Source organism: Apostichopus japonicus, chromosome 8, assembly GCF_037975245.1.
Source record: "Apostichopus japonicus isolate 1M-3 chromosome 8, ASM3797524v1, whole genome shotgun sequence".
NCBI lineage: Eukaryota > Metazoa > Echinodermata > Holothuroidea > Aspidochirotida > Stichopodidae > Apostichopus > Apostichopus japonicus.
This window is the reverse complement of record NC_092568.1, coordinates 23,077,503-23,654,218: the sequence shown is the minus strand read 5'-3', so window position 1 is coordinate 23,654,218 and position 576,716 is coordinate 23,077,503. Positions and strand designations below refer to the sequence as shown.

Sequence of the window (576,716 nt, the reverse complement as noted above, 5' to 3'; positions counted from 1 at the left end):
GGGTGTGGTGTGTTCCCATCCGATGAATATTAATGAGCGGGCGAGGTTAAACATAAAATTCCTCAAATGTCAATATCGCTTCAACCGTATATGTTCGATTTAGTTCATACTTGGTTTGTCGATGTAACTACATAGAAAGTACATTTGATTGCAACAACTTTGACCTCACTGTATTCATGAGTGGGTGGGGGCCTGGGGGCACTATCTGATCTTTTCTGGTTCTCACTTTATTCTTGGACAAATTTAAGTCACTTGCTCTACAATAGTCACTTACTTTTGTAGAATTTGAGCAAATTGTATTGTCAAGAAATCACAAAAGCCGACTTTCTGGTTATACTTTGGATGTCAATAAATAGACTTTGTCAACATGATAACTGAAACCTTTCTGTATATGTTGCCACATTAAGTCAATAAATAATCACGCTCTTCATTTTGTTGTGCACCAAAAGTTCACGTTTATTTATATGTGTGGCTTACCACAGACTATGAAATATCTTTAGGCATCGGAGCCACTGAAACGTTTTCGTTTTCTGGTTTTTCATAACCTTTTCATTTTCTTTGTCATTTGCTAACAGGCGAAAAATACTACAGATTCATCTCTCGACTGGCCTAGATGATCTAGGGGGTATGAACTGGCAGCTCACTCTGTGCCTTATAGCTTCATGGGTCTTGGTCTACCTGTGTATTTGCAAAGGTGTCAAGAGTTCGGGAAAGGTGAGAGACCTCAACCGTATATTTTTTTTCGGTACTAATTTAGAATCCGTACCATTCGACCCTACTTCCTAACCCCTAACCCTATTCCCTACTTCCTAACCCTACTTCCTAACCCATAACCCTACTTCCAGCAACCCTAATTCCTAACCCCTAACCCTACTCCCTAACCCTACTTCCTAACCCCTAACCTTATTCTGCCGATTCGAAGTAACCTTTCCCATTCATATGGTACGGATTCTAAAGTTAGGCCTTTTTTCTTCAGATTTGCATTGTTGTTGAAAATAATCTGTTTGTTGTGTTTGATCGGTTACTTTACTAAACATTTACCAGCTATGACTCAACATGAGATTGTAGTTATTGAACTTCTATTGTCTACACCACACGTGAAAGTTAATGAGAGCGATTTAAAATCATGATTTCCTTCTGTTCTCGATAGTTTGTCACCCACATATTGCACAGATAATATCACATGTAAAACGTCAATGGGAAAGTTTAAAATATGTCGACTTCAAAAGTTCCTTTTGATGTGAAACTTGACAAGTCAAGCGAATGAAATACGTTTCCATGGGATGTTAGGAGCGAATAACCCATCGCCAAAACTGACTAAACTCAACTCAAAATACTGCTTTAAAATTGTTCATTGTGATTATGTATTGTGTTTCGCAATATTGTGATTGTTCATCAAACTTGGACAACATTCAGACTTGCCATTCGCCCCCCCCCCACCAAAAAAAAGAATAAGTTATATTGGAAATAACAGACCTAACTGATGATTTGTCCGAATATTCGTGACACTAGTTTTGAAGTCTTTCTTTACGACATCGAATGTACTTCAAAACCTTCGTGAAATGCGAAATATTCTTTCGAAACAATCCACTTTCCTTTCTCGGAGCTTATGTTTGACGTACACTGATTCCTGATAATTCGTTGAAGATTCCTATTGTTTTGGTGGAGGTCAAACTTCATTTGAGGTCAACATTAAAAAAAAATATGAAAATCTGTTATTGTATAATTATACATATCTCAAATTATACATATCTCAACAACTGTTTGAAACCCGAAAACCTTCACATTTGATTACTCAAGATGATAATGATTTCCTGTTATACTAACGACAACCCCATTCTTTAATCGTTATACACTTTAAGTTTAACCTAATGTTATTTTCAAATTCTGATATTCACTCGCCTTTTCTTTGGAAGTACCCGATCGGAGGGTCGTCAACTTGCTTTACATTGTTTTACTTGCAGGTTGTGTATTTTACGGCACCGTTTCCCTATATACTGCTGACAATACTAATGGTGAGGGCTGTTACACTGGAAAATGCCACAGTGGGAATTATCTACTATTTGAAACCCGACATGTCTAAACTGGGAGAAAGTCAGGTAAGTTTTAACTGCTAATTTGTTTGACAGGGAATCTACAAGACATGTATAGAGTCCGTGGCGAGTAACTGAGTATTTACAACTATTTTTGCACCCCCATCTGTGCGCTTTTTTTTTTGGTATTAAATTTTCCAGCTCTTGCTACGTGCCTGTAGCGGTGGCAAAGCCTATTGTTATAAAGATGATGATTCCCATGACCTTTATAACATTATGTGGTAATGGAAGGGGAAGAAGTCTTTCAAGTTCAGAGAACAATTCGCCATGTAGTCAACAGATATGTGGTCTCGTTTAGATAACAGAGCCATCACTACTCCGTTACTCCATGCTGTGACATGTGTATATAGTAAGGGCTCCGTCCCTCTAAGGAGACAGACGCACCCTTTTTAGCTACTAGCACATCTATCAAAAACGTAAAAGTGAAAGACAAGTTAAAAGCATTAAACAGCCTTCTTTCTAAAGGCCGTCTGTTCTCTCTCTTCTTGCTTGTCTTCTCGATTTTTCTCTTCTTTTTGTTGGTTTTGTGATGGTGAAACCCAACTCTGTTGGTAAGGTTTGTATAGTATACGCACACAGTAATAGTGAAGCGATCTCAAAATAATTGAAGGGCTCACCAACACTTCAACATTTTGAATTATTCCTACACTACGTTACGCCAGACAACATTGCCTAGCAATTCGTATTTGTAGGCAGTGGTAATTGCTGAAGCTATGCATGGCTGAAGGTTTGACTCAGGGTGTGAACGCATACGGCGCGGAACATTAGAAATAACACTATACAGGTATTTATTTTTCTTTTCGCAAATTGATATAAGTATCGCCATATGTCTGCTACGTATACTGATTCGGATCACGGTGACATATTTGCAACCTGCATTGCACTCATATCACCACTTTAAAAGGTCGAATAGTCAATTATTCCTACACCGACTGTCTTGAACGGATTCTATTGGCCAAATCTATATAAGAAATAGTGTCATTATTGCAATGTTGTTTTCTTTTGGTCTGTTAAGGTCACTTTCCATTTCTTTCTAGAGTATTTGTCATTTTCTGCTCCTTAAACTTCTACTACAGTGCTACTTTCTCCAACTTGTCTTTTTACTCACATTTTGCTCACAGGTCGTCATGTGGGTGCTATTCCAGCATCCTGCTGTCGACGGGTGACCTGCTTGCCGAAAATGAATTCCGCTATAAAACCAACTTTTTATTGTCCTACTTGATAAAAATGAAAATTTTGGATTTTATCATCATGCAGCGGGCAGAAAAAAGAGAGAAAAAAAGAGAAAAAATCTTGAATATTATAACTCTTTCAAGTCCTTTTCAAAGATCAGACAAACCTTTTTGTCAACCTTCCAACACTAAACTCGCCTCTGGCGATGATATAGTGTATTAGATGACGTAGGTGTATACGAATGATGATCAATGCCAGTCATGTTTGTTATATCAGAGAGTTGGTTTGTCAGGAATTGCGTCAAACATTTATCTGATAACAGATCGAGAATAAATCGGAACAAAGACAAACAGAGAGAAAGCCAAAAGAAATTGCAGATCTATGGACCTGTTACACATTCAATCATGGCTGAATTGAACCAACAGCTTCATGGGCATGTGCATTTCCCCCCCCCCCCTTTTTAAAGCAGTTTATTGAGTTAGGTTTGTAAGAATGGAATAGTTTTTTACTACTCATCGGAAGTTGATTTCATGGCAATGTTGTAAATTGATCCAACTCGAATCAGAGATAAGCATCCAGATTTTTTGGACAACGAAGGGAAAGCCTTAATTGGTAAACAATGGGGGTGTTTTTTTTCTGTTCATGTGAGATTGACGTCCGAAGTAGGAGGGCAACACATTACTTACCAGACCTACAAACCCGAGCGACATTCGATTTGAAACATCTTGCTCTGCTTGAAAATTGGAAGCCCGTTTATTTGTTAATTAATTTGCCATCTATGAGAGCAACATTGTAAAATCAAGGTAGTGTTTTACCTCAATACCCTGCTTTAAAAATGCTCCCTGTCGACTTAACGTTTCTTTACGTATCTGTTTTGACCTAACTGTGTCATAATTCAACGTCACCAGTGTGACGTCAACAATATTCTCTAATGTAATATTTATTTTTATCCGTAAAATGTTGTTCTTGCAAAAATCATATGCAATTTTCGTGTCCATGATATAAACAATATCTACGCGGCTACTTGTAGAGATGATGTAACATTCGAGCTTTGGTGCCTCCCAACCGCTTGGTTATAACTTTTAACATTAGGCCTAAGTTTGAAGTAGACATATTTTCATGTAGTGACACTCCTACGTTGCAAGATGTGGTCGGCCAGGTCCAAGAAAAATACAAATACGAAGGGATGAAAATGATGAAAGACACTAACTCCATCAAGCCGAGGAAGAGGATGCCCACATCGCTTCATCTTGATGAGAGACGTTTTAATCCCGCCTCGAGAAGGATACTTGGAGATGCGAATGTTACAGAATGAAAGATGAAAAGCCACTTGACCGTAGAAGACTACCGGTCCAAATTTATTACCAGAACCAATTGTCTACCAACTTTCGACATCTTCTTGGATATACTTCGACGAAGGTCTTAAAAGCAGCCTGATGGCAAACCTCTTACAACGTATTAAATTCCCTCCACTGCGGATACGCGCTATGATAGATGCTGACAAGACAGTTACTCGATATATGCACCGGTGATGTACGAACTTCAGCAAGGCGTTAGATAAACCAGAAAGAACGAAAATACATGAACCTCGAACTCCGACTGAATGTTAGGAATCTCGTTACGTCGAAAGATGAAGAAACATTCGAAGTCCAACGTGTCAGGAAAAGGTGAATACATAACTGCATGAGGTAAAGGACGTCAGGTAAGCATCTTGGTATGTGTTTTGTTGCTAAGTATCATTAATGAAGTATAGCTAAATGTCAAGTATTAGATTACTCGACGAAACGTGAATGACATTGTAACTGTAGAATGTTATTACAATTTGATATGTTTGAGATTAATAAGAGTTGTTAATTGCGTTTGTATATTAACCTTTTTTTTTCGAACACAATCAATATCATAGTTCGCGTTAAAATATACTTAGATTTTGTTTCCGTACACAGTAAACTATACAATCATGATCGTCATTTCTTAAGTATACCGTGACTGATTCCGTATTTGAATACAGCTTTATCTATAGATTGTATGCCATATATGATGGCCACAATACTTCCCGTTACCGAATATAATGAATATTCCTTGTTACGAATTTTGGTGAGTTGATCTTTAGTCGCCTGCAAAGAAGAATTGACTGTCCTGTCAAGTATACGAAGCAGCTTTGGAAAAGAATCCATCTCTGGAGACATAGTTTGTCATGTATTAGCGTAAACTTGAAACCAACGGAATGCAAATTAATGAATCACTTGCGACGCACATTCAGAGACTTTATACGTCATAAAACTTACTAAAAATGGACATGAGCACGAGAGACAGAGAGAGAGAGAGAGAGAGATGAAATAGTCGACGATTGAAGTACATTTTTCAGACGGAGGACTTTGCTACTGCAGGAATAGATAATCTAAAGATTTGTTGAGGGTGAAGAAGAAGACGTTGGAAGGCTGTGAGCTTAGTTCCGCGTGTCACACATTCACGTCCTGTATGAAGTTGAACGTGTACGATGTAACGGGAGTTGACGGATTCGTCGAAAGAAAAGAATTTTATAGGTGTATCGCTGAAAAAGGGGTCGGCTTGTGTCATCGTTAAGAGGGGGATCGACTGCGGATAGCAAGAACGTAATACAATGTTGTATTACCTGAAACTGAAGCACAAAATGGGAAATCATCGTCGAAAACCACAACTTAAAGCTGATAATTTTGGAATATGGAATTGACAAGAAGATCGCCTTCAGAAGTTTCTGGGTTGATGTGTAAGAAGAGGAAACATGTGGCGGCGAATGTTCAATACTTTAAAATGTAAACCCAAGAGTTTCCATTCCAGTAGGGCTACGAGTTGAACATTAAGTTGCTAAAATAAGCTGTACGGGTTGCCAAAAGGCTTCTGATGTCATCTGGACGAAGAAGGTAATCCACGTTTATTCACACCGAAAGGCAAGATTGCTGGAGAGATAATAATTGGCTTCAGTCCCCTGATTGGATTGGTTAAGTCGGAAGATTCGGTTAGTTGAGACAGTGATAAGATGTCTATATCTTTCCAGCGTGGAATGGGATACTTAACAGATCCGGGCCAAGTATTTTATAGCGCCTGAGTGCAGGGAAGATGAAGTACGATCGATCGGCTTTTAGTTTTAGCAGATTTCAAGAAAGGTGCAGATGGCCAAGTAGCTTTGAGGTGATTGAGAACAGAAGAGGTATAATGCGATACGAAAACCGCACATGGACATTGAAGAAACAGGCTACTAGTTGAAGAATTTGGGAGATGACGTCAGAACGACGAACTTCTAGTATTAACAGATTTCGAGAAAGGTGCAGATGGCCAAGTATAGCTTTGAGGTGTTTGAGAACAGAAGAGGCAGAATGTGATACAAAACCCGCACATGGACATTGAAGAAACATGCTACTACTTGAAGAATTTCTGAGATGAAGCTAAAAAGATTGGCTTTTAGTATTAGCAGATTTCAAGAAAGGTGCAGATTGCCAAATAGCTTTGAGGTGTTTGAGAACAGACGAAGAGGTATGATACCATACAAAACCCGCACATGGACATTGAAGAAACAGGCTACTAGTTGAAGAATTTGGGAGATGACGTCAGAACGATGAGCTTATAGTATTAGCAGATTTCAATTAAGGTGCAGATGGCCAAATAGCTTTGAGGAGAGGTATGATGCGATACGAAAACCGCACATGGACATTGAAGAAAAAGGCTACTAGTTGAATTTTGAGATGAAGTTAGAACCATCGGCTTTTAGTATTAGCAGATTTGAAGAAAGGTGCAGACGACCAAGTAGGTTTGAAGTGTTTTAGAACAGAAGAGGTATGATACCATACAAAACCCGCACATGGACATTGAAGAAACGGGCTACTAGTTGAATTTTTGAGATGAAGTTAAAACGATCGGCTTTTAGTGTTAGCAGATTTGAAGAAAGGTGCAGATGACCATGTAGGTTTGAAGTGTTTTAGAACAGTAGCGGTAGAATGTGATGCAAAACCCGCATATGGACGTTGAAGAGAAAGGCTTCTGTCTCAAGTTCAAGAATTTGGCAAAGCTTGAAGAACCTTGAAGTGAAGTGCAACAATGTTTCGGCCTGAGGTGAAGAAAAAAATCAATTTCGTTAACCTAGTATCGCGGGAGTCTGTACTTGCCAAACTGACAAACTACGACATTACTTCATCGAATCTTTCAGTTTACTACCGATACATAATACCGACAGCGGTGTTTCGTTCGGACGATATTAAAAGGTTTAGAGAGGAAAGTGCGGTACATGATGTTCATTGAAAACTCTCGAGCAAGACTGAAGTCTGCATTAGAAGACCTCTCGTGAATAGACAACAAACCCAAAGTTGAAACTCTGGTCCTAAATGTCACTATTGAGATGGCATTATTCATCTGTTGAAAGATTTGAAACGAATCTGTATATCATGCGTTTGTCATTTTCGGGAGAACTACAGGAATCTGTGTCGTGAAGGAAGGGGATACATACCGTTGGATAGATGGCATCGATATGAATTGTACTGTAGTCAGTGTTGTTGCTGGAAGGTGACTGACAAATGTCCACTCAGCCAATTGTCTGTACCGAATTATGATGGTAACACTCTGTTGGGACGTGGTTAAGAAGTTAGAATGGTACACGAAGTTTAATCGAAGGCATTTTGATTTTGTGTATTCAGTAACTCATCCTCCAATATCTACTCAAGTTGACAACCTACACTCCTCCGACATGCTTGATCATATTTGAAGTAGAAATCTCTCATGTTTCGACCGGTACACTTATTTTACGATTGTAAAACGTGTGGGACCGGGGACCCTATTACAGGTTCAAACTTGACGAACATCTGTGTCCTTTGCAACGCATGCTTGATCGTAGCAACCCATATAAACACGTACGTTAAAGGTTCGTCCGTCCCGCTATGTGACAGTAAAGGAAATGCGAAACCCAATCATCACCTTTTTCCTGTATGAAAGAGACATTTTGTGATAAACAACAACTAACCTACTAGTAAAAATTCTGTTCCGTTTGGGAGATCCCATGTTGAAAACTCGTCAAATGGCTGCCATGATGTCAGTGTGTGAGGTTGCCAGGAGGTGAAATCTCTATAGTCCTTCTTTCTTAGTCTTTTCATGATGGAAGAAAGCAGTATAGTGCGTCTGAAAGCAATGCCAAGATTAGGTCTTGCTTAAAACGTCATTTTTTTTTTCAAGGTAATACATTTTCAAATGCTGCTTTCTTCCAAAGGAAAAATACAAGTAATGAATAAACATGAAGGAAAATGTTAACAATGTCAGTACTAAAGTGGCTCTGTGATGTCATTTTAGACTTGTTCAAGTATTCAGTCTATAGTGTGTGGTTAAACACTTCAATCACCCAAAAATGAAAGTTTGGTTAGATGTCTCTGGGAGTTCCCCACCAAATGCATCTCATTAACACAGGTTAATGATGGTGACTGGGTTGACTGTTCCTATTACCACTACGCAGTATAGCTGTCGCAAGCTGCTTATCAATACAGTAGGTTGACAATACATGTTCCATTTAGGTGTTGTGAGAAATCGACATTTTTCACGGGTGTGGTATTAGTTTATACTAGAATGTTACATGCGATTGTCCTGAACATGCCTCTTTGCGGAGACTGACCACTTATCACTGGTATATAACTAGATAAGGAGGGACGGATGGAGGCTGGCTCAGGCTTCCCAAGAATGGAAGATTATACTTTAGTTATTGTTTAATATAACAAACAGTAATTGCCAAAGAACTCACTAACAAACTTCCTTCTCTTTCCTTTCCTGCCCCCCACCCCTCTCACCCCCTTATTATACCAACTACCTGTGTAAATTATGTATTGGTCATAAAAGTTCACTAGCAATTTGTCACTGTTGTATATCATATGTTTATGTCACTATCATAAACATGATAACGGTAGCTCAGATAGATGACAAAATTGCCCAAAAACTGCAGTAACTATTTTTGTAGAGCGAAATTCGACTTTGATACGGTATAACATACGACAGGCTTTATCATTAATCAATTATCATTATCTATATAGGCATAAGCTGTTTTTTTTTAATCCTTCTGCGATAAACCAAAGTTCAAGTGTATAGAGCAAATATCTTATGATAAATGTTTGTTAGGACTTGTCGACTCTGTCCAAATAACAAAGCGCCACGGTAACCTTTCAGTATAACACTTCAGTTTTATTTACTGGCAGTGGATCCTTGATAATATCCCGGTGTAAGACGACAACAAAAGAGAACTTTATGCGCCCGTCCGTCGTAAATACGCAGACGTCCTTTGTGTTCAACTGTTATATAAAAACTACTGTTTAGCTGTTACTATTTTTATGAGTATTGTAATTATGATTGTCATTATGATTGGAAATCATCTTTATTACCCTCAATATTGATATATAAACTCTCAACACTATATGTACTAGGATTTCGTCACAGGATTGATAAAGACGTGATTGCGGTGGGTGAAGGGCGTACGGAGATGTCCTGAGAGACTTGAGGCAATGGAAAATACTTCACGAATATACCCCCAATAAGCGTATATGTACCCCTCCGACCGTCCTTTCTTTGATGTAGTGTTTGTTACATGTGTACCTGCCTACTGCGTCGTTCTTCGTTGGCCCGATGCAAAGAATATTGCCCTTGCACGAATTGTTGGGCCTAACTTAAACAAACGTACTATTTTACCAGAGCATATCAGTGATTATTAGAATTAAACCGATAAACCGCGGTGTGTTGTTGAACTATAGTTCACAGGGTTGACTGCTATGAGACGCCTTTACCTTTATCGACTTTCTTAAAAAATAAAGGTCCTTAGTGGTTCATGCTCATTGTCCTAATTGCTTTAAGCTATGACGTTGTTATTATCATTATTATTATTATTAATTATTATTATTGTTATTATTATTATTATTAATATTATTATCATTATTATTATTATCTAAATACATACGCATATTATTTCAGTCTCAACCTATGCGTCCTTAAATTTTATTAAGGTATTACAATACGTGTTCTTATAACCCTAAAAGGAGAAGAAAAAAAAGTTATGTTTCAGGACCTCGAAGCCCGACGCTATGCTTCCTTGAGTTTTGGCGGTGGCCTGTCTGAAACGATCTCCACAGTTGCAAAAAAAGAAGAAAACAAAGTGGGAAAAAATTGAGAAAGGTCAATCTGCATTGACAAACTTATATTGTTTCTTTCAGGTCTGGCTGGATGCCGCTACTCAAATTTTTTTCTCATACAGTCTTGGCATAGGAACAATGGTTGCCCTGGGAAGTTACAACAAATATAAACACAATTTCGTGCGGTGAGTAAAACCAACTGAGCTTTATTTTTCCATATATACTTATTTATTTGTATGTTTTTTCTGTCCCGCGCTGTAATATATGCATCACTCGGAATGGCAAAGGGCACCGCACGGGGTGTGGATGAAATACTCGAAAGGCTAAGAGGTCAAACTAGACCAATATTAGTTTTAGCGGCACACGAAGTTGGATGTGAGAGGATGATACAGTATAGGAGACGAATCTAAAAAAAATTGAAGCGTGGCCGTCCAGGAGTTTTTGACACAAAATTGGACATCACACACACACACACCCACCCACGCACACACGTACACAAGGACACTTATGGACCCCAGATAATCAGTCATGGACTTTTGGTGACACTTTGGTGCCCACCATGGTTGACTCCAGAGAGTAGCTACTCAGGAAAATTAACCATGGCAACTGTTGCTATGGTAACTGACATAGCTGTTTTTGGCCCAACTGGCAAAGGAACTACAGTTTCTCGTCCTCACTATTGGAGCGATGAGATAATTAGATTTAGTTTTCCCGTCTGCGTAGTAAAACGGATAGTAATGTCCCACACTACGCACAAGGGAATGTCATACCTTTCCTTTCCAAACCTATGCCATATATCACACATCATAGTTGCAAGAGATAGAAATTCGGAGGAGCGTTATTTGTGGGATTTACGAGAGAGAGAGTGGGGGGGGGGTGAGACGAGTAGGAGGGAGGAAGGGACTGGTATTTGCCGGACTATTATTGCAGAGGGCAATCATGAAACAGATTAAAGTTGATACTAAGTTTCTATTGCACTGCTACCTACTATTTAGCGGGTGCCTCTTACTTCGCCAGTGAACCTCTTTGTAACATACAAAACCTCATTTACTGAATCCCTCATTAATTGGGATTGCATGAGGATGCACGCGAAAGGTATACCCTTGATATTACAGTCTGTTTAATTATCGATATAACTGCATAGTGACTTAATGAGTAGCTTTGTCTTTAGATTGGAGAAATAGGTCTTATCGGATTATACGTTGCTAACTTCGATGAGACTGCGTGGCTGAATGTACACCAATCACTGAGTAAGATTTAGTACACATAGCTGATCACGCGGTTAACTATACAACGTGACTTCTGGGAGTGTGCTATATCAATCTAGTAGAATCTTCTAAGACTGAATCAATATCTTAAGCTGATCATGTGTTTAACTTCCATGAAGCAGAACAATACAGACTTCATGCAACAAATTATTCCCTCCAGCTGGTTCAATAAACTCTCCCAGTTTGCAACTGACCTTTACCGCTGCAAAGTAATATTGGACTCGAACCTGCAGGCCGCAAAGGATTCGAGTCTGGACCCATCAGTTTTGTTCGATATGGTTATTTATACTAAAGACTCCAACTCTCAATTATTTTAACAGAGACGCTGTTTTATTCGCCGCCGCCAACAGCGGCACCAGTATATATGCAGGCATTGTAATATTCTCAGTGCTGGGTTTCATGGCCGGAAACCAAGGTAAAGACATCAGCGAAGTCGCAGATTCAGGTACGCAGAAAAATAATATATATATATTTTGGGTAACCAATATCTTTGTGCAAAAGATAATATATCAATAAAAAAAAAATTCAAGCTAAAGGACTGGACATACCGTATGTTTTTTGTTTGGTCCAAAAATATAACTTTATATAGTTAATGAGGTTATGCCTGTCTGTACGAAAATGCATTATACTGAGTATTTTCCACCCACTGGTAATGCCGGGGTTTGAAAGTCATTGTTCGGTGCTGAGCATTGGGCAGGTTTGGAAATTGTTAGTCTAGAATCGGGGTTCGGACAAGTGATCTCGACTAATCAGTATTGCTATTCTATATCTCAACAGCCATGTGATTTGTCCCAAAGTGAGTGGGGCCCATCACTATCTGTTTTATTTGTCTACGGCTCTAATGTAAAAGAACATCCTCCACTGTAATACATTCAAAAAAATTATAATAATACAGAGGGAAATCAATTCCATTTTCCAGAGTGAATCATTAATAGAAAACTGGCCAGCAAACAAGGAAGACGCATTTAACAGTTTGAAATTATTATTCAGTTGTTATTATTATTATTAAGTTATCATTATTATTATAATAATTATTATTATTAAGTTATTATTAAGTTTTTATTATTTATTGTTATTATTATTACAGGTCCTGGCCTGGCGTTTGTGGCGTATCCCGAGGGCCTGGCTCAGATGCCCGGTGCCCCCATTTGGTCCGTTATGTTCTTCTTTATGTTAATACTTCTAGGTATTGACAGCGAGGTGAGATATTCTTATTTCCTGGTTCATGTATAGTTTATTGCATGACGTTAAGAAGCCAACACTCTAGTGGCGTAGCCAGGGATGACCTTTGGTTGAAGGGGGCGGTGTAAATTGGGAAACTGGGATCGTGCACGGGCAAAGAATGTTGCCGAACAAATGGGTTATTGCAATCATATTCGGTGCCAGATTCTACCGCAAAAAAATCCCATACAGGGTATTTCATTGGTTGACTGGGGAATTGAGTGGCGAACATATACAGTGATGACAAAATTGCACCCATAGGACCGTTCCCCTTTCCCCCCTCTCTCGTGGCTTCGCAACTAAGGTGTACCGGAATAAAGTGATACATATAAAGGTTTCGATCCTCAGTGTTTTGAGAGGAGCGTCGATGAGATTCATATAACACGTGTACGGTATTGAAGATTCATAAGCAGGCGAAAATCGTAAGTTGTGAGTTTCAGTTTACCGCAAAGCTCGTTCGCGCCACATGAAAACGCATGTCGTGTGCTTTTATTAATGTGTTGGTCCTCTTACACGGTCGTTGTGAACAACGTGTATGAATATTGCAGAAGTTATAACTTGCTGAAAGCAAACTGACTTTAAATGTGGAAGGGATTTCGTTTACAGCAACCCATCCGTTTCCGCACTCATTTCTCGATATCCTTGGGGGGAAAAAAGTGTCACAGCATGTGTGAACCTAGTTATTATTTTTTTATTAATCTGTCTGGCCTTTCGTTATGGCTGATATTTTAAGTAACGTCATAATAAGAAATTATTCAAACTATTCGTCGACCTGTTTGTTTCATTTAAAAGCTCGCAGATACGGTACCTGGTGGGTATGGCTTTTAGGTGAAAAGTCGGGAAGAAGGCGTGAAAAGTGGATTGTTGTGTAAATTTTGTCCCCAAATATGATGGATCTAATGCTATAGATAAACATTGGTCTCATGCTTTAGAAATACAGCCTAGTGTGCACTGTGCTTGACTCTTGTTGATTCTAACGTCGGCGTTACAATGAGAATGAATATTTTAGGATTAGTCGTGTTAGTAATGTTTTGTTTATGTTCATGATAAAGCTTATTGTCATCTGCTTATGATTCCAACCTATTTGTAATCTCTTCATATTAGGTGATTCCGAAGAACCCTGTTCAGGGTTTGGGATGAGTCTCATTGTACTCACACTTAAAGCAATATTAACCCTCAAATATTTGAGGCGTCGCATTGATCAATTCTGATCACACTGCAGCTCTTCACAAAGTAAGCAAAGCCTTCTTTTCTTGTGCCGTTTTTGTTTGCTCCTGTTGCGAGTAGCATTCATTAAAGGTGCGAGGAGCCCTCCCTCCCTCCTGGCTGACACTATGGTCGGCGATCCACGATTCTCATATGAAATCACGTGACTGACTGTGTGAGTGGAATTGTTCTATAAACAATGAGGCGACATTTCGTGTGAGAATCAAAAAAAAAATATTGAAAAACGACGAAAGAAAAAGGAGGAAAGAAAGTAGATCAAGCTGGATGAGTATCATTGAAGTTAAGGAAGGCTCTGTAGATATTAAACAGCGCGAATTGTCGGAAGTCTTTACTTTGTCAGTTGACCGTTTTGTACTCGGGATAACGGTATAGGCTCAGTGTATTACGATATGTTAGGCCTATATATGCGTAGGCCTATCTTGTTATGCGTAACTAACCAAAGGGTACCGTAAGTTTGGTCAATGTGATCTTAGATTATATTCTTCATACGGCGAACAAACTGCCTCATGAACATCGGTATAACAAAGTATAACCAGTTTAGCGCCCTCGTTAAGCTTCTCATTAAACCATTTGTAAGGGTATAGGCTGTCATGCTGTTTAATAGCACTATTTATGTCTTCGGTGCTGTGTTAGTTACTTCTGAATAATTTTGTTTGTCTGTTTTCCGTTTTCCTATTTTATTTTTTGTACTTATTATTATTATTTTCTTGGAGCATGTTGAGCCGGGACTTATACAGGCCGGCAGTAACCTGTACAGTTTATATTATTTTCTCCTTCACCGTCTTACCCATTTTCACCTCATTGCCACCTCTGAGAGTTGAGTAAATAATTTATAAAGTATGGGGGTAGCTGGTTTAACCATCAATAGTATCACACGCTTCATGCTTTCGTATACCAGTTTCCTTTGTTAACGTACGTTTATTATCACAAGAGGCTAGTAATCATTGACCTATAACATGGAGTACTCTTGTGTGCGGAAATGAAGAGGTCAACAGTATGGTGCAAACTACTGATTGTTCACGTCACTTAGCTAACAAATAAGCATAATAATAGTCTTGAACGACAATTCTTTTACGATGCTAACCAGTCAGGCATAGCTGTGAGGAAACCCAAACGGTTTGTTGACTGAACTTCACCTTGGTTGAGTAATCCATTTGAAGATTGTTATGCTACTCACTTTTGACCTGTTTTCTTCAAGTTGGACAGATTATTTTAAAAATATTTGATAGCTCCTGGATTAGAATCCTCTCTTTAGTCTGCCCGGCTAGGGCTTGAACACAACTTTCCATACATCATTCCCCTGTAATCTCACCGCCTTTTATATACAGCGTAGTATAGCACTATACACTGAAGATAATATTAAGACCTAACTATAAATTCATGCATGCAATATAGTTTCATTTTTATTTTTTATTTTTGTTTGTTTTTTTTTGGCTGTCATAGCGCATAGTTCCCGACGCAACGGGAATCAAAATATATTCATCGTCTGAGCTCGTTTTACTCTCACTATGTTTCTTCATTGCATATAAACGTAGACATATCATCGGCGAAACTAAAAAGATTTTGGAAGCCTTAAAAGACCACCCTCTTCCCCTGTACCCACTCCCCGCCGTGTAGCCCTTTCTACTTCCCCATCCCGTATAGTATAAAATAATTAAAAATGAGCTGAAAAAAAATGAAAAAAATTTATGTATCACGGTAATACCCATTTCCCCCTCACCCACCGCCTATACCGCATACATAGAAATGCTGACTATAGCATACTTCCACCACCGTACAGTGGAAAACACTACATAAGAAATATCCATGCCCACACCCCCTTCACACCCTCTCCCCTCCCAGCATGCCCTTCATGACTGCACCCAACCTCACGTTTGTGTTTTTGTTTCATTTTTGTTCTGCATCTCGTTGAACGTATGCATGTCTGTTACCATGGTTTTCAGAATAAAAGACAAAACTCAACATTGTACTATAGATATAGCCTCGTGATATTTTCTGAGATACCTTTCAACTCATTAATCGATTTTTTCCCCCATTAATTTTAACCAACTGTTAGTTTGTCGGAGTAGAGGGTTTCGTCACCGCCATTGTTGATGTATTCCCCTACACATTTCGCCGAGGAAATAGACGGGAAATCTTCGCCGCTTGCGTCTGCGCTTCTTACTGTGTCTTTGGCTTATGCATGACCACTTACGTAAGTATTAAAAGTATATACATATACAATGACAGGAATATTCGGGTGTCTGAAGTTGCTTGATTAAAAAACTCACTTGATAATTTATGCATCTTCAGGTCAAATTTTGGTCGTATTTTGTGATTGCATCTACTAAGTAACAGCAAAAGAATTAAGGCACCACGGAAATTGAGTTGCGAATGGTTTTGGTATTCTGTATAATATTTAAATCCTTTATTTACAGGGAAATAAGATTTTTTTTTAAAAATGATATTTTGAAGAAATTCGAATTACAAACTATACTGACAGTTATGCAAAGAATCCAGTGTATCGCATTTCAAGGTCATATCCCACCAAAATTTGATCAACCACCTGAAGAAATAAAACACCTGGCCAGTCAAAATAGGTTATAATTCACTCGATCGTATCTCGAGTTATGGACAAATTATTACGGTGGGCGAGAGTGGGGTGTAGGGTTAACTGCCAGTGTTGAATATTTTCTCTTTTAAGGTAAAAGTTGGTACATGTTAACGTGGAATTGTAGACATTTGCTATTTCGTCTCTACAGAAATATGTCGCCATTCCATGTTTTTATGGTTAAAAGCATGGATTATTTTTATACCGTTTAAAACCTTTTTCTACACCATTCTCACGAAAGTCCTCAGTCGAGTAGCGGTTTTGTTCAAGCTTTACAGTCTGACTGATATCACTAGCAGTAAGATTGCAGTTGATCCCGCTAATACACTAACCCATCCTATAGATAATTGCGCTAATGACAGTTAATTTGCGACTACAAAAAGTGCATTCAACTCTATATCCACAACATGCATATCGTCGTCTGGACACGTTTCATTAAGAAACTTGGAAAATTACATCAACAACAACAACAGAAAAACCTTCATGTCACTGTCTGAAATGAAATTTGACTAATGGAATACATTGTTGTTGGAATAAAGTGTCGAGCATCGCAACGTTTGTCAAAAATTAGTTCAAATGCCATTTGAAGATCTGATGTTTCGCTATATGGAGAAATAAAGGTTAAATGATAAAATAAAGTTTAACCAATGAGTGTAGCGTCTTTAGGCTTTATATACCTCTAAGGTGGAGAGCTCAGATTCATCCGGATAGCAACGGTGTTATTGGCAGACTGACAAATATTGAAACCAGGAGAATTTTCGGATATGCCTTTCGGCAGCGAATTTAGTCATCAGTGTGTTTAAAATCCCACTACCAATAACCCAAGAGAATAAGGACATCAATGTTATCCTTCCAGGGTCCAAGTTCCTCGACGCTGAAGTTTCACGGATTTTCATTACTTTTTTTGAAGACAAAGACTCGATTTAGGTAGGGTTGTTGATTTTGCAAAGAAAATCGTCGTGTATACCCCCATTGGATATATCAATTATTTAGTAGTACATTATATAATCCATAAGTTTATACCACAACTTTGACTCAATTGTCCGATCCCGTCGTTGAGGTAAACATTAATGTTGTTTTTAATCTCTCTATCTCTCCGCAGGGTGGCATGTATATATTTCAGTTGTTTGATTACTACTCCGCGAGTGGTAGTACCCTTCTGTGGATAACAACATTCGAATGTATAGGGATAGGTTGGGTTTATGGTAAGTTGATCGACTAAATGACTTTCTCCCCCGTTGTGGACTCACTCCAGGTACCGGGTATGGTGCAAAACCTTGCCCTCGCATCCATGGAATGTTCAGTTTTTTTTTTATTTCTACATCCTGCCATCAGGCTCATGTTAATGTTGGCCCTTTGAACCCTTTACAACATGTCCCTCTTCGGTTGTGTTGTTTTCCGCAGAGTGAGACATTGAACACGTTAATTTGGTAAGGTATGCATTCACTGTTGAATATGTATACTTTCTATCCGAAAGGGCTCAGACAGGAATGTTGCATGACAAAGCCCTGTGTTCGAAATGCCATGGCTCGCTGGTATGGAACGCCAACAAAGTTCTATAAATAAATTTAAATATGATGTTGTTAATTATTAAAGATATGTTCATAATCTAATGTTCATGCTTGATAAGATATGTCTATTACGTTACAGATACGTAGTTGATCTAACATGTATGTTGTCGCTACTGAAACAAACAAACAAATAGTGACATCCACATGATACTGATTTAGTCGGGAATAACAAAAGTGAGGGCACAGATTCCTTTCAGCAAAGGAAGACCGTTTTACAAATTGTCTTCGTCGGGTCGCCCATCGCTCCTCCTGAAAATACAGCTTGCCCGACATACCCCCCCTCCACCCCTCCCCCTCAGGGTTTCCACGCCTCCCCCTTTCAACTCCTCTCCACCCTCTCAGATTTATGAACGCTCATCCGTCTCTGCTTGTATGATATATATGGAGTGTCGAATTCTCAGTTGAAAAGTCCTTCGAATTTATCGCGGAGGATTTATGACGTCACTGAACGTCACTTTCATATGTCTTTCGAGAAAATGATAACACAGATACATTACATATAATAGTGACACTGTAGAGTTGCATTAGACTGCATTTCTTAAAATACCTTTTCTTGGTCCAAGGTTGGGTAAAAGAAAGCTTTTATGACAGACAACAAATAATCATTATTTCACCTTTTTTTTGGCCCTGTTCCATCCAGGTGCGGAAAACTTGTCGTCATCTTTCTATGAAATGAGTGGCTGGAAACTGTTGAACCCTTATCTTTACATATCCTGGAAGTTTCTTACTCCTCTGTTTACAGGGGTAAGGTATTTTTCGAGAGAAAACAAAAATTAACGCGATTAACTTATTTAGGGTTAACTTAGTGACATAAAGATGTTGAGATGTGCCAGTAAGGTTGGCTCTTCTGTTTCACAATATTCCGCAAATTTAAATGACTTGAAGCGAGTCCAACATCTCAAGTTTCCACAGACTCACTACACAGTCTGAATTATGAGAAAACAAGTCCAACATCTCAAGTTTTCACAGACTCAATACACAGTCTGAATTATGAGGTGTTTTTATATCACCGTGCGTAACGGACACTAAGATAAATTTTAAAGTTTGCTGCTTTGATACCTTCGAAGGAGACCCAAATTTAATAGCCGTCTTCGGCTTTTGTATGACTGATCTTTTCATGAAAACTCTCTCAAGCAGCCACGAAAAATCTTGCTCCTCTTAGGAGGTATCGTCATTTTTTGCAACCGTCTCAGGAATGAGCTGTCATTTGGAAAAGCTGTGATGTCACTGTGCCAAATCTGAAAGCTTTTCAAATTACTCTTCGTTTCCCTGTTTATATTTTCCAAGGTGCTAACAGTGTTAACACTGAAAAACGAATGCCATCGTTAGTTAAAAGCTTCAAGTACTCTAGATTCAGCATTTACGAAACCCCATCTCCATTATAAATATATATATATAAATATATCTATATATCTATATATATATATAAATATATTGATATATCTATATATATATAAATATATCTATATATATATATATATAAAAAAATATATCTATATATATAAATATATCTATATAGATATATATATATCTTTATACATATCTTTATAGATATATATCTATATATATATATATATATATATAAATATATCTACACAAGGGCGTAGGAACCGAGGGGGCTGGGGGGCGCCAGCCCCCAGTGAAAAATATGGGGGGGGCGGAAGTATCGTTCCGCCCCCCCGCTCCGCAAGTCAGAAAACCCCTTTTTCATTTCCAAATGAGAAAAAAATCTCATTTGAAGCACCAAATTGCATCTAAGGCCAGGTGAAAATGCAAAATTCTTTACAAAATGGAGTGGGTGTTAAAGTGTGTGCTATATTGCACCAAATTGCATCTGAGGCCACCTGGAAATGCAAAAAAATTCCAAAGGGGAGGGGACACCCCCTCCCCTTAGACCCCTCCCCCAGGCCGGCCATCAGTCTTCAGCCCCCCCACTCAAAAGTACCTTCCTACGCCACTGTATCTACATATCTATATATATCTACATGTAACTTCGATATCTGACCCCAAAGGAGAAACTCAAATCGAAACTAATTATGTATTGTTTTTCTCGCTTATAACCTTGTATCGCAGGCTGTGTTTATATTCAGTTTAGTCAAGTACGAACCTCTGAAGTATAACGACGAGTACGTATACCCGACCTGGGGTTACGTCATGGGCTGGATGATGGCCGCTGCTTCGATGGTAGTACCGCCAACTTTTATGTTCTATAAATTCGTCATAGCTTCCAGAGGGTCTTTAGCAGAGGTAAGTGTACACTTCATGCCGTTGCAAATTAGTTTTGGTTCTGGAGTCTTATCGTTCGCCCAAGACGGAAAAAAACTTCATTCTACCTCGAGCATGTGGTAGATAAGGTTCTGGGTGGGTCACGGGTGGGTCACGGTTGGGTCACTGAAGGATACGAAAGAGTGATGAGGACAAGTGACCTCCGTAACCGTCTCTACTCGCAGCACCACCAACCCATACCTTCCGTTTCCCCAACAATCTACCCCATGTCCCCATACTCTTCTCCAACCAACTATCCCCCTCTCCCCCGCCTCGAAAAAATGTCAAGACCTATAATTACTAAAACAAAGCATACAGTCGTAGTTCCTCTACAACCGCTCTCTTTTCCATACCTTCCTATTTCCTTATACTTGTGCATGAACCTCTGGGTAACTTTTACATGGGTCCTCCAAATTAGTGACTTGTTTAATTAGCCCTTTGAAATGGAATTGAACTGTCTAAGACTAAAGGCTCCGGTCAGGTTATGATCATCATAGAAAGTTCCACATTATTATTTTTTTTCTGGTAATTATAGATAAAATGCAATCATCTTTAATCTTACAGAGATGGAAAATGGCGACAACTTCAACGCTCAGACCAAGGATACAATATACTGTCCCAGAAGAGATTAATAGCATAGAGGCTCCTCATTCTTTGGATATGGACGGATCGAATGGTATCCAACCACCACCATCTTATCCAGAAGTCACGGGTGAAGCCACGAAATTTTAAACGGGGGAGAGAGAACAAAAAAAAAAAGCAAAAAAAAAAAAATGAACGAGTGAAGCAACCATGAGAAATAATCGATGTGGATGTAATTTTAGTTCTTTTATCCTTTTTTCTCTTCTTTGGTTCAGGTGCAACTTTCATTGCATATAAAGGCTGAGGTGGCGGAATCTTGAAAGGAACTAAATCTTGCTTCCCGTGAATCACCTTGTAAAAATTTTCTTTCAATTGTCAGTGCAGAGCACTTTGCTTATCCTTATTTGAAATCGGACATTTGCCAAATGATATGAAGTTTGCTTGTATTTGTGGAGAATTAGACACTTTTGTGTGTTTCATGTTTTGATTTGCTGGTTATTTGTGCCTGTGGTGTGATATGGAATTAATGATTGTCGCTTGCTATTTCGTCAAGGGTGTATATGTCCAGATTTGACCAACTGAGGGCTGTACATTTTATGCACGTATGTATTGAGCAGCTGTAGTAATGGCTAGTTTGGGTTTTCTTTTATAGTACGCTTTTTATGCCATCAAATACACAATTTGGGACAACCTTTCACCATATAGAAAAGAACTAAACATCTCTTGTATTATATATGACTCTTTAAACAGACTGATAATATATTACTGTTCGCATTTTAATATTTTTAGAAACCAAAGAGACATTTCATCCATCCAAATTATGCATGGCCAAACATTCAATAAAAAATGCCAAATTGCTATTTTCTTTGAGCAACGTTTGGTTAAATCGTTGAGGGGGAAGTTGTTGCCTTTAAATAATGCAGTGGTTTTTGCGACAATTAACGGTCTTTCAGATGATAGAATCCATTAGTTTAAACGAAACCTTCCTCTGTATTTGAAGATCAGTGACGGCAAAAGAGGATCGGATACAGGGAAAGGGGCGGGGTGGCCGAGATGGGTACGAATTTTTAGGGGAAAATCACAAAATAACCTCAAATCTTTTTGAAAGATGAGGCTTCTTTTCTTCTGTGCATTGCATACCACAAATTACTTTGCCATTTATAAAAACAAATGTGCACCTGTAATTTCCCCAAAACAGGAACATTTCATTTATGAGAAAGATCCACTATTCCCTGTCCCCACGTATACCGCGGTTCACCGCCACTACTCATGATCGCCAAAAATGTACAGAATTTGCTCTTTGTTTATTTTCATATCGCAAGCAAAAATAAATTCCTTTTGTTTAATATCTTCCGTCGAAAATTCAAATTATCTTATTCATTTCGTAATTACAACACATGAATATATATATATATAGATATATATATATATATATCAATGACTATCAGATGAAAAACAAATAAAATCATAAATTTGACCAATTGCCTTTCAAGCATGTTTGACGACCAATAATTGCTACACTTTCAAAGTCACAAGTTATCATCATTTACCTAACAATTACGTAGGTATGTGGTGGTCTTGAAGAATAGATTGTTTCAGCAATCCCCTTCCCCCACCCTGACCCCTTAGCTTTCGGCCACCCAACCCATCTCATTTGCCAAAATATGAAGCGGTCTATGGCGGTTGAAGGTCGTGCAGGGTGGGCAAAGTAATAAAACAACGAATGCAAGTTAGAAATGCCCGTTTTGCTCCGTTTGGGTAAATTTGTATATTCCGTTTTAGTTTTAACGGGGTCTTAAAACACACCGAAGGACTGGTCTTTTGTTTCATATTGAAAACCGTGTTAGGCTGAAGACACGCGCATGAGTCTGGAAGTAGTAGTACTAGTGTGTCAACAAAGAAGTGCATTATGGGCCGCTATCGACCAGCCAACCCTCCCACTCCTCATACTCATAACTAACTCAATAACTCAAAGGAAACTGACCAAACAGGTATATGTTTACGTGTGTGAAATGTTCAATAGACCATTACTTGAATAGAGAGTCGTGCTCAGGTCTCGTAAAAGTTTGCAATATCTCATTTATCAACTCGCCTTCTTCAAACAATTTGCCTATCATGTGTAAAAATAAAGATGACACTGAATATGATTTATAAAGTTTGATTACACACAAAAAATCATCACGGTATAGTTCTTTGCTTCTGTTGTAAACTTACGAGTAAAGTTCGATTTTAATTTGATCAAATTGAAACTACTATCTGTATTATTATATATTATAATATTTAAAATTATAATAAATATTGAATCAAAGTACAACTCAAGAAGAGGAAGAAGAAGGGTAAGACAAGACAGTTTTAGTTTGTAAATGATTTTGTTCAGTACTGCAAACTTAAAGATGATAAAAACTTATATCCTATTATCGATGATCAAGATGGTGTGGCTTATACCTGGAAGCCGTACCGCCCATGATAAGGACTTGTGCATCAGTCAAGTAATGTGCGAAACTATCCCATATGCATTCCTTACACGACTGTGAATGCAGGGATATAGCATTTAGATTTCAGATTTGTAATGTGCTATAAGAAAACTAGCATGGCTTTTAATTCTGTAATTTTATTTCCTTTTCGTTGATTGGTCGGTCCAAGTTTGTTTGTTTGTTGTTACAGGAGGAAATATCGATCATATAAATTGTTTACTGTTTTAATGATTTTTTGATTTTAAAGTTGTACTATACACCTGCACTAGACTGTTACGTCATAAGTTAGAAGGCCAACACTGAACACATAATGCGTACAAGCAAGTTCAAGTAAACTTGCACGTGTCCTGTTTAATAATTGCAATTTTTTGTAAGTGATCTGTTGGGTGATTATTGATTAACATCACGTTTTAACAATCTTTTTTTTTTAAATCTCTAAATCTTGGATTCCATTTGGGCCAAACCGAGAATTGATCGGTTGTTGTTTTATTGAAACAACAAAATCATCAGTCTTGCTTAGGATGCATGCATTAGAATGTACATGACGATGTGTACAATAGAAGAACAGGGTCCAACCAATCAGCAATTATCTTGCTAACTATATACACCATCAGATGCAGTACTTGTAAATACTGAAATCTATAGTCTATGATACACACCACTTGAGTGATGATATAGCATTTACGACATAAAGTATCTGTAAATATATAGAGCTATATATTATATGATTTAATGGGCTATATCTTATCAAGGTAAACTAATCGTGGTATATATATCCGAGTAGAAGGGTAAACACATAAAGGCCTATATAGTCTTCTATGTACATCTACTGTAACATTCAATTGTTATATTCAATTCACATGTAAGTATATAAAACCTTATTCAGCTGAAGATCAATTGCTATACCGTTACATGCTAAAACAAATATCGGAGACGATATCAAATGATGTAATGTAGATGTCAATTAATCATGTACCCGGGAACGATAATTTACAGCAGCGGTTACAAAAGAAAAGATAAACCAACATATATATATAATATATAAGCTATATGGGAATCAGTGGCGTGTGACAAAAGGGGATCTATGCAGACTCCCTACATCGGGAGTCCACTTCACCGACCTCATGGTCACTCCCCCTATTTATAAAAACTTTCATCCCCTGGTCATCCCATAAAGGTCCATCTCCCGCCCCACCTAAATCAGTACGGGGGAAATTAAGGATATGGCCTCCAATCTTTTGAAATCTTGCGTGTGCAGACCACCATGGGAATGGGTGATGTGTATATGAAAGTGCGGTCTATCTGTGGAGATAGGTAACAGACACTTATATTCTTAAATATCCAAATTTCATTTAGTGCAATCTGAAATGTTAAGGTTTTGTCGCGAACGCTAAAATATCTTCTTTTTTGTTATCAGCTGTTCAGTGAAACTTGAACAAAATATAGGAATTCCATCTAAATTTATTTCATTATTAACTTTCAATATTTAAAAATAGAAAAAGTTATGTGGCGCTTTTGTGTGTATGATGGCGTTTATATGTAGCTATAACGAAGATGTGCTGGTTATAGGTGTTTGATTCATTTTGTAAACAACATGAAAGAATAAATCACAGGAGTCAATATTATACATTGTAGTAAGAAAAAGGGGCAACTTTGTTTGTATTGGAATTGCGGGTTTGAGTTGAAGTACAAGCAATAATTTTACTATTAAAGTACTAGTGTGTAGTCAAGCACCGTGACGGAATACGCGACTTATGACATGTATAACCCACGTATACAGTTAATAAAGTAGATGCCATTTACGTCAAGAAGGTTGCTATGCTGAGTCAAAGTTAATACAACAACAGCAAAATCACCAAAGAGGAAAACTAAAAGTATAGGCCTTTATACCCCCTTTACGACAAAACTCGTTTAACCATTGTGATACCAAACCAGATGCACAAAGTGAACGCACTGGCCTTCACTTCTTAAGCTATAGAAGACAACTCACGCAACTTTATCACACGCAAACAGACACACACACATACAAACGCATGTGGGTTTGTTTTGTATTCTGACCGAGGACTTGAACAAAGAATTCCAGGTCCTCGGTTGTCATTTCTAAAGAATCACCACGTCCTCGGAAGAATTCTATTGTATGGGGTATTGTTAAGGTTAGGGTACGTGGATTTGAACAATGGAAAATACAATGGGGTCCTCGGTCTGCATGTAATACAAACATGTGTGTTTCATCCAGTTGTGTATATTACCGCGATTAACTTCTAGTAACATAAAATTATGTTTTCAAAATGGTCTGTACAACCCCGTTGACACACCACACTTTCCCCACACAGTGGAACCGAAGTTTGTGCCAAATGATTTCAGTTGACTTTACTTCCATTGATAAACATGTTCACTTTGTTCTCGTGTTAGTCTGGCAAATCAAGTGTTGCCATTCGAGTGATGTACAGCACCAGCTTTGGTCTATCGTTACAAATTCCTGCCCCCTCCCCTACCATTTCCCTCACCATTTTATACGGTCACATGATCGCACACTCTTGATCCAGTTGAAGAATTACATAGATTTTGACCGGTCGTGCATGATAATATTCTATAATTTATATGGTGAATCATTTTGTTATCTTGGCAAGATTTTTAAATTTGAATAAGTAGTCTGGAATGAATTGTATAAGTACTCATGTAATACTCATGTACTTGCAAAAGTATTCGAATGTGCCTTATACCATTTATTCTGACTTTCATTTTTTTTTCCTGAAATAAATCTTCAATCCTGTTAATAGGGAGAAGAAATGCTGCTCCATATCATAAAGTATATATCAGAATATGCTCTCTTTTTATTTTTCGATAAGTTTGGTCCTTATAAGTAGTATACAACGAATGTGGTCAAATGAAATATCAATAACGTTTTCTGCAATACAGGTTACATCCATATTTGGTGTTTATCATCACTGTTTATAACTAAATTAATAAGTCTGCTGGTGCATTTTAATTATTCTGGTAAATTATATTTGTTTCAAATCCGTGGATGGTCTATTAGAATGTCTATGCATTTTGGGGTATCATTTCCGTCCCTTTTTAACGATATGGGACAACTTTTTCGTCTGGGCCCTCCTCCTGTTATTAATAGTTCTTTTAGCACTTTGAAGGTCATCAATGCGTGGGATGTCTTCGCTTTGTACAACTATATATATTGGTCACTATAGGAATAAACATCCTCTTTAATTCCAAATTTGTTTCGTATATACTCTTTTGTTTATTGTCTTTTTCGATTGTAGTTTGATATGTTTATGAGTAGTTTCGACATTTAAGCATTAAACACCCAACCTTTAGCCATGCACTGAGGAACTGACGTCATCATTTTAACTTCCTTAAAGGACCATTCCAGAGATCTGTCATTCTTTAACGCTGAATATCGTGAAAACCTGTTGAGCATATAGAAAACAGTATACGAGAAGTCATGATGTGTTTTCTTTATCATGGACTATGATATATCAAGACTAAAATTCTGGCTTCTAAAAGCTTAAGGCGTCTCCTGATGCAGACTAGACTTGGAGTACGAGTACAACAGTATGAGTATACGGGTACAACAGTATGAGAACGGATACAACAGTATGAGTACGGGTATAACAGTATGAGTATACGGGTACAACAGTATGGGTACTGGTACAACAGTATGAGTGCGGGTACAACAGTATGAGTACGGGTATACAACAGTATGAGTACGGGTACAACAGTATGAGTGCGGGTACAACAGTATGAGTGCGGGTACAACAGTATGAGTACGGGTACAACAGTATGAGTGCGGGTACAACAGTATGAGTACGAGTACAACAGTATGAGTATACGGGTACAACAGTACGAGTACAACAGTATGATTACGGGTACAGCAATATGAGTACGTGTACAACAGTATGAGTACGGGTACAACAGTATGATTACGGGTACAATAGTATGAGTACGGGTACACAAGTTCCCTTTGATATGATTGTGAGTACAAGGCAGTATGAGCACGATTACGTGAGTCGGCCGATCCGAGTCCGATCCGAGTCCTCTACAGCCCGAATCCGAGCCCACTATACAGTCCTAGTCCACTAGAGCCGGAGTTCGAGCAGAAACAAAGTCCACTACAGTCCGAGTCGGATCCGAGTCCACTACAGCCAAAGTCCGAGCCGAATCCGAGTCCAATACAGCCAGGAGGGCATCAGAGAGGGACACGTCTCCCCACTTTCTGAAGGGTGTGGGATGCAATATCAAATACCCCCCCCCCCCCCTTTTTCCAGGTATAGTGACTGAATCGTGTAGGCGCTAGGCCTATCGGGCTTATAATGACTCGTGTATCTCACAAAAGGAGCTCAAACATTGTGTTATGAGATTAGTAGTTATTAATTTTCATCTGCCCCCCGGATGAAAAATATAACTCTTCAACGGGTTGAAATAAAAATTACGGATTCATTTGTAGGGTATAAATGAAGAACCGCGCCTATACACCGCTGACGCTATATTCTAAGCCAGCAGATAATGAATACCAGCATGAGCTAATCTCCTTTCCAGTATATTAGTTTTCGTATTTTATAGTATGTTCCATTATCACGCTCCGCTTAGAGAGTGTCAGGATGGTCCCTTTTGGGAAATGGCCCACCCAATTAAAAATGCATAAAAAAAGGCCTTGGTATATCAAATTAGCACTATGTAACATCTGGACGATAGACTGTTTCTCGATGTACCTCAACTGCTTCTAGAGATTCTACCAAGGCTACGGCCCAAGAGTGTTTATTTTATAGTTTTTTATGTTTCCGATAAAGTGAATGGGCCCATTGCTGTACACAATTGTGCCCAGTGAATGTATACACAACAGTGCTTTTTAAATGTACTTATGATATGTGTGCATGTTGAAGACATGTGTATAACATAGATGATTGTATTCTGGTGTGCTAAGTCCGTTTTTGGTTTAATTCCAATTTTATTTATTGAACATGATAAAGACCCTAAATCACACCCGGATGTTGAATAGATAAGTCTCGCTGCGGTCCATGTGTATATAAATAAATTCATATGGTATCAAGTGTGCAAACGTAATGTTTTCAATTCATATTTATACCGTTTTGCATGTCGTGAGAGAGGTATCATCTCCCATATTTATGACGTTTGATCCATATGGTATCAAATTCCTAATAGTAGTAAGTATAAGAGCGGTATTTAGTAAATTTCAGAGTTTCAAACGGTAAGTTTTGTCAAGAAGTAAAAGTGCGTTTTTATTTTTTTTTTAAGGTGGGGGGGGGGGGGGGGGTGAATTGACTGTCAACAGCCATTTGTGTGATACGGAGTTACCATATCTGAGTGTGTTTATTTCTGCTTTGGTTTCAGAAATCATGTGAAACCTATAAATTGCACATTTTGTCCATTTCTTAATGTGACTAACAATATAAACTAACAGAAACATCGAAACATTTCGTATTCTGCGAAATCTATTTGTCCTATAGAAGTCTCACTATACCTGGTTGGTTGGGCGTTCAATTCAAGGCCAGGCCTATCTGAGGTCTCATACCAAGTTCAAGATTGCGGGCAGATTTTCTTTCGCGAGCTAGGTTGAAATTTTTCGGCGATCCACTCAGGACCCCTAAAAGTCTACTGTCATACAAAATCAAACCGACAATATATATATATATATATATATCTTTACAGTTATAAACGGTTACTACAGTACGTCATAACGATTTTGAATTGATATAATTCGCCAATGTTATGACCATTCTACGCTTCTGTACAAAATCTACAGATTGCGAAAATAGGGATTTTCCATAGAGCTCAATATAAGAACTGATATTATGCTCTATGGGATTTTCCAATATACGATCAGTACCAGGGTACTTATCCTTACAAAGGTTCCTTACAAAGGAACGATCCTTACAAAGGTTATAGCAAGGAATTTCTAAAGTTAACCGGATTACTGCAATATTGCAATCGCAAATAGTTGTTGAATTTCTTAAATTGAAACTGCATGTTTTGCCGACTTTTATGGAGTGGAGAACGGCGAGAATTTTAGCCTGAGTCTAGGATGTTGAGAGTGGCATGGTTATATACTGACCTAAACGTGTCAGGCCTACTGACTTAATTAAAATATGTATTTATACAGGTTGCAACACTCCAAGGTAGGTAAAATAATAGTAGAAAATATTTTCTATAACAAGAAAAACATGAAATTAAAATTACCTCTGGTTTCTTGGTGGAAACTTGTCACTAATATATTACAGCCCATCGAAAAGTAGATTTTATTCTTGTCCGACCTTTAACCAAAAATATTCTCGATAAAGGATTTATAATATATCGTAAGCAAACATATTCTGATAGATGCTTCCGCTCTCTGAATATTCAATATGCGAATCGTCTGAGTTCGAATCATCTTGCAAACATTGTCATTAAACCGAAATTTTATCAAAATTGTGCCATTAGATCCGAAATTCTGTAAACTAATACACAGAAAATTAACAGAAATGTGACGTATGAGAAATAGTTTGCGTGGTTTGCTATATTAAGGCTTAGGTATTAATCTTTATTAGGTATGTTGTGCTACTACTTTTAAGTACGATTTTCAAACCTGGTATATATAACATTAAATGATCCACATGTTTAGGCAGTAGCAACAGGTGCTGGTAGTCTCTTTGTGAAGCGGTTGACAGACGTTGTAGTCTCAATCCTGACTTACGTGTAGTGAACAATGTGGGCATGGTAACATGTCAACATGGTGCACTGCAGCAGGATTGCAAACCCATTCGCAAGGTAGTCTGTCATCACCGCTCTCTTCTCTTCCTCTTCTTGATTTTTTTTACGTCTCTTCGGTTTGATATTTATTTTTTAATGTGACATAAACTGAGCATATGATCAGCTCTTCACCTCAATTTGATACTATCAAAGAATTCGAATTTTCGCATCCCGTAAAACCCTTTTTTATTACATGCAAGTCGCAGCACTGGATATAGGATAATCAACCATTATATATACGACCACATTTATGGTCAATTTGACCACAGTCCCTAATGAGAGAGAGGGGCGGGGAGGAGGGGGACGTTCGGCGGATACAGTCCTTTTGTATATTATATAGCTCACAGGGTGACGTAGGTGATTCTCCCGTCAATTTTAAAGTGGCACTGACCTGGCATTGATGTTTTCTCCTACAGACATTTCAGTTGCTACAGATTTTGTTTCAATGTATTTTAATATAGTTTCGGACATTAATTAGGTCAAGTTTAAAGTACTAGTTTCACTTCTCCTTGTGAACACTGGTTTCCCAATGACACTGGCGGTAGGTGACTTTAAACCGGTAGCCAATATTTTTGAGTTGGAGGAGCAACAGCAATTAAGGAGGCACGATATACTTGTGTCTTGTAACTGGTAAAGTTTTAATTGCATGTGATGGCAACAAAAATGGGGTGGGGGGGGGGGGCGAGCGAAGACTGCACGGGAGGCGGCCTCGTGTACCCTGGCCTGGCTACGACCCTGGGTGAATTGACTTCTAGTACAGCTATATTTGTGTGGTGCAGAGTTATCATATCTAAGTGTATTTATTTCTGTTTAAGTTTCAGAAATCATTTGAAAAACTATAAATTGCACATATGTTTGTCCATTTTAAAATGTGGCTAAACAGAAACATCGAAACATTTCCTACACTGCGAACTCTAATTGTCCTATTATTATAGACGTGACGTCTCACTATACCTATATTGAGCAATGCGCGAAGATGGTACTGCCGGTTGGCCGAACGTTCAAGGCCAGGCCTAATTAACTGAGGTCTCATACCAAGTTCGAAATTGAGGGCAGATTTTTCTTTCGCGAGCTAGGTTGAAATTTTTCGGCGATCCACTCAGAACCTTTAAAACTTAACAGTCTACCACTGCCATACAAAATCATCGTCCGATAAACCCACGGAAGGGAGACCGCCTGACGAGTTTGGGAGGGGGACAGAAGGTACGGAGTACAGAAACGGGACCTCCGTGGTCAATTGTGGACCCGGAAAAATAAGAAACTGTGGGATAAATGATCCCCCGTAGCCGACCTAGCTCTAGTCTCTTCACGCCTCTGCAGACACACAGTTCCAAGTTTATTTACCAGGGCTCTTCATTTTAGTGAATCTTGGGCAGAGTTAGATATGGTTCGTGGTCTTATACTTTTTGCAAAGACATATGCGTGTGCATCATTCATCTGTATGGTAGTGTTAGAAGTTATGACAAAGAGTAGGAATCGCTCTAGAAGTCTTATACATTCAAAATTTATCCAGTTCTGTAACTTTTTGGCAGGGCCTGTACTTGAAATGTGCCAAAATGTCTTCAAATCTTAACATTCTTCTTGAGATGGGGTTTTCTGAGAACAGAGCGTGAGTATCTTGGAAGCATGTTGAAAGCGTGAACGTAAGCTTAGCCTACTTTACACTACAGTACCGGTTATGCGAAATATTTATTCCACACTAATTATTAACGAAGTGATTATTCGCAGGGCAGCCCGGCGAATAACGTACACAGACACATTCGCAGGGCTGTGACGATTTTGAAAATAGGTTTATTATTAGGTTTTGCTATTGATACCAGTCCGTTTAGTGGCCTTGAAAAAGCCAACCTTTTGGACCCAAATAGTCTTAGCCACTTCATAAGCTAATTTTTGGAACCCCAGCAGTTCAATTTTAAAAGCTTATTTTAAGGGAGCTTATCTTGGGATTCCCCAAAAGCCGATATTGCCTGAAAGCCAATATGGTCAAGGGTGTGACACCCCCCTCCCACACCTTTACATGCAAATGAGCAGTCACTCTGCAAAAACAAAGGTGAAAATGAGGGATGACATTTTTTATATTGGCGGTACTAATGCTAGACTGGTTCAATCTTAAGGCCCTAGGCTCTCAAAACCAATCCTAACAGCATTAAGATAGGAATCCCAAAGGCCAATAAATTCCTTAAAATGTAGAGGCTCCCAATTAAGACTCTCAAAAAGATAGCTGGTGCCCAAAAGCAAACTCGAATAGCCCCAAATGTTACTGAGCCTGTTAACCCAGTCTAAGGCTGCCCTGTGAATAAGGTGTATGTGTCTGGCTATTCGCAGGGCAGCCCTGCAAATAAGATGCTTGTGTCTGGCTATTCACAGGGCTGCCCTGCAAATAAGGTGTATGTGTCTGGCTATTCGCAGGGCTGCCCTGTGAATAAGATACTTGTGTCCAGCTATTCGCAGGGCTGCCCTGTGAATAAGGTGTATGTGTCTGGCTATTCGCAGGGCTGCCCTGCGAATAAGCCCCACCAATTATTAAATGCTTTTCAGTAGAGATAGCCGCTACCAGATAGCCAGCATGGCCTAATTACCATATTTAAAGTCAGGGGAGAAATCATTGTCTTGAGGCTCTTGAGGCTAAATACTGGCCATAGCTGTGCCTGCTTGGAAAAATCTAAGAACTATATTGATCTTGCAGGTAATATGGCCATGATTGTGAAGGATAACCAGCTGTATTAATACAGTTACGGCCATTACTAGTAGTAGTACTAGGTACTTTACATTAGGCTTCAAAGGGGACCATCGTTTAGACAGTGCATAAGTGACTTTTGCAATACATCAACAGAGCAAAAAAGATGTATTCAAGGTTATCATTATTGCTCCAGGACATGCTATTTTGTTTTTCATTAATGGTCAGTCATGAATGCTGAAAACTGGCATTTTACTGCCAGATATCGAAAATGTCTTATTGAAAACTCTTAAAATCAGAAGAGAAAAGTGCTCCAGAAGGTGCTCTTGAAAACCTTAAGCTCTTGAAAACCTTAAGCTATTCAAGGTGTTATGGATACTCGTTATATTTGAATTAGCAATGAGTTGGAAATCCAGAACAGAGTCAAAACTTCCAGCCTCCCGTGGGATCGACACCCTAACCAAAGTAGGCCATGGACACTAATAGACATATATTTAATTGATTTGTGTATAAGTTCATGGTCAGTTTATCTCTGAAATAGGTGATTATAATGGTTTTTGACACTGACGTACTTGAGGACTCCTTAAATATGCTGTTATTCATTATTCTATTGTTTGTTGTAGGAAAAGAGCACTGACAGCCACACAATACAAAGGAATTCAGGAGGCCATCGACTGGTAAGCAAAAGCTCTATCATCAATAATATAATTAATTCCTATTAGGTCTATCAGGTTAATTTACCATAACATTCCACTGTTAACAATAACTTGGTGCAATGAGTGAGGTTAGAACATTATGGTAGCAGTTTGCAGCAAGTACTTCTGTTACAATTGATACTACTCTGGGAAGAAATTTTCTAACTGTAACAACATATATGTTGAAGTCATGTGTATACATACAATCTGCAAATTGAAGAAGACAGTTCCTTTACATTATAACCGACTAAGTTGATGTTTCAATTCCAATGGAAACACATGAATTTGTTCTGATGAATCAAAATTCCTTTCTTCTGACAGTTTTAATTCTCTAAGTGTTGTCATATTCAGTGACAAGATACTGTGCACATTATAGGAGATATGTAACCTGTGTTGGATACAAAACAATATTTATCTGCTTTTGTCATGAGGTGTTTGTAAAAAGAGTGAAAGTTTTGTATTGGTTTCAGTTGTTAGCTCGCTGGGTTGATCATGTTTGATAAAACTTGCAAGCCTCTTGGAAATCTCATGTAAAGAACTGTTTTGTAGTTGCCCATGTGGGAATTATTCAAGGAATGCTCATTCCAACATTAACTTTTACAGTTTTACATATATATTAATATCCATAATTATAGAGAATTATATTTCAATTAGATTTTAAATGTTCAACTTTCTTCTCTCGCAGGATCGGTGCACATGAAAATGATCCAAGTATTGATGATCCGTTTGTAGAGCCTCAAGGGCACAAACTATGTGAAGATAGTTCTGCTGGTAATGGCCAATTTGTTCAGTCAAGTTTAAATTTCAGTTTATGTAAACTTGAGAGACCACAAAATGAACAATTTATCAATTTCATAAGAAAGGGAGAAAGACTTCAATTTGAATAAAAAGAGCTGCTCTGTATTTATGAATGAATTTTTTTTAATTCTCTACTTAAAGCAGCATTTTGCGTCCTTTTCTATGGTTTTACTCAACCTCACTGATTCCTCGATGCCATAACGACATACATAACTAGCTTATCTATTCAAATCTTACTTCAAATGGTGGCATGAAAGTCAAAGATATTTTCTGTTGGGATCCAAATAAACCTCGCCCATAATATGAATATTAAAATCTACGAACATCATTGGCCAATACGTAAAACAACACTGGTCATGCTTGATTTGTGTAGATTGTCTATGGCAGTTGTACCAGGGAGCTGTTAGAGTACCAGCTCGCTGGTTGTACCAAGTTACCAACTCAACGTTTTGAATCTATTTTATCAACGGCTCATAACCAAACCTGCATCTCTGATTGGTTAACTAGTGGGTTGGGGGAACTGTATGCGATTAATATGAAATGTGTAATTTGTGAGTGGACACTTTTCTCATCATCTGCAAATATCCTTAATTACTCGCCAATTAACGCTTTTGGCAGGGCAAAAAATTTATCTTAGTTTGCTGTCTTGTGATTGATATAAAAAACTCAATGGACTTGTCAAAAGTGGGAACGGCGATCAAACGCAAAATGCTACTTTAAGGGTGATAGCTCTGCTTCCAGCTTGCAATAAGTCTGGCAGAGCCTTGATATTAGTTCTTAGTACTCTCAAGTTTCAAGCACATTGATATTGCCTCAATTGCATCGAAAGGCTAAAAGTTGTCGTCTATTATCTATCGAAGAAACTTCTGAGGCAAATCGAATAAAGGATTAATTCAGCAATTCTTTTGTTTGATTTTGTTGCATACAGTAGATGGTGGTGGTAGCAGCAACTCAGAAGGACAACAGAGTACAAATGATCCTTCTCAGAGTGAAGCCAAGTCACTGAAATGTGATGAGTAAGTTATCGAATATTCCTATAATCAGGTTCGGTTTTAAGTCTGTAAACCACTTTAATATTAAGTGAAGACAAATTGTCTTACATACTGGCTTTGACATCTTGACTGTCCTTCACCCCCATCCAACCACCCCACCCCCCCTTCCCCACCCTTAGGTAGCTTGCTTGAAATGATTTTCTACTTAATGTATGATACCTCTTTGTATCCGATTATTGCTGGGATTTAGTTCATTGCCAGTAGTTTTGCAATGTCATAGTCATACCTAGTTGCATATTAGGGAGAATTTGTGAAATTTCATCCACTTGTTGGTAGGAAGAATAAAAATAATATAATTATATGCTATTTTTAACATTCATAAAGAGTAAAAGAAAACAGTTGCAGATTAGGAGCTACTTGTGCGACCGAGACCTAAATAATGGTATTTCTGTAACAAAACCAACAAAGCCTATTTACCATGATAAACTTGTTATTTTCATAAATATTATGATCATCTATGGCTGATAACCTTGTCTGTGCTCACATTTACAGCTGTGGTAAACTGATAAAGTCCACTGAAGAAGCTGAGGTAAGCAATTGTATGGGTAATGTTTTAAAAATTGGTGAAATTTTAGTGTGTGACTGAGAAAGTTGGATGACAATGGGGTGAGAAGTCGGGCAAAAGTTGATTGAAAATGGATGCGGTGGGTGAAATTTTGAGAACTTTGATTTTGTGACTGAAAGGTGTGGCTTTTGCCATGGAAACTGACTTTGGCCCCTTGGTCATGTATCGCATGGACCCATAAACAATCATTTAAAGAACCAAAGCATAAGCAAAACATTCAAGGATGCAAGGTCAAATGCTCATTTTGAGTCAGCAGATGTCAAAATGGTTTCTCAAGAAACGAATCTTCAGATGTCATATTTATAATAGCTTCTTCATATCCTTAAAACTCAGCTCCTCCCTATCAAAACCTGACTACATTTCTCCTCTCAAAGTTTGAATTTAATACTTGCCAGTAGTAGATGGAATGGGAAAGGGTGTTGGGTGGGTTGGTGAGGGGTAAGTCCTGTGTTCTGTCAACTTCTGTGCGAGCGGTATGAAGTATTCCTACCTTTTCCCCACTTGGTGATCTACTTGGTTTTTGCACAACTTCACTAATTTAGTGTGTGTTAAGAAAATGACATAGGAAAACAACTTAATTGAATATCAATAGAAATTGGTACCGATATTTTTTTTTCTGCTGGTAGATCTGAAAGTTGAAAAGCACCAAATTATTCAAGTTTTTTCATTCAATGTAGATGCATGCCGCAAGGACGAGCCATCAAAATTTTTCAGAGTCGACAGAGGAGGTCAAACCACTCACTGAAGATGAGAGGAAGCAACAAATGGATAGGTATCATTTTATTTATGAATGAATGAGCTCAACTGTTATATTGACTCATTTGTGCCATAATTGTTTCATAATATTGCAATAGATTACATCTATAGATTGTTTGCTTCATGAAAACATCTAAAGCTAATATATCCTTTGAGATGGTAAGCTTTGCAATCAAATATATTTCAACTATACTTTTCTCACGAAGTTCTTTCATTCTGTGTTCAGCAATCCGAGTCATCAGCAATCCGAGAAGTATTATCTTTATTTTCTGTATTCCAAATCTGACCAATACCCCACTGTCGAGTTCTCAGTCATTCTTTAATTCACAATACGTGTAAATTGTATAAACCTGCCATTTAACTGTTACTTATGGTAACGGTAGCGCATGATGAGAGTGAGTGTGATTTTAAAAGGATATTAAGCTCTTATAACACCAGGGTAGATATCGAGAAAGATTATTTTACCCAGATTTCCTGATGAATTCTTTTTCAAAATGGAAAGAATTCTGTTACATGATTTATTTTCCTCCAAAAAAAGAGCATTTCAACATCATCGTTACAGTTTCCAAATATGCTAGAAAGTCAAGTTATGGCCGCACTTGTTCAAACTCACATTTCACAGCTACGACTCTGATCATTTCCCTCTCAGTGAGACGAGTGTGTCTCAGACAAACAAGTCATCGTGTATCAAAATTCATTTGGAGAGTCGAAAACCAACTGGCAACGTACTATTGGAAAATTTTAGCAATTTTTTAGCATACTAAATTTTAGTCGTAATTCTTTTGACCTTTTGAAAGCTGAATGAAAGTACCTCTTTGATATGCCCATCAGTCCACCTATCATTGACCATTTTGACCGTAGATTACAAGAGAAGATCAAGCTGCGGCAACAGGAGAAGAAAGCGCTGGAAAAGAAAGAAGCTATAGAGAAAGAGAAACTACGGCGAAAACAGGGAAAACAATTGACAAATATGAAGCAGCAGTGAGTGATTGGTTTGTGTTCATCTTAATGGTGTACTCTCACTACAGACATATCAGAGGAATGTTGTGTGTTTGTGATGCACAATGTATATAGGGTATATCACTCTGAGGTTTATCTAATACATTTGAGGGGTTTAATTGCCTCTTTAATTCAGGAGAGTTAACTCAGGAGTGTTAGCTCAGTGGTTAACTCCGGTGCCTTTCAATCATAAGGTCCCGAGTTCAAGTCACTCCAAGATTAATGTATGTTGTCCAGTAACAGAGTTGTTGACAATTCATAATCATGGATGTTAAATATGAATCTAAGAGACTGACTTCGGTCAGCTTGCGGCTTTGATAAGCAAATGAGGCTTCTTCGCGAGTTCCTGCTTGCAGGAGGATCTTAAAAGAAAAAATACATACAATTCTGTAGACTGTTAGGCACCTCCTTAATGTTTAATATGCATTGGTATGGGTATATGTGTCTTAAGATAGATACTCAATTGCCATGTGCTTGAGTTAAGTTATTAAAATATGATTGGTACTATAACACTGGTTTTGAATTCACTGGGAGCATGTAAGCTTTTAGGTATTTTCACAGTAGTATAGTCTTTGAGGCTCAAGTCAGTTTCCTCCAGCCCCTTGTCCACAATCACAATTCCCTCCCCTTCCTCTCCTGACACACCATAGTACTAAGTATGTGATAGTACATGGTTGATCTTACCAGACATTTTATCTACATATATATAACAATACATGGATAATGTCTAATACCAAATGTGCACTGCGTCACATTTCAACCCAAACGGTCTATTTTGGCAAATACTTATTTCATATTTAGAAAGTTGTTCCCCATGTCTTAATACATACATACATACATAATAAATACATAATAATACATAATATTGCCAGACAGATGCATGAATAACTTCATTCAATGTAAGAGTAATGTCACACAAGTTGCTACGCTCATTCATCCCCGAGTCAACCGCACAGTCTCTGGTATAGACGCTTTGAATTCCATTTCGTCCACATTGGTGCAAATCAGCTGTTAATTCACTTTGCATTTGTGATGATAACAAACATCTGGAACTACATTGTTAGTCGGCATCTTTGATATATTTATTCCAACTAGGCTTGGCTCACAGACATCTGCTGCATGCCTTCATATTATTAACATGTAAAGATATATGGAACATCTCGAGAGGTGAAGCACCTATAATGACACTAATGTTACAAACTGACAATTTTGTGTATTGTTTGAGTCTTTACAATACATTGAAGAAAATGGAATGGAATGCTGCAAATTCTTGCCAGGTGTTCTTTTGTAATTGTGTCACCAACTTGTATCAACCTCAATCTTCTCTGAACTTTGTTTAGGATGGAGACGGACGAACTGATGAAGATAGCAGAGCAAAAGAGGCGAGAGAAGTTGGAGGATAAATTAGCAAGGTAAAGGTTGCATTTTGCTGTTAAAGATTTCTCTACGAAAAAATGTAAAACATTTTTAAGAAGGAGAGAGAATGGATGTCTAGACTATTTAGGTGACTATGGTGCTTGCATAGGACTCAGAGTGTAACACTTAACATGCAAAAATAGTCTTCTTTTTTGTGTGATTAATGTTAGCAAAGTTCATTGTGCAATATAATATCCCATGTTTTGAATGTTAAAATGATGAAAGTGAAGTTTTCTGGATTCCACTTCTGTGATCAGACCTTGCTGCTGTTCCTAAGGGTCACAGGAAACAAACTGTTATTGGTCAATTTATACAATTACATTGATTCACCAAGGTGGTACGTATGACACAGGTGCAAATTAACTTGGTTATGATTCCAGGAAAAAGGTCAAAGATCAAATCGCTCAAGACAAAGCAGACAGGGCCGCTAGATTTGGAAAGACTGCCGGAACTGGTGATTCTTCTGTAGCAACAGATGCCGCAGTGTCTCAACAGCGAAAGGAACCAGCACCCCCTGCTGCAAAGAAGGAATACAATGAAGCAAGAATACAGGTATAGAAAAGGCAAAGTCATAGCTGGAGGGTGCTATCTATAGAAATCCACTTACCCTCCACTGCACCCCTTGATAGAAGAGCAAATGTTTGCGAGCCATTCCTTGTCGCTTAAACTCTGGAAGCTCTTCTTAATATTCCTAATTTGTTCTGCTTTAACACTGAATACCATGGCAATGGCATAACATAATCTATAGTAGCAGAAATGAGCTTTCACTTTCCGAAGAAAACTTTTATGTGTCTTATTTTGTAATTTATTTCATGAAACTGGTTACCATTGTGGTAATACGTAATGCTGGAACAGCTAAGGTTGTTCCAATTGTTTAGAGCCATTGACAAATGTAAGTTTAATAAATGCCTAATAGGTTATGTGGATATTCATTGAAACAATTGACATATGATTGGTTGGTCTTTGCAAGTAGACATGATTAGGGGGTTGTTATAGTATATTCAATAGGCAAACTAACTTCCTGAGGTATTTGTTTTCAAGGATTCCCCACTCAAAATCTACAACACCAGCCAGTCAAACATTGTGATTTTGATTGGAGGAGACAAACAATAAAACTCTCCAACAAATGGATTCTTAAAACATTCATACATAGTTGAAAAACTGTACTTGTTTGAACAAAATGGGCACTTTTAAGGTTTTTCACAAAATGGGAGAGGAGTATGGGGTAGGGGAAGTGGAAGAGAGGTAGTGGGGAGGCTGTCTCACTGGCTTCTCTTCCCGTGGAGCCATATTGAAACACATATTCTTCTGAATTTATTTGTTCTTTAAAGTCCTTTAAAAGTGGATGAGAGCCATTGTGCTGCATATAACAAGAAGTTGTGCATGATATGCTATTCTACCAAGCAGATGTATTAAAGAGATCTGGTTATAGTACACCTGCAAGAAGTTCTTGATACTGTTTGAAAAATGTGTAGACATTCATTTTAATGTTTATGATCTATCACCTTGAGTATTTACACGTCTCATATTCTTGTGGCAGATAAGACTAACTGACGGAACAACGCTAAAACAGACATTCTCAGCTGACGAACAGTTATCTGCAATCAGGCTATACGTTGAGATGAATCGAAGCGACGGCATGGGTCCGTTTACTTTTATGACAACATTTCCAAGGAAAGTGTTTACTTCAGAAGACATGGAAACTCCACTGAAGGAACTTGGTAAAGCTGAAGTTTTGTTATTGTTGTCTTTTTGGATTTAGATTTGGATTGGATTTGGATTTAGATTAAAGTAGTAATTTTTTCTTCTGTTAACACAGATGACAGTTAACACAGATTCTTCTGTTAACACGGCAAAAAAGAAGCTGATCATTGCCAAGGCAAATATAGATCATTGATGGATATATATATATATATATCTGTATATATATAAATATATATGTTTATTTTGGTATGGGTTTTAAATATTGTTTGTACATTATGCTCACAATTTGATGGCTATCAGATCAGTTGTTACCTAGTCTTTTTGTTCAAGTTTATTGTTTAAGTCTGTGTCACTCACTGTGTTGAATTTTTGTCTTTCTGCCTTTTATTTCAGGACTCATTCCTTCTGCTGTCCTTGTTACCAAACCATTATAATAGAGGGTTGAAAATAAAGATGCTTTCAGGATATAAGATTCCTTCTGGCTGTCCTTGTTGCCAAACCATTTTAGAAGAGGGTAAAATAAAGACACTGAGGACAATAAATGGAAATATAGGACAAGGTGAGGACATAAGCTTTCCCTCTGCTGTCCTCGTTACCAAATGCTTATATCAGAGGATAAAATGAAGACACTTTAAGGACAGTAGAGGACAAAAACGAAGAAATTTTGAGGACATGACTGCATAACCTGATAACCAAGTATTACGGTGAATTCGCAAAGTATTTTGACTGGAATGAAGCGACCATACCGGGAACTAGTGCTGATAGTCGACTCATTCTTTTGTAGTTGATTAATCGCATAGCTCTTCTCGCGATTACTCGGTTACAGTTATGACGTCATCACTGTGATTTCTACAGTGCAGAAATACATCCAAACCAATCTTTCCCCATGGTGCACTGTCTTTATTTATTTATTCTTTCGTGTCTTAACGTGTGGTGTCTAAATCATAGACGAGTATCGTAGTCGAGTAATCGCAACTTAGGTTTTGAGCGCGATTAATCAAACTTCCAATGTGTAATCGCGACTACTGGCGATTAATCGATTACGACTATCAGCACTACCAAGAACAAACAAGAATCGAGATGAAAGAGAAAAACATGATAAGGATGACTTCAAGCAGAATTTTAGTCTAGATATAAATTGTAGTCTCATACAAAATGAAAATGTGAGTGTAAGTAATGCTTCTCTCTCTATTGCAGTTCTCATCATTACAATTTGCTAAATATCTGGAATTCTGTTATCTTGTGGGTAAAGTAGGATTCACCAAAAGTGTGCTAAACCTGAAGAAGTTGATTGCATGAACCTCGGCAATTCTTCTCACTTTGTTTATGTAAAATTTCCACACATGTTAATGGGGTGGCCACTGGCCTGACATCAAAATGGATGATATGTCCACGACTAGAGCAGATACATGATGATATGGGCTGCTAATCATGAACCATGTTTAAATACTGGTGGGAAACCTATGAGTGTAACTGTTCTTCATGATTTGGGTGAGCCCAGTACTTTTTCTAGTGAGAACCTATAATTTCTGACCATATTTTGTGGTAGGCCAGACAAATAATTTGAGGGACCACGGCCTCATGATTTGTGTTAACTTATTTTGTGAACAAGTTTGACCTAAACGATTAATCACTACCAATATATGTGTGTGGGAATTCTGGAGAAAAAAAAAGTGGGAAAGTAACTGGTCTTAAAATAAAATTTAAAGAATTGTCTCAGTTTTAATAAATTTTTAGTACATTTAAAAAGATACAGTATTGCAGGTAATGTGATTTAAGATTTTGGTAAATTTAGAATAACATCATAAGACAGTTTGGTGTTATAGTAACATTTACAGTAGATACATCCCAACAGAAACTGCTACTACTTTCATTTTTGTTTTGTTTTGTATTCACTATTATAAAAGCAATTTTTATAAATGCCTAAAAGAAGCGTAGAGAAACAGAAGTAAATTATGAAACAAACCTGCATAATGATTGCACATGTATATTTTAGTTTCTGCTCTCAACTTGTTACATTGTCTCTTATGCTAATACCCTGCTACATAGTAAAGTCATGTATATAATATGGAACGGTAGTGTCTGAACACATGGTCACTTCCAAGCAGCTTTTGAGTTTCGTTACTAACGTTTTGGCAATATTTAACTTTCATACAATGACTGAGTATTATTACGAATAAGATTCCAACCAATGAAGCCATCCTCCTATTAGATTTTTCCCGACAATTAAATTAATTCCCGATAATATTTAACTATCAAAGTAGACTGTCATAAATAAATAATATCTAGGCTTGTACTTCTAAGGGTACAAACATTATGGAGCTTGTACTTCTAAGGGTACAAACATATGGAGAATGCAGCACTCAAAACACACTAGCACCTTTGATTTTCTTCTTGGATACCAAAGAACACCTTACAATGTTAGACATTGCAGTAACTTGCATATCAATGAACCCACAGTAATTCTAGCAGCATCTTTATGGAGAGTGATTAACTAACTAGTTGTTGATGATGAAACAACAACTCTTTCCACTAATCTAAATAGTCTTCACTAATGTTTGCATCGTTGTCTTCACATGCAAACGAGCAAGTTTATCACAACCTTTGTGCACTCAAATGTCCAAGTCTATAGCATTCGTTCATTCTTTTCGTCACTTTATAATACTAGGAATGCCTCACAAACTTGATGGGACTTGCATCACCTTCCAAAGATGAAGGAAGGAGCAGTTATTGTTATGAAATAGTGATACCATCTCTTTGATGTTACCGAAACACTCCATCGAGACACCTTACGGGCCTCTTATGTATTTATCTAGGTCATGGATTCAGTTTTCCCACGAGAAGTTTTTAACTGTCTTATTGAATCTTGGTACAGGGCCTTTTCCCAAAATAGATTCCATTATGTCTGTGGAACATTCGAGAAGGTTCTCTCACGTGGTATGGAAGTTTCCATAGAAAGGGGATGGACTTCCAAACTCCCAACCAATCAGGGCAGATCAGTGCCAGCGCACTTATTTTTATATCATTAAGCTTATACAGGATGGTCAGGTCATTGGCTGCCTACTGATTATGCGCAGAGGGATTTTGTAGAAGTAAGGTATAAAAGTAAAAGGAGGCCGAAAGTTTGAGCACTCCGTCAGCAAATTTATCACTCCGTCAGCAAAGTTTATCACTTGGTCAGCAAATTTATCACTCCGCCGAAAGTTCATCACTCCTAATTATTTAATTGACGGAGTCAAGTCAAGTCAAGTCATTGTAATTTAGTTTTATTTGTAAAGAGAATCGACAGAGAAGAAATTATACCGAATCAATAATCAAATCCTATCTCGTCAAATTGTTTTTTGTGTGAAGTCATTGTTTTCTTCCGTTCGAGACATCTCCTGAAGAAGCATAAATACGGCATCAAGATATCCCAGTACCTTTCTATCGCGAGTCCCGATATAGTTTTACTATCGGAGGAGCCGGGCTCGACACAATATTACATTATATCCAAGAAACAAACTGGCACAGATAGGAACCTGTTTATGTATACTACCAATACTGCTCATACTGGCCTCACCTTAGCTGCAAATAGTGAATTTACAAGTTTTGAGTAAAGTAAAAATTTTCTTAACACAAATGTTAGATCAATAAATGGCCTTTTCATCCCCTCCAGAGTTGACTCTGTGTAATAAAAAAAAAACGGGGCAGTGTGTTTGTTTTCTGTCAGTGCAGTTGTTGTTCATATCAGAATAGGTAACATTAATAACAGTCATGAACATGCCAGATCATATGGTATTTGGCTCTTCCTTGAAGTTAAACTCATAATTGTTTGCGGAACTCTCTTGAGATTCTTGTCACTGTGATGTCCAATGGTAGATCAAAAAGAGCCAGAACTGTGTTCAGCTTTGCAGCCTTGAGATAAGTTCTGTGACTGGTCAGCAGCGACTTGGCACCTGCAAGGGTTTGACATAACCTGCCATGCAACATCAAAGCAACATAGGGATGATACACTTGCATAAGCACACCTTTCTGTGATGTTAAATGACAGAAGCGTAACGGAATATGTATCCTGCAGATAGCATTGACACTCTTCACCACTTTCAGCCTCCAGCAAGCGTACCTCTTCGCGAATAGCTGTTTTCATGTATGGTACATCCGCTGCACACATTCAATCAATGTTGACATGAACCTTGCTAGTATACTGTGGTACTTGGGATTTCTGTAAAACAAAAACGAATCAAGACTTTTTCGTGGGAACATCATAATACAATTGCAAATAGGTGTGAGAAAAACTTTGGCACACAGAGCAGATATGACATTGTGAGATAAATGTTCCTTCTGGAAGAAGTACAGATTGCATACCTTAAGAATTGAAAGCACAAAGAAATGACATTTCTTTAACATCTCTTCAAAGCAAGTTCACACTTTCTTAAGTAAACATGAAAGTACAAACCAGCTACAAGCTGACCTATTTCTTACCAATTTTTGTGTTTTATTTTATAGAGAACTGTTGACCTCAAGTGACATTTCAACAGCATCGAAGCCACCGAGTTAAAGTAAAGTACAAAGGAATAATGGAATAGTGTGTTTTTGAGTATATTTTACATATGGTATAAGGATACCTATGTATGATAGCTAACGAAACGGAAACGATCACACTATACAATACAGCAGATTTTGTAAATGAAAAGCTCATGGACTAAATCTTGTATGTGAACATAAGGACCTACAACTGGATGAACTGACTCTCCGTTTAATACTGGGCTCATCGTATGTGGGTAGGGGTTTAATGTATCATTCACATAATTGTTCTGCTCAACTTACCTTTGAAATCCTTCAACTCTCGCACTACAGGATGTATACAACTTCAAGAATTGGGACATTTGTTCTGACGACCAGTGGGCTTGTTTGCAAGGTTCAGTAATCTGAAGATAGAAATGTTACATGTGGATTAACCAAATACAGATCCTGGATAACCTGAATCTTATATCAAACCATTCGATAAGATAAGATCAAGATCAACTTTATTCAGCCCCACAAAGGGTAATTGAATTATTGGTATAATATCAGACACCAATCACTAATCAAATTTTTAGTTCTATCAGTTTGAAATTTAAATTCATGCACAGGTACAGTACATAATGTGACAACACAACAATTTACAGTATTCTAATTTTCACAATTATGAAATGCATCGTACTACGTATGAGCCATTACCATATCAAACTACACTAGAGTATAGACGATAGATGCAGTCCTGACATATTCCAATTCTTACTGAATACATGCACAATAATCTTGTCTGTCATCGTCTGCAAGCAGAGAACCCTCAAAAGCCCCACTTCTCCTATTGGCTGGTTCTATTAAATTAATTAATCCAATGGGTATTTTCTTAACTAATACTAAACAGGCCTCATGTGATAGTGGATATGAAAATGCCGGCACTCGAAACAGCATTCTACAGAACGTTTATCAACAAAACAAGAACACTTGAAAGTTGTTAGTATTCATCACAAAATGTGAGATGTAAGCAAAAGTCTCTGCAGGGTCACAAAGTATCCAGAAACATTTTCATATGCATGGGAAATTAAGGCGATAAAACTCACTTTTTCGACAACATCTATGAAGAAGTCCTTAAGGTCTTTGGAATGTATCATATCAACAGCGATACTGATGATGGCTCGTGACAGATTCTGAAAATCGACAAATTAATGGCTTATTGTAAACACTCTTTGAAAAGAGGAGCAGTTTGCTAACAATTCTGACACCAATACTTCCAACCTATTGCAGTTTGTTCATGATTAGGCCGAGTAAGAAAGGCCATCATCTCTAAATGACATCTGTGGCTACCACTGTTCCACGACTGTAACTGTATAATAGGAACCTCAAAATTTATCTGCAGTAAGAATGGTGGCTTAAAATCAAGATTTTCTGCTGTTTTCTTTGCTACATGGTTATAACATTAACCATGAACAGCATAATGTAGGTTTGATCTGAGAGACTTTTTGGTACCCTCCCTCAAACTTCAATAATGAACATAAATGTAATCGTCATATCTTATGGTCCACAGATTAGGACAGAAAATTAAAAATTCAGACACAGAGTACCTGCAAATATTCTATGTAGATAATAATAAAATTACGGATAGAGAAAGAAAAAACGGTTACCTTGAAATTATTTTCCACGTTAATTGTGATACCGGGTGATTGCTGTCCCTTCAATGAGTTGAACATGAGGCTGCAGGGTGAGAGAGAAATGATGTTGTGATGACATAAAATGACAAATCAATGGATGGGTATTCCATGCAAAATGACTGGAATACTCAATTCATATATACTCAACAACAAACCAGACACTTAAATTTACTGAATAATCATTTAAAAAAAAAAAAATCAATTTTAAAAGGATTCTAGCACTCACACAGCTGGATCTAGATACAAAGTATGAAATTCAAGAAAGATGTACTTCTTGTGTTATCATGTTCACAAGATTTTCAAACTTTCACTTAAATGTTGACAGTAAATGACCTTTGACCTCCACCAATTCCAATAGGATTCTTGTACTTAACGAGCTCAATCTGCATACCACGTATGAAGTTCAACAAAGATGTACTGTTGGAGTTATAGTGTTTACAAAGTTGTCAGACATTGACCTCTGTTGACCCTAAATGACCATTGAACTTCACAGAAACAATAGGTTTCTTGTACTCAATAAGACGGATGCATATACCAAGTATGAAGTTAATCCACCATTAACTTTTTACAAGCAAGTGTCACATACATATACACACACACAAGCCATCAGCATTGCATTTAGATTCCTTTTGCATTGGGCAAGGAATCAAAACACTTTAAAATCGTTCACAAATAAATGACACTGCAAGCTTTCTACTCTACACGTGTCTTTGCTTTTTCTTTCTCGTATTGTTCACTTTAATTTTACGGTAGAACAGATTTTGAAAATTCATTGGAACCTTTTATGCTGGTCACTGGCATCTTTATCGTTAGCAAGAAACTTCAATTCTCTCAATTCTTGGAGAAATTGGCGGTCAAAATCAGCATCCAGATCCTCCGTTCTTGGATCTAAACACAAAAGAAGATGATATCATAAATTTAATCTCTATATCATAAACACATCATATTTATATTTATACATAAAATATTGTATCAACATCCATATATTTTTTAGGCAAAAACAGATACTGATCATCAAATATTTCATAGTTATGGATATCTCTGGGAGCAACATGGAACTGAAATCATAGAAACGGGACCTTTGTACCTCAACTGACCCCCCACTTTGTACAATTAGTTAGTATTCCTTGGACAAAGCTTACCATAATATGAATTTGAAATTGATCAGGCAAATATGAAGCAAATAGTAGTGGGTGATTCTGTATCGATGCAGACAAAGATGTCACTCTTTGAGTTTGACATAATGAGGATACTAACTAGTAGATTTGAGAATTACAACTTGATCAGCAGGGTTTTGTATTTTGATTCAACAGCTTGTTTCTGTTGACTTGAAAAATGGAAGAAAAAAAAAAAGAGAGAAATACTCGTACCATTGGATCCTATTGTCCAGTTGTCAATCATTCTGTCCGCACAATAACAAAAATCATCAAAGGTCAGATATTGTAATTTTTTCTTGCTGGTCTCGAATCGATTGTTGGCAAAGAAGACGATGGCAGCATACTTTCTGGGGGAGTGTCAAGAGAATGGGTTGATCATGTGACCCTCATGTCAGAAATAAAATTGTTACACACAGCTAACGGATATGAAAATGTTTGTCAAATGTTTGGTTTCAAACATTTTCTTGCGACTCTTTTAACGCAATGAAAATGTCATATCGTAGTTGTTCAAGCACACATGCATGGGCAAGGAGGTGAATGGATTGAGGGAACGGGTGGAGGGAAGTGGGTTGGGAGGGGGTTTGGTTAGTGCAGGACGCTGGGTGCAACAAGGAGTATTAACTACTTACCGGGCTAAAGGCTCGGAGATACTTACCGGGCTAAAGGCTCAGAGATCAAAAAGTTCTTCTGAATGTTTTTGACGATGGGTCCCTGCATGTCCTCCACAGTCTTGAAAACTCTCTTGAAGTTATCATACTGGTACAAAAGAAGACAAGGATAATATGGGTAGAGGCAGCCGTGTAGCGAATCAAATGCTAAATTGTGAGAGGTAAATCCAAATTTAAGTATCAGGATACATATTAAACCACCCAGTACCAATGCTGCATAAAAGTTTTAAATTTAGAAATGCTCTCTGGGTAGTAATATTTGCTTTAGTTTTGGCAATACTTAATGTACTTAAAAAATTTAAAAAAAGAAACAAAGATATGTTACAGAACAGTGAAATCTAATGTTCTCTAGGCATATTTCTTCATTTATCACTCTATAGTTATTGTACATGTATATTAAATTTCTATGCAGCACCTAAACTCTGATTTATACATAAAGACAACAACATTTCAGCATCAATCCAGGTAATGATCTAAACAGGCGCGTAGCCAAGGGGGGGGGGGGGCAAAGGGGGCAGCCCCTCTTGAGCATATTTTTTAAATTTATTTTTAAAGGTTTTTATGATTTCGCTAGTAATTTAAAAGGAGAAAATGCTAAGATGCAATTTACAAGGCCTGGGAAGTGCCATTTCTAGCGATCTGGGAGGCATTTTCAGCCAAAATTTTCTGGTACGCTTCGCGCCAACCATGGTGGCGCTACGCTTAGTTAGTTTGCAATGACGTATCTACGGCTCTGATAGTTTGCCTACATTTTCGCCCCTCTCTTGGCAAATTTCTGGCTACGCGCCTGGATCTATAACTAACACTTCAAGATAATTTAAGTAGGGAGTAAAGATACTCCTTCTGATGAATCTTTACCTGTCTCCGACAGCTTCGTAGTTTGATATTGGTGCTCTCGCTTATATCATCAAGGTCTTTTCTATTTCTACTGGACAATTTTTTGCCCAATATTTGTCTAGCAAACACTGGGTCAAGTTCATAGTACCTGCAAATGATTAAAGTGGTAACATGGAGGGTATGCAAATAACCATGTGAACTAAGAATACGAATAGAATACAACTGTCAGAATAAAAATCTAATGCAAAAATTTACACTTTTAGGTGTACTACAGTATTTATTTATTAGAAATTCATAACATACACTCCCCATGGATCCTACTGTAATATATATTGTTGTTAGCTGGCTGTGCCAAAGTAAAGCCTCTTTCATTCCAGGAGCATCTTCAGTGGAGTTTGTGATCTCATCAGGTTGTTTTGCCTCTATGTTTAGAAGTATGTGATTTATTCTTGAAACATATACATTTTTTTTTCATCCATCCGTTTGTTTACATTGTTTTCATCTTGATTTCAAAAAGAATGTACTAACATATATACAGTCGGTTTTACTTAAGACTAAATACGAACATGTAAACTGAATCAATCACTATAAAGAAAGTGAGTGCCTAACTCATTGTTTGTTTTGAAACAGGAAAATCTGACTTAAAGGTCTGCTGTATAGACCCCAACTATAGCACTATATCATGGAAAAGTTTATTGTGAATACGTAATCGACCTGCCTTGGTCGGGAAATGACCTCTTTTTACCAATTAGTCTGCAAACGCCTACCACGTTTTTTTTTTTGTGTGAGGGTCTTTGTGTGAAGGCTGTATGGTTAACTACACTGTAGACATTAACATATTTCCAAAGTGTTTACACAAAGAGCTTAATGGGTTTAAGAATCTATGCAGGCTAATTGTAGAGCCTGAGGTTGATTTACGAATGTGGCAGGTCGATTACGTTATCACAAAACTTTCCTAGCTATAGCTTGCTATAATTGGAGCCAATAAAGCAGATCTTTAACTGTCAGTATAATCTGAACCCAAAGAATTAAAAATGTTCTTCTTTTTTTTTTTTCATTAGGTAATATTGTATTTGTCACCGGCAGGCTTATCCTACTAGTAAGTACAGTGCCTTTGACCGTCCCACAAAAGATAGTATCCTCTGTATATTTGATCTTGCTTCAAGTATTCTTCCTTGCACTTGTAAAATACTGGTTAAAATTACTCCAAATTGTACTTTGACAAAGATTCTGACACTATTGTACACCGTATATACTATGAATGATTCTATGTCAAGGGCAATATTCGACTACGAGAAGCATTAATATGAATGAACTTTTTTCTTACTGTTCAATGTAAATCCTCCGTAGATTTGTAGGAATCTGGAGTTGAGCTTGGTGTTCCAAAAGTGTTGGGTTCCGAAGGTGTTTTTCCATAGCCATAAACATTCTGTAGTTGTCAACTGTGTCACTTTTGATCACCTCAATCTTGATGGTTCCCTTGGCTTCCGTGAACCTCTGGAATCTTTTATTTGCTGCTTCCCAATCTGTATGTCAGACAATTGAAAGCTCAATTAAATATCCCTCTAGGTATGGTGCACTTGATGGTTTTATTGAAAGCTTTAATTTAAGGCCTAGGTCTATACTGAGTTGCAAGAGCTTGTCTTTTAATAGGGGGAATTTACAATCTCTTGGAAGTAGTGAGTTAGGTATTGTGTAGCTACAGACAAACCATAACATAAGGCATAACCATTGTGAAAGGCACTCTTGGAAACATGAATCTTTTGGAGTCATTAAGCAAGAAACTTCACACAAAGTAGTGGCAATAAATTTGTTGTTGAATATTTCATGTAAATTAAAGGAAATTTAAGTAAATGGAAGGTTCCTAAACTTGAGTAAAGATGGAACTTGTAATTGTGATCTTTCCATTTCATAGTCATAATTTCAGCCCCTTCAAACTCTACCCTCCCTTCCCTCAATTTTCTTTAAAGAATTGGACGTTTGGCTTAACTTATTTAGCAGTTGACTTGACCAGTCCTGATTCTGTAACTTAGGCTAGGCCTCTGCAACATTCTGTGGCCGATTAGTTAAAACATGATGTATAGAACTCACAGAACATGTATGATGTAGGTCCGAACGAGTAACGTTAGTCTATATGCTATCCCTACCGTAGCAGTGTAGGGTAATACAGCGTTAAGTGTTGTTGAGCAAACTTACATGTAAAACCATCTAACCATAATTTGTAACATTCTGGGTCCATAATTATTGTGTTTCCGACGAAGACACTCAATCCACCATCCATCTTCTCGACTTAGTTACAACTGGCAATCTTCAAAATGTTTGTCTTTACTTTGCTGACTGACCATCAGGGAGATTGTTCAGGGTTAACACTGCTCTTCCCTGTTATAACATTCATGTACACCTAAGTTTTGTAATCACTTTCCGTTTCAAGCAAAACGGGAACCAAGACAGACAGCATGTCATCCACCGCCGTTTTACATCTGCCAACACCGATTACATCGATGACCCTTTCAATATTAGAAACTGAGACAGTCACCGCGCCGCCCACCACCCAAGTTTAGTTTTATCCAAAATAACAAGCTGAGGCCTTACATGAACGAAAAATTAGAAACGGCAGTTCAACCCTGACAATACTTGAAAGGTACATGTGTAGAGTGTGGACTATATAGACCATTATTTTTCCCTGAGAAGTAAATCAGAATAATTTACTGAGGAGACAACTTAACTTTTTGGCCCACGCCTGGGTGGGCACAACGTATACTCTGGTTGCCCAGAATATTTTTAACACTCAGTTCAACAGCGTCCCACCACAGAACAGATCCCTCATCATGCACTGCCATTGTAATTTTTATCGAAAACCAAAAAAGGTAGGTCGTGTTTATTCAAAATAATGCCCGTGAACCCTGCGAATGTGCCTAAATTCTGGCTAAAGTCCATCATCATGATTACACAATAGTATAAAAAAGAAATATACCGTTGAGACTGAATACATAATAGGTCTTTAATGGACTAAACTTACATAATAACATTGCCACCGTGTTAGTTAGTCAAATTCACTTATCACAAACAAACGTACATAACATGTATAATTACTTATAATATGCCATATAAACAACGCCAACAGTACTTGTTGGGTGGGCAAATAATTAACCTATACGGAATGGAAAATACTGGCGGGCAAATTGGCTATCTAACTGAGTGTCCCTGCCTCGATCTGCTGCACATATATCACTTTTTTCACATATGATAGGTTTTCCGATCAAGAGCGTTATGGATTAACATGCGAAATATCCTCCAAATGAGATTGCGAGAAAGTGACTTTTTAAAATTAATTATATAGGCCTACATGCATTTCTTTGAGAACCCTATAGTACTGATGAGCCATCGACAACACAAGAAACTCTCATCTATGGAGTAGTATTTGTTTGCCAAAAAGCCTGTCAAATTTGCATTTAGTTCTCCCGCTGGGCCTACATCCTGGGCCCTCTGACGCCCGTTACAAAAAAGTGCCCCTGGGGTCGCGGAAGAGGGGTGGTAGACCGGGGTGTCCCCCCTCTACTCGAAAACCCCCATGGGGATACACCGACGATTTGTTTGCCAAAAAGGCCTGTCAAATTCCCATTTAGTTTCCCCGCTGGGCCTACATCCTGGGCCCTCTGACGTACGCCCGCTGCGACAATTTGCTCTCGGGTTAGCGGAAGAAGTGTATTAGAGGACCCAGCTTCTACTTCGCATGTTATACGTCACTTCCCATGTTATACGTACCTTTACTGTTTAGATTTGTTTGCAAAAAAAAGAATATCAACTTCGCATTTAAATACCCACTGTGACCTTTTTCTGGGCCCTCCACGCCCGTTGCGACATCGGAAGAGGGTAGTAAACAGTAATCCTCTTTAAAACTCGAAAGCACCCCTGGCATGTTATCGCGTTACAATTTTTATGTTTTTTCCTCATAATTTGCCCCGATTTCCCACATTCTGGGTCATCTGACGCCCGCTAAAACAATACGACCCGGCCCCTCTATTCGAAGACACCACGTGTTCCCAATTTCCCATTTAATTACTCAGCTGGGCTCACTTTCCGGGATACCAGAAGAGAGGTAGTAGAAATGTTTGTCCCCTCTATTCGAATCCTCACCTTCGGCCCCCATGATATCACGTTACAATATTTCTATGTTTGCCAAAAAGGGGTCTCAAAATCGCATTCGATAAACCTGCTGAACTGTGGCCTATACAGTTTCATAGACGTTTCAATTGTGGCACTTATAGACTACAAAATAAAATAAAACTGTTCGCAAAATGCTTATCTATTAGAGAGCCTGTGTAAGAAAGTGTAAAAGTAAGTTGGCCTCGGACGTTTCGATTCTAGCAGGCAAGGGCGGCGGAAGCACTTTTAATCTGGGGGGCACCGACATCAAAGGGCACTTTGCAGAAATTCGATTGGACTGATGCAGCCATATATTTAGTACCCTTGATAACTCTTATTGTATTAACTTATTTGCGTATACACATCACTCCATCAACGCCCCCCCCCCCCAAGGAAAATATGCATACTAACACTGCAATATCCAATGTGCAAATTGGGAAACAAGGAACAAGTTTTCTTTTGAGGCAAAATGAGGTGAAATCATGCTAGTTGCTAATGTAGGAATCTTCCGAATTAGAGTTTATTTCTTGTTAATATCTTAACCATTTTTTTCCATTCGAAATAGCTTTGAGTTTGACCCACAGAAATTCATTAAAAGTCAGGGGCGTAGCCAGGATTTGCAAAGTTGTATGCACGACTATCTGAGCGGAGCGCCACCATGGTTGGCGCGGAGCGTACAAGAAAATTTTTGGTTTTATAAACCCCTCAGATGGCCGGAAACGGCCCTTCCCGAGTGTTCATTCTGGTTCCCTGGCCTCTTGCTAACTTGAGACACCTCAATTTTTATGTAGAAAAAGGGCACATTTTTAACCTGAGGAAAAGTGGGGGGGCACGTGCCCCCTGTGCCCCCCCCCCGGTTCCGCCGCCCTTGCTAGCAGGATCTTCTTTAGAGGCTAAATGACAACTACCGCAGTCTTTTATTGGTTGCCTATTGTCCGCTGTTATTGCTTATTGTCCTCTGCTAATATATTGTCCGCTACTATTGGTTGCCACTATTGTCTGCCAGCTTCAACTTGGTTCATGAAGTAGTATGCTATAGCAACGCAATAACATTGCATGCCAGAGCAGTCGACATTTCAGCAAATCATAAACTACACGAACACGCTCCCTATGACGATGATTTATCGATAATTTCAACATTATACATCCGATCAAAGTTCCTGTCATCACAACGTTATTTTGATGTAGGTATCTCGCACTGAATTTACAGCAAGATTACATTCCGTCTAATGAAAAAAGTGTTTATTGTTTTGTTTAACGTAGCACTCACCTTCGTCTCAGTCAGATGCTAACATTAACAACACTATAGATAAGACTAGAGGCTGTATTGCAACGCTGTGTACACTACATAGTCTAAGCCTATGTTATTTGCTAGCCTAACTTAGGCCTAACTAGTACTAATTAGGTTAAATGTCTCAGTACAGGTTAGAGAACTTAGACTCGCACTTAATGTACTAATACTTATACAGATATTGAGACGTACAGACCTATTGCTTAGTGATAACTATGCAGTTAACATAACATCATGTATACTTGACTCAAAGGCATCGACAATGTTCTGGGTTAGACTAGCCTATAGGACCTAATCAGTCTGAAGTTTGGCCTATGACTAGAGTGACTTACCTTGCTTAAAATTCGTTTTTGTATTGATCATCTTGGGTCTTGGTAGGCCAATTCTTAGTTAGGATAGGTTGTTAACAGAATATTTAATTAGATTTCAGGGAATAATTTAGTGTTACAATTTTATTGACAGCAGTTTTAAAGCCCATGAATTTTGTCTCTTACTATTTACTTTTTGCTTAGCAGTTTGTGATGTGTTTCTAGATAAATTTCAGTTGAATTAAAGAATTGCTTTGTGCAAGTTAATAGTAGACCTTTAAGGTTAAATAACAATGTAGCTCATTAGCTTGATCAACCAAGTATTCATTTCATAAGAATAATACCAAAGAAAAAGTTACTGGGCAACAAAACAAAACAAATGAATGGAGGCTTCATTACATCCTCATTTGGTAGAAAAATGTGGAACAATGTTCAATTGTTAAACATGACTTTTTCCATCCTGTTAAAGAATGTTTTCCTTTACAAGTGTACTATTTTCTTTCCTGATGTATGTGGCACTGGTATATATATATTGTGGCTACCATAGTAAAGTAATACCATATCAATGTACCTATCAGTGTGTGCAGCATATCCTTTCCAAAAAGTGACATCTCATTAATATTCACGTTCTGCAATGAAGAAAGTTCATGTAAATGTAGGCCGATGTAACATACAATGAACAGATAATATCCAGGAACTTCATGCCAGTATTTGTTTGTGAGAAGTGAAACCTTTGTGTAATTGATGTTTGAAATTTAATTAGGTTTCCAGAGAAACATCATTGTTATTAATTGATATTAATCTCTCCCCCTTCTAGGTTCATGTAGGTAACAGCATGGATGATTGGCTCAATTCTAGTGTCGAGATAGAGGTCACAGAGGATGGATCAATCTTGAAAATTCCAGATTTAGCTCTCAAATCCAGACACATTGTTTTTTCACATTCGCAAAAGAGACCCCTCACTGTGAATCAGCCATGCTTCGAAGTTAAAATAGTTCAGCAAGGTTTGTTATTTTATGTAAATATGTCTATACATGTATATACAAAAACCCATCAAGGCAAGTTGAAATCTAACCCTACAGTACGTTATGATTACTTCAACATTTGCTCATTTTTACTCTCATTATCGTAATTATGCAATGGGATAGTATGAGTTTTACCACCCTAAGGCTATATACTTCTTTGATAAATGCCAAGTTTTATGAACAAAGATTTTGTTTCTAACTTGCTAGAACTTATAACATGGACAGCTTACGTACCTCGACCACTATGTTTGACAATATTTGAACGGTTCGAATTGAAGTTAGTATATGATTTCTTTTCAAAAGTCACCATTTTACATCACATAAATGCTCTAAAGTTGATCTGTGTTTGCTCATCAGACTTAACTTACTCAGACAAATTTGAAAGTGTATCCGGGACTATAAAAATTGACAAATTTAAGAATCACATATGTAATGATGATTTGTTGTGACAATACCAAATGTTGAACGTTTCTATAAACCTTCATCTTTAGGGCCAGCAATTGTTGTAATGTACTTAATCTTATATCGCTAACTCTTTAGCCAAAGACGCCTGCCTGGGGCTTGGGATCTGTAAGGAATGTTACCTCGATGCAAAGGCCATGAAAGATGATGAGTTTGAGGAAACAGCTGCAGACAAGAAGCCAGATGCTGTGGCATACTTTAGTGATGATGGCACAGTCTCCAGTACAGCGAAGGGAGTGCCATCAGATCATTTGCCAACTTACGGACAAGGTGAGCGATATAACAGTGTATAAAATAAAATATATATGCCTTATGTTGCATTCTTTGCTGGTGTACTGTAATAACAAAAGAAAAGCTAAAATATGGATGTTGAAAAGATGAGGGGAAACTATGTAAAGTCATTACATTTTATTGCTTGTAGTAATAAAAAATATAATGAAGGGTTACAGGTGGAGTAAAATTTGTTCAGTCTGCTGACATTGAATTAATGTATGTTGGGTTTTTGGTTTGTGTTATTGGTATTCAGACATACATAAAGGCACAGTGCTTGTACAGATGGGCAGATGTTAAAATTTGCTGTATGTAAAGAAAAACCAACCGTCTGTATACATTTTCAGTCAATTTAACTGCAAATGAATGAACATCTGGTTGCTACAAGGTAACTCAACACATGTGAAAAGAGGCTATGCTGGTGGGATGGTGTTGACCTGTAGGATCTCAAGAAGATGTAGTCCTGAATACCCTCTTTGTACACTAAACAACTACATCTCTCTCTCTCACTCTCTCTGTTGTCTTTGCTCTTACAGGAGACACCATCACTTTTTACCTTGACTATCACACTCCTGAGAAGTCTCTGATTGGGATCTTAAAGAATGGTCAGTTAATTTGCAGAAGATGGGTTACTCTTAATGCAGAATATGTGCTTCCAACTGTCAATGTGTGGTGGGGACCAACAGAGCTCAAAGTCAGATGGCGGTCAGAACTCACCTACTTTCCCTCACCAGTAAGTTCTATAGTCTAGTCCAAGACTAGTGTGCATCCTAATGCACCATCTTGCAAAAATAACTTTGATTTTAAGATGTAGCGGTTAGCTCCACATTGGTCTCTAAATGTACTTATCCCAAGTTTAAATTGAGTTTCACCAACATGCTTTTATACTTTTATATTTTGACAATTTTCATTTGCTTCTGTCATTAATATGTAAACTTATTGATCAAATCGCGGTGGTCACCTTCACCAGAGGTGTACGAAATGTCAAGCATATCAGAAGCGTCAGATGAAGACATATGTACACTGACTGTGCATATAGTCTCATCTCTGATTTAGTTACTACAGTATCATACAAGTTTCGCTTGCAAGATACTGTATGCCTATGTTTACACCTCGATTGGTGTCAGAGCCTACTTGAATGGACCATGTCCATTTTCAACTGGAACAGCTCATTTCAGCAGATGATATTAATATTAATAAATTCATACCTCGTAGATTATCTGTAAGTTATGCAGAATTTCTTATGCCCGTAAAAAAAACACTCTTTATAAACGTCAAATTTGTACAGATCTAACAAATATCTGTCTTCTTGATACACTCCGTGGGTGAAGTATTTAGTTGTTGTATCGTTTGATCAAGTCCATTATCATTCAGTTGTAAATGTAGAAAGTGTAAGGTTTGTAGATCAACATGATCACTACTGCAATAACTAAAATTCTTTCTTTTTATTTTATCTTTCTTAAACTCTTCCTTTTTTAGGGTGATTTAGAGCACTGGCGGGTTCCAGACACTGTCACAATTAAAGATAACATTCTGCTGATGCGTAACTCTCATAAAACTACAACAGTTCAGTCACCAGTATGTTTCAATGATGGTAAGTCACTCGGTTTCTAGATTCCCTCCTGTTCTTCATTCCTTCATCTATTACGAATGAGTCAGAGTTATCTTTTCATTCCTGTACTTGAGGTAAAACACAATTGGAAATGAGATCTAACTAACACTAATGCAATTGACTGCCTCAAAATTCCAAGAACTATCATGTATCATTGTTTATTGTCGTAGATTTTAGGTACTATGAAGCCAAGCTTATATCCATGGGGGAGAATGGTGGTAAAGGTCCTGTGATCGGAATCTCTTCAGCGACGTACAAGCAATCTGAATATCCAGGGTCCTCGTATGAGTCTGTTGGCCTCGTAGCTTCAGAAGGGTGTATGTACCAAGACAAAAGAGTACATGGTGGTAAGGAACAAAAGTACCATTTTCTCTATCTCAATAATCACTCCTTGGAAATTGTTTTCATATGCTGCTGTTGACATAACATTGTGTTGTAAGTACTTGTAACCTGAGTGCAACAGGAGCTACACATCCTTTTCTTTGGTATAGGGGGAGGTGGGGGGGGGGTGGCAGGGGTCAGCACAGAGGGCAAAATGAAAAATCTTAAAAATGCTATATCTCCAGAATCTGAACAACAAATCAGCTCATATATGCATGGTATGATCGCCTAATGTAGTGTAAAGATTTTTACACAATTTGGTATCAAATTTCAATTAAGGTCATCAGAGGTCAAACCCCTTAAAACCTTGTGAGGACGATATATCAAGATAGGAAACTTCACAAGATCTCATATTTGACATATGGCTTCCCCATTATGAGTAAAAGATCCCTAATGTTTGTGGTGGAGGTCAAAGGTTATTCTGACCTAGGGACATCCTCAGATACTGATAAGATAATGATCAGTCAGATTGGCATTAGTGCTCCAGTATTTGAAAGGACACAGTGTATAATAAATTAAATGCATATGAAATCTAGAATTAATTGTACTTGCAAACATCTACTTTCAGTAGTATTTCCCTCTCACCATATCATATCACTGTACTGTAAGATGTCATTGCTAATATAAGCTAAGTGGTCAAAGATTATCTTTCAAAGTACCATTAAAAGGTGATTTCCTTCAGACCATTAAATGCAGACAGTAAGCTGAAGTCAGTTTCAGTAAATTTTCACTGCTTGACCTTAACAACAGGTCAACCATTATCTGATCATCTATAGATGTAGTGACAGAAACTGTGACAATATTTCTGACTGGTAGAAATGGGATGTCCATTCTGGGTTGCAGACTTAATGTGTTAGCCAGCTCTGACAAATTTGAGACAAAAACTGATATGATCTCTAGGGAGTGAACAGGTTCCTTTACACCAACTGGGTCACTGATAATGATCTTGTTGACAGTTTTGTGTTTATAATCCTTCACCTAAAGATGATTAAGAAGAATTTCTCAAGAGTTAGTTCCTGAGTAGCAGTTCCCTGATATAACATTCTGTAAGATATATGTATATATATATATATATATATATATATATATATATATATATATATATATATATATATAGAATGTACCAGAATAACTAAACTGTTTGAAAGCTTAAATAAACTAATATGATATTACTTCATAATTATACAGCTTTCAAGTGAGATGATAAAAAGTAAATCATGTTTTGTTTTGTCATTTAGATAACTGTTTACACACTATTTTTATATAAAAATTTAACAGCCAAGAAAGATGCTCGTCCATGTTCTGAAGGAGATACTGTTGGATGTGGGATCTTGTACGTGGAGGCAGCTGGAACTTGTCGCAGAAAAGATCAGAAAGTTGTTGTTTTCTTCACCAAAAATGGAGAGATCATCAAGCACAGTGTCTTTACTCAATCACCAGGAGGTTACTTTCCTGCTATCGGCTTAGAGTCCGCAGGTTGGTTTACCTCATTTCCTCTCAAGTACAGGCTGTCCTGGGGTTCTACTTTACCTACCTTTCCTACTTCGTTGGTCTTGTTTCCCACTTTTTCCTTTCTTTTTTTTTGTGTCAAAATACTTTTTGCTACTTTTTTCGGTTTTCCTGGGCAAATGTGTGATTTCAAAATGAAGAGATTTCCTACGAAAGTGTGCATGTCACCTGTTTGATAAATAATGTCAACGATTGTGGAAAATATTTGTATTTGTGGCATCTTAGGTACCAACTGATAACCACATGAGAAATATAAAGCATGTCCTTGAGAAGATTCACGCACAGATCGGATAACAAATATGAACGTAAATAATGTTGCTGTTGGTCTGTTTCAGTCCTTCCTTTGTCCCGTTTTTTAACTAGTATTAGTTTCAACCCAATCATTGTGACCACACTTATCCTCTGGTTAAAGATTTATAGGGATGTCCAATTATGTGTTAATATAGCATGGCTTGGTCTGAGTGACACAACGTCACGACCCCAACACAGAATTCAGGTTAAATTTACCAAAAATGTAATAATGAACCGCCGACATTTTCCAGACAGCTCTAGTGAAAAAATCTTTCTCCACCATGGAAAATTTGATTGTTTAGAGGAGCAACTATTTTGAAATTCATCGAGCAAAGAGGATAAAGTTTTCATAGAAATGCTAAAAGGCTTAAGGTGAAACTGTTCAGGGTTATAATTGTTATAAAATGCTTGCAGTGTCCTGTTCTCAAGTTTGACATTCAAGGTCCTGTTTTTAATATGTTTTCTGTCAACTGTTGTTCCTCGCAGGTTGTTCAGTGGAGGTCAGTACATCGTGCTCTGTACCCCCCTTACCAGATTCTGAAGCCTGGCTGAAGAAAGCCAACTCAGCCTCTGGAGGTTTAATGCTGAGTAAGTACATTTTCATCGTTTTTTGCTATACTTTGATTACATCAAGATTAAACATGCGTCACAAAATCTTCAAGGTGTGCCATTTTATATGTGACATTACTCGCCAATTTATGTGTATCGTACCATATTTTAGCGTTGCAGGTGTTTGCTCTGAGATCCCCAAATCACCCAATGGGCATCATCACTTCTACAGGCATGAGTTTTTTCCGCGAATTCGCGGAATATCCGTGATTTCTTTTCTACCTCGGGGAAAAAACTATTATCCTAACACACTGTAGCATACGCAAACTGGAGCCTATACCGCAATTTTTGCAAAGTTCCGTGATTTTTTTTTTTACCCCAGGCTCATCCCTGCTTCTAACTGAGAATCACAAATTTCAGATAGCCTTATTAGTTCTAGTTAGTAGAATATTATCATCGTGAAGAAGCCTTTCATTAGCTCATTAAAAGTAGGAAGTAACATGACTTTCTGTTGAAAATTTTCACTGTATGAGAGGTAACAGCTCCCAAATGTCCTTTGCTAATCCTTGTTATAAAATGTATATTGGATAGAACCTTGCAAGTTTTGAATCTGGTTCAGCACTTAATTTAAGTATGTCTGAGGATGACTTTTTCTGTAATTAGCTAACTCACAGAAGGAACTATAATTATTGATGAATGTTTTAGGAAACCATTGGTTATGGTATGTTTTTGAACATTTGTAAATCTTGAAAAGTTGACAGCCATTCAGAGAATCCTGTGATTTGTACTAGCTTTCCATTCTAGATTTTAATGTAATCTTTTTTCTTAAATCAGATTTTGATATACCTGAGCCAAGTGGACCTAAACATGAAGATGGTTTAAAAGAAGGGTGCTATAGATTCTCTGATTTAATTGGTCCACCTAAGGATGATGTCATCACACCAAAGAAGAAAATAGAAAATAGAACGGGCAAGATGCTCCAGTATCTCTCTCCCCTAACACCAGAAATGCCACTCTTCACTCTGGAGATCATTGATGGCGGTGAGTGTTCATTCATTTATATAACAAAAACTCATAAATTTGACAAAGAAATAATCAATGTGCGCCGATTAGTCAGTGCCTTATTTCAATTACCAGATTGTTGAGTTGACAATGTATGTAGATAAATATCCAGTCTAACTATGTCCATGTCTTCATCCCTCTCACCCTTGTCTTCCTCTACCGCCTCTTTGCATTCTCCTTAACTTCCCTTTCCCCCTTCCACCATCCTGGAATTAAAAACTGTGGTTGATTGACTGCCTATGTCTTATGGTCATTAAGCATTCAGAATATACACACTATTTGGTGCATCCCATCGATGTCTGAATCCAGTGCATGTGTGCTAAACATTCAGAATATACACACTATTTGGTACATCCCATTGATGTCTAAATCCAGTGCATGTGTGCTAAACGTTTAGTATATACACACTATTTGGTACATCCCATCGATGTCTAAATCCAGTGCCATGTGCGCTAACACTCTGTAACATGTTGGTGCATTATTGTGATTTCAGAAACCAAATTCAAACAAGTTTTTTCACTATTACGACATTTTGTTGCCATTTCTGGTTTTGCTTTATCAGTTCATGATAGAGGTGTCCATAATACTGACAAATTGACAATATTGCCCTGATTCTAGAGAAAGAAACGTATTTACAGGAGGGCAACCTGAAGTCAGTGAGGTAAACTCATCCCTATTTTTTTTCTTCTAACACTGACAGATGACTCTGGCAATGTTTGTATTGGAGTAAGTAGGAATGAACAGAGTGTAGGCAGCATGCCGGGGGCACTGGTGGAGAGTGTTGGTTATATCAGTTCTGGTGAACTCCTCATGGGAGCTAATGGTGAAGTTGAAGCTCAGGCTTATAAACAAGGTTTGTAACTGTTTCATTACCTTCTCTTTCATCTCATTTAAAAAAAAAATAATAGTTACAAAATAAATTAAATAAAAAATGTCCATATTATTTAGATGTTTGGAAGGGCTTTAGAAAAGGTATAGAATGTAGTTTTTTCTGTCAGACAGAGAAATTAATTCTGGTGGTAATTTTCTTCCTTTCATAGTGTACTTTAATAACATAAACTTAAATACACGGTGAAGATCATCATGGTTGCCCAAATATTTCTTTATACCAGAGAAATTTCCGCAGTCCCAAAATTATAAAACAAAATTGGAAAACTTGGAAAACAAATGAAGCTGTTTCTGAATTGACAATCCTAAAGCTGTAGTGTGTTCAGTAATTCAGTATCTATTATCTCAAAATATATTGTAATTGCGACTGTTAGAAATCACATGATCGATGAACTTTCACCAGTCGTTTTTTCATCTCATTCAAAAGTTAATATATTTCTTTCTGTATTTCTTTTGAAAGGTGATATAATTGGCTGTTACATTGAATACTTTGATTCAGTCAAATGCGTGCAATTCATTAAAAACGGTCAGTTGGTCGGGACCGCTCAAGTGAAGGGATCGGACACAGATCTGTACCCAAGTGTAGGCTTTGCTGGTAATCCTACCACCGTCAGGTTAAAGTGGCAACACACCAAACCACAGTTACCCCCTGTGTATTCTCAGGTAAATATTTGGCCCTGCCCTCCCCTTCCTCTCTCTCTTCCCTCACAAACGTATTTGTATCATCACTCATTCTGCGAACAAATACCTATCAAATAATACAATAATCTATTAAAAGTGTACAATTATTCTGACTACAATAGCCCTATTAAATTGTACAATTTCTTTGGTCTCCATAATTATGTAATTACTAAAAAGTTTACAACCGCATATTCTGAGTGCAATGACTTATCCTGTGTGAGTTGAGGACAGAGAGGTCCATCTGACCATGACATGGTTTTTAATGATGATTATTAGCTTATTTAGTGGCAATAGTGAAGGAATGTACTAATTTGTCAACTAAAAGTGCAGAACTAACACACACTGCCAGTCACCAAAGAGTGATTTCAAGTAAAAGGTTTTGCTTCATAACTCTATTCCATTATCCATAAAGAGAGAGAGAAATTAATGCTGAAAACATCCAGTTGCTTGAATATTTCAAGCTTCTCCATTTTCATTTTACCTCTCAGGAAAACCTTTCAACTTGGCTGTGTAGTTCAGGATTGAAATTGTCCGGTGACACTCTATCAGTGGCGAAAAAGAATCGCAAATGGGAAGGATTATGGTTTACTTCACCTCAACCACTCTCTAAAGGTATGTTCCAGACAAGATTTGCTGGATGATGATTTTTAAGGTACCTGAAGGATCCTAAACCAAGCAAAAGGTTGTCCCTGGAATCTTCTTGAAATGTCTTGAACATATATTTCATTGACTTTTTTTAAAATTTTATTGTAGTAGTTCATTTGTATTCAACTATGTAAGAGTTGTAGATTTGCTTCTATTGGTGTTTCCCAATGTGGATTCAATTGGGAATGAAGTAGGGATTTTGAAGGTTGCCAGCAAATTGCATTTGATATTTTCCTTTTAATATTCTATGTAAACTAGTACTTTGCTCTACCAAATATTGCCATCATTTATTTGGCGTTGTCGTGTCTCAAAAGGTTCACACATTGTTAGAGAATAGTTTCAACAAGGAAGGTAACCATCTTTCTAACATCAATAGTATTTGTGTGTGTAGATGTGTATAGCAATCAAGTGATAGTCACTAAATCCCCTGAAGTGAAAAGGAAAAGTAGAAAGAGATGACAAAAATATTTGGAATTGATGTAAAGGGTTGAATTATAGTTGGAAGAAATTTTTCAACTTTAGCTTCTTGAAAACACCAATTATATCTGAATCAAAAAGTCATTAAAGTGCTTAATTAAATTTAGGTGGAACATAAAGCATCAAGAGTCCAGATGAAGTTTTACGAACAGACCAAGTGGTGTTCATTTCTTTAGATCGACTGAGCATTCATATTAGAAGAAGAAGAATATTACAAATGATAGCAGAAGGCTGTGACAGTATACAAATCAATGACAAGAAGAGTTTTGTCTATAAAACTATTATTAGGTAAAGAATTATGGTTAATTCTCTCTTCATGTTAATACTTTCATTTAGTATTTTGTACACATGGCAGAGTTCAGAGATAATGCTCCCTTTCGGACGTATACCTTCTAGGTTCCCCTCTGCATTTGAATGTCTATTCTTTGTTGTGATTCTTTTGTTTTATGTCCTTGGTCCTCAGACTGGAGTTATTTTGAAGTTACAGTTCAGAATGAGTTATTACCCACGCCCAACCAGATTGTACCCAAAGCTCCGTGGATCGGCATCACAAATAATCTGGCTCATCCCAGATTCAAGAAATTACGGAAAAGGCCAGATGCCAGGATTGCCTCCTACCTATGCAATTTAAATGGAGTCGCCTTTGTCAACAGTTTCAAACAAAACAGTGAGTTTGATACAAACATTTCATGTACTTTCCCATAACCAGTTGCTAAGAAAGGCCTCTTTGGTCAAATGGTCAAAACTTGGTTGTTACATAATCATTCTTGCCTTGGTTGATTTCATGTAAGATAATGGCTTCAGTCTGTCAACACAGGCAGTTGGCGTTCACCACAGCAATTATGTAAATACTGTATGTGATACTCAGTCATGAGCTATTTCCGCGAATACGCGGAATATCTGTGATTTCTTTTCTACCTCGGGGACAAAAACCTATTATCCTAACACACTGTAGCATACGCAAATTGGAGCCTATACCGCAATTTTTGCAAAGTTCCATGATTTTTTGGTTACCCCAGGCTCATTCCTGGATACTGTATGTTCATCATGAATGAACTCACACCTATCCATGTACCTACGCCTACGCATGAGATGCTGATCTCTTCAGACTACTGTTGCTTAATCATCTGCTTTTGTCAATCAGCCGCTGTCAATTTAAATCTGCTTAAGTGACTAAGGTTCTCTCTAAGTTTCTAATTGGGACAAGTTGATGTGTATTTACTATTTTGAATGTTTTTTTTTATCGATGTTTGTCTGTCATATTTCCCTCAAAAAAGTTCCTTCAGGAGTTTAAAACATTTATTTTAAGAAAAAGGTTACAAAAAGTGATCAGTAAATTGAACACCTTGCAGCATTAGTTTTTGATGAGGAAATTTTGGGAAATTGTTTCTTAATGTAGCAGAAGAGATCTTCAAAATTTGGCCCACAGAAAAAATATATGTAACCAAACTTTTTTCATGATGTTAATCCATATTACTTTGTAAAAAGTCACTGAAATATAAATTATGGAAACTTGAATGTTTTGATGCAATTGTTTCTCTTTAGTTGATTTTCAACTTACCAACGTCAAGAAAGGAGACAGGCTTGGATTTGGTGTTTGGTACCCAGAGGACATCAGCCAATCAGAAGCAAGGAAGCAACAGGTGGTTGTGGCATACATCTGTCTTAATGGCACCTGCTTCTGGTGGCAGGCCTTTGATCAACTCTCTGGTGGACTTTATCCGTTCATCAGTCTATACAGATACGGTGAGATTAAAAGTTTTATATCTTTTAAACAAAACAAAAATGGAAAGCATATTTCATCAGATCTCATGATGTGTTTTTCTTTTCTTTTTTTGTTGCTAATTTGCAGTTACACTTAAAAATTTAAAAATTATTTTTGTTTTCTTGAGAAGTTTGAAGGTCCACCATTACCTTCATTAAGTATAAGAGGATGGTCTGGTTGTTCATATGCCTCCTTTACAAATATTTCACTCAGATCTAAAACTAAAAATCGTTTTCAGAATGATTAAAGATTTGAAGATAGCTTATGGTCATGCTTTACATTACCTCGTCTCGTCAATCTTTTGAGGAGTTTGCTGGTTCTTTTTCTTCTTGTCTTCAGGGGATGTAGTGACCATATCTCATCAATGTCCCCCTCCTGATTTGGAACACAAAGCCTGGGAGATTGAGGTAGAAGCTTTGAAGAACAAACTCCATGAGCAAAAGAAACTAGGTTTGTTTGAAGATAACTATTTGCTTGTTTTGTTAAAAGAGAAAGTAAGCAGTTCTAAGAAGGTGGCAACAAAAAATGGCACTTATAAGAGATGAAATGAAACCTTTAACTAGCTAAAAATGGTCACAGTTACCAACTTCCAAGCACTGAGACAGATACCATTACTGAAAGAAATTTGTATCAGGGAGTAGGGGGGGGGGGAGGGGGAGGAATGGTAAGTAAAGCGACATGGGCCAAAATAACCAAGTTTTCCTGACAGTTAAGTGATATGCGTTGTAGAAATGGTTGAGTGGCAATTATTAAAACTGGAATAAATGTGTAACTTACATAGGACAGTTTTTTTTGTTAATTCTCCTTCATTTTGCCCTCTGTTTATTTTTTGGGCAAGATGTGGTGAAATGACTCTTGATTTTACCATTTTGTTGTTTCATAAAACTATTTCCCCATATTGTAAAGTTTATGAAACATCACCCCCATGACTACAATATGAGAGTGATTTATTTGGACAATATCCATTGGGAACCATAACTTGAACTGAAACATACTATTCGTTGAATGTGTTGTGAGATTCGAAAAAGTTTTGGCAGACAGAACATGGTAGTCTCTTTTATCTGCCCCTATGGTAATTGGATTAATATGAACCTAAGATGTAACATTAAATGTTAGTCGAGTCCTCCTACCTTCCCACCCCCCCCCCTTTTTATTGGGACATTAGGGCTGAAATGAGCAGACTTCTGCTCCCTTTGTGTTTAGCAGCAACATTCATGTTTATTCATGAGTAAGGGCCAATACCTTGATAATTATTAGAGCTATGAAGAAGTATGAACGACAGCAAGTAGGCCGAGAATTTCACAAATTTAGCCACTTGATGTAAGTGCTTTAAAAATTCTACTGACTAGAATTAAGTTCCCACTGGCATTTTTCCTGAATTACAATGCACATCGGTATAAAACTGTACAGGCTTGTGAGAACAGCCGAAGTGACCTTTTTCGTTCCACCCACAAACAGCGAAATCCACCGGAATTATCTAGTTAATAGTCTGAATTTCTGAAATGACATGATGAGCTAAATACCTCAGACTATAAAAAGTGTTGATGATGTAATTGGGATTATTAGGAGTAAGTGTATCCTTTCGTTCATAGATGTTAGGAAGTGGAGAAAGGGTAATTTATTCTTGCCCAACAAACTTTTCCTAACGACTTTGGTCGCTGCAAATCGCACAAATTGTGCAGTTAGCCGCATGTCGGTGATACAAAATGCCTCTCCAAACAAGTAAAGAAATAAAAACAAACAAGGCAACACTAGTCATTGCAAGTCATTGGGGGGGGTGGGGTGCTCAAGCCGCATGGCGACGAAACGCAGCTGGCCCTGGCAGTTTTGAAATGCCCAACACAAACAGTATTTTAAACATTCCCAGCCGGCACTTTTTCTTGCGATTAATTTAACAAATTTTACCATTACCAAAATATGGGGGGGGGGGAATACTTGCCACAGACGTTAGCTCCAGAATAGGAAAGATACTTTCCAAAGGGAAGGGGGAACCCCCCCCACCCCTGAGACCCCTCCTCCAGGACATTGATCACACTATCGCACAAATCTGCCTGGCACTCAAATATTCCTGAGCACATTCCTGCATTATAACATTACCATTATATTATTGATCTAAGAACATATCCTTGTTAAATCAACCACATCATATGCAACAAATTTCATATAGCAAATATCATCCAGTTTACTTTTTGTTAAGTTAAATGCTACTCTTGGAAAATAATGATAGCTTGTAAAGAATCTCTGTGTGGAGTCAGGAATTGCTGTATGCAAGCATCATTGTTTATTATGAGCAGTTTTTGGCATCGGTATGTTCTGTTATTAGGATCATTAGAATTGATATATTTCAGGAGGCATTGGGTGGGGGGGGGGGGCGGGGGGAGGTAGGAGTGGATGGAGTGTGAGACTAGTTTTGAAGTACATTTACAGCATAGAAGTAATGGTTTCATGTTTGCTGTTTAACAAAAAGTTTCCCTATGACTGAGATATTGCTTGACAAACGTCTACTGTGTTTTCCCATTAAAGATTGGCTTAGGCACAAAAGAAATTTGAATACTGTTTCTAAGCCATCAGAAATCCTGCTGTTTGTCCAGGTTGTATTTCCATACCATTTATAATATTTAAGAAATGCCCCTTTATACACCTGGAGCTCATCAATTAAAGTGGCTGGACTACTTAGTCTAACACAGAGACCATTAAATCAGTTACTCAGATCCAACACAATAGTCAATAGGAAAACATATATTCATTCATACTTAGTAAAGATTCCTAAATCCTATTGGTCCATTCAGGTCAGCTGACCGTGGTTAATCCTGTGAGTAACGCACGGTAAAATTACGGGGCATCACTTTAATAAATCTTTGGTTATATGTAACCAAAAATGTTTTGTTTTATGATTTTTCCCCCACACAAATGGTAGTGTACGAATGAACAGGGTTAATCAACGGTCTAGCGTGCGTTACTCACATGATTAATGCACTCCAGGTGTTAATGCTATCGCTGGATGCACTCGGGCTCCGCCCTCGTGCATCGCTTGCATTATCCCCTAATTGTGCATTAATCCTGTGAGTAACGCACGCTAGACCGTTGATTAACCCCTTATTAATGGCCTCAAATAACAAGCTTGCCATGCATCTTCAAATTGTGAAGGGTAAGTGATGTTGTCTGTCATACATCGGTGCTCTGTTGGTTCATATGAAGTTAAAAGAACATGTTTTGGTTAATTCATTAATTAGTATTTATAAAACAATGGATTATCTTAAACATTTTAGGCCTGCACCGAGACACCACCAGCATTGTAGCCTTAGAAGGAACATTCCATAGGTTTATTTTGTATTAATTGCTGTAAACACATAACTAGCACTCAACTGTTTAATTTTTCTTGGACGTATTATTTCATTCTTCAATCCGTCTCTTCAGCCTTCCACAGACATCATAGTTTTAAAAATAAAACAGATAAAAGGAAAAGATTGAAATTTGGGTTAAATGTCATGTGACGGACAAATCGTCAGCAGTTCTTTGGGATTTTCCCTTTCTTTGCCACCTCCAATTTCAAGGGATGTTGATAAAAAGATAAAGAATTCACTTCTCACTTTGCATGTGGTAGACTTTAATGTCAGCAATGCTCATGAATGTGTATTTATGGCACAGTATTCCTAAATATAGAAGTGAAACGTCCTGTGAAATTCATCCATGCAGAGTTTATCTTGAATAATATTTGTCTTACTCATTTCCTGTTTTTCCAAAGTTTTCAGGGGATTTAGTGGTTGAATTCTCTTAAAATGATGTTGTTGTTTTCATTTAATTTAAATTATTTCATTTAACCTTAGCAGGGAATCATTTCTGAAAAAAAAATTGCTGTGATCTCTTGTTTGGTGCACAATATGGCATGTGATGTAGATATTGGTATTGATAACCTTAGCGAAATCACAGCGGTTGTTTTTGCAAAGGAAAGAAAAGAAAGGTCAGATTATGTTAATGTGAAAATCTAGTTTGCAGAATCAAGATTGCTTAACTAATGTGCCATAAAGTTAGTATAACATCCTTGTGGTGCCTTGTGGGGATAAATTTTTTTTGGTATAATTATTTCCAAAACAGGTATATAATGCAAAAGTTAACTTAAAGAGAAAGTAGTCACACCTGGTAGTGCCTGCTGAAAAGTCTATTTTACAGACTTTCGTAGAAATTTTTGCTCATTTTCAAACACAGTCTCCACCCAAAGTATAATCTTTTAACATGAAATATGATCTGCAATTTTGTGTAGAGTATGTATTCGTCTTTTGTTTTATCATTTGCCCGTTTATCATTGATTCGTTCCTTCTTGCTTCTCGTATATATATATGACGTTATTAAAGACCTGTCAGAAATAGAAGGTTTTCTTCTTCTTCAGACCCAGAAGTAGTCCAGAATCCATATGGTAGTTAAGCCTTAATGCCAATTAATGACAATGATTATTATATTCAAAGAAGGCTAGGTCCTAGCAAACTTCAAGCTGCTATTCCATCAATCAATCATTCCAAACATATTTATATAGCGCCTAGTATCCAAATTCAAGTGATGTTTAGTGGTGCTTAGAGTCAAGAAAACACTCTTGAGAACAGTCTTACAATCTTAAGTTTCCTTCTAAAAGTGTTGAAATTTGAAATTGTTTTTTATGTCAGCGGGAAGTATGTTCCAAAGTTCAGAAGCTGAATCAGAGAATGGTGGACGGCCTGATGAAACCAATATTGTACGTCTAAAACTCTAAACAAAGTGTTTCATATTCAATGTGACCTTATCTAGCTTAGGCATACAACGCTTTCATTGTAGATTTACCCACCCTAGCTTTAATATGCATTCAAGAAATGAGAACAGGTTTTAATTTGTTATGAAAAAAAATAGTAAATGCAAATTTCCGTCGTAATTTAAAACTCTCTGGGCAGGTAGAAGCAGTTTGTACAGTAGCCTTCTTACTAAACTTTTGCAGAATATACTAAATATATAAATAAATATAATAAAAATAAATATATAAATATAATATGCTAAACTTGATGGGTATTGAAAAGTAGCTTTGTAATTAAGTCCTTAGAGAAATCCTTCTGCCAAAAGTTTGATGATTTGTAGTCAAATCAGGTGAAAGGTTAATTCAGGATATTGAAAAGTAATGACCAAAGTCTGCAAATTGTGGTATGGTGGCCTGTCGTTAGCCCCTCTGTTTAATATTTATCTCAAAACCCTTTTCAATTTTGTTTTATTATTTTGGCAATCAATACGCGGAGAGTTTTGTACATAACCATCAATTTGACGATGACCAGGGTGGTCTTCCGTATTAAAGACGTTAATTAATGAGGGACTTTGGGTAGGCTATATAAGCCATATCTATTTTGACATCTATAGATCAGTTTACAGACTTGAATCTTATTAGTAGGCAATTAAAGGGATAGTTTAACTAGCCTGTTTCCATCCTTTAAAATTTCAGATCCAACTGGGAGATACGGTTGTAGGAAGTTTAAATTGATTCAGTTGTCAAGTGTCCTCTTTGTATCTCTGGTGGCTTGGTGCTATTTAAGGCTTAACAAATTACTGCATGCTCCTTTAAGTCTCTCATCACTTAGTTTGGCCATAATTGCACAATTTGATGAAACTTAATAGTCACACACCTCTCAGAGTGGTTTTGTGTTTCTTGGGTCATGAAGAAAAGTCATTCCATCAAATCTCGGGGAAACAAAAGTCCACTGTTGTGTAAGTATGTTGGAAGGATTGCAAAGGGAAAACTGTTTCTTAAATGTTGTGAAACCAAAAAGCAGATGTTTACTATTTACCTGAAGTATAGATAAACACTCAGGGCAAAGGAGAGACACAATTTCAAAGTACAAATGGCAAAATAGGCCAATTTATGCTGAATTGAAGGTATTACAAAACACCCATAGTTTCTTAATTCATCTCATTATGTAAATTTCCAAAAACAAGTAAAAGTTTAATTGCTTAAATTATGAAAGAGTAGAAAATCTGGATAATGTTTGTGATATAGCTGGAAGATATTGTTAAGAACAGTGACCAGCATAGAATAGTTTTTAAGTATTTAGATATTGTTTAGCAGCTCTGAAGTTTGTCTCTCATATAATTCTATGATTCCTGTGGACCAAAACTGCATGTACATCTATCCATTTATATAGCCATTTGGCACAATTTTGCACAACATTTAACTATGTGATATCAAGAGTAGTGTTTTTCCATGATAACAATACTGCCATAACTAAGCCTAGTTTATTTATCTAAAAATACTAGTGACTGCTGCTTCATTAGTATCGAAGCAACTTTTGTTGTTGTTGTTTCTGTTGTTGTTGTACTTAGTCAGCAAAATTAACAAAGCTACCAAGTGTTAATATTACTAAAAGAAAAACTGCACTTGGTCAAACTGTAGATATATATCTATTTGTTGCACAAAATTAATCATGTTAATGAGTCACCATGATGCATGATTCCATGTGGTCCCCAAGATTTCATCGTTTGGACACTCCTTCATCTTACTGTAGTATTAAATCACGTATGAAATCTTGATTCCAATTCGTTATTTTGAAATGAAAAAAGTTGCCCCATCCAGTCAATTGGAGTACTCTGTAAATTGGAATTGAGCATGAGAAGATTTACCGACGTAGACCATCTCAAAGAGCTGCTTCAATGCACTTAGAGAGTCTTTATCCAAGGCCACCATCAATGTGTCATATCTTGTTCTACTTTGTCACCTTATATATCTGTGGAGTGAACTCTATTCTGTTTGCAATGTTTTGTAAAGTGATAACTCAAGAAGAGCAGAATAGATGGATTCATGTGTGGTATTGGAATATCTCATATTGAGGCATAGAAGAACCATTTTACTTGGGTGGATGCCAAATTTGAAGGAGGGGGGGGGGGATACCTTTACAGGGAAGGTTGCTGTTCATAACACCTACCAGAAAACTAAACATGAAGGAGCTTGAGGGAAAGTAGATTTTCAACATCTAATTTTTTTATAGGCTCCTTAAACATACCTATAGAAATAACTCATTTTTAACATGCATGAATTATTTTTATTTGATTACTTTCCACAAATTCTGTGAATTATAGTAATATGGATTTCATATTAACACTTACTTTCTATCCATCTCCAATGTATGTAATGCTTAAATAAATTCAAATATGTTTTACTCAATCATGTAAATGAGTACCATATTTCAGTGGAAGTTTGTTTGTGGATCTCTGCTAAGTTAAAATACTTTACTTAGGTGTCGGCCTACTTTCAGATTCAATGTTTATTTCCGAGAAATATTTACATTTTTTTTAAATGTGATTCATGTATGGCCACTAACTGTACTAGAAGAATAGTCCAACTGCCACTGGTCATCTACTAGCAAAGTTTTACCTCTCTCCTCACTGCCAATCTCAAACCACATTTTTGTGCATTGAAATTTGAAAATATTTGAAATTTGTTATATTTGACCTGTCATCGCCAATTTCTGCTAGTAAGCCAGAGAGCTAGAAACTCCACAAATATATGTTCTTAAAATTTGGAATTTTGTTAGTGTTCTAAAAAAGTACTTGGAACCTCAAGGAGAAATACATCTAGGGTAAGTTGAAATCTTCTTAGCATAAAACTTGTAAATATTCTGTTAACAGAAGAGCTGGCATGGTGCATGTATACTATGAAGGTGTGGAAACGTAGAAAGAAAATGCAAGGAGGTAAGACAATATGCCCAAAAAATAAGGTGATATGTGTCGTTGAACCGAATATTTTATCAGTTCTTCTCATTTGGCTGATCTGTTTGTCCCGCATCGAGATATCTAGCTGTCTGCTTATCATTGATTGAAAGCATTCATAAGGTTGACAAATAGAGTGTCAGAATTCTCTATGAAACCTTTTTACATGTATACACTACACATGATCTGCCTTCATGACCAAAATACACTTAAATCAATGTCACAGTGTTGTTTACTTCTGATTGAAAAACTTAAAACATGCTTAGCTCAGGATGTTTAGGAATTTTATCAAACCCACCAAAAATTTTAATGTTTTTTTAATGCAATTTAACTAAGAATCTCTAATAGATTTTTTTAATTTTTTTGTTTGGAAAATAAGGTTAATGAGTGGTTATTAGTGGATTAATTCCAGTCCTAAAGATTTCCCTCACCCACACACTTTTCACAGTAGTTTAGACACATGTAAATTTTAAACAGATTGTCAAAATTTCTACAGTTTAAGTTTTGCTTCACCACCTTAAGTGGATTTTGATGAAACCTAGGACTTTGTCAATTGACATGATACTTTGGAATTGCATTTTTCAATCGGACAGCAAAGAAATCACTCAGGTAACTCAACTAGCTAGTAGCTGCTTTTAACACAGGTGTTACAACTAACCGAAGGAATGCTTGTAGAACTAAACCACTGGAAGCTTTCTCTCAACCTTGGAAGTAGGAAAAAACTGAAATATAGTCAAAACAAATGCGACACAGATATGGCAAAATCTGCCAACCATGTGGTTAATGAGTAGAATAACACTGAATACATTTTTGCAGTTGTGAATGGAGGTGAGAAGAGGCACTGTTTCTCGATATTTTCATTCATTTGTTCCTTTGGCATTATTAACATTACCAGAATTTAAATTCCTTTCCTTTTTCTTTTTAAGTTAATAGTTTATAGTTAGGAGCTAATAGTACCTGCAGAATGTCAAAGAGTGGGGAAAGAAGTTGAATGTTATGAAACTTTCTAGGTTGCCTTTTTATGTGATTAATACTAGTGTGCACAAACATCCATGGGACAAAATATTTGTAAGCTTAATGGGAGCATTTAAGGTTTATCAATAAACACTGATTGATTGCCACAATTTGGTGGCAGCTGCATGTGATGAGATACTTTGACTTCTTCTTCAATGCAGGCCAGAAAGAGACAGCCAGTTCAAGGAGAAATCGCCCGGCTTCATCTGTAGCAAGAAAAGAGAACAGTTTGAACCAATATAAAATCTACATTCATTGTGATGTGACGAGGTACAATGAAGCAACTTACATACAAGCAAGGTGAGACTACAATATTGAGACGTTAGGTACCATACTGGTTGTGATCAAGTGTATTAACTTAGAAACCCATCAGATCAATGTGCCTTCTGCTTGAAGCAATTTTGGGGAGCAAGTTTATATTGTTGCCTGTAAAAATAGACAGGTTTTGCAAATAAATATTAGCATAGTGCGCTGATGGTCAGACAGATCTGTCCAAAATCCTAGATGCAAAATTAGAACAGATTTGATATGGAAGATTGTCACCAAATACAGCTTTCAATAAAGTCAAGTCTAGTTTTGAAAGTCATTTGGACTGGCATCAAAATGTGTCAGAAGTCCATGGCACATAAGAGTTGCTGCTAATTATTGTGGAATAATGAATCATTTCCGCTTTTCAAAATTTAATATCAAAATTTTAAAACTTAGTTTTTTTATTAAAGTGTCATCAATGGTTGTAGTTTGAAATTTTGCCAAAGGCCATAGACATTACACATTTTTCCCCCTAAGCAACTTTAAAACTGTCAGTTAGTGTAATATTCAGGAATTTGAGGTCAAAGGTGAATTATCTTAAGACCATTTAAGCTTGTACATCATTGGCGTTCTCGTCTGCTTGTTCATTCCTTATCTATACACTGATAAGTTTGTTGAAGTAAAGAAACTCACCTGTGTTGCATTCCTTTAACAGGTTAAACTCGAAAGGTTTTACCACTACTCTGTCAGACAAAGATCTGTTGCATAATCCGATACCGGAACCCGCAATCCAGACACATGGGTGCCTCGTGGTGTGCATAGGACCAGAGGGTGCTGGCAGTGCCAGGATCCAGAATGCCATCGAGGAGGCCCGAGAGAGGGGAACACCTGTGATACCAGTGATACTTGAATCAATGCAATGGCCTCCTCCCGGACCTTTGGAAAAGGAACTCTCACTGCTTACCATGGATAGGATAGGTCTGTATTTACAATCACACTTTACTGCATTCCTGTAGTAAGGGTTTTAATATCAATTTTGTCTATTGATCATGCAGCAGAAGATATGAATTACCTATTTTTGTGTCAGTGTATTTTGGAAAGACAAAAATGGGTTGTTTAATTGAGTCCACATCAATCAGATATGCCACTTTTCCTTTTTCTGTCGGAATTTTTTTTTTTTACCTGGTATATTTCCGATTTGTTTTCATCGGTTTCCATGTCGCATTTCTGTTTAGTTTTAACAAACTTTGGTTTTCATTAATCTTAAAGAAAATAATGCAGATACAGTGGTATTATCAATGTAGGATGGAAGGATGTGTTACTGTTAGAGCCTAGTGTGTGTGCACATGTATGTAACTAAGGATATTGAAAGCCAAGTACTAACACTGTATCTTTTTGGTCAGTGTAAATCACGTTGACCCGCTGCCAATTTCAGATGTTTTGCTCCAACTGCTGGTGGCATCTCTGATTAACATCAGCAAGTTAGCAAGTTATGTATTTCTAAACCCCCAAAAATGTAACATTTCTTGCTTGTTTCATTTGACAGAAATGCAAACTGACTTCTATTGGGGATGTGATCAGATTGGAGAATTAATTCAGAGATTGAACGACAAAGGCTACAACGGGCAAGCAGTGAAGGTGAACACCAGCAAAGGGGCTACCCAGCTTTATACAGATGCTCAGGTAAGTTGGTAAAAGTAATGAAAAAGATTGCTATTATGACGACGCATAAAAGTAGAGGAGACCTAAATCTGGGAGTATCATAAAAGGTGAAATGTTCTGTGAGATAAGTATTTTGTTTAACATTAAAGTGTTCTCTACTCTACTGTCAATGAAAATGTCCAGAGCAAATTACTCAGAGTGGACTATGAGACTTGAAGTATGATATATTACAATCATGTTGTGAACAAACGGCCGAAGATAGCGAAACAAGAGCAAAATTTAACAAGTACTTGAAAAGGCGCTTTAAGGAAAGCTTACTTCTCTCTACATTTGTCATAGATCATGCTTTGTTTAAATTAAATCAGCTACTGATGTGTGCTTTACAAATTCTTTAAAGCAGTCTTAGCCAAAAAGGTGCATTTTAATGAAAGTACTCATGTGACAACAATATCCGGAATCTTAAATCCAAATTAGAGTAGGCCCAAGTACATCCACTGTAAAAGACAAACTGATGTAGGCCTTTACCGAGTGTAGGTAAATATGTTATATTTGAAGTTTAGATGGTTCCCTCAGAGACAGTTAGTAGAGTGACAATCTCATTAGACATATGAAACACATATGCAACAAACTTGAAGAAATGTATGTAGTGTTATGTAAATTGTTTGTGTGGAAGGAGACATTAAAGTTACACTCACTACAAGATTCTATAATGTAAAATATTTACATGATGATGTATTAAGCTATCAGACATTGCTACTGTAAGTGAGAGTTGTGGCTCTGTAGAAAATGTCTCTAATTAGCGCTAAACTAGCGCTTTAATAGAGGCTTTTGCATTTTGTGCTTTATAAATTCCTATTATTATGATTATTATTAATTAATTCGATCTGATTTGTTTTGTTTCCTTCAATTGAACAGTCAACATAACCTACAGAAAATGTTCTCTTACACCAACCCACTAAATATTTATAATGCTATTTCAGATTCTTGTGATAATCTTAGCATTTTTGGTTTTCAGAAAGGACAAATGACGACAAATGAGAAAAGTGACCCAAACGCTTTGAAGATAGCTGTAAAGGATGCTGATAAGACGAAGCAAATGCAAGGCTTTGGGAGCGAGGACGACAGGCCGTCCAGTTCAAAAGAAATATCCCGGCAGACGAAGGCTGACCATCCAAAGTCCGGCAGAAGCAGTGCCAAAAGCAAATCATCACAAGGCAGCTCAAAGGCTTGTGTAATTTTGTAAATGAATTCAAGGTTTGAAGAAGATTCTTGCATTTGAGATGGAGAGAGTCAAACATGTCGTGACACAAAAGTGCAACATCGTAGGCTTAGTATTCAATATGCAGACAAGACCCATGAATTCTTGTCAAATAGGGTATCTTTTTAATTGAGGCAATACTTGACTGAGATGGGTGTTTCATTATCATTGTGGACGTGAAATAGATGAGGCACGGCCGTCAAACTTGACAGCTGCAACCCGACAGGTTCCCACCTTTTCCCAGAAAGTAGGTTCCTTTTTAACCAGAAGATGTACAAAAGGTTGGTCAACAGAAATTGGTGATAAGGGGCAGGCAGCAGTCAGAGGTGTTTCTATAACAGCTACAGAATACATTTCCATAAAAATTCAGATGTATTACTTATTCAGTGATAATTTTCGTATATTGGAACTTTGACAGCTATTAGATTAAAGGATGTGGGAAATGGAAGAAGTTAAGCCACGTAGAGTTGTTTATTATGCAGGCCAAGCAAACAATTGCAGACTCACCATCCCTTCATCAACAAAGAGCAACTAATTCAAGTCAAAAGCCATCAGCATTAACAAAATGCCAAAGCAGAGGAACCTTGCAGTTTTCATCATAGCTTTGTATGTTTGTTGACCTTGGACTCATGACATTTCCTTCAAAGTGAAAAACATGCCGTGAAAAATTGTAATCTCACATTCTTGGATTTTGTCATTGGTTTCTAGCAGCTGCGAAGTATGGGCTGTTTAACTTCAGTCCTCTCTTTTGTGCCTGTCAAAAGCAACTGCAGTCCCTCTGTAGAGTATGTGAGCATTAAATAAACCTTTTAGCATTGTCCTCTCTGTGACCGCCCAAAGGAGTCTGGGTATGTTAATTTTGAGGAGACTTTTTATAAATGAAACATCCAGATATGATACCAGTGTGTGAAATTTTACAACACCCAAAATATTTCAAAAGATATTTCTAATGACGTCATCATCGTTAATGGTATCTCTTTCCTTCTTTTGTTTTTATCAGGTCATCTTCTGTAATCTTATCTTATGCCCAGTCTATCAGATTTATTTGTATTTCATCAACATGGCCAGTTTTTCAATCATTCGCCAGTCAGTCTTTGAATATTTTGTCATCCCCTGTTATGAATGTCTTTATCCTTTTTTCATCATCGCTGTCCTTCATTCCTTCCTCCTCCTTCACCTCCTCCTCTTCATCTTCTTCATAATGGAATTATTATTTTAGGAACTGTTAATAAATACTGCAAAATTATTATGCAAGAAATATCCAGGGGCTGCATTTTGTACTAACTAAGGGAAGAATGTTTGAATGAGTTCTCAAATTGCATTGCTTTAGTCCATGTTTACATGTAATGATATATGTCTGTCTACTATCTGCCACTTACCACTGGTGTAGTGTTTCCATTTGCGCATTTCTGTGGCCTCCTTCTACTACATAGTTTTAATTGTCTTTACCTCGAGTTTGCACCCATCCTTCATATTGAATAATACAGTTTTTTGTACTTTCTTTGACAAACAATTTATTTATTGCATGCAAAAATGTTCATTTTAGAATTTTATATCTATTGTAGTAATAGATAAAAAATGTTTCTATTTTGGTGTATAAAATTGTCATATCATCGGGTCAACATGGAGGGTGGGGGAGGGAGGGGATGGAATTGGGGAGGAGTAGGAGCTGATAGTGACCAACCCAAACCATTGTACATGCTCAATTGTCTGCAGAAGTAACTGTTCATTCAGTGCTATATAATAGTGTTGTCATGTGGTACAATTTTTCATTTAAATTACGGGGTGTTTTCCATTTTATCTATCTATTTATTTATTTAAGTTTTATTCCTGACAAAGCATTCCTCTGAAAAGTTGTCTCAAGATGGTGCAATTTTTTTTTCTTCATTTGTGTAGTGTAAAAAAAATTAAGATAATAATGTTTATATATCTACTTTGAGATTAACCAATAGTTATTATCATAGATACATGTTTTGTAATAATATGATTGTTATCTCTTGTAACGCACCTTGATTCCATACACCTTGGTAGTACCATCTTGTAGTATCATTTTGTTCACTGTTTCCCACCTCTTCACAAAAGATAGTATAATAATATAATAATAATAATAAATCACTGTAAGAGTGTCCAACTGTAAATAATTCTTTTTTGGTCCTTTTGTCAATTATTGGTTTTTGTTTGTCATTTTTCTTCCAAGAAGGTAAAAAGGATTTCTATGACAAGAGGTCAAATGTATAAACCAATGAAATAACTGAAGGTATTACTACAAGCCAATGTGGTATACAGGAAAGGATTTTCCTTCTTGAAATTTGGAAATTTGCAGTTTGTTGTCAAAGTTATATTTCTGTCAGTAAACGTATGCTGTGACATTTCGTCTGCAACCCAAGAGCTTCAGATATACAGACATACGTTCATAAATTTCAAAATGACAACACGTTCTTTATCTCATATTTTCCCTGGTCTCCCAATCGACCCTGTGTCCTATGGTAGTAGCCCTCTGAGTGCCCGTTCTCCTTCCGCCTGGTTCCAGACGGAGAAACAACAAACTTGATTGAGCTTTTGAAGCTGTGGTGGGGCGCATTGACGTGCCTACTGTCTTTGTGTTGTGTGGACCCATTGATAGAAAGGCATGCCAGCAGACACCATCAAAATGCCCCATTGACTGGAACACTAAATCATTAAAGTATGCGGTCTCATGGTACTTATAGAAGTTCTCACTAGGTCAACCCTACCCCTCACAGGATAGCTGACATATTGATCATGGCACCTTCAGTTCCCGAATCATGACCATGTTTAGTTTTAAAGCTATGAGTGCTCAAAGTATATTCGTTTTTTAAAGAAGCCTCTTTACTTTCGTCTTCCAAAATGAGCATTTCGCTATCTTATTTGTCTGATTTTTTTGTCATTATAAGTATCAAATGGCGTATATTGGCCGAGGTTTTGCCTAATTAAGTTAATTTTTCAAACAAAGCAAAATCGTGGGTGGGTCGGTTGATATTGGAACAAAGTTCAACAGTCATCGAGTCAGTATTATCATCAATTTTATATGCATGCCCCCTCCCAAAAACCCCCTCCCCTTGCTTAGTTTGTAACTGACATTGTGTATCGTGTTGGTTTATCAGTTGGAGAACGGATCTGGATATAGCCGGAAATCACCGACTAGGAAGATGAATGCCTGCTCAACTTAAATCAGTTTGCAAAGAGAATCATTGCCAGGGAGATGGAAATATGAGATTTAATAATAATAAAAAAAAAGCAACACAAGAATAATTTTTTCAATGAGCATTTCCATTTATTTGAAATTTACTCGAAATGTACTCATCATCGTAATCTCAACCGTAGCGAATGCATGGAACTACATCTTGGAAAATTATATACCAAAACGAATATCAGAAAATCTAGGCTAGTAACATAAAAAGCAAGAAAAGGAAAGAAAGATGAAGTTGAACCAGAAAGAGAAAAAAATGTTCAAACAATTTTGCAGATACTGGAAGGGTGACATACCTCCCTGCTATTAGAATGTTGCACAGGATAATTTATATTAAGAAACAACAGCTTCTGTTAATACTAATTATATTCTAATAAATCTTTACACACAACAAATATAGACAGCAAATCGGAACATTTCATTTAACATTAATCTACAGATAATATAAATGTATAGAAAGACATCAAGTAGTTATAAGACTAGCGACTACGAGCCAACAATGTACCTTCCACTCTTTAGATTGTCAAACAATACACTCCTTGCATTTATAGAAGGCCTATACGCTGTGGGAAGTAATTTGTTCGATTTAATCCATTGTTTGGAATTTCTATATTATTAAAGGCAATAACTCTGCTCCTGTAATATGTGAAGTATAGGAAACAATTGACATTGTACTGTATACTTTAATATGACGAGCAGGGTACATAATCATTCAATAGAGATGATGCTAAGATATCCTTCATGTATAGGCCTATTTGAAAACCGAACTGCAAACTGACTGTCGGGCTATCATATCAGAATAATCGAAAATTACAAGCAAATTGTCCACAAATCAAAAACCAACATATATACCACATGTACTTTCTGATAAAGTACCTTGGTGAAGTCATGTGGAGCCTTGAGAGAGAATTAATTTCACTAACTTAACAAGTTACGACTATCAGTGATGATGTACAATAAAACTTGATGTTACAACCTCTTACATGAACACGTTCAGAAGGATTTCAAAGATGGGGTTTCTCCCCCCCCCTTTCCTCCCTCCCCCCATAAGAAAAGGTTTTTCCTTTTTATTGTCTTTATTTCTTGTGTCTTTTAGCATTGTGACATTTTGTTGTGTTAATAATAATCAAGATTATATATATGTCTTTTTTCAATCCAGAATTGGTGTTGAAATAATAAAAGAGTTCAAAAGTATGTATTGGCCTCGTTTGTAACCATCAAAACGATCAAAAACGAGACTAGCTAAGACCAGGCTTGAAACAGAATCCTTCTAATGACTCTGCCATGCCACATACATGTTCAAACTTCTATATAAGCAATTTAAAACCGGTAAATCTATCTTTTTCATCACATTGGTTGAGTAGTTAAATACACATTAAATTTAATTGTAAAGGTTTAAACCCTCGAGTAAACTAACCGTCAAAATTTGTTACCAAAAAGGCTTTAGCTTAGGGCACTAGTAATACCCTTGAATTCCTGTGACTAGGAAACGAAGAGATCACCCCAACTCCCTATGTTAATAGTTCAAAGATTTGTTTTTCTTTTACACGTAAACAATTCACATTACAAAGATTAGATTTTCTATCGAAGCACCATCTCCATATCATACTTAGGTGGCCTTACAACCAGCAAGGAACCTTCTCCTTTCAGAGTAAGTTTTTGGCCCTCGGTACTTCTCAAGGAGCACTGATGGAGAATTACAGAAAAGTACAGGAATAGCTCCATTTGTGCAACCTCGGACCCGATACATCGTCTCCGACCAACACCAAATCGCATCAACGAATCTACTTTATCGTTGTCGAGTTTTTTGCCATCTTGTGAGAGGAATCTTTTCGGATCAAACTTACCAGGTTCGTTCCATTCTTCGGGATCACAGTGAATTGAATACAGATTCACAAAAACAACTGTGTCCTTAGGAATATATAAATTATACCCGCCTTCCAGTATGGTATCTCGTATTGTGCTGTGTGGTAGTGTAGTTGGCACAACAGAAGAATGGCGGGAAACCTCCGCGAGAAAGGCTTCAGTCAGTGGTAGTCTACCTCGGTCAGCCAGGGACGGCAGACGGTCACGACCTATCACATCGTCCATCTCTTCTTGCATCCGTTTTTGTAAATCTGGGAAATAAATAGCATAGAGAAATGCCCACATCAAAGTAGAGGCGACAGTCTCAAATCCTGCCCCGAAAAAGTCGTAGACCACTGACCGTATTCGTTCGTCCGTTAATTTAAGTTCTTGTCTTTGCTTCGGATCAATTCCCTCCGACAGTGTCATGAGGTAATACAAAATGTCGCTGTCTAACCCATTTTGGTAATTATCGCGATGATTTTTGACGTGAACTCCAAGTATGTCTCTGAATTTCGTCGCCAATTCTGTAAACGATTTCATTTTACCAGGAAATATCACTCCTAGCCAAGGCATGAAGTCAATCATATTACTTCCTGAGATGGCATCTATGAATAGGTCGCTGTTGCTGACAATTGATTTCAGTTCTTCGTGGTCAAGTTCGTGACGCACTTGAAACAATAAACTTGCCATAATGTTGCTCACAGAAAGTTTAAGCAGTTTAGAAGTGTCAATGACGGCGGCGTTATTATTATTCATAACAAACCTGATGAACTCAGTCGCTTCGAATGTCACTTGTTGTTCGACAAGGACTGATTGTTTACCTGAGGTAAAGTGGCGTAATGCGTTATCTGCTATTTTTCGATGCAACTTCCACCCTTCGTCGTAAGTCGTAAATGCAACTGATCCTCCGTTAAGGGCAACAGAAGTTTGGAAACCATTCAACTCAGGGCGTCCAGCAAAATCAACAGATTGCCTTACTAAAGCTTGATAAATTGCCTGTCTTCCATTAAGAACGATGACAGAACGGCTTCCAATCCTAATTTGAAAGACATCACCGTACTTCTTAGCCAACTCCACGAACGATACGTGAGGTACAGTTCCAAGTTGGATGATATTACCAATGATCGGAAAACCAATTGGTCCAGGTACTTCTCGTGCATCTAGTGGAATCGGTTTCCTTTTATTACTACCTATAATCAATTTTACCATCAGAAACACAGCCACTATGGAAAGAATGAACGAGAGACTACTCGCGGAAGTAGTTTCTATCCACGATCCCAAATACAAAACAGATCGCCGGTTACTCTGGTCTATCAGCGTCTCCATTTTCTTGAATGATGTCGCCACAATATTCAGCTTGAAGTCAGTTAAGTCTGTTCAGCTTGAAGTCAGTTTAACTGTCTCTGTATCGCGAATTCCTCTGTGCAACGTGACGTACCTTTGAGGATTACTTGACAAAGAAGGCTATTTGCTAGTTCTATGTAGGCTAAGGTTCAATCCTTTGCGAGTCTTATACAACTGAGGTAATCTTGCATCGTAACACGTACGCTTGTGTCATGACCTTAGCTTATAACATCATGAAGGACTCTCATATACAAACACAAAACAAAAAACGGGAGCAGATTACATGAAACTTGTCATAGGCAATTAGCGACTTGTTTTGATGTGGTAAATATAAATTGGTAGACGAGAGATCATTCCATGTGGAAGTTCTTGTTGAACTAAATAGGTCCTGGTGAAGTTTGCTTTCCATTCCATAGAAACGTTTTCGGAGAAGATCTGTTAAGGGTGAGTATAGTTGTCCCAGTTTGTAACTTTGGTACACTTAGCTGAAGGGTTAGAAAAACGTGAACCATGACTTTCGCAAAGCGATAATATCAGATGAAATAGCTTTATCAGTGTTTAACGAGCTGTAGAATAAGATGAACAATACGCGGAGTTATGCCCAGTCGGTATAACACTGACATGATGAACCTCCAAGGGTCAATTACGCAATTTAAATCGTTAGTGTCCGATGTCACCAGAGCGTAGACACAAATTTGTACGGGGAGTGCTTCGTCACCGTGTGTGCAGGATACATGGTATGCACGTTAAAGCAAAGGACACTGGTCTTCGTAGTATCAAGTTTATATCCATCTTCCATGGGTCCTATTACACATAAAGTAATTCATCAACACAGATCATAGTAGAAAGATAAATAAAACGTATAGTAGAATATATAAATTATGTTAGATAGAAACAGAGGTACCAGAAGTTAATTAATTATTTAGTTAATTATTTTATAAGTCTTAATTAAATACAAACATATACATTTACATTTTGTGCATATATATAAATTTACATATATATATATATAGTAATTCAATAAAGAATAATACACCAGAAAAATTCCACTTCACGACCGGTTTCGTCCTTTTGGGACTTGGTTTTTCTGTGTAAAATTGTCAGATTTAAATCGCCAGGGGTGCACTCTGTACAATCATAACACTTGGGTAATACGCCCTTAATGACAGTTATTCAAAGCCAATTTATAAACTTTAACACACCAGTAGAATCACTGTGGTCGAGTGGTACGGGCTTCGGTTCGTGACACGAAGATCCGGGGTTCAATTCCTAACTTTGCCTGATGAGTCCCAAAGGACGAAACCGGTCGTAAAGTGGAATTTTTCTGGTGTGTTATTTTTTATTGAATTACTATAAATCTGTCATACCACTTGCTACACATTCAATTCCTTTTTACGGCTTGGCTTGCCTAAAGAGTGGTTATTCTGTGTAAAATTGTCAGATTTAAAGCGCCAGGGGTGCACTCTGTACAATCATACGCCCTTAATGACAGTTATTCAAAGCCAATTTATACGCTTTAACACACCAGTAGAATCACTGTGGTCGAGTGGTACGGACTTCGGTTCGTGACACGAAGATCCGGGGTTCGTTCCTACCTTCGCCTGATGAGTCCCAAAAGGACGAAACCGGTCGTGAAGTGGAATTTTCTGGTGTGTTATTCTTTATTGAATTACTATATATCTGTCATACCACTTGCTACACATTCAATTCTTATATATATATATTTATCCATATATATTTTTCCATATATATCCAAGGTATAGATATCTATAATATCTCCAAAATAAGGTTTTACTTAGCTTTTTTGGGAAGTTGGTCACACAAACCCAACCATCATCATTGGTCTACGTGATGATAATAGTTGGGTTTGTGTTGCCTTTAAAGAGCAATTTGTATGGGATGCCGAATGGAAAATTATTAGCTTTGACGATTTAATAAAACGTTTAGGACCACTGGTTCTACTTTGCCACATCCACGTGATGTTTCAAAGAGCTGGTTACGCCTACACACGTGGTTATACATCCGTTATAATCGAACACTAAGCAAACTAATTAAATCCACAAGTGATCGTTGAGTTTGGTGGCCAGTGTGTTTAATTAATCGAGAGCGTGATTAATAGTATCTGGTATAATTTAATTAGAATATCATTATGTTGTCTTCACTTTCAGCATTGAAAGCTAAGATCGAAACATAAATTGGACTTTAGATTACGGTTAAATCATAGTTCTCGTTTTATGTGTGTACACCCGAATTGCCAGATTTCTTGATTTTTTTCATGGGAGGCGTACAGATAAATCAATCCGCATGCCAGATTATGGCATGTACGCTCCTAAGACCGAAAGACAAACAGTTTTTAAAGAAGCTATATATGCGCTTCCGTACCATATTATTGTGATCAAGTATATGCAATCAGTTCTTATGCTGGTTCCTGTATCACTCTGCCACTTAATGGGTTTACCCACCAGTGATCATTTGTAAGGAATATATCTTTTCCACGTGTATATAAGCACGTTTATATGGGGAATTTCTTAACGCATGTACTGCACGCTCACGGTTTACCAGTTCTACAGAAAGAGCTGTGATAAAACTGAAATTCCCCATGAAGATTGACGAACTGAGAAAAAAAGAAGAAGCAAATAAACAAACATAGCGATACAGATGTACGCAAAGGGGTACAAACAAATAGAATCGCAAAGGTTTGATGAACCTGAGATAGAGGGCTTACAGACAAGCGATGGCCCCTTCCCCACCCAAGAGTGGATTCCTTGAACTGAAAATTCATGATAAAGAGTAACAAAGGTGACCCAAACTGGGTGTGTTTGTCATATAGAACATTATTTGCGGTAGAATAATGATGTATTCGAGCCATGCTGTATAATTTAATATTCGAAAACATGTCTATTGAAAATTTATTCTTCGAAAGTATTGTAGCCAGTTACCTATAGAGCCCCCGTCACAATAAAGTAGGTAATTTTTTTTATTGACTGAGTTCTAAACCAACAGCCGTGTTGTTGTTTTTTAGTTCTAATTCGAGTTTTAAATACCATCAAAGATTCATCTCTCATATCTCTATTCAAATTGGCTCTTTCATCAAAAGAGAAATGTTAAAAATATTGATTTTTCTGTTCGATCTATCCTTGTAATTTCGTCATTTTAGTCACTTCACGCTGTCAGTCTGTCAAAAGTAATGCATAAAATTCGAAGATGTGTTCAAGATGTACCTTCAATTCCTATACAATCTGCTTTCATTTTGATGATAATCATTCTATCCTCCCTCAGATTTATTGTCTGAATTTAAATTATTGATATATGTACTAAATTTGTAAACACATTCAGATTTTCTATATCAACAGCACCATTTGCTTTGTGACAGCACTTTATTTGACTCTTCAAATTGTCATCGTAAAACTTGAACGCCTCTCATGCATCTTGTGACACTTGCACATTTATTCGGACGATATTGAATAGCAAAGTAGCATACGTACTTGAAGTCCAGGCTTTACATGAACAACTGGAGGGGTTCGGACCCAAGGAATTTGAATCATAACACGAACCGTCAACAGCAACTTTCAAATATTATTCATTTCTGGGGGCGAGATTTTATACGAACAGCTAATGGGTTTAAGTATCCGCACTTAGAAAGGACTGGGTTGGACTAACCTGGACTGTATTTAATAGAGGAAGAAATTTCCCACCTCTTCACAAAAGAAAGCATAATAATAATTAATCACTGTAAGGGTGTCCAACTGTAAATAATTTTTTTTTTCTTTTTGTCAATTATTGGTTTTTGTTTGACATTTTTCCTCCAAGAAGGTAAAAAGGATTTATATGACAGGAGGTACAATGTGTACACCAATGAAATAACTCAAGGTAATACTACAAGCCAATGTGGTATACGGGAAAGGTTTTTCCTTCTGAAATTTGGAAATTTGCAGTTTGTCGTCAAAGTTACATTTCTGTCAGTAATCGTATACTGTGACATTTCGTCTGCACCCCCAAGAGCTTTAGATATACAGACATACGTTCATAAATTTCAAAATGACAATACGTTCTTTATCTCATATTTTCCCTGGCCTCCTAATCGACCCTGTGTCCAACGGCAGTAGACCTCTGATTGCCCGTTTTCCTCCGGCCTGGTTCCAGACGGAGAAACAACAAACCTAATCTGCCCTTGAAACTGTGGTGGGACGCATTGCCGTGCTTATTGTATTGGTATTTTCTTATGGAACGCGAAAGGACCACAACATATGATGATGTTAATGATGATCTAATTTTATACGTTCATGTACTAAAAAACTTACGATCATGTACTAAACATATACGATGATGTACTAAAAAACTAAGATGTATATCATAACATGCGTTGATGTACTAAAAACATAAGATGTACATCAAAACATATACGATCATATACTGAAAACTTGTGATGATGATGAAAAAGCGCAAGTTATAAAAAGGGGCGTATGAATATCCATTATTGTCGTTTGAATACGCGTATGGATATCCATATAAAAGTGTCCCTAGGAATATCAAAGTTGATACCGAAGCCCCGCCCCTAATGGTTCTTAATGAGTTTACACTGAATATTCATACTCGTATGCATACGCCACATATGAATATACATACGCCTATGCAGACGCCACATTTTTTTTAACATAACATTATTAGTACTTGATCGTATTTGTTTCGATGTACATCGTACGTTTGTAGTACATGATCGTATATGTTTAGAGCATGATCGTATACTTTAAGTACAAGATCGTATATGTTTGGTACATGATTGTAAATTTTTAGTACATGATCGTGTATTTCTAGTACATGATCGTAAGTTTTCAGTACATGATCGTATAAAATTAGATGATCATTAACATCATCATATGTTGTGGTCCTTTTCGCGTTCCATATTGTCTGGACCCATTGAAAGAAAGGCGTGGTAGCAGACACCATCAAAATGCCCCATTGACACACTAAATCATTAAGTATGCGGTCGCAAGGTACTTATAGACGTTCTCACTAGGTCAACCCTACCCCTCACAGGATAGCTGACATATTGGTCATGGCACCTTCAATTTCCGAGTCATGACCATGTTTAGTTTTTAAGCTATGAGGACTCAATTTAAGTATATTCGTTTTTAAAGAAGCCTCTTTAATCACCTGTAAACAGTTGCCGTGCGTTATAATTCAACTTGGGCCCGAGGTTTTTCTTAACTTTCCCAATTTTTGCACCATTTCATTAATTCTCTTTAATATGGCGACCCCTAATAATATAAAACCATTCAACCAACACTAATCTCAAAGGCCAGCTTAAGCGGTTGTCAGCTAAGCAAGTCAATCCAAAGTAGCCAAATATTATTTATATCGTGTCCTTATTGAAGGTTTTCATCAATCAAAATCATTCGAGACTAAAAGCTTTCAAACTTTCGTTTGGAATAGTAGTCATATTTCAAGAGACAATGAAAAGACCTGTCAATCATACGATTTGCACATGAAAAAGCGCAACTGCGCATGTATGACTGATACTAAGTCGCATTTCGGGAAGAAAATTACACTAGGCTAGCTCTCTATGCTTCGGTCTGATTGTGAATACAAATGCAGAGTCGCCCGATCCTTCGCATAGCGTTTGTATGTTTTTATCTTTGTGTATGTCAGTGCATATTCATAACTTGTACATTCCATCGCTTTTAAAGGTTGTGAGCGACACATGACATCAATAATGCCTTGGTCTGCATTACCCCCCCCCCCTCCCCCCTCACCCCGCTCTTGCTTTGATAAATCTGTGAACAACAGCAGGAAAAACAACAAAACGGTAAGAACGGAACACATATCTGAGCAACTTATCATCTTTATCATGAGGCTAACTTAGAGGGTGAATTTCTTAGCGGAAGTTTTAGAATTGATTTTCACTTTCGTCTTCCAAAATGAGCATTTCGCTATCTTATTTGTCTGATTTTTTGTCATGATAAGTATAAAATGGCGTATATTGGCTGAGGTTTTGGCTAATTAAGTTAATTTCTCAAACAAAACAAAATCGTGGGTGGGTCGGTTCATGTTGGAACAAAGTTCAACAGTCATCGAGTCAGTATTATCATCAATTTTATATAGCATGCCCCCTCCCCCAACCCCCTTGCTTAGTTTGTAATTGACATTGTGTATCGTGTTGGTTTATCAGTTGGAGAACGGATCTGGATATAGCCGGAAATCACCGATTAGAAAGATGAATGTGTGCTCAACTTAAGGCAGTTTGTAAAGGGAATCATTGCCAGGGAGATGGAAATATGAGAATTAATAATAATAGTCAAAAAAAAAGCAACACAAGAATAATCTTGTCTATGAGCATTTCCATTTATTTGAAATTTACTCGAAATGTAGGCTACTCATTTTCGTAATCTCAACCGTAGCGAATGCATGGAACTACATCTTGGAAAATTATATACCAAAACGAATATCAGAAAATCAAGACTAGTAACATAAAAAGCAAGAAAAAGAAAGAAAGATGAAGTTGAAACCAGAAAGCAAAAACTGTTCAAACAATTTTGCAGATACTGGAAGGCTTACATACCTCCCTGCTATTAGAATGTTGCACATGATAAACTATATTAAGAAACAACAGCTTCTGTTAATACTAATTATATTCTAATGAATCTTTACAGACAAAAAATAATTCAGGAACATGTCATTTAACAATAAAACTACAGATAAGATAAATGTATACAAAGACATCAAGTAGCTATAAGACTTGTCACTATGAGTCAACAATGTGCCTTCCACGGTTTAGTTTGTCAAACAATACACTCCCTTGCATTTATGGAATAAATCCATTGTTTGGAATTCTATATTATTAAAGGCATTAACTCTGCTCCTGTTCTATGTGAAGTATAGGAAACAATTGACATTGTACTGTATACTTTAATATAACGAGCAGGGTAGTTTAAAAGAGATGATGTAAAGAGATGTCCTTCATGTATAGGCCTATTTGGAACCGAACTGCAAACTGACTGTCGGTCTATTATATCAGAATAATCGAAAATTACAAGCAAATTGTCCACAAATCAATGACCAACATATTTACCACATGTACTTTCTGATAAAATACCTTGGTGAAGTCATGTGGAGCCTCGAGAGAGAATTTATTTCACTAACTTAACAAGTTACGACGATCATTGATGATGTACCATAACATATGATGTTACAACCTCTTACATGAACACGTTCAGAAGGATTTCAAAGATGGGGTTTCTCCCCCCCTTTCCTCCCTTCCCTAATAGGAAAAGGTTTTTCCTTTTTATTGTCTTTATTTCTTGTGTCTTTTAGCATTGTGACATTTTGTTGTGTTAATAATAATCAAGATTATATATATGTCTTCTTTTCAATCCAGAATTGGTGTTGAAGTAATGAAAAAATTCAAAAGTATGTATTGGCCTCGTTTGTAACCATCGAAACGATCAAAAGGAGACTAGCTAAGACCAGGCTTGAAACAGAATGCTTCCAATGACTCTCTGCCATGCCACATATATGTTCAAGCTTCTATATAAGCAATTTAAAACCGGTAAATCTGTCTTTTTCATCACATTGGTTGAGTAGTTAAATACACACTAAAGTTAATTGGAAAGATTTAAGCCCCCGAGTAAACTAACTGTTGAAATTTGTTACCAAAAAGGCTTTAGTTTAGGGCGCAAGTAATACCCTTAAATTCCTGTTACTAGATGTTACAGATTTGTTTTTCGTTTGCACTAAAACATTTTTCATTACAAAGATTAGATTTTCTATCGAAGCACCATCTCCATATCATACTTAGGTGGCCTTACCACCAGCAAGGAACCTTCTCCTTTCAGAGTAAGTTTTTGGCCCTCGGTACTTCTCAGGGAGCACTGATGGAGAATTACAGAAAAGTACAGGAATAGCTCCATTTGTGCAACCTCGGACCCGATACATCGTCTTCGACCAACACCAAATCGCATCAACGAATCTACTTTATCGTTGTCGAGTTTTTTGCCATCTTGTGAGAGGAATCTCTTCGGATCAAACCTACCAGGTTCGCTCCATTCTTCGGGATCACAGTGAATTGAATACAGATTCACAAAAACAACTGTATCCTTAGGAATGTATAAATTATACCCGCCTTCCAGTATTGTATCTCGTATTGTGCTGTGTGGTAGTGTAGTTGACACAACAGAGGAATGGCGGGAAACCTCTGCGAGAAAGGCTTCAGTCAGGGGAAGTCTACCTCGGTCTGCCAGGGACGGCAGACGGTCACGACCTATCACATCGTCCATCTCTTCTTGCATCCGTTTTTGTAAATCTGGGAAATAAATAGCATAGAGAAATGCCCACATCAAAGTAGAGGCTACAGTCTCAAATCCTGCCCCGAAAAAGTCGTAGACCACTGACCGTATTCGTTCGTCCGTTAATTTAAGTTCTTGTCTTTGCTTCGGATCAATTCCCTCCGACAGTGTCATGAGGTAGTACATTATGTCGCTGTCTAACCCGTGTTCGTAATTATCGAGATGATTTTTGATGTAAACTTTATGTATGTTTCTGAATTTCGTCGCCAATTCTGTAAACGATTTCATTTTACCAGGAAATATCACTCCTAGCCAAGGCATGAAGTCAATCATGTTATTTCCTGAAAAGGCATCTACGAATAGGTCGTTGTTGTTGACAATTGACTTCAGTTCTTCGTGGTCAAGTTCGTGACGCACTTGAAACAAGAAGCTTGCCATAATGTTGCTCACAGAAAGTTTAAGCAGTTTAGTGGGGTCAATGATGACGGCATTATTTTTATTCATAACAAACCTGATGAACTCAGTCGCTTCGAATGTCACTTGTTGTTCGACAAGGACTGATTGTTTACCTGAGGTAAAGTGATGTAATGCGTTATCTGCTATTTTTCGATGCAACTTCCACCCTTCGTCGTAAGTCGTAAATGCAACTGATCCTCCGTTAAGGGCAACAGAAGTTTGGAAAGCATTCAACCCAGGGCGTCCAGCAAAATCAACAGATTGCCTTACTAAAGCTTGATGAATTGCCTGTCTTCCATTAAGAACGATCACAGAACGACTTCCAATCCTAATTCGAAAGACATCACCGTACTTCTTAGCCAACTCTACGAACGATACGTGAGGCACAGTTCCAAGTTGGAGGATATTACCAATGATCGGAAGACCAATGGGTCCAGGTACTTCTCGTGCATCTAGTGGAATCGATTTCTTTTGACGACTACCTATAATCGATTTCACCATCATAAACACAGCCAAAATGGTAAGAATGAACGAGAGACTCGCGGAAGTAGTTTCAATCCACGATCCCAAGTACAAAACAGATCGGTAACTCTGGTCTATTAGCGTCTCCATTTTTTGAATGATGTCGACATTCAGCTTGTAGTCAATTTAAGTGTGTCTATAAAGTGCATGCCTTTTTAATTCCACTGTGCAACGTTGTGTACCTTTGAAGATTACTTGACAAAGGAAGCTATATTGCTCTATGAAGGCTTTAAGGTTAATTGCTAGCGATTCTTATACAACGGAGGTAATCATGCATCCTAACACCAACGCTTGTGCTATGACCTTAGCTTACTATTACAACATATGGGACTTTCATATACAAACACAAACAAACCGGGAGCAGATAAAACAAACAAACCGGGAGCAGATAAAATGAACACCTTTTATGCAATTATATACCTACTTGTTTTGATGTGGTAAATGTAAATTAGTAGACGAGAGGTTAGCCCCCCCCCCCCCCCCGACAGTCACATTAATGGGGTACAGTAGCTTTATGAATTGCTCAGTTTGGAATTGACATTGTGTATCGTGTTGGTTTATCAGTTGGAGAACGGATCTGGATATAGCCGGAAATCACCGATTAGAAAGATGAATGCCTGCTCAACTTAAAGCAGTTTGTAAAGAGAATCATTGCTAGGGAGATGGAAATATGAGAATTAATAATAATAATAAAAAGAGCAACACAAGAATAATCTTGTCTATGAGCATTTCCATTTATTCAAAGTGTACTCGTTAACGTAATCTCAGCCGTAGCGAATGCATGGAACATACCTCTTGGAAAAGTATAAACCAATACGAATATCAGAAAATCTAGGCTAGTAACATAAAAAGCAAGAACAGGAAAGAAAGATGAAGTTGAACCAAAAAGAAAAACTGTTCAAACAATTTTGCAGATACTGGAGGTGACATACCTCCCTGCTATTAAATGTTGCAAATTATATTAAGAAACAACAGCTTTTGTTAGTACTAATTATATTCTAATGAATCTTTACACACACCAAATATATAGAGCAAATCGGAACATTTCAGTTAACAATAATACCACAGATAATATAAATGTATTCAAAGACATCAAGTAGCTCTAAGACTAGTGACTACGAGTTCACAATGTGCCTTCCACTAAGGCTTACAATTGTTAAACAATACACTCCCTTGCATTTATAGAAGGCCTATACGCTGTGGAAAGTAATTTGTTCGAATTAATCCATTGCTTTGAATACTATATTATTAAAGGAATTAACTCTGCTCCTGTAATATGTGAAGTATAGGAAACAATTGACATTGTACTGTATCATGACTTAAATATGACGAGCAGGGTACATTCAATAGAGATGATGTTAAGAGATGTCCTTCATGTATAGGCCTATTTGGAAACGAACTGCAAACTGACTGTCGGTCTATTATTACAGAGAAATTATCGACAATTACAAGCAAATTGTCCACAAATCAATGACAAACATATTTACCACATGTACTTTCTGATAAAGTACCTTGGGTCCTTGGGAGAGAATTTATATCACTAACTAAACAAGTTACGACGATCAGTGATGATGTACCATAACTGATTATGTTACAACCTCTTACATGAACACGTTCAGAAGGATATCAAAGATGGGGATTTCTCCCCCCCCCCTTATCCCCTCCCCACATAGGAAAGGTGTTTCCTTTTTATTGTTTTTATTTCATATGTCTTATAGCATCATCACATTGTTTTCTGTTAATAATAATTACGATTATATACATGTCTTTTGTCAATCCAGAATGGGTTTTGAAATAATAAAAAAGTTCAAAAGTATGTACCGGCCTCGTTTTGTAACCATGAAAACGATAAAGAAGGAGACTAGCTAAGACAACGCTTGAAACAGAATGCTTCCAATGATTTTCTGCCACTCCATTTACATGTTCAAACTCTTAATAAGCAATTTTAAACCGGTAAATCTTTCTTTTTCATCACTTTGGTTGAGAAGTTAAATACGCATTAAAGTTAATTGGAAAGGTTTAACCCCCCGAGTAAACTAACCGTTGAAATTTGTTACCAAAAAGGCTTTAGCTTAGGGCACTAGTAATACCCTTGAATTCCTGTGACTAGGAAACGAGGAGATCACCCCAACTCCCTATGCTAATAGTTCAAAGATTTGTTTTTCTTTTGCACTGAAACAATTCAAATGACCAAGATTAGATTTTCTACCGAAGCACCATCTCCATATCATACTTAGGTGGCCTTACCACCAGCAAGGAACCTTCTCCTTTCAGAGTAAGTTTTTGGCCCTCGGTACTTCTCAATGAACACTGATGGAGAATTACAGTAAAGTACAGGAATAGCTCCATCTGTGCAACCTCGGACCCGATACATCGTCTTCGACCAACACCAAATCGCATCAACGAATCTACTTTATCGTTGTCGAGTTTTTGGCCATCTGGTGAGAGGAATCTTTTCGGATCAAACCTACCAGGTTCACTCCATTCTTCGGGATCACAGTGAATTGAATACAGATTCACAAAAACAACTGTGTCCTTAGGAATATATAAATTATACCCGCCTTCCAGTATTGTATCTCGTACTGTGCTGTGTGGTAGTGTAGTTGGCACAACAGAGGAATGGCGGGAAACCTCCGCGAGAAAGGCTTCAGTCAGGGGAAGTCTACCTCGGTCAGCCAGGGACGGCAGACGGTCACGACCTATCACATCGTCCATCTCTTCTTGCATCCGTTTTTGTAAATCTGGGAAATAAATAGCATAGAGAAATGCCCACATCAAAGTAGAGGCTACAGTCTCAAATCCTGCCCCGAAAAAGTCGTAGACCACTGACCGTATTCGTTCGTCCGTTAATCTAAGTTCTTGTCTTTGCTTTGGATCAATTCCCTCAGACAGTGTCATGAGGTAATACAAAATGTCGCTGTCTAACCCATGTTGGTAATTATCGCGATGATTTTTGACGTGAACTCCAAGTATGTCTCTGAATTTCGTCGCCAATTCTGTAAACGATTTCATTTTACCAGGAAATATCACTCCCAGCCAAGGCATGAAGTCAATCATATTACTTCCTGAGATTGCATCTGTGAATAGGTCGCTGTTGTTGACAATTGATTTCAGTTCTTCGTGGTCAAGTTCGTGACGCACTTGAAACAATAAACTTGCCATGATGTTGCTCACAGAAAGTTTAAGCAGTTTAGAAGGGTCAATGACGGCGGCATTATTATTATTCATAACAAAGCTGATAAACTCAGTCGCTTCAAGTTTCACTTGTTGTTCGACAAGGACTGATTGTTTACCTGAGGTAAAGTGACGTAATGCGTTATCTGCTATTTTTCGATGCAACTTCCACCCTTCGTCGTAAGTCGTAAATGCAACTGATCCTCCGTTAAGGGCAACAGTAGTTTGGAAACCATTTAACTCAGGGCGTCCAGCAAAATCAACAGATTGCCTTACTAAAGCTTGATGAATTGCCTGTCTTCCATTAAGAACGATGACAGAACGACTTCCAATCCTAATTCGAAAGACATCACCGTACTTCTTAGCCAACTCCACGAACGATACGTGAGGTACAGTTCCAAGTTGGATGATGTTACCAATGATCGGAAGACCAATTGGTCCAGGTGCTTCTCGTGCATCTAGTGGAATCGGTTTCCTTTTATTACTACCTATAATCGATTTCACCATCAGAAACACAGCCAGAATGGAAAGAATGAACGAGAGATTCGCGGATGTAGTTTCTATCCACGACCCCAAATACAAAACAGATCGGTTACTCTGGTCTATCAGCGTCTCCATTTCTTGAATGATGTCGACACAATATTCAGCTTGAAGTCAGCTTAAGTCTGTTCAGCTTGAAGTCAGTTTAAGTGTCCTTGTGTCGCGAATTCCTCTGTGCAACGTGACGTACCTTTGAGGATTACTTGACAAAGAAGGCTATTCTTCTGGTTCTATGTAGGCTTAGGTTCAATCCTCTGCGAGTCTTATACAACTGAGGTAATCTTGCATCGTAACACGTACGCTTGTGTCAACCCTTAGCTTATCACATCATGAAGGACTCTCATATACAAACACAAAACAAAAACACGGAAGCAGATAACATGAAACTTTGTTTTAGGCAATTACCGACTTGTTTTGATGTAGTAAATATAAATTAGTAGACGAGAGATCAGTCTACGTGGAAGTTCTTCGTGAACTTATTAGGTCCTAGTGAAATTTGCATTCCATTCGATAGAAACGTTTTCGGAGAAGATCTGTTAAGGGTGAGTATAGTTGTCCCAGTTTGTAACTTTAATAAACTTAGCTGAAGGGTTAGAAAAACGTGAACCATGACTTTCGCAAAGGGATGATATCAGACGAAATAGCTTTTCATTGTTTAACGAGTTGTAGAATAAGATGAGCAATACGCGGAGGTATGCCTAGTCAGTTTAACACTGACATGATGAACCTCCCAGGGTCAATGATTACGAAATGTAGGTCCCGCGGCGGTACACGTGAATAAGAGATAAGCAAACTACCTTGAAATCTGCTCCCAACTGGCTTCAAGATCTATGGACAATGGAATTGTATCATTATCCTCTTAATTACTACCGATACACACAGATAACAAAGCAACAATCGTTAATCTCAAAGTTGTGTACCTTTATGTGAATCGGTTGCCTCTTAAGAGTAGCTTTCAAGTTATCCCAGAGAGTTGGTAGTAATCTCTGTTTAACAGCAGAGGTTGAATAGCTCAAATCCCTCAGCATTGAACAATACTACATAACGCAGACTGAGCTGCATGAAAGGCTACTTTAAGGTGACGCTTCATTGACGAATCTAAATCCTTAGTATCCGACGTCAGCAGAGCGTAGACAAAAATTTGTACGAGGAGTGCTTCGCCACCGTGTGTGGTTTGTGCAGGATGCAGGGTACGCACGTTCAAGCAAAGTACACTGGTCGTATAAAGTTTATATCCATCTTCCATGGTTACTATTACACATCAAGTAATTCATAAACACATAGTAGAAGATACAGACAAGTTATAATTAACAGAATAAATAACTTATGTTAGATAGAAACAGAGGTACCAGAAGTTAATTAATTAGATATAGTTAATTATTTTATCAGTCTTAATTAAATTGAAATATATACATGAACAGACCGGGTCATGGAAAGCAAAAAATTTCGTTCCAGTGGCATATCACACCATAGTTATTTGAATTACTCTTTTCTTTAAGACTGCAATATATACATATGCATTGCAGGGTGGTTCTTTGTTACGTATAAATTGATCATATCAAACTTCTGGTCGTATAAAATGATTAATCAGTTCTTATGTTGATTCCTGTAGTCTTGAGACCCGAGTCTTGTGTGCCACGGTTTACCCTCCAGAAATCATTTGTTAGGTATAAATCTATTCCACGCGTATATATGCACGGTTATACGGGGAATTGCTTAACGTATGTACTGCACGCTCACGGTTTAGTGCTACAGAAAAAGCTGTGACAAGACTGGCATTCCCCTGAAGACTGAACAAAATATACAAACATAGCGATACAGAGGTACGCACAGAGGTACAAGCAAATAGAATCGCAAAGGTTTGATGAACCTGAGATAGAGGGCTTACAGACAAGCGATGCCCCCTCCCCGACCCAAAAGGGAGTGGATTCCTTGAACTCAAACTTCATGATGAAGTGTAAAATAGGTGACCCAAACTGGGTGGGTTTGTCATATAACATTATTTGCGGTAGAATAATGATGTATTTGAGCTATGCTATATATATATATAATGAACTATACGAAAACATGTCTATTGAAAAATTATTCTTCGAAATTATTGTAGCCATGCAGTTACCTATAGAGCCCCCGTCACAATAAAGTAGGTAATTTTTTATTGAGAGAGTTCTAAACCAACAGCCGTGTTGTTGTTTTTTTAATTCTAATTCGAGTTTTAACTATCATCAAAGCTTTCATCTCTCATTTCTCTATTCAAAATGGCTCTTTCCTCATAAGAAATTTTAAAAATATTGATTTTTCTGTTCGATCTATCCTTGTAATTTCGTCATTTTAGTCACTTCACGCTGTCAGTCTGTCAAAAGTAATGCATAAAATTCGAAGATGTGTTCAAGATGTACCTTCAATTCCTATACAGTCTGCTTTCATTTTGATAATAATCATTTTATCCTCCCTCAGATTTAATGTTTGAATTTAAATTATTAACATATATACTAAAGTTGTGAAAACATTCAGATATTCTTTATCAAAAGCACCATTTGCTTTGTGACAGCACTTTATTTGACTCTTAAAAGTGTCATCATAAACCTTGAACATCTCTCATGCATTTTGTGACACTTGCACATTTATTCGGACGATATTGAATAGCAAAGTAGCATACGTACTTGAAGTCCAGGCTTTACATGAACAACTGGAGGGGTTCGGACCCAAGGAATTTTAGTCATAACACGAACTGTCAACAGCAACTTTCGAATTTTATTCATTTCTTGGGGCGAGATTTTATAAGAAATGCTAATGGGTTTAAGGATCCGTGCTTAGAAAGGACTGGGCTGGACTAAACTGGACTTTATTTAATAGAGGAAGAAATTTCCTGAAAACTTGCGGCAGTATGGATGGAACCTTTAATGGTGATCCAAGGCAAAGAAAATGAAGAAAATTCATTTATATACATATTATACGTATATATTTGAAACTGTACCGTTTAGTGAGTTATATGTGTATTTATGTATATATATATATATATATATATATATATAAATATATATATATATATTTATGTATGTATATATATATATATATATATATATATATATATATATATATATATATATATATATATTAACATGAACTGCTCAAGGCGCTCACGATTTTCTCATCTTTATAGAATATGGCTTTGGAGAAAGTGAACCTTTCATTTGGAACAAAAGTGTCAAAAACCTAATGAAAGTTACTATTTTATAGTTCCCCATATTCTATAACATACCCTTGGAGTGGGTTCTCAATGATAGACATTTATCTCCTTTGCTTTAAAACTCTTCATGTGTTACGCTCATACATTGTTGTGCTATGTCTTTCAACACAGAATGAACAGAAAGTATAATATTTCTTGCTATATCTCCACAGAGAGTGACTTTATGATGGAAATAAGTCAATGGGCAACAGCTAGCAAGTTTATCTTACACCAATCGGGAATAATAATTTCTTTGTCTTTAAGCGACATGTTTCTATTGGCTTCAATAGGAACAGGCACTCTTACGAGGAAGAACTCCCCCACTAAGGGCAACTTAGAATAGAATACAGCGTATATCCAGGGACTCAAACACTTATACTTCTGATGGGGGGGGGGGGCATCAAGCAAAAATTGGTATCCACACTCGGAATCGTTGACGTCCGCCGATTAATAAAATTACAGAGAGGGGCAAATAAACTTCAGGGTATTTAAACCGGTCACCCGTCGAAAGGATGAAAAGTATCGAGCCGTTACTAACCGTTAAAATGGAACCGGTTGATCCAATATTTACGAGCGAGCAATTTTTTGGTTTCTTTTATTTAGTATTCCCGAGGTGGGTAGGGGGGGGGGGTTAGGTCACAGTTGCCCGGACGCTCATGCTCGAAATATTACGAAGAGTGAATCAAGTGCAGATGTTTACTTCTTAGTTTTTCATAACTCGATATTGTGCGTTACGTAATGATACATAATAATAGTATATATTTCTTCACGAATGATATTCTCGCTAGAAGGTACCGCTTACTTATTGTAGCTAGTTTTAGAAGCACTGAAGTTTTAGGCCTACAGACAAAGCTCGGCATTATAAGGATCGATAGAGGCAATGCAATTTTAGGGCAAGTTATAAATTGCATTGGTAGGACACCTGGGCAACTGTTGAAATTCAATAGACAATTGTCGACATTTCTAAACTAGCACCAATATTTATATAGACTTTTTTTTCAAAGGAGAGAGAGAAAGAAAAAATAAACGTGCGGAGCTGAAAGAAGAGAGGATATTATATATATATATTTGGTACCACACTTTTGATTTAGCATATTCCCCTCAATATTTCCCCTCAATAATTCAGTTTGAGGGTTTTAACTGCAACTTGACGGCAGGGGCAACACTATAGGGTTAACTATAACACCACATTATGGCAAGTTGCACCAATTTGATAAGAATAATACTCACCGCTTTTTAACGAAAAAAGTTACAAATGTAAAATGTAATGCTTCTACTTAGGTATCCTATGGTTATCAACAATAACAGAAAATCGTGAGTCCAACTAGTGCATTAAAGTATTTATTAAGTCTTACAAAGAGGAAATTTGCCTCATTTTATAAACATCAGTGTATCGGAGTTAGTACTTGTCACCATGAAACTCTATGACCACAAAACATTGTCAAAAAAATGATTAAAACAGTGTAACTAGTTCTTCAAATACTATCAAACCCTTTTTTAATTATCATTATCTTGTTTTATGTGTGGCTAGTTTAGCATATACCTAGAGCAACCTGTACCTCAACAAGCAATGCCGTATATCTTATCGTGGTTGAAATGAAAGAAAGATCTGTTTCAAAATGTCGCCCTCTCATCGAGAAAAAGGTTGTCCACGTGTATGCGAGGTAAATAAAGAAATAAAGAATAATGCAAATACAAATATTCTCTCCTGGAGTTTTACTCGAAACACGGAAATGTCCTAGACACGATTTCAAACTGATATGTACGTGAAAATAAAGGTATGTATGTATGTCAGATCCTCCTGCAAGCAGGAACTCGCGAAGAAGCCTCATTGGGCTTATCAAAACCGCTTGGATTCATATTTAACGTCCATGATTATAAATTGTAAATTGTCAACAACTCTGTAAATGGACGACATACATTAATCTTGAAGTGACTCGAAATGGAGACCTTATGATTGGACGGCAATCTTATTTGAATCTTATCTTGGGTTTGATTTTTTTCTTTTCTTTCTAGTGCATTGTTAGGCCGATCGTGATGTGCCAGTGATGGTCGGTGTGCGCGTGCGTATTCGTATGCGTATCTGTATAGGGTGATGGGAGGGGGGGGGGGAGGTGTATTGACATCACGTTTAACCCTGCAGTATTAACTGTTTTTGTCATTGCAAATCTGCGCTAATATGTGTACCAGTATATGTGATGTTAGAGGCAGAACGAACACGTAAATATTACCCCGGTATGACGTGCAAAATGTGTGACCAATTTGTATCGAAAGACGATTCTGAATATTATTATAGGCTAGCCTACTTTTAGATACCTCTATCGCAAATGTGAATTTCTCATAATTATTCTTGGCCGTCTGTTATAACTCTTACCCATCTTACACATGTAAAAACTTTATGGAAGTGACTGAGTTGTGTTTGCATGGCTCGCCAGGGGTGACACAATTACAGACTCCACCGTGTGCGATAAGTGGACGTCGTCCTAGTCTACACATAATATGTGTATTCCATATAGGGTGGCAGTTTGCGTAAGAATATCTTGGATGTCAGCTACTTAGACCATAATGTGAGGGTCAACCACCCCCCTTCTCCTCCCCTCCCACCCCATTCCTAACTTTTTTCATACCAAACTTGATACACTGTCTACAAATATAACAAACTGCTTTCAGATTGTCATTACAGTGTGTGTCTATATCGTAGTTAAGTAAGTTTATAGATGCATGCTTTTGCTCATGAAGTTCTGTTTCGATAACAAAAAGTTCAAAACACCGAATATATAGCGATGTCTGTACATTATATTAATATATCATAGATCAGTGTATTTTGCAAGGTAAATCGATAAATATATGCGGGTTTTTCTCATGCTAGCATCTTATTTGAGGTTCCGTTTTGGGAGTGGGATTCGATAGATGGATCTAAAAGATTACTGCATCAGAAACACGAGTGCTTTTAAATTACCACTTGGCTGCTACACACTGAAGTGAAGAGCCACATATATGAATAAAATAACACTTGTTGACCAAAATGATTTGGCGCCCAAAACTATACTGTGTGTATATCGCTATAATCAGACGATAATACGAAGATTCCCGGTACTTTCTCCCCCCCCCCCCTCATAGATTGTTTTAGAAAACCACTTGACCGCTGCACACAGAGGTAGAGTGACGTGAAAAATAAATACAGAAAGAAGGAAAGACAAATCTTGTTGACGAGTTCGAAGTGGTCTACGTCAAAGAGGCATACTTTGCCAGATCGGAAACGACGCCGTTCAGCCTGTTACTAGTTGCATTTCTATACATTCGCGTTTAATAATATCGGACACCACGTGACTCGTGTGTTTCAATATATAGCTAAGATGGACAATAATAACAACAGAGCATAACATTACGACATAATAGACCGCATTCGTCGCGAATTATGTCGAATGCTTTCATTCATATCTTGCTTCATATATTTTCCTTTATATAATGGAGTCAATATTTACCTGAGTCTGTGGAATTGCGAGACATATATAGTTCACCCTTCCCGCCCCACCCCTCATTCCCCGTCCATCTCCTTTCACTTTTACAGGGAAAAGTACTCGCGACAAGCGAGCCCTCTCCATAGCAACTAAACATTGTCAAAAATTCTGTGCTCTTACAAAGTTATTGATTGGTTTGTCCATAACTTCTGTAAAACGACGTTTCCTATTGGACGGATACTTGACGAAGAATACCCACTGGTTATTGATTTTTGGGTTTGATCCCGTAAAGATAACTACTTATATAGGTGTTGTAGCCTTCGGTTTCTGAGATAACCGTAAGAAACTTGAGTCAACGACTAAAAATTCTTCGCATGTTGATTGTCTCGCGGATACAAGGCATTACACTTGGGCAAGCGATGGGATTCCGGTATAATTGAGCATCACTTAAGCTGCTTTAGCATAACCTTAATCCTTCGATCGATCAAACAAATTTGTTAATTTCAAAATGGATTGTCATATCCCACAATTTGAGCTCTTTTGTGAAAAGAGTAAGCTAATGGATGTCAAAATTATAAGCTTGAACCACCAGCTCTTGTCAGATTCTTGACTTGAGAATTTGACCACTATATACTTACTCACTTCTTGGATTTGACTTAAGTCAAGTCGATTTCTTTCTAATGGATTACTTTTTAATTCGTGAAATCATGGATTATTTGCAAGTATATATTTGAAAGATTGCAGTGCAAGTTTCTGTAAAACTTCAGGTGGAGTATCCCAGGTGTGAGTGATACCGGTGTTTATAGCAGACAAACAATACGTTTCAATCGTTCATCGCATACTCATATACTTTTCAGTAGCAGAATATATCCATTCGCCTTATAAGAATTATTTCTACGTTTTTCGAGATACTGAGTTTTTCACAGTCTTGATGCGTGCGATGCTTGCCTCACAGGATAATGGTACGATTTATTCGTCGTATTCGGACCACCATCGTAATTTGCGTGAAATGAATTACTACGTCCACGATTTTTCGAATAAGACCAGAGAAGAGATTGAATGGTTTTTCTACTCTCGCATGGACCATGTTGTTATCGGTATCGTTATGCCTGTTATTCTGTCGTTAGGCTTCTTGGGAAATGGCTTGTTCATGTTTGTTACCTTCCGGGTCAAAAGTATGCGAACTATCACTAATTTTTATCTTATTAGTCTTGCCTTTGCAGACGTATGTTACCTAGCCATTGGAATCGGAGAGAAGTTAGCCTGCCTTCATTCTTCCACGGTACACAGTGACGTGCACGCATTCGGTGTTGCATTTTGCCTGACAATCTTCCCCATGGTAAGAACGTGCGCATTTGCGTCTCTGTTTCTCGTTACGTTGGTTACACTGGACAAGTATGATGCCATATGTAGACCAATTGAACACCGTGTGCGCACATCTCCAGGTAGGTCTCACACCAAGTACGTTATACTAGCTGCTTGGGTTGTTGCGTTTTGCTTGGCCGCAATGACCATTCCTGCGTCGAGTGAATACTTTACCTCATACGTGGTTTACAATGATGCCACGTCTGAGCACCATCCGGAACTTATCAGTTACTGTTGGCCCGTGAACGGGTGGATTGTCATGGTCGTTAATGGAATGCAAACGCTACCGTTTTTCTTCGCCTTATTTCCAAATTTTTTCATGTACTTTCAAATCATTCGTAAGCTAAACGATCGTTTGATTGGACGAAACATTCCACAGTTTGTGCGCAACGGGACGAAGATGCGCAATACCGTCGCTAAGATGTTGGTGTTCAATGGTTCCGTGTTTTTCACCTGTAACATGCCTTTTCATACGTTGTCCTTAATTTATGTTATTGTGTTCTTCTGTGATTCTGCGACGAGAGAATTTTGGCAGACTAAACTTCAACCTGTCCAACCGTATGTTCAGCTTTTATTGTACGTAAATTCTGCTGTGAATCCTTACATTTATAACGCGGTCAATAGGACTTACCGTAAAGCTCTTTATAAAGCGATACTATGTCAGAAGAGGATTGTGAAGACCAGCGACAGGCCGAGCACTAGACGGACATCGTCAACTGTATACGCTGCGACCGAGGTGAATTCAGAAGATACGCATCTTTGAGTGGTTCAATATACATATATGTAGATAGATATAGATAGATAGATATATAGATAAACAGACAGATAGCTATATAGACAGATAGATAGACCTTCCTTATTGGTTTCGAACCTCTGGACAGACAATCACTGTCCATAGCCTCGTTGGTTAGGGTATCCGCATATAAAGCGGGAGGCCCGGGTTCGAATCCCAGTGGAAGCTGGAAGTGTTTGTACTGTTCTGAAATTGTCTAACTCATTGCCATTTCAAATATATACATAACCATTTGCCTAAGTCGTTTACATCCATTTCATTTAACAGAGTTCTGTTCAAAGTATCTCTTTGAGACCCGGCTTATGGGTTAATGAATGGTTTTGAGTTGGTTACCATCATGTTTCATCTCTAGATTAAGGCAAAATATTTTACCAACAAAGGACTAGCATTGTTCGATACAGGTAGCAAAGCCTACAGTGGAATGACGACCTTCCTTACTGGTTTCGAACCTCTACACAGACAATCCATTACCTAGTTTGGTTGTCCGCTTATATAAAGACCGAGGCCCGGAATCGAATCCCGGTGGAGGCTGCAAGTCGTTCACTGTTCTGGATGTTTTGGTGACAAAAGTGGGAAATTTTGCGTCCGCGGCGGATGTGGTTATGTCTTGGCTATAAATGCAGTTAAGAGCATGCAATATACTTTGATTTTCTTTGTTTATCCTAAGGTATACATGTAAAGACTAATCGAAAATAGGAAACCTGAACATATTTCATGAATGATTTATTATGTAATTTTCTCACGCAAAATATAATAATCATAGAGGAAGCGGTATGTGAGGCGTGAACTGCAATCAACTGGTATTAATATGGTTGTTCTAATATCAATTTACTTTAATTAATTTAGCTTATTTGTAATGTAAAAAATATGTATAATATTACAAAATGTATTCAAAATTCATGTAATTGTTGAGATGATAACATTAAAAAAATAGCATTGAAGAAGATGGCTACAAATACGGAGAATGCGAAGAGAGTAGAGATTCTTGACGTGAGTGGACAGTTTACGTGATGTGTACCTTGATAAGAATGTTTATCGAAAAATATTTATGGAAACCTGAAAAGTGACGCTCACAATATAACACGTCGCTTTAACTAATGAAAGCAATTGCAAAACACTCGTATTTTTGGTTTTACAGTGTGCCTAAAATAGTTTGAAAGAGGCGTCATATGACGTCATCTTTCTATATATATGTTTTGTGTTTGCTGATTATAACCGGATAAATGCATATTCTGTGTAAAGGCCAAACACTCATTATATTTATATATTCACTGTCTGCCTTGAGATGATGCAGGGAGCCGTTATATGTTTGTAACGATAGATACTTCAGATATATCGACGGGTATTCCAATGTGTGAATATTTCATAAATATTGTCATTACAGATTGACGCAAAATGAATGAGGAAAAAAACACCTTGGAACGCAAAATAACAGTTTTAAGTGTATATAAAAGTACGACGAAGGTAGCTGTTGTATTAAATGATAAAAATTTAGTTCAATTAGTATTCCAGTTTGTTAAAATATTGCATGAATATTACAGAATGACGAAAAAACACATCCTTGATAATGTTAAATAAGAGCTATAAGTATATACACGTATATGAAGGCAGCTGGTGTGTTTGTATAACAATAGAGATTTAGTTACATTGACGGGTATTAAAAATGTGTGATTATTACATAATTATTTCACAACGCAAAATTAAAACACAAATTCACAATAAGAGTTATAAGTATATACAAGGGTGATGCAGGTAGCTGGTATGTTTGTAACAATTAGAGTTTTTAGTTACATTGACGGGTAATCCAATGTGTATACATTTTTTAAATAAATATCACAGTAAGATGCAATATTAAAAGAAAAAATAAAGAAACCACGTTCCGACACAAAATAACCGCTTTAAGTGTGTAAACGTATACGATACAGGCAGTTGCGATGTACAGTAACGACATAGAGATTTATAGATACATTGACTGCTATAACAATGTGTGAATATTACATAAATATTACAGAATGAGGCAGAATAAAAAGTAAAAAAAAATGCAAGAATGACGAAATATAACTGAAATACAAAGAAACACTGCGACGCAATAATAACAGCTATACAAGTGTATAAACGCATGATGCATGATGCATGGAGCTGTAATGTTTGTATCGATAGAAACCGAATGTACCGCTGAGTATAGTTCAGTCGTACTCTCCAGGTCTAGAAGGTACCGAAGGGACATGGAGTTATCCTCGTTTATTTATCTAATAACTTTTAAGAAAAGTCACCCAGGAAAGAACCTGGGCACGAAAAACCAAACAACCGAACTACTGATCCGCTCTCAACCCCCAGTCCCCTTGCATCGAGGATGTGACTGTGTTATCATCGCCGGGTGTGTATCACCATTCCCCTCGAAAGGGAACAGGTACTACACATGATCTTAGTCATTAGAATAATTGTATGGTTATACTCTGTTTGTGTAACGTCCCGACTTGTTTAATGTAATTCCAAGTTGTGAAACCTGTGGAAATTATCGGGGCTGGAATAGCGCCCAAATACCCTAGTTATCCAAAATGGTTTACATTCCTTTTCTCTAAGTTGTTTGTCACTCCGATCAAACTTTCCTCCAATTCGTAACAGGCGCGGCGGAACGGAAAAATTATTGGGGGGGCTAATGTGTGGAGACCATCTAAGCGGAGAGCCACCATCGGTTGGCGCGGAGCGTACAAGAAAATTTTGGGTTTTTCAAACCCCCAGATGGCCGGAAACGGCACTTCCCGAGTGTTTTATGCTGCGAATACCTAGCCCTAAAATATGGGTCTCAAGCCTGCAATTTCTCAGATTGCACGTAAAAGTCTGTAAAAACATTGTAATTTGTATATTCGATGGTGTTTTAAGAGAGTAGCTATTATACTCGTAGTGTACTCGCAAAGACGTTTTTGAGTGTAGTAAGGGCAGTGGCGGAGCTAGGGGTATTGGTCAGGGGGGGGGGGCAAGAATGGTCTGTAGGGGCGCTTTCGACACTATCTAAGAGGAGCGCCACCACAGGTTGGCGCGGAGCGTACAGAATTTTTTTGAGTAAAGATACTCCCTAGATTGCAGGAAATGACCCTTTCCGGGCCTTGCTAATTTGCAGATAAACAGTGAATAAATAGGTGTCGTCTCCATTTTGTCGAAAAATTACACCAACAGAATATGACAAATGTCAGTAGGTATTTGAGAGCGCAATAAAATAGTCAATAATCGCGAATAAGTAAAAACAAGGGCGTAGGAACCGGGGGGCTGGGGGGGGCGCCAGCCCCCCCAGTGAAAAATGTGGAGGGGCGGAAGTATCATTCCGCCCCCCCAGTTCGCAAGTCAGAAAACCCCTTTTTCATTTCCAAATGAGAAAAAAATCTCATTTGGAGCACCAAATTGCATCTAAGGCCAGGTGAAAATACAAAATTAAGTTTACAAAATGAAGTGGGTGTTGAAGTGTGCGAAATTGCACCAAATTGCATCTGAGGCCACCTGGAAATGCAAAAAAATTCCAAAGGGGAGGGGGACACCCCCTCCCCTCAGACCCCTCCCCCAGGCTGGCCATCAGTCTTCAGCCCCCCCACTCAAAAGTACCTTCCTACGCCACTGAGTAAAAAGTAGTGCTGAAAAGGGCGCCAGCAGTCCATTTGAGTCCGTCGGGGGGGGGGGGATCCTCCCCCTGACTGTATATATGGACGCTCCGTCACTAAGTAAGGGGATGTTGGAGAACTGGCTGAAATGAGGCAAGTCATTGGCCTAAGACGAAGTTGTGTTACGCTTACCGGTACTCACATTCACTGCTTCCACTTTTCACGGGGCGTGAAGACGCGGTTGGGGTGAACATGTGGTCTAAAGCCATGGGACGGGCCGAGAGTCCCCCGGCAATTACTAAAATTATTACACCTATATAGTATACGTGTGCATCGGACAGATCGACAAGTATGCATTGAAAAATGGGCAGATGCACGTTTCGGAGCCTTGGTAAATATTGGGGGGGCTTATCATGCATTTGCCCCCTCAACTTTTTCATTGGGGGGGCTGAGCCCCCCCAAGCCCCCCCGGTTCCGCCGCCACTGATTCGTAACCGAAAAAGTATAAAAAGAAGAAGTAGGAATGAGATAGATATCTTGTGTAGCGCTTAAAAATTATGTGTTTCATCTTCATGGATATTCCGTACATATATTTAGAATTTCATCAAAACACAATTGTTTTTTGTGTAGAAATATTATTTGTCTCTTCTCCATAAACAGAACATGGCAGGAGAATTTCTCACATTGTTGTTAAGCAATCTACATCAGCAACTGGAAGACCTCCTTATAAATGGAACATACTGCAACCCGATATACACAGAGAACATGGCAATTACTATAAATCTCAAATACTTTTGTACCACAAATGTATGTCTGTTCCAAATACTAAAGGAGTTTAACCCCTGCGAGAGGTACCACATGCAGTAAAACCTGGATCGTGTTATAAATCGATAGCACGTGTTGATTTGTATTACGGTAAGATCTGAGGGTATGTATGGTATAATCCTAGCAAATCCAGACTGATGCATTTATTGGGATTACACATATCCTCAGTTCTTAAACTGTTATCCTAATTGCACATGCATACCGATTTATCAGATTTGTCAGCACGATCCAGTTTTCCCTCTGGGTACAAAACTGTAAGATTTACAAGAGTTAGTTGTAATCTCTGTGTGAATCGGTTGAGTAATAAGACTTACTATTGAAATGGTGACCTGGAAGGTTGACTAAATTAGCTAATTAATAAATAGCCAGTTTAAATTCACTGCTTACGCAAGATAGAGGCAGGTCTTATATAAATATGAAATTCCAGTTAAAAATCTCACGAATGTTATTTTAAGTATTCGAATCTTTCAGCACCGAGGGTGAATACAGTATATATAGTTTCACTTATTGGCTAAAATCTACACTTCGTATAATCACAACACGATTGATTATTAAATGTTCAATGTTATTCATGAAACAAACGATACATTTATACTGTTATACTGTTGTCAAACTGCACATGTTCATATATAGTAATCTACTTTCTTCATCAGATGAATATTTATTTTGTTAAAATCTAACAGACGATATTTATAGTTTTGTCATATTGCAGATGAAATCGGAGACAAAAATTTGGGAATTTCAAATTTATTAATCATTATATTCACTCCGACAGTCTCTGAGACATCCTCTCCACCCCCCCCCCCTCCATATATGCATTTGTTTAAAGATATAAATAAATAGGCATACATATATCCCAACAATATCGGCTTATTTAATGTCCTTGAACACGAGGCAACCGAGCGGGACACATGTATAATAAATTCTGTAATGAAAATGGATAGTGATAACTTTTTTGAATTAATTATTGATTTTCTCTTGAAATATGTCGGTATAAAATCACCGACAACGTGGGCAATTTATGCATTTTGTAACACAAATTCCAGAATTTGAAGATTGTTTATCAGCAACAAAACGTACTTTTTTGTTCATTCAAAAGGTGGGGAAAGGATATGACAAATGAAATTACCCCCCCCCCCAAAAAAAAGGGAACACTTTAAATTATGGAAATGTCCACTTTTGATTTTTTTTTTAAAAAAACAACTGCGGCTGGCGACGCGTCTCTCGACCCATGCATGCCTGCGTTTCCGTCACGTATTTTTGACTTGCTCAATGGAAATCAGCAACACAAGACGTTTTCAAATGTTGGCTACGCTGACGCCGCTTCACCTTATGCCTAAACGTAAATAAGTACATCGAAGAAATTGTGATCTTTATGTTGTTACTTTTCTCTCCTCCCCCCTGCCCCAATCCCACCCACTCCATGATTTTATGAGCATACGCATAGTAACCTTCATTAGCTAATATCTTATTCTGAAAATTAGACAATGCCACAAATGAATCATTATTATTGCTCTTACTATTTTGTTGTCTTCATTTCTTAACGCGATATGTGTGTACGTCAAAGTGAAAACATAACCTTAAACCTATTATAAATTTGACATTTCTAAATGTGTTGTATAGTCTTAAGTTCGTTCGTTTTAAATATTTTGTCAACTTTGTAAAACTGCCATTTGTTGCCCATGCATATACACGCAATTACAGTTGCTTTTTATCTATGTTTTTACCATTTTCTTAATTTTCTTTTTTCTGTCATGAAGCAAGCATGTCTTTTTGCTTACTTCTTTGTTTTATTTGTGACAGAAAAAAAATCCATTTGTTGAATATTTATCGAATGTTGTACAAACATTAAACATTATAGTAAAAAGATTATATCTCGCTTTTTGAACATTGTTAAATTTAGCTTCTTTATTAAATTTCTTGAATGAAACACATGCTGTCGTTGTTATTGGCCGGTTGCACAATTCTTTCACGATGAAAACATTTCAAACTTTTTTCTATTTTTTATGATTTATTATTTGTAATCCTTCTTCAAATAACAAACTAATTTAAAGGTAGCCATACAATCACCCAGGCTGTATATTGAGTAATATGACAACAATAATAATATTAAAACAAACCAAAAGAAGTTGTACATTTTTCAAACTTACCTTGTCATTGATAATAACTCCGACACCTATTTTAGAGACGAACTGGTGCAGAAATTGCTATGCCGGCTGAGTAATCCAACACGCGGTGCTGTGAACGCGAAATAAACGTCACAATTTTGCCTTGGACGAGAGAAATCGGCACCTTCGGTACCTCAACTTGACTGCGAATGTTGGAGCCTCGGCGAACGCACCGGCGCACCGGCACACCGATTTCAAGTCATTAAACTTTCATTATTATGATATGGCTCTAAAGATAAATCAATGAAATTCGCATGGATATAGTTTTTCTGAATTCTGTCGAAATCTTACAACTAATCAACGCGACAACAACAAGCCAAAAAAAAAAAAAAAAACCCTCCCCTTCGCTTTAATTCAAGTTGTATATTGTGCTGAATTTGCCACAGACTTATAGAAAAAGACTCGAAATTAGACAAAAACGTTTTGCCAGTGAAAGATAAATGCATTACGTTAAATGTGTGTGTGAAACAAACATAATCTATATCCGCGGCATTTTATCGCGGATTTATTGGAATATATCAGAATTTATCGGATTGTTTAGATTTATCGGAATGTTAGATGGCGATAGCGATATTTCATCAATACGATAAATATGAACACCACTGTCGAGCATCGTCACCAACACCGTCACTGATATCGCCACTGTCAGAGTCTCCGATATCCTGATCAACACCAGCACCGTCAACAACATCGTCACCATAAGCATCACCATTACCTATCTCCAGCACTAATACATTCACCAACACCATCAGCATCATCCCCATCAACACCATCACCTTCATTATCATCATCAACTCAACACCATCACTACCACCCGTCAGCAATAACATCGTCGTCACCGCCTACCGTCACCAACATCATTACTGTCACCGCCTACCGTCACCAACACCGTTACCATCACCGTCATATACGGTACTATGTTATATAAGTTGTTACTATAATACATTCAAGAACATGGGTGGTCGTGGTTTCATTTCTCAGCGAAGAAGACTTTTAAAACACGCATCCTAATCCATATTGGCCTACGCCAAACATGTTTATATAGGCTACATACTATACCTCACTGGTTATTCCCTATCTTCTGTTGGCGTACGCCACATTAAACGTCTAGCTAAGTATAGTAAATTATGTAGAGCGGAAAATTTAATGGATCCATGTTGTTTGGAAAAAAGGCCATACGCAACAATGTTACAAGAAGGGTTACAAGAGAGTTTGAGTGTATCTCAGGCCCGTACGCAAGGGGTACGCGATATGACAGGTGCGTACGCCACCCTCACCCCCTCCCCCCTCCATCCACTCTCATTTGCCAAAGTCCTCATGCATAATTCTGGGTAGAGAAAGGTTTTTCGTAGCTGCGGGGGGACTTAACACTTACTGCGTGAAATGTCACAAAACCAATTGAAATGATTGCAAATTATAACACAACACGTTGTATATATAAGCCCCTTAATAGGTCCAGCAGCGATCTTCAGCAAGCGCACGATCCCATAGAGAATCCATCGTAAGGGCTTGTGTATTGACAGCGGGAATGAGGTCTATACCCTCAATAACGACAGAGGATTCTTAGTGTAGGCAGATAATATCGGACTTGGCATGAAATTAGAAACAGTAGAAAGACAGTTTGAGGGTGTTTTACTTCTTTTTGGAATATAGGGATCTAAATTGGTACTTTTCTTACCGTCAGGAAATTACAGCCGGGCAGTGTCGACTCAAGCATTTATACATAACAGTACGTTGAGTATATAGTCGACTAAATAAGCATGGGAGTCTCTGCTTTCAAAAACAAAAGAAAGAAAAAACAACCGCTTGAAATAAACATTGCTCAAGGAGCATAACCGTCTTGGATTGGCATTGTAGATATTTTAAAGAGAAGTGATCAACAAATGAATTGACTTTTCCCAAGTTCTTTACTTTCACATTTGCAAATGTCAGAAAGCTTTTTGCTCAATTATATAAGTTTGGTGTGCAGTGTAAATATACCCTACGGTGTAGGTGAAATGAATCGCTCATACCACCGGGGAGAGAAATTTAATAATTGAAAGTGTGGGAAATATCTTTTCCAAACCTTTCTCGAGCCTCTTCATATAACAAGTAACAACAATATCGGTATAAAACGTTCACTATGGAATTGAGAACGGTGCTGTTGACAAAATTCTCCATGAAAATCAAAAACAGAAATTGCTAGCCTATAAAAAGTGGTAATTCTGTGTAAATTGTCAGATTCATAGCACCAGGGGGTGAACTCTGTACAATCATAACACTTGGGTAACACGCCCTCTCGACAGTTATACAAAGCCAGTTTACACGCATTCACACACTGTGGTCGAGTGATACGGAGTTCCGGTCTGTGACAGAAAGGTTCGGGGTTCGATTCCTACCTTCGCCTTATGAGTTATAAAATGACGAAAGTATATAATTATAATTATATATAAATATATAATAAATATATAATAAATGTATTTTTTATATTTTATATTTATATATATATTAATTTATATATATAAATATATATATATATGTATATAAAGATATAGATAGATAGATAGATAGATAGATAGATAGATAGATAGATAGATAGATAGATAGATAGATAGATAGATAGATAGATAGATAGATAGATAGATAGATAGATAGATAGATAGATAGATAGATAGATAGATAGATAGATAGATAGATAGATAGATAGATAGATAGATAGATAGATAGATAGATAGATAGATAGATAGATAGATAGATAGATAGATAGATAGATAGATAGATAGATAGATAGATAGATAGATAGATAGATAGATAGATAGATAGATAGATAGATAGATAGATAGATAGATAGATAGATAGATAGATAGATAGATAGATAGATAGATAGATAGATAGATAGATAGATAGATAGATAGATAGATAGATAGATAGATAGATAGATAGATAGATAGATAGATAGATAGATAGATAGATAGATAGATAGATAGATAGATAGATAGATAGATAGATAGATAGATAGATAGATAGATAGATAGATAGATAGATAGATAGATAGATAGATAGATAGATAGATAGATAGATAGATAGATAGATAGATAGATAGATAGATAGATAGATAGATAGATAGATAGATAGATAGATAGATAGATAGATAGATAGATAGATAGATAGATAGATAGATAGATAGATAGATAGATAGATAGATAGATAGATAGATAGATAGATAGATAGATAGATAGATAGATAGATAGATAGATAGATAGATAGATAGATAGATAGATAGATAGATAGATAGATAGATAGATAGATAGATAGATAGATAGATAGATAGATAGATAGATAGATAGATAGATAGATAGATAGATAGATAGATAGATAGATAGATAGATAGATAGATAGATAGATAGATAGATAGATAGATAGATAGATAGATAGATAGATAGATAGATAGATAGATAGATAGATAGATAGATAGATAGATAGATAGATAGATAGATAGATAGATAGATAGATAGATAGATAGATAGATAGATAGATAGATAGATAGATAGATAGATAGATAGATAGATAGATAGATAGATAGATAGATAGATAGATAGATAGATAGATAGATAGATAGATAGATAGATAGATAGATAGATAGATAGATAGATAGATAGATAGATAGATAGATAGATAGATAGATAGATAGATAGATAGATAGATAGATAGATAGATAGATAGATAGATAGATAGATAGATAGATAGATAGATAGATAGATAGATAGATAGATAGATAGATAGATAGATAGATAGATAGATAGATAGATAGATAGATAGATAGATAGATAGATAGATAGATAGATAGATAGATAGATAGATAGATAGATAGATAGATAGATAGATAGATAGATAGATAGATAGATAGATAGATAGATAGATAGATAGATAGATAGATAGATAGATATATAATTGAAATCGTAGAGAGTTGGAAAATCCAGAACAGTGAAAAAACTTCCAGCTTCTACCGAGATTCGAACCCGGGCCTCCCGCTTTATATGCGGACACCCTAACCACTAGGCTATGTATATTGTCAACATCATGCATTTCTAGTTGCCTAGTGTTATGAAAGTAAGATATATTGATCATAGGCATAAATATAAGTAAGACAATCTAAAAAGTTGTTTTCACACATACGGTGCTTCCAAGAAACCTTTTAGTGCTTTGGTTTGCATTCCAGTATTGTACTGTTATGTGAGGAATTGGAATAAACGCCTATAAATCGAGAATTTGCACCAATTAAGCAATTTGAGATCGAGTTAATGTTCACGCCCTGAAATGACACAAACTTAAATCTCTAACATTGCCGTTAAATTTGTTGTCTTCGATAGAGTTTCCGTCATCGATCGAAATGATTCTGTGAGTTTGGGCATACATCGCCCGAGTGCATTAAATTAAAAAGCTGTCGAAAGTTGGATTACATCCAAGCCACCTCCCCCCCCCCCCCCACCCCGAGAGGAAAAGATAGCATTTTAGACCTATGATGGTGCAAGCTGAAGCACATTAACACAATAAGTTAGATTTTTAGTTAGGTTTCAACGCAAGGTTGTGATTATTACTACTTTTTTCATATTTAATTTCGAATTGTTGATTAAGTGTTGATTCGCTTGTAAACTGTTAAGGAATTTTTCGCGGCATTGAATACCTAGTGAAAAATGAGATTTTTCTTTCTTGTTGTTGTAAATATTAGAGATGATAGGATATTTTTGTCAAATTGTTAAAATACAAAAATTTGAAAAAAAAGTTACAACTTCGTATAAACTTAAAGGGTTAAAAATTTACGTCCGGTGATTGTAAAGCAAGCCATGTAATTATATGAAATTAGCCCCATTTAAACGATACAAGTCTTAAATTATCCTTCCTTCCTTTCTTGGGGGGCTTTTCGCCAAAATAGGACGGAATTTTACAACTAATTTATAGCGTTTTATCGTGTACAACGATACATAGCATAGCAAAAAACTCAGAGCTGATAAGACGTTATTGCAATTCGTCACACAGGAGAGGTTAATAAAGAGCAAGTTCATAATGTTATACGGTTCATTGATCAACCAAACACATTTAAATAAAAGAATATAAAGGATATATTGTCCAACCTTGAATAAGTTCGTTTCGTTTTATGATTTACAATCACCATATATACATACGCTCAGCCACATAGCGTATATAGCTGAAATAAATACGATATTGAATTCACGCGTATATAATTATACGCATGATACAGTCGCTATGGCTACTTGTAAATCTTTTGGGATTTTTACATTCCCGCCTTCCATTAGGTATAGGCTTCAGTAGTCATATAGAACACGCACGATCGTAACCCCGGATGTAAGTCAAGCAGGACGAACCGCATTGACCATTGACTTGCAGGTCTTTGTATGTGACACTAATGCTTATATTTGATCATATTATACTTTGGGAAATTACAATGTATATATATGTTCAACATTTAGAACTTCAAAGAATAGGTTTTTCGTATATATCGCAAATAATCCGCTGAAATTCAAAGCATCACCAAACCTAAAGTCAAATGAAATTGCATAGAACTGAGGTAAAATGACATTGAAGATAAGCTCAACTATACCCCTCCCCCATTTTATAAATTTCGAAGTCGTATCCCAAAATTTCGACGGTTCATCCAGAAATACCATCTTCTAATTATCTCGAAATTGATTTCTATTTGTGGTCCAAATCTCGACTTGCTGACAAAATATCAAAATAGTAATTCCAATTGCGACAGACTATGAGTTTTATGAAAGTGAGCATAGGCTGATATAATTAAGTTCATTTTTCAACTGTTTAAAGTGCTTTTGCTTCATGCGTTCATTTAACCCGGGCAGTTGACGTTTTAGGGGTTATGTCGGGAAATTGGAAAGATAATTGTGCTGCATGGGACAAACTTCTAGACTTTTTTCTGGTGAAGATTTAATACCCCCCCCCCCTTTCCGCCATGCATGTCCCAGTCGTCTTACCTTAGTGGCGCCCCTGTCCAGGTGAATTTTTCTCGCCTACAATGAATATCAGTCATTGAATAATTAAAAAATCCAATTTGGTCTATCCGTCGGTGATAAATTTGAGTTTATATGTGTTTTTAACAATCTTATCTATCATAGCCTACATTTATCCCGGGCCCAAGACATTATACATCAGTCTGGCAATAATCATGAATGAATGAGCAATTGAAATCAGAGAGCACTGAGGACAGGCTATACCCAGGAACGTGCACGAGCTATAGGGTGCTGGATTAACACCCTAATGCACAATATGCTACTCACAACTCCCGCCCCCCCCCCCCCCACCCTACCAGAACCAAAAATAACAAGTTTCTATGTCTTAGCTGAAGGTGTTCATGGCCCTTGGCCTTGAAGCCCATGGAGGCCCCTTGGCCTTGACGCCCATTCCTTGCGTGTGCCCCTAAATACACTTGGCTGATAACCAGGCTCTGCTTGATGGCAGTGTAGACTATACTCGACAAGAGCCGTACATTTAGACGGCTATGTACCTGACTATACGCACTGCATGGATATATGGATGCAAGCATTGATATATCTTATATAAACTTTAGCGATATGAATGCCCTGTCCAGTGTATTTGTCACGATGTAAACGTGAAAAATATCATTAAATATTGAATATTCATGCTTAGATATTGCAAATCTGTCCAAAAAATGACTTGTTTTGAAGTTTTTGAAGTTTGTGACCAGTTCAGCATATCTGTCAATATTTGTGTCACTATGTCAGGGTTTGTTAGTTAGTTGGATAAAGCTTACATTAACTGTATGCATAAACATATATTCTACACTGGTCCATGACCTATAGGTCATCGTGACTTACTACAAATACCATAATACTCTTAAAATGGAAGAAACTGTTCAATACTAGTAATTAGGACTTTTTCAGAACTTGGCTCTTTAGCTAAAAATGTGTTTGATTACTTTCGTCTGTTAAATTGCCAGATTGTTGCCGTTAGCTTGATTGTTTATGTTCCTTTTTGGTATTAACCGTTATCAGTCTGTTCTTTTTCTACTATGATTCTATTTGTATTCACTAAAATACTATTCTTCCGCAGTGTTCTTTTATGGTTTCTATCCTATGCAATGTGTTATATATTAATATCTAAGCAGTCAATATTGGTCAGGGGTCAACGGTCAATTAGCCAAAACAAGGGCGGCGGAAGCACTTTTAATCTGGGGGGGGGGGGGGCACCGACATCAAAGGGCACTTTGCAGAAATTCAATTGGACTGATGTAGTCTTATATTTAGTAACCTTTATAACTCTAATTGTATTATCTTTTTCGCGTATACACATCACTCCATCAACGCCCCCCCCCCCTCCCTTTCATGGAAAAATGCATACTAGCACTGCAATATCCAAAGTTGTATGCACGACATTCTGAGCGGAGCGCCACCATCGGTTGGCGCGGAGCGTACAAGAAAATCTTTGGTTTTACAAACCCCTCAGATGGCCGGAAACGGCCCTTCCCGAGTGTTCATTCTGGTTCCCTGGCCTCTTGCTAACTTGAGACACCTCAATTTTTATGTAGAAAAAAGGCACATTTTTAACCCTGAGGAAAAGTGGGGGGGGGGCACGCGCCTCCGGTTCCGCCGCCCTTGGCCAAAAATCTTGTTTAGCCACTCTGCTTGTCAGTATGTTGGAAAAGTGATTAAACCACAAGATACGTAGAGGATGATGAGACAAATTTTAAAATAGTGTAGATTTTAGTGTCGAGGATCGAGGACAAAGGTCAATTTCGCCTAAATTGTGCGAAAATGTGTGTTGCGACCTCCTCCTACACCTTAAGTCCGATCAAGTTCACAATTAGTGGGTGGGTACCTGGCCACATAGCCTTGTGCCTACGTGACTGATGACGTCATAAGTACAACGTCAGAGGTCTAAGGTCAAAAACCTAAAGATTGGTTTTTAGCCATTTTCTACTATAAGTTGTCAACATATAGAGAACGATGAGACAAAATACTACAATATTCTTTTTTGGATGTTGAGGGTTAGGCTGGAAAGGACTAATGTAGGTCAGAGGTGAAATTGGCCCAAATTAGATGAATTGCATGAAACAACATTAGTGGTTAGGTCATAGAGGAGATGAGATCTGCAATTACTCCATGGATTGCACTCTGTGCTGTAGTTTTTGTTGTTTATCTTTTAATTTTTCGTTACGCGTCAATGTTATTACGCTCTTCACAACTGTATTGGGTCGTCTTTTTGGAAGAGAAGCTTTGGCAACTTAAAGCGTTCATTATTCATTTTTTTCCCTTTTTGTTATCAGATATTTGTAATGTCATGTAATTTTGTTCAAGTGAAATCAAATATTGATCACTAAGTTTAAAAAGATTACTTCGAAAGCATAGCCACAAATGATAATATATTTAAGCGAACTTCAGTTCATAATCTCTTCCGTACATACAGTAGAAGGGATGGGGTATTGTACCCTATCGACAATTTGTGTGTGACCTGACGCCATCTTTCTGTGTGACGTAGATTGCGTCACTTTTGGCCGTCTTGAATTGTAAGGTTTTTATGACGTTTAGACCAGTCGAATATGGCAAGCCATGTGGGACAAACACTGCATAATATATCCGCGTATTAATTGGAATTTATACGCGTATTAATTGGAATATATACGCGTATATATTATTAGCCAATCATATGGCTTAAATATATCCGCGTATTAATTCGAATATATACACGTATTAATTCGAATATATACACGTATTAATTCGAATATATACACGTATTAATTCGAATATATACACGTATTAAATAAAATACATATGGGGATTAAATCCAATATATGCACGGATTAATTAGAATATACACGAAAAAACATTTCCGCTCTTGCTGTGTACATATACCAACGATAAATGTTTTGGCGGGCTCGCGAGATCGCTTCAAAAAGCGAAACTTTACACATGTAGGCTACAACACATGTATTTTCGAATTAATACGCGTATATATTCGAATTAATACGCGGATATAGTATGCAGTGTTTGTCCCACATGGCTTGCCATAGTCGAACGCTTCTCAGACTGCATTGTTCGATCTCTTTCGATTTTGCTATTCTAACGCAGCTTCTGCGGTTAATGTGCAGAACGTGATGTCTGAAGATAAACACATCGGATAACCGCAGGCATGCCATTTTCATGCCCCCTTTTACGGTGTGATAAATGAGGTCAAATATAGGCTAACCATTCCACACGATCTATCTTTGCATGCGAATTCCGATAGTCAAGCCTTTGGGCTACTGAAGACAAACTCGGCTTAGGTCGCCGTTTGATGTGCATTAGTAATTTACGTTCCTAGTAGGCTACTAATTGACGTTCAGTGGCAAAGTATAGAGGTTGCAGCACAAGACTAAGTATAAATTATGTGATAAGAATCACTGAAGTAGCCCATTGATAAGAAAACACTGCATACGGTTATTTGCGAAGCAGTTTTCCGCAGTAGCCAATGGATGACAACTGACGTGCGTATGTCTTATGTGATGTTCATTCTTATTTTGGTTGTTATGACAATTAACAGCTACAGTGCTATTGACTGCGATCTGCAGGATAGCATACAGTTATGGTACTCAAGGTTGGTAGATCGTCGCAAGCTTTGAAAGCCAAATCACTTGAAAAAAATTACCAAATGAGGCCCAAACTGTAATCAGCACAAAAAATATATATTTGTGAAAGAATTCAGCTACTAACGTACACAAGATGCCATCAGATTTAGGCCTACTGAATATCCCCCAACAAAGAAGTTACACTTTTTATGATGGTATCAAAGTTGAACATATTGCATATACTTTGAATGTATAATTCGCTACAAAAATGTTGGGCTTTGTACAAAGTTAGACATAAAATGGCATTTATTTTCGGAAACAACAGTACACTGTATGCAGACAAGTAGGAAAACACAAGAGCCAAGAAAATATATCAGAATTTTAGAAAAAGCCGAATGATCTTATTTTCAAAGGTCAAATCAGTCTAAAAACAACAGTAAAACATTTATAATATGGTTGCAAGCAAATATGTACCAATCCTGGAGGAAAAGATTATATATTTAAACTTCTTTGGTTATGAGCTATTATGTCATTATATGTGTCGTCTCACCATTAATGCTCCCTTTACTTACACACTAAACTCGTCACTTCCCAAGACCGTTAGAGCATAGATAGACGATTTCAACTGACACGTCCTATCCTGATGGAACCCCAACTTTTCGAGACACGATCTGAGTCAATATTATACTATAATACGCATAACATTGCTTCGTAAAAGTGTAATATTGAATATACATATTACACACTGAATATATATTGAATATATATTAAGTGTAATATTGAACTGGAATATCATGTTAAAGCAGGCCAGTGATTACATGTTGTCACTCAGCAACAATTTTCAAGCATGAATTTATGCTAACTTTGCTTTGTGTCGGGCAAAATGGAGGTCATCTGGAATTTCCAAAATAATAATAATTACTTTGGCCAACCTTTCAGTTACTTTCTGAGCTCTTTATCTTCACGACATACTGTCATGCGTACACCAACTTCACCAAAGTCATGCGGCTTGTGTCTGTTGCATAATTCAGCTATTTATCACATGTACGCAAGGGTTGAAATAAGGATTGGTGGACCAGGAGCCACTTTCTAAAAAAGTGGCTCCTGGTTCGCGGCAATTTCAGTAGGACCAGGAGCTATTTTCTCACTACCAGGAGCTAAAAAGGAGAGACAAAATTCAAGTACGGCATGTACGTACGTATCAGAACAGGTGTTTTGCGATATATAAACCATGTGCACCAGTGCTATTGTGCATGCACTCGATCGATCAGTGATTTATCAAATCGCTAGCAGTTACTATATAGCACTAGCATACAATGTAGTTTCAGGCTTCTGTGCAGTTCATGATAAGGCTGATATTTACAGGAGTATGCGGGCGCTTATTTGCCGACAAAGAAGCGCCCGTGCGTATTGTATTTTCATGTCCAGGGGCGCTATTTTAGTGCTTGCGGGCGCGAATAGCGCCTGGACGCCCGCTTATTTCAACCCTTGCATGCACGGTACGCGAAATTATTTTTCCCACTTCGACGCGGCTACATTAGCATAATGGGCGTGGACTATCGGTCGTTGTTACGGCTTATTGGTCCACGTCACAGACTATGCAGTGATATCTCTCGGGTGTTTGTTTGGGTGCTGAAAGTTCTCAATTAAGTTACATGTCAGGGATTCTAGTACACGTACCAGTATAATAAATAGTATAGTACAGAGGGACATTGCTATTTAGGCATAGTTATAGCAGGGAGCTGCTACTCTAACAGTAACAGCTCCCTGGTTATAGTTAATACAGACGCAAGTGACAACTGCTTAATAAAATGGGCAGAATATTTCAAGTCCGTAACAATACCCAGTAGCGTACGTAAACTAATGATGAAAGCACGTAGGCTCCTTACTGCCGTTTAAAAGGGGGTTCATTTATAAATGAACAAATAATTTAGAATGATGGATAAAACAATATGGGGCACAATACAATACATGAATCTTTGTAGGTTTTTAGCATTGAAAGGTCAGTGGGCCTACCTGGTGTAATATGAAGTGTAATAATCAATACCACGGGAGGTTCATTTATAACTTTTCCAGACCCTGCTGTCACGGGGGGTTCTTTTCCAAACTTTTCCAGACACGGGAGGTTCATAACACATCTAATAAACAAACACAGTTTGATTTTGTGATGGAATTTACCTCAAGAGCTCCATAAGACCCGATTGACTGGGAGGAGCAGACGCACATCATCATGGATCTCATGAAGTCATGTCTTAGGTCTGAGTATATTAGGCCTGAGTATATTAGCTGAGTATATTATTAAAGAGCTATACGTAAGAGCTCGAAGTCGAAGTCACAAACTTGCCGGCCTGTGACGTATTTCATAAGCCACGCCCATGTGGCCGCGTCGAAGTGGGAAAAATAATTTCGCGCACGGTACATGTACTTACTATGGCAACATATACGTATGGAACGCGAAAAGAGTGTGTCGATAGGTACGACCGTTGTACATTACTAAAGTTATATGATATATCACGTTTTAATTCAACAAAAAGTACTCTAGTTTTGACTTTCAGAAACGTCTCACGAACCCCCTGTGATGGACTCATGCACCCCCTGGGGGTTCATGCGCCCGAGTTAGGAAGCCCTGCTTTAAAGATTACTCCACTTTTATTGCTTCTATTGGAATATGATCGGCATTTCAGTAACTGAAGACACGATGGGAATTGACGCTACGTCATTTGCCAATAATGATAAAAACACCAAAAGAAGTAAACTCAATTTCAAATCGAAAATTGTAATAAATTTTTGGGTATACGACGACCGTCAAACTCGTCTTTTGATATATATATATATATATATATATATATATATATATATATATATATATATATATATATATATATATATATATATACTATGTGGAACTTGATTGATATAAACTGTCTACCTTGGGCTGAAAAAAGGGCAAAAGATAAAAATAAAAATATATATATATATAGTGAAGTCAGTGATTCAGTTAATGAAATATGAATAATTAAAAGAGAAATGAAAGTAACATATTCCAAGTTGCAACAGAAATGTATTCCCTTTCAGACACTAACCTTCTAGTCGATTAATTAACAATTATTTGTAACACTTTTCATTATGCTTTCAAAAAGTCATTAACGTTATAAATACATATATATCATTTTCTTTGTGTCTTTTGCAAGATAAATCACAAAAAGAATAATATCAGCTAAGATTTAATGCCAGCAGTCTGTTCAAAGACCATTTCACACCATAACGACATACAAGCGTAGATATAATGAACACCACAATAAGTAGTCGGCCTGATAACTAGATGATTTTCTTTTTATGTTTAAGGAAAAAACCAACAGTGATACATAAGTCAGGCTAAATCCTTAAATACTTAGAAGAAATTTCTGTATATCAGAGAGATAGAGAGAGAGTAACATTTTACTCCTCTTTGATTGATTTGAAAGAGAAACAGATCGAATGATTAATAAAGTGAGGATTTCTGATAAAGGAAGATGATTTTTGAATAGCGTCCTTGGTGGGGACTTTATTGTCCCTCTAATCATTCACTCTTATCATTAAATGGCAATTTGATGTCGGTTCCTCTCTAAGACGAGCGAGTCCTGACGGGAAATATGGATGGTCTCGGGGAAATGTATACAGCATGAAGGAAAGTATATTCTCGTTTTCGTAACATATGAGTTATTTAAAGAATATAAAGAGCGTGACAGAGGGGGTGGGGCGGTGATATAATTGCCCCCGGCCCAAACCTGGACCACGACGACTTACGCCAGAGGTAAATTTGCGAGAAAATTCACTTTGAGGAAAAGTCTGATAAAATACTTCTCGAAAGAGGGATCATCATCATTCACACTCTCAAATTTATTTTACACAGCCAAGCGTTTTATTGTTTGATGAGTACCATGGAAATCGACAGGGATATGATATTCTATACATTCTCATACGTTATTCATATCACTGAATTTCCTTCAAAACTATCAAAGTTTTTGTTGTTGGAATAAGTCAAGCTTAAAATGGCTTACAAGTCAAGCCTATAAGAAGGAATTAAGATAAAGAGAAAGGCTGTTCTCTCTTTAATGCAATAAACATGTTTGTATTTATAGATTGATGCATTGGCAGATTATATTTATTAATTTGTTTTCTACAGTTTCTGACTAAATAAGGTTGTTTTGAAAAGAAACGAGAGTTGGGATTACGGGGTGGATGGGGGCCCTTACCGAAATCCCAGAAATATGGCTTTATATCTGGTTTAATCTGACCAGATAAAGTTTTATTTGGCCATATAAAGCCAGATATAACTGGATTATCTGGATTTCCTTTATATCAGCCAGATAAAGTTGAATCTGGCCCAGATATGGATGGCAAAACATTGAGCCAGATAACATTTTATATGGGCCATATAACAGTTTATCTGGATTTTCTTTATATCAACCAGATAAAGTTTTATCTGGCCCAGATATGGATGGCAAAAACATTGAGCCAGATAAAACAATTATGGGCCATATAAAAGTTTATCTGGATTTTCTTTATATCAACCAGATAAAGTTTTACATGGCCCAGATATGGAAGCCATAAACTTCAACCAAATACAATTTTATATGGGCCATATATAAGTTTATCTGGATTTTCTTTATATCAACCAGATAAAGTTTTATCTGGCCCAGATATGGATGCAATAAAATTTAAATAGATAAAATTTTATATGGGCCATATGAAACTTTATTTTATTTCAAGTTATATCTGCCCAATTTTTTATCTGGCCAGATATAAATTCCAGATCTGGAGCAGATCTGGCCCAGATTGAAATTCCAGATCTGGGCCAGATCTGGATTTTTATATCTGGCCCAGATCTGGGATTTCGGTAAGGGGGCGGGGTAGGGTTGGAGAAAACCGACCACTAGCTGCATGCGTTTACACGTTCTGTACCACTAGATTATTTGCTATTAACAGCATGCGGCATATGTACGGTTCTTTTTATCTTTTTATATTTTCGTAAAATGTAGACATTACTTACTCAGCGTCATACAAACTTGACAAATTCTTCAGGTTTTCTTACCGATTGGTAGATTGTTCACTCTTACATATCCGGGAGGCATGAAGGCGTAAGGTTACTGTGTGTACCACATGCAATGTCGTAATACTAATCCAATTTGGTTTTAACTGAACAAGTTCACAAGCAGCATGCCACTGAACCTAGATCAAGATCTAGGTCTAAAAACATAGAAAACTATACTTATACTATATCTTACGCCTCAATGTCAATCACATACTTTGCTGAACTATGGAAATAAATTTGTCAACTCCGAGCATGTTCTACGGCTGTCAATCATGTTTTTGAAGTGCCCTTAAGGAGATTACAGCGGCGTCACGTTATCGTCAAACTTGTCAGAAAATATAAATATAGACGCAAACGATTAAGAATAGATCTATTGATTGGCTATTTCTCCAGTGATATTTTCCGTCCAAAAAAAAAAAAAATAGAAAAAAAAAAATAAGTCAACAACAATAATAACATGATATCAAAATAGATTGTTTTGTCTGATATAAACTCATTCCTTTTTGTGCAAAATAATTCTTTTCTCAATTTGCAGGTTCAAATGTTTTATTTGAAATATTGTACTTTTCGAGACTTTGCATCACGCCCTAGAGCTCCCTCCCCCACCCACCTCCTTTAATAAAAACAAATGAGTCCATCCTTAAGACTATTCATGATGATATATATGTCTTATTGTTCAATGCAAAAGAGGACAGAGTAATGACAGAATCCTAATATTCCTTTCATGTTGAATCACAAGGGATTGTTTAGCGTTTGGTACTGGATGGAGCAATTAAGTGAGGACGCTATCAAACGAAGTAGTGCTGGGTAGGGGGGTGGGGGAGGGGCTTTACCGCTTTAATGGTATAATGTATAGGTAAAAATTTGTATAGAAATGTATACCGCACACAATGTTTCATACATGGAACTCGGTTGTTCTTTCATCGTCTATCACGTCACGTATTACGATTAATTTCGAACCTAAATGTAAACTCATGATTTATGACAAGTATCATGACGGTCATTGGCCTCCCAGCCATGGCAACAGTGATTCCCTGGGGCACTAGTAACATGTTCAAGTCATTCTGCCTAATAAATGAAACACCTGCGACTCAAGTGTTTCAGACCATCGATCTAATGTGTCGCTGAATAAGGCCTACTCGCGGATCGATTTGTTGTCCAAACAGTGGTAATTCACAATGGCATGTTGGATATATATCCATCCGGTACAGATACGACGAAAGCACAAACCACTTTATACATGTGACTTTAAATATCTATGTTTGATTCTTTCATCTAAAGGTCATTTGCAATGCCTCGACTTGGGCTTGTTCAAACCGTCAACAATTTGTTAGTTCTGTAGGCTATTCCCAGTAACGCTAAAATAGAAAGGTTACACACAGAAATAGATGGATTTGAACTCTTAATGGAGCCGAAAGAAACTATGTCACTGTAAATCATTACTGCGAACAAGATACGCCACATAAAGAATCGAAAGGTGTATTATGAGGGATGAATTAAAGTCATAGTGAAAGCCGACTATATCATTAATGTGGTACATTGAACTTGTATGTATGTATGTATATGTGATCTTCCCGCAAGCAGGAACTCGCGAAAGAAGCCATGGAGGCTTGTAGACTCGCAAGCTGACCGAAGCCAATCTCTCGGCACACATCCATTTAACGTTCATGTCGGGAAGTTGTTATTGAACCCTTGCCAGACGACACACATTGCTGTCGGCGGGGAATCGAACCGGGGATCTCATGACTGGGAGACGCCGGCGTTAACCACTAGGCTATACACTCCGCATCAACTTGATATCATTAATATCTATTAATTTTAAAAAGAGGACGTTACCGTACTTCAGTGGCGTCAATTTAAAACATGAAATGTGCCATCAATTTGTTGTTTGTGCTAAAGAGTTTCATATACATATCATCTACATGTTTACTTTTCACAAATCCGTTAAGTTTTAATTGCCAGTATGGACATTCAGCATTTTCTAAGGACCTTCATCGTTATTACTAAAATTAGTGCAAATATATAACGTGCAAGTTATAGATCAGTGGACATTATCATAAATTAAAATCCGAATGATTTCATATACTAAATTTACATTTAGTAACCAGCTCGTTTACTTCATATCAGATCTACTTGAGTGAGTTCAGTCTTCTAATTTATTATTTGAAATAACGCTTTATGAACTATGTCATTCGCGAAAAAAACATGAAACTGGAATGATAATTAGCTTACTACCTTTGTTGACAATCATAATCGTGATTTGCGTATAGAAGGGTGTAAACAATATGCCGCCGTATTAGACCGCGGTAACTCTATCGGTGTTGATATATGGTTGGAAGAGCGTTATTTTTTAGGAAACATAAGTTAACTCTGCTGTGGTACAAATGCAATAGGAAAACGAAACACAGAGATTAAATCATCCACGGTTGACTTGCCTGTCACATTTCTTACCTTCTGAGTTGCACCCATGACCTAGCTTTAATATTGTAGTGTACACCCTACTAAGGAATGTTGTGACAATTTTGAAAACACTGCGAAGGTGCGATAGCCTACATCACAGTAGACTTGTTCTTCGTTATACTTTGACATTTATCCATCCAACTATGATTTTACATGTGTGATGAATGGCTTCCCAACAAATGCTTTACAGTGCAAGACGCAATACTTAAAGAAAGGTACAAGCGAAAGGCTTCGGCCAAGTTGTATTCCTCGTCCTGTGGCATTTGCATTGGCTAGTCAATGCTAAGATAAAGTAGGCCTAGTGTCTGTAAGCTTATACCGGTTACGCGATGACCGATTAAGTACAAATAGGCTTAACCTATGCATTAGTCTGTAAAGACTTATGTTGCTAGACCATAATAAGTGTTCGAACTGTATCCAGCATTGTTACGAACGCAGGATTCTGCGTCCGGGACGCAATGTTTTGGCCAGGGACGCAAAATCTTCAAATTGCTTGCGTCCCTCGGACGCAAACTTTTTTTTTGAGAAACAAACCCCAAGTATACACTCACAACTAGGTCAACGGAAAACATAACAAAACTGTCAAAACACATTTTGGAATGAACATTATTTCTTTTCAAAAGACCACAACTTCTTCTTACAAGAAGCAAAATTTCTCCTACTCCCAACAGATCATTGAATTTGTTTGAAAATAAATATATCATAACAATCAACCGCAAGGTACTGGGTTAACAACACCCCATTACAGAGATTTTCATGCTAAAAATAGACAATGATGCTTTTCCAAAATCCCATGATTTGATTGGTTATAAGTCCCCATCCATTGTCTGTGAAAATTCTTGCACCTGTAGTGCTCAGTGAACACGGAGTATGTTGTTTAACAACAATTACTTGCAACTTACTTTCCCCTGTGTAGAGAGAGTGAAGTTTTTTTTGCGGTATAAGCTATCATTTGTGTGCACTCCAATATCATAATGTTAGGCCTTGTCACATACAGTACGTATACCTTTTGACAACAAAGAGGCTTCGTAATATTTTAATCATTGTTTTGATCAGAAAATGTTAATGAGTGGAGACAATCTATGAATTTTGTGGGAAGCTTACATCTCTGATCCTGAACAGGGTATTTCAGCTCACAGTATGTTTTTCTCTCTGTATTAATAGTTGCAAATGTAAAATGTGCATTCTTACCATCAGTAGTTTCTGTTGCAAAAATTTTTCGCGGTCCAATTAACCACGTGCTTCAGTACTGTAAATGTTATTTTGGCGCAACATTCGTGTGTAAACTACTGTACTTTAGAACATTGAACTGATTTTTTTTTAAATCTACATTGCGTAAAAAACTATTCACATAGACCTACTGTAATTTTCGTATAGATTATTGCTTGCAAAGAGCCAGGATAAATGTTGGATCAGATTTTAAGGATTTGCGCATGTGTAGTTGAAAATGGAGCTCGAACAGGCATGTACATGCAGTAGTACAGTGAACTGGAATTTAGCGAGAGATATGCACAATGTAAGTACAGGGATTTTGGAAGAGTTGTTTGTTGGAATCGCTGCAAGGTCAAAGCTCGGATCTACTACGGAGTTGGCGAGTAGGGAAGTAGAAGGACGGATGAAGGAGGGGGACTGGGGGTAAAAATGGGTTGAAACGGCAGGGTGGTCGAAAGGAGGGGCGCCCCCGGCCTCCCCTGGAAAATAGCGAAGTTAAGGCACTGAGCATTTCTGCTCTATATTGTGTATAACATTCACAAAGTATAGGCTGTGATACTACACTAGTATTAGTAACAGTAGGTCATACAATAAACGTAATTGGTTTTCGATTGGGACGCAAGCTTTTTTTACGGGACGCAAACTTTTTCGGGGACTTGCGTCCCTGGGACGCAAACTTTTTTTCACTAATAACATTACTGTGTATATACCGGAATCTGACAAAAGTTATTTTGTCGCCAAATTTGATTTCAAAAGCAAACCAAGAGCTTAAACTCTAAGGCTTTGTGACTTAGTCCTGCTGCTTGAAAACCAGTTAGATTTTAGAGGGCTCAAATTTACAAATTGTTGACTGAATAAGAAATGCCGAGTATGACTTGTGATACAAAAAGGCTTGTACTAGAAATGACACAAAATACAGTAGAATGATAAAGATATGCAATTTCAGCAGGTTGAGGGGCTCAATTAGCGAGAAAGTGACAACAGGCCACAGAAATGATATATGAAGCCTCGGTAGAGTGCACAGGTCTCTGCCTGGGTGTGTGGTGGAAAACACAAGTCCATTGATCGGTACCGCATATTCGATTTAATGGTACCACACATTCGATTGATTGGTACCTAATATTCGAATGATCGGTACCGCACATTTGATTTAACGGTACCGCACATTCGAATGTTTTTTACCACACATTCCATTTAACGGTGCAGCACATTCGATTGATCGATACTGCACGTATTCGATTGATCGGTACCGCACATTCCATTGATTGGTACCGCACATTCAATTGATCGGTACCGCACATTTGATTTTATGGTACCGCACATTCGATTTAACGGTACCACACATTCGATTGATCGGTACTGCAGATTCGATTTAATGGCACCGCAGATTTGATTTAATGGTACCGCAGATTCGATTTAACGGTACCGCACATTCGATTGATCGGTACCAAGACAGACAGTCACGACAGAGAAAATTTTACTTTTCTGATCTAAGACTAAGAAACTGCAACTTTTCTTACCATGCCAATTTTTGAATTTCTTCTATTTTCCAAGGATAAAAAACAGAATCCAGTAATGCACAGGGTTATGCAGAGGAGAGAGCTGAGAAAAGTTTTGCATGAACCAAACTGATGGCTCAGTTTAAAGGTAAGCTGATTTGTGTTTTTTGGGGGAAAGGTGACTATGCAATGGTAATGGTTGGTGTGGACTTTTTTGATGCCTTGGCTTGTAGTTAAAAAAGATATATACTTAAAAACTATATGGTGACTGAACTTCATATTTGGTATGTGTATGCACATTACTTTAGTAAGTTCAAGACCTCCAATTGTTGTTTGCAGAGGTCATTTGAGGTCAAAGTCTGAAAAATTTGTTAATACGATATCTCAAGAAGTGGAGCTTGGATGTAGGTTCATACGTGGTTTGTGGATCCATCTTATAGAGTCAAAGATCCCTATTGTTTTTTGCGGAGGTCAAAATTCATTTTTAGGTTACAAAACGGAAGATGAAGTCTGAAAACCTTGTAAACACGTTAACTCCATATGTGAAGCTGGTACTTGTATCCATGTTAATGAGTGCAATACTGCTAAATTATGTTGTTTCCTGCAAAGGTCAAAGGTCATTAAAGTGTTTCCACTGTGCTGTCTCTTCACTTGCTGTCAAACATACTTCAACTAAAGCTTAGATGAATGTTACAAAAGATGTTTAAAATTTCTCTATCTTTCACAAATCAAACACTTAAGCATCTAACAGATAGTTTTTTCCAACCTGCTGTGAAATTATTTAATATGTCATAACGTTTTAGTTTGTATTTTTCCTATGTTTAGTTTGGCACATTTTGACACTTTTTAGCATTTTACATATATTTAAATATTTTGTACATTCTTATATTCTTACATATTTTTAAATATTTCGTACATTCTTATATTCTTACATATTTTAATATATCTTCCAATATTTTTATCAATTTCTTGCTCGATGTGTAATATTTTTATACATTGGCTGAATAAATGAACTTAATTTAATTTAATAAGTTAGTTTTTCCTAGTTTTTGAAGTTTGCATTTTGCATTGAATTAGCCTCAGTATTTAGGTGTCATGCTTTGTAAATTAAAGGTAGATAATTACATGTTGAACAAATTATAAGTACTCTTTGGTCACAACTTTCTGAACAGAAAACTATATGGCATCTGACCAATCGCAGCAAAGTGTAATTACAGATCACTGATTTTCTAAAAATATTTGTGAAAGTTTTGGCATCTATTGTTTCATAAGCTGTGACTTTTTTAACTTTTTTGACAGTTGTATGCCAATGATACAGTAAGTTGAAAAATTTGACCGTCGGCAGAAATTGGCAGTATTCATCCCAATTCCATTTTTTTTTAAAGCTTGTGCTGATGTAATCTGGGTATCATAGGAGCAAAGTCATGTACTGTAATATATAAGTTGAAACTCTTTTAACCAATTCTTGGTACAATTAAATAATATGGAAAGCAATACTGGTAAATTATTCACTGATTTCTGGATCATGTTATGAAAACATCCTCCGGAAATGCTGGGGTACCTGTCAATAAAACAAACTTATTTGACATTTAAGTTGTATCATCAGATGGAAAACATGACTCATGGCTTCTTCAACTTTTGACTCATAATTTCTGTGTCACAGATGGCCGTAGGAGAAGTCGTAGCCAAGAACATGCCCCGCTCAGTCAATCTCTTCCTTTCCCATCACCTGAGAGGCCCCCAAGAGGCCGTCTGTCTCTGAGCTCTTCTCCGAGGGAACTGAATCAGCTCAGAAGGAGGTCACAGTCGTTGGATCATCAGCTGCAGGACCAGTTGTCTACCATGCAGACAACTGATAGTGCTGCAATCAGGCTAAAGACATTACTCATGAAACATGATAGGAAAAGGTCTGATCCATTTCTGAGCTCAGAATCACCAGAAAGAAAGTCAAAGGTGAAAACCAGTGTGTTTGTTTTTTTTTTCCATAGATTTCTCTTCTCATATTCATGACCTATGGATAGCTTTCAAGCCTGGTTATAATCAATTAAAAAAATTTAACATACCTGGAGATTTTTTCCTAAATTACATCAGAAGTAATATCATAAACTAAAGATAAAACCAGTGAGATGATCAAGTTATTGCGAGTGATTAGTCAAAAGTTACTCTGAGTAAACTGTTAAATACTTTCTTCCAAATTTAGGAATCTAACAATGAAGTGATACCTGACACATTGAAACAAACTCTTAATGGGGCTTTATGGTAACTTTGCTTGTCCCCTAACTTTGTGTACTGTGTTATATGTAGCTGTACTGATAGGCACTGTAGTTATCAAATTGTTGACACTTTTCAAGTGCAACTTTAAACTATAAAGCCTTAAGGAAAAAAAACAGTCAAAATTGCCACAAACAAGAAAACACCAATTTTTGTATTGTGACACACTTTTGTGGATTATTCCACCCATTTAGTAGAATTCTGCTGTAAACTAATGCATGCATGAAGTTAGTAGCAGCTCTCGTTGGGATACATCGACCAGGCTGTATGGGTCCTAGGAACCAAATGTGCCATTTACTTTTATAAAATTACCAAAAATGCTCATGTTTTCATATTAAAATAGCTGAGAAATATCTTTCACTTGAAAGCCTGGGAATAATCAATCAAACAAATGACAATGATTGATGAACTATGTTACACTTATCATTAATTATTCAGTGGGCATGAATATTCATTTTCCATATAACACTGTTCACTTTTCCACAGACAAAGTTAAGATATGTTCTTAACAATGTGGTTTTGTGTTGAACATATCGAATGTGCGACAATCTTGTGATGTCATTCTCTACAAAAAATTAATGATAAGATATTAGTTGCTTTAACATACACTTTTTCCCACTTAATAAATTCCTTAATGGGTGATGAAATTAGACGTTAATTTCAAAGGGTTGCAAAGGAAGAAATTACAGATTTAACTAAAGTAAATCTCTGGGACACAATAGTTTTCTGTACTGCACAATGCAATTTGTAGCTCTCTAATTAGGTCTAATCAGGAAAAAAAAGGGCAATTTGTACTTGCAAATGTTAAAACTTATGATTTATTAACAAAGAGTGGCACTTCTAATTTATGAAAAGGGGCCCAGATGATTTTTTTTACAAAAATACCCCCCTCCTGGCCCCCTCAACACATGTATCAGCACATGTTTCAACAAATGTATCCATTTATCTCACCTGCAGGTATCCCATTTTCCGAGGCCCCTTCAGGATACGTTTAGCAGCTCTTCCCCGGGTGAACCTCCTCAGCTGCTCCCTAACCCAGAAGATTTGATTCCATTCCTAAACAGCCAGGGAACTTATATCCAACAGCTGGAAGGCGAGAACAAATTTTGCAAGGTGTGTGACACTTAAGATTGCAGTTAGACGCGGGTGGGTGTTTGGAAGATGTATCTGTTTAAGTAATTAGTTGTCACTTACGTTCTTAAATATCAAACTTGGTGGTGTGAATCTGTCCTTATGATGTCTTTGTTTCTGCTGCTCTGGGTGTGTGCTTAATTTTCCTTAATAGATTGTAAACTGAGTGTGTATTTGAAACAGGAGATATCAGTCAATCGTGAAGTAGAGCTATACTTGCTAAGACAGGTTTCTTTCATGTAATTACGAAGTAAAATCTCTCAGCATTCATATATTTATCTGCTATCCTCTTTGCATCGGCAATGTTTAACATTGACATACCAATACCTTAAATAATTTGACATTCTAACCTTATAATTGATATAAATTAATGAAAACAAGTTTAGGTCCAGATACATTCTTGCAAGGAATATCAACCAAGAGTCAAGTGAAGTCATTGCTCGACAGAAGGACACTCTTTTTCCCAAATCTGGCTTCAGAAGAAGTTAATTTCAAATTGCAGTGCAAGTCATTTGAAAATTTCATTTCATTTATATTTGTGTCTTCCTAACATACAATAATAACATAAAATACAAACTATATGTCAATCTTGAAAATTGAATTATTTTGCATCAAGTATATATCAGATCCAATGAGAGGTAAATTGATTCTTTGTTTTTATTTTGCAGGAAGAATTGGTCTCATTAAGATTCAAAACTGATGAAGTAATCAGGGAGAATATGAGACTTCAGGAGGAATTAAAAGCAACCATTGTGAGAGGTCTTTTAGAAGAGAAAGAAGACGTGCAGGTAATTTATTGCAGAGCATATTTTAAAGTAAAAGCTCTGACTTGTGAAAAAATAAATTTTTGTCTTTTCATTTCTCAAGACCTTTCAATTACTTTCCATTTATAGGTGAATTAACCTGTATGTTGCTTAAGTTTGTCTTTAACTGAAAGTTATGTTAAATATATATCATGAAATGCAGACCAAACGTCAACGCACGCTTGACTGCATGTAGGGAAAGGTTAAATTGCCAGTGAAAACTTGTAAACATGTTGTTTTGTCACTTTTGGTATAATAATGTTATAAAAGATGTCCTGAAGGAATTCATACTGTTGCTGTACCAGATGAGTAAAAAACTCAACAGATTAAATAGATGATATGTTGTATTATTCTTAGTGGGACCCCAAGGCATAACTAGAGTATTTGCTTTGATGCTTCACCCAGCAAAATCTGAGTTGCCTTTAGGAAATTTCCTTTGTGGATTAAATGCCCTTGCGAAGTTTGAAAAGCAAAGTTTCTCCATGTACTCCATGGAGGCATGTTCTTGTTGTTGTTGAATTCTTCTTTAAGGAATATTCCAGTGACCAAAGTTAACAGTTGCAACATGAAAAGCTGTTAATTTTTCTCCCTATTAATATAGATACCAATAGTTTATCCTGCAATAAATATGACATTCTTTAAAAATTAAAAAACGTTTTGATAGCCTTGGATTTTCAGAGTGCTTTTAGCATCCATTGACAACAGTTTGAAGCAAACATTTACCAATTTTGACATATTTTAAGGACAAATAAACAGAAAAAATAAATAAAAGATTATAACACATGTATATAGCATTTTGCAGTGAGATAATTTATTCCCTGCATCTACATAAGTAATGAAGAGCTAACATGGTAAATCATTACAAAAGTCATTTTCAAAGACTTATGCCGTAGATAAAGTAGCAAAGTTTTGATATTTGTTCCTCAGGTCTAGGGCAATGAGGAAAAAAAAAACATTCAAATTTTTGTCAAAAAGTGTCTAGTTGTTCAAGACTTTCAGAATATTCCTTTAAATCTCTCTCCGTGCAATAATAAAACAATACTTCGCAGCTCCCCGAAGCATTATAAATTGGTCACTCAGCATAATTAGATCACAGTTCCCTTAAAAACAAGAACAAGGATTTAGATGTTTAGAATATCAGAATGCCAAGGACATCTCATCTCTCTGAGGAAATATATTTTTTCAGAATTATAATTACCTGGCTTTGGAGAGGGTATTCTATTTTCTTTTCCTATTTGGGGGTCCTTAGGACTTTTCCTTTCCTAGCAGCATAATTATATGCTCACGTGAATAAAGGAAGTTAAATATATTAAGTCAGCAATATTAGACTCTGACAATGTGTCACAAGAAGTTGGAACTCAATGACTTTGATGCAGTTATTGTCTGGCAGATGTTATGAAATATTAGACATATGGGTATGGTATGATGAAATTGCCTAATTTTAGCAAATGTTTATAATGTTTAAATGTTAGCCTCTGATGATGAAGGCGACGACGATGAATACGACAGAGCACCTTATCTTTGGCCCCCAAATTGCAAATCATTAAAATTGATTTCTAGCAACCTTTTTTTTGATCAGATTATTTACAGTAGCTGATTAGATCTGTCTGTTGTCGATTCTCTCGGTTCTGTATTTTTATGAATGTCAATCCGTGTCCTGGAAGCCAAACAGAGGAGTTATCACTGCTGATTTTACAAGCCAAAGAAAGACCTTGTCATATCTTTGTAGATCTAAATTGTCTGCCTGATACAGCCCTTGAGTTGCTGTAGATGGAAAAGATTTCCAAACAGTTTCAAATACATAATGAACAAATGTTTCCGGTGCAAAAGGAAAGGTTCTATGAAAAGCGAGTTTATTGTCAAATGAAGATATGGTGTTTCGATCAATGTACAACTTCCAAGGTTGTCGCAGCTCTCTTGTTCTGTACTCTGTATACTTTGAAATATATTAGATAGCGGTTTGTATCTATTTCAAGGTGGTGATAGTTCACATTTACTGCCAGTTAAGATACTTCTTCTACCAGATAGGAAACATTTCTTGATATCTAATACTTTTCATTGAAACAAATTTAAGTTGACAAGCAATTTATTCAACAATTTCCATGACATTATCTCTGCAATTCTAGAATCTGGAAGGATATACCTGTACTGTAACATCAATAACAAGGGGGACTAGTGCCAAGATGAATAATCATATCCATGCAGCGTCCTTATGATGTTGTATCTTGTGTATCCTCTCCTTGTTAAAACTGTTTCTCTTCCAGTAAGTAGCTTGTTCAAAGTAGAATGCTATGTTTTGACTTTAGCCAAGAATATTGGGTTACCAATGTGAGATCCCTTTTTGTACAATCTCTGATGCCAAAATATCTTAGGGCAAAGTTATTATAGCACTTCCTTTGCAATTTGGCCATATGTAACATTAGAATTATCTTTCAAAAAATTATATACGCAAGCTCTTGAGATGAGGTTAGATTGAAAAATGTATCAGGTATATAACCTGAAGAGTTTTAGATGGTCTGATGAAGATTTCTCTGCATTTCAGCAGCCATTTTGGTTGTCAAGGGAACACATATGTCACTCTGTTGATTCCACACTGTGATTGGTTGAATGTGACTAAAAGCCACACTCGTTTTGAGAATATAAATAAGGCTTGAAATTTTGTTCATGTTTCAAGAATTCGAGATGGAAAACATGGAAATAATTTTCATTACTGATTTTATATCATTTCAACCAAATATTATTGCAGGATTCATGGCTTAAAGAGCAGACCGGTAGGTAGTTAAGGCAATGCATTGCTGTAGTGGTGTGGTGCACAAAGGAGGAGAATACCATTGTATGAATTCTTGTATTTATAAGACCAAATTTGCTTTGATCAACAGTCTGTAATGTTTATATGTAAAGCTAATTCTCCTGCATGAACACCATAATCCACATATATGTTAATCTTTGTACATAATTTTGAAGGTCAAACTCCCTCAACCTTTTTGTCCCACGAACAAATTTGGGTAATTTCTGTCACTTAACTGTACCTCTGGGTATGATTATATCCTTGCTCATACAGTTTCAATTTACATTTGTAAGAGGCCTGCAGAATGGGGGGAGTATCCATGTCGCAGCACTCTCTTGTGGATTGAAAACTTTTAGAAATTTTTTCATAATTTCATATGATTTCATTCCCTCAAGGTACAAAACAAAGTAACGGATGATCCTCCGCAGTTTACTGATTTGTCGTCACAGAGGCAAATGGAATCAGACAATGGCAAAACCTTCTTCATCGCCTGGAGCAAAGAACATGTACGTAGATCCTTTCATTCGGTTTTTCCCGCTATCATTTTCTGAATTTCTCTTCATGTTCAACACCTGGCCTATCTATAAATGATGTGTGATCAGTCTTATTTTTTTTTTTTTTTTTAAATATTAAAAAAAAGTCTGTTATAGCATTAGTTACTGTAGTTGTTATTAAGCCCCAATATAAAGTATGTATGTTTGGCCCCAGGAATGGATTACTATATGATTTCCAGAAAGAAGATTTATAGAGACCCATCATTACTGCATGCGTGTGTTGCATACAGTAGTAGGGATGTTGCGATGTATTGAATTCACAACATATATGTCATAATGTTTTTTTCTCCACACATAGGATATCTCCCAATATATAGTGCGACCATCCCTGCCCAGTCCCAACTCAGTAGTAGGGATGTTGCGATGTATTGAATTCACAACATATATGTCATAATATTTTTTTCTCCACACATAGGATATCTCCCAATATATAGTGCGACAATCCCTGCCCAGTTCCAGCTCATAAAACTCTAGTTACAAATGAAAGGTCCCTGGCTGCATGCACGATGTACGGTGATCTCTGGAGGCCAAATAGCAGTGTCAATCCTTAAATACTTAAAGACACATAGTCGACATAAATCTGTTATTTCTGACAATCCTGTTGTCCCAGCAAATCATCTAGTAAACAAAAGAAACGACACACTCCTTTAATAACAATAATAATAATAATACATACAACTGTGCACTGCCCAGCAAAATAATAATATGACTCATGTCATTCAAAATGATGAAATGACTCATATCGTAAAAACATTTCCATATCTTAGAAAGTTAACTTTATGCATGTCACCTTAATATATAAAGCTTTGACAATAACTTTCCTCACGCCTTCTTGCTATCTTCTCAGTTTTTTTCTCCTTCCTTTTAGATATTCTCTTACAGCCATTCATGATTTCTAGAACATGCCTTCTAGCTTCTTTTTTTTTCCATACTTGTTTTTCGTTTTTCTTACTGTATTTCTTTGTTAACCTTGTAAGTTTGTTGTCTGACATTTCTTTGTAGCAGCGAGTTGTTACAGAAGGAGAAGACACAATATAACTCCCAGTCAATATAAGTACCTGAGAGTCGTCTTAATCCTAATCAAAGTCAGGTGGTAAACAATCCTTTCATTTCCCTTGGCAACTATAAAATCCATTTACCCTTCCCCATAGGCATGACGAAGATTCACCCATTAGGTAAATCCCCAATTGGCAAATGTTGGAAACATATAAGACCTCTTTTTGATAATAATATACAACAGTTTTCCTAAGTACCTTCCAGGGATGATTGCTAACAAAGTGCTTCCAAAGAGCTTAGAAGTTTCTATGCAGAATGTGAAAGATTTCCTGAAAATAGTTGGAAAGGATTGATAAGTGCTCTGAAAAGAAAAAAGTGTGAAGTGAAAATAGGATAGAAGACAGAACTAGCTATTAACTGTCGATGGTTACAACAGCTCTTAAATTTGTCATCAGAGCTCACAGTGAGATAAATATTTATTATTAAGAGTGCGACTGACTTGTCCTTTAATTACTATTCCTGGTTACATTGCCAAGTTTACATTTAGGTACAGGTTGTAATGCACGTAGTTCCAAATGCACAATTTAGTTTCATCAATTCATTGTCATACAGTATCTCCTTTCCTCCATGGTGGATGTATGCATGAACAACTATTCAACAAATAAACCACCTGTTCCAACCACTTACTCCTCTACCCACCCCTAAGCCCCCATCTCCCCCCCCCCCCATAGCCATCTCCAAATTATACCATAACTTTTCGAATTATTCATTATATGTCAATGTTCATAATTAGTTGACAGCAAACCTGCTTGATTCTACAGTAGTTCTCTTTGGTACTTGATTGTTTGCAATTCCCACAAAATAGCTGTTTAATTAATAGACAAAATCTCTTCATCATATCTTCACATAGGTGGTTTTAATATTGGGTCAGCCTATGTATGACAGCACAGATTATTTTGCACTGCAATAGACTCATCAAAGTAGAGTGAATAAACTGGTATATTTTGTATCAGAACAAAGTAACGAAGCAATAAAAATGGCAGTTGGATCAACGTTTTAAAAGTTCCCATTTTCTGTGGGGGGGGGGGAGGAGGTCTGGGGGATATTTGTTACCCCTTAATTTAATTGAACTTTTACTTTCTGGAATGCCACCCATCATAATGCTGTTAAGAAAAATCACCTACAGCAGCTGCATGATACAGTAAGGTACAAGCATGGATTAGGTTAGCACCACAGTACAGTATGTGTAATACTGTCAACTTTCTTGTATGTAGTTTTTATAACTAGGGGCAAAAAAACATTTATTTATTATCTCAAATTAGTCCACTTAAGTAATTCCTTTGTGATTAATAAATATCCCTTTCTTTCTTGTTGAGCATAAGTTTTTGGACATCTTAATGATACTTGTGAATTAGATGTGCAGACAGGCCCATTGTGAGCCACATTATAATTTCTTTAACCATCCTTACATGGCCAAAAATGTCACTAAATAGCTTGTAAATAGGCTATTAAGGGTCATCATTGTCATTTTTCACTGCTGATTTCCCTAACAAACATATATCCAAATTAAACTTTTTTTGTGTGTAATTTTTCATGTTTTTTATAACATTTTTTTTTATATGTCTTTTGACAGTTCTAAAAGCTCAATACAAAGTAATAATAACTTAATAGTTTCACGGTAATTTCTCACTCATACAATAATTAAGAGAGAACTTACAACAAAGAAAAGTATTAGTCAAGGAGCCATAGCCAGGGATGTCAAATACTTCAGTCAAACATCAGAATCCATGTTTTCAATCAAGATATACTGTAGCTCCCACAGTCTAAAATAATCCTGAGAAAGCAGGCCACTGAAGGTAACATTCTGCCCTTTACAGCATTTTTACAGTGATTTTGTACTAAATAATCAAACCCCAGAGCAAAGTCACCACCAAAACAAAGTGATTTTGGCATTTTGAAAGGTTAATATTTGAATCAGCTCTGTTGAGAAGTTTTACAGGAAATGCCAAATACTTTGAGAATACAGTAAGAACAATCACAAAATAGATGGTGAATGAATTGCATATGAAGTAGATAAAAGTTGCATTACCTCATGAATTTACCATATTTATAGTGCGTGAGTAGGAGTTTGTGGGTATAATCCTCTGAAGTAGCCGATATTGAAAACTTTACATCCATGGTACACTTAAAAGGTATAAGGCAATAATAGTACCATTCCTCGCTTGAAAAAAAAACTGCTTCATCAATCCAATGACTGTAACAAATTGGCTTATTCCCAACCCAAATTAAGCTGTCGTTCCATATACAGTAGACTGAAGGAAGACTTAAAGTAAGGCAATTTCTGCATCATTGAAAGACTCAAGCACATTGTGTAGATGAGAATATGTTAATCCAAAATCCCTCCTTTCAGGAGGGGTCCTTATTTAAACTTTAGAGCTAACAACCTTCATGAAATAGATGACGTTCGTAAAAAAGATTATCGAATTTTATACCATAAGTATGTAATAAACAACGTACTGGTGAAACTTTTACCCTTCAGAAAGGGAGCGAAGCAACTTATCATTAAGCCTGAACAATAAACTCACAAAATCGATCATTTTAAGACCCCCTTCTCAATAATCTTTGATTATCTGATGATGACAAAATGCCAACAGGTTTATTACGCCAAACAAGTCTAATGAAATAAGGAGTTGATCTTTTTCATAAAGTCGTTGACCTGGTAAAGGCAGTGTCCAAACTTAATAGTTAAAAATAAGGAATGAATTAGGGACTTGACAACTGTTATACGACCTAGTAAAGTTAAAATAGCGCATTAGCCAAACCTTGATTTAAAAGCTATTTTATTTTTTCTACAGCATTTTCATAAATTTCTTACTTATCATACTAGATATATCTGCATTAAAAATAAAGCCTAGTAATTTTAAAATCATCACAGCAGTTCCAAATAATTTTCATTTCCACTTTTAATAATCATGGAAGACCTTCGCAAAGATCCCATACCTACTAAGAAATACTTTTCTAGATTCATCTTTGAAGATACGAAATGAAGCTTCCTCTGCTTCAATAGAGAAGGTTGTGTCGTCGTCGATGTATGGAACCGGTTCAGTCTCATGTCCATCCACTGTATTCTATGCCGCAAATATAGGTATCGTGACAGAAGATCAAATATGAAAAATAGGGTGATTATGGATCCCCTCCTCAGCAACCTCGGTCAACAGGGAATCTCTGCGTGAGGAGACCATTCACAAGGACTGACGAGAAGGCTTGGTCGTTAAATATGTCAAACCACTTAAGTATAGATGGACCAAAATTAAAATGTGAATGTACCTTCCTAATATAGCTGGAGAAATACTGTCGAAAGCTTTTTCGAGATCGATACCCGATGCAAGAAGAAGTTATCTCGTAGGTTACATTTAGAAGAAGAACTCTGGTCTCGAATTGTTTAAAGTACAGTAATTCCTAGGTTTATCTCCTTTTCACAATGAAAGTGATCACGCCATACTTCTGGGGAATTGACAAAGAGTTATCATAACCATAAGTTAGGGAACGCACCAGAAAGTCACCCATGTCTTTCAAAAAATGCTTTATTATTTTCCATTTTTATTTAAACAAGAATACACCTCACTATAACCTAAAAGACCTTCTAAGGCTGCTGAGTCACTTACAGATAACTTTGGTGAATTGTGAGAGAATGTCCTAGACAAGCCTTCATCAACCTCTTGAGCATTTTTAGAGCTGCACGATCCTCTATAAAACTCGTACAATTATTGCTGGATTTTAAAGAAAAAACAAATGTGATCCCAAACATCCTCATTCATATCATTTGGTTAAATGCCCAATTTCCTTTCCAGCTTGATTTTCTTTTTTTGGACGTTTAGGAAAAATGTTGACGGTTTTAGATGGAGTAATACTCTGTTTAAAAGATGCTGATTTAAAGGATGACATTTTGGCAGAACAATAATGTTGTAAGATTTTGTTAAAAAATATTTGCAATCAGTCCAAGTTGTACTTCTATATAACACTTTTTTATTGATTTTGTTTTAGAAATGTCCCTGACGAGTTTCACCAATTAATCTGATTGGACTGTTTATTCAGTCCAAAAATACAGTTAATACATAGATCGTTAGCTCAGTTCATCAGTTGCAACATGAAACTTACTTGGAACACATAATATTTGTCATTGTCTCCAAAATATGACATGTTTACCATGCACTGATACAAAATTCTTCTTCGAGGACAAATCATTTTGAATGTGCTCGAAGGATGTTTTGTTACGTTTATATGAACATGTTAAAAGAACATGTTCTGATAAGAGTCATTAATTAGAAATATATAGAGCAAGGGGATTACATTAATTGTTCAAGCCAGTACTGAGAAGCTGACATACACAATACACATCAGTTTAACTTAAAAGCTGCATATCACTTCTAACACTTACTATTATGTTTTTTTTAGTTGAATTGTCACAACTAAAATAAATTTGCAAGAAGGCATCCTTTAAAGTCCGTGCATGACAGTTGTTGTTCATTAACCTACATAAACATTAGTCTTTTTGTGTGTAATTTTAATTTTAACTAATTTAAATACCTTGGGGTTTTTTTTCATTCTGCTTTGTATTTTCTTAATATTTATTACAGAATATTAGTTTTGGGGTTCATTGACCCAACCACCTCTTGCGTTTCATACTGCATACATAGTGGTAAAGCCAGCTGCACATTTTCCAAGACACGATGATATCGATCTATAATTAAACCTTCTTCCGCAAGAATCCTTTCTGAACATGTCTGTTGATGATATTGCTCCCAACCAGATTCTCTCCGTGCTTTTCATTAAAAGTTTGATCTGATTTGGGGGGAAATAATTCTAAAGCAGCATAGTAGGATTATTAACTGTGTAGATAAATCATGCATTGCTTGATAAATTAAGAATGTGACATTTATTGTCGCATTTTGAGTGGTGTATGTAAATAGAAATGTCAAATTGTCAATGGAGTAATACTGTACATGTGAAGAAATGAAAAGAGAGAACGAAACTGCTTTTAAAGACAAAAAGCCTGTGTAGGTACTGTAAATATATAAAAGTCGGTGGGCGGGCCTGACATTTTAATCCTGCAGTAAGATCTTCCTCAGAGGCTGACTGTCAACGTTATGAGTTTATGTGAGTTAATGAGTATGAGTGGGTGAGTATATGAGTATCGGTGGGTGAGTTTATGAGTGTGAGTTTATGAGTATGTGAGTTTGGGTACGTTTATGAGTATGAGTGTGTGAGTATATGAGGTTATTCGAGTATGAGTGTGTGAGTTTATTTGACTTTATGAGTGTGTGAGTTTATGTGAGTTTATGAGTATGAGTGTGTGAGTATATGAGTTTATTTGAGTATGAGTTTATGAGTATGAGTGTGTGAGTATATGAGTTTATTTGAGAATGAGTTTTTGTGAGTTTGTGTGTGTGAGTATGAGTGTGTGAGTTTATGTGAGTTTATGAATATGAGTGTGTGAGTATATGAGGTTATTCGAGTATGAGTATGTGAGTTTATGAGTATGTGAAATTGCAACAAATGATACCATCCATTCATAGCAAATAAAAGCTTGCAAGATCGAAAGGATTTCTATGCTTTGTTAATGATCCAAACAAACCTTACACCTACATAACATCTTTTCATCTTTGTTCTTCTTTTGTCTTTCAGGAAAAATTGAAGTCTTTGTACGACAGCCGAGTTAAACTTTTAGAGTCTCAAGTAACATATGTCAGGTAAAAGATGTTCACATCTCTTTGTTTGTTATTGTTGGCGTTTTGCTGACATTTTTACAAAATAATCCTTTATTTCTCTAAATTGCGCCTGAAAACAATCTCCCGAGACATTTTCTGATGAGCCGAACCGGGCCCTTCTAACGCTCTCGAACACTCTTGCATCTTGCTAGTATCCCTTTGTTGATTTTGTCTAAAAGCCCTTGCTTTTCTGTTCATTTTTTGAACATTTTTGCTATATTTAAATCCTGAAGACTTTTTTTCCATGCTGTGATCACCATGGTGATGCAACATTAAGCTCAACTGTTAAACTTTAATTTCAGAAAGGTAAGATAAGGTGATGTATCAAGAAGACTAAGGGGAAGGATCTGTCAGAAACAGCATTGAAAAAATGGCATTTGTGAATTAATCTCTTAGTACTGTATTAGTGCAAAGAGCTTAGAACATAGACCTGATGACAGTCCAATATTGCATCTGTGTACTGTAGACTATAATGAACCAGTAGTGAGCAGACACAAAATGCAATATTTTGAACCTTCAAGCTCATCATGTTGAAGGAGTTACTGTATGTATGTTGATTTCCATAAGACTATATCAAAAGATTATATCAGAAGATTGTATCAAATGAGTTTACATTGGGCTGGAAATGTAGAAAAAAAACAACAACAAACAGAAAAGTAAAAGGAAAGGTCTACTCTTTATCAAGGTTACTTATTAGTGCCTCTTTTATTTGTCAGTTTTGAAAACGGTTTCTTTCCTGTAACTCAAATTACAGAATCTTATCAAACTTAATTCCAGTGCTGTCAAAAAACAAAAAAAAAAAAGAGGAAACATTCACAGAGAGCAAGTTGTTTTAAAAATTTTAAATTGTCAATTGGAGAGTAATTAGAAAGAAAAATAAAAAGACCACTCCGCACTCAGAGTCAACACTTAAAGTGAGCTTTTAAGCTTGGGTAATTGATTTGAGATTCATTATAGAAAGTTTCCGTGACAGATCTGAGCTGGTCAAGTACGAGACACTTTGCGCCGAGCTGAAGACAAAGTTGAGGATGCAAGAGACGGGTTCTTTGATGAAGAGGAGGGACCGCGAGATTGACGATGGCCTCTGCATCCAGTGCGCAAGAGAACAGGCCGTCGTAGCACCGACGGTCGACGCTCAGAGACTGACGCAAGAACTTGTCAATGTGACTCGGTATGATATAAAGGATTTTCATGTTTCTAGGAAGTGCACAGTAGTTTGGGCTTTGAAGTAGATTTGTGTCAAGATAAAATCGGTTTTAAGCATGAACGGAAGTGTCTTCCCCCTCTGAGACGCTCCCTAGTGAATGAGAAGTTTGCTTTTTTTCCTTTAGCAGTTTTGATTTTATTTCTGCTGCTCAGTGCCTCATTTTGATACTTGAACCAGATAAAGTAAAGTTGATCTTACTGGAGGCAATTTAATCACTTATCCATACAGTGAGCATTGGGAATTGTGTTTTACTTGATATGGGTCAATCCATAGATAAAAGAGGCCAACCAACTATGTATTATTGTTGTGTTGGATGCAATTTGTTTATAGGTTTGTACCCACTCCGTAGTGAAGTATCTGTGGTGTTCAAAATAAATAATTGTTTTTGTTTCTTGGCTTTGTGCACTGGATAGTAAAGGTCAAGAGCAGTACTTAGAAATTATCTTAGTGATTCAAGGGGCGACAGGGTCACCAAAGGTGTCAAGATGGTGGACCTCTAATTAATAGAACGACCCACCCACATGTACAGTTTAATGCAGCTGGGATAACGATAGGGATTCTGTATCATTTATCTGATACTGCCAGGATTACAATGTATGGCGAAAACAAAAGAGAAAAGTGTCGTTTTCAGTGTGTCATGGATGCTTTTGGCACTGTAGGTCCACCCTGTTACTAAAATGCAGGTATTTACAGTGAAGAATGAAAAGAAACCAACTAGAGTACAGTAAATCCGAACATCTTTTGAAGGAGTTACTGCATGAAATTCATGTGCAATCCGAATATATTAAAAGCTGCATCATGTCATCTGAAAAACTCCTTGTGTACAGTACATTAATTCTCGTAAATACATTAATTCTTGTTAATGCACTGTATGCAAAGGCTCTGTGTCTATCTGACTGACAAACTAACCACTGATATGGTTAAATAGGGATGGCCTCCAGCTACAATAAAGCACAAGATGTTAAGGATCAGTTGATAAAGCACAAGTCATGTAATCATGATGTACTGTATTAAGATCAATCCTGTCTTGTCGAACTGAACATTAGTAGACTTTAGTAGCAAACACATCTGCCTCATTTCAAATTTTGTTTCCTTTTTAGAAATTGTCCAAAAAAAAAAAAATTGTCTTAAGTGGATGTGACAATTAGTTTTGCCAATATTGCCTCAAGCCTTAATGTTTGTTTTGGCTAAGGAAGAAAAAAGGAAAGAAAACCAAGGTTGATTGCATACTACAGCAGGACTATGGCAAGGACTGACAAAATATTAATGAGAAATGAATTTCCTCTCTGATATAATACTTCATTTCATGGCTCTACAGGCGATCCATTCTTACGAGTCGATGGGTGCTGGATAGGTTCACTTTTGTTAATGTGAACCTGCAGGGATTTACCCTGGCAGTAGAAGTTAATGGGCATTATTTACATGGAACTGATTTTTATATTGCTGGTATAGCCTCACTAAATTTGAAATAATTTGTCATGAATTTTGGTCATAAAGTTGCCAGAGGATGTTAAAGCAGACTTTTTTTTGAGATGAGGTTTGGTTAACGTTGGTTACCATTGGTTTATCATTTGATACTGAAATCCCTTAACAGGTTAGCTTGGGTAATCAAGTTTTGTTTAAAAAAAATAAAATATAATATCAAGTAAAGTTAGTTGACAGTTTGTAAATTTACCAGACTTGACTTTGATCAATACTAACAGCATAAATCATGTCCGTGTCACAAAATGTTTTATTATTGAGAGAAATCTCTCTCATGTCAAAATCGAATTCACCGTATACTTGAAAAGGTCATCAGATTAGCGAAATTTAAGCTCAATGGCCATCCTAATTTTTGAATTATACTCTGTAAACGTGGTGAATTCAATGAATCAAAGCAAAGAACTGCTTTAATTTGTTTTTTTTTGCAGTTCCATACAGTTTTGTAGTTGTTGTGTCTAATGACATTGGAAACTTTATATGCATTGTTAGTGTGCCTCTCACATACGATCAGATCTACCAAAGGAGGCGAATCAAATATAAGGGACTTTTTCAGAAACTGCTGGAGGTTTTTTGGGTGGGTGTGATTTTTTTTTTTTTCGATCAGCCACTCTAAACCTTAATGTTTTAATCAAATTTGTCAACTCAATCAATGATAATTTGTGACGTTTCTGAACCTGAACTAGAATACGAATGAATGTGGAATTAAGAACGATTCCCCATTGGACAAGTATTCCAAGTAAAGAAGAAAAAAAAATTAAGAACAATAATGTTCTAATTTTTTTCAGCAGCTGTTTCTTTCTTTCTCTTTTATAATGGTAAAAACTGAAGCTAAGTCTTACACTAGCTGTGCCTTAATTGTCAAAATGAGTTTTTTCTATAAAAAAAAAAAAAAAAAAAATGGCAAAAAAGAAAAGGCAAGAAATGAAAATTTGATTCCCCGCCGACAGCAATGTGTGTCGTCTGGCAAAGGTGTTGTTCAATAACAACTTCCCGACATGGACGTTAAATGGATGTGTGCTGAGAGACTGGCTTCGGTCAGCTTGCGAGTCTACAAGCCTCCATGGCTTCTTTCGCGAGTTCCTGCTTGCGGGAAGATCACATATACATACATACATACAAAATGAGAGAAACGACACGTTTTAATTGCGGAAGTTACACACAGCTTGCTCTGAAGTGGATTCCTTGCCGAAAGGGATGGATTATGAGTGCCTCGATGAATAATGAGAAGGAGGGATGAGGGAAGCTACTTTGTTGATGAAAAAGAGGTTAATGTCAAAGATGATGGCTATCTTTTCAGGTTGGACAGTGGAAGGTCAATAAACAGCAAAATTGAGATAAAAAGACACTGTGTTTAGTCAGAATATTTTCCTTCAAGTTCACAGTGTATCGTTGCCTCCAAACTGCACTGGATGGTTTGATTGATAATATTTATGAATGAACTCTTGAAATTTATACACATTTTATACAAGGAGAATGAGGGGAAAGTTCAGTGCAGTACTACAGTAACTAAAATGTTTTCTCTATTATCTTTTACATATTTTTCATGATTTTGGTAAATTTTCTCAAAAATTCTATGTTGATTATTGTTTTAACAAACCTAAGTTATTACTCATCCGCCCCAACCCCCCCCCCCCAAGCCCCCTCTTCTAGTACCTATAATCCTTCATTTGATAAGAAGTAGTATGTCTTGCACTTTTTGAGGAATATCACAAGGATTTCAGGATTATGCCCTTACCCTCAATTGGTAGGCTTGTTGATTCATTTCTTGGCTACAGTATAGCTTCTCCTGGATTTATCAGCAATAAGTGATCTTTTAAAAAGTTGCCACTTTACATCTGAATCTTTCAACTATTTCATTTCCTTGTCATCCTCTGAGATCGTCATTAACTTGGAGAAATGCCATGAAATAGGAGAGTTCCAATTAATATACAAGTGTGGTCTTTCTGACAATTTACAGTACAGTAGTTTGGCTAATAAATCTCTTCTTAATTCATTCCCGATGAAAATATCAGAATTACCGCTGGCGATTACTGCAGAACGATTAAGATGTATTAGATAATCTGGGTAATTGATCTAAATAAAACTGTGTGGTCGTATGATGTAACACCATATTGATTTTCTCCTATTGCTATGAGAGACATTTTAAGGGTTGATGGAGAATGCAGAGAAAAGAAACAGCGATGTTTAATTTAAATAAGATCATTTGAATGAAATTATTAAAACAATAAACTTTAATGACTTCCTTTATTTTGAGGTCAGTAATCAGTTGTTTGGATCAACTCATAAGATATTTCTCTTTTGTTTTTTGTAGAGATCGAGATGAATTGGTGGAAAGTCTCACGGCTGTCAGAGCGAGAGTGGTCGAGATGCAAGAGAAGGAAGGAGATGCCTACCATCAGGTACAACAGGGTATTATCTTGGTTGAGCAGGCACAGCTGGAGAGAACAGAGGTACGATTGATATATTAAAATATGAGGTACAAAGATTACAAAACTCTGAAGCAAAGAGAAATGAAAAAAACAGAGGACATCGTGTGGTTTTTGTGAAGGTTGTTGGTGTTATTGGTGTACGTCAGTGTCAATAATTTGCAAAGAAAAGAGAGATTAAGATATACAGTATTCAAATGAGGTCGATTTGATTGGGTGAGGTGTAACTGGGGAGTACTCAAGGACGAGTACAAAAGAAGTACAAAATGGATAATAAACAAGAAAAGAAGTCAAAAATAATTAGCTAAGGTTCTCAAGGGAAGGGGTGTGCTATTATTTGGAAGTGTACGGGAGCAACATCCCATCAAATTGGGGAAAATTGACATAGAATAATAGGATAAATTGGTCTAATTCTAGATTGGTACCATAGTTTCCAGTAAATTGTCTCCATATTTGCATTCTATAACAGGTTGTTGTATTGTTCACCAATTGTCAATGAATGTGGAAGAATGGTTTGAGTTTTAAAACTACTTTAATATCTGGTGTTTTCTTGATGTCACATTAATATGGTCTATTCTTTGGTGTTATCCAACTTTCATATTCTTCAGTCTGCAACAATGGTAACTATGATGTTATATTAGTCACCAAACTTACTGCTGTAATGAGTTTATCATGATAATGTTTCCCCTCTGTGTCATTTCAATTGGTAAAAAAAAATGTGTTCAACATTATACTACTCCTGTGTAGTTTTTGCCTCTTTTAGGTCAAAGTCATCTTTTGCCATAGTCTTTTGAAAAATCATGTTGAATTTTCTTGGAGCAAAGTTTTCTTCCTTTCAAATTGTTTGGTTCTTCATTATATTTGGATTTGGATCAAACTTTTCCACTCCTGTTAACTTTTCTTTTTGAAAGGCATTAATAGAGAAAGAACAACTAAAGGAAGGCCTCGTCAAAGCAGAACAAAGACTCAGTCAACAAATAGCAGATACTCAACAGAAACTGGACCGGGAGAGAAACCTGACCAGACAGGAGTGTCAACAGGAAATCATAGCCTTAAATGAAAAGGTTGGTCAGTGTTGGTTGAGTTTATGGTGCACCATGCTGATAATTCTTGGAGTCCTGTTTTGCTCTATTTGGGCATTTCTGGTTAAACTTAGTGACATTTAGCAGCAGTTTTTGTAATACACAAGTGATTTATGCCAAGATGGAATCCTCTTTTAATTTCGTCTGACTCTTCTAAGTCCACTTCTGCTTCATCATTCCTCCTCTTTAACTTTTGCTTCCTCCACCTCCTCCTCCTCCTACCCTGTTCCTCCTATGTGTCCTCTTTCATGTTGGTCTCTTCTGCCATTTCCAAGTCCTTCTTCTCTTTATCTTTCAGTTCCTCTGTTCCTCTCCTGTCTTTATCTCTGTGTTCGTTTTCGCAGTTCTGCCTCTTCCATTTTCTCTTTCTTCTTTCTCCTCCTCCATCAATCCCTCCTATCTCTTCCTCAGTTGCCTCATCTCCCATCTCTGCTTCCTCTTCTACTCCCTACTCTTTCTGCTCCTCCTACACTTAAACTTCTTACTCTCTCTTCCTCTTGTTTCTTCTTCTGATACATCTTCCATTTCTGTCTCCTCATTTCTGCCACTTTCATTTCTGCCTCCTTTTTCTCCTCCTCTTCTTAATCCGTCTTCATCTTTCCTTTCCTCCTCTCTCTTCCTTTTACATCTCCTCCTTCTTCCATCTGCTTTCACTTCATCCTGTTCCTCTTTTCTCTCTTCCTCCTCCTCTACTGCTTTCCTTATCCTCTTCCTGCTCCTCTTCCTTCTCCACTTCATCTGAACTTTCCCTTGATCTTCTAAATGCTCTATCCCCTTTCTCTTTATCATTCTTCTTCTTCTTTCCCTCTTCTTGAAGACACATTGTGACCACAATTCATAAATGAATGACCTGAATCTCCTTTGAGGCTTTTAACTTCAGTTCAATTAGATTTGGCATATAATTTTTGAGAAAAAAATTCTGAATATTTAATCGTAGAACTATATGCTGGCAATTTTCACGTAATGACTATGTAACTATCCTTTCCAAACACTCAAATCAACTTGACGGCCCAATAATCGAAGTGATGCAACATCTAGTATGTTTTAGTTTGGGGTTCCTTCAACATCTAGAGATATAACCTAAGTCTTTAGTTAGGCCTACTTCAGGAACAGGTCAATAACTCCAGAGAATTGATCTTACTTCCGTTCATCATTTTCACTGTTATAGCTCAATTTGAATATTAAATGAACAATTTATGCAAAATACCCACAAATTACCCCTGAAGCACTTTCTTTTGTTCGGTATAAAATATGCTGATTTGTTGAATTCATTAACTTAGTAACTTTATGTCAGGTTCTAAATCCCTGTCAGACCATGACATTATCTTCATTTATAATAGTAATGTTGGTGTTTAGAGCAATTTTCAAAACCATTTTAATGTAAATTTTCACAATATTGAAATCCATTAGCTATGAAAGTAGTCATTTATGGAATTTCAAAATTATAACTTTTTGATATGCTTTCGTATGTGGTTAATAGAAATATGACAAACGAAACATTTTTAGAACCAAGAGATATCAGTGATTACTTGTTAATTGAGTACTTGCTATTAATTAAACATTCATTAAGTGAACACTTTTAATCGAGTGGTTCTTAAATATATTTAAATCAACCTTTATTTTAAGTGTTATTTTCTGTGTACAGTTTTATGGAAAATTATGGGAAATTTAGAACCAAATGCAGAGATACTGCTTTAAAGCTTTAGTTTAATTATTTTGGAAAAGTGATCTGAAAAATATCATATATGATATTCCTAGCGATGCCTTGCAGAGTTGATATTTTGAATGATTGCATCCATTGTAGATTAACCAACTGCATAATGAGGCAGCCGGTACACAAGTCATGTTAGAGAGGATGACTAGAGACAAGGAAGTCATCCTGTCAGAGCTGGAGGCAACAAAGTCACAGTTGAAAGAGCAGGAATCCGAAATGGATAAGGTATTCATCATCTTATTTTTTTATTAGGAGGAATTGAAAAAGCCAAGCCCGTAAAATTGTAGAAAAAATTGATAAGCAAAAAGAAATGTAAAAGTGAAAGAAATCAATCATTTAGGGTTAAGTTTGTGAACTACATGGAAGAAATTAAAGAATTATTGGCACAAAGTTTAACAGGTAGACTGTTCCATGATTTTCAGTCACACATGAGTGGGTGAGTGAGTGAAATGGCAATGTTAGGCAAAGACAGAAAACTTGATTAACCTCAAATCTGTACCTGCGTCTAGAGAAAAGCAAAGAACAAATTAGTATGGGCGGGAGAATTTCAGCATTGACTTGTAGATAGAAAAAAGATATGTTAAATAAAGGACGGTGTTTTTAATAGTTACAAATCCATTATTCCAGTTGTGAACCAGCTAACTTTGATAGGATTCAGCTGCTCCTTTTTGCTGATCTTTGAGGAGGAAATATCAGAACGCATTTTTCAATCAAGAATAGTCTCTGTTGTGGCAATACTTGTCCTATTGTGAGCTATATTCCCTTCTCCAGTGCTCAAGTTTATTGATGTAACTCTTAAATGTTTATGCATTTCATTATCTGCTGTCATAAGTACAAGTGATTAAGAACATATTAAGTTTGTAAGCACCCTTGCAGCAAGTAGTAATGATATCATAGATGAATTTGTTTTGAATTCAAAATTGTAAGTTTTTGGTTTGCAGTTTTCTACTTCAAAATTGGATACCCTACAATAACACTGCATTCGCTAATTTAGCTGGTCTCTCACAAATATCACAGCCTCATTAAGAAGTTTTTTATACCCCTACCCTGTTTGAATGTCAAATACCGTAGAGCAAAAATAAGGCAAACAATATCAATCCCTTGAAAAAAAATTTGTTGTTGTTAATTTCCAGTATTCAGATGGTGCTCAATACACCACTGCAACTGCCAAAGTCCAGCGAGACACAGCGTTCAGACAGATGGAGAGGATACGCAGCTCCCTGGAGCTTGAACTTCAAACAAAGGAACAGGTAGCTGTCACAGATGATTGATCTTGTGGTGTTTCTTTATTGAATTCCTACATAAGTCAATCAAACTTTGAAATATTGATGCGGGATATATAAACATTTGAAAAGAGCAGAGAGTTGTCTAGCTAGAACAGAATTGGAAACAGCATCAAGGAGCGAACATTATTTGCTCTAACGACTGAGCCATGTATAACAATTCAATAATTAGTGGTATTCAGTTGATTCTTTGCCGAAGGAGGGGAAGAGATATGGGGGGTGTGGCATGCAGAAGCCACATTACTTTGTGTGTTGTGGAACCAGAGATCACATTCAGGTATCATTCCTAGTAGTCCATAAAACAATAGGAAAGGTATGTCACAATAAACGTTGGATTTCTGTGAAAAATATGACTGCACTTCATACTCAGTATTGCCATCTACCTTACAAATAAGAGCTGGAAATCTGTGATCTTTTTTAGGAACTCACTTTATTCTTGGACAAATTAAACTCACTTCCTCTACATTAGTCAGATAGATGAATGGAATTTTGAGCAAATTATATGGCAAGGAATCAGAAAGCCTACAGGCTTCTGCTCTGTTCTGTCATAAAGGAATTCTAGTCCTCCTGAAATTTCTAATTGTTGTAATTTGGATTTTTTTCATTTGTTAAGTTTAACATGTGTTACCTAAACCATTAATAGATCTTGGCATATTAATAACCAAATATCTATTTCTCTGCCAGAAAGTGAGTGGGCGTAAACCTGTGTTTCCTTATGTTTTTACTTGTTGTTGTTTTTTTTGCATCAAGTCTGTTTTTAGTGTCCAGTGGTGTGCTAAATGAGGAGTCAATTGTTAATTGTTAAACATTTTCTTATGATCTAAGCTTTGTTTTCTCTTTTTCTCATTCTTTGATTAATTTAGGAAAGAGCTAGGTTGTTTGCTGAACTGCAAGAGGTGAGGAGAAGATTAGATTCAGCAGAGAAAGGTCTTACGACCAGCAAGGAAGAGATTGTCAATGTAACAGATCAACTCAACATCGTCCAGAGGGAGGTAGGCAAAAAGAGTTGAACTCACAAGACCTTTTAAAGTTTGTGAGGCACTCATTGCTATTAAAACAACATCTGTGAACTGTTTTTGGTTATTTTGTAATAACAATATCAGTGTCTTGCCAATAAAAGCATAAAACCCATGAGTTATCTGATTTGTCATATTTCTTCGACCATTCTTGTTTTGATGTATATGTATGTATAAGTATATTCGGTGCATATATATACCTCTTGCTGTATATACACTAGCAGTGTATTTTAGTAACGTTTGATTTAATTTAGTCATTACTGAAGATGACCCCAGACTGGGTAGAAATATTTCATGCATTTTTTTAAAAGTTTGTTCTCCATTTGTCTCTGTTCATTTTTCTAAGGTTTTACATCCTTAATTTTTTTTAACACATCAGGGTTACGCACGGATTCTCATCAATTTAAATTATATACATTTCGATAGGTAGTGATACATATAGATATTGAGAAAGATGTGGTTGTATCAATATCAATGTGGATGTAGACTAGACATGGAAAGGGGTCAGAAACATTGATATATTAATCTGGTAATCTTATCTTCAACAGCTCAGCATGGTAAGAGTAACCAAGGAAACGGTAGAGAGGACTAGAAGAGGTGAATTGAAACTAGTGAGCAACCGTGCAGAGCAGAAGAAACAAGAACTGAAACAGGTTATTCATGAAATGGAAGCACAACACTGTAAGTTAATTCATATAAACTAAATGAGTAAAGGGTTCTTTTGGGCTCAAATGTTCTCAAAACAGGTGTCAACAGTAAAATATTTTCTTATCCAGAAGCATGTAAGAATGAATAATAAGGTAGCCTAACACACAGGATGTATAAGAGAAATGTGCCTACAGTAGGTTTCCATAAAAGAAGTATCCAACCTTTGGATGACGGTTTGGCTGCTAGTCAAACAGCATCTTCTTCTCACGAGTATTACATAACTGATATTTTTCAGGAGAAGTTACAAAAGCACCTAAGTTTCATTGGAGGTTCACTTTTGAATATTCCAACAGCCCTTATCACTTCCAACAAATATCCCACTACTACTTAAAACTGTGTTCAGAATGATCCATAAGAATTGTTCGTTGAATTAGCATGCTTCAATGGTGCAAATAAGTCACATTTAGTAATGATGACAGCTCTTCCCTGATGCTTTTATCTTCTATTCCACTCTTGCTCCCCTCCCTCCCCCACTTCTCCCACTCCATCCAGTTGGAGACTTATATCGCCATGTAGCCGTTTTTATATCAACATTTTCAGTACAGCACAAAGTAAGAAATAGATCAGGCAGTACGTATCCTGTCATAAATGATAAATGTAAACCAGATGTGAGGTTTGAAATTTTGACTCTGTTGCCATGACAACAGCTGAACAACAGAGCACTGGATCAGGTCAAATCAAATACATCAAAGATGGCATTTATTACAACACAGACGGGAGATGCAAATCTAGTGTTCTCACATTCTCATATGAGATGGTTATTATACAGAAGTAAAACTCTTTGCCATCTCTAACCCATGATCACAGAACTTGTTTTCCTTCTTTAACGTCTCTCTCCACCTCTATCTCTCTCTCCAGCATTAACCGTGACTGGATTGGAAGCCATGATATCAGATCAAAATAGTTTGATTGGAAAGTTACGTGATCAAGCAAAGTATCTGACATCAAAGTTGGAAAAGATCAGTGAGGAATACAGGTGAGTCATATCTGTGTTAGTATGAATGCGAGGTAAATGGTGAGGGGCAGACGGGGTACGGTAACTGAGGAGTTTGTATTTATTTGTATGTATTTTGTACAAGATTATGATAATATTTACCTCAACTTTGTTCTTTATCTCATCGGGAGATCTAAAAGTGGCAATGATTCAGTGACTAATTATAAGATTTATATCAATGATTTAAGAAAAGTTTAAGGTTTACCTTCTGCTTTTGCATTGTTTCCATTTACGTTTTAGCAGAACTGATGGAATTCAGACAGGTAGCATTAAAAAACTGGAGAGAGGCTTTCCTGGCCTGAAACAGTCGTGGAAACTAAATTTATGATCCTTCATGAAAAATTTGGTTCTGGGTGGATTGGATCAATACAAGTAAAAATGATAAGGCCTATCCCCAAAGGCCTCGTACCTGTGAATGTTGCTTGTCAAATTGACCATGAATTGATTGTAGAAAAGTCTTCATCATGTTGCATTGAGGCAGGGGTGTAGCTAGACTTTTGTTTGAAGGGGGATGGGCAATGGTTTTCTGGGGTGCAGGTATGACTTCTTTTATGGATAAGTAATATAAAAAACATTCTGACAATATTCTGGCAGGGCCTGGCAAAGTGTTTATTGTTGTTGTTTCACAGTCAAGAGAAGCACCGATTGAAATACAGTAACAAAGAGATGTTATCCCGAGCGGAACGATTAGCTCAGCAGCACTCAGAAATGGAGGAACAATGTATTCAACATGGGAAACTACACCAAAGGATGAAAGCAAGATTACAACAGATGGATGAACATGCCAAAAGAACTGCTAAACAGGTAATGAATGAAAACAGGAACCACTAAACAGGTAATGAATGAAAACAGGAACCACTAAACAGGTAATGAATGAAAACAGGAACCACTAAACAGGTAATGAATGAAAACAGGAACCACTAAACAGGTAATGAATGAAAACAGGTAGCCTAGAACTGGTGAGGGAACTTGATAAGGGACCTGCTAAACAAGCAATGGTACAAGTCACTAGTATGTATTAACCCGGATAAGAACTGCTAAACAGGTAATGAATGAAAACAGGCAGCTAAGAACTGGTGAGGGAACTCGATAAGGGACCTGCTAAACAAGCAATGGTACAAGTCACTAGTATGTATTAACCCGGATAAGAACTGCTAAACAGGTAATGAATGAAAACAGTAGCTAAGAACTGGTGAGGGAACTCAATAAGGGACCTGCTAAACAAGCAGTAGCATGAGGTACTAGTATGTATTAACCCGGAAAAGAGAACTGAAAAACAGGTTTAATAAATTAAATTGAGCTAAGAACTGATGCATGACATAAAGAGTAGTGGTGTGACGTACTAGTATGTGGACAAGTTGGTACATGAAATACTGGTATGTGGCAACGGATGAACAGGGTGAACGAACAGCCGAACAGGTAATGAATATGCAACAAATGGTTAAACATGCAAAAGACTGTTGATGCAGTTAATAATAATGAAATACTACACATGTAGCAATTAATGGTTGAACTAAATCAGTGAACTGATAAATATCAGGTCATAGTGAAATTATAAGGTATCATAATTAATGGATGAACAGAGAACTGCTCAACAGGCACTGAATATGTAACAGATTGATTGACAGGCAAAATGAAACTGTTAAAGCAGGTATTAATAATGAAAAACTAAATGTATGAACAATGCCCACAGATCTTCTTATTTGACCAGGTAATTTTATTTAACAGAATAGCTCTGGAAGATATGTGATGAGTATGATGTGATACTAGTGGCGTGATGTGATGTGATGTGGTATGATGTGATACTAGTGGCATTTATATGTGTATGGGTTCATACCTGTCCTAGTTACCATTCTTACATGTTATATCGTCCTTATCACTTTTCTGTATTTTGTTTGTCATCTTCCTCAAAGACCTACAGTTTGCTGGAGACTCAAAGAGCTCTTCTAGAAGAGAGGAAAACCTTGTCCAAAGAGGTGGAATTCCTACAAAATCAGTTGAAAGATGAACAAAAGAGGACAGGTCTGGATGAACAACTGCAACAATTTAGATCTCAGGAAAATAGACCATTTGAATACATTCCAACCAAGGATACTACTCAAGGTATTTCAGAGTATGAGGAAGGGTGATGAACTATGAGATGCAAGTAGGGAGAGGGAAGAGGGGTGGAGGGGGGTGGGGGAAGAGGGGGTGTGAATGGGGAGGGGTTGTGGGATGCAAATCCTGTTTTTACCATATGAGCTATACCAACCATGAAATTGACCAATCACTATTCAACATTGATTTCCTACTGATGCTAGTAACAGACACAACATCTTGCATACAGTGTTCATTTAGGATTACACTTTTATTTCATTCATTACATTTTTTTTCAATTCAAGCCTTCTTGGTGAACCTGTAGATCAAAATCACAGTGGTAAAGGTAAAACAAGTTTGAAGAGTATATGCGATTAACAGAAACACAGACATTTTTATTGTCTTACAATTTACTGGAGTATCAAAGGATCTACTATACAGAAAAGTTAAGTTACTATCAATTGATATCTAGAACCAGGAAACGTAATATTGAGATGAGCTTCTCTAACGGTAGTGAGGAATATTTCTTTCTTCCCTGTAAGCATCACATTGTCTGTCTCTGTAAATATAACTCTGTGCCCAGGATTTCCTGAGTGCCGATTATACTGATCGCCGTCCTGGGGGAGGGGTCTAATGGGGAGGGGGTGCCCCCCTGCCCTTTGAGAAATTTTTCGATTTTTGAAGGTGCTCAGATGCCAAATGCTGGCACTTGTGTAGCTTTTTAAGCACATACACAAGTACTAGTTTTGATAACAATTTACATTTTTTTTTTTTCAATTTTATGTTGAATATATTGTTAGGAATGTTGGGATTTTAGATGAAAATAGTGCTGGGCGGGATTCAAGATTTTTAAGACAGTGCTGGGTGGTAATTTTTAGTGGTAGGTGGGGCCGCCAAGTGCCGCCCAGCGTGGGCACATCCCTGTACATATATAAAACAGCACTGATTGGTTGAGCTAAAATCACATATCCTGTCAATGTCAGTCATTAGCTTAGACTGCAAAGCTTTGTCTCAAAATATGAAGGAAGTATTGTACTGACATTTCTGATTCACTTTATATTACTTGTGATCGATATCAAAAATTTAGATTTTTTTCGGGATGATTAAATATTGTTATTTGAGTCAGATTTATTAATAACTTTATTTACAATTATTTAACTTTCATTTGGTGCAGACTCCTACAAATGTGTGTCTTACTTTCATCAGTTGTAAATCTGTCCAAACAATTAGTAGCTAAGATGATATTGTATGTATGTAGGTAAATTAGATCCTCCTGCAAGCAGGAACTTGCAAAGAAGCCTCATTGGCTTATCCAAAGCCGCAAGCTGGCCGAAGTCAGTCGCTTAGATTCATATTTAACGTCCATGATTATGAATTGTCAATTGTCAACAACTCTGTAACTGGACGACATACATTAATCTTAGAGTGACTCGAACTCGGGACCTAATGATTAAAGGCACCGGCGTTAACCACTGAGCTAACACTCCTCCCTACCGTTAGTATTCACGTCATTCGCATCGATAATATCCAGCCACCCAAGCTAAGATGATAATATGGTTAGTACCATTAATTTGTGTCAGAGGAAATTCTGTTATTTTCTCAAACCTGAATGCTTCTTTAGTTTCTTTTTGATATTTCAGTATTCATTGACATTGTTTTCTTGCTCAATGTATCTCATTGTTTCCTTTTAACAATAATTTCCCTTCTCTTTTAATGTATTCTCACACATTATTCACATCAGTCTATTCATTATTTTAGAAGATATTTTCCTTTTATGGTCACTTTTTGTTCATTAAATACCAATTTTTCCATCATATTTTGATAATAACCAACCATCTGGTGACATATACTAGTATTCACCCTTTTATAAATAAGAGACCCTCAGGTCTCGTTGGACAGTACCTTCTCCCATAAACTTAAAATGTCTTATATTTTGCAATAATATGAAAATCCTGTACCAACTTTTGCGACTAATCATTGTAACTTTGTTAGATGACCTTTGCGACTAATCATTTTAAATGTATCATCTAAATCAATGATCCTGTACCTGAAGTGTTATTTATGTTAATGGATTTTTCGACCATCCTTATCTTATTGGGTGTATGGAGGGACGGGGGGGGGGGGAGGGATGCAAGTGTTCATTGGAAGCAGCAGTCGGTAGGGGTTAGTTTAAGCAGGTCACCATCTACAGATAGGTCTCATTTAGTGTGTCAGCTGTATCAATAGTTTGATTGTGCAGAAGTAAACACATTTATAGATATTTTAAATTGCTTTCAAAGTAATATTTATTCATTCCTTTCAAAAGCCCTTTCTGTTTTTTCTGTATTCATAAATTCCTATAAAATTTGTACAAGAAAAACTGAGGCTTTGTTATGTTGTCGTTATTTATTCATTTCTCAGTATACTTTTGTAGCATGTGAGGGACATAACATTCAATATGATAAGAGTTTCAAGCTCAACTGAGAAAAGCACAGTTTCCTCTTTTTCCCCCAATTTTTTCCCAATTTTTTTCAAACTTGACAGAATATATTTACAAGTATTGTTTGTTGAATGCCATGGATTGTAGTTCATGAAACCAAGTACATTTGCTGAGAAACATAGACTCCCAATGCCCCACTTCACGCTTCCATAAAAACTTTATAACATAAATTCCAACACCTCACCCAGCCTTGCGACCTAACTCCCCACCCCAACACTATAAAAAGTCAATCTAACTCACCACATCCCACTCTGCCATAACAAACTTTTAACTACTTCCCTAGAATCACTGCTCCCTAATAAATTTGACATACTGTTTACTTCAGGAATTCTGTTTCTTCAAAAAAAGTATTAACACATAGTCTAGGCCTTCACAAGTGCTCTTTACAATCCTCCCCCCCCCCCCACACACACACACATTATTTCGCAGTCAATTCCCAGTTTGGTCAGAAGTCTCGTGCAGTTTTGACCTCGGTACAATTGCTAGTACTTATTAACTTTTTATACACTACAGCATGTTGTGTCCATGCCTAACAGTGATCTGTAGTTTGCTCTAGCATTTTCTAGCTACTTCCCCTCCCTCCATTTTGACACATCTGCGCCCCTTCCAGCACGAATTTTCGGGACATCATTCATTGCTTGTTACACATCACTGCAAGGTTCTTTGTGTTTCTCTGAAGACTCCACGATAATTCGAGCAATATCAGTCAGTTGCTGCATAACATCCTGGGGAACATGCTGCTCATGGCTGCCCTTGCTCGCTCTTTCATCACTAGTGGTGCTCGATACCCTGGTAATCAAGAGAAAAAAAGGAAAGTGTGAAAATGGGTTGGATTCTGTATGCTCTTTTACGAGAAAATTCCGAGGGTTTGGCAGTAACTTGGTCTGTTTGATTATATTATTAGCGACATGTCATGGGTAGTCAGACAGCAGAATAGATTGGTCTGCTTGCTATGAACTGGACATCTTCGTCATTTGCTTGAAGGGGGGGGGGTCGTTCAGTTCCAGTAATACGGATAGATTTATCTTGTCAATGAATGGAATGTGTCGTCGGATGAATCGCAAAACTTTTGACTCTTATTGTGGACATTTTTTTTTATTTCCTAATTCTTGATATTTGAGGACAAACAGCAAGATGGTGTCAAATGTCAAAATGTGATTAATTGCAATCATATAATCTAAACATTATGTAGATGTAGTCATATAGTCACCACATCTAACTACAATCATCGAGGTAAGCAGTCGGGAAATGTGTGTAGTGCATGTGCCCAATCGTCACCGTGCTTTCTTACCTTTTAAAGACACTAGTGAAGGGGTGTTTGCTCTCTTTTCCATTAGGTTTTCCGTTCCCGCCTTTCGTTGTTTTATCGTCTGCCCAGCTTACACGAGGAGATGACACAGGTTCCCGATTGGTCGATAACCCTCCAACCATCTGTCCTCCATCAGATGGATTGATCGCGTCTATGCTTCTCCTTCTCCTCATGCCGAATTTGCGTCTCTGGTTCGACACTTCGGTAAATTGCTTTTCGGCGGTCACAGAACCCCGTTGATCGGCATTATCGTCCTGGGTATCATCTGAGGTAGAATCCATATTATTGTCCCAATGAATCAAAAGACTTTTGTCTATTTGTTGAGGCGGAATTACCATTAAATCGCCTAAACTAGATCGCCGTCTCTTATCCAAGCCCAATTGCCTTTTCATAACAGTTGATTCTATATCATTATACATCGGGCTGTTGAATGGTATCGGTTCATCGTCTGACGTGTGGTATTCTGATTCGGTTTTCTCCGATTGTTTCATTGTTTCTAATTGAAAAGCGGGATTATTCTTCCACCTGTCGTGTGAATTATCTACATGAAGAATATTCATTTCTATCGCAGATGGTACGTATTCTCCACCTTCACCTTTCCAATCATAGTCACCGTAAACACCGAATGAAGGTGTTCTTTGGGGTGATTTTAAATTTGAGCCCAAAAAAGAAGCATCTAGCCTCCTGTTATTACTTAGTTGTTTGTTGATCAACTCAAGTTCTTCCTGAGATAGGTCTTCACCATCGTCATCACTTGACGGTTCCGATATCGTCGATGGGAGGTGTTTGGCGATATCGTCTACTGAATCGTCATTTAAAGATGATAAAGTGGATTGAGTGTCTTCATCATAGTCTTTCCATTTGCGATGATTGTTAATAGCGCCGTCTGTTTCGGATTCCGTCTTTCTTACTCTCTCAAGAAGTGACGGTGATAAAGACCGTCGTAACCGCGATGAATCGCTTGGTTCCTCGGGTATATCTAGCATGTACCCCGAGAGACTTCTTCGTCTACCTTGGCGTCTGATAACCGGCTCTTTATCATTAACCAGTTCCTTTGCCGGTGAAATTGCGCAATCAACTGATTTTGCACTCTCCTTCTTGCCGTCCGTCGGAAGCGTTGGTTTGAAGTCATTTGTACTGATATCATGCGATTCACTTTCAGGCAACGCAGACTCAACTTTTACATTCGCTGTTACTTTAACAGTCGGCGGTTTCACGGTCAGTGGTGACGCAAAATTAATGGCGTATTGCGATGGTGTTCTCAACCGTGCAGATTCATCGCCATTAATTTCAGCTTCATGTTGAGTGTTTGTTATGTTGGAGCTATAAGGAAATAAAGAAGTTTTGTGGTTGAACATTCTGTGAAGTATACGTCAAGAATTCCCAAACGCAACACTATGTGTACGAAGCGAATATCGATTCATTCCATCCAAATATAGTCCGAACTATGTTCTTCAATGAACAAATATACAAATTTAGCGTTTTATTTTATCAAATAGACATCCAAGTACAATCAGTCTAGATAGATCGAATTACATAATGAATCTACAAATGGTGCGACATAGATTTGATAATGAATAAGAAGCAATAAGAGCAACACACAAACTAACCTGTTGCCATTTTCGTCTGTTTTGTTCTTTTTAACGAGTAAATTGATTTTCTTGACAAATTGTTTTAGTTGTTTTAGACTGCTAGTGAGATGATAATGGTCAGGATGCCCTTTGTCTGTGATCTCGTCAAGTATCTGAAATAAAGTCAAAACAAAAGAGTAATACTAAGCAAATGATTAAATAAATAAATCAAGATGGAGATCAGATATATATATATATATATATATATATATATATATATATATATATATATATATATATATATATATATATATATATATATATATATATATATATATATATATATATATATATAGACAGCAGAATTGTTTTACAGGCGAACCTGATTTTAAGTTGTGTATACCGGGCCACCGGATATGGCATGGGCTCACTTAAGTATTAATGTGTGTTCAATTACTTTTATTGGTTCAATGTTATAAAAAATATAAAAAATAAAAAAATTATATAAAGTAACGAATAAATTTCATTCCCGATTTGGTCGCTAAATATTTTTAACTTTTACCTGGGCGGGCATAGGGAGGTGGAACGATCTCCCGCTCTCCTTTTTTTAACCACTAAAAATTAGTTATACGAACATTTCACATATAAACAAATATATTTACAGCTGGAGAAATTTATCATGCTTGACGGGTGGCATTCTTTACTTTGTACCTATGTTTTTATGCAACGCTATTTCTGTAGTAATTTCGGAATACCGATTTTAGTTGCCTCCCTCCCCGTCAAACTCCCCCCCCCCCCACCCCTTGATAACTCTGGATCTACCAATGAATAATCCTTACTAGATTGTCCAACCTATCGCCAGAGATATCGCAGCGGTTCAAACTACACAGTTGAAGTCGAAATGTATAACTATGTGTGACCATTCTTCGTCTCTCTAGCAAAATATGTTATACAATACCTTGATATGTTGAACATAGTACGGAATTCGATGTAGAGGTGCGAATATGATTCGGTTAGGATTGGTGTAGTTCGGATAATGGTTTGATATCGTTTCCTGTAGAAGAAAATCGTACACAGAAATATATCGCGGTATACAGGGGAAAAATTGTTGGCTTCCTGTTTGAATGTGATGATACAAAGACACAGGAAAATTAAATATCTCCTTTATTATGGAAATCCTAATATCTATTCAGGAACTAAAGAAGGATTGGGTGGTATTGCGGGTCGAGGTATCCATGTCTTTCGTAATGGGTTAAGCTATGTAAGCAGTATGATGTACCAACGATGTCAAAGTAGGCACAAGAACTGCATCAACTAGTAATTCAGCACCCGGTGTAGCTAATGAAATTAATTAAATATAATACGAACTCGGACAGCTTGGCATGTGTCACACAAGTTTTATTTAATGGATGTAAATAAGTATTATAAACGAAGTTTGTGAAGGGTATTTTTCTCTGAGCATTACGCTAGAGAGCCAAGGCTCCGTCCCTCTTTCTCTCAACCTCCCACTCACCCCACCCTCTCCGTCTATGAAACCATCCACTTGCGTATTGCAAGAAAAAGAAAATGATAAATAACGTTAATTAACGACGTGAGTAAACTTACTTGAATGAAAGAAGCAAACTCCTGTGAAGACTTTAGATGGTATGCGAACCTCGACACGGAGGACGAAAACCCTCGAATGTACAGGCGATATTTATCGACCATTTTCTACAAAACAATTGAAATTGTAAGAAGACAAATGTACATGGTAGTGGCCTTTAAGGAACATTGTCATCAATAGAGAGGTACAGCCGACTTAAATTGAAGGTAAAATAATAAACGGGAGGAGGGTAGGGGAGGGGTTGGTTAATACTTTACCTCCTGTTAGTAAACTTCGATTGTAATAAGTAGGGAGTGTTCACTTCAGTTAAATAAATATCGAACCTAATAGCAAAAAAAGGACTTTGAACAAACTATTCCTTTCAGTATGCTACAAAATCATGAAATAATAATAGTAATTACTGTATACAAAATGATGTAACGTCTCATTATACATTGTTGGATCCAACGACACAAATACTTTGTCGACAATTGTAAGTTAGGAGAACAAATCAATTTCATTTCATTTTCTTTATCATTTCTTCATCAATTTCATTTGATCATAAAAACAAATGAGTTGAATTTATACCTCATTGGGACTTGTGATTCTTGCGTATATTTCACCCAGTGTATTATGTTGTTCCCAGTTGTGCAGTCTTTTTTCTAATGCTTCGGATAGGGCATTATGCTTCTCTCTGATTAGACTCAAAGTGCTCGGAAATATGATGCTGAAAATATAATGAAATGTTGAAATATTTTAAGTTCATGATGGTGAGATAGCTATAAAGAAGGGACATAATGAAGTGTGTACATATCTTATATATGCGTGGTTAAGAGATATATATCTATAAATAATGAATATAATGAAAAGTGAAATTATCTTATTAAAGTTCATGATGGAGGAGATAGATATAAATAAGACTAAATGTGGAAATATTTGATATATGCATGGTTAAGAGATATATAGCTATAAATAATGAATATAATGAAATGTGGAATTATCTTATTAAACTTCATGATGGATAGATGGCTATGATGAAATGTGGAAATATCTGATATATGCATGGTTTAAGAGATGTAATGAATAGTGGAATTATCTTCTGAAAGTTCATGATGGAGGAGTTAGATATAAATAAGATGAAATGAGGAAATATATGATATTTACATGTCTAAGAGATATATAGCTATAAATTAGGAATATAATGAAAAGTGAAATTATCTTATTAAAGTTCATGATGGAGAAGATAGATATAAATAAGATGAAATGAGAAAATTTCTGATATGTACATGTTTAAGAGATATATAGCTATAAGTAAGGAATAAAATGAAAAATGGAATTATCTTCTTAAGCGCGTCAAGAGGGACAACTATATACAGGGTTGTCACTCCTATGTAACTGCAGGAATGATCTTTCGGTCTGCTTGCAAATGGTCGATAAAGCCTTTTTTCGAGAGAGAAAAATATATAGTTTGCGAATATATTAATCCTCCATTTGTGTCTTGACATACTTTACATCTTCTCTTGGTATCAGTTCTTGATGGAGAAGAGGTTGCCGCATTTTCTCCATCAGAAAATATAGATCATCCTGGTACTGCTTCTCGCTCTCCAACCACTCTGAGCCAAGCTGAAATCTGTCATCTGAGGAGATTTAAGAGAGAGAGAGAGAGTGAGTGGATTGTACAAGTAAACGAGATTCTAATTACAAAGTTCACGTTAAGCAACTACAAGCCTCCTAATGAAAAGCGAACACTTCAATATCACCAACTTTAAGATTCAGTTTCAGTTGTATTCTCTTCATATCCTCATAGAGGTGTTAGAAACTGATAACATTTACAAATCGTACTAAAAACAAAATTGATGATATGGTATTTTTAATAACTTAGCTAGACGAAAAGGAGATAAAGAATAAAATAAAGAGAAAATGAATTAAACCAGAAAAAAAATTAATAACGATCTTAAGTGAAGTAAAGTGGAATTCGGAGAAGAGCATCTGTTATAACAATGGTTATGTTTGTGTATCATTGAATCCAGTTGCGTACCTAGTAAAGTTGGCCCCCGGGGCCGGGGTCTCCCTTTGTCACCCATCAGTACAGGAGAGGAGGGGTGTAATGGGAGGGGGTGATTATATATGTAAGGTGGCTTAAATGCAAAATGTTGCTATCTTTGGCAAAGCATTGAACTGATTATATGTTAAGGAATTTTCATTTTCAGTGAATGTTTATATTGCTCTTCAAATATTCATTGTTAGTAGACAAGTCAGACTGGCATAAACCACCACAATGATTTACAAAAATTGCGAAAATTTCCACCTATTCTTAAATTCTTTCGAGTGGGAAGCGATTGGTTGTCATACAATTGTAAAACCTTACGGAAAAACATACAATACTTATCCTTTACGCAATAATGAGAATCGGGCCTCGTTTCCAAGTGGCTATCCACACGCAACGGTACCCGGGCGAGCCGCCCCTCTATTCTTTTGGGCTGTGGTATGGCACCCCCTGGCTATTACCAGGCGCCCCCGCTTAGTGACGCCACTGCTTTTAATCACAAGTAATTACCCTGTTTATGAAAGTCTTTTGAAGACTCTGACACAACTTTGCGCTCTTTCGTTGGTGCAGAGACAGAAGATGAAGCTGTTGATACCTAAACCAAAAAATAACCAAAAAGAAAGTGAGTCAAATTGATTTACTAATATCAATTTAAGATTAACGTAATCGTGTTTATTTTTTCATTGGGGGAGGGGGGGGGGGACATAAAATAGCTGTAAAAGATTCATGATAATTTTTCCCACCAATAAGCAATGCTACTGCAACGAAACTTCATAAGACATTTCTTCATTGACAGTTATTAAATGAAATAACTGATCAAAATCTATTGATGGATTTGTTTCCCACTCATGCTGTATTTAATGTATAAATAAATATATAAATACATAAATAGGAGATTGTATGCGTTCAATCTTAGTTGTTTTATAGACTTAACTTACTTGGCAATGAGTACTGCTGAGGTCGTTTTCTGTTGATCTTGAATACAGAGAATCTTTGTGACGATCTGAGGAATATGCACGGAGGGAATAAGAGAGATAAAGTATATGCAATTGTGTAACCAGTGGACTCGGTGGCTCACTGGCTCAAGTTATACGAACACAGCACCCTTTGTTTTATCCAAGCGCACTCTAGTCCCATTTCATGTATAACAGTCGTTTGTAAAGTTTATAATTCCGTTCTTTGTTTCTTCATAACGATTTATTATGATCTTATTAGTTCGCTGAAATTTGCAAGACGTACGTTCCGGAAGATTGTTATTCTACTTTTTTTCACAGACATTGAAGAGTTTTGCAATAGACCAACATCTCAATTTGGTTAACGACGTCTAGAGTGACGGTAAAATATTTCGTGAAAGTTGATCATAGGTGTGACCATTATATGAATTTCTAGCATTTTTGGAGCAATTCTGACGAACTTTGAGTTGGGAGGATATTTTGCAACGATATAGTTTATTTAGTCAAAACAAAATGTGCACGTTTATCAACTTTAGTGAAATAGTCAGATTTATATGATTTCGAACAAAATTGGCGAAACAACATTCAAATGATGGCAGATACACAACGTTATGCCGGGTTCCATATATGACGTACCCATCGGTTCGGACAGTGATTGGATAAATGTTTGCAGCATCGGAGAAACTTTTGGAAGTGGTGACGTCGTTTTTTCACCGTTGACCATTTCGGTAGTAGGTTTAGCTGATTCTGCTAGACCATTTTGAGGCTCACACCTACAAAATAAAACAATTGAGCTCATGTATTATTGTGTCCTGCGGGGATGATGCATGTTTGTGTACCTATATATTAGATTATTTAATTGTGATTTACAAATCAAATCATACCGCAGTACAATAATACACAAATATACAACATACTGATATTTCATATGTGAAGCAATGTACTCGTAAACCAGTATAACTCTGCATGTCACTCCCATTCGTATAAGGACGGAAGAATATTACGGAGCATTGAGATGAGAAGACATGTTACCTTTTAATTCCAATCGCACATCTTTAAGTGAGTGAAGATTCGCGCACAAAGAAACGTCTGATGCCGGTAATCTGACCTAGTTTCGAATGAGGTGTAACAGAAGTGTTAGACACCACCATCGATCCCAGCATATATATACACACACAGCCTGCTACCGTCGGTAATTAGACACTAGTGTATAGTCAATACATGCAGCTACGGTCAATACCCACAACACAGTGTACATAGCAGCGATGGACATCTCAGGTCCAGATAAAAGATAACAAGGTATCACGTTTCATTACTGTCTGCATATTGTAGCGACCAGAAAAAACTTCACTTCCAAGCAACGAATAGTTAACTTTTTTTTCAGAGGGCGGCATGCGGTTTGGGCCGAGTCTTCAATGCCTTTAAGCGGTACGCAAATTTCATGTGCATTTCAAACATTACTTGAAAAACATGGTGAATCTGCAAGGACTATAGATATAGTAAAAGATCTCGCACATGAGCCATACAAATGGAGGAGGTTCTTCACGTGGTGTTACTTGACCACTGTTTGATCACGCACCTACCATCCTCTCCCCACGGAATGGGAATTTCTCCTACACCTGGCCGCTGAAAGGAAGTTCTTTCCTATGCATTTGCAAATGCCAGTCACCCGTCCATTCTCGGGTGAATACCTAATTACCTAATTACCAAGCACCCAACAGAATCTTTCCTAGGAACGAAAACGTCTCCGTTTAAGCCCAAGCTTTCACACTGTCTGTATTATAGAATGTGCATTCTCCGGTCTTCATGCGATTATTATTAGTTTCAATGTCATGTTAAATACCAACCTGCAGAGATCTTTGAGTAAACTTTTCATTTCTTCTTGCTGAGCTGTTAGAGCAGTGACGTCATCTCTGAGCTTCTGTAACAAGCCTTGATTGTTCTTGATATCTTGTACAGCCAGATGTACTTCATCCTGTGAAGTCATTAAACATCAACTGGTTTCAATAATTCATGCAAAGGTTATCGTATGTTTCGTTATAATTCTTTGAATAACATCCCGAAAGAGATATGACGTATTTTCTTAACAGTCACGTGTCCCAACTTTCTGTCCTCTCGCAGATTACGCCGAGAACTCGCAGCCTGAGTTGCCAAAATTTAATTCATGTACAATTCCATTTGGTATGAATATGCGAGTACAAGGCTCCCCACATGAGTAGGCTACGGGTACTTAATCTTACACTAGTATCTATGCTGTATTGTCAAAGTACCCTCAGTGCGAGCACAAAACTATGAGGGTGAATACGGCTGTAATTATGCTAGAATAAGAGAACGAATAGTGATAGTTTCCATGCGTTAAACATTCTACTTGATCAAATATATAAACAAAACGATTTAAGAATTAAAAACATGAGATGGGTTAGGGGGGGCGGGGTGGGGGACCATGAACCGTAATATTATACTTTAAAAGGTAACGGTCACGAAATGATAGTCTAGATATCAAACGAAATAGAATGTTCAGTGGTTCATCATTTCTTTGAGTACAGACCCACTGTTTGGTGGCTTACGGGTCACGCTTACAAGAGTATAAGTATTCCGTCTAGACCCTGTTTGTTAAGTCAACATTTCACATAATGCCTCGATAGATCTTTAACATAGATTTGATTGCTGTAGTTCACAAAGGTGATTCCAACAATCCCAATGTTTTCTGTTGCAGTTTTCTTCGATACATTGTTTATATACAATGTGTATCCAATACTACGTACGTACCTTGACTTTTCCCAGTTCCACAGAGAGATCCGCCACACCCATTTCACAATCCTGTCTGTTTTTATCCACGGTAGCTCGCATGATTTGATCACCGCTTTGAATTCTGGCCAGTTCTTGCATAGCTCCTGTAAAGCCATCTTTCATGCACTGTACAAGTTCTTGCAACTACAATTGCATGGAAACAAAGTTAACATGCCGGTTAAATGCCATCACATAATATGTATCATTCCTAAATCAGTTTGCCATACGACAACTAGTTGAATTGTCAAGTGCATACAGTTCTCCAGATGCCGCTATATTCTACATAAAGTTGTTTAAGTCAGTAAATTGGGTGTAACAAGCCTGAGGGAATTCAGCCACACCCCAAACCCCAGCCCACCCCAGATAGTTCTAAACTCAGTATATATATGTTGACTTTTATGGTATACGTGCCTGCATATGCACTCATAAACATGACAAGGTTTTTCATTGTAAACCTGTTTAGGTTCACAAGTCTGCCAAAATTAGATCAGAATCTGGGATTTTATTTATAATTTTATACATACCAAATCAAATGTGATATTTTAAATAAATAGTAGTTTTCTAACATGCTTAAAGCAACTCTGAACCTGTGGCACACGGTAAGGTAATGTTGCTAGGAAGCATTAACACACCACCGCGTCTTTGCTACGGTATGGCGTAATTTTGCAGGTTTTAAGGGAAGCGTGACAACATATAGATTAGCCCGTTTTCTAAAACACTTTATCGAGGTAAAGAAAGACATGTTTCGAATGTGCATGCATCCGCTTCGCTTATCAAACATTTAACATATAGGCCTAATCTAATTGATTCGTCCTGATGTTCCAGACCAATTTATTGATTGTTTTACTGACTTTGTGTCACCTCTCGTTGTGTAAAGCATCTTTGGAAGATATTAAGTGAGGCATGGGTGGACCATTGTTCATTGAAAGGACTCAGGGGGACGCGGCATCAATTTTAAATGAGAATCCAAAGGAATGACTATTAGTTAGTGTACATAAGACCTTAATGTCAAAATCGTTATGATAAATTGCTTTGTTGGTGTCAATCCTCAAGAAATCACCGAACCTAAGAAATGTTTAGTTTGCTTTCATTGCAAATAAGATTAAAGGGAATTAAGCATCGATTGGTGTCCAATTGGTTGAAAGAGGGCAGTCTACAAAATTTACAATGGTATGAAAGGCTTTAGCAATTTAAAATGTCTCAAGGGGATGATGTATATGTTTGAATAAGCCTTTCGACTTGGTTCGCTTTGAGAGGAATTATACAAGAGTTATCAAAACACTCTTGTTTTCATTGAACTTTGCGATGTTAAAAAGACTCGTGTTTCTTATTTTGAAGTCTATTGACCTACAGATAGGTTCTTTAACATTATACTACTGGCATTGTTTTCAGAAGAAGAAAATCCACCTTGTACACATTGTGAAACATTTGCGAACATTGAAGCATTCTGACATCACAAATCAGACGAAACATCATATCCTTGTTATGGCTTTAAAACTTTGATAACTCACAAACGGTTTTAAAAAATGGTATAATTCTATATAAAGCAGACTAGGTGGGATTTGTTTTCCTCGAAAACCGCTGATCAAGTTTCTATACGGCTACAGATTGCTTAACGCAGAGTTAAGCAATAAATGTTTGTATCTTCGTGATCGTACAAAACATTAAATTGTGAACTTAATGTAGTCTTTACTTTTTCAAACTTCTTCTTTTTCCCCCCAAAAAATCAACAAAACAAACAAAATATGTTTGCGTATGTTACTTACGTCAGCAATCTCTTCAGCAAGTTGCTCCTTTTTAACAAAATAAGAATCTAAAAAAAAAAGTGAAATCGATAAAACTGTCACTGCCCAGGAAACTCACAGAGTCTTTGTTGTGCAAAAGTAAAATCGATTTCGGTAATCTCGGGAAATTATGTATAGGTAGAACAAGAATAGAGCAGAAATAGGGTTAAGGAACATAATTTATACCAATATAGAAATCAGTTCAGTGGATAGCTCAGTTGGTATGAGAAAATTGCTTTGCGCTTGAAGTTTGTCTGTAGTTTTCCAGTTCTTCGTAGTTCCTTTACATATAGAAATACACTTTGCATATATATATATATATATATATATATATATATATATATATATATATATATATATATATATATATATATATATATATATACAAAGTGTATTTCTATATGTAAAGGAACATACCTATACATACCTCAGCTCTTTGGGAAAAAAATATATATAGTATTAATACGTTCTATAGCAAACTAACTCTATCAGCGTAAAAATTCTATAACATTCTATTATAATTCATCTCGACATTAAAGGTTACTAGTAATGATCACAGACAAGCAATTAATGATAACTCGTGCTTTCTTGGTTTGCATTGATGAAGCTATTACCTTTTTCCTTCGTGTCGCAACAATCTAAAAACATTGTGCATTTTCAAACGTAATTCCTTTCATTTCAAGAGAAAGGGCGCTACAAATACAACCTGCTGTGTTAATTAAAATATATTTTCCCATGTTTTCTTTCTTACCACGTCTCTTTTGGGGTGTCATCCTTGAGTAAGTTCCTGACTCCTTAAGTCGTCTTAATATCAACCAAAAACTTCTTTTGTCTATATTTTCTGTAATTTAAGAAAGCAAAGAGGTATTTCTTTGCGTAATGTTTCAAAACCTATCATTAATCGGCCCTATGAATCTACTTTATTGTACATACGCTTTAATAATCGTATACGTGACGTCATGAATATCGATATATGACGTGACATGTTGATACTTCAGTACAATCTCCGATGTAAAGCTTTCATTAAAGTGATATGCCATTGGCAAACCATGTAAAACTTATCTTTTAAAGACAAAACTAGTCCACACTGTTACCCCATCCAATATCTCGTTCCTAACTCAAGATATGGTTGATTGACTGTAACATATTTTGACTGGCTAAACCTCCGATTCATTCCGGGAGTTGATCCCAATATAGGTAGTCTCTGAAGCCATCCTGGCAATTTTTCTTCAAAAGCTTTTAATTCCTAGAGCCTTCTCTTTGATTTATCCTAGAAATGTGATATTTAGAATGTTTGCTTTGTTGTAAGTGTTCTCTGTAGTAATAATTTATCAAAATGCAACTTTGTAGAGCCATTATTTTCTTCTATTTTTTTCCGAATAAAATAGAATAAAAAAAAAAATCAAAATCAAATATAGTTTGCACCAATGCAGATGACTGTTCAATCACTTTCAATTATATAGTTAAGTACATTTACACAAAAAATATAGGTATATTCTAAGTAAAGATAGATGTAACTAGTTTCAGCATTTATTTCAGCATTTATCAGATATCAGAAATAAAACTTAAAGTGTCTTACCATAATTGAGAATGCTCTGAAGCAAAACGTCCCACTCAGAAGCCGTAAATACACATTCTTAGTAATTATCTTTATGAACTTAATTACCTAAGAAAGAATATGCTATGAATATTTAGTTATTAAATTACTGTGATCTAATCTTAGTGAGGGTATTTATTTTAATTTTTTTATTAAACTACTGTGATATAATCTAAGTGCGTGTATTTATTTTGAAATATCACTGAATTTGAGGTAATCAGTATATTTTGACAGTTTTGATTTTTTTAACATACTCTATATGCATGACTTGCATAAGGACAATTAAGGCCTCTATAAAACTTTGAGAGAATAACCCTTTCCACTTTTAACGAGGGTATGATTATAGTTTCAATGTTACCTTCCCTTCTTGCGATATAAAACGCTTTCTCAACCACAGACGTACACATAGTTTTGCATTCCACTCTTAATTTTGCAGCTATCTAAATAGCTTCGTAGTATCCTACGTAAAAGGATTCATGTTTTTCTAATCTTTACTAATAAATTTTTTTATTTTTTTATTTTTTTATTATTTATAATAAATGTGTAATATTTGAATTTTTGTAGTGAAAACTGCATGTTTAAATCATTTGAGATCAAGGATTAAAAAATTAAAGCCATTACTGTAATGGATCGTAAGCTGGTTAAAATGTACAACAAAAATGGGCTCACCATTGGTAGTTGCGCCGTACTGTGGAATAAACGTTCCTGTGATTCTTGTGATGCAACTTTCTCAAGCCATCACAAATTCTTCATCATATCTTGTAGGAATGAAACCACCATGCTGATACTGTGCCTTAGTTTCACTCTTTTCTTTTCTTCTTTTGTTGTTCATGTAACAATTGTTGCCAGTTGGTAGAACAAAATTATAACTGCTACAATACTTCACCGTCCAAATTTACAGAAGCTTTCCGTCGTGAAATAGGTAGAAAAAAAATCCAAATTGCAAATATCGTGAATAAACTTTCGTGTCATTAGTTATGGTGTTGTTTCGTGATAAAACGAATTAAATATTTCAAAATTCATAACTTTATCGGTTGGAATTGTAACCAGTGCCCAGACGTTAAGCCAACCACGTCACAGTGTATTCCACAATAGGGGTCGTTACTGCTTGGTTGAACTGAACACAGCAGGACAACAAATACATCATACAAAGATTTGAAAATTTCTTTTGATAACACTGGTACAAATAGGCAGTTTTGTAAGACGTATAGGCCTATACTCAGTGGGGAACATGCAGTTATGTGAAGTTAGTATTGACTGTAAGAAAAATTTCAACAATAGTGTGTAAGCTGGCCCCTTTTCAGGGTTGAAACGCTTCTGTCCAATCAGGAAAACGTTGCTTGCTTATCATCCAATCAGATTATCGAAAATTTAGAGTGAGAGAAAAGAAAAACGGTCCATTAGAGAGGACCCCTGGAGGGTAATGCGAGCATCGATACGGGGTCTTTAGTCTGACAAACAGTTGACACCAGCACAATGGAGGTGTATGGAAGTGGCCTATGTGGTTAAGACATCGATCACAAGTTGTCGATAAAAACTACTAGCAAAGGTGTCAAAAAGCGGATTATATAATATGATTGTCCTCGTGGTACGAATGTGATTCATACTGAAGGGTAGTGTTAGTAACAGGCGTTAGTAACAGGCACATATAGAGTAAACTGACAGTCTTTTCTGTTACAAGCCAATGCCATTTAATGGGTATATGTAAGCCGATTGTTAGGTTCCATCATCAATCTATATGATCTTAGTTTCCGTTATATAGACAGGATCAATAGAGCAGCTGCTAGCCACCCCCCCCCCCCAAAAAAAAGTAATAGTCCTAAACTGGATACGGTCTTATTTTCGGATGAGGTTGTCTTAGAGGAGCTGCCTCGTCTAAATGTTTGTAAAGCTTCTGGACCTAATGCAATCCATCCGTATTTGTTGAAGAATTTTGCCCATCATTTCTGCGTTCCACTCTCATTGGTTTTTAGTAAATTTATGAATGAAGGTTATGTTCCTAAGGACTGGAGTTGTGCTAATATTACCCGAATTTTCAAGAAGGGTGATTAGTCTAAGCCCTGTAGTTATAGGCCCGTTAGTCTCATGTGTCTTTTGTAAGGTTATGGAGTCTATTGTAAAAAAGTCTATGGTCAGTCACTTCAGAAGTTAGTCTTTGATTAGAGAGTCTCAACATGGCTTTTGTCAAAAAAGGTCTTGTTTCACTAATATCCTTGAGTTTATGGAAGATGTAACAAGCTCACTAAATAGGCAGAAGTCTGTAGATGTTGTGTTCCTGGATTTCCAAAAATCCTTTGATAAAGTTCCCACCAGCGTCTTTTACTTAGGCTGTAGAGTATGGGTGTCAATGGGAATTTTGGATCGAGAATTGGCTTGGTAACATAGGGTGGTACGGTAATTAAAGGGTGTGCTTCTTCTTGGCCCGGCAGGACGTTACTAGTGGGGTTCCACAGGGGTCTGGTTTGGGTCCCTTGTTGTTTGTTGCCTATATAAATGACATTGACGGAGATATTTTGTGTACAGCTAATAAGTTTGCTGATGACACCAAATTGCATTCTGCGGTCTCTTCCAAAGAAGTTTCAAAGGGATTTGGTAAAGTTTTTTTCCTGGTCTCAGTGATGGCAAATGCTTTTTAATATTGATAAATACAAGGTAATGCACATTGGTAGTAGTAACCAAAAGTGTACCTACAATCTTAATTGTGTGGAGTTACAGTAGGTCTTTGTTGAAAGAGACATAGGTATCTACATTGCCTCATCTCTGCAACCTTCTAAACATTGTCTTGAAGCTGCTAAAAAGAGGTAATAGGGTTTAAGGTATAATCAAGAGGAGCTTCAGTTTTCTGAAAGAGGATAGTTGTTTGGCTTTATAAGCCGTTGTTCAAGTAGGCCTCATCTGGAGTATTCTGTGTAGGCTTGGAACCCATATTTTGCTAAGGATAAGGAAGTACTTGAAAAATGTCCAGAGGAGGGCTACTAGGATGATGAGTTCCTTAAAGAGTGTTCCTTATTATAGGCGGTTACAACTGTTGAATCTCACCACACTGGAGCTTAGGAGGTTACGTGGGGACTTGATTCAGGTTTTTAAGATTGTGTGTGGTTTTTGACAATTTATCCTTTACCGACTTTTTCATATTTATTAATAGTATTTGTACCACAGGTCATTGTCTAAAACTCCAAAAGTCACAATGGGATCAATATTCGGTATAACTTTTTTTTTCTGATAGGGTTGTGAATGAGTGGAACGGTTTGCCTGAGAAAGTTGTACTTGCAAGTAGTGTCAATGGGTTTAATAATGCTTTGGAAAAGCACTTAAAGCATTGTAATCGGGTCTGAGTGTTTGTGTCTTCAGTTTTTTCTCTCCTATAGGGTCCTTAATGGGGACTTGAGTGTCCCTCCTGATCCTTTTTTTCTACTAAAATAAACTAAACTATATCTGCCATACTACATGCGACACATTTATTATATGACTACTTGTCTATGTTGGCGTTCAATACGAGCGACTTCGACGTTTCTAGCATATTATTTAACGATCTCTGGTTACTAAAAGAAATTTGAAAGAAATTCGTGAGACTTGAAAATAGGCAACCAAGCTCAATTCATCTCCATTTACTAACAATGAGCCTTTTCCCAAGTGCAAACGCTATCTTGGACGATGAAAGAGGTCCGGAAGAACCGATATCAGAAGGTGTGTGAAATGTTCTTTATCTGAATTTACCAGCACATTTACGGAATATGGACTCAAAATTGTTAGCTGTTAGCATTGGTCCTAGTTCCACGAAAATACAATTACACTTGACTTGTATAGTGTTCGTTACTAACGTTAGTCCATGACACGGCATGTCGAGCCATGTCCATCAATGGTACAAAGGGTATGCCATTCTGTTAACATCATGTATACCAGGATGGACTGAAGTGAATGTTTGTCTAATATTTCGGCTCAAAAAATAAACCTTGGCAGTTGGTAGCATTTAATTCCTAAGTTAGGCCATAAACAGTTCGAGGAAAATGATGCCATCCACTGCATCATTTAATTTCATATTTCTTTTCTGAGCCTATAGTTTGAACAAATATGTTTCAATTCAGGGTTCACATGTTTCTGTTACTTAATACTCCTGTGCTGGCTTCCTTTACAACAAGTTGCTCATTTTCTATGGCTCGTGAATAACACCTTATTACACTGAACTTTGCGCTGTTTTTTGTTCTCAGAGAACCAACTTCACTGGCTCAATAATGATAGTTACCAAGATCCCAGAGGTAATGGAAGATACCAAAACAAACATGTTAAACATGAGGAAGAGTTACCAGAGCAAGTGCAATTTGTAAAACTGCACAAACTAAGTTATCAGAAATATACGGACAGCTCTAGAAATCAAGATTTGATCAAAAGTGAGAGTAGAAAGGAGAGCAAACAGAAAAAGCACCACAAGAGCAATGAAAGAGATGGAAAACTTCATCGAGATGACAGAGGAAAGAAATCTAGGAGCAGCAGCAAGAATAAGAGCAGACATAGGCACAAACACAGAAGCAGGAGTAGAAGCAGTAGTAGAAGCAGGAGTAGAAGCAGGAGCAGAGAGAAATACCAAAAGTTTACACACAGGTAATGATGGCACACATTTTAAACAAGCTAATGATACAATTGACTCTAAAAATATGCCCAACTTAGTAATATTTAGATTTGACTGATTGTCAGTCTTTTTTATTTCCCTTTTCAAATTGGAATTCTAGTTGTAAACATTTTTGAGAGCATGCTTGATTCCTTGAGCAATATGTGGAAAGTATTTTAAAATTCTATCATAAATTTGTAATGATGTAGCAGCCATGAGGTTAACTTCGACATTAAAACACCAATTTGCAGTTTAGGTCATTTTCATTTGTTGGAAGCATTTGTTGATACTATGAAGTACAAACAAATGATCAGGGTCAAATTTTGTGTAGCATTTTGTAAGTCTATGATTTTTTCCCTGTCATTGAATAATGTAGTTCCTGTGGATAAAAGTGCACTATAATACATATTTTACACTTGTGTAGCAACTTGATCATATTGTATAGCATTTTGCAATGCCATTCTTTATAAATAATTCCCTGATACGTATACTCAAAGTTAATAGTGGTAGTTACTGAAGTCCAATGTTAACAAGTATTAACTGAGTAATCTGAGCCATCTGAGCCAATCTGAGCCAAGTAATTAACTGAGTAATCTGAGCCAAGAGAAAAAGGAATCTAATTTAATTTTCCATTTTCCATTCATATTTCAGACCTTCATCTATTTGGTTGGATGATCGTACAGATATGACAGGTGATCTGTTTTACCTTGATCCTAAACCAGACTGCAACAACCTCTGTTTTGATACCCTTGACTATAAAGATGCCGCCTTCTACAAACCCCTGGGAAGAAAGTGTCTGGGTGGTGCAGACCTGAGTGACAGAATATTTTGGAGAGACAAGACTAAGGGCAAAGCCAAGATCAAACAATCAAGGAAAGGGAGATATTTCAGTCACTTTGCTTCTGTTGCATCCAATGATAAAACTATTACAATGTCGGAAGTCTTGAAAAAGAACGACGATAGCACGAAAAGGGTCTCTGGGTTTGTAGACAAAATGGAGGATGAATCTGAAGAACCAGATCCTTTCATTCTAATCGAAGAGAAAAGCAAATCAAATTCTTCTGGTTCGTCAGAGGTGGATCCTCTTGGACTGTATGATGCATCAACCAGACAATATTTGGGTATTTCTGGTGAAAGTGTTAATGGCGATCAATTGTCATCTAGTACCATGGAAACGTATGTCAGAAATCCGATAACAGAACGAGTAGCTTATTTCAACAAGTGCTTGAGTGAGAACCCTCAAGATATTGCTAAATGGAAAGAATTTGTAAATTTCCAAGACGAACTTGTGAAATCGAACGTTTTCAATCCTCTCTCTGTTAAACATGGTAATCTCAAGAACGAGAGCCTGCTACTCACCCAGAGAAAACTGTCTATTTTGGAGAAAGCTTTAGAGAAAAATCCTGGGTGTCTAGAGCTACAATTAGAACAGGTGGAAATTTGTCGCGATGTCTGGGAATCGACTAAAGTGTCGGAATTGTGGACAAAAATGTTAAAGGATCACCATGGCAACAAAGATTTATGGCGTCATTACCTCTTGTACTGCCAGTCTTTGTATTCTTCGATCAGTGTGTCGAGTATCTCATCTATTTACGGAGACTGCGTGCAGAGTCTTCTGGAACGTGTCAGCGATAAAGAGGAATCTAAAGTTACAGAGACAGATATTTTTGGTAAGTAGCTTTCTGCACTGCAAGGGACTTGGTAGAAAATTGGCAGGGGTGGTAGAGAGGGGGGGGGGGGGGAGTGGGAAATTGGCAGGGGTGAGATAGGAGGGTTTAATCTGGGAAGACACAAGTTTGAGGAACAGTGGCACATTTGATCTTGATTTGAGTAGGGAGGAGGGTGGGGACCACAAATTTACCTCAACATGTTCCAACAAAAATGGATAAGAGATTATCTCTGTTTTTCGAGAAAGGTGAACTTTAAAAGTGGAAAAAGGATACTTTTATTATCAAAAGAGCTTCTTCTATGTTATGAAAGGGTAATTTTTGAGGTTTACCAAAATATTGAGAGGGCAGTGGGAAAATTCCCTTGTGCCCTCCCCCCCCCCTGGAATCTGCTGCCCAATGGTAAATATATGAACTGGTCTCACTTTGAGTTCCTTGCTGTAGCTACAAGGAAACAGTAAGCTTTATCAATGAAGTGTTATAAAGTTTTGCATTTTTAAATAAATTAATGGAACCATTATTCAAAGATAATACAAATTTGATGTAATTTATCTAATTTCCAGACATATTTATTCAGCTCTGTCACTTCTGGCATCAAGCTGGCCACACTGAGAAAACCATTGCAGCCTTCCAGGCCATGATTGAACTCAACTTCTTTTGTCCAGAAAATTTGGAACAATCTACTGCTTTATCAGCTCAGGTATGTCTACTGCAGTTCTAAATTTATTCATTTTCTCATCAAATTCTTTTCCGATAACTGTTGATGTTTTGTCACCGATTGAGCATTGTTGTTTGATTCTTTTATGGGCTTGATTCTTTTATGGGTTTCATTCTTTTATGGGCTTCATTCTTTTATGGGCTTTGCTTGAGAAAGTTATTTGTTTTGTTTATATTTCTTGTAATAAAAAGATCTCAGAGAAAGTGAGCAAAACCAATATCATAGGTAAAGTTCTTTTAAGTACATTTCATATCATTACTATCTTTTCTGATATTGATTTTTCTTTCCATGGATGTTTATTGGTTTATATAGTTAGCATTCTTAGAGACATTCTGGGATTCTGATGAACCAAAGTTTGGGGAGTCTGAGGCCAAAGGATGGAATCATTGGATGAACATGAAAGAGAAGGGAGGTTGGCAGCAAACAGCAACAAGCAGCAGTGAGTAGTAGCAAAACATTTTCTTCAGCAATTCTCATTGGGATCCTTAAGCAACTAATTTAAGTATATAAGGACATGTAAGAAATTTTGGTATCTAAAATTATTTTTACAAGAATAACAATTTGGTTAGTAGATTTAGACCTTGTTTGGAACAAATTTTTAAACTGAAAAAGAGTGAAGAAAACTCCAGCTTGTTTATAATTTCCCATCAGTTTTCTGTTGTTCATTTACTTGTACAGTTGTACCCCTAAAGTTATAATTAAGACAATAAGGCACACACTTTATCGGTGACCGTGTTATGGATAATAGATTCTGCAATTTTTTATTTACAGCTGCAGCTGTTAATGAAGAAGATGACAGAACACTCGATCCTTCTCTGTCTAAAGTTGAGGCATGGATGATGGAGGAATCTGCTAGAGGATGTGATCATATGTTGCCATGGCGACCTGATCCAGGTCAGACTACAGATGATTGTGATGATCCAGATAGGTTGGTCCTTTTTGATGACATCAGCAAAGTGCTCTTCAAGCTGACTGGCAAAAATGCAAAGTTTCAACTCGTTCTTGGGTTGTTGGAGTTACTCGGAATACAAAATGAGGCCATGCTGACCACAAACAGTTCACACGCTCACAAGTTTTTACACACTGTAATCCAATCAGCACACCAACTGCTGCACGCTAAGTTTGCCATTAGCATGGATGGAGAAGATTTTAACAGAGAATGTGTCGTTTCATCCTGGCATTCCACCTGGGTGAAGAGTTGTCCTGGTATATTGAGGATCTGTGAGGTAACGAAAGGAGACAAAACCACAAACGAAATAAAAAGTAAAAGCGTAGACACAACAACAGAGTCCAAACGGTCGAGTGAATTTGTAGATTATGTCATAGATCAAATTATTCCCAAAATTTCTGATGATCGGCAGTCCGTACTTCGACTTATGCAGCTCAGTTTCCATCTGACAAATGTTACCTTGTCAGATGAACCAAAGGCAAGGAAGAAGCAAATAAAATCAGTCCAAAAGAGAGCCAAGAGGACATTATCACTGGAGGGTAATCGAGACAATCTAGCATTGTGGGAAGCCTATGCATTGTGGGAATGGAGTGTGGGAAATACCAAGGAATCTCAGAGGATATTTGAGACAGCTCTCTCCTTTGCCGGTGTTCCAAAAAGTGACTCAGAGATTTATAGTTACACAAGACTGGTGCATACGGTGGCATCTCTGAAACTTCATGATGTTTTTGCCAAAAGGGAATGTGAACTTGGCTATCGTTCTAGAGAAAAGGGGCAAGTGGCCACAGAGAAACTAAAGACAGAAGCAATCAATTTACTAACAACTCTTGGTGAGGGTGTCAAGTTTGTTCCTTTGTCTCAGTATCACGAAAGCGCTGTTGCCTCTGGAAGAATCCTCAAAGCTAGAAAGCGATTCGTTGAACTCTTGGACGAATGTAAGATGGAGTATTCGCCGATAGTTGGTCCTGCCCCTGCAAAGGATGGGGAGGACCTGGTCACTCCTTCCGGTAGCTATATGTACCACCTTAGCAGTTGCTATGCCCTCTTCCAGTACCTCACGGTGAGCTCTCAAGCAGCCAGGGTCGTCTTTCAAGATGTTCTCTCCTTTCTAGATAAAGTACCGACAAATTCAAACCCAAATGAAATATCTGTCCTTTCCTCTCAGAAGGAATTGGACAGTGAGCTTGTAACAGTAGCAGAGATTCAGTTACTTCATTCCACACTGGTGTCAGTCCGGTGCCATTAACGGACCTACGGAGTGGTCTGCAGAAGGCCCTCTCTAAGTATCCATCAAACGCAGCCCTTCTAGAGGTCTTCCTCCAGACGGAGAGAAAGTGCCATGTAATGGGGAGGCTCAGGAGATACTTTCATCACCTGATCGAAAACACCCAAAGTCCTGTGCCGATCTTTTTTGCAATACTTAGTGAACTTAGGAGACAGGAGTCAATACAAGAAGCAACCAACGACAGGTCGATGACCTCTACCATACCAGGTCAGTTCTAGGTCCTCTCAGTTTATTGCCTTATAAACCGAAAGGCAGCCTTCAAAATCTGTTCCTTCGGTTTGGACTTCTGCAAAGCCATGATTTCACCAATCAAAATAATGTAGAAAACTTGTTGAAAGCAACATTTTTTATTTGTTCTCAGACTGACAATTTGTAACACTGGTGTGTACTTCTGTTAGTCTTAAAGTTCTTCAACTAATGGCAAGGTTGGAAATTCAAGCTGAAAATAATAAAATATGCTGAATTTCCAGCCAGGCACAGAAATATTTCTGAGTCAAAGTAATTTGTGCGATGATACTAAAACCTATTTTCAATTTGTGAGATTAATACCGCTGCTGTTGTATAGTCCAGTCTCAGGTACAGTTTTAATCAATAAGTCACTGAGCAACAAATGAAATGATTATTGTAGTCTTTTAAGCTAGTTACTATGCAGATGTGCATGCCACTATCAAGGGTTTAGTTAATAGCAAAAAACTTGCAAAAGTTTGAAATTGAAACTTCCAAGATGAGGTTGCACATTTTTATACCAAAAAAGACATATAAAGATTTTTCCATATCATGCAGCTGTTTTACTAGCTATTCCAATTTTAAAAGCTATTTATTTGTTTTAACTGATTTTGGAGATTTTCTTGATGATACTAAAATCCCATAACAAATTTGGCAATACTGGATTCTGGAGTACTCAAATTTCATAGTGACTAAGGAAGTCACAGTGGCGAATTGCTGAAGCTTTCTAAGATAGCTTTTGCATGTTGTTAATGCTAATATGAAAAGTGTCTTGGTGACTAAATGTTGATTATCGAATGAAATTTATAAATGCATGTGTTACTTAGTCGTTTACCTCCTTTGGTGAAACAAACCCAGGAGAGTTTGTTTTAGTTATATCAGTGCAACATATTTTCAGGAAGTCACATTAGGTTTGGTTAAAATTGCCAACCAACCACCAAAAGTTCCTTTGAATGTTTTTTAAATGTTTTTTGATTTGTTATATACTTTGTAGAAGTTTAGGCCTTACAGAGAAGTATAGGTACCATCTGAAATGAATTCAAATAACTTTGAATTTTTGGTTAGAAGACAAAGAGACTTATATTGATGATTGTATTATTTCTTTTACAGAAGGAAACTTTGTGCTGGCAGAGACGGGCATCAGTCACCAGATCCGGTCGCTGTTTGAGAGAGCAGTGAGGTCGAGATACACCAGACACTGTATTTTATTCTGGCGGATGTACATTCAGTTTGAGGTGAGTGCTCCATCCCGTTGCATATGAAAGCCACATTGTCCAATCCATTAAACACCACAACCAATAAGAATACCAATGTCAGTGGTATGAATAACATGCAAGACAAAGTATTGAAGTGTACCTACACCTGGAGTTTTGATTCGTTCAGTCAGTCTTTATGAAGGGTGCAAACTGAGGCTAAAAGAAGTACCTTGTCATGATTGTATGATCGTTTATTACATACATGTTAGACTTGTTAGTGCAAGAGAAAGATCTTTTTAACTTGATTTTAGTTATTAAATTCAGTTGAAGGAAATTTTGATGTATTTCCGCAGTGTTTTGTACAACTGACCAAGTTTGCTTTGTTTTTAAAGACAAAAAAAGCAGTAATTTATATACAGCACACCAAGATTTCCTAGTAGATAACTTTGAAATTTTAGCTATTCCTTTTCCTGGGTAGGAGGGGTGCTGTAGGTGAATATTGTCCAATATGGACCTAAATAGGCAAAACATTGACTCTCATTGAAACCTATTCTCATTTCTTATACTGAGTGGTGCATACCTGTGAGAGTTGCCCGGACTCCTCAGTGTTATGTATCAGGTTCAATATATTAGTGGTTTATTACATTTCATGCATCTCTCCTGGAAATGTCATATTGAAATATATTGACCAAACTCAGAAATGAGTTTACCAGTCTTTGAAATTATGAGATTATGTGGATCTTCTAAAAAACAATATAAGTAAAATACTCATTGATATAAAATATTTCATTTGATTCATCCGTCCTAATCCAAGTAGTATTGTACATCACTCTTTGTAACCAGGAAAATAATTGTTCGTGGGTTCTGAAATTTCATGCATCTCTCCTGGAAATGTCATATTATAACTAATATCTTTCTGTACCAATGAATGGATACATATTAAAGTGCTTGCTCTATACTGTATAATTTACTGTAAACTCCCTGAGGTATTTGTTTCTCATTTTATTTCCAATCTTTCTCCATGTCAATTTTCTGTATATATATCACATTATGTTCTTTAGAATTCTGCCTCCTCATCATTCTTAAATTGTTCCCTGTTCTCCCCCCTTCCATATTTTGCTTAAAACTAACCAATAAAAAGGAGTTCAAGTTCATATTTTTTACGTTTAACTGAATGAAACTTTTACATTTTATCTGCCACATATTTCAATGCCTGTCGTACAAATCTAATTATGGGTTCCATTATCAATATTTATGGAATTAAATGTTCTCCTTGAACTATTCCCCCTTCCCCAATTCTAATAGGTACTCTGCTATCACAATGGTGCAAGGGGATGGGTGTACAACTTTCCAAATTTTACCATAGATTTTCAAATAATGAGCACATATCTCACAAAGTCAAAAGCAATAGTAACTACTGTAAGTCAAGGCGCTGTGTACAAACTTTAAGCCATATTTTTTTTGTGGCTACACTGTTACTTTATACATGCAATGGCTGGCTTACAATAAACACAAATTTGAAATATATGTAACATATGTATTCGCTGTTCCCTCTTCAATCTCAGAGGTAATGTTAGCTGAAAGTTTCAAATAAATTGATTATTTGAGTTGACTACTTCAACTACAGACATTTGTAAAGATCTGATGTTCTGCATGAGATTTAGAAATAAGTTTTAAGTATAATATGCTGTACATCATTATAAAACACTGCCATCTGTCCACATTAAATTTCAATTCCACATTTTTCTTTTTGAGGAATGACCAATTCAAACACATTAGGGTCATCAATGAAAGTGGCTGTACTACTTACAGTAGTCTAACCACAGAACATTAGCTCAGTACAGTACCTCAGATGCACACAAAACTCATATAGGAAACAAAAAGACTTTTATCACCTCAGATGACATGTTTATAATGCATTTCACTTTTTTCAAGGATAAATGACCAGTGTTACAGTAAATTTCATCCAAGGTTGTTCTTACATTAATGTGAAGTTGAAAGAAACATGTTTTGGTTGAATTATTATGATTTATCAAACAGTGGGTTAACAATAACATTTTGGCCTGCACTGACTTGAATCGACATCATCAATTTACCATAACGGAACTTCCAGAAATATAACATAAATAAAGCTGATTATCTTGAAAACCATCTAGCACTCAAAATTTCCTATTTTTGGTGTTTGGTTATACCATATTGAGACTAAAATTGGATCTAAAAGTTATCCTTTAAGGCATTTCATACACCTGTAATTTTGTACCAAAAATAATTACAATTATGGAGTTATTTCTGAATAAATAACAGATAGAATGTCTGCATCATGGACAGCTAACACTGATTATTTTTTCAATACATTGACTACCTGTACCGTTCAAATGACATGCAGTAGATATTTGCCATTTCTATGCCTCACCTCATTCCAGTTAATTATGTAGATTGATTGATTATGTCTTGCATTTTCACACACTGTATAGCATACTGTTTATGTAACAGAAATTGTTACTCATACTTCGGTAATGAGTAGATGGTTATGTTTAGTGTCTTTAAAAATTGTTTTCCTATTTCTTAGATAACTAATTCTGTTTGAGTAAGAAAAATAGAAAGAAAAGAAACTAGCATTCTATATTTATTCAGTAAGCTGGAAAAGTTATTCTAATGAATGAATAACAGGAATACCAGGAATGTCAATATTTTGCAATTTTTTTTGTTGGTTTCAGTTTGTCAGTCAGTCAGTTTTGTCACTGTCACTCTATAAACAATGGTTCCACGCTTTATGGATACATTTTTGGAATTTGAAAAGTGTTCCAAGTAGAAAATATTGATTGTTTCAAACAGTTCTCTCTGAGCAATGAAAGCCCGAGGCAATCCATTTTTTTCCTTTTCCCTGGGCAATGTGAACTACAGGCTGTCATTTTCAGTTCCTCCTATTCTGTAAAGAAAGGGTCCTCGAATATCCTTAATATTCAGTCAGAGGCTATAAAAGAAACCAGAAAATAACAGATTTCATTTTAATATAAAAGTATATAATAGTATATATAAGAGAAATTTATGACTAGAATAAATTTCTTTGTTCTTTTCCATTAATATATATTAGTTCACATTTTAGTCAGTTAAATGAAAGGAGATCAAGGGAAGTGTTTGAGAGAACCATATGTAAGCCCTGACTACTGCGCCTAAAGTAATTAAATTTAAAGGTGAGGTGGGAAAGAACACACTTTTTTTGTGATATATTAACAATATTTTTTTAATACAAATCTGTCACTTTTCAAAACAAAACAATTAACTCAACATCTAGTCCATACCTTTATTTGTTTTGCTGCTTTATATTTTAGGAACATTTAGAAATTTTTGTGAAACACTGATGAAGTCTTATATTGAATATAGAATTTCTAAAATGCTTAAGAAAATTGGTGTCAATAAATAAAGATGTTTAAACGAGCAATAAATTTCCCATTAAAGTTTTTAAAAATTGAATGAGATAATCATATTTCAAATTCGTTTGAAAATACTAATGTCTTTTGTAAAACTAACTATATTTGGCAGGTGAACTGTCTTAATGCCTATTGCTTTCTTACTCACAAACCACTCCAAAAACAACAAAAAATGAAAGTATTAAATCTCCCAATAAGGTTTTAAATTTGATGCTGGATTCGGCATTTTCAAACTAGGCATAAAAACTTGCGCCTTTCTTTAACAGTCACGATTTGATGAGTAAATGTCTTTGACAGTGTTTGTCACTTCCTACCCACACACCATTCTAGTACTCAAGATTCTGTTTTCTTCTTTCGTTTTGACTAATGATAATGCCACCTTAATGATTTATACTAAATCCTCTCACTATAATCACAGCCAAACTAAGAAGTATATTAATGTTCAAAATCTGTAAAGACCTGTTTTGAGTTTTAGGGGACAAATTTGTACTTCACTATTCATTAGTGTAAATTGAAACTAGCGAAGTCAAACCGACAAGAAATTAATTTTGATATAGTCATTTTCCGAAAATGATTATATCACAAATAATTTTTTGATTTTCCATGATACCCTTTTTACTGTCTTACTTAATTTGTCATGACGAGCAGTGTAAAAGGTTTGAGGGTCAATTGAGTGACTTGTATAATAAACTGATACCCAGTCCTAGAAACAATTATTGGACAGAATCAGTAAATTGCGTTTAATAAGATAGGAACTAAAGTATAAATGTTTTAGTTTTTATCCTGAAACTAAGTCATAGACAAATTAAAAGTCCTGTTTGCTTTTTGGTCTTCAGTTTGAGTGAGACCAGCACTGGAGTAATTCTATATTTCGGCACCAAATGAATATTAAGTTAGTGAGTAAAGTTTGATTCTTACGCAGTTGCTTCGATCTTGACATTTTCAAATTTCTGTACTTTTGATTCTCTAGTTTAAATTGACAAAAGTTGACTACAGGGGGTAGTGAAGGAAAAAGAGCTGTTACAAGGTTTTAGTATCAAAAATTCATGCAAACAGCTACATTCTTTTCTTTGTAGACTTTTTCAAAACCAATCTCCAAGGAATAAAAAATCACACATTTTGCTCTAAAAGCAGTCAGTTTCAAGGTTGTTGATCCCCTTTCCAAAAATTGTTCATTTTTTATTTAGCAATTGAATTTGGCATCTTTGTGTACAGGGAATATATATGCTTCACTAGATCTATGTTACAGTCATAAATGATACACTTCCATAGGGAAACTGACACACGCCTCAGTGTGAAAATACGATTCCATGGACTGATTGTGTAACACGTGGGAGTAAAGTAGACAAAAGTAACACCTGCTACAGTTCTGGACACATCAGAGAGAGTTGTAAACATAACTATTTCACGAAAGTAACCTTTAGATGTCAGATTCCTAAAAGGAATCAACTATTTATGTCATTGAAATCTCAAGGCATGTTTGCCTTCTGGTTTTTCTCTCTGTGTGTTTATGATGATCTAATGAGATGATTCATGAAAGTCACAGACACTGCAATTTGTAAGGCACACATTTTCTATACAGGATTAAGCTAAGTCATTAAATAGCTTAGGACCAACCAATTGACTGTTTACCTAGATTCTAAGTTGTATTTTGGGTTGAAGTTGCCAGAATCTATTTGTATTGGATCATTTTTCAGCGGTGAAAAGAAAGACCAGAAGAAAGACAACACAATCTGCTTTAGTTCACCAAAATCTCACCAAGAATGATGGAATTATACATCAATGAAACAATACTGTAGGTGTGAATTCATTCTATTAATTTTTGGAGAACACAAAATTTTCTGTACAGATAAATCTAACTAGCTATTAGCGTAGGACCGACCAATTGACTGTAACCACTTAGATCTGTTATACGTAGAATGAGGACCCGTATTTAAGCATACTCCATAAATATTATCGCATTTCATGGTCAGAGTGACACAAACTTACAGCCCAACTCAACGTGCAACAACGAAGTTTCTAAACGTTGACCAATTATGTAATGTTATTCCAGATATTGAACATGAAATGTTTAACATAAAGAGTGACTTTCCTATAGCGTAGCTAGTTAGGCTACGCTGATCACTGGTGCAATAAGCATGCTATGCCAAAATTCTGTTATGTATAAAGTTTTATATGGTTACCTTGTTGTAACACATTTAATACAAGAGAAGTCCATCAACAATCAATTGTTAATTTATGAATATATGAATAACCTTCTCCTCACAATGCAGCCAGTATGATCAATTTTTCTAATGCTAATACTACTATATACTGTCGTCCTCTGATATCATGCTTCAATGCAAACTGTATGTATGTATTGATTGACATTCTTTTAATTAAGTGAATTATTAAACCAGAACCATACAGAACATTGCAAATATTATTTGTTTATACTGTATGGCATTGAAATCTGCACAGTATGCAATCGATTGACCATGAAGTATGATACCCTCCCTCAACAACATGTAAAATAGCAAAACAGGCAAAACATGTAGAATAGCAAAACAGACAAAACTTTTGGTAAAAATCCCAAGGTTTGAGGATTTTTCATATAAAATTAAGGCAAAAATATCCTCCTGAAATGTTATGTACAAACAGGATGGTACTTTATTTCTTCTTGCAAAAATAACCAGATTTTTTCATCTGACACATTTTGAGGTATTGGCTGTCAAAGACAACTTCTTTTTTATATCAGAGCAACTTTACAACCTCATAAATTATTACTGAGAAAAGCTAGAACCATGAAATTTGGTAAGTTATATGAACATTACACTTAAAATTATTTAGTAAGAAACCCTCACAGAGTCACAGTTGTCGCATGGTTTCGTTGGTAAAACAATTGGCATAAAAGACCCTGTCAGCTATTAGAGCAAACAAGTCAGTCTTCATATTTCTCACAGTACCTTGTGAAGTCTTCTTCAACCGCATATTTGCTTTTTGTCGAATAAAAGTTGCCTCAGCAGGCCCAAAATTGTTACATAAATTCTGAGTAATTACAGTAACTCTTCCCTTATTTTAGATTATGTTTGTTCTCTGTATTACAAGTGTAAAATTGTCTTTCACTGTCAATCCCATTAAGTGTTTTCATAAGTGGAAAATGGAAGGACATACTTTATCTCTCATCTCAGGGGAATTGCATTCACTTACTGTACTACACCAACATGTATAAAGATGATTCACTTACTGTAGTCCTCATATGTATTAAGAGGAAACTTGGCCTTTGGCATCGAAGTCTCTTAGTATTACTTAAAATTGAAGTGAAGTAGACAAGGAGATAAAGGAGGCTCATATTTGAGATGCATTTCCAATGGCATTGCTAGACATTTGTAAGTAAGGGGGAGGAGAGGGGGAGGAGGGGGAGGGGGAACAGAGAAACAGTTGGGGGAGTGACACAGAATAAAGGTAATGCGGTAACGACTGGCACTGGAGTCATATTGGCATGTGGTCCAGGCCTCCCCCCCCCCCCCCGATAGGGCCACTGTTGGGAGTCAAAATGGCTTAGCCCCCTGAAAATTTGTGGTTTGCATCAATTCCAGAACTTATATATAATCATCTGAAGTTTGGAGGTAGAAGTAAGTAAATTATAGGCAGGAGAAGTAAAAACATTGCCTAAGGTTTGTTTTGCACAAATTTCAATTTTGGGAGAGGCATCAGGGAGCTATTGAAAAATTTTGGGAGGAGAATGTGCCCCCCCCCATGCCCCTCCCCCTTCACATTGTCACTGTGTATTACTTGTGACTTCAAACAGCACAGCACTGATTTTTGTGCAAGATTTGCCTGCCTAAGCTACAAAATCAATTTACCTAGAAAATTAACCTCTAATGTTTTTCTTGCTTCAATGTTTTCCCCTAGGTCTCACAGGGAAACATGAAGAATGCTAAGTCCATCTTCTACAGAGCGCTGCAAAATTGCCCTTGGTCAAAGGTGAGTGGAATGACCTCTTGAAAAGCAATCATGTCATTTTTGCTTCTCTTATCCTGACCAGTTTGGTCAAGGAATTGTTAGTCAAGATGCTGATCTTTTTTGCTTGAATGTTTTATGTTGTTTTTTTTTGGCTCATTTTTCTTTTATTCAATTAAAGTTGTGTTAAGCTAAAGGTGCACTTAAAATATAAAGTCAGCTGACTGATGCACTGAAAAACTTTGCCTCTAGAGAATACATTCATTGAGGAAACTATCAAAATGACATCCACAATTAGGTGTAGTGTACTCTTCCCCACCTGAAGTTAATTCTAGCCAAACAGAGAAAGTTTTATCAGAAACAAATTTAAAATTGAATGATGGCATAATTAATTTGTTTCACAGTTTTATGATAGTTACAGTAAGTTCTCTTACGCTGCATTATGCAATGTGGATACATCTCACAAGATAATCAACCCCACTGCTTCTCCAATGCTTCATTCATCCCCATATATCCTATGAACTATGAAATTTTATTGTTCAGTGGTTAAAAACAAGGATAATTAATAACAAAAGAACATTAAAAACAATCCGTAAATCGCAACAATATGTATCTTATCTTGGCCAAAAGAGACCCAAAAAAAATTAATAATAATAATAATGCAAAATAATTCCCACCCAAGCAATAAACATACTCTTTGTTCCTTACATTCAAATCTGTACATGACTGTGGAAGAATAAAGACATTTGGTACCCTATGGTTCCCCAGATTTATCCCCAACCCCCCCCCCCCCCCCTCTCCCCAACAACTGGTATAAGTGTTGTCCATTTTAGTAATATGTCTCAACTTGAATATTTGAGAATATATTTATTACTGACTCTTTAAGAATCTAGTAAAACAAACAAAGAAACCCCAAAAGAGCCTATCCAGATGTTGTATTTTTGTTTACATAATCCTCACTACTTTATTCTGGAGGAGACTATGACTTGAGTCGTCAGTTTTTCCCTTCAGGTCTTTCAATAATTGAGTGGTTGGTGTGCATTTGCAGTTCTTCATGTTATGTTGTTCTTGGTTTAAAATTCACTTCACAGGTGGATAAGTTTGTGTGTTAAATTTTGATCAGGTGTGAGATAGCGAAGGGACAGGACAAGAAAACGTTCGAATTTTGTAAAATTGCTGTCGAACAAGTTAATTGAAAATAATGTGAACGTAGTGGAAGACAAGGATATAGAGTGGGAGGCAGCTATAATGAAGTTGTGATTCAAGGTATTAGAAAGATATGGCAGTCTGATGTTACACAGTTAAAGGTAGACAGTATAGGCCCCAAATTATAGCACGCAATAATTGCTAGATGTATTCAAAAAGTACTTTCCTGGAGGTCTTTACTCTCCAAAGTTGTTCTCAGACATTGTTTAGGAACACACAAGATGACTGAATGTCTCAGTGAGGAAAACTTCCTCAAAGGTTGTAATAAAAACAGTGTAAGAATTTTGACCAAGGTGACCATATTTTATTATCTAGCATATTTGGGGCCAATACAGCATACCTTTAAAATTCCCAATCAGTATTCAGACTTGTGTTAACAGGAAGATGTTTGGGGTTCGTTTAGCCAAGACCACCATTAAACTATAATATTCATATCAATAAAATACCTAATAGGTCATCCGTTGTAGATAATTCTTGATTACCACTTTCTGGTCACTTTTTATACCAGATCCCCCAAAATTGTAACAAATTATTTTTAGTCATTTTTTTTTTTTTTTTGAAGTAAAAATGTGTACTGTTGTATCTCTTTGTTTAAAATGTTGTAGTATATAATACAGTGAACACATTACTTCAGATGCAGGAAAGGAAGAGGCAGAAAGTGTTTCAAACTTTACTTCTTTCCTCGCTTACCTGTCTCCCCACAACCGTAGCACCCTCGTTCTACCTTGGAATATTCAGTTGAGTTTAACAAACACCCCGTGGGATTGATGAATGGCTTTTAAAGGAGATTATTTAAATAGCATTTTGTTATGTTCTGTGATTGGAATTGTGTGGTTATGGGAAGCAACAGCAGCTTCAGGTCTTATCTTCATTTACTAATATTCTAAGAATATTTCCCCTCCCTGTCGATAAATAAGATGCAAATTATGTGTATCTATGCAGTAAGGATTCCATCTCATAGAGAAACAATATCATGCACCCACTGTGAGAGACAATCCTCAAGTATTCATGGATTCTTGTTTGAACTGTTATTCTGGTTTTCAAGTTTGCACCAAAGTAATAAATGGCCCAACTGGCGAGTTTAAGATTAACAGAGATTATAGGCTTGTATACATAAATATGTAAGCCCAGTAGTCAGTTTTGGGTTCTCTACACATTGGTTACAGGTGGTAGCGTTAATAGAGCTATACAGTATATGATATCTACTGTACGTATATGCATGAAGAAGGAAATTTCATTGGCAGTATGGATAAAACACAGTCTGATGTAACTTTTGACTTGTTGTGTAACTGAATCCTCAGGAGAAATGCTTTGACTTCTGCTTTAATAGATAGTAGAAGCACTGGAAATATTTAGGACGAAAATATCTGCAGGAATCTGAACAAATAAACAATGATGTCACAAGTAACAAACTTACTTTGTGTACATAAGGCACCAAGGCTAGGACGTCTTGTTGTTTATGAAATCAACTAAAACATTACAAAACATATCAGACCCACTGCATGCAAATTGGTTATGAAAAATTAAAGTTAATGTTTGTCTTGAAATGTATGAGACTTGTAAGTGAATGAAAAATCAAACCAAAAGAAAGTTGTGCAGTTCTTTGTTATTGCTTTGGTCGAGATGGAAGGAATGCGTCCAATTAATGTTTTCATTATGATTTCTGAAAATAGGTCAACAGTTTTGGCCAAATAATTTAAATCATTTGTGTGAGTTGATTATTTACTTACTATACAATAGTACTGAACAAAAGATTGTTGTAGATTGTTGAGATTGAATGCCATAAAGAAGATTTAAGAGATGATTGAGACACAAAATTAAACTTCTTGAGATCTTGTAGACCATTAAAATATACTGTTTATCAGGCCAGTCTGTCCTGTTATACCGCATTACGTATTGTGATAAATGCTCATCAATCATGGAATACTGCACTGAGTTGTATATATATATAACACATTGTACAGACTGTTAGCTGGGTTCTCCAGTCCTTTAAATGTTTGTGATAAATGCTCATCAATCATGGAATACTGCACTGAGTTGTATGTAACACACTGAACAGACTGTTACCTGTAGGTGGGTTCACCAGTCCTTTATGCGTTTGAGATAAATGCTCATCAAGCATGGAATACTGCACTGAGTTGTATTTAACACACTGTACAGACTGTTAGGTGGGTTCACCAGTCCTTTACGTGTTTGTGATAAATGCTCATCAATCATGGAATACTGCACTGAGTTATATCTACAGTAACACACTGTACAGACTGTTAGGTGGGTTCTCCAGTCCTTTAAATGTTTGTGATAAATGCTCATCAATCATGGAATACTGCACTGAGTTGTATATAACACACTGTACAGACTGTTAGGTGGGTTCTCCAGTCCTCTGCAACACAAAACTCAATAGGAAACAAAAGACCGTAAAATTCAACCGTAAAGGAGAGAACATTCATGAATTAAGCATCTTTCAAAAGATGAATATCTATCTCAAAAACCAGAATAAGCTTAAAACAAAACATTTATAATTAACCATCAAAATTTCCTTTTTGTGGCCTGTGGCATATCAAGAATAACATTGTACCTAAAGTCACCCTTTCAACATCTTTTGTAAAGTCTGGTTCAATGAAGCAAGAAGATACAGTAACTAGTGCTCATGTATTTTGCTCAATGATACCATTCCATTGGATTTTGTTTTCTTACCAGGGCACAATTTCCATACTATCTGAGCAACTCAGCAATTTTAAAAAAAGTTTATTTTCTTCATTTTACATGTAACTAATGAAGCTAATGATCTATACCATCATGGGATTTTAAGTATCACATTTTATCACAGAGTTTAGCAATATAAACCACAAAAACCGTTTTTAAGGTTTCTTTGGGAAATTTTGTTAAACCAAACATAATCATAAATAATATTTTAATAAGATATTATAATAATGAGATAAGGAGATGCAGGTTTTCTGAATTCTTAATAACCAATTTAATCAAAATTTAGTTTAAACTTTAAACCATAATTATATCTCAATGTACAGTATGTTGCTTGAAAATATACATATTGAAGACGGAGAAGTACAGTAGTCTAAGTTGTTAGTTGATAGACTGATATTTTACAAACTTACTAAACATAGAATGTGTATCTTAAGATATGCTGTAAGCAACATCATGGAAATATAAACTTGAAGATTGGTAAAACATTAAACAATTTAAAACAGATGCAGCTTTCATTGTGTGAAAGATTTAACACATGTGTTAAGACTGTTAAAGGAAGAATCTAATGTGTTTGTGTATCAGTTGTAATAGCAGTCTGTAAATTATTGCTCATGAAATACTCAATGGAGAGAATACTCTATGATTAGAAAAAAAACAGCTATACATCATAATATTTCTGAAGTTATTTGCCCATTTTTAAGTATCCTACATATCAAATTCAACAGCAACACACAGGTGTGTCTATGCAGCAATTTGCCCATTTGAAATATCATTACACTATGTGATACCACATAAATCATTCTCTGGTTATAATGGTTGAAAGTTATTCCCACAAAATTAAACTTTCTCTCAAATTCCTTCCCTGACATCTCAGATTTCTCTAAAAAATTCACCGTCGGATCGATGAAAAGATTTGCCCTTTCTCTCTCTCTCTCTCAATTTTCTCTACTAATGTTTGTTCCTATCTTTTAATATCTGGTTGATGCTCTCTCATCCTCCTCCTCTCCTCTCCTCTCTCTCTTGTTTTCTGCCTCTCATCCCAGGCGCTGTACATGGACATCATCAGAAACTTCCCTGAGGAGATTGAGGAGACTATTGATCTATTGATGGAGAAAGAATTACGTGTCCGGGTACCCTTGGAGGAAATTGAACTTTTGATGAATGCAAGAGATGGGGAATAACAGCGGGATGATGGAATTGTATTTCGTGATCTGCATGCCGTGTCATCCAAAAATAGCGGAAATTTTTTTGGCCTTCCTGAAAAATTATTTTGAAAGCCAGACGAATCGTCGAGTATAATTGCATTTTCCTTCGGTGATGGAATAAGGAGCTTTGTGGATAAATTATTTAGAAGTCTCTGAGAGTTGGTCTTATCTCCAAGTCAAATTCTGATATTATATATACGTTAACGACTTGAGCAATAATGATAGGGTGTTGCTGGTATGGAAGTGGGTATATTTTAAGGTTGATGTCAGATGTCTCAATTTCAAACTCTTGTTGGTTTTGTTTTGTCCAATAAAACTAAAAACAGCTTTATATTAAATAAAATTAAATGTAATAGTGTTGCGATGGAATAATATCGAATGGTGATTGAATAGTTTTTGCTCCTTTTATTAGAAATGTCGGCCAGAAGTGGAAAATGCTGGATGGAGTACGGTGCCCTGAATTGCAGTCCGTCCACCCTTACCATATGTCACCCTTCTTTTAGATACAGCAATTTTTTTCCTCAGTTATGGGATGGAAAGCTTGGAATATTAAATGGTCATAGATTTCATTTAAGCAGAGAAATTCTATCATGTTTAAAACTATGCTTCCGTTTGGTTATTAACAGAGTACTTAGTCAAATGTAGATTACGATTAATCAAACTATGAAAGCTACATTAAGTATAGGTTTCTTTGGTTCTGTAATTGAACATTTAAACTAATTAAGTAATTTAATGATTTCATTGGAATATTATAATTTTTATCACATAGACAATTTTGTCCATATTTCTAATCATCACATACAGAATGCAGTGTGGAAGGCTTTTCAAAAAATATCCATTTTTGCCTTTGAAGGGTTATTCCAGTGACGGAAGCTAATTGCTAATATCCAAGTTGCTGGATATTTGATGCTTCTTAAGGTCAAAGCCACATCCTGATATCATTTAAAATTTTTTTTTTTTTTTAACTGATTTGGTAATATCTCGTGGATGCATCTACCATCAGATGCAAAGGTATTCTTAAGACAAAAATGCTGAAAATGTTTTTGTTTGTTTTGTTATAATTTATTCACAGAGGAAGATAATATTTTTATCGATAGTTGTCTCTTGGTGATATGCTAAATACAGAGACCATTGAAAAGCTAAGCAAACATTCCAAATGTATCTCATTTCAAGGATAAATCATCCAGAAGATTATAAATGTAGAGTAAAGCTTTTGAAGTATAAAATTAATCATAATGACATCACAGATCAGTGATTGTGATTCACTTCCAGCACTGAGGGAGGTTTAAGCCTGTCAAATAAGTTACATTCAAACAACCATGTTCCAAGTTAGGGACAGGATATTGAGGTGGAGTTTTCAACTGACAGTTAAGAATAGTTTCCTCTTTTAGAAAAGTGATTAACATTGCCTGCTGTGGAAATATCCACTTAGCAATTTGAAATGAAACATGACAAGCCAAAAAACTGAACTGCATACGATGAAAATTCAGCAATATCTACAATGTTTACATGAAGGAATCCTGTTAAAGAACTGTCAATGGACACCCAAAAACAAGCATCCCTTGAGTGTACCAAAATTCAGTAAAGACTGGATTTTTTCAGCATATATATATCATTATGTAAGTTTGTGAAGACAAAGATTATCCACAAATATTTGATACCCCTTTCGAATAGAATCCACCAAAACTGTCAAAAGAGATAAAAAGTGTCTTTCCAAAGTTTTTAAAACTATGTTGCTTTTTACAGCTTGTCAAGTAATTTGTGTTCTACTGTATTGCTACATTAGTTTTGAATACCTTGAATTGATGGCCTGGAAACTATGGAGCGTGTCTTAAAAGCGGGTTGTTAAACTGATTTCAGTGTGCCAAAGGATTTTCCAGACTCTCAGATATTTGATATTGCTTTCAGAGCCTGCTGACAAAGGTTGATCAGCATATTTTTTGTGAACACCAGAATCCATAGTCAAATTTAGTTTGCATGTTTTCTGAGCATCTATTTTAATGGTTGTGGATCTGGTGGATCTGGTGGGTCGTGGATCAGTCTTCATGGATGATCCTGGGACATGGGCCTTAAATTTTGCAGACCACTCATCTAACATGTCTGCAGTCATATCGTTACTAAAAGTTCATTTATAGCAAAGTTCACCCAGATAACTATGGTGCTGTGAATTATTTATTTCCCACAATAAATGCAAATAGTTATGATTTGCGATAGAACTTAATGACAACACTAACAACATATCGCTTCCCAATCCCTTCCTATCCTATACTAGGTACCACAAGCAAGAACCTGGAGATGATCTACTGAGTTTTGTACCTTCCATGATATCACAAAGAAATAACTTAACCATGTGGGAAAAAAATAATAATAATAATAATATATATATATATATATATATATATATATATATATATATATATATATATATATATATATATAAATATATATATATATATATAAATATATACATATATATATATATATATATATATATATATATATTAACACACATATATGTCTTTGAATATTATCTTTCCCATCAAAATATTCGGATGATATCTGTGTTGTTTACTGGATTAGAATTTCTCCATGGGAACCAATGATATTAAATTATTTATTGTTCAATCCCTGTGGTCTCACCATTATACAAGAAAATTTAATCGATATCATGCTCTCGAAGAAATCAAATAAACCCAAGACTTGCTCTTGTTTTTATGTTACCCCTATTTTATCCCTTTTAAAATGTTTACCATCATCATAAAAGTGGCATGAAGATTTTCGTCGCTATGGTAACAGGATATTATGTCAGTTCTTGTGTTTTGTATACCTGAAGTTCACATAGCCACTAACCTACATTACATTATATTAGCGCTGTCCCCACAAACCAACGTTGACAATTACAATTTGAAAGCGCGTGTCTTTGAAGAATAAACATCTATTATTTTCTCTTTTCTTCTCATTTAATTTTTTTCCTGTGGCTTTCGTCTTCTTCGTCTTCTTTTTTCACCCTTTTTTTGGTTTTCGATTCGTCAGGATTATTTCCCTAGCGATTTCAGTCAAAACACGATTTTGAATGTTATTTGCTCTTATAATAAATACAGTGTATGGGATCTCTTTCCAATAACAGTGTTTGAAACTGCAGCTGAATCGGTTACTAATTATCGGAGAGATCTTGTAACCAATACGGATGTCGGTGATTTATTGACAACTGTAGCTATTAGGGTATATACACAGCTTTCAGAAATCGATGAACGGACAAAGTGCCAGATAGTAAACGATATGAGAAGTAATAACATAGTACAGAGGAAGAAACACGATAGATTGTAAAACTGCTCCGCAGTTTCCTTATAGGTCTTTATCCATTTTGTTTTGGAACAGTTGAAGAATGAAGAGGGAAATACAGATTCACACTAAATTACTGAGCAGCGAGTTAATTATGTTTGGTTTCCGTTTGATGTGAGTCGATTGTCGCTGTTGTCTCTATGGATTCTCATTAGATGATCCATAAATTAACAGGATTAAATAACACGATAGGACGATGAAAAGAAGGAGGGGGGGGGGGGGAATAATTGGAGAGAACAAAAATGCAATGATATATTACAGATGAGCAGCAGGAACATTCCTGTTTGAAAGACAAACCAAGAAAGCAAAGTAGGTCCACACCCCCTGCCCTACCCTCACCCCCCCCTCATCCCCCAAATCCCAACAACAAGGAAACACAAATAATATCAAGCAACCTGAATGGATAAAACGATTTAACAAATGGGAAGATCGATCTTTCCCCTCCAAATTTTTTCATCCCAGTCCGCACCCCCCTTCTTCCCCCCCCTCGCCCTTTTTCTTCAAAGATAGCAACTTGCAAATAAATATGCATCGATCGTGACATTCTCTTATCGGTTAGATTGGTATATACTAATATCAAGTACACACAGTGGCGTAACCAGTGCAGGGGGAAGGGGAAGTTTTCGGGGACGACATTGAAATTTGGCAAAAATTAAAATAAAATAATCATGGTGTATTAAACTAGATTTGCTAATTGCTGTCACAGCACGAGCGGGGGGGGGGGGGCGGGGGAGCAGGGAGCGCATATTCTTTGTCCCCTACCCTCCTCATAGGGGGCAGATAGAAACATGACGAATGACACTCTTTCCTTTCTCAAATTATCCCTTCACTGGGGGGATGGCGCCCCCCGGGCGCCATCCCCCCCAGATGCACCAAATTGCATCTATAAGGCCAGGTGAAAATGAAAATTATTTACCAAATGGATTGGGTGTTGAAGTGTGCTATATTGCACCAAATTGCATCCGAGGCCACCTGGAAATGCAAAAAAAAATTCCAAAGGGGAGGGGGACACCCCCTCCCCTTAGACCCCTCCCCCAGGCCGGCCATCAGTCTTCAGCCCCCCCCCCACTCAAAAGTACCTTCCTACGCCACTGCCCTTCACAATACTTCGTATTCCCTTTTCGCATGGCAAAATACCTTGATATTACTGTTATAACACCTTTCTGTGTGAATCTAATAACGCCACTCGTCTCGTGCATATACCTCAGGAAAATGTAGGATTATTTATGATCTCAAACTTCTGACAATTCTGAAAGCAAGTATATGACAAAGATAAACAAAACTTCAAATGTAGATTAAAATCATTTTCTTTAATGTATTTCCGAGTACCCAGGCTACGGCTGGAGACATGCAGCATTACCAAAACGTAGCATTATCATCATCATCACTTTCAGAACTCGTTTCACAAATATTATCATCATTATTTTCGGCGGGAGGAAATATCGACTGCAGACTTCGTGAGAAAAAATCACTTGTTTTGTCGGATAAAAGTCCAGGAGCTGCATCTTCTTTATCTAATGTTAATTCGATCCTATTTAAAAATGTTTCCAGTGTGTTTAGGTTCTTGTCCAAATGGAGCATCGTCGATTCGGCGTGTTTTAAATGATACTCATCCTCTTCTGTCAATGAACCATCATCTTCCTCGTCTTCCTCTTCTTCAAGGGTAGTGTTGCGCATGCGCTCTCTGATAATTTGTAAGGCGCGAAAGTGATCAGCAGAAATTGCATTTGAGGCAATGGACCGTCTGCGCATGACCTTTGGCCCTTGTCTGCCCATCAACCTGGCTAGTGGTTTTCTGGGTTGACTGCCAGCAGTGATCGAAGGACGTCTTCGACTAGAATTCGACAAACCGTTTGAGATCAAATCGGTGTCATTCGATGTGGTTAACGTCATACGTCGATACATCGGAACCAGAGGCGGTTCTTTTTCAAATACATCATCATCATTATCTTCGTCGCAGTCTTCTTCATGAGCTACACTATCGTCTTCGTCTTCAGAGCTTGAAGATAAATCTTTGTGTAAAACCGGAAAGACGGAGAGGTTCATACTTTGCCCGGAATCTAGACCTTTTAGTTTGATTCTACCTGTGGTGTAGTTAGTGGTAACCGTAGACATTCGTCTTGTCTCAGTCTGTACCTGTATGTTGTCTTTATCCTCCGCATCGGAACTTCTCGCCATCAAGAGAGGGAAACAATCGTCGTAGTGCAACGGTCCCGCCCGGGAAATGACCGTACTGTATGGTTTGTCGGCAAACTCCTCGTGGCATATCGATTGCTCTCGGATTTCGTCGAATGTTAAAGAAGGACTTAATGGCCTCCTCAACCCAAATTGACGGGTCTTTAACGTTACCACTGAGCTACTACCTTCCGGTGTCAATTCTTGCCTAGTGTCATACACTATGTTAGGACTTTTGGTCAGAGGCACGGACACTTTGCTCGAAGTATTGTCGGCATCGTTTGTTCTTTCCCTGCGTTTAATGTAGTCTAAAGTTGTATAGTTTTCTGAAGCAAAGTAACTGGAGATGTTGTTCCCATGTAACGTTTGAGCGTTTGGATTTGTACTTCCAGGAAGCATATTAACAGGCCATGGCTAGAACGTGTGCACATACATCGCTTGTATTATTAGTACTCAAAAGTGATTTCGTTGTTCACGACAATCTTTGGGATATAAATTGAATTGTGTCGCGTAGCATCTTCATTGTGTCGTGACAGCAACATAGCTATTGGTTACAAATGACGCATAAAAAGTTCAGAAATGATGCAGAAGCCATATAGGCGTTCTGAGATAAAAATGTTTTATATAGCGCCTTTGCGCTGTAACATATCTCTAACTGTGAGTCATTATCTTGCATATCTCACGCGTCAACGAACTGCTAAATGATGCACCAGATATGCGCGTCCATGCACTACGATGACGCGTGTGCAGAGATCTGTTACAGCTCTTTTAGGCACTCTTCCATATCTTTGCTCGTGTATTCGTCAGAACGGAGAGTGAGGGAATTATTTACAATATTATCCTACAAGTACACAGTACAATATTTCAAATAAGACTACATAGGGAAGTTTCTCACTTTAGAATAATGACAAAATTGGTGAAAATTTATTAAATACATAAAGGTGAAATGTTTGTACTTGTTTATTGGCACTTGTCGGCATGCCTGGTGAGGAAACGGGTGTGGTGGTGCATGCAGGTGGGGTGGCGGGGAAGAGAGGGGTACAAACCTTGTTCCAATGTCAATATATGGGGAACAGGGAAACATTGGGACAGAATCGTGTATTCTCATTATCATGATATATTTACGGGAAAAATGCCAAAAAGTGCCAAAAGAGGGGAAGATGATTGTCAAATAACTCTTTCGGCCCCGAATCGTCCTCGTCGAATCGTCTTAACTTACATGACATCTTAGGACAGGAACAGTTTTTATCTTAACATTTATGTATGATATATACTGTTCATGCATAGTTCATGTATACTAAGTGCGGTATAGTCAGGAACTTTTTAGGGTTTTCTTTGTGCGCGGGCTATGGGGGAGGCAAGGGGTTGGGGGCCATGTTAATAGGGAATCTAAGAAACCGTCGCGAATACTGTCACCTTCTCATTTATAAATCTTACATTGATGTCAGTGCAAAGCTAACATGTTTGTGTTGTTGGATACCGTTATGATACAAGTCAGTGATGCTAAAACTATATGTTGTGAAGATCTATGAGCTTATAATTCATATACGTCACGTTGATACAAATATATGCAAAAGAAGAGATGTAAAATTGATACTTTTGCTCTGATTTTTCTCCCAGCTTTTTTCTCATGATTCGTTTTTCAACAGATTCTTCTTTGAAACAAATTACCACACCTTCTTGGTATTTTTGAAATTGACTCAAAGATGCCCACCCCTCTTTCCCCTTCTGTCCTTTGTTAACGTCCCTCTGTTGGCGTGTCACATCGTCATAACATGAGCATATGTTTTTAGTCACGTTGAAACAAGTGCTAAAGAAGCGATGTCTCATTGAGAATGTTGCTGTGATTTTTTTCTTTGTTTATAGACTACTATTTAAAACAATCACCGCACCTTCTTGTTATTGTTGGAAATTGTCCCAACTATATGACCCTCCCTTTTCCCCCCTGCTGTGCTCATTATTCAACGTCCTCTATTGGCCGTATCATATTGTCATATGATGAATATATATTTTCAAAGGAAAATAACATCAAAATGTTCATTCAAAATTGTTTCACTAAAAGGATTCAAGTACAGCAAGCGATAAAATAGTAGTCTCGCATAGCCGAACTATTCCTCAAATTTGATATTTACTCTTTTCGTTTACAACACGGACTGAAATGACGTCATAAAGGCTTGAAAACGGAAGCCTCGTATATTACAGAAAACATTTCAGACATTAGTATATGCAAGGAGTCAATCAAATTGTAGACTGTTGTAGTTTGTTTTAAAGTAGTTTGTAGAGGTTTTGTTTTTTTGCTGATAGGTTTGGCTTTTTGGAATTTGCACTATACAATTAACAGGCTTTTCTTCGCAAAGACTTTTAACACTTATTAATCCTTTAAACAAAGAAATGATAAATTAGCGATTTAAATACACGCCATTAGATTCAACTTCGACGAAAATATATACCCACAAGTTTGGCAATTTTATTTTCTATCAATCTTTTTTATGTGTAACCTTTTAAAAACTGCTTTCCTGCATGTTACAGTGTATGTTAATCATCCGCCAATCGAAAGCAATGTGAAAAGTTGTTCACAATGTGTACTTTAAACACACCATATATATTTACTGCGTATTAAAATGTGAACACACCCCCGGCTTGGCTCAAGCCGCCACAGCCTTCTGTTGTCTTGAAGAGCCATATCGGGGCCCGTGGACATAACATGTCACTTGGACTCGTACTTCATTTTTCCCCTTAAGTATAACTGGTTAAAAAATAGCCAAACATTCATTTCAGCCCATGTTTTCCCGGGAGCCGTGGATGCACCCTACGATACTCCCCCTTTCGGACCTGCTCACCCTTCTCCTGAAAATTAAATACGATCCTGAATGAGTATTATCATCGTGTCAATCAACCGATGTTTTCTTTGTTCCTTTAAAAAGTAAACATTCAAGTTATTTATCCACTTGAAAGATAATTGCAATGCAAAATCAAATAATTCAAAACAGCTTTCCTACTGCAGAGTATATACATTGACAGGTAATTAAACTTTAACAGTGTATACAATTTCAAGGAAAAATAAACCACAGAACAAAAAATGCGCTGCATGCCTCTGAAACGACAAAACTGATTTTAATGAATTTACGAATAAATTGAAACTCTTGATTTATTTCCAAATGACAAGTCAATGGAATTGTCAATATACTATAGTTGTATGTATTGTATTGTATATATATTTGCATTAAGTCTACAGTGGGAAATAATAATTGCGCATAATGAGCACGTTTCAGTCAATAAATCTCTTTAAATTTGACACGTTATGAAGAAATGTCCCAGGCACCTTATCAGCTGACTTGACGTTGTTGATGCGAGCTATATTATTTGTATACATTATGCCTGATCATGAGCTATAAGCTGTGTATCTGATATTCAATTACAATTTTGTCCCTTTAAGGAATTTTCTTGAGAGCCGCCTTGGTTATGTTTATAAATACTGCAGCTGCGTTGAAAAGAAGCATTGAAAGCGTCAATTTTAAGTCTCGTGTAACCGCAGGCATGACTGAGCAAGTATCATGGAGCTATAGATAAAGAGCTTCTAATGTATATATATTGCATATTCGGCGTTCGACACAGAAGAAACCAAACCAGGAAGTGTCCTATGAGTAATTTCATTGGGTATTGTCAGTTTTTTTTTTTTTTGTTCTGTTTTAGTTACACAAGTAAGGTGCACTTACGGCAGTAGTAAAGAAGTGTTTTGAAGTTCATCAATTCACTTTCTTACCTCTCTTCGTTTGATTACACTTTCTTTTTAGAGACGCTGTCGATTGAAATGTAGATAAGCCTACCAAATCATTTTTGTAACTTGCCATGGTTACCAGTATAGTTAGTACCAAAAGTCGTGTCTTTTATTCTTTTAAAGCATATCATTAGATTTTTCTGATAAAGAAATAGAGAACTTAGTTCACAAACTAAATATTAAGAATATAGACCGAGACGTCTTTTTGTGAATTTTTTTCGCAACGACTATGAGTAGCACAAGGCACATTTTTATGATTAAATTCTCCTTAAAAAGTTTGAACGGGGTCTGCCTGTTTTTCTCCTGTATTTCTACTTCTAATTCACGATGGGATCTCAAAGATCAAATATATACACACACTCTGATTTCCCTCTCCACAATTTTGTTATTAGCATTTTCAAATAAGCCTACCCTGTTATATTATCATTTCATTATTTTTTATACGAGTTTCCCAGCTCGGTTTCTTTGGCAGCTGCAAGCAAAACGGAAGCGCGACAATTATTACCAAATATTTAACATATTGCTGAGAACAGAACGCTTTATTTGCTAACACCTGGAAGCACATCACAAAATGTCTCAAATTTGATTCCTATCGACCGAAGTTGAACACAAAACAGTTCACAACACAAATTGGAGAAATTTCCCTTTTTTTGTGTGTACTGCATAGACTTTATTTGTTCAGCTGGAATTCGTACGATAATATGCTCCCTCGGCGTTGACATTAATACCTGTATTATATGTAGTTATAGTGAGCGTATCCCTCATATGGTTCTGTGTCTGAACTTTGTCCTTTTCTTTCATTTATTATAAATTTACAACTTTTCGGTTGACGAACAAGCACTTCCTGGTGACAATAAAATTCAGATCGAGAATAATACGATGTATTTTCCCTCTTCTTTCTTGATATCGTACATACGTGCTCAAGGTCCGTTGCATGGCTCCAACCTAACGGATAAGCTCTTTTCCGCTAAAGCCAAGTTCGATTGAGAATTTAATAGATACGTTTCCATGGAAACTGATTAGAGAAATTTGGCACCAGTTGACGTTAAATTGCCTCATGTTCGCCTTAAAGACAGAGTAAAAGGGCACGAGGAGAGATCTTCTTTCATGCGTTTGTCATAAGAGCTTTTTATTGATCCTAGCGCTGATCGTTCGTCAAAACTAAAGGAAGAGATAAGACGTAAAAAATAAATCGTCCAAGCTCCTTTTCACTGACGAATTGATTTAGTTTGTATTGTTGTTCGTAAATATAACTTTTCAACGGTAAACGGGAGAATCGTTCACGGTAAACGGGAGCATCGTCCACGGTAAACGGGAGCGGCATGAGATTTATATTCCTGCGATTCAATCTGGATTCTTTTTTTCGAATAAATTAAAACTAATTTTCTCTCTGGAGAAAGTTATTTATATCGAACTTGGATCAAGTTTTGAGATCATTTGAACAAGGTTAGTGCATATGCATGGTGAACGTACAGTTTTCGAACAATTTTGCTCTTAATGCCAAATCTTGTAATTTTTATTTTATTAACGTTATGATACATTATGTATTTGTTTATTTTCATTTTGTTTATATTATCATATTATGCACTGGATATGAGAGGGAGAGCGTGTACTGTGTATATGTGCGAAATGAAAAGATATACTAGTTTATTCATATCTTCCGACACTTTGCTTGAAATATTCTTGTTTTAACGATATCTGTGTAAAGGAAATGCGATCATTTGTTCACAAAAATTAATTTCCTCTAGTATATGCCATTAAATTTATGTCTAAACTGTGATAATTAGGTTCTTATATAAGCAGAATTGTTTAATAACATGCGACACTTCAATCACTATTTATCGGATATTTATATTTTCAGTAAAGAAAGATTATAATGTGTGTTCATATGTTTAGGTATTCAGACAACAAAACTGAAACATTGTGAGTATTTGTAATACTGGATAATTTTATAGCATTATGCTGTCATACATTTATTCATTAGATTCTGAACCTCATTAACAGAGTCATTTACAACAAGAACAGATATCGATTTTTTTTTTTATATTTGAATATTGTTAATCTCTATATAAGTAGTTTGTATAGTTTGCATATTGCAGAGACTATAGAGAAAATATAGCTTTGATATGTTTAATATCACATAACACTTTAATTTTGGAGAGAAATTACACTGTATACATTTGAGAATTATTATATCAAAATGGCAGGCCTGTCATGTTTAGTACATATCTGTTCATTATAAGTCATGCAGCACGACATATAACATTATTGGACGACATAATGTACAACATCTAAGACCATTGTAGTAACATTATAGTCATTATAGTAACATGTTTACTTTGCATTACAACGGTTATTTGATACGTTGGTGCATGCAATTAGACCCGGCGTGAGTGACAGGGGTGGAGGGGGTAAGTAGTTACAGCCAATGGCTCGGAGTAAAGTAGGGGCCGGTGAAATATGAGGCATATAGAAGAATGTATTATCATATTCTTCATAATGGGCCAACACCTATGAATGTACCAACTATAAAACTGTCTGCTTATGATTTTTTGTGGGGGGGGGGGGGCATTAAATATATCGAACAATGAGTCAACCCGCTTCAGGCCGACCGTTCTCATATGTCATAGGTCAAGTCCAAAACCAGAAGTTTGGTAGATTACGGTAGATTCGTATATTAACCAACTTTGTATGGTATTAATTAACACAGAACAATGTTAAAGGCAACTCGCTTGCTGACCGGTACTTGGCTGTTTATAAACGCGGGACCATGCTCATATATTCTTTGTTAATAGTGGAGCGCAACAAAAAGATCCATAATGTCCTTGATGTCTACAATCAAACAGTTGTGTTTTCCCTTCTTAACTACCGTTTTTAATAACGAGTGCAAGGTATAAGTATATAGTAGTCCTATATTGGCCTGTCGGTACAATTAACAGTCTTCAACACCAAAATGTTTGCCTGAGGCCTGTACTAGCTAGGAACAGTATAAACAAATGATGTTCATACACTGTTGTAAGGAGGAACGTTCAAGCTTGCGATTATTCTATCTGCTAACAAGTACGGTTTCGCGCCAGGATCAATCGTAAACAGGCTGCATTATATCGAGCTCTTTCTATAAATTAGATCAGATTGATTTACGAATTACAATAGACAATTAATCATGGTGATGTATATGTTGCTGGTATTACCAATAAACGTACGAAAAGCTGTCCTTGCAAGACAAAAGCATCTTACTCGTACTGTCAACGCATAGTTACCGCACATGTCTGTGTACCAACATACTAGGTGTGAAAAGACTTTTACCGGATATTTTTTAATTTTTAATCCGTTGTTTAATCAATTCTAAAACACCTGAACCAAAATGTGCTCGTTAAATCCAAGTATATCAATCTAACAGCTATACATGCAAGGGGATGAGATCAATCCAGTTTGCCAATGACAAACAATTATACAGATATACATTCGCATAGTAACATTACAGACAGAACAGTTATATCATGCTTCTCTACAGCTTTTGGAGTCATTCAGTGCAAGCTTAACTTTATAGACGTTGTTGGTGATAAAGGTCTGTAACATACATAGAAATAATCGTATGCCTTTCTATAAATTTCGAGCTCTTTCTATAAATTATATCAGATTGATTTACGAATTACAATAGACAATTAATCATCGTGATGTACCGGTAGATGTTGCTGGTATTACCAATAAACGTACGAAACCCTTATTCAGTTTTGCGAAGTAATGAATAGTCACGTATAAGTAAACCTAAATATGAATCAACGTTGCAACTCGAAACGAAAGTTGTGTGAACAGCAAGAACCAACCTCCCGACAGTGAAGATGTACAAGGTTTGGCAGATGTGTGTTTGTCTGTTGGGGGAGGGGGGTTCTAAGTTACCCCCGTGTGATTTTGGCAGGAACATGAACCTTGATAGAAAGCCAGAGGTAAATCCAGCATTTCATAAAGGAGAGTGTGGCCCTGGAATCGTTTATGTCGACTTCTGGGGGACCTGGAGATGGGACATCTCACAAAATAAATAATAAAAATTTACACTCCCCCGATCAACGATGGCTGTGATAGTCCATCAACACTTCCTACCTTCCTCGCTCCCAAAACCTTTTGATGAAAATGCTTGTATGAGGATAGTGTACCAAGCACGGTATGAAGAATGTGGTAGGCCAGATCAACACGTGGCTATACACTGTGTAAATTTAACGATTGCGATATGGCATAAAAGTTTGTAATCGAGTGTACCTTTCAGATATTAATTTATTTGACAATATTTAATTTAAAACATTGCACCTTCATTCAAAGGAATATTTGGCGCGATCCGGCTTTTTGTTCAGAATCTGGTGGCGCATTTCACAATTATATACACTACTGAAGAACTTCCTTTGGATATTGCAGAAGGCAGTCGATACTATGACGGCTCTGAAAGAAATCTTAACAGTCTATAAATAATCTTCAACAGCCATAATTCATTATCTCTGATTTTTGTTTTGTCAAGGTTACTCTTTCATGACATGCAGTGAAGTGCTTACACCGACGCTGGCCTTAACAGCGACTGTGTACACACGTCGGTACTGAGATCTATGCATATAGGCCATTATATCCAAACCTCTTTGCACGGTTCAGGAAGTAAATTCTCCAAAAATGGATAATTTTAGACGGTTTGGCTGGTTCGTTATCCTTCTCCTATCTTTAAACATGGCATTTTCTCTCCGTGTAAGAGGTGGAGCTGGCAGGTCGAGGAAAAGGAAACCACAATGGACTCGTGAAAAGGTGATTTGCTGTTCTCTTTCAAATTTTGGTTTTAATAAAAACAAAATATATAGAAAAAAAACAATTATAAGAAAGCTTTACTGTTGACATTAATTGGATATGGTCAAGAGTGTGAAAAAATAACCGGATATAAGTAAAATATTATAAAAAGGAGATTTAATATTAAGTCTAAGAAAAATAAAAGCGAGATGTTAAATTTTACTGGCGTGCAATATATGTGACATTATATAGGTAGCCTTTCTGTGTGTTCTACTTGTAATACTGTGATTTATGATTTTTAACTTTTTTCTGCACGTCCGTGTGTCACTCAGGAAGGAACTACGTCCAAGCTCCCTGTTCGCATGCCGAACCCTTCCCCTTTCCCCACCCCCCCCCCTACACGACTCCCATCCCAAGCAATATAGCAATAAAGTAAGTCTTCAAGAATAAAGTATGTAAACTAATGTATATCGTGGAACCAAATCTATCCAGATAAGGAAATCTTGTGATCACCGAAAAGCGGATCTTTTCGCCATCAGTAGAGATTTGTTTAAAGATTCCTAACAGGAGGTCAGGCTGGGTATTTATGAGCCTGGGGAACACGACTTCTAAACTATACCCTTGTACGTATAGTCTATAACAATACGGTATCTCTGATACGGAAGAATTAAAATGATACTCAAACCGCGGTTAATTTTTACAGTGTTTCCTAACACAGATATATCTTTCCCGATTGTGTGGGGTTAATTTCCAGGGTGGATGGATCATATCACGTCTCTGCATGGTCTGGAAATATAAACCAATTCTGTGACAGTTTTAAATCGCTAACTTCTGATTGACTCAGAATATAGTTTTTCTCGTGTGAGATACGGTACCTGGAAGTTTGTTATGTGTACTTGTCATATGTAAAATTGTCATCATGTAATTAAATCACTATAGTAATGAACTGACACTTTAAATTTCTTTACTAGAAAAAATAGAAAATAAAACAGAAAAGTGTTACTTAATTGTTCCTTGCATGATGAATAACTTGGCATGCTTATAGGCTTGAACTATAATAGGCTAATTAAATAACATTCAGAACATTTTTAACAAGTTTAGTTACGAGAAACCTTCAGTAACATTTTGACGGCAATTGTTTCCGTGGTAATGGAGTAATGACTGTATAAGTAACAATGAAGCTAATTGCTTAAGTGAAATTCATGAAAAGGCAATCTTGTTTGAATACTGCATCTATATATAGCCTGCAGTAAATCTGATTTTGTGCATCATCATGGAGTGGTTTCATACCTCATCATTAGGGTCGTGGAGGAAATTTAGTATCCCAGTCCACTGGTCTCTTCCTACAGACTCGACCGTTAAAACCAGGTCCACCCTTTATCACCAACTCAAGTTTTGAGAAACATATAGCCTACAGGCTGCTTCACGAAGAATATTAGTCGGAAATTCTTTTCTTGACTTCTTCAACAGGTGTGACAGAGCTCATTCACATACTCCTTTTATAATGACCAGCAAAAGGAAAGGATTATTCAAGCAATATTCAGTTTGTTATTCGAAATCTTTGAGAAATCTCCCGCAACTTAGTGCATGATATATTTGCCATTTCATAATGACGAGAGTATGATGATTTCATGGAAAAATAATGTTCAAATGTAACGTCCGTGATTCCGTCCGTATAAATTCCTCAAAACGGAAGAAAACCAGTGGCGGAGCCAGGGCCGGGTATTTGTCAGAGGGGCGGGAATGGTCTGTAGGGGCGCTTTCGACACTATCTAAGCGGAGCGCCACCACAGGTTGCAAGGCGCGGAGCGTACAGAATTTTTTTTGAGTAAAGATACTCCCTAGATAGCAGGAAATGACCTTTTCCGGGCCTTGCTAATTTGCAGATAAACGAAGAATAAATAGGTGTCATTGCCATTTTGTCAGAAAATTACACCAACAAAATGTGACAAATGTCAATAGGTAGATGAGAGCGCAATAAAAAAGTCAATAATCGCGAATAAGTAAAAAATAGTAAAAAGCTGAAAAGGGCGCCAACAGTCCATTTGAGTCCGTCAGGGGGGGGGGGGCATCCGCTCCGCCACTGAAGGAAATAGAAACGGAAAAAGAAGAAGAAAACAGATTAAGACCTTCTTGGAGGTTTTTATTTTGTCCTTGGATTTTCTCATGTTTATTTTTGTTTATTTTTTTGGATGGCACGGTCGAGTTTTCGTTATATATCCATAGCGTATTAAGCAATTTATTTCTGGTCAGATGCCTTCGTTTCTTCCGTCTGTTTGGGAATAAGTAACTAACTTCACAGCGGTGTCTGTATGTGCCGTCTGCACTTAGCGCACGCAGTGATCACAACTTAACTAGAACTAGCCTTCAAAACAATCACGCTGTGAGTGAGCATTATACGAAGCGGACGAAAACTGTGACAAAATGCCCGGCCATTCGTCACTCAGCCTATGAAGGTGCTATATGGGTGACGTTAACCTTCAAGACAGTTCTATTTTCACATGGGCGGAAATCGTCGATTTAGAGGAATGAAGCGACCGGCTTCGAAAGGTTATTCTAAAGTCTCTATGATGGAAGACGATAGTAAACGATATGAGTCTGGCACGCAAAAATGCAACTTGTTTTTCGTGATAGTAGTTGTATTCCTATGCATAGCAACCTTGGTGGCAGCCACCTTACTAATAATGACGTTTGCTCTAGAATCTCAAAATTCAACAACCAAAGACAGTGGTGAAAGCTACACTTCGACGAGCTTCGTAAGTAATATTGTGGCTTCTTTTGCCGGTTGTCTTATAGAATTATAGTTGGTAGCCACAGTTAATAATGGTATGCCCTAAGGTACTAGCAGTATGGATCAGTTTTGCGATATTTTCTCTTTGCGTATCAAAGCACAATTATGCACCTCCCCAAAGTACAAATGGTAACAATATCTTACTCGAATCTTCGCCAAATCAGAAGGTGAATCCGTATTTCTTCCCAATTGGATCAAACTGTGATTTTAGAATGTAAGAGGTTTCTGTAAATCTTAACCTGGCTCATTTTTCCTGTTGAACATGCTTGCACAAGTTGCAGACCAGCTCATCAAGCATCCATCATCAGCAGAAAAGACACAAGCCGGTAGATACCCTGGCTTCCTCTGTAATATCGGATTTTTAACCAACGCCATAGACAACAGCGTACTGTGCAAGCAGAACCGGCCTCCCTTAATGCATAACTCTCATTGATTCCTAAAAGTTGGTCATTGGACATTTTGTCAGTGCAATTGAATTGCCAAATTTCCCTAGATTATTAAATGTTTGGTAAACTAGGCATCAGCAACTCTCATTTACCAGATAATCCATGATCTTACCTGGCATTACTCAATTATTTCAGCACAACTCATATATGTCGTTCTGTAAGATCATTGAATAGGACTCCTGCAATCATTTAAATAATATATATTGGATGCTATATATATTGATATGTTAGAGTTCATAGGATAAATGGCACAAGTTGTCTAACAAGCATTTTACACTTGTTCTACCTTGGGACTGTTCAGTACAAACCTACCATGTTTTCAACTTCAGTAGCCGTTTTTTTCCTTCCCCCCCCTTCCCAGTTCCCACCTATTGGCTCTTCATGATTTCATTAACATGAAATACTATTTTATTCAACTGATTTATGGTGAAGATAAAGTTCTATAAATTAGCAACAAGGTTGCCCATATGATTCATTATTGTTGTTTTCTGTTTATTTCTACTAGAAGAAAAAATTGTGTCCAAAAGGAGCTGATCAGCTAGGCCTTAATGAAGTGTACCAAAAGAGCTCCTGGCCATATTGTCAGCAATCTGACAGGTTGTTTAGCAACTTATGGGGGCAATTCAACCTTTGAATATTACCTATGTTTTGAGTTGATATAATGCTGTACTGTATAAGTGTAAAGACTTCTATAAATAATTCTTGGTACTGTGTCCATGAAAGGCACAAGAATCTCAGATTGGGCATGTATTTGAAAACTTGCAAGCAGGGTTGGCCGGGTTTTTACCGGGAGGTTTTTCCCACCTATAAGAGGGAAAAACCTCAAATTATATAGAATTTCTAAAAAATCATGTGGAACTTGTGGAGGAGCATAGAAACTACAAGAAATTGGCATCTTATGGTAGGGGGTTGGGTTACATCCAAAGAACAGCCATGATCTATAACTTTGTGAGTTTACCTATTAGACTATTATAAATAATTCAAATAATTATATATTGGATGCTCAAATCAACCAACTTTATTTTCATTTGAGATGCATAATTCCATAATCTAGAGAATGGACAAACTATCAAACTTTTGGTGCCTCCTAGGGCTATGGTTTGTCATATTATACATGTCACATTGTCTTGTTACATATATATAATGCAACACCATCCAAAAAACATGGAAAGTGAGCAAACATATTCACAGTGTAACTTTTACAACTCACTCGCCAAGTAGATCTCTCAAGTAACAATGAACACAACATAGAGTGTATTCTGTTAAATTCTTGCAAACTACAGTATGAACTATGAACATGTTTTTGTGTCTTAAAATATAAGTTACATGAAACTAAAAAAATCCTGTATAGTGTTGAACCTGTCAAGCTCGGCATAACAATTTTGCAAAGTGAATATAAGCTGGACCTCCAGAGTAAATAACTGACGTTTAAACACATAATTCCCAGAACTCTAATGACAGTGTCTAGTATGAGACTATGAGTCTGATGTTGTAGCTCCATTGGGTTGTGTGAATGGCTCGATAGGGCCATTGTGCCTTTAATACTTTAATTGGGCCCATGTGCCTTACATAGTTTCAAAGCAGTTTCTATTGAGCCCCCTGGATTGAAGTTCACCTCAATAGACTGTTGCCTACTGTATTAATTGAATGAACTGTCTGAGCACATAATAGGCCTGAAGAATTTAGGAGGGGTGAGTGTCCCAGTGTAGACCTATAATGGTTTGGGCAATAGACAATGCATACTGCTAAAGAGATCGTGACAGAATAACCATACATGTGCAATATGAAAAATACTCTTTTTTTCCACAAAAAGTAGAATTAGGTTGTGATAAAATACTGTAGCTCAAAATGGAGCTAAGAAACTCCCATATGAAATAACATATGCCTGTCATGAAACAATATCGTGCCTACTGATGACCCTGCATATTACTGACGCTTTCTAGTCACTTCGCCCAACAACCATTTCGCCCAACTGCCATTTCGCCCAACCAGCCTGGTCATTTCGCCCAACCAGCCTGGTCATTTCGCCCAACCAGCATGGTCATTTGGCCCAACCATCATAGTCATTTCGCCCAACCAGCATGGTCATTTCGCCCAACCGTGTTGGTCATTTCGCCCAACCTTATTTTTACTAATATTCAGTCAGAATAATATTACTTTTTCTATTCCACTAGTTCAATTTGATTTTTTTGGGGGGTTAGGTTACTTCGTAATAGGTAAATAAAAAAGTGAGGTCCGCTCGATATCGATCGGAGTCTGAGCAGTTATTTCGGGTATAATGGGAGGATTACACTACTTTAGACGTTTACGCATACAATGGAAGTTATATTATTGTACAAACACAGGGGAATCGGTCTTCATAAAAACCTATCAAACCTAACCCCTAAAACACTGATCCATCCTACTGTGACTAACAATTCCCGAACGTTTCCTTATTAAGTTGAAAAAAAATGTATAAAACCCGTCCGTAATATATAGTATTATTTTTAATCAATGTAACCACTTTATCAATGTAACCACATATGTAATCATATATGTAGGCCTAATCAATTTAACCACGATTTCAAGTTTCCTTAATACTCGGTTCGTATCCCGTAACGTTAACAATTCCCGACCGTTTACTATCAAACCTATCAAACCTAACCCCTAAAACACTGATCCATCCTCAAGATTCCTTAATATTCGGTTCGTATCCTGTAACGTTAAAAATTTCCCGAACGTTTCCTTACTAAAGTTATACAAAGTAAAGGACTTCAAGTTTCCTTAATATTACTTATATTCGAACGTTTACTATCAAACCTAACACACTGATCGATTCTCAAGTTTCCTTAATATTCGGTTCGTATCCTGTAACGTTAACAATTCCCGAACGTTTCATATTTAATCAAGGTTGGGCGAAATGACCAGGCTGGTTGGGCGAAATGACCAGGCTGGTTGGGCGAAATGACCAGGCTGGTTGGGCGAAATGACCAGACTGGTTGGGCGAAATGACTAGGCTGGTTGGGCGAAATGGTAAGGTTGGGCGAAATGGCAGTTGGGCGAAATGGTTGTTGGGCGAAGTGTCCTGCTTCCTTACTGACAAGTAATAATAGTTTTCGAGACGGAGGCGGTTTTTACCGGTATTTACCAGTTTTTCCCGGTTTTTACCTGGTTTTTACAACTTAGTGGGAAAAACAGGTTTTTCCTGGGAAAATGCCAACCCTGCAAAGTTGCAAGGAACCTGTTATTTTATTGTATTTGTAGGTTGTAACAATTTCACATTCACATTTTCCTTTTATAAGTAACCTACTATAAGAGCTTTACCCAAAGTACTGTATGATCAATAACCTCTGTTAATGACTTCATTTAGATTTCAGTCATAACCATTTTTGCATGGTGGATGACTTTTACATGTACAGGTATGTGAATTTTTGCTTTGATTCCATTGAATGTCTTTAGTTATCATCTGTTGGGATGGCCACAGCTGAACCCACAACTGTAAAACAGGGTTACTCGTCAGCTAACTTTGTAAGTAAAACTGGTGGCTTTAAAACTGGTAGATAGGAAATCATCTTTTCATCTCTTAACCTCTTCACTGAAATATCTTCTGTGCAGGCTTGGACAAATCTGTAACATTTTATTAACATACTATAGCAATCCACTTGTAAGGGTCTGTTTCCCGCTTTTCAACCTCATTGCTGTAGTGCTACCTACTTTCACATCCCCTGTATCTGTAAGTCTCTAACATAACTTGGTTACATGAAATCTATACTTGTGTAACTATTCTCTCTGAAACTGTAGTGCTGTAGTGCTACCTACTTTCACATCCCCTGTATCTGTAAGTCTCTAACATAACTTGGTTACATGAAATCTATACTTGTGTAACTATTCTCTCTGAAACTGTGTTGGGAGACTAAAATGAACACCATCTTATCTGTTCAGTTCAGTTCAGTTAATATATTTCGCATATACATAGACATACAAAAACAGTGCAGTAACAGGATACTAGAAAAACATAAAATGTTTATCAAAGCTAGTAACCCTAAAGAAAAAGAAAGAAAATAACAGAACAAAGTAAGAAAGAAAAAAAAATGTGCAAAAAAAAATTGACAATAATATCAATCACGGTACTTGGAAGTTAGATAACTCTTTAGTTGATAGTACTTAAATGAATTACATGATTTGAATGTCTAATTCCAGTTGGGAGATTATTCCATATTTTATAACAGTAATTGTTTAGCAGACACTTTCCATGTTTAGAGCAGTGTCAGTGACAGAGAATAGTATATTTGTTCTTGTGACATTTGGGATATCTGACCCAAATCTTGGGTGTACAATATTTCGAAAGACACGAGGCAGTGCATTGTTAACGTATTTGTAAGCAAAAGTACACATTTTGAAAATATGAACATCGTTGACTTTGAGGACACCAAGAGTACTGTGCAGAGTATTAGTAGGAAAACACCAGTGGTCGAACGTGATCGTTTTTAGAATTCTATTTTGTAGAACTTGTAAAGGCTTTAGAATGGAAATATTGGTCATACCATACGTTTCCACACCGTAGGATATCCTAGAGTAGACTAGTGCATAGTAAATCTGGTTATCTAGTGAAGAATGGACCACAAAAGCACTCTTCTAAAGGAATGCACTAAGAAAGTCAGATACATATTCTTATTGAAAGAAAATGCATTTGAAGTTGTTCACCAATTTCTGGCAATTTGAATAATCATACATGTGGGAGAATCACTCAAACTAAGACAAGAATGAAAATATAAAATATTCATATATCAAAATCTGGTAAAAGGGATCAGAAAGTCACTACAGATGTAAGTTTTTAGCAACCTCTTACATTGTGAGAGATGATTGCATGGGGAATCACAAAATAAAACTGTCACAACCATTAATATTGACCAATGAATTTAAAACAGATTATGTAGCAGAAATGCTCTCTCTCACACATTTCTCTCATTTGTCAATGTTTTTGAAAAACATACCTTTCAAATTTCAGGATGCCGAAATGGCAAATTAAAAAATTCCAGTTCCCAACATTGATGTGTTACATGGTTCTCGTCAATGGTTACCTGTCTTATATGTATTTGTAATAAAATTGGGGCAATGTCTTCGAAATAACCAATTAACCAATGGTATGTATCAGTGACTCATTCTAACATTATTAACATTTAAACTTCTCATTTCCTGAGCATTTTAACCCTTTTTTTCATCAGACTGCAAACTAAAATATTAAAGAGCAATGTTACCATACCAAGGGTCTACAGTATAGACTACTGTACATACAATACATAATAAACCAAACCTTGGACGACGTTGGCTCTATTATTAATTATTTTCCCATTTTTGGCAATGCTCTATATGCAAGAGTGGCTATACATAAAACCAAAGACTGTAGTTGGCTTATAAATAGGGATTCTGTATTGTGAATCACAGTTTATTTCATAGTTTCAACGAATCCATACAAATTGTATTCAAAATCATATTGTACACAAAGTGATGTTGTGCAGTCAACCTTTGAGCAGAACAACCATGCTAGTTGTAGAACCAGCTCAAGTCATGTGACACTTACAAAATAATAGTTTGCCAGACTAGAGAATGTACAGGTACTTGTATGTATATACCAGTGTAAAATAAAAAGTTGTGTGGCTTTGTCCTTGAAGGAACACACATTACACGTACACATGCATACACACAAATCCAAATACTGGTGGGGATAGTAGACTGTACATAGTAGTATGAATCACACACAATTATTTTGACATATGTTCAAAGATCCATGCAGATTGTATTCATAATCATATTATACACAAGATTGTGGGTACTGGGCAATGCAGTCCCAATATCTTATGCTCTGTTACATGTTACCATTGTATAAAGTTCTAAGTTCTCCCCCCCCCCCCCCTCCGCCCTCTTCCTCCCCAACCACACCAACCGTCTCCCTCTACTTCCCCATTATTGTAAAGTTACCATTCTTTTGGTCCTTCTCTTGCTAATGCCTATAAATTTTGCAGTAGATATCCTCTTTTTGTCTTTTTTGAAATGCATTCAATTAATTTAGATTGTTGTTTTTCTAATGTTTGCAACAAACCTGCAGTCTAATTGTCCACCTGGATCAGTACTGTGAGTAAAATGACAATAAGCGATTGCCATGATTTCCTCCCACTTTAGCAAGTTTTTTGCCATTAAAATGGGAATTCATGTTTGACTTTAATGGTTACAAGAATGACTTAGTATTCCAATGAGCGAAAATTCTGTGAACATGTGAACAAGTAAAATATGGAGGAAAGCTGAAAAAAAGAGAAAGTAAGTGAAGACAACACAATATTAAAAAATATTGTTAATTTATGTTGAGTTATCAAAAATTAATCAACAGTGGGTATAGTTTCTATAACTGAAAGGCCATGAAAGATAGCCACTCTACCTTTGAAAATAAGGAATTAAACCCCAACTAATGCTTTAATGAATGGTGTGAAGAATTATATTAGTAGCTTCACTTTGTTTTGGACTATATGCGTTTGGGGCTTTTTTTATGATCGTTTAGTACGGGTGTTTTTTATATTGTTGTTTTTGGCTTTTACATATTATGCCTTATTGGTTCTATATATTGAATATTTAGGTTTTTGTTAATATTTGTTTTTATGTTTTACATTTATAAAGCGCTTTGAGCAGCTTTGCTGATTATGCGCTATATAAATATTAAATATTATTATTATTATTTATTGAAGTTGGATTAAAAAATCAGTAAAAGTCATGACAATTCTAGTGTGTTTTGTTAATGTAAAATAATGTGAAAAATGCCTGGTGATGGGAAAAGTTGTTTCTCATGGTATACAGCTGCCTACCTATCCTCTTTTGTTTTTGTGTGATTTCTTTTAATTTGTCCAGATTATTCATTCTGGTCAACTGATGTGAATGTTTATAAATATATTTTATTTTGTGGAGTTCTTGGTTACGATGGCTCATCGTGTTGGCATGTGTATGTACGGTGTGTGTGTGTATGTGACAGCCATCTTGTAAACATGATATATCAAAAAGCACAATTTAAGTCTATGTCATGTTTGGTTGGTAGATGCCCCATGATGTGCCGTATTGTTTGTGCTTCCCATGTCCTGCATATTCATGAGTGGGCAGGACAAGTCAGAAAATCTTGTAAGCATGATAATTTTGATCAATGTCAATTATTCTTGGCTGGAAAAATTACCAATTAAAATCTGATATTGCTGTATTTCTTTTTCTTGACAGCTTACTCACAGACCTTACACTCTTTCATTTGATGAAGCCAATCAAATCACCAGAGGAATAGATATTGATCATTTGTTCAGTGTTGAACTTTCACCGTTGCTGATAAAACGAGATCCCGACACGCCAGGGAATGAGAGAGCAAGAGAGGTATGAATAATGATAGCATTGTTTGAAGCTTATTTCCTCAGCCATCTCTTTTGGTTATGCATCTTCTTTCTTCTTCTTATATATTTATTGGGTGAAAAAATTGGTTTCCTTCGAACATTTAGCTATTACTGTGCTAGAAATTTGTCATGAAGGATAAACAAGTGTCTTGAGAACATCTTGGATCATCTTTCATTCCCAAAAGTATAAACTTTTTTTTAAATATTCACAATATATATATATATATATATATATATATATATATATATATATATAAATATATATATATATATATACAGCTGTTTCATACTGTAAAGCGTTATCTGCATGGCCTCCATGGTCAAAGTTTAGATCTTGTTTCACTGCCTACTTCAAAACATCCTACTGAACATCACTGCTGCAACACTCATTTCCCAAATTTATTCCTTCCCAACATCTGGAAATAACTGAATGGACAATATGATATACTTATTGCCTTAAAAGGGATATTCCAGTGGTTGAATTTCATTGTTTACCAAGATTGCTAAAATGTTCTGCATCGTCGGGTCAAAATCAAATCAAGACTTTTTGATCTCATCATGGCATTTAGGCTGAAAATGTCTTTGCTCTCATACTGCATAACATTGAAATCATTTATCAACTGAGGAAAATATTATTCATACTAAAAAAAAGTTGTACATGGATGAAAACCAAAATTAGTAACTGAGCAAAAATTCTCAATGTATCAGATTTCAAGGATAAATCAACAAGACCATTATAATAGGGTAAAGTGAAGCTTCCGGAAGAACGTCTACCATCATGACATCTCTAAACATATATGGTACACTTCCTGGTGTATTAAAGTAAAGGGTTTATCGTTTATGTGACAAGCTAAATTTACATTCAAACAACCACATCTTGAGTTATGAATATGATATGGAGATGTGGGCTTCAAATTTAAACAGCGTAGAATGTTTTCTCTTCCAAATAAGTGTCAAATTGTCTGTCATCAGAAAATCTCTTCAACATTTGTTAAAAGATATGTACATTTTAACTACTGCTAGCGCAATAGATATTGCCACCACTGCTGAAACAAACTTTGAATGGTATTAAAATAACAGCAGTCATTGTTTGCGTTGTTTTGCTCTCTTCTCAACAGCATATCACATCTCGTCTGGAGAGTCACGGTATGTGGACCATAGAATTAGATGAATTTCAAGACAGCACACCTATCGGCACAAAGAAGTTTGTCAACATCGTCGCAACTCTTCGCCCCGAGATTAAAAGACGTCTTGTACTTGCCTGCCACTACGACAGCAAATACTTTGCGCCACGGAGTGATGGCAAGGTGTTCATCGGTGCAACGGATTCTGCTGTGCCGTGCGCCATGATGCTGGATCTGGCCAATAATTTGGCCAATCTGTTGAGGTCGACCACACAAGTGGTAAGATGGTCTTTACCTGTAATCATCACTTAATACAGGTCATCACTATTGCCCTCCAAAAATATGCTAGAATGCCAGATAATTGTTAGCCACACTCAAACCTTCAAGAAAACATATTTTTACTACTGTACAATGAAGATAGTTAGCCACATCGTTGAGATATTTAATGGTCTATTTTAACACTATAATAACTAGGAGTAATGAACAGAATGAGATCCTCTAGGAATGCACTCTGGAACACTTCAAGTAATTCTTAGTGTGCTAAAAGTTGGTGCCCAATTACTGATGATCTTTATTAGTATGAGGTGTCAGTCATTTTTGACCATGTAATGACATGTTCCTTTCTCATCATAGCACAGTAAATAAGAAAAGTCTGAAATGAAGAAAAAGATCAAACAAAGTGACAACATAAAAACTTAAGGTTCATTCAAGAAGGAGATATTAATTTTATTTTTGTTTTTAGTTCATGTTCTTTGAGTCTGACATTTCACTCATAAGCAGTTGTTTATCTGTGATGCTTTCAACTTACATTGTTTAAGGCTATCAAAGTCACCGACCTTTCACAAGTAAAGGTTGAAGTCTGTTTCAATAGATGTTTAGAAAAAAAAAATTCAAAAAGATTTTGGAAGTATTTTTCAGAATCTGAGTTGCACGTGTACTATGGCACAAATCTCCATTTTAAGACTAAGAAAATGGGAGTACTAGGCATATGATCAATGTATCTGACGTCACATGAATACTATAAACCGTATCACAGAAAATGTGCTTCTGGAGAGGAAATGGAGTTAACACATGTACCTGGAAGAGACCCTTGACTATTTTCAACTGTTAGGCATCATAATGTTACTTATGGCTGTCCTGTGCTAGAATCAGGGTACACATGTATTGCTTAGACAGACCTGCAACTTTAAACTAGTGACTTAAATTTAGCAGGAATTGTGGAGAAACTTAAACTGTTGACAGAAAGATTTTGTGATATCAAGAAGAGTACACCGTATTAAGAAAAATATGCTGTAAAAATCAATCATTTTCTTCCTCCATAATCATTTTATGCTTAAACATAATGTGTTGAGGAATCACTATGAGCCATCAGTGGCTTTCTCAGTTCAAATTCTAAAATAAACTTTTCAAATTCTCCAGCTTGAAGTAAAGATTTACTGAGTGATTTTACCTTCACCTTCCTTTCAATCTTGTACCTATTTCTATTAGACTAGACAGATTAGTAAAGTATGGTAGCACTGGGAAGACAGGTACATTATGCATCGTTGCAATTATGGAAACCCTTGAAAGATTGCTGCGACTTTGTTATGTCAATGCAACAATCAATAATGTTTATTGATCAATGGTATTTGTCCTAATGGGGGAGTGCTGTGAGGTGTTGGGGTGTGGGTGAGGAATGGAGAGAGTGAGAAGGGTATGTTACAAGACCTCCTTTCTGTTGTTTCAATTTTAACAAAGAAAGAACTCAGGAATTGCCTCTATATTCAGGATAGATTGTCTCCTTGTACACATATATATATTTTCGCAATTATCCACTGTTTTCTCTCTTCTCAGTCAACCAGTCTTCAGTTGATCTTCTTTGATGGGGAAGAAGCGTTTAGACATTGGTCAGATAAAGATTCACTCTACGGAGCTAGACATCTCGCGGCCAAGATGCTGGATACCCCTCATCCCCCTAAATCAACCAAAACAAACCAATTAGATGCCATGGTAAGGATCTTTATCATCAGAAGTGGCATTGTCTGGTATAGAAGATAATTTAGGGGGACTCAATGAAGTGTAGATGCCATGGTTCAATTTTGAAGAGCTCTTGTCCTTGGCAGTAGGGCAAGCAGCATTAGAGGACCATGGTACAGATTGAAGTTGACATAGCTTGTCGTCAATGACCATAGTACAGATAACATTCAATCATAATTTGGGATTTTTATGAAACTAAGATATCATAGTAGGGATCATAGGTCCTCCGTCCTGTCAGGCAGAAATGGTCAAGACAGGGTTTAGAAGGTAATTAAGGGGACTGAATGATGTAGCTTGGCATGGTCAGTAGTACAGGTAGCAACAGAAGATACCTCGGGGAATTTCATGATGAGAATTTAATGATAGAAGTTTAGATACCAAAATAGGGTCACAATCATATTGTTGTTATTATTAGTGGTATAGTCAGCTATGTAGCAGATATCATGTGAATATAATGCAGTTTCAATGCTATGTACAGATCAGTTTACTTCAGGCCTCTCTTACCTGTCTCTGTTCTACATATGCACTCAATCAACCTAGCGTACAAACCTTGGTAACAATTCGGCACTGCGCCCCCACTGACCCACTTCAGGGTCAATGCCCACTTCCATTTCCTTCCAAATCTACCATTCTCAATTATAATTCCGGCCATTCCAACTAACAATAGCTATTTCAAGTATAATTTTCAACTATAATTCCGAAAAAAGACTTGCGATTTTGAGTTTGGTTACAAAATGAAGCTAAGATCCCATGGTAATTCAGGATTACACATCAGCAGTAGAAAAACCACATGATATTGATATATATATATCCAATTGCATCATTGAATGCATAAACTTCAGTTGCTCGGCACTTTGGGCCATGTAAAGTTTTCTACTTACAAGATTCTTTCCTTTTCTAGGATATGTTTATTCTACTGGACCTTATAGGAGCACCAAACCCAAATTTCAGAAATTACTTTCCAGCAACAAGCTTTTGGTTCAAACGTTTACAAAATATAGGTAAGTAACTGAGAAATGTTGATGCTGATAAAGCTGTTTTTGTCTGGGGGAATGGGGGGGGGGAGAGCTGGGGTAGGGGTGACTTGATGGTGTTAGTCATTATTCTGAAGTAGTAACCTACATCCTCCTTCCTCCTCTTGCTGACGAATGGCTATTTCCTCCTCGAGTAGATAGATGCACAAGCTACAAAAGGACAACGCCTTTATCAATGCTTCACAAGTAGATTAACAAAAGATTGACCATCTTAAAAAGTCATGTACAATTTTTATGTATTGAAAGAGAAACATAACTATAGATTATGTAATTTGAATGTTTCCCGAACATTGTATTTGTCTCTCCACCCCCCCCCCCCCCCCCGTTTACTCATTTCTCACTTTATCATTTCTATGTTTTATTTTTCTTAGAAAAAAGACTGCGCGAACAAGGAGCTATAAATGCCAAGACAACGTCCTATTTTGATACCAGATCTGCGAGTGGTAATGGCATACAAGATGATCATATTCCATTCTTGCATAGAGGTCAGTATCATGTAGTCTCTTGTAAAACCACCGTTTCTCTTTAAGCGTGATGTTTGCATTGAATTTGTTATAAAAACTTGTGGTAGCATGCTCACCATTACTCCACCAAAGTTGTACACTGAACATTAATGATGTTCTGCATGATCTTCAGAGGTTTTTCAAATTTAGGGTACAAAAACAATTTCTGTATCGCATAAAAGCTCAGGAATTTTTAATTGAGATTGACAGATGTTTGTGACAGCATTTATAGACTTTTGGGTTAGGAGGAAGGATAACATATATGATATGTGACTATTAAAGGGCTTGGTCAGATAAAACACAAATGTAACAACTTTAAATTTGTAATTTTTTTGTCTGTCAGTGCATTCATGTTGCTTTAATCCCAGAGCCTCACCATCGCAGGGATCCACATGAATGCTTGCAGGCATTAATCATTGCAGGGTTTTACACATGAAAGCGGGCAGGTTTTTCTGCCTGTCCAAAGTGGTGCATGACTCAATTGCTGAATTTTAGAAGTTGACTGACTGGAATAATAGTTGGTAGATTTTACCCGTACAAATCAGTACAAATTAAGAAGTTAAGAAAATTTAGTAGAAATGGTTATATTTAAAGCGACCTTCAAATTACGTGATTAGTAACAACTCTAGAATTAGCTGGTGATTAGCTAATGACTTGATGACATCAACCTAGACACATACCAGTTAGGCTTGAATTTATAAGCACATCATTTGTGAAAGTGTTTGTGAGTTAGTCCTTGGCCAGGTGTTTATGTTTTGTTTAGTGTAGTAAGAAAAGTCACTATTAAATTGACATTGACATCTTTTTAATATATCTTTGAGAAATGTGGATCGAGTCGAATCATTACCAGTGATTTTCCTCACTAAAGTTTATTCATATTATTTCTGGGGTAAAAATTTTGCAAACTTTTTGAGTCGTGACTCATTACGACATTGTCGTTTTGTGCACTTGTGTTTCTTGTATCTCCACAATTATGTGATCCCACTGATGTTTATCAGCAAGGCATAGTACTTATAACCAGCTTGGTACAAATTATTCGAATGAAAATTGAAAGAATCTGTTCTGAAGTGTTCTACAGTTATAATATATTAATAATTACAGTAACCAACTGCAAACAACGAATTAAAGTGCAAGTATATCTGACATTTTGTGATAAATACTTGTTACAAAGGGATATCTGCTTTACTCGTCTCAGGTGTTTACAAGTTCAAACATACTGTTTACTATGTAGTGCAAAATATGTAATACATTTTGATGGTAATGTTTTCAAAAGAGCTGGCTGTAGGGGAGAGGTAAGGGGGAGGGGTGGGGGGGGATAAGTGCAGAACATCTAAATCATTCATTGCTAATGGTAACTGTCAAAATTATGACCCAGGAGCTTATATTCCATCAGAATTCCACAATTAAGTTTGACCGCTTAATTGTCAAGATAATGCTGCAATTTTGAAACTGATTTTAAATCTCATCACCGATATTGCTAATTGAATCTTTTTTTCATTCTTTTATATTTTTTTTTAATTTGCTATCCTCCTCAACAGGTATGAACAGAATAATCCATCTGATAGCCAGTCCTTTCCCAAGGGTTTGGCATACCATGGACGACAATAGAGATGCCCTGGATCCACCATCTATCGATGACCTTAATAAGATTCTTCACGTGTTTGTGGTGGAATACCTTCATCTGCTGGACTCACAGCCTGCCAGCACTGCTGCATAATCGAACAACTCCTTTCTATCTCTTCCTCATATAAAGCGCATTCAAGTAATACATCTGTGGGATGCCAATGAAGACAAAATGTTTGTACTAGGTTCCATTTCACAGAACCACAAACTTCATAGATTCGGCAACTCGCCGACAGATGACGTTTTACCCCCTCTAGCTGCACAGAGATGTTTTTGCCCGGAATCCCCGTAAGAGTCTGCCTACCCGAGGATGAGAAATAGGACTTTTAAGAAATTATTATGACCCAATCTTTATGCTTTTTAAATATTTTGTTAAGTCTTGTGATAACCATTCTATAGCTCTGTGATTTCTGAAACTTCATCGAAATTAATTAAATGTCATAAAAACACTGAGTGGTCTAGCAAATTCTTTGAAAACTTAATTAGTTGGTATCTCTTTATTGTTACATTGTACTCATATGTAGCCTTTCTGCTTACTAGCGGTAGGATTGCTTCAAGTTGGGCATTCCTAATGGCAACATATGGATACAAGTAACCTGTTGTATGTGTAAAATTAAATTTAAAGAAAAAACCATATCTACAGAGAGCATATCTTGGTAATGATAATTTCCTTATTTTATTATTATTTTTTTCTTATATTTTCACATCATAGATTTTTATTAACAGAATGACAAGATGTATTCAATTATTAATTAATCTTGTGTAACTTCTGAATATTTTAATTACGGATGCCTCTTTTATTGTTTTTTTATTAAAAGGCTACTTTAAAATTTCTGTCACAAGTCGTTGTGCAGTGTTTGAGTGCACTCTCAATTCAGGTTTCCCAAATTTTGGCTTTTTGAAGAGTGAAATACTTACCCATTTCCTCATGACAATAGGTCAAATATTTAAACCATTTGCCTAGGACAAATGATGAAGAATTTACCCATTTACCTATGAAAAATGGTGAATCATTCACCCCTTTACCTATGGCAGTAGGGAAACATAAACCTATGGCAAATGGTGAAATATTACCCATTTGCCTATGACAAATTGTGAAACATTTACCTATGATACATGATTACTTATAGCTATGAATAGTAGATGCTATTGATATTATCTTTATGATGCAATGATTTATGTGTGAATCATGAATATTTCAATCTGTTCAAAAGGTGTGAGTCAATTTGGAAGTACATATTTTTAGGATACAAATTAAATTACATTCCATTTTGATGTACTTCAATGAATAAAATCATTCTACAAACATGTTTTTTATTTGATAAAATTACATCTCTGCAAGAGCAAAGGAGAAAGGCACAAGATAAAATATGCTCATTGTATCAAGGTTAACAATTTGCACAAAAGAAAAGATAGTCATCTTTAGTACCTGTTGAGCCATGTTATGTTAAATATAAATATTAAATTTAGGGTACAAGCTTTGTTCAACAGTTTAATGCTTCTTTGGTAACAGGTGTATTACATTTCCATGGGTTTAGGGGATTTTAGCTTCTTTGGTAACAGGTGTAATACATTTCCATGGGCTTAGGGTATTTAGAACTTAAAAGTGTATATATTATTTTGGGGGGTAACAGGGTTCTGCAATTCACCTCTTATCTCACCCTACTACTTGTTTCTTTCCTCTTGGCATATTAAGTGGAAGGGTGCAGTACCCTAGAAACAGGGTTAAATTTTCTGAAGAGAAAGATTGTAAATAAGAAAAATTTGCCGTACAAAGGTCGACATAGTCTATAATCAGCGAAATTATATGATAATGGATATAAAATTGAGTAAGCTTTGCTAAAGTCAATAGCTAGAGTAACCGATAGTAATAGAACTAATAATACTTTTTGATATGAATAGTCTTCAAAATAACAATGTTAATATTTGAATTGCCATGCTGCTATCTGCTTTTTGAATTTTCTCCATCCTTGTATTATATATAGATTAATACTTTTGATTAGCACATCAAATTTTACCATGACCAACATTCCTTGCTACCCTCCCCTTGGAATCGTCCAGGAATTGTATTTGCCATTAATCGGGTGGTATATTTTGTCGACGTCATTACGTAGATATCATGATATGAAAGAAATTGTATGAAGTGGATAATTTTTTATTAATTGATTGTTTGAGTAACTAAGAAGGATCTAATAACAAACTTCACTTGAGAATAAACGTCTGTCCTGGCTAGAGCTGATGAGGTGAAGACTGTAAACAAAGGTCTCTTGGCACCCAGTGGACTGACATGCATCATGAATATTCATAGAATATAGATTTTCAGCAGATAATTGGGACAATATTCTATTACTGGTACCAACCTTTACTGTGCTCTTTGATTAGTGACAACGTGAACAGTTCTCAACTAATCTAATTATCATCTAATTATCTAATTTTTAAATATACTGTCCGTAGCCTGCTGTCAATACAAGGTTTTTTTTTGGGGGGGGGGGACATGAAAAGACAAGTATTTGAACAACTGAGTGTATACAAAACCATATTAACCAATTCAAGCTGTGCCTAACACTGTGTTTCTATTGAAACGCCCTTTCCTGTACTCTGACAGTTGAAATACTGTACTGATGAAATATCACAGGTCATTTTAGAATAATCAACCAATTGGGAGACATTTATAATGTAAGTGAAAACGATTGGACTGTTCTCATCAACTTAGTCACACTGTATGAGTGTGAACGACTGGTAATTGTTTCTTCCTGTTTTTCTTGAGCTAGTAGAGATATAGGCAAAAGGTGATTTTCTTGTTACCTACACTGCCTCACCTATTTGTTCTCACTCATGCTGCTGAGGCAAATGTTCTTTATAAATACAAAAAGGTTTCTCGAAAATACCAGATAACTCTAAGAAACAAGCAACTGCACATTTGGTTCCAGAAGTTTCATGACACTAATGCATTTTTATAACTCAGTGTTTTCTACAAAACTTGAAGAATTCTCAGAGACTGTCTTTCAAATGGTGACATATTTTGTAGATCATTAGGCCGTTAAAAAGTCTAATAAGTGTTAAATATATTCATGACTAATGGCATAAGAACTTTCTTCCGGAAAAATTCCATGGAATAACTTTCCCAGACACAGTTTAATATTTTGTTGAGATTCATATGGAATATAAACTTTTCTTAATTTTAATGAAAGGCTGCTGACAGGTCACATGACATAAATATGCAATATTTCATACTAAGGAGCACCCAGTTGGGACAATTTTTGCTATAGGATACTTTTAGTGCACACCTCAAAGCCCTGGTATTGATAATATGCAGTTGCTGATCCATGGGTGCTGGGGGGTACATCCTCTCCCTCCACCCCGGCCCCACCCCCTCTTTTTCAGGCACACGCAAAACTATTTTGAAAACTAAAGTTTTCATTTCTTTTTGGTCGCGGATTCTCTCGAATCCCCATCATGGGAGCCTGCCCCGACCATTCAAGAGCCATGCCCCCTTCCCCTTCTTTATCCCTCCTTGATCAACCCCTGATATGAGCAGTATGAACATTCTGTTTCTATTAGGTTCAGAACTGTTTATTCCATTTCTTTGTACCATGACATGAAAGTCCTGAAAAGAGTTGAACAACCATTATAAAATTGTCCCAACTGGTCGCAAGGAGAACAATTCAGCTGGAGATGATATGTTATCTATAATAAAATAGTCTGTTGGTGGTAGTGCTTACCTTTATTTGGAACTTATTTGATATTTTATTGGGATATATTGGATGCATATTACAGATTATAAAGAATAAAATATTTGACAGAAACATTAACATTTTGAAGTTTTTTTTAGATTCGCTTTCAAATCAGATTGCTAGGCCTACCGTTAACCCCAAAGAGAAATTGACTGTGTGCAGCTTCGTGTTGGGAGGTCCCTTTATCTCATTCCCATTTGTCACTCAAAGTGGGACCACTTTCAATGGTATTTCCAGGAAAACTGAACAGAGCAGCTCATGTTACAAGTACCCATGGCATAGGAAAGGCACCTTAGTTAGAATGTGGGTATACAGCAGCATATTGGGGAGGGGTCAGAACACGGGTAATGCAAGCGGGCGCGATTCGCGAAGCTATTTTGGTGTGGGTTCCAGGGGTCCTTTAGGGGGCCCCTGTTGGAGGTAAAAGACATTCATTGTTCATCCTGCTCCCAACCCCTACACATGCCTCCTTTCTCCATCCCTCTACCAATCCCCACTGAATCACGGAATACCTCTATTCTGCTCTATGCTATTTATAACAGTTATAATATAATGAAGTCAAAATTGAAGCTATCATAAAATTCAGCATAGGTTTAACTACAATGTATATCGCACGTTCTGTTTACATTATTAATCGCTGCCGTCATTCGAACAGACCCTTAGTAATAGTACTAAATATAGTACATTTCGTTAGTCACGATACTAACACACGCATCCGCTGAGTTCCCATTGCCGAATCCTGGTTCTGATTGTAATTTGCTTTATGAAATTAGAAATTTCGCACGATTACACTTAACCGTGATTTTTTCCCCAAGGCTAGTGATGAAGCACTTAAATACGCCAATCTAGTTTGAGATCAATCTTTGGTGAGACAACGTGTAACTTGACTGTTATTTGTGTTAATGTTAATTAAGTTACACAAGGCTATTGTAGCATAAGGCCTAATAGTTGGTATAGCCTAGGCCTAGGCCTGTTTTGTACTGCCGACACAACGACAGAGTTGAGCCGTGGTCCACTAAATTGGGCCTTGAAACTGTGTATGAACTTGTGATGCTTTGGTTAAAACCAACATAAAAGTACAGTATGTGTGGGTAGGCACACAGCGTTATTATACAGTATCTCAGTCATCCCAGTGGGGATGTGATTTTATTAAAGACAACAGTACAGTGCCATATAATGCACAGAACTGACTGGAACGTGGAAGGGTCGATTTACTCAGTTACTGAACCAAAGTTAACTTGTTCAGAGAAATTTTGTCTACATGCTTGCAGTAGTATGGCTATGAGCAAAACCTTATGAAAAGCTACATGTGTGATCTACTGTACCTTGCTATTAAAATGAGTGGCCTATCCAGTAGACTGAGCTATTTATCTTTCTTTGCCTGGGGGTAGGGGAGAGACACATGAAGATAATACAGCCTGACATACCAGAATTGTGAAGTTTGGATTAATTTATGTCATGTGAGTCCTACACAATAGCCTCATTGCACCAGTTTGCTAAAGGCCAGCCCAACCACTCTTGCTTAACATTAGTGTTCTTAACATTTATTGGTCATAACCCGAAGAAGAGACACCTAATAAAGTATGTTTGAAAGTAAGCATTAAATTATGTTTTCCTGCATTTATTATTGCTTTTCTTTTTATTCTTGTCAAACTTTCTGAGAATTTTTATTTAACATGTGCACCCTTTCTTTGTGTCTGCAGGGACATGTACAATTCCTTTAGATTTACTGAGATTTTGACCACAAAAGCAATAAATACTTTACTAAGACTCTGTAGAATAGAAGCTACTGCTATAGTCTAGGCTAGACTAACTTGCATTACTTGTCGATATTATGGGGAAAGTATAACTCATACGAGTCCTCGGCTTATCCAAGTTAGAGGATACAGTTTTGTTTTGTAACATTTCTTCTTGTTTTTGTCAGAAGATATTCAGTCATCTGAAAATAGTAAGGAAGAAGGTAATTGTAAACTTCATATATTGTGCTTGACATCTCTAGATATTGAGTGAACTACCAACTGGACCTGCTAATGTACCATTTATCTTTTTAGGAAAACCAGACAGAAATTTGAAATCAGTGAAGCTATCATCGTTGTCAGGTCAAGGAGAGGCATGGCCAAGCAATATGATGTTCTCATCCGTCTCCTCTTGATAGGGGAATCAGGAGTTGGGAAAACTTGCATGCTTTGTAGATTCACAGAGGAGGGATTCATTTCACCGCACATTTCGACAATAGGTTTGTAAAAAACAATTCTATGTCAGGAAACCTATTAAGTATATTCTAAGGTAATGCAGCCCTCTGTACTTTGACAAGCATAGAATTTGGTTGGGTGGATTGTTTCTAAGGAGAGATGGGGATTAGTTTCATGTATGTTCTGTATAACATTGAACAGTTCTACATGAAGCTTCATACCAAATGCATCCTACTGTAGGTACAGTAGAAGACATTCTGTAGCTCTCATTTCCTTCTCAGGAATACTGTATCTGAAATTATTTCTTACCTAAAGTTGCCATTTTAAATGGAGATTGCTGGATGTAATATTTTTTCCTGTTGTAGTTATTTTCTGGTCAGGCGGTGAAGAATGACTGTTTTAATAGTAAGTTGCTGTGCATTGTCTGCACTAGGTGAAAGACCATATCATGATAGCACACGTGTATAATCCTAGAAGATTGTTTTCAAATTTTTCGAAAGTTTTAGTTTGAGCTTGCAATGTCACCATGCCAAATGAGCTAAAGTGTCTTCTATTTTTCATATTCATATACATATACAACAATTTATCCACAGAATAAAGTAATAGTCTGTTAAAAACATAGCATTTAAATAAATGCATTTGATTCAAGGACTTTAACTACAGACAAGCACATTCCAGTTTTAGCACTTTATAAGGGCCAAGCACCAACTGTATATGGAAAGTAAACCTTTTGAAGAACGTATGGCATGATGATATCAAAGACCACCTTTAGAAGTAGTGAAGGGTTTATTAAAAATATTAAAGTCACCTTCAAACAACCTTGTCAAGAGTTAGGAACAGATTCAGAGATGTAGTAGTTCACCTGGTAATGTTAGAGAGTGACATCTCTGCCACTGAAATATTCCTTCAATTATGTGGAATTTACAACTTAGGTAAACTGTGTGACTTTAGGCCATGTCACTAATTACTGTACTTGTAAACTTCTTAGCACGATGCAGAAACTTAATAGCTAACATTTGGTATTACCGCTACCTCTCTCCAGGCATTGATTTCAAGATGAAGACTCTCCTTATTGGTGGGGTACGAGCTAGAATACAAATTTGGTAAGAAACAAAGATAATATTCACTTTAAGGTGTGAGAACATCACAGTAGGTGTTGATGTCATATTGTGTAGAGCGCCAAGAGAGTAATGTGCATGCAAAGTGGTTCTGATATGTTCTTTAAATGTATCACCAGATTTTGATTGCAGTATGAGTTGTATTCTATATAGTTATATCTTCTTTGATGGAATTATGACCGGCAGAGCAGGGCTCAGAAACGTATAAAAGTTAGGACTGATAATTTTATCCTCGCAGGATCTTCTTCAGAGGTAGACAAAAATGAAAAGCAAAACAAACAGAGGGAACAAGTTAAAGAGACAATATAGCAAAGACAAGTTAAATGGAACATTGAACAATCGTTAGAACAGGATTTGACCAAACCCTGGACGATGAGATTATAGGAAGCAGGGCTGCTGGGTATACAAAGACCGCAGAAAAGATACTGCAGCTGTCTATTTTAACAAAAGAGAGGGGGCGATGAAGTTATTGTAGTGAGTGAGGAGAAAATGGAATGTGGATGTTGTGTGGCAGTGTTGTAATGACTTGAGTCAGTGACTCGACTCAAATCAGCCTCAAGTTCCGATTTAGGGACTCTAGATTTGATTCAAGTCTTTGCATGCAAAAAATTTTTGGAATTAGCTTGAGCTACACCATGTTGTGACTTGACTCCAGTCTCTAGTTTTCGTGACTAGACTTGAATCTTTAATGCCTTGGGACTGATGTGTGGTTAAGAAAATATAGTAATCCATTGCCTTCTTGAATACTGAGACCATGAACTTGAATGGTGTAAGGCATTGCATCCGATAACTACGAAGTGATATATTACATCATTTAGGGTTTCTTCCTTTTCCATTTCCATATATAATTTTCTTGTTCCTTACAGGGATACAGCTGGACAAGAGAGGTTTGATACAGTTACAGCACAGTACTTTAGGAGAGCACAGGTAACATTTTTACACACCTCAAAATGTTCTACAAAATCACAAAGAAAGTTTTATTTTAAATTGAAGAACTGAAGAATAAATGGATTGGGTACATTTGGTATTTATTGTTCAATGATCTGATCTTTTTTTTTTTCTGTTGTCAGGGGGTTATACTCGTTTATGACATCACAAATGAAGCTTCATTTAGGAATCTTTACAAATGGATCAACATGATGCATGCAGTAAGTGTTTGATTATTGTTTATTCTGTATTAAAGTGTTTTTGTTTCCCTCTTTTAGAGTGATAGTATCACTGTATACTACATGTTATGATTGTCATATCAGATATGGATATTTCTACATTACTGTAGAGATAACATGCAATATTATTAAAGGACACTCCAAAGGACTACATACCCTTTTTCTTAAGAAAAAGAGCCATATCAGGCGTGTAAAGTGTGATGTTACTGTAGAATTTATATCACAGAATGCCCTTGGAATGAGTCAAGTGATTGAGAAGTTAAGATGTGATTGCCAGAAATAGTCTGTTTGTCGGTAATAATAGAGCATTCGCCACAAGAATGGTGATATTTAAGAAATTATTTCTGTGTAGTTATTTGTGCCTATAAACTTATGCATACTTGCATAATGGTTGCATATATCGGTCCATCTCAAGCAGATGCAAATGATATTATCAGACTTTGATGGTTCGATAGGCAGTCAAATATATTCAGGTAACACACCTTCTCTGGCAAACTCACTTATGTACATAACAAAAACACTCGTTCTGGCATGCATCATAACTACCAAGTCACTGTAGTGCATGAGAGCATGTAGTAAATCTACCATAGTAATTACAAAGCCTACACAGAAGCCAACACAACCCTTTCTTCCTCCCATCCATCTCGTCCCACACACTAAGAAAAATAAAAGACAATCATACTAAAATGCTGCCAGCATGAAGTTGTTGTCCTTTATTTTTTCGAAACTAGACAGGTCTTGTGTTGCTTCAATTCTCCATTAATATGTAGGAAACTGTTCCATTTATTTTTCATCAGAATGCTCCAGATGATATGGAAGTACTGTTAGTCGGCAACAAGTCAGATGCCGAGGCTCAAAGGGCAGTCTCGAAAGAAGAGGCAGAAAATGTATGAATTCCTGGTGTTTTTTTTTGTTCTAATTACGGAAGAATCTTGACCCAGCTGGTGTTGTCGATAAAGACAACCCAAGTCTGTTTAATCCTTTGCAAATATTGCTTTACCAATTTAGATGATCCTGATTAACATAAAGACTATATCTGCAAATTATGCAATTTAGATGAGTTCCAAATGTCGACAGTGGTTTAATTATTTCCTTATATGATTATTTATGTTATTATTATATCCTTTTTAATTGTTTTTAAAGGGAAAAAAAATTCGGTATTAAAGATGCATAATTCTGCAAGCAGCTAGTTGCAAATATGACTGAATATATTCAAAAACAAACTGACACTGCTCCAACCTGTTAAGACAGGGGGCAAATTTTTTACTTTGGACTGTAAGTTATCTGTCAGTACTTGTTGGCTATAGGAATTATGGGGGTATAAATATCATATGAGGAAAAGTAGAATGGAAAATTTCAAATGTTGTGATGTCTTTGAATGATCATTGCCTTGATCGTGTCACCGATTGCAGCAGTTACAAGGTTTACAATTCTATTTCTTGTTTACAGTTGGCAAAATCACATTCCATGGACTACATAGAGGTCAGCGCACACCAAGGGAACAATATTTATCAAGTAAGTGAAGCCAGTGTTATTTGAGTTTCATCCATTCAGCTCTGCATTGATAGGTGATGCTACATTGTGGGGCCTATCTGTTCCAAAGTTATTTAATTTCGTCTGAACATTGAACAATATAATAGAACGATAATGCAGCCGTCTGACATGTAAATTGTCCAATAGTCACAGATGTCTAAAGATGTATAATTATTGTCAACATTTCCCGAATATTGTCAAAAAAGGCATTAAAAAGAATTTACCTTCTACTAGATAATGCCCAACAGCTTCAGAAAACCATTTGCACCACTTCACTTTGTTATATCTTTTTCTTGAGAGAGCGTATTGTGTGACTTGGTCATAAGTAAGCTTGACAACATTTATAATTTAAAGAAAGCAAAATGTAGCTTCTAAAGTAAGTTAGCCTCATAGACTGATCCTGATGGCTGTAAAGGTTATACCAGCTTGTGGTGTTGAGTTTGTTGAAATTTGTTAAAATTTAACACTATTTTACACTTGAGCACCAATATCATTGCACTTCAAAAACTAAACTAGGTTCAAGACACAAAAGGAAAACACTCAACAATTTTGAAATCATCTCATTTGCTCTTTTTATGTAATTAATTAATAACAGTAACTAGACATTAACAAAATTTGGAATTGAGTGATAAATATAAATAACTGACTATTAGACTTTAATAATGTGCAATCGATGAAAAAAGTCAAGGAGGGTATCTCAGTTTGATGATTTACAATCGTGTTTGAGTATTGTTCTGTTTTGTTTGGAAAATTGCTCGGAATTGGCGACTAAGTGCCAACAGCTGCTTTTCCACATTTGATGGTGTCTGTCATGGAAAAGTCATGTATTTGGTTTTCTATCAAGGTACAGGACTTGAACGAGCAATGTCGAGGGGGTTGTTTTAAACTTTTAATCCAGATTCTGTCTTTTGATGCCAAACTCTATGTAGCGAAAATGTAAAAGGATGCTTTATTGTTTTTGGCAGGCTTTTTCCAAATTGGCGGAAACCGTCTTGCGGAGAGAGCAGCAGCTTCGAAATGAACGTGTTAATTCGCTCCAGAGGACGAACGGCACAGCCAATGAAACAGTCTCGTTAGATACTCCAGAGGATGGGAGGAGCAGCGAATGCAGGTGTTTCTCCTCATGATTACGATCAAAAGGTTTGACTAGAACAGAATCGCAGTGAAAGAGAAGATTAGGAACAGGGAATATAATTATTTCTTTTGAATCAGTTGTAAGTATGCTGATTAAAAAATTAAAGGTTTCATGTTTGGTTGATTACAGAAAGCATAGAAAGCAGTATTACAACAATTTGTTTGGTTTATTTCAATGAGCAATTCGCTTAATTACTTTTTAATTAATCGGTGTCTCCTGAATAGTGTATTCTTTGAATGATATATGCAAATCTTTATGAATGGCCAATCACAACTTAATTTGAAGCATAATTTATATCTTCTCTTTTTCTTCTTTTGTAACCAGTTTTCAGAGAGAATTTGTTAGTTATTTACAGAACCATTAGGCGTCTCGAAATTGAGTTAGACTCGGGTAGGACTCTGTAGGTTTTGATACAGTCAGAGCACAACTGACATTATATGGGATATAAAGAGTTAGAAATTGCTGTAAAGAACGAAAATCACATCCTTGTGGTATGTTACATCGTAAAGATGTGAATACTTTTAAAGTTGGTGTATTTCTATGATCGAACCTTGCAACAAGTGACATCATCTTAGCAAATGAGGTAAAAATGTCTCTGAACATTTTCTGTACAATTTACAGAAGGTTCATTCAAAGAAACAATTTTTTATTCTTACCTAATATTTTGATGAGCCCTAAAATTTTCAAAAACAAACAAACAATCCATGTTTCAAGTGCCACAAAAAAAATTCAACAATCAGATTCCTGAATGGAATGTTGAGGTCAATATTTTGAATGACATGTGCCATGATGACATGACAGACTACCTACTGTGATCCATTTTGTGGATTAATGAAGGGTTTCTTTGGCAAAGAAATGTTTACCTTCATAGCACCGTGTCTAGAGTTAGTAGCAGGATATTGAGATGGAATTTTCACCTCGCAACATAGTTCTGCCTTACGTTGTAAATAGTCACATTGTCTCTATAGGACTAGCTTGCAAATCATAATTAAAATCACATTCATTGACTCAGCTGGAAGAATCTCTAGGTATTATTATCAAAAACATCTTTATAGTAACTAAGGATGTATCACAACAGATATTGCAATAGTACAATTACTGATTCGTTTCCATTTGTGATACTGTAGTTTTGGTCAATTGAGTTTGGCAGTTAATGGAGCTGGTGAGATTGCAACCAGTTTTAATTAAATTATGTGGTAGGGCAAGAAACACTTTTGGTAGTTTTAGTTGTCAAGCAGTGATTTAAGCAGAAAAAAGAGTAGTTTATGCAATGTTGAGAAAATCTGATATTTGAAAGAGACTGAAATTATATATAATTGTATTCTCCTTCTTTTTTTTCCCCTTTTTATATAGTTATTCGGAAGTTGGAAAAGCTAACTTTATTGTCAGGAATGATACCTGATAAATTGAATTTGGGTTTGAGGCTTAGTTGTTATTTTGGAATTTATGTCTTCACATAAATTACTTTTTGGGTCTTTCTGAATTTCCTTACAATCGACACTACAACAGATTATTATTCCTTTGAATTTATTCTTTCAAAATTTAAGAGTGTGTTTTCTCCTAATTTTGTCAATTTCAAGCAATACTATTCTCTGTTCTTTCCATGTTTTTTCTTTCAATCTTTAAAATGTGGTCACTTTACACTGAGAAGACGTAACAAATGTGCAAGTTAGTCAACGATTATTTTACCTTTAACAGGGCTCTTCTGCCTTATGTGGCATTGCCCTACACATTTCTTTTTGTTTTCTCATTTTTCCTTCCTTGTTCTAAAGTGTGCTACATTTAATCATGGTCTTCTCAGTCAAAAAAACTTTACCATTCAGTTTTACTGCTAATATTTTGTGCTCATCTACCTGAAAAGTATGATAGCTAATCATGGATGGTTCCTTTTCTGAAAATAATTTCATAAATGAAGAAATCATTCCATGGAAATGTCATTTCCAATGACATTAGATCCAGCAATAAGTATGTATTGTTATATAGTAGTAGCTATTAGTGTGAAGACTCCTTCCACTTATCCTGTATTAACACCATCCTTTCTTCTCAAGGAGGGGTTTTCCCTTAATGAAGATACCTTCTAATGTAATTCATCTAGCTCATTTTCATTCCCTTCCAGCTTTTTGAAATAAGTTCAAACTTAAAATATTCCCTTTAAAAAAAATAATGAACATGTTCTTCTTTGTTTCTTTTTCTTTGCTTAAACCTTTCTGGAGGGAATTGATCTTCAAGGGTTAAGGAAGATATATTCAAATCATGAACAGGATTTACTCTTTGAGTTTGATTACTCATTTAAATAATTGAAATTTATCATTAGAAAGCACAAAGTTTTGTAGATTCTCTTTGTAATTTAATATCTGAATATTTTTGAGTTGTCTTACGTCACCGGTCTCAGGACAAAATGCGAATTTTGGTAGAAGAAACCAAGAGTTTTGTGTTTCATCAACTGTCCAAACCCAAAACATATTGTATTAATGTAAGAAAGTTTTCTTTTACAGCCAGTGCAATCATTTTGGTCTGTTTCATCTATGGGCACCATGTGGTGTTAGCTTCTGCTGGGGAATTAAATCAGCTGTTTACATCAGAGTCGGATATAAGGTGCCTTAGTTAACCAACACAATCATGGAAGTTCAACAAAACATCATATGACACTTTCTAGTTGAAACAGTAGCGTCGGATAAGGTGCTTGTAAGTTGTAGCAGTATGGTTGTCATTAAGCTGAATAATAATCCAACAGTCTACATTAGGGCTGTGATATCGGTACTCATGATGAACAATTTTACCCAGACAGCTAAAGAATGCCTTATTTCATTTGGGAGATAGTGCTTAAATTTGTAACGGTTTACTTTATTTAGTATTTTATTTTCTGTGTTATTGAATTTATCTCACTTTCAAAATATGTGTGTGTGGAGTGAGAGACTTTAACCAATGGAGAGGAATGTATTCAGTGCTTACAGATACATCATATTAATTTAGGGTGGAGTCCGGGGAGGGGGTGTGGGGGGGGCATGGGAGGTGAAGCAGATTGTAACCTATTTTGGTATTACTACAAACGAAGTGTATCAGATATTTTCATTCTTTATATTTTTGGGGGTTGGGGGGGGGTGTGGGACTTTTCCTTCATAGTTATGTAGTACACAGATTTTGTACATATTCTCTTTCATGTGTGTGCTTGCCATTGTAGACATACTTTGCAGCTCTTAATTTAGTTTATTAGAATATCATTCTTAGAATACCAGTTTTATTTAAGCTGAAATGTACACAAACAGTTCTTCCAACTTTAAACCATTTCTTGTTTCATTGAATTTACTATTTTTTATTTTACTTATAGCCTTGTAACTTTCAGCATGTTATTTTGTTGTCTTTCCATTAAATGAAATTGCTAAATTCTCATATTTTTTGTTTTTGTAAAGTCTGTCAGGTATTTGCTAGTTCATGTGCAATTTGGTTCAAACACAAAGTAAGCCTACCTGGTGTTATTGGCAATATTACTGACTGTCAAAGATGTACCAAATATGTTACTTGTAAATTGGCTTTTTACCATTCAAAATGTGGAAATCCATTCTTTTTTCATTTGTTAGATGTTAGTACACCTTGACATTGAGAACAGAGTTTAGTCAACATACAGTATAAATCTTGTATATCTAGTATAAGTGCTAAGGTTTCATCAGGTAACTGAAGCAGTATGTTATTACCTTACATTAGCTGAATTTTACTCTGCCCATAGATTGACAACAAGTGATTCTGGGAAGTTTTAACATTTCACTTCATTGTAAAGATCAAGTCCAGTCAATGCGAATATTTCTTCTGACTAAAGTCGCTACAGAATCTCACTGGGGTAAATGTTTTTCTGGTAACTTTACATTTGAAATTTAACCGGGTCACGGCCCGTTACAACACTGCTATGGGTGTGGATCCTCTATCTGTGTGCTTGGGAATTATCTTCCACAATTGTGAAGTTGACATCTTGTGCACTTTGGATTAATAAGTTGAAACTGCTTGTGATTTATCAATTTTTTGTTTCCGAAGAATTGAGCATTACAGATACCTTTTAATGTGTTGCAACCTTTTGTCATAAGAAATGTTTTCCCATGTTTTTGTCTAGAATTTATCTCATTGGATTTATCAATGGTATTGACTTATGTTTAGGTTACAGCATTTCCATATGTATACCAAAGAACAGCTCAATGAAGTATATAAGTTGCAAGATAGATGTTGCTGATTTTGGTTGGACCAAAAACCTACGGATTGCACCTTTTAGACATACAGGCATGCATTTAGAGGTTACTTATAGAACCATATACTAAAGAACCATATACTAGTTATATGTACTAGTTATATGATTTAGTGATATAAGATATAGTGGAATGTGCAATGGTAATGCTCATATGTAACTGTACGGAGTAACTGTAACTGTACGGAGTAACTTGGCTGTTTTTTAGGTCATCAACCATGATTCAATTTGACAAAAGATTCAAAGAGTTAACAAAATTGTCTCTAAATTAAATTATACTTTGACAAATTTAGTTTTCATATAGATATTCTTCAAGGATCACAAAGAAAGACAAAAGTTTGTTTATCATATTTTTTCTTCTTCTTGACGCAGTGTTGGGTACACTTAGGTGATGTTTTTACTTTGTTGCAGTCTTTCAAACGAGCAATGTGTATGAGGCAAAGAGTCTCATAGAATGTACAATACTCAGAGATGTTTGATCCATAATCTTAGAAATAGCTCCCTCCAGATTGGCAGTGCCTAACACATTTGTATTGAAATTGGGGTCAGTTTATGTGTTGGAATAATTGCCATTTTTTTTATGCTAAACACACTGCCACAGGACATCATTTCTTGCTGTAAATGGTTGTGGGATTTCAGAATTACCTCGATCCATTAGTTCTACACTGATGTATCTCAGTTTAACAATGAAGGGTACAACTAGTAGTCCACACAGGTGAAGCTAACAGAATCCTTAAAACCATGGAGCACTTTTGACTCATAATATCATAGCTTAAATAACATTGTTAATCTTGTCATACTTCATCTAATCCCAAATGGGTTATTGATAATCTTTCGTTTGGAGTAGATTAGTAGACTGCCAGTCATGCTGTCCAAGGATTGAAAAACTATAGCATCTAGACTCTCTGCACCTTAGCTATCATTTCCTTATTCATTTTGCCTTGTGTTTACCAAGCTGCTTGGAGTAAACTTCTCTCATATTATGCCACAAATCATGAGAGGTGGCCGTTAGAATTTCATGTTGCTTCCAAAACAGATTCTATAAGCTTTCATCTTCCAAATCGAATTAATCTTTTGAAATTTCTTCCAATGCAGTTTCAATAGGTATAGATTTTATTCTTCCAGTATAGTATCTAATATAATTTCTGTAGTTATGTATTTAATTGTGCCTTCAAGAAATTTCTTCCCATTATCATGTTTTTGTGTCAAGGCATACATATTTAATAGTTAACTTAATGACATACAGAAATGTCATGATAGTGTCATAAATGAATAAATAGTCTAATACAAATTTCTTGTTTTATTCTTCAGTGTATTTTCTGACCTCGTAGTAAGTCTGAGCGTTTGTTTTTGAAGTAATTATAATGGTGTTCTAGGAAGGTGTGTTGTAGTACACACTTAGTAACTGACCAGTACACTACTCAGCGAATATCATCGGTAGGAGAACTATGCAGCCAAAATATCAGTTGGAGAGTCTACTCTTGTAAGATTAACTTTAAAGAGATATTTAGAAAGCCATCTGTACAAATTATTCAAAGTCATGTTGAAATGAATACTTTGTGTCCTGAACTTAACTCGGACAATGTTACACGTAAGACATACAGTGTATATGGGAAATAATTTAGTATTAACAATTAGTAACAACTAATCAAAGTTAAGGAGGTACTAGAATAAAGAGTGCTGTTAAAGCCAGCAGACTGCTAATTCTGAATGTGTCTTCCTTCTTATCTATTTGTGATTAAAACTGCAATCTGACCTCAAATTTTGAAACTTTCAACTCTGCAAATTTTTGGTTCCTTGCTTTAACAAAAGGAACCTATGTAGTCAGGTTGGCGTGAGTCTGTGTGTGCATCTGTGACACTTGCTTGGGTACGCTTTATCTCAATAAGGTTGGATTGAGGCCAAACTTGGACTATAGATCCGTCATATGGAGAAGGTGTGCCCTATTGTTTTTGGTGCCCACAAAGTTCACCAAAGGTCGGTTATGGTCCAAAAAACGAAAATATTAAAACTGCAATAACTCCCAGTGCCAATGTGCGACAAGGTTGATATTTTGGGACAAGTTGTGAACTGGTTAGGGGAACATTTTGAAACTTAACATTCATGTGATCCAAGGTCATCAAAGGTCAATTAATGATAAAAAACTAGCATTTTTGCGATAACTTGAGAACGAATTTCAGATGTTATAGATGTTTCGATGCTATTTACAAACGTTAAACGTACCTTCTGATCATAAATGTCAATAGGTTGACCCCTGTGTGACCTTCGTGTGCGAAGTTATACAAGGTCAAAGTTAATTTTCAGACATTTAACAATAACTCCCAGTGCCAAGGTGTGACATGGTTGATATTTTGGGACAAGTTGTGAATGGAACATTTTCAAACTTAACAGTCATGTGATTTGAGGTCACCAATGTTATATCTGTTGACCCACTTGTAGGTGACCATATATTTCTTACATTTTCGACGCCATATTCAGATGTCAAAAGTGCCTTCCGATCAAAAATCCGATCACAATTTGTGATCACAAAAGTGTTGGCTATAGTGTTGGTTACTTTATGGGTACATGTATCGTAGGACCACAATTACTTCGACTATTTGAGCCCAATCTTGCTTGATAATATTATGTGTATTGTCATATACCCCTACGCAAGGAACCACAGTCCCCTTGGGCTCTTGTTAATTTTATTTATTTATTTAAAGCACTAAATTACTCATGAAAACGTATAAATCAGGACAAGCATTGTATAAGCTTCACTTCTTTTTATTAGCAACAGAATAAAATTACATTGTGTTTTTCTGTGTCAAAGAAACTTTAAGAGTTTGAGTTGGGTCCCTTCCTCTTGCCAAAGACTGGAGCAACATTGACTCTCCTGTTGTACTGCATGCGACGCTTAGCACGGCCAACCTTGGGCTTCTTCTTATCCTCTTGAGGGTCAACCTGCAGTGAAAAGAACAAGTCAGATGTTTGTTTAACAATGCAAATTGACCTAGTTCACATATAGAGTGATGGTGAATGGACAGGTTGGGCTAGGAGGGGATGGGGAGTTGAATACATTCGAAATGTTTCTATACTGCCAATTTCATTACTATCATCACATTCAGCCTCTGAAGAAGATCCTGCTATGATCAACACATCAGGCACTCTCACTTTTACATGTATCATCACATTTGTTTAGATGACATAACTTTGATTTTGTCTGTGTTCTGCCTGGGTTACTGCTGGATCATTCCACCACAAGAACACCAGCTTGGCACAGCCAGATTTTTCAGGTACAACCCCACACATTGTCTTCTACTGTCTTTTTAGAATGAGAAACTGTTACCATTTAGTTGTCTTGTGTAGGGACAATGACAATTTCTGTTGGATCCATAAGTCAAGGGAACCACCTCTGATATTGCAATAGCAAAGCATTTTTCACAAGTGATCAATATCCAATCAATTGACATACATATAGACCACCTCTATTGCTGATAATAAATCATATCAATAATCTATTCAGGAAATATAGTAACCATGGATCAACTCATCACTGACAAGTTTGGTTCGGCCTAGTTTCAGAGAAACGCAACCATTCACAAAATGCTGTTACATCAATTGATGGCACCAACAAAATATCCAAAGTGACATAATAGGTGCATGTTGGCCAATACTTACAAAATGAGCAGAACAAATTGCAATTATACGGATAATAACATACCTTTGGTGTCTGGCCTCTTACTTTGCCGGCACGAGCAAGGGATCCGTGGACTTTTCCTGAAAGATACGAGCGAAAGTAAAATATTGATAAATAACTGCTGCCAAAGTTCAAATTATCCGCTTAGACGTTACCCGTTTACTGTTAGTTTGTCAAATTTTGTACATTCTAGAGAAAATCAAGAAGACGTGTATGATGTACAGTATGTGGCAAACCCAATTAACAACTGATTAATTATTTACAGGTATCTGTTGTGTGCTATATATAGATGACCATTTCAAGCCTACTGAACCTTATTGCATGCATGCATCCCTATTGTGTGCAATCCATTAGAAACAAGAATTGACAACTATCTTGTGCATTAAACTTGTCTCTCATAGTATTGAATAATAGCACACAACTTACACACACATTGGTTTTGATTGAACAACAACTGAGCACGTTATTATTGTCAAAACATCAAATGTTTTTTTTTAAATGAACTGTGAGCATTTGTGGTTTGACAGTTTTATGCGATGTACACACTAGCCTGTTTAGAATGCATACTCATACTGTGATGTACTTTTTGCAGGATCTTTACCCACTTGACGGCAACATACCTCTTTACCCACTTGACTGCAACATATCCTTCTCGTGTTAATAAACTTGAGAATTTACAATGTGATATTTTCTGAGAGCATTTTAAAACCCCACTAAACTGAAAGATCCTAGCACCCTTAATGTAGGCATGTCACTCTTGCAAAGCCTTGCATTATTAGTTGTTTAGTCATGAACGAAGTAAACAAAGGGCTAATTAAACCAACTTTTTATGTTTTTTTTTAGACTTGACTGAAAACAACAGAGATACACCATAGGGTTGGATGTTAGGCAGGGTGGGGGGGGGGGGGTGTAAGAGACACATGATATGAATATAACTCACCTCCGAGAAGACGGACGTTCAAGTCGATGGTCGAGAGGTTGGAGACTCCTGCTTCACTGACGAGCATACCATTGTCCAATGGACGGCCACCGTAAAGTAGAACCTGGTAGGCCACAGGAATGCCCTCAACAGACTCCAACTGAGTCTGTAATGGAAGCCAAATACGTGGGATACAATGTGATCCAGTGCTAAATAATCAATTCAATTGCTGTTCAGTGCTTACAGTTTGTCTTTTTCTCTCTTTTCCCTATGATAGTGCTCTATTTGGTTATTACTTTGAAGGCTTCCTAGAACACTCCTTCCACAACTTTGCTATGCTATTTTCTAACGAATCAATATTTATAGGTTTACCTGTAACTTTGTTGTGGGATAACATATAAATGAAATGAAATTTTGGAAAGTACAGCAATCATTGTATGTTTCCAAATAGGGAGAGCAAAATGAAACTTGCATATATTTACTGATGTGATAAGTGCCCTGGTCACATTTTGATATCATTAGTTAATTTTTTCTCCAACACTAGCAACATTTGCAAAGACAGAATATCATTCATTTACAAAGATTTTTTTTTTATAATATGTTGGTATGATCCATGTGCGACATTGCAAATTATGGTGCCATGTGCACTTTCACATAAAATGAGGGCACAATTTCAGAAAATTCCCAAAACAAACACAACCAACAAATTGGCTGGCTAATTTTTTTGTACTGATCAGGATCACAAAGCAAGTATTGCTAAAAAGTGGCTTCTGGCTTGCATTGTTCTGTGAAACTACGGTCGGCCTAGGCTAGCCTAAAGTAATTCGTTAAATGCACTAGGGCTATGTATTAGACGGACATATATTTCTCAACTTTGTACTCCATTACTGTCAGAGAAAAATGAAAGGAGCGAACAAATTATTCTGCACTTACCTTAAGGTTCACCACATGTTCCTCAGGGGACACCTCAAGGGTGTGAAGTTGCTGTCCACGTACAAATAACTGCATTATGACCTACAGAAACAAATTTAAATTTGAAGTTTCAATTAGCCTTGTGGAATGATTGAACTATGCCATGGCTTACACTTCTCTTGACTAATCCTGTGACATACCACTAACAGAACTTGATATCACACAGAATTAAGTAAATGGTCTTTGATACTTTTATCAGTTTAAATGCAGCCTAACCTACCCAGAGAATTCATGTGGAAGCTGGCACAGCCCCATCATCCATTCAGACCCCTATGAAAAAAGGGCGATCATCATATAAAAACAGAAAACCCAGCACTTCAACTTTAGTTTAAGACGATCATTTACATACTTTGAAATGTAGCAGCTTGAACTGAACAACTTTTTTTCCAACCTCTCACGCTATGGTATATGGATATCATGAACGTGTCTCTGTTACTGTTAGGATGTTCAACAGACCTGTCCTAGATTCTCGTTGAATAGCATTGGCTAGGCCTTACGTCAGGTTGTTTTACAACAGTGATTGGTATGTCATTGGTGTATACATCCTACCACGGATATTACAATACTCTACCTGAGTTACATATAAATACACCTTTGATATCTTTCATAACAACGAATATTTTCTGATAATCTCTGAAAATCTTCACTTATATCTCGCACTGGTAATCGAAAGAAAACGAATGGTAAAATGATGAAACCTAAAGAAAGATCGTTAATTTATTGGGAATACCTTTCAACACGTTGTGCAATGATGTACTCGCAGCACGAAAGGAAGATCAGAGAGGGAAATTGTTATGGCGCCCTCTATTAATCCGTAGATCACTGAGCCACTAAATGAAGTACAGTACTGATCAAAATTAGGCTGCCATAGCGCTATATATAGATTTGAGTATTTTACAAACAGTTATAAGAAATCACTCTGTCATTTCAAAATAAATAAATAATTAATCTCATTTCTACGTGGAATATGAATTTGCCTATTGGTGCCGTAAGGACACTTTGTCTCTTAAGTGCAAAAACGAGCTTACTCATGAGCTAATCTTCACTAATATCTCGTACTTGTAATCAAACGAAACCAAAGGGTAAAATTATGAAACCTGAAGAAAGATCGTTAATTTATTGGGAATACCTTTCAACACGTTGTGCAATGATGTACTCGCAGCATGAAAGGAAGATCAGAGAGAGAAATTGTTATGGCGCCCTCTATTAATCCGTAAATCACTGAGCCACAGCCATAGCGCTAGATAGATTTGACAAACTATTAAAAGAAATCACGCTGTCATTTCAAAAATAAATAAATAATTAAACTCAATTCTACGTGGAATATGAATAGCATATTGGTGACGTTAGGACACTTTGTCTCTTAAGTGCAAATACGAGCTTAACCATGTACTTTAAGGCGTAGCTACATGCTATGTAAACTGTATGCTATGTAAACCGAAAGTGTCCCCACCCCCCCGAGTAGTACAACTATACCGACGAGTACAACTTTTCATGAGGGCAAGTACGAGTGCAAGCAACTATGCTAAACTACGACATTACAACTTTCTGCTTAATAAGAGTTCAAAGAGAGCGACTTTTGTATGGAAAACGCAGATATGCCAGGCTCGGGTTCATATATAATTCTATACTGAAGGCGCACTTTTCATATGCTGGTAATATTATATTACGGCTTGCTTGCATCGAAGTTATGTGAAGTGCTAGTACCTCAACATAAAGTTAACTTACATGAGATACCTGATCCAATGACGGTTACATCAGTGTGGAATCCACATCAAGGGATTTAGTTTTAAATTTTGCTTTGTAAGTTCTCGGATATTTTATATTACTGCACCAATGAGCTGCATTCTCCAGTGGGATTGAATAATTAGCCTCGTTTAAATAAAAAAAACCGCTTCGATTTTTTTCATGTTGTTTATATTCCGGAAGGTCTGATATAAACATATACATACACTAAATGATTCAGACGATATGAGTGACCCGGAAATCAAGAGACCTACCCTCTTAGCGTTGGCCCATGCAGCTAAAGAAACACCGGCACAAGATGAACCTGATCGTGAGGTATGTATGAAGATAAGTAAGCTACCACAAGATGAACCTGATCGTGAGGTATGTATAAAGATTCGTAAGCTATTACAAATTTTCGTTTTTTGGGCAAATCACTAATGCCTCCATCATAAAACAAGTGGATCCAGGACATTTCGAAGGGGTGGAATGGGAAGATAGTTTACCGTTAAATGTCGAAATTGTCACCGAAATAAATGTGCGAGGCAGAAAACATCTGTAAACATGTAAATCAACGCGTAGCAATTTGCTAAACATCAAGCATATGCTACCTGTAATCATTGAGAGGGGAAAGCCCCTTGATATTCCTCCCTGGATCCGCCCGGTTATTATTATTATTATTATTATTTTTGTTGTAACTGATGGCGCCCCACTCACTCGACCCTCTCCGAGCAATGATTCCACGGCTGCAAGACTGCATATGTCTATAGGCTACAAACAAACAGTACGGTACTTGGATTCCGCTTATCGCTGTTGTTGGCCTATATTGAGTCATGGCATGGCCTGGTATTTGGAGAATGGTCTAGTGTTTTCGTGAAGATGTGAACGACATTCAACATTAAATTAAAACAATTATATACTTTGATAAAAACAAATAAAACTAAGATTAACAGTTAAGGGGATCAGTTGCTAAGAATTATCATTCGTATAATGTACTGTATTGAATACAGGAGATTTTTCCCATTTATAGTTTAATTAATACCATGATATATGATCAGATGAATAAATCAGATCGTTATAAATGTTGCTTTCAATTTATGGTGCACTTCACATCACTTGAACTATTGTAAATCTCCAAAGTCTATTGACTGAACTGCGGTATTAGACAACGACACCGGGTATGATGACATACGTTATTTGATTACAACCGTCTTAAAACAGTTAGAGGTAGGCTGGTATACACAATGCGATGGCATTCCAAGTCTCGAAGAAGGCTGTTTCTACATATTATCCAGTTTAGCGGCTTTAAAGTAGGATACATGTTCTTCGTTCGAAGTGTCAAGTGGGTTACAAATACACCCCATTTCCTATTGTAAATAATATTCTTCTTTCTTCTCGAAATGAGGTGAATAGAAAAGGACACACAAGTATAGCAAAACAAGATAAATATGTCAACTCTATAGTTACATATATACACACATAGGCTAACTGTCGCATTCCCATTGCACAATGATAAGAAAGCCTCGTGATTGCGATCTATACCTACATCGACTGATCTGTCCAAGTTCCAATGCGCAAGTTCCACTGCGGTCCGACGGGTGAAAATAGGTGGGATGTACTCCGGCGGGGCTCCTTCGAAACAATAAACTAAGTTCTAGAATTGCGGCATATTGATTTATTAACCATATTTCAGCAAACTTGTGATTTATAGATATAATTAAATCTTATATGGCATGTTATAAACAACATACGTTCTGTGTCGAAGAAAGACAAATAAAATCCGTTGATTTAGAAAACAAGAAGGAATACTTGTCTCTTATAATTACGTGTTCTAACTTTCAGTCCGATGCCAATTACTTCGATTTCACTTGGACAACAGAAGGCACCCGCCCCTAGCTTGTACCTCAACCAACACAGGTTAAGACGCGCTGTCGTAACAGTAACACATTTGTAAATATTTCCCGACAAATGACAAAAGTTTTTATACATACCGTAAGTTGTAGGCCTATATGTTATGTGATAAAATCTCGAATTTAAATTACTCGTCCACAGAATGATTCTGGCCTATCGTGTGGTTCCTGCTGTCGCTCCTGCTGTAGACTATTGGTTTGTCTGTTGTGTATGCCTTTCCTTATTGTTCTAAGCTTAGTCGGACTCCTCTTGAAGATTATCCTATGTCCATGTGAGTTAATTCTCTTTCTGTATCATCATCATCATCATCATCATCGTCGTCGTCGTCATCGTCATCGTCGTCGTCATCGTCATCGTCGTCGTCATCGTCATCGTCATCGTCATCGTCATCGTCATCGTCATCGTCATCGTCATCGTCATCGTCATCGTCATCGTCATCGTCATCGTCATCGTCATCGTCATCATCATCATCATCATCATCATCATCATCATCATCATCATCATCATCATCATCATCATCATCATCATCATCATCATCATCATCATCATCATCATCATCATCATCATCATCATCATCATTATTCCGTATATCTATTCAAAAACATTGGAAGTAGGCCTATAGCCTACGTTTTTTAAGAAAAGATCATTTCGTGTCACGTACGTTTGTGACCTTTTTGTTCAAGAACATTCCAAAAAACCGGAATCTGTGACATGGAATGCAGGATTCTTTTTGGTCATGCAGTCTGGTCAATGTCTTTCATCCCACCGTCCCTTGAATTTTGTGTCCACCCCCCCCCCCCCAATCCCCACTCATTCAATCCTGGTGTTCTGGTACAGTTTTGAGGGCAAATGTCACGTAACGAAACTTAGGCCTATTGTGATTTAGTATCACTTCCTTCAACCACGTGGTTAGAAGTGCCATGAGACGTTTTACATTATTTCTCAATATACAGTTAAGGCATGCTCTCCATGCTGTGCTCCGTGCTGTCAGTGTCTTGTCGATGGAGCTGAAGCTATTTTAAAGGCTCCATTTAAACTGTTCCTGTGGGCTACCTACAGACTTACTGAGGATGAAGACGGTGAACAACAACCCCTTCATGTCGAAGAGGGATAACACATTCAGTAACGGTGATATTAAAAGACAGCCATCCCTAAAATTGTCCAACCGTTTCCTATAGCAGAACTATGAACACCCTGGCGTGTAAACCTGGAGATTTTCGAAACAAACGTGGAGATAGTTTTTCGAAACATGAATACGTTACCAAACATTCTAAAGTCAAATAAAGCTTGTTCAACTCCATGTGAATCTATAGCCTTCTTTGTTTCACTGGTTTAATCTGTTTGGCATGTCATATTTAAAGATCCCACCGTGAGATGATAAATACATCCGGGTCTGTGATGCAGAGACGCCAAGGTCAGTTGTTTTTTAGGCGGGTGAAAATTGTCTGGTGCTGTTGGTTACGTACACCATCTAAGCGGAGCGCCACCATAAGTTGGCGCGAAGCGTACAAGAAAATTTTGGGATCTTACGGCCCCTCAGATGGCCGGAAACATCACTTCCCGGGTCATCTAAGCTGAATCTATACTGTCTCCATATTTGTATTGTGTCTATTTTTTTTTTCATTCCAGAGGAAATTTTGCGGACGCTGTAGCGTTCACGTGTGTCGTAACGGTATTATTTTTCACGAATCGTATAGGTAACGTTGCTTTCAGCCGGGCATATTTAGCACGATCGGCTTTGAGTAATTTCCGATCCTGGCGGTTCTGAGATAATTCGCATTTTGGTGTGATGAAATGAATTTCACGCTAGCAATGATACACTTTCACAGGAAAAACTCTGTGGGCCTACAATGCGGGAGATTCTTCAAAAATGCGGGAGTTTTTTGGAAAATGCGGGAGATTCGGACAGGTGGGCGGGTGAGCGGGAGACGACCCGAAAATGCGGGTGACACCCGCCCAAAGCGGGTGACTTAGCAGCACTGGTGATGTTTAAATAAGGGGGGGGGGGAGAGGGAGGCAGGCAGGGGTAAGGAGAAGCCAGGGAGAAGAGAAGCAAGGGGGGAGGGGTGGAGAGCAATGGGAGGAAGAAAGGGGAAACAGGGAAGGTAGCAAGGGGAAAGGAGGAGGGAAGGAAGAGGAAAGGGTAAGGAGGGGGGGGGGGGAGTATCCAAAAGGAAGGTAAAGTTGCACCTTAAATTTAATTAACAGTACCAACACAGACTCTAATGGACAATTACCTACGAGAAATACAAAAATAACGGAAGAGCTATGGTAATGTAAAGGATGAAAGTTAATATATTTGGAAGTTTGGTTACACAATAAGATCCATTATCAGTCAAAAATACACACAGCACAAGAGTAAAAACGATAATCAAGCAAGGAATTTGGCAGTTTAAGATATAGCCTAACATTGATAGCGAGCACAGATATAGCATAATATAATATTAGGAAAACAACAGTTTGAAAGACCTATCAATGGTGATATCAATACATAGATATAAAAAAAAACTAAATTATTTGAACAACACACTTTTTCTGCAGCAAATGAATTGTAGCTTTATAATTAAAAAGATAGTAAACAAATTAAAACCATAAACAAAGAAAGAAAGAAAGAAACAAGGTGATGAGAGAATATAATATCAGAGCTCCAAGGTGTTGGGATCATTCTATCAAGGTGTTGATGTGTGGGAATGTTAGTTTGCATTCATAATGCTAAACTGCATGTCTGTATTAAACCTATACCACAGATTTTACACACTGTAAGCATTTGTCATGTAATAGTGTATGGGTAAACCTGTTTCTGCACGTTTACATGCTTTCTGATTGAAAAATTGATGTTGACACCTCTAAAACATACATTATAGTTCAATATCTCTTAAAAGATATTTACTACGGAATCCTCTACCAAATTTATAATTATGTAAACCTCGATTGCATACACATTTATGAATTTTTTTATCACAAACAATTAGTTAATTAGTTATTTTAATAATTACAAAACATGTTCTGAAATCAAAATTTATGTAACCATTCTCTTTCAAATATGTAAACAAACAGATGATGTGAGTATCTGAGCACTAATCAAGTAAAATGTTTTCTAAAGACAGCATTGATGTACATTGCTATTAGATCAAACAAATAATTATTTCCTTTCTTAAGTTTTATCTTAATATTTAAATTAAAATTCAAGTACAAAAAAAATTAGACACACCAATTACATTCAATGAATGGCTGATATTGGAAGAAACACTGCCTGCAGGGAACAAAAAAATTCTGAAATGATGAAACCATGTTTTGGGATTCATTTGGAGGACGAGGAAGGGGGCATCACTCTACAGAGAACACTATTAAGGGGCATGGAACATATTACACAGTTCAAGGCATTGCTATAGAGGTATAGATATGACTGGAATATAATAACTACAAGGCACTCACATTCATTAAATATTTGCCACTACAAGGGCGTATATTCATGTGACCTATGACATCATGAATAATTCATTACATGCTCTCTTGTACACAGATCCCTTAATCAGTCATAGGTTGAGGTCAATACAGGAGGGGGTGGGGGTTAATTGGGGGGGGTGCAATTTGAAACAATTACGAAAGTGTGACATGTTGTGAGTGTCAGCCCTGACCAATGAAAGTTTGTGAGTTTTCCTCGATGATGCAGCTGCTGTTTGTACTATAATAATTTTTAAAACAAAATGAGCAAAACCTGTTAGTTGAATTGCATAACCAATGTGACATGGCATGTCCACACAGTGAATGCCAGACTTCTACAGTAACTGACTGCAAGGCAGATCTGTCTTATGAGTACTTTCTTTCATTACCTTTTAAACTAATTCAAGAAACTTACTGCTTAATACACAAAACATACTTTTCAAGTCCTACAAGTCAGAAACTTGGCCTAACAGTCTCTTGATTCTTACCAATTGCACAATGGATAGCACCTATCAGACAATTAAAAACAACACATCATCAGTTTAAAGACTGCAAAATTAACTTAGAAAGTTATGAAATGATATAAAACAAGGGACGTGTGATGATACTAACATCAAATTGGGAAATTCCAAAAATATGAGAGAGCAACATAAACTTAAAATAAAATATTACACCAATTAAACATGAGGTTAACATGTAGTGTTTCAGAGACAGTACTTCAAATCAAATGTCACATTAAAAACCAAAAAGATAATTGGGCAGGATTTTCTTAACTTTCAAAGAAACAATTTAACTAGCATTTGATTGACCGAAAGTGACTCTGAGAGATAAAACTGAAGGAATGCGTCAAACTGTTGCTCGATAAATTTTATGTCGCATCTTTTCTTCGAAATTAATCCTTAAATGTCAGGACATTTGATTTTCTTTTGGTAGCTTGATCCAGCACCACATTACTAGTTTCAGATTTGAAAGTTGAATGTAAAAATTATTTTACAGCACTCATTTAGCTTGGTTGATATAAATTTCAGATCACTTTTAATAATTTCAAGATGCAGATTTTTCAAGATGATATTAAGCAATATTTATATAGAAAGAACAAGAAGAAGAAGGTGATTAAAGCACATTTTGAAAGACATTTTTTTTTATGAAATATTAGAAAGAAATTTTGGAAATAATAAAAAAAAATAAAGCGACTATCAGTCTCAATCTGAGGCTACAATTAGATATTTGAAGAAAAAGTTAACTTCTTGATGGAAGAATTGAAACGACACCCTGAAAGATTAAATGCATAATTAACTACATATCCAAAACTTTTGAAAATAGAAATGCCCCAAAAGATGGTTTTGTTTTAAGGAAATAAACTTGAGAACTTACAACCAGGTTCATTAAGAATGATTCCCGTCATTCTCAATGAAATACTACAATCTATAAAAGTGATCTATGGAAGTGAAAACTTAACCTGCTGGAAGAAAAGTCTCTTTCTATTAATAACTTTGCAAAAACTTTCAAGAATAATTGTGACGATAGCAGGTGTTTGAGCTTGGTACCAAATGGCTGGTTTTAGCAAACTTACAGAGTATCGGTAAACATAAGAAAATATTAACGGCACCCTGCTACGGTTTCATACACCAAATGGGACTTTAACTAAGTAACAATTTATTAATAATATCATTTGATTTTAGATTTCTGTCGTATATTCATCATAGTAATAATCAATTTTGGAAAACGGTTTACAACAATTGGACTTTTATTCTTGATACATTTAGCATTTTCTCAAATTTGATGCAAAATGCAAAAAGCTGTTAAAAGAATCACCCTTATTGCAAACGCTCTCACCTTTTGAGGAAAAAAAGGTAAGACCTACATTAATCAAGATTCATTTTGCAAGAATGTTTCATTCTGCCTTGTGATAGTTTTTCATCCAACATAACTGAATGCATAATTATTTCAATTTTCTATGGAAGTTCTGTTATACTATGCTTACAAAAGTTTGGAAATTTGTCTACTTCTTCATCACTAAGGTTTGAAAAGTTAGTTCAAGAGTAATCATGGTTTAACAGTCATCCTACAAGTTAAATTGTCAAAGATAATTCTGTCACAGAACTTGTGACCTACATCTATCACAAGTCACCAGACAACAACATTAATGCTACAGTCAAACAAGTGACAGATCTAGTTATGACATTTTTGTGTTTTAATTAATTATTTATTAATTAAATGGAAGAGCTGCTTCATCCTGCTTATGACAAGTTTTTGGGAAAATAAAAACTCTTTTTCATTCAAGATCATTGGGATAAACAGTCAGCAGAAATAATTTGGCAAATCAAATAATTAACAAATTGAATTTACAATACTTGTGACAGATTAGTGACACTCTGTGACAGTCTGAACATTGCATTAAGAATGAATCAATATAGGAATGATCTTTCCAGAACTGATGAACTTAGTTTTATACAGTCCTGTTAACTGGGAAATGATTGCTTCAAATCCTCATCTTAAAATTGAATAATTTTCACAAATTTGTATTCAAATAGATAAAGTGGCAGGATTTCCTTTCTTGACCTAATTATTCAGGGTCTGCATAAATCACACGGACGGGTGTTTTTTTATTAACGAATGTGCGCTAAGTTCGACATTGCATGGATGAATTTGATTTGGTATCTGTAAATATTTCTTCTTTGATTTAACTAAGAAAACATGTTTAAAAGTATATATTTATGATTTGTTCAGCTGACACATTATTGAAACCCTCACTCCCAAAGAGAAGAACTTTAAAAAAACAGACAAATGAAATCATATGTCAGAAAATACTAAAACGAGGGGAAAAAAATAATAAAAGAAAAAAAATGCGTATATGAGCCCCATTTGTAATTTGTAAATATTAATACATAATCCAATATGGCTCATATTAAATTTAAATTAAATTAAAGTGGGGAAAAACAAAAGAAAAAAAAATGACCTTTGTGGTGGATAATTAGTTCAAAAACTCAATTCAGAAAACAGAAGTTTCATTAAATCTATCTTATTTTGTGAAGGTTATTTGAACCAGCTGATATTACCTTCATTTGTGAGTTGAATTATTTAGACAAAATTTGAAGTACAATGTTACATTCATTATGAATACATTAATATGAATTCATTATGAGCCCCTATATCATGTTCTACGTGACTGACATATCGTCACCGTTGCTCTGGTTAATTTTGTCCTGCAAAAGACAGATGAATATTACCGTTGGAAGACAGGAAAGAAGAGAATTGTAAGCCTTGGATGGTTTATCTCTCTACAAACTCACAGGAGGCTGTATAATAAAATGGAAAAACCACAATGTAAATGGTTGTTTTATGCATATTAATGCAGGAGAGAATGTAAATTGTGATTAATTAGTGGCTGGATGGGTACACTGGGCATCAGTCAGGCTTAACACTCTATGGCTTGTAGCCATACATGCACTTCTCCATGTCAGGACACTGAAGGTGCAGTAACTCAGTTAAGGGGGTAGGGGTAGGGGGTTCGGGTAGGGGGCTCAGGATAATGAATTACTGTATGATACAATAAAGGCCAAGCTGGCCTCTGAAAGAAATTATGGGCAAAGATAAGTCATTAAATCTATATAATGAAACATCACAAGTTATATGCAATGTCAAAACCTATGTTCTTCTTAGAATGGATTTTTGGACAACCTTGTTACATATTTACTTAAATTTACAGATACGCATATTTCATAAATTCTCGGGGTTGTGAGAAAAGAGATTTTAAATCTTCAGCTCCCTGATGCAAGGTGTGCATGAAGAGACAGTCGAGTGGACCTTGACCTGTTTGAGTATACAGTAGATTTAAAATAAAGAATCGGCAATTGGATGAACTGGACATGTAACCAATTTTCAAGAATCATGATGGTGGATTGCGGATACACCTGGAAGCAAATTTTTAAAAAGAAATTCTGCATGTCATTTGCACTATTTGATACTTTATACAACAAAATTTTGAAACATTGTACTCGCTGAGGTTCCTCAATTAGCATAATACATGATTCACAAAAGAAGAGTTAGTATAAAACCTAGCGTTAGACTCGGTCCAGTCAAAATCTTACCTTGCCGCTAATCAAAAGAAGTTTTTCTTCCTGAGCTGCTAAGAGTTTTTCCATTTCCTCTTGTTTCTTTAGAAGGTCTTCCAAGTCACAGCCATCGTCCTATGAAGGGTTTGGAAAAATAAACGTCAAATCGTAAAATACTTTAGTATTGATGGTACAAACTCAAAGACTCAGATGGTTGATCTGGTCTGATGTTTGGAAGTTCCCAAGACCACTGCAGAGTTTTCCATAAACATAAACCAGCATCTTCAAATTTTGTCACAAACCAAGACAGATGTTGAATCAAGAATGATTTGTAGCAAATAAAAGCAATTTATCCATTTGTTTCGTAAAAATTCATATTAATCATTAAGACTCACAATTTTTGGAGAAACAGCTACTTGTTGATTTCAAAATTCAAATAATGCCATATTCCAACATTTATGAGCAAAGTTTTGCATTTTTTCATATATTTGAGATAGTTTCCTTCAGGAGAAAAAAACAATATTTCCCAAAAGACATGGTCATAAAACTTACTTAAATCTTTCTGTCAAAGAACAATGTGATCACAGCATATTCAGGCCCCCCCCCCCAAAATATATACCCTGACTCCTTGAAAATCCAGAACATTCCTATCCCTAGTTATTGCAACAGCATCAAAGTAACCTTTTCCTCACAACCTCATCATGTGAGAACACAATACCTTAAAATAATGACCATTTCTAAATACACATACACCTAATTAAGACATCAACATAGAATCAGATGTACCATTGTCTCTTCGTTCAGTAACAAGCCTCCCTTAGTATCCAGCCATTTCTCAGCCTGATCAAATTCTCTCATTAAGAGTAATTTATCCAAATTGTTTTGGTATCCGGCCTGTCTCTCAGTCCAAGACATTAGCATATTCTCCCACTTCGCATTCAGGTCTTCCATTTTCTCTGTTATCTGCGGAAATTAATTAAATAGTCAAAAGTTCTTACGGTCTGAAAAATAATTATCAAGCAGAAACATTAACTTTTGAAGAAAAAGAGGAAACTTGCAAGAAATATCTCAGGAAACTTGACAAGAAATACAAAAAGGAAATTTTTAAAAAAATTGAAAAAAGAAAGAAAAAGAAGCAATTTATTGCAGTATATGATTTCTTTCACATTACTGACTTAACAAAACTGAGCTGTGAGAGAATGGCTGCCATCTACAGGTATATCAACAAAACTATAAAGCAGGTTAAAATCAAACGCAGAAGACAATAACTAACTTTACCTCTTCAGACATTGAGTGTCCGTCTTCTATCAGACTACGGCCATCGCGGGTGAACTTAGAGATACTCTCGGCCCTGGTCTCCATCTCGGCTCTGTGCTGGCTGTGTCTACTCACAAGTGCTTCTGCTTCTGGCACGGTAAGAGCAATCTCATCTGATTCAAATAAATTCATCTTCCCTTGAATCCAGGAGCTGAATAAACAAAGAGAAACATTTTAAATGACCAATATTTTATCCTTTGAATGGGGACTTAATTTTGCCACTAACAAGCCACACCCCCTAGTTCTCATCAATAAATGAATCCACTTAGCAACACATCTACCTAGTAGCAATCCCAAGATACTTGGAGAACTACACTGTCAGTCTCACGGGATAAGCTTACTTCAGATCTACGAAATTGAAAACTTAACTCAAATCTATTGAACTACAAACTTACATCAAATCTCTGAAGTCGTTCAGGTACAGCTGCATCTTTTCAGCTTCGGTTAGTTGTTCTTTCCGTTGAAGAGATTTCTCCAGTAACTGATTCCAACTCTCCACAATGATATTATTGTGATTGCTAATCAACTGGAATGCATCCGGAAACTTGTCCACTAAATCACCTGCCTCTGACGCTATCGTGTTGACTTTTTCTTCCACAGCCACGAGATCTCTCTGATGGAAAGACAAAATAAAGTAGAAAATAGTTACGAAAGTAGAAAATAGTTTTTAGGAGTCCACCTCTGATATGTCACAGAGTCAAGTGATCAAGACTAGAAAGATTATGACAGCAGTCGCTCTTTATCAATGGCGACAATATGAAAATAAGCAATTTGACAGTGCCTTGGGTATTCCCTTTATAACCAAGCAATTTATGATTCCCTGGCAAAGTTCCCACTCAAGTAGACAAGACGGTACAAATCAGACCATAATGTTAATTAAGGATCAGCTCCACCCACAGATCAACTTCCTAGCTTGAACAAATGTAAACTGAGGATCAGTACCACATGCGGATCACTATCCTACCTTGAGGGAAATGTAAGGATCAGACACACAAATGGATCAACATCCTAGCTTGAAGGGAAGTATATTCAGGATCAGGCATTATAGAGGTCAACTCCCTAGACTGAAGGAATGTAAATTCAGAATCAAAAAAACTTATGCAACAACTTCTTAGCTTGAAGGAATGCTAATGAAGGATCACCTCCACACACAGATCAACTTCCAAGCTTGAAGGAATGTAAAGGAATGTGAATTCAGGATCTAATCCACCAAAATGTCAAATTCCTAGCTTGAAGGGAAGAGACTTGCAGAGCAAACCCACAGGGATCAACTTCCTTGATTGGAGGGATAGGGATGTTTATTCAGGATCACAAGGGAGATGGACTTTCTGGTTGAAAATATGTTTATTCACGATCAGACCCTGTAAAGTAGGGTCTCCCTTTCATGGGTGGGGGGGAGAGGGGGGTTCTGGCTCGTACCTCAAGTCTATCATGTTTCCTGATCATTGTCTGTACGTCCGTCAGATCAGCACCACCAAACTCATCCATCGACTGAGAGAGGGACGCATCTTTTTCACGGATCCATCCAATGGTTTCTTGCGCATCGCTGCTAAACGCATGCAGCTGCCAGGATCTTGCCAATGCCTATGGATGGAAATTTTACATCAGTTATAGGACCTGGTTGTCATTTCAAAGTAACAGCTTATAAAATACATATATAATTCCATTTAACATTATTTAAGAGTCACAGCAGATATGTAACACCTCAAGAAGATCTTGTGATTCTCAAAATAAAATACAGTCAGTTTTTATTAGCCTAGGACAATAATGCTTTACAGAACAGATGTAAATATATCTGGTCAGCTTGAGAGGAAAAAAGGAGGGAAATTGGGCAGAAGTCGTGGATGTATAAGCTCGTAACAAAAATTATCAGCATACTGCAGGAGAATACACTCTACTGATTTATAAGCATCTAGAGCAGCCAGCTGCATTTGTTATCTTCTGTTACATCATTACAAAATAGACAGCAAACTCATGAAACTGGTTTCAAATTAACATAGCGATGCCTCACTGTCAAGCAGAACAACAGGATTGTGACGACTCAATATTAAACAAAATTTTGCTATCATGAAAACTGTTGGAAGTTATAACAGCAAAGTTGAGAGTAACGTCCTCCAAACACCTTCGTGCCCCCTCCCCCCCAAATCCCCAATTAGTTATGCCCTCAATAATACATCACCTCGCTCCTGGTATTGGCTGCCTCTTTCAGTTCTCTCCAGGCCAGATCCACATCCTCACATTGTTCTGAGATTTCCTGCTCCGTGCCGACTTCATTCTGAAGTAACTCTTTTCCGTTCTCGAGTAGTTTCTGAATCTCGCTCTCGTGGGCTTTCAGTTCTTCCACAAAACTGGAGAACCTGCCTTTCAGGATCTGTAATGACAAACATAAGTAATTATTGATTTGATTTGACACCTTATAGAACGCTTTACGAGATATATATTTCATTTTCAAGACTCATCATCACATGCAGAGGGTAGACATAAGTTTCCATAATCAGTACATAAGCTGTTAACTTCTAAAATTAAAGTTTGATCTTCTTCTTTTATGTTACCATGGGGATGTGCATATGCATGTGCAGCCATCTATAAATGCTGTTCTAAGATTCCTTTCATAACAGCTGCATCAAACAAAGTGTGTCCATATTGTCATTCTTCAATTGCATATGCCAGTAACATATGTGTAACACATGATGTAACGCATACCTGGGTTATACAAAACAGTATTATGATTCTGTGGATCACTGTCGGTGTATTAGATACCTATCCAGCTGGGTAATGGGAATTTATAAACTATGACCAGCTACAGCAAACCACTGACAATAAGGATGATTATGGTGGTCATGCTAACCTGATGTATACATGTGCTTAATTATACATTTCTCATGCATGTCTTTATCATGTATGCTACAAATGCAAGATTGCACATTATGTTACATTTAATCACATTGATCTTTGCTGAAATATCTGTCACATGAAAACAAGCTTAAAGGCATTGAAGACTCGCCCAAAACCGCGTGCCGCGCTCTGAAAAAGTTAACTTTCCATTGCTTGCAAATGACGTTTTCTTCTTGTCGCTACAAAATGCAGACAGTAATGAAACATGATACCTTTTATCTAGACCTGAGATGTCCGCGCCGCTATGTACACTGTGTTGTGGGTATTGACCGTAGCTGTATGTATTGACTGTACACTAGTGTCTAATTACCGACAGTAGCAAGCTACAGTAGGTGTGTATTTTCTGGGATCGATGGTGGTGTCTTATAACACTTCTGTTACACCTCATTCGAAACAAGGTCAGATTACCGGCATGAGACGTTCCTTTGTGCGCGAGTCTTCACACCCTTTAATAGATAAACTAAAATCTACCTCTACATCTTCTAAATCTTTCCCATCATCCTTTGAGGTAGCTGGTCCCATCTTTTCCTGAATCCATTCTAAGATACCCTGAGCGTCATGGAAGAAGTTAAACAGAGACTTCCTTTCAAGTAACTGAGATTCTTTTTCCTTGCAAGTCTTCTTGAATTTGCTGAATGTTTCATCAACCTTTTGCTGAAAAATGGTAAACACAAAATTCCATGTTTAATGAAACAAGATGACTGACAATAATTACTTCTCTAAAACAAGGGTTGCTGGGTCATAATGTATAACATGACATGCTAAAGTTTTTTCAAAAATGTTGTAGTTGTTAGTACAATATCAGATGAAATTTATTCACAACATCAAAAGGTCATCAAAAATTTCATACGGTACAGGGTCACAGTGATGTAAATTATATTGCTGTTAATGCTACATAACTGTTTGGCAATTGAATGTCCTTGGCTATTGATATATCAAGAATTTCTTCATGATGTACACACTTTTGTCATTCCATTACACCTCCTTTCTTCTAGTGTTGCCATGGAGATGAATCAATAATAGGAAATATTGCTTTACTGGATATTAGAATCTCTCATATTCCATGACAAGACTGTATATCACATTACACAAAAGTTCTCCCTTGTCTTCGTTGTTAACACTCTATCCAAAGCATCGTCATATCCTAATAAGCATACAGTATTCAACCTTATCTTAGACATTCTTGTGGTGCTACATTTAGGTTGTACGATGGGTGGCAGAGGTGATGGAGAGGTAATGGTAGTATGTGGGGGGAGGGGGGTGTGTGAACAAGGATGCATTTTTCTTGAAGTTCAGTTACACTCGACATTTCAGGAGTGTATTCCAGCTCCCAAACTGAGAAGCGGTCTTGTTATACCTGCACTGATGTTATAGACTCTGCCTCTAGTGGTTGATCGGAGCAGAGATGTTGGCTGTCTCGTCTGAGTTTAGCCAGAGTATTACTGCTGAAGGCGTCAAGATCCAGCCAGAGGGATTCTAATCTCTTTAAAAGAGACAAGACTGACTCTTCATCCGATAAGGAGCTGAATTTCCCCCAAGATGGCTGCTTCTGTACTAACCAGGTGAGGGCCTCTCCAGCCTCAGAGAAATACTGCAAAGAAAAAAACTTGAAATGTTGAAATTAATTGTTTTATCAAACTCCTGCACCAGTAGGTCAAACGACATCCTCACAGCATTTTGTTTGGTGGAAAAATACATTTTTTCATATTTTATGATATTTTGTGAATGCATCTGGCAACAAGAGAGTCAATGACATCATCATAGCATAGTATCAATCAAAGAAAATGTTTGGGTATAAATTTGCAGCCGCTTGGCACTCACAGTAACCGTTTTCATTTGCCAAGATCAAATATAGCTTAGATGCACTCATGGGATACATTTAAGAATTCAGATAAAACTAACCATTTTTAATCGATGAGCACTCTGCAGCAAACCGTCACGCCTCCCAGCTGCCTCGGTAAGTTCCTTCCATGCTAGTTCTAGCTTATCTCTATGATCAGTGATGTCCTGTGCAGCAAAGTGACCTTGTTCTACCATCCTTGTGGCCTTAGCCATAACATCCTTGATCAGGGTTTCATGAGTTGAAATATCTTGGAGGAGGTCCTTGAAGAAAAGGAAGAAGTAAACAGATAGATTATGTTGTTATCCTAAGAGACTATAATATATTAAGTCACATACTTCATCATATTTATCACATACAGAATGGGTTAACAAATTTCAGTTTAATATAGACTAATCTGTTATACAGTGAAGAAATTGTCATAAAATATCAATGACCACATTTCTTTAAACAACTTTCCATTTATCATAAATTTTCACAGTTACCACAAATGATATTTTCAAAAAGTTACCAGTATTAACTTTACGTATCTGCATAGAGTTTGCACTTAAATATGTATTAACCTGTAAATCTTTATAGACTTTCCAAGTGTCGACAATGTTTATATACATAAAGCTACCACATATCATATGACACAAATGCCTCATAACAAATTCTACATTTGCAGCTATGAAGTAGAATGTTGTTACTAAGCATTCCTGTCGAGACTTTCAAACAGAGACCCATGGAGGTGCATAGAGGCAATAAGTGAGTTGAGTTAAAATACATCTTCACACACCTTATGTTTCTTGACCAACAAGCCGACGGCGTTAACGTCTTCGCCGTAATCTGAGGACTGAGCAAGCGGAAGTCTTTCTTCAATCCAAACCATCTCTTCTCTCAGGTCTCGAAAAAGTTGGAAAAAAGAAATGGACTCCTCGAGGGTAACTATCCTCGTCTTTGAGAGACTCTCTATTTCTTGGTATCTAAAACATATTAAAAAAGATGATTATACAAATAAAAAACCATAAACAAGGAGCAGTTTGTGTGAACACTTTTATACCAATTGTCTTTTAGGCCCACAACCCATGATCTTCCATGAGGAGTGAGGTATGACCCAACAGACCCCCACCCCTCAATACTCAGAATGCATGAAAGTTAGATAGGCTATTTGGTTTGAAGCTACAAACATATTAGTAAATCAATCTCCTATGGCAAGCTTCAAAAACTGTAGGTGACTTTTCTGGTGTCAGGAATATCTTGTCATCAATCAACATTTTTCTCTACCAACTTTTGGGTTGTGCTTCATAGTGTGCAGACTTTCACATTATACAATGCTGCAGGGCTGCATGGTAGAGGTCACAAAGGTCAAAGGTCATGACCTAACTTCCCTGAATTAAAAGCAGCTGGTTGGTCTTGCACAGTAAAGACTCATCCATGTTAGATAATTGTTACAAATGCTGTTTTCATAATGATTTTGCTACCCCAAGCTACTTACAATTCTTTGCATTTTGTGATTCTCTTCTCTGTTTGTGAAGTCGACGAGTATTGGTCTTGCTCCAGCTTGGAGTGAATTTCTACAATACTTTGAAGTTTCTCAGAGTAGAGTTTCATTTGGTTCTTGAGTATCTGCAATGATAATTAACCATTAATTACATCATTATATATTTGACTTTTGTTCTTCCTTTGAATATCATAACCATGATCTCTTTGACATCTTACCCAAGACCTTTGGGATTATATCTTATCCATGACCTCACAAGTCCTCAAAAGAACCTAGAATACCATAGTAAACCTAGGAAGACCACAGAAAACCTTGGCAGACCCTAGAAGACATTAGAAGACTTAAGAAGACATCAGAAGAACTTAGAAGAAGACATCAAAAGACCGTATAAGACATAGGAAGACAAAACCAGGCCCTCAATGGACATCAGAAGAAAGTAGAAGACCCTAGAAGACATTACAAGACCTTAGAAGAAGACATCAGAAGACCGTATAAGACATAGAAAGACAAAACCAGTCCCTCATTGGACATCAGAAGAAAGTAGAAGACATTAGAAGACAACAGAAGACCTTAGAAGAAGCCACCAGAAGACCATATATAAGACATAGGAAGACAAAACTAGGCACTTGATAGACACCACAAGACAGGAGAAAGTAGAATACATTACAAGACATAGGAAGACCAAACAAGGCCCTGAACTGACCCTAGTAAATCGTAGAATACATCAGAAGACCCTAGTAAGACATCACAAATAGTGGATCATACCTGGTGTTTCTTCATCAGATTTGTTGCACTCTTCAAATCTTTCCCAAAGTCGGTGGATTGCAGCTGCTGTTTGGTTTGTTCCAGCCAGAATTCCAGGTCACATACATTTCTTTCAAACATCATCAGCTGGATGGAACAAATGAGAATCAAGTATTTTTAGTTTAGTGAATAGAACAAAACAAACCTCAGACAAACTGAAAGTGATAGTTGACCATTTTAATCTATATACTACAACAGATAGTCTAGAGGGTTTTGTCTTGACACAATTGATAGATTTGGCAAAAGCAGACAGTTTATTTGTTATTGCAAAGCACTGTAATTCTTATGCTATGACACTAGCCTAGTTGAAGTGATAAATTCCGATACATAAACCTCTACGTTGTAGTAAAATACGAATGTTACTCAGCCCTTGAATCCTTTTTGGGAGGAAATAAGTCTTGCTGTTCTCATTTCATCTTTGCCCTTGTGAACACATCAGTACTATTATAAATCTGCCCTCCTGATGAGAGACTCCTTGTACTGACTCATTAAGCTGTAGCAACCAGAACATTACTGTGCTCAAATTATATTACCAAATTTTTCTTTTTTTTTATTCTGTTTATTTTAAATCCCAGTTTTGCCTCTTTACCCACTTCTTTACCTGATAAGCCTGCTGCAACTTCTTTCCTTTCAAGGTAAGAGATGAACAAAGTTCTGCCCAAGATACCTTCAAGTGGTCAAGTTCCTTTGTGATATCCTCTGCTGCAAAATGATTATTTGTAATCATCTGTTGTCCTTCCTTCATACCAAAAACATAAAACAGAGAGAAATACCGGTGTTGGTGAAAATTTCGGCAGAAATGTCACACTAGAATGGTACAATGCAATCTTAAAGGCTTTAATGTAAATGAATTTTGACTAACCAAATTTACAGTGTGGTTAGGTATTACATAAAAACCTTTGTTCAAACTGAAATACTTGTATAAAGATATTGACCCTGCAACAGACGACTATGGAAACATTTACCAACCTCCTGTAACTCGATTAATCTGGTTTGGTTGGCAAAAATTTCTGATTCTTGGCTCTGATGTTTCTTGAGTTTTCTTTGAATATTGCTGAGCTCTTCGTAAGATTTATTGGCTGTAATTTGAGACATCTCTGCCATCCATGAGTTGACTTCGTTTACGTTTTGTAAGAATCGATGCAACCGCACAGATTCCATCAGCATGGTCTTACGATTCTCTGCATCGGCGATCACTCTGTTTTGCCTAAAAGATGGGCAGAAGTCATCGATATTAATTAGTGATAAATACGTACGATCCAGATGTATGGCACTGGTATAGCCGCAGGGATGTTTTGCTTCTCATACAAGCTAGGCTAGGCATTAAGAACATCTGCTGTAAAGTATCACTGCAACCTTGCCTAGCCTTCATCCTGACTAATGGTTTGAAATACTATGACACTGTTTGGAAGATTCTGTAAGCTATTATGATGCAAACAGACTTTTCTGAATTACTATAAATTGGTTGAATATGTCAATAGACTGTACATGGACTATCAAAAGGCCTTGGTGAGTGTATTTTATGAAATCTAAACTTTGGACTATAAATAAATGAAGGGAAGAATAGGAAATAATGTGAAAGAGGGGGTTTTCGACCTTTTACCGGTAATGGCTCACAAAATAAAATTGAAGAGAAGTACAGTGTCACTTTTCATTACAACATGCTGACAATATTAATCTGTTTCTTGTAAAGTATTATTTCTCAATCAAAATTTTGTAAAAGAATTATTATAAGTTAGTCAAAAAGTGAAGTCTGCCACATAAATTTAGACATACAGGAGGGATTTTAGACCATAGGGAAAATTTTCGACCTCCCAATTTTATATTAAGTGGTTCTGTCCATAAATATCCTTCTAGATTAAAAACAAAATCTAAATCAAAATCACATCTTTTTCTCTGAAAGTATTTTAAATACAAAAATCCTGTTGAACCTTTTGCAAAATGGTCTTGGCATAGTGTGTTAAGTGATGCATTGATGCACATACTGAACATGGTTACACTTGACCTTACACAGACAAACTCAAGGCATAGTTTAGTTGTTACAAACATGTTAATAGATGTTTGGTCATCTTACCCAAAATAAATAGAATTTTATGACAAAATTTGGTCAATCTATTCATAGGGTTTAACTTTCATATGCAGAGCCTGGGTTTAATTTCGTATTTGAAAGTAGTTGAATACTGCTTATCACAAGGCCTATGCATCAGGGTTTTTCGACCACCTGACAAACAAAGCGTTGTAAAACAATACTAAACATCTGTTTACGTGTCGCCAATTGTAATAATAAACTCTAAATAGACATGTTGACTCTCCATGGGTTTTATGAAATTTTTATTTGCTAAGGATCACAAGTTTTTCATATGCAACTTTTAATACTGTGCAGCTATCTCTTAAACTCAACCAAATATGCAGTGACTCATTCAAGGTTTATTAATTATTTTTCAGCCAAACTTTGATTAAATGTGCATGATAATGATATATCAAGATTAAATATAATCTTGAATGAGCTAATATTGTTAACTTAGTATGATTTTCATATCAAAATTTATTTAATCGATCAATACAAAAATGTGGTCTAAAATAACCTCTGGTCTAATACCCCATCTGTTACCCTATGATAATTTATTCATTCATTTGTTCTTGTATTTGCACTCTGTTTCATGATTTTTGTTTTTGCTCTCACTGGGGTGGGGGTGGTTTATATTTCAATTGTCAGTTCCCATTCCCACCTTCTCCCCTAAATATACCAATAAAATGACAGCCAGAAATGGAAATGAATAGCCCATACAAGAATAAATATAAATAAGAATTTCACCTGGCTGCTGGACATAGTGGGTAGGCCATAAAACTACCAGCTCATCGCCCAGTCATCCCCACCCCTCCCCCACCCCTCCCCCACACCCCAATGTTCCTCCTTTAAGTTTTCGATAGGCTACCTCCCTGATATATGGGATTTATTGATGACTGCAGGAGATATTAATAGCTTATAGCTGCTGGAAAATTTTTGGCACTTGATGTAGTGAATATCCCATCTTTTCTTATTTTATGTTTCATTCTTTAAGAACATACCTGTCCTCTACTTCCTCACAAGTTTTTAATATGGTGTCTTTGTCGTAATGGTTCTGCTTCACCAATTCATGGCCGAGTGCTTTAAGTTCATCCAGTTTATCCATCTGGGAGATTAAATCTTTCCCAAAGTCATCGTGCTTCTTTAATAGGACTTCGGCTGTTGTGAGGTTTTCCTTTAGAATATCAAAACGGGATGTCAAAAAAATGTGCCAGCATAAATATAGACGAATATTAAAATGCATCACCACTGTGACTAACGTACCATCACTTCTTAGTAGAACAAATATTTTACCATCAAAGTAAGAAACAAAGATAAAATGAAAACCAAACTTTACCACACATGAGACTTTAGAGCAAAATGTAAAATACTCTAAGAAAGCCAGAATAATAAATTATATTGCATTTTTACAAAGACGCATATTAATATTTCTTTATGTATCCTGAGAGTTTGACAATGACAAAATCTCTCCAGAAACTCTCAAATAGACACTGCAAGTGGTAGAAATAAAGGAGGTGGGCGGAGCTTGTGGTTACCAGGGTGAGTCAGTACTTAAAAATGTTGCCAGATACTTTTGGACAACGAACAGCAAATCTGCCATTATTGTCATAAGACTGGAAAATGAAGAGTAGAATAATTCCAAGTTCTAAAATCTGACAGTTTTTACAACAAAACTACAGATTACTCTCCAATCATGTACATTTTGCAATAAGAAAAACATTCCAGTCAAAACATTTTCTGGGACCAAATGTCTTCTTGGAATTTTTTTCTTACAAATCATTCAAACTTAAGACTGAAAATAATTAAAAGCTCACATTTAGTTTTACTATGGAACCCATTTTTTCCTCTTTATGTGGGACAGGGGGATCAAAAAAGGGATACGTGGAAGGGGTATATGGGTAGTACAACAATTAGTGTTATGATTAAAAACTAGAAAGAAAAGTTTGACTAGTTCACATACTCCAACATCTCTATTGGCCAAGACTGTCTCCTTGCTCAACAGCAATGATTCTGCACTGTTCACATATTCATGATAGACCTTTAAGAAAAGAGAACATTGAAAATGGAATGAAACAGAGTGGGGTTGTACATGGACATCTCATTTATTGGAAGATCTACTTTGAACATACATGCAAGGTTATGAGAAATCATTTTGTTCTGCAAACTTCTGGACAACATGAAAAAAAAGTATATGAAACTTACAGGAGTCTAAGTAGGGTTTCAAGGCATAAAATCTTGTCAAGTTTTTGTTGCTGATGAAACTTAAATTTTATTTTTTTTCTCAATTTGTTTGAATGAACCTAACTGTCTGTTGACACCGGTAACATGTATATTTGAGATCAAAGCAATGACATCATATTTTCCTACCTTGTAAGGTTTCAAAGACTTTATCTGTTGTTCTCTGTATCTATTACACTCATCTGTAGATCAAAGCATTGACCTAACAATGATTTCTGATCTTGCCAGGTTTCCAAGACTTTCTCTGCTGTTCTCTGTAATGAATCTATTACACTCACCTGTAGATCAAAGCATTGACCTAGCAATGATTTCTGATCTTGCCAGGTTTCCAAGACTTTCTCTGTTGTTCTCTGTAATGAATCTATTACACTCACCTGTAGATCAAAGCATTGACCAAGCAATGATTTCTGATCTTGCCAGGTTTCCAAGACTTTCTCTGTTGTTCTCTGTAATGAATCTATTACACTCACCTGTAGATCAAAGCATTGACCTAGCAATGATTTCTGATCACGCCAGGTTTCCAAGACTTTCTCTGTTGTTCTCTGTAATGAATCTATTACACTCACCTGTAGATCAAAGCATTGACCTAGCAATGATTTCTGATCTTGCCAGGTTTCCAAGACTTTCTCTGTTGTTCTCTGCAGTGAATCAATGGATGTAGTAATCTCTGTAGCTGCTGGATGGCCTTCTCTTAACATTCTCTCACCGACAGATCTCAGATCTGCTGATTCATCTTGCTTCCTTGTAATGTAGGCCTAGAATCAGAAAGGGGTAAAAACTGAATAATTGCTCGAACCAGTGACAGATGGAAATACCAAAGTCAGGATCTGTCTAGAAGTAGAGACAGGCAAGGGGGGGGGGGAGGGGGAGGGGGCATACTTATTATTTATGCAGGACACTGATGCCTAACACTACACTATCTAAATTTTATGGTTTAGATTATGTACAAACTTATTGTAGGGGTGGGTATTTCTGGAGAGGCATAGCAGCATAGGGTAGAGAGGGCCTCCCAATGGAATCATTGTATTTTCAAGCATATACTCCGTAAGTCAAGAATACATAATCTCTATGCAACACTAACAGCTATTGCAATATTTACCATATGTTTAATACCATAAATCCTAAGGTTGTTTGCCATCCATCCATCCAGCCATCATCATCTTTTTTCATCACTTTTTTGCTTAAAAATATTCAAACTTTAAATAGAAGAATTTCAGAAGGAAAACAAGCAGAGACTGACCAGGGTATCCTTGTGACTTTCACACATTTTCTCTGCATCTTGAAGATTTTCAGAGAGAGCAGGGCTGGTCATTGTCAGAATGATACTATCGTTCCAGTCCATCTGGAAGATAAAAACTTAATAATTAGTTTTTTAAATTCTGACCTAAACTCTGAGATCCAACGGGCCCACTGTAGTCTTCATGTTACATTTGTTACTTATTGTATTCTAATATATATGAGAGAAAAGAGGTAATAATGAGTACTTTCCTGAAAACTAGCAAAAAACTCTGCAAAAGAAAGCAGTTATATTATTTCGGATTGCAAAGGCTAGATAGATACCACTGCCGAGAAAGACTACCGAACAAATGGAATTTGGGATGTTATGTCATGTAGTTAAAGTAACGTAAATACAATATACGAAGTACAGTGAGAGAATAAATCATAGTGACTAACTGATGACCAAACAACCAAACAGCTGAAAAAATGTGCACTCAACTCCCCCTTCCCCATCTCCCCACCCCTCTTCCCCATCTCCCCACCCCTCTTCCCCATCTCCCCACCCCTCTTCCCCACCCCCTTCCCCATCTCCCCACCCCCTTCCCCATCTCCCCACCCCCCTTCCCCATCTCCCCACCCCTCTTCCCCATCTCCCCACCCCTCTTCCCCATCTCCCCACCCCTCTTCCCCATCTCCCCACCCCTCTTCCCCATCTCCCCACCCCTCTTCCCCATCTCCCCACCCCTCTTCCCCATCTCCCCATCTCCCCACCCCTCTTCCCCATCTCCCCACCCCTCTTCCCCATCTCCCCACCCCTCTTCCCCATCTCCCCACCCCTCTTCCCCATCTCCCCACCCCTCTTCCCCATCTCCCCACCCCTCTTCCCCATCTCCCCACCCCTCTTCCCCATCTCCCCACCCCTCTTCCCCATCTCCCCACCCCTCTTCCCCATCTCCCCACCCCTCTTCCCCATCTCCCCACCCCTCTTCCCCATCTCCCCACCCCTCTTCCCCATCTCCCCACCCCTCTTCCCCATCTCCCCACCCCTCTTCCCCATCTCCCCACCCCTCTTCCCCATCTCCCCACCCCTCTTCCCCATCTCCCCACCCCTCTTCCCCATCTCCCCACCCCTCTTCCCCATCTCCCCACCCCTCTTCCCCATCTCCCCACCCCTCTTCCCATCTCCCCACCCCTCTTCCCATCTCCCCACCCCTCTTCCCCATCTCCCCACCCCTCTTCCCCATCTCCCCACCCCTCTTCCCCATCTCCCCACCCCTCTTCCCCATCTCCCCACCCCTCTTCCCCATCTCCCCACCCCTCTTCCCCATCTCCCCACCCCTCTTCCCCATCTCCCCACCCCTCTTCCCCATCTCCCCACCCCTCTTCCCCATCTCCCCACCCCTCTTCCCATCTCCCCACCCCTCTTCCCATCTCCCCACCCCTCTTCCCCATCTCCCCACCCCTCTTCCCCATCTCCCCACCCCTCTTCCCCATCTCCCCACCCCTCTTCCCCATCTCCCCACCCCTCTTCCCCATCTCCCCACCCCTCTTCCCCATCTCCCCACCCCTCTTCCCCATCTCCCCACCCCTCTTCCCCATCTCCCCACCTAAAGCAAGACATGAAAGATATTTCCATTACAAGTTCAATTTCAACAGCTTTAACTTTAATGTGGAAAATTATGATCACTATCTTCTAAGTAATTAAATAAAAAATTCAACAAATGAAAAAAAATAATAATAATGTGATTCAAAACTCCAATGATCTTTGCAAAGAAACAAATACTTAAATCTTCCTACCAAGTTTTTGTAATTATTCAAGAAGATCTGCAACTGGTGAGACTTCTCCAACATGTCCTTTCTCTTCTCTGAGGATTCCTGTAGGCTCTCCCACAATGATGCTACTTTATCCAAAGAGGTAAGAATATCCTCACTGTGTTCATTAAACTTCTCTGACAGCTCTCCACCCGTAACTGAGAGATTCTGTAGAAAGAAAGGCAATAAAATAAAGAGAATTGTTCTTGATTTTGATCCTAACAACAAAAGTAGGGAATGCATACAGAGAAAGCAGTTTTTCTTTATGTGAAACTAGCCTTTAGTCTACTATGCATTTAATATTCAGGAGAGAAACTGTTAATATCAATAACTGTTGTAGAGGTTAACTTACAACCAGCAAGTTATGCCCATTAAGAGTGCTTCATGGCACACTGTGTTGCTTTATTGAGAATATCTGGTGTGAAGTGCAAAACAGAACATTTGCTTAGAGCTGGATTTTTTGGCACAATCCTGTAGGAGTAAAGTTTGATTAAAAGTCTTTTAGTAGATATACTTTTATGAAGCATATCAGATGTATGCCACCAGAATGGTCGTATTAAATCTTTAATGGAAATCAAATTATATGGAGACAAATGACCACTTACTTTGACAGATTTCTGCAAAGACTGCAAGTCACCTAAATTAGTTTGATAACGTCTCTTCAGTGACTCCACGCCTTCTAGAGTTTTACCGACATCGTCCGACTTCAACCAAATCCCCTGGAAATAAAGAATACATTATACATTTAAACAGTGGCGTAGGAAGGTACTTTTGAGTGGGGGGGCTGAAGACTGATGGCCGGCCTGGGGGAGGGGTCTAAGGGGAGGGGGTGCCCCCTCCCCTTTGGATTTTTTTGCATTTCCAGATAGCCTCAGATGCAATTTGGTGCAATATAGCACACTTCAACACCCACTCCATTTTGTAAACTTAATTTTGTATTTTCACCAGGCCTTAGATGCAATTTGGTGCTCCAAATGAGATTTTTTTCTCATTTGGAAATGAAAAAGGGGTTTTCTGACTTGCGAAGCGGGGGGTCGGAATGATACTTCCGCCCCTCCACATTTTTCACTGGGGGGCTGGCGCCCCCCCAGCCCCCCGGTTCCTACGCCCTTGCATTTAAAGAACAAGATTGAATATAACCATTAAGAATGTAAATGGTAAAACTATCAAATTCTATCACAGTATGACACTCTCTAACATAGTTTAGGTGTACATTTTAGGTGCACTTTGAACTGCATGGTCTAAAACCTTCAAAAATCCATCTTCAGTTTTTTAGTTTCTTAGCAACATAAATGCTATGGTAGTTAATTCAGTAAAAGGGATTGGTTGGATACAGATCACAGCTTTAACAGAAGATCACATTGTAAGAGATAAATAAGTAAGTAAGTAAGGAAAGGTGCAAATTCTTAAACAAAATGGTATTAAGTAAATGAAAATATGATCAAATTTCACAAACAGCATCAGCTAATTAAAAACAGAAACAGTGAGATGAATTGTATTTATTTAGTTTTGTTTAATTACCTTTTCAGCAATCTTCTCCTTCAGTTCTTGAACTTCTCTATTAAAACTATGGATCTCTAAAGCTCTCCCGAGTTTCAGCTTGTAATTCTCAAGATTCTTCTGTAGTACTTGCCACCTTTAAAAAGAAAATGACAATAAATATAATATAAATGACTGAGGATAAGTTGGGTGTTTTCCTTAATAAAACATCTAAATGGCAAAGTTGGTAGGTAGCCTAAACTGTTCTGAGGGCATTCAAAGTTCTTATGCAATGAAAAAATATCCTCCTTCTGATGCAAAAGTTCAACAGATTCTCTTATATCCTCAGTAAAGTTTGACATAACCAAATGAGATATTTTTCCCACTATCTATCAAACAGGCCAACATCATTCCTGCAATATCACAGGACAACTTTAGTTGTCAGAGAGGATGTTACAAAATAATATATATTGATATTTTTAGAACATAATTACTTATTTATATTTTACTCCAAGTTTCTTTTTAACAGTCTTGTACAAAGCCAAGACTTTCTCACATGACTTTTACAACTCTCAACCCTTAGTCATCGTAACTTGTCACACCCAGCCACCAGAGTGTGGACAACAGTGTACCACATGTATATGTCGTCCCCTGGGGTACTTACTTTCCCTTGAGTGCAACTACAAGCTGGCACATGCAGCAAAATTTAAAAGTTACCTCGCAGTTGATGACTGATATGCCATGAAACAAAGTTTCTCGTAACTGTTGACTGCCATAATCGCTAAGGTGATAATACCACTTAAACACAAATTCACTGAATCTTCAATTCAGCCATTTTAAAGCAAGACCAAAAGCATAGAAAAAGCAGGAGTAGAAGGACAACTGGACAGCCTCATAACTTCTTACTATATATTTTTCGAATAATTTTAATCAAATGCTATAAAAAAGCTCACAGGCTCTCCAGAGTTCAAATGTGCATTTTCTTTGATGGCATGCAGAGCCAGACTTACTTTTCCTGGATATCTTGGGCCCTATCTTTGACCCCTTCGGCCAGTTCCTCGGGTCCCTCCTCGTTTATTCGATCAGCTAGCTCGCAGATGTCACCGACGGCCATATTGTCCACAGATTTGTCCTGAAATGTTTAACACAATTATTTCATTATGGATAGAACAACACTACAGGTGATTGTAATATAGACCATATCACCCCCTTGAAAGCAAAAAAGCAAAAAACACAAAACAATGTAAAAAAATACAAGAATGAAATGAATAAATAAATTAGCATAGGGTAACATATGGGGTATTAGACCAGGAGGTTATTTTCGTCCACAATTTTGTATTGATCAATTAAATCAATTTTGCTATGAAAATCATACTAAGTTAACAATATTTACTCATTCAAGATTTTTTTCATCTTGATATATCATTGTCATGCACATTTAATCAGCTTTTGAGCAGAAAACTAAATAACAAACCTTGAATGAGTCACTGCATATTTGGTTGATTTTAAGAGACGGCTGCACAGTATTAAAAGTAGTCTATGAAGAACTTGTGATCATCAGCAAATATAAATTACTGCTGTGATCATAAAACCCATGGAGAGTCAACACGTCTATCTAGAGTTTATAATTTCAATTGGTCACACATAAACAGCTTTTTAGTATTGTTTTACAACTCTGTGTTTGTTCAGTGGTCGAAAAAAACCATGCATAGGCTGTGTGTTAAGCAGTATTTGACTACTTTCAAACATGAAATTAACCCAGGCTCTGCATATTAAAGTTAAATCCTATGAATAGATTGACCAAAACTTGTCATAGAATCTATTTATGTTGGGTAACATGACCAAACATCTATTAACATGTTTGTTACAATTAAAACATGCCACGAGTTTGTCTGTGTTAGGTCAAGTATAACCAAGCTCAGCTATGTGCTGTAATGTATCACTTAACATACTATGCTAAGAACACTTTTTAAATATTTAACAGGATTTCCTACCTAATATAGCTTAAAGAGAAAAAGATGTGATATTAAGTTCCCATTTTTCTATTATTTTAGGATGATCGTGGACAGAATCACATGACATAAACTTGCATGGTCGAAATATTTCCCTATTGTCAGAAATCCCACCTGTATGTCTAAATACGTTTGTCAGACTACACTATTTGACTAAATTCTATTAATTCTTTCAAAACATTTAATGGAAAAAGAATAATTTACAAGAAATGGATTAATATTGTGAGCATGTTTTCATGAAAGTTGATACTGTTTTAGTCTTCATTTTTTTTTTGTGACACATAATCATTAAGTGGTCCCAAAACCCCCTCTTTCACAATAGTTCCATTTCTTGGCTTCATTTAAATAAGGTTTGGTTTCTACTAAACCACTGCAAAATACTCATCAGGCTGTTTTCACAGTTCATGTTTAATCTGTTTAGAATCACAACAGCTTACACGACCTCATAGAAAAGTCTGTGACCGTCTTACCCTACCAGTACACAATCCCTTCCATATACTTAACATTTTTACAGTTTGTTTTAATGTTGATAAGCACAGCATCAAGGATAATTAGATCATTTTCTTTCTTCGGTAAGATAGGTGGCATGCAGTTTATTATTACTTAACTCATCCTGTCGAGCTTGATTGTTGGTTATCTATGCATTCTGTTAAAGTGTATACAGAATTACACACATTTGGCTGTCTTTTGTTCCTGTTTCTTGTTTTCAAATCATCCAACAGCATCTAGGCTAGCAGGGGTCAAAATTTACGCTATTCCGCGATAGTGAAATCATGAACGGAATACCAAGTTGCTTGGGTTCACTATTCCCTATGGATAGTGCTAAAAGTGATAGCTAACAACAAACTTTGACAAATCCATCTAAATTTACTTGCCTGTCACTAGTCAGGCAACAATTTTAATTTGATTTGTTTCCCGGGCAAAAAACTTGCCCAAAAATACAAAAGAAATCACCTCGTGTACACATTAAAAACAACTGCCGATTACCCGATTTTTGTTATATTTTTCGGGCAAGTCGTCTCAGCCCCCAAATCAAATTAGGCTCCTACGCCTATGCTTGTGGGTTCCAGGGGCAAAGGCCCCCGGAAAATATTGGTAATTTTGCGTGTCTGGCGATAAAAAATTAGCAGTTGAAGATGCAAAATAATAACAAATTTTGGAATTTAAATTGTCACGAACCTGATGAAAATTTTAAAATGACAAGTTGGAGACTGTACGTAGCAATATTATGTTATGAAAAGAGATTTAAAATGTCTTACAATCGTTAAAAAGTTTAACTTACAAAACTTTCGATATTATGAAACAAACAACGTTCGGCAAAGCCCCGTTTCTAGACTGCCTAACAATGAATATACGTACAAAAGTTTACAACTGCAGAATTTAACCCAACTTAAATACTACGTCAGGCTATACATGTGTTGCAATTTCCCAGGTACCTTGCCAAACAACTGTGAGCTCATCCCCTGTCTTACACCTGTTTGTTAAGATTTTTTGGCACGTTTCCAAGAAACGTTACATGGAGTTAAACTGTTTTGGCTCCATTCTAGAATTAATTAGGTCAGTCAGTAAAGGATCGGTAAAGTTATGCGAAATATTATCTTAGACTTTCAAGAAAAGTAGGTAAACTATCTACGTAACATTTAGATAAGTAAAACACACCTCAAGCCAACTGACTCCTCCGCATGAACAAAACAATATATTCCCCATGATACACGAGGCACAGTCCATACTATACAAGCATATAATAGCACGATATCAAGGCCCTATAGCTACAGTATGGCCATCTTTATGTGTTAGGCCACTTGGCATGATTCACTAAATGCTTAATATTGTTTCCATGTTCTTGTACAAAACGTCAACTTCGCAAAATACAATGAGTTGTGTTTTGTAGTTACGTGTGATCCGTAACCGACAAGGTGGTTAGGCTATTTGCTATACACTTAACTATGGTAGGATATTATTTTTGCGTATTTTTGGAAATTCTAGAAAATACTTTTTCTCCCGCTTAATACCAGATGTGGTCTTCCGTTTTATTCATAGATGGGTGTCCTAGAGCCTTGTTAACATGACATTAGTTGCATTTAGCACGATATGCCAGATTCGCATGAATTTTTCGAAAGTGTTTTGTTCAATCTTTTCGTAAAATTTGAAAGGTGTACCAACTTACTTTTCTTACACAATTGGTAATTTCTCTACTGATTTTCGTTTTTTCCCCTCTATACAGTGAAGTGAATACGTTGTGCATTGAGTATAAACTTAAATCGAATGCAAGAAAACGATGCGGGGATTTCCAGCAGGCAAATGTTTTCTTTGCGGGATTACTGAGTCAGTTGAAGGGAATCCCGCACCTTAGAGGGAACACTGAATTGAAGTCAAATTCATACGAAAGAAAACGTTTACTAACTAACATACAATATACATAAAAAAAAAATGTGGAATGGCAACATTGTTCAAAACATTTCCCACGAGGCTGATTTATTACAGCAACCTTCCCGCGCTGGGCCGTGGGTGTCCGTGTGACCCATATACCCCGAAGTGTGCGAAACTAGCCATTGACAATGCCTTTGTGAGTGGGTTTTACAACCTGCGTCCTGGGTTACCTGCTTTCTTGCCTCAGTACACAAAACACTAATGATTATCAATAACCCAACAGAAGACACAACATATAATTTTGTTATGTTGTTTTTTTTTCTTTTTATAGTTTCAAAGGAAATTAAGGAATAGTGGAAAATGAGACGGAATAGTGTATTTTCAAATCCACTAATCCGCTGGAATAGTGGTAAATATTCTAAATTTCGACCCCTGGCAAGGCAGGGTTGCAATAGTCTTTACAGTAGATGTGCTTGAGCCTAGCCTAGTCCAGTTTGTATGAGAAGTATAAATAAACAGCTAATCCATATCACCTGTCCAAAGTTATCCAGTGTCCTCTGCAACTCCAAGCAGTGTTCGTAGTCAGCTCCGACATCCCCAAATGCCACCAGAGCGGTCTGGACGGTAGAGAGTAAAAACTTATTGCTACAACTTGTAGGTGCAAAATGATAAGTGACCATGTAGCTCGTCAATTAAAATCAATTGTAATAAATTGTGAAACAACTTAGCTGCATTTGGAGAAAGGTTGGATCTCGAGCAAGATACAAATAATTTAAATCAAGTGAGTGATTGGGTGGTAAAATGGCCAATGTTTGGTTATTGCAGAGCTATTGAGCATAACTAGCTCTTCTTCGGTGCATGATCACCGAAAGTGACAAGGAGCAGCAGGAATTGAAACTTTTTATAGAGAAGAGTGCCGACTTACGGAGCTTTGTTAGATTAGCAGAATCTATATATATATTTGGCATCGAGGTTTACCGCAACAGAAATTACCTGCGGAGGTGGAAACTGAGGTGGAAACTATGCCCAAGGTCAAAATTCCCAATGTTGATTATAGTCTAAGACCCCCTTCCCTTTCTTGTGATGCTATTAATGTTATTTACATTTTCTACTGTGTACTTTGCAAAGAGGGCAATTATGTAGGTGAAACAGGCTCCTGGTTCCGCTAACGTTTTAATAATCACAAAATATTTATTTGTGATAATGTTAATTTTCTAACTTTCTTAAACTATAAACTGATTTGAAGTGAACTGATAACAAACTAAACATTTCCATCATATAATTACCTTCTCTCTGATCCAAGAATCCACCCTATCTGCCTGTCTCTGGAACTCCAATAATGCTCTGAGCTGTTGGAGAGACTGTCCCTTCTTATTGGACAGTTCCCTGAGAGCAGTCCATCTACTGACAAGTTCAGAAACATCTCCGGCAACATCACTCTTATCGGGATGATCTATTTCTTGTAACTTTTCTCCAATCTGTTTTATGGTTATAACCCAAAACAATTTTGAGTACAGTTAGGAACAGTTTAAACTTGATATCAAGCTTCCTTTATGCTGGGCGGTGCATTAAAAGAAATCACTACCAGTATTAGAGCAATGGCTACAACACTCCATCAATTGCACTACAGTACAAGGCATGGTAAATAGCCTAACTGAATTGTACAAAGCTTGGTAAATAGCCTAACTGAATTGTACAAAGCTTGGTAAATAGCCTAACTGAATTGTACAAGGCAGGGTAAATAGCCTAACTGAATTGTACAAGGCATGGTAAATAGCCTAACTGAATTGTACAAGGCATGGTAAATAGTCTAAGTGAATTGTACAAGGCATGGTAAATAGCCTAACTGGATTGTACAAGACATGGTAAATAACTGAACTGTACTTCAAAACTATCTTCAAGTATCTTGTGAAGTATGTCAGAAAATAAAGTTTCATAAATAAGAAGTATAGTCAGATAAGAACGAGATTATTAATTAATAATTAATTATTTATTAATTAAGCAAAAGTCCAAGAACAATTTTCAAATTACTTGGTCTTGGGGAGATGGGGTGGGAGAGGGGCCGGGGGGGGGGTGCTTCAGGAGTTGTCCAACATCAATGTGTAACCTTACTCATAAACAATAATATACACACTCTTTTGTCTACTCACATTCTGTATGTCCTTGATGAGAGCCTCGTTAGCAGTCAGCTCAGCCTCAAAGGCCTGATGCTTCTTTAGTTTCTTCAACTTTTCTTGGAGCAGAGAACTCTCAAATGAACCATAGCTCTCCAAGACTTTTTGCTTCTCTGTTATTAGCAACTGTGCCTGGGTAATGATGTGAAAAGACACTATTTCATGAGGCTATGCCACAGATTGGGTTCTTCCTCTTCAACAGAATACAAAAACACTGCACATTCACAGTGGTGTCCATAGCCAGGTGAAGCCCTTAGGTACAATTATAGAACAGCGCCACCTTTGCAAAGTTGTCACGTTTCAATAAGTATAGCATGCAGATGCAAAATACATTAATCTTTTTTCCGATATTTCCGTAGGCACAATATTTAGCCTGCCCCCCTCCCCGCCCCCCAGATGCAAATACATTATTCTGTTTCCCGATATTTCCGCAGGCACAATATTTAGCCCCCCCCCCGGGAATTGGTTATCAGATTTGCATATTCAGCCGCATCAGTTAACTTTATCTTTATGAACTGTCAAATTCTGAGAATGGTAACAGCATTGCATAAACATTCCTTTATATTGAAATAATGTGGTTTTTACCTCTGTGAGATTTTCTCGAAACTGAGCATATAGTTTAGCCTGGGTGAGCTTTTCTCTTCTATGAATACTCCTATCTTTGATGTTGCTTCTCCTAAAATAGAACAAGAAATGAAACATTTTAGAGAAAGGAAGCAGCAGTAGTGGTACGAGCTGAGAGCTTGTAGCCAGCATTGAGCCTGCTTGTTAATACTTAACTAAACATATAAATGGCATGAATTCCTTCGGTTCCCTAGTATGATCAAAATGTCTGTCTCTTGAAGTTGGTATTAACAATTCTCAGATTTTTATAGAATAATAAATGTCCAAACACAAACCTTTCAATAATTTCTGTAAGTTTATGCTCCAATTCTCCACTAGGAGACAATGTCTCTTGGTGCTTTTGAACGGTCGACAACTGCAATAAATGAGAAATGAAAGAAAAAGAAAATCTCATTTACATTTGATCTTGATGTAATATTGGATGTAAATCGATAATAGAGTGAAATATTAACACAGAATATAGGACACTAAAAATGGTCTCATGATTAAGAAACCATATGCACACATAAAATAAGGAAAATTACTATGATATACTTTTTTAAAAACAGTTTTTGCAACATTTATTGCAGGTGTGCAAATAGGAACAATATGTGAGGATTAACAAGGTCACTTGGTTGAGGTAATGTCTCATAAAGCATCAAATATGAGCGAAAAAGAGATGAAACTAAATATGAACCTTAACAAGCAAGACGCAGAACATCAAAAGTAAAGTAAATCATTCATTGAAAATATCTCAGGGAGTAAACTCCACATTTTTGGCTTTTTTAAAATAAATATTTGTCTTGAAACTATCAACAGTTTTAGTTGTTTTAGTGATATTTCCATACCTTCTCCTCCTGGGTAGCTAGTAATTTATCAAAAGCCTCCTGTTTTCTGATTGCTGCATCGACTTGCTCTACCGAGTCACCAAAGTCACTTGTGGAGAGTAAAACCTGGAGAAAGAGAAGACCCATTCAACATCCAGTGTTATAGTTGAGTGGAAAAGGGAGGGGGAGAGGCAAATTCCAAGTGCTGCCCTGACCCCTCCTCGGATTATTTTGGTAGGTTTATGAACCATTCAGGTGAATCAAAATGTTTCTGAATGAGGAATGTAGCTATAGGGTCAATGAATGCAACTCCCATGTAAGGGGGTCTGGGTTTCTGATTTCTAAGGTCAAATGGTGTATTTTAAGGCATATTTAGACTATAATTAGGTCCATAATTAGGACTAAATGCAAAGTTGTGCTAATTGATACTTTCAAATTTTGAAAAAGGTTTTCGATGATGACTCTCATATCTATCGAAAGGATTTCTGAACCAACACTGAAATTTACAAATTTATTTTAAGCATGTTTTTTTTCATTTCAGATGTGTTATTTAAGACATTTAAGGCAGACTACTCTAGATCTCACATCTATCTTTTCCCACAAACCACAGCATTGTTTCCATATTACTGATAAAGTATATGCTAACAATCTTTACCCCAAAAAAGAGTCTTAATTTGCCGTAGTTTCATCCCTAAAACAGCTACTTACACATGGAAGGCAATACCAACTTTTACAGTTAATTTCACTATATGACAACATATTTTGTTCAATATGTGATCTTAAAGGGCTTGAATGTAATTTTTCTAACTGCTTACCACATTGCTGCATGAATTTGATGAAAATTAATTCATGCACAGTTGGTACGACTTCACTTTGCTCATCATAATGATGGTCCTGTCATAAACGTGGGCTGTAATTCTCAGCATGAATAGGGTCATCTCCCCCCCACCCACCCCCCCATTTACCTCCCTCTCACATTTCACCTGGTCTCCTCATCAAAGTATTGTTCAATCAATCTGTGATTGTAATTGGCTTGAATGTAACCAATAAATCGTTAACTAACTTGAAAAATGATGATGGAAGCAAAGCCATGCACAGTTGGAAACACTTCCCTCTTGGTTAGCGTTAACGAAGGATCTTTCATTATCTTAGGCTGTAATTATTCATCAGTTCTGAAAAACTGATCCTTTCCCAAAATTCCCTCCCTCTCTCAATCCAGCAGATCACCTCCTCCCTCTCCCCTCCACAATGACAGTACTTCCATTGTGCACACTACCCTAACACCTACCTCTTGCTGTGAACTAATGGTGTGTAACTGTTCTACATCTCGTAGGAAGGCCTGTTCCGCTTGCATCTGGTTTAGAGCCTCTTTCTTCACTTCCCACTTAGTGAGCAGTTCTTCCCTTTCCTCTGTCACAGCTTCTAATTTTTCAGCGACCTGATGTGGAATAGTAATTTAGTACATTTTCAGGTAATTACCTATTTTAATTTAATAAGAGGCACTTAGGACCAAACTTGACCACCCCCCCCCAAATAGAAATATTTTGTTTCAAACAGTACCAATGCCATCTGAACAATGTCCTTTTTGTGATACCACACAACAACAGCCCCTAAAGTTTATAGCATCTTGCACAGATGATCTCTGACATACCTCTTGATTAGCATAATGCTGCTGTTGTATTAGGATGCTACCAGCCTCCATTAAGGAGGTAAAGTTATCTTCTCTGGCTCCTATCTCCACTTGCAGCTCGTCGTGTTGTCGCAGGGCATCTGCAGCAGAGGTGACGCTCTTAGTCGTCGCAGCGTTGGTCACGTCCATCTCTGTCTTCATCTCGTTAGCCCACTCCATCAGCTCACGAAACTATAGGATGTAACAGCCAGAACAACATCGATAAAAACAAAACTTTGAATTTTGCAAGGAGAGGAAAAGGACAAGGAGAACAAATTGAAGTGCAACAAAACTTTATCGAGCACATGTCAATAATAATAGGTCATCGAAAGATCTGCTTGGATAGATCTCCCAATATATTAAACTCAAACACTGCTGAACTGCTGGAGTAGTAAATCCAACTTCAGTTAAGTGTTGTGCTTTACATAAAACCGAAACCAAAGATTGACGATCTATACTCACTGTTGCAATGAAAGTATGATAATCAAGAGCAGCTTGTAGCAGATTCCCTCTTTCGTTCGTTCCCTCTTGAAGTTGGTTCCATTTCTCTACGACAGCCTCTTGCATCTCTCCCAACTGATCGGTAAAGACATCTGGGTACTCTTCATCTAACTCTGATCCACTCTTTAGTAAAGTATCCAGCTGTAATGAGGACGGTGAAAAGTGAAAATAATAAATAGTAAAGTGCGGGTTAATTTATTCTCAGGGGTGAATAATAGAAGTAAAACAACTAAACCATACAGGCTTTACGTACTTTATTCAAGGTTCACTCTCTTTTCAGAGACATGCTGTATATCTTAGAAATGACGTGAAGCAATTCTTCTTGTCATTAAGGATGCAATTAGCTGGTAATCAGTCTAAAGCACTCGACGACAAGGAGACATTTCACAAAAGGTATTTATTGTATGCAAATTAGGCTAGGCCTGAGTATATCTGCTAGGACAGTACTGTAGGTGTAACAATAGGATAGAATTGAAACATAAATATATATATATATCTGACACTTCTGCAACAGCCTACAACACATTTTGAGATCAAATATATGTATTTGCAAGTCAGTAGTAAACATCCCATTGCAAATAAAAACCTGATAAACTAAAACACACTGCAGTCGAAGGGTGCAAAAACTTAAATACATGACTGTCTGCATAAGGCTGACTTCAAATCTAACTTGATGTTGGTCAAATGTTTCTATAAACTATTTGTCCTCACACAATTGTTAACACAGTAATACTGTATTCAACTTGACATATAAACTTACCTGAGTACTTAATGCGACAAGATCCGTAGTGAATGCTTCGTGTTTCCTGATCAAAGATTGCACCGAATCGACTCCTTTACCCAGCTCATCCGAGAGTAAAGCATTCTTTTCCTGAAATAAAATCATTCCAGGTCACTGAGAACAGCATTGTCACAATTACTCCTCCATCCTGTTATTTTTATCAACAGGCCTTTAACTTTGAAGTCAATTAAACTGTTTTTCTTAGGATTATTAAACCAAGGATAAAAATGGTATTTAAGGAGTGCCTAATGATCTGAGACTGCTAAATACTCACCCTGGCAACCCACAGTACCACTGAAGGTTACCTGTTAGACAGCCAGTAAAAACAAGAGCATCAATGACGCAGTATCTCAATACTGGAAGTTTTAATTTTGATTCCTAATTTCAAATCTTTGCTCTGTCTCTACAATTATCAATATCAATCATGGTACAACGAATATATAACTTGCATTTTTGCCACTAATAGTCTCTGCAGGTTACACTTTATCCTGCTAGTCTTGCCTTTAGCGCTCATTGCCTGTTAGTCGAAAGAACGACGTTGCAAGGTTTAGTAATGTCATAGAATATTTAAGAACTTGTTTTTTATGTGGTATCCTTCATCTTGGGTCAGTCTCTGTTGGACTTTTTGGTCATATAGTTTGACGTCAATCACAACGGCCAAATTAGAAGAGGCGAACAACTCGACCATATTCTTGATGCCTGCCTTGAGAGCTAGGCCTATTGACCTACTGTATGTTACTGTAGACTGTAGTGGTGACTACCATCAAAACTGTGTCCACTTCTAGATATCAAAACAACCCACGTTTTTCCATCTCAATTTTTCTGACATGAAGATTTCATGGATTTATGACTTGGAAAAAATAATGTAAAAGAAGATTACAAGTTTTTATATGCAAGTGATGGGTGGCCTCCTCTCCCCCCCCCCCCCCTAATAGCCACCTCAGTTCCTCTCCATTTTGTTATTTTATTTTAATTCTTTGTACAATTGATGTCAAACATTACAGGTTCAAAAGAAAGCTAAACATACGGCCATGGCTATTCTTACGACTAGTCGTAACAATTATTTATAAACTATTCTTACGACAAAGGGCGAATTCAAGCACAGTAAAGTAAATAAAGCAACTGCGCATGTAGTAGGGGTAACCCTAACTTTAACCCTAAACCCCAATCCTAACACTAACCCTAACCGGAAATTATTGTTACTCCCTGGTCGTAAAAAATAGTACTCCTGTCATAAAAATAGCAACTGCGCATGCGTAATCGGAAATTATTCTTACAAACAGTCGTAAGAATAGCCACTTTGTTCTTATAACCTTATACATCTTATATCCTTATAAATAAAACATAACCTTATACAATTTTTATAGTCTTATAAAAGTTGTGATGCTATGGCCGGCTCCTGTTTTATACGTACCCATCAAACAAACTTACCCTGGTCCTTCCTAGGTAAAGCTGTCTGAACACCAGTACAATGCTAATGTGGCTATCACTGAAAGCCTAATAGGCCTAGGGGGCCTAGGCCTATAGCCTATATATATATTTTTTAAATGCACTAGGCCTACAGTAAGTAGTCTTCAGAAATACAAGAATGTGTATACGTAATTATACAAAATACATGAAGGGCAATCAAACAAACTTATCATGGCCCTTGCTCTGAAAAGCTACCTGAACACCAGTACTATCCTTAAATGGATGCTACAAAAACGTAGAATTCAGCAGTACAGGCTGTGTATATGTAATTAGCATGCAATACACACCTCGCGTACCTAACTACACTACAGAAAATTTGTCGCGAGGGTAGCCATTTTCCTATATAACATGTAGCTGTCATGAGTCATAGCCAATCTGCTACAAAACAGACTTGGGGGCGGGGCTAAATCATCAAAAACGGACCTTTTTACTAAAAGTAGGGGCGACAGCTCAGTGTTGTTTTAAGAAAGAAAAATCATTTAAACATCAAATAAAGCAAATAAAAGCCATAAAATGTCATATACAGCTAGTAAAATTCTTATTAATACCTACCTGTAAACAACAAATGAAAGTTTAAAATGTTAATAAAACATATAATACATAGGACCCTACTTTAGACGATACCACTGTTGAAAGACTATTCTATTCTCTTTCATAAAACATAAGTTTTGGAGCGTGTGCAAAACAGGTCTGACAAAGTGTGTTTTCGGCCCGAATTGGCCCGATTTGGACATAAATCGGTGAAAAAGTCACAGAATGAGATACAATTCTGGAATAAAAAATAGTAACTTTTGTTGGTCTATATGATATATTCTTGCTCTGGAAATTCCAGAGAAAAAGAACTTTGTTTGAAGACGCTGAAAAAGTTTTAAGAGAAGAGAGAGTCCCACTTACTGTTACAATATCTCTATACATGTAATGTATTGAGATAAAAATCTGTTATCGCTCACATTAAACAGCCATCTTTCTAGACAATCAGCATTTGCTATTTGGACAACCTCAAAATTGAAACTTCAAGCTATGATATGCTTTTTGATACCATTGGTATTTTCTTGTCTTACCCTTGTATAGATATTACTAATGATGCTTGGTACTTTGCAAAGTTACTTTGCCTTGCTCCTGCCTTGTTTTCTTTGTTTTAACATTACCAAGGAAGCTTCATGTTGTTTCTGTTATGTAGAGCTCTGATTTTGGAGGTACCAATGAATCTGTTTAGTGTTTACTGGTATCACTTTGAGTTCATAGTTTAATTCCCCAATAATACCATGTTTGCTGTTGTTTGCCTTTACAATTGTCTCTGAGTTTAGCAGTCTCTTTCCAACGACTTTTTCATGTTTGCTAATAGTAGTTGTACCAGAGGTCATTGTCTTAAACTCCACAAGTCACAAAGTAGGATTAATATTCGGCATAACTTGTTTTCTAATAGGGTTGTGAATGAGTGGAACGGTTTGCCTAAGAAAGTTGTACTTGCAAGTAGTGTGAATGGGTTTAAGAACGCTTTGGACAAGCACTTTAAGCATTGTAATCGGGTCTGAGTGTTTGTGTCTTCAGTTTTTTCCCTTTCCTATAGGGTCCTTGATGGGGACTTGAGTTTCCCTCTTGATCCTTTTTTTTCGATTAAACTAAACTAAACTAAAACCCTACAATCAGATCAGAACAAATAAAACATGTCCCTCGTAATTAAGTGAGTAGTTTGATCTTACCTGTATCCGTGACAGGACATCATCGAACATGCATCTGAATTGATGCATCTCGCCTGCTGCCTGCAATCTCTGTTCTCGGGTTATAACCTGCTCCATCAACATCTGGAGGGCTTGCCTGGTGAAATAAAGTTAAATAGATAAAATGGGTACTTTGTATTAACCTCTACTAAGGGAACGTCCCCCTCCATGCTACTACTGGTAACCTTTAAAACATTGCCATTCTGTCTTCAGCACCCGCCAATAACTTCAACAAGTGATTCTTAAATTTTCATCAAGTATGAAAGTACACCACAAGATTTTCAGAACCTATCAAATGTGATACAAGCACAGCAACATTGAAAGAGACGTAAGTAGCACTCAAGTTTCAACACTCTCTCATATGACACAATTTCATCAAACAAAAAATTATTCATCCAACTCTTTCCAACGACGAATATCTACTACAATCGTATTAACTTAGCTCAATTTCATATAAAATGGTTCATTCAACGATTTCCAGCCGCCTTGACTATGCAACTTCTCTGATTTGTGGTGCAACTTAAATCCAACTTTCCAGACTACAAAGGATCCAGAATACAGTGGCAAGAATTGCTACTAAATCCTCCAAATTCATAACAATATAATCAACTCTTAAAGAATTACACTGGCTTTTTGTTAAGATGCATATACGTAACAGAAGTCTTCTGTTAGTCTTCACAGCCATAAGATGTGGCACTCTGTAGTATTTACAAACTCTTCTTCATCTTAAGAGTGAAAAAAGGCCCCTTCGTTCACATAACCTATTCCTGTTTCAAGTCGCATTGTCTCACACATGAAGACCTTTTGGTGATTGCAGCTTCCAACACACAGCTCCTCGCTTGTGGAACTCACTTCGGGTTCTTTTAAAATCATTGGACTCGTTCCTTTAAGGTTGGCAATAAAAGCTTTCTCTTTGCTAAGTGTTTTTGAGTGGTCAATGTTACCTTAGCACCTGAAGAGTGCTTTGAGCAACCTGTACATATTGGATTCTATGCAATGTATGACTAATTAACACCATACATGTAAGTATTGGCTTTTTAGTTCCGATCTCTTGTTTATTTATGGCTTCTACACAATGTTATTGCATAATACTTCACTTCTCAGCAACTCCCTGACTGAACAATAGACAACTTTCCCAAGAAAAGAAAAAAAAAGAAGAAAAAAAAGAAAGTGTCTACTTTATAAAAACAATACTATTATCCCCTGCGGGACCTCTCGCGAGGTCGAAGAGGGGTTAAACTCCTTTTTGTTTGACATGTAAGTATCTTTGGTAAACTCACTTCAAACTGTTCTGCTTCTCCCGAATCCCTTCGCAGTCTGGATGACTTCTTTCCGTTAGAGCTTTGCCCTGTCCTTCACAGCTGCTGTACATTTCTAGACCTTTCTCCACTCGCTGCTTAAAGTTCACAAACACATCCCACAGCATCTACATATTAAGAGAAAAATACAAAATGGAGCATAGCATAACAACCGTATTTCATTTGGGTAGGTTTCTGAAGTTTATGCTGCTAGGATTGCTGGTAGCATCAAGTTTGCTTGCAAAATCCTGCAAAAATAGTCTCTTATTTTTTGTCCTTGAAAAAAAAAGGATTGGTGAGGGAAGAATAAATAAACTAGAGCATCAATAAATGCAAAATCTGAACAGACCAGGGCAGAAGTTGGGCATAAGACATTTGACCATTTAAGACATACATATCAACCATGCTGCCAAGTGTACGATACCCTCGTGAGAATGCTTTTACATTGACGTTTTGATTTCCGTGTGCTTAATCAAAGGTGAAATGCCAAAAGTGCTCCTTAAACAACATAAATCTAGCAAGCTACCTCACAGCTTTATTGATCAAATCATTAAAGATTTGCTCAGCATTCAGTATAACATGATATCTAGACCATAGATCCTTAATGTTAAACTTCAGTGCATAGTAGCAATTAGCTCTCTGCAAAAATGGATTTTTTTCGAATCACCATGACACTTACTCAAGGCATCAATGACTGGCAGGTAAAAGCAGAGTCAACATTATTTTTCAAAAATATTTCCCCTCCATTTTGATACCTGCATGTGTTCGTAATCTTGGCCGTACTCCTCTGATGATGCGACCTGATAATGTTCTTCGATCCACTCGCCGAGCTCATCGCTGTCTCTCAAGTACTGATGCATCAGCTGTGTCAGCTCTAGCTGTCCTCTCCAATCACTGACAGAGGTAGCTACTTCCATCAGCAGTTTCTCCAAGCAACCCTACCGTGGCACATGAAAAGACAAGATTAACTTTATAACATTTATATATCAACAAAAAAAAAACTGTCATGAATTGGTTTGATGCAATGACTCATCCATATTATCTGGTGACTAACCAATCATTATGCATTGATAACAAGAACATGGCTGAGATTTGGTGACTTTTAAGAACACATTAAATGACATTTCTAACAGTGGACAGGTGATGTATTTATTCACACCTGATGCCATGTTGATTTTCTGATTCAGGTTGTAGCATGATTTGAACAGTTTTTTTGTTGACAATCCTTAATAAGAGAGCGTGGTGGCCAATTGGCTAAGGCGTCGGACTCGTGATCCAAGGATTGCTGGTTTGATTCCTGCCTAGTTAATTACGTTGTGTCCTTGGGCAAGATGCTTTATCTCACTTGCCTCTCTCCACCCAGGGGTTAAATGGGTACCTGTGAGGTAACTTGTCATTAGGCGCAGTATATAACTGCTGCCGACTGGAGGGATTGTCTCTGGGACAGGTTATCATTGACCAGGGGTAATATAATGTCTGTAAGCGCTGTGATATGGTTTACCATGAATAGCGTAGCTAATGCCTTATATTATTATTATTATTATTATTAAGAACAAAACTGCTGTTGAAATCAACTGTACCTGTTTCTCTCTGACCAGCTTTGTCTCTGGGTTGTTCTCACGTACTATCTTGTCAACCCTTTTCTGCAAATCGGCAATGATTTCCTCTTGGCACTGAAGTTCCTCTTCTAGAGCCTAACGAGAAGCAACAAAAGCAAAATAAAACAATAAAAAAAAAAATAATAATAGAAAGATAGAAAGAAAGAGTGAGACCACAAAATTCAAGACAAACCTAACCCTTTCACATTCCAGTTTGGCTATCCTTTGCGTTTCAGTATAGTATATGTATACGAGAAAAACTTACAAGTTTGTAACGTCAGACACTAATTTTTGAAGTTGATTTCCACAAATAATATTTTCATGAATGAATAATTGTTTTATGAATGTGCCACAGCCTCTTGGATGCATTCAAGGACACGGTATGACATTTTTTCTTTCTCCCATTCTCTGTGTTTAACTATTTCATCCATTCAAATTAAGGATTCTTCCCCATGATAAGTATTCAACAGTTTTTCAAAAGTGTGTAAAAAGTGTTAAAAAACATGAACTAAAAGCAACATGACCTTCGTAAAATCTAAGGCAAAAATCAAATAAAAGTGGAGGAGATGCAAGACTGGCTATAAACAACACATGAACAATACAGTATTGTATACTTTAGTTAAGTACATGGTATTAACGAGATGTTAGGGAATTGGGTCAAGAGAGGTAGTGAGAGAAGGAAGTTTAGGGGAAGATGATTGCAATCAAGACATTTTTCAACAATACAGGGAACTTACAGTAACTTCAACATGCAAATGACAGACAGTCACAGATTAGCTTGACTAATTACCTTGCTCTTGGTCAACAGTTTACTGGTGGCCATTTCATCTTTTCCTAAATCTTGGTGGAACTTTTCTCTCAGTTTATCGGAACACCACAACTCCACTTCACTGGCATCCACCAGGTACTGCACATTTGAATGATTAAAACAAAAATTAAAAACCAGTTAATTAAACGACAGAAGCAACAAGCATACGTATACATACATAACTTTATATGCAACATAACACATTGGACTTACAAACATATGGTAAAGTTGGGTTTTACGTTTTAACAATAATGCATGGATAGCTGTTGACTTGAGCAAGAAGCAGATACCAAGGAGTCATGTTTGCTTGATGATTCTTGACAATAATCAAAGACAATGTAGTAACTCATGGCTTCATGTCAAGGAGATATCTGAAAATAATCAGTGATGAGAAAGGGCCTATAACCATTCCAACTTCCCCAAGATAAAACCTCCATTTAAATCCTTCAAAGTATTAAAAGCCAAATGTGAATATTAATCATGTCACAAACCTGTTGTACCCTGAAATTCATCTCAATGTTCCTTTCTCTCTTTTCCCCAAGACCCAATAATTCCTTCCAAGATTCCAAGAGTTGTTCAAAGCTCTCTCTAATCTCACCACTCGCAAAATGGTTCTGATTTATCAATGTCTGGCCTTCATCGATACAGCTCCTGACCAATGGCTCATGATTGATCAGCTCAGACTTTAGTTTCTGTACAAAGAAGAATGTATGAAACGATTGAAAGGTTTGTGCAAAGAAGAGAAGTAGTAGAGCAGGGATGTGCTCAGGAATATTTGAGTGCCGGGCAGATTGTGCGGTAGTGTGATCCACACCCTGGGAGAGGGATCTCATGGGTGGGGTACCCCCTCCCCACTGGACAAATTTTGAACATGAAGTATGCTTAGGTGGTGCTATTTTTCCTATTCTGTGCCATTTATTCTCCCAAATTTGGTTATGGTAAAATTTGTTAAATTATCATCAAAAAAGTGCCTGGCGGAAATGTTTAAAATACTGTTTGTGCTGGGCGGCATTCAGAACTGCTGGGCGCAGCCGCCCGGTGCCGCCCAGTGTAGAGCTTTTGGCATCTTAATTGTGGAAGTCTTCTTTGGGTTTTGCATGCAAGGCTTGTAAAAAGGATTTGGAAATACCAATCGGTTTGAATTTTGTTCCTAAAACTGAATTTAAATGAAACCTTACAAAGATCTAAATAATCTCTTAATACTTGTGTGCGGATACGAAAGTAATTATAAACATCTACTAGTCCATTAAGTAATTAAGTCTGAATAAATAAGATTATATGCAACCTGTATGCATAGCATAAATGAATTGATCTAGAAGGTTTGTTGTGTGCTAATCTCTGTTTATTCACTTGAATGTTGACAGTATAATTAACAATGGGGATTCTACTTCTGGCTGGGAGATTTATCCGTACTTATAACAAAGATTACGAAATACAACCTTCAACGTTTCTACCTAATAATCGATATTACATAATACTTTGAAGTAGAATAGAAGTTGCTACCTCAAATTTTTTAGTCAAACTCTGGGAAGAACGAAAGTCCTTCCCAACCTCTGCAGTTTGCATCGCCGGCAACCTCTCGTTAATCCACTGATGTTCAGATTCCACTCTTGACTTGAACTCTTGACCAGCAAGAGCATCTTTCAAAAGTGTTTCTCTGTCCCTCATTGGTTGAGCCAGTTTCTGGTATCTGTAAATTGTTAAACCAAACAGAGCCAATATTGACACTGGATTCTTTGGATGCTTGAATAAAGCAATTTAAATGCTGATAACAACTATCATTCTTGGTAGTTAGCTGACTGTTGTCATTGTAACTTGAAACTACAGTGACAGAATTCACATAAAAACAAAAACAAAAAGAAAAGAGAAAATGATTAGTAACATATATAAACAAGATGACAAATTATAATCACAGTGGCAAAATAAAAAACAAATGTTGAGAAACTAGCATCATCATCAATGTAGCCTGACAGGAACATTCCAAAGATATAGCAAAATTTTAAAGCTGAATATATTGAAACTACCCAGAATAGCTATAGAAACATTAATGAGCACTCAAATCTTTCTTATTAGTTGGACTATCACTATATGTTCATGCTGCATAGAGTCATCCTTGATCCAACGGTAGTACCAATTTATTGAACAGAGTGAGGTTAAGCATGTATGTATCTAGTCCCTAGTTTTGAGTACATCTTATTCTTATATAAATGAACCACACTCAGTTAATACAGGAGTGTTAGCTCAGTGGTTAACGCTGATGCCTTCCAATCATAGGGTCCCGAGTTCAAGTCACTCCAAGATTAATGTATGTCGTCCAGTTACAGAGTTGTTGACAATTGAAAACTCATAATCATGGACGTATGTGAATCTAAGAGACTGACTTCAGTCAGCTTGCGGCTTTGATAAGCCAATGATGGCTTCTTCGCGAGCTCCTGCTTGCAGTAGGATCTAAAATACACACAATACATACAATACACCAAATACCTCTGAGCTAGGGCTTCAATTCCTGTCACAATGTCTTTAGCATGATAGTGTCTATCTTTCTCCATCCTCTGTGCCTCTTTCTCCAGTAAACAGAACTTCTCCCTGGCACTGGCAAAATGTTTCTCTAAGGTCTGCGATATTAGGAATGAAGAAACAAAACAATTAAAAGCAAAAATTTGTTTTATTGGTAGACTTTATACTTAATAATGATTAAATTTCGATATTTTAAAATCCACAGCATTCACCTAGAAGTAAACTATTGACGTGCATTTTGAAACATTTTATAGTATTTATGAATTGATGCAACTAAAGATAGAGAAAACTATAAGCCAGAGGTTTAACAAATGACCTACCTCATGTCTCTTGATCAAGTTTCTCACACTCCTCAAACTATCTCCAATATCGTCTGAGCTCAGCTGTGCTGAAATCTCTTCTAAGGTCATGTCCACATCATCAACTGCTCTATTATGTTCAACCTCTTGAAGCGACTGTCTTAACTTGTCTCCCTTCTGATACGACAGTTCCCGCAACTTCTCCCAGGAGGAATTAATCAAAGCCACTTGATCGTCCACTTCGTGACTATTAGAATTGTTAGCTTCAATTAGTTTCCTTCCATCCTGTTTGAAAGTAAAATCAGTTCTGGAAAGTCTAAGAAACGATTGAGTGAACTGACAATTTAACGGTCCTCCTTCTCTAGCATAGAGTTTAAGGTTCAATTGACCACTAAATACCAGCTGAATTATTTCATTTTGTTTTGAGTGATACTTGTACATCCCAACTGAAAGAAATCAGTTCAAGAGACCCTAACAGAGTGTAGCACATATACTACAAGTTCAACAGACCTTTAACTACCAGACTCAGCTGAATTAATCCTCAACTCATTGGTTAGGAGGTGATACTTATCATTACAGCTAAAAAAAATCCCAGTTTACACAACCCTGACAGACTGTAGCATATTAGCCTAAAATCTTCCTCTAAAAAAAACTAAACTGTCAACCAGCATATACTGTATGTATGTTACCACATAGTTTAACTTAGGTCCCAATTTCCCATATAGCTTTATGCATTAGGCTATCCAGTAATGAGGCATGCAAACAATGGCAGGAAAAACTAAATGTTTCCTTATTCAAAATTACACTTTGGTGTGGTTGAATGTCTTAACTATTTTTTTTACCTCATCGAGTTGTTTCAAAACAGTGGTGTGAGAGACAAGCTCAGCTTCAAAAGCTTCATGTTTAATGACTTTACTTGGCAGACAAGACAAGTCTTTGAATGAATCATCCTTTGCGATTAAAACTTTGTCTGCTATCCATGACACCACCTGAAGAAATAAGCAGAGAAAGAAAAAGAACAAGATAAAAATGGTTCAAACATTGCAGATATCAATAGTGGAGGTACCAAATTCTATGTTACAGCTGACTGACTTAAGGGCATGAAGGTAGGGGCATGAAGGGGCATGAAGGTTAGGGGCATGAAGGTTCTGAAGCTGGAGGTGGGAGTGGGCAGCAGGGCCATGGTCCTCTTACCTTGGTATAGTGTTTTTCTTATGTAGTGAATCATATTGAATATAAATATTATCAACTAATGACAAACTGACACAATAAGGAAAGAACCATCTCAAGAGTTGTTCATGCATTTTTTCTACTTTTCACTGGGTTTAGGAATCATGTATCACAACACCGAACAGGATTATATGGAATTCTAGTTTTCAAATTTTTGTTTGTAGTTTTCTTGCAATATTCAAAAAGTCACTTTTGGTTTTGCTGGCTGAAGTTTCAACTTGAATGCACTGCCTTTCCAAATGCTAGGTGTCTCTATTACAATTCCATAGCATTTAATGACGAAGACACCACAGTACTGATGATAAACTTCAATAAATTTGATCAAAATTACTTACCTCCTCAGCATCTCTCCTGAAATACATAAACACCTTTCTATCTTCTATCATCTCTCTCCTCTTTTCTGCTTTCGACTTAACACACTGTCTCCTCTCCAAGACATCGTGAACTCGACTTTTGATGCTGCAAAGTTAAACATGGAATTGATTGAAGAAATAACTTTCCCACATCTGCAAACTTATTTAATTATTTAGTTATTACCTATCAATCTATGTACAGTAACTATATGTTTTAGGTTAGAATTATCTTCTGCAATGCAACAATAAGACAAAACAAAGCTATTTATAAACTTACTAGTTTTTGGAGTTGTGCCCTTTCTGGACTAAATTATCTGCCATATCTTGTAGGGAAGTCAGCTTCTTCTCTTGCATATGAAGCGTATCCTGGAAACTCTCATGTCTCTTTCTGAGGACCTCGATTTCACGGACAGATGTCTGAGGAATAATATAGACAAAATGAAGATGGGAACGGTAGATTAAGATAAAGTTTACCACGGAAAAAAATGATAAGTTCCTAGTCTGTTGTATAATCTCTTGAGATGAGAGTATACCTATGTATGGAACTGGAGTACGGAGAAAAGCCATAAGATTTTCCTCCTATTCAAAGATCTAAGATTGAGTTCTTAGGCAAAAAATCAAAAGTAGAAACTGCAGCTACCTCAAATCCTGCTGCAGCCATGCTGCACAAATCAGAGAATAGGATTAACTAGCAGTGAAACCCTCGCAGTCTACACTAAGGTGACCAGACGTCCTCGATTTTCAGGGACAGTCCCCGATTACAGTGTGCTGTCCCTGATGAACAAGTGTCCCCGAAAATGTCCCCGATTCGCCAAAATGTCCAGGAATTTCGAAAATATCCCACATTATTAGTAAAATAATTGTAAAAACAAAATTTAGTCAAGTGTGCAGTCGCAGAATGGAACGGAACACAAATTTATGACACAAGCAACTCACAAGCTCACAAAGAACCACGTAAAGTAAGTGAATTTCATCTAAGAAAGAGCTACATTTTTGAAAATAAAATTGATTTAAAAGTGCTTCTAAGTATCACCATTTTACATCTAAGCACCTTAGGCACTTGAAAATTTTCCAAAGGGGAGGGCTGGGCCACTCCCTCCCCTTAGACCACTCCCCCATAAATGTCCCTGATTCAAGTCAGGAAAATATGGTCACCTTAGTCTACACAGCTAGCACACGACTGTTATAGTCATCTTATTACATGTTTGATTGAATCTATTTACCAACACTGCCGTTGAAGCTATTTACAGCATACTTAAATATCAATGGTGTGTTTCTTCCCAGCCCTTTGACCACAGCGTAGCAAGTGAGCATCCCAATCATTGCTGTCCAGATTAAGGCAATTCAAGTGCTTCACACTATAATTAAGCATTTTATAAAGTTAAAGCATGGGTAGTTATTTTTAACCTGTCAAACTGAGTGAGCACAACATCTCCTATCTTTTTTTGCAAGTTATCCTGCATCTGGTTATTTCTTTTCTTTTTGTATTTGTTATTTAAGACTAAGATATGACATAAGTGACTCTGACTACTATCCACAACCACAAAACAATTTGCAAGCATTATGTAACCTACAGCAGGCGCGTATCCAGGATTTTCTAACCCGGGGGGCGCGAATTACTATCTAAGCGGAGCGCCACCATCGGTTGGCGCGGAGCGTACAAGAAAATTTTTGGTTTTGATACCCCCCAGATCACCGGAAATGGCACTTCTCGGGCTTGAAAATGAGCAACCAGATGTACACTTTTGCCTGAGAAGCAAGTATTTCCCAAAAGTTTTTTTTTTCCATCCATAACCTTTTTGAAGATTGTCATCAGTCACACATCATGTTGGACCTGATTGCATGTCCTATGGATGATTGCTTTTGTAGGTGATTCTACGTCACGGCCCACAATATCCGAAAGCTCCACTTTTCAAGGTTTTAAGCCGATTATTTGTTGAGAATTTGAAAATTCCCATTTCTCGTGAATAAAAATCACTTGAAAACATACCCATAATGTTGCATGCCATGCAATGTAATGACCGATGGTTGCTTATATGATATTGGCATCGATATGTTGAACGCGCGCAAAGCGCGCGAAAAATTTTGGCTTTTTTTTCGGGCAAGTCGTTACAGCCCCTAAACCAATTTGGCTCCTACGCCTTTGACTACACACATAGACAGTTTTTGAGGCTGTTCATCGTGGAACATGCATTTCAATGCTCACTGATATGATGTTATATCTGCTCTTTGCTTTACAAATTCGAACAGGCGTGTAGCGAGTAATTACCAAGGGAGGGGCGAAGCCTGTAGGCAAACTATCTAAGCGAAGCGCCACCATGAGTTGGCGCGAAGCGTACAAGAAAAAGTTTGGCCGAAAATGCCTCCCAGATCGCTGGAAATGACACTTCCCAGGCCTTGTAAGTTGCATCTAAGCATTGTCTATTTTGAAATTACTAGCGATGTCGTAAAGAAAATTTGCTCGGGGGGGGGGCAGTCGCCCCCTTCCCGAAATGCGTCATGTTCCCCGACGACTCGGTCGAGTTCAAGACCAGCCACAGTTGGTTCCATATAGCACAATTGTACAATTGTTAAGGCGTCCATACACACACACGCGTTATGATAGACCAGTATTTATATAGATACATTAGTGAGAGAGGAAAAATGGAAACGTCAAAAATGGAGTTGTCGGTGTAAGGGGTAGGGTTAGGCGCACACCCCCTCCGTAATCCTTGATCTGTCACTGGCTACCCTGTGTATATAATTGGGATCAGCGCTTTAACTATGACTGTTCCTCTTTCTCTTCCCGAGGTCTTGGCTATCTTCTACTCTCTCCTTTTCTCCTTTTTCTCTCTTTTTTCTTTTTCTTTTCCCTTCCTTTCTCTCCTCCTTTTCTTTTTCCCCCTCCTTTTCCCTTTTTTCTTCTCTTTTTTTCTCTCCTCTTTTCCTTACCCGGGGGGCGCGCGCCCCCAACGCCCCCCCCCTGGATACGCACCTGTACAGCATATCAAGCACAGGCCTAAATGTTAGATGATCCTGGGAAGCTCTCTGGTACTATGGATGTATATCTGCCCTCAATATTGAAAACTTAATTATTCTTTTGTTACTACTTTATAATTAACTGTTAATTACTTTAGGCTAGTTACCAGCCACTCACAAACTTGTTTAGGCATGAACACTTCATAGTCTTAACAGACAAGGTACTGTTAGTTACGCAATTGAAAGTTAAAATGGTTATGTTATTTTAGGCGTTGCTGAGACAGCTGTTTTCCTCCCATTCTTGGTTAACATGATCAAAGAAAAAATCAATGGAAATGTCTTTGATACTTGGCTTACCCCTAAATCGGCAAACTCCAAGAAGACTTCATGGCCGATTGATTCAGCTTCAATCTGGTCAGCTTCTTTGTTGAACATCTGCAAATGAAATACATGAGGATTTTGAGATTTCCCACATTAAATGTTACAGCAGTTATTACTAAGTGACGTTTTGGTTGTAGAAACAGCAAATTTGGTTGTCCCAAAAAATAGCAATGACCAATACGTTCACTGTAGGAGAGATGTGCAGGTTTGGTGAAAAGAACACCAGCTTTTGTGGGTGACACCAGTTTATCATTTTACCTACTAAAGGGTTGGGAGGAGGGGAGGGGGGCATATTTAGTTACAATGCAATCTTAATTTGATGTGAACAACCGGTCGTCTGCCGAACAACCTCCAGAGCTGATTTTGGTTGTCCGAACTAAATATGGCCAAAAAGATTTAGTCATTAAGTTTATTTTATCTTGATGGTACTCACTGCTAGGTCCAAGGCATCTTCCAGCTGTTTGTTTCTTTTATCCCAGCTCTGTAATAATTCATCAGGGACTTGACTCAACATTTGAACTTTCTGCTGAATCTTTCCTGTGTCTGGGATTTTTTGGGCCAGCTTCACAGCTTTTTCAAATCTTTGAAAGTAAAGAAATGGTAAACAAGAAGGTAATTTGTATAACTTTAACAGTAGCTTCCGTAACTGGCACCTGCTTAATTTTTCATATCATCATCAGCAGCTTCACCGTGGTTACATATTGACTCTCTCCTATGTTGTCTACCAATTGTTGAATTTGATCCCATACATTTTATCATTTGATCTACCATTTGATCTCCCTTCAGTATTTACAGTGACATGGCTGAATTGATTCTTTAAATAGTTTGAAGATTGAAAACGTTTCCACGATTGAGTGAATGTTAAGACTTTATCCTGCAATCATACTGTTAAAAGATACAAGGTGGTTGCATTTCTTTAATTATATAAATCCACCATTCTCATCAGATAAAAAAAAAGATTAAAACTTGATACATTGGAAAAGATATGTAGAAAGAATTTTCACATGGGTGTGAAATATTTTAATTTTTCCATTAATTGAATAATTTCATATTTTCATGAAAAATGTCCCACTGCCTGAGACTGGCCAAACCCATGCCACTGCCAATTGAGCTAGCCTAAGTAAATGTATTAGCTTCAATCTACTTTAATAATATCAACTTTGAAACAAGATGTCAAAATGAGATTTATATTTTGATATTTTCCATCTAAGTGTCATATTATCTGATGTTAGCTGATACTTTCTTCAAAAGTGCTAAATAGGTTAAACTTGCAAATAAGAAGGATCAATATGTTTTAATTCACCTTTCCTTTTGTACTTCCATGTCGGCTAAAACTTCAAGATGTTTACCAATCATATCTTCACATCCTTGAACATCTTTAGCCGACTGAGTATCCATTAGCTGAGATTTCACTTCCATTGTCCAGGCCATCTGAATAAATAAAAAAATCATTCTTATTTAAGAATACTATTCTATAAATGTCAAAAGGGAACCAAACATCAGGACACAAGCATTTAACTGTGAGTTCTGGAAAATATTGTTGACATATTTTCCCAAGTTTTTTGTCAAGATTATGCCATCCAAGAAGCTTTCATAATCACCAGCATTGGAAAATAAATGTTAGCTTTTCTGTGGAAACTCTACATCGACAACTCACCAGTTGCTTGCTCTCATTTTCAAAAGATGCAATGTTTCTGGCCTCTTCAAGATCAGCTTTCTTATCCTCTGTCTGCTGTTTAAGAGCGTCCCAGGATGCTTGGATCTTGTCCTCACACTCATTGATGTGTCCCACCTCAGTAGGGTAGGAGGACTTAACACTGAAGAGAGAGAGAGAGAGAGACAAGACTGAGACAAATAAAGGACATCTAAAGTGCATTTCCTTGTCCATCAATGCTGTTCTCAAGCTCCCTGTAACAATTATTGCCATTGTACAACAAATATAAAGTAACACGCTTAACAAGATCGAGGCAAGGACAAAACATCTCCGGTAGTTCTATTTTGCACCAATACTGTTCCCCAAGCTCTCCCCTACACTCACTGCCGTGGTAACATCTATGTGGAGTTGAAGGACTGTGCAAAGGTGATTGATTTATAAGTTTAACACCATCAACAAGATAAAGACAAGACAACGTCATTGACAGCGCAGTCCAATTGCTTAATACTAATGGTATTTCCATGCTCACCCTCCCTTCCCCCTCACACGCAATGCTTTGTGCAAGCTATTAAAAATGGGTATGAGGAGATCTGCATAGATACTACACAGGCAAATCAAGACACTACACTGTGAAATGAATGAATGAGGAGACATTGGACAACATATTTCCATTGTACTCTAATGTTATCCAAATGCTCTGACAAATATCACTCGTAAACAGATATTCGACCTCAAGCTTCCTTTCTTAGTACATGCTGATGAGAGATGGATAAGTAAAACAAAATTGACAAGACTCTGAAAACAAGAAGGCAACCTGCAGTGGATTCCATCACCCACTTATATTATGAACATGCTATTCCTCCAAAGGATTTAATACAGGGTTTCCATAGAAACATGACAGGCTAACAAACACAGCATGAGCGACTTCTGTGTTGAGTATCATCAATCCATTTCATCTTTTTAAAAAAATATTTTGAAGATAAAACAGAAGATTAGTATACTCACACTGTGGCCAGAATTCCTAGTTTTCTTAGTTTGTCCTGGACTGGTGTTATTTCCTGCTCAATAATCTCTAGCTTTCTCTGCAGATTCTCCTGTGTTTGGTTTCCAGTGGTAGGATAATTCCCCGCAACAGCAGAGACTTTTTCCAGAATCCATTCCTTTGCTTCTCCCCATGATTGGTTGTATAGTTCGATGCTGTTAGAAAAGTATTGAACATAATTGCATGAACTCAAAATAATCATAAACTGTTTCTGTACAATCACAATAAATTTTCCCACAAGCTGAGCCCCAGAAAATTGAATCTTTACACCACCAGATACAGTATGAGTGTAATGACAGGCCATGTACATGTAAATTCCACAAGGACTTCATAATCCAAATGTGGAAGTGATGTATAAGTCGAGGGTGTGACCTAACCCCAAGCTCACACTTTTACTTCACAATTTTCATCTATGAACGTGATTTGAAAAGTTAAAAGGGGTAATGTGGCAACGGTTTGCAGATTTATTTTATCAGCGTCTCACTTTATCATTAATTGCTTTAACCTTCATTAGTATAGCAATGTTAACAATGGCTTCAATCAAATGAGGGTGACTTTGTTTATAAATCAGCACTTTTCACAATCACTACATTGGTTGTTGTTTTTTTTTCCATAAGGCATCTTGACAAAACAAAAACCTGCAGCAGCTACAAAATACCTCTGCAACAAGGTTGAATCAATACCAAACAAAAGAGTTTATCTGGACAGATCAGAAATGCCCATAGTGTGAAACTTCACAGCACAAACAAATACTATGTCCTCATGAAACCTGGTTGCAGGATGCTGTAACCCTATCAGCACCGCCTTGCGACACCATACCTAACATGATGTGATGTAACAATCCATCTCAAACATAAACTTATTGAATGTTACCTCGAGGCGCCATCTAATAGTTTCTGCATATCTTCTTTCATTTTCCACAACTTCTCCCACTGGTCGTTTATCTCCTTCTGCCGCTTCCTGGCTTCCACCTGCTTGCTGTGGCCTTTGGCAACAAATTCGTCCGCCATTTTGTTTATTCGTTCAAGTCTGCTCTGATTGGCTTGTAGATCAATGACAAGATTTTCAAAGTGCCTTCTTGCAGAGTCCATCTTATCTGACATTCTCTCTTTCCTCTTCAGGAGCTTTGCCTAGAAAGACATTATGAAATTCTTTCTCAAATAAGGAAATTTCTCAGATAAGCTTTAACAGTTGTATAACAGCACACAGGAATATAGTTGGTTGCATGTAATAGTCAAGAGGTTCAAATCTGCTGGAATATTCCCACAAATTAAAATGGGATAAACTACAGAACTGGTTGACTCAGTGAAGGAAAATGCTTCCAGAATGACAGCAAAAAAGCGGGATAAAGTTTGACTATGAGTGATTATTAGTTTATTTTCTAGCATTTTGAAGTACAACACAGATGATAGTTAGACTTCTATAAAAAACAAAGGGGTTCTTCACATGTTCTTGATTACCACTTGAATGTATATTGAAAGTATGAGACTAACAAATTTATGACCATAGCAGGTGGTGCACGGGGAGAGGACTAAAGTCCTCCAGAAGGAGTTAGAGGTACTTTGCTTAAGACTAGCCTACACACCCAAACATCATGGCTGGCAAAGATACTGAATATAGAGATCAGCAACAAGCAATGGTTGTATAGCTCAGTTGGGCGTTGTGGTCGAATGGACTTGTGGTCGAATGGATTTCACTTTACAATAGACTTGCTGGTTCTAGTACTGGCCATATCATTACATCGTGTCATTGGGCAAGGCATTTTATATCCATTGCCTCTCTTCACCCATGTGTATAAATGGAGACCTGCGAGGTAACTTTTGAATATTAATTGCGGGCGCCGGTTTGTGGCTGCACCACATGGGAAGTCCCCTGGGGGACACATAGATGTGGCGCACTGTTTTGGCCAGGGAGATGAAATGACTGCTAGAATTATGCACATTTTGGTTTTTTGGTGTGAGAGGTTACCAATGACCAGGAATTCACCTTTGTAAGTTGTTGAGATCACCTTGCCTGGATCCAAGACTGTAACAACCTTGAACTTCAACTTGGTAGTACAAACTAACTCATCTTCCTGGGGGTACTTGGCCTAAATTGCGGTCCAACCTAGAATTTCCATGATCTTTTAAAGACAAGCACACAAGACGTTCTGTTTCCTCACCTTAGAATACATCCACGTCTCAAACTCGTCACATTCTCTGTAAAAAGTGAAGAGCTTGATGGAATCTAACAGATACATCTTCCTGACTCGAGCCAGTTTCTTCAACCTGATGTAGGTACTCTCCAACCCTTTCTGTCTAGCAGCGATACTTTCTCCATCCACTAAACTTTTCCTCTTAGCTGCAGAAACGGGGGAGAAATACAACAAATTATCACATTAAAAAAACAATTATTTTATTTAACAAACAAATTATGAAGTGTTAACTATACGGACAAGGTTGTATTTTTTATAAATATTTACATGATAATTCACTAAGATAATGCAAAGTTTTAGTTGGCAATCTAAAAGATACAGAAAGGCAGTAGTATAAAAAGAGGTTATGAGGGAACAAAGTTGGACATGTGCAGAAGTTAGTATTCAAGACATGGAAAAAAAAGGAGTCTTGAAATCAGCTTCTTCCATGACACACTTGAAAGAAAAAGGAAAGAACTAGAAAAATGTAGCCAACATGTCTGTGAGTTCTTATTTGATCAAAAAAAAAACATATGATGACACTACGGTTGTAATTGACTTTTAACTGTTTACGAGATTAGTGTAACATTCGGAATTTTGATCACAAATGACAGTTGACAAAAGTCAGTTTATAGTATTAATGTAGTAGATGAATTAACACCCTGAGTCAAGTTTCCACTATCCAATGCTGTGTGTGTAACTTAGCATGATCCTCGAAGCTAAATGAAGCTGAATGAAAGCTAAAAGAAAACCATCAAAGCTTCTTTAACGGAGGATACCACGTGTAAGACCATGTCACTTGAATTGCTAGACATTCCTTTTTCATTACCTTGAGATACATGCTTTGCTTTCTTATCCAGAGTATTTCCATTTTCATCGGGAGAAACCTCCACTAATTTCTTGATTTTCTTCTGGACTTTCTTCTTCACGATTTTAGGAGGAACTTCTTTGACGTAATTTGCAGGGATGAAACCCTGCTGACCTGAGCTGCATTTGACCTCCCACCAATCATTATTACTCTTACTGACGAGGATCATGACCTGGAAAAAGGTGAAGAAAACAAGAAGAAAAGTTTGAAAAAAACAATGACACACTTATGTAAAAGAAGGAATACGTCTGTTATTGTAAGATGAAACCAATCTTCTCTGACAACAATTTCTAAGGCAAACCCTTCTGACTAACAAGGATAACCATTGAAAAAGATATATATCTTGCAAGAGAAAAGTAAAATGTATGACAAGCATTTGATAAGAGGATTCCCTGATTTACATCAAGGAATCTAGGAATAATTCTTCAGATAACCATCACATTTTTAGCGGGACTTTTACCCTTTTATTGCTTATCACATGTAAATTTATGATTGCTTAACAATTCACTTGCAATCAAGTAGCTGAACTTCCCATATTGACCAAAATTTGTTATTAAGACTGTAACAACCAAATCTTAAATTTTTGTTCAAAGTTTGAAATCTAAATGTCAAATTCAAAAGATGAAAAATTCAGTTTTACAGACTGAGAAGCAAAGGAAAAAGAAATAGAAAGAAAAATCATATAAAGAAACAGATTGGCATAGAAAAACCTACAAGTCTAATTATTCCTAATATTAGCCCAATTTTTAAATTTGACAAGGTAAACGACAGTCAAACACAAAATATGACAGCATTCTAGACTAATTTGGAAATAATTACAGATCACAGTTGTGTGTAAAAAATGAAGATGAAGAGAATGGGTTGGATGGGATGGCATTTGAGGCAGGGGAGAGGAATGAGTACAGTCATGGCCTAGATTCTTACCTCACTTCTGGTAACCTTCATCCCATAAGCATCATACTTGTAAAGGGCTTTCACTTGTGGATATCGTTTCTCCTCGATGACATCTTCTATTACTTCAATCTCTTTCATTTTACGGCTTTCCATCTGATTCTCGTTTATGGTCAGTTTGCTATCTTCCTTGTTGCTTTCTTTTGTTTTATTTAAATTTTCCTGCAGGATTGGGTAAAAAATGTTATAAAACCTCTACTGGAAGAGACACAAACTCAGTTTAACCAACAACCCATCTATGTGAAAAATGTGCAGATAATGGACATTTCCTCTAGAACAAGTAAATCAGAACGAATTATCAAAGGTCTGATGTTCCATTGCAAATAAGACTGACAACTTGAGTAAGTTATTATCACCTAGCAACAAGAACTTGAAATCCTATATTTTATTATTTAACCATTATGTCAGTTTATTCCAGTATAAAATTTTAATCAACTGTATAAATATGGAGGAATAAATATGGAGGAATAAAACTTTAGACAGTTACAACTCAGCATGGATGAAACACAAAACATATAAAAAATAGAAAAATATAATAAATAGAAAAAAAAGAAAAAAAATCAAAATTAATATATAATGTGAGTAATGTCCTGTGTAAGAAACATCAAAGAAAGGGTGAATGAGTAGATTCTATCAAATTCCAGGTATCAAATGCATGTTTTCTGATAATAGTTCGCAGCATTACATACATACGGCTGATGGCATTTTTTACACCAACTTGATCACTGGACATATCTTGCTATCACTTTGAATTAGTTGTTGAATATTTCGGATAATGGATTGGCATTATTTCTGACTTGTCACATTTAATATGTACTTCAGAAAATCATAACTGATGCATCAATATCATTTTTCAGTCCAGTCGTCACTCATTTCTAACAAGAATGAGCAGCAATGGCCCACTTGAGACGAAGCAATTTTTACACCAAGTTTTAACCGAACAGCATACCTGACATCACGGTACGATTTTCAATAATTTAGATTCATATTCATGACTAAAACATTACTTGTGATAAATACCTGAGATTTCTGATATTTGGATACAAGACTCCTGGCCTGTACAGCCAACTTCCTGATATCATTTTCATATGCCTGGATCTCCTCCTCTAGAGCCTGATGACGTTGAGTGAGATGTTGAGCCGTTGAGGAATCCTTGCCGTAGTCATCGCTGCAAACCAAGGGCATCTTCTCCCGCATCCACGAGTCTGCCTCATTCACATCGATGAAATACTGATGGAGTGAAAATTTTGACATTTGACATTTTGAAATGTTGAAAGGAAACTTATGCATTGCTTGAAGTAGGTGAATGTAGACCTATATCGAAGACTTTGAAAACTTCAAAAACAATTGGTTAGGAACCAGACTGGAGTGGATGTAAAATCTTTTGCAAGAAACGCATTGTAAACTCTGGAATGGTAGATTCAAGAAGGAAGAAGGCAATGACCTGAGGGGGAGGGGAGGGGGTCAGCAGGGGTGCAGTGCAACATAAGGTTGTAATAAGCTAGGTAGATCAGAGTGTGTATGTAGAGGAGACAGGTAAGAGAGGAATGAATGGAATCATGATCACTCAGAATGACAAACAAATATACCTCTTACAAAGCCAACCTTTACAAAATATGTGAAAGGATAAAAATATTCAAAGGAAAGAAAAATAAGCCTATCCTTCTAGAGGACAAAAAACCTTCTTGGCAATGGTAACCAGCTGCTGCATATAAAGTTATGTAACTTAGTAGCAAATAAAAAACTGCTAGAAAAAAAGGGGGAAGATAGCATTTAATTTTACCTCATGCGCTTCTAGGGCTTCATCCAGTCTGTGTCGTCTAGCCTCTGTGTACATCTTCAACATCTGCATTTTAGCCTCTAAGGTACGTAGCTTCTCACCGACACTCTGCTTGGCTGGATGGTCGGTCTCGGTTAACTTTAGACCTACTTCCGAAACTGATCGGAACATGACTTCCCCACCTTTGATTTCTGTCTCGAGAATCTGTACGATGAAAAGAAAGAATCAAAGAAACACAAATGATTTTTTTCGTGGGCTAACAAGGTAAGACAGCTACTGCTTCATAACACTTCCTTTCAAGTTGATAGATTTATATGCAGCTAGTTAACATACTGTGTTCTGTTGTATATATTATTATGTGTTGAATATAACGTTGTGCATTGCTATTGTGGTATACATTGTTTTTATGTTGCTTAATAACTATACATTGTTAGGTAGAAATGTTACCCCAGATATTTAACACCGTCACAGGGTCTTACAGATTAATTACATAATATTTGTAGTACAGAAATAATCATGTTAGTTTTATTCCGAGTATATACCGAGTGTTTCTGCTTGAGTGACTGGACACTCCTAAGGTCTCTTCCGGTTACCATGGATTTGGCCAGCCTCTGTTTCTCGATGATCCATGCATCCATCTCGTCCTCATCCTGAAGAAACTGGAAGAAAGTCAGAGAAGCCTCTAGATGGTTTATCCTGTCATTGCTATGGTCCTTAATCCTGCAGAGACAAAATACAATTAAATTATTGGAAATTGAATGATTTATTGACAGAGCAAATGCATTGTGGCATTTAGAGCACTAGCATGATGTGAGGGGTTGTGTAGTTGGGGAGTGGTTGGGGATGAATGTATAATGGTGTGTTACTGTCAGCAAATAAACATACAAGTAAACTAAAAAGCTATAGGAAGAAATATTCCCCAAATGGAAGTTCAAGATTTGTCACTGTTCCAGATGGAATATGATTGAGTAGGCCAGTGTTCCAATAAAGTAAATGGAAATGGCATACAAGTATTTAATCTGGACAGACAGATATTATGACATCAATTTGCAACATGTTAATGACGAGTACTGAGTGGCACATTGGATGTAGAGTGTACAGGACAACATTGGGTGTAAGGTGTCAGGTTAGAATGGAGGATGTACTGGGTGTAAGGTGTCCGGTTAGAATGGAGGATGTACTGGGTGTAAGGTGTCAGGTTAGAATGGAGGAGTGTACTGGGTGTAAGGTTCAGGTTAGAATGGAGGGGTGTACTGGGTGTAAGGTTCAGGTTAGAATAGAGGATGTACTGGGTGTAAGGTTCAGGTTAGAATGGAGGGGCGTACTGTCTTATAGGTCACCATTACAGGGTGTAACAGAGGATGTTCATAAGGATAGGTGAAGTAAATGAAAAAGTAATGAGAATGGTGAGGGGTATTTATATCAAAAGAAAAAGGAAATATCACAAGTAAAGACTACATCATTAACCTGACTAACATTTGACTTCCAGCATAGTCAATGCAAAGAACATGAAATACTGCTGAAAAAGAATTGATCCTGACAGATTACTCCCATAGCAACCATTACAAAGATGGGGCCTACATTATGGAAAACACACCCAAGATACCACATCTTATAGTAGTAGTAGCACCACTCACTCTTGATGCAGGTTTGTCAGTCTAGCCGTTCTTTTTTTAATAATTTTACTCTCTCTGTGTTTCGACTGGACGTAGCTCTCGGCGACTTGTAGGATCTGGTTGATTTGATTTCCCTGGCTCTTCACCTGTACCTCAATTAATCCATGCCTCTCTAAAAGACCTTCCACTGCTCGTAGATGTTTACCGTAATCTGACGATTGAAGAGTTATCTGATAGGGGCAAAAAATAAATGTATCATGTAGATTACATCATTAAAAATGTTATAAAAATACATTGCAGATAAGCATTACACAAAGTCATCACAAGAGATTATAAACAAAAGGCTATTGATATGTTACATATTTACTTAAATCAGTCTCATGCTTCCCATCGGAAAGAATAAAAGCAGCTTCGATGGAATTTATCCAAGACGAGAAGGAAAATATAGATTGTAAATTTAAAAAAAATTAAACAATGATCTGTTAGGACCTGTGGAATGGAACCAAATATGATATAGTGATATTTCTGGCTGGATGCAGATGTGGATATATATGAGCATTACATAGCTTCCATTTTGTGGATATATAGGTATTTAGAAGCATTCCATAGCCTCCATTTTGCCTATGGCGCTTGATAAGAGGAACATAATGATGGCCCACGAGGTAAACATACCTTCATACTCTCCATCTCAGATACAACTGCATCAATCTCTCGGAGTAATCCCATCAGATCAGAAAACCCTTCTAATGACTGCTGTCTCTCAGCGAGTAAGTCCATGAGTTCCTGCCATTTCTTCGATATGTCTTTATCTCTTAATGATATCGACGAGCTGTTTTCATAGTTCTGACAGACTAGTTCTTTCGCCATCTGACTCAGAGCCTCAAACCGTCCCTTCTGAAATACGGCAACACAAAGGCAATGTAACTTAATCAAAGATAAACTTTATGCATCACTGACAAACTAGACGGATGGGAATATATTCATCTTTCAAGAAAGGGAAAAACTTCAAACTATTTAATAATGTCTGTGAATGTTCACATTTGAAAACTATTGAATAGCACAGATTAAGGGAAGGATTGACTATTCTCTCATGAAAAAGGGTCACCATAGCAACCATTTATGTATACAAATCTGCTTCAGTATCTGTTCCAGTAGCAACGGACAGATCGACAAACTTCACTACAATCGGCTTAACAAAAGGTGGCTATTAAAATTTAGTCAAAATATCAACAGGAGGGGAAGCACCTACCCTGGACATGATGTCGGCTGTGATGGCTTCATGTCGCTTGATGCTTGCCTCTAGCATTTTAACATCCCCATTGGGTATGACACTCTCCTGTAGGACTGTACTAATATCAGCTATCCAAGACTCTCGAAGCAAAGCCTGACGGTACGAGATGCATTGAAAGTAAACAACTTGAATTCAAAATAAAATACAGTAATATACAGTACTGCAACTAGTTCAGGAGCAGACACTAGTGAAATCAGGGATATGTATCTTCGTAGAGATTATCAATATATGATATTGTGGCATGATACTTCACATGAAACAAACAGGGACTATATGTATCTTTGTACAGATTATCAATATATTATATTGTGGCATGACACTCTACATAAAACAAACAGGGACTATAAGTATCTTTGTACAGATTATCAATATATTATATTGTGGCATGATACACTACATAAAACAAACAGGGACTATATGTATCTTCGTACAGATGTCACTATATTATATTGTGGCATGATACTCTACATAAAACAAACAGGGACTACATATATCTTCGTACAGTTGTAACTATCAAATATTATATTGTGGCATGATACTCTACATAAAACAGGGACTACATGTATCTTCGTACAGATTATCAAATATTATATTGTAGCATGATACTTTACATAAAACAAACAGGGACTATCACACAGCCAGGTCTGATTTTAAGGAATTTGGAGAATAAGGTTACACTGCAAGTGACATTTTTAAAATAGTCAAACCTAGCATCTGTACCTCTGTATGGATGTAATGGTCCAATACCAAATCGTGGCATGACTTTGTTTTACATAAATGAGAACTAACACAATGCCTGGGCTGACTTAAGAGAAACTTTGCAACTCATCCTTCCCTCTAGAGTTGTTATGATTCTACGTCACCTGATTGGGACAGTTGGTTGTGTGAAAGGAACATCATGACATATAATAACTCTCAAAGTATCATTCAAAAAGTTTGCCATGTGGACAGACAGCAGTTCAATGGCCCAAAAGCTTTGTAGTAATTTCAGTTTTAGGGATAAATGATTCCTCGTTATGAAAAGCAGTATCTTCATAGGTTACATTCACTGATAGTCCTTGTTAATGGCCTATTCTTCTTTCTCTCCCCTATCCCTTTCGTAGAGTTGTAACTTAGCGTGGAGATCGTGTCTCATAATTATTGATAAACGAATTTGTCCTAATATATACATTTGACAGGACATTAGTTCTATCGGAATCTAGAGGCTGGTTCTTAGTTTTCTGTGAGCAAGGAATGTCATGCATAAGGGAGTCAAAAGTTAAAGGCATTGAAGACTCGCCCCAAACCGCGTGCGGCCATGTGAAAAAAAGTTAACTTTCTGTTGCTTGCAAGTGACATGTCGTGTCGCTACAAAATGCAGCCAGTAATGAAACGTGATACCTTGTTATCTTTAGCTGGACCTGAGATGTCCATCGCTGTATCGTTTATACACTGTGCTGTGGGTATTGACTGCAGCTGTATGTACTTGACTGTACACTAGTGTCTAATTACCGACAGTAGCAAGCTGTGTGTATATTTTCTGGGATCGATGGTGGTGTCTAACATTTCTGTTACACCTCATTCGAAACTAGGTCAGATTACCGGCATTAGACGTTTCTTTTTGCGCGAGTCTTCACACCCTTTAAGGGGATACTTGCTTCACCTTCGACTACTATTCAAGTTGAACCCTTTTCATACCTTCCGTTCAAAATTCTCTGCCAGACGATGAAGCTTCTCCTGTCTCATCAATTCTTCTCTTATTGCAACCTCTCGCTGATATTCTTCCTTCTCCAGTCCCTTCCAGGCTCTTTCGATGTCATGGATCGATTTCTTCTCTGGCGGCGAGTAAGTCTTGCACCTACAATCTCGAACCTTGCTTTGGATCTCGAACCAGATACCTTCGATCTCCGTCCAGACTTTGTACCTTGTTTTTATAGAATTGATTAATGAAACCAAATCAGAACACATTTTGAACAGAGCAAATTGCAGCTGTGGTACAAAATTACAGAAAAAAATGCCTTGATAATACAAATATATGTCATATATTGGAAACTTTTACTTTCAAAATCACTACTGAAATAGCCAAGCATATTAGAAAGAGAACTACTGTAACATTTTTCATTATTGGACTTAGCTGGCAGCTAATTTCAGAGCCCCCCCCCAAACCCCCCTCTCTTTACAGAAATTGAAGTTCTTAAAGCAAATTCGTGCCTTCAATATTCATATCAACACATCAGCCAGTCTTCCCAAACTCAACCCCCCCCCCCCCCCCCAATGGTCCAAACCATCACTGAGATAGCTGCATGAGAACGAACTCTAAACTTTAACAATCTGAATCAATCAATAGACTCACTTTGGTGGTTTTTGCTCTGTTCTGAATAGCTTGAAATTTGTGATCTCTTGTTTGATTTCCAGCAGCGAGTTTGGAAACCTGTGATCGGAGAGTTCTTTTGTGTTGATTGCGATCCATGCCAGGAGATCGGTCACCAATCTCTCGTAATCTGAGATCATCGTTTGCACCTCTTGAAGTTTGCTCAGTATCTGCACAATGTCAATGTTTACCAGTAACAAGATTAAAATGAAACTGATCGACTTACTGTCTTTGTCACCATTGATCAAGAGCAAAAATAATGTAACCATTCTTTACATTAATATCATTATTATCAGCAAAATGCAACACCAGTTCTATAGGAATCACCTACATTGAGAAATCAAAGGAATGGAATGATATGAAGCGGTACTTTCTACATGTAGTTCAAATTAGACCTGGTAACACAAGTAACTCTTAAATCTCTCAACTGTGAATAGACTGCAGATGAAGTGCTTGTCACTTATGGAATAATGTTATCATAGAACATGATGTATATTGTTATGTTTATACTATAATAGGACTTTGAAGCTAAATAAGGTAACACACTTTGTTCACCATAACTGCACCGCAGTGATGATGAAGTGGGTGCCTTCACATACATTCAGTGGTTGAGAGAAAGCGGTCAGATGCTGAGATACAATCTTGTTTGTTAACATGGGGACAAACAAACGGTAGTTCCGGAAGCAGGAATGGGTGTGAAAATTAAGTGTCTGCCTTGTAATTCTCTGTTCATCCTTTTTACCACATGGATAGGGTTTCAAATGAGCTTCTGCAGGTTTCCAAATCCACGGGATTCACTTAACTAAAGTACAATGATCTGCTAGCTCTCTGCTGGCTTACTGTTACAAAAGAGTAAACTCACAAATATTTTATACTCAAAATCAATATCAGTAAGCCTCTGCATAACTCATTTTCGTATGCCAAAAACTTGAGATGTGTTAAATTAACTAATCACAGTTCAAAATATTAATCAGGCTTGTCAAAATGTTGGGATAGGTAATAAAACATGCTATACATTCATATATATTCTCTCTTTACAAGCAGTGCCATCTATCAATCCATCTATTCTACAGACTTAAAGTGTAAACGGTTTTATGCCCATCTGAAAATATGTCATATGTTTGTTTACAACTCATCAATGGGGGTTGCTTTACCATATATTTCTATTCGTCAAATGAATGGCTCACCTTCACGATTCGTTTCTTGCCTGTTTCTCCTGACTTCATCTTAGCAAAATAATGATAGAAGGCGGAGACGTAGGTGATGATCGACTTCTCATCTGGTCGCTCAATGTCAACATCTGTGACAAACAGGGAAGAAAAAGGATGAGAAATGTGGACAAAGATTTCAAATAAAGATGGCCTATTTATGCAATTCTTTCCACTTTGTAATAACCTGCTGTACTGACTCCAATATGAATAGTCAAGCACTTGCTCTCACTGTTTGGTACTCATTCATGGTTTTGCAAGCTAGAAGTACACACTATCTGGTATTCAAGCAACTTTACCTTCTCTTCAATATTCATGAGCATGGTTTTGAGACTACTCTCTTTCTGGTATTCAACAGCATGCTTATGCACATGAGTACTCATCCTCTGGTACTCGTAAGGATGCTCTTTGGATTTGAACTCACTACCTTAAATACATAACCATGATTTAGCACTTTTACTCAGTCTGGTACTCATTCAACATTAATTTGTACTCAATACTGAAACACAGCCATGTAGTTCTTACCATGCAATCTTGAACTTAATTATGAGTATGGCTTTGCTGCACTTGCACTCAATCTAGTATGAACAAGCATGGACTTGTGACCACCATTTCATTCAGTATTCTCTGTTTGGTATTCAAGAGTATGGTTGGTTGTACTTAGGTACTCAGTATCTGATACTACTGAATAACATCTTTAACATCCTTGTATTAACCGTCTGGTACTCAGTTGTTTTGAAACTTAGTAATTTACCTACCAGTAACAATAGTGCAATGCTCTTCATAGTTCCCACCACCTGTAATTTACCTACCAGTATCAATAGTGCACTGCTCTTCATAGTTCCCACCACCTGTAATTTACCTACCAGTAACAATAGTGCAATGCTCTTCATAGTACCCACCACCTGGAAGTTTGTTTGTGTTCTATAGTCACGCTATCCAACTTTAATATACTAAAAGGCTTACGTGGTGTTGTTTTATGTGAGGACGTACTGACAACGATTGGTCATCCAAATAGATTAAACCCAAACTGTTTGCGGTTTAATTTTATGACCAGGATACAAAGTAGTCACGAACGTGAATTAGAGACAATCACAAAAACCCATTAGGATTACAGAACCTGAAGTAGAGTTGACCTTTCCAAGAACACCTTAATTGACTTTATGGATTTATGAGGTCAATTGATCACTAATCATTGACCTTCGAAACATGTGAATAGACAGGGAAACAGGAAATAATTTAGATGCAGTTTCATAAGACACACACTGTCAAATCGTTGATATTTTCAAATATAGGTTGACCAGTCTCCAAGTAGCTTTTTCTAACTGAAGTTGCATGGTCATTTTTGCTATACTTTTAAAATTGTGAAACTGACATAACAATGACGTCCTTTGGCATCACTAGTCAAGTGATCTTTAACCTCAACCAGAAACAATAGTTATTAGAGAAGTCATGAAGAGAGGCATCTACATACTAGCTAGTAAGAGATTAACCAAAGCTAGAATTACTGAGTAATCCAGTTTATGAGGTTTTTAGTTTTTCAACATTGCTGACGTCAACGAAACCGTCTAACGAAACCAATTCCAACTGTCGACCTCAAATGAACTTTGACATCCACCAATAATGAAAACAGTTGAGAAAATACTAAAGACCAATAAGAGTTAAAGAAGGTTTTCAGATCTCGACCACTGTTGACTTCAAATGAACATTAACATCCACCAATAATGAAAACAGCTGAGAAAATAATAAGGGGCAACTACCAACATGCCAAGTCTAAAATTTTTATACAAGGTTTTGCATATTTACAAACCAAGGCTATCAAATAGATGACAACACACATCCATACATGTGCCATCATCATTACCTAGATTTCTTTTGCCTTTGGCAAGGAAAAAAGAATGGAAACAAAGTGGAAAATACAACTCCAATTACAAATTACCTTCGGCATCTAAAAGCTTTGAGATCCCCAGATGTTTATGGGCGACATCAAATGCAGTGTTCAGCCGCTCTACGTTAGTCATCGTCTGCACCTCCTTGTAGTCTATCAAGTCAGGTCTAGAGGACAGAATTTTAACCACAGTTGAAAATTATTCTTTGCTCTGAATATATTTGTCAAATTGGTGTTAAATTGGTCTGATGTAAACCAATAAAAAATCAACCCTGTTGGTCTTCAATGAAGCACAACAATATGATTTGTTAAAGCAGCTTCTTGGCTTCTTCTTTTTTTGATTGTTTTTTGGGGAATCAATTTCCAGCAGGTTTACCAAATGTAGAGTGTTGTACTAAAAATACACTTTAAATTCAATCTGTATTAGACACACTTCTAGCATTTTTTTTCTTCACCAAGCCCATGTTCAATGGAGAATACTTACAGTTTGCATTTACTTCTAGATTTGTCAGCCATAAAAATATTATCATCTTAATATTAAAGCATCCCCCACCTCCCCCCCCCCAAACCCACAGAATAGTATCCAAAATAAAATTGCAATCGATTGAACTATGACACCATCCAACGTTTTTTCACCAAATGAAGATTACCGATTTAAGAGCTTGATTCCATCCTAAACATTTCATCTCTCATAGATCTTTTCATTTGCATATTAATCTCATGTTAAAAAGCCAAATCGAATATTTCAAAAAGTTGAATTTCACATCAATATTTGAAAGGAAACTTGACAAATGAAGGGTTTTAGTTCTGGATAGCATCGAAAAGTTTATCAAAGTAAAAACAAGAAGCTAGTTCTGTCCTTCCTTCTATATTTGAAATTTTGCTAGTCAATACAAATGAACTGTATGTTTGAAATGTGCGGTGCTGTATGCCTTTAAACAGGAACAACGTTCAAAATGACACAATCGACTTCCTTTCACTAAAATAAAGTTTATGAGCAATAAAGTTTATGAATAAATTTTTGGCTCTCACTAATTGCTGTTATTGACAGTTTTGTCAGAATATGTTTTAAAAACACCTATAGAAGTTCACACAAGACACTGATCTAAACTGAATAACTTAAAACTATATGTAAAAGAGAAGTGAAATATATATATTACATCCAAGCTTACTACCAAAATGTCATATAAGTTTAGTTCATTGAAGAATAGAAGGATCTTCCTAAGTTTGCCAATCTCTCACCTGTTAGCATGAATTAAGGCACATAGAGCCAGTCCACTCCTCCAACTGGATGAGAAGTTTTTGATCTTCACATCATTGTAACTGGAAATGGAAAACATCATGATTTAAATTTGTGATTCGTAGCAGGATGGGAACTAACCGCAACTTTACGGAAACAAAAGAAGAGAAAAACATAAAAGCGAATTGGAGGGATGATGTTCTAACTTTTCTGGTAAATTGTGAAAAGAATATGAACCTACCCTGCAGTTTGTCTTTGACACCACAATAGTAAAGCTTCTTTGGCAGATCTCGTTTCAGCGCTATCTACACCCTGTGAGAGAAACAGAAGAGGGGGGGGGGGGAATTACAACTTTTGAGATAACTCAAAAAGTCAGAAGATATTAAAAGAGATCAACTTCATAATGAAGAAAAGCAACAAATAGGGAAATATTGGAAAGTCTACACATGCCCGATATGCAGCTATTGCAGTAACCCTGTGAAAAATATGTCTGTTAAAGTTCAGATTAACAGTAATCACTTTTTGTTAAATTTTTATATGAAGTTCCCATTATAATTGCTGCTACAGTGCTTTACCTCAATTTTGATTTCTTGTATTTCAAAACGAAGGATGATAGTCCACATGAGGCCCAAGATGAGTCTTGGGTTGCCATCTACGATATCCTCGGGTCCAATGCTTTCGAGACGAACCTGAACAGGTGAAAAAAATAGACCAACGACTCTTTGCAATAATGCTAAACATATACATTATATATATTTTTAAAATTTTAGTTGTCAAGGTACTCCTCCATGTTAGGATCAATCACAAGGATGAGTTAAGTTGAGTTTATTTCCTCTTCAAACTTTAGACTTTCTCTGCATTTGCTGTGGTGGTAGTGGTCAAGTCAAGCTAAATACAGGACACTGCTAGAGAACTTTACTCTCCAAAACTTACCAACATTCACAGCAAAACAGCTGTCCTAATATATTGCAAAAGTGTCATAGGAAAGTTTTGTAGCTTTTGAGAAAATAGTACCAAAGTTCTCACCAAATTGACTGTTTGTAATAATGATATGCATGAAAATAAAATATACAATCAGCCAGGCGCGTAGCCAAGGGGGGGTGCGAAGGGGGCAGCCGCCCCCCCCTTGAGCATAATTTTTTTTTTTTTTTTAATGTTTTTATGATATCGCTAGTATTTTCAAATGAGCAAGTGCTAAGATGCAACTTACAAGGCCTGGGAAGTGCCATTTCCAGCGATCTGGGAGGCATTCTAAGCCAAAATTTTCTTGTACGCTTCGCGCCAACCATGGTGGCGCTACGCTTAGATAGTTTTCAATGCCGAATGTACAGTTTCGCCCCTCCCTTGGCAAATTCCTGGCTATGCGCCTGCAATCAGCTTTATAAGCAATAGCTGAAACTCTGGCGTCATGGGGTAATTGTCCTGAGGACAGGTTTGAGTCAATATCCCAGTACTGTAGTACTTCAGTTGAAAGTTAAAATTGCAACAATGATATGCTCTATATAAAAATACACAATAAGCTTTATAAGTATACCTGTGACTCGGCAGTTATGGACCTTGCATTAGCAGGTGCATGTGGGGAGGAGGGGAGGTTTGGGAGGGGAGGTTTTGAGGCGGCGGAGAAGTGCATATACAAACACCAAAAGTGCGTCTATCTCTGATAAGGAAAATGTTTGCAATTTTATAATTGCATATTTCAGTTCTTGCTAACAATATAACAATAATGATAATGATAATAAAATGGATTGAATTGTTTAGGAAATCTTAACCAAAGATGTGTCAGATATACAAATGAAACACACCTGTGTAACACTTAGCCATTTATTTCTGAGGTTGCACGAAAGCAACAAGTTAGATAGTCTAAGGACAACCGTTACGGCTACCTCGAAAAAACCCAACATCGCAATGAATCGTCTCATTCCATTCCATCACTGGATTGGATGATCATTTCACTGCTTTAATATGATCAAGATGTTAAGAAGATTTTTCACACCTTTGTAGAAAGAAACTGCAATGCCTTGTTGACATTCTCAACTTTTTGTACTCTCAGTCTGGTCGGCTTAGCATGACCCAATCTCTCTCCCGATATGAGCTCAAGAAGCTTTACGAGAAGGCGGCCATCTTCCAAATCTTTGAATACGTCATCGATATGGCAGTTAACCTGAAATAAGCAAATAAGAGAAATACATATGACTGGGAGATAAAAAATAAAATACAGAGCTGTTGCTTATGTGTGTCAAGCAAAATGAGGGCAGGCATTAGTAATTTCACATGGAGGTGCAAGAAAATCCTCGACATTGTGACCAATCTGTTTTACATTTTTAATCTTTTATTTTGCCTTAACCTTCTTTTTGTTTTGAAGAAAAAAATTATGATAACTTTTGTTTTGAATCTGATACAATTAAGTAAGAGACCTCACAATAACAAGCCCTTTACTTTACCACCTGAACAATCTAGCCCAAGGATAGTTGCCTTTCAATCCTTTTTAATCATTTCTTCGCTACAGCTGTGCATAAGAAGCAATCGTTCCAAAGACCAGCAAACATGTAACTTGACAACCCTGTTTCTAACACCCACCTCCCTCCTCCCAATTCACATTTATTAAAAGGTCAGCAGACCTCTGGGTCCATGTGAAATTCCACCTGAATACTGAAAATCGATTTGGAATATGTTTACTTCCATCTTTTCTTATTTTCTTTTTGCAAGAAGAGTGGACCCCCTGTATAACCAAACCCAGTCCACCCAAGACCCTCTTTATCCAAACTGCACTTGCATGTGTGTACAGTAAGAACATGTGGAGCTAGTAGCTATAGGTGTCAATACGAAAGCATGAAACATGAATTTATTCAAGGAGATCAGGGACATCAATACATATTTCTGACTCAGCCTATGAAGATATCAGGGAGGAGGAGGAGGAGGAGGAGGAGGAGGAGGAGGAGGAGGAGGAGGAGGAGGAGGAGGAGGAGGAGGAGGAGGAGGAGGAGGAGGAGGAGGAAGGATGTAGGGAGGGGGTGGGGAAGGGTAGAGGCACCTGGATGTCCAGTATAAATACTACTAAACTTGGGAGCATGTACAGAAGAACAGCTTGTTTCCCTGGCTTACTCTACAAAATTATTCACAAGACTAAAGTGCAATTCTTTTGCCTACTGTACAGTACCTTTGCCAAGTACGAGTTAACCCATTTGGTGAAAGTTTTCTGTTGAACAGATATTCTCTCCTGTCTCAGAGCCTGAATGCGACCCTTCTCGAAGGTGAGAACGTCATCACTCCTGAACGACATCCTGAGCAAAGCAAAGCAAAATGAAAAGGTACATGAGCTCAAAGAGCATCTTATTTAAAGACAGAATTGTCATTCAGTATGGTTCCTGTCGTTTATACTTATAACGTAGCATCAAATACATTAAATCTGTATGTGTAAGCAACCCAAAACCCAAAACGCAGTGAACAGAACTTGAAATCCAACAGTCAGAGTAAAGATAACATTTCCTAGATGACCACAATTGATGTGGAATGTGGTTTACAGCTCCCTTTCTTTTCATCAGTTGACGTTGCAACTCACTTCATCAAACCAAGTTAAAAGATCTTTTTATCTCATAAATGTAGTGAACTGTATTCCCTTGTAGAAACATACCTGACCCAGCAGTCTTGCTTGAACTAGCCTTTTCCTCACAGGCAACAGCATTGGTAATACAAATCATGCCATGAACAAGCACATCTTGCATTTCTCAAAGCATTAAATCATCTATAATTTAAGAAAAGATAAACATCTAAGTTTTATATTTAATGTGCTAAACATAAGAAATTGGGTATTTTAAAGTATTCGGGCATATGACCGAGTTTAAATGTCACGTAACCAAGTGAAACATAGTTGTTGACTACTGTAGTTGTGCTCACATAGTGTCAAAAAGTGTTGACAGCAGAGTGCTTTTGGTCTATGACATATATACAAATTTATCACTTCATTTGAGTTTAAAAGTGAAAGATTTATGGAAAATAAATACAGAGTTAGCTATTCAAAACATTTTGATCCATGTCTTATATTGACATATAAAATATTGAGATTTATCTACTTTGTTTTAATAATTTATGATGTCATACTTAGACTATACAGTACTAACAACTGCTTTTGTTTTTCCTTAAACTTGAGATGATCACGTAATGTTGGAAAAAAACATAAAGCCAGGTTGATGTGTTGCTCATTTTTGACATCACTTATTATTGCACAACATACCTTATCCAGGTGAAACAAATGAAACACAAACAATTATATAGCAGCTTTGAAACAATATACGAACACAGGAAACAAATACTTATCCTTACAATAATACAATCAAGATAAATTGCTGAAAAAATATCCTGAAATTTTGATCATAATCCAATTACTGTATCGAAACAAAACTGCACTCTTGTTTATAAATTATAAAGTTGTTAAAGAGGTGGCAATGCCAAAAGCAAGGCAAGAAAATGTCTAGATGCTTGTTCTTATCAAGGTGATAAAGTACACTTCAAATTTAACCCCTAGCAATCAATTCCCAATCCCACCCAAATTAAGAAACTGTGAATGCCTACTTGATTACTTTTGCTGATCTTAATATCTTAATAATAGGAATATATAAAGCGCAAAATGCAAAAGCCTCTAAGCGCTAAAGAAAGAAAAATCAAACATAAGCATTTACAGTTTTCTTAGACTTATGACTGGATAAAAATCACTGCATGTGTTTCGGCCTTGACTCGCATGAGTATATTCCATTCTCCAAAGGTTTATGGCTACTCTAGGTTACTGTTGAATTCTTGTTGTAACTTAGAATAGATTAGAAATAGTATAGCCTAGGCATAGCCAGTCTAGGCCGTTACTTGCTTGACTATACCTCATGTGGAATTTGTCATTATTTCGATACAAATTAAATTCCTCAATGAATAAAATATCAGCCTAAGCCTTAGCTACATACGGTAGCCTACCTACACAACTTACAAACGGTGGCTTGTTTACATTACAGTATTAGGCTAGCTTGATCCCTTACAGTACAATCTACGGAATGCATAGCAGGCGTCCTTGGCGATTTGTGTTGCAGTCTATGGTTGGCAGTCAATAACAGGGAGAACGTAAATTAACAAGTGCCCCTTCGGTCTTTACAAACATACACGCCACCTGTCGCAGAGTAAATTTGTCAACTGCGGCAACTGTAGATGAGAAAATACATGTTTCGTAATTACAAGTGGTCAACGCCATACAGTCGAAGCTGGTGTGATAACAAATCGCACAGAAAATATGGAACTTGTGATTGTATGAAAAACGCACGTATAGTCCCAACCTTTGCAAAAGTTTTCAAATTAACTTCCTGTACTATCGGTAGCGACGTTAGTGAGTAGGTATTTAAAGATATTTATATGATAAGTTTCACAGTAGACTATATGATGTCTCAGTTTGGCAGTCAAGTTATTAAAGTTTGGACATTTTCTCACAGCCTATAGTTGCAAAAAGGGTGACTTGTATGCACATTTATGCCACTTTTTCGTGTTTTGATTGTGCTGACCGATATGTCTTCTGTTTTGGTCTATCACGACTCTGTGTACTACTTCTGTTGATGCCAAGTGACTTCGAATGGTTGCTTCATGTTTCTCATATTTCAGAAAGTTGCTGTTTCTTATATGTATTTGAGTATTTAAAAATCACTAGGCCTATATGAAAGAAACGAGAATATCTGAAAGTGATGCAGCGTCCAGTGGGGCTTCCCCACTTGAACCGTTAGAACTTTGACATCTACATTCTAGAGAATTTGCAGAGTACCGGTAATTTCAATTTCTGACATTCATGTTTTACACTATATGAAAGCGTTGGAACTGCACTGATTGTGCTCTACGTTTAAAAATTAGCAAAATGATACATAACCATTTAAGACGTGCATCACAGCAATTAGCGTAGCAAACCTTTAAAGCAGCATGCCTGCATCATAACAATATATAAAATAATAGTATTTGCGGTGACCCTTCATTAAAAGTGCAATATAGGCCTACCCGCAACAGGCGATCTCATTCGATACAATATATCGACCTATTGTTTATTTCTCGTTCTACTCCATTATATCCTTGACCTGTGTTTTATGGATTGGTCTAAACGGTGATTGGAAATATGATTTAAAGCGAATCAATTGTTAGCAGTAGATTATGTCTCATTTCATTGAGTAATTCCAGTATGAAAAAATTATGATTAGGAATTTTAAGAATACAAATAAAGAAAATATATATGAGTGTTAAGATTTACGTATTAGTACGAAACTAAATATTTTAGTATATAATATTAAAGTTTCAAATGTCTCAAATTGAATATTTCTGTTTGAATAAAGATTGCATAACGGTAAATAAAGGATTTTCTGCAATAATTGGATTCTATAATTTGGCAAGACATGAGGAATTCTTAAACTTTTGTGGTAATATTTAGAAAATACTTGAGTAGGCACTACAGGATACAGTGGGTGCTTTTCATGGTCATTAACTGTGATCTTTGACATATTGATGAACTCGGTGTTTGCAGAAGTATCTATGGTTTGCAGAAGTATGTATGATTTTCAAACATCGCAAGCACAATTTGTTATATATTTTTTATTTGTATTAAATTAGTACTAATATAGATTGATGGATGGATGGATGGATAATATACATGACCATACATAGCAATGATGCATTCAAGTAGCTATAGGCTACTCTCTGCTAATCCTCGTTAGGCCCTGGTGGTTATACACTATCTCTTTAAATGGAAATCAGTTCTCTTAATCCAGGCCAGTCGGTAGGCCTATTATTCAAAGTCACACCTCTTTCGTATAGCGCCTGCCACGTTGGTATATAGAGTTAACTTCGTCAGTTTAGCTCCAGAACGTGGAAGAATAAGCTGTATAAGGTGCGACTGTTTCACATCCTGTCACGAATTTCGTACTTTTCGAGATCTTTACTGCTACAAGGGGTAAGCTTCAAAGTTCTCAGTATTAAACGCATAATGTTAGATGCTTCAAATTGTCTAGAGGTTTCGAACTTTCAAATTATCCATTCGCAAATAGTGCTAATTCTTATATGTTTGGGTGTGGAACCATATTTTATTTACTAAGACGTACGCCATACGAATAAAGAGAAATGTATATATAGAGAATAGGAAGGGGCATTGTTTGTTTTTCAGATGGTGTTGTCGACTGCATACTGGCCGAATGTTGCTGAATAGTTGTCGAATGTATATCTTTATAAAATGAGACCTCTTGAGGCGATGGTCGCTTTTAGAGGAATTATTGTGAAAACAACTCTGATATTTTTTAGAGCTAAGAAAAGAGTGAAAGAGTTGTAAAATATTTTTTCGGGGATGTTGGAGGGGGTGGGGAATTGAGTTTATAATAAATTAATACTAGGTGGTTTGCAAGTAACTCGAGGTAATAAGATTTGTACTAGTACGGTTATTCGTCGTTTAGAAATAAGTATAGTTCTTGTAGACTTTTCATCGAGTGGAATTTTGTTTATGTACAGTAAAGGTTCTATTATACGAGGATGCTCAGGTTGAGCTTAGTAGGAAGAATGGGATAGGAGAACTTTTCCATTTTTCGAGGATATGAAGGAGGGTAACAGGTAAAAGAGAACATCCGTTATTAAGACTGGCAGAAATATTTGGAGTAAAATTTCGCGGATGTTATTAAGGATTTGGCGGTCCAAGTTAATACTAAGAAGTTTCATTTAGGTGGACGGGTGGGGTGCTAAAACATTTTAGACTGAGTTTTAAAGATAGTGCTTATAGCTATGTAGTCTCGAAATAAGTAGTTTCACTTTACAATTGGATAGGCCTTACACATAGTTTGCAAAAAAAACGTTTGCACACAGCTTGTAGCAAATTTTACCTAATCGCATGGGAACCTTATAACGTTAAAACAGACAACATGAAAATTAAAAAAAAATAAAAAAAACAGAAAATAGAGCAAAGAAGAAGAGCGGAAAGAAAGGACTGATGGTCCGGGTAATTTGTGTTGGTTTCACGGTAAGTGGTGGTGAAATACTGTCTACGGTCAAATCAGGGACGTAGCTATAAGGCCTGATGATTGGATGGGGGGGGGGGGGGTAGTGGCAGAAAATCCAACTGGATGGATTTTTAAGCCAAACAATTCCGACTGCTGTACCCCCCCCCCCCCACCCGCGCCACTCGTCGACGATATGGCCAGTGTCAGTCAGACACCCCATCTTTCGCGACTTCACTTTTTTTCCAATTTTTTTTTCGATACATTTGTACCCACTGGCACTCACTATATACACAAACTTATTAAAACTTATTTTGATAACAATATCTAAAAAAATTCACAGGAAAACGATATTTTATAACAGCTTTTTTGACAGCTAAGAAAACTTTCCAGTTTATTATTCCAAGCATAATTTAGCAAGAAGGTGATCACAGGAAATTAAACCAATTGGAAGAACATCAACCGTGACGATGGTCTCACGCCTACCTTCTATTATATCAACTTTCAAGGAGTAAAGAAGGGTTTAGCCAGTCAACAATAGGTTATAGGATATAATCCATCATTAACCATATCTGCGTTAGGGACTGGATATTTAACATGGGCGAGGAATTCCAACTTGTTCGGGAAATATTTCTCTTTGCTATAGTCAAAATCAAATAAAACTGTTAGCAAACTGCTTATCCACTAGAGAGCCTATGTAGGAGAATGTGTAAAAGTAAGTTGGCCTGACGTTTCGATCCTAGCAGGATCTTCTTCAAAGGCTAAATGACAAGTGACAATTGACAATTGTCATTTAGCCTTTGAAGAAGATCCTGCTAGGATCGAAATGTCAGGCCAACTTACTTTTACACATTCTTTGCTATAGTAAGCGTTGCATCTTCTGTCACTGACGTATAACGTATTTTAGAAGGCCAACACATATTATGAGCTATACAACGTTATACACTAGTGTATAATTATTGATGCGTGGATGAAAACCAACTGGAGACATTTTACTCACGCACCATGCACTTACATATGCTGGTTGAGCTTTTTATACTTCTGTACGTTCTGTACAAATAAAACTTGCTTAGTATAGATACACAGCAATATATAAGTTTATATAGCACACATTGCAACAGTCACGTAATCATTATATTTTCTTCGTGTCTCACAATTCATTCCTATATCCGGGCACTTTTTGCAATTTGTGCCTCTGGGAAAAGGCTTTTAGATGTTATAACCACCCTGCAGGCGTGCAAAGAAATTGTCTCTGTCCAGATTAATTAGAGTAGGTATCTTGCAGGGTTATCGTTTCTATATGTCGTTTCTGCCAAGATTAACAGAGTATAGGTTTCTTTCAGGATGATCATCGGTCCATGTCGTTCAGGCTTCGTGCTATGTGCGTTCTACTGTATTATATCTAAGCAATAACGGCCCTGATCTAAATGTATATATGCAGTCTTGCATTGCACTGCTGTATCGCCTGATGAGTGAGTGGATCTATCCACGAAACTCTGGGAAGCTATTGGTAGCAGTGACGTAGGAAGGTACTTTTGAGCGGGGGGGCTAAAGACTGATGGCCGGCCTGGGGGAGGGGTCTAAGGGGAGGGGGTGTCCCCCTCCCCCTTTGGAATTTTTTGCATTTCCAGGTAGCCTCAGTTGCAATTTGGGGCAATATAGCACACTTCAACACCCACTCCATTTTGTAAACTTAATTTTGTATTTTCACCAGGCCTTAGATGCAATTTGGTGCTCCAAGTGAGATTTTTTTTCTCATTTGGAAATGAAAAAGGGGTTTTCTGACTTGCGAAGCGGGGGGGCGGAATGATACTTCCGCCCCTCCACATTTTTCACTGGGGGGGGGGGCTGGCGCCCCCCAGCCCCCGGTTCCTACGCCCTTGATTGGTAGTCTGGAATATACTCTGTTTGTAATGATCAGCAAAATGCTAAGAGCACTCTCGTTGAGGTACCTGGCAGCTATATTACTCAGACACCATAACCACTAGACCAGTGGCGGACTGGCCACACGGCATTTGGGCAATTCCCGGTGGGCCGGTGGGCTGGAGAGCCTGGTAATTAAAAATTACAACCCATTTTCACAGAAGTTAATAGAATACAGACGGGCTGCGTAGAAATATGTTTAAATGTAGGAATCAGTTCATGACATCACCATGTTAGTTAGTCAGTTCGTTCGTAACAAAAGAACGTGCAATTGGCAACCAGTCCGTGCTAATGGATTTAAGTTAGTTTTTTTTTTTCATTTTTTCAAGCATGTTGTCACAAAATGCTTGAAAAACTAAATAAAGTCCAGTCTAAAACATATTTTTTTTGGTGTATTTTTGTTTACGTTTTTAACTTTCCTCAGTTTAAGTAAGTGTTGCTTCTGGAAAATCATTTTTGGGTTACTTTAAAGGATTATTGTAACCTACAAAATTGAGAAATATAGCACCATTTTACATCTAGGCATTCCTTAACTTCTCGCCCCCTCCCCTTAGACCACTCCCTCAGGATGGCGATCACTCTATGTTAGTAGCACATCAACGAATATTGGGCCGGTCTAGGTGGAAAATGCCCGGGCCGGTTTTAAGACCCAGTCCGCCACTGCACTAGACTATGGACGCTGGTTGTATGTCCAGAGGTTCGAAACCTGTAAGGAAGGTCGTAATTCCACTGTAGGCGTTTGTCACCTGTTGCCACCTGATTCATTCACATACATATATTCACATACATATATGTAAATAATAACCAAATAACAGTTGTGTGAATGTTCAAATATATAGTAAACCATCCCTATCATGATCTATCAAACAACCATAGACGAATTATTCACGGTATAACACCGGGCTAATTAACCTAGATTAGTATCAGAGCCATTCAATTATTTATATGCGAATCCTGAGAGCATCCTCCACCATCCATTCTGCGTACAAGGGCATATGTTTTAGTCAAGGGCGGCGGAACCGGGGGCACAGGGGGCACGTGCCCCCCCCCCCCCACTTTTCCTCAGGTTAAAAATGTGCCCTTTTTCTACATAAAAATTGAGGTGTCTCAAGTTAGCAAGAGGCCAGGGAACCAGAATGAACACTTGGGAAGGCCATCTGAGGGGTTTGTAAAACCAAAAATTTTCTTGTACGCTCCGCGCCAACTGATGGTGGCGCTCCGCTCAGATAGTCGTGCATACAACTTTGCAAATCCTGGCTACGCCCCTGACTTTTAATGAATTTCTGTGGGTCAAACTCAAAACTATTTCGAATGGAAAAAAATTGTTAAGATATTAACAAGAAATAAACTCTAATTCGGAAGATTCCTACATTAGCAACTAGCATGATTTCACCTCATTTTGTCTCAAAAGAAAGCTTGTTCCTTGTTTCCCAATTTGCACATTGGATATTGCAGTGCTAGTATGCATATTTTCCTTGGGGGGGGGGGGGCACGTTGATGGAGTGATGTGTATACGCAAATAAGTTAATACCATAAGAGTTATCAAGGGTACTAAATATAAGGCTGCATCAGTCCAATCGAATTTCTGCAAAGTGCCCTTTGATGTCGGTGCCCCCCAGATTAAAAGTGCTTCCGCCACCCTTGGTTTTAGTTAGACGTGGATCCAGAGACCGGGGTGTACTTTCCCACTTCAACCTCACCAAAAAAAGTCAAAACGTTACGGTTAAGACCTGATATGTAGTTAAAGTTTGCTACAAAATGCACCATTTGAAGTCTAAAATTTTACTTTTCTACTGTGGGAGAACCTACACACTATACTTACAGGAGATTCGCCTCACAACCCTTCTGTATAAATCCCCGGATCCACTCTTATTATAGGGCATCTGGTACATACCCCGAAAATTACAGTGCTTTCAAATTACACCTCACTTTTTGCGATCCGGATCGACAGCACAGATTGGCCAGTAGGACCCTTCCACTAATTTTTATTTGACAAATTGAACCCCTATAGAAGTACGTTCACATCCTAATACAAATTTATGAATTTTCCTTTGTAATTTCACTTCAAAATATTCAGTTTTAATCTCACATAATTAAATACTTATGGTAGCATATACGCCTATTCAAGGCCCCATTGACTAACAGACTAAATCATAAAGTAATGTGGTCTTTAAGTCTAGATCAGGGTTTCCCTAACTTTACCCCCCCCCCCCCACACGAATCCCCTGTGGATGTCAGAGTTGTCCACAAACCCCCAACTTTTCGAGACACGATCTGAGTCATTATTATACTATAATACGCATAATAGTGCTTCGTAAAAGACCAAGTTCGTATTGTAATATTGTAATGAAAAAAAAACAAGAGATAAACAAATATTTATTTGGAAACTTCAAGATCAGATCAGCTCTTTATCTTCACGACGTACTATCATGCGTATACACCAACTTCAAAGTAATGCGGCTTGTGTGTCTGTTTCATAAATCATATATTTAGCACATCCACGGTCACGGACGTAGCCACAGGGGAGCAGTGGGAACAACTACTCCCCGATTTCTTTTTTAACTTCTTTCTTTCTTTTTTTTTGCATGGTATTTTTGTCAGTGCTCTTTTGATCTTGAATACTCGTCAGCTCCGTTAACTCGATTATAATCGTAGTAACATTCAGGCCTACTGATTCAGCTACTTAGTTTGGCAGATGTTAGTAGCTAAATTTATCCTTTAGCCTATTACAAGCCTACAGTTGGCCACTGCGTAATAAAATGAAAATATAGATTACCTAACCGCATTCGATGGAGTGTCACAAAGCGTTGGCAACAACGACGACGACAACGTGCGTTCTCATCCTTTCTATGATTCGTCCTAAGTTGTTGCACGAACAGCATGTTATGAAGCTAAGCTAGCAATCGTACGTGATACGCGCTTCCTATAAATAATTATTACACGGCTAATACACTGCGATAACGATATTTGTTTTTAGGCCACTGCACATCTGGCTGTCTTACAAACTATGAAAGTTATATTGTCCATCAGTTAAGTTCGTCAAATGTATTAAAGTCCAGACATTGGACAATAAACAAACATCATCCTACTGGAAAAATTGTAAATAAGCACTATGTTTGTCTTTCTGATGTAAAAGAGCATGTAAAACAATTCAAACAGGAAAAAAAATCTGCTGATAATATAATCTCATATGATACTGATCAAGGGCGTAGGAAGGGGGGGCTGGGGGCGCCAGCCCCCCCCCGTGAAAAATGTGGAGGGGCGGAAGTATCATTCCGCCCCCCCCCCCGCTTCGTAAGTCAGAAAACCCCTTTTTCATTTCCAAATGAGAAAAAAATCTCATTTGGAGCACCAAATTGCATCTAAGGCCAGGTGAAAATGCAAAATTATATACAAAATGGAGTGGGTGGGTTGAAGTGTGCTATATTGCACCAAATTGCATCTGAGGCCACCTGGAAATGCCAAAAAATCCAAAGGGGAGGGGGACACCCCCTCCCCTTAGACCCCTCCCCCAGGCCGGCCATCAGTCTTCAGCCCCCCCCCCCCCCCACTCAAAAGTACCTTCCTACGCCACTGATACTGATGAAACTGGCAAAACATTGCACCAGATCGCATATAAGGACCTTCAATTGTTCAAAAAATTCTCCTTACAACCCTGCCCCATATCAATCGCAAAATGTGCTCCCCCCCCCCCCCCGCCCGCCACTTGCAAATTCCTGGTTACATCGCTGTGCACGACACGGTACTACAATGGCAACATATGCGTATGGAACGCGAAAGAGTTTGTCGTTTGGTACAACTTTTTGTACATTACTAAATTATATGATATATCAGATTTTAGTTCAACATAGAGTACTCTCATTTTGACTTTCACAAACGTCTCATGAACCCCCTGGGATGGACTCACGCACCCCTGGGGGTTCATTTACCCCAGTTAGGGAACCCCTGTTCTAGATAGAAATTCTCACTAGCTAAACGCTACCCGTCACTTGATAAAGCTGGCCATTCACGACACTCTAATGACCATGAAGATTTTTTACTCTTTCACTCGGGAGAACATACTCGTGCGGATTGATACAGACTCTGCTTGCCACCTTATGCACTTTCCCATGTGTAGCCCTGACATATGCAACTCTATTGCCATGGTAGTTTGAATCATATTTACTCATTCAAATAGTCGGACACAGGACGAGGATACTTGAAAGGGCTGAAAGTGATACTTGATGGGAAGTGAATAAATGAAGACCACTAATTTTGGTTCATAGCTTCAAGGGAAACATTTAAAATTCCTTTTTATTTAATTGTTTTATTTAGAATTTCATCATGTCGCTCCGACGAAGTTATGACAGTATCCGCGAATACCTTCGAAGGACCGGTACAGAGCTTTACGAAGACCCTGAATTCGAGGCTATCGATCAAAGCCTGTTCTTCAGCAGGGCACCTCCGAGACCCTTCGAATGGAAAAGACCTGGTGTATGTAAACAATTTATATATATATATATATATATATATATATATATATATATATATATATATATATATATATACAGATATAAACAGTTCAACGTCGTAGCCAATGTGTGTGTGTAAGCGTAGTGGCATTAGACAGGGAGGGGAGGGGTTGGTGGAGAGAAATTGGAGCAGGACATCGGTAAGTATAGAAAGCCTGAAATATTCGTTTCGTTGAAAATTTGTTAAATACTGACCTTTTGTGATATACTGCCATTTTGCTGGATTTTGAGGTTTCTTTCCACAAATCGAAGTCACATGTCCCACTGACCTTCCAAGTTTTTTACTCCACCCCGTGCCCTCAACATTGAACCCTCTTTCACCACCCGTCTGTCAACGATGTATTTATGATAAATATTTCTCATCTGCAGGAAATTGTCCATAATCCTTCCTTATATGTTGGTGGCGCCAGCAGATTAGATATAAAGCAAGGGATGTTAGGTAGGTAAACTTCCCAATTCCATCGCTTGGTTAGATTCGACCTAACCTATACGCAAATTCCAACAACGTTAACTCACTATATTTTATACCTCACATAAACCCGGGAACAACAGTTGCAATGGTAATTGTTAATTTTCCTGATTAGCTACTCTCGGAGGGTCACCCATGGTGTGGTACCCCAGGATGAGGTCCATGACTGAGGAAGGGGTATGAACGTGACCGTGTGTGTGGGGGCGGGATTGTGTGTCCCATATTGTGTCAAAACCTCCCCCCAAACGGCTACGCCGATTGCCATCAAAGTCGGTGTGAAGGTACCCCAGGGTGAACCCGTGTGTCTCGCAGGTCCCCCGAAACCAAAGGTCATAGGTCAAGTTTAGTGAAAATCTATTTTCTCCTTGTTTCTATTACCCCCAAGGGGAAAGATTGAATTGACATGGAATCTTCACATGTATAATAGAAATGTCAAGTAGGCTACTTTCAAAATATGTGGTTGTCATGGGAACCGAAGTCAAAGGTCACGTGGTTAGAGGTCAAATGCATGTTTTTATAATAATAAATCTAATAATAATAAATTGTTTATGTGGAATCATGGTTTGCTGGCGATGACATATGCAACTCCGTGGATTGCCCTCTTGTTTCATTTTTCACGCGTACAACGCACTTCCAACATTTTCACATGCTTTAATTTTGTGCAAGGGTACTGTACTCTTGATCAGTGTATATATATATATATATATATATATATATATATATATTTATATATATATATATAAATATATATATATATAAATATATATATTATACATACGTGAGTATGTATATGTTTATATGTACATGAATGGATTATCCTTCATTTATATGACGATTCATTGAGCCTAACCATGCCACCAATCTTTTTGTCAAAATATACGTGATATTATTCGCTCTATAGGAAACTGCTGGTTTCTGGCAGCTCTTGCTTCCCTAAGTCAGCAAGAGAAACTGCTCCATAATGTACTACCACCCGACCAAGGATTCGACCATGATTACCAGGGAATCTTCAGAGTTAACTTTTGGTACTTTGGAGAATGGAGGGAAGTCGTTATTGATGATCGTCTACCGACTTACAATGGAAAATTGGTGTTTACGCATTCGCCACAAAACAACGAGTTCTGGTGTTGCCTGATAGAGAAGGCTTATGCAAAGTACGAACGATTTAATCTATGTTTATGTTTCCGCCCTAATGTGTGTATAGCCTATGTCTGTCAATGTCGATGGCTGTTTCCCTTTCTCCGTCTGTGTTTTTTGTGTCGATGACGATATACCGTTATTCGTTGCTGTATCGCCATCAGCTTCTATATTTGTATTGGTATCAGGCAGTATTTGCAGTTTAATATCACAATAACAAGACCTAAAAAAAATGGTTGGCGTTATAGTATTTGCCTAAATTCTGTTGGTCGGACATCACGGATTATTCCGTGACCTTAGTTAAACCGCAGCGAATGAAGTGAAAACATGTAGTGGCCTACTTGTTTAGCTACATAATTGTGCCTAAATATTGCGAATCATTAAGAATTACTCACTACGCTTTCAGAACGTATAAAGAAATGGTCAAATGCTTTACGCAACGAACGCTATATAGGCATAAGCATGTCAGAGAAAAAGCGTGATAGAACTTAATGACGGGTAGACTAGGTATTACTTATTGGATTACTTGAGATATGATCTATTGTAAGTTTTGGACTAATGAAAAAAAAAAGATCAAAATTTCGTTAAAACCATTTCGTATATACACACAATTACATTTCACTACTCCGCACACTATATACACAGTATTTCCACTTCAGCCACATGACTTAATGCAAATTTGACAGGAAGTGACGTTTGTGCGACAGAGAGAAAAAGACTAGTCGAATAGGTCTCGCACCACAATTAATTGTTCTATTGACTTACACACTAAACTCGTCACTTTCAAGACCTGCCAAAGCACAACTGGTATATCCTACCCACCACATGATAGCTGAGATCTTAGCCTATCAAGGCACTTGCAAACTTCCATATCATGACCGTTTAGATTTTGAGCTAGAAGAGGAGCAAGTTTAGCATATTGAAACCCCACCCTTCAATTTGCTCGCTCGGAGTAATATCAACATTTAACATAAGATTTTCTAAAATGGTTTATATCACCTTCGATTCTCCCTATTTTCACACCATCTGTACTTTAAATTATGCTCTTTCATATAAAGGCAGAACAAACAATGACAGTAGTTGATAACATGCTTAAACAAGCTTTACCTTAGGTACTTTTACCTCTTTTCTCTGACAATGGTTAACCTTTGGAGCGGATGAACACTACTCTAATTGTGGTGCGGTATACCTTCACATCGCGGATACTGAGACAATAATAAGTCACTCGACTCCGTAGTTACATATTGTAAGTGAAACGCCATCCCTATACCCCCCCCCCCAAATATATTAGAACCAATTTTTGCTGACTAGAAACAGATGAAAGTGGTTTAACTTTCACTAATCAGAATATGACGTCGTCTAATTTGTCTATCACCACTATCTATTCATAGGCGTAGGAGCCTGATTTGATTTGGGGGGGCTGTAACGACTTGCCCGAAAAATATAACCAAAATTTTTCGCGCGCTACGCGCGCGTTCAACATCTTAAAGCAGCATTTTGCGTTTGGTCGCCGTTTTCTACTTTTTTGACATGTCCATCAAGTTTTTTACATATATCAATCACAAAACAGCAAACTAAGATATTAGCCAAGAAAATATCTTGGAGAAAACAAAGTTGAAAGTTGCAAATTTTTCGACTTTTATGCCACCATTTGAAGTAAGATATAAATAGATAAGCTAGTTATGTATGTCGTTATGGCATAGTGGAGTCAGTGCGGTTGAGAAAAATCATAGAAAAGGACGCAAAATGCTGCTTTAATGTGCTATCATATAGGCATTCATCGGTTATTACATCACATGCCGATAACCGATGAATGCCTATATGACATGCACAATAAGATGTTAAATGCGCATGAAGCGCGCAAAAATTTTTGTTTTATTTTCCCTGTTATTACCCTTCCATATTGGTTATAATTATTGGGGAAGTCGTTACAATAATAACGATAATAATAATATCAGTTTAACCATTGAAAAACACATTGCAAATTATTCTTCTTTCCGTAGGTGCCCGAAAAATTCTCAGCATATTGCCCGAATTTTCACCCCCAAAAAAATGAAAAACACATTGCAAGTTATTCTTCTTTCAGTAGGTGCCCGAAAAATTCTCAGCATATTGCCCGAATTTTCACCAAAAATTTTGGGTGGGGGGGCTGCAGCCCCCCCAGCCCACCTGCCTCCTACGCCTATGTATCTATTAATCTTAGTCTTTCTTGGAGCATTTTTAGAAGCTTACTGAGAACTTCGATAAAGGGCATAGGATACTTTCAGAAACAGCCCTTAGTTTTGGCATGATAATAATTATGTTACCTGCAGTGACCTTCATAATAACTTGTTTTTTATATATCGTATTAATCAAGACTTCATGGATCTTACGAAGCACTGAAAGGAGGACAGACATCAGAAGCCATGGAAGATTTTACCGGAGGACTATCTGAATCCTTCTCCCTTCAAGACCCTCCACCAAATTTATTTAAAGTCATGCTGAAGGCATTCGCTCGTGGGGCGCTGATGGGATGCAGTATCCCTGCCAAGGCAAATGAGATAGAGGCAAAATTGACAACTGGGCTTGTCAAAGGACAAGCATACACTGTAACGGCTGCGACAAAAGTAAGACTATATAGGGAACTTGTGCGTATCCATTTTTTGCGTATGTTATGTTACGTGGGAATTTGAATGACTTATGTCGTGTAACATTTATCATGGAGTAATGACTATACCTATGGCGCATTAAATGATGACTAAAAGGAAGACTTTTTTGGGGGGGGGGGGGGTAATTTGATCTTTTAAATGAGATGCCTACATCGTATTATGTAACAAACTTAATTTTAATATGAGCTCTATGTTCTTTTCTCCATTCAACTAAAACTGAAAACCACAGTTACGCCCAAACACAATGATCAACTTGCATTCTTTGTTGATTTGTATTACATTCAGGGGCGTAGCGAGCGGGGGGGGGGGGTGTGGGGGGGTGTCACACCCCCCAATAATTTGGTCGCTGTCGGCAAATTTTGGGTCTGTCGGCAAAAGGAGAAAAGGTGAAGAGAGCGGAAGGGGAAGAAAGAAGGAAAGCTGAATAGAGAAAAGGAGAACGGGAGCTTCTTCCGTGCCAAATTTGACTGAAAATATGCACCAGATTGCATCCAAGGACGTTTCCAAACTAAAAATTTTCCAAAGGGGAGGGGTAGACCCCCTACCCTTAGACCCCTCCCCTATTTCAGTCACCACTTCCAGATCCGTCGGCAAATCAAATTTGACTTAAAATATGCACCAGATTGCATCTAAGGACGTTTCAAAACTAAAATTTTTCCAAAGGGCAGGGGGACACCCCCTCCCCTTACATCCCTCCCCCATTTCAGTCACCACTTCCAGATCCGTCGGCAAATCAAATTTGACTTAAAATATACACCAGATTGCATCTAAGGACGTTTCAAAACTAAAAAATTGCCAAAGGGGAGCGGGAGACCCCCTACCGTTAGACCCCTCCCCCATTTCAGTCACCACTTCCAGATCCATCGGCAAATCAAATTTGACTTAAAATATACACCAGATTGCATCTAAGGACGTTTCAAAACTAAAAATTTTCCAAAGGGCAGGGGGACACCCCCTCCCCTTAGACCCCTCCCCCATTTCAGTCACCACTTACAGATCCGTCGGCAAATCAAATTTGACTTAAAATATGCACCAGATTGCATCTAACGACGTTTTAAAACTAAAAAATTGCCAAATGGGAGGGGGACACCCCCTCCCCTTAGACCCCTCCCCCATTTCAGTCACCACTTCCAGATCCGTCGGCAAATCAAATTCTCCACACCCCCCCAACAAAAAACCCTTCGCTACGCCCCTGATTACATTATTCCACATATAGGCATGGATTAGAAACTTTATGTTTGTCTTACTTGATTAATGATTGACTGATTTGCTTCGATCTTTTTGCTTGTAAAGGTTACGGCAAGATCAAGAAGTGGCGAAGAGGAGGTAGAGTTAGTCCGTGTAAGGAACCCGTGGGGGAATGAACGTGAATGGACCGGATCATGGGGTGATAAGTAAGATTTTTGGTACTTTAAATTCCTAATGTTCCTCGTGCGGAATCAAAAGTACCTAGTTTCATAATTAATATTTCTATACTCTCAAGAAGGTACATAATTTTAAGTGATTTTTTTTTGCATATGAATACATAGGTTAATAATATAGACAATAAAGGTACATCACATATGATCCTTCTCTTCTTTTTTTCTTGCCATCATAGGTCACCTGAATGGAGTCTGCTTTCTGATGAAGAGAAGCAAAACATTGGATTAACGTTTGACGATGACGGAGAATTTTGGTAAATAAAACCTAATAAAAATGTTCAGCAGTTGACTTCATTCGGGCACGGAGTCAGAGAAGGGAGGGGGGCGGAGATGCGGGGGTGTACACCCCCTATGGACCCCACCAAAAATTAAAACTAGTTATTAGCACAACTGTGCGTTTGGAATTAACTTAACACCTAACGTATAGCCTAAGTAGAATGTATCATTCCTGAAGTCTACAATCTTCTTTGGTTATATGATGGGGAAGACCCCCTAGACTCCCTTAATTGGGAGTCGGCTTTAACGAACACAGGTCTATACCTGTTCCTCTTTTGGAATTATTGATACGCCCATCAAAACTCTCTTACCTGTCTCCACACGACATATGCATTCTTGAAAGGTGTTGAAATCGTGAAAAGGGACTTTCAGAATGCGAAGATTTCACACTATACGAAACGAAATCAGTTAGATTCGAAAAAAAATGAAAAATTCCAACGGTTTAGCAGAATTTTAGACAGGAAGGAGGAGGAAGTGGGCGTTGTCATGGAAATGGGATCGAGTGCTAAATTGTAACCAATTTGGGTAGGCTAAGCTAGTATGGATTGCATTTATCTTATGGAGACAAGTAAGTATTTTCGTTCGAAACAATTTAACTGGACAAGTTCTGGTGTTTATCTTGCTATCATTTGTACTTAAATGCAGGATATTTGTTTATTCGATGTGTACTACCGTTATCCCGAACCGCGATTCGGAATTTCCGAACTTTCTGCATCATTCATAATTTTCCTTTTGGAAGTTTCCGTCTCATATAACAAGCACGATAATCGCGAACTACGATTTTATAAATAATTCAAAAATGGTTAAAAATACCAACAACTACTATTAAAAAATACATAAAAAACCAGTACTCAGAAACAATTATAGTGTTACTGTCATCGCAGATGAATAGGGCGCTACCTTATTCTGTATGGGCATACACACCTAATGTAGCCAACTTACATTAACAAAGTTATCCACGCTCGTGAACAACAATTTACGGGGTAGTTTGGTTCTATATACATGCACTGTCGTGTACATTACGTGGATCAGCTGTTTGTTTCTGTTACATCATTGTTATGTTAACTCCTAGTAAGTGTAAGTTGATATTTCATAAACATATTTATCCTAGGGAATACTTCCTTAACAATCCCAACAATCATATTTAATCAAATGAAAACTCCTTTAACCATTATGAAATGGTCAAAACCGCTTTTAACACAAAGCTCCGAACATAAACCCTACTATCTACAATTAATGTGAGAACCTCTTTTCACTCTTGCGTTAATATTACTAATTCAAACCCACAGTACAGTGAAAGAGAACTATTGGTATTCCTCCTACACCCTTTAATTCCCTCCTTATAGTACAGATGAGTATGAGATGGGAGCTGCTATACCCCTTGTATGAATATTCACATATGCTCTATCAAAGCATTCCTCATCCCATGTGTACCCAGCAGGTTCTTCCATTACGCAATAAGGGGGGGGGGGGGGGGGGGTTAAAGCACCAACTTTCCAAAACTAAACACAAAGTAGCCTATCATCTAAAGTGGTTACACAGAAGAACATGTAAAGTAGTTATGCAGAAGAATCACCGTTTTGCATTATTGAAATTGGATATTCTTTGCGTTAAAGTTCAACATTTGGTTAATTTCGTAGAATATCATCTATTAATTATGTATATTATCTGCTATTCAGGATGTCATTCAATGATTGGACAAATAACTTTGGTACGCTTGAGATATGCAATCTGGCTCCATATCTTGATGAAGGGGAAACGCACATGGAAATGCAATTACATAAAGCAAAATGGAGTGCATCTTCATCGGCTGGAGGTTGTCGAAATTTTATTGGTAAATACTTTTGGGAGCTTGGGTTGGGTAGAATAAATAGTAAATAAATACGATGAATACGTAATTCGTCATTCCTGATCCCCCGTCCAGCCACAAAAAGAAGTAGTTATTAGCGCAACCTTTTATATTGACCTACAGGTTTATATACTTTATTGCCTCAGAATGCACCATTTCATGTTTGATTAATTTATAGAGGACCCCCCTCGCCTTCGACGAAACCCAGGGACAGGCCCCTCTTGTATCCAATGAATTTGCGATAACATGTATATCTATATATGTATGTGTGTGTATATATATATATGTATATATATATGTGTGTGTGTATGTGTATATATATATATGTGTGTATGTGTATAGATATATATAAATATATATATTTAATGTATGTATGTATGTATGTATATATATTTATGTATGTATATATATATGTATATTGTATGTATATATGTATATATATATATATATATATATATCTATCTATATTGATATCTATATAGATATATATAGATATATATATATATATCTATAGATATATATATATAAATATAGATATATATATATAGATATATATAGGTATATAAAGATATCTATAGATATATATAGATCTAATATATATAGATATATATATATATATATATACACATACATACACACCCACACATACACACACATACATGCACGCGTATATACCTAAGCTCATAATTAGATAAGAGTTAGAATGTTGCGATGACAGTGACAATGGCGATGACGGTGACAAGGACAATGAAGATACAATGACATCAATAACAATGACGATGAAGTTGACAATGAAGATGACTATGACGATAATGCAGACCTTTATCATATTTGTTATTGTTTAAATTGTATTTTGTTTCCTTCCTGCAGACACCTTTCATCGTAATCCTCAGTTCATATTTAATGTAGCTGGAAGTGACGAAGAGGAGGAGGAGGAGGACAATGCTGTTGTTATTTCATTGATGCAAACAGAACGTAGGAAGATGAAGAAGTCGGGTCAAAAGATGCTTACGATCGGGTTCTCCATATACAAGGTAATTTTTAAGGGTCTGTATATGTTAGGTTCCTCTTAAAGGCATTGAAGACTCGCCCCAAACCGCGTGCTGCCATCTGTAAAAAAGGTAACTTTCCGTTACTTGCAAGTGAAGTTTTTTCCTTTGTCGCTACAAAATGCAGACAGTATGAAACGTGATACCTTGTTATCTTTAGCTGGACCTGGGATGTCCATCTCTGTATCGTTTATACACTGTGTTGTTGGTATTAACCGCAGCTGTATGTACTGACTGTACACTAGTGTCTAATTACCGACGGTAGCAAGCTGTGTGTGTATTTCCTGGGATCGGTGTTGGTGTCTAACACTTCTGTTATACCTCATTCGAAACTAGGTCTGATTACCGGCATGAGACGTTTCTTTGTGCGCGAGTCTTCAATGCCTTTAAATTAAGGCCGATACAAGTTGGTCCTATCAATGTTTACGGACATTTTATTATCTTTGAATCAATCAGAAACAAAGACAAGTTTACGATTTAGGATATTCGCTGCAGCCTATACAAACTACAGCGACTATCAAACTGCTAAATTAATTCAAAACAGCATAAATTGCGAGTTGATATTATTTGTGTAAATGCGAAAGGGAACAGGACCAATTAAGGTTCGAACTTGAAAGACTACACTTTGGTAGGTAGAAATAAATTAATAATGTGCGAGACTATACCTTTTGTTTTAACGTGTTACTCGCCTAAACAGTAATGGTTTAATAATGCACAAGTCTATATATATTTTGTGGTCTATGCGGTTATCAAATACCTTTTTAGGAGAAGACGTGAAGTCGCATACCAATATGTAGGCTACCTATATATCCTTAAATGCACTGGAAGCAGATTTAACAGTAATGAATAGTTCGATCCGATTTGAGAGCATTATGTGCAATTTAGATTAAGATTTACAATGTTCGTTAAGGTAAATATGTACATTAAGAAAGGCTTTCCAGAATTGGTGTCCAGAATGGACTTGTACAGTTATTGACACAACTGAGGTTGTTCGATTTGTGGAGGTGTAAAAACATTGCAGTCTATTTGGTACTTCGAGGAGTTACCCCTGATGCAAAAAATATAATTGTAGACCAGTATAATGAAAAGAATATATACGTACTCCTTTTTTTTAAATAGTTTAATATATCTTGGGTCGATTTTTCTCTCTCTCTGAAAAGCAAAACAAAAACAAAAACCAAAACCAAATGGAATAGGCGGATACCAGTAATAGGAAAATAGTGACTGTAGTACACATTTTGTAAAACAAAGTCACCAAGGATCTCACCTATACCCCTTCTCTCGCGTTGATAGTTGTACTATATAGCATAATGTAAATTGTATTAATTGAAACTAAATCTGCACAGTAGATGTTTTTTCCTGTTCTCTCATTTTTGATCTCAGATCGAAGATGGCACTGAGGTACCGTTGGACAAAGAGTACTTTATGTATCATACGTCAACAGCCCGAAGCACAACTTTTATCAATAGTAGAGAAATAGTCGATCGTTTCACATTTCCGGCTGGCAAATATTGCATCATACCATCTACGTTTAACCCACGCGAAGAAGGATCCTTCATCCTCCGTATATATTCCCCCAAAAAGAATACCAGTGGGTAATGAATTTGTATTTGTTTTATATAATAATAGACAGACAGACAGACAGACAGACAGACAGACAGACAGACAGACAGACAGACAGACAGATAGATAGATAGCCACTGACCATAAAAAATACAATGGTAATTGGGTAAAAAGAAGAGCTCCAAAGTCAAAACAAAAAACAGATTTAAAATATAAATGGAAACCAGGATGCAAATGTTGCTAAGACATTAAACACACAGTGCTAAAAAAACGTCAGGTGTGAAACTCACTGAGTAGCAATATGCTGTAATATATGTAGATATATTCAATGGTGGAATAGTGCTATAATCATGATTGTATTTCTAACCATATCAACTACATGGTCTGATTGTTAAGGTCTACATATTTCATTGCTTAGATACTCTGTACCGTATTTTTATTCTTTTTAAATTATTTTTCAGTTCTGCAGAAGGCCCATCAACTATGGACCATCCACCAAAGCGGAAGGTATCTGAAGCACTGTCATGACAAAATCGAGAACCTTCGAATAAATCTCCAATCCAGTCCTCTCCCCATACCCATCCCTCTCCATCTCCTCTCTCTCCACCTCTCTCTTCATCTCTCACTCCAGCCACCTCCAACCCCACCTCTCTCTCTCTCCATCCACCTCCACCTCTTTCACCTTCTTGTCTGTCTCACGAAAATCATCGATTACGAAGGTGTAGTCTATTGAGTTAGTAATTAAAACTATACATTCACTGCAACATTGATGAAATATCAAATGTTATATGCTCCCAATTCAAACCTTCATTTTCAGCTCACGAATGTAATGCTTGTCACATGATTAACAGTCATATACTTTGCTTTTAAAGAGCCGATTGAAAATTCAGATAATCTGTAATTGTATTGTCAGAAATCACACTGCCTAACATTTTGTACAAAGATTGACTTGCACGCATGGTTGTGTAGGACTGTATTATAGAACATGTCTCAACACTAACATTTTGTCGATAACTTTATCCCTTTAATATGTATAGCCGTGATTTATTGTTCAATTTATCAAAGAAAATGTATATTAAGATTATGAGGTAATGACATCCTTAATTTTATAATACATATATTTCTCTTTCATGTTCTTCATAGATCAGTCCGGAGGAACATAGTGATGTGGACTCAAAGTTTAGGCAGTTTTTTGACAAGTTAGCAGGAGATGTAAGTTGAAAGATGAAACTAACAGCGTTTTGTTTTACATGATTATCATTGGTGTGGCCGAAGTGGGTGGGGGTCCATGGGTAATTTCAGAAACTCTCGGATAGAAAAAGGGAAGGCCAAACTCGATGGCAAAAGAAAAATAAGACCTGCGTTTAACTACCCACACGTTCTGTTATGTACCTGTAAATGTTTTATATCGTTAATATTGTAACGTCTTTCTCCAAAGTACGGGCTGTTTGAGCTTAATAATAATCTTCAGCACATATCGAGACAACAACAACAAAGTCGGAGAAAAGGATGATTAATAGTATATCTCTAATTTATTCATGACCTCGATCACTGGTTTTTGATGGGTAGAGATGAAATTTAAATCACAGATTTATGGCAATGGCTGACTTTTACAGAGATTACATATTAATAAAACAAAAGAAAATAGAAATGATGAAGTAAATTGTCTTCCTTTTTACGTTCTAATGGGGTTCATCTTCACATCAAAATTCTGCTATTCGGCTCTGTTTACATTTAGTACACTTGACTTCAAAGTATAGTTGCAAAACACGCACGCACTTTCGCAGTTGGGCACTTGCACAGTATACACACTTACGCACTTACGCTCAACATTTAACTATAGTTGACATTAACTTATGGAAGCATACACACACGATTTTGCTGGGACTTGCTCGTTAAAACACATGCAGGCTAAACGATACTAAGGATATCTTAAAAATAAACTTAAACATTTCAATCGTTGCAGGTATAGATCGCTTAACAAAAACAAATCTTTGCGATACACAACTGAAGTGTAGATAAAACGTATGTGCAAACGAAGGATAATATTACTCACGGATTAACACCAATTCTCTCTCACTATGTGCTTGGAATATTGAAACATTAAAAAGAATATCTGCGACGTTCGTCCACCTCCAAAATATGACCTAACTTTTATGAGCTGACAGTGGGGCCGGAAATCACCATTTTCGAACCCCCATAAAAAGTTTCAACAAGTACTATGCCCCTTAACAAGACACCCTCGCTTCTTGCTACACGTTGAGTAACGATACCATCCATAGAGATTCTTAGTTGTACGAGCAGTTCTCCCGTCACCCATACGATATACCGTACTCGATTTCCCTTCCTTAAAGGCATTGAAGACTAGGCCCAAACCGCGTGCCGCCCTCTGAAAAAATAAGTTCACTTTCCGTTGCTTGCAAGTGAAGTTTTCTTCTTATTGCTACAAAATGCAGACAGTAATGAGACGTGATACCTTGTTATCTTTTATCTGGACCTGAGATGTCCAACGCTGCTATGTACACTGTGCTGTGGGTATTGACCCAAGCTGCATGTATCGACTGTACATTGTGTCTTATTACCGACGGAAGCAAGCTGTGTGTGTATTTTCTGGGATCGATGGTGGTGTCTAACACTTCTGTTACACCTCATTCGAAACTAGGTCAGATTACCGGCATCAGACGTTTCTTTGTGCGCGAGTCTTCACCCCCTTTAAAGTTTAACCTATACAAGTCATGCCAAACACATGTGTGATAACACAAATAAACCAGTTTCTAGGTATAGCAACTTAGAGAAAATAAGCGCTTCCTCGGTCTCTGCATGTCTCCTCTCGTTATGAGCTTTAAACTAATTAAACAATACTACGCTACCACTCGCGATGGGGAAAGCGTCTCCATGTTTGGGGTGCTGTGATCGGACAATATTTTTATAAACAAGGGGGTCAGTTAGAGCATGGAGCTATTTAGCTCCATGGCTAGAACCATTGGCTGTTCCTATACCGCAACTCGTGGAGTCGTACGCATCCGCTCTACGCTACTTCTTTTGGGGGAGGGTGGGTGGGGGTGGGGATATACAATTGCAGACTTCTAGGCGTCAGCGGCGGGTGGAACTGAGGGAACGCCCAATCTTACGACTATAAAGTTTCACGACCAATTAGCTTAAAGGAATATGGTATTTCCATTGCAATATATACACGTTCGTAGCCACTGGGATCAATGGAACAAGTGCCTCCTCCCGTCCTGCAAATTTTACATTTATAATACAAGCATACAAAGTCGGATACATACATATAGTTAAAATGATGGAAATGACAGCACCATCTAAGCCTTCTCGCCAAAACCCCTCGACTAAGGCCCCTCCCCAAAACGGACGTCAGCAAACGTTTGTGTCCCCCCCCCCTCCTTAAAAAATGTGATCATAACAGAGGGTATATCCTATATCAAGGTGCAAAGAAAAGTCATATCATGTGCAAACTCATATTACCTGATTGGTGATAGCATCATTTTGCATCTAAGCCCCCATACCGAAACACTTTTCTATCAAAAGGGGAAGGGACATCTTCCCCTTATATCCCTCTCCACCCTGAATTTCCAATTCGTAACAGGGTAGAGCCTATATAATGACAAAATACAAGCGTGAAACTTATATTCCCTGACTCTTCAAAGGAGGGGGTTGGCTGTTCCTTCTCACACCACGATTTCTGGCTAAGCACCTGACGACTGTTTTTTTTTTTAATTAAATTGTTATTAAATTAACTAATTGAATTTCAGATTTTGCAAAGTCTATATGAATGTTTCATGCATGTAAACTGGATACTAGTTTCGAAATATATTTCTTTCCTTCTGAAAATCACTATCAAATTTGAAGCAAATCCATATTTCATTCAACACATAAAATAATTTATATCTTTCCCAGGATGAAGAAATTGATGCCTTTGAATTACAGCGGTTGTTCACTTCGGCATTTAAAAAAGGTAAATATGTTCAAATTAATGCCCGGGAAGTTCCAGTGCAAAGAATAATGCTTTAATAAATAAATCAGGGACGGATAACCACCATTTTGCATAGGGTAGAAGAGTGATTTCTGGAAAATTTAGCCTCTTTTTTGAGACCGACTACATTGAATGAAAGAGCAACTTTCCGAAAAGTAGACCATCAAATGCCTGCAATTGATTACCTTAATTCCGAAACCTCAGAAAGACCACACACTTGTAAAAACGCCTGAGAAAATATGTTTATAAAATGTTGACTATAAAATTGAAACAAAAGACTTAAGAAATGTAATCCCCTCTATAATCAGTCCAAATCAAAAGGGGTTTGCTAATAATAGATTGATCCCTCCCTCCCTCCCTCCCTCCCTCCCTCCCTCCCTCCCTCCCTCCCTCCCTCCCTCCCTCCCTCCCTCCCTCCCTCCCTCCCTCCCTCCCTCCCTCCCTCCCTCCCTCCCTCCCTCCCTCCCTCCCTCCCTCCCTCCCTCCCTCCCTCCCTCCCTCCCTCCCTCCCTCCCTCCCTCCCTCCCTCCCTCCCTCCCTCCCTCCCTCCCTCCCTCCCTCCCTCCCTCCCTCCCTCCCTCCCTCCCTCCCTCCCTCCCTCCCTCCCTCCCTCCCTCCCTCCCTCCGTCCGGCCGCCCGTCCTACCGGATGTCCATTTATTTATTTATTTTTTCTATTACGGTCATTTGTGTCAGAATTTGTATGAATTTTCAATGTTTACTTCGTGCTTGATTAGTATTTATCTTAATTAAATGTCACTGTTCATTTGTGTCTTCTATCACATCTACTCTCAGAATTGGATGGGGAAACGTTTGCGCTATCCACCTGTCGAATCATAATGAGTACGCATGATGTATCCTTTGAATAAACAACGTTCACCTGCAGTGTAAATTGTGTGACTAGTTGTGTATCTTCAAGTCTCCTGTAATCATTTTAATCATTTTTAATCATTTTAAACATTTAGTCGCATGGCCACTTGCTGTACAATCACTACAATGCGAACATGGTATATAGAGCGATGCAAGTATATAGCCTATATACTGTATGACTACCGCAGTATACTCCGTTGGGTTAAGACTACACCTATGTGTGCAAAAGTTCTTGTATATACAAGTAAACAGTTCTAACTTTCAAAACTTCATTGCAAAATCTTTGCTAAAATACTCGTTGTATCCCCTTTTGTTGTCCATGAAATGAACGATGGGTGTAATTCTTATAAGAAATAGCGTTCTCTTGAGAATAGGCCCAAGCATTTAAGAGATAAAAGAGAGATATAAAGGGAGAAATAATTTTTCACTGACAGTTCAGCTCGCAAACGTGCGTAGTTGTGGTCGGGTCCGAAATATGAAATGTGGTTTTTACTTCTCTACCGTGTCTCCTCTCAGATCATGCGCTTTCCTTGTTTCCTAAATCGAAGAGGTCAAGTGCAGAGAGGGGATCGGCAGGGTGGGGGGGGGGAGGGGGTGATGGGCGCAAAGTGTCAAAACTGTTACCAATTGTAGTAATTAATTTAGGTACAAAGAAATGCATAATATACGGGAGAGTGGTAAGTATCGTAGTTCGTATAAAATTTTCCTCATCTTCAAACCTGTAAATTTTGGTAAAGAAATAGACTTGTACCACCGTTCGTACCCATTCCTTACCTTCCTTCAGAATCTATCATTCTGAATTGTATAACACGTGCATTAGCAATTACAGAGTTGGTGTCACTTTCGCTCGTTAATTCACAAAAAGAAAGGGGAGAGAAACTTCCACTTTCATAGTCTGAATAGGGGAAAGACAACGAATGCATGTATTCATCGATTGATATTTTCCTTACAAAAGAATGAAGCGGGATTTTTCTGGAAAGGCGGACTTCGAAGAATTCAAAGAAATTTACATGATGACCAAACAGTACAAAGTACGTGAGGATATATATGTACATATATATATATATATATATATATATATATATTATATATATATATATATATAAATATATATATACATATATATATATATGTATATATATATAATATGTTTGTGTATATATGTTTGTATATATATGTTTGTATATATATATATATATATATATATATATATATATATGTATATATAAATATAAATATATATATAATATGTTTGTATATATATATATAAATATATATATATATATATATATATATATATACAAACATATATATATATATATATGTACAAACATATATATATACGTGAGGATATATATGTACATATATATATATATATGTTTGTATATATATATGTATATATAAATATATATATATACAAACATATATATATATATATATATATATATATTTATATCGTCGCTCTATGGGTGCGTGAAACCCAGGGTAGCAATATGGTGTAATTTGTATATCTTGTGTTACATGTGATATTATTGCTCTACTACGGTATTGAGCACTCTCTGCTACTACTGATTATACTTACATATATATATATATATATATATATATATATATATATATATATATATATATATATATATATATAAATGAGAATCGTAATGAGTTGGAAAATCAAGAACAGTGAAAAAACTTCCAGCAACCTTAAACTTAAATTTCATTCAATAAATAGGCTAATATTATACATGTGAATATATAAATGACATTAATTAACTTATCAAAATATGTAAGACATGCATCCTTTCTTGGTTTACAGAGCACATTCGTAAAATACGACCATGATAACAGTGGGACCCTGGACGCGTACGAACTTAGAAATGCCTTGTCATCCATAGGTATTGATTTCCTCTCTTCCTTAACTTGTGAACTTAACTAAAAAGGATGCACTTATATACTTGTATTTTTGTACAACAACTTTCGTGATCAGAGTATATTGTTTCTACTGTTTGGCGGTCTTTGTTGCATATACAGCCATGTGTGTTATCTGGTGGTGACAGCGGGACGCATCCCCACCAACTTTTTCAGTGGTGGGACATGATATACCGTGTCCCCACCAATTTGTCTTGACCAAACGCTGCATTTCAAATTCCCCTGTATTGAACTTTGGCGCAGTTTGATCCAGGTTTGTGCAAATGACATGCAGCAGTTTTCATTTTATTATATTTATCCACAGTTGTTAAATATTGGACGGAAACCGCATTTGCGGCAGTCTAAAATTGTTTTTAAGGGAGAGGACCCCAGACCCATCGAATACAAAAGTCTACTTGGATTATTTGTTCCCTGATTTTTTTCCTGCAGACGCCCATGTATTTCCCCCAAACTAAATTTCTAAGCCATGAGATCTAAAATTTAAGGAGGTTTGGTAGCATCATTGGGTCTGGGAAGTGTTATTTCCGGCGATCTGGGGGATATATTTGCCCCCCCCCCCAAAAAAAAAAATCCATGTAAACTACGCGCGAACCCATGGTCGCGCTCCGCTTAGATAGTATTAGAGAACAGACAGTACGCGTCCCCACCATTATCCAAGACTGATCTGCGCCCATGATGTGTATACATATACATACGTAAACAAACGTCATTGCAAGCTATTGGTCACCGAGGTATACGTGATATTGGCCTTCGACGTTCTATAAACCAAAAACTAAATCATTTACATCGATTTCACTATTGTCAATTTGCATTTTCTCATAATGATTTTCACTATGTAACAGTTTATAAGACACATAAGAATTATCGTGTATATTACAGGCTTCAAGCTGAGTACATCAACGCTGCTTAATTTGGCTCAAAAGTTTGCCAACAAGAAAGGCCGCATTAACTTGGAGGACTTTCTGGAGATTGTCTGTCGGGTGAAGCGAGCGTTTGGTAAGAATTTTATAGGCTAACACTTTGCCTGTTAGCTAGTGTTCTCTCTCTTTTTTCAGGCTGACTTAGTACTTGCATTAAAAAAATATGATGTAATTAAAAAGATAGTATTAAAAAAAGGATGTTTACATAGTGGAAAATATTTAACAGTAAGTACATTCCTTTTACTTTTGCCGATGTTTCCCTACACTCCACAAAAATGTTGGGCAAATATGTTACCCAAACACTTGGTATATAGACTGTTATATGCTATCAAATTTGGGGAAAACTTTGCACCCTAAACAAACGTTAAATGCAAAAAATTTCTCACCAATTTATCACTTTGGGGTTTACTTGTTCTACGTGTTTATACTTGTTTGAAGGCAAAGCTTGAATTAAAGTTGGTTGGATATGCGTACACAGGTTTGGGTACAATATTTTTTGATCTTATTTAGAGTGTATGCACTATTATTTCAGTAATAATTTCGATATATATACTGACACTTGTGTCTTAGGCCCCTCTTACGCTAAATCCAGGATCCGTCCCTGGATCGATAATGATATATTCGTGCATATTTGTATAATATATAGGATTTTAGTCCATCTATGTTCGTGTAAACAAATATGTTATTATGCTATGGAAGATTATTTACGGTTGTGTGACGTTTGTGTGTAGGCCTCAACAGTCTTAATTCATATGTCGTATTAGGCTAAGATGCAATATACAACAATGCCACGAAATTGATAGTAATTTTGACCAGCCATCGAGTATAGATACTATTCGAGATTATCTTGTGTAGATTTGTTTAAGACAGTGAGTGAAAACAATTTAATTCTATTCATATATCTATAAAACAAAACCCATCGTCTTCCAAACAATTTTCAAATTAACTCTCTACATTCATGCAACAAAACATAAATGATATATGTAAATTTGTCTACTGTTGCTTTATTGTTTGAAATCAAACTTTATCCAAGTTATAATGGACTTGGATTACTCTAAATCGTGACAAATCGCTTGCTTACAAACAAGCCTATATAGGCAGTATTCTACAGATCAGCTTTACAATGACTGTTATCTTTTCAAAGTAAAATATCAACATAAATATTTGATTTTGGGTGCACTGTTTTCAATTAACACGGCAGTAATCTGCTTCATTGTGACGGTTACATCGTGTTCCCCATCCATCCACCAAAGTATCATGTGTATCATTCTGGAAAGCCTCGAAGCAATTACCTCTTTCTTTAGTAAACCCATTATAAAACAATGGTAAATTACTAAAAAAAAAAGTATTGCTATTATCATATTTGTCATGACTCCCCTTAAGTTCTCATTCAGCTTGCACTCTCATGAATTCCAAATAACTTGAAATCCAATCTTGTGAATATTTCTGCTGAGACACACACTAAGTCTAATTCAGAATTGTTTCACATTTCGTGGTTTTCTTGTTTAAGGTTTTTTTAAATCTTTTTTACGGTTTATTTACTATTTACTTTTTGTTGTTGTGTTGTAGCGTGGTATTTTTTTTTAAATTCTAGTGTCCATTATATCATGGAGGTAAAACAGACCTCCATGATCATATGTACATATGGGTGTTTTCTGTATCAGACACCTGTATTAACTTTTTTTGTCAATGTTTATAAGAAAATCAATTTTTTGAATATGAATAATTGAATTGAATTTGATTGTGATGGCAACAAGATCATATTTAGGCCCAGCTAGAATTTGCTTCTTCAAACAATCGGCTCGTCTCTAATTCCTAACTTTTTACTGTTTAAATTTAACTTGTTCATATTTTGACACCGACTTTAACTGAATGGTGAACTCTCATATGACATGCATGCATGCAGCATGTCAACCCCATTAAAAATTCATTCGATAAAAGTTAGCTGATCGAAACCATGTTCGGCGTGTGCGCACGCGTAGATCGTGACTATTATAGTCATCGTTTTCCGTCTTTCCATCATTTCAGAATCCTACCTCTCTTACCAAGGAAGGTCTTTCACCCTTGACGACGTAAGTGATTACTTTCGAATGAACTATTTAAATTTACAACTTTTGATTTTAAGTTCAACATCTGATTCGATTATTTCTCAATTGTTGACATTTTTCTCCCCATGGAAAGCGATGGCAGCTTTGTACTCCTATATAGACCAACTTCCTACCTTCTTGTCACGAGAGTTTCACGGTGTACCATCATAGATTTCTTTGTATTTTAAATGAAAACAGAAAGTAGTTAATTTCATGACATGTATAGGCCTATACTGGTAATAAGATTCATGCATAGAATATTCTTCACATTCAGCTCAAGACATCCGTTTTATTCGATTGAGGATTGGTTGCCGTCTCTTCTTCAATCAAATAGTGATACTTTCAAAATTTTGTTTTAAATTGTCTTTGTTGTGTTTTGCCTACAGTACATCGTATCATCGGTTTGATGAAGTTTCAGTTGAAACGAGATGGCTTTTGAAGAGTGGTTTACAAATATCAATTTGGAAAGTGACTTTTTTTTTGTTTTTTTTTCATTCAGTTATTAAAATGTATTTTTATGGGGTTTTGTTTTCTTCAAATTAATAATCTTCGTGGAAAAGGGTTCGTTAGTTGTATGTACCATGTGCATTTGCACTCGATGGTATGTTAAATGTTATACGCATGAACAGAACAGAAAACAAAGGAGACGAAAAAGAAAGGAAGGAAGGAAGGAAGGAAGGAAGGAAAATGTCTTCAAACTTGTGCATATATCGTGTTCCGGAAATAATTGATTCATTGTAATTACTTATCGCAACTATTGCATTTTGAATATGGTCTTCACTATATATATATATATATATTGCTTTTGGTGTTTGAAATTATTTTACCGCAGAATTACTTTTCATGAATTAGGGTATTATAACTTCTGGACATTATCAACTAACCTGCAGTTTCAACGAACATGTTTTGATGTTATATTTTATTTTCCTTGTTTTAAAGCTAATTTAGTTTAATGAAGCATAAATACATTACATAAAGTATCGGATAATTGCATTTAGAGCGTATAGTATAATAGTATAGAGAGCAGAAAGGTAAAATTGAAAAGACAGGGAAACACGAACTAAAAAGTAAAGCCTAAAAAGTAAAAAACTCAAAGTGTTTACTGTAACAAATACACTTTAATAAGTGGATGATGCGGGCCTTTTATAAGGTGGTGGGACCCGTGGGTCCCGTGGCCACGTACGGTGGTAGATGTATGCAATAGTGACCTGTAGATAATGGGACTTGTAAGATTTTTGGGAATCGTATATCTGGGGAACTGAGTGTGTGGGACTTTTCAATGGTTAAAGGGGTTAAACTGTGTATATGAAACTCAAGGTCAAGCTATACATGCACTCAACGCGATAAATAGATGTCATTTTCCATGGTATGGTATGCGTCTGGAGGTATATACACCATACAAGGGCGGCGGAACCGGGGGGCACAGGGGGCAAGTGCCCCCCCACTTTTCCTCAGGTTAAAAATGTGCCCTTTTTCTACATAAAAATTGAGGTGTCTCAAGTTAGCAAGAGGCCATCTGTGGGGTTTGTAAAACCAAAAATTTTCTTGTACGCTCCGCGCCAACCGATGGTGGCGCTCCGCTCAGATAGTCGTGTATACAACTTTCAAATCCTGGCTACGCCCCTGACTTTTAATGAATTTCTGTGGGTCAAACTCAAAGCTATTTCGAATGGAAAAAAATTGTTAAGATATTATCAAGAAATAAACTCTAATTCGGAAGATTCCTACATTAGCAACTAGCATGATTTCACCTCATTTTTTCTCAAAACAAAACTTGTTTCCCAATTTGCGCATTGGATATTGCAGTGCTAGTATGCATATTTTCCTTGATGGAGTGATGTGTATACGCAAATAAGATACTACAATAAGAGTTATAAAGGGTACTAAATATAAGGCTGTATCATTCCAATCGAATTTCTGCAAAGTGCCCTTTGATGTCGGTGCCCCCCGCAGATTAAAAGTGCTTCCGCCGCCCTTGACACCATATAATATTCTCAACTCTAAATTCTCCATATAATTCTCCATGTAAGACTTGTGGGAGTCGTATCATGATAGGGAACTGTGTGGGAATTTTCAATGGTTATATGGGTTAAACTGAGTAAATGAAACTCAAGGTCAAGCTATACACTCAACACGATAAAAATATGTCATTTTCTATGGTATGCGACTGGAGGTATATACACTTTATAATATTCTCAACTCTCAATTCAGTGTGGTCTCTAGCTAGGCCTTGCAGAGGCTTTTCCACAGATAAAAGCTTACCCCTCTTTAAATATTTTGGTGTGAACTACGAGTTGTAGTCAAGTTTATACAATTGTCATGCATGAATTTATGTTAATTGGTTTCTTGAATTCTTTGATTGGCATGATAAAAGGGTACTAACTGATTAACTGGTCTATAATCAATACAATATATAACTGGTCTATAAACAATACAATACATAACATTTATCTTGTTGCTTTCTTTAACTGTTGTAAAATGGGATGGAAATTGTGGGACTGTATAGGGATTTTTCCAAATTTTATTTAAGAAATAGGATACATGTATGAGTTTTTTTTCTCACAAACTGGGGGGGGGGGGGGTACCGCTTGTCAACTTGCTTTCGAATTTCATAATGACCGGAAAAATCAATGGAACAAAGTAGCACCATCAACTTGTCCTGAGGGATTGAATTACCCGTTTCCCGCTCAACCCCGCTTTGCCCCTTTCCCCCGGCAGTAAATAAAAAAGACAATAGGAACATGAACTACCAATTAAGCAGTATAATGGCTATATAGTGACGGGAGCTCCATCAGAATCCAGCTTTATTGCATTATCAAAACGACCTAAAATGAATTGTTAACTTATTTCAAGTTTCAAATCAAGGATATTCCGGTAGCATACATATTTGAATGCTCACAAAATTGCTAGAAATTTAGATTTAGTTAATAAAAACACCCCTCTTCATTTGGCTCTATATGTAACACCATGAAAGGTAAACATGGCAATGTGTACATCATGGAAAAAACCACTACAAAGGAAAGGTGGAAATCATTTCCTATAATGGCACACAGTTTCGATAGTTCCTCACATTCGAAACAACCAGACGCGGTCTTTTGATGGATGGGTGAAGGCGGGGATATAATTGTTTGTGTTTATAACAAGAGATGCTGCGCTGAAGATGACGCTTGAGTTTGAACGTTTCTAGGCCTATATGCACTGATGTTCATGCACCGACGGTTATCACGCAACATATGCAGACGGACGTTAAAAAACAAAACAATTGGTCGTACGTAATTATTGTTGGCTCAAAATCACCGTGACTGGACGACGACCTCGTGAACACAAAATTCCCCCAAATGATAATTAAAGATTACGAGTTTTACGCCATCTGTCATCCTGCCCGGACCCAAAGTTCTGGCAAGAAGTTCTGTTCCTCAATCGAAATTTCTCGCGAGAAATGCTGTCTCTCATGAGTATCTACTCGCGAGAAGTTTCTCGCAACATTTTCTCACGAGAATGTAGATTTCTCATGTGCCCAAAGTCTCACGAGAAATTGTTCGCGAAGAATTCCCGTGAGGAATTTTTATAAGGGGACCTTCTATATATAAGAGTCGGCTTCGATGACCCCAGTGCACCCTTTCCTTTATAAACTCCTTTATTAGCCTGTGGCCCAGCTTCCACGAAAGTGCAGCCCCTTACCTTCTTCGTTCGGGGAAATTGTTGAATTCCTTTCCCCCTCCCCTCCCCCACCCCCAACATGCACACACACACACAGTGGCGGACTGGCCACACGGGCATTTGGGCAATGCCCAGTGGGCCGGTGGACTGGGGAGCCTGGTAAAAATTACAGCCCATTTTTACACACGGGCTGTGTAGAATGATATTTTTAAATGTGGGAATCAGCTCATGAAATCACAATGTTAGTTATAGTAGGCTGTTAGTTCGTAACAAAAGAACGTGCTATTGGTAACCCGTTCGTGCTAATGGATTTTATTTAGGTTTTTTCCATTTTTTCAAGCATGTTGTCACAATATGATTGAAAAACTAAATAAAATCCAGTCAAAAACATATTTTTTGTCTATATTTGTTTACGTTTTTAACTTTCCTCAGTTGAATCCAGTGTTGCTTCTGGAAAATTATTTGTGGGCCTTTTTAAAGGATTATTGTAACCTACAAACTTGAGAAATATAGGACCAGTTTGCATCTAGGCATTCCTTTATTTCAAAAAAATCTCAATGGGAAGGGGGACACCTCTCCCCTTAACCCCTCCCCCATGACGGCGATCACTATGTAAGTAACATGTCCATGAATAATGGCCCGGTCTAGGTGAAAAATGCCCAGGCCGATTTTAAGACCCAGTCCGCCCCTGTGTGACACACTGCACACCTTCCAAATCCTGTGCAAGCCACTATCTGGCCTTTCAGATCGAGAAGAACAGATTTAACAATGCAACATTTACAACAATGGTTACAAACATTTGTACAAACGTCTGTCCAAACTATGCCATTTATACAGTGCAGATTTCGTGTAATGGTCGCGTTTCATTGTTCTAACTTCTGACGTAATCGGGATTCCCCTTCTTGCATTGCAAACGACTGACTGCACTGTCGGACTATGGACTGGAACCCACAGAATTAAATGCATTGATTTCTGTGAATGAAACAGGCATTTGTGCAGGGCTACGAGTACGTTTTGTTATAATAGAGGTGATTTACCTTCGAAACGTAAAGTGATTGTTAACTTAATTTTAACTTTGGGCTCGATTTTGTTGAGCATTGAAGAAAGATCGAGAGATTCTAACTTTGAATGATTGTTTGAAGTATTACCAAAGGAGCAATCCACGGTATTAAAGCTCAGGTATTTCAACACACTTTGCGTTAGTTGATAATTGCCTAGGCCTACTGCATCCTAACTGTAGCCTAATGTTAATTACGCCCTAGGCTATGGCTAGATATGATCTAGCATTCTACGTTAATAACATCTAAGTTCCACTAGAGAATTCAGAACCCAAATGAGTAGTTTGGCTTTACACACAAAGTTTACAAATCAAATGCCATATTTTGGTGAGAAGTCTCCATTTTGCTATTAACCGTTTCAAGCATACAACAAACCAACAGGAAAAAAAACAGTCATTAAGGCTAGGCTAAAGACCAAACGTGGCCTAGGTATTTTTGAATTGAAAAGAAAGGACTTATAATATCAAGCAAGAATATAAATATGTATATGATAATTTCATGGTGCTGAGATCACGATTGTTCTTTTACTTTAGATTAGTAATAATGACGGTCTCTCTGCTTTTGCTTTGTGGTTTGGTTCTATCCTCCAACTATGTTAATTCAATGCACTGTTTGATGAGATTATATACCAGAATAAGATTCATGAGCAAGTACTTGTAAACTTAAAGGTCCAGAGATATGCCTATAGAGCTGTAACAAATCAAGAGAAATGACCTTAACTTTGTGCATGTATTCAATGCAGTTCCAGTAATGACTAAAGTATTTCATACATTTGAAAATCCGCTCTTTAGTAAGACTGCAATTCGTTTTTCGCCACTGCCCACTTCATCACCTTTCAAGGTGATTGGTCTGGAACGTCAGCCTGTGTGTTATGTAATCAATTTGGCAAGCTTAGCAAAGGAAACGAGCATGGAAAAGTCAGTTGCACAGCTCAAATTTTCCGCCATCTACCACGATCGCCTATTAAAATGCCCGAGGCAGGTAAACTGTTATGGCAGTGGTATAAAGGGAAGGAGTGCTTCGAAATAAATAAGTGACATTCCTTTCTTTGATGGTGTAAATTTCAGCTGATCTCATTAAGGCTGTATATAAGTTAAATGAATGCAAATTAAAGTAACATGCAAATTTACCATATATAGTACCATACTTATCTTAAATATTTATGATTGATTTATATTACATTACAGTGCGATTAGATGTTGTTTTTTTTCATTTTTTTTAAATTTCATGTTTGCCAATTTTGCTTTAATTTCAAATGCTCTTGCAATATTTCAAACTCTTAACAGCATAATGGAACAACGGCACAGAAAAGTCATCAAGAAAAATCTTGTGGCCCTTACCGTAGATTTAGACTTTCCAGCTTTGATACCTCACCTTCTTGCAGCAGATATATTTCCAGAGGGGAAACTAGATGTCTTTCAGGTAATCAAGCTAACCGTTAATTCAAATGTTGTTGACCTGTACTGCTTTCCAATTAAATATTCCTGATAGGTGTTGCCCTTAACATCCATTTGAAATGAAACAGAATAGGCATAGACTGTAGAAATGTTCAACTCCTCAAGCATCTCAGAATTTATCTTCACAGTTTTTACAATTTGGCTTTAAGTATTAAAGACCAACTATGGAGACTTTTCGATGAACATAAAATCTCACCATTTTGCATGTATGTAATCCTTAAAAGGATTGTCTGGTGGCCCAAAGAAGTTACCTTAAAAAATAGCAAATAATTTTCCAAACATGTTGTCAAAGTATGAGAATGCTAATGTTGTGTTTGACAGAGAAACGATTTTTTAATCGTTATGGATAGACATTTCAAAAATGATTTGAACAGTACAATACGTGACGTCAGCTCTGCCATAGCAGATTGCGTCATAACCCACCCTCCGCACAGTACCTATACGGGAATCACAACAAAAACAGCATTTGTATACAAATAAATTTCTTCCTTAATTTCCGGTGAAATTTCTTAAAAATTAGATATGTTTTCAAAAACTCCTTAAGCCGCCATGTACTTGAGCGGTGGTTCCGTGGTCTTTGTGTAACACAAGGTAAATTTTAACAGCAGACTCTGAGTTGTTCAGGCTATACATCGCGCTATCCAGCTCCAACGCGAAAAATGTTCGCATGTAGGCTATACTCAAACGTTCACAATCGGACAGTTCTGCGAAGACTAAGCTTCTCAGTGCTATATTCTGCTCTGACAACGAATCGATCAATTTCTTCAATAATTTCCGGTGAAATTTCTTATAAATTAGATATAATTTAAAAAACTCCCTAAGCCGCAATATATGTAGTAGATCGGTGGTTTCGTGGTCTTTGTGTAACACAAGATAAGTTTTAACAGCAGGCTCTTCGTTGTTTATACATCGCGGTATCCAGCTCCAGCGCGAAGAATGTTCGCGTGTATAGGCTACTCTAACGTTTACAATCGGACAGTTCTGCGATGACATCGATCCCGCCAAGTTTCATCTTTCGGTTTAACGAATACTTTATAAGTTTCCTTTTACTGTTAATTTGATCCGTGAAATTTATTTCAGCGATTTCCACGAACAGTTAATGAACTGTGGTTTGAGTGTGAGTGTATTATGTGTAACGCTATACAAGTACACCAACTAAGCATCGTAGTATATACGTTCGCCAGTATGTACGTTATATATATGAGGCAATTCAATGTGCTTACACGTGAGTTAATTTGCTGCGGAATTGGGAGTGCTAACTTCAAGTCGCCTGTTTTGCCTATCTGCAAGCACTACGTCAATCACCATATTGAAGCGTTCGAACAAACGGTACTTTTGGTGAGAAACTGGTGAATTTGAAAACCAGATTTCTACAAGAAGAAAACGTCGAACGGGGACAATTTTTACATGGTTAGAAAGAGAAAAATAATAACTACAAGGACAATGTATCAAAATCTTCCACCAGACAATTCCTTTAACTCACTCCAATTACATTGCTTTAATTAACTTTACCAATTTCGGACAATAAATACGAGAAAAATGGGAAGAAAAGGCAGCTTTTTATGAAACCTATTTATGACATTCCTGAAACATTCCGAAGACATCCGGTGACCATGTGACGTCACTGTTTGTATACCTCACTTGCAACAATATCTAGTGTGTAAAGTTGTATACTTGAGTTGCTGAAAACATCAACGATATTACTACTTTTCCCCAGAAATGCCACAATTCTGTGTTGTTGGAGGTTGCAGTTATACCTGACCCAACTTAAACATTGATCAGCTTTTTTAGATTACCGAGTAAAAGAACTGACGTAAAATGCAGCAGACTTTGGATCAATTTGTGCGATCCACGCGGAAAGATTTTTCAGCACCCGGAGTATCTCATGCTCATGAGTCCACATGCATGACCCTGCCTCTGTGTATGCTGCAAATGTCTCATTCTGCGAAAATTATATACTGTCGATAGCTGTGTCGGACATAGCTAATGTGAAATTGACCCATTCAAGTCTCCTCGTAAACAAGCTCTGGACGTCCGTACATGTAACATTATATCACGCAATTGACAGTATTATATTTACTGTAAGAGATGACTGTGTATATACTGTGCCTAGGGTAGCATTGTTAGTACATGTAGTGAGTTACAACTCACAGCATGTGTAAATAGTCATGTTAGGATTCATCGCATTTATCTATTTCATTTGTTGTATTCCAGTATCGTGAGTTTGTGATACATTGTGTTATATTGTCTGTTATGTTTATTCCGGCATCTGCATGGTCCAAGGAGTTGAATAAAAACGGTTCTATGTAGCGATCGGACGTTTTGTTTCGTTAGTGACTGTCTTGTGATTGTGGGATGTTACTGGTCAAGGCCTGTTTCAACTAGACCTAACTCTATGAAATTACGCAGAGTCACGGTAGTATTTCGCCCAGGATTGAACAAGAAACGTGGATTTGGATATTCACTGCTAAATTTGGTTTATTGAAAGGATACTTTTTTTGTGTTTGTACTTTTGGATATTAAAACAAGTAATTACTATGTTCAGCTGAAGCTTAGTTATGTATATACTACCCTGGTCGATTCGGGTCAGCTTCTTCTCGTAGTTGTTCGATTATGTTTAGTGTCCTTTTGGTAATTCGTTGATAGTAACGTAAGCCATTTTCTTGTCACATATCACGCATGAGGCATCTTTTAGGACTATTCTTCTGTTCAGTTTACGGTATCTTGCGATCAAATTGTATTACGGAATCGCCAAGCTGCTTGCATGTTCTACAGTATATTGTACGGTACGGACCTATTGACGCTCCGCTATGTAAAAGATGCTTCCATTTCAGTGGAAATTTTGCTAATAAAATAACCAATTTAACTAAATTTACTTCTTTAAATTGTCTTAAAACTATTTGTTTACCATCATGTGTTCTTGTTTTAAGCTAACAGCTTTTCAAATGCTCGAAATTGGAAGTCAAATACAGTACAATTGTTCGCTATCTGTGTATAAACAGTGCCTATATCAGCCTTTGATTTTCGCGGTATACAAACAATGACGTCACACGGTGACCAGAGACTCCTTTGGGTCAATCTCTGTTTCCAGACATTCCAAAGGTTGATGTCACATGACTACCCAAAATGTCCCTTTTCATGGTCTTTTTTTATGGGTTATAGTAGGTTTCTGAAGATTATTATTTACATATGTTGATTATGGATATGTTAACTCCCAAATTAATGGAAAATCCCCCCCCCCCCAAAAAAAAATTTGTCTCCATAGTTGGTCTTTAAGCTCATGATCATCCTCAAAATATGCTCATATATACCTAAAACTAAGGTCATGAAATTGTTGCCAGATGGCAGCTTGTGTATAAATAAAGCATATTATGGCAATATGTAGACCAACTGTTTGTGCAGGTCATCAAAATAACATTGTTCAGACATCCAATATATTGGAAAAAACTAACATACAGGACAACATTTGAATTTTCATCCGAGACGACCAAAATTCTGTTTGGACGTCCAAATCAGCTTTGAAGGTCGTCTGGCCTAGGACTAGTTGTATATGTATATATATAATTCAGATTGTAGTGTAACTTAATAACACCAAACAGGTTAAATGATAACTGGCATCATCCTCCATCACTTTGTAGATATAATGTAATAAAACCAAAATATTGGTAGGCATATGATCCAACCCAAGGGAAGTTTTATTGGCCCAAAGTTGGTGTTCTATTTACCAAACCTACACGTCTCTCCAATAGTGTGCATATATTAATCATGTTTTGTTACTTTGGTATGCTGTTTTTGGACAGCCAGGTCAACAACCTTAAATTTTGCCCTGACATAGCTAACATTGCTGTGAAATTAGTTGTATTAGTTGTAACATTGCTGTGTAATTAGTTGTATTTAGAATTTTTTTGAGTGAAACAGAGAAAAACAAATGAGGCCTTCTGGTCAAAAAAAGTACTTTCATGAAATAGTTGATACATCTTTAATGAAAATCCTATTTGATTGAATGTCAATTATATATGCTTCAAAAGTGCTTCAGTAGTACAATAATTAAGATTAACATTTAATGTAGAAACTGACATGCCAGGCTGTTCTAAAATAATTACATGAAAAAGCTGTGAGAACCTTTGTGAAATGCACTGACTTCACAAATTATTGTCTGTGTTCCAGAAAGAAACAAAGAGTGGGGGAGGGGGGGGGGGAAGTTTCCTATCTTGTGTAAAATGAAATCAGTGTCAAGCAATCACATCAAATAAACCACAAAATAGAATGAAATAGAATTAAATAGTAATATCATGTTAATTTATTAGTAATTTATGTATTACTGATATTTATCTCTTGACTTCCTGGCAGGCTATAACATCAAAGCCCAAACAGAATACAGACTTCTTGATGGACATACAAAGGAGAGGCCCAAAGGCTTTTGGAATCCTCGTAAACAGCCTTCGTGATTCACATCAAGAGCACTGTGCTAATTGGTTGGATCCACAGCGTGAAATTGCGCGTCCAACGCCCCCCATTTCGTCAAGTTCCACACAACCCAGGGATCAACGCTTTCGAAGTCTTAATCCAAGTGATGAGACAGATCAGGCTGGTCAAGGTTATTACTCAATTCGTTTTCTCCTTTAATTTCTTTCTCCCTCGTCAGTGCTCAGTCATGGATTAGTCGTGGCAGGTGTACAGGGTAGGCAACCTCTTTAAAAATCATGGAAAGAGAAACCATAGAAAATAAGAGACAAGTCTAGTTTAATGTGTGATGAATAATTCTCTCATTTATGATATCCAAAACAGCCTGTTCTTGCATTTTGTGAAACAGTTTGATCAAAATTACAAAGTATTACTCAAAACAAGATTGCAAATAATCAAACTAAGAAACCCTTGTAGATTTTTCCTACCAAGTGGATGTTGATGAGGAAGTACTGTAGATAAAAGGATAGTCTGATGACCGACTGAATAGCAACCCACATGCAAATAACATCCCGGTCAACATTTTCATCCAGTTCCTACGATACTGATACTTGAAATTGTGACAGTTTGTACCTGAAGTGAAATTGAAAGCAAACAATGCTAGACAAATGTTATTTTTTACTTTATTTTTGCTTCATTGTTGGAATCTGGATTGGTTACAGTTCCAAATTCCAACTAAAGGGATTCAAAGGCATTGAAGATTCGCACCAAACCATCATCGATCCCAGAAAATACACACACAGCTTGCTACCGTCGGTAATTAGACACTAGTGTACAGTCAGTACACACAGCTGTGCTCAATACCCACAGCAGAGTGTATAAACGATACAGCAATGGACATCTCAGGTCCAGCTAAAGATAACAAGGTGTCACGTTTCATTACTGTCTGCATTTTGTAACGACACAAACAAAATTTCACTTGCAAGCAACAGAAAGTTAACTTTTTCAGATGGCCGCACACGGTTTGGGGCGAGTCATTAATGCCTTTAACAGTGTTGTGACATTCTGTACTATCTCCATTTGACATTTTTCAAATGTTCCACGTATTGTGCATATTTGTTATCGTGATATAAAGGATATTCCAGTATAGTAAATGTCGAAGTTCTAGGCAAACCTTTGTCACTGCTCCTTCATTATTTGACAAAATCAACAAAAAGATATCCCATACATATAATGGAAATCATTTGGGTTGCAGATTATTATGATTATCTTTATTGTCAGCTTGTAAGATTGCCTTTGAAAAGTAAAAAATAAAAGTGATTGGCTTAATATTTGGGCTTGTTTTTATTTCCTTCTTTCTTTCAGATGCAAGTTCTAAACCATGGGAAAGTGAAGATGTAAGTTAATTTTTTTTTATCATAAAGTACTTAATGTGTTTTAAAAGCAGCTGTTGGAATTTCTTTGGTGTTTTTACCTCTGAATTGAGTACATACTCAACAATAAGGTATTCAATTGATCAAAATAACGAAGTGTTCTAAATCTTTTCACCAAATGAATGTTATGTACCTTGTGAGTAAATGATTCCATTCGAGGATGGAGTATCTTTATTTCTTGTAAATTTTGTCACATTTGTAGAACTATCACATTCAAAAAGCAAATAAAGGTAATTTTTTAATGCTGAACTGAAAAATCTGAATTGAACATTAACTGTTCTTGCTAGTACTGTACCTTATATATTATACTTTTTTGTGGGACTGTTGACTATGTACCCGTCCCCTCTTACCTGTCTCCAATCAAGATATGCACTCCAATGTACCTTAAATCGTAACTAAATGGGGGAAACATGTTAGCATTTGTACCCCCACTGACCCACTAGTTGATCAAAGAAGAGTTGTGGCTCATTTGGGGTTTGTTTCCAATTCCTTTGTCTTACACCTTTGTTTTGAAATTCAACCATATTCTTGATTGTTAACAAAAAACAACTTCCTTTTTTTTTTTTTTTTTTTTAGTGTTACGACATGAGTAAATACCCAAGAGGCATATTGCTCATCATAAACAATGAAGTCTTTGTCGATTCTGAAACATTGCCCAAGCGAGACGGAACGAACAAAGACTGCGAAACAATTGAAAACCTGTTCAGAGATCGCTTGGGCTTTGTGGTGAAGAAGAAACAAAACCTAAATCTGGAGGTAAACATTCCATATTTCAATCAGTTTTCTCGTCTTTTTGTTTTGAATGGTTTATTTTGACATCATTCAGCAGAGTTTCCCCTTGGATTTCTCATGTGAGAGGCAGTTACTGGTTTGTAAAACTGGAGGGCAAGAGCATTCCAGGAGAGGGGGTGGGGAGGGGGGTTTGGGTACAAGGTGGCGAGGAAAGTTACCTAATGTCAATTATCCTAAAATTAAATTAGATAAAAATGTTATGCTACATAGGCAGAACAACTTTTATTTGTTGCTATAATTAGGTGTTTACAGCCAATTTTTTCAATGTCAGATAATGGCATGGGTTCATAAAGTTGGATTACAATCATTTATATTCCTTGTTATTTTGGTCATATGAGGCAGTCCCAAAGAAACACAGAGGCGGTCACTTCACAAAATGAATACCACAAATATTGAATACCAGGGGAAACCCTGATTTAGTGGAAAAAAAATGTTTTCCTTACTCAAGGTAACAGATTTCCTAAGGTGAGGAAACTTTGCAAAAAAGGGCAATCACCTTGAGAATCAAAAAGGAACCATGGTTTTAGTGAGAGCTGAAAGTACTGGACTTTTTTAAATGACGTGAACATCCTCACTGAAAAGAACATACGATATTCCTTTAACAGAAGAACAACTTAATATTGGAGTCATTCTCGCCAAAATATTTTGGTGAATCTGTTAGCTACTACTTCCAGTATAAATTGGGTAGCAAACAGACTTAAGTCTACTTGGTGGTGGTATTGCTCATACCCATCTCATTGGATCTGACATAAAAGTTTGTAGGTTGGCAATAATAGGTCAAACGACCAATGTGCAGTTTGGGAGAAAGGCTATACTTTGCACAGCTTGTCATTGGTACATTCCTTTTTGGTTCAAACATAACACATAACATAACATTTCTCTTGTCAGGAAATGAAAGAGCTCTTCCGCCTCCAAGAAAAAGAAGATCACACTAATTACAGCTGTTTTGTTTCGGTAATCTTATCACACGGTGAACGTGATGGTGTTTGTGGTGTAGACTATAACAAAGATCAAGGGGAGGTGCTGAGGACGGAAGATTTCGTAGACGTAATGGACCGTTGTCCCACTCTTCTGGGCAAGCCAAAGGTCTTCTTTACTCAAGCTTGTCGAGGAAGTAAGAAATCCTGGCTTTTTGTTCACTCCAAGAAGGAAACAAATTCTATTGAAATGTAAAATGATTGAGGTCTGCTATTGTTGGTACATTTAGTAGATAGGTGACCAATTGCCTGGTAAATGTATTAGAAATAATGTGGAATGTAAATATTTAATTCTGTACGGTTTACATTGACATATAGTTTGAATGGCACCAAATACTACCTCATATGTAAACCACCTGCTAAGAGGTTTCAGGTGAGAATTGAAATGACTCTTTATGTGACTCATTGTGACACAAGGGTCAGTTTTCCATAATATTAAATTGGTCTTCCTTTTAGCAAAAATTAACACACAAACGACGACGCAGTTAGATGCCAGGCGTCCTAAAGAAGACATCGAAAGGGAAAAAAGAGAAGAGATGGAAAGAGAGAGACGAAAAGAGAGAGAACAGGAGAAACTTGAAAAAGACTTCAAGAAAATGAATGTTGGTGAAAACGACTCACGACAGAATATTACACATGTTCGTTCTGACATCTTAGAGGCATTTCCGACAATCGAAGGTGAGCTTCCAGGCTTAATGAGAGGCAGGGGTGGGGGGGGGGAGGAGGAAACTACAGTCACAGGGTCAACGTTAAATGTAGGGGCATAAAATATGGACAGACCCAGGGAAAATATACATAAGATAAGATGCAGAGTGTAGAAAAGGGGGGTGAGGGGGGACAGGTGACATAATTGTGTACTTGGGGCTGACCTGGGTGACAACACTTCTGATTGATGCCATTGTGTCATGTCAACAGTTCAATTAATAAATTAGGAAAATTGCAAAACAAAAGAGAAAAGAACTAATCCTTACAGCATTGTGGTAACTTTAACCTTTAAGCAGAACAGAAACTTGTGATTATTCTACTATTCAAAAGTAGTTAGAAGTGCTTGAACCTCACATTAACCAATCATGTGTAAACTCTTGGACCTCTCATTTAATAAACAATTTAGCATATTTCCGTATTCCCTTTTTCTCATGACAAAATATAATAACAATGGACATTTATAATGCACCGGTATCCGTCAAAAAAAAAGACGCTCATGGCGCAGTGACACAAACAGTGCGACAGCAAAACGAAAAACAGTGAACATGGTACAAGAGTAAAATGCAAACAAAAATGGGCAACAGTGAACAATAAATCATCTTTTTTTATTGAACAACTATGGCACTTCAAAACTCTTTTTTTCGTAAGGTTCACTTTAGGTATCATATATGTCCAGTAGTGATGAAGAGATATATTAAGGATTGTTCCTTGAGAATGGTAGTGTTTATCCTGTTAAAATAGTTATTGGCTTTACCCACAGATGTCATTAACCTTAAATCATAACCCTGGTATCATAATCTATTAAAGTCTCCTTTCTTCAATAAAATAGGCTATGTAGCGGCAAGGGAAGTAGACACTGGAACATGGTTTATGCACAGTGTGTGTGAATTATTGAAGAAAAACGCCCACAAGGAAGATCTGATCAGTGTGTTGACAAAGGTACAGTATGTTCCTAACTTCAAACAGCTCAGTAGTACTTAAAGGCATTGAAGACTCGCCCCAAACCGTATGCTGTGCTCTGAAAAAGTTCACTTTCTGTTGCTTGCAAGTGAAGTTTTCTGCTTGTCGCTACAAAATGCAGACAGTAATTATGAAATGTGATACCTCGTTAACTTTAGCTGGACCTGAGATGTCCATTGCTGTATCCTTTCTACACTGTGTTGTGGGTATTGACCACAGCTGTCAGTACTGACTGTACACTAGTGTCTAATTACTGAAGGTGCAAGCTGTGTGCAGATTTTCTGGGATCGATGGTGGTGTCTAACACTTCTGTTACACCTCATTTGAAAGTAGGTCAGACTACCGGCATTAGACGTTGCTTTTTGCGCGAGTCTTCACACCCTTTAATAGTCACATATTTTCAATCTTGCAGAATAGTTGGAGGGCCTGACATTTTTGATTCTCTTCAGCATAATTCTGTTCAGAGGCATACCATAAAAGCAGATGTCTATTGCAGCCCTATCATATCCTGCTTGTCAGTGCCCAATATTCTAATTTTACTCTATTCATCGTTTGATATTCCAAGAACCTGTCTCTCCCATCTACGATTCCACATCCTACAGTATGTCAGTTTTCAACTATTTTGCCTCTGAAGAAGATCCTGCAGTTGATCAAATTATCAGGCCTACTAACCTGTGTAAATTAACATACACTTTGCTTTATGCAGTAGAGTTGAAGTGTGTTAAGTGAAGCTGAAGCTCAGAAATAACTTGTGGAAATTTTCTTGAAAGAAAATACTGAATTCAATTTCACATGAATCATCATTATCTCATTTAATGATCTCCACAATTCAAAAGTAGAATAGGAAGGGAAAGGGGTAAAGAGTATAAAAGCCTGCTGACAATTATGCCATGTTTGAGAGTTATTTTGTCTTTGGAATGCTGGAAAATTTGATAAGAGTTTATTGCTTGGGATTTTCATAAATATCTTAATCCAACTCTTGGGATAAAGACTAATGCTAAAGAAGAGGAAGACGTATAAGCAGCAGCATTAAATTTGGAACCATTGGTTCAAGGTGGTGGCATTATAAGCGATGAAATGTAACACCTCATCCCTTAGGTGATTTAACTGAAGTAGTATTACAGATGAATTTTCCATTCTGGCATGCAGGTGAAAATAGTAGGAATGTTTGGGTGGATAGTGACAACGTGTGCATATTGAAAATGCAAAGGAAGTTAGTAACGACACAGAGGTGCGCTATGACATTGTTTAGTTTGGTGTGTCAAGTTCAAAATGAGGCCATACATGTATGCCAATGTAACAAATCCAAATACAGTGCTCATATTTGGACCTTAATTACTTGGAGGACTGCATTTGAAAGAGAAGTTGATGCAATGATCTATGCATTTTTAATAAGGTATCTGGAGATGTACAACTGTCTGTGATGTGCGAGAGTGTCTTTACTAATTTGTGTTGCTGTTTTTTGCTTGATCCAGGTGAATAAGCAAGTTGGCGAAAGGAAAGGCAGGATTGGTGATGGAGTGGTTGTACTACAAACCTGTGAATTCAAATCTACCCTCAAGAAGAAACTATACTTCCCACCAGTTGGAGAGAAACTTGGAGTACAGCCATCCTCTTGAGAATAAGTTGTTAAATGGAGCGGTCAGGATTTCATGCCTCTACAAGAAATCATGCTATTACCAAACTCGGAATATTAACACAAAAATATGATAAAAGAAAAGAAAAAAGAAGTAAAGCATAATAGATAGTATTTTCCAGTTATAGAAATCATACTGATAAAATTTGCACTTAAAACCAGGGAATTATTTTGCAGGTTATGATTATATTGTTAATTCACTTTAATAGGGCTGTAAAGAAGATACGAGAAAGGTGTGTTTGGTATCCTCAGTTTATTACAAAACAAAATACCTTTCCCCAAAATGATGGTCATTTTGTGAAGGTTATGTTTGTTTTTGTTCAATTTTTTTTTTATGTTAGATACATAAAATGGTCACATTTTGGGACTCAGAATACATATCTTCAGTGTTGTTGCTTTAAGTCTACTTTCTTTAATAATTAAGAAAACTCATCTTAGCCTATATAGTAGCATTTCTACTTTTTCAGTTGTGTGTGTGTGTTAAGACACATGAAGGATTTCAGTTTACTTTATACCCTGAAATATCATAATGAAGCATACTTTTAGATTATGACATTGTTAGAGGGTATTTTAAACACGAAGATTTAAAAAAAAAAAAAATTTGAAAATATTTTGTACATCTCAACCAAGTTGCCCATTAAGTAAAATATGAACCAGAGCTTGTTAAGAGATCGTAATAGTGTGGAAAAGTGTGGATCATGAGGCTTGGCAAATTATGAAGGGAAAAGTAAAATAAAAAAAACAGGGAAAGAGCAAATGATCTACCTAACTGATCTAATGATCTATACTAGACTGCAATAAAATATTATGTATCTAAGTAATTTTCACTGGAAGTTAGAATAATTTCCCTACAAACATGCATATTGAAAAATTTATATATATACTTGAATATCCGCCTCACTTTTGTTAGCCTTGCTTTTGTTTTACTTCTGCAATGTGTCTGTTTCTTAATAAACAGTATTTTCCCCTCTTCATTCATACTGTTACATTGACAGTCAGGAAAACAAGCCGCCCGTAATTTGGTTTAAGTTTAGAAATAACTGTAACATGGATGGACATGACTAAGAAAGGAGTATTAATCTTCAAGTCAATTTGGACACATATTGACAATGGGGAAAAAATAGTTGTATGGAATTATGTTGATAGTTACTATATTATATATCAGAGTTTCTTTATTAACAAACTTAAAAAGTAATTGTTCTTTTCATAATATTTGTGTTCACAGCTTGTATATCCATTTTTGAATAATAATGTGTTTTGTTTACAATAAAATTATGGGAAATCCCATAACAAGCATAACGAATCTTATTGCTTTAAAGACTTATCTATCAGTTCTCCTTTTTTTTCGGGCCAGAGAAAAACAAAACAAAAAACAGAAATAAACTTAAAGGGAACATTTGTACCAAGTGTTTGTCAAATGATGATACTAGAACTTGTGAACACTGGACACAGGTGGAGAAGAAAGTGGACAATACGTATATGGTGTTGTTGGACATTAGTGTACTAATTAGTACTGCTGGAAAGTGAGATTGCCATCCAACCAGTAATTGGAAAAAAGACTCTAAACTGGATAATTGAAAGAAAGAAGTAGAGAAGATATATGCAGTGCAAATAATGTGATACTTGAGTATCTACTATATACTAAGCCCCATTGACTTACAGACTAAAATCATAAAAGTAATGTGGTCTCGAAGTCCAGTAGAAGTAGAAGTTCTCACTAGCTAAATGCTTTCCATCACTGGATAGCTGACAAGTTGGCCATGTATGGCATCATCAATTTACCGTATCATAAGCATGCAGATTTTTTGCTATCAGAGCCTGAATTTGTTGACACTTGTTAACAAAATCTCTTCACTCAGTAAACAATTTTCGTACTCTGCTCAGGGAGGCCTAAAGTGGTCTAAAATTGCCTCAGTCGACACAATTTTGACACCGCATGTACTTCCATTCATGCTCTACAAAATGCAGCCCCCCCCCCCCAAAAAAAACAGATCTTAATTGTAACATCTCAAAAGAGATGTTCCCCTGCTCCTTGTTGCACTATTCACTCGGGCGGATTGATACAGACTTTAATAAGGGTATGGAACCTTGTACACTCCGATATAGTAATCCGACCTAAAGTGAATGGTTTTTGATATTGTGCTATCGTACCAAACCCTCGACATGTCCGAACTTAAGTAACCAGAACGTACATTCCCCGATGAGATGAAAATGGCTCTGTTTGCACGAACGCTTTCCAACGCAGTTTCAAGATACGTTTTGCCGAAATATGATGCTATTTTATCATCACAGGTATCTTGTCTGAGTTTCACTTCTTCATTATTCCGATAAATTAATAACTTTAACGCATGGTTTTCATGATATCTTCCGTTGTTTGATGTATCCATACCAGATCCGCGAATGTTGTGTAATTTTGTATTTAGGGTCCAGGGAAATGCAACTTGACTGTACCCGTGTTCCATGTTACTTTTTCCTTGTACAACAGTCCTCTCCTTTGAATGTAACTTGGAATTAAGTTCATTACATTTATAAAGTCGCTTCTTACTGGCTGCGAAAATTTGTACTTGTCTCACCTCTGAATTTTATTTAAAAAATTCATTATCTATACTATATGCTATGGACACCAAAATACTTGCAACAGTTGAGCTGACCATAGTAATTTGGCACAAACAAAGATTACTATGATTTCAACCTAAGTTTTGGAAATATATTAAAAGCATATTTTACTTCATGTTGTGGCAAAAATATGGACTCACTTAATAAACGTACACAAATAGTGCCAAACGCCAGACTGTCAGTCTTGAAATGGCTTTCTTTTTTATATTGTGTATTCTAAATTGAATTCATATGGTACAGTATGCCATTTGCAAAATCTCTATGCCTGACTTATCTTTGTGCAGTACAGTATACCAGAAACTATCTAAAACTGGGGAACAGTGTGTCATTTAAAACTTATACTTAGAAGTGTTTTCATCTGTTCACAGTTACAAGCAATACAAACAAGATCCCTACCCATTGTATGGAGTTCAACTACCTGGCATCAAGAATTTTATAATAGCAAAACTGACTTGGTAGATGAATCAGAAGAAAGAACAAAATATTTGGAATCAAAGGAAGATTTCAAATACGTTGAGAGATTGATACCATCTCTTGAGGTACCTGAACCACCAAAGCATGATTCGTATCCTACACCTTCAGGGTGGTCACCCCCAAAAGGTTAGTCTTTTTTTTTTATATCTGCTTTCGTCCTGACCGAAAGCATGTTGATTTCATAATGGTCCGGCTAGTATTGTGTGTAGGACAGCATGAATATGAGCACAAGTTGAGTTCCCTTCATAAGTATGAGTATGTAATTTTGCACAAGTTGCACGTTGGTGTGGACGCTAGTTTTAATGATTCTGTTACATCATTTCAGGATCTCCGGAAGGATTACCATATCATGTTCGTAGAACCAGATACCACAGTCATCCAGTTAGCATCCAACAGAAGCATGGGGGAAATCAGATCTGGACAATCGTAAAAAATGTTGATGGCGATATTTGGGTGAGTTTTACAGTTTACACACATTTGTCTGGTAATGTAGCCCCGATATATTGTGGTACAGCTGACAATGAGTGTAATTCTAGCATAGAACTTGCTTATTATGAAGTATCAGCTTATTTGAAGTAGTCTCTACTGTATGCGGCATTGGGCCGCACGGCAAGCAGGAATATAGACAAAAAAAATATATGATTTGTCGCTATGGTCACTGAAAATATCTATATGTCGATATAAACGATTTAGAGCATGAACAATTTTGGAGGTAATGTTATGAAACCAGTGTTTCAAAGATGGATTGTTTTGCTTATTAGACAAATTAATTTTTTTTGTGCAATCTAGCAAACTAAGATCAATATTACGAATTTGGATGTTAGGAAAAAGAAATTATATATTTACAAATTTTGGCACCAGTGGGCTGAGATTTTGAAGCTTTGGTAAACTATATATTATTGAAGCATGTAAAATATTATAAAAGTGGAAATTTTAAGGCTGTAAACATTGAAAACAGCCTCTGTTGAAAATATAGTGTTGTCATTACATTTTTGTCTGTTTAAATCAATAATGCAGTCATGAACAGATTTTGAAAACAATCGTAGAGACTAAAATTTTTTCAGGATTGATTGAAAGAGGAAGCATTAACTGGTTTCCATCAAAGCATAATTGGTTTTTGTGAATCACATCATTTTATTTTATGATATTTGATTTCAGTCTTTGCACATACACATCTTTTGTGTTTCAGACTTTTGGGGATAAACTCTTGGAACACTTGGAAGAGGTGAAAGGAGCAGAGGTGGGGATGACGATAAATGAATATGCAAAGAGGGTTTTCTACAAAGGAGTTTTCAAAGACGATGTCATAAAATGGTTAGAAAATGAAGGTTTTTGATGATTATTGAACTCCACGATAAAGAAGACTCCAAGGAGTCTAGCATGGGATTACTCAGCATGGGAGTGCAGATCTGAGCCAGAACTGTGAACCAGGAGTTTGCTCGGATCATTGTTGTACTGCAGAGCAAAGTCAGAGGAACGAGTTTGTAAGACTTAAAATCATGGCAGTTTCGTGATCATGGAAGTTGTGTGTATGGAGCAGCTGGGTATGTTTGTATGTCACAGCTCCAGCCGTGTGCATAGTGTAAGGTTTTGTAAGATTTGCCACCAACTAAGAAATGAATAGTTTGCTAGAGCAGAGGGCTTGTAACCATGCTTGGAATCCCATTCTCGCCAAACATTTGATTTGCTCTCCTCAAGTTTTGTTTATAATATCCCAGTTGCTCATTTTCTCTTAAATATCTCACACAAGGGCATTGTTAATTTCTCGCCATGAGCATCACAGCAAATATTGAATACAATATAAGAATTGAAGAAGGTGCATTGGTAACACCAATCACCAGCTCATTGCTCCTCGTTCAGTAATAAGGAGAAATGAGGAATATCTAACATGCATTGAACCACGTGGAGAGTTCAATTTGAGATGCTACCAGCTGGCTTGACTTTGCTGTGATTTTTCTTTGCTGATGGGTTGGACTTTATAAAGAGGAAAATGTTTGTATTCAAGGTCTTAATGTTTCTTCACTTTACTTTTTTTTGTTGAAGTTTGAAGTATTGTGCTAAACCTTCGTTATTCATAACTCAAAGAAAGGTAAAAAAAATTGCTGGAAATTTCATATTTGATTGTGGTAAGGCATTTCCTTTCAAATTCGATGTCGAGCAAGTTTATCCCGAGTTATTGATTGCACATGCAGATGTTGCTAATCTTCAGGGAGACAACTCATGGTTGTCGGATGAGGCTAGTCAGAAACAGTATTATTGTTAGACTTTCTTACTAAGTGCCAGATCTGTAATCCCTTCCAAATGAATTTATTTTTGTTTCTGATGAGTTTCACAATAAAGGTTATATAGTGTGGGTGTAACAACATGTGAAGTGTATATATCAACATGAGTACGATTAAACGCATCATTGCAAGTTAAAGAGTCTTGTTCAACACCAGAGTTGTAGTTACGATACTCCAATCCTGGTTCAAATACAAGACGGTGTCAAGCAATGCTTCTTGACGTTAATGAGAAATTATAGCACCCCTTCACCTTTCTGAAAGTTGGCTAGACATTAATATTGCTGAACAACCAACCTACAATGGGTATTCTAATGCCAGTCTGGTATGGTACCTGCAACATGATTATGTATGTTATTGCATCTAATGCTCTTCCTCTTTCATTTCCCTTTCCAGAAACCTATTCACAAGTGTAACAAATTAGATACAAAGTGGAGGATGGGAGCCCTGTTTGGTTGTCCCTCCTGTTTATTGTATGCTCAAAGACAACACAGCTCTTTCTTATGTTTCACATGTGTATGTTATTGCATCTAATGCTCTTCCTCTTTCAGTTCCCTTTCTAGAAACCTATTCACAAGTGTAACAAATTAGATCGAAGTGGAGGATGGGAGCCCTGTTTGGTTGTCCCTCCTGTTTATTGTATGCTCAAAGACAACACAGCTCTTTCTTATGTTTCACATGTGATCTTGATTATTATGCTGCTGACTGGAGAATGTGTTTAAATAGATGATAAAGACCAACTATATACACGACAGATTCCATCGTTTTATAACAGTGTCCGATTGTCATATTTTTTCGTAGTAAAGACCAACTATATACACGACAGATTCCATCAGTGTCCGATTGTCGTATGTTTTCGTAGAATGTAGACCATAGTCCAGTCAGTCGGTTTAATCAGTAGGTTCTTGGTTTGGTTGCACACACTCTCCTCTTCCACAACTTTATTAGTTCACAGGATTAAATATTCAGTAAGGTAAGAACAAATCGTTGCCAAATGGAACAGCTCGTCATGGAAATGTACTCTTCTCAAAAGAGAAGATATTATTTGATGGGAGAGCATAAGTTTAGAGATACATTCCAGTGGAAGACAATGTTAAACTAACTTGGAAGAGGAGAATATAAACGTTAGTTGAAAACAGCTCATCCCAACATACCCCATCAATAACCCGAAATATGGTGGGTTGAATGAAACATTGTTTGACTGGACAATACCATGGGAAAGCCTCCAGGGATGCACATAGATGTGATGCACTGTAATGGGACTGACTGCTTGAATTGTAGCACTCATAGGTGTGTTGGTGTGACAGGGTAACAGTGACCAGGGTTTATCTTTTGTAAAGTTATTTGAGGATGCCTTCATACAAGGCTAAACCTTAAAATGTATTGAGTCAACATATGATATTGTGACTGAATTTCTCCAATCATTTACATACTTTATTGAAGGTCTGTTTGCTCTTCCCTTGAAGCCCCCCCCCCCCCCCCCCCTTAAGGCCATATATGAGGTGATTCTTGCAGGGGAGTCTAATCTTGATTCTGGGCTGAAATTTAATAACACACAGCTTCATTGAGCAGAGGTCTCGCTTTTCCTGCCTTGTAATCTTACATATTTAAATAATAATATTTTAAATGATAATTCAATAAGATGAAAGCAGTTACAAAACAATAGATAGACAAATAAAATGTTACTATTCCACTTAACTTTTTATTACCTTACTTGCTGGCAAACTGCAAAAAGGGTAACAGTGATCATGAGATAGAGAAAGCATACAAAACTTCAGCTTGACGAGAGGAAAAAAAATTGAAGGCAGGAAAGAAAGAAAAAAGTTCATAGGGGGTCCCGAGAGACTTAAAGAATTGATGCTTTTGAAAACAGTTCTGTATGAATTTAGTTTGAACACATTAGAGGTTGCCATATCAATGTGAGAATACAACAAGATATAAAATGCACCTCTCCGAAATGGCAATAAATGATGATTGCATCTCATTAAAGCTATAACATATTGATGGGAATACATGCGACGTAATTAAAAACAGTACCGAATACATCTTTGAAAGAATACACCTCAGTAATGATGATGATGATGATATACAATGACATTAAGCAGAATACCTCCTAATAAACATTAGGCAAAAGTTTGTATAATAAAAAGTCGATAGTGAATCTTTTCTATAAAGATTTGTTTTGTTTGCTAAGTAGATAAACTTAAAAATCTTCAGATCCATTCCTTTTGGTTCCCCTAATTGCAGACTAAACCTGTTTCCAACAGACGACACTAAAACTTACAAACCAACAACATATATTTCAGCTTTCTGAGAAATTTGCTCATTCTCCCTAGAAGATTGACAATTTATTTTCATCTCAATTGTGCCATAATTAATACAATGGCAGATGAACAGAGTTAATAACCTGCTTAAATATTTGTTTTCAGCTAGGTTTTTCCTTTGTTTTCTTCTTCCTCTGTACAATTGTTGAATTGACTCACTGAGGTGTCCCATGAAAGTACTTTTTTATTGTTGTCACCAAGTAACAAACAAGTACTGAAGAAGACCACATCAAATTTCTAAGCAACTGTTAAATACAAAACCACTAAAGATTGGCAAATATTTAGAAAGGGAAAAAAGAAAAGTAATAGTAATAATAAGACATGCAACTGCATTCCACGAATAGGACTAAATCTACCGTTTTTTATTTATTATTTTCCCATCATTAGGGTGTATGATATAATCATACATGTCTAACATGATACAACAGTTATACAAATTTTCATTTTTTGGATGTACATACTTCATAAAGCTACATTGCGCGAGCAATTATACATTTTGAATTGAACTTATAATACAAAAAAAAGAATTGTTCACGATCATTCTGTGATAATTATTATCAATTATAAAGCTAAGCAATAACACACAAAAAAAAAACAAATTTTGGTTCCCTTTGATGGCCAACTATCATTTATATATATGCCAAATCATGCACTATGGTAGTACTATATAGTTACAATATCATCCGATAAAGACAGGACTTGAAAATGGTAAAGGAGTACTCAATTTTCCACAAGTTAAACATTTCAATTTTTTTGTCACTAAAGTGCTGTCTACGACACACACTCTTATCACAACTGGCAAATAGTAGCGCCCTATTGCAAACATGGCGTTAAATATCACAAAATTTGGAAAGAAGAAAAAAGTCACTGGTTACAGAGACTTTCTCCCCCCCCCCCCCCCCCCCCCCGGGGCCTGCACCTGACCTGTTTCTCTGTGGAAAGAATGTGCGACATCCCAGGCTCCTGTGACACTATTTTTGTTTTTTTTGTTTTTGTTTATAGTTCCAAACATGTTACACAGTCAAGCATATAAAACTACAGCAACAAACCCTTTTGAAGGTTAATTACAAAAGAAAGGCAAAAACCAAAAGAGTGAACACTAATAATGTAACAATCATTTCTTCCTCATTGTGAACAGGCCTTTGCTCTTGGACTTCTTGCCTCCGACAGCAGAGGCTTCTGAAGCTGGGAATGTGGCTGCTCTCTTCTCGGTGTCTACCACACCCGCTGCTCCTTGCAGCTTCCCTACCCAGTACTCCACCTCATTCTGGTCCTTGGCTTGAAACAAATATTCGGAACCTGTCGGTAATCTGAAAATTTTGAAGACGAAAAAAACAGTCTTGTTATGTAATGAGATGGCATGATTTCCGACCAAACTTGGGAAGTAAATTAACAGCCTCCCATTTTGATAATGAAACTCCTGACTGGGTGAAGCTATTCAGTTACAAGGCTGTGACGTCATCATTACCTTAGAATACCTCAATAAGATCTGTCCTACAAGATTCTAGTTTCATGTGAAAGAGGAGAGGTTGAAGGTGCGACAGAGGAGTGGTTGAAGGTCCGACTGAGGAAGGGTCAAAGGTGGGACAGAGGAACGGTCAAAGGTGGGACAGAGGAGGGGTCAAAGCCGGGTTAGAGGAAGCTGTGAGAGATGGACAGAAGAAGGCTTGAAGGAGGGATGTAGGAGGCATTGAAGGTGCCGCAGATGGGAGGCATTGAAGGTGGGGCAGAGGGGAGGCATTGAAGGTGGGGCAGAGGGGAGGCATTGAAGGTGGGCAGAGGGGAGGCATTGAAGGTGGGGCAGAGGGGAGGCATTGAAGGTGGGGCAGAGGGGAGGCATTGAAGGTGGGGCAGAGGGGAGGCATTGAAGGTGGGGCAGAGGGGAGGCATTGAAGGTGGGGCAGAGGGGAGGCATTGAAGGTGGGGCAGACAGGAGGCATTGAAGGTGGTGCAGAGGGGAGGCATTGAAGGTGGGGCAGAGGGAGGCAATGAAGGTGGGACAGAGCACAGGTTGAACATGACGGTCTAGCCTGCCTATAGAAAAGCTGTCCTCAAATTCACTGGAGCATTAATAATTGTTACTTGATAGCATAAACTAACTCAAGTACTGCCGTAAGGATTCATCTTCGAGTGCACCTAATTAATTGACCAGCCACCGTATGATTTTAAACATAAGTGCTCTAATGGCCAGCATTTCTTTCCTGTGTGAAGACAAATTTGGCTGCACCACTGAAATAGTGCACTGTGTGTTTTAACCATAACATTTGCAGAGGAGCTTTCAGTATGGCTAGTATTACAAACTTGGGTAGATATCCAAACACAAGGGACTGGGTGGTATTTGCTATAGGCCAGGTAGATCGAAATGAAGGTAGGACATGATAAAAAAGTGAGGTTCAGCAGATTTGATAACAGCATACCATCTACCACAATAGATATGGAAATTTGCAGATAATAAATAAGCATAATTTCAATCACAAAGGCATTAATACCTATATTGCACTGCTAAGGACACAATTGCAATATGACCTTTCATAACCACTCAAAGGAAGCATAGACAGGGGGGATGCAGGATGGAAATTTGGCTAAATATCTGACTAAAGTGACAGATATGAGGTACCTTGGGACTAACTTACTTTAGTCTAAAGACAAAGTTCTTCTTCTTGTAGTCAGTCGCTGCCTCAATTTCAGCTCCAGTGATGTCTAAAGCTTCCTCTCCGTGGAAGGTATGCTGGTTTTGTTGCGATTTCTTGTCTTTGTAGAAGTTGATGGAATGACCGTCCAATGTGGTAAAGACTTGATTCCAGGATCTAAATGACCGAGAAAAAAGATGAAAATGTAAAACGGACGGAGGAAGCAACTGTTTTTGTGAAGAAAGAAAATTTTGTATACAGCTATCCATGGCATTCTTCTTACATCTCACCACCTGTAGTGAGATTACAGGGGAGCAGGACATTCATGGGGAATTGGGACGTACCGCCAATTCTGCAGTAGGCTAGTGGTAAATTGTATGCCACAAGCCCATGTTACAATATTAATTCCACCTGATTTCTTTTTTCTTATTGTTTTATTAGATGGGGACGGGGTGGGGTGTAGGAGGGGTGAGGGGGAGGGCAATTGGGGGAGGATGCCGTATGATTATGCCAAGTTTATGATAGTATTTTAACTTCTAGTTGGTGTTTGTATAATGCTTATATAGGGGTATACCATACGTTTATGGTGATCTCTCTTACACAGACATTGCAATAAATGCTTGAAATTCACAGAAATGTATTACTTTTAGATCTCACTTAGTTACCATAACCTTTCACAGTATGAAAATAAAGTACACTTAAAACCACCCTTTTTATATAATAAAAAAAAAGAAAAAAGAAGAAAAAATAAAATATGAAGAGAAACCTAACTAGGCTCCTGGTATGCTCTCACTTAGAAAAGGACAGTACAGAGTTAGAAATAGGACAGTATTACCTGTTAGAGGCTTTCTTTGTCGTGGACTCCCACTCGTGCTTTCTGAAAAGAATACCCTCAACGTCTCCTGCATCGCCGAATGCACCGGCCGGCACTGTACCCGGAGCTGGTTCATCAAGTTGAGCGCTGGTGTCTACTTCCGTTGTGTCTCCACCGGCTGGTTCCTGTGATGGTGGCGCAGGCTCTGCCTGCGGTGTAGCTTCCTGTTGAACCATTTCTTGTACCTGCTCTACCAACTCAGCAGCTTGTTGTCTATAAGAAATGAGAGATGAACTCTTGGATTACGAATGTACCGAGGACGGAGATGCCAATCTGTAACAAGAGCCCAAGGATGGGCTGCCACAGACTAGCTGTATATTCAATCCCATTACACTCTGTGAAATATGAATCACAATTCACTTACTGCCAGTGTGAACTTGTCAAGGAGAAAGAATCTGAAACCTGTCAAAATGGTATCTCACCAACGATTCACAAATATCTTGTACATTCTGACTTTAGTCACACGACAGAATAGTTGACGAGACTCGGAAGTTTTAGAGACAGCATGGACTATGATTCACTTATGACACTGGATGACTTAAGGAATACAAAACATAATAATTAAAATAACGGCAGCAGCCTTGTACCTTATCCTCTGTTCCTCTTGTTCCCTACGCCCCCTCTCCACGGCCGCCTCTCTTTCTCTCTCCTCCTCTAGGAATTCATCCACCACTTTGTGCTTCATTTTGGGCGATTCCTTCAATGGGGGAGTGCTTCCACCTGCTGCGGCTCTGGCCTCTTGCTGTTGCTTGCGCAGTTCACGCAATTCAAGCTGTTGGAGGAGAACGATTGGCAACCATTGTCAAATAGTGTATAATCATATTCAATTTATTTCCCTTGGCTTATTGCTATGGAAACATGTAAACAGAATAACCTTTTGCTTTGAAATTAATTTCTACATCAAATTGAGCAATGTAGGTATCAAATGGCCTGATCACTTATAGACCTTGTCACCATATGACTTCGGTGACTAAAATTGTCAACTGACAGGGCTGGACGGCATCAATTAATGATCATGATCAAGTTGATGAGGATCATTGCAATAGAAGTTAGGCTGTCCAAATATCTGCCAATGCATCAATACTGCATATGTTACAGTTTATTGTCGGCCTTTAGCAAGAACATGTGATCAAAAGCAGGTGAGGTCCTCAGCAGAGACAAGGACACTATGATCATATTTGTCTGATAAATGATACCTATATCAAGGGGATCGTGAGCAAAAGTGGTTCTGTTCCTATACTTACAGTTGTTAGCTTCTCAAGGGCACCAAATCTGTCTTCCTGAGCAAACAGAGCCTTCTCCAGGGCTTCGTGACGTTTGATGAGCTTTTCAACTTCATCAATAGATTGCTAAAAGAACAATGAGGACAAGCTGGCATGAATTTCCGTTTGACACTCTGATTCGGCTGTATAATAACAAGTGTGTCTATCATCAACTAACAGCAGCCGTATATGCCACGAATGGAGGATTGAGGAGCAGCTGTATATGCTATGAATGGGGGATCAAGGAGCAGCCGAATATACCACGAATGGACGATCAAGGAGCAGCCGTATATGCCACGAATGGGTATTCGAGGAGCAGCCATATATGCCAAGAATGGGGCATCGAGGAGCAGCTGTATAAGCAAGGAATGGGGGATTGAGGACCAGCCGTATATGCCATGAATGGGCATCGAGGAGCAGTCGTATGTCATGAAAGAGGGATCGAAGAGCAGCCATATATGTCAGGAATGGAAGATCAAGGAGCCGCCTTATATGCCAAGAATGGGGATCAAGGAGCCGCCTTATATGCCACAAATGGAGGATTGAGGAGCAGCTTTATAAGCCACGAATGGGGGATCAAGAAACGATATCAAAACTAAGAAGTTCAAGAAAGCGCAAATGGAGAGTAAGTTTTATCACATGCTAGAGATTTCTTTCATCAGAAGACTAAGCAAGGTAAGACGGTTGGAATACTATTCATTCAACCTTTCTTAATTATGTCAACGTAAAGAATTCAACAATTTCCAAATACTAGTTTTTGTTATCATCAACCAATATTATTTGTTAGTTCTCAAAATAATATCTTCATAATTTTCATAATGAAATAAGAGAAGAATGACTTATCTAGATAAGAAAAAAGAAAAACTCTTTTCAATGATCTCAAAGACTACTTACACCATAATCTTCACTCTTAAGGTACTGTTCTTGAGCAAACAACCAGGCCTCTGCAGACTGAGCATCACGGGCCCACATGAATACTTCAAGGACTGCAAAAAGAAACAATGACAGAGCATTAACAAGGCTCTCAAAACAAATCTTACACACAAATATTTATTTGCATCAAAACTCTTTAAATTACAAATACATATCACTTATTCTTGATCAGACAAAAAAAAATTACCGAATATGAGTAATGTGCAATAATCATCAAACAGGAAAAAATTAAAATAAATTTGCTTACGTTTACATTTGTTGAATTATCTATGACTAATAATCTGAACATTTAGCAACAGGAATGTGGAACTCCTTTCTGGACCAAAACATTTGATCTTGGTTGTAACAAGAAGGTAGGTATAGCCCTCTTTGGTAGTCTTTGGTACTTACTAAGCTGCAAGTATTCCCATCTGTGCTCCCAGTCTTCAATCATGTCCACTCTCTTGTTTCCGACCTGCATCAATTTAGCACGGATCTGTCGACGAAGGAATTCAACAGGAAACGATATCCCAGTGCAAAATTAATTAAACATGTATTGTTGATTTCTAGACATCATAGAAGCACATCAATAAACAAGTTTATTAACATGTTTGATACAGAAAAATCACTCTGAAAGTTAAGTGATGTATATGCTAGGCTGCTTAGCATACAGACTGCAATCAAATGAAAAACCTCTCTTCTGGGAAACCTATGTAAACTCTATCATCAAACCTAACTTTCCAGTGTCATCATTAGGAATGACAAATTGTGTTCCTTTACATTCGTTAACGCCCTTTTATCAGTATTTACTGAGGGAAACAGTAATTTTCAACCCCTGCCGACAGCTTTCACAGACGAAATGAACATATTGTATTCCACACTGTAAGAAGTGAAGGAACCCCAAGCCTAACCCCTACTCGAAATTCAAATTTCTTCCGTATTTCAAAGTTTCCAAATGATGCCGTGACACGTACCTCTTCGGAGGCGTAGTGATCCCTGCTGAGCATTTCTTTGCCGAGGTTGAAGCACTGAGTGAAACTGTCATCCCTGGAATCAATCTCAGCCTTGATACTCTGATGTTGATTCATCATCAACTCGACTCCTGACACATCGCTGAAACAAAACACAAAAAAACATATGACAATGACATCTCTCTGGGACTTTAACAACTTAACACATGGCTCACAATTTAAATATATGAGTCAATCATACATGAAAGCTATGAGACCCTGTCACTGGTAGGTCTCTGGCTCAAGCCCTGGCTGGCCAAAGTAAGTTGGAGTTGTTCGTCTGAATTGATAATCAACTGTCTTTTATATGAAATGGTACCCCAAACTGTGACAAATAATATATTCCAGATGAGCTAAAGAAGTCAACTGCATCAGCAGCCTACAAGACCAATACGCTGCAAGCCACTGAACTCATATGCAATAAACCTGCGTATCTACTTACAGTGGTAAATTGACAGTGCTTCAGTGCGCACACCCAAGTTCCTCTAAGAGGTAACAGTTCAAATACCCAGTGGAGTTGCAAGGTGAGCTACATGCTTCTCAGTTTCACAGACCGAGAGTATGCTAGAGTAGTAATTGTCACAATGTTTTATTGCCTGATATTGACTGTACTGTGATGTCTGCTCCAAATGATTATGATTCTAACGTACCGTACAGCATGACAAGTTCAACCCACACTAGATGAGAAATAATCGCCATTTAAGCAGTCAAGATATTTTGCTCCTACAGAGTAGAGATATACTCTCAAGATGTTTGTCTTCTTGTCATGTACTGTTATACTATGTGTATTTTCAAATAAAGGAAACTTCCTACCACTTGACAACCATGTAAAAATCTTGTTGTAAAATTTCTAAGATACGAGTAGTTTTATCCGACGAGACTTACTCTGCCTTTTCCTCTGTTTTGATACTGAGGATGACGTCATCCATCCAGAGGAGAAGAGCCCTGACCATGTTGAGGAATCGGTAGAGTTCATCGGTCTGATCCAACTTGCTGGCTCGGAGCTGAATGCTCTGGTTCAGAGCATTCCATGCATCCACCACTTCCTGCTCCTGAGCGTCGATATCCCGGGCTTTATCTCCAGCGTAGGCTGACCTCAGACGGGCTGCTTCATCCTGAACATCCTTAACCTGTTATTGGAAAGCAGAGAAAAAAATCAAGTCTAATATCAATATGTTTGGGGGAAAGGTCCTATCCTAACTTTAGACCTACAACAATCTTCAAAGCAGATATAAATAGGCCTAATCCTATGACTTTCTACTTTACCTTACACAGGGATGAGCCTGGGGTAATAAAAAAATCATGGAACTTTGCAAAAATTGCGGTATAGGCTCCAGTTTGCGTATGCTACAGTCTGTTAGGATAATGTTAGGATAATAGTAGAGGTAGAAAAGAAATCACGGATATTCCACATATTGGCGGAAAAAGCTCATGCATGCTTACAGCTGATGTTACATTATGTGGGGTGTTTGTAGCATAAACAAGAAAATTCCACTTAGATTCTTGAGTGTAAGCCAAGTCAATCTGATGACAAAGTTGACAAGACTTACCTGAGCTCCCAATGCTGCCAGATCACTCTGGAATGAGACATGCTTCCTCTGCAAGATAGCAACTTGCTGCTGATCTTTGCCAAGCTCTGCTGACATTTCATTCTGCTTGTCCTAAAAGCCAAGAAAACAAAAAACAGGTGTGAAAATGTTTCCAGAAGCAAAGCACAAAATAAATAGGTTCCTTATTATGAAATACATTTCTTACAATGTATAGAAAATAAAATATAAAAGTCGCCAGTCTCACTGAAAAGATAACTTACTTTAATGATATAGCTCAAAGTGTCCTACTATTCCTTAACACAACACAACCATCAAACTTCAACCGAAGAAAGTGTAACTTCCATTTCGGGAAATAAAGAACTGTAGAGAAACATCCATACAACAATAATAACTGGATAACAAACACACTTACTTTGATATCACTAAGAACTTCCTTAGAATCATGGTAGAACTTGTGAAGCTCATATGAAGCAGCAAGCATCTGTAGATAGAATTAATGATACATGGAAAGATTAAAATGCATGGTCATATCATAGGCACAGATTTACAATCAAAGAAGTAGCCTCATACTGCCCACTGTGAACTCCTGTTTTGCATCATTCTAAGGAAACTGTGTGCTTTTAAGATGGAAATTTTTCCCACAAATAATCTGACTTAACTTAGGGTCAAGTGGAGTTCTTGATAATATATTATACCGTACCATTAGTTAATCACCAGTATAGTATTATACCGTACCATTAGTTAATCACCAGTATAGTACTATACGGTACCATTCGTTCATCACCAGTATAGTATTATACAGTACCATTAGTTCATCACCAGTATAGTATTATACAGTACCATTAGTTAATCACCAGTATAGTACTATACGGTACCATTCGTTCATCACCAGTATAGTATTATACAGTACCATTAGTTCATCACCAGTATAGTATTATACAGTACCATTAGTTAATCACCAGTATAGTACTATACGGTACCATTTGTTCATCACCAGTATAGTATTATACAGTACCCTTAGTTCATCACCAGTATAGTACTATACCGTACCATTAGTTCATCACCAGTATAGTATTATACCGTACCATTAGTTAATCACCAGTATAGTACTATACAGTACCATTAGTTAATCACCAGTATAGTACTATACGGTACCATTCGTTCATCACCAGTATAGTATTATACAGTACCATTAGTTCATCACCAGTATAGTATTATACCGTACCATTAGTTAATCACCAGTATAGTACTATACGGTACCATTCGTTCATCACCAGTATAGTATTATACAGTACCATTAGTTCATCACCAGTATAGTATTATACGGTACCATATCACTAGTATAGTATAATATAAACTATCGTTCTGATTATGGAAGATGAGAACTTTTGGAACGTATTTTTCGAAGTTCAAATGAATTGTTTTCAGCATCTTTACAATTCTAAAGCACTTTTCTTCTTTGTGTCATAGTGGAACCTTGAAGCAGTGAATCAACCAGTATGCATGTTCAACGGGTGTGTTCTCATGCTTGTGAGCACTTCCATGCGATCGTGTTACTTTAATGCAGAGATCTGTGAGCAGTGTAGATCACATACATTAGGATGATATGCAATATGACAGCGCCCTCAGTAGAAACACTGGCAGCCCCATTAACATCATTCACCGAACCGAAAGATCATTAGATCAGTAACACCTATCGCAAGATAAATCAAATTTCTAAAACCATTAAAGATGATACAAGACCTAAAGGGAGAACTTACGGTTGTTCTTGTTTCTATGAGTTCACAGAGGTCAGCCCATGATTCATTGATCTGGTCACGCCATTCGGCGATGACGTTAGAATCGGAATGTCCTTCATCGATGTGGGCGTCGCACATTTGGTTCACATTGTTCACCTTCACCGTGCCTACGTTGTAGGTATCGCGGGCAAACTCCTTGAATCTATCCTGAAGCATCTGTAGGAACAAACGAGACAAGCTTTGAATTTGTGGGGGATTCGACTTGCATGTCACTGTTACAAGTTAAAATCTGAATAATACAAAAAAAACATGACAGGAAACATATGAGTTCATACAAATCAGGAACTCGGTGGGAATAATTTCTTCTCCAAATCTCGACCTGTGAAAGGCTCAAGTTGACTGATGTAAATCAGAAGACATGATTTATATCTATAGATCTTCCTAGGCAACAGGACGGAGATGAATCGCTCTGAGGTTTGTTTTTTTCAGAGATGTAGTTGTTGTTTTATTGGGCTGCACCTCATCATCAGGGGAATATCAAGTGAATTTCAAATTATTTAGAGATTTGGTTGACCTTTCAACTCTGAAGTGATAGCTTTACTTTTGTAAGTCTTCATGTAGTTGGCATGAAAAGAACGGCTCATCATTTTAGAATCTGTTTTGAGAGCACGTTTCTGATTGAAATAGAAAGAAGATTTCCATCCTTCGCCAAACCTCAGACGATCGAGTATTCCCTTGGCACAGTTATCCAACAGAGCGGTAAACATATGAGGATATGCGTGTAATTATTTCCACTATTGAAAAGGCATATCACACACTAGCTAAAAACTTGACCTGTTCCTGTACAATGTTTCTTTTCTGGCATAAGGACGATACTTACTGTAACATGTTCGAAATCTTGACCAAGCTCGTGTGAACCAGCCACGACTTCCTTCTCGGCTATCCACTGCTCGATGTCGTCGATCTCTCGGTTGATTTCAAAGAGTTTGTTGTTTTCTTGTAGTCTGCTACGACGTTCCTCTGATAAGTCCTTCAGACCGGCGTAGAGTTTGTCGATCTGAGATTGTCTAATTGCGACTTGTTCACTAAGTACAGAGAAATGGTTGACACAATTGTAATGTAATGTTATATATATTCTTGTATAGCGCACTATGCACGGTGCATCTGTGCGCTTTACAGACAATCTATAATATAAAATATAAGAGTATAAATTACTAAATTTAAGATCATAAAACTGATAATAAGTACCGGTAAAGTATAAAAGTTATAAATCGATATGTCTACTACTTAAATCATAAAAGAAATTATCCAGTAAAAGCAAAACATATCTTTAAAACCAATTAAGTTGTTATGATAATGCCACTGTTGTGTGGGATGATATAGGTAACTCTTATAGGTCACATAGATCCAAGGAAAAAGATAATTTCTGCAATACAACTATGTAAAACATACCAAGAGGAGGAGGAGGTTGGGGGGGGGGGGGGGGTAGTGGTCAGTCTACAGACACTAGGTGGATTAAGTCTTAGTATTCTCCAGTAATAACATTGGGTTTACAACCAAAGTGTGAAGTTGAATTAATCTATACTCTATGAATAACACTGTTTAATGGTTTATATTATCCCAAGCACATTCTCCTTCATTGCAAAAATTGCAACATTGCAAAAATTGCATTACTGTCATCGACCACTGAGGCCAGCTAACTGCTAGGTATGCCTTTGGAGAGGAACAAGAAAATCATTTTAGACTTTGTAAAAGAACAGAGCAAAAGAAAATGGAGTGCCTCTGTTGTTGGAAATGTGGGGATAGGTAAGGCGCCAAGCAATCTAAAGTATCAATTTCTTCCAGAGAGGATGAACTTACCTTTCAGGGTGGTTCTCATCGATGAGTTTCTTGGCTTCATTGGAAAGTTCATTGATGTTGTCGGCATAATCCTCTACTGCCTTCTCTAGGATCTTGTGTTTCTTCAGGAGGCTCTTAGCGCTAGCTTCATCCTTACCCTTCTCCTCTCCCATCATGTACAACTCTTGCTCGCTCAGCCAGGCCTCTGCCTCGGCTGCGTCAAAGTAGTACTAAATACAAAGGGGAAAATCACAATGACAAACAAGTTACCATTTTAACTCAACCAAGAATGGAAGGGAACGGCATTCCACATCCATCGCCCCTCCTCCCGCCCCAACCATCTGTTCCCAGTGATATTGTCATGTGCATCTTCTTAAACCCAATAATCAGTTTTAATAATCTCCTCGTGTCATATGGAAATAGGTTGATAGAGCATCAAGTACTACTAAAAAAAATATTACAGTTTTTGCTGGATATAATAAATGAGCTTACCTTCTGTGCCTTCTCTGATTCCTTCAATCGGTCATCTCTGTCCTTCACAGCATCCTTCAGCTTTTCAAGTTGATCGTTCATGTTTCTCAAGCCTTCGTCGATCTCTGGTGACCGGGGATGGTTCTCTTCGATCATGGCTTGTCCCCGTTCACACACCTCGTCGATGCGGGGCTGGTGCCCGTCTATCTCTGTCTGTAGGGCGTTGTTCTTCTTCTGCAGTGTTCGCACAGACTGTAGGCTGTTGCCGTAGTCTGTGGAGGTAGCGGCTGGCATCCTCTCTTGGATCCATCTCTGCAAGATTACAAACAAAAGGTAAATTATATTTGATAACATTCATACATCAAATAGTCTCTTTTATTCTATGATGTCATCTCTACTGAAAGTCTCTCGTCTTGTTGCAAACCACTGAATCAACAACATTTAAAGAGAATATTTCTTGCTTTAATTATGAGAGTACTGACCTTCTCAGCATCGATATCCTTGAGTAACTGTAAACTCTTCTTCTGTGTTTCAAGGTCGTTCCTTCTGTGTGTGAGTGGTTCGGCCATGCACTGGAACCTCTCTTCAATCAGAGCCTTCTTGGCTGTTACTCTCTCGATATCATCTGCATTCTCCAACTGACAAAGCTGAGCTTCCAATTGAGTCACCTCTTCCTTCTTGATTATCACCAACTCTTCAAGCATCTAAAACCACAAAACAAATTAATAAGGAATCACAAAACAAATTGATAAGGAATCACGAAACAAAGTAATAAGGAATCAGGACAAAAGTTAATAAGGAATCTGGAAAAAAATTAATAAGGAATCAGGAAAAAAATTAATAAGGAATCACAAAACAAATTAATAAGGAATCACAAAACAAATTAATTAGGAATCACAAAACAAATTAATAAGGCATCACGAAACATATTAATAAAGAGTCATAAAACAAATTAATAAGGAATCATAAAACAAATTAATAATGAATCACAAAACAAATTAATAAGGAATCACAAAACGAATCAATAAGGAATCATTAAACAATTAATAAGGAATTATAAAACAAATTAATAAGGAATCACGAAACAAGTTAATAAGGAAGTATTTGTCAATTAATATTCACCCATGAAATGTCAGGAATGAGAATAAAGTTTGACATTGTTGCATTCTAAGGATCCAGAAAGGAATATGCACACTTAAATGTATAACTATGCACCCAAATAATGTCTTCTTAAAACGCTGACAACATATTCGCAGTGGGAGACATAAATTAAACACTACCCAAAGGCCACATTTTGCAAGACCCATTGTAGTGCGATATTTCACCTGACAAACCATTCCCCCCTGAGTTAGAGGTTGCCTTATAACTCCATATATAACCATTCCTGCATTTCACAACAGATACAATTTTTATCCATCTATGTAATCCTCTGAACCCTTTAAGGACCCATGATTTTGAAGCTGTAAAGTGCTTTTACTCCTCAACTTTTAACAACATGAAGGCATACAGGAATGACAGTCAACGTTAAATACATCACCATACCTGTTGTTTCTTGAGTTCATGGTTGAGGGTGACAAAGTCTTGGTCAGCTTCCTCTCTCTTCAGCTGAGACTCCAGATCGGTGATCCAGTTGTCCAAATCATCGCAACCTTGATTGAAGAGGGCCTGGCTGTTCTCCTCGGATAATTTCTTGCCCTTCTCCTGGGTGGTATCTTCCAGCTCTGTCCACTGGTTCTCCAGGTCATTGATGTGTTGACGAACCACCTCTTCTGTCTCAGGTTTTTCGCGGATCAGTTCTTCGGCATGCTGCATGGGAGAGAGTTCAGTCAAGTATGTAACCATTGGCGATTTGTGCAACGGTATGATGCAGTGAAAAGGATCGGGATTCAAACTTACTGTCTAAAAAACCTTTTCAGACTATGAAGTTTACAATTGCTCTTACCTGCAGGTTACTTACACCTTCAGAGGAAGTTTTATCAAGAACTCCTGTAATCAAACTACCACAATTTTTATAACAGACCTGGTGAACATCTTGAAGTTAAACGTTGACAATATTTACACTAATCTCAATCATCTTGTCTACCACTAAGTTGTTGCAATACAAGGCACAATCTTCAAAATTATGACTTACCCTAACCTGGGTTGGCATTTTTGCATAAATTCTATAACTTCTGCAGACCTGGAATATTTCTCAAGGATTGAACGATTCCTAAAACTTAGATGAAACCGAGTTATGTTCCTGTCAGATGTGAACGACTCTGTGTGTAACCTTCCCTGTTATTGTATAACACTAAGTGTAAAACCCCAACTGTCTCATTGAAGTCTGAAACCAGACCCATGGGCAGGCTCGTACCAAACAAAAAACATAATAATAGAGTAAGTCTGACGTTACCTCCTTAAGCTTGTGTAGCCTATCTTTGTTAGACTCTAACTCGGCTTCAAAGGTCTGGTGTTTCTGATATCTGCTGTGGGAGTTGCGAGCGTTATCGTAGGTCTCCTCCTGAGCGACCACCATCTTCTCTACCACCCACATACCGACATCATCAGCTTCCTCCAAGAAGGTTTGTAGGAGACGATTGTCCTTCAGCTTGGCTAGTGTATCCTCGGCAGCTTTTCGGTTTGCCTTGCGTCTGCGGCGCAAAAGATAAAGACACGATGAACCCAGAATGGAGGGCGACATTTGCAAATGCAACCACAGAATTGCTTATAGTGTCACATTTATATACATATTCCTTTCATTTTTGGCATGGAGTAGAGAAGATTAACAATAACAGTGCAATACATTGTATACCATGTACAGTCCAATATGATACCATCCCCTTTAAACCTGAACACATTGTGGGAAACAAATGGCTGGAATCTTAACGGATGTCATTCAGCTACATGTGTGCAAGGTTCCAAGTTTAATGTTAAAAAATCCCAGAAATTACAAAATCACCAAACAAGAAATGACAATGGACGACTGCAAATCAATTCGAACCCCATAATTACACCCTGTGAACCATCAATGATGTTCTAAAACCAAAAAAAAATACTTTCAATCAGGGAATTAGGTTTAACTTATGGAGAACCAACCGTTCTTCGATACTCTCGCATTTCTTGTTGATTTTATCTGCCGCGTAGTGATCTTCATCGCAGAGTTTCTGTCCGAAGCCCAAGACATTGTTGATCTTCTCGTCGTTGGTATCCATCTGGTTGAGGAAGTTCTCGTATTTCTTGATCGCTTCGTCGCAAGCTTCCAGTGATCCCTAGGAAAAAAAGTTATATCAATATGTGAATAAGCAAAAAGATCAATTTACAAATGGTATGTTTATCAAGGCAAACACATCCAATGGAAATTGTCCCCTTGGAGAAAGAAAAAAATGAACTAATCAGAGATGAATCTTGACCTTGTTTTGCATGGCCATGATGAGATTTTATGGCAAATTTAATGAAAGATTTTATGAAGAAGTGAGAGGTTGGAAAAATGGTGAACATCTGATGGATAATTTCCAGTTTAGCAGATGTTTTTTCTCTATAAGATCCTCTCTCTAAATCAGTATTAATCATAAAGTACACAGACAGGGAAAATAGAGGAGTTCAAATGAACTGCTCCCCTTTTTTAAAAGTTAGGGGCTCCGAGACAAGTCATGTGCCCGAAAGAACCTCTTAAGATGGAAACATAAGGGCCTCTGCCTAACATATCACCTATAGATTTATCTACTAGTGGATAAGCAGCTTTGCTCAGAATTAAAATCCCATCCAAGTACTTACAGGTTGTTCAACTTTAGCCAAGAAGTTCTCCTGTTGGTTCAGGATCGAGTCGACCTGTCTGGCATCTCGCAAGAACATCTGGTGGTTGAGAGCTTGAGAGAGCAATTGTTGACGAGAGTCCCACATTTGATGGAGCTCGATCCAGCCATCATCGAGAGCTTGCAGACGCTGCCAGACAAGACATAAATATTGTCATCCATTTATCTTCTTTGGTTACAAAACAAAACATACCTGGACAATTACACTTATACTTTAATTTATTGGAGGGAGGGGTGGAGAGGACACTATGTATGTATCTATACAATGCAAGGACATTTGATGTCACTCTGACCAATTAATGTAATAGTAAAAAATAACTGGACACTTCTCAACATAAAATAAATGCAGGGTTACATATCCATTAGGATGCTTATGGTTTGGATGTTATGAACCCTATAATCCATTGACAGAAAAATAAAAATAAAAATAATTAAAGTTTCTTTGATTTGCAGACATTTGAAGTCTATCACTTATTCCGTAGATCTTGGTGCCATTTGATCGACAAAGTTAACATCATGATTCGACCATGGTCTTTTGTAAACTACATCCACCAAAATGCAGCCTTGATAATGAAACGGAACTGAAAGCTTCCAACTTTTGGGGCTCATTGTACCTGCTTGAGGAAGACATACTGCGTGTCAGTCTGATCTGCACAGATACGCTCGCCAGTCTCCTTCATCTTTGCGTAGTTCTCTTCATATCCATCTATCTCTTCCTTGATGGCGGCGTGCTTGTTCAGCATCTTCTCAGCTTCTGCCAGACTCTCTGGAAGGTCCTCAGAAGCAATCTCAGTCACGGTTCTAGCAAGCCATGCCTGGAAGTCGTCAATGTCACGCAGGAATTGGTGGAGGTCTCCGGCTTCACTGAGGGCTGCTTCTCGTGTCTTCAACTGTTGGCGGAAGATACCGAGTTTAGTTACACCGTCCATTTTTTGTCTTTACATTGCAAAATTTGAATTTCTCTCCCAGTTTTTGTGTAAATATACTGCTAGGAGTAACTTATGGTAACTGATACAAAATATCCATTTATTTATTGATGTGATTGAAGGATGTTTCCTCTAATGTACAACAACATATTGCAATCGTATACAGTAATATAATGCAGCGTCTATCATTTGGGTACCACCTCCTTTAACAAATCAAACATCACTTCAAGGGTTGTTGTCTCTTGTGATGTAAAGTGGACATACTAAACATCTGTAGAATAATTCTTACCAGTTCCTTCAGTTCTTCCCATACGTCCATGATCTCCTTGTATCGCCTGTGTATCTGCTCAGAATCCTCTGGGTGTTCCTCAGCCAGTTTATCTGACTCTTTCCCCAGATCATCGAGCTATCAGAAAGGAAATACAAGTTCACTGTATGTTTAATTTTCAGAGGGACCATCTCACCATATCATACCATTTCCTCAGATCAAAAGACTAAAATGCCTTACCATAGGAATTCAGTAAAAAGGAAGATCCCCCCCGTCCACATTCCCCCAACTAGTGACAATTCAATTGGTTTCATTACTCTGGGTATGGCATATATCATTTTGACCCTTGTCCATATTCACCCCTCAACTTCCCAACAATTAATCCTCCACCACCCCATTCCCCTCCTCAACCCCTCCTTCAATTAATGACAGCTTTTTACCTTGGCATCGATGGCAGCGAGATCGCTTTCCATACCCTTGAGCCTTCGTTGCAGTGACGTAATGCCGGCCAAGTCGTTACCGAGGTCTTCTGTGGCAGCGATCAACCTGGCCTTGTCACGAATCCACTGAGTGGTTTCGATGCACTCAAAGTGGTAGGTCTGCACCTCTCGTACTGACAGCACCGCATCACGCCTCTCCTTCAGTAATTTGCTCAACTCTGCCCACCTGTAAGTCAAAATAAAGACATTGGAAGTATTGAAAGAAGCTGCATATGAAGGAGATACAGTTAACTCCGGCATCATTATCAAATGCTTTAGTACTATTCAACAATTCCAACAAAATGGGCCACAGGAAAGCATAGATTTGTAAATTCTTCATAGTGGGAGACTAAGTTTAGATACTGGTAGCTGTGACTATGCAATACAATTTTGCACCCATGTTGGATCTTTAATGGTATGATTTGACAACAGCTTAGTTGTCATGTTTGATCTCTCCTCATGGCAAAGCAGATACCATGTCAATATTACTTAAATCCAAGGGCAATAACAACTCAACTTTTGGAGGTCTCAGTCTTCTGCAATTTGCTGTTTTCAACACCTAAGAATACCAGTGCTCAGAACAACGACATGTAATAACATGAACATTATACTTCTCCGATCATGTTGTAAATAATTTAGTCTGTGTTACTTCCCTATATCTGCCAATGTTATGGCAATGTGCCGAGGGAGTAACTATTCCTTCTTTCACATTTTCACACAAATTATTCAAACTTTACCTTTCATTGAGGTGGTTCTGTTTGTCAGTGATTTCTCCAGAGTTAGGGTGGTCCACCTGGAGAAGGTTACTAGCTAGCTGGTTAACGACAGCGACCTTTGAGGCGTTCACCTCGACTTCCTTCTCGATGTGGTCGAAGCGAGCTAGGATGACATCGTTGGACTCCAGATCCTCTGCTGGGATCAGAGCATGCAAAGTATGCTCCTATAGAGGGGGGAGGTAACACAAACAATGGCAATGTTAAAAACCATATGGAATGCCTCAATATTATCTTATTCAAGAATTATGAGTGGTTTATCAATCATTCTAGTAGTGCTGATCCAAGACCAGCTGTTCATATGACACCTACAATCTTTTTGTTCTATTAATCCTGAAACTGGAGCCAAGGTAGCGGACACTTATACTATGTTAAATTTAATTGGTAAAATACTACTACACCTTAGAACTAATTGTATTCTTATTCCTAACATTGATACAACTCTGGAAAGTCTATTTCCATAGACATTTTAAACAATATTCAACCCTTGATATATCACAGTGGGCTCTCCACCTTTCTGGTGGTATCATTATGAGGTTTTCAGTGTTTACTGTCGCACAAGGATACACATGTGAACCAGTCCATTCTTCATCTCGGGCTACATTGTCAAGCTAAGACAGACAGGTGACCAATATTGCTAAACTATTCTGAGTGGAATCTAACACTTGCATTAATATGTATCAGCTAAATCTACACTGTGAATTGTCTTACACGACTGGTCCCACCATCCAGATGATGGGCATGTATAAAGCTAACCTATGACATTTACACTACTACTCCTTCAACTGAGTGACTGATGCAAAACTAGATAACTATTCCAACTACAGAATGGTCACTCCATATTCACTAAACAATGAGTGATATTATGCAAACATAAAGACATGATGCTTGTCCCAGTCCTTCCTGGAAGACTATGTGGAGTTGTTTACCACACTGAATGATAGGTTCAAGTTACATTCACTGTAAACTTATAAGTAAACAAACTCTCTAGCTTACTTTCATAATGTACATTGTTCGGATAATAAATGTTGGAGAATATAAATTCCACGGTTAGGTCCAATGGTCCCACATAAGCTTTACATGTTTTTCTTTTATATACATAGCTTATTTTAGCATAGTTAGTTTTGTGTGCAAGTGTGTGCAATATTCATGGGAAACAGTGGGGGGGGTGTGGCATGGGTTAGGTGGGGAGATGGGTTTCAATAATGTGTGCTAACCCTCCTCTATTAGTGTCATATATACACAACATCTGTAAAGGTTGCTAATCAACATATTAGTATCTCTGTTGAGATGGAATACAGGAAACAATTAAATATATTAACCCAAATGAATGACATCTCTTTCCATTAATCTGTAAGATAATGAAGGCAACACACTCCAGGATTAGATGAAAATTTAAATATCTCCCCTCTGGCTAGGACCTTTATCAGAGGACTAGGTCCCGCTTTTATTATTTCAATCACAATTACAATCGCTTGTAGAACCTCTCAGTGAGTTTTCAATTCCACACTGACTTGCATTGGAAGTTAGCTTGTTAGGTGTAACCTGGCTTAATAATTGTCATGGCTAAGTACTGAATATATCAATTATTATATCAAAAAAATCTCTCTTGCAAAATCCAGGAGGGAAAGGAAGACTACTAAGGGGTAATTTCGACTGCATGCACTATGTACACTGACCTAATACCTACACTGTACAACACACCTATGCACAAGAATGGATACTCTTTCTGCTAATGTGTTATAGTCGTTATATTCCATTCACAGTCGTGTATCAATTTGTCAGAATATGAACGGTTCTGCATCAGGGAAATAAAATACTCACATGCATACTTTCACAAACATAATTTGACCAACACTTGAAGAGACTAAACATTCAGTACAATGTCATAAATAATGGAGAGCTATTTAACTGCAAAACAATGTGGTGTTTGTTTGCTTTGTTTGGCAAATATGTGTAGTTTTGATTTTTTATTTTTTTTAAACTTTGATATGAAAAAAAAATCCTTGCACTTTCCTTTGGTCACACTTGATTACTTACTCCCTGCATGGTACAACATATTGCTTACATGGATGTGTAAGAAAATATATTTCATCTTTACCAGCAATTCTTTCAGCCCTCATAATATCATGCACTGCTCACAAATAGACCAAACCAACCTAATGTCTCATACCATGCATGCCTGTATAAAGTAAACCACCTTTCCAACACCTTTTCCATCAAAAAAGAAAAGTCACCAATTTTACTGGAAATAATTTCTTACAGCCTTGATTCATTCTGAACATTGCAAAACAGCATCTGGGCAAATGGTTAAAAATGTATTCGTGCAATGTGGACAATTTCAATTCATGCATAAAGTTGTTTGTTGTAAGCTCATGAATATGCATGAGTTTTCCACCTCCATGACTTCTGCATTATTCCCATGACCCTAGATGCACATGATAACAAATCCACATAAAGACAAAAACCTACTGAACATACTGAAATGAAAACGAGCAGCAAACTGCCAGGGCTGCAAAGTATAAGTACATTTACAGTACTTAGTTGTTACACAACGACAAGACCTGACAGGATGCACATAGTACAATACAAAATGGCCGAAGACGAGATGTAGATACTGTTCATACTCTCTCGTACATCCCACGTGTGACCTGAAAGCTAGAAAGTTTTTGTGCCCATTTCCAGTACAAAGGTGTGCAACATGAGCACAATTGTTATATAAGTAACCACAGAAGACGGTGAAGGTATTAACGATGTAAGACAGGATTAGGAGAGAAAACTTCTTTGCAATGACCATCTTTTCTCTTTCTAAGAGAGCAAGCCTCAAACAATGCCACGTTTGCTATGAGCACAGAACACAGAGACACATTTTGGGAGTATTGAGCGAGACAAAACACATACCAGCACCGAAGGAGGTAGATGCCTGACTTCCAATCTCACAAATGAAGCCTCAATGTATATATTCTTGCAATATTCATAAATTATACAATCCTGTCAGGTTATTATTGAGTGGATCATTGAAAGTGCTTGTGTAAGTCAATGACTAGTTAAATCATCATTATGTCGTTGGAAGAAGATGGAGAATGAATAAATTGACTTCCCCTAGCAACCACCGAGTCATACATAGATAGATATATAATGTCTCATACACAATGCTATTCACCACCTCATACAATAGAAGACAATACAGATCTGATATCCTTATATGTATGAAATACCGACAACAACTGAACATATAATAACATGTAGACAGTTTCCTGCCAAGGAGTTTGGCAAAGGGATTCTTAGGGTGAGACATCAACATTAACAGCGGGAATTATTCTTTTAAACATATCAATATCTGAGATCGTTTCCCTTAGAAAATGGTACTAAAGTGAAAAGCTAATTTTCTCTACAAATTTCAGCCCAAATAAGACAGCTGCCCTTTGAACAAAAAGACAATGGTTCTAAAATTTCATCTAATTAGAATCATTAGAGAGCAACATGTCTTTTCTTTATAAAATAAATTGAAGCACTTAAAATAAAATATTCAAATTTAGGTTTTCTAGGAAATAAAATTGAAACATCCATTCCACTTTTTTACTTATTTATATGATTAAGGGTGAACTAAATGAGGACAGGGAGAAGGGGCAGGGGGGGGGAGGGGGTTGGATGGGGTTACATGGAATGGTGGTAAAAGGTGGGCATCTTTTTTTTAGATATTATTGGAGGTGGGTGGGACATGTTGGAACTCCTTGACACCTTCTACTACTTTCAGACACAGAAACCATGTTTTCTATGATATTAATGGATGTGGACACTGAAATGTGTTAAATGTATCACATGTTGAATGATAATGATACTGGTTGGCTAATCTCATGTTATTAGTAAGTACTCCTACATACATCCGGGCAAAGTAACAGTGTTTGTGTGCATGGTTTGTTACCAACACTCATGTCATTTTTTTTTTTGGTCCTACCTGGAAATATCTCATCTGTAAAAATGGCAAAAAATTTGGGGAAGAACAAGTTTTAATAGAACGGCAAAGGAACGGAGATGAAAGAAAATGATGCAGGTTAAAAAAGATTTCCACTGTCAGACAAGAAAAGCAATTCAAGGAGAGAAAATGAAAAAATTTGCGTAACAATTGGTGTTGGTAAAGGCAAAACCAATTCCCCCCCTCACCCCACCCAAAATTTTTCCAAACTTATGTAGTGCACAGCTTCAATCTCTAAACTTTACGATGAAAACTGTTACGTAAGAAACAGCAAACACAACCACACTACTCTACAATCACAATTTTCAATGTTGTTATTTTGACGCTGACAGTAACGGGAGTAGCAACTTTCAAAGGATGCTTTCTTCACCCCACTTCCCCTTCTGATCTGCTTGCCAACTCAGACTATATGGATATTAATTTCTAATTTATGCACTACTCTGTCCTCATTTGTCTGGTGTCTACAAGAATTTTAAATAATTTGTCACACCTTCTGTTTTGAGTCAGAGTGGAAAACAAGAAGTTTGAAGCCAAAATTCATGTAACATTTGTACCTTCTCATCGATCCAGGTCTCGACGGTATCAGCCTCGTTGAAGAGCTTGTAGAGAGAGAGGGCATCTTGGAGACGACGTTCTCGCAGTTTGGCGAGCTCCAACAGTTTCTGGTAGTAATCATCGATTTTGTCGAGGCGTTCTCTTACTTCCGGGGAATCACGGTCCTACGCAATGAGATCATATGACATGTTTGCAATTGGTACGAAATAAACCAATGACCTCAAAGGAGCAAAGACTTCAAACGTGTTTTGCTAAATTACGATATACAATGATACGACCCTTCCTACAGTTTCACACCTTATCTAGAGGAATTAGTTTAGTATTCCATCCATATGATCTGGCTACTTTGCTCCCATACCTAAGTTACACAGACAACAATGTATAAACTTCAAAGGTTCGCAAATGAGACTAAATCGAAAAACCAGAATCGGACTGGATTTCAGTGTTTATGAGTCCCTTATTAGGTGGCATCCGAACGGATGAAATTACACTAAATATAGGTCGAGGCCCTTCCAAATCACGAGTGAACGATAAATGATTTGGACAGCAGGATGCAAAGTTTCGACACAATGCACAATACAGTGTTTCAAAACTTCCAACTTAATTAGCACACTGTCCATGTTGACATAAATATATCAGCCATAGAAGACACATTTTCAATCACTAGCACTGATTTGCAGTTATCATACGTAACTACCCATACGACAACCACCACCATCATCATCATCATCACTTTTTTTCCATTCACTGTTATTGGTAGGGATGTAAATAAAAGACAGAACACATACCTGTTCACCAAGTTCATTAGCCTGCTCATGAAGTCCTTGAATAGTTTGAGCATAGTTTTGGAGTTCCTCGGAAACATCCTATGTGAGTGAAGAAAAAAGAAGAAAGCGATTTAACGGTATGCCACCTCTCTCTGGCTCATACACAGATGTTATATATATGCAAAAACTGTAAACAGCACAGAGACACAGAATATGGGGCTAATATTTATCATAATAACTGAATATACTTTTACTTTGGTCGTATAAAGATACTTTGGTCACGAGAACATGACGGTGGTAATTTCTTCTTCCTTGAGAAGACTTGAAACGGAAAATGGATCAATTCTATTATAAAGAAAGGTATATCAATGATTTTTATTTCTCAAAGGATTCTTCAGAGCCAAACGCCTTGACAAAACAAAGAGTTTACAGGGTGTTATTGAGCAACCCCCCCCCCCTTCCACTAAGGAGGTGAGTATTAAATATGTATAGCTCATTACATAACTTTATTTATCAAAATAATGAATCTAGTACATTAAAGTCTATGAAAACAACCATGCTGAAGGAGCAATTAAGAGATGCACATTCATCTTATTCTCAACCCCCCCCCCCTCTAGTTTAAGATAAATCCTGTACAATTCACTGCTGACTGATCGACTGATCGCAGTGTTTCCTTGACAAGAACAAAGAAATTTTGACAGAATCTCACAGGCATTAGAGCAAATAAAACTGTTCATTAAGAAAGTGACTCATGTTTGTCATACAGTATTGAGACTGACAAACAAAACATAAATTTTGATGGATCTATGGCTGAACTTCTTTTTAGAATCATTTTACTATCATCACAAAAGGGAGATGTTAAGATGAAGAAAATACATCCAAATGTTTGTACAAAACAAAAACGCTGAATAAATCAGGAGAACTCAAGTTAAAGACCAAAAACAAGAGAAAAAAAGAGAAAAACAGAAGGCAATGTAAGGATTGTCATAAAAAAGAAGATGGTATTGTCATAAAAAGAAGTTAGTTAAAAATGTTGGTAATTAATGTTTTCTTAAATGAACAGAAAGCAAAATCCACTCCTTTATTAATTATTATTTCCCAACATAAAAAAGCAGTAAAATTCCTACATATATAAGTTGCCAAAACAAAAGAAAAGAAAAGACAGTTTTGATTAAAAATGATAGTTTGCAGAAAAGGTGTAAGAAATAGTTATCAATGAAAACTTTATGGACTGTTTTAGTTTACATTAAAAGTGATATGCGAATGTGAGATTAACTGAAGAAGGAACAATATTTTCAAATCTTTTGATAGATATTTTAAATTATATTTCTTCTAGATATCCCTTAAACAGATAACAAACTGTCGATAAAAAATTTTCAACTTGGCCCCTCGACAATTTGACCAGATACCACAGGGGAAGTCATGCAGAACTAAAGCCCATAACCTACACATATATAACAATCTCTGTTGTTATTTGATTAAATGGCCTGTGCATTCCCTAGGGCACCAAATTAATAGACATCTGGTCCTCTCTTGTGGTTTAAGTGGACAACATGATACCATTGCTTACACAGGCAATCATGTCTATTATACATCTGATATATGTGATGTACATCCTTAGTGCAGTGCGGTACTAATACAGGACAGTACAGCAATAATTTACTTTACGAAACCGAATGACACTACCTAGGTATCTGGGGTACCAATAAAGGTAACTCCAAAACTCAACTATAAATATCTATTCAGTCATACCTTGTTCCTTATATCCTAAACATCATAACCACCAGCACATGACATTTTCTTGTCAAGTAATACAATTATCAAACTATTCATATTTTTTAGGTAAAAACAGTTTGTTTTGCCATATGTTATTTCCTTTTTCAAAATTTCCAAAAATATCTATGCTGTGTATGACCTTTTTAAGTAAAATCATGAACTTCTTTTTAGCATTGACTAACTTTGAGAAACAACTTAACATCACAGATAGCTTCACCCCTCAAAGCAACATAAGAAAATAATAGATAGCAAATGAGACAAATTTTTTGATTAACTGATAACTGTTTGATGCATTCACACACACACACACACACACACAAAATAAATTGGTGGAATTAAATGGGTGCATAATGAGGACTAACTGTAGGTAGGGGGAGGGTGAATATGATTTGTGGCCCAGATTCAAAATGGTGACATGCACTCACATTACTTCCCAGAAGTTCACTGACCAGATCCTGTGAAATTTAGATAACCGTGTCAGGCAAAGGCAAACCATCAAAATCGTGTCATGAAAATTGATTAACGGCAAAAAAATAGAAAAGTGAAAAGGACAGATCTACAGATTATTTCCAGAGATTCTCGGTAGCTACCAGAATGAATGTTAAGCTATGTAGAACAATGTCGATGGCAGATCCCACATAGCAGTGAGACACTATCCATGCTTTATGAAAACAATGTATGTCATTCCAAAGTATTTCTATCGACTTGGAAGAAAGTGATAACATGCATGACTAAGAAAGGCTTTGAAAGCAAGTGCTAATTAATCTACCGTTGAAAGAGAGAGAAAAACAACTACCTCACGGATGAACTGTGGGACAGATTAAAAGCCGGTCGACACTGGATACAATCAATCAAGCTACTGATATTGATTTATATCGTCCTACTTGGCACTTTCGATGACTTTGAACCATAAATTCAAACAATCTGGTTAGATATTTATATGGTCAAGTAGAGGGTGTGAAATGCATATCATTATCTACACATGATTGCTGTTTGATACAGTTATGCAACTACACAGCGTGATAAGTGTTCTTTACGCTAATGGAATGAGATGAGTATAATGTTCATATCAAGCCAACTCTCTATGTCTCCTTGGCAATTGCTGAAGAATATAAAAGTTATGGGGAGGAGCTTGATGGGGATATCAAAACTGTCATAATCCAAACAATTCATCCAGCCTCTGAAGAAGATCCTGCTAGGATCGAAACGTCAGGCCCACTTACTTTTTACACATTCTCTTACATAGGCTCTTTAGTGGATAAGCAGTTTGCTAACAGTTTTTTGTTTTATTTTAATTTGATTATAATCCAAACAAAGCAGATGCATAATGAAATAGCATTTTCTGATGATAGCTTGTTGCTAATATCTGAAGCCCCAAAAATGAAAGCACTTCAATAAATTAAAACATGGGTACCAATATTCCCATACATAATCGCTGGCATCTGAATTGAGGGATGAACATATCAAAGCAACAGGAACTAATTGCTTGCAGGTTTTAACAAGACAAACAGTTCATCTGTTTTCTGTTTTGGTCCATAGGTATGATTTAACTTATTACGCTTATTAACAGTGAAGTCACCCTCAAAGCTGGCATGCTTGTTAAGTGTTACCTTGTGTTTCTTGAGAAGAGATTCTGCACTAGCTTCATCACGACCAACATCTTCACTGGAAACGATGCGGAGTGTATCCACCATCCAGTTCTCCATGTCATCGGCATCGGCATAGAACTAGCAGGAAAGTACGGTGAAAGGGAAAATTTTAGAATTTAAAGTTTGATCATAGAGAATGTCAACCCAATAAACTTGTGGAACATTTTCTTGACCCATAGCAAAAAAGAGTAACAAAGGATAATCTATATTTTACAAAATCCCACATCAGTGGAAAATTGCAACAGCCAGAAAGGAATTATTTTTATCAACCTTGCCACACAGTAAAGTTATAGCTAAATATACCTAACTGTGAAATAAAAAATGTTTTGCTTGATGGTATCACAATTCAGTGCTATACTGCCCTGCTAAGTGTTAGACAAATGAGAACCCACAGATCTCACGTAGCTATTTACATGTGGAAAGATACTCCAAAACCCTCCTATGGGGTGTCCTATGCTACATCTTCGACGAATAGTCATGTGACCCATCTGTTTCGGCGGCTTTAAGTGATGAGGGCAAAAGGCCACACCAGTCACAAAACTTCAATACCACCTAACTATTTTCAATGGGTCCTTATTTTGCATAGAAATTCTACATAATGCTTTACACGGTCTGTGTCACGTTAAATCCGATTGGCCCTCACCTGATACAAGTCGACAGCTTCCCTCAATCGCTTCTGTCTCTGGGCAGCAAGGTCTTTCAGTCTGCCAAACTTATCCTGCACATCGGTGATTCTTTCCTTGATCTGAGGTGATCCGGGGTGGTTCTCTGTGATAAGATCCTCGCCCATCTGAATGTTAGACTCTAGCTGAGCTTGGTGTCCAACAATTTCATCTTCTTGACCCTTGGGGAAGAGACAAGAACATAGCTTTGTTAAACCTGATGATATTAGCACTTTTTGAATTTTACATGAAAGGTGGTTCTAAAGAGTCAGTGTACTTTGTTATAGTCTCAGGAAATTGTCAGGGGAGTGGGGGGGTATTGAAATAATAACTAAGAACTGACCATATCAAGAAAACAAATACACACTAAAACAAATCAAAACTCACACACTAATATACAAAATATGAAAATCGATGTGAAAGCAGCAACTCAAACTACCCATTTTAGTATTTGCATTGTTATTCAAAGTTATTTGCTATCTGTGAAACGTAAAATTATCACACATGAAATCCATAAGGTGTGTCCATACTTTCAGTTTGCTGTGAGGATACATTTATCACGATCTGAGCTCCTCTTTACAGAGCCCAGTGAAATGAGCTTAACCTTCTTTATGGAACAACAAACTAGAGTTGTCTGTGATGAACAAGGCATTTAACCATCAGGTATAACGTTTTTCTTGTTGTTACCTTGTGTTTGTTCAAGAGAAGGTTAACACTGGTGAGATCATGTCCGATGTCTGCTGATGATACGATCTGGGCCTGCTCTTTGATCCAGGTCTCATCATCTGCCAGCTCCCAGAAGAAGCGCCAGAGACGAAGTGATTCCTCTAGCTTGTCATGTCGGTTGCGGGCCAGATCCTTCAGTTCCTCGTACTTCTGCTCCAGGTTCTCGATCCGCTCTTGACAGATCTGAGGATCTACAGGTATGTAACCTGTCAAAGAAAGAGGGAGAATGCACAGGGATGAGCCTGGGGTAAAAAAAAAATCTCGGAACTTTGCAAAAATTGCGGTATAGGCGCCAGTTTGGGTATGCTACAGTGTGTTAGGATAATAGTTTTTGTCCCCGAGGTAGAAAGGAAATCACGGATATTCCGCGAATTCGCAGAAAAAGCACGTGCCTGAATGCAAATTAATGAACACAATACATATCAATTAGACCATTTTGATGACATGAGCAGATAGGTTAGCTCAATTAGCAAAGGTTAAACTCAAAGGCATAAGAGAATGTGTCTGAAAGTGTATACTTTTTTACCCACCACCATTCAGATCCTGATTAAAACATTTTGGCGCTCAGTTTACATTACCTCTTCACTGCCGATACCACCAAACATCAAAATATGAAAATGACGTCAAATCATTTCATATTGCATATTATCTTCATATCTTGAATCTATTTTTTATTCGTTCTTGCAGCTGCCATACAGTGTAACTTTTTCATCTTTGTAACATGCATTAAGAACACTTTAGACAAACCTGAGCCATCTGGACCCTCTGGTTCCATGTACTTGGCAACGTGTGCGTTGACCTCCTTAACTTGATCACCGTAGGCCGCGACATCTGCTTCCAGGAGAGCATGTTTCTGGAGAAGATCTTCAACTCCCATTAGATGTTTACCATAGTCTTCTGACAAAAGTAGGACCTGCAGAGCAAAGGAAAAGTCAATCAATTCATTTGAAATGACAGATGCAATACCAGTTCTGACAGAGAAATAATTCCCTGCACTATACCAAGGTAGTGGAGTAAAAAGCTGCAACATCATTGAAAAACATGCTACCAAGAGTATTGATTATTGCACAGCTCATCAAAGCTACTTCTGAATTCTTCCTTTTTTTTATCTTCACCTCCTGTCAAGTATTACAAAATATGATTCTTGGACTACACTTTTGCTTTTTTTTTTTTTTTTTTTTTTTGTATCTTGACTTTTCATTAATTACTGTAAATCTTTGTGATCTGTGAAAGAGTAACATATGTTTATGAATAATATTTTGGTAACAGTTTCTTACCCTGGTCTCATCCATGGAGTCGAGCAGAAGTTCCATCTCTTGGAAGCGCTTGTGGATCTCCAGGGAGAGTAGAAGTCTCTGTCGTCTGCCTTTGAGCAGCTCCAGTAAATAATCCCATAGTCGTAGTACATTGTTTTTCCTATCAGAAAGAAGAAAATTTTTCATCTTTTTATTTTCACCGAGATTTTATTATACCAGGAACAAACATACCTCCATTAATGATCTTTTGCATAAGAGCAATGCTGATGAAAAAATTGTCAGTGTTCAGTCTGCACACAGAGCATTTCAATTCTGTTTGTCCTGAACTTTAACCAATATCTACAGATATTTCAAGACTCAAAGACGGAAAAATGCCGTTGTGAATGTGACGATGAGAATCGCATTTATTGAGGTAGACAGAACTAACCAATATGGGGGAACACTGCTTGACATGTGAATTTAATCACTTTCTTTCAATTTGTTCCCGATGTACCAATATATTTGTAGATGTTTTCCATGATCCAATCTACAGTTTACAAATGTCTTCTCACATGGATGCCTGACTTTTCCTTCCCAATGAGGAGTGATAAAACCTTTTTTTATTTTTTAATATTTTTAAAATATTTTAATTTTTTTTCTTTCTTTTTCATACAACCTTGGAAGGTAATATAACAAGAATAGGATCTCTCTGTTACAGTGTTCAAAGCATTACCTTGCATTGATTCTGTCAATATCGTGGTATTTCTCTTCTTCGAGTTCTTCGGCGACGGCCACCACTGCCAGAACTCTGTCCTGGTAGGCATTGATGTCTGTTTCAATAGCTTCATGCTTCTTGGAGGCAGCTTCAACGGCTGGCAGATCATAACCAAAGTTATCCTGGCAAGAAAATATAAACCAAAAATATCAAACCATGGTAAAACATGAGATTATATGAACTTTTGAACATTCAAGAATCCCAATAATAATCCTCTTTGAGGGAAAAACATAAACCTGGCAAAACACTTCACAAGTAGGCCAAAATAACAACTTCAGTTCTATCAAGCAGAGCAATCTTTGAAGACTATATACCTCAAATTTCTATAAATACCCTTAGTAACTTCCATTAACACATTGAAAGGTTATCCATGCAGAACATTTCTTATTGCCATATTTATAAATATGACCCAGGGTATGAACAACTCAAATTTGAAGACATTTGGGACATTAATGTAGCATAAAAAAAATATGTACTTCCATGTACTAGTTATTTAAAACAGCAAAGTACTTCCATCTTGCCCTGTATTTTCTTAAACATTTCTTAAATTCCATATTATATCACTTTAAGAGTAGACACAGCTAGATCCCTAACATTATGCACCGATAAAAATACTGAGGATCTAAAAATAACGTTGAACAGTGAAAGTGTTATGTCACAATAAAATGCACGATAATAGCAACACCATATACATTCCTGTCATGAAAATGTTAGGGTAAATAGTTCACCTTCAGAGCGATGCCAATTGCTGTCTCTGATTAAAAATTAACTGTGAGACCGGAAAGGTCAGATTTCTAACGATTAAACCATGCTCACCAGCCTCACCCCCAGTGGGAATAAATAACTTTTATTTCCAAAGAAAGATAATCTGCTAAACACAAATTTGTGTTGCAGAGTTTCAACCATATATTCATAAGTATTATCAAATTCATAAAAAATCAGGAAACTGAAACCATTCTCTGTGATAATTAATGCTTTAACTATTGCTTAAATGTCTGACTGAAATAGAATAAAATTGATAACATCCAGTAATTTCTACCTTAGGTCCTAGACACAATAGTCTGGGGTCATAAAAGAACACTCAATAGCTTCTTTCCAAGCAATGAATGCTGTTAAACATATTAGCTTGGATGACAAACAATGGCAAGCTGAGAAAATATGATTATTTCGATAAAGAAGCAATACCTGTGCAACCAAACGTTGATTCTCGCTGAGCCAGGCTTCACGCATGGCGGCCTTCCTGTCAAACCGGGCAGCCAGTTGTTCTAGTTTCTCTTGGCGGATCAGCTCCTGTCTCAAGGCCATTTCACGTTCATGTTCTGCCTTTTCCAACTTTTCCCAGGACTGTTTGTGACAACAACAAAAAAGTTCACTTATTCCTTTAACTGTGGTCATTGATACATGACATGTGTGACATTATTTTGATTTATGAATGCCTGACACAAGTAACTGGCAAATTCTCATTCATTAACAAAACTTTTTGATATGACAAGGTTAAATGGCTTTGTGGTGCATTGATAAGGCGATAGCAGTACAGGATACTGAAATTTCTTGTAAAATTTGAGGGATCCAAATGTGATGGGGAGGATGAGATGGTTACACAACAAGTTAGCTCGACAAGGGGCAGCACCACCATCAGACACAACCGTCACTCCACCACACTCTCCCCCTTCCTCCTTACCACTAGTGGGTTTGACTATTTTCTGGTTTAACAATGTAAATATAATCGACCTACTTTATTGATATCAGAGATGAGTTTGCCTTCTGCTGGTGTGTAAGGCTTCTGGTTGTTGGCCCTCATCTTGCTTTGAATGGTGAATAACAGCACTTCTAGGTTACCCTTTTCTTGGAACCTGTTTGTTAACAGATATAGAATATAGCATTAAGATGGAAGTAACAAGAAACATGCAATGCCCCCTGCATTACATGTTATAGTGAGAACAAAACACTTGTCAGTTGTTCACTGTTCTTCACACATATGAAAAATTCATGTATATATATACATATATATATATATATTTGTGAGGTTGATACCATAAGTAAGTTACATACATGCTTGTTACATATCCTATAATCCATTCAGCAGTATTCTTGAAGCTCACTTGAAAAGTGACATTTAATGAACCAGTGTGTCTTACTTTGGTGGTTTCTCCACAGTTCTGTAGCTGTTGAATGCCAGTAACTGTTGTTGCACCCCTTGAAGGGAGTTGGCGAAGGTACGGTCGTTCAGGATGCTGATGGTCTGTTCGATCCACTTCAGGAGATCCGAGGAGATCTTGTCGTAGTCGGTGACCAGCTTCTCATTCTCGATGGCTTCGCCAATGACCTTGCCAATACGCTTGCCAGAGACGGTCTCCACCTTCATCTTGGAGAAGTAGTGGTAGTATGTGACCACATAGGTGATGATGGACTTCTCGTCCGGGTGTTCCACCATGACGTCTGCAGGAAAAAAAGAAAAAAAATGGCACATATTACAACCACTTTTTCTCCAAGTACCAAAGTACCTCAAGATACCGAACAGTTCGATCCACAATCAGAGCACTGACTTTATCATATATTGATCCACAATGTACTTCAGGTTAATCTACAAGGATGGAAGCCGATAAGAACCAACATATGACCAAACTAAAGGGAGCCACAGAAAAACAAAAAGGGCTACCAGATGGGATCTAGTGTAAAAGTGACAAAGTGGAGCAAATTTGTATCTCATATTTTCACAATGTAAACAATTTATACGATCATGATTGTAAAGTAATACTTTACTCCATGTGATGTAATTTGTGGTAATTCTAACTTCTCTTTAGGCCTATATATTGGTATTGTCAATGTTCTACGTCCTTTGAAGTGGGATATTGAGTTTAAGTCTTTCCAATTCCACACAATTGCTCCTTCGTAAGCTACTATTGTTTGACTAAACTTTAAAGTTTCCCTGGCAAACATATTTCTTTGTAAAGATTCTTTCTTTTGTCTCTGCCATAAAAATGAAAGTTTGCTTTCGCCTTGAAATTTATAGATAATACTGATTGTTGATAAAATCTATTCAGTCCCAAACTTGTCAGTCATATAGTATGATTCATTTAGTAATTTTCTACTGGTTGAGAAACAAGAGAGTGACTTTAGTAACCAGCAATCATATATGATGGTGTAGGTCAAACTGTTACTTATCTACAGTAACATCCACAAAAAGGCATTGACTTGGACTGATCTGCCTCCTTGTGAAGAAGTTTGATAGATTACATAGCAGGTAGTAGCTACTGCCTCCATCATCCTACCAGTGACCTTTGTGAGAGGCCTCCTCCTGATCCATTATGGAGGATGGTTATTAGATCAACAGGAAATCTCAATAGACAACCAATGTAAACACATGCTACACAATTCACTTCATCAGAAACTGAACAGTAGTGTGCAATAACAATAGTACAGTGCCAAAACTTTTGGTGTGTGAAAAAATTAAACAACTAACAAAGAAACACATGACCCAACTGTGGAAGGGTTTGATCAAAAATAATATCAGATTACATATACTTTCAGCAAACATGGACTTGAAAAATATCTGTGAAAACCTTCACAGGCTAAAGGGCATGTGAATGGCAGCAAGGTATTATTCTCATAATAGACCAGCTGGTACTGGGAATGACAAAAGTTTATGGGAGGCAATGAGCAAAAAGTCAACATATAGATGTAAGCCTCTGGTAAGAACAAACTGTATTACATGAATGAGGACACCTAGAAAGAATTCTAGCCAAAATAATCCAGACAAAATGGAAAAGTATAGACAAAATTTAATTAGAATCTTATATCCATTCAAAAAAGAAAGAAAAAAAAGGCTGCATTGTGGGTATTGACTTAGAACCAACAATACATTGGAAAGGCAGTCTTCTGTTTTGAAGCTAAGGTATGAAAATGGCCAAAAATGGAAAACTGCCGATGCCTCAAATCGATAATCATTTCTTATTATGACAGCTGCATCCAAATGAAGCCATCACATCAACCTAGACACTGCCCAGTGTAGAGAGAGAGAGAGAGCAGGCAGCATGAAAATCAAGGACTCTGATATATCCTTTGACATTCCAGGCATGTCAATTGGATGGCATGCTAATGACGTACATGCTGCTAAACTATTCTTAGGATTGGTGGGCAGTCCGAGGATGTTGTGTACGAACGTCTTGCAAGCTCAGGCACACTGTATGCCGCTAACCCAAAGTAACAGAAAACTTAGTACTGTACCTTGACTAGATCTGCGCTTCATTTTGGCTAAAGACTCAGAGAACATCCTCACCGAAATTCCCAAAACGGCTCCTTGTATAACAACATTAGTCCTGTCACTGTAAAATTATGATGCTGCATATTACTCTGACCCGCTGGGGAACACTGTGTTCCCTCAACTTCAGTTTTTATCAGAGACCCCTTAAACTTAGGCCATGGCATCTGCCATGTATCATCACTGCTCTCCAAAACAAGTGACAGGCAAACCAAAGCAAAGCAGATGAATTCCTTGGATAGGAGGCTACCATTGACGTTGGTGTAGTAATTACAGGGTCACCAGATATGGAATGCGCCTGTACAAAGCTGGGCATCAGCAGCAAATCAAGGGCAGTATAAAGTGCAGAGTGGAGACGGTGTGTGTCTTTACATGATTGATTGTGTAACTTAAGTCTACCCAAAGAAAATATTAGGATCTCCGGAAAGGTAACCAGGGAGAAACAAACTGAAATGGCACCCTCTGATGTGCAATTAAAGCGGCTGTTTGGGTTACAAAATTATAATTTATTAAAATAAAGCACCCTCCTATTTTTATTTATGCCAAATGAATATTAACTAGTGGTGATTACTTACCAATTCCATTCCATTTGAAAAATTACCTTGCCAGGCACAGTTTTCAGAATACTAACACAAAATACACTAAACTCCCCCCCCCCCAACCACTCCTTTCTTTAAACTTTGAAATCAATGGTGGCTGGCACCATTGTGTATGTGATAAAACTGCAACAACGGTTACCAGCTTGAACTATTTTATTTCAAAAGAAGTTTTGTAAACAGTACAAAAAAGGTTAGTAACGGTATTTAACATTTGATATTCTGGAAAGCTCCAACAGCCGGTTTGGACTCTCGAACAGCATTAACAAATTAAAACACAGCTCCTGCTAACAAGGTCAATGTTGCACTGCTAAGTGATGCGCAATTTCATCATGTTGAAAGTTTGGACGACCACAAAAGCAACATATGGATCTGAAATTCTTCACCATGTAAATCTTTCTCATTTCACCAACTACAAGGTTGGGGAGCAGCTGAGAGTTCAAGTACACACCTAAGTCTACTGTACCCACACCTTACTTTGTACTCAACAGATTAGAGATACTCACGCTTTGTGTAGTTCATGGTTCCAGAAGACCTCTCACTATGTCCCTGATATAACTATCATCATCAATGCAAAAGTGTCCATCTTTAGTTCAGGAGTGCTTGGAACGAATCTACACCATTTTGCTAGGTCCTGCTACATACAGTGAATATTTCCTCCTTACTACTAAAACAACAACTACTATGCCTATCATGTTACAAGCCCCTAGAAAAAGTTATCTCTGAATAACAAGTTTGTGTCAAAGTACAAAGTATCAGATAAAATACATGATCATCTAAAATGCCCTGGATTGTGAAGTCTGTAAAAGGCTACAACAGTTATACACTGTATATACTTGTTGCCATTCTCATTGATACCTTCCTCAACAAACATTCTTCAAGTGGCTCTATCTATTGGATTAGTGAAACATCACTTTGAGGCTATTAAGAATGGGTTCGTCAATCTTCATTTCAGAGAGGTCCGGACAAATAGCTGACCAGCTAATTTGTAGCACAGGAAGAAGAGCTAGGGGTCACCCAAGCAAAGCAATTATAGATGTTTACAGTGGGCCTGAACAAGTTACCTCTCCTGTTCAGATACTTAGTCATCGATGCTTTCTTTATTTACTTTGAGGGGATGGGAGAATTTATGGATGATCCTTGGAGGATAGGGAAGCGGGAGGGCCAGAGGGGGGATGTCAATACATTTATGAATACAGTACGTCAAAAGAAACTTCCATGATCCAGTATATTATATAAGCGGTAAGTAAAGATTTAACAACCCTTCACAATGAGACAATTCCAATCAAAAGCCCAAAATTACGAGGGAAAACTTACAAATAATAACATTATATCCTCAAATATCAGGCTTCATGTGGTGCTGTTTTTGCCAATGACCGGTCATTACCAAACATTTCATTTTTTCCTTATTGATCTACCCAATAAAAGTCCACAGAAGGCTAGTCAGTAAATAGATTAGATTTCAATTTAATCGACATGGTGAAGGACAAGGGCAAACCGTTAAGCCTTTCTGTAACAACTGCAGGAAACACATTAGGCAAACCCAGCAGCTCTTAAACAGCTCTTTATCAACGGAACAAACCTAAGACCACTGAACCTTGAACACATATCAAAGTCAACATTGAATGGCTACGAATAGATACTTGCAAATAATTGTAAGAGAGAGACCTCTACTTAGCAGTTCTGTTTTCCAATATAACAGGATTATCCTTGGCACAGTTGTAGGGAAATGCCAGAAAGACAAGAGTGCTGCCAGCCAATCACAGCAAATGCCGATATGTGAGCTTGCAAAAGGGGCAGGCAGCTCTGACTTTAAATACCAGAGCTCAGCATCTCATAAAACTTCAACTTTTATCAAGCTTGATTTGTGCAATTGTAGACACAATGTTGACAGAAAGGATCATGGCAGATATACTCCATGTATAACGGATCAGTGTCTTGATACAAAATTTATAATATCCAAGAGGCAAACACAATTAAAAAGTCAATCTAGTGATTATCTGACTACCTGAACACACCATGATAAGAACTTGATAGGACTGGAAGGATATGTTCTAGAGATTATTTGGTAGAGAAAACATCACATTCTAGATCCACCAAAACACAAAAGAAAAAGACATACTGTTCAGCACATGGAGAATGCAGCTTTAAGCTTTGTAGAAAGAAAGAAGAGGGCAGTATTCCTCAACAAAAGGAACAAGAACGTATTTATATGTGTTACAACTCCTAATTATTAAACGGCATTGAATAAGTCCATAAGAATGCAATAGTTTAGAAAAGGCAGCTAAGATAGAAAAAATGTGAATAATTTGAAGGGATGAATCAGTCTGTAACAAATTAAACCAATAAAACAAAATCAAATGTGCTATATACAAATGTAACTAATGTGCTAATATTGCCAAAGTTCGGTAATTATCAGTACTAAATTAAAAGCAACGACCAATCCCAACATCAGACAAGATGAACAGGTACATAAGGTATGTAAGTTCCATTACTCACCTTCTGTGTCCAACAGCTTTGAAATTCCCAGATTATGTTCGGCAGCATTGAAAGCGTTGTTCAGATTCTCAACGGGGTTGGCCTTGGTGAGTTTCTCGTACTGAATCAGGTCTGGCCGATGTTTGTGAACGAGGGCGTTGAAGGCCAGGCCGTCGCGCCAGCTGCTGGTGAAGTTGCGAATGTTGACATTTTCGTAGCCGGCAGTCTTCATCTGGCACCATAGGAGGAGGGCATCCTTGGCAGATTTGGTCTCCTGGTTGTCTTCATCTTCAAAGCTGATGTCCTGGATCTATGAACCGAACAAGTATATATGTTGACTGTGATATACATATATATACATACTACCCTTGTGACATGAAAGGTACCACTCTAAACACTGGGCCAAAAATATACAGAAAGACAAATAGCATTGTTTGAAAATAAGATGATTGCAGCAGCCCCTAACAAGAAATGTGCATTCACATTTCATCTTTGCATGCATAGAGGAGATCTAATATTCATTTAAGAAACATCGGCAATATTTAGTTACGGATACCGATATTCCATAGTGTTAATGACAAAATCTTTGCCACGAGGTGAAGAGGAAAGTGAGAAGAGAGACAAAGTCCAAATTCTGGTTAACACTTACCTGGAATCTCAGAATGATGGTCCAGATTAGACCAAGTGTTAGTCTGTGGCTGCCATCTACAATATCATGTGAACCCATGTTTTCCATGTGAACTCTCTTATCCTTCAAGAACTGGAGAGCTTTGTCAACATTTTCCAGACAATGAATCCTCATCTTGCCTTTTGTGGGTTTAGGCTGCAAGTGTAAAGAAATCGGATCTTGCATTAGAAGAGCACATTTTTGTGTACACATACTTCAGTATGGCTATACAACCTAACACCCAAGTAAATTATGTTTCTATTTCAATAATATCCAGTTTCAGTAGTCATTCTAATCTGGATTTTAATCAATTGGCGACTTGGATACATTTGAAGATGTACTACATGTGGATCAGTCCGCTTTCCATTTGGAAATCTGTTACATATTTTAATTTTATATTCCTTAAAATTTCTTTCTTGAGTATCATTTTGTACACAGTAGCTATGAACCCAAATGAGAAGTCATGCCCACGGAAAGACAGAATCCAACCAATCAATATTTTTTGAGCAGCACATATTTTGCCAAATTTTATTTATCAGCAATTCAACATGCTTCTTATTTTGTGGGCCATTTCATGTGCCAAAATATCAAACATCAAAACTAGCAATTCCGGCCATAAAATTCTACTTTAAGTGATAAATTACTAAATACTTACTATTGCATCAAAAGGAAAAACTTCAAACTTATTACAAAACATTCTCACATGCACAAAAAAAAACAAGAAAAGAATCTATGCTACAAGATTGTGAATGCAAAGCAAATCTCATTCCAAAATCCCTACTTTTTGATGTTCTATATATCAAAGGAGCCCAAAAATGATTTCTTCCATCTGTCCAGCTGCAGTTTTGTTTGTTTAGTTTAGGGCACCCTCCACCCATCAATGTTTAATTAATATATATATATCATATACAGGAACCTGAGGCTGCATAATTCATTTGTGATGATGAATCGACGCTGCATGGCTGCAAGCCACTCGAGGCCGCTATTCTGTACACAAGCAAGGTGTGTGCAATGAGGCAGCAATATCACACTGTACTGGTGCTGTACTGTAGATTTTTGCATCTCATTATACTATCAGCAGACTACGGTTTGCACATACCCGTTCTTCTTTCTAATTTAAGCAGATACTGTGGAACAGATAGCCTGATGTCATGGTAAAGATTTTGATGTATAAAGTGACGCACGGAGGAAAATTACAAATTGTTGTCATGTATATAAATTTCAAAACTGCATTTGTTTAACTTGCAGACTACTGTACCAGCAACATTTGAATCCTTATACACCCAGAATGTCGCCTACTGTGGGGATTGGTATAATAATTGGCCGACTACTCAATTTCAAAACATATTCAATGAGCAAAATGTCAATTCTAAGTACCTATAGTACTATTCAAAGTCTGTTATCTGGTCTCATAAATTTAGACCTGTTTTTTTTTATCGTCATAGTTACATGTAGGATCTTCAAACTCCAAACAAACTCAATCAGCAGTATGAACTACAGTACTTGTATGACTACTTAACTGGAGGTGGGTTGGCTACATACACTTGTGGGAACAGGCATTTATACAGGTCTATTAAAGGTTTAGAAACCTTAACAGTACCAATAATAGCACAGACCAAAATGATAATCTTTCTTCCTTTACCTGAGAAGACTTTACGGTCAACATTAATTCTCATCACCTGTAATTAATAATGTCATTACATTATAAATGCATGAAGGAAGCACAACTGTTTGTTAGTAAATGTTATAACACTGAAATCAAACCAGGAAAACTGATAACCATTCATCCTATATATCCTTGGGGTTTATCCATCTTTAATCTTACAACATACTGTACACGTACTGAATGTGCGTCATAGCCATTTCCTTGAATTCACAGAATAGATCTTATTTACTGATAATAAATCTTGCCAACAATCACAACAAAACATATTTGTGAGAGATTATTTCCAATCATCTCTTTGAGTAATTCACACTACTAAAAATTTGTAACAGACATACTATTCTGTATTTAAAAATTTTAACTAGCAAGCCAAAACATAGATCATGCCTAGGCATTCATGTTTGAAAAAGACAAGAAAGGAACAAAAAAGAAATGTTATTGTTTACTACAAACGCCTTGCTTCATAGTAACAATTCAAATCTCAAGTCTAAGTATGAAAGTTATCATGCTTAGAAGTAAAAAATAAATAAATAAATAAATAATACATTTAAAATAGTTGAAAGAATCTACCAAAGTGAAATGTTCTGCATTTTCCTTTTAAAAATTTCCATCATAACTTACTTTGTAGCCACTCATAGTGAGCTCCCATTCATCCTGTGCAATTATGAACATAATAATTATGACAATTTTGAAGGTAAGGTATCTGGATGCACTAAGTTTTTCTACAAAACATTGGGAGGACCTGGTTGGAACACTTGACAGGTTTTACAAAACAAAGTTCTCCATGATGTTGTAAGCTACATATCAATGACAAAATATATGCTTTCTCGGTGTACATAGTAGACTACAACATCAGTTCATATATCCTGCTGCTTCTTTGCCCAGTTTGGTCATTAGGCAATGTACTGTATTTAGCTATGTATACTACTGTATAGTATTTTTAGGAACTTAGATTACTGAAAAATATTGAAATTTAGAATACACAATCTCAAATCTACTTATTTAACTCTTTTAAATGACAGAGCATTCTGCAGCTTTTCATTTCCTAACTTCATCAATTCCTAACAATCCCAAACCACTGGATACAGTAGATCTAATTCACTTAAAATTAGCTCAGATTCTAATTAACACAGTTCACCCTCACTCTACAACGAACCATACAGTACAACTCGCTTCTCAACCGCTTTGAAAATTGTCAACTACCAGTACAGTAGTCAGTATATTGTCTGTATGATTGAATTGTCTTTGCAAAATATACTTTCTTGTCAGAAAATTAGGGTTGTTAGTTGTACAGTAAATATATTCAAGTCAAGCAAAATTTCAATTGTGATGTTAACAAAAGAAAAGCAATCAAAAGAAATAAAAGGTTGCACACAGCATTTTACAGGACACATTCCTTCAGCTGACACTTGGCCCTGTTCAATAAGAACACCCACAGTGCAGTAGTAGTGGTAATTCATGGATGAAGCTAATGCACTGTAGCTGAGCTGTGTGTGCTAGAAGTCTGAATGCCACACCCCACACATATGAGTGTACAGTGTGATGATGATGTGGAATTGCAATATAATAAAGCTCATAACACTGCATAGTGCATTAAGTTCAGATCTTCATTTTGACACTGCAGTGTTGTTTTCAATAGTTTCTAGGCATGTAGAAAGCAGTGTTGTCTTGGGTTGACATAATTTTATCATGGTTCAAACTTTGCAGTATTTATTCAAGGGAAAATGTATTTGTAAAGATTTTTGAGTATCTGCAGGTTTTTCTATCCTGGTGACCAAGAAACTGTAAATGCCGAGATCGGAAGACAATCCTAGTTATCACAGTAAGCTAAGAAGAAAATCCTTATTTACTGTATACTGACAAGAAGGTTTAGTATGAATTAACATAACTAAGCTGCCTTGAGACCCCCAGAAAGTGCCAGAAAATTGTAAATAGCACTTGCAACAAGAAATTGAACTGATATTTTCACAAATTTTAAGTGTCATACAGTTCTTCATCTGAGATCTATCTCACTCTGATATTTAAGTGCTCCCTTTGCTGAAATCCCTACCCCTGAATGTGCAGAAGCGTGACTAAGTTTGCACAAATTAACATTATTGTACAATACCTGCGGCCATGTTCCAACACGATACAGTAGTTGACCCATTCATAGTGGCAACATACTAAATCAATTTGGAGTACCAGGCTAGCAGCAGCCGTGTTTTTTAAGATCGATCACAAGTAATTCTTCTAAAAAAATTCAAAAGAGTTTAAAGTGCAGTACTTTTCCTACATGTACTATGGAATAGATTGCTGTTGGTTCCACGCCCCTATGGTCACAAAAACATTTATGAACATGTACTAGAAAAAAATTCATACAAGTTCCCCATTCTGAATTGGTTCTAGAGTTCTGAAGTCACACTTGGATTTACTGTAAGTGTTTACATATTTGCAACAACTTGATCACGGAATGCCTAAAATTATGAGTCTCTGTCATCCCCCCTAACCAATGCTAAATGGAACAACTACATGATAAATTTATTACTTGGTAAGTACAATCCATAGACCTAAAAGATGAGTGCTCACACAACATAAATTATTTGTGCAAACTGTTGATGAATAAATGGTATCAAAAAGTGAAGTAGTTATGGTGAAGAAAGTCATGGGATGGGGGGTAAGGGGTTAAGTTGGATAAAAGGTATGAGAGGGACCATGCTAAAATTCATTCCACTTTTTGAAAGACATACTGCAGGTAAATAGTCTTCACCCTGTACAGAAAAAACAAATTAACAAGAGAAAGAAGAAGGAAGTGCAAGAAGAAGAAGAAGGAAAAAATTACTTTTAAAATTACAACTTATTACTGAAAGCCAAACAATGTGTCGCCAAGCTTGTGGGAAAAGTTTACTTCTTCAGAGGTAAAGTTTTTCCTTGCCTCTTGCAATTTGTTATGATAAGGAGGAGACAGGTATGAGAAGCCTTTGAGCCATACACTGTTTTTCTATAATTTAACTCCTTAAAGGAGAAATATGTATATATTCAAGTCCTGCTATATTTATCATTCAAAACTTGAAAGCTATAAGCAGCAGTCATTCGTTTCACTCCAGGCAAGTATAGGCAGTCGGCAGGTGTGTACGAATTATTTGAAAACATTCTTGTCTGCCATGGTAAAGAAGGATTGATTTTTGCAAAGGGTTGGTTATGCATAATTGCGATGCTCACAGTGTCCGTGGCTTCAGGTTATCCAGCCCATGTCTTGGATGCACAATTTAGATGTTTTAACAGCAACTTTTCAAGTTTTTCAAAGTAAGGTTGACAAGTCCATAATTATGCATCTCACCCTCCTCCCCCCTCATAGATCCAGATCTGTATTATTTGTTATCTGTCTAGATTGTGAAGGCAACACATCTACAGTACCAATCATAAATCAAGGCTATTCAAAGGCCCTATTTGCATTTATTTTAAAGACAAACCATTGGGCCTGGTACAGGTTTTCTTAAAGTCTAAGTTGTTGGCAACCACAAAATGAACTTTCTCACATAGTTTAAGATGACAGTCATGGGATAAATGACAGAGTGCTGTATCCTAACCCTTAGAAACATACCAAGTGCTGGTAATGTTTATAAACATAGGAAGATCAGAAATAAAATATTTTGAGTACAAATTCCCAACAAATGAATAATTCTTTCTGTTTATATATATATATATATATATATATATATATATATATATATATATATATATATATATATATATATATATAGTACAGTTAACCTTTCGCACACTACAAAATCCAAAAAATTCAGAGATACAATTTCGCTGCTGCATTTTGTAAGAACTACCAAAGAAACAACCAAAACCCACCAAACATGAAAAATCTAAAATGAAATCAATGGTGTATATGGTAGTGGGAAGTCCTGTAAAACATTGCTAAGATATACTACTGTTAAGACTTTAAGATAACCTACACATAGCATTGCATAACAAACTATACCCCGATTAACCATACACTGGCAATAAATATTTGAAGATGATAACTACTTTTTGAAGTGACTGAACTATCAACCCAATAGGCTTCATCAGGATGACTGGTTGAAGGTTAAGTTTGCTTTAAAGATCATCAGAACTAAAAGTGGGTGGGTGAGTATATTTACATTCAGTCCAGTTTAAATTACATGACGACGACGATAATGTACAAAGGTAAGGTAGTAGTGTGGGCATGTATACACGTGTACTCAATATCACTGCATAGGTATGCACGGTGATTAACCGAGGTATGCATCTCTCACTGATGAGTAACTTTCAAAGGCAAACTGCTTGCCCTAGATAGATACTCTGACTGTACATTGGACAAAAGCCCCCCCAAAATATACACAAAAGCTTACAGCCATAGGATGTGGTACTGTACAATAAGTTGACCCTTGAAATAATTGATTGGTTTATTCACACTAATTCCTTTGACAATTCTAGCAGCTTTAAGCTGAATGGCTGTTTTTCTTAGAAACACTTCCACTATTGAACTGAGGATACTTTGCGATGAAAAATTGTTTCAAAAATTGTTTCAAAACGATAGAGAATTACTGGACATACAGTAGATGTTCTTAAATATATATCACCACTACTTTCATGTGCTCAGTGAGTAAAGCTATCTACTACTAGTACTATAAGTGAGAGGAGCTAGGTGCAATGGTGAAACTATATTAACTCTGTCCCACAGTACTCCCCTAGGGTGGTCATCAGGAGTGATAGCATATTATGCAATGAAAATGAAGGACTGGAATCAGTCACCTGCTCTTTTAACTGGATTACCAAGAACACATTCACTTTATTTGGCATTGCAAAATACTTTGCAAAAAGTTGCTATATAAAAGAAGTGTAAAGATGTATCAGTTTTGTTCACAGGAACCATACATAAAGAGCCTGCCTTACAAAATTGAGCGCTAAGTAATTTCCTGTAACTTCTGATAATGGAAAATGTGTTCGCACAAAAACTAACATACATGTACAGCTAGTGTGAAGAGGACTTTGATATACACCACAGGAAGGACAGATGAGATGTGACATCTTTCACAAAAGTATAATGATTAATATGAACATAAAAAAGTTAGGAATATTGATAATATTAGAACTTTATCTCAAAATCAACTAAACCTTACAAAAAGAAATGTCCACATGAAAGGTATTTAAGTTTAAGAAAAATCTTAAATCCTTCTGTGCTAATCAGGTGTTAACAATTAAGTTAATGTTTGGCCCAAAACGTTTCTTTTGAACCCCAGTATTATGTCAAATGTTTCCTACGTAGCAGCGAGCATAACTATGAAATGATTGACAGAATGGTAGATGTAAGGACCTCTTTTGGTCACTCCACTTACCAGGTGTTCCCCCGAGAGGACCTCTAAAAGACGAATAAGCTGGCGTCCATCCTTTAGATCATTGTAGAGGTCCGCAATGCGGGAGCCTACCCGCTGTAGGTGAGAGTTTACCCATTTGGTGAAGGTTTTCTTTTGGACCGTTTCACGCTCATCTGGTAAAGCAAGACGAGAACAAACATTGCATCAGAACCGCTTGAAGAAATTTAGGCCCATATGACGATCCCTTAAACTCTTAACATTGCTCTCCTAAATATTTTTACACTAGGTTTCTAAGAATTTCAGAAAGAAATTAAGAATGAATACAACTTGGATTTTAAGGGGCTGTATTCATGTACAGTATACTGGATGGCAATTTCTTATCCTAATTTAAGTACTGTATGTATATAAATTTCTCCTTCAAGTTGCTCTTGTTTAGGTAAATAATGCAACCTCCCTGATGCATTAATACTTTCAAGTACAGGACTATTTCTCTCTGGACATACAAAATGCAGTCAGATGGTCATGTACACCCAGTTTAATTTACAAGAAAACCTTGCGCTCCCATTTTTTAGTGGGCCCACAGACTTCTGTAGGTACAGTACATTTTTGTACAAGATCTGCTAAGAAAGTGGCATCTATATCCCTGCTGTGACAGTAGGAGAAGTGTTGGTGTTTCTTTTTAGGTTTTAAGACAACTGAACATTGTCAAATTTCTACACCAAATATAATTTTGGTGCTTTAAATGTATGATATGGTATGCATCGCACAAAAGTGATTCATGTAGCACATACTGTACCATGAATCATGCTTGACAGTGTTACAATTTTGGACTTTACCTATTCCTGAATATCTATTAACTTTACAATTTAAAAGTGACAATATTATTAAAGTCTGTAGTTGCTGTAAAAACAATAAAGTTACAGCTTGCATAAAAAACCTTGCTAAACATTGCATTCAATTTAGAATATATTACTTACAGTATAATTACTCCTTTGAACTGCAGTCTGAGCATCTTTACAACCCTGCAATTTGCCACACATTGTATACAGTACCTAGCTAAATAGAAACTGCAGTTTCTTATTCTTATATATTCAAATGCAATAAAAATGTCTTGTGTCCAGATATAGTCTGAAGCTATATACACTGAAAATGCTATACTACTGTCTTTATTTTTCACCTCAAACACATGCATGTCCATATAGAACTAGACTAAAAAGTACATAAAAATTTGCCCACCCCAACCCACCTCCCATGGTAAAAAAAAAAAAAAAAAAAAAAAAAAATGCAGAAAGCACTTTCAATATCATGCGGCTGTTTTCAAGATAGACATGTCCACATTTGTTGAGACTGTAATCAAACATATCCGTTGAGAGAAATGATTCTTTCGCCACACCTACAGTAAAACCACATACACACATAAAATGTCACACAAAGCTCTAAGGCTGTAAATAATTGATGCAGCAAAAACATGACATACTGTACGACAGACCTGTACGGTAAATTCTACACCGTCTACAGCTAGCTAGATTCAAAGGCTAGCACCAAGGTGGCTGATCTGGTGTTGCTTCCTCTGTTCATTTTTTCTCCTTCTTACCTGGATTATATACAGCTTGTTCGACAGCAAAATCTAAGCCGTCATCTAGTTCGCATTCAGCTCAAATAAGGAAGAAGTTAATGCCAATCACGTTAATGAGGAAGAAGTGAAGTTATGAGGTTAAATTGGGGGAACAAGGCACGGACAACAAACAACGAGATGGAAACTTGCGGGTGTTAACATGGAATGGGATCACTCTTGGTATTAAAGGGATGCATCGAGATTCCAAAAGGATGTGATTGGTTGACATCCTTTCCTGGACGGTTTTCACGAAGATCACTGACAATTGAGGAAGATGGCAAGTTGTGGGAGGATATAAAGACTGGAGGTTGTAATCAAGAAGGTGGATAACATTTAGCACAGTTCGTGAAAAGATGCGATAGAAAACCACATTCTGGATGTTAATAGAGTTGTAGAGAAGGGGAAGGAGCATCTCCATGAATGCCAACAAGATCATACAGTCAGTGAGTAAGCTAAGGGTACAGTAAGGATGATGAAACATTGGATGCTGACTGGCAATGAGTAAAGATTATCAATGCACAATGGGTAAACAAATGTTAGAGCTGCAAAGGAGATTGAAAATGAGTCAGGTGTTCAAAATGCAATTCCATACTACTGTGTTTGTAATGTTCAATAGATGATGTAGAATCAGAGCACATACAGTAAGGATAAAGGTGGTATTAATTTATAAACAACATAAAACTTAAATATTGACCCATCCATAGAAACATATGTTGATGTTCCCAGGGTTGAAAATCTGTTTTTGAGCTTCTGTAGGTCACTATTCCAGCCAATCTGATGACTGCAGTATGCTAGCATGCTTTAGAGGCCATTGGATTCAATTAAGTTTCCACATGACTAATCATCTGAGACCATCTAGAACAGCATGGAGCCAAAGGGCCATTTGTGAAGTTCCAGTCCAATGATCCCAACTATCTTGAACTGCTTATGACAACCTTGGGAATTTTCTTTAGAATTTAAATCCTACAAAGTTTAAGATGACACTTATTCTAAAAGAATGACTATAGAAGCTTAAATCAGACAATGTATGGACCAAGGCCAAATTAAGACAAAACAAGGCCAAATTTTCAAACAGCAGGATTACTGTACATGTAACTCACATTGAAAAGATATATCTGACACTAACATGATATATAGAAACTTTTGACCAAGAAATATTAGATACAGGTTGATGGACATCTTTTTTTCACCTACTGTACATTATACTACTTACAATGCTTTGGTCTATAAACCTATATGATGGCTACAGACTTTCATCACAACTAATGCCAATGTCATACAGTATACAGTGAATATTGTCTCAAAATAACCTCAACTAAGTCAAACATCTGAAGTTTCTACTTTACCATTTACTGTAATAAAGAGGCAATTTTAATCCTGTAGACAAATTTTAGGCAGTAAAAATTGAAACAGGGAGGAGAGATTAGTGGAGAAGCATGAGTAGCAATTGCATGGGGTGCAGTGACATTTGCCACTAGTGGTGGACAGGGGAAACATTGCATGGTAACTTGATGGAGAAGGAAATGAAACTGTTGGTTCACAAACTGCTGAGAGACAATCTTCAATTTTTAACCTAAAGGTGTTCTTACCGGCCAGTGCCTTGATCCTGGACCGCTCAAAGAGCTTGGCCCCGCCCTGGTCATCAAAGGTAGCCTCTTCCTCCTTCTTTTCCCATCTTGTCTCAATCGACATGGCTGATTGATGGACTCAGCCTACAGAAAATGAAAGAGGAGAAAAATAAAAACTTAAAGATTTTTAAATTTATGCTGAAATTCATAGTTTTAAACTATTCGGCATGAAGCATTTGCTTACTAATACTATAGTACCTACTGTAGCTACTTCAAATATGATCATTATGAACAAGTTCTACATTTGAGTAAACCTCTTAATCCTTCAGATATTTATAATGGTATACTTTGTGTCTTATTAACAAAGGCAATTGAAATGTAACGTTCTTACCTTCTTGAGATAAAAATATAAGATTTCAATCCTTAAAATTTATGCAACGATATCAATTCAAAATCATAATAAAACTAATCCATTGCACATCCTTGTAAAATTATGTTCCTTAATTACTTTCCATGAGAGATCCACACCAATGACAGGATTGTGCTGTTAATCAATAATCCGGCAAAAAATAAAATACTGCAATGTTTTTAATGTAGTCCTAAGGATACACAGTGTCACTAAGTAACACACCCATAAAGTTGCAATGCAATACTGTTCAATGTTCAAACAGCTGCACACTTGCTACAGTACTGTATTATCAGTTTTCCAATGAAGCTGTCTTACAGTCTTAAATTTACGAAAGAAAATTCCAAAGGTAATTATTTTTTTGAGACCAGGAACAACTGATTTCAAAATTTGATAGGATAACTGCCTCAGCGCTGCTCCAAGTAAAATATCAGAAACAAAACTGTAGGTGGTGTGAACCGAATAGCAGAACGTAGATCTCACAGTTTCTCAAATGAAATCATCCTTCCATGAAGACTACAGAACGATAGACTGTAGTACTGTGCATATGAGAAGACTCATTGCATACTGTTTTGTACTATAGAACTTCATCCCACGTAGCGGCAGACCTGTGTACACTGTCTGACTCACCACCCTGCCAAACACAGCTAACTCATTATCAATGCAGTCGTGGATAAGAGAAGCCTGAGCACACTGTAATGAGGGAGTGCTTTGATGTTGGAAAGCATTGCAGTTCTGTCACAACCCAGAAGATTATGAAGTGTGCAGGACGATACACAACTTGATAAGATTTTCTGGGGAAAATGTCACTGTATACGGTTTCCACATGGATGCAGATCAAAGTTAGCATTACTGGGAAAAACTTCCCGCCAAAACAGTAAACGTTTTCCTACCAAAATGCAGGATTCGTGAATGGTATACGAGGAACACAAAGTAGTGCATTGTTCAGAGTTACGATGGCAACTACAATGATTGGTATGCAGACATTCCTACTGTACCTAAAACTATATAACTAGAGTTACACTGTAAATAACTACAGAGTGCAGTACACAGTCTTGCACTGTTGGGTACTCATCAAAGAAAAGTCTACAAAATAACAGATCGTACAAGCTAGGTCACATATCTCCAGTAATCACATTTACTGAGTTCAGAAACTAGAACTGCATTCCAATCCTCGCCTTGCAAACAACCAATCATTTGTTGACGAGTATAACTACAAAGGATGCCATTTCATATTGTTTCGCTGTTCTTTTAGAGTCACTATAATTGTCCTAAACTTCCACTCTGATTTCCAACCCTCCTCTGAAGATGTAAACAGGGTAAAGCTAACGAGAATAGGAAATTATCCTCTGCCTGTTATGACCGAGTTCATAGTGTCATTGACTGGTCAGGAAGTTAAGTTGATGGTAAAACTTGAACAATGTATAGTAACAACACTCATCTCAAAACTGATTTTTTTTTTCTTTCTTTTTTCCCCCACCTCTTTTTGGGATTACTGTACTAATCTTCACCAATTTCAAGTTATTATTATTTATTAATATTTTTTCTTGAAAGCGAATTCTTTTCTTATACATGTACTACTGTACCTGTGACTTAAGAATCCTGAAATATAATAGTTCAAAATCAGTTTCTAGTCAACCAGGTACAGTAGGGATGACAAAGACAGGAAGTTTTCCCATTAAAGCAGTCAAAGTTAGTTACAAAATGTACTTTACAATGGAATTCTTTTCTCAAAATAAAACTCAATGCATCTATCCTCCATGACCTTCACCTGAAAGGTAATCCAGGGAGGAATTCTAGGGTGCCTTGGAAGGACTCTCAGTGTCATTTAAATCCCCAAACAATGAACCTTTTGTCTAGGCCATAATATGGCATGGTGGACACAAAAAGAAGATCTACACTTAGTGTACAGTACAGTGAATATTGTTTATGAATTAAACAGCGTTGAACTTTGCTCTCACAGATGATTAATGCATAATTATCTGTTAATTAAATTCTAACAATGTGAAACTACAGTAGGTATTTGAAATACTACTGTAAGTGCCCAAGCTGTGAGGACATCTACTGTACAGGACAGTGATTTCTTAAAGGAGCTGGTTGATCAATGAGCTTGCATGGTTTATTAAACCTCCAACCAAGGAAATACACATGTACACTTTTAGGAGATCAAATTGTTAGGTGGTTGTATAATTTACTTTTACAACATGTTTGAAATAACTCAAGAGAGATTATTACAGTTTCAAACATTTCATATAGCAAATGTAGCAAAGTTTAGCCTATCTGTACATGTACATACAATTTACATCAGTCATTTCAGCACTGGTTATAAGACTAATTACCAACTTACAGTAGTCTGTACAGGTCTGTTAAGTCAAGTGGAAAACAACATCCTGTAATCAATTGTTTTGAAAAGTAGGGCATTTTACTTGAAAAATCATTACACCTGGGAAGGTTCATGGATTAGTAATGAAGTACCAAATGTCCAAAACAACTACCTTTAACTGTTCACTGTTTTGTTACTGGTGACCTTGACTGATATTTGACCTCTACAGAAAGCAAGATGATTTCTTTCACTCACCTACGGTTGAAAAATGATCCAGGGATATACCAATTATGAAGGTCATTCTCTACTTAGGGAGCTAGGAAGTTAGCAAAGTTTTTAAGACTGAACCCTGGTGACCTCATGACTATAAAAAAAGGGCTCTTGAAAGTACTAAGATAGATCTGTATGCCAAACTTGTATGAACATCACAAACTTTTTGAGTAATCCCAAAACTTCGAGCAAAACTTGGATATTATGAGTGACTAGCTTACAGTACCTTTCTCTTCACAACCTTAGCATTCTCACGATACCCTACCTGAATGAACTGGTAACCTTTTCAGCATTGTGTGCCCTCTATGACTTCTCAACTAATCCCCTGCTCATTCTACCACTCAAAGTTCCTAGCAGAATTTCTTCAGGGACATTGGGTTTCCTTTGGATTTGGGTTATTAGAATAGACCTTTTTGATTGTGTGGAGACAAAGCTGTACATACACCGTCCACATTTGTATATTCCTGTTGCCGTTGAAGGAACAACAAGCAATCAAATACTGACTGACTTCTTTAAGCTGGAAATAATATTTTGTTGGCAGGAAGTAATGAAATTGCCATTATAGAGCTAAATTTTGTGTTGAATTTGCCACATACAGTAATCTTATGCTATTAAGGTAAATATTATAACATTAAAGGAGTCTCACAGCATTACCTTTGAAAACTTGTTGCAACAATATAGATGTCTGTCATGATATTAGACTGATGGGTATTCCATTTAATTATTCAGGAATATTACATCCTTGGGTATATTTATCAGAGTAGAGGAACAGAAGTTAATACAAGTTTGTTTTATTATCCTGACCATCAGGGTGAGAGGGACGAAGGAAGTGGAAGAGGGGGCCATGTGGTAGGTGTTACAACAATACATTTGGTCATATTGCAAGTTTTGCACATACTTTATTAAACAAAGGAACGTGGCTACACATGCACCTACTGTATTGTTATAATTCCGAATACCATGCTGTAAGCGTGGGTTGGCAAAGCCACAAAGCCTATATGCTGAGCAAACAAAGTCATAGGTTATCCAATTGTATTTTTGAATATTAAGAAGTGCTTTGAATCATAGACCATAGCACTGGTTGCAAGGGTTCAAACACATTCCCATAGATCATGTAATACTACATGATAATGAAAAGCATGTTGAGCATGTACTAGATACATGGATGGATAAGTACTATCCATGTCATAGGCTCAATTAGACTCAGGACTATCACACCCTGCTGTATCTGTTAGTCGATGAACTCACGAAAAGCCCCCAAAAGAATCATAAGAATGTCTTTTTTGATAAAGGCCTAAGCTTTTACTGGTAATACTACTGTAAGTATCAAAACAGAATATAGGCCTAAGTTAGGCTAACCTTTACTTTAATACTTTTGTTGAACACTTGACATGCATGAATGAAACAGTGGCGGAGCGTCCATATAGTCAGGGGGGGGGGGGCAAATGCCCCCCCTGACGGACTCAAATGGATTGCTGGCGCCCTTTTCAGTTTTTTACCACTTTTTACTTATTCGCGATTATTGACTTTTTTATTGCGTTCTCAGTCTCATCTACCTATTGACATTTGTCACATTTTCTTGCTGTAATTTTCTAGGGATCTAGGGAGTATCTTTACTCAAAAAAAATCTGTACGCTCCGTGCCAACCTGTAGTGGCGCTCCGCTTTGATAGTGTTGAAAGCGCCCCTACAGACCATTCTCGCCCCCTCTGACCAATACCACTAGCTTCGCCACTGGAAAGAAAGTAGCCTGGCCTAAGTACAACTAAGTGTTCCGATAACTGGGGCAATTGAGGCAATTGTAGACCATTTGAAGCCGCCAAAGAGCAACCTAGGAAATTGTTTACGAGTGAGTAAAGTGAAGTAGTCCTAGCCCTAAGTAAATTCAAGCTCATGATATTGAAAATAGATGGTGCCAGGCATCAATGATTAATGTCTGCTTTACAATCATGACTCTTAGTTTTTACTTTGTGACAACGTCTATGTTGTCTTCAAGTTAGACAACACATTAGTTTGAAGATTTTGTGAGAAAGTCAATGGGGATTCGTGTAAAATGATACAGAACAGCTTAGCTTAAGTCCTAACTCAAAATTCAAATGTTAACATAGACTAGGCTATCCTGGGAACTGATCCTGCTGTTTGCAGTGAAATTAATGCTGAATTTCAGTGTACAACCTAAGTAAGGTCTCAGATAAAAAGGTAACAATCTAATAAGCAGTAGCCTAATTCAATTAGTGTGACATTTCCAATTAAATGGCATCAATATGAACATCCTCAGTAACCGTTCAATTGTGGTTAGGCCGAACTTAACGGTTTGGGCTAGCATGTGTACAGCGACCCATCCCATTTCCAGTTTTCTGAGAAAATACAATACTAAGCCTAACATAGAAATGTACTGTACTATGATATCGTATCTCTGTCGAGGTACCAGCGAATGAGTGTGAAGCCATATACAGATTATGTGTGTACATCGATATAATTATACGGCAGGTGCTATGTCATTTGTGACCAAAATTGTAACAAATAAAACTCACCTTGGATCAAATTTAAAACGCCGACCAAATCTAATGGAATGGAGCCAGCTTCTCTAGTTTAATCCTGTAAAATTCCGGTGTAATGGTTCCAATTTACAACATCTGATTGATCCCTGTGTGTGGGACTATCGGCTAGTCGAGTCAACGGATGAACGCATAAATTATGTTGAGTGTTAAACAACACCCATTGTTAAGTTTCTTCCGCGACTAGCAAACAGTTACTGAATTCGAAGCGAGTTGCGCTATATCTTGTAATGTTAACCACCGAAGATGGTCTGAATTTATTCGTTATATCAAAGTCCATAACCTTACCCAAGCTTTTACTGGAAAATGTTTCCAATTGTCAAGATTTTCAAAATGTTTTGATTTACAAGCGTAATAACTTTCTATTATGGGATATATCTATGACTATGCATATAAAATATTCACAAGAGTAACCAGAACCTCGGTATTTGTATTTGCTAAGAACTTTTCAAATACATCGCTGATGAATTTAAATATTATTCTTTATTACCGACTCAAATCTATTTATCATTTTCGCTGATACACTCTACTACATGGATCTTATCATGATAACATAAGTCGTTCTCTAAGTTTCACATAAGCTGAGAACGAAATCGCAGAAAGCAACTGCGTGGAGGTTGAAAAACTTTCAAATTATAACAAGAGGGACACATTAGAAAACAGGGTAGTTTTAATCGCCATGTGCTCTAGACAGACGCTATTACTTCTGGCAAAATTCCGTGCGAAATATGGTAACATATGTTCATCTCATTTATGTTCGCATAGCGTTGCCACTACAATTAATATTATAGTACGCCGCCGAGTCGTCAGAGACTGGTGACAGGACAGGTAATCGGGCAGCGCTCCACGGCCCAGGGCAAAAGAGGGCCCACCAGCCACCGTAGTCTCCTAATCAAATCCGATATTTGGTATACGCTTGCGCACATGTTGTGTTCCATTAATCTAACAATCTGCGTGTTGTAGTGAAGTATAACTGTAAAGAAAGGCCGAAAGAACACTTTTCTTACATGCACAACATACTATTTCTTTCTTCATACCTACAATTTTCATAAAGTTCAAGCATGACCAGCACTGAACGCTCCTTGTATAAATAAACTTCTGTTCTGACCCCTGCGCACCCTTGTAGCCAGGCACGGGAAGAGGGGGATATGCTCCCCCACCCCGTTATATACTATGTGCCTCCCCTCTCCCAATCTGATTCACCATCATATTGTAATTGTTAATTTTAAACTTTAACTTCACATTATCCAAATTCAACAATTAGGGCCTCATCCATTTAGACAATAGTGTACATTCTCAGTTGCAACACCCTATTTACTATGTGCAACATTTTCAAAAAATTGATGAAATAAACTTATGTAAACGTTGTAACATTTCGATGGGACATTAAATTAACCATTTACCATATGCGTAATACTCACAAAAACGTTAACTTGCTCAGGCTGGTCAATTGCCACGATGATGATCTTACAGGCTTACTCTGCTGTTGCCATTTACGATAATTAATTAAATGCCACAAAACTTCAAATTGAAACTACATATCTTGGCGCCAAAACCATCTACCAGGGGTCTGTTTTCACCTAAGGGTGCAGAACAACTTAATAGTAATGATTAGTAACAACTAAACTGCTGTCGGTTATGGACATATCCCGGATACTTATTCGGCCTATAGTCGGATGGCCCAACTTCCGTGATATTCTATCCTGGAATTCAGCAAAAGTGTAAACAGAAAGCTGCTTTAAATATGTTGTTCACGAATCGATCCGAAATTCTATCACTGGCACTGCCAAGAAGTTAACAGTAAGGGTGGGAAGGATGATCGGGGGGGTGGGGTGGGGTGGGTGGATTGGGGTGGTCGAGTCTACGCCGAAATACTGATTGATGAAGGAGCAGCGTTGGTCACATGTCAGTGAAAGTTGGCTAGACAATATATAGTGAGAATTACTATAAAATTTAGTGAACGTTTTATCCACGCTCCTGCGCAGATAAGAATCATTTCATTCTCAGAGTTCCCTCGAGGATTGTTCTGAAAGTTATATAAGAATCAAGGGCTTTACTTTGAATGGCGATAGGGTGTATCACCCCAGAAATTAATATTCCGTCGGAACAAAGCGACGGTCGGCAGTGAATTTTGCGGTTTGTCAGGAAAATCATGACACTTCCGGGAAAATTAATCAGGGCGATCAATGGCACCATTACGCGGCCGGGGTATTGGTATAGAGGAGGGGCGTAGTTTCATTTTGAGAATGTTAATGATTTTTATCTGACCTTGTCTACGTCCCAGGCACGTTGCCGTTTGACCACAAAGTCTGCTACGTTTTATGGGAATAGCTTGACTTTCCATCAAATTTAGACTTTTCATCTCAATATGTTGATGCTTTATCTCCGAATTTCGACATTTATCTCGTAATGTTGCAGTTTCAGTTAAAATAGGCTATGTGACGTTTCACCATAAATCTCGTTCAAAGTTCAAATTTTCACGTTTCATCTGGAACTATTGACGCCTTTATCTTAGCAAGTCTACATTCATCTTACAAGTGTGAAATTTTGCCACGTTTATTCTCGAAATTGCTACAAAATATGTCAAATTTTCGACATTTTGTTTCGAAATGTCGATGTTTGTTCTTGGTTTTCTTTTTTTTTGTGTGTAATATAACGACATAATCATTCGAAATATCGAAATAAAATATTACGTGATTGTTCGTTTCTTCATAATGCGGTGTCAGCATCCATGACATCTGAGATAGGAGTATCGGTCAAAGGAAATTTGAGACCTTTTTTGTCGGGACAATCGGACCCCTCCCCCACTGCCCAAGTCGTCGAACCTTACAATGACGCCCCTATAATGAGAAGAAACGCGGTTAATGTACAACCGAGTCGATAAGGCAGGACCAATTATGCATGCAGTGATTGAAATTAACAATAAAGGCTGCTGTAATTACTTTCGTAGACTCGGTACCATGTAGTTCAGATAAGATAGAGGCCTACATGGCATATTAACTGTTCAACAGTTATTACACATTTATATTTGTTTACACTTCTTCAAGTAGTTACCACATCGAATCCATACAGAAAACATATACGTTATAACTTGGGTTGCAAAGTGTTTGTAGTCAAGGACAAATATAGGCAATTAGTTGTGGAACGGATTCCGATTCGATCTGAAAACTTAATTTATTTCAATTCCGGGTTCAATGAAGCAAAACTTTGGATTTAAAAGGGCCATGTTTACATTTGAAACAAAACTCGATATGATAAATGAATTAAAACGTGCGGCAATACCATAATTTAATGAGCAATATAACTGTAAACTTTATAGTATTTCAGCCAAGGTTAGCTAAGGTCACCAACTGTATTGTGAGATCGTCTATCGAACTTATTAAAAGCATACTGTATATATAGGTACGGTGAACACCCAGCGTAATGAGAACATAATATTTTGTATGTCTTGCTTGGATTGCACACATTTTCCTTCACATTTTCTAATTTGTCTATTTAAGTTGCAAGGCCTATAATCGTGTGAAAATAGAAAATATTGTAGTAATGCCAATATGTAAGCTTATCTAAGTTTCTGGTGGGTGGGGGGGGGGGGGGGGTTGGAGGGGTTGAGTTACTGATAACCAGGTAAACAAAGGAATATCAGGTTTTCTTTGGGTGGCCAGACATCCGGCACTAGGCTGGACAATCAGGCAATTTACAACACTATCCTCCAAACTGCATATCTATAATATTCGTGACATTGAGATATGTAAACTGCATTGACTCCAAAGCATCTAAACATGGTTTCTTGTCTGGCACCCACAGCCATATCATATCAAATTGTGGATGTGTCCTCCTGTTTGATGTCGTGTCAGTGCCCCCCTCCCCTTACTCACATCAGTCCCCACCCCATGGCAAAGCCCCCTTAGAAGTATACATGGTTGTACCCATGCATATGATGAATGTCTTGGTTAGGAATGAATTCTCCAAAGAGTTCAAGTGTTAGTCAAGAACATATCACATTTGAGTGCAGTATACAACCTGGTGATTGTTTTCTAATTCACAGAGCTATGCCTAGATTTACATATCACAAGAGAAGAATTAATACCCAAGAATGTCTTTTCATAATTATATTTGATTCTCTACATGAAGAACACAATTATAAAATAAATTGACTCTATCTTTTAAAACTGAAAGTTCATTGATATATATATATATATATATATATATATATATATATATCAGACTTGATATATCACTGTTAAATTTTACATTATATGTAAATGAGTTAGAGAAATCTCACTGGGAAATTTTAGACAATAGAAAAAGAGCAAAGATATTTATGGCTAGAGTGGGATTTGAGCCAGTTACCTCTGGGTCTGTAACCTTGAGGTCACCAGAGGTCACTGGTTTGAATTCTGCTCTAGCCATAAATTTCTTCGCCCTTTTCCAAAGGTTACAGTAGTGAAATGTCATACAATTTACATGCTAAAGGAACCAATTTGACCAAAAGTGTCCAAAATTTTCGGTATGAAGTAAATTGTCCAATATATAACACACTTAAGTGCAAAAAATTTCCACCGTTATTTTCATATCTGCAGAATTTTGTTTTTCTTCATGACTTTGAATCCTGCTGAAGAACTGTAATATTTGTTAATCAGCCTAATATTACTGCAGATCTGTTTGAACTATGGCCAATTGTACTTGCCCCCACATGTTAAAATGCTTGACTTGCCAATAGCTTAAAGTACTTTCCCTTATATGACTCCATTTCATTAAGTATTTCAGACATTGAAGATGAGCCAAACAAACTAATCTGGGGCCATTAAACAAATAGTTACAAGTAACTACTTCCTTCTTAATACTCTTTGGGGTTCATATCGCTTCCTTTTACATAAAAAAAATAGCAATAGTGATTCTTAAAGAGATCACTTGTGAATAGAAAGTTACGACCTATGACTTGATATGATTGAATTGAATTGAGTTGTGTTTTGATTATTAAGGAGTATCATACAGGTATAAATCTAAAAGCGTTGGAACAGTTTGCTCTTGTGGTTTCTGTAAAAATCGTTATAGAAACGATCTATTTGTCATCTCAGTTTCACTACATAATTGATTGTCTTTATAAACGCAAGAGAGAACAAAATCAAACCTTACTATAAAACAAGAGGTAGCTCGACAAAACCTAAACTCTTCAGCTCTTCCAATCGAACTAAAAATTGGTCCTTTGTAATTTAAGTATATTTTGCTCTAAAATATATAAAGGCAACCTTTCATAATTGATCGTTAACTCTATCATGTGTGTTAGCCAGTGGTAGCTTTGAGGATGCCCTTTCTCCACTTTTTTCTTTTTCAGTTCACATCATGAATGAATTTTTTCTACTTTAATTCTGTCTTTTTATTCCCTTTCTCCTCTGTTTTTCTTCTTAAAGTCTCAATGTGTGTTTGCCAAATTTTAACTTCCACCTTTCCAGCTTACTGCCCTAAAAGCTCAGTGAAAATAACACCCTTCTATGCAATTTTCATATTTATAATCATTATTTTTGAATTGAGTTATCTGTCCTTAAACATTTTGAGCCACATAAAATTTGCCATATTTTTTAACGAGTCCGTAGACTCTACTTCACTGCAAATTTGCAAGCCCCGCCCAACAGATCATGTGCCAATCAAATCTCTCTGTTTTGTTTACGACTGTTAGGCATAAGACTTAAGAGTGGACGATACGAGTATATATAGGTTAAATTTTGTGTACTGAACATGCTGGTAAGGGCTGTCACAGTTTTTTTACGGTAAATCGTTCACACAATAAGGGGCAACAGAAAATAAATTTCTTTCTTTCCATTGCAACAGCTTTTCTCCATTAAACCCACCCGTCATAAGAAACATTGAATCTGCTTCGGAAGTTTGTTTTCTGAAATTCATCACCAAACACGTATTGAGACTTTAAAGTCATATAAAATGACATCATTTTGCGTGTGTGTGTGTGTGTTAGTTGTGTAAATTTAAGAAATACCAGTTTGTAACACCCCCTATGAGGATATAAAGAGATATAAACTCAAATATTGAAACTGGGAAAAGGGAATTGCTGATTGTGCATTACTTGCATTTCATTTGAATTTTTCAAAATTTTCAAACAGAAATGCAAAGTTCATAAATTCTGCAAATTAGACTAGTTTCAAAGAAAATAAAATTATCAATTTAACTTTTACGTGAATAGTCCTTACTACACAGATGGCGAGGAGTCTTCAGATTTCTGCTTCAAGCATCAAGAAAGAACTCTTTAGACCTGCAAAAAGCTTCTGTCGTAACAAACTAAAGTAATAATATCAGAAAAAAATCAATTCATACAAAACAGATGCAATGATAGAGTGTAGTCTTCAAGTCCCAAGAAAAGGTCTTAGAAATCACATGACACTGAGTTGTGAAGTCTAATGCAGGTACCATGCCTAATTATGAAAGTACCACAACTATAATTGGTAATGTGAACATTCAGATGATTATAAATATTCCAAAAGACCAATACTTTCTGATACATCCATTGAGCAAGAATAAGCAAATGAAATTTATAATTTCAAAGCATTCATTTCTAAATTGATTACATTCTTGAAGACTCCTGATTTTGATTCTTAAACATGTCCTACGTCCTGAATTTGATTCTTAACATGGGTATAGGTCTTATGATACAGAATTTGTATTATATAGATAAATCATATTTAATATATTTCTGGTAAAGAAATAATGATAACTTTAGAATTTAAACTGAAATTTTTACATCAGTAAGAAATGGAGCATAAATGTTGCAAATGATTAAATTCTTAATATTTCAATAGCTGATTCAGTAGAACTTCTTAAATGGCACCAAAGTGTACATTATATCATACTATGGAATTCATACTTTGGAATGTGCAATTCATTTTCAAAGTGTTTAAAAAAGACTCTGTCCTCAGCTTTGCAATGAAATCTATACAGAGAATCCATTTGGAAATGTAACTTCCCTATGGAGGATTTTATATATTAATGATAAATTTTTAATGCAGCAAGATTATTTACCATAAATTGTAGTTCCATAAAGTAAAAAAGTCTCTGTAAATGCTATAAGTGACACATATACAGTATAATGCCAATAATATAAACCCAAAGAACAAATCAAGCGCTTAATTTGTAAACAATGACCCAATCTAGCTCAAAGGTCTTTATCATTGAAGTTTAGCATATATACTTGTTTTGACACTCAAAATTATTCCCAGATATCGGGATGTTTGAAAGTTGATAATAAATGAGAGAAAATGGTTGGAAAGTGCCTGTAAATGCTTTTGGAACTACAAGCATGAGCAGTGGAGTGCTCATTGAGGGGGAAAGGGGAGGGGGTGGGATGGCCTCCCCACCTCCATCATTAGTGTGGGAAATGTTCAATGGGGGATTTTTTTGAAATCCAAAAGTACTTATTAGCACAACCTTGCAATTGGACCTAATTGTAAACCTAATTGTAAACCTAATTTATAATTTAAATATGCCTCATGTTGCAATATTTGGCAACTAAAACTTTGAAATAACCTTCTGGGGTATCACCCACAGAGCCCCCTACAGTACATTGGAGTCACATTTAACGAACCCACAGCCACACCCTTCATTCTTACCAACAGTTTTTATCCGCCTACAGCAGGTCCATGAATTTTCCAAATTTAGATGGGGTAAATTTTGAATTTAGCCCACCCCCCTCCCCACCTTTGAAATCCTGTATATGTCACTGAGCAAGAGTGATCATTGAAGGAAAATACCCATGGTCTTTAAGTTATGAGCAAAATTCCTTTAATCTCCATCAGAAAAAGTTTCTGTCTTTAAAAAAAATGGTATTGTGAAACCATGACCAGACTGTTACTTAGACTGCACCCTGTGGAAGAAGAATCTTATATTTACAACTTATGATGTTGTTTAGTGAAGGTAATTTAAAAACAATCATCACTATAACTTATTACTTTCATTCCTCCATCTTTGGGAAAGATAATTGCATCTCCTATTTGCAATATTTAACATTAACTTTTACTTCAGTTTGTGTAGAGAATTAAGTCATAGAAAAACCAACAACTGTGTGGTCACCATGCATCTACGGTCAGCTGACCCGCATAAAATTCCAGATTGGCAAAGTGACCGACAATGCTAAGTAATAATATCTTCTCACTATCCACAATCTCTCCTTGCGCTTTGTTTTATAAGCTTACGGTTAAAGTTATACATTCATTTCACGTCATCACGTTGCTGCCACCGGTAAGACAGTGCGATCCTTGCAGCAGTAGTAATGTACGATGACTCCGTTGGGATACCGAGCAAACGCGCTGTTACCGATTCTCTTTCTGCAAACCAGGCAGGTTGTCTCTTCTGTAATAACACTTCTTGCACTCTGGTAGTACATGTGAAGCTCACGGATCTGAGAAGATAAATATAACCGTAAAATAAATGTTCCTGCAAGACACATATATTCCAAGCCAAACTTTACTCTTATGAAAAGAGGTAGGGCAGACAAGTATTCTGAAATGCTCAGAAATGCAAATAGAATGGACAACCCTTAATGTTTCTGAATATATAATTAAAATGGACATAACTTAAAATCTTGTTCATTTTTCTGTTTCAATTTACAACCCATTGTTTCAAAGGCTACACAACCACCATAGCTATTACAATTTTCCCCCCTTGATGGAAAATTTTTATTGCAATCGTAATGTAGTATTGCTGCAATGTTCAGTGATTGCTATTCCCCTATTACTTCAAGCTTGCAGTGTGCACTGTTAGCTGGATACAATAGTAATGACTGTGGCCACATTCAAGGCCTTAAACATGGGAAATTTCACACTGGATCCTGAACAGCTGGTGAAGAGCTGCTCCACCTCCTCATCCACAAAGTTGAAGATAAGCTGCTTGATTTGTGTTCTGTATGAAACTAAAAATATCTGGTTTCTATGGTAACTACAAAGTCTTTTCCTACCATGAACAGAAGGAAAATATAAAGTGGGAAAAAATAAATACACACAATCTTGCAGGAAAATATTCATTAGTACAACAATGGAATAATTAGTCAAGGTAGATGCTTAAAAAGAAGAGGATTTTTTTTTTAGTCTGGCAAAAAAGTGGCTGGTAGCACTAGGCCATGTAAAATTTCAAGTAGTAATATTCTTAAAGCCCAAGCAAGACTAAGAGTAACATTTTCTCTTGAATTAAAAAAAAACCCTTGAATGACAGGGACAAATACATCAATGTGTACTGATGCACTATATGTAATTGCATGGATCAATTAATGGACAGATAGATCGATATGTACACATGCAGCCATATAGACCAACTTTAGTAGACTTTGCTTTCCACAATCTTTAAAGATCCCACCATTCTTAAGGCAAATAATACTTATATGGTGGTAATGTCAGGGTATAATTAAGTCTTCAAATTTTGTGTACCGTGCAGTTTTAAAGTCTCTGAATTTTGTCTCTAATACAGTACAATGGTTTGTATGGGAATCAAAGTACATGTACATCTTTGCATTTGTATAGCAATTTGCCCCATATAGATAGCAGTTTGTGATTTAAGACACTGGATAAATTGTTCCATGAATATTAGTATATACATATTGTATATATATATGTATGACATTTGTAATGGAATGTTGAGAAAAACATCATCCATCGTATATTTTAGCAAAATTATAACCACTATAAAGTCGTCGACTGACACATACAGACACATAAGTTTAAACTTCAACAATACATTTTAGTTGTATACAAGTAATGTCTGAAGTTGCTTTTATGTTAAATAGTGCTCTGATTGGACAAAACCGGTGTTTACAAAATTAACAACACTTTTAATCACCATAAACTATTTTTATACTAATATGCGACATACTGTATGAGATTACAACCATGCAGTCACTTTCTGTGCATGTTTCTATTCCACTGATGGCAGTTTGCAGTACTTGATAATTAAAGCTAGCTGTGTCTAGGCTACTTTTTTTGTTTTGTTTGATTTTTGATTTGTTTAAATTCCTTTTGTGACTAATCTTTTTTACAGTGTCATAGTGACCCAAGCTGGTATAATGTGCCTAGCGCACACACGCTCCTTACTCTCTAAATTTGTACAATTCCTTATCGCTGAACTGTTGACCAACTACAAACAGAAAACAGAATTGGATGTATTAGCTTATTATACCAAGTCCACTTCAAACTGTCTTAATTTCCTTAGGTATGAGCAGACAAACTACCAATATACCAGATGCATTTGACTAAAACAGATATCAAAAGGTCAAAGTTTACTTTCACAATCCAACTGTTAATTGCAGAGCTTAATGCTGTAAAGGGCATGGGTGTTTTGAATCTATGCTCATGGGATAATATAAATTATCTAAGTCAGTGTTTTTCCCCATAGGTGGCAGTGTTGACCTATTTCAAGTTAACCATACTGTATATAGTACCTCCTAAAGATGGGCTTGATATTCCATAAAAGCCCAGTATATGTACTGTAGTCTGTTATTTACTGTAGAGAGTTAGGCCTTGCAATCGAGAAACGTTTGTTCTGGATATTTCTGAACCATCTCCACTATAAGTACATCCCAGGTAGATCAACCATCTCCACTAAATGTACAATCCAGCTAGATCAACCATCTTCTCTATAAGTACACTACAGTTAGATCAACCATCTCCACTATAAGTACAATCCAGCAAGATCAACCATCTCCACTATAAGTACAATCCAGCTAGATCAACCATCTCTACTATAAGTACAATCCAGCTAGATCAACCATCTCCACTAAATGTACAATCCAGCCAGATCAACCATCTCCACTAAATGTACAATCCAGCTAGATCAACCATCTCCACTATAAGAACATCCCAGGTAGATCAACCATCTCCACTAAATGTACAATCCAGCTAGATCAACCATCTTCTCTATAAGTACACTACAGTTAGATCAACCATCTCCACTATAAGTACAATCCAGCTAGATCAACCATCTCCACTATAAGTACAATCCAGCTAGATCAACCATCTCTACTATAAGTACAATCCAGCTAGATCAACCATCTCCACTAACTGTACAATCCAGCTAGATCAACCATCTTCTCTATAAGTACACTACAGTTAGATCAACCATCTCCACTATAAGTACAATCCAGCTAGATCAACCATCTCCACTATAAGTACAATCCAGCTAGATCAACCATTTCCACTATAAGTACAATCCAGCTAGATCAACCATCTCCACTAAATGTACAATCCAGCTAGATCAACCATCTCCACTATAAGTACACTACAGTTAGATCAACCACCTCCACTATAAGTACAATCCAGCTAGATCAACCATCCCCACTATAAGTACAATCCATCTAACAACCATCTCCACTATAAGTTCAATCCAGCTAGATCAACCATCTCCACTATAAGTACAATCCAGCTAGATCAACCATCCCCACTATAAGTACAATCCATCTAACAACCATCTCCACTATAAGTACAATCCAGCTACATTAACCACCTCCACTATAAGTACAATCCAGCTAGATCAGCCATCTCCACTATAATAAGTACAATCCAGTTAGATCAACCTTCTCCACTATAAGTAAAATCCAGCTACATCAACCATCTCCACTATATATAAGTACATCCCAGCTAGATCAACTATCCCCACTATAAGTACTGTACACTACAGCTAGATCAACCATCTTCTCTATAAGTACACTACAGTTAGATCAACCATCTCCACTATAAGTACAATCCAGCTAGATCAACTACCCCCACTATAAGTACAATCCAGCTAGACTAGCCAAAATTAAGCTTCTAGCTATTTTGCATTTTCAAGGACAGAATTATTCTTGGCATAATTATTTAACTACACTTTCATGGTTGCTTTGATATGCAAGAAACAATCTTTCCGAAGGTAACCATCTTATGTGACACTAAACACAAACCAACAGTTTGTGCTCAGGACATTGTTAATAACCATATATGCTTTAACATAGACACTTTACTATACTGATTGGGGGTCCTTTACATTGCAACACAACTCTAGCCACACTTGGAAGATGCCATGGTCCTCAGCATATAAATATTTCAATATAAATTCCATACTGCTTTTCAATACTGTCACAGCAAACAAACCCCACAGATGGGAATAATGATAATGGTCATAAAAAGTTTACACAACTCTTAACAAAACTCCTCACTTTTAGAAATTCTGGCTTACAAAAACAGTGTGGGGTCAAGTACCCAATGACATTCTTCACAGGCAAAAATGGCTAAACCTTACAGAACCCGAAATACAAACAATATGAACTAACTATCCTGCTACAGCTAAAGTAGTGTACGAGCTGTCAGATCCAAATATAGTGTGTATGGCAGCATAGCATTGGGCACTAAATGCAGTGTACAAGACATAGTATTATTCAGTGTTGGTGGGTTGTAAGTTATCCAAACCAAATGTTTAAGGTGGTCTCCATATCCCTGTAATGGATTGGAATGGTGGACTACATTTCATTTCAGCTTTATTAATATGGATTGCATTTGTACAATCTGGCGAAACCATATATATTCCAGTGTTAAAGGAAATATAAAAGGAACCCTGAAAATATCATCTGTTAATTTTAATAGTACATCAAAAATCATATCAGAAATAATGAAATGAGCCAATAATTTCAAAGTTTTTCAGTTGAAAGAATAAAACATTGCATGAAATTTCGGGGACAATGTTTTAATGGACAGATCAAACGGTGAATAACTAGACGCCTACCTAGTGGCGAATTGGTCGTTCCATCATATAGATCTGTTAGTCAGATTAAGGGATATCCCATAATGTGAAAATATTACATGGCTTGTTCAGAATATTGTAAAAGTTTTACCGACCAAAAATGTATAGCATCAAGGGTCTTTCAGACAAAACTTGATAGAACAAATTTTCTTTAGAGAGTTGCCGAAAAAAATCCACCACTTTTGGTCTCATGGTAAATGTACATGAATTCACAGTGTAGTTATAGAGCAGCTCTCCCTGGCATTGCAAATATTTACTAGCTTTTCAGAATCCCAAACATTACATGAATCTAACAACAGTTTTCAGTAACAACATTTTTCAGTACCAACAGTTTTAGCTAAAAGTTTTCTGTGAGATTACAAACCGGAAGTTTGACGCAAATCTAGAAGATTCACCACAACCTGTTGGCACATAAGACAAAACAAACACAACCAACTGCTTCATAACATCACTTAAGGATATATTCAAGTTACAGTCACCCATGTATATATGTGCCAACCTTTTGCACCTTGTACCTTTGATGTAAGAACAAATTTCTACATGTGCCTGAACTTAAGCAAATACTTATATACATGGGCAATATAAAATCAACTGCTTGATACCTGACTTGTTTGAATATAGTTTGAGCAACACACTGCAAGCTTTGGAGCTATTTATATTCTCATCACATCACTCCCACAGGATTCATATATAGTGACCTTTTCACTGGTAGAAACTAACCAGCTAGCATATATACATTGAAACAGCAAACTGAGGGTTCTGCCTTGGAAGTACAAGTGCAACTCTTTAAAAAAAAATAATACCAGATGGAATATACCTATCAAAGGTCAAGAAGGGTCATCGTAAAAATGTCCTATGAACCAAGCTCTCTTGATAATCACACCACTCACACCCTGCAAAGGGATCTATGATAACTTCTTTCTGCATGGTAATGTACTGTCACTGGGAGATCTGTGTCCAGGAGCAAAAACTTAATCAACTGACCACTATACTTCAGAATACCTCTTACTGGTACTGTTATATTGTGGTGCCGACCAAAGTGTGATGGGTGACAATCACCAATCTCTGGACAATGGCATCCTACCGCAAGTCCCAATATTTGTTACTTGGTCATGTAAAAGTAGCTCTATAAAGGACAGCAGTTTCAAAAGTGTGTGAATGAAATATCAGGTACATAACAATTTAACAATTGAGATAACAGCGGGGATCACAGGTTACCATGAAAACCAATAATAACATGAAGTGTTTAAGTCCTTTAGGGATACGATGATGTGTTAATGATGTAAGGATTTCAAGGTTGAATGAGAATGGCAAAAGTTGCAGTATGAAAAAAAGAATAAAAAGAAGAATGAAAAGAAGAAAAGAGAGAATGGATAGGATTTTGCTGCTACCACTTACAAACAAAGCCTGAACAGGCTTCTAGCTATAAAAATATGTGACTGTATTGCCACCACAAAAGGTGCAATAGCATAGTAACACGACCAAAGACATCATGATACCTACAGTAAATGTTTGAACTCTGCGGTTGAGGTAAAGTTTCTTGTTGCTTACCTCCAGCATTTTATCAGCTTTCTGATTGTAAAGTGTCCATAATTAAAAGTGTGGCATTTTAGTTAACACTTGAAAATGTAATCAGCTGAAACCCCTTTGATGTCTTTTTATTACCTCTTAAAAGAGATGGATTAACTGTAGTGACAGCAACAACTTGGAAAATAGCCCAATAAACAGATGAAAGGAGGTATCAGTACAGTCCAAAAAAACATTGTTTCCAATGGTACAATATATACTAATTATCTTCAGTTGCCCAGGTACAGTACCCTATTACCCTTGCTTTTAAACTTACAAAATTCCCATTCAAACAGTCTTTTTCTAGACACCATGGGTGGTAGAATGAGAAGGAAGGGCATTGACCGGAGGGGTCCGGCCATAGAGGGCGCACTGTGTGAAAAGGTTAGCAGTTCATTCTAGACAAGGTAGAACGAGAGTGCTAAGGTTGTGGGGAGACAGGTAAGCGAGAAGCGAAGTATATATTACTTATTCTGTGTGTTTTAAAAATGCTACTGTAACCTCCACATCTATGTTTATTAGAAATGTTCACTTCACTATCTCTTCAAAACAAACACTTGTAAATATTTTGTTGAGCTCAAACCCCAAAATTTTACTTTTGCTCATTCTTTGAAACAATTTGTACCTTATTACTGTGTGAACCTATCCACAGTAAACAACTACATTCTGTAATAATCATTTCCCTTGTGCCTTTTATTTCTAAATTCATTGTGTCAACACCTCTCAATTCAATATACTATACTACTTTAAAGCTGGCAACTACAAGATTACAAGAAGAACATCAGTGAAGTACAGGAAATAAAATCGGACGTAGAATCATTAATATAAGGGGTCACTCTCTGTGTTTAGAACAGACCATCTGACATTCCTAGGAAGAAGACATCAGCTGTCTTATAATTGCCAACAATCTGAGATGCTAATTGTATAATAAATATTACACACCAGGGCTCCCTGACCTAGTGCTGATAACCAGTAACAGCCTACCATACTATTTATGTATAGGTCAGTTATTTTTGTCTCTGTGTATACATTCCACATACAATTACAGCTCTTGATCCTATACATATAGCAGCCGATACAACAGACACACACTTGAGCTATCATCAGAAGATGAACCTAGTAACATCATCTGTTTATACAAAAACAAACATGCCACAATTTGATATCGGAATGAAGAAAGCTGATAAACTAATTAAAAAGGTGCTGCTGATGTAATGGATTTCTCATGGCATATGGGAAAGGTATAACCTCTTGTAAAGCCTGCGTATGGAGACCACTGTATGTATACTAAGGCCTCACTAATTGCATATATATCATATGGAGTACTGTAGTGTCTGAAATATATAGAATCTCAAACACAGATTATATTATTATAATATTAGTATCCAATCAATCCTCATTTTTACAGGTTTAGATCAAGAAGTAAACCAGAACTATCTATGCAAATATGTAAAATCAATACCAGACATTTGATGTAGAAATTTACATTCAATTTCTGGAATAGCAATTTAAAGTTTGGGATGAATCAGGTACATAATACATATTATACAGGTATGTACCTAGCTGGGTTTTATGAGGAATGTGTAATCTACAATGTATGATTACCACATAATCGTAGCACTGTAAATTACATTTTGGCCATATTTATACTTTTATCAGTCTATATCTGACAATTATTGAACTTAAAAGGTTTTACTGAGGCGATACAAAGAATTCGATCTTGATGGACCATGTAGTACATAGCCAAGTACTCAATATGCCTTCCATAAGATACAAACTCTATACACTTTGAACACATTGCTTTCTGGAAGCAATAAATATATGACATGTGCTTCCCACTTGTCTCTAACCATCAACTTCCACTTTTGTCATAAATCAGTTTTCTTGAAGGGCTTAAATTACTTGAAATTCATCTAGTCTTGAAAGTTCAGCGCTGAGATTAGTTCCGTCTTGGCAACAGCAATAGCTTTCACACTGTGCATTATAACTGATATTATACGTCGCACCGTATATTACGCAGACGAGTCTTCCTGTACGCGAGCCCCACTAGCGACATATGTACTTTATGGTGTAATTACCTAATCGCTAATGCCTTCTACATCCAGTTAATAACAGTGCGTGAGTTGCCATGGTGACAATCATCTCCAGACCTGTGTTATCATATTCTCAGCTGGAGACAACCCAATGATATTGTTTCACCGCTGGGTATACATACTGTCGCAGGCAGACAGATTCGAACATGGGAAATAGAATGGTCTGTAAAGTGAAAATGTCTATTTACTGTACCATGAACTGTCTTGAACTGGTTTAGCGGTACTTAAGAGCAGCTATATTAACATGCTCTTGAAACTTTCACGAGAGACTTGAATCATCATCACAGCGCAGCACTCTAATATCACTACTTAATTAATATAGTATCATAAATTGCCCTAGAACATACCACTGCTGCATAGCACTATGACTATATAGCATTCTGTTGACCGCAATTTTCTCTCACATCAAAAGCCTTACGTTTCCACAGAAAAGGACTTTTTGCTTTTTCTCACATATTTTCAAATTTCTAGAAAACAATGGCTAACACAGAATTCAGGGTTTCATTCCAAAAGACATGCCAAAGGTTTTCTGGATTTAATTCAAAAGATGACAAATGTAACTAATATACAAGTATACTGTCCTTCAATTCCTGCAGTTCCAGTTTTGCTAATGTTTTGAGGAGCCGTTTATCGGGCAGTTTTGCAATATAGTTTGCATTTACTGGTGGACTTCACCATACCGGTAGAAAGTCAAACCAAGTTCAAATTTTATCTTTTCCTCCTCTTATGAGAGGTCAAATCACAGTTTACCTGCTTATTGACTGAAATTCTTCAACACGATTTCCTACTAACATCACAGCATGTTCAACCTACATCTGTTGGTAATACAAACGAGTAAACCTTCATGAGGTGTCCAAGCGACACAGTATAGCTACTGCCGTCATATCATATAGCTACAGTAGTGTAGGTTAAAGACCTGCAAAAATCTGTAAATCAAATATGTAGATCCTAAACAGGAATCGCAAACAAGGTCAAACCGGAGAAGTTAGAAGTAAATTTACTTAGCAGTCACAAATAGAGCATAAAGGACATTTGGAGGGGGTAGGGGAGGGGAAGAATCTAATCATGCTTCAGTGACTAATCAAAATTACATCGGCTATGAAACTGGATAACAGAATAGATCATACATAATTGTATACTCTAAATGGGTCTATTCTAGGCTGCCATCCTGAATCTGATTTGGATATAGTTTTGTGGCAGTTAAATTCTTCCTGGAGCTTAGATTCTGCTGGGAGCTATAGGAGCCAACAGGTCATCTCCTAGGGGTAAGGACAACTTGAAGGTACCAAGCATATACTATCTACACATCCCATACAAATTATGAGGGCCCAATATCAGATACCTTGTACCCCAGCCATGCCTCTTCCAGTTGTTATTATCATCCACTAGTGTCACACGTGTGTCGATTGAAGTATACACATTACAATTACTATTATACAAGAAATACTGAACATGAGAAGAAGGGTAAGTGACAGATGAGATACATGCTAAATGTTGCCGTGGCAACATGTTAGGCTGTGTTAGACTTTGGCTGAAGGAAGGTTAGTGGATAAGCATGAGGAAGAACTGTGTCTGTTGAATAGAAAGGTAAGTTTTGAGGGCTCCTCTGGAAAGCAGTGCTTCTGCACTGAGCAGGACTACCCTCATTAAAGATGACAATAGTAAAAAGAAATAAATAAAAAAAAATAGGAAGTGGAAGGAGGGGAGATTCACAAGATAAGCAGTATAGTATGCATTAGGCATCGTAAAAATGGGTATTAATTAAGGCATAGGTCTCACAGCTAGAGAGATGAGTGGATGCCTCTCCCTTGATACATTAGCATCACTCTCAGTCGCTTAATCACCACATGACTGTCATTCATTAATATTTTAAATTTGAGAGCATTAATGTACCAGTTCATAAGTCCAATGAATTTCAAATGCAAAACAATATAGGCAAGCTAGACCTATACCACTGCAACGAAACAATGTAGAACACTTGTAACATAAATAATCATTGGGTTGTAATATGTTTGTCAATAATGTTTCCATACATTCAGCATCCTTGAAGTAAATTTAGACAAATACAACCCTCTCAACCCACGATACATTTTAAGTTCTTGCAAAGTTGCAGCCTACCTGCTCCAACTGCCTCTTGTAAAGAGAACAACCAAAGCCATTATTTTAAATTCCTCTGACATTAACTGAATGCGATTTTAGGTAAAAAGTTTTACCTTTATTTGATAAATTTATTCTGATACTGAGCATCCACTCAATCTTAACTCTCTCAGGACTTTTATGTAGATCTCTCTTTATTCATTTAACCTAAGTTCAGGATCCTAAGCTGTCTCCTACGTGAGTTGTTTCGATGTGCCTGACTTGATCCAATTTCAGAGAAGCTTTTCCTCATGAAATCCTTCTTGAGTAAATGAGATTTACACTATCAGAATTGGATGCAGGTAGAACAGTAATGTTACAGACTTTAAGATATATCACAAATGCAGCTACAACAAAGTCAAGCTGAAGGTACAAACGATTGATAGAAATCATGCTATGAGATTTTCCGATATTTGATGTTCTTTTGGGTATTAGCTGATGGATAGTTAACAAGAGTTAATACCTTAATTATATGCAGTGTTTAATGTATACCACAACCTGTAATACTTATACAACCTATCTTTTAACATATTTACCTCACTGTTTAGCTATTTATTTAAATTCATGCAAAGTAGCAGGCACATAACATTATATAGCAATGTAATTCATTGCAAATTGGACTTACTACATAAGGGTAAAATTAAGATATCCAGCTTTGATACACAGAACCCTACATTTACATACAGAACCTAAGTACTATCTTTAACTGTTAAAAATAGACCCTAAAATGGCCAATCACAATCAAAAGAGTTAATGAGGAGTAAAAGGTTTGACAAATTCATCCACTTACTGATGTAAATATTGTCAAGAAACTGCAAAATCAATGACACTCCATAACGTGATAAATCTTAAGCCCAATTAGCAGTACTATTGACCTCAAATTTAGTCAAGAAAGGTATATATTTGTTGTTAAGTTTGCAAGAATCTTTGTATTGTTAAAAGACTGTAAACCTTTATTTTAATCAACACAGCATATATACAACACAAATGGATAGTTTTTGTTATCATAATGTTCTGATGTGTACAGATCAGACAGAGAGAGAGAGGAATTTGAGGGTTGTAATAAGTTACATTTATTACTATATATATGGAGTAAAATTCCAGATCATATGGCCATATGAATTGAATTAACATACATTACATCTATATCTTCATCAAGTATCTCATTTTTGATACAGACCCTCTGCATAATAAGCATTTATCTTAATTTTGCTAATTGTGCGGCACATCAGACAGTTTTAGAGTCAAAGCAGTCCACATTAGTTTCTCTAGCCTTCAATGTCTTCATCTCTGATGTCCAAAATCTAATTCAGACCTTACTGATTGATTTCCTCGGTCTTATGTAATGTATAGAGTACAGAGCCTCTAGGCGAAATCTTTACGAGTGAGCTGGGCCTCTCGGAATTTTAAATTTAGCTGAGACCACCGTCAGCTGAAGCTATTTGGCAGAATAAATTTTTGACTCTGTCCTTTTTATTTATCACCATTCCTCGCCATCTCACAGCATAAAACCGATAATAACGTAAAGGCCAATGATTTGACAGTTTGCCAAGCTGCTCTGATTTTAACTTTATAGGTGAGTAGGGTGTCAGAAGCCAGTTAGAGATGATATATATCTCCTGAAAGAAACTTTAATGGTTTAATCACTTAATTGATTCTGGGACACTTTTACATGATTAATGAGGGCAAACATACCACTTACATACTCATGCAATCTGGAAGGGAGTATTCACTGTCTCATTCAAATGTCACACACACTAAGTAGCGAATCTTTCTGAGCTACAACATTTATTACGAAGAAAAGTTATAGTGAAATACACACACTTTTACAGTACTGTTTACATTACACAAACTCCACATATAAACAGAGGAGAATCGTTTGGCAGAATATCACAGTTAGTGGGTATTCTCTGTGTACCCTTTGTAGTCCTCAGTGCCATTATGTTTGTCTACCCCCCCCCCCCTCTCTCCCACCATCCTGCAAGTGCAAGCTTAAAATAGACAGTTGCTATGTTGCTATGAGCTGATCAATTTCCAACCGACCATTTTCATAGCATCTTCAGAAATCGACCCGACAACCAGTACAACAATATCTATTGTGTGGTAACCTCAAGTAGAAGATGCTACTGACATTATTTCTACAATATACTTAAATTGACTATTTTACGTAACCTCCCAGAACTGATAGTCTGCACATATATTGAAAGGTAAGCTTTAACAACATGTAAAGTCCATACTATGTGTAAAAGTAAGTTGGCCTGAGGTTTGGATCCTAGCAGGATCTTCTTCTGGGGCTAAAGGCTAAAACATATACTACATAGAGCTCTTGAAATGTATGAACATTCTCTATTGCATTAAAGGTGGTAAGGAACCAGATGTTTCACAGATGGGCTACATTAAAGATATTCTATGAGAACTACATGTCAATATTAAACAAACAAAAATACGTAGCTTTCTAGTAATATTATACTTTACTATTTCAACGTTGGTCAGATTTAATTATGAGATTTAATAAGATACCACATGAACTAGGATTTAATGGAATTATACATTGACAAGATGCCAAAGGTTATATGAAACACTAACACAATTGCAACTAATACTATGAAAGCAAATCTTGATAAACCTCACTAACCCCCCTGCCCACTAACCACCCCCCCCCCCCACCCTCCAACTCTGCTAACAACACACAGTATGTATATGCCAAGAACACACAGGATACCATCCAATGTATATTTGCTCCATGCATACTGTACTCGGAGGTATATATTTAAAAGCCCTTCCCGTCAGGTCTTTTAATAACTAGAATTGATACTTGGTTCACATAACACATCACTGACACATCACACGTCAGGAACAAGAGCATACTATCGTCAAACATTATAGTAATATTTTCTGAAGACTTGGAGATAGAATTTAGTCAACCTTAAATAATAATGATGGTATACATGTCCTTCATGTTTTTCATCATCCACTTTGAGCAAAAACATGATTCATTTTATGTGATTGCAAGAAATATTTATTATTATTACTTTTCTAATGATACATTCACCTATTGTTAAACTTGTTATAAACAGAGTGCTTTTCAATAAGAGAAAAAAAAGAAGAAAAGAAAAAAAACCCATCAAAGAAGGAGAAGACTAACAATAAACTATCACAAAGACTTTCACTCATCTAGCTGAAATTATTAAGAATCGTAATTACTCCAGGTGGCAAGACTTATGCGGGAAACATACTGTACACAGACTAATATCCAAGGCCACACAGATGACGCCTCTCTGAATGTTAAAGATCAAAGTTACGTACGTAAAACAGGGAATATGATTCTGGGTTTGTTTCACAAGTTTTGGTTATTTGACAGACATACATTGTCTCACTTTGCCCAAGCCATGCAATGTATCTTCACATGGAATTGGATACCCCTGATTCATGCATGTATATGTGGATATCATGATTTAGCTGCTCCCAGGAATACTAAGGACGTTATCATTAATGTTTTACTCCAATGAGTAAAATTTTATGACCCACAAATTTAATCAGTTCCTTTGTCACATTTGCAAACTACTGAATGCCTAATTTGATTATTCCTCATGTGACTTTGGTAGACTAAAGTAACATGTTATACGTACAGTACCTGGCTTTTCCTTATTTCAATTGTCAGGTATTGTACTTACGGTATGATCTGATTGTAGCAAATTCAGCCAATATTCAGCCAATATACAGCTATGTATATTCCAAAACTTACCAGGGTTGGAGTGGTATGCTTACCTGTCTCCTCACAACCTCAGCACACTCATCCTATCATGTCTAGAGTGAACTGGTAACCTTTTTACACTGTGTGCCCTCTAAGACCGGACCTGGCCGGTCAATGACCTCCCTTATCATTCTACCACTCAAAGTGTTTAGATTATTTGTTTTCGTCATGGACTTTATCTGTTCGATCCGTAACGGAACTGTGTGTCAAGTGCTGCACACATCATATGTGACATTCCTTCAAAAGGTGTGTCCATTGAGCTACAATTTACAGTATATACAGTACTTGTTAGGCATATTAGTAAACATGAGAAGTGGAGTTCAATTGCAGATATGATACTTATAGAGAAAAGGATTTTGATGCAATGTTAAAGGGATGGTCTTGCACATGCACACAATGTCACACAGTTTATAAGGAACTTCAGAGGACAAAAAACATTCCACATTGATACATGAGACACCATCTCAGAGTTTCTAATAGTGATATTAAAGCTAATTTGCTAACGAATACAGCTGTTTACGAGAAAAGGAGCACAGTGGGTGGTATGTGATGTAATGCAGCTACATGTTCTTCAACTTTCCTTTCACTATCTTGTTCTCGATTCTCCTCGATATGTGATACTTTTGGAATGTTTGCATGAGCTGTTGATACCTGTGAGTTAAAGGCTTGCAAGAACAGATAAAATTTTGTGGGACCATTATCTCCTTCTGTCCAAAAGTAAATATTTTCATAAAGACAGTTTGTTTTCAGCACATCTGCAATGACGATGTCACTTACTCTTCTGTCGCCCAGTATATTCATGAGACTTTTTTCCAATTTCAGTAGCAACACATCATCTTTGCGATAAACACTCTTGATATCAAGGTGCAGTTTTCACCAAATGATGCTATGAATTTGCAGCTAATTTTTTCATACATGTCACGTTCGGTCATTGGAGTATGGATCCACATGTCTCTGCAGATATATGGCTAGCCAAAAGCCTACAACTTATAGTTTAAATGTGCACATATGTGTGTTTCTCATCTAATTATCGAAGCTCTTCCAAAACATTTAAAGTACTATTGGTAACCAAGCACATACATTTAGTCATCGCAATCAAACTATGACTTTTTGAGAAATTGGAACACACACAATGGGGTGCAACCAGAGAACAACTCAACCAGCTTAATTTTTTACCTCAGGCAATGACATGGAATATGACAAGTTGACAACAATACTTTATTGAAGAGAGATCTAGAGCTCCTTACAATGAAGGAGGAATTTTGTATAGACTTAACATCACGATAGAAGAAATAGCTGAGTGGCGAGGTAATTATTTGCTCGCAAATATAGAGCAAATCTATAGGCCCAATGTGAAACAGCTTAGGATAATAGGGTTCGTAATACATTGCTGACTGAACTATCCTGATAATGCAGAGATGAATCTACACACAAGGCATCTGCATGGTTATATTATGCAGAAGACCTTAACAGCAACAGCAGCAGCATGCAGCCACAGGCCTCTTGACTATGAGTCACAGCTGCAAATGCTGAAGATGTTTGGTGCCTAGGAAACATAATGATAGAAGATGCTATCTACTGCCATTCCAATAATCCAAAGACTTTCATGCATAAACCTCATCCATATCCCCCTGAAACTGTGACTATACATGTACGCCTGAAGCCTGGAGTACACACACAGCAGGCAGGCGTTATTGCTACAGCACAGTTGATGATCATGCCCGTTAAACGTGTATACTGAGTTTAATGAAATAAGCAGGAGATATCTACATGTAGTCATGTTTTAATGTGTAGATAATTAGAGGTTTATCTGTCAAAGCATATGATGTGAGGAGATAAAAACAACCTCCAGAAGTAGCTGGGCGGCAGCTATCATTGATTTTAGTCAAGGGTACCTGTGGCGAATAAATGTAATTGATGCCGGAGTGGATATCGAACATTCTACGAATATTCCCAGAGAAAAAATAGAAAATTGAAAACAACCAGCTGAAACCTTACAAGTAAAGCTGTTAGGCATTAATTATGTATAAGAGAGAGAGAGAGAGAAAGAGAGAGACCTCGGTCAACAGAGGAAAGCAACGTTCATCTTTCTGCAGCATGGTATCATCCAAGGCATTTTTTATTAACATTCCTAAATGAACAATATCTATTTCTGTCAGACAAATCATCAACCTTATTGTTACATTAATTTATAATAATAAATTCTCCATTCCAATTTTGCCATGGAGGCTTTTATTTTAGTACCAATTAGTGTCATTTACACCCCATCTAACAAAGAAAGGGCACTGAGGTTTCTTACCCACATGGTCCTAGTTTAGTTGCTCAGTGTGGCTCTAAAATGTCACAAACTTGTTGTCATGGCAATAGTCATATGTCATTTAATGCTGCAGAAAACATAATCTACACCTTTACGTCTTATTTTGTAATCCTTGCTTCTAACTGTACAAGTAGAAATGTTTTCCATTTGAATCCACCCCAACAATGCATCATCCTACTACCTGCAATGCCATTGCATTTTCCTCACATTTTCACCTGGCATTTTATTTTCTGGGTGGTGCATTCTTAATTTCTTGAGTAAAATGGTGACCTTGTGAAAAACAAATTTTTGTAGTAATCTGGCTTTTTTTGCCTAATTCTTCAAGTGTAAATAGATATTCTGTGTTTAGACTGTCTATTTTGAACTAAATCAGAGGAATACTGATGATCAGTAAATATCAAACCGACATCTCTTAATTAAGGACAGTCATCGTGCAAGCACGGCGATGCTGTCCTGAAGATACAATGAGACAACATAGGGGAAAAGAAAAATAAATACATCTTTGTGTCTCCACTAACCACAAAATAATCTGAAAATGTTTCGAAAACATTCTACACAGTAGAGGGAATAAAATCAACTCAATATAGTTTGTTGAGCGAGTGCGGGAATGTTAATTGACTTGATATATGGATGCAATTTCCAAACGAAGGTCCCATATAGAATGTTATCTCCTTTCCCTTTGTCTGTATGCTCTATTTAACACAGAGTTAGAAGAGAGCCCCTGAGAAGTGTCAAGAGTTGACACTGCCACAAATAGGCCGCCTTAAGAGTACACAACTGTTAATTTAAATCCACTGTGTTACAGTGCACAATGAGATAGAATGATCACTGTAAACTCTGTAATTACCGGAGCAGAGAAAAGGACGCTCTGGAAACGATGATTCATGAAAATGGATTCAATAAAAATAAAACAGATTTATTAAAAAATTGGCTGGAGGCATTTTTCTTCCGGTTCCTAGGACACAAATTATGCACTATATATCAAAATGAGTTTTATTAATTTCAAATTTTGAGAAATTCTAAATGATGCATTCAAATTTTCAAATTTGAGAAAGAATATAGTAAACACGTAATTCAGTAGCATCGGTCGACAGACACGCTTTTGTTGATTTGAGGTGGTCGAAAATTGCTTCACCAGACTTGATTTCAGGATTTAAAGCATACTATTTCTTAAATTTGGTCATGTTAAAACTATTAAAGTCTTAATTGATAAATTGACGAAACAAACTGTAGTTTTCAAAGTTCACACAAAATGTCTGAGTTCAAATTTAGTTCAATGTTTAAATCAGATATAAACTAGATGTCAGCAGTTAGGAACGGATAAACAAAGTTGGCAAAACACCATAAGGGGTGAAACATAACCCATTCCTTGCATGTCTCAAACACAAACGTAATTCTCTTTAATCTAATTTGTGATGCCATAATTAGCCAGCACATTTCTGCATGATCCACAATATGTTACAGAAGAAGCACAAGCTATTAGTTTACATATCAAGATGGTTAGAATTACTCTAAAGCTTAATAAAAAATAAAAAATTATGCATGAAAAAAAAAAAAAAAAAACTTGAACATTATTTCTGCACTAATTAGTTTTTCATATAAAGTATCTTGTCTCTAGGCTTTGTGCTTGTATCAAATGACAGTTTGAAGTTCCTCCATAATACACAGTTGTATAAGTTGTAATGCTCAGTCAATGAACCACTTGAGAACTGGTGTGCAGAACAATCTCTGCTCTTTAGTTAACTTCTCGTGTACCTGTGTAAATGATCCACAGCTGAAAGCTGGCTTAGTTACTATTCTGTGGCCTTTAAATTTTAACACTACGGCTTTAAATTGTCACACTACTTTAACTTACAAAACCTTAATTACTGAGGGTGTAGTCTGTCACGCGAATCTACCAGCATATTGAGCAGAAGTTTGGGCGTGTTTTTCATTCCCAGCCTGTACAAGTGACTAGAGCTTAAATCACATTAAAAAGACATACACTGCAGCCTGCATGATATAATGTTTCTATATTCATAGGTATTACACCATCAGTTATTGTCATATGATGTACTATTTATACTTTATACCAATGGAAGACTAAAAGTAGAAGGTAGTTGAGCACAATCACATGCTAAAAACATTAAACATCATATGCAAATTACCTCTGCATGTCTGAATGGTAAAAAATGCTTAAAATTTCTGAAAGTACTTTGCTGGAGTTTATATAGCTCCCAAAATTGCTCTTACACATTGAATTGGGACAAATGATCATTTCTATTCGGAGAGAGAGTCAATTAACAAAGAAGAATGATAAAACAGTAGCTTTTCCAGTATATTTAAGAGGAGTTATGACATATTTATATCACCCCAACCTCCCCCCCCCCCTACCACTGTTATCCATAATTAATATTATTCTCTGATAAATTTGCAGCAGGCATCATGTTAAATACAAATTAAATGTTTGACAGCAAAATTAAAACTTCTAAGTGGTCTGGGCTCTCTTTGTTTCCTGTCACTCTCTCCTTTATTTATTCTGTTCTACATGACAGCGGCTAAAAGACTCTCCGTCTGGAGATCTCCCATTTACGAACATAAATTTCTGTTTTAGTATAATTAGATCGGGCCTCTGACTGGTTTGGGAGAAGCCAAACACCTATCAATTCACTTGCTTTTAGTACTCTTTGTAAAAGTCAAAGTAGGGCAGACTCGACCCAGTAGACAAAAGCAGGGATAAAGATCCTTAAGGCGACGATTAACTACAAGATATAACTCGAAACGGAGAAAAAAGGAACAGTGCCGATGTATAAAAGTAGATAGTTCACAACAGCAGCTCTGCTTTGTTGTCTGATTATGATTCGTTAATATCATTTATGACTCAAAGTGAAACCAAGCGAAGCTGTGTAAACACAATGGTGACTCACTGCTGTACTGCGGCATTGTTTGATTGTGATGGTATGCGTCGTACCCGCCAGTTAATAATGTGTGGAGCTGGAACTATGTAAACGTTAGAACAATCAATGCAATGGGCGGCAATGGGCGACAAAAGACAGAAAGCAGGACTGAAAATCAGCAACATCGATATTAATCATCATTCTTTTATTTTATGAACTCATTTTGCTAATGCATCCTCAAATATTCAAAGTGACATCATATGTAATGATACTGAGAAGAGGTACAAATATCTTCAAATCAAGTGTTATGAAGCTGACTAAATGTCTCAAAATATGGACTACTCTTAAAAGAACCATCAGTTTTACAACTAACCGCAGATTCGAATGTCAACGATGGGGCTCTCCGGCCAAGCCCAACATAGTAGAGGGCGCTATCATATCGGTCCTTTTATAGTTCTGCTACACTATATGACTGCTTCAGTCTACGACTGCACATCATAATGGCACCATGAGGTTGCACTATCACTAGTAGTATATATACAAACTTTGTAATTATTGAAGGAGAGATCTCTTGAATCTTACTTCAATTTGTTTTATTTAAATGTTACTTGGTTATACAGGCAGTGACCTAATAGACAAGCCACAAAGGTTTTCTATTTAGAGATCATATCCTATTGCAATGTATGTGTAAATCCTCACACATTAAATATACTGTACTTTCCAACATATGTGTACTGTACGTTGTAGTTACAGAAAGATACAACATGAAATGACTGTGTGACGTCATTGGGATGCTTGGAACTGAGTATCATAAGATTAATTAAAACAGCCTCTATTTAAAATATAGAAGTACAAACTAACAGGGAACCTTGACTCTCACATGACCATTGTGGACATCCTATTGTATCCTGCAGCAGTATCTTATTAACTTGATTAATGAAGAGATCTAACCCTGGACGCAATGATACTGCCAGGTAATGCATTCATAAATAATAGTACAAAGCTAACTGTATATAATACAGTGAAGACCTTGTGCACTAGCACAATGCAACACAATGTTAATAACTGCTGTGAGAGACACAACCAGCCTAGCATACATCTTCCCCTTTGAGAAGACTTATGAATAAACACATTCAAGGCCATTGTAAAACCTGAAAACCTTCAAAAAGGATAACATTTCATTGTGTATGAAACAAAACAAAAATTATTGGTAAAACTTTTTATGGCATCAGAACCAAGAAACATTGGAATAATTTGGTTAAGTTGGTTTCAGGGGCAAATCTGAGTAATATCAATCAGATTTATATATGTTAGCACCACAATCAGCCACTAGTTGTGCAAGTCTAGCATTTCTCTTATCTAGCAGTGCATGAGCAACTACTAAAAACTGTGTTATCTTCAAACTGGAAAAAAAAAACTTTTCTGAACTGTTTTGGAAAATGTTAATAACAAGTACCTCTACCATATAGACTAATAAAGACGGTTGGGTTTGCTTCTTTAATTATAACTAAAGCTGTGGATATCTATAGATTGCATAGTCCGTCAATAAGAAAACAAAAGAGACATAACACTTTGAACAAAGCAACACACAGTGAATGGAGGAATACATAATTACAGACACGAAGGGCATGCATTAAAGAGAACAATGAGGGCAGGGTAATACAAAGAGGAGAGCAGCTAGGGTAATACAAAGTCAAGAGCACTATGGTAATACAAAGTGGAGAGCAGCTACTGTAACATGAAGTCGAGAGCAGCTGGGGAAGTACCAAGTCGAGAGCAGCTAGTGTAATACAAAGAGGAGAGCAGCTAGGGTAATACAAAGAAGAGAGCAGCTAGGGTAATACAAAGTCGAGAGCAACTAGGGTAATACAAAGAGGAGAGCAGCTAGGGTAATACAAAGAGGAGAGCAGCTAGGGTAATACAAAGTCGAGAGCAACTAGGGTAATACAAAGTCGAGAGCAACTAGGGTAATACAAAGTCGAGAGCAACTAGGGTAATACAAAGTCGAGAGCAGCTACTGTAATACAAAGTCAAGAGCAGGGTAATACAAAGTCTAGAGCAGGTTAACACAGAGAGAAGTGGTGTTGTTATTAATATAATGCATTAGTTTCATGAGCTGTGTCAACCATAAGGGCTGTCTGGTAGGGAAATTGCAGGATCGGTATGAGAACATGTGAAAACTCAGTGATCTGAATGTGATCTGAATAGTGGTAATAGCAGTATAAATTATATGAGTAAAGAAGTAAGGCAAGAACAACACTAAGACTCTATTCTCCTCCAAATGGGGGTAGCTGGTCGGTGGAGAGGAAACAATTAACTACAGGCACATTAATCTTGACAGAAGATGTCTGTATCCAACTAGTTTTACCGTGGTAGTGTTGTAACTTGAAATTTACAGTCCTTGATGTTTTGATGGGGATACTGGAACATGGGGTAGGACATTTTCAGATGAGGGAAAGTGGGAGCGAGGGGGGGGGGGGGTGGGAGGGGAGAAAATGCTGAAACCAATTCCACTCAACATATCCTAGTCTGTATTCTGCACTTAGAAATGAAAATGTGCCCAAGAAAAGTGTTGAATAGCAATAGTGCCGCTCATGTTTATCTGCATGTTATCAAGATTTATTTTTTTATTCACTTCATCTTTGAAATGTTTTCCGTTTCAGTAAAGGACTAGCAGCAAACACATCACCTCAGAGATTAATAAACATGGTCACCTCTGTGTACAAGCAGCTAGTGCTTAGTGAATGATCACAATTTAGCATACTCCATTAAATGGAGTCTAAACTGTGTGGGGCCCGAGAAGGAAAAGTTCACAATCCAAAATTGAAACAGATCTATCCGTATACAAATGAAAACTGGCAGTGTTTCACGCATTTAGATGTAGAGTGATATTTGTGTTTTAACAAATCGTCAGTGAATCTAATGCAAGTCTAGATTCAAAATGCAATTCCAGTCTAATAGCAAATTGAAAGGGATTTACTTCTACTTTGATCAGAAATTGATTGAAATAACAAATTTCACTTTTCTCACATCCCTAGAGGAGGGCCTTCATGGGATACAGAATTTAGTCTTCAGCAGTACACATTAAACCAAAACTAATGCATGGTATTAAACAGCGCTGTACCAAAATATGAGCCGATAGTTTCCTTCCAATTCTTTACCAGAACTGTATCCCAGGACTTAATTATCAAAGAAGTACTTTGAAGATAAGGTACGTTAATGGAATTATTGAAAAAAGTGACCAAATTATTGTTGGTGCAATTTACCTGAAAAGTGTATGGTGTTAATAATCATTCATCACAACCCACACAACATGTTACTGTAGCACTAACATAATGGTGGAAAACCGGAATTGGTTAAACCACACTGATGTGAGCATTCCTAAAGTTCATCGGCACACCCTGGGTAACGATTTAGTCAACATGTTTAATGACGTGATTTTGTTTACTATTAAATATGTGATAAGCACTATTAGGTCAAATTCTTCCGAGTAATTCACTTCAAGGAGACTGTTTACAATGACGACCATGATAAACAGAATTCATAAATGCAAACATGCAAACATGTGATATCCCACCCTAATGGGATAAATTGTGAACTAGATATATCATGTATTAAAATGATCCACATGTAATAGATCTACAGTAATGATATTTCGACAACATCAAACAGTACTGTACTTTAACATTCCAGCGTTACTGTTAAAGCTACCATACATTTTGTGAATTCTTGCTATACCATACCCGACCATTAAAAGGCAATGCAAGTCCAGTCTGTGCTACTTTTGTTCACCAAAGTCAGACGGACACTGACTAAATTTAAATTGATAAATTTTTTTTGGGGGGCGGAGGGGGTTTGTATATAAAACAAAGTCCATACATATAAACTCTGTGGACACAACCTTTCCAGGAGTGGATTATTACAGACTGAGGCTTCTATTAGGTCGTTAATGCCGTAAAACATATCGCACATGCATACATACCGTCGACCAAATAAGCAAGTCAATATTAGATTTATGGAAGTTTATGGATATTTCACACTGAGCACACCTAAAGTTGTAATCTGCCCCAATGTAAATTATTCTACACATACCACAAAAAATATTTTTAACTGACAAGATTGTGGTTCATGAGTGACATCATTCCCCCCCCCTCCCCTTTATCACAATTGCCTGAGAAAAAAAAAAAATGTAGGGATGAGAACCTCAACTCATCTTTTGAAGCAGGAGGAAGGATAGAATGTCATTTTATTCCTCACAGAGCCTTCCAATAACAGAATAATAGAGTACAAACAATTTATACTTCAAAATTCATCCATCTAAACATTGCGTCTGAGCTCAAATTGATTCGGTTGTTTTTATAGTCAACAACGTCTGCCTCCTGGAGCCGTTCACCTGGCTGAATCATACCATTAATGGTATCTTTACCTTCGCGAATTTCATCCAAAAATGACAACATCTCCTGATGAGAAGAGAGTTTCGACAAGAAGAATAGGTTCTCGTCGGCCGTGAAGTCAATCGTTTTTGAGTTCAGACTGGAAGAAGGTTAAGGTAGCTGCTGCAGGGATCACTGTGAGCAATGCTTAGATGGAAGGACAAAGATTGGTAGTATATGACTTATTACATTCATTTCTCATTGGTAGAAAACTTGAGATGGTGATAAACAGGATGTATTGATCTTGTAATTGTTACAAACAAATTATTAATAACAGAACACCTTTTGGGTTATATCAACAAACCACATTCCCCATGCTTTACCGTGTAAGGGCAGTAGCATGACCAATAAAGAGTTGGGGGGGGGGATTTCATGGGGTACCCTCAAATAATTTGGGAACCAAATTATATTTAATTTGGGAACCAAATTATATTTTTGTTTACCCTCCAAATGGAATTTATAATCCTAAACAAAATCCACATTTGAACGAATCATGCTTATTACCAGTGGATTCATTTGAACAATTGAAACAAGTTTTCGCAAAGAATATTTTGTCTGCTACCTCTCTGTTCCAAACTGTGGACTACAATAAGTAGAATACCTGGCCAAAAAAACCCCCCAAAACCATAAAAAAAACGGTTAAACCACCGACGTCCCCATCGCCGAAATGGACGGTGTAGCAAATTAGTTGAACCGATTAGGCCACAGAATTGTGTCTATCAGGAAGACTTACTCTGAGAAAACAGCACCTACAGGGAAGAATTTATCCAGTATCACATAGCAAAATGCTATACAATAGGTCATGTTGCTATAAAAGTGTAAAGATGTATAGCAGTTTTGTACACAGGAACTATATTAGTATTCAATGGGAGGAAAAATTCAGAGTCTTTGAAAATGCAACACAAAATTTTGAACACTACATTATTCTGTGTCCTAAATGTTGAAAAATTTGGGCATTCTTTATCAAATTCCATACAAGACAAGGAGTTAATACTTCTTTCCCAAGCTTAGTTTTTTGCACACAGGTTTGTCTCCAATGTTGAGGGAGCCATGGTGAATATGTAAAATGTGATTTTCAAACCCAGGCAGCATAGTTCTTTGTATTCTTGGACAGTAGATGTAACTGTAAATAAATCTATATTTCCCTACTTGGTTTACCATATTTACATCGAAGGAAGGCATCATACACACAAACATTTATACACCATCATGAACGCGTAAGTTTAAGATTGTAGTCGAAATCAAGGTGCAAAAATTGAATTGTGTTCAACTTCAACCCCTCTGGCCCTTTAGACATCCAATCATTTTCCTATGAGTGTCTTGAACAGATGCACAATACCTGTTCACATGCCGTAACCGCAGATGTCCCACCCCCCCCATCCCCCCATGCTGATCATATGATATCCTTCCCACAAACAGTCTACCAATTTCATAGAGTGAATGCCCTGCCTACTGCTTGAGCCAATCCCTTTATTTATTTATTATATTTATCTTCTTTATTTTCTTCTAAGGGTAGGAGTCAGAACCTTTAGAGAACATTGCATGCCATGTGACTGAAGATCACACACAATTTCATTTAGCCATCATCAGCACTTCCAAATATTTACATACAACAGATCACTGTCTTGTAACACAATAATACAGAAGCTGACATAACATTTTCACTATACACACAGCCATATATATTCCATAAATAGCACATAATATATACAAATCTTTCATTGAGTCCAAAAAAAACCCTGTAACATATTTCATACACCTACAGCCGTGCACGTTCTTTCATCTTTTTAATCGGATGCCGAAATATCCGACACCAGACATTTTAATAACTATTCATACATAGAAAAAGCCATAGTCATGATACTTAATCCTTCATCCGTGCTGACTTATGTTGGTACTGATAAATGTGTACTGTGTAACAACAACACAGCTTCCCATTTCACATATATATGACTGCTCCACAAGTAATAGTCTTAAGACAGCTCATTAAAATGCTCGTTGCTACGGGAGCTGCTCATAGCAACAGAACAACAACGGAAGTTGGCGCCTACAGGGGTTGATGGATTATCGCAGATATGAGAATGATGATGTGTTTTGAGGCATGAGCTTGCAAGTAATGAGGTGAAAAAAGTACCCTTTGACTTCTTAATAACATACGGACCACCCTTAAATAATTGATAACCTTAAATGATTGATAATATAAAATGTAATCAGATGGGACCTGATGATACTCAAGGTGAGGAAGACTTCCAGTGTCAAAGCCAGTTCCTCCCTGGGGATGGGTGATTGGGGGGGTGGGGGGTGGGTGAGGGGGAAGTGGTAGAAACTATCTTGATATTTTCTACATCTTGAAGCAATAGTGTTACTGTCCCAGTACCCATAATTAACCTATTTATTTCACACATATCAGCAGAATGAAACTATTCCAGAAAATCAGTCAAATATAGAGATGCATTTAAGGACACACTCATGAGCATAGGTTAACCTCCAGGACCTATTCTAACGTGTGGTGTCCTAATGAGGGACGAATGTCGTATTCATAGTAGAACAGAATATAATGTGATGGTCATTCGTGAAGCTGTGCCACGAGTAGGATTTTACTTGATAAAAGTGACTGGTTAGAGGAGTGGGGTTTTATCAAGCCCGGCTGGTTCAAAATGGCCGGTAAAACACGGTTTAAGGTGCCATTTAAAAAATTTACAGTCATGATTCAAACCAACAACCAAACTCTTAAAACTGTTGCATATTTAACAATCTGATAAAAATCCGGCTTTCCAAGGGCATTGTTTGACATTTGTTTACTGTCTGGCCATGAGGTTCCAGCTGATATTATGAAATGTCATGAAAACACATGTAATATTTTCATACCAAACATTTTTTTAGTTTTCCACTTAGGTAATGAAAACATCAATACTAATTAAATTATTACCCAGGAACCAAACAGACTTCGGAGGACACAGCAGATAAAAGATACTGGCGAGCTGGACGTGATGAAAGGAAGATTCAGCCAAAATTTCACAGGACACTTAGCGGATTACAGGATGAAGGTGAAGGTTAGCTAGACGAAAACGGCCGGCGTCAACTTCACGAAATGAAGGACTTACAAAAGTTGAAATTTTATGGGGGACGCTTATATACCGTATGACAAAACAATTTTATTTTAATGAAAATCTTTGCAAAAGCATTCATGGTTTATGCAACTTGAATTTCATTTCCCACTGGATTCCCTCCGCAAGTTTTACAATAGTGCAGGATGACTGAAACAATGGAAGTAAAGACATGCTCTGTTGTCAAAATGACTCTTCAAAGTCACCATGCAGTATACAATCAGAATTGTTTTGGGAATATTGATCTTACAAGTTATCTCACAGGGTTTAGTTTTCCTGGGAGGATTTTGGATGAAGCTAGAACTTAAAAAAAAGTTGAAATTTAATTATAAGAGACGCTTATGATTAAACAATTGAACATTTCAAGCGTGAATTAAAAACTCACCTCTTTTACGAAAGCATTTTATTTAGACATGTCTTGACTGTATGAAATTTTGGTACCGTTTGTACTAAATATTATTATTATTTTTTTGTACAGCGCCACTGAATGCACTTTTTCTTTGTAGATATCGTGAGCTTTTTAAGTTAATAAACATAAACTTGGGAACGTAATTCGAAACTGCAAGAAAGAAGCATTTGGGAAGAATGACGCCCCTGAGCGATTACATGCACTGTGATCTTTAATTCTTACCTGAAGATTCTCTGCGTAGAATAAACTCTTAGACACTTGAGCTGCTCTCCTCTGCTTTGCCTTGATTTCAAGAACTTTTCCCAGGAATTTATGGACGTGGTCAACTTTTATGTCTCCTGGAAGACACTCAAAGGCCTAAATTTGCAACAAATTAACAGATATATGACTGGATTAATTTCATGTAATCCAGCCAATGACGAAAAACCAATGAATGTTATCCTTTAATTTAATATGGAACCTTCTTTGGTATAGCATAATTTCGAAATGAGACAACTATTCTTGAAAGTTTAGGCATCAATCACCCATGCAGCTGTTGTATTGTCTTAAAAAAAAAAAAAAACCCTGTAAAGTTCATCAATTTTCTCCTTGCCTCATCAACCATTAATCTGAGTGAAACCAAAACATTGTTAAGTATTTTGAAAGAATATCTTTCAGATGAAACATCCTGTCTTTCTCAGGTTATAAAAAAATTGTAGAAATATCAAATCTTTGTGATATGATACTCTAAATCCTTCTCAGCTCCAAGTAGTTTCCTGCATACTTCAAACAAGCCACCTGCCTGACAATCCTATTTTACATCTTTAATAAACTATCCTCCAGGGTGTAAACTTGATCTACAGTGTGATACCGCCAAGGCAAACCTAAACATAAGCATAGGTTGTTCAAGCTTTTACCTTAGCAGTGTCAATTTTGTCAAAGTGTTTTTCAAGGATTTTCAAGGCCTCTCCAACATTTTTCTCTGGCTCTGCTACGCTTGTTTGAGATCGGAAAGACTGTGAATCTGGTGGGTCCAAGTAGGTTTGAAACAGCTTAAAATAAACCTGTTCGAAGTAGAAAGTATTTGGAAAATTAATAATAATCCCCAGCAAGAGGTAAGAAATGATAAGAAAATGTTCTGTATGAATTATCCCAGATTTTCCGACGGATGTGACATATAGGTTTTTAAGGGTAATGTCAATATTTAGGTTTAAAGGGTATTGTCAATATTTAGGTTTTAAAGGTATTATCAATATTTAGGTTTTAAAGGGTATTGTCAATATTTAGGTTTTAAAGGTATTATCAATATTTTCTTGACACAAATGGAAAACAGACAGAGTTCCTAGTTTTGTAAATAGTTTCGCAAATATTTTTAAGACTTTAAAAGTAGGTAGAGTGGATATGTAAATGTAAGGAAGTATGGAAACAGCCAATCGGGACAAATTTTGCTATGCTAGTACCATGCAATGTAAAATACTTATATGTTACACTTTAAAGGACTTGTAGTGGCAAAATGCACCGTTATGAACATTTATCTACTAGAAAGAGGATATTCATACTGCCCATACTAACCCTACAAGTGATATAAGTGTCAGATAAAAGGACCAAATATATCTAAAACAAAAAAAAAACTTATCTGTTACACTTTAAAGGACTTGTAGTGGCAAAATGCACCGTAATGAACATTTATCTACTAGAAAGAGGATATTCATACTGCCCATACTAACCCTACAAGTGATATAAGTGTCAGATAAAAGGACCAAATATATCTAAAACATAAAAAAAACTTGTCCCAACTGAAAGTGGCAAGTAAGAAAAATGAGTTTTCAGTTTTGCATATCTCTCCACACTGTCTCAACATTGTGAATATTCGAAGTAGCTACTAGTGCCACCCAACACCCAATTATCCACACCCTCGCTAGGAAATGTGCTTGTTTGTGAAGGAGGTATGTTTAGGAAGTGTGATCTTTTCTTTAAAATGGAAATCCACTTTCTATTAGATGATTAAGGATTAAAAATGTACTTAACTATTAAACAAGAAGGGTTAAAAAAAAAAAGGACAGGAAGATAAATATTCTATTGTTTCTGACCTCTTTACTGTCTTCACATTTAGGGTTGTAATGTCGTTCACAGTAGGCCTCTGCTAGACTGGCACTTTTAAGGAGGTGTGCATAGATCGCCAATGCCTGCTCGTGCCTCCCAGCTCGCCCAGACAATAGAGCTCTTTCTTCAAAGAATGCTGTAGAGGTATTTTAGAGCATATTACACAACATCTTGTCACGTTTTACTCAAATCTGAACGAGCTTTCCCTTCAAGAATACTTTGTAGGTAAGCATTAAAAAAAGGGAAGTTGGGAAACAGCCTGGGATATTGATAAAGTAATTACACTTTGTATAGTTCCTATGCCATCAGTTGGCACCTTTCGGGTGTGAAATTCTACAATGTAACGATACTACCATTATTATTTCAATACAGTTTAGTCTCAGTTTATCAGGTAAACAACCAACTTACAACTTTCAAATGTTTTACAAAGTCTAAAGTGGCGATTCAATGTGTTTTCAATTTGATAACTTTGCAATATCTGAAATTGATAACAAATTCTCCAATGTCATTACATATTTTACCAAACTAATCACCCATCTTACCATTTTTAGGGAAAAATGCTAACAGCTTTTTAGGTGCATAATTCACAGATGTTTCCAAGAAGCCCAGCAGCTTTTTTCTTAAGGCACCTAACTCTCCAGGTTCTGAGCCAGCTCTTGTGAAACTTTGCCCTGTCAAAAAGCACAAGAAAAAAAGTAAAAACTCAAAATTCTTCAAGTGATACCATTCTGCTTTCCAAAAACATTGCAGACCTTTTCTTAAAGCAAGATTAATGAATTAACTGTCGTATACTACAAACAAGTCGGTAATAGCGTTTCTCTAATCAGTTCAAAGATCTGTTGTGACTATATCCTACGAAATAATATCTCATCATTATTAACGATATATAAGAAAAGAAAAAAAAAAGAAACGAGCACTGTATATCTCCAGCAAACTGTTGAGAAATGAGACGACTACCTTCCGGGAGGGTTTTTTCAAATTCCGGCATCAGCTTCTCAATCTCTTCTCGATACATTTGGATTAGCTGATTGTGAAAGGCCTCCGTCTCGTCGCCACAGTTTAGGATGATGTGTTCCAGATATGGGATGACCAGCTTTGGGGCGGCTCGACTCAGGTAGTCCAAGACTTTCCTTCTGTCTAATTGAAGTACTTCTAAGTTATCTTCAGTAAATATCTGTGACACAGCAAAGATTTGCAATATTTATACATAAGTGTACTGGAAGAAAGAAATCTCATAACTTTCATTAACTTACTAAAGTTACACTACACTGATATATCTGGAGCATATTTTCCCTTGGAATCTCGCCTATCAAATATGCAGACGTTTTAATTTGTGAAATATTTGTTTATGACTTATTCATATTCATAATTATTCACAGTTCATCAACCCGATCTGTCAATCTCTTATTAAGTGCTTTCACGAATCAAAAGAACATGAGCAACCATCAAGTTGTTTTAAAATTATTATTAGTTGGTACTTTAAGTACATAATATAGAAAACATTGTACCCACCTTAAGCCCATCCTCTGGATGAGCAGATAGCACCCACGTTGCATATTCAAATATGAGGTCAGCTTGATTAGCTCCTAGCTTCTGTAGGTACTGTACCGTTCTTTCATGACCCCTCAGCGGACTCGATACCTTCTGAGACTGTCGTAATAATAAGTCAAGTGCTGCCACGGACAGGAAAGAGGGAGACATTCTTTCACATCGATCGCTTCAAGTGATAATTCAAGCCTCTGTGTGTTCTTCATGTTTGTGAATGTAAACAAGATCCTGAATGTTCTGGTAATATATTCTCTGTGTCTGGCTGCTTATTTCAATTTTTTTAAAAATCAATACACTTCATTTACCTTTTAAATTATTATAAATATTTGTCGCATTTGTTAAACAGCCCAAGGTGGCAATACAGACCTGAATCACAAGACATATGACCATTATTCAACATGAAAGGCATCTCTGCTTCTTCTCATACTAATAGAGAAGTACTTTTAAACTTATCACAAGAAACAGATAAGGGAATTTCAAAACTTCCCAACTGACAGATAGAAAAAGTTAAGGCATTAACTGTTTGTCTCTCGAGGTTAAACAATATACTCAAAGTTCAAAATGTCGTAAGAAACAGAGACTGGTGAGCCGAAAATTAGGAATCAGAAATAGACACTCCCGACCACTCTCTGGTCTCCCGTGATAGAAACATAATTTTAAAAAAAGGGGGGAAGGGGTCTACAAGTGGAAATATTTGCTGCAATGAATCAATGAATATTTAAAGAGTATTTATTAACCCTTGTTTTGAAGTAGAAGCAAACTCAACCATCTTCTATAGATTAAATGATAAATGTTAATATAATAATTTAATGCTAACGAACTCCTCGACGAAGATAAGAAAGTGTCTTGCTCTGTATGGTTCAGTACGTTGTTAGATAATATGATAGAACTGCTGATGATGAACAACTCCTTCATGAAGATGATTGTCTTGCTCTGTTTGGGTCAATGCGCTGGTTTAACAGCAGCTGTGTCACTGTGCTGCCTTTATGCAATTCATGTGATGTCATAGCGACACTATAAGGTAAAACATATTTCACTTTTCTTTTGTCTCTCTTTTGTCATATTTTCAAGGTGAATTTAACCAGTATCGATACGACAAACAAGACCTGACAAATCTTAGGTTGCATTAAATGCTTTAGGCATGGCTTTCAGAATGAGCATTTAGCAATTAAAAAACCCATTACCCAAACAAGGAAATTAAAACTGTAAAAAAGGGTAAAATGAAAGAAACACAACAAAAACACTAGAGGCTCAATGATGCCATGTTTAGACTTGATCAAGTATAGAGTTTGTCATTCAAACTACGACATCTTTCACATGGCATAATATTTTGCTTATCTCTTTGGGGAAGTTGTTCCTTACTATAGCGTTTCCATCATATCGATGGAGGATGATGGTTTTGGGTTTGCTTCTCCCTTGACTTACTTTTCTAAAAAACTCATTACCTTCTTTGTGTTTTTCCTTCTTGTTGTATAAAATGATTAGCTCGCTATATTTCTGATGTTTCTTTAGGACCCTCTCGCTCTCTTCAAAGTGACATTTATTGTCCTTTAGTCTCAGCAGGGAGGCAACTAAAGCATCGTTGGTCTAAACAAAGAAAAAATAGTAAAGTTTGACAGACTTGAGGTACCTCTAATAAATAGTAAAAAAAATCAAAACAAAAATAACCACAGCTAGAACTGATTTATCTGGCATTGCACAGCAAAATGACTGTACAAGTAGAAAGAAGTGTCGCATTTTTTTTCTTCTAAAAAATAATTATTAATTTTGCATGTGTTACAAAAAGATTATCGACAAATCTCAAATTGCCTTGCAAAACCTATATGCTATTCTACCCTGTTTATGCAAGCAATGATAAATATGTATGAACAAGACACAAAACTAACCACATTTATTTTTCAACGCAGTATTACAATTACTAAATCTTTCAATAGCTTCTTACGGAAGGTAACAGAGTGGTATCAATAATTGGTACTTGCTGCTTTGACAAAGGCGATCCGTCAGCATAAGGCATGACATCATAAAACACAAGCACCCCCCCACCCCACCCCCCTCCAACAAGCAGCTAAAGGTAACACTTAAGCAGTGTGGTGTCTATTACAATGCTTGGTTACTACTTACCTGAAGGTTACACTTAAGCAGTGTGGTGTCTATTACAATGAGTTTCATTACTAGTTACCTGGAGGTAACACTTAAGCAGTGTGGTGTCTATGACAATGCTTCATTACTACTTTCCTGAAGGTAACACTTAAGCAGTGTGGTGTCTATTACAATGAGTTTCATTACTACTTACCTGTAGGTAACACTTAAGCAGTGTGGTGTCTATTACAATGCTTGGTTACTACTTACCTGAAGGTAACACTTAAGCAATGTGGTGTCTATGACAATGCTTGGTTACTACTTACCTGAAGGTTACACTTAAGCAGTGTGGTGTCTATTACAATGAGTTTCATTACTAGTTACCTGGAGGTAACACTTAAGCAGTGTGGTGTCTATTACAATGCTTGGTTACTACTTACCTGAAGGTAACACTTCAGCAGTGTGGTGTCTATTACAATGCTTTATTTCTACTTACCTGTAGGTAACACTTAAGCAGTGTGGTGTCTATTACAATGCTTGGTTACTACTTACCTGAAGGTAACACTTCAGCAGTGTGGTGTCTATTACAATGCTTGGTTACTACTTACCTGAAGGTAACACTTCAGCAGTGTGGTGTCTATTACAATGAGCTTCATTACTACCTACCTGAAGGTAACACTTAAGCAGTGTGGTGTCTATTATTTGTGCTCTTTGCTTTGATGATGATGTGGTGGTGGATCCCTCCACGATGCTAGAGAGCTGAGACATGTCTGCAGTCGGGTCTTTGGACAACAGGTCCTGTCTCTTCTGAGTCAGGTACTCAATCAGAGCGGTTAAGCCCTTCTCTAACTTGGCTCCCATTAACTCTGTGGGTGTGCTAGGGTATTCTATCTTATTTCGATAGTCTCCCGGTAGTAAATCAGGGAACAGGCCAATAACTTGGGCAGGATCTGAAAGGTGAAATAAGTAAAGTAATTCTCAAGTATATAACTTCCTTTATGCAAATTTGTTTACATGCTGTCATTCCTTGGACTGTCGGTATCTTCAAAAAAGTAGCATTTGCCACTTTTATTCCAACAGATGTTTATTCTGATAGCGTTTAAACTGCACATATATATATATATATATATATATATATATATAAATGTCGTTGCTTTAATTGCTTTATAGAAACAAAAAACTAAATATTTCTTCATACCAGCAAATATTCCATGCTCATATGCATTTTCAATTTAAGAACACCACATGCATTCTACAATCTTTCACAAATACATTATGACAATGAAAACGATTGAATGATGGTTGTAACGTTTCTACTTTACTTCAATTTACACACATATCACTCACTCCCCAGCCTCGATTATAAGTTACACTACAAACCTGGTCTACAAAGATTCTTACAGGGTTCTGCCCAGGGTGGATTGAGTGCCGGCAGGACTATCTAAGCGGAGCGCCACCATCGGTTGGCGTGGAGCGTACAAGAAAATTTTGGATTTTGGAAACCCCCCAGATGGCCGGAAACGGCCCTTCCCGAGTATTCTGAGCCACATGTAGACAGCTTTGAAATGAGGTCTCAAGTCTGGAATTTTTCATAATTTATGAAAAAAGTTAGGACAAATATCTGGAGCACCAGAGTACAGACCAGCCGGTGGTGCCTATGAAATAAATAATTCAGGCTGAGATGATAATTTTAGATGGACAGTGAGTGAGAGTCCACTCCCAATGATATTGTTTCCATGTTCTTGTAGAAAACGTCAACTCCGCAAAATACAATTAATTGTGATTTTGTAGTTACGTGAGATCCGTTATAACCGCCGAGGTGGTTTAGGCTATTTGCTATACACTTAACTATGGTAGGATATTATTTTTTCGGTATTTTTGGAAATGCTAGAAAATACTTTCTTTTCCCCCCGCGTAACACCAGATGTGGTCTTACGGTGTATTCATAAATGGATGCACTAGAGCCTTGTTTACATGACATTAGTTGCATTTAGTACGATATGCAAGTTTGGCGTGAATTTTTCGAAAGTGGTTTGCTCGATCTTTCGCAAAATTTGAAAGGTGTAGCCTACCACCTTTCCGTACACAATTGGTACACAATTGATTTTCAGTTGTTTTTTTTTCTCTATACGGTCAAGTGAATAAGTTGTACATTGAGTATAAACTCATCGCGAATGCAAAAAACGATGCGGGGATTTCCAGCAGACAAATGTTTTCGTTGCGGGATTACTGAGTCAGTTGAAGGGACCCCCGCACCTTAGTGGGAGCACTGAACTGAAGTCAAATTCATACGAAAGAAAACGTTTACTAACCAACATACAATACAAATATATAAGAACGTGGAATGGCAATATTGTTCAAAACATTTCCCGCGAGGCTGATTTATTACAGCAATCTTCCCGCGCTGGGCCGTGGGTGTCCGTGTGACACGTATACCCTGAAGCTTGCGAAATAGCCATTGTAAGTGGGTTGGGGACACATCATTACTCGTTGGTATTGTGACTAAAATTGCGAGCACGCTCTCTGAACATTTTCCTTTTGTTTCTGAAACTTTTCTTATGAAATTTTACTTTTTTTTATAGATGTACTTATTTGTCCTTTGTGTTTTTTTTTTAGTTTTTCGTCCCGTTTTTTTTTCGATTTTTTTTTTTTTGTCCGATTTTTTTTTTTCGCCAGCCGGGCTGGATTTCCCGCGAGCATCGCGGATTTCCCGCGAACCTGGTTCGGACTATTCGCAAGGTTTTCCAGCCCTTGTCACTCGTGCCTAATGCAATATGAAGTAAATTTACCCGCTACGAAGGTTAACGGCCGTATGTGTACTAGCTAGCTGGATAGTGCCTGTGTCTCGCGCGATAAAAATAGATATAAATGAAACTATCAAAAGTACGATCGGGAGTTGGAAACGGAAAACAGTCATGGTCTGGAATGCGGAACTCTAAGTATGACACTGTGATGTGTTGGATATTTTGAACAGTTATGAACTGGATGTCCCCTAGTCTCAAACAGATTGTTTCTGTACGTTCGACCCTCCGGCTATGGAGCTGTTTTTTGGAGTTCCTATCGAAAATAAGTGCCGGTCGGAAAAGTCACTCAGGCAGATTGTGGCGGTCGGTAATTCAGCATGCTGGTCGGGCCCGACCGGCGCCGACCGGCAGCAGCAGAACCCTGTTCTTATAAGAGATAACCAAAATAAAATAAAACTGTTAGCAAACTGCTTATCCAGTAGAGAGCCTGTGTAATAGAATGTGTAAAAGTTAGTTGGCCTGACGTTTCGATCCTAGCAGGATCTTCTTCAGAGGCTAAATGACAAGTAACAGTATGAGTAGACAAGGGATGGAGAGAAGAAAGCAACAAGGGAAGAGGAGAGGTAGGAAATAAACAGTGGAGGGACAAAGAGAGGATTAGGGGAACGGGGTAGGGTACTAATCCCCTTACATCTATCTCTTTGTGTTCACCGTGCTCATTAACCTGTCTGTATTCTGTGCGTGTTTTTGTCCCTTCTGTTCACTGTAACTTGTCATTTAGCCTTTGAAGAAGATCCTGCTAGGATCGAAACGTCAGGCCAACTTACTTTTACACAAGAGATAACCAGATGATGGAGATAACTATACAGACCACCAGGAGAAGATGAAGGGAATAGTACATTCATCCTCCTTTATTAATTTTTAAGTTAATAGCTACATGATAGTACAAGATCTGTATTACTGAGACTTTCACATAACATTTCAAGATATTTCATCTTTCTGGATAATATACAGTCATAAAACCCAGTCCTCTGGCCGAGTCGATAAAAGGCGGTCGCTTTAGGAGCAATAAAACGTAGCATCTGAGAGGTTCCTGGTTCGAGCCCAGGCCAGTGAGAGTAAGGTAGGTTTTTCATCTAGGAGAAATCCATGGTACTCTATTGGAAATCTTTTTCCAAATGGTAATAAAAATAAAAAAAAGCACAATGACACAAACTGGTAAACTGAATAGCCACCCCAAAGTGAATTGTAAGATATAAGCCATTCAACCTCTCTCACACATGCATATGTGGATGTTTAGCGTTGTTGTAAAATAACCCAAACTTCCTGGTTAATATTGTATCAAAAGTGGTTTCACTGCGCAATCTTTTTCTATGCCAGACCACACACCAGCATTTCCCATAGCCCAATATTAATTATCAATATTAATATCAATATCAATTATCAATATCACTTATCAATATTAATTATTAATTATCAACCAACCTGTGCTGAGCTTTGCAAACAGTTTCATTGACTCTTCAAACCTCTCTTGTTGGAATAATTCAAATGCATAAAGATTCTGTATGTTTTGTATCCTCATCTGTTTGTCGGCCTCTACTTCCTCTGTCATATTCTGTTTAAATATAAAGATAATTTTAAAAATCATGATTTTGAAAGTTTCAGAATTCACAATTAGCTCAAAGTACTTGCTAAAAATGCTACATTTATCCAAGCTGATAGCGACGGGTTGATCTCCTACTGACTTGGAATCGATTGGGAAATACGCAAAAGCAAAATGTAATCGGATGGACAACAAAATCAAACACAGAGTGTGATGAAGATCAAGTTTTACATTAAGGAACAGAAGTTCAAGAGGGCTTGTCAGATATAGTTTAGGCAAGGAAAGCTGTGCTTCATATTTGATTGTAATTTTTACTTCTGAGCTTTACAAATGATTGAAAAAATTTACAGGGTTTATACAGACAATGTTACAGCCGGTCTTGTTATATTCTCCTTTTTCTTCTGCCTTGTAAGGAACATTTCCTCCCCCCCCCCCCCCCGCCAAAAAAAAATGCTGACGTTATTCAACAAAATGAAAGGTATCATTGCTTTCCTATCTTTTTGAGATTTTCAAGTCCTATTAAGCTTTTGAATCTAATTTTTTTTATCAATTATTTCATCATGTTGTTTGTACTTTCTGATATTAAGGGGGGAAATGTACACACTCAGTGTTGTTGCTAGTTGATTGATTACTACTTACTGCAAGGTGCAGGGCCAATTCAAACTGTTTATCTTTAAGCAGTTCCTTGATCTGATTGTGGATTGGGACAGGTTCTAGTTTCCATATACACTCTTGAGATGCCACATAGACTTGTCCACTGAAAAGAGAAGATATATAAATGCTGTAGTAACAACCTTCAAAACGTTTGCTTGCAAAGAGAATGGAACACCAGCACTAACATATCAGGCTTGGATAAAACTTTATATTTAAATATCAAAGGAATCAATGTATATGGTTGTTATTAGAAACAGATACTTTGACTAACCATGGGCAACCAACCTGTCAATATACAAGGGTTTACCAATGTTGACCTCAACTGACCTCAGACACAAGCTACAGAGTTCTTAGACATCATAAAAAGATTCTACCCTTCATATATGCAGGGTTTGAGATATCCATACCACATGTTGAACTGAGGTGTGTTTTGACCTCCAGCAAAGTCGACAAGGGGTTTGCACTTGCTCTATGGAGGCCACATGTCAAGAAGAAGATTTGCTGAGGTTTTGATCTGGAGTGTCACATACATTGATACATACATTCATAAATACATATATACACAGATAAATATATTCAGACATAAAGTCAAACAAAAATACCAACACACATACAGTATATACACATTATGAAACAAAAACTTCAAATGATTCTGAGCATTTCTTGAAATTACACAGCTCATCGATGAAATGCAGCCGAGGTAACATTCTGACCTTCCACTTGTGATGTACTTTGGATCTTTGATTTCTATATTCTGGACGAGCAGTCTCGGGTCCACAGTCCTGATCTCAATGTACTTTGGCATCACAGCAATAACATAAGGCTGGTCATGTTCTGCACAGACAAAAACAAAATGATATGTCACACAAACAGTTTGTTGACACAATTTGCCGTTTGCTTCTTGTGTAACCATCGAGACAGACTGCTTGTATGTTATATTTGGAGTATGGCATTGCAAAAACCTTGATGATTTTGATCAAGCAGACAGAATGATACTGATCACCAACGTTAAAATGTTGTTGGGCAGGAAACTGTGAGAGTTAGGGCACATCTACGAAGTACACCACAGATATGCTCAGATGTAGTACTCGGATGGTGTACTCTGGCAACAAAATCCAGAATTGTGTATCCATTTAGCACGACACTTTGGTTACCCAGGTACCTGGCATGAAACGACTTTGGATGGATGCATAACAGTGTGTTAGGCAATGATGACTAGGGACTGAGACAGGTTGCATCCCATTTCTGAAATAATTGTACATTCCTTGTAAACTCCCCACCAGCAATATGCTCAAATGTAGTACTCTGATATAGTACTCTGGCAACAAATTCCAGAATTGTGTATCCAATTTAGCACGACACTTTGGTTACCCATGCAGGTACTTCACATGAAATGACTTTGGATGGATACATTACAGTGTGTTAGGCAATGATGGCTAGGTGCTGAGACAGGTTGCATCCCATTTCTGAAATAATTGTACATTCCTAGTAGACATCCCACCAGCAATGTGCTATGTGGATAGTATGAGGCAGCTTCTCTCATTCAGAATGGCTGAAAGGTTGCTTTACTTAGCTCTTCACAGCATTGACTTCAAATCCAGAATTTAATACCCAAATTACACCAGTTGGCATCTTCACATGCTACTGTAGATTTACTCAAAGTTTTGGGGTTTGTTCTACAAGAATTTAGGTGAATATCTTGAGGTATTAATCCATCTATTACAATGCTATTTGAAACCGGTTAGTAATATTTCAGTGGTGTTTGGTAAAAACAGTTATGTTACAAACTCAACCAGCTATATTTCAGGTTTCAACAAAACAAAGCTAACATGTATTTTTCCCCAAATTAATATGTGTCTGTAAATCAGTTTAACGTTTCAAACTCTAGATTCTTTAGAGTTAATAAGCCAAATTTGTTTCACTCTCTCTAATTTGTTTGAATTTCATTCCAAACATTCTGAGTGAGTTTGTGCATGTGTATGGGCTTCGAATGCAACAACACAGGTCACTCTTTTAATGACCCTGGAAAAGCATCTTCTATTATATTTATTATATTATAATTACCATACACCTCAAAAACTTTTGTTCCATCTAGTTTTACTCTATTCATTGTTCAGGGGTGGAATTTAGTCTGTCTGTCGTCTATCTGTCTATATTTAATGTGTCCTAAATCTGTTTTAGTTTCAATTCGCCCTTGAAGATCCTGTCAAGATCGAAACCACTAAATTATATTTCAACCCACGTCAGTAGATGAGCAGTTAGTTAACAGTTTTTTTTTCTTTCTTCTTTCTGTCATCTTAAAAACCTGACAGTAAAAATTTAAGAAAACTTGCAAAAAGGAATAAACCACAGCAAAGTAAACCATGAAAGTGGAAAGAAAAACATAAGCATGCATACCTAATACAGTAGGCACATCTGACCATCTAAGAGCATATTTTTTGGCAGGTTCCCCCTCAGAATCTATAATAATACTCATATTGTCTCGGCCCAGTGCCATTAAATCCTCTGATAGCTTGGTGATGGTAGGCTCAACCTGTGACGTGTTACCTGTCGTGAACAGTTCCTTCAGTTCTCCTGTCTGAATCTGAGAAATTAAAACATAAAAAAACAACTTTGGTATATGCAAAATTTGAAATGGTTTTAGAATTGCAATTGTTCGTATACCTTGTTAATTGAATGTACAATTGCTTTTGATGAAAAATGAAGAAAATTGACAAAATCTCCGGGTCACATTTTACCTCACGCTGTGTCCGGCGACCATTCTGCATGCCTCTTTCATAATCACCATTTAATAATTGTAAACAAATATCTATTCATGATTTCTGTTGGTTTCATTATTCTGCTTTTACACTCTTGCAATACAAGTACAATGTCAAAACAAAAATGCTGCACATTTGGGGGTCATACACTTACGCCTATAAGAAAGTAGTCCCTTTTAAATCCGACACAAATAGAGTGGCCACACCAGGCCATCGACCTTGGCACATCTGATACACCAAGCTCAGTCTGGAGAATGAAAGAAATACGGTGGAAAACGGTTACACATCTTGCATCATCAATTCAAAGTGAGAGCCCTTGGTTGCATTGGTAGCATACCATGCACTTAAAGGGTATGAAAACTCGCGCAAAAAAAATGTCTAATGCCGGTAATCTGACCTAGTTACGAATGAGGTGTAACAGAAGTGTTAGACACAACCATCGATCCCAGAAAATACACACACAGCTTGCTACCGAAGGTAATTAGACACTAGTGTACAGTCAGTATATACAGCTGCGGTCGATACCCACAGCACAGTGTATAACAATACAGCGATGGACATCTCAGGTCCAGCTAAAGATAACAAGGTATCACGTTTCATTGCTGTCTGCATTTTGTAGCGACACAAACAAAACGTCACTTGCAAGCAACAGAAAGTTAACTTTTTGAGATGGCCGCACGCTGTTTGGGGCGAGTCTTCAATGCCTTTAACTACTGATAGCAATGAGTTCCCCCTTCCTCTCCCTCCCACTTCCTCTCGCTCCTCTCCCTCCCCACAAAAGCTGAAGACAAGCATGAATGACCAAACTTCATACATATTTGTTTCCCAAAGCTGATTCTTGTTTGAGCAAGTAGAATCTTGCATGCACTATTGTTAATTCATATTCCGGTGGCTGAAATTGATTGTTTAACAGAATTGCTGGACATGTTTGGCATCTTTTGGTCAAAGCCTCATCTTCAAAGCAGTTTGTGTGGAAAAGATGTAAGGTTGTCAAACTTGGTGAAACGATATTAATGCATGCTGCAACCAACAGCAATGTGAACGATGTCATCATTGCAACTGAGCTGGACCTGTTTTCTTTTTTCTATAATATTTAAATCATCCGGAGGCAATTAAAGAACAATTGAACAAAATGTCACAGTTTGATGAAATTCAAATCATCCTCAGAACATTGACAATTAAGCTAACACTCTGAATACATCACATTCAAGGATAATTGATGTAAAACCTTATAATGCAATAGAAAGGCTACTGAAGAACATCACCCATGAAGATACCATGCACTGTGAACCACTTCACTTTAACATTAACCAGTCAAAATTATCTTGAGTTAGGGAAAAGATATTGGGATGAGTTTTTCAACTATAGAAAGTGCAGAGATAGAGAAATTCTATGTCAGATAAGTTTGACATTATCTACCACCAGCCTTCCCCTTTAATTAATACAGCTTCTCCTGTCGGGATACACAACATTGCATAAATGTGATATATTATCCCTAAATCACTCTTTCCTTCAGGAGGGTAGTAACACAATTAATGAACAAGTAGTTTTATGGGAAAATAGCATACATCCAAGTTGAACCAACCAAACACATAGGGAAAGCTGTTTTTACATGCCATGTTACTCACTATTTCCATGAATGACCGATTCCTCCAGTCATACAATATGATTTTCCTTCTCACCGCTACACACATCTTCAAGTGGTAAGTGACTAATCCACTGGCACTGCTCGTTTTCTGTGGGGAATGTCGAGGAGGAGAAACGATCAAGAACCAAGAGGAAAACCAAACTGCATTGATAGTAAAGGTCGAATTGAAAGGTGCAGTACTTGTCATATTACTATTAAAATTATTTCATATAAGAGCATCTCTCACTTTCCATCAGATCTTTCACCCAAGTTTCAACTGTCATGTTCTTTTGACAAAATTTCGAATTATTTGACGGAGTTTGTAACTAATCTTATCAATAAATTACAATAACATGTGATGCCCAGATTCCTACATGCAAATTAGTCTAAATGGCCTATTTACATAAAGATTGGCTCTGGTAGTGTCGTCTGTACTGTACTCATTTGGGAAGTAACTGATCTCTTGAGGTAAAGAACACCTCTCCAGACTCGATTGTATCACAAAACAATTTGACACTGTGGTCATGAGCTTGAGTGACTGGACCTGACAACGTTCAAATAAATTTACTCAACATGGCCTGATACGCTTAAAGCTATAATTATAATGAGTTGGTTGCTAAGATACAGTAGGTACTGTAGGGCCCTCAGCAGGTGAATTTGAACATCCACAAGAGGCTGGTATCATCCATACGATACTGCAGAGTTGACACAATAGATACAATTATCAAAACAGTTACAGACCCACAGTTTGAATGAAGTCTTCTCTCCTTTCCTATTGTGACTCACTTTTTCCTCACCAAATAGAAAAAAAACTTTTCTTCTTCCCCATTTTCAAATTTACAAATGAAATGAAACTATGTACAGGTAATGACTGACCAAAAGCAAAAAACAAGAACTTATTAATGAATTTAATATATTTATCACTGAAAGAATTATTAAAAATCTGGTAGTACAGAAGTAGTCACTGTAATCTAGGCTTACGTGTACGTCAGTGGCAAATATTGAGGCTCCTCTGGTCTTGTGCATTGTGAATAATTCTGTAAAGTGAGACATCTCATGGACATGTATGAGACCATCTAGATATTAAAAAAAAAAAGAACATCAACAACACATAACAAACAAAGAAACAGCTGAGAAGTACTGTGATAAAGGTCAAAGCAGATCATAACCAGTTTCCTACATATCAAGGTGTAACGTAACTTCAAAGATGACTTGTACTTTCTGTATGTAAACAGATTTTTAGTATTTGCAATGATTTGAGATAGATGATTTAACCAATGGCGTAGCTGCAAAAGTTGCACAATTCATATACTAAATTTTACCAAGGGTATGCCTGACTTGCTAAATGGACTGAAACTACGCAAATGCTATGTAAGCAATTTTTTCCCCTAATACAAAGCTTCCTCTGTTGCAAGAGGAATTCTTGCTTCCTTTTTGATGCATGTGAAATTTCTTATTTACCACATATAGTGAGAATAGAAAGGAAATCCACACTACCCTTAATGACTGATCCAACACAGGCCGGCAATTAGTCATTGCTGTTTAAAACGTAACATTCACTTCCTATATCACTCATCAGAAAAGCCATGGAATAGATGCTTCATCAGCAAAACATCTGCTCAGGTTCCTTGTCCTGGGTTGTATTACCCGTTGCATATCAATTAAAAATGATCTAAGCATGTAGGTCTACATGGAACGTGTCAGGAAGGTCTTAAAATGACATTCTTTGCTGTAGTATGACTTTCAAGTGGACCCGTCTAAGCTGACTTTATGAGAAGCCATGTTTACCAAAGTCACTTACTATTTTACCTATTGCTGTCACATGTTATTTAACACTAGTTTAAATTTGGAAAACATTCCAACAATTAGTGATTTTCTCCATTATATTCTATATTTACAATATACAGATTTTTCAATCTCCTGTGTAAGCCACTAACTGAACCAAACAACCCCAAACTTACCACTGCCTCAATCTTGAACTGTTGGAAGATAAGTTTAACGTAATGTATGCCTTCCAGTTTTAATCCAAATTGTCTATGAATGGAGGGTGATGGGTTTCCACAGAAAAGCAATTCAAATTATCATCCAGGACATTTCTTTCCTTTTGTATAATTAACTTTTGTGTACATATAGCTACTGTACATATATAGCAAAACTGCAAAAAATCCATGCTATTTAGTATTTATACATTCAATTACCAAAAAGTTTGATTCTTGACATTCCTAATTATGAAAATGGTCCTAATAACTTCAATATGTCAACACAAACTTAATAATTAATTAGCGCTTGCTTTCTACGACACTTTTATGTATTCACAATATATTAAGCAATCTACACTACCTGCTTTCACTATGTAAAGTAGATTTAATAATCTAAGTAAAATTTGTTTTTTCCGTGTTGAGTCAGTTTTTAGATTCCTATCTTCCATATTATTAATCCCTAAGTCCCATTAATCCTCACGCCTCCATATTACCCGGTAAAGAATATCTGACAAGCAACATCTGTGTTATTTAATTGGAAAAGATATCCATACAGGTGACAACTTATCAAGCTGCACTGTCACATTGTATCTATCTGTTGCTCATTCCTTCACCCCATATTGATGATTTTCATTCAAGTTTGAAAAGAAATTCTTTAACCCACTTGAACCACGACATGGACAGTCCTTAAAAGATCACTGAGTCTGCGTAGCACAATTAGCTTTTTCCACATACCAAACGGCGTAACAGCATTAAAGTACTTATTTGTTATGTTGTAAAGAATTGATTCCCCCCCCCCCCTTTTTCGATGAAGAAACCATGAAGTCTTGATAAATATTCCACTTCCTTCCTCGTCGACTAAGTCAGCACAATTTGCCAACTCTGTGGCTGTTTCCTTGTACTTTTAACACTTAAAGCTCATTTGATCATACCCTTTATTTTACCCTAAAATCTACGAAGTATTCAATAGCGCTGTACAATCCTAATAGAACGTCAACTTGGAAAAAACCAAACAGAACAAAACTGTGAAATGAAATATTTAGCATTGATTCGTGAATATAATTAGTACCAGAATTTCATTATTTTGTTGAAAAGTTCAAGTGATCTAACAGTAACTAACTACAGAATCTTTCCACTAAATAATTTGCATAAGCTTGGTATTCCAGATCCTTTTCTGATAACTGTTTCAATCGAATCAAGTAACCCAATCATAGTATGACTGTACTAATAAACGTATAAATTGTAACATCCTCTTTGCAGGGCTTCTGCGATAAAGTTGGTTCATTGAAAGCAGGCCTACTTTCCCTGAAGAACTAATTTTATTGTAAAAACTTCACCTTTGAAGTCTGAAACAGTTGATATCAACCCTCTGGACCAGGTAAACAAAATTAAAATGCAACCTTTTGACATCTTCTTTGATCTGCTATAACTTAATTACAAAACAAGAAGAGCTTAACCTTCTCATTTGAATTCTAAACTATTTAAATGGCAATTATATCATATGTACAAAATTGGTATCAAACGACTCCATGTTAGATCAATTTATGTCTTCTCATTCCAGAATGAAAATGTTGGCTAATAAGCATGAGCACAATCTGTACCTATTACAACTGAAACTCTAAGTAGTAACAATATTTACAGACACTTGAATAGCAATGATGTAGATGGTTCATCAAGGGATAACTTGCTAGACCATCTGCTCAGCTTGGATGACAGCACTACTTTAATAGCAACCTAAAAGGTTTACAGGGACATGACATTTAAACATATTTATAGCCATAAAAAGAAAGAAAAAAGTCAGATGATCTGAGAGAACTATACCTGAAAGACTGATCAATATTTGATGCTCTGGGACACATGTTAGCTGCTGGACAGGCTTCTTTGAAAAAGACTTTAAAGACTTGTTCACATCAATTTCATATTCAGCTATCCCTGAAAAGAGTAATAGTTGTATTTACAGGTTTTTTGCAAAATATAAGGAAAATGGTACTTCTTTCCTTAATACCGCTGGTAACGTTGGTAACATTACATCAATAACACCTTCAGTATTACATTTACCCTTGAAAGTAACTACTAAATTTTAATGGTTTCAAATATATGTTACAAAGCTATGCTTCTTCAGGAACCACAAGAGTGAACATGGCTAATAATGTTCAGTCACCCAGAATTAATTAACAAGTAACTTAATGCTTGCTGCAACTTGAACTCAACTTTGTTCAAATACAGCTTGAGTTTATACGATAAACAGAGAGAGATGATGAAATGCACACCTAACAATGACAATTAAATACATGTGTAATGATGTGTTATTGGATTAATTTTGATTTTGAATTGTTATTTTTATTAAAGTTATAATTTGTGTTAAAATTAAGACACAGCTTTGTTCTTGATTGGTTAGGAATGTAACAATATGTGATTGAATTCATTTTGATTTTGAATTGTTATTTATTAAGGGTATTATCCAATTTTTAAAATTAATTCAATGACACACTGTTTAACGGTGTGTTTATGAATTAATGATGATACAGTTGACGCACACATTAATTCAATCACACATTGTTACAACATGTATGGCATGATGAGAACCTAAAGGGCCTTCATGACAGCTATTGTATCCACCATCTGCCATGTATACAAGATGCAGAATGCAAGTTAGCATACCATGTAAACTTAGGTTTAAGGTCTACATTGAACATAACCAGCTACCTTTCTTTAAGAATTTCTGCCTGCGATAATAAAGTTTCATTTTTTAAATGTCGACGTAAATCACAAAGAAATTTGCAAATATACAACATACAGCTCTGGGCATAATTAGTGATGGTAATTTGCTAGAAAACTCTACCCTCCTTACTCCCCTTTTCCTTCCACTACATTATGAAACTTGAATGTTTTGCTAAAGTTAAGTGCATTGGCCAAATATATTTTTCATCCTAGAAGACTATGCTTCAGAGGCAATGTATGTTTGATTTCACTCCATCACAAGAGAAGTCCCACTTTAATGGTTATAATTAAGGTGAAGAATTACATTTGCATTCTGTTTGCTAGTCACTTCTATGAACCCTCGAAATGCACTGCATCAATGTCATTACCTTTAATACGTAATATTACTTGATTGTTATTTTATGCTTGAAATAATTACATCATTTGGTGGTATTACATTGCCATAAATTGCTAGACTAAGACATAATTTCAATGTACTCATATGGCAAGAAATATATTTAATAGTACTAATCTGTCATAATATTCCACAATTTCTTTAAACTGATGTCCAATTGCACAGCTTTACCTTCTCCACGCTTAATGGTATAGTCCAAGAGTTTGGCGGAGCCATCCTTGCTGTTCTTTGTTCCAACAAGAACATGGTTGCCTATGAAAAATGCAAAAAGTCAACATTGCCCATGTACATCTAACTTTTAACACCAACATGATGGCATACAAGTAGAACAATAGCATATGATGATGAAGACGTAGCTAGTTCAAGCTGCATTTTGCATTCAATTTGCAGAACATCTGCAAGTATCATACCTGCTTGAGGAAGCTCACAGAAACCTGTGAAGCATGGTGGGTCAATTATGATGCACTGATAACTGGCAAAAATTACCTATATTTTTCTTTGATCTCTACACAGTCTACCTAGCTTGTGCAATATGTTACCAATGTTCTTGCACATCACCAATATTTTTTGTTAAGAAAATTTTGATGAAACTCTGGGCAATTTCTGTCCCAGTATCTTTATGGAAAGGCCTATTATGATGCAGTAGCTACTTATAAAGAGCTGAAAGAGTCCCAATATATTTCTATTGGGGGTAGACTTACCATGGAACTTGAAAGATTATTCTTACTGAATAATAATAGTAATCAGGCAGTTATTTTTACGACACTTAAGCGGCCACAAAGAGCTTATGGAATACAACTTTCACATCGGGTGGCTTCTACTTCTACATTTTATCTCAAATTAGAAATCTTTTCAATTTAGGGAATCATTTCAGATGGGAAAACGTTAGATTGCTCATGGATAAAAAGCCTGTGCACCTTATTATGACTCGGCCCGGGAATTGAACCCGCAACCTCCCCATTGCTTATACTAATTGCTCCAATTACCACCGCCTATATCCCCTCGGCTACATCACTGGTATCATAGTTAGGCCTTGTTTCAGTATCACTGATCCGAATCAGGGCAAAGAGTTGTTAGGCCTATGATTATGTTGCAGAGTTGGTTCAGGAGCTGCCAACAGTATACTGTCTTTTATTATAACATTACCAAATAAATTTTTCATAATCATACCACAGAATAGTATGTTCTAAAGCAAGCCTAGGTCTAGGTGACAAACCTCAACCTACCATGGCAGGCAATTGCTTCAATTTGAAGAGGTAGGTTTGGTAAAACAGCTCTTGCCTTGTATGCGATGTGCATTTCGTTGTTACTTCTTTAATGGCTTGATTTTGAGGCTTTATTTGTAACTAATATGTTACTAGACCAAACTTAGTGACATCAAAACAATTTCACAACCCTTGAAATTGAATGGACCAACACTGTCGGCTCAGTCATGGATCATGGGATGATTGAGTGCCAGAAGCTACTGATTCTACTGTTAAGTTAGGCCAGTGCTACTGCTACACTACAGTGCTAGGCTAGTATTGGCATAGACTTGGCTCTTGTCTTTAAGTCATGTAACCTAACGTCTTCAGCTGTGTCCGATCATTGCGAAATTTGAAACAAATATCGATAAATTCAGGACAAGGCAAATTCAAAGTCATGTAAATTTTTGCTCGGGAATGTGAATTGTGCGTAACCTTGGTCTGTCTGTCCGATAAGTAGGCTATCAACCTCAGCTGTATATACTGTACCCATTACACATAGCCTAACTAGATGAATTTCTCAGGTAGTTCTATGGGTTACTCATACCAAAACATCATGTGACATCAGGGTTTAGTATCGCCAACGTGAGCATCCATTGATCTGCTTATACACAGTTATAATAGTACACGGGAAGTTGCATTTAACTGTTGTAAGAAGTGGACTTACCTAAGTCGTTAATGAGGCGTGATCTAGGTACAGTATATATATATCAGTGGTTCAGCAGGCCTCGATCACAATTGAGACAACTCGTCCCAAAAATCAAAATCGTCAAAGTGAAATCCAAAACTGGATACGAGGATGGGAGGGCCCGGAGGGGTAGCGTAACAAATATATTTATTTAAATTGTCCTTTCTTTATATCTGTATGTGGGTTATATAATATCCGTTCTCGTTATGCTTAACACTTAGACTGGATCGCTTACTCAATTTATTCAGTTCTAGTCTTCTAGATGGATTGGTCATGGACGAGTTAGTGATATTTGCTCTTCACTGCACACTTCGAGAGAATCAATAGTATATATGTCATGTGTTGAATTTCGCTAGTTGGTACAACACCTTTACATTTATACCTACTTCGGGGTATATTGTTAGCTCAGCCAGCTAGTTCAGTCCGGTTATCAATTTACAAGCTACAGAATAGTTAATAAAGTGTTGGCTAAGTAGTCTCCAAACATTTCCCTGTGTCAACGTCTATAAAGGTGATCAATTTTACTTTTACATCTTCGTTTGTTTCAGCAGGATTTGGTTCTTTCAGCCTGTACAAATATGTTGAATATCACCAGGTTTTACCAATTTCACATTGAATTTCATATGGGTTAGCTTAACCCTGCAACTGCAAGTATGTGCCGTTAGGCTAGTACTATTAAGCATAACATTTGAATTTGTAGTTGACTAACGTCAGGCCTAACAGATTGTCAGCAGTTAAACGATTGTTTGTTAGGCCTACTTCATAATATTTTTAATTTTAACACGACGGAAGTTTTCTAGTTAAGCGTCATATGTGATAAACGGTTCTTACAGGAAGGCAAAGTAGTAAGGATAAGACCCAACAGGAAGTTATACCGATGCCTAGCCTAGGTCTAACCATAGTCCATACTGTTGAATTGCGAAATTTTGGCGGTAAAATTAGGCCATGGATCTAGCCTAGACCAGTACTAGTATTAGGCCTAGTACTAGTTTAGGATAGATCTTAATTTAGTTAGGCATAGGCTACTGTAATGTAAACAGATCGAATGCCAAAGTTAAATAAATAGCAATGAACCGTGGAAATCGGCATGCGGGTGGTCGAATTTAAGAATATCGTGGTCGAAAATCACATCTTAAGCAGGCATGAATTTTGTTTCATCGATCCCTTAAAAGGAAAACTATTTATCTGACACAGGTCAAATATTGTAAACAAGGTACTAGACTTACTTAATCAGGTCAGTCCTAATTAATTCCATTTTTATTTTTAAACGCGAAACGAAAAATGTCTTAAGGGGTCGAAGATCCCCCCGCTTACCCTAGGCCAACCACGTTAGTGTAATGTTTACTGTGTAAGTTGGGGCTGGTCAAGCCTTATTTTAAATTCTAAACAGTGACACTAGTTCCAAAATATTAAGTTGTGTATTAGCCTACTTACATCATTGATCTGTACATTTTATGATCTGGTAATGTTGGCCTATGTAAACTTAAGTTTCAGTTTACAGTGCTACACAATTTAGACCTGTATGTCAAGGTCATATTTTGCCAAATATAAACAAAATGCCACTTTCAATACAATAATTAATCTCCCAAGGTGAGTGGCAGATGCTTTAATCTAGCTAACTAGTAGTAGCTACACTTTTAAGTCCCATAGGCTGGTATGGGTCTGAAAGTTCGACCCCAGTCTAGCTTTCTTCCTTGACTTGGTAAGATGTGGACAAATTTTCTATTTTTGATCCAAATCATCTCCATAACAGTGCCTACAAATATTGTTAAGTTGTTCCACTCGTTTGAGCAAAAGTGGACGTGGCACCCTAACTGTGAACATCTGTAACTCAAAGTACAAGGCCGACAATGCTCAGATTTTGCAGACCTTAAGTCACTTATATATATCACAAAATGATGCAAAAAAGATCCAAATCCAAGAGGTGACCTGCCAAGCATTTTGATGTTTTGTATAGAAACATCCTATAGCAAAATTTCAATTTCCCCATCTTGATATCCTCCTTCCTTGTAACATGTCAACTTTCTGATGATTGCATTAATCCATTAATTACCAAGAGCAAAACTAGAACTACTGGTTGAATCTACCATCACAAAAATTTATGGTTACATCTATGATTATGAGGCTACATGAATTGACTTTTAACATTATTGGTGAAATGTTGACAAGGTTTTTTGATTTGAGCAATTTATACGAGGTTCGTTAAAAGACAAAACATCGTTTGATTGCTGGTGCAAAGATTTAGCTGCAAAATCCAGCATTGACATTGAATGGAATTAATTACAAAGATGGTTGGGGAGGGAAGGGGATGAAAAGAGTTGTGTAGTTACATGTATTCTAATAATTTCATGGTGAGGATCAAGTCTTTATTTGTGAACAAATATGTAATTTGACACCTGTAGACACATTTTGTCTGCACGATGTGTCTGCAAGATGTGTATGGTGAACAAGGGTGTTCTGTTTTATTGTTATTCCATGTTGTGGAACTACTGTAACAATGCAGCTTAATATCATAGAACATGAGTCCTGGTCATTTGGGGGAGGGGGGGGGGACAGGGAATAATGGGTTTAGACAATTTCCTTTTTAATAGGCTCAAAGCTGAGAACAGTTACATGACAGGATATAAATCACTCCTTTGGCAGGTTTTTTCTATAATGTCTACATCAAAGAAGCACCGTGAATTTGTTGGAGAGCCAATGGGTGACAAGCCTGTTACGGACTTAGCAGGGATTGGACCAGTTCTTGGAGACAGATTACAGAAGGCAGGCTTCAACTTTGTAAGTAAACTACGTTTAATACAAGTGCTCCAGTTATCCTGGTCAGACATATGTGATGAATCACTGTCAATCTAGGTGTTGAAATTAAGGACAGCAAGTAGCCTGATGCTTTATAAAAACTAGTTGGGGCCTCCTAGTGCAGACCTAATACTGATGCAGAGAGTCTTCTGGTCCCTCCCAGTGGCCACTGAGTAATGAAGGCTTATTTTAACCCTTATGCTTTGCCATCAACCAAGGAGACTCCACAAACCAAGTTGAAACTTGCTGATTCTTTTAGAAATGTTACATTGTCTGGCATTGCTACATGTACTCTTGATGATATTGTTTGAATAAGCACAAATATTTTGACATAAACGTTGTTTCCTCTTTAGCTTTACTTTACATGTTGTTGTTATGTTTGTCTTGTTTAAACGTTTTTTTGGTTTTGTTTCATCACTTCCAGGCATACACTGTTCTTGGTCAGTTCCTTATCCTTGAGAAAAACAATGAATTATTTGTCTCTTGGATTAAAGACACAGCATCAGCTAATCAGAAACAAGCAAATGATTGCTACAGCTGTTTGAAGGAATGGTGTGACAGTTTCTTGTGATTTTAGGTGACCATCGTATCAACGTGGAGTACACCGCCATCGTATCAACATGGAGTACAGTACCGCCATCATCTTATCAGCTTAATTTTCAATTTACATAGACAAAGAGTTACAACATTTGTCATGTACATAATCAACTTAGCCATCTTAAATGTAAGCGACACTAGCTCCCCGCGCTGAAATCGTTAACGGTGAAAGTCAGGCTGCATCTTGAGCATCATTTGAATTTGGGACGTTGCTTGTGAAAGTTGAAAGGATGTGGTTCAGTTTGTTTGTGCCCTCCCACCAGCTGAAGTTCCTCCCAGCAGCGCACAGTGCCTTAACATACTTTACAGTTCCTTGGTTCATTCTTGTCGATAAGGATTTTAAGGTTTACTTCTTGCATCTCAGAATGTTATAAGCTTGATGTGGGTGTCACTCTTCACTCTAATCAATATATGGTTGAAAATATCAGCCGTTTCCCTAAACTTACTAAATTTGCTGAAACAAGATTTCTCTCTCCATTCCTTAAATTGTTATCTGAAGTTAAGAAGTCAATGTGCAGTGAAAGTTTAGACATAAGTTTTTTTTAATTCTAATTTGAATATTTACAGATATTAACAGATCCAGAAAATTGTATCACTCTCTTCTATGTTCCCTTGTGTTGCCTTCTGTCTGTGATTTGAGAAGGAAAAAAATTAAGCTTGATAGTCATGAAAATCTTCTCACTGATGGCATAAACTAACACCGAAAGAACAATGTTTCACAAATAATGATATGACTAGATGACTAAATAATGGTTATTCATGCTGGATTATCATCAAACATTTGTTGCCATTGACATTATTTTACTTGGCAGAAGAATTCACATTTCAACATATAAGGTTATCTACAAAGGTCATGGTAAGGATTCAATTTCACAGATTTTCTGAACAGTCATAAAACTTAAGGGAGGAAGTTACATTGGTGTAACTTCCTGGCCTGTGAAGAATCATGAAATGCTCAAAGTAGGAATTGGGGCTTTGACTCATTTTCAGGAAAACATGGTGCAAGGATTACTGTAGATATCATCATTGTAAGTGTAAACATCTATAAATTCAATGACAGCAAATGTTGCAAAACCTTCTTGAACTTGTGGATAAATTTATCGAGTATCATATCACATAATGCTATTCAAAGTGGAGATATTCTTATACAAGTTTAAAGATGAATAGCATTTTTTTTTTTGGGGGGGGGGTTTCTTTGTGACTTTGTCTACAGGGAAATACACATGTATGAAGAAGAATGTTAGAAGAAGCAAAATTCAGAGCCTTCCAAATTTCCACACAAAATCTGAACAATAACACTACTCCCTGAATTTAGTTTAGCAGTATTTTACTGGACTAATTAAAGTTTGTAGGACTGTTTGAGTATTGAATAAATTGGGCTTATTATCCTTATCTTCTTGTTTATAACCAAGGTAACTAATGAAGTTTAGTGAAAGATGCCAACTCTGTATGTAACATTAGAGCTGCAGACAAAGTGTTGTGTCATTGATTAAAGATTATTAGAGACCAGATCCTGAATCCTGCTTACATCCTCAGTCATTGGAAACTGTGAGTTATTTGTGCTGCATGCTACAGGTAGCCTCTGTAACTGAATATTTTGTCATCCTTGAGTTCATTTTCTGAAAGCAACTGTTTATATAATCTTTGAAATGTGCTATATGCCAAAAATAATGCAGCTCGTTAGCTTAAACTGCAAAATTTACTTTTCATTAAGAATTAGTAAGAATAATTTGTGTAATATTTAGGAATAAGTCTTTCTTTGATGTTTGGTATGATTGATGCTAATTACATCCCTCTCATGATGACAAATTGTTCTCAATCATATTTAATTCTACATTTCTTTGTAATAAGTATTCTTAGATTGAGGAAAAGGAAAATTTCCTGGTCCATGTTAGGTTGCATAATTGCAAGAATATTTTGATCAATAATAGTATACTTTTGCTAAAATGTCAGTAATCAATTGATTCCAGTGATCATACCCAAAACACTGCTTTTATTGAATGAAAGCTGGCAGGCTAAAAATGTCTTAAAATTGAATGATTAAGGCGTGAAATGTCATTTCCTGGTAACCAGGTGAAATAGTACCAAAATCATCCAGCTTGTTTTCAGTCATTTTAATACCACCATGAAAAGTGTCAGAGTGAAGAAATAATGAAGGTATGAGACTCAAATCAAAGTTATTAACTTGAATTTGCTGATTAACCTTTTTAATGGTGCACAAGTCTTAGGAGTCTATGTTAGTTATTATTTGCGAAATTAATGTGCAACTTCAAAGTGGTACTCCAACATCCCACCATCATTGACGCCATCTTTGTAGCTGTTAGTGCAAGTAGTGTGCAGTAATTTTCCATCAATTTTTCCATCTTATTTGTGATCCTCAGTATCATCCCATTAATGTGAAAACATGTTCTCAACATTGTTCAATAAGTAAGCATTTATTGTAAAATACCCTTTTTAATAGTAAAAGTAAGCAACTTAAGATGATATTGAGTTATCTGTTTATAATAAAATGCAAAATAAGTAAATTCCTTGTCCACTATGATTTCCATTGATATTGCACATGAACACAGCTTAAGCCATGGCGGTGAATCAGACTGCCACTCATGTACAGGCAACCATTTACAGTAAAAAACAACGGAATGATGAGGGTTCATGGGTGGGGGGGGGGGGTTGTTGCATTGTGAAAAACCTCATTTCCAAGTACATCATGGTTAAGTGGGATAAAAATGATGAAATTCAGTCTCTTGCTTTCTTACCATTAATGGGTTGGTAGCACATTTGTTAACTGGGTTTTTCTGATCAACTCGAAGGTGACTGCGCCAAGCAAGTATGTATACTAATGCTAGGTCAACTGGGATTACAATGGGAATGCTCAAGTGGAGTTCTAATACTTCTCCCTTACTCAGAAAACATTTTGGTTAAACATAACAGTTCAATTGTTCTTGAAAGTAGTCGGTACAATTTACAATAAGTAGCTTACGAGGAATGTCATCTATTGCTCCTCAAATGCATTTTGAGACATATTCTTTATATTTGGGACCATTTGAGCACCATTTTGGGGGGTTCAATATTTTTTATTTTTTTATTTTTTTTGGGGGGGGGGGGGAGGGCTTATATACTTTTGAGCCACTTTGTGTGGGCCAAATATTATTGGGACAAATTGGAATACGGTTGTTCGTTAATAGCTGGTACATGTTGGCATAAATATTGGGTGATGATATGCAACACTTAAAATTATTCCACTTAGCAAGTAACCATAGTGCCCGTTCGGCTCTTTTTTATTTTTGTTTAACAAAGCGCCAAACCGAGAGCACAGAAGCTACTAGGTAAACTTTCCTCTTCTTCATTTCTGGGTGACATACTATACAGCTAATGATATCCATGATTATTAGAGAAAGTTTGGAAATATTTGCTATACTTTAATGGTTTTAAGAGCGAAAATCATCAGTTTGTAAGAGTGTCATCAGCTTTTTCATGGAAAATATAGGAGTATAAATCAGAAAGTGAAGATTTGTTTTTCCTATTCTCAGGAAGCCATTTCGTCTTTTCTTGGCCACTTAGAAACGTTGAACAATATTCAACATCCAATATTCATCGCCCACAAAAACGTTCCTCCAACCATGTTTAGCACTGTCTTCCGAACCGGCCATCAAAGTACACATTTCATACTCTCAAAATATTCCGCTCTCAAAAATTGGAGTCTTATTTTTTTCAGGCCAGGGCTTACGCCCCTGGTTCGCTGAAGCGCCTTACGACGGAAGCAGCATTTACACGACATATCGTATCGTATGCCTACGTTAGTTCTAGCATAGGTTAGGTCCAAGCTGTGTGAAACCTTACTTTTGATTAGCTGGAGGCCACTTGAATCTTAAACTGGTAGTCCTGCTGTCCAGTCGCCAAACAAGTTAAGTGCAAGTGCAAACTTTAGAAATATTGTTTGGCGGCCATAGAGACCTTCAACATGACTAGCAATATTTGTTTCCATGAATTTTGGCGAATTGTTAAGCCATATCTCCAAATCGAGATATAATTATTGTATATAGTTCTATGGCTGAAATGATCTACATATAATATGCGTGTATGAGTAAGGGAGGGGTCGAGAGGTAAACCTGCTAATGGGACTGCACACATAGTAATCAAGTCTCTGGGTTATGTGATACTTCCTCATATAAGACCTTAAAGACCAACTATGGAGACTTTTCGATGAACATAAAATCCCACCATTTTGCATGTATATGTAATCCTTAACTCACTCAAATTGCAATGCTGTAATTAACTTTACCAATTTCGGACGTTAAATACGTGAAAAATGGGAAGAAAAGTCAGCTTCTTAGGAAACCTATTTCAGAAGACATCAGGTGACCATGTGACGTCACCGTTGGTATACCTCACCCACAACAATACTTTTAGTGTGTAAAGTTGTATACTTGAGCTGCCAAAAACATCAACGATATTTCTCCTTTCCCCCGAAATGCCACAATTCTGTTTTGTTGGAGGTTGCAGTTATACCTCAGCCACAAAAGCATCAGCTTTTTTAGCTTTCCGAGTAGAAGAACCGACGTAAAACGCCGTAGACTTTGGATCAATTTTGAGAGATCCACGCGGATAGATTTTTCAGCACCCGGAGTACTAATTGTCATCATTCGACACGCTCAAAAGGATCCCCAGCGCCTGTGAGTCCACATGCATGACCCTGCCTTTGTGTATGCCGCAAATGTCTCATTCTGCGTAGCTAATGTGAAATTGACCCTTTCAAGTCTCCTCGTAAACACGCCTTGGACGTCCTTACAGAGCCCCCCCCCCCAGTTGAAATGCTCGCCCCCCACCTGGCCCCCAAATGGAATTATTGACTGAGAAAAAAACCTTGAATGCACACTAAATATGTTGCTGGGCCTATGTGCATATTACCATGGTTTTTATGCAATTTTTATTCTTTACCTTTTACCTAATTCTCTATCTGCAATATTGGGTGGCCAAAATAAATATCACTTCCATGGGAACATTGCCTTGAAAAAGAATTTGACCCAAGCAGCAGCGCAAAAAAAGCTACTGTCTCTGTATTGTCAAATGTGGAAACGGGTTGGCAATTTAATTAAACGGTCTCCGCGGCACTCACAAGCGGAGGCTACGTTCAGTTTATGTTCACATGGTTATCCCTGATCCTTGGATTGTGTTCCGAAATGATTCACACGTGAGTGACGTGTATGGCAGAATGAATAGAGGGATCCAATCACTGAATCTAGAGAGTAAGGATTTCCTCTCAATGGAAAGCGTCGAACAGTTTGGCCAAGTTTTCGATGCGAGCATAGAAGACCTCAAACACGAGGTTCCGCAAGCACAGAGACTCCTCCAGCGCAAGTTCGCTAACACGGGAGAGACGCCACCACTAAACCTTCTGTCGCTGACATCGTTTCTGGAGCCATATAAAGATGTCTTTGCAGAGCTGTTCCGCTTTTGTAAAATTGCCATTGCGATTCCGGTATCGTGTGCTGGATGCGAGCGCAGCTTCTCAAAATTGAAGCTCATCAAAACCTATCTGTGGAACAATGTCAGACAGTCGCCTTAGTGATCTCGGAGTTTTACATATCGAGAGGGAACTGTCCGGGGGGATCAATTTGGACGAATTCGTCGATAAGTTCGCAGACAGTCATCAGAATAGGCGAATTAACCTTCGCTAGACTGTTTGAGTGAGCCCTAGACAGTGCAAAAGAAGGGCACGAATGGGGAATGATTACATCTTTTGTTGATTAAGGGGGGGGGGGGTGGTTACACTCCCAGGCAAGTCAGATATCATGCTGATCATTTTGAATACTGACAGAAAGAGCATAGTCTATTCAGATTTTTAAAGAGAATTATCGATGACTTTTTCAGTGATCTGTTTTATCGTTAATAATACCTATGTGGAAATAACATGAAACGTCAGCTAACTAGGGTAACCATCTGTACCCTACATTGCTGACACAATACCCGATTTGCCACAGTTTGTCATGCAAACTGTTTGGTATGTCTTTTGTACTAGCTTAGTCTGCCCCACCAATCAGACCCTTCGCCCCCCCCTTTGCCCCCCCCCCCCGATGGAAAAGTCTGGCTACGCCACTGCAGGTAGCTGATTCTTACAATGCCTACGCCATCCTATATTTTAAATGGACCGAGCTTACGGGAGAAACTAAACACACACGCCAAGCGCAGGGAAGAAATCAGGACAGTGGAAACGAAAGAGAAATGCGAAAACAACAACGCCAAAAAAAAAAAAAACGAGTTCGTCTGCTGATCTGAACACAGAATCATGAACTGTCTATGTTTTGTCTCCTCTCATCAGTAAAGACGTCTCCCACATTTCAATTTTGTAATTCCTGCATTTCACACCCTGTAATTATTGTTTTGCCGACAGATTCTCCTGAGTAATCGATGAAATGGTTTCTTCTTACTTGTAATTTCTGTAATTTCACATTATTTCATTAATTAACCGAAACTTCCGATAGGAATTTCTTTATATCAATTCCAGAGGTCATCCTATTATATACTCGTTGTTATTTTGTATTTGTTATTAAAATTCCATAGTTATTAAATTTTCTAGTGTTGTAATTTATTTATTTGCTGCGCTGTCTGTAGCTTATACACAAACGTTTTCAAATGATTTTACCATACCGGAACCATCACAGCCAGGACACCACACCACCGGAGTTTAAAATGTGTCCTCATTCGGGGAATTAGAGAATGAAAGATCGGAAATGAAGATATCACAGTGCTGCCATCTATCTGTAGTTATAACGTTTTCAAATGATTTTACCATACCGGTGTAATAGGAATCCAGGTCCTAGGAACGTAGGTCCGGAGTACAATAGCTACCATTGTGAAGGATTATGGTTGGGGCTAACTACATAACCTCTCACATAATCCAGCACAAAGGGACACCGTGGCCTGATGCGTCAGGACAAAGGAAGGCGGACGTAGATTCATGGGGGACTTGGATTCCTGTTACACCGGCCCCATTTGGGTAAAATGGCCAGCGGAACCCAGGTTTGTTGTCAACATTCATCCCAAATTCCGATTTTGAGATTGATGTTGACACATAACCAGCATTTTAATGATAAAATATAATAAAAATGACTCCGGTGTGGTGTCTGATGGTCATTTATTTTGCTTCCGGTTGGGTCCGATATGGTCCGGTATGGTTCAATTCGATATGGTCCGATTGGGTCCGGTATGGTAATTAGTCATACCCATATATAACGTTAGTCGTTAGCATAATTTGCTGCCTATACCTTCTCGTATGATCTGCCAGTAAATCTGTTCCAGTAGATCGTTTTGGAGACCCAGTCCACGTAGCACCAGCCCAACTACACTTTTCATGCCTGCAATTCTCTGTCCCTTTTTTCGCTCACTGCTTTTGGCATCGGGACCCACAATAAAGCAACCTGTGCCTTCCACCTAAACAGCGCAGCGACCACAATACACCCGTTACGTGTGTTATGCTAACACTGCATGAAACGGTGCAATACATTACGTACATTTACATGCAGGATATACACTGTACTGTAGCAGTATATTACATATACCGTATCACGTGACCAAGTCAGAAAGTGGAGTAACGGTGTACGAGCGAAACCTATGAAATTGGCCCGCCCTCTAAAAAAATTCTAGCTGAGAATGTCTTTAAATAATCTTTTCTTCAATCACATATCTCTTTATGTTCTTTTACAGACTTATCATCCGAGACAACATAGGAGGAAAAAAAAACAATTTAACTCTGTCTTCCAGTATTCTTAAAGATATTTATCGATTATATATCCTAAAACTGAAGACGAAAAGGCAAGCCAAAACTGTCTTTCAGTATTCTCATCAATATTTGTCGACTCTTAATCCTTACACCAAATACCAAAAGGGAAGACAAGAAACCCTCTTCCAGTACTTGACCTCCATCATTCATATTCATCGACTATCTTAGTCCTTTTACCTAACACAACCGTCAAAGCAAAAGAAATCTCCTACAGCCATTGACCTCCATAGGCGTAGGAGCCTCATTTGATTTGGAGGGGGGGGGGGGGGGCTGTAACGACATGCCCGAAAAATATAACCAAATGTTAATGTGCATATCATACAGGCATTCATCGCTTGTTACATCACATGCCAATAACATAAAATCATTTTTCGTGTTATTACCCTTCCATATTGGTTGTAATTATTGGGAAGTCGTTACAACAATAATGATAATAATATAAGTTTAACTATTGAGAAACACATTGCAAATTCTTCTTCTTTTCAGTAGGTGCCAGTGTCGGAGCCAGGGGTGTTGGTCAGGGGGGAGAGAATGGTCTGTAGGGCCGCTTTCGACACTATCTAAGCGGAGCGCCACCACAGGTTGGCGCGGAGCGTATAGAAAATTTTTGAATAAAGATACTCCCTAGATCGCCGGAAATGACCCTTTCCAGGCCTAGCTTATTTGCAGATAAACGAAGAATAAATAGGTGTCATCGCCATTTGTCAGAAAATTGCACCAACAAAATTTATGTTAATAGGTAGGTATTTGAGAGCGCAATAAAAAAGTCAACAATCGCGAATAAGTAGAAGGTGGTAAAAAGCTGAAAAGGGCGCCAGTAGTCCATTTGAGTCCGTCAGGGGGGCATCCGCCCCTTCTGACTGTATGGACGCTCGGCCACTGGTAGGTGCCCGAAAAATTCTCAGCATATTGCCCGAATTTTCACCCCAACAATTGAAAAACACATTGCAAATTATTATTCTTTCAGTAGATGCCCGAAACGTTCTCAGCATATTGCCGAATTTTCACCAAAAAAAGAAAAGAAAAACACACTGCAAATTATTATTCTTCCAGTATAGGTGCCCGAAAAATTCTCAGCATATTGCCCGAATTTTCACTAAAATAATTGGTTGGGGGGGGGCTGCAGCCCCCCCCCCCCGCCTCCTACGCCTATGTTGACCTCAGTGAAACGAAACTTGGGCTGTTTTCAAATACTGATTCTAATATTTCAATAGACTAAGTTAACGTGTCATTCATTACACATATGAACAAAAAGGAAACTGAAAGGAAATAAATATAGTTAAAAATAGTTAAGAACATTCTTCAAGGAATTGAAAGGGATAACCCCTTCGCGATATTTGATAGGGGCGGAAACTCAGTTCAGCGACAACCTTTATGAAGCTATTGAAGTTCAACTTTGCCTTCTGCGTTGGGGAAAGACTTAGCAGGCATGTCTATCGCGTGCAAGCTCCACACTATGTGACCTCGTAAAAACGAACATAGAAACTTATTGTGGTGAAAGGTTAAGGCTTCGGCATGTCATGTTTGGGGTTCATGATTCTTTGAACGTATCCCCTCACCACTTAAAAAAAATCCAAATTCATATAAGAAATTAATTTAAGAAGTTAATATGCTAATTAAACAATTAATAAAATATTAATTCCTTAACACAATAGCCTCATTTGAATAACAAAGTAAGTGTATTAGACCTTCGTCATTACTACTTTGGTGGATGTTTGTCTTACCACGTACAGTAGACTGACCATTGTTTTTATGCCATGGTGTAATTGTATCAGTATGGTGGTTCGGACCATTTAATCAACAGTGAAACGAAACTTGGGCTGTTTTCAAATACTGATTCTAATATTTCAATAGACTAAGTTAACGTGTCATTCATTACACATATGAACAAAAAGGAAACTGAAAGGAAATAAATATAGTTAAAAATAGTTAAGAACATTCTTAAAGGAATTGAAAGGGATAACCCCTTCGCGATATTTGATAGGGCGGAAACTCAGGCATAATTTAATACATCAGTTATCATTAAAACATGAATATGTATATAATATTTTTTTTCTGTAACACGGTAGTTAAAGCCAAGGTGGAGAGCGTGAAGTGGAAAGCAAATGAAAATATTAACAACAACAATTACCAACAACTTTGTTGATATTTTAGAATTTTACTGATAAAGTAAAATTAAAAAGTAAAAGATGCAGGTAATACGTAGTCTGTTCTGAGGTATAGGTGTTCAAATTACCGTTCCTAATTTGTGTCAATTGTAATCAAGAATGGTCAAAATTTGTTCTCAAAAGTCAAAGTACACATAATTTCATTGCTAGCACAACTTCTGGATTATTGACCTATGTTTTCGCAATATCCTCCAAGGGTTTTGAAGGGATAATTCTTTCGCTATAGTTAGATGAGACGTTGTTCAATAGGACCTGGATGAAGTGGAAGGAAAGGCGGTGTAAACCTTTTATGTAGCTATGATGCTCGATTATCTAACTACATTAGAAAGCAGAAGAGTAGACCCTGAAGGTTTGTTTTGAATTGATTTTATCATGAAACTGGTTTCTAAACACCAATATCTATATGTTTATATAACAGGTGAGATTATTACACTAAAGGCTCGATGAAGCCACGGTGACCCCACCATCACACCACTCCCATAGGCCCCTCAAACAATGAAAAAAATCGTGCAACCAAATTATAAAAAAGGCCAGAAGAAACAAATTATTTTATATCGTGCTTTAATATCACAAAAAAAGTGAATCATAAATGTAATAGAAAGAATGTAATTGAGTAAAAGAGCAGTATTTAGTAAAAGGGATTGCTCTTTTAAGCCATGTGACTTAGCAGAGTAGAACAGAAGAAAATCATTTTTGTCTTGTGTCCCTGAAATGGACCGCTTTTGTGTGTGTGCATTGGTCACTTGGCACTTAATGCCCAGCTCACCTCGCTCTATTGATGGGCCTGCTGCTGGATGAATAATACACTGACCAAATGCATGTGTCATATAAGTTATGTTTTTTGATAGTATAATGCAATAACAAAACTAGTACTCATGTGGGATATCCGTTGGATTGTCACGGTGGCCGGCATTATTATATTCCATTTTAATCTTCTTTCCCGGTGTTGAAATGCGGAAGCAAACTGCAGTGAAAAAGGAGGGAATACATTGTAGCAGGGCCAAAAGCACTATGTCATATCGATGGCTATCACAAGCTTATAAGGTTGGTTTATTTTGAAAGTAGGGTGGTATATAAAGGATTCTCGCAGCACACCTTTCCCACATGTATTCACATGAGGCTTATAGCTTGATGAGTCAGCATCCTTTTGTGCATAAATTCAACTCATTATTGGACTATACAGTACGTTCTCTTTGCATATAACATTAAATGTGGATAATGGAATACATATATGCAATCAGCAACATGACAAGGTTAATTATCTTCATTTATCTGTTCTTTGACCATTGTAATGTTTAAGTTATTATGGCAAATAATGCACAGTTACAACAAACCCTTAAAAGATCTACTTGATTAGTTAAATGTTTGAAGAAATAAATGTAACAATTCTGTAATATGTGTGCCAATAGGTGTCACATCTAGTCCAAAGTGCTGGCATATAGCTCCCAACTTGCTGGTCCCAACTAAATGCAAATTAAGCACCATTGTAAGTCATTACAATAAAAAAGACAAAAAGAAAAAGAAAATGTGCAATATTCACTTGTATGTCACCTAAAGAAATAGAAAGTAACACATTGTTAGGTGATTCCTTGCCATTATCAATGGAGTGAAGTAGAACCATCCTTTCCATAAAAACTCCATTTGACCTCCATCAATGAAATAAAATGACTAAAGGTTTTCAGTGCTTGGCACTTAAAGAAAAAGATATCATCTTCTCACCATGTTTTACCTAAGTACCAAGTGTGACAGTAATTCAAAGACTACTGGCAGGACATTCCTGTAGCACCGTTTCACCTGTACTTTCCTTTAATTGATAGATGCAAAACCATAAAGGTATCATATATGCAATATATAGACAGGTTATGTACCTGGTATGGGAATACTTAACTAATTAGCACTGATGATGTAATATGCTTTTCATTCCAGTGTTTTAGCTCTGCTAACCTTTACAAAATAAATTCGGATCATTCATATTCATCACAGGTAATCAAAAGTGTACCAAGCAGGACATCAAATATATCCATGTACAATATGCACTGCTGAATAACATTGTTGCAATTCTCTGGGTTACACACATGCATATACACACAATTTAATGTCAAAGATATAACTGCATATCATTTAATTTTTCCAAATTGCATGATTGTAAACCATGCTGTATTAACAATTTTAAACATTTCATTATCCTTGAATTTAATTAAATTACAGGTGGCGATTTGTCTTACATGGTGGGATCGATGTGCACAGCTTGATACCCGTTTTTGAGCGTGTTCAACCGACAACAAAGCTTGTCATACAAGCTCTTTGCGATGCTGTTGATGAGTATGGTTGCCTGAGAGAGTCCGGTCTGACCAGGGTGTTGAAAAGAGGAACGTTCTTCAGCAACTACGAAAAAATATAGAATAGAATTATGAATTATTTTGACATCTATCATTCACACACACAAGAAAAAAATTGGTCCTTTCTTTGTAATGATGAGAGAAATTATCTTGCGCTCCGTCAGTTGTTTCAAATTTTAATTAATGATATGTTAGATTGCAAACATTCCTTTCATTTTAGACAAGTTTGTTTCAGAGTTTGACGTCTCAAAAATGTATTTTTCCCCCTATAGCAGGGCAGTTTCTGCAGTTTACTCACTACTTTGTCAGTAAATACTACTATGTCCAGTTTCCCATGCTCGTATATTCATTACTTAGTGAGTAATTGGGCAAACAAAATTAAGGACTGAGAATTTCCACCCGTATTCCAGTATCCTCCTTTATAAGTCACAGGTGTTTGAATGAGCCATGAACAGGAAGCAAGTAAGTAGTATAGAGGGCCCCGGATTGCACCGGTGCAATCCCAATTTTGGATGTATCTTGATTGCCATAATAGATGTACCCCCTAAGATGGCACCCGTGCAATCCCAACTTGTGATGTACCCCCGGAAAGATGTAGCCATTATGATGGCACCCGTACAATCCCAACTTGTGATGTACCCCCGGTAAGATGTAGCAACTATATGATCGCAAACAGTACAATCCCAATGTGTTATCGACTGAGATTGCCTGTCACTGAGATGTATCCATCAATGATCACACACACAGTACAATCCCAATTTGTTATCAGTTGAGATTTAGTACAATCCCAATGTGTTATCAGTTGAGATTTTCTATCACTGAGATGTAGCCATCAATGTTCGCCATAAGTACTGAGTAAGAAGGATCGTCTTTCATGTTATGGGATATGCATTGCTTGGCAATGTGATATATATTTATAGATAGGTAGATAGATAGATACATTTGTAATTCAGTCGTGTTGATATAAAGAGAATGTTTTGAGGTCGCCGTAGTTTGCACACACACACAAACCTAACATACTAAACAAATATGTTGTTGTGGTCGATAAAAGTCATCGGATATGTTTATTGTTGGTTACGAACCTATTTTAATTTTTATGCAATGGATAATGATACAACGTTGACGGTCAATCAACGGGGATTTTCAAGAAGTAAAACGATGAAAAGAATCTATTTGAGTCTAGTGCGCCATCGATTGGGGATATATCAAGATATTGGTAAAAGCGATTATATTGTGCAGAAAGCAATATGCGTTGCTGAGATGGTGAAACAAGAAGCTTCATGGCCCTGGCTTTTAGCGGGACCTCATACTGATAACATGGATGCTTTATACGAGACAGTTCAGCGAGATAATTCACCGACACATATAGTAATATGTCTATATTACGCTATCGAAGTGGAAGTACATAGGAGTCGTTTGGATGCCACTAATTATCGATCATGGTTTCCGGTTCTTGTACCGAATCATATAGGACATTGCGATTGGGATAGTTGGGCTAGAGAAATTTGATAGTATATATTTTATTTGACTAGGCTAATGACCCATATTTTTCTCAAGGACATTGGCTTGAAACATACGGCTAATTGGACCGTGAAGGGAACATACGAAGTTGCGGGACTAGTTACGTAATTATATACAAACGTAATTGCTCTTATATTGAAAGGGGGGTGGGCCAGCATCTTCATTCAAGTGTTTAGAAATATTCCGACTTTAAACGTGTCCGGACATGTTGATTATGAGGGTAGTTATCGCCTATAAAAATATCAAGACTACAAATCAACTTAATCATTCCATCAACTGTATTAACCCGGTGTATAGTTATACATATCGTTATGGACGACAGTCAGATCTTACCAAAGTTATCGGATGAAGCATACAGTGTCGGCTGGCGTTCTCATTTCAGCTTGAAGGAAAACCGACCATACTTTTTCAATATACAGACGAAGGAATCAAAGTGGGACATACCCATCGTCGAAGAATCTACCATACTCGGAGAGTCTTTTGAAGACACGGAAGCTCCAACAACGCAATATTCACCGGAGAATAAACCACCCGAGCCTACCCTACAAGACGATAGCCGAAGATTGGGGAAACCAGACCAACGGCCAATTATTGAATTTGAGAACCGGTTTCCATTAGTCGGTAAGCGACACGTTGTGGTTAAACTATTCAAAGGGGTTCCATATATCAATATACGGGAATACCACTGCGACGGGACTAAAAATAAACTTTTGTCGGGAAAGAAAGGGATTAATTTACGTACAGAGGAATGGAGACAATTATACGAACAAAAAGATCTCATTCATGATTCGATAAGAAAACTGAAGGACGTTAAGATTCGCAATGCTTTTGGAAAACCCGAACAACGCCCTATGGATGAATCTGAGATATGTTTCTCCATCGGAGGTAAGCGGCGGGTTGTAATTAAATGTTTCCGAGGGTCTCCATATACGTTAACATTAGAGAATATTACAGTCACGGCGGTGATAAGCAAAAGCAACTCCTACCCGGAAAGAAAGGAATTACTCTCAGGGAAGATGAATGGATAAGATTATACAAACAGATGGAACTCATAAAATCTGCCGTAGAGACTTTGAAGCGACCAAAGAAAAAGGATGGTCATACACAAATTGATACGATGAAAAATGTTGTAGAATTTATTTTCGCCGCAATGCTCGATGCTATTGTCAATGGTTGGCTGAAGGAAAATTGTGAAGGTTGTTTAGAAAATTATCCCTCACAACTGGACCATGCCTGCCTAAATTACGGATATATCGAAAATCTCAATGACGCCTACTTCAAAGATTTTCATCACCTAATACAAGACGAATGGGTCGTTGGAGCTGCGCGAGAATACCTGAACAATACCATCGATGTCAACACGTTGAAGACGACGGTTGAAAATATTCGCAAACAGTGGGGGTGTACACCACAACTGGCGTGCGATGCAATGGAGAAGTCCAAGCTGGAAGAAATTGTCCGAGATAAACTGCAAACGGACTTTGTTGCGAGGTGGTTGGGTCAAGTTGATTATAATTCTATAGAAATATCGTATACATTGTAATAAGTTATATCAAAGTATGGTGTTTGGGTTTAATTGACATTACCAATTTGAATTGACAAAATAACACTTTAAATATAAAGAAGAAGAAGAAAAAATATATTACATTTTTGTTTTCATTTTATTACTATATATTATCACGATTCATACGTATCCCGAATACCAACTGCTAAGATTGTTAAAACCATCACCGTAAAAATTAATATCAAGTTAGTTAAATGTCATTTGAGTCCAGAGGTCGCCGTCTGACAGCCTTTTGAAGTCCTATGCATTGGATATTCTATACACGGAAAATGTCGATCAATGAATCCATACACCATCGTATCGTTGATTTCAGATCGTGGGGTAAACCACGAGGTAATATTCTCCATACTCAGACCTCTGCTTTTGTGTAACAAATAGAAAATAACGTATTGTCCACATACCGTAGAATATAAACCCTGTAGACTTTTATCATTAAAACGTTGGTTGTAACAGTTTCGATCTAAAAACGTTTGTATTTCCGGCGTTAAAGGTGGTAGCCCGTATGAATCAAAATATTCGCCATGGTTATCCTTTGAAATGAAAATAGCAACCCAATGAGCTCCTGGCAGATAACTCGGATCTGTATTAACCACTATTGCACATGGGAGGTTTGGTTCAAAATCGTTCAAGTGGTCGGAAGGGAAAACTCCTTGGAAATAAGGGTTGGAAAATGTATCAATACGCAAAGCGTGTGCGATTTGATTAGAATCCATCGCTTGGAATCTTAACTACTGTAATCGAACAAAACATTACGCGCTCGGTCTATCTCTATGATATTATCAAGCTCCGCGTAAACAATAACATTTATCGTGGTTGTCAAAGGTTTGTTAAACTGTAATTCCATACGAAGGTTACCTTGCTTTACGAGATTAAAATGTCCTCCGGAGGACAAGTCTGGAGTTAGGTCGAATACGTACAGTGTGTAACCTTTGGAGTATTCTTCTCGACTGATTGCGTTTCCTTCGTCGTGATTGGCTTTATCTGTCCCTGAAAACAGGGTGTGGTATGCTCTGATATAGGTCCCATCAGAAGCTGCTCCAAAGTTTGGTTTCAGTGGTTTATGTGGGATTTGTTCGCCATCCAAGTAAACGGCTAAGAAGTTTGCTCCAAAGTGGTTCAAATTGAAGGGGTTTTGCTGATACGAGCCATTGAACGCCGTGTTACGGACGCAACCGACAATCACTCTCTTAGGTAACTGTCCTAAGAAAATGTGATCTTGCACAAACGACATATTCCCGACTGGGACCGATAACATTTTGGTTACAACCCGTCTTACGGGATATTTAGCGGTAGATTTCTCAAGGGCACGTTCGTGTCCAAGAGAGACAGCGGGCTTCAACTTCACTTTCCGAACAAACAAAGACGCATCTATGATAATGACTTTATATTTCTCGTCGGCATCCCCAGACATCAGACAAAATTCATCTTTGCTCCTAATCAGTTTTAGTTTCATAGTAACGCCATTTAATAAATATTTTTCTTGAAAGAAGATATCGCTGTGGATACATCCGAGCATATCAACCGTCTTACTCTCATTAATGAAAGAGTGTCGTTTTTTCAATCCGAAGTTCACGACGTCATCGGTTGCTAATGGGCTTGGTTCATCCATCCTCCCCGCGGTATCTTTATAGAATAGACCCGAAGTCAAATAACTTTGTTTCGCCTCTGATCCATAGCTCAATAAAGTTTCGATCATTGCCCGATAAGGATATGTCGGGGTGGATGTTGAGATTAACCGCTCGTTTAGTGACACGTCAACTTGACTAAATAAAGATTGTATAAACAGATTGACTGGGCCAACTGATGATGTATTCGCAAGATCATCACCATTTGCTTGAGTTATTTTAGCCTTGACGTACAGCTGCGTTTGTGCCAAATCGATATACTCCTCTCCCGACCCTGATATGTTAAATTCGAGCGGTCCATTATCTGTAATATTTGCAATTGGGTGATACTCTATCCATTGCCCCTTCTCGATACTTGTCTGCGTGGGAGGTAGGGCAAACAAGTCCAATTCTGACTTCGTACACTCACAGGAATGATCATGTAGCAGCGACATAGTGCTTTGTGTCTAATCAAAAATATCTCGAGACCTCTTCGCTACCTTGGTTTGTTTGTTTCTGACTGATGATGACGACCGCTTGCGCTTTTTAACTGCTAATGAACCACTCACACGGGAGACGGTTTTTTTTAGCTACTCTCTTTCCGGCTGCGATACCTCTGGTCCTCGCAGATTGTCTCACCGATCTTCCGTCCAGCACATCACCAGCAATTTCAACACCTGTGCGCAATGCTTCTTTTCCTAACGCTGTAGCCCCCCTTTTAAGAAGGGGTACCGCTGATCGAAATAAACCGCCCAGTATGTTACCAAGGCCATGTCCTCTTTGAGCTCTTGCGCCGTGAAAGACTGGTAAACCATTGCCCACCTGATTAAGATAATAGTGTTCGTAGTCACGTGGACTACTGTAAAATTGCGATCTAGGCATGATGAAATTTAATTTTTCAAATAAATTGAGGTGCTCTACGTAGTCACAATGACATTACCTCGTACGAATGGTATATTTCGACCTGTGTTATCCCTTATATCGAGTTCTATAGTATCGATATATTTCTGTTTGATAGGATGATAGTAAATATTACTGAAAATCGAACTTACATCATCTCCAAATTTGCCAGTGACATTGATTACGCGGAGCAGGGCTACTTTTGAATGACCCACGGCGTGAGGTTCTACAATATCACAATAAACATACAAATTATGAATGTGTTTCATATCTAGGGGGTTGTCTATCGTGAGGCTCTCCGAAACCGTAGTCGTCGTTTTGAACCCTAGGATTTCCGCAAGTCTTCCTCGAAATCTCACTTGACAGTTCTCATCGAGTTCAATGCGTAATCTCCTAGTTTTGCCGTTATAGATATATCGAATTTTTCCGGGGTAATTAGTTGCCAATGCTGCAACTAGTGATGCTGTGTCCTCATAAAAACCCGGGTCGATTGTTTTGCTCCACCACTGGTGGCCATTAACAGTGTAAGAATATTTGATGAATTTATCGATGTTATACCATTGATGCGGATATATCATTTCTGCTAATCCCACTTCCCATTGTCCTTCTAAAGAAATCGGTTGTGGAAGTTTCACGCGGTAATTCGTCATGTTATTGTTTGGGTACACAGTCGGTGAGCTGTTGCTCGGTAACGTTACATAAAAAGAAGCCATGTTACCCTCATTAACTTCGTAGCAAAATGATCAGTTCAAACAAAATCATTACCTTTAAATATTCTCAAATTTGTAGACATCTTTTACCCAACTATTGAACTTAGAAGGGTACCCTTGCCACTTTACAAAAAATTCCTTCACACCCTTTCTAGTGCGACGTCTTATTATTTTTTCGATGCGATATATATGATCTTTTTTCAACACCTTTTGCAATTCGTGTTCATAAAAAGTACCTTTGATGGGTTCTCCGTCATAATCCTTGATTCTATATACTGGGGGGTTACGTGGAATTCTTTCCGATACGGTGAACACTTCTTCCGTCCACTGAGGTAAGTAACTTTTACGGAAAGGCTGCGTTGTCATACTGATGCGAACTGGGTCCTCAACATTGAATCTGAAGCTTTGTTTCGATATATCTTCGTTCAGCCCGTATAATTTTTGCCAAACTTTTTCCTGATTGTTACGATTTACATCTAGTGGAGCAATACCTATACTACGATGAATGCGTCCATTGTAACCTTCGAGGAACTTGTCCAATACATTAACAAAAGCACGTGTACCGTTTGCGGTAAAGTATCTCCACATTTTTGTTTTCAGAGTGCGATTGAATCGTTCTACTATCGAAGCTTTGGTCTCGTTGTTGGTTGTAAAAAAACGAACTTTATTAGCACGAAGAAATCTTTGAAAGTGCTGGTTTGTGAATTCACTTCCCTTATCCGTTTGTAATGTGACGGGTTTGCGATGCTGCTCGTCAAATATTGATCGGAAAGCATGGGCGATGCTTTTCCCCGTTTTAGTTTGCAGTGGTCTAGCCCATGCAAATTTCGAGAAGATATCTATACAGGTTAGAATATATCTGGAACCTTTATTATGCTTTGCGAAGGAGGAAACGTCGACTAAATCTGCCTGCCATTGACTGTCTATTCCGGATACGATAACTCGATTACGTCTGAATTTTTTTCGGGAGGGCTTGTGTAAAGTGTATGTATCTCGGCTACTCAACCATTCTTTGATATCTGACGCCCTGATTTTCCGACCATCATTCTTCGCGGCTTGCTGAATTGCACCAACACCACCGAAAGCAGCGGGATGAGAAGGATCGTAATATAGATTTTCTAGATACTCCTCCATCTGTCGCATCGATGACGCGAACCGCGAGCTCCCACAACACGCCGACGGACAGAACACTTTGTGTAGCGATAATGTCAATGATATCCCACTCCCTGGCCAACAACCCATGATGAAGGTTCAAACAAAACTAAAAAGGGGGTAATGTTTCATTTCCTTTAATACCTTTCCCATTGTTTCTTTTTTTTTCGATTTTTCAGAGGAGAGGATTTTTGCCTTTTATAGGGTAAATGGTATTAATTGACGAAATTAATCGACGAAATTTCCGAAATTGAAAATTGTAAGGATGACTCCCATCGTTTCTTTAAAGCAATAAGAGTAGTACAACAAAAGAGTAAGAGAGACCCTATTACAATTAAAATTGGCGATAAACATATAGGAGATACCGACGCCAAAATTAAAGAAATCAGCAAACATTTCGAAAAGACTTTTAACTGCAATATTCCAGATCCCAAACCAAACGTGTTTCCAGAGAAACTAAACACGCCCTTTGATGAAGATGAAATTAAACAAGCAGTCTCATCCTTAAAAAATAATAAAACCCCAGGTTGTGACAAGGTCACAGCCGAACATCTCAAATATGCCCCATGCACACACAAACACATAGCAAATATCTTAAATAGTATAGCCGAATCAGGAGATTTCCCAATTGAAATTAAACAAGGAATCCTAACTCCTATCCAAAAACCGGGAAAGACTAAAGGTCCACCAGAAAACTTAAGACCATTAATTTTATTATCAACAGGAGGATTCGTCCGTCAATTGATGAGCATATCCTCCCCATTACCCAAACTGCCTACACTTCAGGACGTTGCACAGCTGAACTTGTCTTTGCTTTTAAAGTGCTAGCAGAAAAAGCTATAACATCCATAGGTTACACTGTAAATCTATTGATGCTAGATATGAGCAAGGCGTTCGACACAATTCAAAGAGGATCCTTGCTAACTGACCTAGAACAGGTTCTTGACAACGACGAACTTCACCTGATATCACTACTAATCGATAACGTCTCTTACACCGTCAAACTAGAGGGCAAACTAGGACTTCCTTTTAACACTAACATTGGTTCACCACAAGGAGATAGTGCAAGTGCACTATTTTTTATAACTTATCTAGCCAACTCTATGAAATCAGATGATAATGATATCGATGCAGTTATCCTGCCATCGCAGTTAGTTGATCATGATTACAGCACTACCACCACTAATTCTTTTTTTCACAGTAGACCAACAATACGCTGATGATATCTCTTGGGCATCAACTGGTCAGCATATACTGCAAGACATCGAAAAACGAGTCTCTGACAAACTGGCAGTAAGAAATCTGAAAATCAATTGCACAAAAACTGAGAAATTTACAATCAAAAGAAAAGGAAATGACAGTTGGAAGAAATGTAAATATGTTGGAAGCTTGCTGGGGACCGAAGAAGACATTAACAGAAGAATTGGTATAACCAACGGTGCTTTCAACACACTGTCAAGCATTTTTAAAAGCAAAAACATAAGCCGGAAAATTAAGCTTAGGATCTTTGAGACTTTATTAAAGAGTATTTTTTTGTACAATTGCGAACTGTGGGGCACAACGAAGGATCTTGATCGCAAAATTGACACTTTTCAAAGGAGACTACTTCGAAATATTCTCAACATTAGATGGACCAATAATAATTGGTTATCAAATGATGAGCTCTACAACGAAACCAACCAAACACCTTGGTCATCGATAGTCGCACATAGAAGATTGAGATTTTTCGGTCATGTAGCAAGACTCCAAGAGGACGCTCCAGCAAAGGTTGCTTTAAGAGAAGCACTGAGACATACTGCTAAACCAGTTGGAAGGCCCGTGACTACATTGCTTGGAAAAATAAAATCGCAATTCAAGGACATTAATATTAACAATTTCGAAGAAGCAATAAACCTTGCGCAAGATCGTGATACGTGGCGGAGGTTAATCACTGAGCATGTCGGATAGACGAGACTCAACTTACTACTACTACTACTAGGGTAAATGGTACGCCGAACTGTATAACGCATTCTCATCGTTGATAGCTTCTGGGTGTTCAGGGGGTGAGGGCTGTCTTCGACGGAGTGTATGTTGATCATCTTTACTCATCCATTGAGTAATTTCCCGCCAACGACCTGGGTTACCAATGAGTTCGTGGGGGATATTAAGTTCGGCTAAAGCTTTAGAAAAATCAACCATACCGATAGTTGGGGATAAAGATTTTCTCTTCCGCAACACTTCATTCATTAAATCAATCATATTCGACCCTTTTATAGTTCGATTGTCAATAACTAACTCCCCTTTATTATTCCAGCTAAGTATGTTATCGTTAGACATAATCTTCTTCATTAGTTGTTCTGCTTTATTTTTTAAACCTTTAGGGATACTCTCTAGCACATCTTGTTCAAGAGTGTTTGGCGCACTCCTCTCAGGGGAAGCCTCCGATTATTCGGGAATCACGCGGACTGTTGGTGGTGTGTTAGCCTTTGCGTCGTATGTCATGTAACGTTGTAATAAATCACTGTACCGTTTCATTTTAGCTGTATCATCGAGGTTTTTATCTGTCAACACCGAGGATAGATTTTCTTCGAGTAGCTGCATTTTAGATCTTTCCGGTGCCGGCGTTGGAGTCGATTGTATACGATTAAGATAATCGGGTGAAACTAGAACAAGTTTCTTCGTGTGTTCCATTTTATTCTCATTTCTTGAATAAGATACTTCCGAGAACGCCGATTAGAAGTGGTAATAATGCAGCTAGTAATGACCCACCTCGCTGCAACAAGATTTTCTTTTTAGAAGCTACTGAAACGCGCTTTTTTGAAAGTGATCGCAATTGGTTGCGATGTTTTAATAGTCGCTTCTTCTCGTGTCTCTTGAGAGGGACGTTTCCGTTCAATGTATTGAGGGCACCCTCACAAATACAGTTAATCAAGTCTTTAGAAGCTCCGTGGATGAGGCCCTGTCTTTGTTTTGGAGAACCTTTTGCCAATACTTGCAAATATGGTCCGTGCTTTTTCCACCGACGCATGATGACAAAATGATCAGAGCCTTTTACGTCTCTTCTTTTTAACTATTTTTTGACGTACGCATACTGAATTTCGCTAGGGAATATTTGAGTTCTCAAACGGAATTGTTCCGAAGTACCACTCTTGAGATCGATGAAGAGATAACCATGGGGTTTACTCGTTGCGTCTTTGTAAGCTTCTTGTAAATATTTTGGGTTCTCGGGAAACATTTGACGTGCTAGGTATGAAATTTGCGATGCATCTCTAGGATTTTTAAACAATATGAGATTCAAACTTATCGTTCTACTTTCTCTACCTTGATTAAATAAGTTTTGACTGACTAAAATCACTGATAGGTTCTTATGATGACTCCCTTTTGTAAACAAATTGCTTATTTTCTTATCATTGGCAGTTTCACTCATTAAATCATCGAGTATAATCAGATTTCGTTTGGATTTATCGAGGTAATCATCAAAGGATTGCGGTACGCCTTCCATAAATTGAATAGAGTCACCTAACGTAACTACGAGTTTCTCGTAAAGAGGTTGATATTCACCATAAAACCATAAAATTTTATTCGGTGGTTCATGAATCAATTCCTTAGCTTGAATTAATAATTGAGTTAGAAAGAATGTTTTTCCACACTGAGTTGGTCCAACTATATTACACGTGTACGGGTGTTGTAGTCGTGGATCCATATTTAAGAGTGTGCCTTACGGAGATATCACTTTTGGTTTTATGTCATATGAAAATATACCATACAAACGCACCTTTGAGTCGGAAGATTGAAAAGCAATCTAAAATATTGAAATATAAAATCGAATATGAAATTTATCGATTATATTATTTCCTCAGTCTATCACCCTTGGACCATGATCTTTGTAATTAAGAATCGTAGAGAAAACACAGACAACATTTTTGTTTTTATATATATATATTTTTTATCATGATCGTGTGAAATTATTAACGTCTCGCATTGCAACAGATTATGTACACCAACCACCAAATTGTAGATGCAGATAACATAAACAATTATTTATATACAAATTCGAAATATTCAAATATCGCACTCAAATATAACAATATTATAAATAGAAAATGAGACATATTCTTCGGTGATCTGCTGCAAATATATGTATAATTTTGACGTAGTTCATTTGACACATTTATACATCTAATGGTTCGGTCGATATGCCGTCTTTGAGTACCTTGCGTTTTATGTACAAATAGGAGAGGGCCGTCTTTTGCTGAACATATGTTTGCATTTTATTACCATACAGTCTGAACCCCCTATTTTTCATTTGGATTGATGATTTTGTATCCAAAACGCGTAAATAATTTTCTTTCGTTAGATCACCTGTATTTCGATTGATACCTTTGCAGCTAACCTTATCTTTGCTAGATCCAAAACAGTAATAACATTTACTCGAAAGAGAAATAATCCCATCGCCCTCCCACTCTAGCTTAAATAACCCTGGAGTACGCTTGTCATATGCCTTGTTTTCGGGGGTGTCGGTTCGAGGGAACCATTTATATTTATCTCGTTCAAACTCGGAACGCATTCCTGGTTTAATAACGGACTCCAACGAATCCCCGGAAATGGCTAAGTATGCTGAATCGGTGTCCATCTCACAATATTCAAAATCTCTAACATCAACGAATTTGAGCATAAAATCATAATAAAACTGTAACATTCTTAATTTGGCATACTGATATACAAAGTATCCTATTTGTATCGGTAAATCTAATTTGACTTTACGTACATATTGCTCAACTTCATAAATATTTGATGTGAGTTGAGTCAACCGTCTAAAGAATGGGTCATTAACTTTTTGAAAAACATTATTTTCGTCGCAAATGCTCACATTCAGATGTTTTTCTTTATTGGTCACGGTTGTTCCGTAGGCCGAATTTCCCATTAACTTTTTGGTGTCGGAGATAATACTCTTAGAAGGGTCTTTGTCACCCTCCCTCCTCGCATCGCTGACTTCCTCACCGAACTCTTTGAAAACAGCTTTTGGAATGAACTGTGTAATTTGATGTATTTTGGTAACAACTAGTCCGTGCTCGAGATACCACCGTAATAATGGGGTAGCTATTAGTATATTCTTACCACTCATGCTACCAATTAGAGTTCGGCGTGGATGTTTAAGTAAACCGTTCGATTCAGCAAAGTTAGCCATTTCCTCTCCGATATCCCCGATACTTACTTCTATATTCTTAAAAATGGGGGGCATTTCGGCAAAGTGTGACTTTAGACTATCAGGTACTGTAATATCGCACTCGACGGCCCCGAATATTGTGCCAGCTTTAATGTAGGTTATAATCTCACCCTCCGTAATTGTCCATTTATCTTTTAAGGGGTATGGGAATAGTGCATCTAGAAATGATTTAATCTCAGGGGTTTCTTTCTGTTCTAGTTTCCATTCACACTCCCATTTTTGAATGAAATTGTAGCCTAAAGATTTTAAGTATTGATTTTTGGCGTTCGTTTCGTTATACAATTCAGATAACGGGATATCTCTAACCTCATTATGTGTTTTATTCTTATTCAACTCGCACGGGTGGCCATGCCAGTAACAACCGTGAAACTAGAAAATTGTTGGCTTCACTCCATCGTGGCTAAATCCATCAACGGGAAGTTGTCGTCTACCCAAACGCACTTCCTTCCCGTTAAGATTGTGTTTAATATGAACCCCCCTCATCTTACCCTCCCACTCCAACCACCCCACAGCCATTCGTTGCATGTAATGAGTAAATTCCCCTTTAAAACCGGTTTCCGCTCTACGTCTTAGTATGAATCCCGTTGGCATGTCTTGCATTATTGCCCAAAGATAGAGAGCGTTAGCATCAAAACCTAAAATTTTCTTACATAATTAGTCACCTCTTATTTTAGTTTTATTTTTTTCTTGATATCTATTGAATATAATCGAGGGCCCCCCAACAACATTGCTCTTAAATAAACTATATAGATCTTGGTGTTGTTTTGGAAATAAGCAAAAGAAATCCCCTTTAACACCCTTGAATAAATACCTGAGGGTTAACCCCGGCACGGAGATTCCCTGTTTGAACATGTCAATTTCTTTGTCCTGGTAAAATGCGAACATTTTTGCAAGGGCTTCTATGAACGGGACAACATCCTTATTATTGTACCATACTACAAAATCCTGAAATGTTTTCATGTTATTTTCGACCCAAACCTGTTGACAGTATTGATATTCTCCAATAGAGATATTTGTATTCTTCAAAGTATTGAAAAAAGCCTCGTGGGGTGGGAGCGACGTTTCAGATAATTTGTCGAGATCATCCACCCAATCGTATGGAAAGAAACCCTTTTCCTCTTTACACTTATAGGCAGCTAGAAATTGCGCGTAACTACACCCTGGGGCCAAGTAGTTCTTAATATCTAGAAACGTGAACCATTTACATGAAACCGACATATAATCATTGCAGCGTTTAATAAGGCGCCGAATACCGGGTTGAGAGTCATCCTCATCACGCATGTCATGGACGCTCTGGTACAATAAACCAATTAATATACCGAAACTGTGGGCCTATACTAATTTACCTCTCGATTTACGAATTTCTTCCCTGTCTCATTGCTGAAAACTATCAAGAATATGATTTCAAATAAACCTGCTTAAGGTACTATCATGCGATCTCATATAGGTACCGTACTGGTGGGCGATCAATACATATATACATATATCAATAGATATCATCGTAAATCCAATCATGGTCGGGAATGACCCAGGACTGTGGGCGACCTTTGGTGGCTACATCTCAGTTATCGGGAATTTGGGTCCGTTACAAAGTAGGATTGCACGGGTGTGATCATTGATGGCTACATCTCAGTGATAGAAAATCTCAACTGATAACACATTGGGATTGTACTAAATCTCAACTGATAACAAATTGGGATTGTACTGTGTGTGTGATCATTGATGGATACATCTCAGTGACAGGCAATCTCAGTCGATAACACATTGGGATTGTACTGTGTGCGATCAAAGTTGCTACATCTTACCGGGGGTACATCACAAGTTGGGATTGTACGGGTGCCATCATAATGGCTACATCTTTCCGGGGGTACATCACAAGTTGGGATTGCACGGGTGCCATCTTAGGGGGTACATCTCTTATGACAATCAAGATACATCCAAAATTGGGATTGCACCGGTGCAATCCGGGGCCCTCTATACTACTCAAGTACAGTATTGCACAACTCTATCGAGCAACTGAAGTATATAGTAAACACTGTGATCAATCTCCGCTGTTCAGTAGAAACCGCACACACAATAACAGTATATGGAATACAACCATAGTATAGGTATACAGCAAAATATGCGAAGACAACATTTGTTGAGATAAATGTTGCCCACCCCATAAAGAAAAGAATGAAAATACCAGCACATAGTCGAAGTCGTTCAAAACGTGAGAATCGGAAATCAAATTGTCAGATGACATTGGTTAAAGCTAGCAAAACGTTTTAGTTACAACAGACCATTCACCACCATTTGCGTATGTGTATTCCCCAAGCAGTATCGCCTGTATAAAAGTAAGAACATTGTGTACCCTCGCTCTATTTTTCATCTTGTCACCACAACGACACTTAATAATCTTATATATAGTAGAACCATATCAGCGAAGACTTCTGGTATCTTCATTGGGTACTTCTATTTGTTTCACTGCATCGGTAATATTACAAATGTCATCTTTTCCAACAACTTGTAATTTTCAACAACAACAAAAAATTGCTCTGAAGTAATGACCACATAAATTTAAATGAAATGAAAATTAAGTGTTAGAAGTGAGTGTCTCGATGTCAGGCAAATGTCATTACTGTTCCTGAAGCATAAGTCAAAAAAATTCCTGAAACAATTCTGGCGTGATCTATTTCAATGAAGATAAACAAATAAGGAAAGTGCATGGTTGGCGATTATCTTATATTTAACTGAGATTTAATTTCATTTAAACAAGATTTTTTTTTTCCATTGATTGTTTTCTTCTCTTGTCTTGTTGAATTTTTTAATTGGTATATGCCAACAATTTCATCACACTATATCATGCTAATTGAATTAAAATGATTTAATAGTGGCCCAGTGTTCCAATTTAAATCATTGTGATTTAATTAGCCTACAAAGCAATTGATATTACAATAACATCATGACATTATTTATTTGGGCTATTCCTTGGCGCATATCAAGCGTTGGGCCATGGTTGTTGAGGGCATGTGCCCACTTTGTTAAAAAGGAAAACGAACATAAAAGGAAGGGTTAAACAAAGTGAAAATAGAACCAGAATGACAAAATGCATTGTGGTTTTAGTGAAAGAACATGAGCAATGTTTTTCTCAATCGATCATATTGTATTGTGAGTGTTTACTTCATGTGAGATCATATTGAAATTCCAAAAGCATTGATATCTGACAAACAATATATTCACAAAGACAGCTGCTGACCAAAAATGACGACTGACAGGTTTCTTTTATAAATGCAATTTATCAGCATATCAAACATGTGATCTGTCCAAGTTTCCCTGTCTTGAGATCACAATTTTTCCACAATCTGACCTATGTGGACCGAAATGATGACCTTTGACATCCATTAAAACAATAGGCTTTTGTACTCAGTGTGGTACACCAACATATCAAATATAAGATTTTTGCAAGCTTGCTTTCTTAAGATACCGTTTTAACAAGGTTAAATATTTTCACACTTTTTGACCCAAACTGACCTTTGAATTTTACTAAAACAATAAGCTTTATGACTTTAATGTGGCACATATATACATACCAAATATGATATCTGTCCAAACTACCCTTCTTGAGTTTACAAGTTGAGCGTCAAACCACATATTTACATGCATGCACGCAGGCAACTTACATAAACGCGCGCATACTTTCATAGCTATCATTTTGAGGACATAAATTTCTATCAGGCACGGAACCTCAATTTGAGGACCCCTCGAATTTCTGTGTGTATAAACACACTGTGTGCGCATATTTGTATCATATACACACATGTACGTACACGTCATGTTAATACTACCATGAAAAGTGTCCGAGTGAAGAAATAATAAAGGTATGAGACTCAAATCAAAGTTATTAACTTGAATTTAGGGTTAAACTTTTTAATGGTGCACAAGTCTTAGGAGTCTATCGACTTAGTGTGGACAGAATCTTATTTGAATAAACCCCAGTTAGTATTGGCAAAATTGCTGTGCAACTACAAAAAGGTACTCCAAATCTCACCATTGATGCAATCTTTGTAACTATAAGTACAAGTAGTGTACAGTAATTTGCCATCAATTTTTCTTGGCGTTTCATCTTCTTTTGTGATCCTCAGTATCATCCCATTAATGTGAAAACATGTTCTCATTCCTAACATTTGTAACATTGTTCGATAACTAAGCATTTATTGTAAAATACCATTTGTATTAGTGTAAGTAAGCATTTAAAGATGTTATTGCTTTATCTGTTTATAATAAAATGCAAAATAAGTAAATACTTTGCCCACTTTGATTTCCATTGACATTGCACATTAACGGAGCTTAAGCCATGGTGGTGCATCAGACAGCCACTCATTTACAGGCAACCATTTACAGTAAAAAAAAAAACAACGGAATGATGAGGGTGCGGGGGGGGGGTATTGGTTTTTTGCATTGTGAAAAACCCTCTCATTTTCAAGTACATCAAGGTTAAGTGAGATAAAAGTTATGAAATCCAGTTTCTTGCTTTCTTACCATTAATGGGTTGGTAGCACATTTGTTAACTTGGTTTCTCTGACCAACTCGATCGTGACTGCGCCAAGTGTGTATACTAAAGCAAGGTCAAAAGTCAACTGAGATTACACAGGGAATGCTCAAGTGGAGTTCATATACTTCTCCCTTACTCAGAAAACATTTTGATGAAACATATAACATTAGTTCTATCAATGGATATTATATCTTATATATTACGTCGTCTCGGATTACAAAGTGTTGAAGAGGTAATCAGAAAATTCAGAAATGAAAATGTAAGTTGGTCATGCATGTGTTTGACTCCAGGCAGGGATGAAGTTGCTATATCCAAGAATCCGTGCACTTAAAAGCTTCTTTTTGTTGTAATATATGCCAATGTTTTTCTCTATACAGGCTCACAGTTGACTTCTTAATTTTGTTAAACAAACACCTTGATATTCAATTTCTCTTGAAATTACTATCAGATTGTATCTTATATTATGGAGCCCAAATTGACCACGATATATGATGATCAATCATTTTAAGAGAGATGCTCATTATTTAAAGACACACTATAATCTACTTACTTGACATAATCATATACCGAATTGACACGCCATAATATAGTAAACCCACAGTCAGGTTGAACTACGTCACGATTCAACGCATGTTTACGATGTAAACAATTTTTTACATTGTTCAACTCTTTCCCCCTTTTTGATTTCAATGAAATTGTAACCTTTGCATTCATGCTGACGTTTGTGTGCGTGTACATAATGTGTATGTGTTTGTGACGCCTTGCTTGTGAACACGATTTAAAAATTGAAGCTTGGACAGCTTACATATGTAGTATGAAGGAGTACAACATTGCACACAAGAAGCCTATTGTTTTGGGTGGAAGTCAAAAGTCATTTAAAATGGGTGAAATATTTTACGGAGGAAAGCTTTGAGAGATCAAAGTTGAGCATGCTGATATGAAAGAGGAAACCTGTGATTTTCAATTACCTGCTCTTTGGGGTTCACTTGGATAAGGTTGATTGTGTTAAATATCTGGGTATTCATATCACTTCAGATCTCAACTGGGGAAAGCATATTCAAAATGTGTGTAACAAAGGCAATAGGATATTGGGAGTTCTTCGTAGAAACTTATCCCCTTGTTCGTAGGATGCAAAATTGGCTGCGTATAAAGGTCTCCTCCTGCCAGTATTGGATTATGCCAGTTCTGTCTGGGATCCCCACCAAGCTTTCTTGCAGCGCAACCTCGAAAACATTCAGAGGCGTGCAGCCCGTTTCATCACTTCAGATTATTCAAGAGAGCCTGGCTCTGTCTCATCTCTTTTACGGGACCTAAACCTGGTGCCCTTGGCAGAGAGGCGCAGGCAAAGTAGAATCATCTTATTTGCTAAGGGCATCCATGGTCAGGCTCAGATTCCTATTGACTGCCTACGGAAGCCTCTGCGTAGGAGTCGGAACATGCACGATATGCATTTCTGCCAATTGTATGCCAGTACCAATTGCTATAAGTAAAGATTTCTTCCAAATACAATTAGGGATTGGAATAGTCTGCCTTCAGACCTCATTAGTAGTTCCAGTGGTTCTGTGAATCCTATCACTCATATCAGTACTCGTGTCAGATTTAACTAATTACTCTCTTGGCGTGTGTGGTGACATATTGTCCCTTTTTGCGGATGTGTCACCGTAACGAAGACGAAGACGAAGACACTTTGAGTACAAGAAGCCTATCAGTGTCCATTGCCAGTCAGCAGCTGTTATTGTGAAGATATTGTTTGTAAGATCTTAAGATGTTGTGTTGTAATACTTAGACCAAGTATGTTGTATTAAATATCAGATTCATAACAAACCAATATTAGTAACATCATCGAATCATCACAACACATTTTTGCATCGTTTTTTATTTGTATGTTTGACAGCCACATCAAAGTAATGAGACAAAGCACAAACAAGAATTTTTCCTTTTTTAAATTTAAAGTTAGTTGTGTCATTCTGAAATCTTTAATTATAGTGAGGATATGTTATCATGATCATAAAGTGAGGCAGACTGACATATATATATCTTGATAGTTCCAAAAGTCAGTGAAAGATTGTTGAACCTAAATTAAATGTGAGTTCAATGTATTTGAAAGTCTACATTAGTAAGACACAACAAATATTCCAAAATGGTGAAAGTTGCACATCAAACTAATTTTCTTGTTTTGCCCATTTTGGCTTACCTAGCATTTAGGGCACACTTATAACCCCTGTAAAGGTGAACATCTTTCCTTTCAGGATGCATACAGCACAAGGTGAAGGAAAGATTATGGGCTGACATATGGAGAAGGCATGGAAAGGTTGTGGTCTTACTTCAAAAATTTTACCCACATAGCCAAATAAATTGCCCCGTCGCATCGCATTGACCTTCTTTCTGATGCACTTCGCCACTTTGCCATGGGATACGTTTGCAACCAAGATATGCTTCATCCTATCCCATCAAGTTTTCAAAACTGTAGTCAACTAAACCATCCCCAATGAAATACACGTTAAAGTTCTTCCAATGTTCAAATACAGTAAACAAATATAGATGTCATCAGAACTTAGTGTGGGTGAAAGCTGGAGATAGTATTCCCAAAAGTTACCATGATGGCACTATCAGTTTACCTGTAGCTTCCCAAGAATATGTACGCCCTCAAAATGCCAGTTATCAATGGCACTCTTTAGGCCTTCTTACTTGCATTTACACATAGTTATTTTGAGATGTTATACGTTGGTTATTGGTAATTTATATTTTTAAAGAAATGTAGAGTAGAAAAAATAGGCAGTTAAGTCACTTTGTATAAGTAAATGTGTTTACCATTTACCTGCTAAAAATGGACCTATTCGCGCCAAATGAGCTGAATGGGTGAGATGAGTGGGTGAGCCATATATTGGTCTGTGTGTTCCCTAGTTGGTATGTTGAAAAGAGGCAATGGCGGTTTGTATGCAAACAGTTAAAGGATGTTAATCAGAAAGTGTGTCAGAATAATGTTATTTAGTTTTTGCTACATGTTTTTTATGGAGTTCAGATATGTCAGAGGGTGGAACAATTGTCAGTGCAGTTCTTATAATTCATAATGCAGGTGGAAGAACAGAAGAAAGCAGCATTGCCAACCTTGTTTGTTGTTGCAGAACCCGACACAACAGATATTTCAAAATGTACCTTCAATCAAATTTGTCTGCTTCAAGAACCTTAATGTTTCACTCTACGCTGTTCTCTAAACTCATTCTTTAGCGTTTGTAAATAATGGCCACAGGTATGCACTGTGTGATAAAATGTTAATGTTTGCTTTCAATAGCAACTGCCATCACTGTCAGATTAGTTCATTAAGGCGTTAAATGCCACTGCCAAAATATAATCAGAAAGATGTTACTCAATATTTGACTTTAGTTTCAAATTGTTTACAAGAGTTTTATATATTTATTCTTTGTTTCTATTTTTATATTAGCTGCATCAATCTGTTTGTGCCTCCAAAATTGGTGGGATGTTCTACAGAAATCAAACTCTGAAATTCAGGAGATTTGCAAACAATGTGAGTGTTGTTATTTTTGAAAGTACTAGACTACGTAAGTCCACATTAAAGGAGAACATTAATAAGGGCTATATTCTTAAGTGCTAATCAAAACTGCTATTTTCTAGATATTTATGGCTGTTCCTTTAAACTAAAATTCAATGTAAAGCCTGCATTATATGTATCTTAAGGAAATGGTGAAAGTGAATGCAAAACATTCACACATGCTCCTTTGGTCACAATTGAATCCTTGCATGAAACAGAGCAATAAATATATATGGTAGGTTTATGTCTCTTGCTTCTTTTGGGTTACTTTCTTTTTCTGTGCAATAGTTCAAACCACAGTCGATAACATCAAAAGGTGGAAAGAAGAAGATAAATGTGCTATTTCAAAGAGAAAATCATCAGGAAGTAAACGTGTCTCATATCATAAGACATTAGAACCTCTAGCATTCACTAGAGCTCCCACACCCCAAGTGGTTGGTCCCATGACTACAACTTGCACTTGCATAACTTTGTGTCAAAGGTACATGTGAATCCTTTTTGGTTTCGATGATAATCGTAACATTTGCATTCACTATGGCGTATGTGTGTACGTGGTGCGTGTGCGCGCGTGTGTGTGACGCCTCGCTTGTAAACACGATATCTCAAGAAAGGTAGCTTGGATCAATTTCATATTTCGTGTATAAGAGAGCCACATTCAGGTAAAAAGCCTATTGTTTTTTGTGGAGGTCAAAGGTCATTTGGGTTCACCAGGGGTAAAATTGTGGAACCTTGTAAACAAGATATCTCAAGAAGGAAAGCTTGGATCAATCTAGTATGTCGTGTAAAGGAGTACCACATTAAGGAAAAAGAATAAGCCTATTGTTTTTTGTGAAGGTCAAAACTCATGTGGGGTCACTAGGGTCAAAATTTGAAAACCTATTAAAGACATCTCAAGAAGGGGAGTTTGGACGAATAATATATTTCGTATGTAGTTATGCCACGTTCAGTACAATAAGTATTTTGTTTTTTTTTAAGGAGGTGAAAGGTCATTTGAAGTCACCAGACGCTAAATTGTGGAAACCTTCTTCCATAAGCTATCGTATCTCCAACCGACCAGCCTATCAGATAACATATGCGTTACGCCTCATACGAATAGGAGGCTGTTGGCAATTAGAAATAAGCTTATGGGCATCCGTAGAATCTAAAACTCAAAATTGACAACTCGAACATATCTGTATAGGCTTCAACGTGCCGTTCGGAAGTCTTACTTTGCGTGCAAAAATGTGTACTCTTTGAACGCACAGAGGCTCTATTGGACATTTTGCGTCGTATTTCAGGTTGGATGTAGAAATGACCAGGCGCCGTTTATGAAACTTAACAGTTCGTCTAGTTAGAATTTTGACTATGACCAATCTCAATGCGAATTAATTGTGTAAAACGATCTTAGTTTGGCAGTGAGTTCACGAGCTGTGTCTGGATCAGCTGTTGATCTCAAGTTATGTAATCTCTTCCACCAGTTTCAACATAGCTAGGCCTTAGAAGTAACGTTCGACTTTCGTCACGTTTATGTTTATGAGTCAACTCGAAAAAAAACCTGGCTAGGCCTATTTGCAAGTTTATGTAGTCTAATCTAGCAACGGTGGTGTAAAATTGGGTTTGTTAACACAACAACGTGATGAATACCAGTCAGAATACCAACACACTTAAGATGGAAAAACATCTCCTAAATGATTTCTTAAGCCGCATTTCCCATTGGCTATCAGTCATAATTCGCAAAGTATACAACGATTTTGAGGAGTTTTGAGACAAGTTTGCTGTTGTTGCTGCTAGGATTTGTTTGGGAGGGAGATGCTCATACAACCTCAGATTTCATTGCGTAAAAGATTGATTTGATTTAGGCAGTGTAATGGAGTAATAGCGATATTTTCGCGCACCAATCTGCAGCTGAAAGACAAGATAAATAATTGGAAAATGTACGAAGTAATCTAGTAGCGGTTCAAAGTAGCAGTGAGGTACTGCATAGGCTTAGGACTCGCCCACACCTAGCTACTCTATATAGTATATGCCCAGTACGATAGGAGCCCTAATGTACCAGAAGCAAAACTATCTTAGTAGGTATTTTTGCAGATGCTTTAATTTTAATTGTTTGAGACATTACAGTAGGCCTAGCTGCTTATTTATGATTCTGCGACATGTTTTATTTTGTTCAATACTTACTTTTGGTGGAAAAAAGTTTAAATTTCATACTGCACAGAAACATAATTTTCCATTGTGCAGTTACGAAGCATTATGTATCTGCCTAAGTGCCCAACCTTTGTTCATAGAAAGTATTGATGATCTGTTCTATGGAGACTTGAACAGCAACCTCAGGCCTTGAGGCGAGTAAAATTTGGCGAGTAGATTTTTAGTCACGGTCACCAAATAGCAAGTTTTTTCAACAATATTTGTCGAGGCCTGCAAACCTTGAGAACATGATTTCTCATGGTAGAAATCATGGATACTTTTCATACATAGTATATGGATTTGCAAGATTGAGTACAAGAATCATGTTGCTTGTAAGGTCAAATTTCATTTGAGGTCACCAGTGGTCTAACTCTGAAAATCCTTTTACATGATATCGAACGATAAGAATCGTGGATACTTCTCATATTTGGTGTGTAGATTCATAACATTGAGTACAAGACCCCTATTGTGGAGGTGTGTATTGCCACGCACAGTAGACTGACCTGTGTTTAGTTTGCCATGGTGTAATTGTATCAAAATGGTTGTTCAGGCCATTAAATCAACAGTGAAAAGAATGTAGTGCTCTTTGGGCTGTTCTCTAATACTGATTATAATGCTTCAAATGACTAAGTTAACGTGTCATTCATTACAGATATGTTGATTTGACGGGTCTAGGAAACTAGGACTAGCGACTATGATATATAAGCTTTTGATGTTGTTTGCAAAGTCGTAAATTCTGATAGCAAGGAAAAAGTCCTTGATATTTCGAGATCAGATACAGGGGCAATTGAAACTTTACTAAAGGGTACAGATTGGATTAATTTGTTTAGAGATATGAGTGCTTCTCAATCTTGGGTTTGTTTAGCTGATAAATTAAATATTCATTATGGAAAATCATGTTCCGGAGAAGAATCGTCGTCGTAAAAGCAGTATGCCTCACTGGATGAATAAGAAAGTTAGATGTGCAATTAGGCAAAAACGTAGAATGTGGAAGTTGTTTAGGAGGACTAATTCTGAATCTCTTTTGGCCAAATTTAAAATGCATCAGTTGAAGGTAGAATGTTTAGTCTCTGATGCAAAATTTAATTTCGAAAATAACATTGCCTTTAATATTAAGGATAACCCAAATGCCTTCTTTTCTTATGTCAGGTCAAAGAAGAAAGTTAAAGATGCAATTATTTCTCTTATGGCACCACAGGCTCATAACATAGTTACTGATAGTCAAGATCTTGCAGATCTTTTGAACAACTATTTTGTGTTTTTTTTTCTTCAAGGGAAGATCTGAGTAGTATTCCAGATTTTCAGGAGGGAAGTGATAGTCCTAAACTGGATACGGTCTTATTTTCGGATCATTTGAAAATCCGCCCTTTAGTGGTACGGACATAAGGATTTTTGCTGCCTCGGGCATTCTTGCGGTATTCGCGGGAAATTTGATCTTCCGTAGCTATTGCCTATGCTCCATTCCTTTTCTATCCGACAGACGAAACTCGATTTTGGTATTTAGGATGCCAAAATTTGAAATGCTCGAACGATTTAGTACGAAATTGCACCCTTAAAACGAAAAAATAGTCGTCTATAAAGCATTTTTCACGAAAACTTGTAATCCGGTTTACAATTCAAAACAGATATTCTTCACGGCAAACTTCCTCCCCATCTTTATTTTGGCTTGAATCTCGTCCGTTTCAACTTGGACTGTACCATTATCTTTTGGTGTTGAGAATATACATTGTTATTAATTGAAATATGACAAAGCCATTGAAGAGATTGATATGATTCTTAGCTCCCCTTTTTTAATTATTAATAATGATTTATAAGGGATTGACATTAATTTATGTCATAATTTAAACGTATTACAGTTAATAAAAGGATTATCTAAAAACCACTCTCCCCCATCGTTTATCAACATCGAACATGCCAAAAATAAATGTTACATCATATTGTACAGAACTTTCGTGCGTCAGCGGGGAAAATGTATAGAGCTAACTTGCGTTAGCAGAAATAGTGGAACCCATACCTATCCATGAATCATACCATACTGTGCAACGATATACCCCTATCGTGATTTGCGAAGTGTGGCTCAAAGGCGAAACTTCTATCATTTAATATATAGCATAAGTGGATGCTTGATGTTGCATTTTTTCCTAAATTATCATAATAGGCTAGTTGTACAGAAACTTAGCTTGAACTAAGTCACTAGTAATATTATAGCATCAGCCATAGATTTAATAATATGATACTACAATAAGAGGGTTTGCTTGCTTAAATGATCCTATTATTATGTACAGCAACAATCATTTTATCCATACATCGCCCATCATGCATTTTTTCTTTAGGCCATCATCCCAGATATTCTATCTCACCATGACTGTACTGTAATAATGTCAAATAAATATGTAGAAATCAGCAATTGATTTTACCCAAAACTTATTCTTTGTTAGTAAGTGGGTTCACTGGATTTTTAAATACCAGCTTGGGGAGGGGTATTGTTGCTTCTAGAAGGAGTGGGGTTTTTTTTCAAATTATTTACTATTGTCTCCTAGGAAGCTTGTAGAAGTCGATTACAAAAGCACATCTGGTCTTTGTTTGAGTAGAAGGGAAACAATGGAAAAAATTAATAGGGCCTGTGACTGGAAATGTCATGTGAAAGGTCAAAAATTATTTATATACACAATTAATAAGTCCCACATGAAAACATGGGGGTGGGGAGGTGGGGGAGAGTGGAACATTGTCAGGCTATGACTAGTAGTATGTGATGAACCTTAACAGTGTCATTAGTTCCCTCTTACATGCAGTCAGGGTGGGGTGGAGAGGGACACTGTTTGGTACAGGCAAAATAATGAAAAGCACAAAGAAAAGGATAACAAACAAGATTTTATCATTGCTATGTTCTTTTTATTGTGTCCTGTCACAGTGAACAGCAGAAGGCAAGGTATAAAGGTTTTCAGCATAAACATCAAGCTTCCTTTGGGTAGGATTTGTTCACTTTTATTATGGGGGGGTGGGGGTCTGATTGACTCTAGCGTTGCTTTGAAAGATCACAGATGGCATCATTGACATCGTTTGTAGCGCTTTTTAAAACTTTCCATTTGATAGGTCACTGGAACTCAAATTGTTGCTCTGTGTGAGAGCCTCTAGATGTAAACACATTCACTGCACTTATGTACAGTAAATACCAAAAGTTCTGAATTGTTTTGAAATCTATTTTACACGATTTTGGGAAATCTATGTTTAACAATGACAACTACTAAAAACTGCATATTATAGGCTCACAGAGTAAACAATTCACTAGCAGCATTTCTTGTTCAGAAATATACTTTCACCTTTTGTTATGATTTCCTGTATTGATTCTGACAAGAATATTCAAATGAAAAAAAAAATCCAGTCCAGTTAATAATATCATGTTGTTCACATGGATTTGAAATCACATTCTACTGACATCAGATGACCATTGCCTTGTTAACACAATTGCAGAGAATGAGTAATTTCTGTGAGGAAAAACCTGTACAGCTTATTAAAGAAAAAAAGAGAAAGACAAGTCACACACTTACCTGAAGAGAAAATTTCCACAGCAAGGAACCAAGTTCATTACAATCTTCTCCATGTTGGAGAAAGACTGTTGATTAAGTGCATGAAAATGTGTACCTTCTTTTGCTTTAAATCGATCCCAAATGTTGCTGCCGCTTGCATTAGACCAATTAGCAAAGAGTATTGAGACGTGACAATTAATACTCACATCGGCAGCTGATGACCAAAATTATTGTCTTCTTGTGCTCAGCATATAGATATGGTTTGCAAGGTTTTCACATTCTGACTACACATGACCTTTGACCACCAAAAACAATAAGTCTCTTGATTCTTGAACTCAACATGTCACAACAACGTTTTTAATATGAAATTGGTCCAAGCTTCCTTTCTTGAGATATCAAGTTTAAAAGCAACGCATCACAAACACATCACTTATCCACCTGCATGACTACAAATTATCATTGGAACCAAAAACTGATATTTCTATCAATACAGAAAAAATCTTGGGAACATTTCAACAACTGAGGCAGCTTTTAATTTAATTTTTAGGGGGAGAAAAAGATAGATCATTTGGAAGGAAACTGCACAACAAGAAAATGTAATATATTGACATACCTTCAATGTGAAAAAGGGCGACATACTGTGGTGCAAAATCTACACAATGATACAATATTTCAGCCATTGACTGCAAAATGAAAAGCATGTGGCTAAGCTTGAAGCCTAACTAGACCGTATATGCTACCTTCACACTCTCACGAATAAGTCACCTGATATTGCACACCACATTAAAATCCTATGCTATTCTTTGTGTAGGCCTGCTGACATTTGTACCATTTGATGAACCTACTGTACAATAGCCTGTTCTGGGTTGGGGGGGGGGGGGGATGGGATGGGTGGTTTATTGCTTACTCTACACACTAGTGATATCTTGAAATATACTAACACTCTCATAACTAAGAGAAACCTATATTGTATCATATACATATCATATAAAGTATAGTCTACTGATCTATTAGATATATGCCCCCAGTGTAGACCTTAAGTATTACAAAGTACTATTCAGCCACTAACAGAAACAGTAAAGAGTATGTGGCAAAGCTTCACACCACGCAATATGGTGTGTGCTGCCTGCACACTCTCACTTATTCCAGTTGCATGACAATACCTTAGGCCAATTGCCTATCATATACAGTATAGTCTACTGATCTATTACATATATGCCCCCAGTGTAGACCTTAAGTATTACAAAGTATTATTAAGCCACTAACAGAAACAGTAAAGAGTATGTGGCAAAGCTTCACACCAAGCAATATGGTGTGTGCTGCCTTCACACTCTCACTTATTCCAGTTGCATGACAATACCTTAGGCCAACCGCCTATCATATACAGTATAGTCTACTGATCTATTAGATATATGCCCCCAGTGTAAACCTTAAGTATTACAAAGTTTTATTAAGCCACTAACAGAAACAGTAAAGAGTATGTGGCAAAGCTTCACACCAAGCAATATGGTGTGTGCTGCCTTCACACTCTCACTTATTCCAGTTGCCTGACAATACCTTAGGCAAACCATATTAACTTAACTACTATACATACATAGACCTATCTTGGGATAAACCTACAGACATTAGTGTCATTCAATGAGATTCACTGTAGACTAGTCTTGATAACATACTTGTACTGTAGCTATGGGTTTGTGGGTTTGGGGAGGGTTGGGGCAAATTGACTTGACTTGGAGAATTGCCATACCTTCAGTGTGAAAAAGGGCAACCAGACCTACTTCACAATGATACAGTATTCAGCGATTGACTGCAAAAACGAAAAGCATGTGACCATGTGGTTTGTGCTGCCTCAAAGCTCTCACACATAACAGTCTCCTTATGCAAACGACATTTTAATTTTATATTAGACTATTTGTTGGATAGTCCTGCCAATAGTTGTATATTCCAATAACACTAAAGCAGCCTATTATTAGGGTATTTAAACTTAAGAGGAAAGGAAGGTGTTGGTGGTTGTCTGCTGGCAAATAAAATGAAAGCCATGATCCTCATACTGCACGAGATGGTAGGTACTATCTTCATTGTCTCAATCAAATGGGTCACATGCAAATGAAAATATTAGTTTCCTCGACTCCATATACCCATCCAAAAGTTTATCCTCAATGTTGTTTTGTTTTTTAACATTACATCTGCACCTTGTATTTGAAGGATTGCCATCACCTGTACTTTTGTCAGGCAGTTTATGCGCTGGTAGTTGAAGCCTTCCAACCACTTTGTTGGCCTTTCAAGCTCTGGCTACTACCGGGAAATGGAGAACGACAGGACATTCTTCCAAGTAGTTTTCTGCCATCCATGACAGAACTTTTCTGTCACAACTCACTTCTTCAGAAGCGGAGCGTCTACTTTGTTTCTGGATTTGCTTAGCTTTGCTCCTTTTTTACTTTCTACTTCTCTATTCCTCTCAAGGCCAACAGTTAGTTCTACAAGAAAAACAAGCAATAAATGAACAGTGGGTAAAGATCATAATCTGTGACTTGGCTTTTAGTTTCAAAGTTTTCTTTTGTATGGGCCCAATTCAATTAGGTTGGTAGGGGTGGGGTTGTAATGATTTGTCTGAAGATTTTTGTGGTACTCAACTCAACTGTGCCAACTGTGTAGTTCTCAACTGTGCCATGTGAAAAGTAAAAGTCAATATGGTGTCTATTAATGAATGGGTTCTATTTGACCCTACCAGAGATAACAATACATTGCCCATGTTTTCATTGAAATATCCCCCCCCCCCCTTGCAATCGAACTGTCCTGCTGCATTATGGTCACAAGATACAATCCTTTTTCAAAAGTGGAGAATGGAGAGGCGGGGTGTGCGACGTCATGCATTAATTGAAAGGGATTTGAGCCCAAAATTTAAAATTATATATACGGTACAATAGAGTGCAGTGGTAGTCACAAGCCTCCTCCTCCTGTAAATTGATCATTTAGCTCATTTGTTAAAAACTAGTTGGTGGCTGTTAATGAGAATTGTGCCCCTTGCCATAAAGCGAGAGATCTTGGTATTTTGTTATTAAACAGAACAATTAATTTATCTGCAATGTGGCTTCAGAACAACTACTAATTATCGTTAGGTAAAAAATATGTCAGCCCAACTTAAAACTCTCATGATAAGCAAAGTCCTTTTTCCTGTAGGTCTATACAAACGGTCTTACAAGCCATAAAGACTAAAAACTGACCTGGCACATGGAACTAGGCTTAGCCTAGTCAGAGCCTAGAGTTTACTAAGATGGATGCACTCATTTTGTGCATGCATCAAAATGGCATTGGCCCTATATATGCCAGATATTCAAATATGGTCACCTTTGGTCAATTTACCTCAGCTCTAGACATCAGTCACCTTGATTGTTCATTGATAATAACTGAGAACAAATTTTGGAAAGTACCAGATTTTAAGTGAATACTGATTTTAATTAGGCTCCACCTTGGCTAGGTCACAGCTAGTAAGACCCGGCCTAGCCTCGTAAGTTTAGATAAGCTATATTTTTGTATAACTTGTAATAAACTAATAATAGTAGAAAAGAAAGCATCAGGAGGGACAGTCAAATACACATCAATCACCCTATGGCAGAGAAAAAACCTGAAGGCACAAAAGATAAGAACCGATTATAATGCTTAAAGTATACAAAGTGGCTATTCTTACGACTAGTGGTAACAATAATTCCCTTTTGCGCATGCGCAGTTGCTATTTTACGACTAGGAGTACTATTTTTACGACCAGGAGTAACAATAATTTCTGGTTAGGGTTAGGTTTAGGGTTAGGGTTGGATTGAGGGTTTGAGTTAGGGTTACCCTTACTTCATGCGCAGTTGCTTTATTCACTTTGAATTCGCATGAATTCGCCGATGTTGTAAGAATAGTTTATAAATAATTGTTACGACTAGTCGTAAGAATAGCCACGGCCTAAAGTATATACTTGTCCAAACATTGTTTAACTCATTCACACTACTTGTAGTTCTAGACTAAGCTCGTACTGTAGTTCTTGCAATACAACTACAAGTAGGCCTCGGCTAGTGTTCTCAGTGGTATTACTATTAGTATTAGGCTAGGCCTATGCTATAATACACAAAAAAAAATACTGTGATGCGCATGGCTACAAATTTCGCGGATGCAAAACATAAACAAAGGCATAGAACCTAGCCTATATCTAAGCTTCCTTAGCATTTGAATCGTTTAGGCCTAACATTTTAGATAATCTTAACTAATGTTCCGACTATGCTTCGCCTAGTATTAGTAAGTTTGTCAAACCTGAAACGAAACAAGGATTGGAGTGATGTGAATGTGATACAGGGCAAGCCTTGGCCACAGGCACTTGTAACGTTATGTAAGTGTATAGTATATAATCTCCGTGTTTATATATTATACACCTACATAACGTTACGAGTGACTGTGGCCTAGGCTAGATAGCGTAGCATAGTTCTAACTAGAAGTTGTAGGCTACATAGCGTAGTACTCACCTCTTCAATCGAAGTCTTTTCTGTACCATTCTACTTGATCAAAGGGCCGAGACATAAATAAGGGCATTTAATTCTAATTTTAACTTGATAGCGACCAAATCTTTAGACCAAGGGCAAAGTGTTTACAACGCTGTAGTGCATCAGATTCACGATCGCCGGGCTTCGCTGGTCGCGCCGGAACTGAAATACGCGGGTTTTTCTTCTAGGGAGGGTGCACGCTGAGAGATCGGCACAATTTGAACGTTCAGATCAGAATTAAACTTCTCAAATTGACCAAGTTTGATGAATACTGCATCAAATTGGTTAATTCGACCACTAAATATGGTATAAATGATCCAGCTAAGGCTCCTAAAATATTAAAACAATCATCAAACGTAAAAATTATGTTTAATTTGCGTGTATGGCTAAGGTGAATCACGCTACTTGAGAGGGAAATAGTTACGTAATATACAAGCTCACTTTCCAAACTAATAACCTTGAATGGTGCAGAAACGGCCAGTGTCCATTAGTGAACGTCCGTGCTACTAAAGGGCGGATTCTCACATGTGAGGTTGTCTTAAAGGAGCTGCTTCGTCTAAATGTTTCTATAGCTTCTGGACCTGACGCAATCCATCCGTATTTGTTGAAGACTTTTGCACATCATTCCTGCGTTCCACTCTCATTGGTGTTTAGTAAATTTATGAATGAAGGTTATGTTCCTAAGGACTGGAGATGTGCTAATACAACCCAAATTTTCAAAAAGGGTTATAAGTCTAAGCCCTGTCATTATAGGCCCGTTAGTCTCACTAGTGTTGTTTGTAAGGTCATGGAGTCTATTGTTCAAAAGTTCATGGTCAGTCACTTCAGCAGTCAGTCTTTGATCAGAGAGTCTCTGGATTTCCAGAAGGCCTTTGATAAAGTTCCCGACCAGCGTCTGTTACTTAGGCTGAAGAGTATGGGTGTCAATGGGAATTTACTGTCTTGGATCGAGAATTGGCTTGGTAATAGGAAGCATAGGGTGGTAATTAAATGCTGTGCTTCTTCTTGGCAGGACGTTACTAGTGGGGTTCCACAAGGGTCTGTTTTGGATCCCTTGTTGTTTGTTGCCTATATAAATGACATTGACGGAGATATTTTGTGTACAGTTTAAGAAGTTTGCTGATGACACCAAATTGTATTCTGAGGTCTCTTCCAAAAGCGATTCTGAGAAGTTTCAAACGGATTTGGATAAGGTATTTTCCTGGTCTCAGGGATGACAAATGCTTTTTTAATATCGATAAATGCAAAGTAATGCACATTAATAGTAGTAACCAAAAGTATACCTACAATCTTAATGGTGTGGAGCTACAGGAGGTCTTTGTTGAAAGAGACCTTGGTATCTACATTGACTCATCTCTGCAACCTTTTAAACATTGTCTTGAAGCTGCTAAAAGAGGTAATAGGGTTTTATGTATGATCAAGAGGAACTTCAGATTTCTGAAAGAGGACATATTAATTAGGCTTTATAAGCAGTTGGTAAGGCCTCATCTGGAGTATGCTGTGCAGGCTTGGAACCCATATTTTGCTAAGGATAAGTAAGTACTTGAAAAGGTCCAGAGGAGGGCTACTAGGATGATTAGTTCCTTAAAGAGTGTTCCTTATGATAGGCGGTTACAACTGTTGAATCTCACCACACCGGAGCTTAGGAGGTTACGTGGGGACTTGATTCAGGTTTTCAAGATTGTATATGGTTTTGACAATTTATCCTTTACCGACTTTTTCATGTTTGCTAATAGTAGTTGTAACAGGGGTCATTGTCTTAAACTCCAACAGTCACAAAGTAGGATTAATATTCGGCAAAACCTTTTTCTAATAGGGTTGTGAATGAGTGGAACGGTTTGCCTGAGAAAGTTGTACTTGCAAGTAGTGTCAATGGGTTTAAGAATGCTGTGGACAAGCACTTTAAGCATTGTAATCGGGTCTGAGTGTTTGTGTCTTCATTTTTTCTCACCTATAGGGTCCTTGATGGGGATTTTAGTGTCCCTCCTGATCTTTTTTCTACTAAACTGAAACTAAATTATATGAACAAACAATGAAACTGAATGGAACTTTTGGATCTTTGTTTGCCATTTGTCTATCGCGTGCAAGCTCCAGGGACGCGGTTTTTGGTAAGGACAATGCTTTTGCTATATCTGAATGGGGTGAAAGTGATTTCAAACCTTTATGAAGCTAAAAATATCCTTCAAGGGTTTTGAAAGGGATAATTCCTTCGCTATATTTAAAATGGAGTGAAAACTAAGTTCAACGCAACTTCCTTTATAAAGCTATGGAAGTCCAACTTTGCCAAATTGGCAGGCATTAATTAATACATCAGTTATCATTTCAAATATGTATATATTTATACGATATATTTATATATTACACGGTAGTTAAAAGCCAAGCTGGAGAGCGTGAAGTGGAAGCAAATGAAAGATTTTAATAAGAACAACTACCAACAATCCTTGTTTAGAATTTAAAATTTTACTGATAAACTCGAAATATCAGATAAAACGCATATGATGTTGGTTTGCATTATTTTTGACTTATCGAATGTAACATTGAATCTACCGTTACAGAAAAAGTAAAAGATGCAGGTAATACTTAGTCTGTTCTGAGGTAGGTGTACAAATTGCCGATTGCAATTTGTGTCAATTGTAATCAAGAACAGTCTTGACCTATGTTTTCGCACGCGAAACAAAAATATGCTTCAAGGGTTTTGAAGGGATAATTCCGTCGCTATAGTTAGATGAGACGTTGTTCAATAGGACCCTGGATGAAGTGGAAGGAAAGGCGGTGTAAACCTTTTATGTAGCTATTGTGCTCAGTTATGCCATCTACATTAGAAAACGAATCATATTCAAATAAACTGTACTGCATCATTGCAACGGTTATCATTACAAAACTATGATATATATATATATATATATTTATACATATATATGTATATATATATATATATATATATATATATATATATATATATATATATATATATATATATATTGGTGTTGTCGCTACGCCGGTCGGCGCTGGTCGGACTTGGCCAGCACTAACGTTTGCCGACCGGTACTCCAAATAAAAAGTTATAACACCGACAGGCACTCGCGCTTCTGATCAACCGGTACAAAATTCACTCTCACTCAAAACTGATTTGATCTTGGAAAAGTAATGCAAATACGAACATCCTTTTACATGAAATCTAACGATGGGAATCGTGGATACTTCTCATACTTGTTGCGTGGATTCATAACATTGAGTAGTAAGACCCCTATTGTTTTTGGTGGAGGTGTGTATTGTCACGTACAGTAGACTGACCTGTGTTTATTTTGCCATGGTGTAATTGTATCAAAATGGTGGTTCGGGCCATTTCTATTGTAACAGCTAGTTCTGGTTAATAACAAGCAAACGTCTAGTGCAGTGAAGTCATCGAAACCTTAATGCACTTTGCATTTTGCATTCTGGTTCTATTTGCCACAGACCTATAAGGATCAAGATAGACATTGAAACGGAAATTTGAATCAACAAACAGAATATATGGGCCCCTGAAATAGGCCGCTTTTGTGAATGTGCACATGTCATAGGGCACTTAATGCTTCAGCTCACCTCGCTCTAGATGGGCCTGCTGCTGGATGAATATAACACTGACCAAATGCATGTGTCATATATACTATGTATCTTTTTTGATAGTATACTGCAATATCAAAACTAGTAGTCATGTGGGATATTCGTTGGATTGTCACGGTGGCATTATAATATTCCATTTTAATCTTCTTTCCAGGTTCCGTAAGCAAACTGCAGTGAAAAGGAGGGAATACAGTGTAGCAGAACCAAATGCACTGTAGCATATCGATTGCGATGACAAGCTTATAAGGTTAGTTTCGTTTGAAGGTAGGTTGGTATAAAAGGGATTCTCGCAGCACACCTTTTCCCACATGTATTCACATCAGGCTTATAGCTAGGTAAGTGAGCATCCGTTTGTGCATAAATTCAAATCATTGTTGAGCTATACAGTACGGTCTCTTTTCATGTAACATTAAATTTGGGTAATGGAACACATAATGCAATCAGAAACATGACAAGGTTATTTATCTTCACTCATCTGTTCTTTGACCATTGTAATTTTCAAGTTATAATGGCAAATAATGCACAGTTAAAACAAACTCTTAAAAGGTCTACTTTATTAGTTAAATGTATGAAGAAAAAGATGCAGCATTCTGTAATATGTTGGCCAATAGGTGTCACATTTTGTCCAAAGTGCTTGCATATTGCTCCCAACTTGCTGGTTCGACAGTAGTTGTGACTATCATTCTTTATAACTAATTAAATGCTAATTAAGCAACAATGTAAGTCATTACAATAACAAAAGACAAAAACAAAATGAAAATGTGCAATATTCACTTGCATGTCACCTAAAGAAATAGAAAGTAACAAACTTTTGGGTGATGCCTTGCCATTTTCAATGGGGTGTAGTAGAACCATCCTTTCAATAAGTAACTCCATTTGACCTCCATTAATGAAATAAAATGACTAAAGGTCTCCAGTGCTTGGCACTCAAAACAAAAAGATGTTATCTTCTCACCATGTTTTACCTAGGTACCGAGTGTGACAGTAATTCAAAGACAACTGGCAGGTCATTCATGTAGCTCTGTTTCACCTATACTTTCTTTTAATTGACAGATTAAAAATATGCAATATGTAGACAGGTTAAGTACCTGGTATGGGATTAATTAACTAATAAGCACTGATGATGTAATATGGTTTTCATTCCAGTGTTTTAGCCGTGCTAACCTTTACAATTAAATATGGATCATCCATATTCATCACAGGCAATTAAAAGTGTACCAAGCAGGACATCAAGTATATATCCATATACAATATGCACTGCTGAAATAACATAGTTGCAATCATCTGGGTTACACATACATGTATAAATGCACAATTTAATGTTTAAAATATAACTGTGTAATATTCAAATTTTCCAAATTGCATGATTGTATACAATGCAGTAATAACAAGTCTAAACATTTCATTTATGCTTGAATTTGATTAAATTACAGGTGGCGATTTGTCTTTCATGGTGGGATCGATGGGCACAGCTCGATACCCGTTTTTGAGTGTGTTCAACCGACAACAAAGCTTGTCTTAAAAGCTCTTTGCGACGCTGTTGATGAGTATGGTTTGCCTGAGAGAGTCCGGTCTGACCAGGGTGTCGAAAGGGGAACGTTCTTCAGCAACTACGAAAAAAAATGTAGAATATAATTATGAATTATTTTGACATCCATCATTCACACACACAAGAAAAAAATGGTCCTTACTTTGTAATGATGAGAGGGATCATCTTGCACTCCGTCAGTTGTTTCAAATTTTCATTAATGATGTGTTAGATTGCAAACATTCCTTTCACATTTGAAAAGTATGATTCAGTGTTTGACGTCTCAAATAATTATTTTTTCTAGCAGAGCAGTTTCTGCAGTTTATTCACTACTTTGTCAGTAAATACTACTATGTCTAGTTTCCCATGCTCGTATATTCATTACTTAGTGAGTAATTCGGCAATAAACATGACTGAGAATTTTCACCCATATTCCAGTATCCTCCTTTATATTTCACAAGTTTTTGAATGAGCCATGAACATGAAGCAAGTGCAGCATTGCACAACACTATCGAGCAACTGAAGTAGTAAACACTGTGATCAATCTACGCAGTTCAGTAGAAACCGCACACACAATAACAATATATGGAATACAGCCATAGTATAGGTATACAGCACACTATTCGAAGACAACATTTGTTGAGATTAATGTTACCCACCCCATAAAGCTAAGAATGAAGTACCAGCATATAGTCGAAGTCGTTCAAAGAGTGCCAGAATCGGAAATCAAATTGTCACATGACATTGGTTAAAGCTAGCAAAACGGTTTAGTTACAACAGACCATTCACCACCATCTGCGTATGTATATTCCCAAGCAGTATCCCCTGTATAAAGTAAGAACCTTGTGTACCCTCGCTCTCTTTTACATCTTGTCACCACAACGACACTTAATAAACATGATCTTATAGTAGAACCATATCAGCGAAGCCTTCTGGTATCTTTCATTGGTACTTCTATTTGTTTCACCGCATCAGTAATATTACAAATATCATCTTTTCCCCAACAACTTGTAATTTTCAACAACAAATTCCTCTGAATTAATGACCACATAAATGTTTTGTTTTTGTAAGCAGTTGTGTAACGGCTATGCAAAAGTGGTTTATTCATGTCACCCTTGCCTTTGATAATACTCACATTTTGTTTCACATATAGAAACGTTTTTACAACGAAACGTTGAACTTTACACATGTAAATGCGTTTGATTGCACTTTTATATGTCGCTGCCAGTGGCAACCTTTTCGGATTGTAGTTAGACTCCTAGATTACCCCCTTGAATGAACCAGTGGCGTTGACAGGAGGCATGGGAGCACATGATGACAAAACCGAAAACCAACACTATCCGGATAGAGCGCACAGTAATGTATGGATATATTTTTCAAAGCCCGAGTATAGACCTAATAGTTAATAGTGTACCCACATGTCTCTAGTTTCGTATAACCTGTCTCATAGGCTACTTCGGTGACTGTTTAACAACAGAACATCAAATATCGAAACCTGACCACCTTGAAGTTTCCTCCATTGTTTTAATCTATATCATGCATATAAATGATATCAAGTTCATTGCCGAGCACTATTCAAGGCCTGTGCTCTGTGAATGCTTCGATGCTATTAAAAAAATACTGGTCTTAAATGAACTGCAACAAAAGATCTGCAAAGAACCATTTTTCTATAAGGGGACCTTTGGAAGTATGTTCATCATATTATTTATTTATTATGTTAATAATCTTGTCAAAGTTTGAAGGCATCCTTCATGATAAGCAATGTTTTGCACATATTGTGAAAAAAAGGTTCCCTTTTGAGTTCACAAAAATAAAAAAGTTGTAACTATCATATACCTGTCCGCTTTTATAATAAAGTTTAAGAAAATTGTTGTTACAATATTTTGCTGCTTTAGCACATATAATGCCTACCTCTCACAGTTAAATCACCTCATTGCACCATAAGCACAACATTATACATATCTCTTTCTTTATCGTGTTGATACTGTGGCAACTATTGTTACATAATCATTGGCGGGACATAGGTTCGGCTGCCCCTCCACATGAAATACAGTTCTTTCTGCAAAAAGGCCTCCTAAAAGTAAAATCAAAATGTTGTATATACATTACCCCACCCCTCAATTCTATACCACATTAATTTAATCTGAGAAAGGTATGTTGTACAATTCAAGTAGTTTATTAAAAGCGCGATTCATACATCCTGCCATGGGTTGCTTTTAAAACTTGGCAGGACTAACTAAAGTGCCAGTTAGTAAACACACCTCTTGAATAGTGTCAGATGTTATTTCATTCTCTAACGCTTTGTGTTAAGAAAGCATTGACATGCTAGCATTTGGTATTGTGGATACGTAGTGTCAGGAGTTGTCTCACTTCACCAAGTGAGTTGTCTCACTTCGGGAGTTGTCTAAAAAATATAACAGTTTAGTTTTATATCATTTCATAACAGTTATAAGTTTTATAACATTAACAACTCTAGTTCTACTTAACACGTGCCATCTTTTTCTAATGACGGCATTGGTTCCAGGACTACCCAGTTAAAGATTCAAGTGGCCCTCCAGCTAATCAAATGGCCCATATGATTTTTATGGGGCGAAAGGTCCAAAAGGAAAGGTCCCGTTATTGATTGTTAATGAATATTACTACTTAATACTTTATACTTAATAATAATAATACTACTTAACTTGTTGTCTAGTACTTATCTGCAGCTTATACTGAATTGACAAAAATAATAATGGTATGTCTCACAGAGACTAATTATCACAACAAATCTAAGAATATTCACTCCTATTTGACAAATCGTTACGATAAAAGGAATTTCTTGTGTCATCAAACAGAAACCAATGACCTTAACTGCAACCCTGAAAACAAACGCCATATCGTGAAAGACTCGGCAAAATATAATGATAACGTCATCTGTTAGTTCGTTATTAATTGGTCGTATAGGGAGAAAAACATGGCAACTGGTTTGAATTTGTTTGCAGTAAGCAATCACTTTTATTCCAATACAGAAAATGAAAAAGAAATCAATGCAATTGTCTTGAATATCCTAATTAGGTGCATGCGAAATGTTAAAATACATGTAGGCTACTAGTGTGAAAGTACTGCTCCTTAGATAATATTACCAATTATAAAGCTAATGAAGTGACAATTAAAGACAAATTTTACAATTTGAGAACTTCCTCAAATTGACGGTCACACACCAAATGTCCTCAAAGCGAAGGTGTGTACCAGAAAACAAACCCTCGAGTTGATAGGTAGTAAAGTGCATGTAAAATTTCAATAGATATTCTGGGTTTGGAGATATTTTAATCATCTGTTAGTTCGTGAAGCAATACTAGAGTCTATGAGAAAACTCAGACTAAATATTATCCCGTAATACCAAATAAAATGGTCGTAGGGATAAAACTGGATAAACTGGTTTTGAATTTGTTTTGCAGTAAGCAATTACTATTTACCCAATACAAAAATGAAAAAGAAATGCAATTGTTCTTAAAAATCCTATAAAGATGCATATGATATGTTAAAATACATGTAGGCTACTAGTTTGAAAGTACTGCTCCTTTGATAATATTACTAAGGATGATACAACAGCCAATTTGGAGACAATACATGCACTGTTTCATGAGGTGACAATTTAAGGACAAATTTTACAATTTGAGGACGTCTTCAAATTGCCGGTCACACACCAAATGTCCTCAAATCGTAGGCGTGTACCAGAACACAAGTCCTCGAGTTAATAGCTATGGCAACACACACACACACCTTCTCTCTCCACTTCTCTCTCTTTCTTCAGATGTTGGTAAATTTATAAGTACATGACTTTAGAAAGAGTTTGGATACTAATTTAAAATCGCTAGCCTGACATAGCTGGAGCAAATAAATGTTACATCGCTGGCTGGAGAGCCCCATTGACTGTCCCCACTTGTGAACAGAATCAGGCGCGGATCTTGGGGTGTATGGATGTACACAATATAAAGTAATTGGTGTGGCCATGGGGTCGTTGAAGCTGACTCCCATGTTGGTGACTAATCTGGGATTCCCTCCCCCCTTTTGAAGTAAGTTTACTTCAAATGCATAGTGGGACTTTGATAGCTGCTAAGTGACCTGCCATCTTCAATTCATGGTGACATGATGTACGGTAGCTGTCAACACCGAGCACACATTGCATCCAACTTTCGCAAAAATTCATCAAACAAAGAGTTTTCAGAGCACTTATGCAATCATGGATAAAGGTAATACCTCTAATCCATTAAAATCAAACTAAAGTTATGAAGTTTTAAAACAACATTTTCATAACTTTGTTAATACTACTTATAAGTTACAATTGCAAACTGGTCATATATTACAAAAGATTGGGTGATTTGCAAAACCTTAAAACTGGCATGTTGTACGAAATGCTGCTGGTTTCATGTAAACAAGGCTCTACTTTCTTCATATATATATATATATATAAGTACTCGACCACATCATGTGTCAAGCTGAAAGAAAAAGACATGTTATGGGATTCCTAGATACATAAATGATAACATCCTAGCAAAGTTACATGTATTGTGAAAAAACTTACCACCTTGATGGTTATCATTTCATGTTAACACAAGTAAGAAGATAAATGTAATTTGCCAAATTTGAGCCGTCTACATAAACGTAATTATTTTATCTTTTGTCAAGCAATCCCATTAGCCTCAGACACATGATTTCACGGTTTAAAATTAGTGAAGGATTGCATAGCCAAGGGATGTCATACAGTTATAGAGCCATGAGTGATTATCACACCGCACATTCAGTAGTTACTTCCAAACGGTACTGTAGAAAGATGGATAACAGCTGGATGGATTGACAGAGTGAAGATGCTGGGTCACTATAGTTCAGGGTTGTCCAACCTACGGCCCGCGGGCCACAGTCCGGCCCGCCGCAGGGTTGCGTCCGGCCCGCCAAAGATGCTCTACGGTGCAAAATTTTAGTCAGCAGATTTATTGACAACAATTTGAAGCTATATAATCAATCATTCGAACCTCCTGGGTCCAAAAAACTGCATACAGGTCAGTTTGTGTGACACTCTCTCAGCGGACGGGGGGGGGGCTGAACTTTATTCATCTGTTTTATCAGGAAGGAAAATAATTCAGTGCGCTCCGCGCGCAGTGCTCACATTTTGTTGCCTTGGGCTTCGGGAAAAAATCGAAAAATCGAGCGTAGGGTTCATGCGGCCCCCTCCTTCATCATAATCATTCCATGTGGCCCTCCTCTGCAAAAGGTTGGACAACCCTGCTATAGTTCAAGTGGCTGGTTCATAGCTGGCTTGAACTAAACGTTACATTTCAATATGGGGGAGTCTTTCAAATATCCAGTAGCTCAGAATAACACCAGCATTTTACATATAGTGTGTTCGCTCTCCATTGACCAGGTGCCACTCCATTAAATGTGGAATAACAACATTTTGCTTCAAATGTCTTGGTTCCTACTAAGCATCTACCATGGACATTCTGTAAGTAATCATGATGGCAACATCCATAGACCAGTCATCGAACAATGTAAAATATTTTGTGTGTCTTTGAGTTCAGCTTTACTTTTCTTTCCAATGTTTTTGGTTGTGCTACTACTGGTAGTACTTTCCTTTTTTATCAGCGTGTAATTGGTCCTTGAAATCTACTGCCTGGGCGTGTTGTCAGTGTACCATCGTTTTGAAAGTTGAACTGGATAGTCATTGGACTGACAAACCTCGAATACTTCATCTTAGGTCACCCTTAATTAACTAAAATTCTGTTTTCAATTGTAGTGTCATACACCTTTAGCTATAATTTGGAAATGGCCAATGACAAACGGTATCAGAACTGATGATGATGAAGACGACCACAATGATTGGTTCATATTTTGTGCCACTGAAACAAAAATTGGATTGCAAGTTCTTGATTATTTGACCAAATGCTTTTGAATGGCATATGAAGTTCTTTTAGATCTCATGCTGATCACCTGTCACAATTTCATAAGTAGCTCAACACCTTGTCCAAACAAGAATTCAATCACTGCAGTTTTACAAAACTAGAAGGGCTTCCAATTTCAAAAGCATTATGTTTTTCTTGTTTTGTCGCATCTCACGTACAACTTGGCGTCCCCGCACACGCAAATCCCGTTCAATGAAAATCTAATACATGACTGATATTGATAAATTGATGGATTTCTTCTATGTACACCCAAGTGTACACTACTGATTAGAGGGGAAATAAAAAGGACAACAGAAAATTGTACAGGGACCTGACTGAATTTCCAGGTCATGTTTTTCCTACAGTGAACGATATGGTTAAACTAGTGCGGTGTTTAATCAAATCTGTCTGGATTGACATAATACATGGCTGACTGAATAAGTCATAGTGTAAAATAGCCATTGATATCATTTTCTTTTACATTTCTGGAACTCCCACATAGGGACCTAAACCAATTAAAAACCAGGCTTGCAAAAAAAAAAAACGCCCCAAAAATGACTATTCATAGATCTAATTTGATTGGTGCTAACATATTGTGACACAATCACACCTGTCATTGATTGGCTGTTAAACCTAAAGCTTTTCTGTTATCTGTGTTGATTGGTGTTAACGTTCTGTGACACCGTCGTGTTGATACATAAAAATAAGAACCTCGCGTACCCTCACTCTCTTTCCCATCTCGTTTTCACAACGACACTTAATGTACATGATCTTATAGTTGAACCAAAGGAAGCCTGTCGTCTGTATTGTGTACTTTAACTGTTCCACCGCAAAGGTAACATTACAATGATCTCTTTTTCTTTTACATTGTCGTATGTTTTCAGGAAGATTTGGTTCCGTCTGCCTGTATTATTGTGTCGAATATCACCAGGTATTACTAATTTCAAAGTGATTTTGGTATGGCTAACCCTGCAACGTTGTGCAAGTATGCGCCAGTAGTCTAATTTTAGCATAACATTTGAATTGGAGTTAACCAACAGATAAGTATTGTATGTTGAAGTACTTTTTAACACGACGTAACTTATGCGTCACATGTGATAAACGTTACCCTGAAAGAAGGCAAAGTATTAAGGATAATTTAACGTACTTTAAACCGAGGCCTAGCTTAGGTCTAAACATACTGTTGAATTGAGATATTTTGGCTGTAAAATTAGGTCAAGGGCCTAGCCAGTTCTAGTTAAGATAGACCTAAATTTAGTTAGGCTACTGTAGTGTAGCATATGGGCACGTGTAAGCTAATCGAATGCCTAAGTTAAGAAATAGCAATGAAACCTGATTAAGGCCAGTAACTACTGTACCACCTGTAACACATGTTACTGTGTTGCGAACACAGCGCAGTAGTTACTGATGCACGGTTGTGGAACATGAACAGAACTAACTGTACTACCTATGAGTATCGGGTGACGTTGTGTACTGTTTTGTGTTTAACCGTGTGTGAAACTCGTATAAAAAATAACGAAATGATAATATAACAGGGAAGGCTAATTCGAAAATACTAATATAAAATTGGGAGAGGGAAATCAGAGTGTGTATATATTTGATCTCTGAGATCCCATTGTGAATTAGAAGTAGAAAAACAGGAGAAAAACAGGCAGACCAAACTAAGTTACAGAGAATGTAATCATATTGTAATATTGTGACGAGCCCGGCTCCTCCGATAGTAAAAACTATATCGGGACTCGCGATAGAAAGGTACTGGGATATCTTGATGCCGTATTTATGCTTCTTCAGGAGATGTCAGAACGGGCGAAAACAATGAGTTCACAGAAAAACAATTTGACGAGATAGGATTTGATTAATGATTCGGTATAATTTCTTCTCTGTCGATTCTCTTAACAAATAAAACTAAATTACAATGATTTGACTTGACTTGACTCCGTCAATTAAACAATTAGAGGGAGTGATGAACTTTCGGCGGAGTGATAAATTTTCTGATCAAGTCATAAACTTGCTGACGGAGTGATAAATTTGCTGATCAAGTGGAGAATCTTTCGGCCTCCTTTTCCTTTTAAACCGTACTTCCATAAAATCTCACTGCGCATAATCAGTAGGCAGCCAATGACCTGACCATCCTGTATTAACTTAACGATATAAAAATAAGTGCGCTGGCACTGATCTGCCCTGATTGGTTGGGAGTTTGGAAGTCCATCCCCTTTCTATGGAAACTTCCATACCACGTGAGAGAACCTTCTCGAATGTTCCACAGACATAATGGAATCTATTTTGGGAAAAGGCCCTGTACCAAGATTCAATAAGATAGTTAAAAACTTCTCGTGGGAAAACTGAATCCATGACCTAGATAAATACATAAGAGGCCCGTAAGGTGTCTCGATGGAGTTTTTCGGTAACATCAAAGAGATGGTATTACTATTTCATAACATCCCCCTCAATCTTTTAAAATTTTTGGATACTCCAAAATTTTAACATCATACTGCTTTAACTTATCATTATCTCAAGAAGGTAGAGTACTGTAAGCACGTTCACTAATATTCATTGACTTCAATAAATGGTCTTCATGCATCTCAAAGGTTAACATCTTGGTTACGAATTATTAAAAATGATCATATGGTATATACATCGACACTATCTCCATGAAAATTGAAATTGAAGTGTACCTCTTCAATATTGATGACATCATATGATGTAATCTAAAAAAAAGAAGATATCATTAAGATATCTTAAAGTTACATGACACAGCAAAATATGCAGTATCTCTTTCAAAATACATTTATGCATTTCATACATCAATAATACATTTATATCAAAAGTGAAATCATGCCGTGATTGGGGAGAGATCAGAGAAAACTTGACTTAGTTATCTTTTAACTGAACAGAACACCTTGGCGTTACATAAAAAAATTTCGTATATTAAAAACGAACCTTAAAATCTTACAAACTCATTTACAAAAAACCTCCTCTTTAATGAAGGCATATAGCTTCAAAATTGTTTCGAAACCTTGTAAATCATATACATTCACCTCACGAAAATCAAGAAAATGTGACTCGATAGCATGGTGACCCTAGGTATGCACTCCGAAATGATCTAGTAAAGTACCAAAGTACTAGATATTCGATACCATAAAAGAGACCCCATAGACTATGACATCAACAAATCTTTCTTCAAATTTACATAATACTTAATATCTTGTTTTTTAAACTTCATGATGAAATTTACTTTTGCATGAATATTTGATAAAAAGAAAATATATACATAAGTTCCTCAAAAGAGCTATACTTTCATTTGCTTCGATAACTGTTGCTGTAAGCAAAAGTTGCATATCACCAATGCTGTCTCTAAATAGCCTTCAATATATAACATCAATGATGCAATGTAAATATCCTTAAAATATTTCTCAATATATGAAAACCCATGTTGCTAATATTCCGGATATGTTCTAATTGCCGGGTAAACGTTTGAACGAATTCATAAGGAGAAAAAAGGTATACTCATTACACATTTGTTATAAAAGATGAAACTAGGTCACTTGGTGGCGTTTTTAACAATAAAGCTTATATTGTTACACCATATAGTACAATGACTTCCACTTAATAGGTATGCAGGTAATTGCAATGACGCATTCCATTCATACAATCGTGGGTAAAACACCTGTTCATCTGAACTTAAAGCAATATGCAGTTATACATATTAACCATATAATGTTTGCAACATCCTGCCTGGATTGCCTGTAATGTTCAATCCCTTTTCATGGAGAAAATTCATTATTTCCTCTGTGTTGGAATATTTTCCTACATTCCACCAAAAATCATGACACTTAAAGCCTGTTGGAAAACATGGTGTCTGATAGGTGACCAGAACCTGTAATTCACCCAATTTGTATCGAGCACGTTGGACTTTCATGTCTCCTTGTGGAGCATTTGCAAAAACTTTCTTTTGCCTTAATATGCTATCTTTCATGGAAGGATATGGAAGTGCTAATCCTTCATTATGTGCTCTATTCTCCAGAAAGGATGCAACACTCATTGGCTTAGTCGTCATAAGACACATGATGTGATCTGAAGTTACCCCTGGCAAAATGTTACCAAACTCATCATGAAACTCAATATGTGCATCTTGCATGACATTAACATTTTCTGCGTTAGAAGTGTTACTACTCAAAACATTTCGCATTCGTGCAACTTTTTCACTTGATGAACCCTTTGTTTTCAAGACCTGACGCAATTTCTGAATGTTGGTGATATTCTTAGTTTCAGAAGATGCTCTTACAAAACATGGCTTAAGCCTGTTATAATTGAATACATCACTAAGAATTTCTCCTTTGAGAGTGGCCAACAAATAATGAGTCCTATCCAAAACTTGATGGATCACTAGTGGTCCACACCATTCTGCAGCAATTTTGCGAGAGTTCGCAGTCAAGGAAGAAGACGTTGGCTTATACAGATACACTAATTGACCCGTTGAATAAATTGCACCCTTGTCCAGTTTTGCACTTATCTTAACATTTTGAGCATCTTGTTGCTTCTTTTGTAAGACTAACATTACCCTTGACAAATGATCAAATCGTTTCTTTAACAATGCAGCATATTCTCCATGAGATTGTGATAATCCTGCCATTGGATTGAACGATAAATTTGTAAGATTTGGTGGCTTACGTCCAAATGCAAGTTCAAATGGGCTATAGTTGCCTAACTGAGGAGAGGAAAATGTGTTATATGCATAGGCTGATGTTGGGACAAATCGTACCCAATCCGTACCAAACTGATTTAAGTTCACTTTGAGGAAATTTGAAAGAGTCTGAATGTGTCTTTCAACCTGTAAGCTTCCATGATTGCTTACACTGATGAACTTTTGTTCAATGCCTAAAGCTTTACTTAAGAGCTCCACTAATTTTCCTGTAAGAGAAGCTGCCGCATCACTTATAATACAAGACGGTGGACCAAAAGTTGTGACTACCCTCTGCAATAATGCTTCACATATTGTTTCAGCATCAAGAGTCTTAAGAGAAACACATACAACAAATCTAGTGATCTCATCACAAACAACCATCAAATGTTTAAATCCTGTAGCCGTTGTGGGCATAGTCTTGAAATCCAGACTAAGTCTGTCAAAAGGACGATAAGAATCAGGAATGCGAGCATGATATTGTCTCAATTTGTCCGGTTTCTTACGGAATTCTTGACAACGGAGACATGCCTGAATATAATTACTGATGCGTTGAAACATATTGCGCAGATAGAAATGCTGTCTAATGGTCAAATATGTACGCATTACACCCTGATGATTACTTAACAAGTCATCGTGATATCGAGATATTATCTGTTCTACCATAGTCTCAGGTACGACTAACTGAAGAGTCATCTTAGCATCATTAGTCTCATGCAAAAATATCCTGAATAACAAACTATTACATAACAAATAATCCTCTGCTTGAGAACGAACAGTTCTAGCATGCTTAACATTACTTGGAATAATATCATGTGCAAGAAAATCATAAATTGGTTTGTAGTAAGGACAAGTTTGTTGTTGAATTTGCAACTCCTTTACATCAAATGGCAGATCATAGTTTTTGATCAGCTTTCCTTGAATTGCCTTCATGACTTTATTCAATTCCTTTTGTTTTGGAATGTGCCCTGTAACCAAATGATCAATGTTTGTTATGACTGGCTTCGGCTGAACAAATAATTCTGGTGGTGGTTCTCTGACTACCTCTTGCACTCTATGTCTATTCTGATCCACTAATCTTGGCTCTGTAGGTTGAGAAACACTTGTAAAATTTGGCACAACTAATACATCAGGACTATATGTATGTCTATTTTCACTCGGCATAGAAATAGTAGGCCTTTGACTATATGTATCTCTCTTATCAGTAGAAATTACTGGTGTAGTCCTCTTTTGTGACTCAGATTGTGGTCTCTGTGTAACATGCTCATTAGAATGTGTTGCCTTAGGACTGGATGTCCTTTCAACTCTATTTGTTGATTCTTTGGCTGGGGAATCCTGCTTGGACTCCTTAGTGACTTTATTCGGAAATAAATCTGGAACTTTGACTCCCATTGACCTTGCCATTGACCTTGTCATGATTGGATTAAATGTCTCCTTAGGTGTAGTTGAAAAATCCTCATAAGAACTGACCTCTTGAGCAACCTGATCTATTTCAGAGTGAAATTCCTGTGGTGCTCTAGACAAATAATCTGCCAAAACCAATTCCGAACCCTTTTTGTAACCAACCTGAAATGTATATTCTGACAATTTGAACAGAAGCTTACGTAAGCGTGAAGTTGCTGGTTCTTGTTTTGACTTAAACAATTCAACAATGGCTGAGTGATCAACATATGCCTCAAATTCTACATTTTGCAATAAATGTTTGAATGCTGTCACATTAATAAATAGACCCATCATTTCTAATTCAGTTACACTATACCTCTGACATGCTGGTGGTAATATCTTAGAGTAATATGCAATAATATTCTCTTTGCCATTAACTCTTTGTGTCAGGTACGATCCTGTTGCTACTCGTGATGTGTCGCTATATAATACAAAACGACCATATTTCTGTGGCATATGCAATATAGGTGGATTACACAACAACTCTTTAATATCTTGAAATGCACTCTGATGTTCCTCTGTCCATTTAAATACCTTTCTCTTACGACTCAAATGATGTAACGGTCTCAATAGTGCTTGAATATTTGGGAAAAACGAAGCCACATAATTAACTGCACCTACAAATCGTCTTACTGACTTAACATTGTGTGGTTTCCGTGTGTTCCTGATCGCTGCACATCTGTCATGCAAAGGTTGGATACAAGCCTCACCTTCTGGGGTTATTGAGAGCAAATGTCCCATATATCGGACTGAATTTTGAAAAATGCTACACTTTTTCGGAGAGATTTTCAATCCATTGTCCATTAAAACCTTAAAAATTGCCTGTAGGTGTTGTTTGTGAGATCGTTTGTCTGCACTGTATACAATAATATCATCATGATGAGCAATACAGAACTTATTTGAATTTGGGATCGTTGCCAAAATATCATTAATTTGCGACTGAAAGATCGCTGGAGATAAATTCAATCCCTGTGGTAAGCGTTTATAATAATAATGCTTTCCTCCATGAAATGAAGCAATACCTGTATATTGTTGTGCGTGAACACTGAGTGGCAGACAGAAGAAAGCAGACTTTAAATCAAGAACACCTAAAATTTTGGCTCCAGAGTACCCTATGGTACGGATAGTCTCATTCAGTAATGGAAATGGGTGATTGAGACGTTTTATTCTACTGTTCAAGTAGCGAAAATCTGTGACAACCCTTTTGTCTTTTGTTCCCTTCTTTGGAATGAGGAAAACCGGTGAGGTATAAGACTGATGTCCTACTGCTAAGATTCCTAATCGCACTAATTTGTCAAGCTCACTGGCAACAATGACTTTGTCCTCATCTGAAAGTCTATAGGGACGTATGTAAAATGGCTCATCATTAGTAAGAGTAATATCAGCCTCATAATTTGGACAGTGAGATAATTCACCATAAAGAGAAAATGCATCTCTATGTGAGTCTAGAAATTCATAAATGCTTTCTGTTTCTGAAGCATTCAGAATACTTTGTTCCAAATTAATGTTATCTCTCATGATTTCCTGTTCAGATTTGGAAACCAGGGGATCATCGGCTGTCAAATGTGGATATCGATGTAAATTATATCGTGTAATTTCATCACGATTCTCTTTAGAGTTAGAATTGGTTTGAAAAAGAGACGGTTTTTCGATGTCTCTCATGACATTGAGAAAATCTAGAGATTCAGTAGGTATGTCTTCTGTGACCGTAATGATATCTGCTAAATCTAAATGAGCCACTGTGCGAGAAGGATTCAGAAAAAATTTCCGATTACCCATGTTCCTTAGTAGAATCTTTGTTCTACCTTTATGCATTTTCACTAACATTCGTGAAGGACACATACGAGATATTACAGGAAACGGTTTAATAACTACATCTGCATTTCGTGCATATAATGGAAGACGTCCCTGTACAGTAATGTATCTTTGCTGACCTGGGTAAATAACAAATCTCTGCACTGGCCTAAGGAAGACTTTGGCTTGTTTTATTCTAAAACGGTTTGTGGTAAAGTCCAAAGATCCATTCAATTCCTTCAGAGTTGGACTACCTAATATTAAGTCAATACCTGTCAGGTTTGCAGCAATTAAAGCAGAAAGCTGAAATTCATGACCTTGAATTTTGACCTGAAATGTTATCGTGCTATACGCATGAATAAACTGACCATTACCCAACTTTAGGTTTACTACATCAACTGAGACTGGTTGTATAGAGGATAAATACTTTGAATTTTGCACTGTAGAAGAAGAAATGATAGAGCGTGTCGCTCCACTATCAAACAACAATGAAATTCCTTTACCATCATGTAAAGTACCTCTTACAAAATTACGTGTGTCCAGTTGAATATCCACATTACGGTCGTTACCTGTATATTTAGAACTAGGTATATTACTATTCTTCCAAATATTATTTGCTTTACGTTTCGATCTTCCTTTACTTGGTACTTTGTCTGGAGTCACTGTATGATGAGTGCTATCATAAGTGCTCCCTACTGAAAATTCTGTGTTGGTACTTTCTTTACATTAGCCTCCATTTCATGGCTTAGGCGAATTTGACAATATTGTGCAAAATGACCTTGATTTTGGCAGTAATGACATGTGATTGAAGGATTAAAATATGGTAACCTTCTCCTGTTATTATTCTGACCTGTCCTAGGACCACGAGAATCACGAGAACTATATCTTTGCCTCACATCTTTTGGATTGTCTTGCGATTCTGACCTACGTGACTGATCAAACTTGGTCTCTAATTCCTGAATTTTGGTACACAACTCGTGTATCTCAGAAGATGCAGAAATAGTAGGCGTCTGAACAGAAGACGCTTTGTCGTGCATTGCCATAAATAGTTCGGAAGAAGCTGTGGGTTGACTTTGGATTTGTAAGTCAAAATAGCATTGTACTTTCATGACCAAATCTGCAATTGTTGCTTGTGGTGATGCAGACATTAACACTGCTGAGCGGCATTGCAAAGGCAGGGTCGAGATCAATTTATCTCTAATTTGGTCCTCGCCATAACTCAACTGTGCTGCAGCTTTTGAAATTTTGGCCAAATTTGCTTGAGCTGTATCACCTGGCGTATAGCTTAATGCATGAAATGCCTGTGATTTAGCGTAGGAAGAAGTCCCTGGACTGAAACGAGCAAGGAATCGCTTGCGCAGATCAGCAATAGTTGAAAATTTTTTGTTTTCAATCCAGAGTCTGGCTTGGCCTTTAAGTGTTCGCTTAAATATGCGACATATTTCATTAAATTCTTCCGCTACAGCCTCAGGGGTGGTTTGGGACGGCAATTTATGCACCTCTAAATAATCTTCAAATCCCAAATAATGAGCTTCGGCTAAATCTGCATCAATTACATCGCCCTGAAATCGTGATGGCAAAAAATCAGTGGGCCTATGTTTCTGCACAACAGAGGTCGAAGTTTCCTGTTTACTGACGGACATTATGCCGCATACAATTAGGCTGGTTACGAGTATACAACATGAGCCTATACCTAATTTGAACACACTATCGACCGCAATTAAATACAAATAACAAATATGCAATACATGGACACGATTAAAATAACTTATCGGTACACTCTGATCTCAAATCGGGGTTGGGATACAAATTGGCATGATTTCACTCACCCTTAAGTTTAACTAAGAACTGGTAGTGGAACTGCAAACGATGACTGAAGTCCCTCGGTTAGTAGTAATATAGTAGTAGATAGTAGCAGGTAGGCCTACATCTCGTAGTAACTGCAGATTCGTTCGCCGTTAACATCGGGTAGAGGCTTAGATCGCGAAAATGTTCAGTTCTGATGTTTAGAGCTGTAGTATTCTACGTATTGGTTGCGCGAATGTTCAAACGCGAACTGCATGCTGGGTTGATTAACGTTAGTGTACAGATCAGTGGTTCCGGTGTACAGACTTAGGCTAGTATAGGTTGACTTCCCTCGTAGAGTGTGTATGTTAGGCTACTTCGTGAACGCGTTGTGTTCCTCGTTAGGTCTTCGGGCCCAAAAAATCCTCCTGTTCGTTATTGAACGTAACGAACGAAAGTTGTGAAAAGTTCCGTTACCGTTTTGTTCCTGAAGAAAGCAACCGATCTCCACCATGTAATATTGTGACGAGCCCGGCTCCTCCGATAGTAAAAACTATATCGGGACTCGCGATAGAAAGGTACTGGGATATCTTGATGCCGTATTTATGCTTCTTCAGGAGATGTCAGAACGGGCGAAAACAATGAGTTCACAGAAAAACAATTTGACGAGATAGGATTTGATTAATGATTCGGTATAATTTCTTCTCTGTCGATTCTCTTAACAAATAAAACTAAATTACAATGATTTGACTTGACTTGACTCCGTCAATTAAACAATTAGAGGGAGTGATGAACTTTCGGCGGAGTGATAAATTTTCTGATCAAGTCATAAACTTGCTGACGGAGTGATAAATTTGCTGATCAAGTGGAGAATCTTTCGGCCTCCTTTTCCTTTTAAACCGTACTTCCATAAAATCTCACTGCGCATAATCAGTAGGCAGCCAATGACCTGACCATCCTGTATTAACTTAACGATATAAAAATAAGTGCGCTGGCACTGATCTGCCCTGATTGGTTGGGAGTTTGGAAGTCCATCCCCTTTCTATGGAAACTTCCATACCACGTGAGAGAACCTTCTCGAATGTTCCACAGACATAATGGAATCTATTTTGGGAAAAGGCCCTGTACCAAGATTCAATAAGATAGTTAAAAACTTCTCGTGGGAAAACTGAATCCATGACCTAGATAAATACATAAGAGGCCCGTAAGGTGTCTCGATGGAGTTTTTCGGTAACATCAAAGAGATGGTATTACTATTTCATAACAATATATACAAGTGTGCCTTGTACTACTCATAGTCGCTGCGAAATGAAAATTCACAAAATGGCGTCTCGGTCTATGTTCTTAATATTTAGCTTGTGAACTAAGTTTCCTATTTCTTTATCAGAAAACTCTGATGATATGCTTTAAAAGAATAAAAGACACGACTTTTTTTAACTAGTACTTGTAACCACGACAAGTTACGAAAATGATTTGGTAAGCTTATCTACATTTCAATTGACAGCGACTCTAAAGAAAGTATAATCAAACGAAGCGGGATAAGAAAGGGAATCTATGAATTTTAAAACACTTCCTTACTACTGTGTTAAGTGCACCTTACGTGTGAAACACACACTCACACAACTTATATACAAATGAAATTACTTATAGGGTACCATACGCCCATTTAAAGCCCCATTGATTTACACACTAAATTACAAAAGTAATGTGGTGTTTAAGTCTAGATAGAAGTTCTCACTAGCTAAACGCTTTTAACACTGGATAGCTGTCAAGTTGGCCTTTCCTGGCATTATCAATTTCTTATATCATGACCGTGAAGATTTTGTGCTATACGTGAGCCTGACGTTTTCGTCACTTGTAAACAAACCTCTTTACTCAGTAGTAAACCATTTTCGTACGCTGCTCCTAGGCAGGCTAAAGGGGTCTAAAAATGCTTCAATTCACCCACCCACTTGTACTTTCATTCAAGCTCTTCAACATCCAAGCAACAGAAAACCAGATCCTAATTGATAAGATATCAAAAACGTTGTTCTCCGGCTGCTTTTTTTTACTTATCCTGAGGTAGAACATTCGGGCGGATTGATATAGACGCTAATAGGAGTAGGCCTATGCCACTTTATATAATGCCTTACGTTACAAAATTGCTTTCAAATACTTCGGCGCCGAGGAGGCTTTATATCTCCTTTTTGTGGACAATTTGACTATCCAGGCGTTGAATATGGAGAACGAAGACATCGCTGAATCTGATAAAGGTTCTGATGATGAAGCCATCACTACCACCATATAGAGGAGTGGGGAGGGAGAAGGCTTCAATTAGGGTTAGAACTGGTTGGATTGTTTTATATTTCACTGTCTCAAGCTTGATGGAGGGACTAGTGAGTATAGGTCTATTTAATGTGTATATCTGGATGTAATGTACATCTATAAATGAGTTTATATTACCGAGCTTGTCAATACCAAGGAGGTAAGCTGAAAAGTACAGGTGGGGGGGGGGGGGGGGGGAAGCATGGTGCAGATTACTACAGAGAGGTAAATTTGGTTGAAAATTGTCCTACTTTACTGTCGTAACCGTTAACATTACATAGATGTTGCTATGGGGAGGGATTCATGTGAGGGGGTAAAATATAATTTATTCGCGAATGAAATTTAACAAAAAGTCGAAAATTCAGTCATATACCTTGCATTCAAACATCAAATATATTTACTAATAAAATAACTTGTCTTGAACTCATCAAGCTATCAGAAATCCAGAAGATTTCATCAAAATAATTTAATATTGGCAAAGCAAAGTACAGTGTATCTATAATGATCTTATTTGCATATATACATACGTAGTTATAGCTCAATTATAAAAAAAATGGGAAACCTCATTTCATTACCTTTCCAACAATGCACAGGTTTCTGTTGCCAAAAGTGACTGGCAGATGCCTCTTATACTAGCTACACTTTTCAGTCCCATAGGCTGGAAGTGGGTCTGAAAGTTCGACCCCAATCTAGCTTTTTTCGTTTACTTGGTAAGATGTGGACAAATTCTCTATTTTTGATGCAACAAATCTCCATAGCTTACCTACAAGTATTGTTTAACTTTCTTACTCTATCGAGCAGAAGTCGACGTGGCACCCCTAACGTGGACATCTATAACTCAAAGTACGTGGGACGGGGTGGTGCCTGGGGGGCGGGGGGTGATAGGACTAAGTCAATTTCCTTTATTAATAGGCTTTGATTAATATAAAGCTGAGAACAATTACATGACAGGATATAAATCACTCTTTTGCAGATTTTTTCCATAATGTCTACATCAAAGAAGCACCGTGAATTTGTTGGAGAGCCAATGGGTGACAAGCCTGTTACGAACTTAGCAGGGATTGGAAAAGTTCATGGAGAGACACTAACGGAGAACGGCTTCGGCTTGGTAAGTAAACTACGTTTAATACAAGTGTTCAGTTATCCTTGGCAGACATATGTGATGTTTCACTGCCAATCTAGGAGTTGAAACTATAGATAGCAAGTAGCCTACTGTTTACCAAGAACCAGTAGGAGCCCCCTAGTGTAGACATATTACTGATACGAGTGGCCACTGAGCAATGAAGGATTATTTCGACCCTTATGCTTTGTCATCAACTTGTCTATCATAACTACATGTACACTTGATAATGTTTGAGTAAGCACACACATTTTGACAGAAACGCTATGACAGCGGAAACTGTATACAAACCTTTGTAATGGTACAGAATTATGTGGGATTACACATATGTAGAGCATCTGTATAGCTTTGCTCTTACAAACAGTTGTTCCACAACATGACATAAGTCTTAACAGATCCTGTTCCTCATTGAAAGGGTAAAGTAGTACTTGTTAACGGGGAGGGGATGGTTTTCTCACATTTTTGTTTTTTTCCCACCAGCTTTACAGAATTACAGGTTACTTTCTTTTTGTCTTGTTTTAATGAGGGTTTTTTTGTTGTTATTTAATCTCTTCCAGGCAAAGACTCTTTACGGTCAGTTTCTGGTACTTCATCAAAGCCAGGAAAAATTTACCAAGTGGCTGAAAGAAACAGCAGATGCTAATCATAAACAAGCAACTGATTGCTTCAACTGTTTGATGAAGTATGCTGAAATTCACCTTTGATTTAAGTGACGTATGTACTGCAATTATTTCAACATGAAGTACAGTACCGCCATCAGCTTATCAGCTTTATTTTTAATTTACTCAGACGAAAAGTGACAACGTTTGTCATATACATAATCAACATAGCCATGTTACGTTTAAGCGACACTAGTTTTCCATGCTGAAATTGTTAACGGTAAAAGTCAGGCTGCATATTGGGCATCTGTTGAATTTGGGTGGTTGCTTGTGAAAGTTGAAAACCTTCTTGAACTTGTGGTTAAATTTAAAGATGTATAGCTCTTTTTCTTTTTTTGTATACAGGGAACCACACATGTATGTAGTATTTTCGAAGAAACAAAAACTCAGTTCCTTCAAAATTTCCACACAAAATGTGAACGATAACACTACTCCCTGAATTTAGTTTAGCAGTATTTTACTGGACTAATTAAAGTTTGTTGGACTATTTGAGTATTGACAAAATTGGGCTTATTATCCTTATCTTCTTTTTTTATAACCAAGGTCTACTGAAGTTTAGTGAAAGATACCAACTTTGTATGTAACATTAGAGCTGCAGACAAAGTGTTGTGTCACTGTAATGATTAAAGATTATTGGAGACCAGATCCTGAATCCTGCTTACATCCTCAGTCATTGGAAACTGTGAGTTGTTTGTGCTGCATGCTAGCTTCTGAAACTGATTATTTTGTCATCCTTGAGTTAATTTTCTGAAAGCAACTGTTTATTTAATCTTTGAACTGTGCTATATGCCAAAAAAAATGCAGCTCGCTAGCTTAAACTGCAAAATGTACTTTTCATTGAGAATTATTAAGATTAATTTGTGTAATATTTAGGAATAAGTCTTTCTTTGATGTTTGGTATGATTGATACTAATTACACCACTCTCAGGATGACAAATTGTTCAGAATCATATTTAATTCTACATTTCTTTGTTATTAGTATTCTTAGATTTAAGAAGAAGGAAAATATCCCGGTTCATGTTAGGTTGCATAATTGCAAGAATATTTTGAGCAATAATAGTATACTTTTGCTAAAACGTCAGTAATCAATTGATTCCAGTGATCAAACCCAAAACACTATTATTGAATGATGGCTGGCAGGCTTAAAATGTCTTAAAATTTGATGATTTAGGCATGAAATGTCATTTCCTGTTAACCAGGTAACATAGTACCCAAACAAAAAATCCATTTGTTTTCAGTCATTTTAATACAACGATGAAAAGTGTCCGAGTGAAGAAATAATGAAGGTATGAGACTCCAATCAAATTTATTAACTTGAATTTGCTGATTAACCTTTTTAATGGTGCACAAGTCTTAGGAGTCTATCAACTTAGTGTGGACAGAATCTTATTTGAATAAACACCAGTTAGTATTGGCAAAGTTGCTGTGCAACTTCAAATAGGCATTGAAGCAATCTTTGTCGCCGTAAGTACAAGTAATGTAAAGTAATTTTCCATCAGTTTTACTTAGCGTTCCATCTTATTTTGTGATCCTCAGTATCATCCCATTGATGTGGACAGTATTTTCTCATTCCTAACATTGGTAACATTGTTCAATAAGTAAGCATTTATTGTAAAATACCCTTTGTAACAGTATAAGCAATCAACTTAAGATGTAATTGCTTTATCTGTTTATAATAAAATGCAAAATAAGTAAATCCTTTGTCCACTTTGACTTCCATTATTCCGTTATTGCTTTATCTGTTTATAATAAAATGCAAAATAAGTAAATTCTTTGTCCACTTTGACTTCCATTGACGTTGCACATTAAAGGAGCTTAAGCCATGGCGGTGAATCAGAATGCCACTCATTTACAGGCAACCATTTACAGTAAAACAACAACGGAATGATGAGGGTCCGGGGGGGGGGTGGGTTGTTGCATTGTGAAAAACCCTCCCATTCCCAAGTACATCAAGGTTAAGTGGGATAAAAATTATGAAATCCAGTCGCTTGCTTTCTTACCATTATTGGGTTGGTAGTACATTTGTTTACTGGGTTTTCTGACGAACTCGATGGTGCCTGTGTGGCAGTAATGAGTGTCCGGGCGTCCGTCACTATTCCCTGTCACACCTGCGCCAAATATGTATACTAAAGCAAGGTCAAAGGTCAATTGAGATTACAAAGGGAATGCTCAAGTGGAGTTCTAATACTTCTCCCTTACTCAGCAAGCATTTTGGTTAATCATATAACAGTTCAATTGTTCTTGAAAGTAGTCGGTACAATTTACAATACGTAGCTTACGAGGAATGTCATCCATTGCTCCTCAATAGTATTTGGGGACATATTCTTTATATTTGGGACCATTTGAGCACACAATTTTGGGGGTTCAATTTTGGGCCACTTTTGGGCCACTTTGTGTGGGCCAAATATTATTGGGACAATGTAGGCGCAAAACTTGATCGGGCCCAATTTGTTTAGGAGGGGCCAATATTTTAAAATTGCAAGAACTCCACAACCTTAACTCAGATTATATCCAAACTTGGAATACAGTTGTTGGTTAATACTTGGTACATGTGGGCATAAGTAGTATGATATTAGGTGATGACATACAACACTTTAATATTCCACTAAATAAAGACCATAATGTCCGTTGAGCTCTTTTTCTTATTTTTGTTTAATAAAGCGCCAAATCGAGAGCACAGAAGCTGCTATAGGTAAACTTTCCTCTTCTTCATTTCTGGGTGAAATCAACACTTTTGTTTTAAACACATACTATACTGCTATCGATATCCATGATTATTAGAGAAACTTTTAAGAGCGAAAATCATCAGTTTGTACGAGTGTCGTCAGCTTTTTCATGGAAAATAAAGGAGTGTAAAACTGGAATGTGAAGAAAAATTGTCTTTCTATTCTCTGGAAGCCTATTCTCATTTCGTATTTTCTTGGCCACTTATAAACGTGGACTATAATTCAATATTCATGGTTGTGAAAATCCTGAGTTGTTTAATATGCGCCCCCCGTGGGGTGGGGGGACATAAATCAAAGTCAAGTTTGATTTTTTATCAATGGCATGCACGAGATTGCAAAGGTGGAGTGGGGCCAAATTTTAAATCTCCCTCAACTGGTTTCGGTAGGGTCTGTGCCTTTATGAAATTGTCTGAAGCGAATGAACGATTTTATAAAGGAGGGGTGTGGCCATGGGGCCGTTGAAGCCGACTTCTATGCAGGGGGTATGGGGTTCCTCTCCCATAAGAAAACGAAATATAATTCACCCCATTTGTATAAGACAACCACTGGCACAATGAAAGAGAAGGGGACATAATAGTTATATACTGTTTGTTGGTTGTATTTTCAGTGAAGTAATTTAGTGCATTATTATTATTATTATTATTCAGTTATTTAATATGTGAGGACTATAGTGGTAATCTACCATCGTTACGTTCTCTCGGATGTGTTATGCAAAGCTCTATTAGTATATCTTTACCATCATTTTTTCCTCCAACATTATGTGTTTCCGAGAGTTAAGTATGATATTCAGTCATTATATCTGAGAAAGACATACGATCTGTGTTGGATTACGGCTTGATACGTTGTTTGAAAAATATCTAGAAAAGTAGAAGAATGGAGAGTCCTATAGTCCTTCGACGAAACTGGTGCATGATGGAGTGTGATATTGTAATCTTGTTTTTCGGGTGACTTACCGCATTTCAGCAAGATATATGTATGGATTAAAATGAATCACTGTTAGCATTCTTACACCTGCGGGACCCAATCATTGTTAACAAAATGCACGAAAGGGCGTACGCAGTGCCGTCACATGCTGAGATTTCAACGCGACTGTACAAGTGGTTCGACTCCTGGCCCACTACCCACCCTTCCCCCAATCTCAAGGCTGGGCCTGAGTCCTTGTAGTTAAGATAGACATAAAACGATGAATAGACAATCTTAAGTGTTGGGAGATGGACAATAATGTTTAGGTTTTCGTTGAACAGATGGTGTTTGCGCATCAAGTTGCTCGCGTACTGCATGCCAACTGAATTAAGAGCGGAGCTAGATAACGCAGAGGTCACGTGTTCAGCTTCTAGTTTTGTGAAAACAACCTCAAAGTGGTCCTTTTCATAAGTAATAAGTAATTAATATGTGCCTTTCTGTTGAAAATCATTTCACAACTGGAATTTATTGTATACGGAATGCACAAAGAGTCCATTTTGTTGGAAAGGTTTGAAATAACTTTGTAGTTTGCACTCAGCCCTCAAATTTAAATCATGCTTTCCAATGCTTCCCGATGTCTGCACCCCTCCCGGTTGAACCCCCTTCCGCTGCCCCTGACCATAGGAATATGTCAAACGGGAACCACGAGGAACAATTACCAAAATGATAACTTTCCGTTGACAACAATTGATAACCTGTGTTATATTATGTGGTATGTTTCTTTAACTTTGACTGTATAGTATGACGCTCCGTAACTTTTGAGCCCGCCGTAAAGATGGGTCACAAAAAGTTTTCCATTGGTCTTGGAATTTCTTCAGACGTCAGACAGTTTTTTTCATACAATTTTCGCAACTGGTCGACGGAATGGATTAAGTTATATTTTTACGTCCATATTCTAGGCTATTTATGGCTGTTTTGTATGTTGAGCATTGATTCTGAGGGCTTGGGATCTGGCTCTGGTTCTGGCTCAGTTCTTATATAAGATCTTGGGTCGTGGACATAACGTTTGCGGATCGCTTCTTATAGACGAATTATTTAGTTCAGATTATTACAAGCTTCGCATACTGCAAATAAGCAGCTGCATGTAGCTGTATTCCTCTGTAATGATACAAATGAGAAATATGGGGGCGGAACATTTTGTGAGGTCTGAGGAGGGCAAACATTGAAAAACCGTTCATAAGTTAAAATCATTTTTAAGCAGGATATTTATGTTAACAACCCTCACGTCACATTAATTATAGCTGAAGTTGCATAACAAGTAAAAAGAAGAAAAATGACCGATTTCCAAATCAATCTTCTCAGTAAATTTGAAGGTAACTTTTTTAATGAGAAAATACATTGAAACTTTTAATTTAGTCAATTGTCAATTATTTATTTAGCAACACTTACCAGCTTTCCAGTTCAAATTCTAACCATTTAAAATAGAAAGTGAAACTTGGCCACTGATTGGTCAAATTGAATAAAATGTTAACGGTCTGTATCCTAGCCTAGTTAGCGAAATTTTCGGAACATACCGTGGATTAAACCGAAAGGCCTAATGCACAATTTTTGTTGATTTCTTTATTTCACATTAAATCGTATACTCGGTAAGCGTTAAGCTAATCTTTCCCCGAGGCCCTCAGAAATATAAAGACTACAAGTAGAATAAAATAATATAATCATGATTAAACTAATATAGAATACAAACGAAAACAATAAGGCGAAAATGAAAAGAAAAGAAAACAACAAAATTGACTATAAAAATACAACATGGAATAATCAATGATATAAAATAAAGAGCATAAGAAATACGTTAAAGTCCTTTATAAAACGTTTAAAGGTATTTAAGGAGTTGGCATTCTTACAGTCCTTTGATAACTCGTACCACTCATTAGCAGCAACATATGAAAATGATTTCTGATGATACTGGGTATCACCATGTGTACCCTCGGAGAATAAATTATTTGGTGTGGTGGACCTGAGGGAGTGATTTTGTATATTATTCGTGTCAGGTACTGTGGAGCCAGACCATTTTAAGACCTATATATACTATAGTCAATCTTTCGCATTTTAAACGTTTTTTTCGAGTGAGGACCAGTTCAATATTTTTTAAAACGTCTTCAGATTGATCATCAAATGTTGCATTGAGAATAATTCTTGCTGCAGCTCTCTGTGGACGACTTAGTCTGAGAACTTTGTGGCATTACTCTTGCTCCATACTAAACTACAACATTCAAACATCGGTAAAATATATCCATTATAAAATAGAATACAAGTATTGGTATCAATGAGTGGTTTTATACGTCAAAGTAAAGCCAATCTATTGGTAACGAGCTTGCAAACAGAATCGACTTTTTCACTCCCAGATAATTCATTGTCGATTTTTACTCCCAATTTTTTTTCGCAGCATACACTTTCAATTACAGAATCTTCGCCGGCAATAATTAATTTTTTGTTACTTTGAATGGATTTCATCCTTTGTCTTGAACCAATCAACATGCTCTTAGTCTTATTACTATTTATAAGCAATCTATTTTTCTTACACCATTTGCAAACATTGACCATATCCTCATCAAGTTTGGTATTAAAACCATCTATATACTTGCCTTTAATGTGAAATATTGTATCATCTGCATGTACATGTCCGCTGAGCGATTATTAACAATTTGACCCATCATTAATAAACAAAGCAAACGGGTCGTGCAGAATTGTCACCTTTGGCACCCCACATGTTACTGGCAGTAAGGAGTGAGGGAGGGGTCTAAGGGTGTGTCCCCATCCCCTTTGAGAAATTTTTAGTAATTAAGGGTCCTTAGATGCAATCTGGTGCTATATTTTGCAACTTGAAGTAACTATATGTTCAAATATTTTTTGGCTTAGTCTGTCCGATATTTATGTTTTTATTGAGGCCGATAAAAAAGTTATACCAAAAATTTGAAATTAACCCTTTTGCTTTAAAAATGTTTTAAATAAGAGTGTTGAAATTTAAATATAAATTCATGCATGGTAGTAGTGAAGTTTAAGCACTAGAGGTTCACGATGGGGCCTCTATGTCCTTGTTAGTGAGAAAACAACTGCTTATTGTGATGGTCGGTGGAAAGTTTTAATGAACATAATACGTTTTGTCCTTTGTAAAAAAGTTATATCTTAGTTTTTTTTAACGCTACAAATCTTATATGGGGGGTTATACGTTTCCCCCCAGGCCACCCTTTGGCTACGCCACTGCTTATACCCTTATACCCCAGGGCTTTCCGAAAGACCATATGTAGATAACTTGTTTATTAGAATAGAATGGTTAACTAGGTAGAATATTTTTTCTCAGGTCTAGAAATACAGATCCTGAAAGATATTTGCTATTAATAGATTTATTCCAGATTTATTCTGGCCAATCAGATGCGAGTTTGGCAGTTAAAACCAGTGTATCCAGGTTTGCAGCCATTCGGACAAGTACCTGTCTGGATATCGCATTCATGGTCGATACAGTTGCAATGTTGTTTGCAGTCCACCCCGAATGAACCTTTACGACATTCTGTGCAGTAAAATAATGCAAAATAAGTAAGATCTCATAAAACTGAGCAGACGATTCATAGGAAACGAAATCGCAAAAATGAAAAGAAAAAAGAAAAATGAAATGTATTTTACATACCAAATGAACGATATCAGTATCGGGTTTGAAAAGGAGGGTCTAAAGTCTCATACATACCTGGATTCGGGACTGCTCAGTGCACATGTAATCAGGATTTCTGCATTACAAAATCAGTTGGTTCACGGTATTTTCTCTGTGACAAACTGTATTGTTATTGACATATCAATATCTAACATCGACTAAATGTAGAGGTTCAATGATTAAGAAAGGTTTTTTGAGAAGCTTTGGTCCATGCCTGCCACATCCACAACTACAACCGTAGTAGTTGCCATAACAGAATAAAAGACCTTTACACGAGTCACCATCATTCAGTTTGGAACACTCAAAGATAGTGCTTGACCAAACTCGAAATCCGTTCGTAGAACCGGTTAAAGTTTGAGAAGAATAAGAGCAATGCATGATTTGTCAATAAACCATGGTGCCACTTGCGGGCAAAATTGTTTCCAACGACATGCAAAGCCGTCCGCAAGGGGTCGGGTAAAAAGTAAAACAATAACCAAAAACTGTAAAACTCTTGTTAAAAATATGACTAACCGGTTCAACTTTGACGTTAACTCCTGGTTAATTCCCTTTTTATATGTAAACCGGTTATTTCGCTGGACGGGTTAAGTTTGCATTTCCCTCTGGATTTGTGTCCACATGAAGTCCATGGCGACATGAAAGTTATACCTGCAAAATGATTACATAACTAAACCGAATTGAAGCAGGCAAACGTTGTACGGTAGTTCTATGAGTATTCAAAATCATACGAAGTTTTGTATGGTGGAGTATAAGGATCGCGAGATACAATTTCTCAAAGTGGCAACGAAAACGTGGTAATATAACTGATTAAAGGTCAATTTTGACCGAAATTTTTCAATTTTTAGGTTATTCACAGTGACAGAAATGTATGAATAGGCCTAGGTAAATTAGAGTGCGACAGTCGGAAATTCCGACTGTCGCACTCAAATTTTCCAACTATCGTCAGTTTTACCAAGATTGGGGGGAGGGTGGGACACCCCCACACCCCCCCCCTCTACGTCCCTGAGTGTGGTTCATATAAAGTGTGTATAGTGTTGTTGACATGTAAACTCAGTATGCAACCAAGATGTTGGTAAAGTACGGACGAATAACAAATTATTCATTGAATATGATTAAGCATTTTGTTTTTTCTTTTCCTCCTTAACATCCAAATCCATCCTCTTCAACAGGACCACAAGTAACGATGATAACTGCAAACATGTAACAAATGTTAACCTCAGTTTGGTCCATTTGAGGATTTTACTTGATGGATAAACTCTTAGCTTTTTGGTTCCTTGCTGGAAGCAAAGAACCTAGTCAGTCAGGTTTATGTTGTGTGTGTGAGTGCGTCTGTGAGGCTCGCTTGAGTCCGCGATAACTCAACAACAGAGTGATGGATATTTATCATACTTGCTATGCAGATGCATCATAGCGAGAGGATGTGCCCTATTGTTTTTTATGCATGCGACCTTATGAATATTCATAAGGTCATGGCGTCAAATTTCAAAATGTTTACATTGCAATAAGTCCGCAACCTTAAGTCGGATTGTAATTAAATGTGGTATACAGTCGTTGGTTAATAGCTGGTACATGTTTGCCTAATGGTATGGGACCATCTGGGTCCCAAACATTTCGGGCGCATTTATGGGCCGGGTGGGCCCAAATTTTATTTCCACCTCAAATACATTTCTTGGACACATTATTTGGGTCCGAATTTGTGGGGC

The 576,716-nt window shown here is 37.0% G+C and overlaps 22 protein-coding genes, 4 long non-coding RNA genes and 3 pseudogenes across 43 annotated transcripts in view; 16 read left to right on the top strand and 13 right to left on the bottom strand.

The window, feature by feature from the left end:
• The window catches only part of LOC139971143 (creatine transporter-like), a 76,581-nt gene extending 51,561 nt beyond the window's left edge, over positions 1-25,020 (top strand). For all 3 annotated transcript variants that reach the window (XM_071977361.1, XM_071977363.1, XM_071977362.1), the window contains exons 5-14: positions 576-714; positions 1,965-2,099; positions 10,472-10,575; positions 11,979-12,103; positions 12,746-12,858; positions 16,163-16,300; positions 17,799-17,901; positions 18,908-19,011; positions 20,341-20,514; positions 21,097-25,020. In XM_071977361.1, the coding sequence (XP_071833462.1) occupies positions 576-714; positions 1,965-2,099; positions 10,472-10,575; positions 11,979-12,103; positions 12,746-12,858; positions 16,163-16,300; positions 17,799-17,901; positions 18,908-19,011; positions 20,341-20,514; positions 21,097-21,264 (1,303 nt within the window). In that variant the 3' untranslated portion in view covers positions 21,265-25,020. The remainder of the gene's footprint in view (positions 1-575; positions 715-1,964; positions 2,100-10,471; positions 10,576-11,978; positions 12,104-12,745; positions 12,859-16,162; positions 16,301-17,798; positions 17,902-18,907; positions 19,012-20,340; positions 20,515-21,096) is intronic.
• A 6,733-nt stretch (positions 25,021-31,753) lies between these two features.
• Positions 31,754-42,350, top strand: LOC139971146 (UBX domain-containing protein 1-like). 2 transcript variants are annotated; one of them, XM_071977366.1, is made up of 11 exons: positions 31,754-31,956; positions 33,648-33,701; positions 34,405-34,490; positions 35,449-35,533; positions 36,062-36,098; positions 36,812-36,906; positions 37,752-37,871; positions 39,230-39,301; positions 39,686-39,857; positions 40,846-41,026; positions 41,403-42,350. In XM_071977366.1, the coding sequence occupies exons 1-11, from the start codon at positions 31,904-31,906 to the stop codon at positions 41,441-41,443; spliced, it is 996 nt and encodes a 331-aa protein (XP_071833467.1). In that variant the 5' UTR covers positions 31,754-31,903; the 3' UTR covers positions 41,444-42,350. The 2 variants fall into 2 exon arrangements, with proteins under 2 accessions (XP_071833467.1, XP_071833466.1); XM_071977365.1 differs by having other exon boundaries at positions 35,446-35,533.
• Positions 42,351-42,980: 630 nt separating this feature from the next.
• LOC139971144 (acidic fibroblast growth factor intracellular-binding protein-like) lies at positions 42,981-52,455 on the bottom strand. Its single transcript, XM_071977364.1, has 10 exons — positions 52,044-52,455; positions 51,175-51,373; positions 49,869-49,995; positions 48,998-49,098; positions 48,556-48,689; positions 47,965-48,073; positions 47,159-47,228; positions 46,598-46,684; positions 45,816-45,916; positions 42,981-45,210 (listed from the first exon to the last, which is right to left on the bottom strand). The coding sequence occupies exons 1-10, from the start codon at positions 52,126-52,128 to the stop codon at positions 45,132-45,134; spliced, it is 1,092 nt and encodes a 363-aa protein (XP_071833465.1). The 5' UTR covers positions 52,129-52,455; the 3' UTR covers positions 42,981-45,131.
• Positions 52,456-54,967: 2,512 nt separating this feature from the next.
• On the top strand, positions 54,968-81,247 carry LOC139971127 (uncharacterized). Of its 2 annotated transcripts, XM_071977337.1 has the most exons (20): positions 54,968-55,177; positions 56,410-56,596; positions 57,158-57,349; positions 57,886-58,082; positions 58,829-58,943; positions 59,132-59,308; positions 60,621-60,818; positions 61,629-61,730; positions 62,526-62,732; positions 63,454-63,606; positions 64,102-64,304; positions 64,811-64,934; positions 65,908-66,111; positions 66,990-67,190; positions 67,549-67,659; positions 74,842-74,904; positions 76,098-76,236; positions 76,901-77,163; positions 77,732-77,868; positions 78,863-81,247. In XM_071977337.1, the coding sequence occupies exons 2-20, from the start codon at positions 56,428-56,430 to the stop codon at positions 79,088-79,090; spliced, it is 3,183 nt and encodes a 1,060-aa protein (XP_071833438.1). In that variant the 5' UTR covers positions 54,968-55,177; positions 56,410-56,427; the 3' UTR covers positions 79,091-81,247. The 2 variants fall into 2 exon arrangements, with proteins under 2 accessions (XP_071833438.1, XP_071833437.1); XM_071977336.1 differs by lacking the exon at positions 74,842-74,904 and having other exon boundaries at positions 55,020-55,177.
• Positions 81,248-82,372: 1,125 nt separating this feature from the next.
• LOC139971128 (cytochrome P450 1A5 pseudogene) lies at positions 82,373-86,189 on the bottom strand (annotated as a pseudogene).
• Positions 86,190-91,826: 5,637 nt separating this feature from the next.
• Positions 91,827-95,225, bottom strand: LOC139971453 (cytochrome P450 1A5 pseudogene; annotated as a pseudogene).
• A 252-nt stretch (positions 95,226-95,477) lies between these two features.
• Positions 95,478-99,402, bottom strand: LOC139971452 (cytochrome P450 1A5 pseudogene; annotated as a pseudogene).
• Positions 99,403-106,049: 6,647 nt separating this feature from the next.
• Positions 106,050-109,116, top strand: LOC139971129 (growth hormone secretagogue receptor type 1-like). The gene has a single exon (XM_071977338.1). It carries the CDS (start codon positions 106,098-106,100, stop codon positions 107,292-107,294), a length of 1,197 nt encoding a protein of 398 aa, XP_071833439.1. The 5' UTR covers positions 106,050-106,097; the 3' UTR covers positions 107,295-109,116.
• Positions 109,117-130,922: 21,806 nt separating this feature from the next.
• LOC139971125 (serologically defined colon cancer antigen 8 homolog) lies at positions 130,923-162,316 on the top strand. Its single transcript, XM_071977332.1, has 17 exons — positions 130,923-131,233; positions 133,785-133,877; positions 135,393-135,682; positions 136,958-137,113; positions 137,800-137,919; positions 141,118-141,228; positions 147,958-148,022; positions 149,014-149,211; positions 153,041-153,179; positions 154,067-154,219; positions 156,042-156,176; positions 157,085-157,201; positions 158,098-158,226; positions 158,799-158,931; positions 159,817-159,934; positions 160,582-160,756; positions 161,866-162,316. The coding sequence occupies exons 2-17, from the start codon at positions 133,862-133,864 to the stop codon at positions 162,079-162,081; spliced, it is 2,271 nt and encodes a 756-aa protein (XP_071833433.1). The 5' UTR covers positions 130,923-131,233; positions 133,785-133,861; the 3' UTR covers positions 162,082-162,316.
• A 143-nt stretch (positions 162,317-162,459) lies between these two features.
• LOC139971124 (uncharacterized) lies at positions 162,460-179,420 on the bottom strand. The gene is made up of 15 exons (XM_071977331.1): positions 178,810-179,420; positions 177,295-177,384; positions 176,526-176,572; positions 174,739-174,903; positions 173,817-173,944; positions 172,606-172,742; positions 171,955-172,019; positions 171,527-171,611; positions 170,477-170,606; positions 169,558-169,696; positions 168,993-169,097; positions 168,346-168,441; positions 167,427-167,560; positions 165,799-167,139; positions 162,460-165,296 (listed from the first exon to the last, which is right to left on the bottom strand). The coding sequence occupies exons 2-15, from the start codon at positions 177,314-177,316 to the stop codon at positions 165,149-165,151; spliced, it is 2,742 nt and encodes a 913-aa protein (XP_071833432.1). The 5' UTR covers positions 177,317-177,384; positions 178,810-179,420; the 3' UTR covers positions 162,460-165,148.
• A 2,263-nt stretch (positions 179,421-181,683) lies between these two features.
• On the top strand, positions 181,684-202,221 carry LOC139971123 (nuclear exosome regulator NRDE2-like). The gene is given in 10 exon segments (XM_071977330.1): positions 181,684-181,827; positions 182,349-182,739; positions 183,398-184,416; positions 184,977-185,113; positions 185,444-185,570; positions 185,903-187,288; positions 187,291-187,572; positions 188,701-188,825; positions 196,112-196,183; positions 201,112-202,221. Coding segments are annotated over 10 exon segments (3,747 nt in total). The 5' UTR covers positions 181,684-181,757; the 3' UTR covers positions 201,250-202,221.
• Positions 202,222-205,906: 3,685 nt separating this feature from the next.
• On the bottom strand, positions 205,907-207,285 carry LOC139971219 (uncharacterized). Its single transcript, XM_071977494.1, has one exon. It carries the CDS (start codon positions 207,187-207,189, stop codon positions 205,972-205,974), a length of 1,218 nt encoding a protein of 405 aa, XP_071833595.1. The 5' UTR covers positions 207,190-207,285; the 3' UTR covers positions 205,907-205,971.
• A 4,353-nt stretch (positions 207,286-211,638) lies between these two features.
• Positions 211,639-236,072, top strand: LOC139971120 (glutaminyl-peptide cyclotransferase-like). Of its 4 annotated transcripts, XM_071977326.1 has the most exons (9): positions 211,639-212,014; positions 215,079-215,353; positions 222,008-222,076; positions 225,803-225,949; positions 227,085-227,369; positions 228,924-229,079; positions 230,008-230,107; positions 230,512-230,625; positions 232,182-236,072. In XM_071977326.1, exons 2-9 carry the CDS (start codon positions 215,225-215,227, stop codon positions 232,358-232,360), a joined length of 1,179 nt encoding a protein of 392 aa, XP_071833427.1. In that variant the 5' UTR covers positions 211,639-212,014; positions 215,079-215,224; the 3' UTR covers positions 232,361-236,072. The 4 variants fall into 4 exon arrangements, with proteins under 4 accessions (XP_071833427.1, XP_071833428.1, XP_071833424.1 ...); XM_071977327.1 differs by lacking the exon at positions 222,008-222,076 and having other exon boundaries at positions 211,642-212,014; XM_071977323.1 differs by lacking the exons at positions 211,639-212,014; positions 215,079-215,353 and adding an exon at positions 217,635-218,088.
• A 600-nt stretch (positions 236,073-236,672) lies between these two features.
• LOC139971121 (ras-related protein Rab-15-like) lies at positions 236,673-248,666 on the top strand. The gene is made up of 8 exons (XM_071977328.1): positions 236,673-236,866; positions 238,052-238,236; positions 239,235-239,295; positions 240,177-240,237; positions 240,381-240,458; positions 241,274-241,363; positions 241,926-241,991; positions 242,975-248,666. The coding sequence occupies exons 2-8, from the start codon at positions 238,113-238,115 to the stop codon at positions 243,134-243,136; spliced, it is 642 nt and encodes a 213-aa protein (XP_071833429.1). The 5' UTR covers positions 236,673-236,866; positions 238,052-238,112; the 3' UTR covers positions 243,137-248,666.
• A 1,451-nt stretch (positions 248,667-250,117) lies between these two features.
• Positions 250,118-253,751, bottom strand: LOC139971122 (ubiquitin-like FUBI-ribosomal protein eS30 fusion protein). The gene is made up of 5 exons (XM_071977329.1): positions 253,673-253,751; positions 252,904-252,984; positions 251,992-252,136; positions 251,076-251,131; positions 250,118-250,315 (listed from the first exon to the last, which is right to left on the bottom strand). Exons 2-5 carry the CDS (start codon positions 252,976-252,978, stop codon positions 250,190-250,192), a joined length of 402 nt encoding a protein of 133 aa, XP_071833430.1. The 5' UTR covers positions 252,979-252,984; positions 253,673-253,751; the 3' UTR covers positions 250,118-250,189.
• A 917-nt stretch (positions 253,752-254,668) lies between these two features.
• LOC139971119 (uncharacterized) lies at positions 254,669-257,867 on the top strand. 2 transcript variants are annotated; one of them, XM_071977321.1, is made up of 3 exons: positions 254,669-255,051; positions 256,720-256,849; positions 257,532-257,867. In XM_071977321.1, the coding sequence occupies exons 1-3, from the start codon at positions 254,914-254,916 to the stop codon at positions 257,690-257,692; spliced, it is 429 nt and encodes a 142-aa protein (XP_071833422.1). In that variant the 5' UTR covers positions 254,669-254,913; the 3' UTR covers positions 257,693-257,867. The 2 variants fall into 2 exon arrangements, with proteins under 2 accessions (XP_071833422.1, XP_071833423.1); XM_071977322.1 differs by having other exon boundaries at positions 254,670-255,003.
• A 4,428-nt stretch (positions 257,868-262,295) lies between these two features.
• On the bottom strand, positions 262,296-329,989 carry LOC139971131 (spectrin beta chain-like). 3 transcript variants are annotated; one of them, XM_071977342.1, is made up of 71 exons: positions 329,884-329,989; positions 328,494-328,604; positions 328,020-328,143; positions 326,856-327,023; positions 325,438-325,551; positions 325,104-325,174; positions 324,865-324,945; positions 323,674-323,789; positions 321,714-321,826; positions 320,509-320,696; positions 319,854-320,079; positions 318,135-318,269; positions 317,558-317,779; positions 316,907-317,115; positions 315,812-315,989; positions 315,273-315,473; positions 314,510-314,719; positions 313,463-313,651; positions 312,500-312,710; positions 311,659-311,837; positions 310,371-310,627; positions 309,461-309,652; positions 308,459-308,618; positions 308,105-308,232; positions 307,235-307,382; positions 306,778-306,855; positions 303,740-303,879; positions 303,445-303,568; positions 302,722-302,868; positions 301,901-302,164; positions 301,548-301,678; positions 300,567-300,753; positions 299,555-299,755; positions 299,046-299,162; positions 298,238-298,351; positions 297,413-297,595; positions 296,640-296,785; positions 295,342-295,456; positions 292,148-292,258; positions 291,349-291,528; positions 290,869-291,078; positions 290,506-290,655; positions 289,239-289,343; positions 288,687-288,766; positions 288,373-288,463; positions 287,764-287,919; positions 286,900-287,091; positions 286,147-286,230; positions 282,242-282,363; positions 281,274-281,388; positions 280,358-280,471; positions 279,738-279,920; positions 277,963-278,064; positions 277,289-277,477; positions 276,445-276,522; positions 275,486-275,658; positions 273,386-273,623; positions 273,018-273,155; positions 272,378-272,503; positions 271,607-271,737; positions 270,908-271,094; positions 270,192-270,392; positions 269,647-269,880; positions 268,761-268,943; positions 267,574-267,765; positions 266,814-266,978; positions 265,790-266,007; positions 265,356-265,545; positions 264,864-265,040; positions 264,114-264,212; positions 262,296-263,321 (listed from the first exon to the last, which is right to left on the bottom strand). In XM_071977342.1, the coding sequence occupies exons 3-71, from the start codon at positions 328,140-328,142 to the stop codon at positions 263,304-263,306; spliced, it is 10,698 nt and encodes a 3,565-aa protein (XP_071833443.1). In that variant the 5' UTR covers position 328,143; positions 328,494-328,604; positions 329,884-329,989; the 3' UTR covers positions 262,296-263,303. The 3 variants fall into 3 exon arrangements, with proteins under 3 accessions (XP_071833443.1, XP_071833442.1, XP_071833440.1); XM_071977341.1 differs by having other exon boundaries at positions 329,835-329,939; XM_071977339.1 differs by lacking the exon at positions 329,884-329,989 and adding an exon at positions 329,731-329,862.
• On the top strand, positions 312,597-314,501 carry LOC139971139 (uncharacterized). Its single transcript, XR_011794319.1, has 3 exons — positions 312,597-312,720; positions 313,658-313,830; positions 314,347-314,501. It is a non-coding gene; the product is annotated as an uncharacterized lncRNA (long non-coding RNA).
• Positions 329,990-331,666: 1,677 nt separating the features above from the next.
• On the top strand, positions 331,667-361,944 carry LOC139971135 (calpain-9-like). 2 transcript variants are annotated; one of them, XM_071977351.1, is made up of 19 exons: positions 331,667-331,820; positions 339,085-339,243; positions 339,651-339,720; positions 340,652-340,904; positions 343,244-343,493; positions 344,829-344,929; positions 345,133-345,210; positions 346,912-347,066; positions 347,952-348,115; positions 349,514-349,725; positions 350,155-350,200; positions 350,837-350,905; positions 353,609-353,666; positions 354,479-354,537; positions 355,516-355,584; positions 356,367-356,445; positions 357,359-357,475; positions 359,428-359,471; positions 359,873-361,944. In XM_071977351.1, exons 2-19 carry the CDS (start codon positions 339,094-339,096, stop codon positions 359,891-359,893), a joined length of 1,995 nt encoding a protein of 664 aa, XP_071833452.1. In that variant the 5' UTR covers positions 331,667-331,820; positions 339,085-339,093; the 3' UTR covers positions 359,894-361,944. The 2 variants fall into 2 exon arrangements, with proteins under 2 accessions (XP_071833452.1, XP_071833453.1); XM_071977352.1 differs by lacking the exon at positions 331,667-331,820 and adding an exon at positions 333,982-334,117.
• A 2,163-nt stretch (positions 361,945-364,107) lies between these two features.
• LOC139971136 (caspase-3-like) lies at positions 364,108-377,334 on the top strand. Its single transcript, XM_071977353.1, has 9 exons — positions 364,108-364,325; positions 365,491-365,626; positions 370,012-370,258; positions 371,431-371,462; positions 372,075-372,254; positions 373,179-373,404; positions 373,724-373,945; positions 374,802-374,911; positions 376,408-377,334. The coding sequence occupies exons 2-9, from the start codon at positions 365,495-365,497 to the stop codon at positions 376,549-376,551; spliced, it is 1,293 nt and encodes a 430-aa protein (XP_071833454.1). The 5' UTR covers positions 364,108-364,325; positions 365,491-365,494; the 3' UTR covers positions 376,552-377,334.
• Positions 377,335-378,643: 1,309 nt separating this feature from the next.
• LOC139971137 (large ribosomal subunit protein mL49-like) lies at positions 378,644-385,309 on the top strand. Its single transcript, XM_071977355.1, has 4 exons — positions 378,644-378,860; positions 379,553-379,784; positions 379,984-380,111; positions 380,848-385,309. The coding sequence occupies exons 1-4, from the start codon at positions 378,774-378,776 to the stop codon at positions 380,992-380,994; spliced, it is 594 nt and encodes a 197-aa protein (XP_071833456.1). The 5' UTR covers positions 378,644-378,773; the 3' UTR covers positions 380,995-385,309.
• Positions 383,620-438,937, bottom strand: LOC139971132 (spectrin beta chain, non-erythrocytic 1-like). Of its 6 annotated transcripts, none has more exons than XM_071977343.1 (42): positions 438,614-438,937; positions 433,103-433,225; positions 429,920-430,071; positions 427,298-427,318; positions 422,891-423,064; positions 422,263-422,551; positions 417,045-417,345; positions 416,642-416,759; positions 416,092-416,250; positions 414,865-415,028; positions 414,174-414,312; positions 413,644-413,809; positions 412,858-413,102; positions 412,152-412,352; positions 411,470-411,586; positions 410,285-410,314; positions 408,105-408,182; positions 407,316-407,480; positions 402,750-402,952; positions 401,974-402,199; positions 401,555-401,671; positions 400,954-401,229; positions 400,302-400,469; positions 399,624-399,796; positions 398,941-399,178; positions 398,091-398,354; positions 397,031-397,252; positions 396,570-396,860; positions 396,099-396,307; positions 395,119-395,323; positions 394,260-394,454; positions 392,912-392,980; positions 392,500-392,610; positions 391,835-392,079; positions 390,914-391,052; positions 390,351-390,435; positions 389,922-390,013; positions 389,010-389,114; positions 388,353-388,537; positions 387,727-387,978; positions 386,895-387,068; positions 383,620-385,571 (listed from the first exon to the last, which is right to left on the bottom strand). In XM_071977343.1, the coding sequence occupies exons 2-42, from the start codon at positions 433,203-433,205 to the stop codon at positions 385,376-385,378; spliced, it is 7,062 nt and encodes a 2,353-aa protein (XP_071833444.1). In that variant the 5' UTR covers positions 433,206-433,225; positions 438,614-438,937; the 3' UTR covers positions 383,620-385,375. The 6 variants fall into 6 exon arrangements, with proteins under 6 accessions (XP_071833444.1, XP_071833445.1, XP_071833447.1 ...); XM_071977344.1 differs by lacking the exon at positions 438,614-438,937 and adding an exon at positions 433,473-433,998; XM_071977346.1 differs by lacking the exon at positions 410,285-410,314 and having other exon boundaries at positions 438,614-438,936.
• A 5,005-nt stretch (positions 438,938-443,942) lies between these two features.
• LOC139971133 (vam6/Vps39-like protein) lies at positions 443,943-496,042 on the bottom strand. Of its 2 annotated transcripts, none has more exons than XM_071977349.1 (19): positions 495,507-496,042; positions 494,452-494,532; positions 492,987-493,097; positions 490,168-490,262; positions 489,188-489,295; positions 487,714-487,806; positions 487,198-487,384; positions 485,514-485,634; positions 484,786-484,903; positions 484,029-484,158; positions 480,466-480,749; positions 479,166-479,307; positions 477,685-477,845; positions 477,127-477,346; positions 476,715-476,843; positions 476,160-476,308; positions 474,987-475,133; positions 474,313-474,447; positions 443,943-447,041 (listed from the first exon to the last, which is right to left on the bottom strand). In XM_071977349.1, exons 1-19 carry the CDS (start codon positions 495,577-495,579, stop codon positions 446,865-446,867), a joined length of 2,661 nt encoding a protein of 886 aa, XP_071833450.1. In that variant the 5' UTR covers positions 495,580-496,042; the 3' UTR covers positions 443,943-446,864. The 2 variants fall into 2 exon arrangements, with proteins under 2 accessions (XP_071833450.1, XP_071833451.1); XM_071977350.1 differs by having other exon boundaries at positions 477,130-477,346; positions 495,507-496,041.
• A 515-nt stretch (positions 496,043-496,557) lies between these two features.
• LOC139971138 (barrier-to-autointegration factor-like) lies at positions 496,558-501,679 on the top strand. The gene is made up of 3 exons (XM_071977356.1): positions 496,558-496,723; positions 498,856-498,990; positions 499,433-501,679. Exons 2-3 carry the CDS (start codon positions 498,868-498,870, stop codon positions 499,577-499,579), a joined length of 270 nt encoding a protein of 89 aa, XP_071833457.1. The 5' UTR covers positions 496,558-496,723; positions 498,856-498,867; the 3' UTR covers positions 499,580-501,679.
• An 8,788-nt stretch (positions 501,680-510,467) lies between these two features.
• LOC139971140 (uncharacterized) lies at positions 510,468-511,967 on the top strand. The gene is made up of 2 exons (XR_011794320.1): positions 510,468-510,597; positions 511,762-511,967. It is a non-coding gene; the product is annotated as an uncharacterized lncRNA (long non-coding RNA).
• A 3,734-nt stretch (positions 511,968-515,701) lies between these two features.
• Positions 515,702-517,036, bottom strand: LOC139970534 (uncharacterized protein F54H12.2-like). Its single transcript, XM_071976313.1, has one exon. It carries the CDS (start codon positions 517,034-517,036, stop codon positions 515,702-515,704), a length of 1,335 nt encoding a protein of 444 aa, XP_071832414.1.
• Positions 517,037-522,688: 5,652 nt separating this feature from the next.
• Positions 522,689-525,811, bottom strand: LOC139972025 (uncharacterized). Its single transcript, XM_071978886.1, has one exon. It carries the CDS (start codon positions 524,562-524,564, stop codon positions 523,494-523,496), a length of 1,071 nt encoding a protein of 356 aa, XP_071834987.1. The 5' UTR covers positions 524,565-525,811; the 3' UTR covers positions 522,689-523,493.
• A 10,334-nt stretch (positions 525,812-536,145) lies between these two features.
• LOC139971853 (uncharacterized) lies at positions 536,146-543,366 on the bottom strand. Its single transcript, XR_011794513.1, has 3 exons — positions 542,826-543,366; positions 541,687-541,948; positions 536,146-540,800 (listed from the first exon to the last, which is right to left on the bottom strand). It is a non-coding gene; the product is annotated as an uncharacterized lncRNA (long non-coding RNA).
• Positions 543,367-554,569: 11,203 nt separating this feature from the next.
• On the top strand, positions 554,570-570,424 carry LOC139971130 (uncharacterized). The gene is made up of 3 exons (XR_011794317.1): positions 554,570-554,727; positions 566,873-567,007; positions 567,577-570,424. It is a non-coding gene; the product is annotated as an uncharacterized lncRNA (long non-coding RNA).
• The last annotated feature ends 6,292 nt before the right edge of the window (positions 570,425-576,716 follow it).

Coding starts and splice junctions, on each gene's coding strand:
- LOC139971133 (XM_071977349.1), bottom strand. CDS start 495,579: ATGCACATCGCATACAAGGCAAGAGCTGTTTTACCAAACCTACCTCTT. Junction 487,385..487,713: donor GGGACTACTTTCTTATAGGC/GTAAGTGTATGA, acceptor TTAATTTCTCAG/ATTCAGACAGGAGAACTGAA. Junction 477,846..479,165: donor GAAGGAAAAACACAAAGAAG/GTAATGAGTTTT, acceptor TGTCCGTGGCAG/CACTTGACTTATTATTACGA.
- LOC139971219 (XM_071977494.1), bottom strand. CDS start 207,189: ATGCTTCCTGGAAGTACAAATCCAAACGCTCAAACGTTACATGGGAAC.
- LOC139971131 (XM_071977342.1), bottom strand. CDS start 328,142: ATGTCGTTCAGGAGTGATGACGTTCTCACCTTCGAGAAGGGTCGCATT. Junction 324,946..325,103: donor TGTCAAAGACAAACTGCAGG/GTAGGTTCATAT, acceptor TTCCATTTCCAG/TTACAATGATGTGAAGATCA. Junction 291,079..291,348: donor ATCATACTTTCATTGCAACA/GTGAGTATAGAT, acceptor TACATCCTATAG/TTTCGTGAGCTGATGGAGTG.
- LOC139971124 (XM_071977331.1), bottom strand. CDS start 177,316: ATGACACCCCAAAAGAGACGTG. Junction 171,612..171,954: donor TCAGCAGTACTCATTGCCAA/GTAAGTTAAGTC, acceptor TTTTTGGTTTAG/GTATCAACAGCTTCATCTTC. Junction 167,140..167,426: donor ACAGACGAAAATGGCAACAG/GTTAGTTTGTGT, acceptor ATTTCCTTATAG/CTCCAACATAACAAACACTC.
- LOC139972025 (XM_071978886.1), bottom strand. CDS start 524,564: ATGCCCCCCATTTTTAAGAATATAGAAGTAAGTATCGGGGATATCGGA.
- LOC139971146 (XM_071977365.1), top strand. CDS start 31,904: ATGTCTTCAAATCTTAACATTCTTCTTGAGATGGGGTTTTCTGAGAAC. Junction 37,872..39,229: donor TTGACAAATATGAAGCAGCA/GTGAGTGATTGG, acceptor AACTTTGTTTAG/GATGGAGACGGACGAACTGA. Junction 39,302..39,685: donor TTGGAGGATAAATTAGCAAG/GTAAAGGTTGCA, acceptor TTATGATTCCAG/GAAAAAGGTCAAAGATCAAA.
- LOC139971138 (XM_071977356.1), top strand. CDS start 498,868: ATGTCTACATCAAAGAAGCACCGTGAATTTGTTGGAGAGCCAATGGGT. Junction 498,991..499,432: donor AGAAGGCAGGCTTCAACTTT/GTAAGTAAACTA, acceptor CATCACTTCCAG/GCATACACTGTTCTTGGTCA.
- LOC139971136 (XM_071977353.1), top strand. CDS start 365,495: ATGGAACAACGGCACAGAAAAGTCATCAAGAAAAATCTTGTGGCCCTT. Junction 365,627..370,011: donor GGAAACTAGATGTCTTTCAG/GTAATCAAGCTA, acceptor ACTTCCTGGCAG/GCTATAACATCAAAGCCCAA. Junction 373,405..373,723: donor TACTCAAGCTTGTCGAGGAA/GTAAGAAATCCT, acceptor TCTTCCTTTTAG/CAAAAATTAACACACAAACG.
- LOC139970534 (XM_071976313.1), bottom strand. CDS start 517,036: ATGTCGCTGCTACATGATCATTCCTGTGAGTGTACGAAGTCAGAATTG.
- LOC139971125 (XM_071977332.1), top strand. Junction 137,920..141,117: donor AAGAGAAAGAAGACGTGCAG/GTAATTTATTGC, acceptor CATTCCCTCAAG/GTACAAAACAAAGTAACGGA. Junction 149,212..153,040: donor GAACTTGTCAATGTGACTCG/GTATGATATAAA, acceptor TGTTTTTTGTAG/AGATCGAGATGAATTGGTGG.
- LOC139971121 (XM_071977328.1), top strand. CDS start 238,113: ATGGCCAAGCAATATGATGTTCTCATCCGTCTCCTCTTGATAGGGGAA. Junction 238,237..239,234: donor ACCGCACATTTCGACAATAG/GTTTGTAAAAAA, acceptor ACCTCTCTCCAG/GCATTGATTTCAAGATGAAG. Junction 239,296..240,176: donor CGAGCTAGAATACAAATTTG/GTAAGAAACAAA, acceptor TGTTCCTTACAG/GGATACAGCTGGACAAGAGA.
- LOC139971135 (XM_071977351.1), top strand. CDS start 339,094: ATGTCGCTCCGACGAAGTTATGACAGTATCCGCGAATACCTTCGAAGG. Junction 354,538..355,515: donor TCATAATGAGTACGCATGAT/GTATCCTTTGAA, acceptor AAAAGAATGAAG/CGGGATTTTTCTGGAAAGGC. Junction 356,446..357,358: donor AAATGCCTTGTCATCCATAG/GTATTGATTTCC, acceptor TGTATATTACAG/GCTTCAAGCTGAGTACATCA.
- LOC139971144 (XM_071977364.1), bottom strand. CDS start 52,128: ATGGATGGTGGATTGAGTGTCTTCGTCGGAAACACAATAATTATGGAC. Junction 49,099..49,868: donor TACGAAGCTGTCGGAGACAG/GTAAAGATTCAT, acceptor CTTTTGTACCAG/TATGATAACTTCAAGAGAGT. Junction 48,074..48,555: donor CTGGACAATAGGATCCAATG/GTACGAGTATTT, acceptor TTTTGTGTTTAG/ATCCAAGAACGGAGGATCTG.
- LOC139971119 (XM_071977321.1), top strand. CDS start 254,914: ATGAGTGACCCGGAAATCAAGAGACCTACCCTCTTAGCGTTGGCCCAT. Junction 255,052..256,719: donor AAGATGAACCTGATCGTGAG/GTATGTATAAAG, acceptor ACTCGTCCACAG/AATGATTCTGGCCTATCGTG. Junction 256,850..257,531: donor GAAGATTATCCTATGTCCAT/GTGAGTTAATTC, acceptor CTCAATATACAG/TTAAGGCATGCTCTCCATGC.
- LOC139971122 (XM_071977329.1), bottom strand. CDS start 252,978: ATGCAGTTATTTGTACGTGGACAGCAACTTCACACCCTTGAGGTGTCC. Junction 251,132..251,991: donor GAACGTCCGTCTTCTCGGAG/GTGAGTTATATT, acceptor CGTATCTTTCAG/GAAAAGTCCACGGATCCCTT. Junction 250,316..251,075: donor TAAGAGGCCAGACACCAAAG/GTATGTTATTAT, acceptor TTTTCACTGCAG/GTTGACCCTCAAGAGGATAA.
- LOC139971132 (XM_071977343.1), bottom strand. CDS start 433,205: ATGTCGATTGAGACAAGATGGGAAAAGAAGGAGGAAGAGGCTACCTTT. Junction 427,319..429,919: donor TCCTCTCGGGGGAACACCTG/GTAAGTGGAGTG, acceptor TTTTCTGTACAG/GGTGAAGACTATTTACCTGC. Junction 387,069..387,726: donor ACAAAGAAAGCCTCTAACAG/GTAATACTGTCC, acceptor TCGGTCATTTAG/ATCCTGGAATCAAGTCTTTA.
- LOC139971137 (XM_071977355.1), top strand. CDS start 378,774: ATGAAAATGGCTCTGTTTGCACGAACGCTTTCCAACGCAGTTTCAAGA. Junction 378,861..379,552: donor ATGCTATTTTATCATCACAG/GTATCTTGTCTG, acceptor ATCTGTTCACAG/TTACAAGCAATACAAACAAG. Junction 380,112..380,847: donor ATGTTGATGGCGATATTTGG/GTGAGTTTTACA, acceptor TTTGTGTTTCAG/ACTTTTGGGGATAAACTCTT.
- LOC139971129 (XM_071977338.1), top strand. CDS start 106,098: ATGCGTGCGATGCTTGCCTCACAGGATAATGGTACGATTTATTCGTCG.
- LOC139971120 (XM_071977323.1), top strand. CDS start 217,834: ATGGGCGGAAATCGTCGATTTAGAGGAATGAAGCGACCGGCTTCGAAA. Junction 218,089..222,007: donor GCTACACTTCGACGAGCTTC/GTAAGTAATATT, acceptor GAATGTCTTTAG/TTATCATCTGTTGGGATGGC. Junction 222,077..225,802: donor GTTACTCGTCAGCTAACTTT/GTAAGTAAAACT, acceptor TTTTCTTGACAG/CTTACTCACAGACCTTACAC.
- LOC139971127 (XM_071977337.1), top strand. CDS start 56,428: ATGGATGATTGGCTCAATTCTAGTGTCGAGATAGAGGTCACAGAGGAT. Junction 57,350..57,885: donor TTTGCCAACTTACGGACAAG/GTGAGCGATATA, acceptor TTGCTCTTACAG/GAGACACCATCACTTTTTAC. Junction 64,935..65,907: donor ACCTCAACCACTCTCTAAAG/GTATGTTCCAGA, acceptor CTTGGTCCTCAG/ACTGGAGTTATTTTGAAGTT.